Below are 576,716 nucleotides of genomic sequence, written 5' to 3'. Positions count from 1 at the left end.
TGCTAAATTCGCCTTGCGACCGATCAACTCGGAATGAGGGCCCATGTGCACTGCAGGGGAGGCAGATATAACATGTGCAGAGAGAGTTAGATTTGGGTGGGTTATTTTGTTTCTGTGCAGGGTAAATAAACATCTTAGTGATATTTGGTGGACCCCTTTCTTTGAAAGTAAAGCATTCATAACCTAGAACCAGAAATAACGACACTGAGACTTGAATTTTGGCAGAAAATTGCTAGCTATTTATTTGTCCCTATCCATTAGGAAACCTGTAATAAAGAAATTAATTTAATATGCCGCTCCAGCTGGCATATGGTGGCGGCCCAAAAGAACGGCTCAATTAATCTGAATTAACCTTAAATAACTAACCCTATAAATTTACTAAAACTTACTATAAACCGGTAATAGGTGACAACTCAACCCCCACAGTGACTACCCACCGCTCCTGGGTGCCCTGCCGCTGCCTTCCCGGACGGGTGGTCAAGCGGCCATAAGTCGATGGAGGTGAGTGCACCTAAACCACAACAAACTGTAAAAACACTACAGTTTTCCCTACAATACAAAACTGCCATTCTTTTCCGCCAATAAATAGCCAACGAAAACAGCCAACAACTTAAAGCCAAAGCACCACGTGCCACAAATTCTTAATACCAGGGCGGGAGGGTGGGAAAGCAAATCACCAAGAGACTTAAGATGGCCTCGCCTTCCCTATATATAGCAAACCCTCCCCCTAAAGAAGGCTGTACTTTCCTCACAGCTGGGTCCACCCCTCCCCAGATGTTTAACTCTTTCCTCTCCTATACAGTCAATACTCTCTCCTAAACATCTTAGTGATATTTGGTGGACCCCTTTCTTTGAAAGTAAAGCATTCATAACCTAGAACCAGAAATAACGACACTGAGACTTGAATTTTGGCAGAAAATTGCTAGCTATTTATTTGTCCCTATCCATTAGGAAACCTGTAATAAAGAAATTAATTTAATATGCCGCTCCAGCTGGCATATGGTGGCGGCCCAAAAGAACGGCTCAATTAATCTGAATTAACCTTAAATAACTAACCCTATAAATTTACTAAAACTTACTATAAACCGGTAATAGGTGACAACTCAACCCCCACAGTGACTACCCACCGCTCCTGGGTGCCCTGCCGCTGCCTTCCCGGACGGGTGGTCAAGCGGCCATAAGTCGATGGAGGTGAGTGCACCTAAACCACAACAAACTGTAAAAACACTACAGTTTTCCCTACAATACAAAACTGCCGTTCTTTTCCGCCAACAGCGAAAGACTCATCCCCAAAGTCTTTCGCACCGCCACCATAAACCTACCCTAACTCCTGCAAAGCGAAACCTAGATCCTCCAGAAAAAACATCATCCCCTCATTGGATAGATGTACTCCATCGCGCCGGAAAAGGTGGCTGTCTCTGAACCGTATCCTCGGGTGGCGAACCACCCTCCCACCGTGGGACAGCACCCACTTTGCCACCGCTCCGTTCACCTTTTTCCGGGCCTCATCAATCTGGCGACCATCCGCCACACCCCTCCAACACAATCTTGGCACCATCATGGAAAAAACCAACACACAATTGGTCCATGCCGCGGTCACACTTGCCAGATCCTGTATCATGGCCCACCGCAGATCCAAGGATGTCCTCTTCCCCAGGTCGTTGCCACCTAGATGGACAACCAAAACCCTAGGGACTCCATGCTTGCTGGCCTGACTCACTAACCTACTCCTCAGCTCACCCCACATCATTCCTCGCCAGCCAAGCCATCTGACACCCTGTGTTCCTAGCAATGCCTGAGACCCTTCCGAGGCCACAAACCTGGCCGCCCAGTAAATGTAAGAGTGGCCAACCACCCAAATGGGCAAATAGTCTTCGAACCATCCTGAAGGGAAAAAGAGGGGTAGAATTGATTACTAAGAGGCTTATTAGTTGTTTATACTGAAGGATCTGCCAAAAAAGAAAACTTTAGATCTCGCCATTGCAGCAGTCACGGCCTAGCCGACTGCACCATGTTCCGTTGCCAATTTAAAGCGCAATTAAAGACACAAAGGGGAAAGATCAAATAAAACAAACGAAATAAAAAGGGGGGGGGGGGAGGGGAGGGGGGGGGGGTATAAAATGGGAAACACATGTAATAACTCAGCTGGAGGTGAAACGTAAAGACCTGCTGAGGGACTCTGATTAGACCAAATTAGCCGAATTATAGATTAGAATTCAGTCCGTCAAGTCAGGCAAAAAATCGCAAATAACTCCAGACCCCCGCTGCCGACTCATGCCAGCAACGGCGAGTAGCTAATCCCTGAGTAGGATAAAAAAGGGGGAACACCAACAGACGCACAACACCATGAAATCACAGAACTGGAACAACATAATACATTGCCATTTAAACAAAGCACCAAGCGCAAACCGACCTCTCATGTGACGGGGCGAATATATCGTCTGTAACTTGACGACTTCCATCGCCCCACCGCCTGGATTTCAGTTCTGGAGCAACCCGCCGCAGCAGCCGACGTCGCTGCGCCTATGCGAAAGGAATGGGTACCGAAAGCAGTGGGTGGGAGGCCCAAGCCCGCCAAACAACGACTCAGCATCCAACGAAACTGGTATTTCGTGACTGGCAGCCCATCATAATGCAACAGCCAAGACCCCTCCTTAACGGGTCGCACCACCACATATTGCCTTGCCAGACCAACTGGGCAAACGCTCTCCTCTAGCGCTGGAACCATTGTAACCCAGCGCCCTCTCCCCACTTGATCCGTCTTGGAGCGTCGCAACCTGCACAGCAAGGACCTCTCACCCACTACCACGTCCCCGACCAGCATGCGCGAATCTGCTCTCTTGGAAGGCGCTACCAACTCAGAAACTCGAAAGGCCCCATGGTAAGCCATTGAGAACGCCAAACTGAACAAAAGCGTCTCAAACCTGGACGACGCGACTCGCCCTACCGCTCGATGACGGCCGGCAACAAAGCCGCATCGATGGGCCGCCTCCTATCCGGTGGCGACGGCGCAACTCGCGCCCACCCTTTCATTGCCTTCCGCAGAACCTCGCTTTTCGTTACGTCAGGGACGCCTCGCAGCTTGCAGAAAAATGAGATGCCTGCAAATACCGCGATACCACTGCTCGTGACCTACCGGAGACGTAAAGCTGCCACATAAAAGAAAGCATCAGCCGATGCCTGCTCTTACCTTGATGCTGACGCCCTTGGACAAACTCCTCCCATTCACTCCAAGCTTGTCCGTAAGCCTTGAGCGTGGCCGGCGCGATTGACCGCAACGCTAGACCCTCCAGTCCGGCCCGATCACCTGCCAAACATAACCAGGACAGTGAAAACCGTGCTCTTCGGCCTCAGGTGCCAAATCCCAAAATCTCTCCCACTGTCCACGCGACAACGCGTCTGCGATTCCGTTTTCCAAACCGGGCACGTGTTGCGCCCGGAACCATAGGTTCCTACGCAAGCACGTCAAAAGCAATTGTCCGAGCACCCGCAGCACCACTAGCGATTTCGCCCTCTGGTTATTAATCGCATGCACCACGCCCAGATTATCGCACCTGAACACTATGCTGCGGTTAGCCAACCGATCGCCCCAAACTTCCAACGCTACCATAATGGGAAAAAGCTCCAGCAGCACCAGATCTCTTGTAAGACCCTCGCTATGCCAGTTTCCCGGCCAAGATGCCGCACACCACGATCCCTCCAAAAAACAACCGAATCCAGAGGCACCTGCAGCATCGGTAAAAAGCTGCAAAGTCTCGCTGTCAACGGCTGGCGCTTGCCATATGCTCACCCCGTTGAAATCCTCCAGGAACGAAGCCCAGACGGCCAAATCCCTTTTTAATTCAGAGGACAATCGAACGAAATGATGCGGCCTGGCACACCCCGCCGTTGCCCTTTCGAGCTTTCGGCAGAAAACCCTGCCCATCGGTATTACCCGACAAGCAAAGTTCAGCATGCCCAGCAAGGACTGCGCCTGCCGCAGCGTGACTTTACGCGAGCCGTTGAAACGGTAAATAGTTTCGCGGAGCTTTGACACTTTGTCCTGGGGCAGGCGACACTCTCCCGCCACGGTGTCAATTTCAATCCCCAAAAATGATAGGCAGGAGGCCGGACCCTCCGTTTTATCCCTGGCTACCGGGACACCGAAGTGGTAAAAAAGAGCCCGCGTGCTAAACAGCAAGTCGCCGCACCTTGGGGGTAATTCCAAGTTGATCGCAGCAGGAATTCTGTTAGCAATTGGGCAAAACCATGTGCACTGCAGGGGGGGCAGATATAACATGTACAGAGAGAGTTAGATTTGGGAGGGGTGTGTTCAATCTGCAATCTAATTTGCAGTGTAAAAATAAAGCAGCCAGTATTTACCCTGCACAGAAACAAAATAACCCACCCAAATCTAACTCTCTCTGCAAATGTTACATCTGCCTCCCCTGCAGTGCACATGGTTTTGCCCAACTGCTAAAAAAATTCCTGCTGCGATCAACTTGGAATTACCCCCCTTGTGTCATTAGCCGATCCCGCACACAGGAAATCATCGAGGTAATGTGCAACCCCGTGACCGCCTGACGTCGACTCCACGCACCAATGAAGAAAAGTGCTAAAGCGCTCGAAAAACGAGCATGAGACGGAACATCCCATCGGCAGACATTTGTCGATGAAATACTCCGCCCCAATCCGGAAACCCATAAAACGGAATGAGTCCGGATGCAATGGCAATAATCTAAAAGCTGACTCAACATCAATCTTAGCCATGAGGGCCCCGCTCCCGTAGCCGCGGACCATCTCCAGCGCCTCGTCAAATGACTGATACACCACCGAGCAATAAGCCGGTGGTATTGCGTCGTTGACCGATGCCCCTGGCGGGTAAGAAAGATGCTGAATGAGCCGAAAAGATCCTGGAGTCTTCTTTGGTACCACCCCGACCGGGGAGATGACCAAGTCATCCACCGGGGGTGACTTAAACGGCCCCTCCATCCTACCCAACCTGACCTCCTTATCCACTTTCTCCCGTAACACCGTCGGCAAGGTTCGGGCAGACTGAAGGTTCCTGTGCGCGCGCACGGACACTTCGCTTCCAGCAGGCAAGCGAAAACCGAACTTAAAACCGTCTAACAAAAATTTTGCATCCCTTTTATTGGGATACAGACCCAACCATTTACTCATCGTTTCCAACTTAACTGGCAATGGTGCTCTGCTGAGCGGTCCCGCTCGCGGCCTGCTTAGGGTATGGTTGTTTCCCCCGATTTCCCTGTCGTCCCCCTTTGAAACAAGAGGAGGCTGGGTGGGTTCCACCGCACTGCTGGCAAGAGTGACGAAAACGACACTGTTTGCCAAATGAACATGTTCCGCTGTTAAAAGCGAAGCATTTCCCTCGAGGGGCAGACCGCCCGCCCATGCGAACGGCCAATCCGCCTGTCTTGGCAAATCCCCCGTCCGCGCCCGTTCCCTGCGCTGAGGACCCCCCGCGACGCCCACCTGCTCCCTGTTTCTGGGTTTCCTCCTCCCGCTGGGATGCCCGGGTCACTTTGAGCCAGACCTCCACGTCTTTGAACCCAAAATCCATAACCCGTAGCCCGTCCTGCTTCTCTCGAAACTCTTGGTCATATCGCCGCCATTCCGAGCCCGAGGATGTGCGCTGCATGTCGTGCACGAGATGAAGGTACCGGATGATATTCATGTGCTCTTCCGGCCTGTCCTCCAAATAGCAAGCCGCAAACACCCAGAAACCGGCCAGCCAGTTATCAAAAGACCTGAAAGCTTCTGCCCCCATGCCCTTCGTAGCTGCCGCCGTTTTGTAATCTTTCTTCGTGGCCTTAGTCAAACCGAATAAGTCCACAAAGTCACCCCTACGTATCTTCTTGCGGCAGCTGTCTCGCAGCCCCCGCATAACTGCGGTGTACTCGCAGCGCACTACCCCCGGCAGATCGCGCCGCTTCTTTGCCCTGCGCTCCTCTTCACTAATTCGCCTGCGCCGCTTACGCCTCTTCTGCTGTTTTGCTGCCCTTTTGGCAAGTTTTTCGGCCTCCTTCCTTGCCCTAGCAGTACTATCAGCGTCGGACGCTTGCGACGCCAAAGAAGAAGAGGAGGAGGAGGAGGACGAAGAGCTACGCGAACTCGAGCTCGCGGTGGAAATTGATATAGACTGTACCAACTCACCGGATGCCATCGACCTCTCCGACCCGGATTCTTCGTTTTCTGCAGTCCAATCATCGTCCACCACGAAATCTGCCAAATCCCTTTCACCTCGGCCCTCTGTGGAAGACAAAACAGAAGAGGGCCCGGCCCGCGCTTGCGGCGCACGCCGGGCACCCCGCGTGGAATGCGCAGCGACCGTGCGCCCCTGCTGCTCCCGGTCTGGTCCTAGCTCCAGCTCCGCCGCGGCGGCCCCCAGCTCTCGGCAGGCTCGTGCCACTCGCTGCACCGCTGATGCCCTTCGAATGCCAGACCCCCTGCGTCCCGCAGCCTGGCCGAAATCCGCCATCGCCCTAGGTGAGGCCACTGCAGCTAATGGCCCCAGAGCCTCCACCACCGTGGCCAGAGCTGACGCTATGGCCCCAGGAGGATCCCGTGCGGCGCGACCCCCGGAAACGCCGCCCGAAGGATGACCGGTCCTTGGTTGGGCGCGAGCCCGCGCCCACCGACCGCCCGATGCGCCCCGGGGACCCTGCCCCTCATGTTCTAACCCGAAGGCAAGTGCCCCCCGGCCGGCCCAACCGCTCTCCATCTCCGATCCTTCGCCTTCCCTATCCAGGGAAGCAGAAGAATCCCCTGGTCCTTGGGAGGACCCGCTGTCGTGCGCAGCGGCCCGTGCCGCGGCCCTGCGGCCGCTGACCCATTCCCTGTCTCCCCTCCTGCCGCGGGACCCGCTGCGTCCTGCGGTAGTCACAGGGACCTGCTGCCCCCCCGCGCGTGCTCCCCCGCGTGTCACCGGACCCGCGGAAAGCGCACCCGCCTGCTGCTCCTGGCCACCCCTTGTAGTTCCTGCTGTGCCCCCCTCTATTATCGCCCTCTCCGTGCGCCCAGCGCTGCCTAACCGAGGCATACGCTGCACCCCCCTAATGGGCTCTCTCCCCCTGCCAGATTCCGGCATCCGGGGAGAAGAAGCGGGTGGCCTGTGTGATGCTGGCGCCGCTGCGCGCGCACGTGTGCGGCCAACGGCGTCGGGAGCGAGCGTGGGCGCGCGCGCACGTCGAGCGCGCGTCCCACGCCCACCCGCCAACGGCCTCCCGCACTGTTCCTCCTCATCGGCCGCCGCGCGATGTTCCTGCATAGGCCCCGCGCGGCGACCGCCAGCTCCCTCACCCGTCTTCTCCCCCCGCCCGGCACGAACATTCGGCCGTGGCGAGGAAGGAGAGCCAGAGCCTGCCACTCCCGGGCGCCCCCCGCGGCCCGCACGCGCGCGCCCGCGGGCGCCCGACATGATCTCGGGCTCGGCGGCTCCCGGAGGGGAAGGCCGCCGCCCGCCGATCCTCGAGCGGCCCGAGGGGACCCCTGGTCCCCCATGCCACCCTCGTCCGGCCGGAGTGCCCGACCCGGCACCCGGCGGCGAGCCCGCCCGGGCACTGTCCGTGCTGCCAGCGGCCGCGTTCGGCGAGGCCCTAGGGAACGGAGCCCCGTCCCTCATGCCGCCCACTGCCGCCTCAGGGCCCGCTCGGCCGTCCGACCCACTGTACCGAGCCGGGGCCCTGAGCACGCGCTGGGGGCGAGACATGTCAGCAGACAAACAAATACCAGGAGGGGAGAAGGAGAATTAATTATAAGGGGTTACTCTGGAGAGGAGAATCCCAAAGTGAGGGTCAGTCTATGTACTAATCGCACAGCAAGAATCCCCCAATAAAACAAAATTTTGCTTGCACTGCAGCACTCACCTAAAGCAAATCACCAAGAGACTTAAGATGGCCTCGCCTTCCCTATATATAGCAAACCCTCCCCCTAAAGAAGGCTGTACTTTCCTCACAGCTGGGTCCACCCCTCCCCAGATGTTTAACTCTTTCCTCTCCTATACAGTCAATACTCTCTCCTACTGGCTGCTTTATTTTTACGATGCAATTTAGATTGCAGATTGAACACACCCCACCCAAATCTAACTCTCTCTGCACATGTTATATCTGCCTCCCCTGCAGTGCACATGGTTTTGCCCAACTGCTAACAAAATTCCTGCTGCGATCAACTCAGAATTACCCCCATGGTTTTGCCCAACTGCTATCAATTTGCTACTGCGATCCACTCTGAATTAACCCCAATGTCCCATATCAGCACATAAAGTACCTAGGCATACAATGCTAGCAAACTCAAAGTGATATTAGAATATTACTAGAAATGTGCACAGGATAATTTTTGCTGGATTTGGATTTGGCCCTGATTCATCATCCGGCTTTGTATTTGTTTTTTGCCAAACCGCCGTGACTGGTTTTGGTTGTCTGTTTTCAAAAAGTGACAAACAAAACAAAAATCACATAATTTGGCCTTTTTTTTGTTCCATGGGGCTGATTCAGACCTGATCGTAGATGTGCTAAATTTAGCACATCTACGTTCAGATTCTCTGACATGCGGGTGACGCCCAGCACAGGGCTAGACCGCACCCGCATGGCAGGCGCCCGCAGAAGGCCCGCAGGCATTTTTGTGATTGCATCGGCTGCGTGTGATGTCATGCAGCCGCCCTGACTACGCCCCCGTTTCTCCGTTGCTGCCCCTGTTTTAAAGCCTTGTCCCCGCAATGCTCCGTCTCCTCCTTGGAAATGGAGCATTGCTGCACCCCCCCCCCCCCCCCCGCCCCACGACCTTCTCTGCCTCATTGACAGGCAGAGGCGATTGCATTTTCTACGGGGCACCACAGAAAACACGGGCGCATGTGCAGGATGGGCCCTGCGCATGAGCCCGCATCCTCTTACCAATTTTTGCCGTTGGATCGCTTATTGCGACTGCGTTCCAACCTGAATCAGGCCCTATGTGTATAATATAAAATATACATCCCAATATTAGATGCCACTAAGCGAGCAAAACTGCCGGCAAATGGTAGTAATAAAAATTTTCTCATGTAACAGTTTTAATTAATAAGTGAAATCACATTTCCCTTAGGTCAGTCATGTAAAAGACAAGGGCCTCAAACCAGAAATACCAGTCTTAGCCGGTCTGGTGGGGTGTGTGAGGTCATGCTGTGATGTCATAATGGAAACTGCCTATATCAGGGTGGTGCTGTTGCTGTCTCTTGCATATGCCTACAGAGGCCTGGCACGGCATAGTCCAGGGGTTAGTGACTGGACAAAGATAAGAGCAGCTTAATTCGAATCGCCGGCAGACTTTTAGCATGACTATTATAATACTAGGTGATTCATCGCGCCCTACGGGCGCTTTTCACACCGTCGTAAGGGCTACGCCCCCTTAACCCTTGCACACCCTTGTGGCGTGCAATATTTTTATTATATGGAGTATTACCTCCAATCATAATTGTGTGAGTGGTTAAATATTGCACAGACAAAGGGCGTGAACAGCGCACGCAGGGCCTGATGAATCACCTAGTAGGTGCTTTGGTTGGGGGAGTGGTGGGTACGGGGAAGACGCGGATGGGATTCGGGGGTGCCACGGGAGGGGGAGGGGCGGTTGCGGTAGTGCCGCAGGTGGGGGAGGGGCTGGTGCGGTGGTGCCGCAGGTGGGGGTCCGGAGCCACCGCGGGTGGGGGAGGAGCAGTTGCGGGGGTGCCCCGGGTGGGGGAGGGGCAAATGCGGTGGTGGGGTGGGTGCAGGGTTGCTGCGGGTGGGGGAGGGGGTCCAGAGCAACCGTGGGTGCTGGAGGGGGTTTGTGGGGGTGCCGCGGGTGGGACTCGGAGGTACTGTGAGTGGGGGAGGGACGGGTAATGCTTCTCCTCCTGTCAGCAGCTAAGCTGCTGTCCTCCCTTTGGCAGTGGCTCTCCCGGAGACTCGCCCAGCAGCCAGTCACTATTGTTAGCGCCGGTGTCCCAACGCACCGCATTACAGGGAAGAAGATGCACTCAATAAACTACAGCTCCCAGCAGCCCTAAGGGCCGGAATGCTTTGGCGCTAAGGACTGCTGGGAGCTGTCGTTTATTTAGTGTGTCTACTTCCCTGTAATGCGGCGCATTGGGACACTGGTGCTAACAATAGTGACTGGCTGGTAGAACTGAGTGACTGGCTGAATCAATGTGAAAGGTGAGAGTGCTGTGCTGTCAGTGACACTGCACACAGGCCCGGCGCTAGCCGCTTAGCAAAGGGATGCAGTGCAGGGAGGCACCAGGAAGGAGGGACGTTCTCCCTGCTCTGCATCTCTGTGCTGAGCTGCTGCTGCTATCCCTGCTGCTAGGCGTTACGTGTGTATGCGGCACTGGTACAGGGGGCGTTACGTGTGTAAGCGGCACTGGTACAGGGGGCGTTACGTGTGTAAGCGTCACTGGTACAGAGGGCGTTACGTGTGTAAGCGTCACTGCTACGGGGACGTTACGTGTGTAAGCGTCACTGGTACAGGGTGCGCTACGTGTGTAAGCGTCACTGGTACAGGAGGTGTTACGTGTGTAAGCATCAATGGTACAGGGGGGCGTTACGTGTGTAAGCGTCACTGGTACAGAGGGCGTTACGTGTGTAAGCGGAACTGGTACAGAGGGCGTTACGTGTGTAAGCGGAACTGGTACAGAGGGCGTTACGTGTGTAAGCGTCACTGCTACAGGGGGCGTTACGTGTATAAGTGTCACTGCTATAGGGGGCGTTGTGTGTAAGCGTCACTGGTACAGGGGGGCGTTACATGTGTAAGCGTCACTGGTACAGGGGGGGCGTTACGTGTGTAAGAGTCCCTGCTACAGGGGGTGTTACTTGTGTATGGTCACTGGTCCAGGGGGCGTTACATGTGTAAGTGTCTCTACTACAGAGGGTATTATGTGTGCTGTGCCTTTGTAAAGTATGCAAGGGTGCAAATTTATAGTTTGCAGGGGGGCGCCGAACACCCTAGCACCGGCCCAGACTGCACACCCACTGCACTGCATAGCACTGTCACCTTTTACATTGATTCAGCGTCTATACATTACCCTCCACGATATCACCCACTCTATCCATTACATTAGCCATCTCATGGCTTCCAGGCTGGCAGCCCAGGTGCTGTGTTGCGGAGTCAGGGCCTCTGGGTGCGGCTGTGGCTGGGAGGCACTTCTGTGACATCACGCGCAGAGGAGGCTCCGGGGCTCAGAGAGTATGCGGTGCAGGGAGGGCTATGAAAGCCTTCTGCTGCGCCGCTTTCATACACATCTGTGCCGGTGGCCGCAGCAGCTTTTGTTCCACCTGCGCTGCGGCTAGGGAGTGGGGATTGTTGATGTTGGAGGGGGCAGGCAGACTGGCAGCAGGACATAGGACGCTGCAGTAAAAGGATTTTCTCTAACGTCCTAGAGGATGGTGGGGACTCCGTAAGGACCATGGGGAATAGACTGGCTCCACAGGAGACATGGGCACTTTAAGAAAGAACTTGACTCTGGGTGTGCACTGGCTCCTCCCTCTATGCCCCTCCTCCAGACCTCAGTTTGAGACTGTGCTCAGAGGCAGATGGGTGCACTGCAGGGAGCTCTCCCGAGTTTCCTGCTAGGAAAGTATATTTGTTAGGTTTTTTATTTTCAGGGAGCACTGCTGGCAACAGACTCCCTGCATCGAGGGACTGAGGAGAGGGGAGCAGACCTACTTAAATGATAGGCTCTGCTTCTTAGGCTACTGGACACACCATTAGCTCCAGAGGGAGTCGGAACACAGGTTCGCCCTGGACGTTCGTCCCAGAGCCGCGCCGCCGTCCTCCTCACAGAGCCAGAAGAAAGAAGCCGGTTGAGTACGAGAAGAAAGAAGGCTTCAAAAGGCGGCAGAAGACTTCGTGAGCTTCACTGAGGTAACGCACAGCATGGCAGCTGTGCGCCATTGCTCCCATACACCTCACATACTCCGGTCACTGTAAGGGTGCAGGGCGCAGGGGGGGGGGGGGCGCCCTGGGCAGCAATATAAACCTCTTATTTGGCAAAAGAGAGCATATATACAGCTGGACACTGTATATATGCATGAGCCCCCGCCAATTTTACACTTTTAGCGGGACTGAAGCCCGCCGCCGAGGGGGCGGGGCTTCTCCCTCAGCACTCACCAGCGCCATGTTTTTCTCCACAGCACCGCTGAGAGGAAGCTCCCCGGACTCTCCCCTGCTTATACCACGGTAGAAGAGAGGGTTTTAAAGAAGAGGGGGGGCACATAATTTGGCGCAGATAATAATAACAGCGCTACGGGGTAAACATTAAATTGCTGTGTTTTTCCTGGGTCATATTCCGCTGGGGTGTGTGCTGGCATACTCTCTCTCTGTCTCTCCAAAGGGCCTTGTGGGGGAACTGTCTTCAGAAGAGCATTCCCTGAGTGTGTGGTGTGTCGGTACGTGTGTGTCGACATGGCTGAGGTAAAAGGCTCTCCTAAGGAGGAGATGGAGCAAATGTGTGTGTGTGTGTGTGTGTGTGTGTTGTCTCCGTCGACAACGCCGACGCCTGATTGGATATGTGAAATTAAGTGCTAAGATGAATTTATTACACAAAAGATTAGAGAACAGACAGGGAATCTACCTATGTCTGTCCCTATGTCACAGAGACCTTCAGAGTCTCACAGCGCTCACTATCCAAAATAATAGACACTGATATCGACACGGAGTCTGACTCCAGTGTCGACTACGATAATGCAAAGTACAGCCAAACCTGGCAGAAAAGTATTCAATATATGATTATTGTAATAAAAGATGTTTTGCATATCACTGATGATTCATCTGTCCCTGACACGAGGGTACACATGTTTAAGGGGAAGAAAACTGAGGTAAATTTCCCTCCTCTCATGAAGAAAAAGAGCGGGAATCTCCAGACAAGAAGCTGCAGCTTCCCAAAAAGAATTCTCAGGGAGTATCCTTTCCCTAATGGGGCCAGGATACGATGGGAATCTTCCCCTAGGGTGTACAAGGCATTGACACGTTTACCCAAAAAGGTAGCGCTGACTTTACAGCTATCCTCAGGGATCCTGCAGATAGCATGCAGTAAGAGTACTTTGATGTCCATTTACACACATTCTGGTACACTACTCAGACCGGCGATTGTGTCGGCATGTGTTTATAGCGCTGTAGCAGCGTAGACAGATACCTTATCAGCGGAGATTGAAACCCTAGATAAGGATACCATGTTATTGTCCCTAGTGTGTATATATATATATATATATTATGTAAAAGATGTTGTCTTATATATATATATATATATATATATATATATGACAGGCCCAAAGAGACGTTAGTCTACTGGGTTCTAGAGTCAACGCTATGTCGATTTCTGCTAGACATGTCCTGTGGAACATGCAATGGACAGGTGATGCCGACTAAAAGAGGCATATGGAGTTGTTGCCTTACAAGGGTGAACAATTGTTCGGAGAGGGCCTCTCGGATCTCGTCTCCACGGCTACGGCAGGTAAATAAAAAATTTTTGCCATATATTCCCTCACAATCTTAGAAAGCGCCTCATTATCAAATGCAGTCCTTTCGTTCCAATAAAAGCAGGAGAGCACGTGGATTGTCCTTTCTTGCCAGAGGTAAGGGCAGAGGTGGTGGTAGAGGTTCCCCTGCTTCAAAGAGGGAAGGGGTACTACTCAACTCTGTTTGTGGTCCCGAAACCGGACGGTTCGGTCAGACCCATTTTAAATTTAAAATCCCTGAACCTTTACTTTAAACGGTTCAAGTTCAAGATGGAATCACTCAGGGCGGTCATCGCCAGCCTAGAAGGGGGAGATTTTTTGGTATCTCTGGACATAAAGGATGCATACCTGCATGTCCCCATATATCCTCCTCATCAGGCGTACCTGAGATTGTGGTACAGGATTGTCATTACCAATTTCAGACGTGGCCGTTTGGGCTTTCCACTGCCCCGAGAATTTTCACCAAGGTAATGGCGGAAATGATGGTGCTCCTGCGCAAGCAGGGTGTCACAATTATCCAGTACTTGGACGATCTCCTCATAAAAGCGAGATCACTGGAGAAGTTGCTGAGCAGCGTATCACTTTCACTGGATGTGTTACAGCGACACGGCTGGATTCTCAATATTCCAAAGTCGCAGCTGTATCCTACAGATCGTCTGCCCTTCTTGGGCATGATTCTGGACACAGACCAGAAAAGGGTTTTTCTTCCGAAGGAAAAAGCGCAGGAACTTATGACTCTAGTCATGAACTTGTTGAAACCAAAACAAGTGTCAGTACATCATTGCACTCAAGTTCTGGGAAAGATGGTGGCAACATACGAAGCCATTCCATACGGCAGATTCCATGCAAGGGCCTTCCAATGGGACCTATTGGACAAATGGTCCGGGTCGTATCTGCAATTGCATCAGCGGACACCCTGTCCCCCAGGGCCAGAGTATCTCTCCTGTGGTGGCTAAACAGTGCTCACCTTCTAGAGGGCCGCAGGTTCGGCATTCAGGACTGGATACTGGTGACCACGGACGCGAGCCTCCGAGGTTGGGGAGCGGTCGCACAGGGAAGAAATTTTCAAGGACTTTGGTCAAGTCAAGAGACCTGCCTTCACATCAACATCCTGGAACTAAGGGCCATATACAACGCCCTACGTCAAGAGGAGATCTTACTTCGCAATCAACCAGTTCTGATCCAGTCAGACAACATCACCGCAGTAGCTCATGTAAACCGCCAAGGCGGCACAAGGAGCAGAGTGGCAATGGCGGAAGCCACCAGAGTTCTTCGCTGGGCGGAGAATCATGTAAGCGCTCTGTCAGCAGTGTTCATTCCGGGAGTGGACAACTGGGAAGCAGACTTCCTCAGCAGACACGATCTGCATCCGGGAGAGTGGGGACTTCATCAGGAAGTCTTCACGCAGATTGCAAGTCGGTGGGGACTACCCCAAATAGACATGATGGCATCCCGTCTCACAAAAAGCTACAACGGTATTGCGCCAGGTCAAGAGACCCTCAGGCGGTAGCTGTGGATGCCCTAGTGACACCGTGGGTGTTCCAGTCGGTATATGTGTTTCCTCCTCTTCCTCTCATACCCAATGTGTTGAGGATAATAAGAAAAAGAGGAGTGAGAACAATTCTCATTGTTCCAGATTGGCCCCGAAGGACCTGGTATCCGGATCTGCAAGAAATGCTCACAGAAGATCCGTGGCCTCTTCCTCTAAGGCTGGACTTGTTACAACAAGGTCCCTGTCTGTTCCAAGACTTACCGCGGCTGCGTTTGACGGCATGGCGGTTGAACGCCGGATCCTAGCGTGAAAAAGGTATTCCGGATGAGGTCATTCCTATACAAATAAAGGCTAGGAAGGACGTGACATTTAAACATTGTCAAAGTCGAAAAATATCATGATTCATATGCCTTGTATTAACCCCTAATGTGTGCGCATGCTGCTCGTCGCCTGGTCCCCCGTGCGTACACATCCCCGCAGGTTTTGTAAGGGACGCTTCAGCGTCTCGTGCGCATGGGATGTGTGAATACGGCGGAGTTTGTGAGCTTGTAGTGTGCGACTCGATCGTGACATATTTAACCCAAATAGCGTATATTATAGTTAAATACTCCCCTTAACAATGTCAGCAAGTATGGTAAGTTTAAAACTCCTTGGACAGAGAGATTCCTCTTTGCATGCTGGGAGGGCTCAGACAAAGGTTGGAGGGTAGTGTTTGGTGTCCAGTTGTGGGGTATTGAAGGGGTGTTGTGCCTATGATAGAGGGATTCGCATGTTCCTGCGCATGGTTATGCGCAGAGGTAGAGAATAAGATGGATTGTATTCAGAATTAAATTAGAAATAAGTGCAGGGTAAGTAAATGTAATTCAGTCACTTCTTTCCCACAGACTAAATACAATGGCCTTATTTACACTAAGCTTTGAGATTCTATGAAGAGGGCTTACACCTTTGTTTATGAATAGGACCAGGTTTCTCTCCAGAATAATGAGTACTGAGTTGTCAATTATCTCAACTGAAGGTGGGGTAAACAAAGCCCAGAGACAGAGTTTGTTTGGAAGATCCAAAACAATAGCTTTCCACAATACAACCAGACAGAGAGGAATTTAGAATACTAACAAGTCCTAGCCATCGCCCAATTCTTGAACTAACCAATGATCCCCGGTGCAGTACATGTCCCACCCCCTAACCAATGGAAAGAGAGCACACAGTGTCTATTGTAGTATGTCTTGAGTTAGTAAATAAATATAGCTTGCAATAGGCTTGGTCACACAAGACTCTGCAAGGTTTTCACACTGAAGGCTGGAGCCCTGGTCCAGGAGCGCCTGCGAATCATTCCCACGTGTGTAAGTTTCTCTGTGGCCATTTCGTTACTCTGTATGTATGCAATTGTTCTCTTTTAGCTAACCTATAAGTGTTTGCCATTTATTCTCTTTCTGTTTATTTGTATTTGCAATCGTTCGCTATTGTGTATACTTCTGTTTAGTTATTCTGCTTAGTTATTCATGTTAGGACTGTAGTGTATAAGCTGTAACTGTTTCTTTTCCCTTTCACTTACTAAAATCATCTAGTAAAGGTGTTGGAACCTTAGCAAGGAGTGTGTGTTTTACTAGTCATTATATAGGGTTTCTGAGCGTCATAATCGCTCCAACAGCTTTCATATGATAAGGGTTAATCAGTGTTACATTGTGGTAATATTACAGTAATAAGGTTTACAGCATAAGCATACCCTTACAGTGTGTTGATAACAAGGTTTTCTGTGTGTAATTCAGTGAGCGTCAGCGCCGCTCGTATCCCGCTCTCGCGGTACAGCGTCTGCTACGCTAAGCGCGTACCATTACGGCACCTCTTGCGCCTATTGCGTACATTGTCTATAATAAGTATATAGCTTAGGTTCAAGGTAAATATTTGACTATAACAATTGGGATATCGTCCGGTCCACCTCATATCCGCAGTCAGGCGAAAACGCGCAGACTTTATCGATCAGCAAAGGGCGGAAAGGTGGTATCTTGTAGTGCTGATCAGATGAGCATCTGCGTCTGATTCTCTTGGTTTGTAGGAATGCTGGTGGAATCCTGGACCGGAAGGTAAGAACGTTACGCTATTGTCTTTTTAAACGATTTTTAATTTCTGTTTGGCTCCAAATGCGCACACAATACAAGCATACACCTGTACTCTGCATATCCGATTATATTGTTGCAGGGCAAGGTTCAAGCGAGTCATGTTGTGTTTGATTCAGATTGGATTGTTATCTGTTTAAGTAGGTTTGAAAGTATTTTTAATCGCTCTGCATAGCTTGATAGTTTTATTTTTAACCCAGGCCTAAAATAACTTCAGGGGCTTGTATGATGATTTTCTTTGTGACAAAAGAAGCCGCATGGTCTGTCCTCCATTTTGTGTAACCCTCATAGATGTGGAAGGGGGAGGAGCAGCGGCCATTTTGGGAAGGTCAAAATGTTTGTTTTTTTCTGAATGGCTGATTTTCAGTTGACTCAGGAATAATCAGCCGTCCCTAGTCAAAAATAAATCACCATTTGAGTTACCAATGCATTTATTTAACCCATGCATAAGCAATTATAAATAGTTCAGATAGGGTTTAATGTAAGTTAATAGTAAAATGAATATTTGATTTAAGAACGATACACAGATAAAACAAAGTTGTTGGTTTTTTTTTTCTTTTTCTCTCTTCCTTACCTCCTGTGATTCAGTTAAACTTTGCTTGTTGTAGGATAAGCCATTGAAATGCAAATTAACCTGTGTGGCTGCTTTTTCCTGGCAGTGAAAAAATCACCTTCACACACAGTCAAGGGCACATTCATATGCAAATTAGAGAAGTGAATGGGTCTCATAGATGTAATAGTGATTAGTACAGAGATGTAATATTATAATTATATGTGTGTGTTCACATCAATGTATGTTTTTAGATTAATTTAGAATTGTATTGTATCTGTGTATTTTCACCTATCTACCTTCCTGTTTGCCATTTGCATTTGATAACGTGCTGAGAAAAATTTGTTGCTATTTTAGTTAAAAGTAAGTTTAATACTTAAAGGGAGTAATTGTAAAGCACGCGCATAGCCTGGCCTAATTAAAGGTTGATACAGTGGAATACTGTGTGATGTGCGGTAAGCGATTATAGTTAAATATCGTTTACATTTATAGAAGCGTGTTACTTGTATTACTGCGGATGTATCTAGGCTGTGTACACGTCTCTCACCGAGTGCGAATTCAGTGAGCGTCAGCGCCGCTCGTATCCCGCTCTCGCGGTACAGCGTCTGCTACGCTAAGTGCATACCATTACGGCACCTCGTGCGCCTATTGCGTACATTGTCTATAATAAGTATATAGCTTAGGTTCAAGGTAAATATTTGACTATAACAACATTATCACCGAATAAGGAGAAAATATGTTTCTTGGTGTGAGGCCAGGAATGCTCCTACGGAAGAATTCCACCTGGGCCGTTTTCTTCGTTTCCTACAAACTGGAGTGAATTTGGGCCTAAAATTAGGCTCCATTTAAAGCCTTGGGACCTTAACGTGGTGTTAAGTTTCCTTAAGTCACATTGGTTTGAACCACTTAAGACAGTGGAGTTAAAATATCTCACCTGGATGGTGGTCATGTTGTTAGCCTTGGTTTCAGCTAGGCGAGTTCCGAAGTTGGCGGCTTTATCACATAAAAGCCCCTATCTGGTTTTCCATATGGATAGAGCGGAATTGCGGACCCGTCCTCAATTCCTACCTAAGGTGGTCTCATCCTTTCATATGGACCAACCTACTGTCGTGCCTGTGGCTACACGTGACTTGGAGGATTCCGAGTCCCTTGATGTAGTCAGGGCTTTGAAAATTTACGTGGCCAGAACGGCTAGGATCAGAAAAACAGAAGCACTGTTTGTCCTGTATGCAGCCATCAAAGTTGGCAGCCCTGCTTCAAAGCAGACTATTGCTCGCTGGATCTGTAACACGATTCAGCAGGCGCATTCTAAGGCAGGATTGCCGTTACCAAAATCGGTTAAGGCCCATTCCACTAGGAAGGTGGGCTCTTCTTGGGCGGCTGCCCGAGGGGTCTCGGCACTACAGTTGTGCCGGGCTGCTGTTTGGTCGGGGTCAAACACCTTTGCAAAGTTCTATAAGTTTGATACCCTGGCTGAGGAGGACCTCCTGTTTGCTCAATCGGTGCTGCAGAGTCATCCGCACTCTCCCGCCCGTTTGGGAGCTTTGGTATAATCCCCATGGTCCTTACGGAGTCCCCAGCATCCTCTAGGACGTTAGAGAAAATAAGATTTTAAACCTACCGGTAAATCTATTTCTCGTAGTCCGTAGAGGATGCTGGGCGCCCGTCCCAAGTGCGGACTACTTCTGCAAGGCTTGTATATAGTTATTGCTTACATAAGGGTTATGTTATAGTTTCATCGATCTTGGACTGAAGCCATGTTGTTGTTTTCATACTGTTAACTGGGTAGTTTGTCACGAGTTATACGGTGTGCTTGGTGTGGCTGGTATGAATCTTGCCCTTGGATTAACAAAAATCCTTTCCTCGTGCTGTCCATCTCCTCTGGGCACAGTTTCTCTAACTGAGGTCTGGAGGAGGGGCATAGAGGGAGGAGCCAGTGCACACCCAGAGTCAAGTTCTTTCTTAAAGTGCCCATGTCTCCTGCGGAGCCTGTCTATTCCCCATGGTCCTTACGGAGTCCCCAGCATCCTCTACGGACTACGAGAAATAGAGTTACCGGTAGGTTTAAAATCTTATTTTTTTCCCCCTATCTGCAGTGCAGAGACTTGCTGCAGATGCAGTGGCACACCCTTCAGCTGGACCTTTTTGGCAGGTACAGTCCCTTTTTTTTATGGTCTGTACCGATTATTGAGAATCCAAGCTTCCATTGAAAGTATAGGAAAAGGGGCGTGGTCACGCAGCTGTACCTGTGGCCACGCAGCTGTACCCGTGGCCACGCCCCAATTTCGAATTTGTATCAATTTTTATGTGTAAAGTGTTGGAGGGTATGTTGCTGCAGATGCAGTGGGCCTATTTTGGGGTGTGGACCTGAAGCTGCAGCTCCATCAGTCCCATTGCTAATCCTCTCTGTGAAAACACAGCAGGCAAAGGGCAGAGCCTCCCATTGGATGTAACCTGTGTGGGAGGGCGTTTCTCGCCCAATCAGCTGTGGACTGGGTGTGATAGACCTGCCACTAACCCAATTAGATCTCCTAGCCACGCCCAGCGTTATACACACAGGCACATAGTCACAGATCTGGGCTATTTTATAGGAGATATGACTTATGACCTTGGGGATAGCATAGTATTGGATAAAAACAAAATCTCACACCTACTGGGACAGTGCCGTTAGTTAACATCCACAAGCTGCTGCAAATGGGCCATTGGAGATATTTGAAGTGCGATGTCTAGATGGGCTTATAATGTTCCTAATGAAATCCTTTATGTGCAGCTGCACCTATGACATCTCCTTGGAGTTGTTCGCTGAGCCTATAATGTTGCAAATTAAATCCTTTACTCTCTCTCTCTCTGCCTGCCTAAATCCCAGTGTATAGTTTTTGGAAAAAAGGGGGTGGTGGGAACCGCACAAGTCCTTTAAATTCAAATAAATTTAAGCCTCTGAAAAACTGAATTTATTATTGAATTACTTCTGAATATAGCAACAATATGTATATGGATTGTCTATCCCTGTACATATAAATGTTGCTTTCAGTGGTGCTCCCTAGAGTCAGAAAATAGTCAAACTAGAGAAACCAAAACACAAGGGGGTTTTGAGAAGTAGACTCTTTTTTGGGAGCACTCTAATTCAGAGGGTGATATTTATAATGTGTATGGTATTAATAAAGACAGTTTTAGTAAATAGATTAAGAAATGAATTTCTAGGAGTCTCTATTTGTGAACAAATTGTTTCGCGAGAATGTAAAGATCAATAATAAATAATGAGTGATGACAATATCACAGTCTCAAAAAATGCCGGAGATCAATCACTGTAATACTTTGATTATATCATCATTGCACATTGTCTCTCATGTACTATATGACCATCATTTATTCTGCAAATACCCATTCTGGGTTATTGTGAATGCAGAGAATTAAATCATTGGTCATGTGGAACCGATTGCCAAGTGGTATAATTGTGAGTGACTGATATATTTGGGAGTCAATTTATTGCAGTACCAGGGTGTTCAGAGGTGGTCTCCAATCCTATTACTAACCCGGCCTTCCACTGCTTAGCTTCCAAGGTCAGAAGAGATTGGGCATCTCCAGTGAGGTATGACCGCAATTATTGAACTCTCCTTTATTAGTCACTTCAAAGGTATATAATGTAGGATCTTTATATATCTGCAATGCTGCAATTGATAGACACGTATGGTACAATTGCTAGAAACATGAGATTATTTGCAATTACCTGACCAAGTCACCATGTGACACGTCAGCCACAAAACAAAGCATACAGAAAAATTAGGGCCTATTATGTGGAAAATATTTTTTTCAAAACCACAAAATATTCATAATTGAACTTGCCTAATATTAGTAATTATGTCCCAGGAGTACCGGTACAGCCACGTTAAACTTGCACTATATGTAAATATTATTACTCTGCACAGACTGCAGATAAGTCATGAAATACACAATAGTATATCAGAAAGAAGAATGGCACCTCAGTAATTCGGTGTTAACTCAATGCACTTGCACCTTCCATCCATAATAATTATGAAAGAATGCTTTTGCATATTATCAGCAAAACGCGGCTAGGAAATATATATGTATATAAACTTGAACATTTGTTCTCAATCGCACACCTGTTGAAATTAAAGCTTTCAGTGCAATAGCTGAAACCGATCAGTTTCAAAGTAAAATGTGTAACCAATGGTGGTATTTCCACATTTAAGTTCAGCAGTTGTAACAGAGTAACTGCAATTTGTTTACTTTCATAGATAAAGGAAACAGATGTAACCATTAAGTGGCTGTTGTATCACAAAAGTATCTAATGATTATGTGCTGAATTTCCAGAATTGCAGACAGTGCTCTGATAATTCTTAAAGACAAAGTCCCAATGTAACTGCTAATTCAGAAGAAAAACTAGTTCAGAGAAAAATATTAATGCAATTATTATGCAGAGAAGCGTTCCAACTGGTTTCAACAGGTTAAATAGGCAGCGTTCAATTGATTGCTGATGGCTATGGAAATAGTTTACATGGGTGCGGGGTGTATACAATACCAGAACCCAAATGATAGTGCAGCCGCTAAGAGTCCCGTTCTTCAGCCGTGCATCAGCTCTGGGGAATCCCGTTTCTGACCTTGCACTGGCTCCGGGGATTGCCGTGGCATGCAGTTGAGGTGTCTGTGTGGCCGTTGCCTGGTGACCGCCTGGAGACTCCGGCTGATGCGGTCACGTGTGCGCCTCACGTGATCGCAATTTCCTGTCCTGACGTACGTTTCGCGGAGAAAGCTTGTTCACAGGGCGTGCTGTAATCTCTCAGAGTGTCAGTATTTAAGGACAATTGCTGGTCGCTCATTGGATAATATGTTGTGACGGACATTTGATCCTCCAATCCTTTTTTATTTTTCTCAGGTCTATTGACTAATGAGTTTGGCTCGTATTAAATAATTGACTATTGAGAGTTGTTTGATTGTGTTTGTGTGACCATGGATTGGGTGAATGGGGGGGTGGGTTTGGGGAAGGAATGAGGGGAGGAAAACGGATTGTTAGGGAAGGGGAGGGAAAAAAAGGGGGCTTGGAAAAGGGAAAATGGGAGGGTAAAAAAAGGGGGGGGGTGGAATAATTAAGTTTAAACGGTGCGTGAATGATTGATTAATTATGTAATCGTGCTCTGTGCATATTTGGGACTATATATGGGTAAAGTTATATTCTAATTTGGGGAGGACAGATGAGGAAAAATAAATATTATGTTGTAGATGTGATTATATGTGCTAGATTGTGTGGGTGAAAGTTGGTGTTCATTGCAGTATTATTGGTGAAATATTATGTGTGAGACTATAAAAAGTAAGAGGGCAGTGTGCTACACAAAATGGGGTGTATTAGTGAGTGATTAATTATAGGGTACGAGCCACAATTTTAAATTTTTTAATTTTTTAATTTTTTATAAAGGAAGTAGATATACATCAGGTTTGATGTTATTAGCTAAGTAATGGTGGAAGTTATTTCGAGTATACTCCATAATTAATATTTTCATTCATCCCGGCTGGGTATATGGATCCAATCTTGAAAATCCACTCACTCTCTTTTCTCAGTAAGTTGTCCGTTAGACTGCCCCCCCGTATTCCGAGTCTAATCCTCTCCAAGCCAAATACTTTCAGCTCCTCCCATCTACTTTCATGGTGTGTGTAAAAATGACGGGCGACTGATGTTAGTTGTTTCATCTTGGCCTTATCTGAGATGGCATTGCGTATTGATCCTATATGCTCTAAGATGCGTTGCTTGAAGGGACGGGTTGTCATGCCAATGTATTTCTGATTGCAGCTGCATCTGAGGCAGTAGATGACGCCTTCAGTTTGGCAGTTCATGTAGTCTGTGATTTGTATCATTTTTCCATATCTGTCCTCTATTTCCTTTGTCGGATCAATGAAATTGCAGGCCTTGCATCTCCCACAGGGGTGTGTTCCAGTGATTAATGCTTTTTTGCTGGGAAATCTTTGAAAATGACTCCGTACAAGGCTGTCTTTGAGATTTTTTGACCTGCGCCAGCTCATGGCAGGCTTGGGGCCCAACTTCTTGGATAGGATCGGGTCCGCATGTAAGATGTGCCAATGTTTTTGTATAGCTTCTTTGACTACCCTCCATTCTTGACAGAAGTTGCCGACAAAACGGATAGTCTTATCTGCGATTTTGTCTTTTTGTTCTCTTTTGAAGATGATATCTTCCCTCTTTATGTTCGTGACGGTTTTTATGGCTTTTTTGATTGAGGTTTTACTATATCCTCTGTCACCAAGTCTCCTAGTTAGTTCTACGCTCTGTGTTTTGAACTCTTTATTATCTGAACAATTTCTACGAAGACGAAGGAATTCCCCTTTTGGTATATTTTCCACAGTCGGGGGAAAATGTGAGCTGGTTTGGTGTAATAATGTATTAGTTGCTGTGCTTTTTCGGTATAATTTCGTGGCAAGCATTCCTTCTGAATTCTTATAAATCAGCAGGTCTAGAAATGGTAGTTCAGACTGACTTATACTGTGTGTAAGACGGATGTTCAAATCGTTCTTGTTTAGGTGTTCAATAAATTGGTATAGTAGCTGTGAGTCACCTTCCCAGATCATAAAGATATCGTCTATATATCTATTCCACATAACAACGTGGGCTGTGAATATATCGTTGATATCTTTGAAAACAATTTCTTTTTCCCACCATCCAAGGAATATGTTGGCATATGTGGGCGCACAGGCTGCCCCCATAGCCGTGCCCCTTGTTTGGAGGAAGAATTGATCGTTGAACGTGAAAAAATTATAATGTAGCACGAAACGGAGTAGTTTAATGAGAAAGAGATGAAACTCCTTTCTTCCTTCATTCTGTAGGAAATATTCTACTGCTCTTATTCCATCTTCGTGACCTATAGAGGTGTATAGTGCCTCCACATCTAGAGTTACCAGATATTGGTTATCCTCTAATCTTAGGTCATGTAATTTCCTTAATATGTCAGTTGTATCTTGGACATATGAGGGGAGATCGAGAACAAATTGTCTGAGATGCAAGTCAAGGAAAATGCTTGCCCTCTCTGTTAAACCCCCTATCCCAGACACAATGGGTCTTCCCGGTGGGTTTTGGATATATTTATGTATTTTTGGCAGCATGTAAAAAGTGGGAATTCTGGGGTTCTGAATCAATAGGTAATCAAACTCTTGTTTAGTAATGGTGCCTTGTGCTTGTGCTTGGGTGATGATGTCATAAATTGATTTATAATTCTGCAATGGGTTGAGTAGTATTCGTCTATAGCAATTAGTAGTGCCTAGTTGTCGTTGTGCTTCCTTAATGTAATCTATTATAGACCAGATGACAATGTTGCCCCCTTTGTCTGAGGGCTTGATGACGACATCATGCCATGTCTGTAATTCTTTAATTGCATTTCTTTCTTGTCGAGTAAGATTGGGATGTCTCCAGTATTTATTTTTATTAATGTGTATGTGATCAAACTCTTTGGCCACCAGTTTCATAAAAACCTGTACTTCAGGGCAGATTTGCTCTTGAGGAAAATATGTCGATTTCTTTCTGCATATAGGCCTGGTGGTGAGTTTTTCTTCAGTATATGTGGTTTGTTCTTGCTCAAGTTCCTGTAATGCAATGAGAGCTTCTTGTTCCATCTGGGATAAATCTGAGGGTGTTGTTTGAGAGGTCTCCAGCATCGATGCACCATTGGTTGTCACTTCAGTTTGGACCGATGGAAGAGTTGTTTCATTTTCGGCATATAGTTTAGTTAGTAACAACTTTCTGCCAAATAATTTTAGATCTTTTTCCCCTTTGAATCTGTTAAAATGTTCAGTGGGGGAGAAAGTCAAGCCTTTATTGAGTATGGATTCCTGTGTTTGTGTAAGTATATGATCTGATAGATTGATAATCTTCAATTTGGAGTCATCATCTTCACAGGTTTGAGTTACCAGCGATCCTGTTGGTGTTGCCTCTTGTATGTGTTGCGGGTCGTGGGGGGTGAGGAATCCCATTGCTGCGGTCCTCTTCTTCCAAGCCCCCTTTTTTTCCCTCCCCTTCCCTAACAATCCGTTTTCCTCCCCTCATTCCTTCCCCAAACCCACCCCCCCATTCACCCAATCCATGGTCACACAAACACAATCAAACAACTCTCAATAGTCAATTATTTAATACGAGCCAAACTCATTAGTCAATAGACCTGAGAAAAATAAAAAAGGATTGGAGGATCAAATGTCCGTCACAACGTATTATCCAATGAGCGACCAGCAATTGTCCTTAAATACTGACACTCTGAGAGATTACAGCACGCCCTGTGAACAAGCTTTCTCCGCGAAACGTACGTCAGGACAGGAAATTGCGATCACGTGAGGCGCACACGTGACCGCATCAGCTGGAGTCTCCAGGCGGTCACCAGGCAACGGCCACACAGACACCTCAACTGCATGCCACGGCAATCCCCGGAGCCAGTGCAAGGTCAGAAACGGGATTCCCCAGAGCTGATGCACGGCTGAAGAACGGGACTCTTAGCGGCTGCACTATCATTTGGGTTCTGGTATTGTATACACCCCGCACCCATGTAAACTATTTCCATAGCCATCAGCAATCAATTGAACGCTGCCTATTTAACCTGTTGAAACCAGTTGGAACGCTTCTCTGCATAATAATTAGTGATGAGCACCGGAAATTTTTCGGGTTTTGTGTTTTGGTTTTGGGTTCGGTTCCGCGGCCGTGTTTTGGGTTCGAACGCGTTTTGGCAAAACCTCACCGAATTTTTTTTGTCGGATTCGGGTGTGTTTTGGATTCGGGTGTTTTTTTTAAAAAAACCCTAAAAAACAGCTTAAATCATAGAATTTGGGGGTCATTTTGTTCCCAAAGTATTATTAACCTCAATAACCATAATTTCCACTCATTTTCAGTCTATTCTGAACACCTCACACCTCACAATATTATTTTTAGTCCTAAAATTTGCACTGAGGTCGCTGGATGGCTAAGCTAAGCGACCCAAGTGGCCGACACAAACATCTGGCCCATCTAGGAGTGGCACTGCAGTGTCACGCAGGATGGCCCTTCCAAAAAACACTCCCCAAACAGCACATGACGCAAAGAAAAAAAGAGGCGCAATGAGGTAGCTGTGTGAGTAAGCTAAGCGACCCTAGTGGCCGACACAAACACCTGGCCCATCTAGGAGTGGCACTGCAGTGTCACGCAGGATGGCCCTTCCAAAAAACACTCCCCAAACAGCACATGACGCAAAGAAAAAAAGAGGCGCAATGAGGTAGCTGTGTGAGTAAGCTAAGCGACCTAGTGGCCGACACAAACACCTGGCCCATCTAGGAGTGGCACTGCAGTGTCACGCAGGATGGCCCTTCCAAAAAACACCTCCCAAACAGCACATGACACAAAGAAAAATGAAAGAAAAAAGAGGTGCAAGATGGAATTGTCCTTGGGCCCTCCCACCCATCCTTATGTTGTATAAACAGGACATGCACACTTTAACCAACCCATCATTTCAGTGACAGGGTCTGCCACACGACTGTGACTGAAATGACGGGTTGGTTTGGACCCCCATCAAAAAAGAAGCAATTAATCTCTCCTTGCACAAACTGGCTCTACAGAGGCAAGATGTCCACCTCATCATCATCCTCCGATATATCACCGTGTACATCCCCCTCCTCACAGATTATCAATTCGTCCCCACTGGAATCCACCATCTCAGCTCCCTGTGTACTTTGTGGAGGCAATTGCTGCTGGTCAATGTCTCCACGGAGGAATTGATTATAATTCATTTTAATGAACATCATCTTCTCCACATTTTCTGGATGTAACCTCGTACGCCGATTGCTGACAAGGTGAGCGGCGGCACTAAACACTCTTTCGGAGTACACACTTGTGGGAGGGCAACTTAGGTAGAATAAAGCCAGTTTGTGCAAGGGCCTCCAAATTGCCTCTTTTTCCTGCCAGTATAAGTACGGACTGTCTGACGTGCCTACTTGGATGCGGTCACTCATATAATCCTCCACCATTCTTTCAATGGTGAGAGAATCATATGCAGTGACAGTAGACGACATGTCCGTAATCGTTGGCAGGTCCTTCAGTCCGGACCAGATGTCAGCATCAGCAGTCGCTCCAGACTGCCCTGCATCACCGCCAGCGGGTGGGCTCGGAATTCTGAGCCTTTTCCTCGCACCCCCAGTTGCGGGAGAATGTGAAGGAGGAGATGTTGACAGGTCGCGTTCCGCTTGACTTGACAATTTTGTCACCAGCAGTTCTTTGAACCCCAGCAGACTTGTGTCTGCCGGAAAGAGAGATCCAAGGTAGGTTTTAAATCTAGGATCGAGCACGGTGGCCAAAATGTAGTGCTCTGATTTCAACAGATTGACCACCCGTGAATCCTTGTTAAGCGAATTAAGGGCTCCATCCACAAGTCCCACATGCCTAGCGGAATCGCTCTGTGTTAGCTCCTCCTTCAATGTCTCCAGCTTCTTCTGCAAAAGCCTGATGAGGGGAATGACCTGACTCAGGCTGGCAGTGTCTGAACTGACTTCACGTGAGGTAAGTTCAAAAGGTTGCAGAACCTTGCACAACGTTGAAATCATTCTCCACTGCGCTTGAGACAGGTGCATTCCACCTCCTATATCGTGGTCAGTTGTATAGGCTTGAATGGCCTTTTGCTGCTCCTCCAACCTCTGAAGCATATAGAGGGTTAAATTCCACCTCGTTACCACTTCTTGCTTCAGATGATGGCAGGGCAGGTTCAGGCGTTTTTGGTGGTGCTCCAGTCTTCTGTACGTGGTGCCTGTACGCCGAAAGTGTCCCGCAATTCTTCGGGCCACCGACAGCATCTCTTGCACGCCCCTCTCGTTTTTTAAATAATTCTGCACCACCAAATTCAAGGTATGTGCAAAACATGGGACGTGCTGGAATTTGCCTAGATTTAATGCACACACAATATTGCTGGCGTTGTCCGATGCCACAAATCCACAGGAGAGTCCAATTGGGGTAAGCCATTCTGCGATGATCTTCCTCAGTTGCCGTAAGAGGTTTTTAGCTGTGTGCGTATTCTGGAAAGCGGTGATACAAAGCGTAGCCTGCCTAGGAAAGAGTTGGCGTTTGCGAGATGCTGCTACTGGTGCCGCCGCTGCTGTTCTTGCGGCGGGAGTCCATACATCTACCCAGTGGGCTGTCACAGTCATATAGTCCTGAGTCTGCCCTGCTCCACTTGTCCACATGTCCGTGGTTAAGTGGACATTGGGTACAACTGCATTTTTTAGGACACTGGTGAGTCTTTTTCTGAGGTCTGTGTACATTTTCGGTATCGCCTGCCTAGAGAAATGGAACCTAGATGGTATTTGGTACCGGGGACACAGTACCTCCAACAAGTCTCTAGTTGCCTCTGCAGTAATGATGGATACCGGAACCACGTTTCTCACCGCCCAGGATGCCAAGGCCTCAGTTATCCGCTTTGCAGCAGGATGACTGCTGTGATATTTCATCTTCCTCGCAAAGGACTGTTGGACAGTCAATTGCTTGGTGGAAGTAGTAAAAGTGGTCTTACGAGTACGACTTCCCCTCTGGGATGACCATCGACTCCCAGCAGCAACAACAGCAGCGCCAGCAGCAGTAGGCGTTACACGCAAGGATGCATCGGAGGAATCCCAGGCAGGAGAGGACTCGTCAGAATTGCCAGTGACATGGCCTGCAGGACTATTGGCATTCCTGGGGAAGGAGGAAATTGACACTGAGGGAGTTGTTGGGGTGGTTTGCGTGAGCTTGGTTACAAGAGAAAGGGATTTACTGGTCAGTGGACTGCTTCCGCTGTCGCCCAAAGTTTTTGAACTTGTCACTGACTTATGATGAATGCGCTGCAGGTGACGTATAAGGGAGGATGTTCCGAGGTGGTTAACGTCCTTACCCCTACTTATTACAGCTTGACAAAGGCAACACACGGCTTGACAAATGTTGTCCGCATTTCTGTTGAAATACTTCCACACCGAAGAGCTGATTTTTTTGGTATTTTCACCAGGCATGTCAATGGCCCTATTCCTCCCACGGACAACAGGTGTCTCCCCGGGTGCCTGACTTAAACAAACCACCTCACCATCAGAATCCTCCTGGTCAATTTCCTCCCCAGCGCCAGCAACACCCATATCCTCCTCATCCTGGTGTACTTCAACACTGACATCTTCAATCTGACTATCAGGAACTGGACTGCGGGTGCTCCTTCCAGCACTTGCAGGGGGCGTGCAAATGGTGGAAGGCGCATGCTCTTCACGTCCAGTGTTGGGAAGGTCAGGCATCGCAAACGACACAATTGGACTCTCCTTGTGGATTTGTGATTTCGAAGAACGCACAGTTCTTTGCTGTGCTTTTGCCAGCTTGAGTCTTTTCATTTTTCTAGCGAGAGGCTGAGTGCTTCCATCCTCATGTGAAGCTGAACCACTAGCCATGAACATAGGCCAGGGCCTCAGCCTTTCCTTGCCACTCCGTGTGGAAAATGGCATATTGGCAAGTTTACGCTTCTCCTCCGACAATTTTATTTTAGATTTTTGAGTCCTTTTTTTACTGATATTTGGTGTTTTGGATTTTACATGCTCTGTACTATGACATTGGGCATCGGCCTTGGCAGACGACGTTGCTGGCATTTCATCGTCTCGGCCATGACTAGTGGCAGCAGCTTCAGCACGAGGTGGAAGTCGATCTTGATCTTTCCCTATTTTTGGAACCTCAACATTTTTGTTCTCCATATTTTAATAGGCACAACTAAAAGGCACCTCAGGTAAACAATGGAGATGGATGGATACTAGTATACTTATGGATTGACGAGCGACTGCCGACACAGAGGTAGCTACAGCCGTGGACTACCGTACTGCGTCTGCTGCTAATATAGACTGGATGATAATGATATAAAATATATATATATATATCACTACTGCAGCCGGACAGGTATATATTATATAATGATGGACCTGCTGGACACTGTCAGCTCAGCAATGCAGACTCCTAAAGTAAGCTACTAGTAGTATCAAGAAGATAGAAAAAAAAAAACACCACAGGTAGGTGGTATACAATTATGGATGGACGAGCGACTGCCGACACAGAGGTAGCTACAGCCGTGGACTACCGTACTGCGTCTGCTGCTAATATAGACTGGATGATAATGAGATATAAAATATATATATATCACTACTGCAGCCGGACAGGTATATATTATATAATGACGGACCTGCTGGACACTGTCAGCTCAGCACTGCAGACTCCTAAAGTAAGCTACTAGTAGTATCAAGAAGATAGGAAAAAAAAACACCACAGGTAGGTGGTATACAATTATGGATGGACTAGTGACTGCCGACACAGAGGTAGCTACAGCCGTGGACTACCGTACTGCGTCTGCTGCTAATATAGACTGGATGATAATGAGATATAAAATATATATATATCACTACTGCAGCCGGACAGGTATATATTATATAATGACGGACCTGCTGGACACTGTCAGCTCAGCACTGCAGACTCCTAAAGTAAGCTACTAGTATCAAGAAGATAGAAGAAAAAAAAACACTACGGGTAGGTGGTATACAATTATGGATGGACGAGCGACTGCCGACACAGAGGTAGCTACAGCCGTGGACTACCGTACTGCGTCTGCTGCTAATATAGACTGGATGATAATGATATAAAAAATATATATATATATCACTACTGCAGCCGGACAGGTATATATTATATAATGACGGACCTGCTGGACACTGTCAGCTCAGCACTGCAGACTCCTAAAGTAAGCTACTAGTATCAAGAAGATAGAAAAAAAAAAACAACACGGGTAGGTGGTATACAATTATGGATGGACGAGCGACTGCCGACACAGAGGTAGCTACAGCCGTGGACTACCGTACGGCGTCTGCTGCTAATATAGACTGGATGATAATGATATAAAAAATATATATATATATCACTACTGCAGCCGGACAGGTATATATTATATAATGACGGACCTGCTGGACACTGTCAGCTCAGCACTGCAGACTCCTAAAGTAAGCTACTAGTAGTATCAAGAAGATAGAAAAAAAAAACACCACAGGTAGGTGGTATACAATTATGGATGGACTAGCGACTGCCGACACAGAGGTAGCTACAGCCGTGGACTACCGTACTGCGTCTGCTGCTAATATAGACTGGATGATAATGATATAAAATATATATATATATCACTACTGCAGCCGGACAGGTATATATTATATAATGACGGACCTGCTGGACACTGTCAGCTCAGCACTGCAGACTCCTAAAGTAAGCTACTAGTAGTATCAAGAAGATAGAAAGAAAAAAAAACACCACAGGTAGGTGGTATACAATTATGGATGGACTAGCGACTGCCGACACAGAGGTAGCTACAGCCGTGGACTACCGTACTGCGTCTGCTGCTAATATAGACTGGATGATAATGAGATATAAAATATATATATATCACTACTGCAGCCGGACAGGTATATATTATATAATGACGGACCTGCTGGACACTGTCAGCTCAGCACTGCAGACTCCTAAAGTAAGCTACTAGTATCAAGAAGATAGAAAAAAAAAAAAAACACCACGGGTAGGTGGTATACAATTATGGATGGACGAGCGACTGCCGACACAGAGGTAGCTACAGCCGTGGACTACCGTACTGCGTCTGCTGCTAATATAGACTGGATGATAATGATATAAAAATATATATATATATATCACTACTGCAGCCGGACAGGTATATATTATATAATGACGGACCTGCTGGACACTGTCAGCTCAGCACTGCAGACTCCTAAAGTAAGCTACTAGTATCAAGAAGATAGAAAGAAAAAAAAACACCACGGGTAGGTGGTATACAATTATGGATGGACGAGCGACTGCCGATACAGAGGTAGCTACAGCCGTGGACTACCGTACTGCGTTTGCTGCAGTGCTAATATAGACTAGATGATAATGATATAAAAAATATATATATATCACTACTGCAGCCGGACAGGTATATATTATATAATGACGGACCTGCTGGACACTGTCAGCAGAATGCGTTTATAGAATAAAAACACCACACGACGAGTGTTTAACTTTTTCAGGCAGACAATCACAATATACTGGTGGTCAGTGGTCACTGGTCAGTCACACTGGCACTGGCAGTGGCACTCTGGCAGCAAAAGTGTGCACTGTTAAAATATGTACTCCTGCTATAACTGCTCCCCAGTCTCCCCCACAATTAAGCTGTGTGAGCAGTGAGCACTCAGCACAGTCAGATATACAGTATTACATTGTCAAAGTCAGAAAAATATCTCTATGCACACTGCCATATTTGCACCTCACACTGGTCCGCGCTGCGCATGCGTGCGCTTTCCCGTGATAGCGCATACCCGCTGATGCGTGCACCCGCTCGCATCGGTATGCGTATTTACGGTAAAGAGTATGTAGTCGTAGCGTGCGACCCAATCGTTACATATTTCCACAATTAACGTAGTTTATAGATCATGGTCCCTTTGATAGATTCTGAAAGTTTGGTTAATATAGAATGTCCCTGAACGGAGGGATCCCTCTTTGTATTGTAGGAAGGGTCTAACAGGAGTCATACAGTAGTGTTTGGTACCCATCGGAAGAGTATTTAAATAGCAATATTCCGGTGTTGGTTTGGAGCGTATTAATCGCTCGTGCGAATAGTTATGGACATAAGGAGTTTATGTCCATTACTATTATTTACTCTTACTCAGGTATGCGGCGGGAAACCCAGTGTCCCACCCACCTGAGCTGTTTGAAATCGTCACAGCCCACCTGTATGAATCAACCTATGACCTCTTGTTATAGTGCGAAGCCGAATTCCTGTGTCCAATGGACAATCAGATTGTAGGGACCATTAGATTGCATTGTGTGTGGGGCATAAATAGGCAGGCCGACCACATCCAGCTCTCACTCTTCAACGGTTCTCATTGCTGAAAATCGGGTGCTGGATGTCCAGAAGCGCTTGCGATCGTTACCCTTGTGCGTAAGTTTTTCTCCGTGATCATATTGTCTTACTGTGAGCCATTTCTCTCATCTCTACCTCTCTCTCTCTCTCTCTACTCTTTCTCTCGTATTTTCCCTTGATTAGATTGTATTGTATTGTATTGTATTTATAGTGTAGTTATTTGGTTAGGAAGTCTCTGTTATATTGTAGTGTATCATTTGTACTGTGATTCCTTTTTTTCAAGTATATTAGTTATAATACATTTAATAGGCTTTGGACCCTAAACAAGTATCTGTGTATTTTCTCATAGTGTTAAGTGTTCACAGAGCGTCGGTGACGCTCAAGCAGCTTTGTAGTTAATCAGGTTACACCAGGTTGCACTTACACACTGTCTCTACATAAAGGTATACTGTGTATCTCATTGTTAAAGGTATAGATATCAAGGTATAGCGTTGTGAGCGTCTGCGCCGCTGGTGATCTCCTCGTGGTCTCGAGCGTCCGCTACGCCATAGCGAATCATTACGTTTGTCTGTAACCAATAGTGTGCCAGTCTGTGATCTCTGGGCCGTGAGCGAACGCGACGCTTGAGCGTCTCGCCTACGGCTGATCGATCGTTACGCAAGTAGCGTACCCTTACGGTACTTCTTACGTAGTCAGCGTACAGTGTTCTTAGACCTCTTAAAGGGTTATTTATACGATAAATAGATTCAGCTTTATCAATTGGCGGCTCGTCCTGTCCTTCACATATCTGCACTAGGTAGATCAGCAGACATTATCCCCCAGCAAAGGGTGGGAGGTTGTCTCGCAGTGCTGACGGGATAAGCGTCTGCTTCGCTTAGATAAAGAGTGCTGAAGGAATCCGGGAACCGGAGGTAAGAACAAAACGCTTGTGTCTTTTAAAACTGTTTATTTGTCTTCTGTCTTGCGTACACACGCACGCATACATATATCTGCATTTCTTTTTCATTTTCGTATATCACTATCCTGTTTGCCAATTTTATAGTTGATAGAAAAGTGCTAAAAGAGACTTGCTGTTATTTCATAGTTTAAGAATAGAGGTAATAGTTAAAAGTGTAGAGAAACACACAGGTTTGCCTGGGAGATAAGGCAAAGCCAGTGGGGTACGCGGTAGATGATCAGGGATCGTCTACATTGATAAAAGTATATTGTGTTACGGTGGATCTTTGCATTGCGTACACGTGTCTCTAACAAAGACTAGCGTACGCAATCCAAAGGCCGACGCACGCAGCGTACATTACGCAACGGAGCGTCCGGTTACGCCCACGTAGCTCAAATCACGAAAAGTTGAATTTTAGCGCAAAGCGATAATTAACGCAAAGGCGATAGTTAGCGCTAAGCGGTAAATAGCGCAAAAGGCGATAAATAACGCAAGTCTATTTTTGGAAAATCTGAAATTTAGTTTAACAGATCCTGCTCCTAATTGGTAACACAGCTGGGCTAAAGAAAATTTCTGCGCAGAAATAGATATAGAAACGAAAGTGTACATGTGTTGAGTGAGTGTGTTTTTTTTTTTTTTTATCACATAAGAGGTTGAACCAAAAAGAAATCGGGTACTCGTAAGGGACATACGTGTAAGTGACATATACGGTGGCTAGGGAGGCATCCTTGGTTAAACATAATATTTGAGCATTAGAGTATAGCGGACCGGTATAGAACAAGACCAGGAGGTCAGACCAGGAGGTCGTACAGAACAAGACCAGGAGGTCATAACAGACCAGGAGGTCATAAGGAGACAAAGAAGTCCGCTATAAAGGTAAGAGGCACAACCCCGGGGGTTGGTGCAGAACCCATATAGGCCATACAAGCTCTGGCTGAAGGAATTCGCAGCCGAAATTTTCGATTCCATTGATCTCTCAGTACATAACAGGTAGTGCTTATGTACTGAACGATTGTACCGCACGTCATTGTGTGCATTAGTAAACCTGACTAGTATCATTTTGCGTACAAAAGTCATAAACGCTAGTTGTACATTCTGACGTGATTTGTGTAATTTTTTATTTTTGAAGGGAAGTTCGCTGGTCACTCAGGAACTATCTAACAGCCCCACCTTTACTGGAAAGAGTAAGTGTCCTGCGGGTAACCCTCATATGTTCCAGTAAACAGAAGGTTTTTGGTAGGGCCCTGTATCGAGTACGCCAGCACCATATCGGTGTGATCAGGTCGTATTGGTCGAGGTGGGCGAGTGAGTGGGGTACTCGGTAAACCGCCACCGCCGGCCTATTTTGAATAATTTGGTTTGCTGTAAGGGTTCGCTGAAGACCGTGATATAAAGATCAAAGGAGTAGTAAGCAACACCTGCAGATTATGGGGGCCAGTTGTTCAGGTAGGGGGCGATCAACCTCGGTTCGGGTTGATTCAGAGAACCGACCAGTCGGGTCGGCAAGGTACATCATGTGTGAGAAATACGGAAGTCACACAGAGGTTTTATGTGATGAATGGGAGAGAATGACTGTACAAGACAGGGAGAAATTCCCAAGAATAGGTAGCTTCAGTCCAGAAGTGTTACAAAATTTAAGGAGGAGGATATGTCTCATAAAATCAACAAAGAGACGAATCCAGCATCATGATTATTTACAGTTATGGCAACAGGAAGGTGAGATACAGAGAGGTTTGGCTCTGGCGGCGGGATCTGGGGCAGTCAGGAAACTGATAGCCACAGCCCCGCCTCCACCATACATTGCAGGAGAGAAGTTGATTGCGGAGAAAAACGCACTGGGGTGTAAAACACAAACTCTTAGCAACCCTGTAAATGTTAATGATGTTAACCAAGTAACCCATGCAATTATTAACCCGTGCAAGTTGTACCCTGTTCTGAACTTTCCTCAGGAGTGTGATCAAGAAGACGATTCGGCAACAATTTCAGCGCTCTCTCTAGCGGCCACCATATCAGAAACCACAGTAGGAACTGCACCACTCACGAGATTAGTGAAGGCCCCTAGCGGAGGGATAGGTGAGGTCGTGTCAACGGGTAAGTACGGCACCATGCATTATACCGAAACAATTTCACCACAAGTTGTAGAATCTACACAGAATGAGGTTGTTAGAGTTAACCCTGTTAGAGTAATAGCAGTTCCCAATGGGAAAACAGATGTATCAGGAGCCACTCCCATAAGGAACATTGCCATGTACACACCATTTTCCCGAATGGAATTAAGAACCATAGTGTCCGAATTTCCTGACCCCAGGAAAGACTTAGTTGCTAGCCAAAAATACATCAGGGATCTAGGGAACACTGTAGAGCCCAACAACAAAGATTGGCAGATACTGCTAAGAGCTTGTTTACCTTCAAATGTCGACTCAGTTCAATTCTTGGCTGATTGTGGACTAGATAAAGATGTACCGCTTTCAGATGTGTACAACAAAGATAACGTAAAAAGGATAAATTTACAGCTAAAGGAGTATTTCCTAGCCGTTGTTAAATGGAACAAAATATTCTCCATTAGACAAAAAGAGTCCGAAACGGCAGCAGAATATTTTCACCGGGCACTATTAGAAATGGCAAAATACACTGGTATAGAAGACATTAGGACCAACCCAAACCATCAAGAAGTAGCAGTATCTGTACTGATGGATGGTTTAAAGGAAACATTAAAGGCTAGGGTACAGACCACGCAACCATGTTGGCGAGGTCTGTCAGTGTCCACTTTGAGAGAGGCTGCTATTGATCACGACAGAAACATCACCAGGCACAGAGAATCGCAAAGTGATAAGTTAATGTCAGTAAGTATACAGGCGCTGACCACAAAGCAGCCTGCGTATGTACCATCGAATCCTGTAAGTAAGTCAACTGAAATAACTTGTTATTCCTGTAACAGACAGGGACACTATGCACGAGACTGTAGAATAAAGAGTGTACAAAGATCTTTTCAACCCCCTAGACAACGACACAACACAAGACATTGGGAGCAGGGTCCACAGAGGCGGAGTTTTGAGCCACATACAGGGGAAACAAAAAGATACCCCCCGAACAGAGATTGGCATGCCTCTGGTAGTTCCCAGCTAACTCCCTCACAAGTAGTTGCTGCCAACGGGATTCAGGGAGGTCAGCATACCCAATAGGGGTGTGGCCATACCTGTAATCTGCAGCCAGTTAAATTGATTGCCAGTCTTGGAAGTGAACCAGAGATTGCAATCAATGTAGCTGGTAAAACTTTAAACTTTCTTGTAGACACAGGGGCGGCCAAGTCAGTGATAAATTCGACAGTGGGCATGAGAACCACTGGTAGGACAATTCCAGCCATGGGAGTAACAGGAGTAGTCCAGCACTACCCTGTTAGCAAACCAGCCGAGATTACAATAGGGCCTTTGCATACCAAGCATTCCTTTTTGCTGGCTGCATCGGCACCAACCAATCTCCTGGGAAGAGACTTACTATGTAAAATGGGGTGCGTCATTTATTGTACTTCTGAAGGTGTATTCTTGGACATACCTGAGAATCACGCTCAGGAAGTACGAGACATGTTAGACTCCCCATCAAAATTAATGTCACATTCCATTATGACAAATAGGAATCCATCCCAAGTAGAAGAGATGACATCTCAAATACCAGAGTCACTTTGGACAAAAGACGGACAGGACACTGGATTAATGGCAAACGTAGCTCCAGTAGTTGTACAAGTAAAAGATGGTAGGATAGCTCCAAAAATCCCACAGTATCCTCTGAAGCCAGAGGTGGAGTTAGGAGTTTTCCCAGTAATAGAGCGCTTGCTACAACAGGGCATTCTGGTAAGAACGTCCAGCACTGCCAATAGTCCCATCTTCCCTGTTAAAAAGAGTGGGGGGAGGGGTTACAGGCTAGTGCAGGATCTAAGGGGGATTAACAAAATAGTTGAGAGTCAGTTCCCCGTAGTGCCAAATCCAGCTGTCATCCTAATGCAAATTCCTCCCACTGCCAAATTTTTCACTGTTATTGACCTCTGCTCCGCTTTCTTTTCGGTACCTCTGCACCCTGACAGCCAATATTTGTTTGCATTCACATACAGAGGAGTCCAATACACGTGGACTCGACTACCCCAAGGTTTCATAGATAGTCCAAGTATATTTTCTCAGGCTTTGCATGATTGTTTACAGTCTTTTCAACCAGACAGTGGATCAGTATTGATACAGTATGTGGACGATTTATTACTGTGTTCAGATTCACTGGAAGCATCTCTGAAGGATACGAAACAGCTCCTGTTTCATCTTTCAGACACCGGACACAAGGTGTCCAAAGACAAGTTGCAATTATGCCAAACTAAGGTAAAATATTTGGGACACTGTCTAACACAAGGACTGAGACACCTGACCGCTGATAGAATCCAAGCAATTAGAGACATGACACTGCCACAAACCCAGCAACAGATCAGAACGTTTTTAGGAATGTGTGGGTATTGCCGTAATTGGATCCCAGGGTTTTCCATATTGGCGTTACCTTTGCAGGAAATGGTCTCCTCAAACAAACCTGATCGGATTTCGCATACCGACGAATCCGAAACAGCATTTGAGAGACTCAAACAGTGCCTAACGCAGGCGCCAGCACTAGGTATGCCAGACTATGGGAAACCCTTTGAACTATACGGAACAGAAAGTGCTGGGTGCGCAGCAGGTGTACTAACCCAAAAACACGGTGACGCCAGCAGGCCAGTTGCATACTACAGCGCTCAGCTAGACACGGTAGCGCGATCCCTCCCCACATGCTTGCGAAGCGTTGCTGCAATAGCATTGCTAGTAACAAAAAGCGAAGATGTCGTGCTAGGCCACAACCTCACAATCCATGCACCACATGCAGTGTCAGCCTTATTGAATTCTGCCCAAACCAGACACGTCTCATCAGCGAGGTTTACAAGATGGGAATTGGCACTAATGGCCCCAGTAAACATCACCATAAGGAGATGCAGTGCTTTAAATCCTGCAACATATCTCCCAGGTGTGCCTGGTCAGGCACAAAGGGTGGAAGGTGAGAGTGATGGGGAAGGAGGATTTAATACAAAGGAAGATACACATGATTGTATGGAATATTTGACCCAAAATTTTACCGCAAGGCCTGACATCAGTGACAATCCACTGGAAGATGCAGAACTCACGTTCTACACGGACGGTAGTTGTCACAGACAGTCAGACTCGGGAGACTTGTGTACTGGATACGCAGTCGTAGATGACCAAGACACCATAGAAGCGGAACCGCTAGGCCCACCTCACTCAGCCCAGGTTGCTGAACTGGTCGCCCTAACCAGAGCATGTGAATTGGCTAAGGGTAAGTCAGCCAATATCTACACCGATTCTAGATACGCATTCGGGGTAGTCCATGATTTCGGAGCCCTATGGCGCCTCAGAAATTTCATGACGGCAGCTGGTACACCGATAGCGCATGCAGCTCACATAAAAAGGCTTCTAACAGCGATACAGGAACCCGACAGAGTGGCTGTTATCAAATGTAAAGCACATACATATAGTCAAGACCCAGTATCACTTGGTAACAGCCGAGCAGACGAAGCTGCTAAGTTAGCAGCTGCTACCCCCATACCGACAGACACCACACAACTGATGGTATTCAATACCATCAACACACAGAAGTTGTATGAAATGCAGAATTTGTGTTCCGCACAGGAAAGAGCAGTCTGGAAGGCAAAGGGATATGGCCAGGAGTCCTCAGGGCTCTGGACGGATGGACATGGTAAACCAGTGGCCCCCAGGACATATCTTCCATGTCTGGCTGAAGCAGCTCACGGGCTGACTCATCTAGGCAAGGAGGGGATGTGCAAATTGGTAAGAGCATACTGGTGCGCCCCAGGATTCTCCTCTCATGCGAGTAAAAGAGCAATGTCATGCCTTACCTGTCTGAGAAAGAATATTGAAAAGGCAATACCTACAGAACCATCCCATATCCCACCTGCCGGCGGCCCTTTTCAGGTAATACAAATTGACTTCATTCAATTACCCCCATGTCGGAATTTGAAATATGTACTTGTTTGTATAGATGTTTTCTCGAATTGGGTCGAAGCATTTCCAGCGGCTACAAATACCGCTATGTTTACAGCTAAGAAAATTGTGCAGGAATTTGTATGTAGATATGGTATCCCTAGAATAATCGAAAGTGATAGGGGTACCCATTTTACAGGTGATGTCTTTCAAGGAATGTGTAAGTTGATGGGAATTGATAGCAAGCTGCACACTCCGTACCGTCCACAGGCGAGTGCGAAGGTCGAAAGAGTGAACAGCACGATTAAAAATAAATTGAGTAAAGTAATGGCAGAGACAGGATTGACGTGGCCAGAAGCTTTACCCATTGTTTTGTATAGCATCAGAACCACTCCCAGGTCCCCTCTTAATCTGTCCCCTTTTGAAATCTTGTTTGGTCGACAACCGCATGTCATGATTAACCCTCAGGATGATTTGAAATGTAACAATGAAGTAACTGTAAAGTACTTAATTAACATGAGTAAACAGTTGAGGAATCAAAATGAAAATCTGAAGTTGGTGATTCCTGATCTACCTGATAGTAATTGTCATGACATTGAACCTGGGGATTATGTAATGATACGAAATTTTCTACGCTCAGGTTGTCTTATTGATAGATGGGAAGGACCATACCAGGTCTTATTGACTAGCACCACAGCATTGAAGGTTGCTGAGAGAGAGACTTGGGTCCATTCATCCCACTGCAAGAAGGTTGCTGATCCAGAGAAGTCCCGTGATAAGGAACAGACGGTAGAGGTTGTATCACTGGAGTGTCTGTTCCAGGAGGACTGAGGCGGCACCTGAGCCTTGAAGACCGAAAGCAGTTGTCGACTCCCCAATCCCCTTTATTGTTTTTTTTCCACTTCCCATCCCCTCTCCCTTGAAATTTCTTTTTCCCCCTTCTCATTCTTCTCCATTTCCTCCTCAAAGATGGACTTGCCCCAAGAGACTGTGATCCGGATTTTCCTGTGAACCATGATGTTGACTAGAGCAGTCTGTTCCGGCGAAAGTACCATGGAGGTCGAGAGAGGTTCTGGAATGGGTTCCGATTATGATGATGGAGGCGTAGTTTTCCAAGATCAACCTAACCAACAAGCAAAGGCGAGTATCAGAAAGCGATCCGATAGCATTGATCATAGAAGAAATTGTGACGGATTGTTAGCTGAAGAAAACTGTATCTGCAGGCTTTGTAACAATGTCATTGAGGATGGGTGCATAAAGAAATGCCAATCCAGTTTTAATATCCATATGGACCGGCATCCATTGAGTGACTATCACTCCTTAGTGGGTAATGTGTTAAACAAAACAGATTGTTGGGTATGCTCTCAAGTACCTCAGGGTCATAGCAAATCAGGGCTAGTACCATTTCCTTTAATGATAGGGGAGGTACTTGAGTTAAATGGTGGGAGACCGGTGGACAGGAGGTTTAATATCTCCAGCCCTCCTAGTTTGAAGCTCCACCAATACCATGTGGATAGGTCCCTCTTATGTTTCAACATCTCCAATCCCCGACAGCCGGGAAATTGGGAAGTGTCATGGAGCAACCTGACCATGACCTTCTCGCATAGAGCAGATAGAATGCCTACAGATACAGAGCTTGTACGCCACATAGCCAGTAGAGGAAAATCTTTCAGGTATAGATATACCTTAGGAAATAGGATTACTAGAGTTGGAGAAGTATCACCAGGATACTGTGCACATATCGTACAACCTGATACGTGTATTAAGCAGATGGAAGAATTAGGGTCAGGAGATTTCACCTGGAAGGTATGTAATATGGTAATGTCCTACTCCGTCCCATATATTCTCCCCGATGATGCTTATTTCATATGCGGGAGAAAGGCGTACAAGTGGCTTGCCCCAAACTCTGAAGGATTGTGTTATATTGGAAAAGTATTGCCTGAAGTAATGACTGTAACTCATGATAAAATGAAAGACATACACCGTGGTGCCCAAGCTCCTTATACTCACACTCATTACGAGCACCTCGTTAAAAGACAACTGTCAGAAAGGTTAGAGCATCCGGCCTCTGATATGATCCATGAATCCACCGGGATTCAGGTTCTGGTGGCGTTAGATTTCACTCGCACCGCTCGAGGAGTGATGAATTATAGATACATCTCTGCGCTTGCAAATTTGTTAGATAATATCACTGAAATGTATGATGACACGTTTAGATACACTGGAAGAGAACTCCAAGCTTATAAAACAGAACTGGTACAGCATAGAATGGTTCTTAATTACCTCACAGCAGTGACAGGCGGATATTGTGTTACATTGGCAACACAGTACGGCGTGAAGTGTTGCACGTACATCACGAATAGCACCGAGGATCCGGTAGAGGTCATAGACCAAAAGATGGATGATATTCTCCAATTAAAGTGGGAATTTCGCCGAAAACACAATCTCACTCTTGCTGCTGTAGGTAATGAGCTGACTGGTTGGGTGTCATGGTTGAACCCGCGAAATTGGTTCTCCGGTTTAGGAGACTGGGCTCAAGGAGTCATAATGGATGTTGGAAAGTTTCTCCTATGTATTTTAGGTGTTGTTATATCTATTGGATTGATATTTAGATGCGGGCAGGCTTTAATGAGGTGCAAACAAAGTACAAGAGTGATGAGTTTGAGGAGTGAGGAAACTGTAATTAACCTGGATTTGATTTATGACCCAATGATAGAAACCAGGATATGATGAAAAATGCGATTATACGGTCCGTTTCTTTCACCTGTTTTTCTGCTTTTCTCCAAGATAAAAAGACCCCCTTGGACGAGGAAGTTGACGAGACGCTATACAGACAACGGATGGACCAAAGAAAGAGTTTTGACCACTTGAGAAATGGACACTTGATGAACTTTGCCATGGATCCCCAGTTTCCCTAGTATTTTTAAACTCACGCTAGCCCAACATTTTTTGTAAATCTGATGGCACTGACAAAGCTTGTTGCTCATGCCTAAGGAGCAAAACAGCGCAAAGAAGACGACTTTCAACTGATACCGAACAAAACTTCGACGACAGATGTACATTTACCTGACATAGAATATCATTGCATTTTCCATAAGTGTTCTTTATCTTCATCTCTACAACCCTCAGGTAATAACACACATAGTATAGGGAATACAGGCACAGATATCAGCAATCACATATTCCCCAATTCATGTATCATCAACTAAAATGTGCTCCCCATTTTGTTCAAAAGCCGAAAAGAGCTCGGTAAAGTTTGACAGCCCATCCACAGACCTGTACCACGGGATAAGAAGGAATTCAAATGTATACTTCGCAATACCTCGAAGCTTGATTTACAACACGTACGGCACGATGATACATGACCCCCCAGACATGGACTCATACACACATGCTTCTGCTATCTCACTAGGTCATACCCTCTTCACACCTACTCCTCTCTCCTCCCCTACCCAACCATGGAAATGAATTAACCCCTGACATATATTTTTCTCTTTTTGAAATGTTTTAGAAGGTGGCAGTTATTATTGACTGCCAAAGGGTGGACTGTCAAAGTCAGAAAAATATCTCTATGCACACTGCCATATTTGCACCTCACACTGGTCCGCGCTGCGCATGCGTGCGCTTTCCCGTGATAGCGCATACCCGCTGATGCGTGCACCCGCTCGCATCGGTATGCGTATTTACGGTAAAGAGTATGTAGTCGTAGCGTGCGACCCAATCGTTACATATTTCCACAATTAACGTAGTTTATAGATCATGGTCCCTTTGATAGATTCTGAAAGTTTGGTTAATATAGAATGTCCCTGAACGGAGGGATCCCTCTTTGTATTGTAGGAAGGGTCTAACAGGAGTCATACAGTAGTGTTTGGTACCCATCGGAAGAGTATTTAAATAGCAATATTCCGGTGTTGGTTTGGAGCGTATTAATCGCTCGTGCGAATAGTTATGGACATAAGGAGTTTATGTCCATTACTATTATTTACTCTTACTCAGGTATGCGGCGGGAAACCCAGTGTCCCACCCACCTGAGCTGTTTGAAATCGTCACACCCCACCTGTATGAATCAACCTATGACCTCTTGTTATAGTGCGAAGCCGAATTCCTGTGTCCAATGGACAATCAGATTGTAGGGACCATTAGATTGCATTGTGTGTGGGGCATAAATAGGCAGGCCGACCACATCCAGCTCTCACTCTTCAACGGTTCTCATTGCTGAAAATCGGGTGCTGGATGTCCAGAAGCGCTTGCGATCGTTACCCTTGTGCGTAAGTTTTTCTCCGTGATCATATTGTCTTACTGTGAGCCATTTCTCTCATCTCTACCTCTCTCTCTCTCTCTCTACTCTTTCTCTCGTATTTTCCCTTGATTAGATTGTATTGTATTGTATTGTATTTATAGTGTAGTTATTTGGTTAGGAAGTCTCTGTTATATTGTAGTGTATCATTTGTACTGTGATTCCTTTTTTTCAAGTATATTAGTTATAATACATTTAATAGGCTTTGGACCCTAAACAAGTATCTGTGTATTTTCTCATAGTGTTAAGTGTTCACAGAGCGTCGGTGACGCTCAAGCAGCTTTGTAGTTAATCAGGTTACACCAGGTTGCACTTACACACTGTCTCTACATAAAGGTATACTGTGTATCTCATTGTTAAAGGTATAGATATCAAGGTATAGCGTTGTGAGCGTCTGCGCCGCTGGTGATCTCCTCGTGGTCTCGAGCGTCCGCTACGCCATAGCGAATCATTACGTTTGTCTGTAACCAATAGTGTGCCAGTCTGTGATCTCTGGGCCGTGAGCGAACGCGACGCTTGAGCGTCTCGCCTACGGCTGAGCGATCGTTACGCAAGTAGCGTACCCTTACGGTACTTCTTACGTAGTCAGCGTACAGTGTTCTTAGACCTCTTAAAGGGTTATTTATACGATAAATAGATTCAGCTTTATCAACATAGATGATGCAGCACACTGAGGGCACACTGAGGCTGAGCACAGATATGGTATGTGACTGTGTCACACTGTGTATCGTTTTTTTTCAGGCAGAGAACGGATTAATTAAACTGGTGGTCACTGGTCACACTATCAGCAAGTAGTACTCCGTCCTAATATGCTCCCCAAAATTAGTAAATCAAGTGTCTCTACTCTCTAGTCTACTCTAAACGGAGAGGACGCCAGCCACGTCCTCTCCCTATCAATCTCAATGCACGTGTGAAAATGGCGGCGACGCGCGGCTCCTTATATAGAATCCGAGTCTCGCGATAGAATACGAGCCTCGCGAGAATCCGACAGCGGGATGATGACGTTCGGGCGCGCTCGGGTTAGCCGAGCAAAGGCGGGAAGATCCGAGTCTGCCTCGGACCCGTGTAAAAAGCGTGAAGTTCGGGGGGGTTCGGTTTCCGAGAAACCGAACCCGCTCATCACTAATAATAATTGCATTAATATTTTTCTCTGAACTAGTTTTTCTTCTGAATTAGCAGTTACATTGGGACTTTGTCTTTAAGAATTATCAGAGCACTGTCTGCAATTCTGGAAATTCAGCACATAATCATTAGATACTTTTGTGATACAACAGCCACTTAATGGTTACATCTGTTTCCTTTATCTATGAAAGTAAACAAATTGCAGTTACTCTGTTACAACTGCTGAACTTAAATGTGGAAATACCACCATTGGTTACACATTTTACTTTGAAACTGATCGGTTTCAGCTATTGCACTGAAAGCTTTAATTTCAACAGGTGTGCGATTGAGAACAAATGTTCAAGTTTATATACATATATATTTCCTAGCCGCGTTTTGCTGATAATATGCAAAAGCATTCTTTCATAATTATTATGGATGGAAGGTGCAAGTGCATTGAGTTAACACCGAATTACTGAGGTGCCATTCTTCTTTCTGATATACTATTGTGTATTTCATGACTTATCTGCAGTCTGTGCAGAGTAATAATATTTACATATAGTGCAAGTTTAACGTGGCTGTACCGGTACTCCTGGGACATAATTACTAATATTAGGCAAGTTCAATTATGAATATTTTGTGGTTTTGAAAAAATTATTTTCCACATAATAGGCCCTAATTTTTCTGTATGCTTTGTTTTGTGGCTGCGTGTCACATGGTGACTTGGTCAGGTAATTGCAAATAATCTCATGTTTCTAGCAATTGTACCATACGTGTCTATCAATTGCAGCATTGCAGATATATAAAGATCCTACATTATATAACTTTGAAGTGACTAATAAAGGAGAGTTCAATAATTGCGGTCATACCTCACTGGAGATGCCCAATCTCTTCTGACCTTGGAAGCTAAGCAGTGGAAGGCCGGGTTAGTAATAGGATGGGAGACCACCTCTGAACACCCTGGTACTGCAATAAATTGACTCCCAAATATATCAGTCACTCACAATTATACCACTTGGCAATCGGTTCCACATGACCAATGATTTAATTCTCTGCATTCACAATAACCCAGAATGGGTATTTGCAGAATAAATGATGGTCATATAGTACATGAGAGACAATGTGCAATGATGATATAATCAAAGTATTACAGTGATTGATCTCCGGCATTTTTTGAGACTGTGATATTGTCATCACTCATTATTTATTATTGATCTTTACATTCTCGCGAAACAATTTGTTCACAAATAGAGACTCCTAGAAATTCATTTCTTAATTTATTTACTAAAACTGTCTTTATTAATACCATACACATTATAAATATCACCCTCTGAATTAGAGTGCTCCCAAAAAAAGAGTCTACTTCTCAAAACCCCCTTGTGTTTTGGTTTCTCTAGTTTGACTAAATCCCAGTGTGCCACTATTGCAGGCTGATCCATTTTTATTAATGTGCAGAGATGTAAGATAATTATATTGTGCTGTAATCATTACTTTTGTTTTATCCAATACTATATACAGATGTAGCCATGCTGTTCATGCCTGGAATTGATATTGACTGTCCAACAGTGCAAATCTGAGATAAGCCCGGTGATGCGGCCAAATCGGATTGTGGAGGTACGCATCCTTGATATCCAGGGATACCAGAAACACTCCCTCCTCCAGACATGAAACACTGCTCTGAGAGACTCCATTTTGAATCTGAACACCCTCAGGTAAGGGTTCAACGATTTCAAGTTCAAAATTGGTTTCACAGAACATCCGGTTTCGATACCACGAAAAGGTTTGAATAATAACCCTTGTTTTGCATATGAGGTGGAACTGGGACAATGACCTGTGATTTTTCCAATTTAGGATGGCTTCCTGTAGGATAGCTCCATCTTTCAGCAAAGCTGGCAAGCCTGATTTGAAGAATCAGTAAGACGGGAGTTCTTGAAACTCCAGTCTGTACCCCTGGGACACAATATCCTGTACCCAGGGATCCAGGCCGGATGACACCCGGACGTGGCTGAAACGTCTGAGTCTCTCACCCACCAGCCCGTCCTCCAGGCTTTGAGGTCCACCATCATGCTGAGGATTTTGAGGAAGCAGATGCAGGTCTCTGGTCCTGGGAGCCTGCGGGTGCAGGCTTTTGGGATTTTGCCAGACCATCTCTAATGAAAGTGGTCCGTAGGCTTGCTTTTTTTGTCTTAGCGACCCGAAAGGAGTGCTGCACAGCTGAAGAAAACGGTTTCTTCGTAGAAGGAGTAGCAGAGGGAAGGAAAGGTGACTTAGCCGCGGTTGCCGTGGAAATCCACGAATCCAACGCTTCCCCAAATAGAGCCTGACCTGTGTAGGGTAGGTTCTCCACACTTCTCCCTGATTCCGCGTCTGCAGACCATTGGCGTAGCTGATACTGACATGAAGGATATCCGTGCAGTCAGCGTACCCAGTTCTTTCATGGATTCCACCATGAACCCCGCAGAATTCTGTATGTTACGTAAAAACAATTCAATGTCACTTCTATCCATTGCATCCAAATCCTCTAGTAATGTGCCTAACCACCTTACTATGGCTTTAGAAATCCATGCACAGGCAATAGTGGGACTTAAGGCCACTCCTGAAGCAGTGTATATGGATTTGAGCGTCAACAATTGGTGGGTTTTCCCATATTTTTTCCTATCTTCCTCAGGGAAGGGAAAAGCAGCCAGAACTCTTTTTGGGATCTGGAATTTTTTCTCCGGAGTTTCCCAGGATTTTTCAAATATAACGTTTAATTCTTTAGACGTGGGAAAGGTTAGCAGGGCTTTCTTATTATCAGTGAAGTAAGCCTCCTCAACCAGCTCAGGTGTAGTGTCATTAATGTTTAACACATCTCTAATGGCCTCAATCATGAGCTGCACCCCCTTTGCAAGGGATGCCGCCCCCCTCAGCACGTCCCCATCACCATCTGCAGTAGCAGAATCGGTAACCGTGTCATCTTGCATAATTTGGGCAAGTGCACATTTCTGTGGGAACATGCTAGGGAATTTTGCAGGAATATGGACATAGCCTGACCAAACAGCCATAGACTTCTTCAACACCTGAGTTACAATCCTGTGTACATGGAATGGATCCCTCCTGAGAGGAAACATCTTCTGCAGCATATGACACAGAGTACCTAGACATGGCTATGTGAGATAGTAAACACACACGGGGAAATGTCAGACACAGTTTCCCCACAAGTATGCCACAGAGAGACAGAAAGATTGGAGCCAACCCACACACAGCGCTTTTTAAGGTAGAACTAATGAAACTACCAGCGCTGTCTGTGTACCTTAAGAGACTACACAGACTGTACACAGCCTCCCCCTCCCTTCCACAACCCCCTGGTACCGTACAAGATAGCTGGAGTTGACTTGGAGGGACAGCTCTCCCTGTCAGCGCTACTGCAGGCAGGAAAATGGCGCTGATCTCTGCTGGGTCCGCTCTGAGGAGAAGCTCTGCCCACTTTCATGGCGCTGCTTCCCGCTCTCCTGTAGTTTATACTGGCCTGAGGAATTGTGCTGGCAGTGATCCTGGGACCCTGACAGGCTTGCTGGACAGTGTAGGGTGTAGGCGCTGGCTCAGGGCACCCCTCACAGCACCGCACCATGTACTGCTGAGCCCCGGAGCGCAGTTAGTACTGCGCTCCCTACCCTGTTGCTGCCATCTTCACACCAGCTCCCCGCTTGCCAGGGGGGTCGGTGACTAACTCGCCACTGAAGTCTTCTGGCTCTGTAAGGGGGTGGCTGCATGCTGCTGGGGTGAGCGATCCCCTGTGGCGGCGAACGTTCGATCCCCTCAGGAGCTCAGTGTCCTGTCAGTGGAGATAGTGGCTCAGACCCCTCAGGGCAGACACTACTCCCCACCTTAGTCCCTCGAAGCAGGGAGGCTGTTGCCAGCAGCCTTCCTGTGCCTAAACTCTAAAAAAAAACTAAAAACGAAAGCACGACCCCTATACTTGATTTTCAATAGTTCAATTAGCTCAGGCATGGTACCGAAGGATTGGCGTATAGCTGAGGTAGTGCCATTATTTAAAAAGGGATCCAAAAATCTTCCGGGTAACTACAGACCAGTTAGTTTGACGTCAATAGTGGGGAAAATATTGGAAGGAATTCTAAGGGACAGTATACAGGAGTATCTACAGACCACTAGAATTATTAGCAAGAACCAGCATGGGTTTGTGAGGGATAGGTCATGTCAGACTAACTTAATTAGCTTCTATGAAGAAGTGAGCAATAATCTTGATCAGGGAAAAGCAGTGGATGTAGTCTTCCTAGATTTTGCAAAAGCATTCGATACAGTGCCTCACAGGAGACTGATGATCAAATTAAAGGAGCTTGGCCTAGGAAAAACTATTTGCACATGGATAAGCAACTGGTTGGATAGCAGGGTACAGCGAGTAGTGGTCAACGGGAAGTACTCAACCTGGTCCCCAGTAGTCAGCGGTATACCACAAGGGTCCGTACTCGGTCCACTACTGTTCAACATATTTATCAATGACCTAGAAATAGGCCTGGAAAGCACAGTGTCAATCTTTGTAGATGATACTAAACTGTGTAAGGTAATTAACTCGGAATTGGATGTGGAGTCCTTACAGAATGATCTGACAATTCTAAATTCCTTTGTCGTATAAACAACCCTTTATGAGGTCTAAGAACACTGTACGCTGTTTACTTAAGAAGTACCGTAAGGGTACGCTAGTTGCGTAACGATCGCTTAGCCGTAGGCGAGACGCTCAAGCGTCACGTTCGCTCACGGCCCAGAGATCACAGGCAGGCACGCTATTGGCTGTTGACTAACGTAATGATTCGCTATGGCGTAGCAGACGCTCGAGACCACGAGGAGATCACCAGCGGCGCAGACGCTCACAACGCTATACCTTGATATCTATACCTTTAACAATGAGATACACAGTATACCTTTATGTAGAGACAATGTGTAAGTGCAACCTGGTGTAACCTGATTAACTACAAAGCTGCTTGAGCGTCACCGACGCTCTGTGAACACTTAACACTATGAGAAAATACACAGATACTTGTTTAGGGTCCAAAGCCTATTATCTGTATTATGACTATTATACTTGCAAAAAGAATCACAGTACAAATGATACACTACAACAGGCCTGGCCAACCTGTGGCTCTCCAGCTGTTGTAAAACTACAAGTCCCATCATGCTTTGCCACAGTTTTGCTATTAGGGAATGCTAAAATTGCGGCAGGGCATGCTGGGATATGTAGTTTCACAACATCTGGAGAGCCACAGGTTGGCCAGGCCTGCACTACAATATAACAGAGACTTCCTAACCAAATAACTATACAAGAAATACAATACAATACCAATCTAATACAATACAATACAATACTAATCAAGGGAAAATACGAGAGAAAGTGAGGAGAGAGAGAGAGAGAGAGAGAGAGAGAGAGAGAGAGAGAGAGAGAGATATGAGAGAAATGGCTCACAGAAAGACAATGATTACGGAGAGAAACTTACGCACAAGGGTAACGATCGCAAGCGCTTCTGGACTGCCAGCTTCCCGATTATCAGCAATGAGAACCGTTTGATGAGAAGTGCCAGCTGGATGCCACAGGCCCGTCTTTTATGCTACTCACACAATGCAATCCAATGGTCCCTACAATCTCATTGTCCATTGGACGCAGGAATTCGGCTTCGCATTATAACAAAGGTCATAGGTTGATTCATACAGGTGGGCTGTGTTGTATCAGTGGCCTTGGTTATGCAACACAATGGGTGATGACCAACACATTCCTGTCTTCTGGAGAGCTATTGTTTGACGAATACAAAACAGAATCCTGTCTGGGTTTTGTTCTATATTCATGATGTCCACTTTCAGTTGAGACAATGACATCTCAGCCCTCATTCTCCTGGATACAAACCCTAATCCATTCGAAAACACAGGTGTTGGCCCTCCTCATTGAGTCTCAAAGCTCAGTGTAATTAAAGACTATTGTACTCCGTCTGCGGGAAAGATACTGATTTGGAGTACAATTGATCTTCAATTACTATTCCGGTGCTTACCTTATGCATGTAAAGTTATGAGGCCCTCCCAACATGCAAACTATTGTTTGGGGGATCTCTGAGGTCAAAGAGCCATTTGAGACCCACTGATACCTGTCTCCACTGTTCAGGTGCATGACTAAGTAAGAACAAATAATAATAAATGGACATAACTTCTTATGTCCATAACTATTCGCACGAGCGATTAATCCGCTCCAAACCAACACCGGAATATTGCTATTTAAATACTCTTCCGATGGGTACCAAACACTGCTGTATGACTCCTGTTAGACCCTTCGCACAATACAAAGAGGGATTCCTCCGTTCAGGGACATTCTATATTAACCAAACTTTCAGAATCTATCAAAGGGACCATGATCTATAAAATACATTATTTATAAAAATGTGTAACGAATGAGTCGCACGCTACGACTACATACTCTTTACCGTAAATACGCATACCGAGTGCGAGCGAGTGCACACAGTAGCGGGTATGCGCCTTCACGGGAAAGCGCACGCATGCGCAGCGCGTACCAGGGTGAGGTGCAAATATGGCAATGTGTATAGAAACATTTTTCTGACTTTGACAGTCCACCCTTTGGCAGTCAATAATAACTGCCACCTTCTAAAACATTTCAAAAGGAGAAAAATGTAAGTCAGGGGTTAATTGATTTCCATGGTGGGGTAAGGAAGAAGAGTGGAGCAGGTGTGAAGAGGGTATGACCTAGTGAGAAAGCAGAAGCATGTGTGTATGAGTCCATGTTTGGAGGGTCATGTATCATCGTGCCGTACGTGTGGTAAATCAAGCTTCGAGGTATTGCGAAGTATACATTTGAATTCCTTCTTATCCCGTGGTACAGGTCTGTGGATGGGCTGTCAAACTTTACCGAGCTCATTTCGGCTTTCAGTTGTAACAAAATGGGGATGCACATTTTAGTTGATGATACATGAATGGGGGAAGTATGTGGTTGCTGATATCTGTGCCTGTATTCCCTATCGACTATGTGTGTCATTACCTGAGGGTTGTAGAAATGAAGAAAAGACATAATTACGGTAAATGCGGTGGTATTCTATGTCAGGGAAATGTACATCTGTTGTTGAAGTTTTGTTCGGTATCTGTTGAGAGTCGTCTTCTTTGCGCTGTATTGCTCCTTGGGCATGAGCAAATAGCTTTGTCAGTGCCATCAGATTTACAAAAAATGTTGGGCTAGCGTGAGTTTAAAAATACTAGGGAAACTGGGGATCCATGGCAAAGTTCATCAAGTGTCCATATCATAGGTTGTCAAAACTTCATCTTTGGTGCTTGTCTGTTGTCTGTATAGCGTCTCGTCAACTTCCTCGTCCAAGGGGGTCTTTGTATCTTGGAGAAAAAGCAGAAAAACAGGTGAAAGAAACGGACCTTATAATCGCATTTTCATCACATCATGGTTTCTATCATTGGGTCATAAATCAAATCCAGGTTAATTACAGTTTCCTCACTCCTCAAGCTCATCACTCTTGTACTTTGTTTGCACCTCATTAAAGCCTGCCCGCATCTAAATATCAATCCAATAAATATAACAACACCTAAGATACATAGTAGAAACTTTCCAACATAAAATACGAGAGAAAAGAGAAGGGAGAGAGAGACTCCTTGAGCCCAGTCTCCCAAACCGGAGAACCAATTTCGCGGGTTCAACCATGACACCCAACTAGTCAGCTCATTACCTACAGCAGCAAGGGTGAGATTATGTTTTCGGCGAAATTCCCACTTTAATTGGAGAATATCGTCCATCTTTTGGTCTATGACCTCTACCGGATCCTCGGTGCTATTTGTGATATACGTGCAACACTTTATACCGTACTGTGTTGCCAATGTAACACAATATCCGCCTGTCAATGCTGTGAGGTAATTAAGAACCATCCTATGCTGAACTAGTTCTGTTTTATAGGCTTGAAGTTCTCTTCCAGTGTATCTAAACGTGTCATCATACATTTCAGTGATATTATCTAACAAATTTGCAAGCGCAGAGATGTATCTATAATTCATCACTCCTCGAGCGGTACGAGTGAAATCTAACGCCACCAGAACCTGAATCCCGGTGGATTCATGGATTAGATCAGAGGCCGGATGCTCTAACCTTTCTGACAGGTGTCTTTTAACTCGGTGCTCGTAATGAGTGTGAGTATAAGGAGCTTGGGCACCACGGTGTATGTCTTTCATTTTGTCATGTGTTACAGTCATCACTTCAGGCAATACTTTTCCAATATAACACAATCCTTCAGAGTTTGGGGCAAGCCACTTGTACGCCTTTCTCCCGCATATGAAATATGCATCATCGGGGAGAACATATGGGACGGAGAAGGACATTACCATATTACACACCTTCCAGGTGAACTCTCCTGACCCTAATTCTTCCATCTGCTTAATGCACGTATCAGTTTGTACGATATTTGCACAGTATCCTGGTGATACTTCTCCAACTCTAGTAATCCTATTTCCTAAGGTATATCGATACCGGAAAGATTTTCCTCTACTGGCTATGTGGTGTACAAGCTCTGTATCTGTAGGCATTCTATCTGCTCTGTGTGAAAAGGTCATGGTAAGGTTGCTCCATGACACTTCCCAATTTCCCGGTTTACGGGGATTGGAGATATTGAAACATAAGAGGGACCTATCCACATGGTATTGGTGGAGCTTCAAACTAGGAGGGCTGGAGATATTAAACCTCCTGTCCACCAGTCTCCCACCATTTAGCTCAAGTACCTCCCCTACCGTTAAAGGAAATGGTACTAGCCCTGATTTACTATGACCCTGAGGTACTTGAGAGCATACCCAACAATCTGTTTTATTTAACACACTATCCACTAAGGAGTGATAGTCACTCAATGGATGCCGGTCCATATGGATATTAAAACTGGATTGGCATTATTGTTACAGAGCCTACAGATACAGTTTTCTTTTTGAACTAACAATCCTTCACAATTGTTTACAAATAACATGGTTGTTAGATCGTGCCCGGTACTCGCCTTTGCTTGGTGATTGGGTTGCTATTGGAAATTTACACCTCCGTCTCAGTCATCGGGACCTTTCTGGATCCTTTCTCGACCTCGCTGGTACTTTCACCGAAACAGACTGCTCTGGTCAACATCTTGGTCAACGGGAAAATCCATATCACAGTCTCTTGGGGCAAGTCCATCTTACAGGAGGAGAAAAGAAGAAATTTGTAAAGGGGGTATAAGAAAACAGTTTGAGGGGGAGAGAACTTGTTACGATAATAAGTTCTCTCGTCTTGTTGTTCTTCTTGTTCTGCTGTCCTCTCAAAGGTGCTGTCTCTCAGTCTTCCAAACGAACATTCTGGTGATGCAATATTCCCTTCCTAACCGACGATCTTTCTGTAAGGAGCAAAAATCTGGCATTACCATTGGTCCAACTGAGGGGTGACATAGCATCTTTAAACCATGGAAACATGAGTGAGAAGAGAGAGAAAACACAAAAAAAAACAAAAGAGATAGAGAACAATTCATGTGCATATATACATTACATAACTCGACAATAACCATCAATAAGAAAAGAGAAACAAAACATTTTTTTAAACATTGTCAACATTAAGAAAACATTGTTAGCATTAGAAAACATTGTCAGACTTATTAGGCTGTCATATCTATGTGTCTAATGGTCTCCTTGAGCAGTCCCTCCCCACCAGCACCTGCATTACTCCACTGTCTGTATCTGGCCAGAAATACATTGTGGCGGAGGTCATGCTGGGGTTTGGTAGACTTCTGCAAGGACCAAGTGGATATGCAATGTGTGAATTCTTACCACTACTCGTCAGAGATGGGGATAGAGAGAGAGAGAAAAAACATTTTTCACAAATACATTTACAACTTTTCACCTGGTCATTCCTGTGTCTTCAGTGAATGACCTCCCACTTTGTTAACCGTTACCTCAGGCTTAGCATCCGTCGTATGCTCATCTTTCTTGACTACCTATCATGGGTGTGGCTCAAAATTCCTCCTATCTGATCTCTGATTATAATGGTGTGTGTTGTAATTTTGCTCATTTCTTGGTCTAGGGGGTCTAACTTTATGTGGGTTATTACAGTTGTTGGCATAATGCCCTTCTCTTCTACAATGGTAACAGATCCTTGGCTTTCTCCAAGTGTCAGTGAACTGGGGTCTTGGCTGATTTGATGCCTCCTCAAACGCTTGGATGCTCATCACCATCAACCGCTTTCCCTGTACCTACCTGATTCCTTGGATACCATGATTAGGTCGTTGTCTAGGGAGTTGATATACCTTCTGTGAATCTTTGATCATACAGTTAGATCTTTCCTAGGATCTGGGTAATCAGATATGATTGATCTCAATTCTGTCCGGGACCAGGGATGGCGCATTGCACTGTCCTTGACGGGAATGGTTCCCTGATCGCCAGTCTTCCCATTGGGGACTGTGATCACCCTGACAGGACTAAACTCAATTACATCACCTTGTTTTGGTCTTATAATATGGGGTACATTTGTTTGTGCGTGATATAAAACATTGTACGTACCTGTGGACACGACCTCACCTGACCCTCCGTTAGGGGGTTTGATTATTGCCTTTACCAATTTGGTCGCGTCCACCTGGATGTCTTGTAGGATGGCTTCTGGAAGAGGTGTCGACATTGTTCTGGGCTCACTTTCTTGTTTGTATTCCTGGGGAAAGTTTGACATGGGGTGCAACTTGCATAGGTTAATAGTTGTACATTCAACAACATTACAATAATCATTGTTACATTTATTACACTTATTCTTATGATCTATACTACAGTTGCTAAGAGCGTTTTTATTGTTCAACCTTGTGCTTTTCTCCGCAACCACAATCCTCTCCATTGCCATTTCTCTCCTCTCAAGATGAAAGTTAGGTAAGTAAGTTACATTTCTTTGCATTTCACCCTCCTGTTGCCATATCTGTAAACAATCATAATGCTTGCTTTGTCTCTTTGTTGGTTCAATGAGACATATCCTCCTCCTTAAATTTTGTAACACTTTTGGGCTAAAGCTGTCTATATTTGGGAACTTCTCCCCATCATGTACAGTCATTCTTTCTCATTCATCACATAAAACTTCTGTGTGACTTCCATGTTTCTCACACATTATGTACCTGGCCGATCCTACTGGACGGTCTTCTGAATCAACCCGAACCGAGGTTGATCGCCCCCTACCTGAACAACTGGCCCCCATAATCTGCAGGTGTTGCTTACTACTCCTTTGATCTTTATATCACGGTCTTCAGCGAACCCTTACAGCAAACCAAATTATTCAAAATAGGCCGGCGGTGGCGGTTTACCGAGTACCCCACTCACTCGCCCACCTCGACCAATACGACCTGATCAAACCGATATGGTGCTGGCGTACTCGATACAGGGCCCTACCAAAAAACCTTCTGTTTACTGGAACATATGAGGGTTACCCGCAGGACACTTACTCTTTCCAGTAAAGGTGGGGTTGTTAGATAGTTCCTGAGTGACCAGCGAACTTCCCTTTAAAAATAAAAAATTACACAAATCACGTCAGAATGTACAAATAGCGTTTGTGACCACTTTACTCTAATGGTATTAGGTCAGATTACTAACTACTGCACACAATTACGTGCGGTACAATCGTTCAGTACATAAGCACTACCTGTTATGTACTGAGAGATCAATGGAATCGAAAATTGCGGCTGCGAATTCCTTCAGCCAGAGCTTCCAATGGCCTATATGGGTTTTAGCACCAACCCCCGGGGTTGTGCTTCTTGTACCTTTATAGCGGACCTTCTTTGTCTCCTTATGACCTCCTGGTCTTGTTCTGTACGACCTCCTGGTCTGACCTCCTGGTCTTGTATACTGGTCCGCTATACTCTAATGCTCATATTTTATTTAACCAAGGATGCCTCCTTAGCCACCGTATATGTCACTTACACGTATGTCCTACCCGATTTCTTTTTGGTTCAACCTCTAAGTTATATAAACTTATGTAATAAAAACACACTCACTCAACACATGTACACTTTCGTTTCTATATCTATTTCTGCGCAGAAATTTTCTTTAGCCCAGCTGTGTTACCAATTAGGAGCAGGATCTGTTAAACTAAATTTCAGATTTCCAAAAATAGACTTGCGTTATTTACCGCGTCGCGTTATCTACCGCTTTGCGCTAATTATCGCTTTATCGTGACTTGAGCTACGTGGGCGTAACCGGACGCTACGTTGCGTAATGAACGCTGCGTGCGTCGGCCTTTGGATTGCGTACGCTAGTCTTTGTTAGAGACACGTGTACGCAAAACAAAGATCCACCGTAACACAATATACTTTTATCAATGTAAATGATCCCTGATCATCTACCGCGTACCCCACTGGCTTTGCCTTATCTCCCAGGCAAACCTGTGTGTTTGTCTACACTTTTAACTATTACCTCTATTCTTAAACTATGAAATAACAGCAAGTCTCTTTTAGCACTTTTCTTTCAACTATAAAACTGGCAAACAGGATAGTGATATACGAAAAATGAAATACACAGATGGAAAAGAAATGCAGATATATATATGTATGCGTGCGTATATACGCAAGACAGAAGAAAAATAAACAGTTTTTTTTTTTTTTAAAAACACAAGCGTTTTGTTCTTACCTCTGGTTCCCGGATTCCTTCAGCACTCTTTATCTAAGCAAAGCAGACGCTTATCCCGTCAGCACTGCGAGACAACCTCCCGCCCTTTGCTGAGGGATAATGTCTGCTGATCTACCTAGTGCAGATATGTGAAGGACTGGACGGCCCCCAATTGACAATTCTAAATTCCTTTGTCGTATAAACAACCCATTATGAGGTCTAAGAACACTGTACGCTGTTTACTTAAGAAGTACCGTAAGGGTACGCTAGTTGCGTAACGATCGCTTAGCCGTAGGCGAGACGCTCAAGCGTCACGTTCGCTCACGGCCCAGAGATCACAGGCAGGCACGCTATTGGCTGTTGACTAACGTAATGATTCGCTATGGCGTAGCAGACGCTCGAGACCACGAGGAGATCACCAGCGGCGCAGACGCTCACAATGCTATACCTTGATATCTATACCTTTAACAATGAGATACACAGTATACCTTTATGTAGAGACAATGTGTAAGTGCAACCTGGTGTAACCTGATTAACTACAAAGCTGCTTGAGCGTCACCGACGCTCTGTGAACACTTAACACTATGAGAAAATACACAGATACTTGTTTAGGGTCCAAAGCCTATTATCTGTATTATGACTATTATACTTGCAAAAAGAATCACAGTACAAATGATACACTACAATATAACAGAGACTTCCTAACCAAATAACTATACAAGAAATACAATACAATACCAATCTAATACAATACAATACAATACTAATCAAGGGAAAATACGAGAGAAAGTGAGGAGAGAGAGAGAGAGAGAGAGAGAGAGAGAGAGATATGAGAGAAATGGCTCACAGAAAGACAATGATTACGGAGAGAAACTTACGCACAAGGGTAACGATCGCAAGCGCTTCTGGACTGCCAGCTTCCCGATTATCAGCAATGAGAACCGTTTGATGAGAAGTGCCAGCTGGATGCCACAGGCCCGTCTTTTATGCTACTCACACAATGCAATCCAATGGTCCCTACAATCTCATTGTCCATTGGACGCAGGAATTCGGCTTCGCATTATAACAAAGGTCATAGGTTGATTCATACAGGTGGGCTGTGTTGTATCAGTGGCCTTGGTTATGCAACACAATGGGTGATGACCAACACATTCCTGTCTTCTGGAGAGCTATTGTTTGACGAATACAAAACAGAATCCTGTCTGGGTTTTGTTCTATATTCATGATGTCCACTTTCAGTTGAGACAATGACATCTCAGCCCTCATTCTCCTGGATACAAACCCTAATCCATTCGAAAACACAGGTGTTGGCCCTCCTCATTGAGTCTCAAAGCTCAGTGTAATTAAAGACTATTGTACTCCGTCTGCGGGAAAGATACTGATTTGGAGTACAATTGATCTTCAATTACTATTCCGGTGCTTACCTTATGCATGTAAAGTTATGAGGCCCTCCCAACATGCAAACTATTGTTTGGGGGATCTCTGAGGTCAAAGAGCCATTTGAGACCCACTGATACCTGTCTCCACTGTTCAGGTGCATGACTAAGTAAGAACAAATAATAATAAATGGACATAACTTCTTATGTCCATAACTATTCGCACGAGCGATTAATCCGCTCCAAACCAACACCGGAATATTGCTATTTAAATACTCTTCCGATGGGTACCAAACACTGCTGTATGACTCCTGTTAGACCCTTCGCACAATACAAAGAGGGATTCCTCCGTTCAGGGACATTCTATATTAACCAAACTTTCAGAATCTATCAAAGGGACCATGATCTATAAAATACATTATTTATAAAAATGTGTAACGAATGAGTCGCACGCTACGACTACATACTCTTTACCGTAAATACGCATACCGAGTGCGAGCGAGTGCACACAGTAGCGGGTATGCGCCTTCACGGGAAAGCGCACGCATGCGCAGCGCGTACCAGGGTGAGGTGCAAATATGGCAATGTGTATAGAAACATTTTTCTGACTTTGACAGATCCATCTAAACTTGAACTCTGGGCGTCTAAATGAAAAATGAGGTTCAATACAGACAAATGCAAGGTTATGCATTTCGGGACTAAAAACAAACTTGCAGCCTACATACTAAATGGGGAACAACTAGGTAAAACAGATTTAAAAAAGGATTTGGGGGTACTCATTGATAATAGGCTTAATAACCATACACAATGTCAAAGCGCAGTAAAGAAGGCAAGTATGGTGTTAGCGTGCATAAAATGGGGAATTGAGTCAAGGGACTCGGATGTAATCCTGCCGCTGCACATGGAGGGCTGTGCGGCTCCCCAAAGAAATGCCACCCCACACCATTACTGACCCACTGCCAAACCGGTCATGCTGGAGGATGTTGCAGGCAGCAGAACGTTCTCCTTGGCGTCTCCAGACTCTGTCACGTCTGTCACATGTGCTCAGTGAGAACCTGCTTTCATCTGTGAAGAGCACAGGGCGCCAGTGGCGAATTTGCCAATCTTGGTGTTCTCTGGCAAATGCCAAACGTCCTGCACGGTGTTGGGCTGTAAGCACAACCCCCACCTGTGGACGTTGGGCCCTCATACCACCCTCATGGAGTCTGTTTCTGATCGTTTGAGTAGACACATGCACATTTGTGGCTTGCTGGAAGTCATTTTGCAGGGCTCTGGCAGTGCTCCTCCTGTTCCTCCTTGCACATAGGCGGAGGTAGCGGTCCTGCTGCTGGGTTGTTGCCCTCCTACGGCCTCCTCCACGTCTCCTGATGTACTGGCCTGTCTCCTGGTAGGGCCTCCATGCTCTGGACATTACGCTGACAGACACAGCAAACCTTCTTGCCACAGCTCGCATTAATGTGCCATCCTGGATGAGCTGCACTACCTGAGCCACTTGTGTGGGTTGTAGACTCCGCCTCCTGCTACCACTAGAGTGAAAGCACCGCCAGCTTTCAAAAGTGACCAAAACATCAGCCAGAAAGCATTGGAGCTGAGAAGTGGTCTGTGGTCACCACCTGCAGAACAACTCCTTTATTGGGGGTGTCTTGCTAATTGCCTATAGTTTCCACCTGTTGTCTATTCCATTTGCACAACAGCATGTGAAATTGATTGTCAATCAGTGTTGCTTCCTAAGTGGACAGTTTGATTTCACAGAAGTGTGATTGACTTGGAGTTACATTGTGTTGTTTAAGTGTTCCCTTTATTTTTTTGAGCAGTGTATTTATTTATTAAAAAAACACAGTTTAGGACACGTGGGCACTCGCTGCGGCTGGAGGAGAGAAAGTTCCGAACGCGACGAAGGAAAGGGTTCTTCACTGTTAGGGCAATTAGGATGTGGAATTCCCTGCCAGGGAAGGTGGTAATGGCGGACTCTGTAAATGGATTTAAAAAAGGAGTGGATACATTTCTGAACGAAAATGATATCCAAGGTTATAATATTTAAAATATCAAAATGGTTAATCCGGGGGTTATATGAGTTATAGTAGTTAACTAGTCATAAAACATTACTCAGCGTGTATGTAGATTCATCACAACTTAATACAGGTTGAACACGATGGGCAAATTGCCTCTTTTCAACCTCAATTACTATGTTACTATGTTACTATGTTACTAAAAGAACTCCTATAGAGCACTCCTAGCTGTGACCGGCTCCTCCGGGCACATTTTCTAAACTGAGTCTGGTAGGAGGGGCATAGAGGGAGGAGCCAGCCCACACTCTCAAACTCTTAAAGTGCCAGTGGCTCTTAGTGGACCCGTGTATACCCCATGGTACTAATGTGGACCCCAGCATCCTTTAGGGCGTAATAGAAATAATAATAATCATCATCATCATCATCATAAGAAGAAGACAAAGAAGAAGAAGAACAAAAGCAGGCTAAATTTTACTTAAAATAAAAATAGACATTTATTTTTTAAATATATTTTGCTTGAAGTTGTCTTTATAAATAAATTCGCTCAAAAGGTGAAGAATTGACACATATTTGGGGAGACAAATATATTAGGAGAGTTCAGAACCATGCATTGTTTATTCTACACAAGAGAGTACCAGGCGAGGCAGCCATGTTGGGTGCACTACATAGATTACACTGTGCGATAAGAATAACATGGCAGAAGGGCATACAAGGGTAAAATTAAAAGCAACTAACAGGACACCTAGTTTGCAGCTTACACAGTAAAGAAAATGGTCTTACTCTATAATTGCTTGTAGATCATTTTCTCCTTTATAACTATTTTAAAGTGAGCTGAGGGGAAAATAACTATAGAGGGTGCAGTTACATTTTGAAATAATAAAAAAAATAAAAAAATCTGACCAAAAAAAAAAACCCAGGATTTTAATACCTACCCGTGAATCTTTTTCTCCTAGTCCGTAGAGGATGCTGGGGTCCACTTCAGTACCATGGGTTATAGATGGTTCCGTCGGAGCCATGGGCACTTTAAGACTTTTCAAGGGTGTGAACTGGCTCCTCCTTCTATGCCCCTCCTCCAGACCTCCGTATAGGAACTGTGCCCAGGGAGACTGACATTTCGAGGAAAGGATTTACTTTTAAACTAACGGTGAGATTCATACCAGCTCACACATCAACCATGCCGCACAACATGGTATTCAACTTAACACATGCCAACGGCATGAACAATTGCAGCAACATGCTGAAAATAATCGTAACACAACACTTGTGTAACTACAAAACTAAAAACTGCAGGTAAAGTACGCACTGGGTCGGGTGCCCAGCATTCTCTACGGACTAGGAGAAAAGGATTTACCGGTAGGTATTAAAATCCTGTTTTCTCATACGTCCTAGAGGATGCTGGGGTCCACTTCAGTACCATGGGGTTATACCAAAGCTGCAGTACGGGCGGGAGAGTGCGGATAACCCTGCAGCACCGATTGACCAAACTTGAGGTCCTCATCGGCCAAGGTGTCAAACTTGTAAAACTTTGCAAACGTATTTGCCCCTGACCAAGTAGCTGCTCGGCAAAGTTGTAACGCCGAGACCCCCCGGTCAGCCGCTCAGGATGAGCCCACCTTTCTAGTAGAATGGGCATTTACCGACTTCGGTATTGGCAATCCTGCCGTGGAATGAGCGTGCTGAATCGTCCCTCTGATCCAGCACGCAATGGTCTGCTTAGAAGCAGGACACCCAATCTTGTTGGGAGCATAAAGGATAAACAGAGCCTCTGTTTTCCGAATCCTAGCTGTTCTTGCGACATAAATGTTCAAAGCTCTAACCACATCAAGAGACTTTGACGCAGTGAAGGTGTCAGTAGCCACTGGCACCACAATAGGCTGGTTTATATGGAAAGACGAAACCACCATCGGAAGAAATTGTTGGCGAGTTCTCAACTCTGCCCTATCTTCATGGAAGATCAGGTAAGGGCTCTTGTGAGACAAGGCCCCCAACTCAGACACCCGCCTTGCGGATGCCAAGGCCAATAGCATGACCACTTTCCAAGTGAGAAACTTCAATTCCATCTCCTGTAGAGGTTCAAACCAATCCGACTGAAGGAATTGCAACACCACATTAAGGTCCCATGGTGCCACCGGAGGCACAAATGTAGGTTGGATGTGCAGCACCCCTTTCACGAACATCTGAACTTCTGGAAGGGAGGCCAATTGTTTTTGAAAGAAAACCGATAAGGCCGAAATCTGGACCTTGATTGAACCCAATCTTAGGCCCGCATCCACACCTGCCTGCAGAAGATGGAGAAAACGTCCCAAGTGAAATTCTTCTGTAGGAGCCTTCTTGGATTCACACCAAGACACATTTTCTCCAAATACGGTGGTAATGTCTAGACGTTACTCCTTTCCTGGCCTGAATAAGAGTGGGGATGACTTCTTTGGGAATACCCTTTCGGACTAGGATCCGGCGTTCAACAGCCATGCCGTCAAACGTAGCCGCGGTAAGTCTTGATACACGCACGGCCCCTGCAGCAGCAGGTCCTCACGAAGAGGAAGAGGCCGAGGATCTTCTATGAGCAACTCCTGAAGATCTGGATACCACGCCCTTCTTGGCCAGTCTGGGACAATGAGGATCGCTCGAACCCTTGTTCTTCTTATGAGCTTGAGAACTTTTGGTATCAGTGGAAGTGGAGGGAAGACATACACCGACCGAAACACCCACTGTGACACCAGTGCATCCACTGCTATTGCTTGAGGGTCTCTCGACCTGGAACAATATATCTGAAGCTTCTTGTTGAGACGAGATGCCATCATGTCTACTTGAGGAACTCCCCAAAGACTTGTCACCTCTGCGAAGACTTCTTGGTGGAGAACCCACTCTCCTGGATGGAGATCGTGTCTGCTGAGGAAGTCTGCTTCCCAGTTGTCCACTCCCGGAATGAAAATTGTCGACAGAGCTCTTGCGTGTTTTTCTGCCCAGAGGAGGATCTTTGTCAGCTCTGCCATTGCCGCTCTGCTTTTCGTGCCGCTCTGACGGTTTATGTACGCGACTGCTGTTATATTGTCCGACTGGATCTGCACGGGTTGATCTTGAAGAAGATGCCCTGTTTGTAGAAGGCCGTTGTAAATGGCTCTCAATTCCAGAACGTTTATGTGAAGACAGGATTCCTGACTTGACCATTTTCCTTGGAAGCTTTTTCCCTGTGTGACTGCTCCCCAGCCTCGGAGACTTGCATCCGTGGTCACTAGGACCCAGTCCTGAATCCCGAACCTGCGTCCCTCTAATAGGTGAGAACTATGTAGCCACCACAGACGTGAAATCCTGGCTTTGGAGGACATGTGTAGGTGGGATCCGGGCCACTTGTCCAACAGGTCCCACTGGAATAACTCTGGCATGGAATCAGCCAAACTGTAAGGCCTCGTAGGCTGATACCATCTTTCCCAACAACCGAATGCATTGATGGATCGACACTCTTGTTAGCTTCAAAATCAGTTTGACCATTCTCTGGATTTCCAGAGCCTTTTCTACTGGAAGAAATACCCTCTGTACTTCTGTGTCCAGTATCATCCCCAGAAAGGACAATCTTGTCGAAAGTTCCAACTGCGACTTCGGAAAATTCATGATCTAACCGTGTTGTTGGATTACTGACAGGGAGAGTGCAATGTTCTGTACCAACTGTTCCCTGGATTTTATCAGGAGATCGTCCAGGTAAGGAATTATATTGACTCCTTGTTGTCGAAAGAGGACCATCATCTCTGCCATCACCTTGGTGAATACCCTCGGTGCCATGGAGAGTCCGAACGGCAACGTCTGGAACTGGTAATGGCAATCCTGTACTGTGAATCTCAGATAAGCTTGATGAGGAGGATAAATGGGAACATTCAAGTAAGCATCTTTTATGTCTACTGACACCATGAAGTCACTGCCCTCAGAGATTCCATCTTGAACTTGAATCTTTTCAGGTAGAGATTCAGAGATTTCAGGTTTAAAATTGGTCTGACCAAGCCGTCCGGCTTCGGAACTACGAAGAGGCTTGAACAAAACCCTTCTCCCTGTTGTGACAAGGGTACCAGGACAATGACTTGATCCTGACATAATTTTTGAATTGCAGCTGTTACTACTTCTCTGTCCGGAAGAGAAGCTGGCAAGGTCGATTTGAAAAATCGGCATGGGGGGATGTCTTGAAACTCCAGTTTGCATCCATGGGACACTATTTGCAAGACCCATGGGTCCAGGCCAGATTGAACCCAGAGCTGACTGAAAAGGTTTAGACATGCTCCCACCCGAGCGGACTCTGCAGATTTGGCAGAAGCAGGGGTTGATTTCTGCTCCTGCGTTCCTGGAGATGCTGTGGACTTTTTTCCTCTTCCCCTCCCTCTACCTGCAAAGAAAGGGGATCCTTTACCCTTTTCGTATTTGTTGGGTCAAAAGGACTACATTTGAGAGTGATGTGTCTTTTTCGCCGGCGCAGGAGCATAAGGCAAGAATGTCGACTTACCTGCGGTAGCCGGAGAGACTAAAGCATCCAGCCCATCTCCAAACAACGGCTCACCTTTATACGGGAGAGCCTACATATTTCTTTTAGAATCTGCATCAGCATTCCATTGGCGAATCCACAACGCCCTCCGAGCTGAGACTGCCATGGAAGCAGCTTTTGAACCCAAAAGCCCAATATCTTTCATGGCCTCTAGCATGTATGCAGCAGCGTCTTTAATATGACCTAACGTTAGGAGTATCTCGTCCCTATCTATTGTGTCAATGTCTGATGACAAGTTGACCATTTTTTGATAGCACTACTCACCCACGCACAAGCAATGGTGGGCCTGAGTAGCGTACCATTGGCCACATAAATAGATTTTAAAGTAGTCTCCAACTTGCGGTCTGCCGGCTCCTTTAGTGAAGCCGTCCCAGGTGCAGGGAGAATCACCTTTTTAGTTAAACGTGACAGGGCACTGTCTAAAACGGGGGGTGACTCCCATCTTTTCCTGTCCTCTGCCGAGAAGGGATAAGCAAACTGAATTCTCCTGGGAATCTGAAATTTATTTTCAGGGTTTGCCCAAACTCCCTCAAAGAGAGTATTTAGCTCGTGAGAAGGAGGGAAAGTTACATTAATTTTCTTTTCCTTATAAAAATAAGCCTTCTCCTGAGGTAAAGGAGGGGCTTCCGTAACTTCCAAGACTTCCTTTATAGCAACAATCATGTATTGAATGCTTTTTGCCAATTTAGGATCTATTCCCCTGGAATCACTAGTGTCGACACAGGAATCAGAGTCCGTGTCGGTATCAGTTTGTACTATTTGTGCAAATGGTCTCTTATGTGACCCAGAGGAGTCGCCCGTGGATGAAAAGGCAGAACTATGAAAAATCACATCCTCCACTGATTTTCTCCAGTTTTCTGCATGAGAATCAGACTTATCCAATCTCTTACTGATATGATTCACACTATCATGTAATTCTTTCACCCATTCAGGCTCGTGGTGTGCCGGCAGCGCCACCACATTACAACTCTGTGTCCCTAAAATGTCTCCCTCAGAGGAAGAGCTCCCTGCCTCAGACATGTCACATACGTGCACAACCACACCGCAGACACTCCGGGACTTATAGGGGACAGACCCACAGTAAAATCTGTCAGAAGGACACAGAAAGGATTTGGCAGCTCACAACCCAGCGCTAGTGATAAAAACCCTGTGTAACACAAAAATGCCCACAGACCTGTAGCGCTTTTATAATGATAAATTCACAATACAGCACTAATTTATACTGTGCCCCCCCCCCCCTGTTTTGCACCCTGATACTTGTTCAGAAGTGGAGAAGGACCAGCGCTCTTCTCTGCAGCTAGCTTGAAGAGAAAATGACGCTGAGCAGTGTGTTGGCTGACTGAGGAGGAAGCCCCGCCCCCATAATGGCGCGTTACCCCTCAGCAATTTCAATACTAATTTTAATACTGGTTGGGGCTAGGACTGTGCCTCAACTTATGTCCCCTTATTAGCCAGTTTTGATCAGGTTTCATGCTGCCCAGGGAGCCCTCCCCCCCCCCCCCCCCCCCGCGCCCTGCACCCTGCTGTGCCTGTGTTAAAGGGTAGCATGGCGCGCAGCGTTCCCGCCCGCTGTGCGGTACCTTTTAGCTGTCACGATGTCTGAAGAATCTTCTCTTCTGTACACTCACCTGTCTTCTGACTTTTGGCTCTGCAAGGGGGGTGACGGCGTGCTGTGGGAGTGAGCGCATAGCCGCAGCTAGTGTTCAGTACCCTTCAGGAGCTAATGGTGTCCTGTCAGCAAGAAGCAGAGCCAAGGAACTATTCAGGAAGTTGGTTCCTACTTCTGCCCCCTAAGTCCCACGAAGCAGGGAGACTGTTGCCAGCAGTCCTCCCTGAAAATAAAAAACCTAACATGAAGTCTTTCAGAGAAACTCAGTAGAGCTCCCCTGGAGTGCATCCAGTCTGCCTGGGCATATTTTCTAAACTGAGGTCTGGAGGAGGGGCATAGAGGGAGGAGCCAGTTCACACCCTTGAAAAGTCTTAAAGTGCCCATGGCTCCTGCGGAACTGTCTATACCCCATGGTACTGAAGTGGACCCCAGCATCCTCTAGGACGTATGATAAATGTATAATAATTCTCCAACAGTCCAAAGATGGTAAGCTCGGTGACCCTCAGTGTCTGGGGAGCCCCATTTGTCTATAGCAGTATTCTCCAGACTCAGTCCTCAGGGGATCAGTATGAGATCCCGGCGGTCGGGATCCCGGCGGTCCGGAGACTGACGCAGGGATCCCGACAACTGGGATCCCGGTTGTGAGCGCAGCGTGTCTCCTCGCGGGCTCGCTGCACTCTCCACGCTTCGGGCCCGGTGGCAACTCGGGTGGTGGCGTAGACCACCACCCAAGTGGGAAAACCAGCCCGCAGTCGTGACTCCAACCATCAGTATAGCAGATAGTGGCAGGATTCCGGCGTCGGTATATTGTCCGCCGGGATCCCGTCCGGTGGTCGATTGACTGCCTTCCATCCACAGGGCCCACTAAGAGGTATATTTACTGTAATCGATTTTTTTTATCTATTACAAAATTATTATTTTATTTTTTAAAATTTCATATCATTTAAAAATTCAGATCTGCCTGTTAGCAAATGTGTGTTACAGCCCCTGAAACACAGCATTAATTTGAGATCAATTTTTCTAAATTTACAATAGATAAAAATCAACCTTTAGTATATATGTCCCCTACAGTCTAGGCTTTAGTGATATCTATGCTACATCAGGATGGCTAAATCACAATAACTAAGAAACCTGTGCTCAGACATGGCTATCTTTAAAACCTGGACTGTTAGTGTGCCTTAACAACTTTGTCAGTGGGCCATTGTTTTTAATTTTGTACTTTCAATGACAGTGACTCGTTCTATTTGTATAACTACAACGTGGATGCACCAGATTTGCACTGCACATGGCAGACACCCTACGGCAGGGGAGCTATGAAGAAAGTCTTGCCCCAGTACTTGTTAGGGTGCGTGAATTAGAGTGAGGGGAACTGGTTATGCTCCAACATGAATAGTGCTGCGTTTAGTCTGCTGGCCCGGGCATTTTGTACCCACCCTACTCCCTCTCTGCCCCTAAGCATCCCAGTGAGGGGAGGGCACATTTTGAAGCTTCACCTAAGAAACCAGTTTGTCTAGAGCAGGGGTGTCCAGCTGAGGCATTTTTTAGAGAGGAGGTGGCCCGTGTGCAGACTCCAGGTGGTCCCCTTCCGTCCACGGCGTAGTAGGCTCCAGTATTCTGCCATGTTATGGAGACTTCCTACTGCACATGCATGGCGGCCATTTTGGCAGTGATTTTTGCTACAGATGCTGTGCCCATCGCAGGACTCCGGAAAGGTGCGGTGTGGGCCCCCCTGGACCCAGGGCCCCGTGTGCACCACACATATTGCACGCCAATGGTGTCCAACCAGTCAGGAAAAAAAGAGCCAAAAACTATCTACAGGTACGGCAAAGAACTGATAGCCATACAGTATATACACGTATTATGCACCCACTATAAACAACATTTACATAACATACACACTTACTCTGCAAAAGCAAGATATACATAAAATGTACTGACAAACAGGCAGCCCCCCCCCCAAATAAATAAATATATATATATATATATATATATATAATAAAAATAATTATATATTTAAAAATAAACAAAATACAATTCCTATGCCCCCACAGTTATGCCCCTATAACCATATAATGCCCCACACAGTAATGCCCTGACAACATATTATGCCCCCACATTAATGCCCCTGCCACGATAATATGCAGTACCTGCTCGTTCTCAGGGTTCTGCTCGTTGTCATGGGTTCTGTTCATTGTCAGGGGATTCCCCCCTCTCCGCCGCTGATACTAAAGATACTAGAGCCTCCTCTAGTATCTTTAATAACTATCTCCTCTGAAGCGGCGGCCATCTTGAGAGGGATATTTTCAAATAGAGTGCGGGCGGATGGGACGGACGGACAGCAGGGCGGGCGGGCCGCGGCATGAGCAGCCCGGGTCCTCCCCTCTATGTTAGAGAGGCCTTGCCCGGCACAGCTGTGCCCGCAGCACCCCCCTGATGGTGGGCCTGCTGATAAAGCCAGATCCACATAACGTATGCTGACTGGCAGTACTGGAAATCCTTTCCTAATGATGTCATTTTTCAAAAGACCCTCAGTTTTACTAATCACTAGTTTATTATAAGCTAGCCTTGACATATTAAACTTCACATTTGTAACTCATTGTATAGTGCACCTTCCCTGATTGCAGAAATGGGTCTGTAATCAAGGAAGGTCCACTGTACACTGAGTTACTGTACGCAATACATATGAATTTTATAAAATGTAAATTTTGTCAACGTTAAATGGTTAACTTATAATTTAATGTAATCAACTACCGTAGTCTTAAACTATACAACTTGATAAAAAAAAATATTTTATCGTGACGGGCAGACAGTCACTTAATGTCTCTGTCTGGGACTGCCTGTCATTGTGTCACACTATTTTTGGGCCTGCGTTCTGTTTGTGGGTTCTAGCGTCTTGGGGCTACTGGTTGAATTAGTCTCAAGTTCCTCAGGCAGCCGGCCACCCATATTTGTGATGAGATGTCATGACGTCATTCCACCCATACATACCCCTGGCAGGTGTGGCACTGCAATCAAGACTCGTTTGAACAGTGGCACAGATGTCTGCCTGTCAGAGAAGACAGTCAGTCAGTGCCCGTGGTGGGCTGCATTGCATGTCAGGACTTGGGATGAGGTGGTGCCCTTCTCAGTGTGGCACTGTATGCTGCATAATGATAAGACCAGCCCTGGCTGTGGTCTCTCCACCTCTGGGAGCCATATATGTATGCAGGCAGAGCTGCGGGTTGACCATGCCATGCCCTATAGAAAAATCTGAATATGGGCAAGTGCCCAGTATCCATGTGCTTCTTTGAGGTCTGAGGGGGTATTTGGGACCACAGAGAGACGGCTCGCCACTGTAGACCACCCCTCACCTGTTATGGTGACTTACAAATGGGTTTTGGAATAACATCTGTGTATCAGAAAAAGTCTAACATCAAATACCGTAGCACATTTACTGAGCGTAGTTCCGTACCCGTGCACTGAGAGACATAACAGCTTGAATTGCTCTGTTCTGCTGAAACTCCTCTATTCTTCTCTTTTCTTTAAACGTACTGAACATTCTGAACCACAATCACTTTCAATATATGCCCCAAACGTAAGTGTTTTGGGGTTTTTTGTCTGTGTATTTTATAATATTTTTGTGACATTGTTTGTCTGACAGGTGTCACTAGTTTTTTTTTGTCTGCACTTAAATGGAAGTTGATATTTAAATACCAACTGCCGCTGACAATGAAATAGGCGGCTGGAGTGTGACAGCGAGAGCTCGGAGAAATATCTGGCATACCAGCAAGTAAAAAGCACTTGAATCTTTTCATACACAGAAAATAATGATGTGCTGCAGCGGTGGCGGAGTCTTTTCATTTTTAAAACTCCCTTTTTTGCTTGTGGAAAAAAACTGCAGCTGCTGAAAATCTGAGGTGCCTAGGAAGCGAGACAGAAATATTACCCGTGGCAAGAGTATGCAGGGCCGGCTCCAGGCATGTTCGAATAGAGCAGCCGCGCGGGGCGCCACCCTTAATGGGCGCCGCGCGCTGGCGCCGCCATATTCGTACCTGGAGCCGGCCCTGTGCAGCTCTACCCGGCCTTAAACTGTGTGTGCGCGCTATGCGCGCTGTCCGGCGTCTGACGTCAGACGCCGCGCATTACAGTATGTACATCATTTTGCCCTCCTAATGTAAAAATGTGCCCTCCCTGTGATCAGCACCCTGCCCTAAAAAGTGAACACTATCATGTGTAGCTGGCACTGCTGGGGGGCATATTGTGTGTAGCGGCACTGCTGTGGGGCATGTCATGTGTAGCTGGCACTGCTGCGGGGCATGTCATCAGGGCCGGCTCTACCATTAGGCAGCTTTAGGCGGCTGCCTAGGGGCGCCAACTCCTGGAGGGCACCACTGAATTCATCTAGCAAAAAACTGGATATCTCTGTATGCAGCCTCTTCCTTTTACACTGCGCTGGCTGCTGCTGTGGGTCTAATCAAGTGCAGCTACCACTATCAGGCTGTACCACATAGTGTCTCAGTGCTTCCTCTGTGCCGACATGAGTAACATCAAGTCATGTGAAGGCACATAGGATGCGGATGTAACTATGGCTCCCGAGGGGCACCCCCATGGCTGCTCATCATAGCCCTGATGCACCTCCTGCAGGGGGGTTGCAGGTTAGGGGGCACCGGGTTGAAGCTTTGCCTAGGGTGCATATAGACCTTGCATCGGCCCTGCATGTCATGTGTAGCTGGCACTGCTGGGGGGCATATCATATCTATCTGGCACTGCACACTATGTGTATCTGGCATTATACTGGAGACATGATGCGTATCTGACACTATACTGGAGACATTGGGGGTAATTCCGAGTTGATCGCAGCAGGAATTTTGTTAGCAGTTGGGCAAAACCATGTGCAGTGCAGGGGATGCAGATGTAACATGTGCAGAGAGAGTTAGATTTGGGTGTGGTGTGTTCAATCTGCAATCTAAATTGCAGTGTATAAATAAAGCAGCCAGTATTTACCCTGCACAGAAACAAAATAACCCACCCAAATCTAACTCTCTCTGCACATGTTATATCTGCCCCCCCTGCAGTGCACATGGTTTTGCCCAACTGCTAACAAAATTCCTGCTGCGATCAACTCGGAATTGTGTGTAAGGAACACTACTGTGGCTGTTATGTGTAAGGCTGCTAATTGTGTGCGAGGGGGTGTGAAAATATATTTATAGTCTGATAATTTGCCGTTACGAGGCCACACCCACTTTTCCTGGAGGGCTGGGGTGGGGGCACTTTTAAATTTTCTCGCTCAGGGTGCCAGTAGGCCTGGAGCCGGCCCTGAGGGCATGGGACTCAGGGTCAACAGTGTCTATGTCAACACCCATTAGGTCAACACCTATTGGTCGACAGTGGCTAGGTCGACAATAGAAATAGGTCGACATGGCCATTAGGGTGACATGAACAAGTTCTACATGAAAAAAGGTCGACATAAGTTTTTCATTTTTTTGGGTGTCGTTTTCTTCGTAAAGTGACCGGGAACCCCAATTAGTGCACCGTGTCCCTTCGTATGGCTTGCTTTGCTCGCCATGCTCGGGCAAGGTGCATCGCTCCGCTACCGCTGTGCTCGGCACAGGTTACCATTCCCAGTCGTAGTCTACGTGGACCGTAAAGTCGACCTTGTTCATGTCGACCTATTTGTAGTATCAAGTATTCACTGTCGACCTAATGGGTGTCGACCCAGAGTCGGGATACTGGCAAGACAACATTAAAGAAAATAAGTAGCCCATGTCCAATGATCAGTATTACTGATGCTGTGCATTACCGACAAGAAACAGAGTGCGCGCAATTAAAGGCAATGTAGATTTGTACGCATTTCAATTGCAATCTACGCTTATGAGTGAAGAGGGAAAAACTATACTGCAATGGGGCAAAGTTCACGCGTCTGCGAGCTATGCGGTATTGGACGTAAGCGAAATATACTTGATTACAGGCATATCATCTGCGCCTTCTATAGGGAAAGTACACATGTTCACTGATAATGATGACATGGGGTCCATGTGTAGTGTCTGAGTGGACCCTCCCTTCATGGCGGTGCATGTGCATGATAGAGTCTGATAATGTGTCAAGAGTCTTTTGCACATGTGCATATCTCCGGGAAAATGGTGGCGGTGCCATTATCCTATAGGTTGTTTTTCGGAAGCGGCCACAGTTGCTGCTCAGGGTAAGTATACTGAATGGGTGCTGTGTAGGCCCCCCTGCATCCTGGGGTCCGGGGGCACCATATACCTTGCACCACCCATTACAAACACTCCACAGATCACACATTGATATAGCGGGCGGACATGCCATAAGATGCCTACAATTCTGCATGTGGGTGAATAGACACCTTTATTTCCATGCATGCAGCGCCGCTGTCATACAGTATATGCTGAATTACTGTTCATGTCTGCATCAGGACTGGTATGCAGTCAGAGTGGCGACGGTCAGAATGTCAACATGGATATCAACATTCACAAATGCCGACAGCACATTTTTATTATTTTTAGGGTCAGATTTAGCATTAGGACAAAATATGCAAATATTGTATGTCAACATTATGGTGTCGACATTCTGAATGTCATCGTGAACATTGGGTCGAAATGCAATGTCGACTTTTCATATCACATCCATCAGGATCTAAGTCCTAGATTTGCAAGCTGTCGACCCTCAGTAATTTGGACCCCAAACTTTTAAACGTTACTAATATTAAATGCAAATACACCTGGTTTTGCATTTCTAAAGTGTCATATATAATCTAGGAGATTTGATGTAGGACCTGTGCAGAAGACTTGCAGTGAGTATTGGCCCTCATTCCGAGTTGTTCGCTCGCAAGCTGCTTTTAGCAGCTTTGCACACGCTAAGCCGCCGCCTACTGGGAGTGAATCTTAGCTTATCAAAATTGCGAATGAAAGATTAGCAATATTGTGAAAAGACTTCTCTGTGCAGTTTCTGAGTAGCTCGAGACTAACTCTTCCAGTGCGATCAGTTCAGTGCTTGTCGTTCCTGGTTTGACGTCACAAACACACCCAGCGTTCGCCCACAGGGCCGGTGCAAGGTCTCTATGCACCCTAGGCAAAGCTTCAACCCGGTGCCCCCTAACCTGCAACCCCCCTCCAGGAGGTGCATCAGGGCTATGAGGAGCAGCCGTGGGGGTGCCCCTCGGGAGCCATAGTTACATCCGCCTCCTATGTGCCTTAAGATGACTTGATGTTACTCATGTCAGCACAAAGGAAGCACCGAGACCCTATGTGGTACAGCCTGATAGTGGTAGCTGCCAGAGCCAGCCCTAACCAATATGATGCCCTAGGTAAGATTTTGACTGGTGCCCCCTAGCACCGCAGCTGGTTCTGCCTGTGACCCTGCACCCCTTTCCCAGCACCATCACCCCTCACCCATGGCAGTCCTTATTTTGGTGTTTGTACCCCCTATATTTTAAATAAAAACAGTTCGCACATTTGGCGCACAGCCCAAAAAGGGGTGTGTTTTTGCTGGCAAGGGGCATGGCCACACAATAGTAACCCCAATTCCAATTACACCACACAGTACTGCAACTTTATTCACATTTGATCATGCGATAGTGTCCATAATTCATATTACATCCCACAGTAGTATCACTTTACCTTATAAACGTTACTCCTCACAGTAGAGCCCCTTATTCACATTACATCACACTGAATTGCTCCTTATTCACATTACACCACACCCTGTTGCTCTTTATTCACATTAGATGACACAGTAGTGCCCTTTTTATACGCAACACCACATAGTAGAGCACCTTATACACATAATGCCACACAGTAATGCCCCTTACATCTATGAGACACATTATTAATGTCCTTATAAACATAATGCGCCTTACACATTATGACAACCTTTATTAATGCCCTTTTACACATAATGTCCCATATGCTGCACATTATTAATGCCCTTATCCACATTATGACACACATAGTGCCCCCTACACATTTGCTGCACTTTGTTAGTGCCCCTATACACATAATGACACACATACAGTAGTACCCTGTTACACATATGCCGCACATTATTAATGCCCTTATACACATAATGACACACATAGTGCCCCTTACACATATGTTGCACATTATTAATGCATTTTTACTAGTGATGAGCGGGTTCGGTTTCCGAGAAACCGAACCCCCCCGAGCTTTACCTTTTTTACACGGGTCCGAGCAGACTCGGATCCTCCCGCCTTGCTCGGTTAACCCGAGCGCGCCCGAACGTCATCATCCCGCTGTCGGATTCTCGCGAGATTCGGATTCTATAAGCAGCCGCGCGTCGCCGCCATTTTCACACGTGCATTGGAGATGATAGGGAGAGGACGTGGCTGGCTTCCTCTCCGTTTAGTAGAAGTCAGAAGACAGTTGATTTCATTTGATTGCTTGTGCTTGTTTATTACTATAATTGTGGGGAGGATTGGGGAGCAGCTGTTAGGAGGAGTACAGTGCAGAGTTTAGTTTTTATCCGTTCTTTGCCTGAAAAAAAAGCTCCATACCATATCTGTGCTCAGTGTGCTGCATAATATATCTGTGCTGAGTGCTCACACTGCTTAATTGTGGGGACTGGGGAGCAGCTATAGCAGGAGTACAGTGCAGAGTTTTGCTGACAGTGACCACCAGTATACGTTTGTCTGCCTGAAAAACACTCCATATCTGTGCTCACAGTGTGCTGCTTTATTGTGGGGACTGGGGACCACCAGTATAATTAATATTATATATAGGAGGAGTACAGTGCAGAGTGCACTGCTGTACCTACCTCTGTGTCGTCATCCATTAAGTATACTATCCATCTACATTCCTATACCTGTGGTGCATTTTAGTTTAGCAGTTTGCTGACAGTGTCCACCAGGTCCAGTATACTATATATAGCAGTACGGTAGGCCACTGCTGTACCTACCTCTGTGTCGTCACTCGTCATCCATAAAGTATACTAGTATCCATCCATCTACATTGTATACCTGTGGTGCCTTTTTTTTAGACTAGTTTAGCAGTTTGCTGACAGTGTCCACCAGGTCCAGTTGTCAAAGTCAGAAAAATATCTCTACACACACTGCCATATTTTGCACCTCATACTGGTCCGTGCTGCGCATGCGTACGCTCTCCCGTACGTGCGCATACTCACAGTCGCGGGCACCCGCAGGCGCATGGTATGCGTATTTACGGTAGAGTTTATGCGATCATAGCGTGCGACTCAATCATTACATATTTTCACTAATAATGTATTTTGTAGATCATGGTCCCTTTGATAGATTCTGAAAGTTTGGTTAATATAGAATGTTCATGAACAGAGAAATCCCTCTTTGTTTGATACGAAGGGTCAGACAGGAGTAATACAGTGGTGTTTAATATCCATCGGAAGAATATTTAATTAGAAATTTTCCGGTGTTGGTTTGAAGCAGATCAATCGCTCGTGCGAATAGTTATGGACATAAGAAGTTTATGAACATTTACTTTATTTGCACTTTATTACCCATGCGGCGGGAAACCCAGTTTCCCTCCCACCTGAGCAGTTGGAAATAGTCACAGCCCACCTGTATGAATCAACCTATGACCTTTTGTTATAATGCGAAGCCGAATTCCTGTGTCCAATGAACAATGAGATTGTAGGGACCATTGAATTGTATTGTGTGTGGGGCATAAATAGGCAGGCCGACCATATCCAGTTCCCTCTCTTCAACGGTTCTCATTGCTGATAATCGGGAGCTGGATATCGAGGCGCATGCGATCGTTTCCCCTTGTGCGTAAGTGTTTCTCCGCAGCTATATTGATCTTCTTGTTATTGTGGGCCAATCTCTCTCAATTTCTCTCTCTCTCTCTCTCCTTCTCTTTCTCACTCATTTTCCCATAAATTGTATTGTATTGTATTTCTTGTGTAGTTATCTGGTTAGGTAGTCTATGTTATATTGTAGTGTATGACTTGTATTGTGTTTAACTCTTTTGCAAGTATAGCATTCATAATATATATTTTAGGCGTTGGACCCTGAGCACGGTATCTGTGTGTTTCTTATAGTATTAAGTATTCTCAGAGCGTCGGTGACGCTCAAACAGCTTTTAAGGTAATAAGGTTATACTGTGTTGCATTTACTCTCTAACATTACACTAAGGTTTTACTGCACAATACACTGTTTATGGTTTAGATACAAAGGTTTAAAATAGTGAGCGTCAGCTCCGCTGGTGATCTCCTCGTGGTCCCGAGCGTTCGCTACGTTATAGCGAATCATTACTTTAGTTAACAGCCAATAACGTGCCTGCCTGTGATCTCTTGGCCGTGAGTGAACGTGACGCTTGAGCGTCTCGATCACGGTGAAGCGATTGTTACGCAACTAGCGTACCCTTACGGTACTTCATACATAGATAGCGTACAGTGTTCTTAGACCTCATAAAGGGTATTATATACGATAAATATTTAGCTTTATCAATTGGCGGCTCGTCCTGTCCTTCACTTATCTGCACTAGGTAATTTCAGCAGACATTATCCAGCAGCAAAGGGCGGGAGATCATATTCCTCGTAGTGCTGTTTGGATAAGCGTCTGCTTCTCTTAGTAAAGGGTGCTGAAGGAATCCGGGAACCGGAGGTAAGAACAAAACAATAGTGTCTTTTTAAAACTGTTTATTTTTCTGTCTTGCGTACACACGCACGCACACATATATATCTGCATTTCCTTTTCATTGGTGTATTTTCGTATGTCACTCTCCTGTTTGCCAGTTCTATAGTTGATAAACGTATAAATTGTGTTACGGTGGATCTTTGCTTTGCGTACACGTGTCTCTAACAAAAGACTGAGACTTGCGTACGCAATCCAAGGGCCGACGCACGCAGCGTATATTACGCAACGGAGCGTACGGGTACGCCCACGTAACTCAAATCACAAGTTTTTTTTTCTCTCCTCTCAACGCGATAAGTAGCGCCACGCGGTAAATAACGCCAGGCGATAAATCGCGCAAAAAATTTTTTTAATTCCAAATTTAAATTAATAGATCCTTCTCCTAATTTGTAACATATCTGGTCTAAAGAGACATTTCTGCGCAGAAATAGAAATAGAAACAAAAGTGTACATGTGGTGAGTGAGTGTGTTGTATACAATTTTACAGGTTGAACCACAAGAAAAGTCGAGTACTCGTGAGGTACATGCGTGTAAGTGACGTACATGGTGGCTAGGGAGGCATCCCTGGTTAAATATACAATTTGAGCATTAGAGTGTAGCAGACCAGGAGGTCATACTGTAACAGACCAGGAGGTCATAGCAGACCAACAGGTTCAGGTACAGCAGACAAGGAAGTCCGCTATACAGTCCACAGGCACAACACCAAGAAAGGGTTGGTGCAACACCCATATAGGCCATATAAGCTCTGGCTGAAGGAATTCGCAGCCGTAATTTTCGATTCCACTTGTCGCTCAGTACATAAGATTAGTTGCTTGTGTACTAAACGATTGTACCGCACGTAATTGTGTGCATTAGTAAACCTGACCGGTACTATTTGTGTACGAAGGTCATAAACGCTATTTGTACATTCTAACGTGATTTGTGTAACTTTTTTTATTTTAAGGGAAGTTCGCTGCTCACTCAGGAACTATCCAGCAACCAATAGTTACTGGAAAGAGTAAGTGTTCTTCGGAGCACCCTCACAGGTTCCAGTAAATAGAGGTTCAGGTCGCAGGGGCCCTAGGTCGAGTACGCCAGCACCATATCGGTGTGATCAGGTCGTATTGGTCGGCGTGGGCGAGTGAGTGGGGTACTCGGTAAACCGCCACCGTCAGCCTATTTTGGGCATTTGGTTTGCGTAAGGGTTGGTTAAATAAAGCAACACCTTCGAACTATGGGGGCCACTTGTTCAGGTAGGGGGCGATCAACCTCGGTTCGGGTTGATTCAGTGAACCGACCAATTGGGTCGGCAAGGTATGTAATGTGTGAGAAATACGGAAGTCACACAGAAGCTTTATGTGATGAATGGGAGAGAATGACAGTACATGACGGGGAGAAATTCCCAAGAGTAGGTAGCTTCAGCACAGAAGTGTTAACGAATTTAAGGAGAAGGATATGTCTCATTAAATCAACAAAGAGACGAATCAAACATTACGATTATTTGCAGTTGTGGCAGCAGGAAGGTGACATAGAGAGAGGATTGGCTCAGGCGGCGGGATCTGGCTCAATCAGAAAACTGATAGCCACGGCCCCACCGCCACCATACATATCAGGAGAGAAATTGGTTGCGGAGAATGACGCACTAAGGTGTAACACACAAACACTTAGCAACTGTGTAAATGTTAAAGATAATGTTAACCAATTAACCAATACAAGTATTAACCCGTGCAAGTTGTACCCTGTTTTGAACTTTCCTCAGGAGTGTGATCAAGAAGACGAATCGGCAACAATTTCAGCGCTCTCTCTAGCAGCCACCATAGCAGAGACCACAGTAGGCACAGCTCCACCCACGAGATTAGTAACAAAGGCCCCTAGCGGAGGGATAGGTGAGGTCGTGTCTACAGGTAAGTACGGCACCATACACTATGCTGAAGCCATTTCACCACAGGCTGTAGAACCCACACAGAGTGATGTTGTTAGAGTTAATCCTGTCTGGGTAATAGCTGTTCCAAATGGGAAAACTGACACAACAGGGGTCACCCCTGTGAGGAACATTGCCATGTATAGCCCATTTTCCAGAATGGAATTAAGGACCATCGTGTCTGAATTCCCTGACCCTAGAAAAGATTTAGTTGCCAGTCAAAAATACATCAGAGACTTAGGTAACACTGTAGAGCCCAACAATAAAGACTGGCAGATATTGCTGAGAGCATGTTTACCCTCCAATGTTGACGCAACTCAATTTTTAGCTGATTGCGGATTAGATCAGGATGTACCTCTTACAGATGTGTACAACAAAGATAATGTAAAAAGAATAAACTTACAGTTAAAAGAGTATTTCCCAGCGGTAGTCAGATGGAACAAGATATTCTCCATTAAACAGAAGGAGTCAGAGACAGCTGCAGAGTATTTTCACAGAGCATTATCAGAAATGGCAAAATACACAGGCATAGAGGACATCAAAACAAACATAAACCATCGAGAAGTAGCAGTATCGGTACTGATGGATGGTTTAAAAGAGTCTATGAAGACTAGGGTACAGACCACACAACCATGTTGGCGAGGTCTGTCTGTGGCTACTTTGAGAGAGGCTGCTATTGATCACGATAGGAACATCACCAGACACAGGGAACAACAAAGTGATAAGTTAATGGCCGTAAGTATACAGGCCCTGACCACAAGGCAGCCTTTGTTTGTATCACCAAACCCTGTGGGTAAGTCAAGTGTGGTTACTTGTTATTCTTGTCATAAACAGGGACACATGGCACGAGATTGTAGAGTAAAGAATGTACGAAACTCATACCAACCCCCTAGACAACGACACGACACACGACATTGGGAGCAAGGTCCGCAGAAACGGAGTTATGAGCCACATGCAGGGGAAACAAAAAGATACCCCCCAAACAGAGATTGGCAAACCTCTGGTAGTTCCCAGCTAACTCCCTCACAAGTAGTTGCTGCCAGCGGGATTCAGGGAGGTCACCATACCCAATAGGGGTGTGGCCATACCTGTAATCTGCAGCCAGTAAAATTGATTGCAAGTCTTGGAAGTGAACCAGAAATTGCAATCAATGTAGCTGGTAAATCATTAAACTTTCTTGTAGACACAGGGGCGGCCAAATCAGTGATAAATTCGACAGTGGGCATGAGGACCACTGGTAGGACAATTCCAGCCGTGGGAGTAACAGGAGTAGTCCAGCATTACCCTGTTAGCAAACCAGCAGAGATTACAATAGGGCCTTTACATACCAAGCATTCCTTTTTGCTGGCTGCATCGGCACCGACCAATCTCCTGGGAAGAGACTTATTGTGTAAAATGGGGTGCGTCATTTATTGTACTCCTGAAGGTTTATTCTTGGACATACCTGAGAATCACGCTCAGGAAGTACGAGACATGTTAGACTCCCCGTCAAAATTAATGTCACATACCACTATGACAAATAGGACTCCCTCCCAAGTAGAAGAAATGACATCTCAGATACCAGAGTCACTTTGGACTAAAGATGGACAGGACACTGGATTAATGGCAAACGTAGCTCCGGTAGTTGTACAAGTAAAAGATGGTAGGATAGCTCCAAAAATCCCACAGTACCCTCTGAAGCCAGAGGTAGAGTTAGGAGTTTACCCAGTAATAGAGCGCTTGCTACAACAGGGCATTCTGGTAAGAACGTCCAGCACTGCTAATAGTCCCATCTTCCCTGTGAAAAAGAGTGGGGGGAGGGGTTACCGGCTAGTGCAGGACCTAAGGGGGATTAACAAAATAGTTGAGAGTCAGTTCCCCGTAGTGCCAAATCCAGCTGTCATCCTAATGCAAATCCCTCCCACTGCGAAATTTTTCACTGTTATTGACCTCTGCTCCGCTTTCTTTTCGGTACCTCTGCACCCTGACAGTCAATATTTGTTCGCATTTACATACAGAGGAGTCCAATACACATGGACTCGATTACCACAAGGATTCATAGATAGCCCAAGTATATTTTCTCAGGCTTTGCATGATTGTTTACAGTCTTTCCAACCAGTGAGTGGATCAGTATTAATACAGTACGTGGATGATCTACTACTGTGTTCTGATTCATTGGAGGCATCCCTGAAGGATACGAAACAGCTCCTGTTTCATCTTTCAGACACAGGACACAAGGTTTCCAAAGACAAGTTGCAATTAGGCCAAACTAGGGTAAAATATTTGGGACACTGTTTAACACAAGGACTGAGACACCTGACCGCTGATAGAATTCAAGCAATTAGAGACATGACTCTGCCACAAACCCAGCAACAGATCAGAACATTTTTAGGAATGTGTGGGTATTGCCGTAATTGGATCCCAGGGTTTTCCATGTTAGCGTTACCTTTGCAGGAAATGGTCTCCTCAAACAAACCTGATCGGATTTCGCATACAGACGAGTCTGAGGCAGCATTTGAGAGACTTAAACAGTGCCTAACGCAGGCACCAGCATTAGGTATGCCGGACTATGGGAAACCCTTTGAACTATACGGAACAGAAAGTGCTGGTTGCGCGGCAGGCGTACTAACCCAAAAGCACGGTGATGCCAGCAGGCCAGTAGCATATTACAGCGCTCAGCTAGACACGGTAGCGCGATCCCTCCCCACATGCTTGCGAAGCGTTGCTGCAATAGCATTGCTAGTAACAAAAAGCGAAGACGTCGTGCTAGGTCACAACCTCACAATTCATACACCGCATGCAGTGTCAGCCTTGTTAAATTCTGCCCAAACCAGGCACGTCTCATCAGCGCGGTTTACAAGATGGGAATTGGCACTAATGGCCCCCGTAAACATCACCATAAGGAGATGCAGTGCATTAAATCCTGCAACATATCTCCCAAGTGTGTCTGGACAGACCCAAAGGGTGGAGGATGAGAGTACTGGGGAAGGAGGATTTAATACAAAGGAAGACACTCATGATTGTATAGAATATTTGACCCAAAATTTTACCGCAAGGCCTGACATCAGTGACAACCCACTGGAAGATGCAGAACTTACGTTCTACACGGACGGTAGTTGTCATAGACAGTCAGACTCGGGAGACTTGTGTACTGGATACGCAGTCGTAGATGACCAAGGCACCATAGAAGCGGAACCGCTAGGCCCACCTCACTCAGCCCAGGTTGCTGAACTGGTCGCCCTAACCAGAGCATGTGAATTGGCTAAGGGCAAATCAGCCAATATCTACACCGACTTTAGATACGCATTTGGGGTAGTCCATGATTTCGGAGCCCTATGGCGCCTCAGAAATTTCATGACGGCAGCTGGTACACCGGTAGCGCATGCAGCTCACATAAAAAGGCTTCTAACAGCGATACAGGAACCCGACAAAGTGGCTGTTATCAAATGTAAAGCACATACATATAGCCAAGACCCAGTATCACTTGGTAACAGCCGAGCAGACGAAGCAGCTAAGTTAGCAGCTGCTACCCCCAGACAGACAGACACCACACAACTGATGGTATTTAATTCCATCAACACACAGAAGTTGTGTGAGATGCAAAATTTGTGTTCCACACAGGAAAAGGCAGTCTGGAAGGCAAAGGGATATGGCCAGGAGTCCTCAGGACTCTGGACGGATGGACAAGGTAAACCAGTGGCCCCCAGAACATACCTTCCATGTCTGGCTGAAGCAGCTCACGGGCTGACTCATCTAGGCAAGGAAGGGATGTGCAAATTGGTAAGAGCATATTGGTGCGCCCCAGGATTCTCCTCTCATGCGAGTAAAAGAGCAATGTCATGCCTTACCTGTTTGAGAAAGAATATTGGAAAGGCAATACCTACAGAACCATCCCATATCCCATCTGCCGGCGGCCCTTTCCAGGTAATACAGATTGACTTCATACAATTACCCCCTTGTCGAAATTTGAAATATGTACTTGTTTGTATAGATGTTTTCTCAAATTGGGTCGAAGCATTTCCAGCGGCCACAAATACCGCTATGTTTACTGCTAAGAAAATTGTGCAGGAATTTGTATGTAGATATGGTATCCCTAGAATTATCGAAAGTGATAGGGGTACCCATTTTACAGGTGATGTCTTTCAAGGAATGTGTAAATTGATGGGAATTGATAGCAAGCTGCACACTCCGTACCGTCCACAGGCGAGTGCGAAGGTCGAAAGAGTGAACAGCACTATTAAAAATAAATTGAGTAAAGTGATGGCAGAGACAGGATTGACATGGCCAGGAGCTTTACCCATTGTACTGTACAGCATCAGAACCACTCCCAGGTCCCCTCTTAATCTGTCCCCTTTTGAAATCTTGTTTGTTCGACAACCGCATGTCATGATTAACCCTCAGGATGATTTGAAATGTAACAATGAAGTGACTGTAAAGTACTTGATTAACATGAGTAAACAGTTGAGGAATCAAAATGATAATCTGAAGTTAGTGATTCCTGATTTACCAGATAGTAATTGTCATGACATTGAACCTGGGGATTATGTAATGATACGGAATTTTCTACGCTCAGGTTGCCTTATTGACAGATGGGAAGGACCATACCAGGTCTTATTGACTAGCACTACAGCATTGAAGGTTGCTGAGAGAGAGACTTGGGTTCATTCATCCCACTGCAAGAAGGTTGCTGATCCAGAGAAGTCCCGTGATAAGGAACAGACGGTAGAGGTTGTATCACTGGAGTGTCTGTTCCAGGAGGACTGAGGCGGCACCTGAGCCGTGAAAATCTCAAGACCAAGAGCTGTTGTCGACTCCCCATTCCCTTTTATTGTTTTTCTCCACTTCCCATCCCCTCTCCCTCAAATTATTTTTCCCCCCTTTTCATTCTTCTTCGTCTCCTCCTAAGATGGACTTGCCCCAAGAGACTGTGATCCGGATTTTCCTGTTGACCATGATGTTGACCAGAGCAGTCTGTTCCGGCGAGAGTACCATGGAGGTCGAGAGAGGTTCTGGAATGGGTTCTGATGATAAAGATGGAGGCGTAGTTTTCCGAGAACAACATAATCAACAAGCAAAGGCGAGTATCAGAAAACGATCCGATAGCATTGACCATAGAAGGAATTGTGAAGGATTGTTAGCTGAAGAAAACTGTATCTGTAGGCTCTGTAACAATGTCATTGAGGATGGGTGCATTAAGAAATGCCAATCCAGTTTTAATATCCATATGGACCGGCATCCATTGAGTGACTATCACTCCTTAGTGGGTAATGTGTTAAACAAAACAGATTGTTGGGTATGCTCTCAAGTACCTCAGGGTCATAGCAAATCAGGGCTAGTACCATTTCCTTTAACGATAGAGGAGGTACTTGAGTTAAATGGTGGGAGACCGGTGGACCGGAGGTTTAATATCTCCAGCCCTCCTAGTTTGAAGCTCCACCAATACCATGTGGATAGGTCCCTATTATGTTTCAACATCTCCAATCCCCGAAAACCGGGAAATTGGGAAGTGTCATGGAGTAACCACACCATGACCTTTTCGCATAGAGCAGATAGAATGCCTACAGATACAGAGCTTGTACGCCACATAGCCAGTAGAGGAAAATCTTTCCGGTATAGGTATACCTTAGGAAATAGGATTACTAAAGTTGGAGAGGTATCACCAGGATACTGTGCACATATCGTACAACCTGATACGTGTACTAAGCAGATGGAAGAATTAGGGTTAGGAGAGTTCACATGGAAGGTGTGTAATATGGTTATGTCCTACTCCGTCCCATATGTTCTCCCCGATGATGCATATTTCATATGCGGGAGAAAGGCGTACAAGTGGCTTGCCCCAAACTCTGAAGGATTGTGTTATATTGGAAAAGTACTGCCTGAAGTAATGACTGTATCACATGACAAAATGAAAGACATACACCGTGGTGCCCAAGCTCCTTATACTCACACCCATTACGAGCACGTTGTTAAAAGGCACCTGATAGAGAAGACAGAGCATCCGGCCTCTGATCTGATAAGTGAATCCACCGGGATTCAATTCTTAATCGCGTTAGATTTCACCCGCACCGCTAGAGGAGTGCTGAATTATAAATACATATCGGCGCTCGCAAATTTGTTAGATAATATCACTGAAATGTATGATGACACGTTTAGGTATACTGGAAGGGAACTTCAAGCTTACAAAACAGAACTGGTACAGCATAGAATGGTTCTCAATTACCTCACAGCAGTGACAGGCGGATATTGTGTCACACTGGCAACACAATACGGCGTGAAATGTTGCACATATATTACGAATAGCACCGAGGATCCGGTCGAGGTCATAGACCAAAAGATGGACGATATTCTCCAATTGAAGTGGGAATTTCGCAGGAGACACAATCTCACTCTTGCTGCTGTAGGTAATGAGCTGACTGGTTGGGTGTCATGGTTGAACCCACGAAATTGGTTTTCTGGTTTAGGAGACTGGGCTCAAGGAGTCATAATGGATGTTGGGAAGTTTCTCCTATGTATCTTAGGTGTTGTCATATCGATTGGATTGATATTTAGATGCGGTCAGGCTTTAATGAAGTGCAATCATCGTACTAGGGTAATGAGTTTAAGGAGTGAGGAAACTGTAATTAACCTGGACTTGATTTATGACCCAAATGTAGAAACAATGATGTGATGAAAATGCGATTTCTACGGTCCGTTTCTTTCACCTGTTTTTCCGTTTGCTCCAAGGTAACAAGACCCACTTGGACGAGGAATTTGACGTGACGATATACAGACAACGGATTGACCAAAGAAGAAGTTTTGACCACTTTAGATACGGACATTTGATGAACTTTGCCATGGATCCCCAGTTTCCCTAGAATTCTTAAACTCACGCTAGCCCAACATTTTTGTAAATCTATTGGCATTGACAAAGCTTTTTGCTCGCACCTAATGGGCAAAACAGCGCAAAGAAGACGACTTTCAACAGACACCAAACAAGACCTCAATCGACGAATGTACATTTACCTGACATAGAATACCACCGCATTTACCGTAATTATGTCTTTTCTTCATTTCTACAACCCTCAGGTAATGACACACATAGTCGATAGGGAATACAGGCACAGATATCAGCAATCACATATCTCCCCCATTCATGTATCATCAACTAAAATGTGCTTCCCCATTTTGTTACAACCAAAACCGAAAAGAGCTCGGTAAAGTTTGACAGCCCATCCACAGACCCGTACCACGGGATAAGAAGGAATTCAAATGTATACTTCGCAATACCTCGAAGCTTGATTTACAACACGTACGGCACGATGATACATGACCCCCAAAACATGGACTCATACACACATGCTTCTGCTATCTCACTAGGTCATACCCTCTTCCCACCTACTCCTCACTCCTCCCTTACCCAACCATGGAAATGAATTAACCCCTGACATATATTTTTCTCCTTTTGAAATGTTTTAGAAGGTGGCAGTTATTATTGACTGCCAAAGGGTGGACTGTCAAAGTCAGAAAAATATCTCTACACACACTGCCATATTTTGCACCTCATACTGGTCCGTGCTGCGCATGCGTACGCTCTCCCGTACGTGCGCATACTCACAGTCGCGGGCACCCGCAGGCGCATGGTATGCGTATTTACGGTAGAGTTTATGCGATCATAGCGTGTGACTCAATCATTACATATTTTCACTAATAATGTATTTTGTAGATCATGGTCCCTTTGATAGATTCTGAAAGTTTGGTTAATATAGAATGTTCATGAACAGAGAAATCCCTCTTTGTTTGATACGAAGGGTCAGACAGGAGTAATACAGTGGTGTTTAATATCCATCGGAAGAATATTTAATTAGAAATATTCCGGTGTTGGTTTGAAGCAGATCAATCGCTCGTGCGAATAGTTATGGACATAAGAAGTTTATGAACATTTACTTTATTTGCACTTTATTACCTATGCGGCGGGAAACCCAGTTTCCCTCCCACCTGAGCAGTTGGAAATAGTCACAGCCCACCTGTATGAATCAACCTATGACCTTTTGTTATAATGCGAAGCCGAATTCCTGTGTCCAATGAACAATGAGATTGTAGGGACCATTGAATTGTATTGTGTGTGGGGCATAAATAGGCAGGCCGACCATATCCAGTTCACTCTCTTCAACGGTTCTCATTGCTGATAATCGGGAGCTGGATATCGAGGCGCATGCGATCGTTTCCCCTTGTGCGTAAGTGTTTCTCCGCAGCTATATTGATCTTCTTGTTATTGTGGGCCAATCTCTCTCAATTTCTCTCTCTCTCTCTCTCTCTCCTTCTCTTTCTCACTCATTTTCCCATAAATTGTATTGTATTGTATTTCTTGTGTAGTTATCTGGTTAGGTAGTCTATGTTATATTGTGGTGTATGACTTGTATTGTGTTTAACTCTTTTGCAAGTATAGCATTCATAATATATATTTTAGGCGTTGGACCCTGAGCACGGTATCTGTGTGTTTCTTATAGTATTAAGTATTCTCAGAGCGTCGGTGACGCTCAAACAGCTTTTAAGGTAATAAGGTTATACTGTGTTGCATTTACTCTCTAACATTACACTAAGGTTTTACTGCACAATACACTGTTTATGGTTTAGATACAAAGGTTTAAAATAGTGAGCGTCAGCTCCGCTGGTGATCTCCTCGTGGTCCCGAGCGTTCGCTACGTTATAGCGAATCATTACTTTAGTTAACAGCCAATAACGTGCCTGCCTGTGATCTCTTGGCCGTGAGTGAACGTGACGCTTGAGCGTCTCGATCACGGTGAAGCGATTGTTACGCAACTAGCGTACCCTTACGGTACTTCATACATAGATAGCGTACAGTGTTCTTAGACCTCATAAAGGGTATTATATACGATAAATATTTAGCTTTATCACAGTATACTGTATATAGCAGTACGGTAGGCCACTGCTGTGTACCTACCTCTGTGTCGTCACTCGTCATCCATAAAGTATACTAGTATCCATCCATCTACATTGTATACCTGTGGTGCCTTTTTTTTAGACTAGTTTAGCAGTTTGCTGACAGTGTCCACCAGGTCCAGTATACTGTATATAGCAGTACGGTAGGCCACTGCTGTGTACCTACCTCTGTGTCGTCACTCGTCATCCATAAAGTATACTAGTATCCATCCATCTACATTGTATACCTGTGGTGCCTTTTTTTTAGACTAGTTTAGCAGTTTGCTGACAGTGTCCACCAGGTCCAGTATACTGTATATAGCAGTACGGTAGGCCACTGCTGTGTACCTACCTCTGTGTCGTCACTCGTCATCCATAAAGTATACTAGTATCCATCCATCTACATTGTATACCTGTGGTGCCTTTTAGTTGTGCGCAGTAAATATAGTAGTAGGCCATTGCTATTGATACTGGCATATAATTCCACACATTAAAAAATGGAGAACAAAAATGTGGAGGTTAAAGGGAAAGATCAAGATCCACTTCCACCTCGTGCTGAAGCTGCTGCCACTAGTCATGGCCGAGACGATGAAATGCCATCAATGTCGTCTGCCAAGGCCGATGCCCAATGTCATAGTAGAGAGCATGTAAAATCCAAAACACAAAAGTTCAGTAAAATGACCCAAAAATCAAAATTAAAAGCGTCTGAGGAGAAGCGTAAACTTGCCAATATGCCATTTACGACACGGAGTGGCAAGGAACGGCTGAGGCCCTGGCCTATGTTCATGGCTAGTGGTTCAGCTTCAAATGAGGATGGAAGCACTCATCCTCTCGCTAGAAAAAAAGAAAAGACTTAAGCTGGCAAAAGCACAGCAAAGAACTATGCGTTCTTCAAAATCACAAATCCCCAAGGAGAGTCCAATTGTGTCGGTTGCGATGCCTGACCTTCCCAACACTGGACGGGAAGAGCTTGCGCCTTCCACCATTTGCACGCCCCCTGCAAGTGCTGGAAGGAGCACCCGCAGTCCAGTTCCTGATAGTCAAATTGAAGATGTCACTGTTGAAGTACACCAGGATGAGGATATGGGTGTTGCTGGAGCTGGGGAGGAAATTGACAAGGAGGATTCTGATGGTGAGGTGGTTTGTTTAAGTCAGGCACCCGGGGAGACACCTGTTGTCCGTGGGAGGAATATGGCCATTGACATGCCTGGTCAAAATACTAAAAAAACAGCTCTTCGGTGTGGAATTATTTCAACACAAATGCGGACAACAGGTGTCAAGCCGTGTGTTGCCTTTGTCAAGCTGTAATAAGTAGGGGTAAGGACGTTAACCACCTCGGAACATCCTCCCTTATACGTCACCTGCAGCGCATTCATCATAAGTCAGTGACAAATTCAAAAACTTTGGGTTACAGCGGAAGCAATTGAAAGAGAAAGGTGGTATCTATCTATGTACAGGGCGCAGAGAATTAATGGTTAAGTAGAATACATCCCTTTTGTTATTAAGGAAATGATGTGTCCTTCGTAGCAGTCCAGATTTCTCTGATTAATTCTTCCTCCTCTCATGGAATCATATGGTGTCCCCGATGTGCATGAAAAACAGAATTGAAGGAGAGATGTGTAGGACAATTTCACACCAATTCGATAGTTTCCACAATTCAGGACAATAAAAGGGTGTACCCCACTCACACAGAGACAGGTGAGTGGAAACCCATAAAGGTATCTTTTAAAATAGACTCTTCAAAAATATTAGCCTGGATCTTGGAAGCGTACCAGAAACTCACAATGGTAAAATGACGATGAATCACATAAAGGTATCTTTTTTAAGGAATTATTTTGAGGTCTGTCAGATGCGTACCCCAACTTACACAATTTGTAGCTGGAACATATACATAAAGGTATCTTTCAAACACAAAATTCCTTTTAACATCAAAAGGATGCGTACCACAACTCACTGGATATATGAATATTCAACTCCTATCAAGGTATCTTTATCCACGATCACATTAGGTTTGTTCAACGCCGGATACACGATAAAAACCAGGAAAAGAGAATTCCTCTTTGTTTGATTAAAACAGAGGATTTATTTTCCAAATACATCAAGAACAAAAACAAAAAAGGTAAAACGTATTTTTCTTCATAAAAAAAAATATGATGAACAGCAGGACTAAAAGCTCATATAATAAAAGTCAATCCAATTCTGGTCATCCAAAACTACTCACAGTACCAATTGTTCGAACATATGTTCATCATATTTTTTATGAAGAAAAATACGTTTTACCTTTTTTGTTTTTGTTCTTGATGTATTTGGAAAATAAATCCTCTGTTTTAATCAAACAAAGAGGCCTCCAGAAAGTACACGGGGACCTGAGATGGTGGATTCCAGTGGGGACGAATTAATAATCTGTGAGGAGGGGGATGTACACAGTGAAAGGGGTGAGGAATCGGAGGATGATGATGAGGTGGACATCTTGCCTCTGTAGAGCCAGTTTGTGCAAGGAGAGATTGATTGCTTCTTTTTTGGTGGGGGCCCAAACCAACCAGTCATTTCAGTCACAGTCATGTGGCAGACCCTGTCACTGAAATTATGGGTTCGTTAAAGTGTGCATGTCCTGTTTATACAACATAAGGGTGGGTGGGAGGGCCCAAGGACAATTCCATCTTGCACCTCTTTTTTCTTTCATTTTTCTTGGCATCATGTGCTGTTTGGGGACAATTTTTTGGAAGGGCCATCCTGTCTTGATTGACACTGCAGTGCCACTCCTAGATGGGCCAGGTGTTTGTGTCGGCCACTTGTGTCGCTTAGCTTAGTCACACAGCCACCTTGGTGCGCCTCTTTTTTTCTTTGCATCATGTGCTGCTTGGGGAGTATTTTTTGGAAGGGCCATCCTGTCTTGATTGACACTGCAGTGCCACTCCTAGATGGGCCAGGTGTTTGTGTCGGCCACTTGGGTCGCTTAGCTTAGTCACACAGCTACCTCATTGCGCCTCCTTTTTTCTTTGCATCATGTGCTGTTTGGGGACTATTTTTTTGAAGTGCCATCCTGTCTGACACTGCAGTGCCACTCCTAGATGGGCCAGGTGTTTGTGTCAGCCACTTGGGTCGCTTAGCTTAGTCACACAGCGACCTTGGTGCGCCTCTTTTTTTTCTTTGCATCATGTGCTGTTTGGGGAGTATTTTTTGGAAGGGCCATCCTGTCTTGATTGACACTGCAGTGCCACTCCTAGATGGGCCAGGTGTTTGTGTCGGCCACTTGGGTCGCTTAGCTTAGCCATCCAGCGACCTCGGGGCAAATTTTAGGACTAAAAATAATATTGTGAGGTGTGAGGTGTTCAGAATAGACTGAAAATGAGTGGAAATTATGGTTATTGAGGTTAATAATACTATGGGATCAAAATGACCCCCAAATTCTATGATTTAAGCTGTTTTTGAGGGTTTTTTGAAAAAAACACCCGAATCCAAAACACACCCGAATCCGACAAAAAAATTTCGGTAAGGTTTTGCCAAAACGCGTCCGAATCCAAAACACGGCCGCGGAACCGAACCCAAAACCAAAACACAAAACCCGAAAAATTTCCGGTGCACATCACTAATTTTTACATGACACACATAATACTCCTTACACATATTCCGAACACTACTGCACAACCAACCCACTCACATGCACACAGCACTCACACTGCCACTAACACTGTTACCTCTGCCTCTGCTTGGATACAGATGTGTCCTCATAAATCTTGCCTGAATGCTAACGTCGGGCACATTTTTTTTTTTTTTTTTTTAAATGCATCTTGTTTGCATTGCTATGTGGCTAGGATGCACAAGCAGCTTCTGCTGATTAAAATGATATGCAGCATGCCTATACTGTGTGAGACTGTGGCTGTATCTGCATACGAAATGCTACACACAGAATATAGGCATGCCGCATATCATTTTAATCAGCAGAAGCTGCTGATGGCCCTAGGCATATCAAATGCCCTAGGCAATTGCCTAGTTTGCCTATGCCTATGGCCGGCTCTGGTAGCTGCACTTGATTAGACCCGCAGCAGGGGCCAGCGCAATGTAAAAGGAAGAGGCTGCATTCAAAGACATCCTTCAGTTTTTTGCTAGATGAATTCAGTGCCGCCCTCAGGAGCTGGCGCCCCTAGGCAGCTGCCTAAAGCTGCCTAATGGTAGAGCCGGCCCTGTTCGCCCAGACACTCCTCTGTTTCTCCAGCCACTCCCGCGTTTTTCCAAGAAACGGTAGCGTTTTTTCACACACTCCCATAAAACGACCAGTTTCCGCCCAGAAACACCCACTTCCTGTCAATCACATTACGATCACCAGAACGAAGAAAAAACCTCGTAATGCCGTGAGTAAAATTCCTAACTGCATAGCAAATTTACTTGGCGCAGTCGCACTGCGGACATTGTGCATGCGCATTAGCGACTAATCGCTCCGTTGCGAGAAAAAAATAACGAGCGAACAACTCGGAATGACCCCCATTGGGGGCACCAGGGGCGCACACACCGTTATAGTGAATTTTAACTATATTGTTAACATTATAGTACATGAGCCATGGATTCCACACCTATCCAAGTATTGTTAACACATTATTCGTCACTCTTTAATATCTTGTTCTAGAACTGAAATCTGTAAACCAAGCTCTCAGGCAGAGGCGTAACTAGGGTAGGGTGAGTGGGGCACGTGCCCTGGGCGCCTAGGCAGGCCCAGCAGAGGGGGGCGCCGCTGGCCAGGGCATCATGCCCACTCGCCCCCGTCACGCCGCAATGTGAGGGGAGGAGAGCGCAGCGTCTCTCCCTCCCCTCAATGTCCTCACCGCCGCTGCCGCGCTGCCAGCATCGCTGCGTGTGTCCGGGAGACTGGCGTTAGCCAATCAGAGCTTCTGGACCGGCTCCTGATCGGCTGCCGATCCGCGAGCTCTGATTGGCTAACGACCTGGCGCCACATAGCGCCACATAGCCATAGCCATAGACCACATAGCCGCCGGAGCGTTGAGGGGCAGGAGAGGCGCTGCGCTCTCCTCCCCTCACATAGCACAGAGAAGGGGTGAGTGCCCGGGGGGGGGGGGGGATCTTATATCTGCCACTGTGGGGCAAGTAACTGGCACTGTGGGGCAATGTAACTGGCACTGTGGGGCATGTAACTGGCACTGTGGGGCAATGTAACTGGCACTGTGGGGCATGTAACTGGCACTGTGGGGCATGTATCTGGCACTGTGGGGCATGTATCTGGCACTGGGGCATGTAACTGGCACTGTGGGGCGCTGTATCTGGCACTGTGGATCTGACACTGTGGGGCATTGTATCTGGCGCTGTGGGGCATTGTATCTGACGCTGTGGGGCAATATGTATCTGGCACTGTGGGGCGCTGTATCTGTCACTGTGTATCTGGCACTGTGGGGCACTGTGTATCTGGCACTGTGGGGTAATTGTGTATCTGGCACTGTGTAAAAAGGGGACTCTGCATGCGAACTGTGCAAAAATTGAATGAAGGTGTGCTAAGATACTTGTCCACCGTAGCTTCAAGTCAGGAGAGCTTTCTGGAGAAGAACAATATCTGAGTGAATAATCCGTACATTTCTCTCAGCAATAATTTAGCATCACTTCAGGAAGGATCTCTCTCTTAGCACTTATCCTGCAGCCTGACAGATGACATCTAGCTCCAGATGTTACTATATTGTCAGCATAATTATGAGCCCAGAGGAATTACCAGAGGGTTCCTAGATAACCCTTGCATGACCAGTCTGGTTTCCAAATGTAATTCTGTATGCTTGTGTCCCTTTGTTTGGGATTTTTTAAGACAAACTGGAGTGGTGGACAGAAAGTCATTGTGGTATCTGTCACCGGTGCACTCTTCCAACTTAGGGCCTGATTCAGACCTGATCACTAGCTGGCGATTTTTGCACTGCTGCGATCAGATAGTCGCCGACTACAGAGGGAGTGTATTTTAGCTGTGAAAGTGTGTGATCGCATGTGTAGCAGAGCTGTACAAACAGATTTTGTGCAGTGACTGCGCAGCCCAGGACTTACTCAGCCGCTGCAATCACATCAGCCTGTCCAGGACCGGATTTGACGTCAGACACCCGCCCTGCAAACGCATGGACACGCCTGCATTTTTCCAAACACTCCCAGAAAACAGTCAGTTGACACCCACAAACGCCTTCTTCCTGTCAATCTCCTTGCGGACGGCCGTACGAATGGATCCTTCGCACAAACCCATCGCTGAGCGGCGATCCACTTTGTACCCATGCGACGCGCCTGCACATTGCGGTGCATACGCATGCGCAGTTTAGACCTGATCGCAGGCTGTACGAAAACACAGCCTAGCAATCAGGTCTGAATTACCCCCTTAGTCACTGCCCAGGACAGCACTGCCACTGTAAATATTAAGTCACATATTTTTGTATTAAAGTGCAAAAGGACAAGATCATATGTACAGCATAGGGAAACAGCATGACACAAAACTCAATCAGCACAGTCTACACAGGTAAATCAGAGCCGGATTGACAACAGCGCCTCAGGTCAGCACAGCAGACGGCGGTGGGGGGGGGGGGGGGGGGGAGGGTTTGTGGCTTAATATAGGGGCAATTCGGGGGCATGTTGCAGCCATAGAGGCTGTTTGGGGGGGGGGGGAGGCGTGGCTGCACAATTGCATCACCCGGCCTTGCCCCTTACTATACAATGCTGATATTACCGGCATTGTACAGTGAGGGGCATGGCTACGATGATGTGATTCAGCACGTATCGCGTCATCGGGATCTCAGTCCACCACTTCACTGGCAGCTGGGTGGGGGGTAGGGCCGGCTCTGGGAAACTTGTCCAATTGTCCGGAGGAGCAGAAGTGCTACCCGACTTTCAGGAGCCTCCTGGCTGCTCTGGGAGAATATCCAAGTATGTGCATAGGTGAACTGAGTTTTCTATGTAGCATAATGTGAACTGGGGTCACTTCAGTGTTTTTTAGACATTTGCAGCGGTGGGAGTATTTACACTGTATACTGTTAAATAACTTTGCCAGTATACCTTATTGACATTTTATTTATAGCGGCCACCAGAAGAACCATCAGTAACTTTCAGAAACCTAGGTGTGGACACTAATAGGGAGATTTATCAAATTTTGGAGAGGTATAAAGTGGAGGAAGATAAAGGGCCTAATTCAGCATGGAACGCTGCTGCGGCAGCGTTTGCATGCTGAAGCCCTGTGAAGTGTGCGCAAGCGCAGAAGCCACACTGTGCATCCACACACAGTGAGATGACAGGCAGAGGCGTTCACGCAGAGGGCAGGGGTGGTGGTGATGGAGCGTTGCAGGGGCGGTGCGGGGAAAACGGAGGAAGGTCGACGGTGTTACACTCAGCCGCTCCGATGAGAAAAATGGCGGCTGACTGCTTGCATATGCAGCCTAGCTGCGGCTGGAGGGGGTTGTCCACAGTTGCTGGGCAGGCCATTCTTCGTGCTGGGCTGCCTTGCCCTGCAATGGGCGGCCCCCAGCATGCGAAAGAAAGGATTGCAGATTCTGCTTTTTAGCAGAAACAGCAATCTGTACTGAATAACCCCCATCATTTAACATTAAATACAAAACTTCCTGCTGCTTTCACACCCTTCAGTCTGACTACTGAAGACGGAATTCAGGGATCATCAGTAGGTATCACTGGTTCTATGTTGTCTGCTATTGTATGTGCTATGTGCACAATATGGGTGTAGTACGGTATGCCGGCGCTCGGGCTCCCGGCGACCAGCATACCGGCGCCGGGAGCCCGACCGCCGGCATACCGACAGCGCGGCGAGCGCAAAGGAGCCCCTTGCGGGCACGGTGGCGCGCTACGCGCGCCACACTATTTTATTCTCCCTCCAGGGGGGTTGTGGACCCCCACGAGGGAGAATAGTTGTCAGTATGCCGGGTGTCGGGATTCCGGCGCCGGTGTACTGTGTGCCGGTATCCCGATATTCGGCATACAGAAGACCACCCGCACAATATATATGTATTACTTTAGTGCTACTGAATGTGCTTTGTCCCTAATAGAGTTACCATGTACTGGAGCTTACTGACGTCAAGTCTCATGGGGTTTCTGTAAGGGTGATAAACCATGTCGCTGTCTTATCCATTCAACATCAGTTTTCACTTCAGCAACTGGGCCACAAAGGCTGCGCAGCCATTCCCGTGAGTGCCTTCCACCAACTTCCGGAAACTGTCTGCAAGTCTAAAATAAATATGAAGTGAAAAGTCCTACAGCTCTGTCATACATTTAATGTATATATCTGTGGCATGGCGTAGAAGGTGAAAAGGAAGTACGCAGAAAACTGGAGAGAGGATGTTTTGTCTGTTGCTCAAGACGCCATTATAATGAACTAAGCTGCAATGGGTGAAGAAATCACGTTGAAATGTTTATACTGTACATCGTTGTTACAAGATGGTCCAGCGTTCCAGCACGCATCAAGGTGCTCTTGGGAGACGTCTCTGCAAGCCAACATTTTGCATAGTTATCCTACAGTATGAGGGAAAACCTGAAAACTTTAAACGTCAAAGTTTTATAGTGTACAAATTGTCCTATAAATGCTTCTCATACTTTCCTTCTCTTCCAGGACCTGTGGGACACACCAGATGTTTCAGGTAGTCCTCCGCACCACTGGAAGAGTGATGAGAATAATACAGTAATAAGTGTATTATTCAAGGAGGAGGTGGGACCTGATGACGCATTTCTATGACCCTGCTGCCTTTGCAAATATGCACTAATCGCATCATTCTCCCTGTGTGGGTGGGGCCTACCCCCATCTTGTCTCCGCCGACCTGCATCTACTCTCCAGATTTCACCCGTAGAGGAAACAATCAAATTTGGTCAAGTATGATGCTTCTACACCAAAGTGCCACAGCAGGTGAAATGCGCTGTATTAACTGTTTAGGAGCAAGTTCAAATTCCACCAGCTCAAAACTGATGCAATAATCAGGAACGGCGACAGGAGGGGTCAAATGGGACACCTGTACCGGGCCCCGAGGATCAGAGGAGCCCCAAGGATAAGCTGCTTGGTGCCAGACAGGGATGTGAGCTGTCTTGTCCATATAGGGCAGCAAGCTGTAGGCGGTGTGGGCGCAGCCTCGAGTGACAGGAGCCTCTCACACAATGTAACTGTGCGGTGTGACTGTGCGTCCACTCTTCCAGGCCCAGATCTGTTGCAGGCAGTTAAGGGGCATGTCAGCAGTTCCACGGCCAGGATTGCCGTGCCCTGCACCAGCCTCTTCTGGTGGGGTTTGCTGTGTGGTGTTCGGGTATGGATACTGGGGTTGCAGTGCAGGTAAGTCTTTCCTCAGGGTAAGAGTGGCTTGGTGAGGAGATACTGGGCTTTCGGATAGGGTGGGGGAGCTGGAATGCAGCATGGAGTAATTGGGGAGAGACAGACTGTGGGGTGTGTGGAAGGAAGGATAGATATGCATAGTCAACAGGGACGAATTGGGAACTGAAAGTGGCCCTGGAAAAATGTGTAGAGGTGGCCTCACATGGACAGCACCAGAGGTATACCATGTAACCATGACCGCAGCACCAGCCCTCACATGGCAACAATCAACGCAGGCCCTGCATGCACATCAGCTCACCAGGAATCTTCCCTGTGTAGGTGTATCCTGAATGGCCGAATGGTACCATTGCGAATAACTGTATATGTGTGTGTGTGTGTGTATATATATATATATATATATATAGTACGTTTCTTATAAATTGCAGCAATTTCCATTGTGCTATATATATATATATATTGTCGAAGTCGGAAAATATTACAGTACACACATCACGTGCAAACACCACACAGATGGCCTCTGTGCGCATACTTGTTCTGCCGTGCGTGCGCATATCCGCAAGTTGCGTATGACCGCTATTAGCGCGTGGTATGAGTAATTATGGTAGCATTTGTATTCGCATGGAAAAGCCAAAAGACATATCTCATATTTAATCCACATAGTGCACAATGTACACATAGCCCACACGCACCACACCAGCAAGTTATACTTGTTTAAAAGGTACAACAACAAAGGGATTCACCTTTACAGGATATGAGGGGACAGCAGTAGGTTATGAGGTGGTGTTTGGTATCCAACTGTAGGGTATTTTAAGGGCAACATTCCGGTAGCAGTTTGCAGAAGATAGCATTCTCCTGCGCATAATTATGCGCAGGAACAGAATATTACTATTATACTGTGTTTACTGTACTCTGATATTCGACGGGAACCCAGTGGAGACCAACTGCAAGCACACCTGGACCAGACATCGCCCACCTATTCAAACCAACCCATGACCCCTCCTGTACTGTAAATGACCAGCCCTTTGACCTATAGATGAAGAGGTTACAGTTTCTCTTGTATTTTGTTTTGACCAACTGTATAAAAGCCAAGCTGCCTAGCCGGTCATGCAATCTCTCTCTGAAGGTCATCTTGCTTGATTGACTGAGCACCGGGACCGTGTGGCGCTGGCGAAACAAACATATGTACCATTGATTGTAGCCTCTTCTCTGTTATTGTGATTGTATATCTGTTGTAACCCCCTTTCAGCAATTATATGTTGGTGGGTCGGATCCCAACATCTTAAATACAATTGGTGTCATGTCTCTTTCCTGCTAAAGTTAAAGTGTATTTCAGCCACACATGTAGCTGCATTGTGCTCTCTGCATGTCGGTGTGTGTGTATATGCACTGCGTGTACTTTCTACGTCCGTCGCGGCATGTGTACACAAAGTGCGTACACAGTACGGGCCTTTGTACGCTGAGTAAAAAGTACGTAGGTTAAGGATTACATACAGCGGCCGCAGCGGCTCGAATTTAAGTGTATTGAGTGTATAAGGAATTGCTTTTTAGTCCTGTAAATTAATCAACATTAACAATTGGGGGCTCGATCTAGTTTTTCACACGCTCGTAGGCTAGCAGATCATAGCAGACTTTAATCTATCAGCAAAGGGTGGAGATACATCTTTAAGTAAAACTTTTTCCTGGTTGCTTGGATGTTTTGAAACCCTATTTTTGTGCTGTTAGATTGAATCTGCTCTGTCTGGTCTGCAGAGGTGCTGATAGAATCCAGAGGTACACAGGAAAAAAGCTATTTAAAAATCTGTGTCATTTTTTTTGGCGCCAAAAGCGTACACAATGCGTACCGATATTTTGCATACTCTCCCACATATTGTTGCCATGGGTTATTAGTCATTTTAGACCTGTGTGAAATCGGATACATTTGTTTGCTATATAGATAAATTTGAAATAAGTATATTAAGGGTGTAATTATAAAGCACAAAACGCAGTTCTGGCCTGGTCGTTAAAGGTTTATACAGAACAAGTGTGGGTTGTGTTTGTGAGCGATAATAGTTTGTATTGCTCACATTTATAGAGATTGTGTGGTTTGCTGAATTGCGGACGTATGTTTGTACATGTGGTACGGACAAAGTACAGGAGCGCACACGTGGCGCAGGGTCGCACACGTGCCGTAAAAGGCACGCACGGTCGCATGTTTACGCAAGGTTGCGTAGGATTGCGGACGCTAAGTACAAATCACATGATAGTTGTTCAATTAAAGGTGGGATAGTATACATTTAATACAATAGCACATAACTATCCGATTTCAAAAGCAGGTTACCTTAAATATTTAGTTTAAAACTGTAAGTACCTCTGGGGTAAAGTAACCAACCTAAGGGAGTGAAATTTTCTGTACAGAAAAGAAAAACACTGTGTATTTGAGTGAGTGAAAGCAGGAGTGAGAGGAGTTGAACCCCAGAAATTCGGGTCCCGTGTTGTGACACCAGGAAAGTGGAGGCTTGGTGGCGTGAGGCAGCTGACTTACGTTAATACAAATAGAGATATACGCAAATCGTGAGGAGATTTGTAGAGGAGCGTGATATAGAATTGTTCATTGAGAAGTATAGAAATTGTGAATTGAAGTTTAAAGGTTTTGTGTTACGCTCCGGCTGAGGAGCGCAGCTTGTATGTTCGACTCCAGTGGTCGTAGGGCGGATAGGTAACAAGTACCTATACGCTGTGCGATTGGACTGCATGTTTGTGGGTGCGATACGTGGCGCAACGTGATAATATTTTTGTGAGCTTTTGCGCAAACCGTGGTATTATTAGTGCCATGTAGAGCATACGCAAGCGTGATTTGTGTATTGCATAAAGGGAAGTTTTCGCTGGTCTCTTCAACGGTAGATATTCACTGGATAATGTAAATTACTCCTAAAAACTTACAGTGAATAGAAGCCAGTTAGGGCCTCACTGGGTACGCGGTGGTCACTATTTGAGTGAGTTGTGGTACATCAGCGGAGAAGGAGCGAGTGGAAGCGTTAGGTGTCTTTCACCGTCTATTGTGTTGTGCATTTGGGGATTGCATTTACAAAGCAAAAAGTCTGCGATGTGATCCAATTGCACAAGCAGTGGGCGTTTGGTAGTCAGGGTTCAGGCTGGAGAATTGTGGCCCAGGGGGTCAGCAAGGTTTATTGTGTGTGAGAAATATGGTCCACACACTGAGGCTTTTTGCAATGATTGGGTACGTATGACTGCTGAAGATAGGGCATCATTCCCAAAGGTGGGCAGCTTTGAATCAGAGGTATTGCAGAACATAAGGATTAGAATATGTCTTATTAAATCTAGAAAACAAAGGATCAGACATACCGATTGTTTAAATCTGTGGCAACAAGAGGGGGAGGTGCAAAAGGAACTGGCTTGCACAGCAGGTTCCAAACCTAGCGTGAAAAAGGGTTGCGAGCGCACCACCACCACCATATGTTGATGGGGAGAAATTGGCTACAAGCAATGGTGCATTGGTAAAGGATAGGAAAGTGATTGATCAATGTGTTAACCCTAACCCTTGCCACTTGTATCCCATTTTAAATTTTCCCCAGGATTGTGAGCAGGAAGATGAGCCCAGCACGATATCGGCACTCTCTCTAGCAGCCACCATACAGAACACCCAGGTGGGCATGGCCCAACCACCAAGAGTAGTAGCGATACCCCCCAGCGGAGGGGTGAGTGAGGTTGTGTCCACTGGTAAGTATGGTACCACACACTATGCAGAGACGATAGCTCCCCGCATTATAGAATCAAGTCAAAATTATATAGTTGAACTAAATCCTGTCAGGGTGATTATCAGTTCTCCCATTGGGAACTGCAGTCAGGGAGTAACTCCCATCAGGAACATTGCCATGCATTGTCCTTGGTCCCGAGCAGAGTTAAGGTCAATTATGTCAGAATTCCCCGATCCCAGAAAAGATCTAGTCGGATGCCAGAAATTCATTAAAGAATTAGGTAACGCCCATGAGCCCACAAATAAAGATTGGCGAATAGTGCTACGTGTGTGTTTACCCTCAAATATTGACATCACAAAATTCATAACGGATTGTAAGTTAGATGCAGAGGTACCTCTCACTGATGAGTACAATCAGGAGAATGTACGACAAATCAACCTGCAATTAGGAGTGTATTTCCCTACTGTTGTTAAATGGAATAAAATCTTCTCCATAAGACAAAAGGAAGGTGAAATGGCATCCGAGTATTTCCATCGAGCACTGCAGGAAATGTCTAGATACACTGGGATTGAGGATATTCAGGATAATGCACACCACAGGGAGGTAACTGTCTCTGTGTTGATGGACGGTTTAAAGGAGGCACTGAGGACAAGGGTGCAAACCTCTCTACCTCATTGGAGAGGTATCTCGGTGGCTGCGTTGAGAGAGTCCGCTATCGAGCATGATCGTAACAACAGCAAACACAGGGAGTCGCAAGGGGATAAGCTGATGACGGTGAGCATACAGGCACTTACAGGAATGTCCTATCAGCCAAAACCCCAGACCCCTGATGGTAAGTCACGGTCAATGGTATGTTTCTATTGTAAGAAGGAAGGACATTTTGCAAGGGACTGTAGGAGTAAAGGGACACATAACGTATACAGACCCCCTAGACCTGAATACGAGCCACACTACAATTCACATAATTGGGATCAGGGACCATATAGAAGAGATTACGAGCCACATAGAGGGGAAACAAGGAGGTACCCACCCAGGAGAGACTGGCAGGCCTCCGAAAAACTCACAGCTAACCCCCTCACATATTGTAGCTGCCAATGTGCTGCGGGAGGGTCCCACTACACAACAGGGGTTGGGCCACACCTGTAGTCTGCAGCCAGTGAAGTTGATTGCTAGCCTTGGTAGTGAACCTGAGGTCATGGTTGATGTAGCTGGTGTACCATTACCTTTTCTTGTAGATACAGGGGCGGCCAGGTCAGTGTTGAATTTTCACATCAGGTGTAAAAACCACGGGTAAAACGATTTCGGCAATGGGAGTAACAGGAACGGTGCAACAATACCCTTTGAGTAGACCTGCAGAGATTACGATAGGGCCCTTGCAGACAAAACATTCCTTTCTGCTGGCTGCATCGGCTCCGACTAATCTACTTGGCAGAGACTTATTGTGTAAAATGCGGTGTGTCATATATTTTACTCCTGAGGGTGTCTTCTTGGATATACCTGAGAACCACGCATAAGAAGGGCAAGATATACTAGACACCCCTCAAAGGCTAATGTCGCATTATACTGTTATAGACACGTGTCCATCGCAGGTAGAGGAAATGATCTCACAGATACCGGGTTCCCTATGGACCAAAGATGGACAAGACACTGGATTGATGGCGAATGTAGCTCCAATAGCAGTACAAGTAAAAGGTGGCAGGATAGCTCCAAAAATCCCTCAGTATCCTCTGAAGTCAGAGGTAGAGTTAGGAGTGTACCCTGTCATAGAGCGGCTGCTACAGCAGGGCATCCTCGTCAGGACGTCCAGCACTGCCAATCGTCCCATATTCCCTGTGAAAAAGAGTGGGGGGAGGGGTTACAGGCTAGTGCAGGATCTAAGAAGGATAAACAAAATAGTTGAGAGCCAATTCCCCGTAGTGCCCAATCCAGCTGTCATCCTTATGCAAATTCCCTCTACCATAAAATTCTTCACTGTCATTGACCTCTGTTCTGCTTTCTTTTCTGTCCCTCTTCACCCTGACAGCCAATACCTCTTTGCCTTCACGTACAGGAGAGTACAGTACACCTGGACTCACTTCCCCAAGGTTTCATTGACAGCCCAAGTATTTTCAACCAGGCGTTGCATGACTGTTTGCAATCCTTTCAACCTGAGAGTGGATCAGTGCTAATACAATATGCTGATGACTTGTTGTTGTGTTCTGACTCACTCGAGTCATCCTTGGCAGATACTAAACAGCTTCTGTTTAATCTTTCCCAGACAGGACACAAGGTTTCAAAGGATAAGCTGCAATTGTGCTGGACCAGGGTCAAATACTTGGGACACTGCTTGACACAAGGACTTAGGCACCTGACCGCTGATAGGATACAGGCAATTCGCGACATGACTCTGCCACAAACTCAGCAACAGATCCGCACTTTCCTCGGAATGTGTGGGTACTGTCGGAAATGGATTCCGGGGGTCTCCATATTGGCACTACCTTTGCAGGAGATGGTCTCTTCAAACAAACCAGAACGGGTCTCACACACAGATGAGTCCGAACTGGCGTTTGAGAGACTAGAACAGTGTTTATCACAAGCACCTGCATTGGGTATACCAGATTATGAAAAGCCCTTTGAATTGTATGGTACTGAAAGTGCTGGGTGTGCGGCAGGAGTCTTAACACACAGACATGGTAATTCGAGCAGACCGGTAGCTTACTACATTGCACAGTTGGACACCATAGCGCGGTCTCTCCCCACTTGCTTGCGAAGTGTTGCAGCGATAGCTGGTAAGTAAAAGTGAGGACGTAGTGTTAGGACATGACTTGACCATCCATACACCTCATGCAGTATCAGCCTTGCTAAACTCCACCCAAACCAGACTTGTCTCATCCGCTCGTTTTACAAAGTGGGAATTATCACTGATGGCCCCGGTAAACATCACCATTAAGAGATGCAGCAAACTAAATCCTGCAACTTACTTGCCAAGTGTGCCTGGTCATGCACAAAGGGTGGAGGATGAGAACGATGGTGAAGGAGGACTTAGTGCAGATAATGATACGCATGATTGTATGGAATACCTGAACCAAACTTTCACTGCGAGACCTGACATTAGTGACAACCCACTGGAAGGAGTAGACTTTACCTTCTACACTGACGGAAGTTGCCACAGACAGACGGAATCGGGAGACCTGTGCACCGGATATGCAGTTGTAGATGATGAAGGTATCATAGAAGCTGAACCCCTTGGCCCACCACACTCAGCACAAGTTGCTGAGCTGGTCGCCCTGACCAGAGCATGTGAGTTGGCCAAAGGTAAGTCAGCTAGTAAATATACACGGACTCTAGGTATGCCTTTGGAGTGGTGCATGATTTTGGGGCCCTGTGGCGCCTCAGAAATGTCATGATGGCAGCTGGCACACCTGTAGCGCATGCATCCCACATCAAAAGGCTCCTGACAGCAATACAGGAACCAGACAGAGTGGCTGTTATCAAGTGTAAAGCACACACTTACAACCAAGACCCAATCTCACTTGGTAACAGCCGGGCAGACGAAGCTGCTAAATCAGCAGCAAACACAACCATACAAACTAACATCACATCACTGATGACATTTGAAATGGTTAACATTCAACAGTTAATTGAAATGCAAAATTTGTGTTCCCTACAGGAAAAGGCAGTCTGGAAGGCGAAGGGATAGGGTCAGGAGTCCTCAGGACTTTGGACAGATGGACATGGTAAGCCAGTGGCCCCCAGAACATATCTCCCAAGTCTAGCTGAGGCGGCACACGGTCTGACTCATCTGGGCAAGGAGGGTATGTGCAAGCTGGTAAGAGCCTACTGGCGTGCGCCAGGATTCTCTTCTCATGCAGGTAAGAAAGCAATGACATGTCTTACTTGCTTGAGGAAGAATATTGGTAAGGCAATACCAACGGAGCCATCCCATATCCCTCCTACAGACGGACCTTTTCAGGTAATACAAATCGACTTCATACAGTTACCACCCTGTAGGAATTTGAAATATGTATTAGTATGTACTGATGTGTTTTCCAACTGGGTAGAAGCATTCCCCGCTGCCACAAATACTGCTGTGTTCACTGCAAAGAAAATTGTGCAGGAATTTGTGTGCAGATATGGTATCCCTAGAATGATTGAAAGTGATAGGGGTACCCACTTTACAGGTGAAGTCTTTCAGGTCATGTGCAAACTGATGGGAATTAATAGCAAGCTGCACACTCCGTACCGACCACAGGCGAGTGCGAAGGTAGAGAGAATGAACAGCACTATTAAGAATAAGCTGAGCAAAGTAATGGCTGAAACTGGATTGTTGTGGCCAGAAGCATTGCCACTAGTGTTGTACAGCATCAGAACCACTCCCAGGTCACCGCTTAACTTATCACCCTTTGAAATTCTTTTTGGTCGACAACCCCATGTAATGATAGACCCCCAGGATGATTTGAAATGCAATAACGAAATAACTGTGAAATATTTGGTTAGGATGAGCCAGCAGCTGAGAAATCAACGAAGAAATCTAAAGCTGGTGATTCCTGACCTACCGAACAGTAATTGTCATGACATTGAGCCTGGGGATTATCTGATGATTCGAAACTTTCTACACTCAGGTTTCCTCATAGACAGGTGGGAAGGACCGTATCAAGTCTTGTTAACCAGCACGACAGCACTAAAGTCGCTGAAAGAGAGACTTGGGTCCACTCGTCCCACTGCAAGAAGGTCGCTGACCCGGAGAAAACTCGTGACAAAGAGCAAGGTGAAGAGAACCTCGTATCACTAGAGTGTTTGTTCCGGGAAAGCTGAGAGGCAGGACTGTTGAAACGGCACCTGAGCGCGGAGAACAACAAAATCAAAGACGGTTGCCGTACAAGTTTCTTTTTTTTCACCTCCCACTGACCTTTTCTCTCTCCCCCTCCTTCTTATTGTCCCTCTCTTTCCCTAACAAAATGGATCTACTTCAAGAGACTGCGTTTCGGGTTTTTCTGGTAATTCTGTTTTTGCTCAGGACAATCTGTTTTGGTGAGGGTTCCAGAGAAGTCGAGCAAGGATCTGGAATGGGTTCTGATGGCGAGTACGGATTTGTAGGATCTCAGGAGCAGCACATCACTCTAGTAAAGGCTGGTATCAGTAAGCGCTCTGGTAGTCACGGAGCTCGGAGGCAATGTGAGGGGTTATTGTCTGATGAATATTGTATTTGTAGGCATTGCGAGAATATAGTCGAAGATGGGTGCATCCAGAGATGTCAGTCCAACATTAATATCGACATGGACCGACATCCATTGAGTGATTACCACTCACTAGTGGGTAAGGTCTTAAACCAGAAAGAATGCTGGGTGTGCTCACAGGTACCTCAAGGACAGAGTAAGTCAGGATTAGTGCCGTACCCTTTAACAATAGATGAGGTACTCAAATTACGGTGTGGGAGACCGGTGGACAAGAAATTCAATATATCTAGGCCCCCTGTCTTGAAGCTCCATCAGTATCATGTAGATAGGTAACTATTGTGTTTTAATTTTTCCAATTTCCGAAAACCAGGAAATTGGGAAGTGACGTGGAATAACCAGACAATGACTTTTTCGCACAGAGCTTATAGGACACCTATCAACTCTGAACTTGTACGCAAGATAGCCACCAGTGGGAAGTATTTTTGGTACCGGTATACACGTGAAAGCAAAACCATGTGGGTTGGAAAGGTATCGCAGGGGTATTGTGCCCATGTCATCCAGCCCAATACTTGTACTGAACAAATGAGAGAACTAGGGATTGGTTTCTTTACATGGAAGATTTGCAATACGGTGTTGTTACATTTTGTCCCCTATGTTCTCCCAGATGATGCCTATTTCATATGTGGGAGGAAAGCGTACAAGTGGCTTACTCCGAGCTCTGAGGGATTGTGTTATATTGGGAGAGTACTACCAGAGGTCATGACCATAACCCACGACAAAATGAAAGACGTTCACCGCAACGCTCAGACTCCTTATACTCATACACATTATGAACACATCGTCAAGAGACACCTCATAGATAGGGCAGAGCACGCAGCCTCTGATTTGATCCATGAATCCACCGGGATTCAGTTCCTTCTCGCTTTAGATATCACCCGTACTGCCAGAGGAACTATAAATTATAGGTACATCCATGCGCTAGGAAACTTGATAGATAATATCACCAAGATGTATGATGACACCTTCAGGTATACGGGAAGGGAGTTACAAGCCTACAAGAAAGAATTGATCCAGCACAGGATGGTCCTTAATTATGTTACAGCTGTGACAGGTGGGTACTGTGTTACCCTGGCAACTCAATATGGTGTGAAGTGCTGTACGTATATTACGAATAGCACTGACGACCCCACGGAGATCATCGATCAAAAAATGGACGAGATCTTGTAGTTGAAGTGGAAGTTCAGGAGGAAGCACAACCTTACCTTGGCGGCTGTGGGTAATGAACTGACCGGCTGGGTCTCATGGTTGAACCTACGCAAATGGTTCTCAGGGTTAGGAGAGTGGGCACAGAATGTTATTATGAGTGTGGGGAAGTTTCTCCTTTGTATCCTGGGAGTCATCATAATTATTGGTCTGATATTCAGGTGTGTTTGAATTCTAACGCGGCGCAAGCACGGCACAAATTTGATGAATCTAAGGAGCGAGGGTGTAGTCATAGCAGCAGATTTGATTTATGACCCATCCATAGAAACAGTGTTATAATAAGGATTGTAAATGAATTTCATGGCTTGTTTCTTTCACCATTTTTCTCTGTCTCCCCCTTTACCCAGAAACATCCAACCTGAAAAGACGTCAACCCTACCCAAATGTTTATGTGAATGTATTTTTATATATGTATCTTATCTTCATCTCTGCAACCCTCAGTTAATGGCACACATAGTCGACAGGTGTTATACACATACAGTAGCATTCACATATGTTCCCCCTCCATGTATCATCAACTAAATGTGCTCCCCATTTGTTGGTATTAGAAGCCAATGAGGCGACGGTCAAAAGCCCTTGCCCGAAAGGAGCTCGGTAGTGTTTGTTTGCCCAAGTACAGACCCTTAATACGGGATAAGAAGGATTTAATGTATACTTCGCAATACCTCGAAGCTTACTTAGAACATATACGGCACGATGATACATGCCCCTCAGACATTGATTCATACATACAGGCTTTTTACTATCCCACTAGGCTATACATTTCCCACCTACAACTCTCCCCTGATCATCCAAATTTTGTATATATTGTATAGGTAATATTTTTAGTTTATTAGTTAAGAGTGGCAGTTATTGATGACTGCCAAAGGGTGGACTGTCGAAGTCGGAAAATATTACAGTACACACATCACGTGCAAACACCACACAGATGACCTCCCTGCGCGTACTTGTTCTGCCGTGCGTGCGCATATCCGCAAGTTGCGTATGACCGCTCACGCGGTCCTGCGTATTAGCGCGTGGTATGAGTAATTACGGTAGCATTTGTATTCGCATGGAAAAGCCACAAAGACATATCTCATATTTAATCCACATAGTGCACAATGTACACATAGCCCACACGCACCACACCAGCAAGTTATACTTGTTTAAAAGGTACAACAACAAAGGGATTCACCTTTACAGGATATGAGGGGACATCATTAGGTTGTGAGGTGGTGTTTGGTATCCAACTGTAGGGTATTTTAAGGGCAACATTCCGGTAGCATCTGGAGAGGCTGTTTGAAGGATACCGGAAAGCCAACAACCTACGCAAACATCTCGTCAAAAGCGCATTAGAAATCCCCAAGAGAACCACCACTATTAATAGCAAAGGCTTCTATAGGTGCGGCCAGTGCCAAATGTGCCGCAACTGCAAAAGCAATATATCCACCATAACAAGCTATACATCCACCAGTAACCGGAGAAAATACGACATTAAAGAATTCATAACATGTGACAGCAAAAATGTTGTGTACCTGGTACAATGTAAGTGCAATAAACAATACGTTGGAAGAACAACTAGAAAATTGAAGGAAAGAATGAGCGAACACCTCAGAAACATCAAGAAGGGCCTTTCCACTCATGGAATCTCGGCCCATTTCAAGGAAGTACACGACTGTAAACCATCAGAGATAACTTCATTCTGTGGCATCCAGGCGGTGACAGGGAACTGGAGAAAGGGAAACACAGAAGAAAGACTTGCCCAAACCGAAATGCGAAGCATCTTCAATTTGGGCACCTTAAAACCTCAAGGCCTAAACCTGGAATTTGAGACCAAATGGTTTCTGTAAGCTCCAGGATCATCCCTTCAACCATATAAGCCACCATTCGACCATATTGGCCTTCTTCCACCACCCATCAGGGACTCATTACAACACCCCGGTCTCATTCTTGCATCCAGTGTAGACGGCACACCCCTAATAATCCAATCTTAGTACTATCATTAATATATCCCATGTGCCCCTACCCCCAAGCCTGAACTATTTGTGACCTGATTTAAGTACTAGTTCTAAGATCCATTAAATATATCCATGCAAGATACACCACTGTTAAATACCCAATTGAACTCTAAATTTGCTTTGTACTATAATGTTTCATTGTTCTATACTATCTGAATTTATTAATATGCATCAGCCACCCAACATCTGAACTTTTTATGACGTTACTTAAGTACCAGTTTAAAGCTTCATCAATTATATCTGTGAAAGATACACCACTGTTAAATACCCAGCTGTACTTTAAATCTGATTTGTACTATAATGTTGCATTGTTCTGCAGCATTCAATTTATTATTATGCATCAGCCACTTTATGTATAATACATATTACTCAATTCATTGAACTTCTGTTTCAGGACCGCCCGTCACTTCCGGGCTATATGCGTTCCACCCACGTCACCAGGAAAGCTTTTTCCACCACCTCCTATTAACTGTAATACCTGGGTGAAACGCATGACCGTAACTTCCGGTCCATGCGCTCCACCACCTCATCCCCCGTCCAGATACACACTCGCGTAAGCGGAAGTCTACGGTGGAACGCATGACGTCATTTCCGGTCCATGCGTTCCACCATCGCCACCCGCCGCTACCATAGGCGCTTCTCTCCGGACGCTGGGTATGATTCTTTTATCACCCAGCGTCCAAGTACACCTCCCTGTACTCGTCTGCCTCCATCCAATGTATTCATTTCACCATTCAGGATTTTCTCCCCACGTCACTTCCGGAACCACATGCGTTCCATAGACCGGAAGTGACGCGGCGCTTCCATTCGATTCTTTTTAAATCTATTCTCACCGTTTTTTCTCTGCACAAATTCATTTTATGCTCATTTATGCTGTTCCATCATTACCCACTATTTTCTATTGTGGATTTTAGTCACTTTTAAGAGAATTATTATGCAGTGGGTTAATCCAGAACCACACCCCTATCACATGACTTCCTGTCAGGGGGTATAAATAATGGTACCTAATCCCTCAGCACACACCTTGAGAAAGACTTCTTCAGTCGAAACGCGTTGGTGTGAGGGCCTAGGACTACCAGGGACCGATTCGGGACGGTATTGACTAAGGTGAGAATAATCCGGATATCAACATCTCTCCACCTGTGCTTACCCCCCTTATTTTACCTGAAGTCCATTGGCTGTTTTTATTTATTTTTATATGTTGTTTTAAAAACCGTTTGTGCAAATAAATTGTATATGTGTCATCCCATGACACCTTGCCTCATTTCTCTTCATGTATCATACGAGGGGAACGGACCCTAGAATAAGGACTATTTAGACCCTGCAGGACCACTCAAAGATACCATTACATACAAGTCTTCGCATTGAGCAGTGTGAGTTGGGTACGCCCACCCCTCATTTACTTAACGTATGTGAGTGTGACCGTGTGTGACAACATACCAAGCTAAAGATACCTTTATGCGTTTTTCACACCCCATTATGGATGTGAGTACGGTATGCACTCCCCCACTGTGAAATTGCAATTTTAGAATAGTACTTTACCTTTGAGCGGTTATACCCCCCAACTCACTACACTATCAACTGTTCTTCTTCTACTCCTGAGGATAAGAATCATAAGGGATCCTGGTTGGAGAAGGAGGACAAATCCATAAGAATACCAAAGATACCTTTACGCGAGGGCATATCACGTCTTTCTACGTGAGTACGGGTACGCAACCAACAGCTACCATTTCGTTAAAGATTTTATATTTAGACGTCTCCATCCTCTCATACATCTACTATACCATTAGCGAACTTTTTTTCTGTCCCTTTTGTCTCCAATTACTGAGGAGAAGAACGTTCCCGATACCTTGGCACTTATACAGGGGAAAACTCGGAGAATGACCAATTGAGACTTCTCTAAAGTGAAAGACTTTTCGTTGCGGACGTGACTAAGGACAGTTATTTATCTTAACCACACAAAAAGGTCCACACGTTTCAAACGACATTACGTGACTTTCTTACTCACTTTTAACACTACTGTTCAGTAACTGTATACGTTTTATTTTTTATTATTTATATATATCAACGAGCGCAGACGTGATCTCTCAAATTTTGTGTATTTCCGGTAGCAGTTTGCAGAAGATAGCATGCTCCTGCGCATAATTATGCACAGGAACAGAATATTACTATTATACTGTGTTTACTGTACTCTGATATTCGGCAGGAACCCAGTGGAGACCAACTGCAAGCACACCTGGACCAGACATCGCCCACCTATTCAAACCAACCTATGACCCCTCCTGTACTGTAAATGACCAGCCCTTTGACCTATAGATGAAGAGGTTACAGTTACTATTGTATTGTGTTTTGAGCAACTGTATAAAAGCCAAGCTGCCTAGCCGGTCATGCAATCTCTCTCTGAAGGTCATCTTGCTTGATTGACTGAGCACCGGGACCATGTGGCGCTGGCGAAACAAACGTATGTACCATTAATTGTAGCCTCTTCTCTGTTATTGTGATTGTATATCTGTTGTAACCCCCTTTCAGCAATTATATGTTGGTGGGTCGGATCCCAACATCTTAAATCCAATTGGTGTCATGTCTCTTTCCTGCTAAAGTTAAAGTGTATTTCAGGCACAGTTGTAGCTGCATTGTGCTCTCTGCGTGTCGGTGTGTGTGTATGCACTGCGTGTACTTTGTACGTACGTCGCGGCGTGTGTACGCAAAGTGCGTACACGGTACGGGCTTTTGTACGCTAACTCAGTAAAAAGTACGTAGGTTAAGGATTACATACAGCGGCTGCAGCGGCTCGAATTTAAGTGTATTGAGTGTATAAGGTATTGCTTTTTAGTCCTGTAAGTTAATCAACATTAACAATCTATATATATAATTATATATATATATAATCTCAATAGTGGGAGAGTGCCACTAGGGTGTTAATGTGCCCAATCTTATTAACAACCCAGCCCAACTGACTGGAAACAGATATTAGAAAAAAAAAATATATATATATATATATATATATATATGTATAAAATGTGCACAGTTGTTCCAATTTAACACGTTTATTTGACAGACGTTTTCATAAAATATCATACATTTTATTAGTACAATAAAACAGTAAAACAAAGTCCATATGACAACAATGTTCGCATAATCAAGTCTGCTCCTCCCGTTTCTTAATTAGGAAGTTGTAGGAGTCAAAATTTGTAAGAAAAAATCCAATGCATTTTGTCTCTGAACGAGACTTCATCAGTTATAAATCTTATAAGAGGTAACAAACAATTAAGGCCTCAATTGAAGCAGTGCAACTACAACATTCATTGGGCCGATTTAGGTAACATATGAGTCCATAGTAACATAACCTGGCTCTTCAATAGATAGAGTAAGGAATAATCAGATAATTGGTCAATCAGGCTTCTTGGGAACTACTAGAAGGGTAGCAGAACAGCTAGTGGGGGCAGAATTCATTGTTTGGAGTTGTTCACTGAGCCCAATTGACAAATTATCTGTTCGTTACTCTAGTCTGCTGTATGTAAAGTGGTAAATCTTTTAAAGACGAAACCGCGTTGGATTTGCCTTTTTTTTAAATTGTTGCGTTCAATCTAGTGGTTACATTAACGTCATCTTGTGGGAATGTTCCTTTCTGCCTATTAATGCCCAGCGTGTGTATTCTTGGGATATTGCCTCCTCACGCTCTTGATAAATAATCTTGGCAGGCTGTAACTAGCTGTGGTGTACGTGTGCGCAATGTTTTCCTTAGGGAAGCAGTCCATACGCACGTGTCCACGCACAGCCGTGGGCAAACTATTCGCGGCTAACGAGTCGCATTTGCCATGGATAGCCTCTGAGAGTTGACAGATCTGTATGTTGTCAAACTTTGCACCCTGGCAAAGGTGATTATAGCTAGAACCTGGATGGTACCTTTAGGACTTGACTTTATGGTATGGAACTCCATGGGCGGTATTCAATTCTTTTCACCCCCTTCCACACCCATTCTGTTTCTGCTAACGGGCGTGGTATAATAATTTCAGCCCGTTATCCCTGGGGTAGCAACGGCTCCCAACCCTTTACGCAGCTAAACCCGATTACTATGGTTGCGATATGAGCGATAATGGGGATCACTTTAGAAAGGAGATTGGGCGTGACATATTATTTGAATACCGCCCTATGTATCATGAAAAATACATGTACAGTACCTTTTCGCAAAAGGCTGAGTCTAAATTTGTAAAACAAAATTGGAGCAGGTGGCTTTAAATCCAGTAATATAGAACCCCAGAGGGTTCCTGCTTGGACTTATATTTATATTGACTGCCCTACCTTTGTCAGTATTCTATCTCCGTTACTTAAGTAGTTATCTCCATGTCACACATGATACTATATTTAGGGGCCCATTTATCCCAAAAAATATTTGTGACTTGTTCCTCGAATGGGGGTATTTAGTTTCACCTAACTGTAATAGGAGGGACCTCAGCATATATCTCCAATACCTGCTGCGACCCTTCCATTCCCACCAGCAGCCGCATCACCATAAGTTTCCATGGGGATGCAATGCTGCCAGAATTACTGATTTCTGGAATGCAAAGCATTTCTGAGATTGCCCCCACAGCTACTGCCATCAGTAGCCCGCTGTAGAATATGGGCTACATACAGAGGCGTAACTACAAATTTTTCTCCCACAAGCCAAAACATTCTCTGCCCCCCCCCCCATAATTGCCACTAGTAAAGTGATGAAACTGTGCGTGCCGTAAAAAAAGGGGCGCGGCCTTGCTGAAATGGGCGTGGCTTTGTTTAAAGGGGCGTAGCATTGCAGGAAAAGACTAACTTATACCCCAGTTTTGCAACCTGCACGCCCAGACGTTGGCCACCACAGGAAAAAAAATAATCCTGATTCATGTCCCTTACATTATTTGTCATTTTTCCTCCTTATAGTAATGCCCAGTATACAGGATGCCACATACTGCAATGGCCCTTAGACATTATGCCACACACAATAATGGCCATGACACAATATGCCACACACCGTAATGCCCCCAACACATTATGCCACACACCACAATGCCTGTGACACATTATGACGCACACCGCAATGTCCGTGATACATTATGCCACACACCGCAATGCCCATTACACATTAAGTCCTACAGTAAGGCTTCCAATTACTTTTAAATTACCTGCTCGTTGCCAGGGGTTTCATGCTCTTGGTTCCATGCACGGTGCCAGGGGTTTTCATGCTCATGGTGTCATGCTCATTGCCAGGGGTTTCATGTGCTGGGTTTCAAGCTTGTTGCCAGGGGGTAATATGTGTTGCCAGGGGTTTCATGCACTGGGTGTCATGCTTGTTGCTAGGGGGTAATGCTTGTTGCCAGGGATTTCATGAGCTGGGTGTTGTGCTTGTAACCAGGGGGTTATGCTTGTTGCTAGGGCTGTGCTCCCAGTGCCAAATATGCCCCCAGTGCCAGATATTCCCCCACAGTGCCAGGTACACATATGCCCCCAGTGCTCCATATGCCCCCCCCCCCTTCCCCCCCCAGTGCCAGCTACACATATTCCGCCAGTGCCAAATATGCCCCCTCAGTGCCAGGTACACATATACCCCCCAGTGCCAAATATGTCCCCCCCGGTGCCAAATATGTCCCTCCCCGGTGCCAAATATGCTCCCCCGGTGCTAAATATGCCCCCCCCCAGTGCCAAATATGCTCCCCCAATGCCAGGTACTGGTGCCAAATATCCCCCCCCCCATACCTCGGGGCTCCCTTGCTGCTGTGCATTTTGGGAAAGAGGACACAGAGGGCTCAGCGCGCGCCTCTCCTGTGTGTCCCTCCTGGGTCTCCGGCAACAGCGGCGCGTCTTTCAAATGAAGTGCCAGTTTGTGAGCCAATCAAAGCTCACGAACAGGCACTTCATTTAACAGACACGCCGCTGCCGCTGGAGACCCAGGAGGGACATACAGGAGAGGCGTGCACTGTGCCCTCCGTGTCCTCCTTCCCAAAAGAGAATCAGTGGTGGCGGCGGCGCCCCCCGCAGCCCTGCGCGCCTCCAGGTAACCACAGGGGCTGCGGGGCCCTAGTTACGCCACTGGCTACATATCGCAAACCTAGCCAGTGGAAACTTCTCCTGGAAATGGCTGCTGTGCATGTGTGGTCCTTGGGACCATGTCTGGGAAGTAGTCCCGCTTCCACACTGAGCCCATCGCAGGGATGGGCTCCTTTCAGAATCCCTGTCTCTGTGGGTGCTTGTTATACATCTCGCTGATGTTTGCACATTGGGGGTAATTCAGAGTTGATCGCAGCACCAAATTTGTTAGCAGTTGGGCAAAACCATGGGGGTCATTCCGAGTTGATCGCTCGCTAGCAGTTTTTAGCAGTCGTGGTAACGCTATGCCGCCGCCCACTGGGGAGTGTATTTTAGCTTAGCAGAAGTGCGAACGCATGTGCAGCCGAGCTCTACAAAAACAGTTTGTGCAGTTTCAGAGTAGCTCTAGACTTACTCAGCGCTTGCGATCACTTCAGCCTTTTCGTGTCCGGATTTGACGTCATACACCCGCCCAGCGAACGCCCAGCCACGCCTGCGTTTTTCCGGACATGCCTGCGTTTTTGCAAACACTCCCTGAAAACGGTCAGTTGACACCCAGTAATGCCCCCTTCCTGTCAATCGTCTAGCAGCCACCAGTGCGAAGAAAAACTTTGCTAGAACCTGAGCACAACCACAAAGGGCTTTGTACCCGTACGTCACACGTGCGCATTGCAGGGCATGCGCATGCGCAGAAATGCCGTTTTTCTCTAACGTCCTAGTGGATGCTGGGGACTCCGTAAGGACCATGGGGAATAGACGGGCTCTGCAGGAGACAGGGCACTTCAAGAAAGAATTTGGATTCTGGTGTGTTCTGGCTCCTCCCTCTATGTCCCTCCTCCAGACCTCAGTTTGAATCTGTGCCCGGACGAGCTGGGTGCTACTTAGTGAGCTCTTGTGAGCTTGCTAAAAAGAAAGTATTTTGTTAGGTTTTTTATTTTCAGAGAGATCTGCTGGCAACAGGCTCTCTGCTACGTGGGACTGAGGGGAGAGAAGCAGCCCTACTCACTGAAGATAGGTCCTGCTTCTTAGGCTACTGGACACCATTAGCTCCAGAGGGATCGTACACAGGATCGCACCTTTGGTCGTCCGATCCTGGAGCCGCGCCGCCGTCCCCCTTGCAGAGCCAGAAGACAGAAGCCGGTGTCAGAAGCAAGAAGACTTCGAAATCGGCGGCAGAAGACTCCAGTCTTCATATGGGGTAGCGCACAGCACTGCAGCTGTGCGCCATTGCTCCCACACTAAACCCACATACTCCGGTCACTGTAGGGCGCAGGGGGGGGGGGGGGGGGGGCACCCTGGGCAGCAATTAGAAATCTCTTGGCAAAAGTGGGCATATATACAGTTGGGCACTGTATATATGCATGGGCCCCCGCCATATTTTTACACAGAAACGCGGGACAGAAGCCCGCCGCTGAGGGGGCGGGGCTTCTTCCTCAGCACTCACCAGCGCCATTTTCTCTCCACAGCTCCGCTGAGAGGAAGCTCCCCAGGCTCTCCCCTGCAGAATCACGGTAGAAGAGGGTAAAAAGAGAGGGGGGGCACATATATTTGGCGCAAAAACAGTATATACAGCAGCTACTGGGTTAACACTAAGTTACTGTGTGATTCCTGGGACATATAGCGCTGTGGTGTGTGCTGGCATACTCTCTCTCTGTCTCTCCAAAAGGCCTTGTGGGGGAACTGTCTTCAAATAGAGCATTCCCTGTGTGTGTGGTGTGTCGGTACGCTTGTGTCAGCATGTTTGACGAGGAAGGCTATGTGGAAACAGCGGGAGCAAATGAATGTGGGGTCGCCGCCGACGGCGCCGACACCCGATTGGATGGATATGTGGAAGGTTTTAAATGATAATGTTACTTCCTTGCATAAAAGGTTGGACAAAGCTGAAGCCTTGGGACAGCCGGGGTCTAAGCCCATGCCTGATCCTATGTCGCAGAGGCCGTCAGGGTCTCAGAAGCGCCTACTATCCCAAATTGTTGACACAAATATCGACACGGATTCTGACTCCAGTGTCGATGGCGATGATGCTAAGTTACAGCCTAAAATGGCTAAAGCCATCCGTTACATGATTATAGCAATGAAAGATGTTTTGCACATCACAGAGGAAACCCCAGTCCCTGACAAGAGGGTTTATATGTATGGGGAAAAAAGGCAGGAGGTGACCTTTCCCCCGTCACATGAGTTAAATGAATTATGTGAAAAGGCTTGGGAATCTCCAGATAGAAAACTGCAGATTTCCAAACGGATGCTTATGGCGTATCCTTTCCCGCCAACGGACAGGTTACGCTGAAAGTCCTCCCCTAGGGTAGACAAAGCTTTAACACGCTTATCCAAGAGGGTAGCCCTGCCGTCACAGGATACGGCCATCCTAAAAGATGCTGCGGATAGAAAGCAGGAGGGTATCCTGAAGTCCGTTTATACACATTCAGGTACCTTACTAAGGCCGGCAATTGTGTCGGCCTGGATGTGTAGTGCTGTAGCAGCATGGACAGATACCTTATCTGAGGAACTTGACACCTTGGACAAGGATTCTATATTACTAACCCTGGGGCATATAAAAGACGCTGTCCTATATATGAGAGATGCTGAAAGAGACATTAGCCTACTGGGCTCTAGAATAAATGCAATGTCGATTTCTGCCAGAAGGGTCCTGTGGACTCGGCAATGGACAGGTGATGCCGACTCAAAAAGGCACATGGAGGTTTTACCTTACAAGGGTGAGGAATTGTTTGGGGACGGTCTCTCGGACCTGGTCTCCACAGCTACGGCTGGAAAGTCAAATTTTTTGCCATATGTTCCCTCACAACCTAAGAAAGCACCGTATTACCAAATGCAGTCCTTTCGATCACAAAAAGGCAAGAAAGTCCGAGGTGCGTCCTTTCTTGCCAGAGGCAGGGGTAGAGGAAAGAAGCTGCACAATACAGCTAGTTCCCAGGAACAGAGGTCCTCCCCGGCTTCCACTAAATCCACCGCATGACGCGGGGGCTCCACAGGCGGAACTAGGCCTGGTGGGGGCGCGTCTCCGAAATTTCAGCCACAAGAGGGGGTAACTCCCAGGTGGATCCCTGGGCTATAGAGATTGTGTCTCAGGGATACAAGCTGGAATTCGAAGAGATGCCCCCTCACCGTTACCTCAAATCGGCCCTGCCAGCTTCCCCCTTAGAGAGGGAAATAGTGTTAGCTGCTATTCACAAATTGTATCTTCAACAGGTGGTGGTAAAAGTTCCCCTCCTTCAACAGGGAAGGGGCTACTATTCGACCATGTTTGTGGTACCGAAACCGGACGGTTCGGTCAGACCCATATTGAATTTAAAATCCCTGAACATATACCTGAAAAGTGCTTTGCCAGGTATTTGGAAAACTTATTGGGCGCTGGAAGGTGAATGGGCAGCCTAGGATACACCAAGCCCTGAGGAAGAGATTTTATATCTCGAAACGCGTTGGCTACCTGATCTTCAGCAACTGGACCTAATGAAGAACTGTGACTGCCTGTTCATCTGACATCGACCTGTGGTAATACTTGGGAGCCAGAGCAGGGTGAAGTCTGGACCACCCTGCTTTTCATAAACACCTGCGGCTCCTAAATTGCCCTACCGGTATGTTTTCAGCCTTCTTGACTAGCATTCTACAGGTATTATCATCTATCCGGGGACATTGATCCACAGATAAGCTTAGGGGCCAGAGCAGGGTGAAGATTTCGACCACCCTGCCCCATTATAACACCTGCGGCTCCTAGCTTACCGTATTGGTACGCTTTCAGTGTTATATGTAATTGTATATTAAACTATGTGTTAATTTTATTATTATCCTGTACATTATTCAGTTCTGCAAAATCGTACCCATACAAATATTTGCATTGTGAGGTGACCATTGCTTTGGTCCTGCTAGAAGTCCACCAAAAGGTTAGGCGCCCAAGGTACACCACCATTCCTTGATATTTCTATATACCTGAAAAGGTTCAAGTTCAAGATGGAATCGCTCAGAGCGGTCATCGCAAGCCTGGAAGGGGGGGGATTTTATGGTGTCTCTGGACATAAAGGATGCATACCTTCATGTCCCCATTTATCCACCTCATCAGGCGTACCTCAGATTTGTGGTACAGGATTGTCATTACCAATTCCAGACGTTGCCGTTTGGTCTCTCCACGGCACTGAGAATATTTACCAAGGTAATGGCGGAGATGATGGTGCTCCTGCGAAAGCAAGGGGTCACAATTATCCCATACTTGGACGATCTCCTCATAAAGGCGAAATCCAGAGAGCAGTTGCTGATCAGCGTATCACACTCTCAGGAAGTGTTACAACAGCACGGCTGGATTCTAAATATTCCAAAGTCGCAGCTGATACCTACGACTCGTCTGCCCTTCCTGGGCATGATTCTGGACACAGACCAGAAGAGGGTTTATCTCCCAATGGAGAAGGCTCAGGAGCTCATGACACTGGTCAGAGACCTATTAAAACCAAAACAGGTGTCGGTGCATCACTGCACGCGAGTCCTGGGAAAGATGGTGGCATCATACGAGGCCATTCATTTCGGCAGGTTCCATGCGAGGACCTTTCAATGGGATCTGTTGGACAAGTGGTCCGGATCACATCTAGAGATGCATCGGCTGATCACCCTATCCCCCAGGGCCAGGGTGTCTCTCCTGTGGTGGCTGCAGGGTGCTCACCTTCTCGAGGGCCGCAGATTCGGCATACAGGACTGGGTCCTGGTGACCACGGATGCAAGCCTCCGAGGGTGGGGGGCAGTCACACAGGGAAGAAATTTCCAAGGTCTGTGGTCAAGTCAGGAGACTTGCCTTCACATCAATATCCTGGAACTAAGGGCCATATACAACGCCCTACGTCAAGCGGAGACCCTGCTTCGCGACCAACCGGTTCTGATTCAGTCAGACAACATCACCGCAGTGGCTCATGTAAACCGCCAAGGCGGCACAAGGAGCAGGGTGGCGATGGCAGAAGCCACCAGAATTCTTCGCTGGGCGGAGAATCACGTAAGAGCACTGTCAGCAGTGTTCATTCCGGGAGTGGACAACTGGGAGGCAGACTTCCTCAGCAGGCACGACCTCCACCCGGGAGAGTGGGGACTTCATCAAGAAGTCTTCACACAGATTGCAAGTCGGTGGGAACTGCCACAGGTGGACATGATGGCATCCCACCTCAACAAAAAGCTACAGAGGTATTGCGCCAGGTCAAGAGACCCTCAGGCGATAGCTGTAGACGCACTAGTGACACCGTGGGTGTACCAGTCGGTTTATGTATTTCCTCCTCTTCCTCTCATACCCAAGGTGCTGAGAATCATAAGAAAAAGAGGAGTGAGAACAATACTCATTGTTCCGGATTGGCCAAGAAGGACTTGGTATCCAGATCTGCAAGAAATGCTCACAGAGGACCCATGGCCTCTGCCTCTAAGACAGGACTTGCTGCAACAGGGGCCCTGTCTGTTCCAAGACTTACCGCGGCTGCGTTTGACGGCATGGCGGTTGAACGCCGGATCCTAGCAGAAAAAGGCATTCCAGATGAGGTTATTCCTACGCTGATAAAGGCTAGGAAGGACGTGACGGCTAAACATTATCACCGTATATGGCGAAAATATGTTGCTTGGTGTGAGGCCAGGAATGCCCCTACGGAGGAATTCCAGCTGGGCCGTTTCCTTCACTTCCTACAGTCGGGAGTGACTTTGGGCCTGAAATTGGGTTCCATTAAGGTCCAGATTTCGGCCTTATCCATTTTCTTTCAAAAAGAACTGGCTTCTCTTCCGGAAGTTCAGACGTTTGTAAAGGGAGTGCTGCATATTCAGCCCCCTTTTGTGCCTCCAGTGGCACCTTGGGATCTTAACGTGGTGTTGAGTTTCCTGTAGTCACACTGGTTTGAGCCACTCAAAACGGTGGAGTTAAAATATCTCACGTGGAAGGTGGTCATGCTATTAGCCTTGGCTTCGGCTAGGGGTGTGTCAGAATTAGCGGCTTTGTCACATAAAAGCCCCTACCTGGTTTTCCATATGGACATGGCAGAATTGCGGACCCGTCCACAATTTCTGCCAAAAGTGGTGTCATCTTTTCATATGAACCAACCTATTGTGGTGCCTGTGGCTACTCGTGACTTGGAGGATTCCGAGTTACTAGATGTGGTCAGGGCTTTGAAGGTTTATGTAGCCAGAACGGCTAGAGTCAGGAAAACTGAGTCGCTGTTTATCCTGTATGCATCCAACAAGCTGGGTGCTCCTGCTTCAAAGCAAACTATTGCTCGCTGGATCTGTAACACGATTCAGCAGGCTCATTCTGCGGCTAGATTGCCGCTTCCAAAATCAGTAAAAGCCCACTCCACAAGGAAGGTGGGCTCTTCTTGGGCGGCTGCCCGAGGGGTCTCGGCAAAGCTGTTACAGCTTTGCCGAGCAGCTACTTGGTCGGGTTCAAACACTTTTGCAAAGTTCTACAAGTTTGATACCCTGGCTGAGGAGGACCTTGTGTTTGCTCATTCGGTGCTGCAGAGTCATCCGCACTCTCCCGCCCGTTTGGGAGCTTTGGTATAATCCCCATGGTCCTTACGGAGTCCCCAGCATCCACTAGGACGTTAGAGAAAATAAGATTTTACTTACCGGTAAATCTATTTCTCGTAGTCCGTAGTGGATGCTGGGCGCCCGTCCCAAGTGCGGACTTCTTCTGCAATACTTGTATATAGTTATTGCTTAAATAAGGGTTATGTTTGGTTGCATCAGGGTTGATCTGATGCTCCGTTGTTGTTCATACTGTTAACTGGGTAAGTTTATCACGAGTGATACGGTGTGATTGGTGTGGCTGGTATGAGTCTTGCCCTGGATTTCCAAAATCCTTTCCTTGTACTGTCAGCTCTTCCGGGCACAGTTTCTGTAACTGAGGTCTGGAGGAGGGACATAGAGGGAGGAGCCAGAACACACCAGAATCCAAATTCTTGCTTGAAGTGCCCTGTCTCCTGCGGAGCCTGTCTATTCCCCATGGTCTTTACGGAGTCCCCAGCATCCACTACGGACTACGAGAAATAGATTTACCGGTAAGTAAAATCTTATTTTTTTTCACCTGATCGCTGCACTGCGAAAATCGGCAGCGAGTGATCAGCTCGGAATGACCCCCCCATGTGTACTGCAGGGGGAGCAGATATAACATGTGCAGAGAGAGTAGATTTGGGTGGGGTGTGTTCAAACTGAAATCTAAATTGCAGTGTAAAAATAAAGGCCCTCATTCCGAGTTGATCGGTCGCAAGGCGAATTTAGCAGAGTTACACACGCTAAGCCGCCGCCTACTGGGAGTGAATCTTAGCTTCTTAAAATTGCGACCGATGTATTCGCAATATTGCGATTACTAACTACTTAGCAGTTTCAGAGTAGCTTCAGACTTACTCTGCCTGTGCGATCAGTTCAGTGCTTGTCGTTCCTGGTTGACGTCACAAACACACCCAGCGTTCGCCCAGGCACTCCCACCGTTTCTCCGGCCACTCCTGCGTTTTTTCCGGAAACGGTAGCGTTTTCAGCCACACGCCCCTGAAACGCCGTGTTTCCGCCCAGTAACACCCATTTCCTGTCAATCACATTACGATCGCCGGAGCGATGAAAAAGCCGTGAGTAAAATTACTTTCTACATAGCAAAGTTACTTGGCGCAGTCGCAGTGCGAATATTGCGCATGCGTACTAAGCGGATTTTCATTGCGATGCGATGAAAAATACCGAGCGAACAACTCGGAATGAGGGCCAAAGTATTTACCCTGCAAAGCAACAATATAACCCACCCAAATCTAACTCTATCTGCACATGATATATCTGCCCCGCCTGCAGTGCACATGGGTGGTCATTCCGAGTTGATCGCAGCCAGCAACTTTTAGCTGCTGCTGCGATCAATAGTCAACGCCTATGGGGGAGTGTATTTTAGCTTAGCAGGGCTGCGATCGCTTGTGCAGCACTGCTAAGCAAAAAAAAATTTCAAGCAGAACAAGACTAGCCCTGGCCCTCATTCCTAGTTGTTCGCTCACTAGCTGCTTTTAGCAGCAGTGCAAACGCTAAGCCGCCGCTCTCTGGGAGTGTATCTTAGCTTAGCAGAAGTGCGAACAAAAGGATCGCAGCGCTGCTACTAAAAAAAATTGTGCAGTTTCAGAGTAGCTCGAGACTTACTCCTAGCTAGCGATCACTTCAGACTGTTTAGTTCCTGTTTTGACATCACAAACACGCCCTGCGTTCGTGACATCACAAACACGCCCTGCGTTCGGCCAGCCACTCCCCCGTTTCCCCAGCCACTCCTGCGTTTTTATCTGGCACGCCTACGTTTTTTCACACACTCCCCGAAAACAGGCAGTTACCACCCAGAAACACCCACTTCCTGTCAATCACTCTGCGGTCAGCAGTGCGACTGAAAAGCGTCGCTAGACCTTGTGTGAAACTGCATCAGCTTTTGTGAAAATATGACGCGCGTGCGCAGTGCGCACCATACGCATGTGGAGAAGTGCCGCTTTTTAACCTAATCGCTGCGCTGCGAACGAAAGCAGCTAGCGATCAACTCAGAATGAGGGCCCCTGTGCGATGGATCCAGCGATGATGGGCCCGGCTTTGACGTCACTGCTCCGCCCTCCGTTGCCCTGGACACGCCTGCGTTATACTCACCCAATATCTAACTCTCTCTGCACATGTTATATCTGCCCCCCCTGCAGTGCACATGGTTTTGCCCAACTGCTAACAAAATTCCTGCTGCGATCAACTCGGAATTGTGTGTAAGGAACACTACTGTGGCTGTTATGTGTAAGGCTGCTAATTGTGTGCGAGGGGATGTGAAAATATATTTATAGTCTGATAATTTGAAGTTACGAGGCCACGCCCACTTTTCCAGGAGGCCACGGCCACTTAAGGCGCGCGCATAGGGGTGGGGGCACTTTTAAATTTTCTCGCTCAGGGTGCTAGTAGGCCTGGAGCCAGCCTTAGGGCATGGGACTCAGGGTCAACAGTGTCCATGTCAACACCCATTAGGTCGACACCTATTGGTCGACAGTGGCTAGGTCGACAATAGAAATAGGTCGACATGGCCATTAAGGTGACATGAACAAGTTCGACATGAAAAAAGGTCGACATAAGTTTTCTTCGTAAAGTGACCGGGAACCCCAATTAGTGCACCCTGTCCCTTCGTATGGCTTGCTTTGCTTGCCATGCTCGGGCAAGGTGCATCGCTCCGCTACCGCTGTGCTCGGCACAGGTTACCGTTCCCAGTCGTAGTCTACGTGGATCGTAAAGTCGACCTTGTTCATGTCGACCTATTTGTAGTATCAAGTATTCACTGTCGACCTAATGGGTGTCGACCCAGAGTCGGGATACTGGCAAGACAACATTAAAGAAAATAAGTAGCCCATGTCCAATGATCAGTATTACTGATGCTGTGCATTACCGACAAGAGAATGGCAATAGTGGTTTATGTCAAGACCAAGGAAGGACCTGATGATGAGGTGAACGCATGCTTGCTTGCGGCATGTGTCATGCATGGTTCCGCACTGGACACGCTCTGAAACAGAGTGCGCGCAATTAAAGGCAATGTAGATTTGTACGCATTTCAATTAGAGATGAGCGGGTTCGGTTTCTCTGAATCCGAACCCGCACGAACTTCATGTTTTTTTTCACGGGTCCGAGCAGACTCGGATCTTCCCGCCTTGCTCGGTTAACCCGAGCGCGCCCGAACGTCATCATGACGCTGTCGGATTCTCGCGAGACTCGGATTCTATATAAGGAGCCGCGCGTCGCCGCCATTTTCACACGTGCATTGAGATTGATAGGGAGAGGACGTGGCTGGCGTCCTCTCCATTTAGATTAGGAGAGAGAGAGAGAGATTGACCTGAGGCTGATACTGTAGAAGAGAGTGCAGAGTTTAGTGACTGACCACAGTGACCACCAGCAGTGCAGTTGTTTTATTTAATATATCCGTTCTCTGCCTGAAAAAAACGGTACACACAGTGACTCAGTCACATACCATATCTGTGTGCACTGCTCAGCCCAGTGTGCTGCATGCCTGCATCATCTATGTATATATTATATATCTGACTGTGCTCAGCTCACACAGCTTATAATTGTGGGGGAGACTGGGGAGCACTGCAGTGCCAGTTATAGGTTATAGCAGGAGCCAGGAGTACAAGACAGTCACATACCATATCTGTGTGCACTGCTCAGCCCAGTGTGCTGCATCATCTATGTATATATTATATATCTGACTGTGCTCAGCTCACACAGCTTATAATTGTGGGGGAGACTGGGGAGCACTGCAGTGCCAGTTATAGGTTATAGCAGGAGCCAGGAGTACATATTATATTAAAATTAAACAGTGCACACTTTTGCTGCAGGAGTGCCACTGCCAGTGTGACTGACCAGTGACCTGACCACACTGACCACCAGTATAGTTAGTAGTATACTATATTGTGATTGCCTGAAAAAGTTAAACACTCGTCGTGTGACTTCACTTGTGTGGTGTTTTTTTTTTTATTCTATAAAAAACTCATTCTGCTGACAGACAGTGTCCAGCAGGTCCGTCATTATATAATATATATACCTGTCCGGCTGCAGTAGTGATATATATATATTTTTTATATCATTATTTATCATCCAGTCGCAGCAGACACAGTACGGTAGTTCACGGCTGTAGCTACCTCTGTGTCGGCACTCGGCAGTCCATCCATAATTGTATACCACCTACCCGTGGTTTTTTTTTCTTTCTTCTTTATACATACATACTACTACATCTCTTTATCAACCAGTCTATATTAGCAGCAGACACAGTACAGTACGGTAGTTCACGGCTGTGGCTACCTCTGTGTCGGCACTCGGCAGTCCGTCCATAATTGTATACCACCTAACCGTGGTTTTTTTTTCTTTCTTCTTTATACATACATACTACGACATCTCTTTATCAACCAGTCTATATTAGCAGCAGACACAGTACAGTACGGTAGTTCACGGCTGTGGCTACCTCTGTGTCGGCACTCGGCAGTCCGTCCATAATTGTATACCACCTAACCGTGGTTTTTTTTTCTTTCTTCTTCATACATACATACTACGACATCTCTTTATCAACCAGTCTATATTAGCAGCAGACACAGTACAGTACGGTAGTTCACGGCTGTGGCTACCTCTGTGTCGGCACTCGGCAGTCCGTCCATAATTGTATACCACCTAACCGTGGTTTTTTTTTCTTTCTTCTTTATACATACATACTACGACATCTCTTTATCAACCAGTCTATATTAGCAGCAGACACAGTACAGTACGGTAGTTCACGGCTGTGGCTACCTCTGTGTCAGCACTCGGCAGTCCGTCCATAATTGTATACCACCTAACCGTGGTTTTTTTTTCTTTCTTCTTCATACATACATACTACGACATCTCTTTATCAACCAGTCTATATTAGCAGCAGACACAGTACAGTACGGTAGTTCACGGCTGTGGCTACCTCTGTGTCGGCACTCGGCAGTCCGTCCATAATTGTATACCACCTACCCGTGGTTTTTTTTCTTTCTTCTTTATACATACATACTACTACATCTCTTTATCAACCAGTCTATATTAGCAGCAGACACAGTACAGTACGGTAGTTCACGGCTGTGGCTACCTCTGTGTCGGCACTCGGCAGTCCGTCCATAATTGTATACCACCTAACCGTGGTTTTTTTTTCTTTCTTCTTCATACATACATACTACGACATCTCTTTATCAACCAGTCTATATTAGCAGCAGACACAGTACGGTAGTTCACGGCTGTAGCTACCTCTGTGTCGGCACTCGGCAGTCCGTCCATAATTGTATACTAGTATCCATCCATCTCCATTGTTTACCTGAGGTGCCTTTTAGTTGTGCCTATTAAAATATGGAGAACAAAAATGTTGAGGTTCCAAAATTAGGGAAAGATCAAGATCCACTTCCACCTCGTGCTGAAGCTGCTGCCACTAGTCATGGCCGAGACGATGAAATGCCAGCAACGTCGTCTGCCAAGGCCGATGCCCAATGTCATAGTACAGAGCATGTCAAATCCAAAACACCAAATATCAGTAAAAAAAGGACTCCAAAACCTAAAATAAAATTGTCGGAGGAGAAGCGTAAACTTGCCAATATGCCATTTACCACACGGAGTGGCAAGGAACGGCTGAGGCCCTGGCCTATGTTCATGGCTAGTGGTTCAGCTTCACATGAGGATGGAGGCACTCAGCCTCTCGCTAGAAAAATGAAAAGACTCAAGCTGGTGTTATGCACACCAGTGCCTGCAGGAAAGTACTGGTGTCAGAACTGTTATGCACTCCAGTGTCTGCAGGAATGTACTGGTGTTTGAACTGTTATGCAAAACAAATGGACTCACAGACAAACTGGGGAATATGACATAACGTACACAGAAGGTAATAGGGTAACAAAATACACACAAAGTGAACAGAGAAGCCCAGAGGCTAAGGAACTGGGTATCTCCTTTGTATTAGAACTGCACAGATGGAAAAAGCAAGATGTTGTGTTTTAATACATAGAGAACCCGAAATGCTGTTGCTAAGGGCAACAGCAAAACCCTAAAGGGTTACCAACGGGTGTGGCAGTAAACTCCTTGGTCAGAGATGGAATGATAGACACAAGGAGAGTCTCCACAATCCTATTTCTCACTTGCAGTGCACAGGTTTTAGCTTACTGCCACTAAACTGACCCCTGACACCTAGCACAGTGAGACAGGATTAGACAGGCAAGTCTTAGAATACAGCCGCAAACTTGCTAAATTCACAGAGTGGTAACAGAACCCCAGCAAGCTAAACGACTGACTCCAGTCTTACTGCTAGGTCTGGATTGGCAGAGTGTAATACCAAATCCCCAGGCCTATTTGCAGTAAGCAACAAACAAATACAAAGCTACACAGTACTGGCTAACTTTCATGAACTGACTAACCAACAAAGATTCAGCAGCATCTGCTTACCCTGAAAAGAGGCCTTATAAAGCAGGTGCTGTCCACGCCCCACTCAGACCTCACAGACTGTGAGCACAAAAACCAGCACCGGATCCCCTGCCGTGCACAGAGTCTATAACCACTGCACAGCAAAAGACCCGAACCGGAGTATCAGCTGCGCTCAGGTTACTCCACTAGCACTTGTCTCCCGGTTGCCATGACGACGTGGCAGCACAGGGCAGGAGACCCTAACAGTACCCCCCCTCTGACGAGGGGTCAAAGAACCCCTACCACCGGGTTTATCGGGGAACTGCGAGAAGAAAGAGCGTATCAGTCTGGGGGCATGAAGATCACAACTGCGCACCCACGACCGCTCCTCCGGGCCATACCCCTTCCAGTGCACCAAAAATGACAGCCGACCCCGAACCACCTTGGAGTCAAGAATCCTTTCAACAACAAACTCCCTCTGGCCACGTATCAGAAGAGGGGAAGGTCTTCCACTGGAAGAAGGATTACTAATCGCCCGTTTTAAAAGGGAACAATGAAATGTTTTATTGATACCCAAAGAACGGGGCAGATCTAACTGAAATGCCACCGGATTGATAACCCTGGTGATCTTATAAGGGCCGATGAACCGGGGCCCTAACTTATGAGATGGCTGTCTCAACTTCAAATTCTTGGTAGACAACCAGACGAAGTCTCCTAATTTGAAGCTGCAGGGTCTTTTCCGCTTATCAAAAACCCTTTTGGTCACTAATGACACAGACACAAGGGCTTTCTTCACTTTCCGCCAAATACCTCTAAGGACCGAAACCACAGAGGAACCACCAGGCGTGGAGTCCAGGGGGTCAAAAGAATTGGCCTTAGGATGATGCCCATACACACAAAGGAAGGGAGAGATCCCTGTAGCAGAGTGAGCCGCGTTGTTATAGGCAAACTCCGCCATGGACAGATGAGCAACCCAGTCAGTCTGACACTTGGAGACATAACACCTGAGGAACTGCTCCAAGGACTGGTTCACCCTTTCAGTCTGCCCATTAGACTGCGGATGGTAGCCTGACGACAAGCTGACAGAAATCTGGAGATCGGAACAAAATGCCCTCCAGAATTTGGCCACAAACTGGGATCCGCGGTCAGAGACCACATCAAGTGGCAACCCGTGGAGACGCACAACATGCAGCATAAATAATTCAGACAGGCGTCTGGCTGATGGCAGCCCAACCAGTGGAACGAAGTGCGCCATCTTCGAAAACCTGTCAACGACAACCCAGATGGCTGTCATCCCCGAGGATTTGGGCAAGTCCACCACAAAATCCATTGAAATGTGGGTCCATGGCTTAGATGGGATAGAGAGTGGATGTAATGGGCCAACAGGAACCCCTCTAGGAGTCTTATTTCGGGCACAGATGTCACATGCCCGAACCCACTGATCCACATCCTTAGCCACCGAGGGCCACCACACCGCCCTAGATAGCAACTCCCGAGTTCTGGCAATACCCGGGTGACCTGCCGACTTCTTGGCATGGAATTCCAGGATCACTCGCTGTCTTAACCTAGGAGGCACAAACAAAAGACCTACCGGAAGGTCTGGAGGAGCCTGCTCCTGTGCTCTAAGGACTAATGATAAGAGGTCCTGGGTAATGCCCACTTTAATACATGATGGGGAAACAATGGGCAACGGCTCCTCGGTGGTCTCCTGGATTGGAGCAAAACTCAGCGAGAGCGCATCAGCCTTGATGTTTTTTGACCCAGGGCGATATGTTATCAAAAAATTAAAGCGAGCAAAAAACAAAGCCCATCGTGCCTGCCTGGCATTGAGACGCTTCGCTGACTCTAAATATGCCAGATTCTTATGGTCAGTGAGAATTGAGACCACAAACTTAGCCCCCTCAAGCCAGTGTCTCCACTCCTCGAGTGCATCCTTAATAGCCAACAATTCCCGGTTACCCACGTCATAATTCATCTCGGCAGGCGAAAATTTACGGGAAAAGTAAGCACAGGGATGAAGGCGATTATCAGACACTCCCATCTGAGAAAGCACTGCCCCAATACCCATCTCAGAGGCATCCACCTCCACCACAAAAGGACGCTCTGGATCTGGGTGTCGCAGCACCTTGGCCGAAACAAATGCCCTTTTGAGACGGGCAAAAGCCGCTTTAGCCTCACAAGACCAGTGAGCAACATCCGCCCCTTTCTTAGTGAGTGCCACCAAGGGCGCCACTATAGACGAAAATCCAGCGATAAATCGTCTATAAAAATTCGCAAAGCCCAGGAAACGCTGAAGCGCCTTCAAACTAGTGGGCTGCACCCAATCCAGGACTGCCTGTACCTTGGAACCCTCCATTTGGAAACCTTCTGGGGAGATAATATATCCTAGAAATGCGATTTGCTGAACTTCAAATTCGCACTTCTCCAGCTTCGCCCCAAGCCGGTGGTCTCTGAGTTTCTGGAGGACTAAGCGTACATGCTTCCGATGTTCCTCCAGGGAATGGGAGAAGATTAGGATGTCATCTAAGTATACAACTAAGAATCTATCCAAATATTCCCTGAGCACATCATTCATGAAATCCTGGAAGACTGCCGGGGCATTACAGAGCCCAAAAGGCATCACCAAATATTCATAATGCCCTGAGTGGGTATTAAAGGCAGTCTTCCATTCATCCCCCTCTCTTATTCGGATTAGATTGTACGCACCGCGTAGGTCAATCTTAGAAAAAATGGTGGCAGTACGAAGCTGGTCAAACAAGACCGAAATGAGAGGCAGTGGGTATGAGTTTTTAATCGTGATACGGTTCAATTCCCTGAAGTCGATGCAGGGTCGCAACGAACCGTCCTTTTTACCCACGAAGAAGAACCCCGACCCAACTGGAGACTGTGAAGGTCTGATAAATCCCTTAGCCAAGTTCTCCTGAATGTACTCTGCCATAGCCTGAGTCTCAGGACGTGACAGGGAGTACAACCTGCTCTTGGGAAGCTTAGCATTTGGCAACAAATCAATGGCACAGTCATAGGGGCGATGGGGAGGTAGTACCTCTGCAACTTTTTTGGAGAACACGTCCGCAAAATCTGCATAACACCCTGGCAATCCTGGCAAACTTAGCTGCGAGAGCCTGACTGGAAGGCTCAAGCAACTCCTGAAACAATCAGTACCCCAACTAAGAATCTCCCTAGAGACCCAGTCAAATTGAGGATTGTGGGCCCTTAACCAGGGTAACCCCAACACCAATGGGGCAAAAGTACAGACAGTCACATAAAAGGACAATTTTTCAGAGTGTGTGGCTCCAATAAACAAAGAAATCTGGCTAGTGCAAGAGGTAATTTTACCTTGGGATAATGGTTCCCCGTTTAACCCACAAATCTCAATTTCCGATGCCAAGGGTACTAAGGGAACAGAGTGTTTCAGGGCGAATTGGCGGTCCATAAAAACCCCGTCGGCCCCACTGTCCACAAAGGCCTCAGTCTTGACAGTTTGACCGAGGATCTTCAAGGTCACCGGAATGATAAAAGTCTTCTTGGGAAATTCTGACTTCTGGCCTGACAGGATATTTCCCATCACCCTCAGGCCCTGAAGTTTTCCGGCTTTTCTGGGCATGATACTACCACATGACCTTTATTCCCACAGTACAAACACAACCCCTGCTGTCTCCTCCGCGTCTTCTCACGCGAGGAGAGGCGGGTAGCCCCAATCTGCATAGGCTCCTCAGAAAATTCCTCAGAGTCTGAGGTTCCCTTGGGAAGGAAGGAAATCTCAGTCTCCCTTTCAAGCCTACGCTCTCTCAGCCGTCTATCCACCCGGATGGATAACTGCATGAGCTGATCCAAGCTATCAGGCAAGGGATATTGTACCAGTTGGTCCTTTATCTGGTTAGAAAGACCTCTTCGGTACTGGTGTCTCAGGGCTGGGTCATTCCACTGGGTATCATGGGCCAACCTCCGAAACTCCGTACAGTAAACCTCAACTGGCCTTCGCCCTTGCTTAAGGATCGAAATCTGAGCCTCGGCTGAGGCCGTCTTGTCAGGGTCATCATACAACATGCCCAGTGCCGTAAAAAAAGCATTAACACTTTTAAGCGACGGACAGTCAGGCTGCAACCCATATGCCCAGACCTGTGGGTCTCCTTGTAGCAAGGAAATCACTATGCCCACCCGCTGAATCTCCGACCCAGAAGACTGAGGCCTAAGCCGGAAGTATAGCTTGCAGCTCTCCTTGAAACAAAAGAACTGCGAGCGATCTCCAGAAAAACGATCCGGGAGATTTACTTTCGGCTCCTTAACCCCTGCAGGTGCTGCTGCTGCGGGAGCTCCACCAGCAGCCTGGGAGGTGTGCATTTTAATGGACAAATCATTAAATTGTCGAGTCAGGACCTGCACCTGATCGACCACCTGTTGCAACGTATTTTGAGGGGTATGCTCCATATTCCCACAAAATTTCAACAGGAGTATTAGGCTGCTGAATATGTTATACACACCAGTGCCTGCAGGAAAGTACTGGTGTCAGAACTGTTATGCACTCCAGTGTCTGCAGGAATGTACTGGTGTTTGAACTGTTATGCAAAACAAATGGACTCACAGACAAACTGGGGAATATGACATAACGTACACAGAAGGTAATAGGGTAACAAAATACACACAAAGTGAACAGAGAAGCCCAGAGGCTAAGGAACTGGGTATCTCCTTTGTATTAGAACTGCACAGATGGAAAAAGCAAGATGTTGTGTTTTAATACATAGAGAACCCGAAATGCTGTTGCTAAGGGCAACAGCAAAACCCTAAAGGGTTACCAACGGGTGTGGCAGTAAACTCCTTGGTCAGAGATGGAATGATAGACACAAGGAGAGTCTCCACAATCCTATTTCTCACTTGCAGTGCACAGGTTTTAGCTTACTGCCACTAAACTGACCCCTGACACCTAGCACAGTGAGACAGGATTAGACAGGCAAGTCTTAGAATACAGCCGCAAACTTGCTAAGTTCACAGAGTGGTAACAGAACCCCAGCAAGCTAAATGACTGACTCCAGTCTTACTGCTAGGTCTGGATTGGCAGAGTGTAATACCAAATCCCCAGGCCTATTTGCAGTAAGCAACAAACAAATACAAAGCTACACAGTACTGGCTAACTTTCATGAACTGACTAACCAACAAAGATTCAGCAGCATCTGCTTACCCTGAAAAGAGGCCTTATAAAGCAGGTGCTGTCCACGCCCCACTCAGACCTCACAGACTGTGAGCACAAAAACCAGCACCGGATCCCCTGCCGTGCACAGAGCCTATAACCACTGCACAGCAAAAGACCCGAACCGGAGTATCAGCTGCGCTCAGGTTACTCCACTAGCACTTGTCTCCCGGTTGCCATGACGACGTGGCAGCACAGGGCAGGAGACCCTAACAGCTGGCAAAAGCAGTAGCACCGCAAAGAACTGTGCGTTCTTCGAAATCCCAAATCCACAAGGAGAGTCCAATTGTGTCGGTTGCGATGCCTGACCTTCCCAACACTGGACGTGAAGAGCATGCGCCTTCCACCATTTGCACGCCCCCTGCAAGTGCTGGAAGGAGCACCCGCAGTCCAGTTCCTGATAGTCAGATTGAAGATGTCAGTGTTGAAGTACACCAGGATGAGGAGGATATGGGTGTTGCTGGCGCTGGGGAGGAAATTGACCAGGAGGATTCTGATGGTGAGGTGGTTTGTTTAAGTCAGGCACCCGGGGAGACACCTGTTGTCCGTGGGAGGAATATGGCCGTTGACATGCCTGGTGAAAATACCAAAAAAATCAGCTCTTCGGTGTGGAACTATTTCAACAGAAATGCGGACAACAGGTGTCAAGCCGTGTGTTCCCTTTGTCAAGCTGTAATAAGTAGGGGTAAGGACGTTAACCACCTCGGAACATCCTCCCTTATACGTCACCTGCAGCGCATTCATAATAAGTCAGTGACAAGTTCAAAAACTTTGGGTGACAGCGGAAGCAGTCCACTGACCAGTAAATCCCTTCCTCTTGTAACCAAGCTCACGCAAACCACCCCACCAACTCCCTCAGTGTCAATTTCCTCCTTCCCCAGGAATGCCAATAGTCCTGCAGGCAATGTCACTGGCAATTCTGACGAGTCCTCTCCTGCCTGGGATTCCTCCGATGCATCCTTGCGTGTAACGCCTACTGCTGCTGGCGCTGCTGTTGTTGCTGCTGGGAGTCGATGGTCATCCCAGAGGGGAAGTCGTAAGACCACTTTTACTACTTCCACCAAGCAATTGACTGTCCAACAGTCCTTTGCGAGGAAGATGAAATATCACAGCAGTCATCCTACTGCAAAGCGGATAACTGAGGCCTTGGCATCCTGGGTGGTGAGAACCGTGGTTCCGGTATCCATCATTACTGCAGAGCCAACTAGAGACTTGTTGGAGGTACTGTGTCCCCGGTACCAAATACCATCTAGGTTCCATTTCTCTAGGCAGGCGATACCGAAAATTTACACAGACCTCAGAAAAAGAGTCACCAGTGTCCTAAAAAATGCAGCTGTACCCAATGTCCACTTAACCACGGACATGTGGACAAGTGGAGCAGGGCAGGGTCAGGACTATATGACTGTGACAGCCCACTGGGTAGATGTATGGACTCCCGCCGCAAGAACAGCAGCGGCGGCACCAGTAGCAGCATCTCGCAAACGCCAACTCTTTCCTAGGCAGGCTACGCTTTGTATCACCGGTTTCCAGAATACGCACACAGCTGAAAACCTCTTACGGCAACTGAGGAAGATCATCGCGGAATGGCTTACCCCAATTGGACTCTCCTGTGGATTTGTGGCATCGGACAACGCCAGCAATATTGTGTGTGCATTAAATATGGGCAAATTCCAGCACGTCCCATGTTTTGCACATACCTTGAATTTGGTGGTGCAGAATTATTTAAAAAACGACAGGGGCGTGCAAGAGATGCTGTCGGTGGCCAGAAAAATTGCGGGACACTTTCGGCGTACAGGCACCACGTACAGAAGACTGGAGCACCACCAAAAACTACTGAACCTGCCCTGCCATCATCTGAAGCAAGAAGTGGTAACGAGGTGGAATTCAACCCTCTATATGCTTCAGAGGTTGGAGGAGCAGCAAAAGGCCATTCAAGCCTATACAATTGAGCACGATATAGGAGGTGGAATGCACCTGTCTCAAGCGCAGTGGAGAATGATTTCAACGTTGTGCAAGGTTCTGATGCCCTTTGAACTTGCCACACGTGAAGTCAGTTCAGACACTGCCAGCCTGAGTCAGGTCATTCCCCTCATCAGGCTTTTGCAGAAGAAGCTGGAGACATTGAAGGAGGAGCTAACACGGAGCGATTCCGCTAGGCATGTGGGACTTGTGGATGGAGCCCTTAATTCGCTTAACAAGGATTCACGGGTGGTCAATCTGTTGAAATCAGAGCACTACATTTTGGCCACCGTGCTCGATCCTAGATTTAAAGCCTACCTTGGATCTCTCTTTCCGGCAGACACAAGTCTGCTGGGGTTGAAAGACCTGCTGGTGAGAAAATTGTCAAGTCAAGCGGAACGCGACCTGTCAACATCTCCTCCTTCACATTCTCCCGCAACTGGGGGTGCGAGGAAAAGGCTCAGAATTCCGAGCCCACCCGCTGGCGGTGATGCAGGGCAGTCTGGAGCGACTGCTGATGCTGACATCTGGTCCGGACTGAAGGACCTGACAACGATTACGGACATGTCGTCTACTGTCACTGCATATGATTCTCTCACCATTGAAAGAATGGTGGAGGATTATATGAGTGACCGCATCCAAGTAGGCACGTCACACAGTCCATACTTATACTGGCAGGAAAAAGAGGCAATTTGGAGGCCATTGCACAAACTGGCTTTATTCTACCTAAGTTGCCCTCCCACAAGTGTGTACTCCGAAAGAGTGTTTAGTGCCGCCGCTCACCTTGTCAGCAATCGGCGTACGAGGTTACATCCAGAAAATGTGGAGAAGATGATGTTCATTAAAATGAATTATAATCAATTCCTCCGTGGAGACATTGACCAGCAGCAATTGCCTCCACAAAGTACACAGGGAGCTGAGATGGTGGATTCCAGTGGGGACGAATTGATAATCTGTGAGGAGGGGGATGTACACGGTGATATATCGGAGGGTGATGATGAGGTGGACATCTTGCCTCTGTAGAGCCAGTTTGTGCAAGGAGAGATTAATTGCTTCTTTTTTGGGGGGGGTCCAAACCAACCCGTCATATCAGTCACAGTCGTGTGGCAGACCCTGTCACTGAAATGATGGGTTGGTTAAAGTGTGCATGTCCTGTTTTGTTTATACAACATAAGGGTGGGTGGGAGGGCCCAAGGACAATTCCATCTTGCACCTCTTTTTTCTTTTATTTTTCTTTGCGTCATGTGCTGTTTGGGGAGGGTTTTTTGGAAGGGACATCCTGCGTGACACTGCAGTGCCACTCCTAAATGGGCCCGGTGTTTGTGTCGGCCACTAGGGTCGCTAATCTTACTCACACAGTCAGCTACCTCATTGCGCCTCTTTTTTTCTTTGCGTCATGTGCTGATTGGGGAGGGTTTTTTGGAAGGGACATCCTGCGTGACACTGCAGTGCCACTCCTAAATGGGCCCGGTGTTTGTGTCAGCCACTAGGGTCGCTAATCTTACTCACACAGTCAGCTACCTCATTGCGCCTCTTTTTTTCTTTGCGTCATGTGCTGATTGGGGAGGGTTTTTTGGAAGGGACATCCTGCGTGACACTGCAGTGCCACTCCTAAATGGGCCCGGTGTTTGTGTCGGCCACTAGGGTCGCTAATCTTACTCACACAGTCAGCTACCTCATTGCGCCTCTTTTTTTCTTTGCGTCATGTGCTGATTGGGGAGGGTTTTTTGGAAGGGACATCCTGCGTGACACTGCAGTGCCACTCCTAAATGGGCCCGGTGTTTGTGTCGGCCACTAGGGTCGCTAATCTTACTCACACAGTCAGCTACCTCATTGCGCCTCTTTTTTTCTTTGCGTCATGTGCTGATTGGGGAGGGTTTTTTGGAAGGGACATCCTGCGTGACACTGCAGTGCCACTCCTAAATGGGCCCGGTGTTTGTGTCGGCCACTAGGGTCGCTAATCTTACTCACACAGTCAGCTACCTCATTGCGCCTCTTTTTTTCTTTGCGTCATGTGCTGATTGGGGAGGGTTTTTTGGAAGGGACATCCTGCGTGACACTGCAGTGCCACTCCTAAATGGGCCCGGTGTTTGTGTCGGCCACTAGGGTCGCTTATCTTACTCACACAGTCAGCTACCTCATTGCGCCTCTTTTTTTCTTTGCGTCATGTGCTGATTGGGGAGGGTTTTTTGGAAGGGACATCCTGCGTGACACTGCAGTGCCACTCCTAGATGGGCCAGGTGTTTGTGTCGGCCACTAGTGTCGCTTAGCTTAGTCATCCAGCGACCTTGGTGCAAATTTTAGGACTAAAAATAATATTGTGAGGTGTGAGGTATTCAGAATAGACTGAAAATGAGTGGAAATTATGGTTTTTGAGGTTAATAATAATATGGGATCAAAATGACCCCCAAATTCTATGATTTAAGCTGTTTTTTAGTGTTTTTTAAAAAAAACACCCGAATCCAAAACACACCCGAATCCGACAAAAAAAATTCGGTGAGGTTTTGCCAAAACGCGGTCGAACCCAAAACACGGCCGCGGAACCGAACCCAAAACCAAAACACAAAACCCGAAAAATTTCAGGCGCTCATCTCTAATTTCAATTGCAATCTACGCTTATGAGTGAAGAGGGAAAAACTATACTGCAATGGGGCAAAGTTCACGCGTCTGCGAGCTATGCGGTATTGGACGTAAGCGAAATATACTTGATTACAGGCATATCATCTGCGCCTTCTATAGGGAAAGACAAGTACACATGTTCACTGATAATGATGACATGGGGTCCATGTGTAGTGTCTGAGTGGACCCTCCCTTCATGGCGGTGCATGTGCATGATAGAGTCTGATACTGTGTCAAGAGTCTTTTGCACATGTGCATATCTCCGGAAAAATGGTGGCGGTGCCATTATCCTATAGGTTGTTTTTCGGAAGCGGCCACAGTTGCTGCTCAGGGTAAGTATACTGAATGGGTGCTGTGTAGGCCCCCCTGCATCCTGGGGCCCGGGGGCACCATACACCTTGCACCACCCATTACAAACACTCCACAGATCACACATTGATATAGTGGGCGGACATGCCATAAGATGCCTACAATTCTGCATGTGGGTGAATAGACACCTTTATTTCCATGCATGCAGCGCCGCTGTCATACAGTATATGCTGAATTACTGTTCATGTCTGCATCAGGACTGGTATGCAGTCAGAGTGTCAACGGTCAGAATGTCAACATGGATATCAACATTCACAAATGCAGACAGCACATTTTTATTATTTTTAGGGTCAGATTTAGCATTAGGACAAAATATGCAAATATTGTATGTCAACATTATGGTGTCGACATTCTGAATGTCATCATGAACATTGGGTCGACATGCAATGTCGACTTTTCATATCATATCCATCAGGATCTAAGTCCTAGATTTGCAAGCTGTCGACCCTCAGTAATTTGGACCCCAAACTTTTAAACGTTACTAATATTAAATGCAAATACACCTGGTTTTGCATTTCTAAAGTGTCATATATAATCTAGGAGATTTGATGTAGGACCTGTGCAGAAGACTGTTATAGTGAATTTAAACTATATTGTTAACATTATAGTACATGAGCCATGGATTCCACACCTATCCAAGTATTGTTAACACATTATTCGTCACTCTTTAATATCTTGTTCTAGAACTGAAATCTGTAAACCAAGCTCTCAGGCAGAGGCGTAACTAGGGTAGGGTGAGTGGGGCACGTGCCCTGGGTGCCTAGGCAGGCCCAGCAGAGGGGGGCGCCGCCGCCGGCCAGGGCATCATGCCCACTCGCCCCCGTCACGCTGCAATGGGAGGGGAGGAGAGCGCAGCGTCTCTCCCTCCCCTCAATGTCCTCACCGCCGCTGCCGCGCTGCCAGCATCGCTGCGTGTGTCCGGGAGACTGGCGTTAGCCAATCAGAGCTTGTGGACCGGCTCCTGATCGGCTGCCGGTCCGTGAGCTCTGATTGGCTAACGAACCGGCGCCACATAGCGCCACATAGCCATAGCCATAGACCACATAGCCGCCGGAGCGTTGAGGGGCAGGAGAGGCGCTTCGCTCTCCTCCCCTCACATAGCACAGAGAAGGGTGAGTGCCCGGGGGTAGGGGGGGATCTTATATCTGCCACTGTGGGGCATGAAACTGGCACTGTGGGGCAATGTAACTGGCACTGTGGGGCATGTATCTGGCACTGTGGGGCATATATCTGAAACTGTGGGGCATGTAACTGGCACTGTGGGGCAATGTAACTGGCACTGTGGGGCAATGTAACTGGCACTGTGGGGCATGTATCTGGCACTGTGGGGCATGTAACTGGCACTGTGGAGCATGTAACTGGCACTGTGGGGCAATGTAACTGGCACTGTGGGGCATGTATCTGGCACTGTGGGGCATGTATCTGGAACTGTGGGGCATGTAACTGGCACTGTGGGGCAATGTAACTGGCACTGTGGGGCATGTATCTGGCACTGTGGGGCATGTAACTGGCACTGTGGGGCAATGTAACTGGCACTGTGGGGCATGTATCTGGCACTGTGGGGCATTTATCTGGCACTGTGGGGCAATGTAACTGGCACTGTGGGGCAATGTAACTGGCACTGTGGGGCAATGTATTTGGCACTGTGAGGCATGTATCTGGCACTGTGGGGCATGTATCTGGCACTGTGGGGCGCTGTATCTGGCACTGTGGATCTGACACTGTGGGGCATTGTATCTGGCGCTGTGGGGCATTGTATCTGACGCTGTGGGGCAATATGTATCTGGCGCTTTATCTGTCACTGTGTATCTGGCACTGTGGGGCAATATGTATCTGGCACTGTGGGGCGCTGTATCTGTCACTGTGTATCTGGCACTGTGGGGTAATTGTTTATCTGGCACTGTGTAAAAAGGGGACTCTGCATGCGTACTGTGCAAAAATTGAATGAAGGTGTGCTAAGATACTTGTCCACCGTAGCTTCAAGTCAGGAGATCTTTCTGAAGAAGAACAATATCTGAGTGAATAATCCGTACATTTCTCTCAGAAATAATTTAGCATCACTTCAGGAAGGATCTCTCTCTTAGCACTTATCTTGCAGCCTGACAGATGACATCTAGCTCCAGATGTTACTATATTGTCAGCATAATTATGAGCCCAGAGGAATTACCAGAGGGTTCCTAGATAACCCTTGCATGACCAGTCTGGTTTCCAAATGTAATTCTGTATGCTTGTGTCCCTTTGTTTGGGATTTTAAGACAAACTGGAGTGGTGGACAGAAAGTCATTGTGGTATCTGTCACCAGTGCACTCTTCCAACTTAGGGCCTGATTCAGACCTGACCGCTAGCTGGTGATTTTTGCACTGCTGCTATCAGATAGTCGCCGCCTACATAGGGGAGTGTATTTTAGCTGTGCAAGTGTGTGATCGCATGTGTAGCAGAGCTGTACAAACAGATGTTGTGCAGTCTCTGCGCAGCCCAGGACTTACTCAGCCGCTGCCATCACATCAGCCTGTCCAGGACCGGAATTGACGTCAGACACCCTCCCTGCAAACGCTTGGACACGCATGCTTTTTTCCAAACACTCCCAGAAAACAGTCAGTTGACACCCACAAACGCCCTCTTCCTGTCAATCTCCTTGCGGACGCCCGTACGAATGGATCCTTCGCACAAACCCATCGCTGAGCGGCGATCCACTTTGTACCCATGCGACGCGCCTGCACATTGCGGTGCATACGCATGCGCAGTTTAGACCTGATCGCAGGCTGTACGAAAACACAGCCTAGCAATCAGGTCTGAATTACCCCCTTAGTCACTGCCCAGGACAGCACTGCCACTGTAAATAATAAGTCACATATTTTTGCATTAAAGTGCAAAAGGACAAGATCATATGTACAGCATAGGGAAACAGCATGACCCAAAACTCAATCAGCACAGTCTACACAGGTAAATCAGAGCCGGATTGACAACAGAGCCTCAGGTCAGCACAGCAGACGGCGGTGGGGGGGGGTTTGTGGCTTAATATAGGGGCAATTCGGGGGCATGTTGCAGCCATAGAGGCTGTTTGGGGGGGGGGCGTGGCTGCACAATTGCATCATCCGGCCATGCCCCTTACTATACAATGCTGATATTACCGGCATTGTACAGTGAGGGGCATGGCTACGATGATGTGATTCAGCACGTATCGCGTCATCGGGATCTCAGTCCACCACTTCACTGGCAGCTGGGTGGGGGGTAGGGCCGGCTCTGGGAAACTTGTCCACTTGTCCGGAGGAGCAGAAGTGCTACCCGACTTTCAGGAGCATCCTGGCTGCTCTGGGAGAATATCCAAGTATGTGCATAGGTGAACTGAGTTTTCTATGTAGCATAATGTGAACTGGGGTCACTTCAGTGTTTTTTAGACATTTGCAGCGGTGGGAGTATTTACACTGTATACTGTTAAATAACTTTGCCAGTATACCTTATTGACATTTTATTTATAGCGGCCACCAGAAGAACCATCAGTAACTTTCAGAAACCTAGGTGTGGACACTAATAGGGAGATTTATCAAATTTTGGAGAGGTATAAAGTGGAGGAAGATAAAGGGCCTAATTCAGCATGGAACGCTGCTGCGGCAGCGTTTGCATGCTGAAGCCCTGTGAAGTGTGCGCAAGCGCAGAAGCCACACTGTGCATCCACACACAGTGAGATGACAGGCAGAGGCGTTCACGCAGAGGGCAGGGGTGGTGGTGATGGAGCGTTGCGGGGGCGGTGCGGGGAAAACGGAGGAAGGTCGACGGTGTTACACTCAGCCGCTCCGATGAGAAAAATGGCGGCTGACTGCTTGCATATGCAGCCTAGCTGCGGCTGGAGGGGGTTGTCCACAGTTGCTGGGCAGGCCATTCTTCGTGCTGGGCTGCCTTGCCCTGCAATGGGCGGCCCCCAGCATGCGAAAGAAAGGATTGCAGATTCTGCTTTTTAGCAGAAACAGCAATCTGTACTGAATAACCCCCATCATTTAACATTAAATACAAAACTTCCTGCTGCTTTCACACCCTTCAGTCTGACTACTGAAGACGGAATTCAGGGATCATCAGTAGGTATCACTGGTTCTATGTTGTCTGCTATTGTATGTGCTATGTGCACAATATGGGTGTAGTACGGTATGCCGGCGCTCGGGCTCCCGGCGACCAGCATACCGGCGCCGGGAGCCCGACCGCCGGCATACCGACAGCGCGGCGAGCGCAAAGGAGCCCCTTGCGGGCACGGTGGCGCGCTACGCGCGCCACACTATTTTATTCTCCCTCCAGGGGGGTCGTGGACCCCCACGAGGGAGAATAGTTGTCAGTATGCCGGGTGTCGGGATTCCGGCGCCGGTGTACTGTGTGCCGGTATCCCGATATTCGGCATACAGAAGACCACCCGCACAATATATATGTATTACTTTAGTGCTACTGAATGTGCTTTGTCCCTAATAGAGTTACCATGTACTGGAGCTTACTGACGTCAAGTCTCATGGGGTTTCTGTAAGGGTGATAAACCATGTCGCTGTCTTATCCATTCAACATCAGTTTTCACTTCAGCAACTGGGCCACAAAGGCTGCGCAGCCATTCCCGTGAGTGCCTTCCACCAACTTCCGGAAACTGTCTGCAAGTCTAAAATAAATATGAAGTGAAAAGTCCTACAGCTCTGTCATACATTTAATGTATATATCTGTGGCATGGCGTAGAAGGTGAAAAGGAAGTACGCAGAAAACTGGAGAGAGGATGTTTTGTCTGTTGCTCAAGACGCCATTATAATGAACTAAGCTGCAATGGGTGAAGAAATCACGTTGAAATGTTTATACTGTACATCGTTGTTACAAGATGGTCCAGCGTTCCAGCACGCATCAAGGTGCTCTTGGGAGACGTCTCTGCAAGCCAACATTTTGCATAGTTATCCTACAGTATGAGGGAAAACCTGAAAACTTTAAACGTCAAAGTTTTATAGTGTACAAATTGTCCTATAAATGCTTCTCATACTTTCCTTCTCTTCCAGGACCTGTGGGACACACCAGATGTTTCAGGTAGTCCTCCGCACCAGTGGAAGAGTGATGAGAATAATACAGTAATAAGTGTATTATTCAAGGAGGAGGTGGGACCTGATGACGCATTTCTATGACCCTGCTGCCTTTGCAAATATGCACTAATCGCATCATTCTCCCTGTGTGGGTGGGGCCTACCCCCATCTTGTCTCCGCCGACCTGCATCTACTCTCCAGATTTCACCCGTAGAGGAAACAATCAAATTTGGTCAAGTATGATGCTTCTACACCAAAGTGCCACAGCAGGTGAAATGCGCTGTATTAACTGTTTAGGAGCAAGTTCAAATTCCACCAGCTCAAAACTGATGCAATAATCAGGGACGGCGACAGGAGGGGTCAAATGGGACACCTGTACCGGGCCCCGAGGATCAGAGGAGCCCCAAGGATAAGCTGCTTGGTGCCAGACAGGGATGTGAGCTGTCTTGTCCATATAGGGCAGCAAGCTGTAGGCGGTGTGGGCGCAGCCTCGAGTGACAGGAGCCTCTCACACAATGTAACTGTGCGGTGTGACTGTGCGTCCACTCTTCCAGGCCCAGATCTGTTGCAGGCAGTTAAGGGGCATGTCAGCAGTTCCACGGCCAGGATTGCCGTGCCCTGCACCAGCCTCTTCTGGTGGGGTTTGCTGTGTGGTGTTCGGGTATGGATACTGGGGTTGCAGTGCAGGTAAGTCTTTCCTCAGGGTAAGAGTGGCTTGGTGAGGAGATACTGGGCTTTCGGATAGGGTGGGGGAGCTGGAATGCAGCATGGAGTAATTGGGGAGAGACAGACTGTGGGGTGTGTGGAAGGAAGGATAGATATACATAGTCAACAGGGACGAATTGGGAACTGAAAGTGGCCCTGGAAAAATGTGTAGAGGTGGCCTCACATGGACAGCACCAGAGGTATACCATGTAACCATGACCGCAGCACCAGCCCTCACATGGCAACAATCAACGCAGGCCCTGCATGCACATCAGCTCACCAGGAATCTTCCCTGTGTAGGTGTATCCTGAATGGCCGAATGGTACCATTGCGAATAACTGTATATGTGTGTGTGTGTGTATATATATATATATATATATATATATATAGTACGTTTCTTATAAATTGCAGCAATTTCCATTGTGCTATATATATATATATTGTCGAAGTCGGAAAATATTACAGTACACACATCACGTGCAAACACCACACAGATGGCCTCTGTGCGCATACTTGTTCTGCCGTGCGTGCGCATATCCGCAAGTTGCGTATGACCGCTATTAGCGCGTGGTATGAGTAATTATGGTAGCATTTGTATTCGCATGGAAAAGCCAAAAGACATATCTCATATTTAATCCACATAGTGCACAATGTACACATAGCCCACACGCACCACACCAGCAAGTTATACTTGTTTAAAAGGTACAACAACAAAGGGATTCACCTTTACAGGATATGAGGGGACAGCAGTAGGTTATGAGGTGGTGTTTGGTATCCAACTGTAGGGTATTTTAAGGGCAACATTCCGGTAGCAGTTTGCAGAAGATAGCATTCTCCTGCGCATAATTATGCGCAGGAACAGAATATTACTATTATACTGTGTTTACTGTACTCTGATATTCGACGGGAACCCAGTGGAGACCAACTGCAAGCACACCTGGACCAGACATCGCCCACCTATTCGCCCACCTATTCAAACCAACCCATGACCTGTACTGTAAATGACCAGCCCTTTGACCTATAGATGAAGAGGTTACAGTTTCTCTTGTATTTTGTTTTGACCAACTGTATAAAAGCCAAGCTGCCTAGCCGGTCATGCAATCTCTCTCTGAAGGTCATCTTGCTTGATTGACTGAGCACCGGGACCGTGTGGCGCTGGCGAAACAAACATATGTACCATTGATTGTAGCCTCTTCTCTGTTATTGTGATTGTATATCTGTTGTAACCCCCTTTCAGCAATTATATGTTGGTGGGTCGGATCCCAACATCTTAAATACAATTGGTGTCATGTCTCTTTCCTGCTAAAGTTAAAGTGTATTTCAGCCACACATGTAGCTGCATTGTGCTCTCTGCATGTCGGTGTGTGTGTATATGCACTGCGTGTACTTTCTACGTCCGTCGCGGCATGTGTACACAAAGTGCGTACACAGTACGGGCCTTTGTACGCTGAGTAAAAAGTACGTAGGTTAAGGATTACATACAGCGGCCGCAGCGGCTCGAATTTAAGTGTATTGAGTGTATAAGGAATTGCTTTTTAGTCCTGTAAATTAATCAACATTAACAATTGGGGGCTCGATCTAGTTTTTCACACGCTCGTAGGCTAGCAGATCATAGCAGACTTTAATCTATCAGCAAAGGGTGGAGATACATCTTTAAGTAAAACTTTTTCCTGGTTGCTTGGATGTTTTGAAACCCTATTTTTGTGCTGTTAGATTGAATCTGCTCTGTCTGGTCTGCAGAGGTGCTGATAGAATCCAGAGGTACACAGGAAAAAAGCTATTTAAAAATCTGTGTAATTTTTTTTGGCGCCAAAAGCGTACACAATGCGTACCGATATTTTGCATACTCTCCCACATATTGTTGCCATGGGTTATTAGTCATTTTAGACCTGTGTGAAATCGGATACATTTGTTTGCTATATAGATAAATTTGAAATAAGTATATTAAGGGTGTAATTATAAAGCACAAAACGCAGTTCTGGCCTGGTCGTTAAAGGTTTATACAGAACAAGTGTGGGTTGTGTTTGTGAGCGATAATAGTTTGTATTGCTCACATTTATAGAGATTGTGTGGTTTGCTGAATTGCGGACGTACGTTTGTACATGTGGTACGGACAAAGTACAGGAGCGCACACGTGGCGCAGGGTCGCACACGTGCCGTAAAAGGCACGCACGGTCGCATGTTTACGCAAGGTTGCGTAGGATTGCGGACGCTAAGTACAAATCACATGATAGTTGTTCAATTAAAGGTGGGATAGTATACATTTAATACAATAGCACATAACTATCCGATTTCAAAAGCAGGTTACCTTAAATATTTAGTTTAAAACTGTAAGTACCTCTGGGGTAAAGTAACCAACCTAAGGGAGTGAAATTTTCTGTACAGAAAAGAAAAACACTGTGTATTTGAGTGAGTGAAAGCAGGAGTGAGAGGAGTTGAACCCCAGAAATTCGGGTCCCGTGTTGTGACACCAGGAAAGTGGAGGCTTGGTGGCGTGAGGCAGCTGACTTACGTTAATACAAATAGAGATATACGCAAATCGTGAGGAGATTTGTAGAGGAGCGTGATATAGAATTGTTCATTGAGAAGTATAGAAATTGTGAATTGAAGTTTAAAGGTTTTGTGTTACGCTCCGGCTGAGGAGCGCAGCTTGTATGTTCGACTCCAGTGGTCGTAGGGCGGATAGGTAACAAGTACCTATACGCTGTGCGATTGGACTGCATGTTTGTGGGTGCGATACGTGGCGCAACGTGATAATATTTTTGTGAGCTTTTGCGCAAACCGTGGTATTATTAGTGCCATGTAGAGCATACGCAAGCGTGATTTGTGTATTGCATAAAGGGAAGTTTTCGCTGGTCTCTTCAACGGTAGATATTCACTGGATAATGTAAATTACTCCTAAAAACTTACAGTGAATAGAAGCCAGTTAGGGCCTCACTGGGTACGCGGTGGTCACTATTTGAGTGAGTTGTGGTACATCAGCGGAGAAGGAGCGAGTGGAAGCGTTAGGTGTCTTTCACCGTCTATTGTGTTGTGCATTTGGGGATTGCATTTACAAAGCAAAAAGTCTGCGATGTGATCCAATTGCACAAGCAGTGGGCGTTTGGTAGTCAGGGTTCAGGCTGGAGAATTGTGGCCCAGGGGGTCAGCAAGGTTTATTGTGTGTGAGAAATATGGTCCACACACTGAGGCTTTTTGCAATGAATGGGTACGTATGACTGCTGAAGATAGGGCATCATTCCCAAGGGTGGGCAGCTTTGAATCAGAGGTATTGCAGAACATAAGGATTAGAATATGTCTTATTAAATCTAGAAAACAAAGGATCAGACATACCGATTGTTTAAATCTGTGGCAACAAGAGGGGGAGGTGCAAAAGGAACTGGCTTGCACAGCAGGTTCCAAACCTAGCGTGAAAAAGGGTTGCGAGCGCACCACCACCACCATATGTTGATGGGGAGAAATTGGCTACAAGCAATGGTGCATTGGTAAAGGATAGGAAAGTGATTGATCAATGTGTTAACCCTAACCCTTGCCACTTGTATCCCATTTTAAATTTTCCCCAGGATTGTGAGCAGGAAGATGAGCCCAGCACGATATCGGCACTCTCTCTAGCAGCCACCATACAGAACACCCAGGTGGGCATGGCCCAACCACCAAGAGTAGTAGCGATACCCCCCAGCGGAGGGGTGAGTGAGGTTGTGTCCACTGGTAAGTATGGTACCACACACTATGCAGAGACGATAGCTCCCCGCATTATAGAATCAAGTCAAAATGATATAGTTGAACTAAATCCTGTCAGGGTGATTATCAGTTCTCCCATTGGGAACTGCAGTCAGGGAGTAACTCCCATCAGGAACATTGCCATGCATTGTCCTTGGTCCCGAGCAGAGTTAAGGTCAATTATGTCAGAATTCCCCGATCCCAGAAAAGATCTAGTCGGATGCCAGAAATTCATTAAAGAATTAGGTAACGCCCATGAGCCCACAAATAAAGATTGGCGAATAGTGCTACGTGTGTGTTTACCCTCAAATATTGACATCACAAAATTCATAACGGATTGTAAGTTAGATGCAGAGGTACCTCTCACTGATGAGTACAATCAGGAGAATGTACGACAAATCAACCTGCAATTAGGAGTGTATTTCCCTACTGTTGTTAAATGGAATAAAATCTTCTCCATAAGACAAAAGGAAGGTGAAATGGCATCCGAGTATTTCCATCGAGCACTGCAGGAAATGTCTAGATACACTGGGATTGAGGATATTCAGGATAATGCACACCACAGGGAGGTAACTGTCTCTGTGTTGATGGACGGTTTAAAGGAGGCACTGAGGACAAGGGTGCAAACCTCTCTACCTCATTGGAGAGGTATCTCGGTGGCTGCGTTGAGAGAGTCCGCTATCGAGCATGATCGTAACAACAGCAAACACAGGGAGTCGCAAGGGGATAAGCTGATGACGGTGAGCATACAGGCACTTACAGGAATGTCCTATCAGCCAAAACCCCAGACCCCTGATGGTAAGTCACGGTCAATGGTATGTTTCTATTGTAAGAAGGAAGGACATTTTGCAAGGGACTGTAGGAGTAAAGGGACACATAACGTATACAGACCCCCTAGACCTGAATACGAGCCACACTACAATTCACATAATTGGGATCAGGGACCATATAGAAGAGATTACGAGCCACATAGAGGGGAAACAAGGAGGTACCCACCCAGGAGAGACTGGCAGGCCTCCGAAAAACTCACAGCTAACCCCCTCACATATTGTAGCTGCCAATGCGCTGCGGGAGGGTCCCACTACACAACAGGGGTTGGGCCACACCTGTAGTCTGCAGCCAGTGAAGTTGATTGCTAGCCTTGGTAGTGAACCTGAGGTCATGGTTGATGTAGCTGGTGTACCATTACCTTTTCTTGTAGATACAGGGGCGGCCAGGTCAGTGTTGAATTTTCACATCAGGTGTAAAAACCACGGGTAAAACGATTTCGGCAATGGGAGTAACAGGAACGGTGCAACAATACCCTTTGAGTAGACCTGCAGAGATTACGATAGGGCCCTTGCAGACAAAACATTCCTTTCTGCTGGCTGCATCGGCTCCGACTAATCTACTTGGCAGAGACTTATTGTGTAAAATGCGGTGTGTCATATATTTTACTCCTGAGGGTGTCTTCTTGGATATACCTGAGAACCACGCATAAGAAGGGCAAGATATACTAGACACCCCTCAAAGGCTAATGTCGCATTATACTGTTATAGACACGTGTCCATCGCAGGTAGAGGAAATGATCTCACAGATACCGGGTTCCCTATGGACCAAAGATGGACAAGACACTGGATTGATGGCGAATGTAGCTCCAATAGCAGTACAAGTAAAAGGTGGCAGGATAGCTCCAAAAATCCCTCAGTATCCTCTGAAGTCAGAGGTAGAGTTAGGAGTGTACCCTGTCATAGAGCGGCTGCTACAGCAGGGCATCCTCGTCAGGACGTCCAGCACTGCCAATCGTCCCATATTCCCTGTGAAAAAGAGTGGGGGGAGGGGTTACAGGCTAGTGCAGGATCTAAGAAGGATAAACAAAATAGTTGAGAGCCAATTCCCCGTAGTGCCCAATCCAGCTGTCATCCTTATGCAAATTCCCTCTACCGCAAAATTCTTCACTGTCATTGACCTCTGTTCTGCTTTCTTTTCTGTCCCTCTTCACCCTGACAGCCAATACCTCTTTGCCTTCACGTACAGGAGAGTACAGTACACCTGGACTCACTTCCCCAAGGTTTCATTGACAGCCCAAGTATTTTCAACCAGGCGTTGCATGACTGTTTGCAATCCTTTCAACCTGAGAGTGGATCAGTGCTAATACAATATGCTGATGACTTGTTGTTGTGTTCTGACTCACTCGAGTCATCCTTGGCAGATACTAAACAGCTTCTGTTTAATCTTTCCCAGACAGGACACAAGGTTTCAAAGGATAAGCTGCAATTGTGCTGGACCAGGGTCAAATACTTGGGACACTGCTTGACACAAGGACTTAGGCACCTGACCGCTGATAGGATACAGGCAATTCGCGACATGACTCTGCCACAAACTCAGCAACAGATCCGCACTTTCCTCGGAATGTGTGGGTACTGTCGGAAATGGATTCCGGGGGTCTCCATATTGGCACTACCTTTGCAGGAGATGGTCTCTTCAAACAAACCAGAACGGGTCTCACACACAGATGAGTCCGAACTGGCGTTTGAGAGACTAAAACAGTGTTTATCACAAGCACCTGCATTGGGTATACCAGATTATGAAAAGCCCTTTGAATTGTATGGTACTGAAAGTGCTGGGTGTGCGGCAGGAGTCTTAACACACAGACATGGTAATTCGAGCAGACCGGTAGCTTACTACATTGCACAGTTGGACACCATAGCGCGGTCTCTCCCCACTTGCTTGCGAAGTGTTGCAGCGATAGCTGGTAAGTAAAAGTGAGGACGTAGTGTTAGGACATGACTTGACCATCCATACACCTCATGCAGTATCAGCCTTGCTAAACTCCACCCAAACCAGACTTGTCTCATCCGCTCGTTTTACAAAGTGGGAATTATCACTGATGGCCCCGGTAAACATCACCATTAAGAGATGCAGCAAACTAAATCCTGCAACTTACTTGCCAAGTGTGCCTGGTCATGCACAAAGGGTGGAGGATGAGAACGATGGTGAAGGAGGACTTAGTGCAGATAATGATACGCATGATTGTATGGAATACCTGAACCAAACTTTCACTGCGAGACCTGACATTAGTGACAACCCACTGGAAGGAGTAGACTTTACCTTCTACACTGACGGAAGTTGCCACAGACAGACGGAATCGGGAGACCTGTGCACCGGATATGCAGTTGTAGATGATGAAGGTATCATAGAAGCTGAACCCCTTGGCCCACCACACTCAGCACAAGTTGCTGAGCTGGTCGCCCTGACCAGAGCATGTGAGTTGGCCAAAGGTAAGTCAGCTAGTAAATATACACGGACTCTAGGTACGCCTTTGGAGTGGTGCATGATTTTGGGGCCCTGTGGCGCCTCAGAAATGTCATGATGGCAGCTGGCACACCTGTAGCGCATGCATCCCACATCAAAAGGCTCCTGACAGCAATACAGGAACCAGACAGAGTGGCTGTTATCAAGTGTAAAGCACACACTTACAACCAAGACCCAATCTCACTTGGTAACAGCCGGGCAGACGAAGCTGCTAAATCAGCAGCAAACACAACCATACAAACTAACATCACATCACTGATGACATTTGAAATGGTTAACATTCAACAGTTAATTGAAATGCAAAATTTGTGTTCCCTACAGGAAAAGGCAGTCTGGAAGGCGAAGGGATAGGGTCAGGAGTCCTCAGGACTTTGGACAGATGGACATGGTAAGCCAGTGGCCCCCAGAACATATCTCCCAAGTCTAGCTGAGGCGGCACACGGTCTGACTCATCTGGGCAAGGAGGGTATGTGCAAGCTGGTAAGAGCCTACTGGCGTGCGCCAGGATTCTCTTCTCATGCAGGTAAGAAAGCAATGACATGTCTTACTTGCTTGAGGAAGAATATTGGTAAGGCAATACCAACGGAGCCATCCCATATCCCTCCTACAGACGGACCTTTTCAGGTAATACAAATCGACTTCATACAGTTACCACCCTGTAGGAATTTGAAATATGTATTAGTATGTACTGATGTGTTTTCCAACTGGGTAGAAGCATTCCCCGCTGCCACAAATACTGCTGTGTTCACTGCAAAGAAAATTGTGCAGGAATTTGTGTGCAGATATGGTATCCCTAGAATGATTGAAAGTGATAGGGGTACCCACTTTACAGGTGAAGTCTTTCAGGTCATGTGCAAACTGATGGGAATTAATAGCAAGCTGCACACTCCGTACCGACCACAGGCGAGTGCGAAGGTAGAGAGAATGAACAGCACTATTAAGAATAAGCTGAGCAAAGTAATGGCTGAAACTGGATTGTTGTGGCCAGAAGCATTGCCACTAGTGTTGTACAGCATCAGAACCACTCCCAGGTCACCGCTTAACTTATCACCCTTTGAAATTCTTTTTGGTCGACAACCCCATGTAATGATAGACCCCCAGGATGATTTGAAATGCAATAACGAAATAACTGTGAAATATTTGGTTAGGATGAGCCAGCAGCTGAGAAATCAACGAAGAAATCTAAAGCTGGTGATTCCTGACCTACCGAACAGTAATTGTCATGACATTGAGCCTGGGGATTATCTGATGATTCGAAACTTTCTACACTCAGGTTTCCTCATAGACAGGTGGGAAGGACCGTATCAAGTCTTGTTAACCAGCACGACAGCACTAAAGTCGCTGAAAGAGAGACTTGGGTCCACTCGTCCCACTGCAAGAAGGTCGCTGACCCGGAGAAAACTCGTGACAAAGAGCAAGGTGAAGAGAACCTCGTATCACTAGAGTGTTTGTTCCGGGAAAGCTGAGAGGCAGGACTGTTGAAACGGCACCTGAGCGCGGAGAACAACAAAATCAAAGACGGTTGCCGTACAAGTTTCTTTTTTTTCACCTCCCACTGACCTTTTCTCTCTCTCCCTCCTTCTTATTGTCCCTCTCTTTCCCTAACAAAATGGATCTACTTCAAGAGACTGCGTTTCGGGTTTTTCTGGTAATTCTGTTTTTGCTCAGGACAATCTGTTTTGGTGAATGTTCCAGAGAAGTCGAGCAAGGATCTGGAATGGGTTCTGATGGCGAGTACGGATTTGTAGGATCTCAGGAGCAGCACATCACTCTAGTAAAGGCTGGTATCGGTAAGCGCTCTGGTAGTCACGGAGCTCGGAGGCAATGTGAGGGGTTATTGTCTGATGAATATTGTATTTGTAGGCATTGCGAGAATATAGTCGAAGATGGGTGCATCCAGAGATGTCAGTCCAACATTAATATCGACATGGACCGACATCCGTTGAGTGATTACCACTCACTAGTGGGTAAGGTCTTAAACCAGAAAGAATGCTGGGTGTGCTCACAGGTACCTCAAGGACAGAGTAAGTCAGGATTAGTGCCGTACCCTTTAACAATAGATGAGGTACTCAAATTACGGTGTGGGAGACCGGTGGACAAGAAATTCAATATATCTAGGCCCCCTGTCTTGAAGCTCCATCAGTATCATGTAGATAGGTAACTATTGTGTTTTAATTTTTCCAATTTCCGAAAACCAGGAAATTGGGAAGTGACGTGGAATAACCAGACAATGACCTTTTCGCACAGAGCTTATAGGACACCTATCAACTCTGAACTTGTACGCAAGATAGCCACCAGTGGGAAGTATTTTTGGTACCGGTATACACGTGAAAGCAAAACCATGTGGGTTGGAAAGGTATCGCAGGGGTATTGTGCCCATGTCATCCAGCCCAATACTTGTACTGAACAAATGAGAGAACTAGGGATTGGTTTCTTTACATGGAAGATTTGCAATACGGTGTTGTTACATTTTGTCCCCTATGTTCTCCCAGATGATGCCTATTTCATATGTGGGAGGAAAGCGTACAAGTGGCTTACTCCGAGCTCTGAGGGATTGTGTTATATTGGGAGAGTACTACCAGAGGTCATGACCATAACCCACGACAAAATGAAAGACGTTCACCGCAACGCTCAGACTCCTTATACTCATACACATTATGAACACATCGTCAAGAGACACCTCATAGATAGGGCAGAGCACGCAGCCTCTGATTTGATCCATGAATCCACCGGGATTCAGTTCCTTCTCGCTTTAGATATCACCCGTACTGCCAGAGGAACTATAAATTATAGGTACATCCATGCGCTAGGAAACTTGATAGATAATATCACCAAGATGTATGATGACACCTTCAGGTATACGGGAAGGGAGTTACAAGCCTACAAGAAAGAATTGATCCAGCACAGGATGGTCCTTAATTATGTTACAGCTGTGACAGGTGGGTACTGTGTTACCCTGGCAACTCAATATGGTGTGAAGTGCTGTACGTATATTACGAATAGCACTGACGACCCCACGGAGATCATCGATCAAAAAATGGACGAGATCTTGCAGTTGAAGTGGGAGTTCAGGAGGAAGCACAACCTTACCTTGGCGGCTGTGGGTAATGAACTGACCGGCTGGGTCTCATGGTTGAACCTACGCAAATGGTTCTCAGGGTTAGGAGAGTGGGCACAGAATGTTATTATGAGTGTGGGGAAGTTTCTCCTTTGTATCCTGGGAGTCATCATAATTATTGGTCTGATATTCAGGTGTGTTTGAATTCTAACGCGGCGCAAGCACGGCACAAATTTGATGAGTCTAAGGAGCGAGGGTGTAGTCATAGCAGCAGATTTGATTTATGACCCATCCATAGAAACAGTGTTATAATAAGGATTGTAAATGAATTTCATGGCTTGTTTCTTTCACCATTTTTCTCTGTCTCCCCCTTTACCCAGAAACATCCAACCTGAAAAGACGTCAACCCTACCCAAATGTTTATGTGAATGTATTTTTATATATGTATCTTATCTTCATCTCTGCAACCCTCAGTTAATGGCACACATAGTCGACAGGTGTTATACACATACAGTAGCATTCACATATGTTCCCCCTCCATGTATCATCAACTAAATGTGCTCCCCATTTGTTGGTATTAGAAGCCAATGAGGCGACGGTCAAAAGCCCTTGCCCGAAAGGAGCTCGGTAGTGTTTGTTTGCCCAAGTACAGACCCTTAATACGGGATAAGAAGGATTTAATGTATACTTCGCAATACCTCGAAGCTTACTTAGAACATATACGGCACGATGATACATGCCCCTCAGACATTGATTCATACATACAGGCTTTTTACTATCCCACTAGGCTATACATTTCCCACCTACAACTCTCCCCTGATCATCCAAATTTTGTATATATTGTATAGGTAATATTTTTAGTTTATTAGTTAAGAGTGGCAGTTATTGATGACTGCCAAAGGGTGGACTGTCTAAGTCGGAAAATATTACAGTACACACATCACGTGCAAACACCACACAGATGGCCTCCGTGCGCGTACTTGTTCTGCCGTGCGTGCGCATATCCGCAAGTTGCGTATGACCGCTCACGCGGTCCAGCGTATTAGCGCGTGGTATGAGTAATTACGGTAGCATTTGTATTCGCATGGAAAAGCCACAAAGACATATCTCATATTTAATCCACATAGTGCACAATGTACACATAGCCCACACGCACCACACCAGCAAGTTATACTTGTTTAAAAGGTACAACAACAAAGGGATTCACCTTTACAGGATATGAGGGGACATCATTAGGTTGTGAGGTGGTGTTTGGTATCCAACTGTAGGGTATTTTAAGGGCAACATTCCGGTAGCAGTTTGCAGAAGATAGCATGCTCCTGCGCATAATTATGCACAGGAACAGAATATTACTATTATACTGTGTTTACTGTACTCTGATATTCGGCAGGAACCCAGTGGAGACCAACTGCAAGCACACCTGGACCAGACATCGCCCACCTATTCAAACCAACCTATGACCCCTCCTGTACTGTAAATGACCAGCCCTTTGACCTATAGATGAAGAGGTTACAGTTACTATTGTATTGTGTTTTGAGCAACTGTATAAAAGCCAAGCTGCCTAGCCGGTCATGCAATCTCTCTCTGAAAGTCATCTTGCTTGATTGACTGAGCACCGGGACCATGTGGCGCTGGCGAAACAAACGTATGTACCATTAATTGTAGCCTCTTCTCTGTTATTGTGATTGTATATCTGTTGTAACTAGTGATGAGCGAGGTTCGGTTTTACTCGGTTTTACTCGGTTTTACTCGGTTCTCAAAACGGCATCTTATTGGCTATCCAAAACACGTGACATCCGTGAGCCAATAAGATGCCGTTTTGAGAACCGAGTAAAACCGAGTAAAACCGAGTAAAACCGAATCCGCTCATCACTAGTTGTAACCCCCTTTCAGCAATTATATGTTGGTGGGTCGGATCCCAACATCTTAAATCCAATTGGTGTCATGTCTCTTTCCTGCTAAAGTTAAAGTGTATTTCAGCCACAGTTGTAGCTGCATTGTGCTCTCTGCGTGTCGGTGTGTGTGTATGCACTGCGTGTACTTTGTACGTACGTCGCGGCGTGTGTACGCAAAGTGCGTACACGGTACGGGCTTTTGTACGCTAACTCAGTAAAAAGTACGTAGGTTAAGGATTACATACAGCGGCTGCAGCGGCTCGAATTTAAGTGTATTGAGTGTATAAGGTATTGCTTTTTAGTCCTGTAAGTTAATCAACATTAACAATCTATATATATAATTATATATATATATAATCTCAATAGTGGGAGAGTGCCACTAGGGTGTTAATGTGCCCAATCTTATTAACAACCCAGCCCAACTGACTGGAAACAGATATTAGAAAATATATATATATATATATATATATATATATATATGTATAAAATGTGCACAGTTGTTCCAATTTAACACGTTTATTTGACAGACGTTTTCATAAAATATCATACATTTTATTAGTACAATAAAACAGTAAAACAAAGTCCATATGACAACAATGTTCGCATAATCAAGTCTGCTCCTCCCGTTTCTTAATTAGGAAGTTGTAGGAGTCAAAATTTGTAAGAAAAAATCCAATGCATTTTGTCTCTGAACGAGACTTCATCAGTTATAAATCTTATAAGAGGTAACAATTAAGGCCTCAATTGAAGCAGTGCAACTACAACATTCATTGGGCCGATTTAGGTAACATATGAGTCCATAGTAACATAACCTGGCTCTTCAATAGATAGAGTAAGGAATAATCAGATAATTGGTCAATCAGGCTTCTTGGGAACTACTAGAAGGGTAGCAGAACAGCTAGTGGGGGCAGAATTCATTGTTTGGAGTTGTTCACTGAGCCCAATTGACAAATTATCTGTTCGTTACTCTAGTCTGCTGTATGTAAAGTGGTAAATCTTTTAAAGACGAAACCGCGTTGGATTTGCCTTTTTTTAAAATTGTTGCGTTCAATCTAGTGGTTACATTAACGTCATCTTGTGGGAATGTTCCTTTCTGCCTATTAATGCCCAGCGTGTGTATTCTTGGGATATTGCCTCCTCACGCTCTTGATAAATAATCTTGGCAGGCTGTAACTAGCTGTGGTGTACGTGTGCGCAATGTTTTCCTTAGGGAAGCAGTCCATACGCACGTGTCCACGCACAGCCGTGGGCAAACTATTCGCGGCTAACGAGTCGCATTTGCCATGGATAGCCTCTGAGAGTTGACAGATCTGTATGTTGTTAAACTTTGCACCCTGGCAAAGGTGATTATAGCTAGAACCTGGATGGTACCTTTAGGACTTGACTTTATGGTATGGAACTCCATGGGCGGTATTCAATTCTTTTCACCCCCTTCCACACCCATTCTGTTTCTGCTAACGGGCGTGGTATAATAATTTCAGCCCGTTATCCCTGGGGTAGCAACGGCTCCCAACCCTTTACGCAGCTAAACCCGATTACTATGGTTGCGATATGAGCGATAATGGGGATCACTTTAGAAAGGAGATTGGGCGTGACATATTATTTGAATACCGCCCTATGTATCATGAAAAATACATGTACAGTACCTTTTCGCAAAAGGCTGAGTCTAAATTTGTAAAACAAAATTGGAGCAGGTGGCTTTAAATCCAGTAATATAGAACCCCAGAGGGTTCCTGCTTGGACTTATATTTATATTGACTGCCCTACCTTTGTCAGTATTCTATCTCCGTTACTTAAGTAGTTATCCCCATGTCACACATGATACTATATTTAGGGGCCCATTTATCCCAAAAAATATTTGTGACTTGTTCCTTGAATGGGGGTATTTAGTTTCACCTAACTGTAATAGGAGGGACCTCAGCATATATCTCCAATACCTGCTGCGACCCTTCCATTCCCACCAGCAGCCGCATCACCATAAGTTTCCATGGGGATGCAATGCTGCCAGAATTACTGATTTCTGGAATGCAAAGCATTTCTGAGATTGCCCCCACAGCTACTGCCATCAGTAGCCCGCTGTAGAATATGGGCTACATACAGAGGCGTAACTACAAATTTTTCTCCCACAAGCCAAAACATTCTCTGCCCCCCCCCCCCCCCCCATAATTGCCACTAGTAAAGTGATGAAACTGTGCGTGCCGTAAAAAAAAGGGGCGCGGCCTTGCTGAAATGGGCGTGGCTTTGTTTAAAGGGGCGTAGCATTGCAGGAAAAGACTAACTTATACCCCAGTTTTGCAACCTGCACGCCCAGACGTTGGCCACCACAGGAAAAAAAATAATCCTGATTCATGTCCCTTACATTATTTGTCATTTTTCCTCCTTATAGTAATGCCCAGTATACAGGATGCCACATACTGCAATGGCCCTTAGACATTATGCCACACACAATAATGGCCATGACACAATATGCCACACACCGTAATGCCCCCAACACATTATGCCACACACCACAATGCCTGTGACACATTATGACGCACACCGCAATGTCCGTGATACATTATGCCACACACCGCAATGCCCATTACACATTAAGTCCTACAGTAAGGCTTCCAATTACTTTTAAATTACCTGCTCGTTGCCAGGGGTTTCATGCTCTTGGTTCCATGCACGGTGCCAGGGGTTTTCATGCTCATGGTGTCATGCTCATTGCCAGGGGTTTCATGTGCTGGGTTTCAAGCTTGTTGCCAGGGGGTAATATGTGTTGCCAGGGGTTTCATGCACTGGGTGTCATGCTTGTTGCTAGGGGGTAATGCTTGTTGCCAGGGATTTCATGAGCTGGGTGTTGTGCTTGTAACCAGGGGGTTATGCTTGTTGCTAGGGCTGTGCTCCCAGTGCCAAATATGCCCCCAGTGCCAGATATTCCCCCACAGTGCCAGGTACACATATGCCCCCAGTGCTCCATATGCCCCCCCCCTTCCCCCCCAGTGCCAGCTACACATATTCCGCCAGTGCCAAATATGCCCCCTCAGTGCCAGGTACACATATACCCCCCAGTGCCAAATATGTCCCCCCCGGTGCCAAATATGTCCCTCCCCGGTGCCAAATATGCTCCCCCGGTGCTAAATATGCCCCCCCCAGTGCCAAATATGCTCCCCCAATGCCAGGTACTGGTGCCAAATATCCCCCCCCCCCCCATACCCCGGGGCTCCCTTGCTGCTGTGCATTTTGGGAAAGAGGACACAGAGGGCTCAGCGCGCGCCTCTCCTGTGTGTCCCTCCTGGGTCTCCGGCAACAGCGGCGCGTCTTTCAAATGAAGTGCCAGTTTGTGAGCCAATCAAAGCTCACGAACAGGCACTTCATTTAACAGACACGCCGCTGCCGCTGGAGACCCAGGAGGGACATACAGGAGAGGCGTGCACTGTGCCCTCCGTGTCCTCCTTCCCAAAAGAGAATCAGTGGTGGCGGCGGCGCCCCCCGCAGCCCTGCGCGCCTCCAGGTAACCACAGGGGCTGCGGGGCCCTAGTTACGCCACTGGCTACATATCGCAAACCTAGCCAGTGGAAACTTCTCCTGGAAATGGCTGCTGTGCATGTGTGGTCCTTGGGACCATGTCTGGGAAGTAGTCCCGCTTCCACACTGAGCCCATCGCAGGGATGGGCTCCTTTCAGAATCCCTGTCTCTGTGGGTGCTTGTTATACATCTCGCTGATGTTTGCACATTGGGGGTAATTCAGAGTTGATCGCAGCACCAAATTTGTTAGCAGTTGGGCAAAACCATGGGGGTCATTCCGAGTTGATCGCTCGCTAGCAGTTTTTAGCAGTCGTGGTAACGCTATGCCGCCGCCCACTGGGGAGTGTATTTTAGCTTAGCAGAAGTGCGAACGCATGTGCAGCCGAGCTCTACAAAAACAGTTTGTGCAGTTTCGGAGTAGTTCTAGACTTACTCAGCGCTTGCGATCACTTCAGCCTTTTCGTGTCCGGATTTGACGTCATACACCCGCCCAGCGAACGCCCAGCCACGCCTGCGTTTTTCCGGACATGCCTGCGTTTTTGCAAACACTCCCTGAAAACGGTCAGTTGACACCCAGTAATGCCCCCTTCCTGTCAATCGTCTAGCAGCCACCAGTGCGAAGAAAAACTTTGCTAGAACCTGAGCACAACCACAAAGGGCTTTGTACCCGTACGTCACACGTGCGCATTGCAGGGCATGCGCATGCGCAGAAATGCCGTTTTTCTCTAACGTCCTAGTGGATGCTGGGGACTCCGTAAGGACCATGGGGAATAGACGGGCTCTGCAGGAGACAGGGCACTTCAAGAAAGAATTTGGATTCTGGTGTGTTCTGGCTCCTCCCTCTATGTCCCTCCTCCAGACCTCAGTTTGAATCTGTGCCCGGACGAGCTGGGTGCTACTTAGTGAGCTCTTGTGAGCTTGCTAAAAAGAAAGTATTTTGTTAGGTTTTTTATTTTCAGAGAGATCTGCTGGCAACAGGCTCTCTGCTACGTGGGACTGAGGGGAGAGAAGCAGCCCTACTCACTGAAGATAGGTCCTGCTTCTTAGGCTACTGGACACCATTAGCTCCAGAGGGATCGTACACAGGATCGCACCTTTGGTCGTCCGATCCTGGAGCCGCGCCGCCGTCCCCCTTGCAGAGCCAGAAGACAGAAGCCGGTGTCAGAAGCAAGAAGACTTCGAAATCGGCGGCAGAAGACTCCAGTCTTCATATGGGGTAGCGCACAGCACTGCAGCTGTGCGCCATTGCTCCCACACTAAACCCACATACTCCGGTCACTGTAGGGCGCAGGGGGGGGGGGGGGGCGCCCTGGGCAGCAATTAGAAATCTCTTGGCAAAAGTGGGCATATATACAGTTGGGCACTGTATATATGCATGGGCCCCCGCCATATTTTTACACAGAAACGCGGGACAGAAGCCCGCCGCTGAGGGGGCGGGGCTTCTTCCTCAGCACTCACCAGCGCCATTTTCTCTCCACAGCTCCGCTGAGAGGAAGCTCCCCAGGCTCTCCCCTGCAGAATCACGGTAGAAGAGGGTAAAAAGAGAGGGGGGGCACATATATTTGGCGCAAAAACAGTATATACAGCAGCTACTGGGTTAACACTAAGTTACTGTGTGATTCCTGGGACATATAGCGCTGTGGTGTGTGCTGGCATACTCTCTCTCTGTCTCTCCAAAAGGCCTTGTGGGGGAACTGTCTTCAAATAGAGCATTCCCTGTGTGTGTGGTGTGTCGGTACGCTTGTGTCAGCATGTTTGACGAGGAAGGCTATGTGGAAACAGCGGGAGCAAATGAATGTGGGGTCGCCGCCGACGGCGCCGACACCCGATTGGATGGATATGTGGAAGGTTTTAAATGATAATGTTACTTCCTTGCATAAAAGGTTGGACAAAGCTGAAGCCTTGGGACAGCCGGGGTCTCAGCCCATGCCTGATCCTATGTCGCAGAGGCCGTCAGGGTCTCAGAAGCGCCTACTATCCCAAATTGTTGACACAAATATCGACACGGATTCTGACTCCAGTGTCGATGGCGATGATGCTAAGTTACAGCCTAAAATGGCTAAAGCCATCCGTTACATGATTATAGCAATGAAAGATGTTTTGCACATCACAGAGGAAACCCCAGTCCCTGACAAGAGGGTTTATATGTATGGGGAAAAAAGGCAGGAGGTGACCTTTCCCCCGTCACATGAGTTAAATGAATTATGTGAAAAGGCTTGGGAATCTCCAGATAGAAAACTGCAGATTTCCAAACGGATGCTTATGGCGTATCCTTTCCCGCCAACGGACAGGTTACGCTGAAAGTCCTCCCCTAGGGTAGACAAAGCTTTAACACGCTTATCCAAGAGGGTAGCCCTGCCGTCACAGGATACGGCCATCCTAAAAGATGCTGCGGATAGAAAGCAGGAGGGTATCCTGAAGTCCGTTTATACACATTCAGGTACCTTACTAAGGCCGGCAATTGTGTCGGCCTGGATGTGTAGTGCTGTAGCAGCATGGACAGATACCTTATCTGAGGAACTTGACACCTTGGACAAGGATTCTATATTACTAACCCTGGGGCATATAAAAGACGCTGTCCTATATATGAGAGATGCTGAAAGAGACATTAGCCTACTGGGCTCTAGAATAAATGCAATGTCGATTTCTGCCAGAAGGGTCCTGTGGACTCGGCAATGGACAGGTGATGCCGACTCAAAAAGGCACATGGAGGTTTTACCTTACAAGGGTGAGGAATTGTTTGGGGACGGTCTCTCGGACCTGGTCTCCACAGCTACGGCTGGAAAGTCAAATTTTTTGCCATATGTTCCCTCACAACCTAAGAAAGCACCGTATTACCAAATGCAGTCCTTTCGATCACAAAAAGGCAAGAAAGTCCGAGGTGCGTCCTTTCTTGCCAGAGGCAGGGGTAGAGGAAAGAAGCTGCACAATACAGCTAGTTCCCAGGAACAGAGGTCCTCCCCGGCTTCCACTAAATCCACCGCATGACGCGGGGGCTCCACAGGCGGAACTAGGCCTGGTGGGGGCGCGTCTCCGAAATTTCAGCCACAAGAGGGGGTAACTCCCAGGTGGATCCCTGGGCTATAGAGATTGTGTCTCAGGGATACAAGCTGGAATTCGAAGAGATGCCCCCTCACCGTTACCTCAAATCGGCCCTGCCAGCTTCCCCCTTAGAGAGGGAAATAGTGTTAGCTGCTATTCACAAATTGTATCTTCAACAGGTGGTGGTAAAAGTTCCCCTCCTTCAACAGGGAAGGGGCTACTATTCGACCATGTTTGTGGTACCGAAACCGGACGGTTCGGTCAGACCCATATTGAATTTAAAATCCCTGAACATATACCTGAAAAGTGCTTTGCCAGGTATTTGGAAAACTTATTGGGCGCTGGAAGGTGAATGGGCAGCCTAGGATACACCAAGCCCTGAGGAAGAGATTTTATATCTCAAAACGCGTTGGATACCTGGCTACCTGATCTTCAGCAACTGGACCTAATGAAGAACTGTGACTGCCTGTTCATCTGACATCGACCTGTGGTAATACTTGGGAGCCAGAGCAGGGTGAAGTCTGGACCACCCTGCTTTTCATAAACACCTGCGGCTCCTAAATTGCCCTACCGGTATGTTTTCAGCCTTCTTGACTAGCATTCTACAGGTATTATCATCTATCCGGGGACATTGATCCACAGATAAGCTTAGGGGCCAGAGCAGGGTGAAGATTTCGACCACCCTGCCCCATTATAACACCTGCGGCTCCTAGCTTACCGTATTGGTACGCTTTCAGTGTTATATGTAATTGTATATTAAACTATGTGTTAATTTTATTATTATCCTGTACATTATTCAGTTCTGCAAAATCGTACCCATACAAATATTTGCATTGTGAGGTGACCATTGCTTTGGTCCTGCTAGAAGTCCACCAAAAGGTTAGGCGCCCAAGGTACACCACCATTCCTTGATATTTCTATATACCTGAAAAGGTTCAAGTTCAAGATGGAATCGCTCAGAGCGGTCATCGCAAGCCTGGAAGGGGGGGATTTTATGGTGTCTCTGGACATAAAGGATGCATACCTTCATGTCCCCATTTATCCACCTCATCAGGCGTACCTCAGATTTGTGGTACAGGATTGTCATTACCAATTCCAGACGTTGCCGTTTGGTCTCTCCACGGCACTGAGAATATTTACCAAGGTAATGGCGGAGATGATGGTGCTCCTGCGAAAGCAAGGGGTCACAATTATCCCATACTTGGACGATCTCCTCATAAAGGCGAAATCCAGAGACCAGTTGCTGATCAGCGTATCACACTCTCAGGAAGTGTTACAACAGCACGGCTGGATTCTAAATATTCCAAAGTCGCAGCTGATACCTACGACTCGTCTGCCCTTCCTGGGCATGATTCTGGACACAGACCAGAAGAGGGTTTATCTCCCAATGGAGAAGGCTCAGGAGCTCATGACACTGGTCAGAGACCTATTAAAACCAAAACAGGTGTCGGTGCATCACTGCACGCGAGTCCTGGGAAAGATGGTGGCATCTAACGAGGCCATTCCCTTCGGCAGGTTCCATGCGAGGACCTTTCAATGGGATCTGTTGGACAAGTGGTCCGGATCACATCTAGAGATGCATCGGCTGATCACCCTATCCCCCAGGGCCAGGGTGTCTCTCCTGTGGTGGCTGCAGGGTGCTCACCTTCTCGAGGGCCGCAGATTCGGCATACAGGACTGGGTCCTGGTGACCACGGATGCAAGCCTCCGAGGGTGGGGGGCAGTCACACAGGGAAGAAATTTCCAAGGTCTGTGGTCAAGTCAGGAGACTTGCCTTCACATCAATATCCTGGAACTAAGGGCCATATACAACGCCCTACGTCAAGCGGAGACCCTGCTTCGCGACCAACCGGTTCTGATTCAGTCAGACAACATCACTGCAGTGGCTCATGTAAACCGCCAAGGCGGCACAAGGAGCAGGGTGGCGATGGCAGAAGCCACCAGAATTCTTCGCTGGGCGGAGAATCACGTAAGAGCACTGTCAGCAGTGTTCATTCCGGGAGTGGACAACTGGGAGGCAGACTTCCTCAGCAGGCACGACCTCCACCCGGGAGAGTGGGGACTTCATCAAGAAGTCTTCACACAGATTGCAAGTCGGTGGGAACTGCCACAGGTGGACATGATGGCATCCCACCTCAACAAAAAGCTACAGAGGTATTGCGCCAGGTCAAGAGACCCTCAGGCGATAGCTGTAGACGCACTAGTGACACCGTGGGTGTTCCAGTCGGTTTATGTATTTCCTCCTCTTCCTCTCATACCCAAGGTGCTGAGAATCATAAGAAAAAGAGGAGTGAGAACAATACTCATTGTTCCGGATTGGCCAAGAAGGACTTGGTATCCAGATCTGCAAGAAATGCTCACAGAGGACCCATGGCCTCTGCCTCTAAGATAGGACTTGCTGCAACAGGGGCCCTGTCTGTTCCAAGACTTACCGCGGCTGCGTTTGACGGCATGGCGGTTGAACGCCGGATCCTAGCAGAAAAAGGCATTCCAGATGAGGTTATTCCTACGCTGATAAAGGCTAGGAAGGACGTGACGGCTAAACATTATCACCGTATATGGCGAAAATATGTTGCTTGGTGTGAGGCCAGGAATGCCCCTACGGAGGAATTCCAGCTGGGCCGTTTCCTTCACTTCCTACAGTCGGGAGTGACTTTGGGCCTGAAATTGGGTTCCATTAAGGTCCAGATTTCGGCCTTATCCATTTTCTTTCAAAAAGAACTGGCTTCTCTTCCGGAAGTTCAGACGTTTGTAAAGGGAGTGCTGCATATTCAGCCCCCTTTTGTGCCTCCAGTGGCACCTTGGGATCTTAACGTGGTGTTGAGTTTCCTGTAGTCACACTGGTTTGAGCCACTCAAAACGGTGGAGTTAAAATATCTCACGTGGAAGGTGGTCATGCTATTAGCCTTGGCTTCGGCTAGGGGTGTGTCAGAATTAGCGGCTTTGTCACATAAAAGCCCCTACCTGGTTTTCCATATGGACATGGCAGAATTGCGGACCCGTCCACAATTTCTGCCAAAAGTGGTGTCATCTTTTCATATGAACCAACCTATTGTGGTGCCTGTGGCTACTCGTGACTTGGAGGATTCCGAGTTACTAGATGTGGTCAGGGCTTTGAAGGTTTATGTAGCCAGAACGGCTAGAGTCAGGAAAACTGAGTCGCTGTTTATCCTGTATGCATCCAACAAGCTGGGTGCTCCTGCTTCAAAGCAAACTATTGCTCGCTGGATCTGTAACACGATTCAGCAGGCTCATTCTGCGGCTAGATTGCCGCTTCCAAAATCAGTAAAAGCCCACTCCACAAGGAAGGTGGGCTCTTCTTGGGCGGCTGCCCGAGGGGTCTCGGCAAAGCTGTTACAGCTTTGCCGAGCAGCTACTTGGTCGGGTTCAAACACTTTTGCAAAGTTCTACAAGTTTGATACCCTGGCTGAGGAGGACCTTGTGTTTGCTCATTCGGTGCTGCAGAGTCATCCGCACTCTCCCGCCCGTTTGGGAGCTTTGGTATAATCCCCATGGTCCTTACGGAGTCCCCAGCATCCACTAGGACGTTAGAGAAAATAAGATTTTACTTACCGGTAAATCTATTTCTCGTAGTCCGTAGTGGATGCTGGGCGCCCGTCCCAAGTGCGGACTTCTTCTGCAATACTTGTATATAGTTATTGCTTAAATAAGGGTTATGTTTGTTTGCATCAGGGTTGATCTGATGCTCCGTTGTTGTTCATACTGTTAACTGGGTAAGTTTATCACGAGTGATACGGTGTGATTGGTGTGGCTGGTATGAGTCTTGCCCTGGATTTCCAAAATCCTTTCCTTGTACTGTCAGCTCTTCCGGGCACAGTTTCTGTAACTGAGGTCTGGAGGAGGGACATAGAGGGAGGAGCCAGAACACACCAGAATCCAAATTCTTGCTTGAAGTGCCCTGTCTCCTGCGGAGCCTGTCTATTCCCCATGGTCTTTACGGAGTCCCCAGCATCCACTACGGACTACGAGAAATAGATTTACCGGTAAGTAAAATCTTATTTTTTTTCACCTGATCGCTGCACTGCGAAAATCGGCAGCGAGTGATCAGCTCGGAATGACCCCCCCATGTGTACTGCAGGGGGAGCAGATATAACATGTGCAGAGAGAGTAGATTTGGGTGGGGTGTGTTCAAACTGAAATCTAAATTGCAGTGTAAAAATAAAGGCCCTCATTCCGAGTTGATCGGTCGCAAGGCGAATTTAGCAGAGTTACACACGCTAAGCCGCCGCCTACTGGGAGTGAATCTTAGCTTCTTAAAATTGCGACCGATGTATTCGCAATATTGCGATTACTAACTACTTAGCAGTTTCAGAGTAGCTTCAGACTTACTCTGCCTGTGCGATCAGTTCAGTGCTTGTCGTTCCTGGTTGACGTCACAAACACACCCAGCGTTCGCCCAGGCACTCCCACCGTTTCTCCGGCCACTCCTGCGTTTTTTCTGGAAACGGTAGCGTTTTCAGCCACACGCCCCTGAAACGCCGTGTTTCCGCCCAGTAACACCCATTTCCTGTCAATCACATTACGATCGCCGGAGCGATGAAAAAGCCGTGAGTAAAATTACTTTCTACATAGCAAAGTTACTTGGCGCAGTCGCAGTGCGAATATTGCGCATGCGTACTAAGCGGATTTTCATTGCGATGCGATGAAAAATACCGAGCGAACAACTCGGAATGAGGGCCAAAGTATTTACCCTGCAAAGCAACAATATAACCCACCCAAATCTAACTCTATCTGCACATGATATATCTGCCCCGCCTGCAGTGCACATGGGTGGTCATTCCGAGTTGATCGCAGCCAGCAACTTTTAGCTGCTGCTGCGATCAATAGTCCACGCCTATGGGGGAGTGTATTTTAGCTTAGCAGGGCTGCGATCGCTTGTGGAGCACTGCTAAGCAAAAAAAAATTTCAAGCAGAACAAGACTAGCCCTGGCCCTCATTCCTAGTTGTTCGCTCACTAGCTGCTTTTAGCAGCAGTGCAAACGCTAAGCCGCCGCTCTCTGGGAGTGTATCTTAGCTTAGCAGAAGTGCGAACAAAAGGATCGCAGCGCTGCTACTAAAAAAAATTGTGCAGTTTCAGAGTAGCTCGAGACTTACTCCTAGCTAGCGATCACTTCAGACTGTTTAGTTCCTGTTTTGACATCACAAACACGCCCTGCGTTCGTGACATCACAAACACGCCCTGCGTTCGGCCAGCCACTCCCCCGTTTCCCCAGCCACTCCTGCGTTTTTATCTGGCACGCCTACGTTTTTTCACACACTCCCCGAAAACAGGCAGTTACCACCCAGAAACACCCACTTCCTGTCAATCACTCTGCGGTCAGCAGTGCAACTGAAAAGCGTCGCTAGACCTTGTGTGAAACTGCATCAGCTTTTGTGAAAATATGACGCGCGTGCGCAGTGCGCACCATACGCATGTGGAGAAGTGCCGCTTTTTAACCTAATCGCTGCGCTGCGAACGAAAGCAGCTAGCGATCAACTCAGAATGAGGGCCCCTGTGCGATGGATCCAGCGATGATGGGCCCGGCTTTGACGTCACTCCTCCGCCCCCCGTTGCCCTGGACACGCCTGCGTTATACTCAGCACTCCCCAAAAACGGTCTCCAACGGTCCAGATCCGCCCCTCCACGCCTCCTTGCTGTCAATCTTCGTAGCGGTCGCAGCGTCAGAAGCCGCAATGTAACCTGGCGAACCCTGCCCGCCGCACATGCGCATTCTGCACCCGTTCGCACAGCAGCGGAAACCACTGCGTGTGAACGGGTCGGAATGACCCACATGGTTTTGCCCAACTGCTAAAAAATTTGCTGCTGCGATCAACTCTGAATTACCCCCATTGAGCAATGTGATGTTGGGTTCTAACATCGCATCCAGATCACACTGTAAATGTAGTCATTGATAGACCCTTTGTATGTGTCATATATCACACGGTATTTTTGCTATTTGTTCTTGATTTTTGTATTTGCTGATGTATTCTGAAGCTTACACCATCTACGTATACTGTATCTGTTAAACACATGTATTTTATGCTGATATTAGATTATATTCTTTTTTTTTATGTGTGACAGATGCTCATTGGAATACTTCACTATGTTATATCGCGGTACCTGCGCTCGGGATTCCGGCGGTCAGCATGCTGACCCCAGGATCCCGGCAGCAGAATGCTCACTGCACTCGCCACACAGAGGGTTCAGTGTCTCGCTGCGTTCGCTACAGGTTCCATTCCCACTCTATGGGTGTCATGGACACCCATGAGTGGGAATAGTCCCTGTGGGTCAACATTCTGTCTGCTGGCATTTTGATTGCTTGGGATGCCGGCGGCGTCATGGGGACCGCTGGGATCCCGAGCGACGGTCTCCCAGCACCAACCCACGATATAGCATAGCGAAGTATTCCAATGGCCATCTGTGACATGTAAAAAATAATATAGAGTATAGACTAAGATCAGCATAAAATACATGTCACATAACCGGATCCCCCATATCGCCAGTAATGTTGAATTTTGTTTATTTTACGTTTTTTCTAAATGTTCATAAAAATGTACTAAATGTTTGTAAAAATTATCAGATTGTTTACACGCAGCTTTTATGTTCCACATTTTTTAATGTTTGTGCAAGAATATAGGGGGTCATTCCGAGTTGATCGCTAGCTGCCGTTGTTCGCAGCGCAGCGATCAGGCTAAAGATCCGCATATCTGCGCATGCGTATGCACCGTGACAATGCTAAATTCCTTTGTCGTATAAACAACCCTTTATGAAGTCTAAGAACACTGTACGCTGTTTGCTTAAGAAGTACCGTAAGGGTACGCTATTTGCGTAACGATCGCTCCGCCGTAGGCGAGACGCTCAAGCGTCACGTTCGCTCACGGCCCAGTGATCACAGGACACGTTATTGGTTATGACTAGAGTAATGATTCGCTATGGCGTAGCATACGCTCGAGACCACGAGGAGATCACCAGCGGCGCAGACGCTCACAACGCTATACCTTTATGTCTAAACCTTTTAACAATGAAATACACAGAATACCTTAATGTGAATACAGGGTGTAAGTGCAACCTTGTGTAACCTGACTAACTACAAAGCTGCTTGAGCGTCACCGACGCTCAAGTGAACACTTAACACTATAGAAAATACACAGATACTGGTTTAGGGTCCGAAGCCTATTAACTGTATTATATCTAATATACTTGTAAAAAGGGGATAACAGTACAAATGATACACTCCAATATAACAAAGACTTCCTAACCACAGAACTAAGCAATAAATACAAAAAGACAATACTACACTGACCTAAATGTAATACAATACAATACTATCTAATACAATACAATACTAGCCTAGTCTAGGGGAGATATGGGAGAACATAACAGGGAGAGAGAGAGAGAGAGATGAGAGAAATTGGCTCACAGAAAGACAATGATTACGGAGAGAAACTTACGCACAAAGGGTATGATCGCCTGCGCCTCGATATTCAGCTCCCGGCTATCAGCAGATAACCGTTGATGAGAGAGTGAGAGCTGGATGTGGTCGGCCTGCCTATTTATGCCCCACACACAATGCAATCTCCTGGTCCTACAATCCCATTGTCCATTGGCCGAAGGAATTCGGCCCTGCATCATAACAAAAGGTCATAGGGTGATTCATACAGGTGGGCTGTGACGATTTCCAACAGCTCAGGTGGGTGGGAAACTGGGTTTCCCGCCGCATACCTGAGTATGTGTAAATAATAGAAATGGACATAAACTTCTTATGTCCATAACTATTCGCACGAGCGATTAATACGCTCCAAACCAACACCGGAATATTACTAATTAAATACTCTTCCGATGGGTACCAAACACTGCTGTATGATTCCTGTCAGACCCTTCGTACAATACAAAGAGGGATTCCTTTAAACAGGGACCTTCTATATTAACCAAACTTTCAGAATCTATCAAGGGGACCATGATCTACAAACTACATTAATTGTGAACATTTGTAACGAATGAGTCGCACGCTACGACTACATAAACTCTACCGTAAATATGCATACCGCGCCTGCGAGTGCACGCTATCGCGGGTATGCGCCTTCACGGGAGAGCGTACGCATGCGCAGCGCGGACCAGTGTGCGGTGCAAATATGGCAATGTGCATAGAGACATTTTTCTGACTTTGACAGTCCACCCTTTGGCAGTCAATAATAACTGCCACCTTCAAAAATATTTAAGGAGAAAAATGTAAGTCAGGGGTTAATTGATTTCCATGGTTGGGTAGGGGAGAAGAGTGGAGTAGGTGTGAAGAGGGTATGACCTAGTGAGAAAGCAGAAGCATGTGTGTATGAGTCCATGTTTGGAGGGTCATGTATCATCGTGCCGTACGTGTGGTAAATCAAGCTTCGAGGTATTGCGAAGTATACATTTGAATTCCTTCTTATCCTGTGGTACAGGTCTGTGGATGGGCTGTCAAACTCTACCGAGCTCATTTCGGCTGTGGTTGTAACAAAATGGGGATGCACATTTTAGTTGATGATACATGAATGGGGGAGGTATGTGGTTGCTGATATCTGTGCCTGTATTCCCTATCGTCTATGTGTGTCGTTACCTGAGGGTTGTAGAGATGAAGATAAAGAACACTTACGAAAAATGCAATGATATTCTATGTCAGGGAAATGTACATCTGTTGTTGAAGTTGTGTTCGGTATCTGTTGAGAGTCGTCTTCTTTGCGCTGTTTTGCTCCTTAGGCATGAGCAACAAGCTTTGTCAGTGCCATCAGATTTACAAAAATGTTGGGCTAGCGTGAGTTTAAAAATACTAGGGAAACTGGGGATCCATGGCAAAGTTCATCAAGTGTCCATATTTAAAGTTGTCAAATCTTCTTCTTTGGTGCTTGTCTGTTGTCTGTATAGCGTCTCGTCAACTTCCTCGTCCAAGGGGGTCTTTGTATCTTGGAGAAAAGCAGAAAAACAGGTGAAAGAAACGGACCGTATAATCGCATTTTCATCACATTCTGGTTTCTATCATTGGGTCATAAATCAAATCCAGGTTAATTACAGTTTCCTCGCTCCTCAAGCTCATCACTCTTGTACTTTGTTTGCACCTCATTAAAGCCTGCCCGCATCTAAATATCAATCCAATCGATATAACAACACCCAAGATACATAGGAGAAACTTTCCAACATCCATTATGACTCCTTGAGCCCAGTCTCCTAAACCGGAGAACCAATTTCGCGGGTTCAACCATGACACCCAACCAGTCAGCTCATTACCTACAGCAGCAAGGGTGAGATTGTGTTTTCGACGAAATTCCCACTTCAATTGGAGAATATCGTCCATCTTTTGGTCTATGACCTCTACCGGATCCTCGGTGCTATTTGTGATATACGTGCAACACTTTATGCCGTACTGTGTTGCCAATGTAACACAATATCCGCCTGTTACTGCTGTAAGATAATTAAGAACCATCCTATGCTGAACTAGTTCTGTTTTGTAAGCTTGAAGTTCTCTTCCAGTGTATCTAAACGTGTCATCATACATTTCAGTGATATTATCTAACAAATTGTCGAGTGCGGAAATGTATCTATAATTCATCACACCTCGAGCGGTGCGAGTGAAATCTAACGCTACCAGAACCTGAATCCCGGTGGATTCATGGATAAGATCAGAGGCCGGATGCTCTAACCTTTCTGACAGTTGTCTTTTAACTCGGTGCTCGTAATGAGTGTGAGTATAAGGAGCTTGGGCACCACGGTGTATGTCCTTCATTTTGTCATGTGTTACAGTCATCACTTCAGGCAATACTTTTCCAATATAACACAATCCTTCAGAGTTTGGGGCAAGCCACTTGTACGCCTTTCTCCCGCATATGAAATATGCATCATCGGGGAGAACATAAGGGACGGAGAAGGACATGACCATGTTACAAACCTTCCAGGTGAAATCTCCTGACCCTAATTCTTCCAACTGCTTAATGCACGTATCAGTTTGTACGATATGTGCACAGTATCCTGGTGATACCTCTCCAACTCTAGTAATCCTATTTCCTAAGGTATATCGATACCGGAAAGATTTTCCTCTACTGGCTATGTGGCGTACGAGCTCTGTATCTGTAGGCATTCTATCTGCTCTGTGTGAAAAGGTCATGGTAAGGTTGCTCCATGACACTTCCCAATTTCCCGGTTTTCTGGGATTGGAGATGTTGAAACATAAGAGGGACCTATCCACATGGTATTGGTGGAGCTTCAAACTAGGAGGGCTGGAGATGTTAAACCTCCGATCCACCGGTCTCCCACCACTTAGCTCAAGTACCTCCCCTAACGTTAAAGGAAATGGTACTAGCCCTGATTTGCTGTGACCCTGAGGTACTTGAGAGCATACCCAACAATCTGTTTGGTTTAACACGTTACCCACTAAGGAGTGATAGTCACTCAATGGATGCCGGTCCATATGGATATTAAAACTAGATTGGCATTTCTTTATGCATCCATCTTCAACCAGATTATCACAGAGCCTACAGATACAATTTTCTTCAGCTAACAATCCATCACAATTTCTTCTATCGGATCGTTTTCTGATACTCGCCTTTGCTTGTTGGTTTGGTTGATCTTGGAAAACTACGCCTCCATCATCATAATCGGAACCCATTCCAGAACCTCTCTCGACCTCTATGGTACTCTCGCCGGAACAGACTGCTCTGGTCAACATCATGGTTAACATCAAAATCCGGATCACAGTCTCTTGGGGCAAGTCCATCTTTGAGGAGGAAATAGAGAAGAATGAGAAGGGGGAAAAAGAAATTTTTAAGGGAGAGGGGCTGGGAAGTGGAGAAAAACAATAAAAGGGAGAGGGGAGTCGACAACTGCTTCCGGTCTTCAAGGCTCAGGTGCCGCCTCAGTCCTCCTGGAACAGACACTCTAGTGATACAACCTCTACCGTCTGTTCCTTATCACGGGACTTCTCTGGATCAGCAACCTTTTTGCAGTGGGATGAATGGACCCAAGTCTCTCTCTCAGCAACCTTCAATGCTGTGGTGCTAGTCAATAAGACCTGGTATGGTCCTTCCCATCTATCAATAAGACAGCCTGAGCGTAGAAAATTTCGTATCATTACATAATTCCCAGGTTCAATGTCATGACAATTACTATCTGGTAAATCAGGAATCACCAACTTCAGATTATCATTTTGACTCCTCAACTGCTTACTCATGTTAATCAAGTACTTTACAGTTACTTCATTGTTACATTTCAAATCATCCTGAGGGTTAATCATGACGTGCGGTTGTCGACCAAACAAGATTTCAAAAGGAGACAGATTAAGAGGGGACCTGGGAGTGGTTCTGATGCTATACAAAACAATGGGTAAAGCTTCTGGCCACGTCAATCCTGTCTCTGTCATTACTTTACTCAATTTATTTTTAATAGTGCTGTTCACTCTTTCGACCTTCGCACTCGCCTGTGGACGGTACGGAGTGTGCAGCTTACTATCAATTCCCATCAACTTACACATTCCTTGAAAGACATCACCTGTAAAATGGGTACCCCTATCACTTTCAATGATTCTAGGGATACCATATCTACATACAAATTCCTGCACAATTTTCTTAGCTGTAAACATGGCAGTATTTGTAGCTGCTGGAAATGCTTCGACCCAATTCGAGAAAACATCTATACAGACAAGTACATATTTCAAATTTCGACATGGGGGTAATTGAATGAAGTCAATTTGTATTACCTGGAAAGGGCCGCCGGCAGGTGGGATATGGGATGGTTCTGTAGGTATTGCTTTTCCAATATTCTTTCTCAGACAGGTAAGGCATGACATTGCTCTTTTACCCGCATGAGAGGAGAATCCTGGGGCGCACCAGTATGCTCTTACCAATTTGCACATCCCCTCCTTGCCTAGATGAGTCAGCCCGTGAGCTGCTTCAGCCAGACATGGAAGGTATGCCCTGGGGGCCACCGGTTTACCATGTCCATCCGTCCAGAGCCCTGAGGACTCCTGGCCATATCCCTTTGCCTTCCAGACTGCTCTTTCCTGTGTGGAACACAAATTCTGCATCTCACACAACTTTTGTGTGTTGATGGTATTAAATACCATCAGTTGTGTGGTGTCTGTCTGTATGGGGGTAGCAGCTGCAAGCTTTGCGGCTTCGTCTGCTCGGCTGTTACCAAGTGACACTGGGTCTTGACTATATGTATGTGCTTTACATTTGATAACAGCCACTCTGTCGGGTTCCTGTATCGCTGTTAGAAGCCTTTTTATGTGAGCTGCATGCGCTATCGGTGTACCAGCCGCCGTCATGAAATTTCTGAGCCGCCATAGGGCTCCGAAATCATGGACTACCCCGAAGGCGTATCTAGAATCGGTGTAGATATTGGCTGACTTACCCTTAGCCAATTCACATGCTCTGGTTAGGGCGACCAGTTCAGCAACCTGGGCTGAGTGAGGTGGGCCTAGCGGTTCCGCTTCTATGGTGTCTTGGTCATCTACGACTGCGTATCCAGTACACAAGTCTCCCGAGTCTGACTGTCTGTGACAACTACCGTCCGTGTAGAACGTGAGTTCTGCATCTTCCAGTGGATTGTCACTGATGTCAGGCCTTGCGGTAAAATTTTGGGTCAAATATTCCATACAATCATGTGTATCTTCCTTTGCATTAAATCCTCCTTCCCCATCACTCTCACCTTCCACCCTTTGTGTCTGACCAGGCACACCTGGGAGAAATGTTGCAGGGTTTAATGCACTGCATCTCCTTATGGTGATGTTTACTGGGGCCATTAATGCCAATTCCCATCTTGTAAACCTTGCTGATGAGACGTGTCTGGTTTGGGCAGAATTCAATAAGGCAGATACCGCATGCGGTGTATGGATTGTGAGGTTGTGGCCTAGCACGACATCTTCGCTTTTTGTCACTAGCAATGCTATCGCCGCAACGCTACGCAAGCATGTGGGGAGGGATCGCGCTACCGTGTCTAGCTGAGCGCTGTAATATGCAACTGGCCTGCTGGCATCACCGTGTTTTTGTGTTAGTACACCTGCTGCGCACCCAGCACTTTCTGTTCCGTATAGTTCAAAGGGTTTCCCATAGTCTGGCATACCTAGTGCTGGTGCCTGCGTTAGGCATTGCTTGAGTCTCTCAAATGCTGTTTCAGATTCGTCTGTATGCGAAATCCGATCAGGTTTGTTTGAAGAGACCATTTCCTGCAAAGGTAGCGCCAATATGGAAAACCCTGGGATCCAATTACGGCAATACCCACACATTCCTAAAAACGTCCTGATCTGTTGCTGGGTTTGTGGCAGTGTCATGTCTCTAATGGCTTGGATTCTATCAGCGGTCAGGTGTCTCAGTCCTTGTGTTAGACAGTGTCCCAAATATTTTACCTTAGTTTGGCATAATTGTAACTTGTCTTTGGAAACCTTGTGACCTGTGTCTGAAAGATGAAACAGGAGCTGTTTCGTATCCTTCAGGGAAGCTTCCAATGAATCAGAACACAGTAGTAGATCATCCACGTACTGTATCAACACTGATCCACTCTCCGGTTGGAAAGACTGTAAACAATCATGCAAAGCCTGAGAAAATATACTTGGACTATCTATGAAACCTTGGGGTAACCGAGTCCACGTGTATTGGACTCCTCTGTATGTGAATGCAAACAAATATTGGCTGTCAGGGTGCAGAGGTACCGAAAAGAATGCGGAGCAGAGGTCAATAACAGTGAAAAATTTGGCAGTGGGAGGAATTTGCATTAGGATGACAGCTGGATTAGGCACTACGGGGAACTGACTCTCAACTATTTTGTTAATCCCCCTTAGATCCTGCACTAGCCTGTAACCCCTCCCCCCACTCTTTTTAACAGGGAAGATGGGACTATTTGCTGTGCTGGACGTTCTTACTAGAATGCCCTGTTGTAGCAAGCGCTCTATTACGGGAAAAACTCCTAACTCCACCTCTGGCTTCAGAGGATACTGTGGGATTTTTGGAGCTATCCTACCATCTTTTACTTGTACAACTACTGGAGCTACGTTTGCCATTAATCCAGTGTCCTGTCCATCTTTTGTCCAAAGTGACTCTGGTATCTGAGATGTCATCTCTTCTACTTGGGATGGATTCCTATTTGTCATAATGGAATGTGACATTAATTTTGATGGGGAGTCTAACACGTCTCGTACTTCCTGAGCGTGATTCTCAGGGATGTCCAAGAATACACCTTCAGGAGTACAATAAATGACGCAACCCATTTTACATAGTAAGTCTCTTCCCAGGAGATTAGTTGGTGCCGATGCAGCCAGCAAAAAGGAATGCTTGGTATGCAAAGGCCCTATTGTAATCTCGGCTGGTTTGCTAACAGGGTAGTGCTGGACTACTCCTGTTACTCCCATGGCTGGAATTGTCCTACCAGTGGTTCTCATGCCCACTGTCGAATTTATCACTGACTTGGCCGCCCCTGTGTCTACAAGAAAGTTTAAAGTTTTACCAGCTACATTGATTGCAATTTCTGGTTCGCTTCCAAGACTAGCAATCAACTTAACTGGGTGCAGATTACAGGTATGGCCACACCCCTATTGGGTATGCTGACCTCCCTGAATCCCGTTGGCAGCAACTACTTGTGAGGGGGTTAGCTGGGAACTACCAGAGGCATGCCAACCTCTGTTCGGGGGGTATCTTTTTGTTTCCCCTGTATGTGGCTCAAAACTCCGCCTCTGTGGACCCTGCTCCCATTGTCGTGTGTTGTGTTGTTGTCTAGGGGGTTGAAAAGATCTTTGTACATTCTTTGTTCTACATTCTCGTGCAAAGTGTCCCGGTCTGTTACAAGAAAAACATGTTATTACACTTGCCTTACCCACAGGATTCGGTGGTACATACGCAGGCTGCCTTGTGGTCAGCGCCTGTATACTTACGGACATCAACTTATCACTTTGCGACTCCCTGTGCCTAGTGATATTTCTGTCGTGATCAATAGCAGCCTCTCTCAATGTGGACACTGACAGACCTCGCCAGCATGGTTGCGTGGTCTGTACCCTAGCTTTTAATGTTTCTTTCAAACCATCCATCAGTACAGATACTGCTACTTCTCGATGGTTTGGGTTGGTCTTAATGTCTTCTATACCAGTGTACTTTGCCATTTCTAATTGTGCCCGGTGAAAATATTCTGTTGCCGTTTCGGACTCCTTTTGCTTAATGGAAAATATTTTATTCCATTTAACAACGGCTGGGAAATACTCCTTTAGCTGTAAATTTATCCTTTTTACATTATCCTTGTTGTACACGTCTGTAAGCGGTACATCTTTATCCAATGCACAGTCAGCTAAAAATTGAGTTGCGTCAACATTGGAAGGTAAACAAGCTCTTAGCAGTATCTGCCAATCCTTGTTGTTGGGTTCTACAGTGTTACCTAGATCCCTGATGTATTTTTGGCTAGCAACTAAATCCTTCCTGGGGTCAGGAAATTCGGACACTATTGTTCTTAATTCCATTCTGGAAAATGGAGTGTACATGGCAATGTTCCTTATGGGAGTGGCTCCAGACACATCTGTTTTTCCATTGGGAACTGCTATTACCCTTACAGGAGCAATTCTAACAGCCTCTTCCTGTGTAGATTCTACAGCTTGTTGTGGTACAATTGTTTCAGTGTAGTGCATGGTGCCGTACTTACCCGTTGACACGACCTCACCTATCCCTCCGCTAGGGGCTTTCACTAATCTCGTGGGTGTCGCTGTGCCTACTGTGGTCTCTGCTATGGTGGCTGCAAGAGAGAGAGCTGAAATTGTTGCTGAATCGTCTTCTTGATCACACTCCTGAGGAAGGTTCAAAACAGGGTACATCTTGCACGGGTTAATACTTGCATGAGTTATTTGGTTAACATCATTAACATTTACAAGGTTACTAAGAGTTTTTGTTTTAGAACCCAGTGCGTTTCTCTCCGTAATCAACTTCTCTCCTGCAATGTATGGTGGAGGAGGAGCTGTGGCTATCAGCTTCCTGACTGCCCCAGATCCTGCCGCCAGAGCCAAACCTCTCTGTATCTCACCTTCCTGGTGCCATAACTGTAAATAATCATGATGTTGAATTCGTCTCTTTGTTGATTTTACGAGACATATCCTCCTCCTTAAATTTTGTAACACTTCTGGACTAAAGCTACCTATTCTTGGGAATTTGTCCCTGTCTTGTACAGTCATTCTCTCCCATTCATCACATAAAGATTCGGTGTGACTTCCATATTTTTCACACATTACATATCGTGCCGACCCAACTGGTCGGTTCACAGAATCAACCTGAACCAGGGTTGATCGCCCCCTACCTGAGCAACTGGCCCCCATAGTCTGCAGGTGTTGCTTAGTCCTCCTTGGATCTCTGTATCAAGGTTTTCAGCAAGCCTTTTCAGACAACCAAATTACTCCACAGTAGGCCGGCGGTGGCGGTTTACCGAGTACCCCACTCACTCGCCCACCTCGACCAATACGACCTGATCACACCGACGTGGTGCTGGCGTACTCGATACAGGGCCCCTATGGAACCTTCAGTTTACTGGAACATATGAGGGTTACCCGCAGGACACTTACTCTTTCCAGTAAAGTTGGGGTTGTTAGATAGTTCCTGAGTGACCAGCGAACTTCCCTTCCAAAAATAAAAAATTACACAAATCACGTCAGAATGTACAAATAGCGTTTGTGACCACTTTACTCTAATGGTATTAGGTCAGATTACTAACTACTGCACACAATTACGTGTGGTCCAATCGTTCAGTACACAAGCACTACTTGTTATGTACTGAAAGATCAATGGAATCGATGTTTCCGGCCGCGATTCCTTCAACAAGAGCTTGTATGGCCTATATGGGTTCTGCACCAACACCCCAGGCGTTGTGCCACTGGACTTTTATAGCGGACCTTTTACCTTACGACCTCCTGGTCTTGTTACCTTATGACCTCCTGGTCTTGTTACCTTATGACCTCCTGGTCTTGTTACCTTATGGTCCGCTATACTCTAATGCTCAAATATTATTTAACCAGGGATGCCTCCCTAGCCACCGTATATGTCACTTACACGTATGTCCCTTGACGAGTACCCGGCTTTCCTTTTGGTTCCACCTTAAAGTTGTATAAACTTATGTATACAAAACCACACTCACTCAACACATGTACACTTTGTTTCTATATCTATTTCTGCGCAGAAATTGTCTTCAGTCCAACAGTGTTACCAATTAGGAGTAGGATCTGTTAAACTAAATTTCAGATTTTTCCAAAAATAGATTTGCGTTATTTACCGCTTCGCGTTATCTACCGCTGTGCGTTACTTATCGCCTTTGCGCTAATTCTCGCTTTGCGCTAATTCACCTTTTTCGTGACTTGAGCTACGTGGGCGTAACCGGACGCTACGTTGCGTAGTGAACGCTGCGTGCGTCTGCCTTTGGATTGCGTACGCTAGTCTTTGTTAGCGACACGTGTACGCAATGCAAAGATCCACCGTAACACAATATATACTTTTATCAATGTAAATGATCCCTGATCATCTACCGCAATCCACACTGACTGCCTTGTATCTCAGACAAATCGTGTGTTGTTCTATACTTTAACTATTACCTCTACTATGAAATAACAGCAAATCTCTTTTAGCACTTTCTATCAACTATAAAAATTGTCAAACAGGAATAGTGATATACGAAATTGAAAAAAAAGAAATGCAGATAAATGTATGCGTGCGTGTATACGCAAGACAGAAGAGAAATAAAACAGTTTTTAAAAGACACAAGCGTTTTGTTCTTACTTCCGGTTCCCGGATTCCTTCAGCACTCTTTATCTAAGCGAAGCAGACGCTTATCCCGTCAGCACTGGGAGACAACCTCCCACCCTTTGCTGGGGGATAATGTCTGCTGATCTACCTAGTGCAGATATGAGAAGGATAGGACGAGTCCCCAATTGACAATGCTAAATTCCTTTGTCGTATAAACAACCCTTTATGAAGTCTAAGAACACTGTACGCTGTTTGCTTAAGAAGTACCGTAAGGGTACGCTATTTGCGTAACGATCGCTCCGCCGTAGGCGAGACGCTCAAGCGTCACGTTCGCTCACGGCCCAGTGATCACAGGACACGTTATTGGTTATGACTAGAGTAATGATTCGCTATGGCGTAGCATACGCTCGAGACCACGAGGAGATCACCAGCGGCGCAGACGCTCACAACGCTATACCTTTATGTCTAAACCTTTTAACAATGAAATACACAGAATACCTTAATGTGAATACAGGGTGTAAGTGCAACCTTGTGTAACCTGACTAACTACAAAGCTGCTTGAGCGTCACCGACGCTCAAGTGAACACTTAACACTATAGAAAATACACAGATACTGGTTTAGGGTCCGAAGCCTATTAACTGTATTATATCTAATATACTTGTAAAAAGGGGATAACAGTACAAATGATACACTCCAATATAACAAAGACTTCCTAACCACAGAACTAAGCAATAAATACAAAAAGACAATACTACACTGACCTAAATGTAATACAATACAATACTATCTAATACAATACAATACTAGCCTAGTCTAGGGGAGATATGGGAGAACATAACAGGGAGAGAGAGAGAGAGAGAGAGATGAGAGAAATTGGCTCACAGAAAGACAATGATTACGGAGAGAAACTTACGCACAAAGGGTATGATCGCCTGCGCCTCGATATCCAGCTCCCGGCTATCAGCAGATAACCGTTGATGAGAGAGTGAGAGCTGGATGTGGTCGGCCTGCCTATTTATGCCCCACACACAATGCAATCTCCTGGTCCTACAATCCCATTGTCCATTGGCCGAAGGAATTCGGCCCTGCATCATAACAAAAGGTCATAGGGTGATTCATACAGGTGGGCTGTGACGATTTCCAACAGCTCAGGTGGGTGGGAAACTGGGTTTCCCGCCGCATACCTGAGTATGTGTAAATAATAGAAATGGACATAAACTTCTTATGTCCATAACTATTCGCACGAGCGATTAATACGCTCCAAACCAACACCGGAATATTACTAATTAAATACTCTTCCGATGGGTACCATACACTGCTGTATGATTCCTGTCAGACCCTTCGTACAATACAAAGAGGGATTCCTTTAAACAGGGACCTTCTATATTAACCAAACTTTCAGAATCTATCAAGGGGACCATGATCTACAAACTACATTAATTGTGAACATTTGTAACGAATGAGTCGCACGCTACGACTACATAAACTCTACCGTAAATACGCATACCGCGCCTGCGAGTGCACGCTATCGCGGGTATGCGCCTTCACGGGAGAGCGTACGCATGCGCAGCGCGGACCAGTGTGCGGTGCAAATATGGCAATGTGCATAGAGACATTTTTCTGACTTTGACAACCGCAATGCGCAGGCGCATCGTACAGGTACAATGAGCATCGTGGGTTTGTACAGAGTGTAACGAACATTCCTGTCGCATGGCCGAACGCAGGAAGATTAACATGAAGTGGGTGTTTCTGGGTGGCAACTGACTGTTTTCAGTGAGTGTATGGAAAAACGCAGGCGTGGCTGAAAAAAACACAGGCGTGGCTGGGCGGTTGTGTGACGTCAAAAGTCGTCCCTCCGTCGTTAGAATCAACGCACACGAAGAGTAACTACAGGGCTGGTCTTGTTTTGCACAAAAAGAGTTTGCAGGCGCTCTGCTGCACAGGCGTTTGCACTTCTGCAAAGCGAAAATACACTCCCCGGTGGGCGGCGACTATGCGTTTGCACGGCTGCTAAAAACTGCTAGCGAGCGATCAACTTGGAATGCCCCCCTTAATGCCTTCTCCTTGAAAGCATCCTTGTGAGCTGGCAGGAGATGCATGATAATAATAATAATAATATGACACCATTTTTAATTTGCGGTACAGTTTAATAACAAAAAGTAGGGACTGTTGTGTTGTGGGCAGTCAGCTATTTTTATTGTGGGGATAGGGGGATATAGCAGTGACAGCTTCACAGAAGATGTATCTCCGTGGGGCCTATTTATTAATTTTATATTTGCGGGTTACCCGCTATATATTTTTAGATTGTGTCAGCCATTGTAGCCTATAGGCTGCTCTTTACAAAAAGTACTGTGCTAATAGGAATCCCTAGGATCACCTGCGTGTGCGTGTGCAGCATGTGTAGTCACACAGCAGGGACCTAAATAAGGGATGTGATCACATTAACGATCACTTCCCTTCTTACACACCTGTGAGTGATTTTTTAATACATTGCCGTGATCTTTAAATTCAGATTGCCGTGTCTAGAACCCGATAAATAATAAATATGCCCCTTTGAGAGGGTTCTATGCTAGACCATTGCAGATTCTGTGCAGGGAAAGAGAAAACAATTGTATTTGATATTTGTATTGAAGTAAAGCAACAAATGCCAACATTAACGGTTGGGAACTGGGGACAAAGTAAGTGACATACCAATCTGAGATCCAACATACAAGATTGTAAAACGATAAGCGTACATAATCTCCCACAATTAGACAACACTCACTCAACTCACCCAGAATGCCCCCTGATCTGCCCATTTCTATTTCAGGCCAGGTCACACCACTGATTTTGCAGCCAGATCAAGCTGAGAAATTCCTTTGTAATGACTGATGCGGCTTTTCTGTAACTTTCAAATGCAGCCGTAATCCTTCTCCTCTGTTGCACTATTAGTAGACACTGACATACAAACCTTTTGGATAACATCTTCTTAAAATAATCTAATGACGTTCCAATGGTATTATACATATAACCCCTAACATTTCAATCTGCCAAAGGAAATAGAGTCAGTCTTACTTGGTTTCCAAAAATCTACACATATAAGCCAGGGACGTGGGTTGAGGTAAATGGCTCAGGAGGCACTGGCTAGTACCAGAGCCAGATTTACACACAATATACAAGCCAAAGGGTTCATGTGGGCATTATGCAAAGGTGCAGCAGTATAAACATACCTCCCAACTGTCCCATATTCAGCAGAACAATTCCATTTTCCTGTGACTGTCCTGCTGTCCCACCCGCGGCTGGCATTTCTGCTATGCATGGCAGCGCAGCAGAAGAATAGATGCCGTGAGCATGTGCACAGCATCTATTCACAGAACTGGGGGGAGCAGGGGGGCAGCCCAGCATCTCGGAGAGTGCTGGCACACCCCCGTAGTGACGCGGATGGGGGGTTCCACCAGGCTCCTCGCCTTTTCTCAAGGTCAGCCCTTTTTCAAAAGGCTCCGTCTCCTTTTGGTTGTGTGGGCGACTTCAGCGCCCGAGGGGTACCGCTTCCCGCTCTCCAAAGTTGGGAAGTATGGTATAAACTCCTGGAAATCTGGTGAGTTTTGATCAGAGATGTGCGGAAAATATAAGCAGGTGAGGCACTGCTTACCTGTACACATATACCTCAACCCAAGTTAACAATATGCCCATACCTCCCAAATGTCCCGATTTTCACGGGACAGTCCCTTTTTTTGGGACTGTCCCGCTGTCCCACCCGCTTACCCATGTGGGAGGGGGCAGTTGAGAGGCTCCTGTACTCGCTGCCCTGCTTAGCAGAGCAGCGGTGAATAGACGCTGTGCGCATAGCGTATATTCACGAGACAGAGGGACTGGGGGTATGGCCAGCAGCTCACAGAGCGCTGGGCATTCCTCCTGTGACGAAAACGGGAGGCGTCGCAGGCGGTCGTGGCATTGCCGCAAAGTCATGCCCATTTTCCCTTGTCCACACCCCCTTTTTCGGGCGGGTGCAGCTTTGCCGCGCCTAAAGGTCCCAAAAACTTCAAGGGGTCCCATATAGCTAAATCCATGGCCTGCTTGAGACTGCAAATGTGCATCAGACTGAATACATGCCATAGAGAGATATATTTCTGCAACGGGGTACACTGGGTTCCACAGGGATAACATCGGGGTGTGGAGTAGGATCTTGATCCGAGGCACCAACAGGCTAAAAGCTTTGACTGTTCCCAAAATGCTCAGTGCCGCCTCCTCTATAACCCCGACTCCGTGCACAGGAGCTCAGTTTGTAAGTTGGTGCCTGCAGTGGAAAAGAAAAGAGCTTTTTAAAGAAGATAGAAGACTTCAAGGGCTGCAGCATAGGCACTCTTAGTGCTAGATGTCATTTTGACATCTCATGCTGCAGCTCCATCACCTCCCCCGGCGGCGCTGTATACTCTCGCGCCCTGCTTGCAGGGTACTTACTGCGCAGGGCTCCGGTCTTTTTCATCATGCACACACACGTGCCGCAGCTCTCCGGGATCGCGTGTCCGCATCTAGGGAGGGGGTAAGAGGGTCAGGTGTGACCCGCTGCAAATCGCGATCCGGCGCAGTTTTTCCTAATGTCCACAGTACCCGGTGGTGAAGTCCAGCTAGGGGAGAAGGCTCTGACCTGTAGCCCCTCCCCCAGCCCCAGGGCGCCATTTAGAGTAAATGTTCCCGCTCTGGAGCTGCATCTCTTTGTCTCCCTCACTCCCTGTCAGCGTTTGGCGCCATAACTACATGCTGAGCTGATTCTGGGACTGCTGGGCAAAGTCTCCTCTGTAAAGCCGCCTGCTTCATCAGCGCTGTGCATTTTACAGGACATTTAAATATTCTACATGTCTTTTGACAGTGTTAGTTAAGAAACAGTGCATTACTACAGGTCTATTTAGAAACAAGTACCCTGTGATATACACCCAGTCTTTACTGTGCAGGGTTACTATCTGATATAGGTATTTCACAGTATATACTTATTTTGTATTTTTCTCTGTGATTTTCAGTCACCATATACCTCCTGAATCCCCTGTTTGTGCTGTCACACTGCACAGGGGGTTCTTGGTTAGGTATTATATCTGCTGATATTGTACTGTGTCGCCCGTGGTTTACGCTTTCATATTATGTCAGCTACAAGGGGCGATGGTTCAGTTCCTGAGCCCGCAATACGCAGTGGTGATGCCACATATGCATTAGAGGAAAACATAGCAGCAGAGGGTTCATGTTCTGGAGGTTCCTTACCCCCCCCCCCCCCCCCCAGTCAGTCTGTAGCAACGGGGGCACATCCCGACCCACCTTGGGCTACTTTCTCTAATTTACTGACTACGCTGGTAACTAAACTTACGCCCCTATGGGACCTCACGTGCCTTTACAGCCACATATCGTCCCTGCGGTTAATCCGACATGGGCAGATCTCCTGTCCACTCAGTAACAGCAATTGAATCACTCATTGACTAAACAGAAACATAACCCTCGCCCGCCTAAGACCAAGGGGTCCTCTAAGCGGGCCATTACTTCCTCACAATCCACTCATGTTTCAGATACTTCGTCTGATGAGGATGGCGTGTATACCGACCCCTCAGACACTGATCCAGATGCTTCTGATGGGGAGTCTGTTTCGCAGGTGGATGTTCCTGACCTATTAGAGGCTATCAGGCTGATTATTCAAATTGATGATGACCCAGAACCTGTCATTGCCTCTAAGAAACCTGATAGATTCAAACGTCAGAAGGTTACCAAATTAATTTTGCCTCATTCTGACCACTTAGTTGATATACGTCAGGAATCCTGGGAAAATCCTGGAAAGAAATTCACACCTCACAAGAATATGCTAGCTCGCTACCCCCTCGCTGCGGAGTTAAGTAAAAATTGGGAAACGCTGCCACCGGTGGACTCGCAAGTCGCTCGGCTGGTGGTGTCCTCTGCTCTGCCTGTCACTACCGTCACCTCTCTGAAGGAACTGACGGATAAGCGTGTGGAGGAGGGTTGCTTAAAGTCTATTTATACCCTTGCGGGAGCTGTGCATCGGCCCACTATTGCGGCTACTTGGGCTGCAGAAGCTATTGAAGCGTGGGCTGAGGAGGTGGAAGCAGAGCTGCTGTCCAATTTTTCTGATAATGCTAGACAATGTCTTTTGCATATTGTCACAGCCTCTCATTACATTAAGTAGGCGGCTTCTGATGCCGGTGTTCTGGCAGCCAAGGCCTCTACTACGTCCATTCTGGCTCGCCGGATTCTCTGGTTGCGGTCCTGATCTGTGGATCTGGACTCTAAGAAAACCCTGGAGGTGCTCCCTTTTAAGGGGAACATCCTTTTTGGTTAAGATCTCAACAAGATTATTGCTGATTTAGCTTCCGCTAAGACGGCATGTCTACCTAATACTGCTCCTTCGGCTCCGAAGGTTAATAGTACTTCCTTTCGTTCCTTTTGACCTCCGGGTAAAGCAAACGGTCAGGCGTACCCAAAACAGGCTTGCACTTCCAAAACCACTAAGCCCAAACCTAAACATGCCTTGGCTGCCCATCAGCCTGCTTCCAAATCAGACAAGCCCACTGCATGACAGGGCGGGCCTCCCCCTGGGGGATCCCAGGGTGGGAGGCCGACTTCTACAGTTTACCCAGGTATGGTTGAAGACCACTTCAGACGCCTGGGTAAGGGAAGTCATCACTCACGGATACGCCATATCCTTCAAGAAACGTGCCCCTCATCAATTTTGCCTGACAAACATCCCTTCGGATCAGGTAAAGGCAAAAACTCTTCATTTGGTGGTACAGTCCCTCCTGGACACAGGAGTGGTAGTGCCGGCGCCTCTGGCTCAGAGAGGCAGGGGGCACTATTCACTGCGGTTCCTAGTCCCGAAACCGAATTGTTCCTCCCGGCCCATTCTCATCCTCAAGTCTTTGAACAAATTTGTGAGGGTCTCCAAGTTTCGTATGGAAATTCTTCGCCCTATTGTTCTAGCTTTGGAGCCCGGGGACTATATGGTCTCCCTGGACATACAGGATGCTTACCTCCATATTCCTGTTGCCATGTCGCATCAGCAATACCTGCGGTTTGCTATTGGCAACCTCCATTATCAATTCCGGGTCTTACCTTTCAGATTGACCACGGATCCGCGAGTCTTCACCGAGGTCATGGTGGTGATGACGGCCCTGCTCCGCCGTCAGGGCATCAGGATCCTACCGTATCTGGACGACTTGCTGATCCTGGCGAATTCCCCAGACGTTCTCTTCCATCATATGGATCGGACGGTCCAGTTTCTGCAAGCCCATGGGTGGCTCATCGACTGGAAGAAATCTTCCCTGGTCCCTGCTCAGAGCATGGTGCACCTGGGGGTGTTGTTGGACGCTCACAACCAGCGGCTGTTCTTGTCACAGGAGAAGGTCCTGAACCTTCAGGACAGGATTTGATGCTTCCTCTCTTGCACGCGAGTGTTGATACACTCGGCAATGCAAGTACTAGGCCTCATGGTGTCGGCTTTTGACATGGTAGAGTACACTCAGTTTCCTTCCCGCCCTCTGCAGAAGATGATTCTTACCAAGTGGGATGGCCTGTCTCACCGGATCAGGTCTCAAATGATCTCCTTGTCTCTGGAGGTTCGTCTGTCACTGAGCTGGTGGCTACAGGACCAACGATTCAGCAGGGGTCATCCCTTCTGGATCTCCAACTGGGTACTCCTGACAACGGATGCCAGTCTGAGGGGTTGGGCCACGGTGTTGGAGCAACACTCTCTTCAGGGTCGGTGGACCAGGGAGGAGTCTCTCCTACCGATAAACATTCTGGAATTGCGGGCGGTGTTCAATGCTCTGAACCTGGCCCAGCATCTCATACAGAACAGGTCTGTTCAAGTACAGTCGGACAACGCCACCACGGTGGCGTACATAAATCATCAAGGCAGCACTCGAAGCCGCATGGCAATGATGGAAGTGTCAAGGATTCTTCAGTGGGCGGAACGCCATCTGTCAGCCATATCGTCAGTGTTCATTCCGGGGGTCCTCAACTGGGAAGCGGACGTTCACGCCGGAGAGAGGAGCCTCCATCCAGAAGTATTTAAACTATTAGTGGACAAGTGGGGCCTACCAGACGTAGACCTGATGGCATATTGACACAATCACAAAGTTCCGGTCTTCGGAGCAAGGACAAGGGATCCTCAAGCAGCTTTCGTGAACGCACTGGCAATTCTGTGGAACTTTCGGATGCCATACGTGTTTCCTCCAGTGTCACTCCTGCCCAGAGTAATAAGGAAGTTCAAGCAAGAATGAGGAATCCTACTTCTGATCGCTCCAGCGTGGCCCAGACGGCATTGGTTCTCAGACCTACAGGGTCTCTCGTTATAGCGTCCTCTTCTGCTTCCGAAATGTCCAGACCTCCTCGTTCAGGGCCCTTGTGTATACCAGAATTTGGCCTGGCTGGCTTTGATGGCGTGGCTCTTGAAGCTTCAGTTCTGAGGGCCAAAGGATTTTCTGAGGCTGTCATTCAAACTATGTTGAAGGCCCGTAAACCGGCTTCTGCTCGGATTTATCATAGGGCCTGGAATTCTTACTTTGCTTGGTGCGCATCTAACAATCATGACGCTTACAAGTTTAGTACGGCCAACCTTTTGGCTTTCCTGCAACAGGGCCTGGACTTAGGCCTTCATCTGGCCTCCCTCAAGGTTCACATTTCTGCCTTGTCGGTATGGTTTCAGAGAAAAATTGCGACTCTGCCTGATGTTCATACGTTCACTCAGGGTGTTTTACGGATTCAACCTCCCTATGTCCCGCCCGTGGCTCCTTGGGATTTGTCGGTGGTTCTGGAGGCCTTGCAAGAGTCTTCATTTGAACCTCTTGAATCCATGGACCTTAAGTAGCTTTCCTTTAAGGTCTTGTTTCTGCTGGCTAATGTCTCTGCTAGACAAGTTTCAGACTTGGGTGCCTTATCCTGTTGGTCACCTTTTCTGATTTTTCTTCGGACGCGCCCTGGTTATCTACCTAAGGTGGTGTCTTCTTTTCACCTTAACCAAGAGATTGTGGTTCCAGCCTTTATCTCTCCTGAATTGTCTTCCAAAGAGCGGTCTTTGGATGTGGTACGGGCTCTCCATATATATGTGAAGAGGACAGCCTCCATTAGGAGTCTGATTCTCTTTTCGTACTTTTTGGTTTTCACAAACGTGGCTGGCCTGCGAATAAGCAGACCGTGGCCCGCTGGATTTGAATGGTGATTGCACAAGCTTATGTACAGGCTGGTCTTCCAGCCCCTGCTACCATCAAAGCCCATTCTACTCGGTCGGTTGGACCTTTTTGGGTGGCCCGCCGTGGTACAACCCTAGAACAATTGTGCAAGGCGGCTATGTGGTCCTCAGTGAACACATTCATAAGGTTCTATGCTTTTGATACTTCCACCTCCCAAGATGCCTCCTTTGTACGCCGGGTTCTTGTACCCGCTACTGTACGTCCCCTCCCATGAAGAACTGCTTTAGGACATCTCCGATGTTATCCCTGTGGAAGCCAATGTACCCCGCTGCAGAAAAGGAGATTTATAGTAAGAACTTACCTTTGTTAAATCTCTTTCTGCGAGGTACACTGGGTTCTACAGGGCTCCCACCCTGACGCACTTAGCTTCTTTGGGTTTGTATGGCATTAGCTGCTGAAACCTTCTCCTGTCGTGAGAATGTGGTGTATGTGGTTACTAACGGTTGTCATCTTTTACCTGCTACTGCATTGGACTGGTTAACAAAACTTAGCTCCTGTAAGGGTTATAGAGGAGGCGGCGCTGAGCATTTTGGGAACAGTCAAAGCTTTTTGGCTGTTGGTGCCTCGGATCCAGATCCTACTCTACACCCCAATGTTATCCCTGTGGAACCCAGATGTTATCCCTGTGGAACCCAGTGTACCTCGCAGAAAGAGATTTAACAAAGGTAAATTCTTACCATAAATCTCCTTGTCACACAATAGTCATACTAACATCTAAAAAATACATTAACTCATCATAAATACATTAAATCATAAAAACCACCTCAACTCGAATTCATGATTTAAACCATCAGGTGCCATAGTATGCAAGTTAAAGATCCACTTCATCTCACTTTTAGATAATCTCTTATCCATATTGTTATTACGCCACTGATCTTTTATTTCTATACCCCAAAAGGCCGTAATCTGGTCGGTGGAGCTATTATGTTTTTCTTTAAAATGAAGAGAGAAAGGATGGGTAATCAAACCCTTGTGGATGTTATGTATATGTTCCGCCCACCTGATTTTTATGGTCCTAGTGGTTTTACCTATATATAGCTTGTTGCAGGAGCATTGTATCTCCAGGGCCGGTTCTAGACCTTGTGGCGCCCATGGCGAAAGTTTCCCCGGGCACCCCACCACCACCACCACCACCAGGTAAAATACAGTTAGTGCATGCCCCAAAACAGGGGCGTGGCTCCTTCATAGGGAAGGGGCGTGGCTTCTTCATAGGGAAGGGGCGTGCCCACAGTTATCCCCCTGTACTTGTGCCCCCAGTAGTTGTGCCCCCAGCAGCTGTGCCCCTAGTTAATTTTCCCCCAGTGGCTGTTCCCCCTGTAGCAGTGCCCCCTTTGGTAGTGCCCCCTGTAGTTGTGCCCCCAGTACCCCTTATAGTAGTGCCCCCATTAGCGGTGTCCCTTGTAGCTGTGCCCCCAGTTGATTTGCACCCTGTAGCAGTGCCCCCAGTATGTGCCCCTGTAGTTGTGTCCCCAGTACTTGTGCCCCCTGTAGATTTGCCCCAGTAGTTGTGCCCCCCCTGTAGATTTGCCCTTAGTATCTGTGCCCCCAGTACTTGTGCCCCCTGTAGATTTGCCCCCAGTAGCTGTGCCCAGTAGTTGTGCCCCCAGTTAATTTGCCCCCAGTAGCTGTTCCCCCTGTAGCAGTGCCCCCTGTATTTGTGCTCCATGTAGCTGTGCCTCTTGTAGCAGTGACCCTTGTAGCAGTGCCACCAGTAGCTGTGCCCCCAGTTGTTATTCCCCCTGTAGCATTGCCTCCAGTATGTGCCCCCGGTAGATCTGCCACCCGTTAGCTGTGCCCCTTGTAGCTGTGCCCCCATTTGTAGTACCCCAGTATGTGCCCCCTGTAGTGCCCCCTGTAGTAGTGCCCCCATTTGTAGTGCCACCAGTATGTGCCCCCTGTAGTAGTGCCCCCATTTGTAGTGCCACCAGCATGTGCCCCCATTTGTAGTGCCCCCATGTATGTGCCCCCTGTAGTAGTGCCCCCAGTATGTGCCTCCTGTAGTAGTGCCCCCATTTGTAGTGCCACCAGTATGTGCCCCCTGTAGTAGTGCCCCCATTTGTAGTGCCACCAGTATGTGCCCCCTGTAGTAGTAGACCCATTAATAGTGCCCCCTTTAGTAGTGCCGCTTTGAAACCTTAAAAAAATAAAGATCACAATACTTACCAGCCTCGCTCCTGTTTCCGGACCGCTGATACCGCTGCTGTTGCTGTCTCCGGGCGCCGGCTCCTCTCTATGGGAGAGACGTCCTGACGTCTCTCCCATAGCAGCGCCGCACTGACACTAGGGGTCAATTATGACCTCTAGTGTCTGTCAGCGACGCCGGCTGCAGCGGGCACACACGGCGCTCGCTGCAGCCGGGGAGCGGGGAGGGTAGATTAGTAGCGGCTCTTGCCACGGTGGCAGGGGCACCCTCTGGGTAGCGGCGCCCCGGGCAAAAAGCCTGCTTGCCAGTGGCAAGAGCCGCTACTGTGTATCGCATATATAGCATATTTGCTGTTACAAGTAATAAATTGATGCTTTTAAACTCCTTTCCATTTCCATCAAAAATACTGTATTTATCTTCATCATCATTTCCACATTATTTCGTATAGAGAAGGGGATGCTGAATAAGCACTCCATAAAGAAACCCAGATATGAGGATTAACATCTGCTTATGAGTGAGTATGGTACGCACAGTACCATACTCAAGATCCTTGCTACGGGCAAGCAGGATTTTTGCCCGGGGCGCCGTCTTCCAGAGGGTACCGCAGCTGTCCAGAGGGCAAGATCCACTGTCCGTGGCAAGATCCACTACTGGTGGTGCCCCCCGGTGCTGTACGGTGTGTGATGACGGCATCGCGCACCGCACGGCATTGTGGGACCAGCACATAGATGCTAGGGGTCATAATTGACCTCTAGTGTCTATGCTGTGCTATGGGTCATGACGTCTCCTCCAAAGATCCGAGGAGCGGCGCTGGAGACGGAGGACAGCAGCGGTTGGGAAACAGCAGCGGGGATGGTGAGTATTTATTTATTATTATTTTTTGGGGTGATCGGCGCTATTGGGTGTGATGTTAGTGTATTAGAATGCTTAATATTTGTAGGCACTCCCTTACTAATATGTGTAAGCCTGAATCTTCAGTGATGGTCCCTGGGACCAGGGTGATGCTGGGAAGTGGGTGGTCCAGTGTGCCTGGAGTTGGTGAAGGAATAAAACAGCACAGCAGTGAACTCACATGTTTCTGTGTCCTTAGGATTTACAAACATATGAACAAAACATGGTGTCAGAAGAAGTTTAACTTGGACTGCTAGTGCTCTCAGAGTGTGAAAGAATTTTGCAGAAGTCTGTAAGGCTGTGCTCCTCTCTTCAAACAGTGAGTAACCATGGATAAACTAGCTCCTCCAACCGGCATGCTGATGTCTGGTAACTTGTCTGAAAACTGGAAAAGATTTAAGCAAAAGTTTAATATATATCTTGCTGCATGTGGAGCTGATACAGAGGCTGACAAAACTAAGGCATCCATTTTCCTCCATGTGATAGGAGAGGATGTGCTGGACATTTATAATAGTTTTCAGTTTGCTGAGGGGCAGAATATGGTGCTATTTTCTATAATGCAAAAGTTTGAAGATTACTTTGTGCCAAGGAAAAATGTGACATATGAAAGATATAAGTTTTTCACATGTGATCAGAAGTCTGGAGATGGATTTGATCAGTATGTTACAGAGCTGCAAAACCTGTGAGTTTGGTGATTTAAAGGATTCACTGATTAGAGATCGTATTGTCTGTGGAATACCTGATAATGGACTCAGAGAGAGACTGCTGAGAGAGCAAGACCTAACACTAGACAAGGCAGTGACTATGTGTAGATCTGCAGAAATAACTAGATTTCAAGCCAAAATGTTACACAAGGAAGTTGATGCTGCTGTACATGTAGTGCAGAAAACAGAGCCAAGCAAACCTCCATTCTCAAGAATGAAGCAGTCTAAGCCACAGTATAATAAGGAAATGTGTAGTAGATGTGGAAATGCTCACAATCCTAAAATGTGCCGGCTCATGGTAAAACCTGCATGAAATGTGGTAGACTTAATCACTTTGCCAAATGCAGTAAAATGAAAAGTTAAACAACCAATGTGCGTGCTGTTAAACAAACAGATGAATTCTTTGTGGATTGCATTGAACTTTGCAGTGCAGATAAGAAAGAATGGATTGTCCCTTTAACTGTGAACGAGATTGTCATTCCCTTTAAGCTTGATACTGGCGTGCAGGTGAATTTAATATCGTTTCAAGACTATAAGACTTTTAGAGTAAAACCTAAAATTCATCCAGCCAAAGTGAAAGTTACAGGGTACACTGGGGAGGAAATTCCTGTGAAAGGTACATGCTTAGTGGCACTGAAATATAAGGGACAACAGTTTAAAACATCTCTACTAATTGTGGATAAAAATGTGCAACCGATTCTAGGATTAAGTTCCTGTGAGAAACTAAGCTTGCTAAAGAAAGTTTTTATGGTGACATCACAAGTAGAAGATGACTGCAAATCGATGTTTACAGAATACAGAGACTTGTTTGAAGGTCTAGGTTATTTGCCTGGAGAGCATAAAATAAATATAGACACGCAAGTTTCTTCAGTGATACACCCCTGTAGAAAAGTGCCGTTTGCGCTGAGAGAAAAACTGAAACGAGTTAAATCGCATGGAAGCCTTGGGTGTGATACAGAAAGTTGATGAGCCTACTGAATGGGTAAGCTCCTTAGTAATTGTTGAAAAGAAAAATGGACAACTCTGAATATGTCTAGACCCCAGGGATTTAAACAAAGCTATTAAACGAGAACATTTCAAACTACCAACCAGAGATGAAATCATGTCGCAATTTGCGGGAGCAAAATGGTTCAGTAAATTGGACGCATCTTCAGGATTCTGGCAAATGAAGCTAGATGAGGCCAGCTCGAAGCTTTGTACATTTAATACACCAGAAGGTCGATACGGATTTCTTCGACTACCATATGGAATATTGTCTGCTCCAGAAGTATATCACAAAAAGATACACATGATTTTTGAACATATTCCAGGTGTTGAAACAATGATGGATGACATTATTGTCTGGGGATCTACAAAGGAAGAACATGATTCTAGATTGAGATAAGTAATGGAACTTGTCAAGAAAGTGAATCTAAAGCTAAACAAGGACAAATGTAAATTTGGCGTGAATACACTTACCTTTATGGGCGACGTGGTCTCGGATCAAGGTGTAAAACCAGACCCAAGGAAAATATCAGCCATAGTGAACATGGAACGTCCTAACAACAAAGACGACGTCAGAAGATTCCTAGGAATGATTACTTACTTAGGAAAGTTTATTTCTCAACTCTCTGAACGAACATCCTCTCTTAGATGGTTGTTGGACAAAGATAATGAGTGGATGTGGTCACATGAACAAGAAGAAAGTTGGCAAAACTTGAAACAGATCATTACAGAGCAACCAGTGCTAAAATTCTTTGATCCTGCGAAAAGAATAAGAATTTCAGCAGATGCTTCGCAATTTGGCCTAGGCTCAGTGCTGTTACAAGAACATGAGGATACATGGCAACCAGTAATCTATGCATCAAGAGCACTGACAAGTGCTGAAACAAGGTATGCTCAGATAGAAAAAGAACTTCTAGCGATCACATATGCATGTGAGCGATTTCATCAGTTTGTGTATGGTCAAACATTTACAGGTGAAACTGACCACAAGCCATTGGTAGCTATCATGACTAAATCATTACATGACTGCCCCATGAGAATTCAACGAATGCTTATCAGACTACAGAAATATGATGTACACTTTCTGTACTGTCCTGGCAAATACATGTACATTGCTGATACACTTTCTCGTGCTGTGGACAAAAGTGAAGGTTCCAAAAGTCTGATGGATGAAGAGATAGAAGCCTATGTTAATTTGATCATAGCTTCTCTACCAGTGTCTCTTGCAAGACAAGAACAGATTAGGAAAGAAACTGAGACAGATGACACAATGAAAGTGTTGAAAGATATCATTCTGAAAGGTTGGCCAGCAGAAAAACATGCGTGCCCGCTGTCTATCCATGATTATTGGATGTACCGCAGTGACCTTACAGTTGTCGATGGTATTATTTACAAAGGCAATAGGTTTGTCATACCTGCACGACTAAGAAAAACTATGCTGTGCAAGATACATGAAGGCCACTTAGGAGAAGAAATATGTAAGCGGAGAGCGCGTGAAGTTATGTATTGGCCAAGAATGAACCAAGACATAGCACAGACTACAGCTACATGTGAATTATGTCTTACATATAGACCGAAACAACAAGTCGAGCCACTGAGTCCTCACGCAGTGCCAGAGACCGTACCAGAAAGTTGGCGCAGATTTGTTTGATTGTAATGGGAAAATGTACATTGTCGTAACTGATTATTACTCTAACTACCCTGAGGTGAAGACACTACATACAACTACTAGTAAAGCCGTAATCAATTGCATGAAGTCAATCTTTGCAAGGCATGGTGTTCCTATGGAAGAGTTCACTGACAATGGTCCTCAGTTTTCCAGTGCTGAATTTAGACAATTTGCTGATGAGTGGGAATTTGTCCATACTACGTCAAGTCCCCACTATCCACGCTCAAATGGGTTGGTGGATAGTTCAATAAAAACTGTAAAGAGTCTCATGAAAAAAGCTCAAGAAGGTAAAGAAGATTTCTACAAAAGTCTTTTAATCTACCGCAGTACACCTTTACAGAATGGACTTTCTCCTGCACAAATGCTGATGGGAAGGAGGATTAGAGCAAATCTCCCGATACATGATGAACTGCTTAATACACATAACTCAGCGTTGGTCAGACTGAGTAAGGAACGTCAACAGGCGAAACAGAAACTGTTCCATGACAGGCGAGCAAAAAGCTTATCTGATCTAAAATCTGGCGACCAAGTCCATCTCAGAGATCAGGAGAAAGGTATTTGGGTGCAGAAAGGTATTGTGCAAGCACAAGTAGCACCAAGATCTTATACTATACGTACAGAGCGTGGAACGGAAGTAAGAAGAAATCGGGTGGATTTAAGATCTCAACCTAACCATAATAAAGACAACATGACTGAAGAAACCCTTCATCTGACATGTATGATGATCCTGATAATGGTGAACAAACCACGATTCTAGAAAGGTCCAACATGGTCGATGAAACACAGACTGTGTATGAAAGACCCAAAAGGGAAATACGCAGACCTGAGAGACACATTGAAACGTGTTAGATGATGTTCTTAATATGACGTTGTTAATTGTTGCATTGAAGCGTACAGGGCTTATCTTTAAAGAAAAGAGGATGTGATGTTAGTGTATTAGAATGCTTAATATTTGTAGACACTCCCTTACTAATATGTGTAAGCCTGAATCTTCAGTGATGGTCCCTGGGACCAGGGGGATGCTGGGAAGTGGGTGGTCCAGTTTGCAGTGTGCCTGGAATTGGTGATGGAATAAAACAGCACAGCAGTGAACTCACATGTCTCTGTGTCCTTATGACTGGATTTACAAACATATGAACAAAACACTGGGGGCACAGTACAGGGGGCACAATACAGGGGGAACTGTACTGGGGGCACAACTGCTGAGGGCACAGCTACAGGGGACATAACTGACCATGCCCTTCTCCAAAGCTGCGCCCCTATTTTTTCGCCCTGTGCGCCACAAGGCCTAGATCCGGCCCTGGGTACGGATCAGTATATGTGGAAATTTAGAAGTGATACAACAGACTAAAAAGATACCTTTATGTGCGAATATACACACGCTATATTGTGAGTGGGGTACGCATTGAATATTGAGTGCATCATAGAACACCAGATGAATGGGAAACTAACATCATTCTATCATACAGGATGTACTGCACCATGATATTTTTTATTATCTTTTTCTTTATATATGACTTCACGAGAAATATATCTGGACACAAGAGCAGCATCCTGAAGGAGGATATATGAGTCTGTGACCCTGTGCTTAAGATATGGACAATAAGCAGGGCCGTAACTAGGGGGGGGGCGCTAGGGGGGCATGTGCCCCGGGTGCAGGATTTGAGGGGGCGCCAAGGAGTTACAAAGGAACAGGGTTTTTTTAAAGGGTTTTTTTTTTTTTACCGGCAGTGCTGTGCTGCTCCAGTGAGGCACCAGACAGCACCTTTGGCAATGTCTCTGACCCACCTGTCTGCCCACAGCTGGCTCCAATGCTGTGCAGGTGAGCTCCAGTACCTGGGATCTCTTCTATGCCGGCTACTGTCTTAAATTCTCTTCTTTGCCACGCACTGCTGCGACTAGCGCGCAGTGCACTGTACAAGCTATAGAAGCGCACTGTGCGTTCAGTTAGCATTATCAACCTCCGCTTTGCCTCCCAGATGGGGGGATTTGGTGTAGCTTATAAGGGGATGTAGTGTAGTGATGTAGTGTACCATATAGGGTATGTAGTGTAGTAATGTATTGCAGTAAATAGGGGCATGTAGTACACTGATGTGGTGTAGCATATAAGGGGATGTAGTGTAGTGATGTAGTGTACCATATAGGGTATGTAGTGTAGTAATGTATTGCAGTATATAGGGGCATGTAGTGCACTGATGTGGTGTAGCATATAAGGGGATGTAGTGTAGTGATGTAGTGTATTATATAGGGTATGTAGTGTAGTAATGTATTGCAGTATATAGGGGCATGTAGTGCACTGATGTGGTGTAGCATATAAGGGGATGTAGTGTAGTATATAGGGTATGTAGTGCAGAGCATAGCGGCATGTAGTGTAGTGATGTAGTTCAGCGTGTAGGGGATGTAGTATAGTGATGTAGTGCAGTGGGTAGGAGAATGTAGTGCAGTGACAAAGTGTTATGATATAGTGCAATGTATGGGGACACACAATGGATCATGTAGTTGAACACGCTGGCAGGGCATGTTCAACTACATCTGTGAAAGGACATCTGTGAACCAGGATCCAACATTGCCATTGCCGTCGCCGAACGAGCTTAACTAATTGGATTCCTCCATTTGGAACACAGTTTGGAACTTCTTTTCTAGCTGGAACATTTCATGCTGATATAATATGGCCATGTGTGAGTAATTACTATATAAACGCTGGACATTGATTATTTAAAGAGGTGCCCATATTGGTGGACAAGTCCTGAAAATGTATTACCTGTGTGTGTTGTCCAATAGATACGCTTCCTAATTTTTAATTGTCATATATTGTGGATTAAATTGTTTTAAGTAAATTTGGCGCTGTATTTCATTTTACTGGTATCTATTTTCTGGGGAGACTGACTATCTCCCATTACAGCTGCTAGGAGAAACCACTCATACGTGCGCCTGTCTATATCTACTGTACCTTGGTATATACTTCTTCCATGTGACGTATACTGTAGGGCATTTGATGCACATAGGGGAATATTGTCCAATAGTATCTCCTTTTTTCAAATTTCCTGGCAATCTGATATTTTAATCTGACAGAGTTTGTTTTACTGTTGTTATTGTTGTTGTTTTTTTTTTTTTGGGGGGGGTGCGCAAACTATTGCCTTGCCCCGAGTGACGAAAATCCTAGTTTCGGCCCTGCAATAAGTATCATACAACTATTAGTTGTCTGCATATGGTGTGTGATTTTGTATACGAAACAACACAGCGCTTTTTACTTGAGAATTTTAGTTTCACAATTGTACTATATTTGAGGGTGAAGTGGCCCTTGTCATTCTCTGGTGGCTGCACAAGTGTGTTTGCGCCTTGGGTGCCTGATCATTCTTTGATATACTTGCAGAAAGGTCCCGCTTAGAAGACTGTAAATGTTGGGAGGTATGATATGCCACACAGCAGTGGGTGACAAGGAGAGGCAGAGTGTAACAGCATAAGTCAGGGAGAGGCAGGCGTTGACATAGAGAGGCAAAGAGTGACAACCGAAGGCAAGGGGAGGCAGAGGTGCTGTGTGAATAGCAGGGGGCATGTACAGTACATTGGTGGGGACAGGAACACAGCGGCCTCTGCGCTGTCTGTGACAGGGACACCCCCACTTTGTGCTTTCCTCAGTTTGGCACTCAGTCAGACAGACTCTGACAGTGTCGGTTGCACCGGGTGTGAGCTGCCTTAAATCACAGACAGCGGTGAATCAGAAAAAATGTACAGCTGTCTATTAATTAGAGGCAGTATGTGGCTATGATAATTAGGGCTGATAGGTAGCAGGACACCTCTATCAGTCCAACACATAAGCCCTGCCTCCCTAAGGTAAGGGGCAGGTCTCTCATGGAGTGAGGTCCACCCTACTCTAGGCCACTCATCCGACATTGGGGGTCATTCCGAGTTGATCGCTCGCTAGCAGTTTTTAGCAGCAGTGCAAACCAATGCGCCGCCCACTGGGAGTGTATTTTAACTTAGCAGAAGTGCGAACGAATGTATCGCAGAGCGCATGCAAACATTTTTTATGTCGTTTCAGAGTAGCTCAAAACCTACTCAGCACTTGCGATCACTTCAACCTATTCAGTTCCGGATTTGACGTCAGATACCCGCCCAGCGTTCGCCCAGCCACGCCTGCGTTTTTTCTGGCACGCCTGCATTTTCCCAAACACTCCCTTAAAACGGTCAGTTGCCACCCAGAAACGCCCACTTCATGTCAATCACTCTGCGGCAACCAGTGCGACTGAAATGCATCGCTAGACCCTGTGCAAAACTACATCATTCGTTGTGCCCGTACATCACGCGTGCGCATTGCGCCGCATATGCATGTGCAGAACTGCCATTTTTTAGCCTGATCACTGCGCTGCGAACAAATGCAGCTAGCGATCAACTCGGAATGACCCCCATTACTCAAAATGGACTGCGAGGGGGCCAGGGGATAACTGATTGCTGGTCTGGGCAACAGTGGGCCCCTTAGTCCATAGGGGCCTCAATGCAATGCACCTGCTGCACCAATGGTAGTTTCGCCTCTAGTAGGAGGTATGACTTGTGTGTGTGCATGAAGGCTGCTGCAACTATAGACAATAATGATTTTATATTTAGGTTTGGAAGCAAATGGAGATTTATGGTAGACAATTGTTAAATCTCTGCAAAGTACATTGGGTTCCACAGGGAAACTTTGGGTGTAGAGTGGATCTTGATCCAGAGAGGCACCAACAGGCTAAAGCTTTAGGCTGTCCCAGGCAGGGCCGTTTCTAGACAATTTGGCTCCCAGTGCGAGATTTCAAAATGCGCCCCCCCCCCCCCCCAATTGCTCTAAAAAAAAAATTTGTGCCCCCCCCCCCCATATAGCCATAAAAAGAAAAAGCATGCGCGCGCCTAAGGCGCGCGCGCTCCCGACAAGGGTGTGTGGCCTGATTAAAATGGGCGTGGTCTCATTAAAGTGGGCGTGGCCTCGTCTGATATCATCACGCCCACCACAGGGGGGGAAAAATAAAAATAAAAAAGTCCCCTTTTTACACATTACAGCAGGCAAGTGTCCCCATATTACACAGCGCGGCATGCAGGTGTCCCCATTTTACACAGCGCGGCAGGCAGGTGTCCCCATTTTACAAAGTGCGGCAGGCAGATATCCCCATTTTACACAGTACGCAGGCGCCCCCATTTTACACAGTGCGGCAGGCAGGTATCCCCATTTTACACAGTACGGCAGGCAGATATCCCCATTTTACACAGTACGCAGGCAGGTGCCCCCATTTTACACAGTGCGGCAGGCAGGTATCCCCATTTTACACACTACGCAGGCAGGTGCCCCCATTTTACACAGTGCGGCAAGCAGGTATCCCCATTTTACACAGTACGGCAGGCAGATATCCCCATTTTACACAGTACGCAGGCAGGTGCCCCCATTTTACACAGTGCGGCAGGCAGGTATCCCCATTTTACACAGTACGGCAGGCAGATATCCCCATTTTACACAGTACGCAGGCAGGTGCCCCCATTTTACACAGTGCGGCAGGCAGGTATCCCCATAGGCAGGTGTCCCCATTTTACACAGTGCGGCAGGCAGGTATCCCCATTTTACACAGTACGGCAGGCAGGTATCCCCATAGGCAGGTGTCCCCATTTTACACAGTGCGGCAGGCAGGTATCCCCATTTTACACAGTACGGAAGGCAGGTATCCCCATTTTACACAGTACGCAGGCAGGTGCCCCCATTTTACACAGTGCGGCAGGCAGATATCCCCATAGGCAGGTATCCCCATTTTACACAGTGCGGCAGGTAGGTATCCCCATAGGCAGTTGTCCCCATTTTACACAGTGCGGCAGGCAGGTATCCCCATAGGCAGGTGTCCCCATTTTACACAGTGCGGCAGCGGCAGGCAGGTTTCAAGTGGGGGGGAAGGAAGGGGAAGAGGGGGGGAGAGAGAGAGAATACTTACGTCTTCCCGCTCTTCGGTCCCGCCGACTCACGTCCCTCGCGCCGGCCGCCTCCTCCTTCCATGCTTATCTCCTTATCGCCTCTCCCCGAGCGCTCCTGCTCGGGGGGCGGGGCTTCGCGGAGTGACGCGTTTGCGTCGTGACGTCACGACGCAAACGCATCATTCCGCGAAACTCCGCCCCCCGAGCAGGAGCGCTCGGGGAGAGGCGATAAGGAGTAACAAAGTGCCGCGGCGGGCGCCCCGTGCGGTTGCATGGCTCGCCCGCCGCTAGAAACTGCACTGGTCCCAGGATACATTGTGGGGCCTCCTCTATAACCCCGCCTCCAGGTACTGTGAGCTCAGTTTTGTTAGCCAGTCCAATGTAGGAGCAGGTAAGAGAGAAGGCAGATGTTAGTCACATAGAACCACATTCTCATGACAGGAGAAGAGACAAGCGGCTAATGCCATACAAACCCATAGAAGCTAGGTGCGTCAGGGTGGGAGCCCTGTGGAACTCAATGTACTTCGCAGAAAGATTTAACAATGGTACCATAAATCTCCTTTTCTGCTGCAGGGTACATTGGTTTCCACAGGGAACATCGGGGATGTCCTAAAGCAGTTCCTCAAGGGAGGGGACGCGCCTTAGCGGGTATAAGAACCCGGCATCCAAAGGAAGCATCCTGGGAGGCGGAAGGCATAGAACCTAATGAACGTGTTCACTGAGAACCACGTAGCCGCCTTGCACAATTGTTCAGCGGATACGCCACGGCGGGCCACTCGAGAAGGTCCAACAGACCGAGTAGAATGGGCAATAATAGCAGCAGGAACTGGGAGTCCAGCCTGTGCTTAAGCTTGTGCATTCACCATTCTAATCCATCTGGCCAGGGATTGCTTATTCGCAGGCCAGCCACGTTTGTGAAAACCAAACCATACAAAATGGAATCGGACCTCCAGATAAAGGCAGTCCTCTCCACGTATGACTCAAGAGGTTCAAATGGAGACATTCAGGACAACAGTGAGATTCCATGGAGCCACAGGAGGGACATAGGGAGGCTGAATCCGTAAAAACCGAGTGAAAGTATGAACGTCAAGAATAGACGCAATTTTTCTCTGAAACTACACCAACAAGGCTGATATATGAACCTTGAGGGAGACCAGACGAAAGCCGAAGTCCAGGCAGAGGCGTCACTCACCTCATTTGCACCCGGTGCGGGCGCGGATGCGGAAGGGGCATGGCTTCACGGGAGGGGGCATGGCTAAGTAGGCGATCCTCGGAGGGGTGTGGTTTCGTGGGAGCGGCATGGCTAAGCGCCCAGACCCGCATTTTCGTCACTCCAGGGGTCCGGGCTGCTCTAGGAGATCAGCGTGTCTCTGTTGCCTGCTCCTACACGGTGACAGAAGCCGGATTGCTGCACGTAATGTTACAGTACAGCACCTGGCTCCTGTCGCTGACCTCAGCGGGTGACACCTGGGTGCGGCCCGCACCCACCTTTTGATGCCACTGAGTCCAGACCTTGTTTCAGAAAAGCCAGAAGTCTGGAAGTTCCGAATTTGTATGCATTGTAATTCTTAGCAGCACACCAGGTGAAGTAAGAATTCCAGACCCTGTAATATACTGTATCCGTGCAAATGCCGGTTTTCGGGCCTTTAGCATAGTTTGGATAACCACCTTGGAGAATCCTATGGCCCTCACGAGTGATGCTTCAAGAGCCACGACGTCAAAGCCAGTAGACACAAGGGTCCTGAACGAGGAAGTCTGGGCATTGAGGAAGAAGAAGAGGACGCTCTTGCGATAGACCCTGCAGGTCTGAGAACCAGTGCCGCCTGGGGCACGCTGGAGCGACTAGAAGTAGTATTCCTCCTTCTTGTTTGAACTTCTGTAGTACTCTGGGCAGGAGTGAGACTGGAGGGAACACATAGGGCAGCCAAAAGTTCCATGGAATTTCCAGTGCATCCACGAACGCTGCTTGAGGATCCCTGGTTCTTGATCCAAAGACCGGAACTTTGTGATTGTGTCGAGACGCCATCAGGTCTACATCTGGTAGGCCCCATTTGTCCACTAGGAGCTTAAAAACTTCCTGATGAAGACTCCACTCTCCGGCATGCACGTCCTGACGACTGAGGAAATCCGCTTCCCAGTTGAGGACTCCCAGAATGAACACTGCCGATATTGCTGGCAGATGGAGTTCCGCCCAACAAAGGATTTTTGAAACTTCCATCACTGCCATACGGCTTCGAGTGCCTCCTTGATGGTTTATGTATGCCACCGTGGTGGTGTTGTCTGATCGTACTTGAACAGGCCTGTTCTTTAACAGAGGCAGGGCGAGAGACAAAACATTGAACACTGCCGGCAATTCCAGAATGTTTATCAGGAGGAGTGATTCCTCCTGGTCCAGCGACCCTGGAAAGAGTGTTGCTCCAACACCGCGCCCCAGCCCCTCAGACTGGTAGTCAGTAAGACCCAGTTGGGGATCCAGAAAGGACGGCCCCTGTTGAACTGCTGGTCCTGTAGCCACCAGGTCAGCGATAGTCGAACCTCCGGAGTCAAGGAGATCATGTGAGTCCTGATCCGATGAGGCAGGCCATCCCACTTGGAAAGGATTAACCTCTGCAGAGGGCGGGAATGAAATTGAGCATACTCTACCATGTCGAAAGCAAACCCCATCAGGCCTAGTACTTGCATCACCGAGTGTATCGACACTCTTGGGCGAGAGAGGAAGTATCTTATTCTGTCCTGAAGCTTCAGGACCTTCTCTGGAGACAGAAACAGCCATTGACTGTGTGTGTCCAGCAGTGCCCCCAAGTGCACAATGCTCCGAACAGGGACCAGCGAGGACTTCTTCGAGCCATCTGTGGACTTGTAGGAAGTTTACAGTCAGTTGCAGATGACTGAGGAGGACATTGTGAGAGTTTGCCAGGATCAACAAGTCGTCCAGATACGGCAGGATCCTTACGGAGATGAGCCGTCATCACGGCCATTACTTTGGTGAAGATCCGAGGGGCCGTGGCCAGTCCAAACGGCAGAGCCTGTAAATGATAGTGAAGGTTGCCAATAGCAAACCACAGATATTGCTGATGCGATATGGCAATAGGTATATGCAGGTAAGCATCTTGTATATCCAGGGATACCATATAGTCTCCGGGTTCCATGACCAGTACAATTGAGTGCAGTGTTTCCATATGGAACTTGGATACTCTTACAAACTTGTTCAGTTATTTGAGGTTGAGTATAGGCAAGAAAGACCCATTGGGTTTTGGTACTAGAAACAGGGTCGAGTAGTATCCTCTGCCTCTCTGGGATAGAGGTACGGACACCACCACTCCTGTATCCAGGAGGGAGCTCACAACCATTTGTAGAGCTTACGCCTGTAATTGATCCGAAGGGATAACTGTTGTGCAGTACTGGCGAGGGGGATGCCTCTTGAAAGAGGCTTTGTACCTGTGAGAGACAACTTCTCGCACCCATGCGTTTGAAGTGGTCTTTAACCAGACCTGGGTGAATCTCAAAAGTCAGCCTCCCACCCTGGGATCCCCCAGGGGGAGCCCTGTCCTGTCATGCAGCAGGCTTGTCGTGTTTAGAAGCAGGCTGACCGGATGCCGAGGATTGTTTAGCCTTGGGATTTGTGGTTTTGGAAGCATGACCTTTTGCTTTCCCTTGAGGCCGAAAGGAGCGAAAAGTGGTACCTTTTGCCTTCTGTGCAGAAGGAGTAGTGTTAGGGAGAAAGGCAGGCTTAGCATCCGCCAAGTCAGCCACAATTTTATTGAGGTCTTCCCCAAACAGGATGTCTCCCTTAAAAGGGATTACCTCCAAGGTCTTTTCGGAGTCCAGGTCCACCTTCCATGACCTCAACCACAGAATACAGCGAGCCAGGATGGACATAGTCGATGCCTTGGCCGCCAACACTCCTAACTCAGAGGACGCATCCTGGATGTAATAGGTGTCATGTGAGACAGGTACTGTCTGGCAATGTAAGATATATCTTGAGGCAGCTATTCCTCTAATGCCTGAACCCATGCTTCAATTCCTTTTTGCAGCCCAGGAGGCTGCTATAGTGGGTCTATGTACAGCACCTGTAAGGGAGTAAATAGACTTCAGGAAACCCTAAACACGCTTTTCTGTCGGTTCCTTTAGTGAGGTGACAGTGGTGACAGGCAGAGTAGACAACACCAGGGTCGGACTGGCCCACAGGGGAACAGGGGAAACCACCTGTGGGCCCTCCTCCTCCTCTAGGGATCAGGTTCCAGACTCTATCCTAGTGCACTTGAATTATGCATTATACATATGTTACATTATACTTCACAGAATGTGGATTATTATATGTTTACCAAGGGGAACAGAACATGTACTCTGTAATGGTTAGCCAAACGGGTGTGGCGGCTGGCCACACCCTCAAGCATGGGCCCCTACATCAGCATCCCCCCAGTGGGCCCTTCATGCCCCAGTCACTGGACGACACCACTAGACAGGTGACATGAGAATCCATCGGCTGTGAATCTTCCCACTTGTTACACAACTCTGTAGGGAGAGAATAGCAAGCTACCATCCTTTTAGACAGGGGGAATTTCATTCCTGGAAAAGACCAGGGTTCTTGTCGTTTGTCCACTAGATGGTCAGAAGTAACAATGTTTTAGTTACCTTCTGACATTCAAACCTATCAGGTTTCTTAGACACCATAGTGGAATCCTCGTCATCATCAGTGATTTTTAGGTTCTGCTTAATAGCAACCACTAAGGGACATCAACCTGAGTAGTGGATTCCTCGTCAGAAGCAGCTGTGTCAGTGTCTGACGGGACAGTATACTCCCCATCCTCATCAGAAGAATCTTCTAAGAGATTAGTGGATTGTGAGGCGGAAGCAGCCCGCTTAGATGACCCCGTGACGTGAGAGTGACTTGGGGCAGTTTTATGTCTAACCAAGGAGTTACTCCATTGCTGCAACTGGGTAGACAAATTATCCGCCCAAGGCGGATTTACCATAGGGACAATATGTGGCTGTAATTGCACAGGAGGTCCCATAGGGGGTGTAAGACATGCCAGAAGCGTATTAAGCATAGTTGATAACACCGCCCAAGGTGGCTCCTGATTGGTTATAGGAGCCGCAGACTGACTGGGAGATGTATGGCACATAGTACACAGACCGTCATACAAAACTTCCCCCTCAGGCAAGTCCTCGGATTTCCTGCCCTTTGTGTTAGACATTATTAGTGAATGCAACCGCAGAGCCAGTGGCGCACGCAGAGGGGGTTTCTGAGTACCCAGAAAACCACCCCTGGTGGGCAGAATTCTTTTTTAAGAGACAGAGATAGCTTTGTCTCCGTCTCTACACAGTCCGCAACCGCGATCGTAACCGCAGCTCAGTCTCTTCATACGGAGGAGCCTGGGAGCTACTGAGCAAGTGCGCATGCTCACTCAGCGTCAGCCAAAGCAGCTCTCTCTACGTCTTTTCTGCAGTGCCGTCGCTGCCGCTAATCTGCTCCTTTCTGCACCTGGTACTGTACTTGTGTTATGTATGTTTGTATGTTTGTATGTATGTATGTATGTATGTATGTGCAGCAGCCTACAGTATGTGTGTGTTGTATAATGCATACTGTTTATTGTTTTTATGTGCAGCAGCCTCTGTGTGTTGTGTAATGTATGTATATAACTATGTACAGCATCCTATGTGTGTGTTGTATAATGCATGTACTGTATTGTATGTATGTATGTATGTACAGCAGCCTATATGTGTGTTGTGTAATGATGCATTGTTTTTATGTGCAGCAGCCTATGTGTGTGTTGTGTACTAATGCATGTATTCTATGTACGTACGTACGTACGTACGTACGTACGTACGTACGTATAGTGTGTATGTATAGCAGCCTATGTGTATGTTGTGTTATGGCTATTGTCAACTGTAGAGTTTATGAATAGTGTGAAGTCCTGTGTTTGTCAAAAAATATACATAGGGAAACCCCCCACAAAAAATCCTGTGTTTGCCCCTGTGCAGAGTGTACTAATACGATACAGCCATACAGAGTATAATACCTGCGAATAAATTCTCTAGTATGTGACTGCGTACACAGTACACAAACACCAGCGAATAAGTCCGGTATTATGCGACTGAGCCCGCAGTACACAACACCAGCGAATAAATCCGGTATTAGGTGACTGAGTACACAGTAGAGTACACTTTAATCGGTAAATACTGTGAAGCACTATATATGTACCCTGACGCACCTAGGCCCTCATTACAAGTTGTTCGCTCGCTAGCTGCTTTTAGCAGCAGTGCAAACGCTAAGCCGCCGCCCTCTGGAAGTGTATCTTATCTTAGCAGAAGTACGAACGAAAGGATCGCAGCGCTCCTACAAAAAAAGATTGTGCAGTTTCTGAGTAGCTCGAGACCTACTCCTAGCTAGCGATCACTTCAGACTGTTTAGTTCCTGTTTTGACGTCACAAACACGCCCTGCGTTCGGCCAGCCACTCCTGCGTTTTTATCCGACACGCCTTCGTTTTTACACACACTCCCCGGAAACGGTCAGTTACCACCCAGAAACACCCATTTCCTGTCAATCACTCTGCGGCCAGCAGTGCAACTGAAAAGCGTCGCTAGACCTTGTGTAAAACTGCATCGGCTTTTGTGAAAGTACGACGCGCGTGCGCGCTGCGCCTCATACGCATGCGCAGAAGTGCCGCTTTTTTACCTAATCGCTGCGCTGCGAACTAAAGCAGCTAGCGATTAACTCGAAATGAGGGCCCTAGTCCCTTAGGGTACAGAATACAGTGATAGATATACCTGGGATACACTGAAAGTGAAATCCACACAGCAGATACAGGCACACAGAGTCACAGTGACAATGCAGATAATTATTTTAGTAATACAATAAAACTGCACTGGACTAGTATATGTATATTATGTATAACAATGCATGGTCTGAGACCGGATGTATATATCAGAATACTCGTACAATTTATTCTGGCACAGGTACACTTGTTCTTAACTAACGTTGTCTTAATATTGACATGTAGAATACTTAAGTGCTTGTAAAAGCACGGCGCTGATGTACAGGCGGGTTTACAAAGGAGACCTTGCCCTGCAGTCCCGGAGACCAGTCACATATATTTTAGAAAATGGCGCCCAGCGTCTCAGGGAGTGAGGGAGAGTGTTAGGCAGCTCCAGGGCGGGAACACCAGCAGTAGATGGCGCCCTAGGCAGGGGAGAGGCTGCAGGTCAAGCGCCAGTTCCCCTATGCTGGACTTCACCACCTGGTACTATGGAGTCTTATTAAAATAGATATTAGTATATCCGACCTGTACTCCTATGCCCTGGTGAATATAGTGGGGTCCCTGCTCGGTTACAGTGTCCACGCCAGCATCGCATCCGTCTCCCTAGACTGCGACAGGACTACGATTTAGTGGCGGGTCCCGCATGGGGGACCCTCTTACCTCCTCCCCGTAGCAGCCACGCGAACCAGGAGAGCGTCTGCGACCATGTGCCTAGAGCCGGAGCAACTCCACCACAAGTACCCGGGAACAGGTCGCGGGAGTATGCAACGCCGCTTGGGAGGTAATGGCACTGCAGCGCTGAAGTGTCACCATGACATACAGCGCTGACAGCCCAGTTTTGAAGACATAGGGGTATATTTACTAAGCTCCCGATTTTGACCGAGATGCCGTTTTTTCTTCAAAGTGTCATCTCGGTTAATCTCGGTCATTTACTAAACACTAATCACGGCAGTGATGAGGGCATTCGTAATTTTTTGCTAGTTCAGGTAAAAAATTACGAATGAATACACCATCGGTCAAAACGCGGCTGTTTAAGTATGAATCTCGGTCATTTACTAAGAAGTGCAAAGCAAAAAAAGAACAAACACTGCCGTGAAAAATTACAACTCGTAAAAAAGTGCTAAAAAAAAACAGAACTTTTTTTTTTATTCGTGTTTGGATAGGCATGCACGGATCCATGAGATCCGTGCATGTATATCAGTGGGAAGGGGTGGGAAAGTGCTTATTTTTAAAAAAAAAATTGCGTGGGGTCCCCCCTCCTAAGCATAACCAGCCTCGGGCTCTTTGAGCCGATCCTGGTTGCAGAAATATGGTGAAAAAAATGACAGGGGTTCCCCCATATTTAAGCAACCAGCATCGGGCTCTGCGCCTGGTCCTGGTCCCAAAAATACGGGGGACAAAAAGAGTAGGGGTCCCCAGTATTTTTAAAACCAGCACCGGGCTCCACTAGCTGGACAGATAATGCCACAGCCGGGGGTCACTTTTATATAGTGCCCTGCGGCCGTGGCATCAAAAATCCAACTAGTCACCCCTGGCCGGGGTACCCTGGGGGAGTGGGAACCCCTTCAATCAAGGGGTCCCCCCCCCCCAGCCACCCAAGGGCCAGGGGTGAAGCCCGAGGCTGTCCCCCCCCATCCAATGGGCTGCGGATGGGAGGGCTGATAGCCTTTGTTGTAAAATAAAAGATATTGTTTTTAGTAGCAGTACTACAAGTCCCAGCAAGCCTCCCCCGCATGCTGGTACTTGGAGAACCACAAGTACCAGCATGCGGCGGAAAAACGGGCCCGCTGGTACCTGTAGTACTACCACTAAAAAAATACCCAAAAAAACACAAGACACACACACCGTGAAAGTATAATTTTATTACATACATACACACATACATACATACTTACCTTATGTTCCCACGCAGGTCGGTCCTCTTCTCCAGTAGAATCCAAGGGGTACCTGTTGAATAAATTCTACTCACCAGATCCAGTGGTCCAGGCTCCTCGGCAAATCCAGGGATAATCCACGTACTTGAATAAAACAAAAAAACGGTTGCCCGACCACGAACTGAAAGGTGACCCATGTTTGCACATGGGTCACCTTCCCACGAATGCCAGAAACCCACTTTGCCTTCTGGCTAAGTGGGTTTCTTCAGCCAATCAGGGAGTGCCACGTTGTAGCACTCTCCTGATCAGCTGTGTGCTCCTGTCTTCACTGACAGGCAGCACACGGCAGTGTTACAATGTAGCGCCTATGCGCTACATTGTAACCAATGATGGGAACTTTCTGCCCTGCGGTTGACCTAAAGTGACGTCACCGCTGAGCAGAAAGTTCCCATCATTGGTTACAATGTAGCGCATAGGCGCTACATTGTAACACTGCCGTGTGCCGCCTGTCAGTGAGGACAGCAGCACACAGCTGATCAGGAGGGTGCTACAACGTGGCACTCCCTGATTGGCTGAAGAAACCCACTTAGCCAGAAGGCAAAGTGGGTTTCTGGCATTCGTGGGAAGGTGACCCATGTGCAAACATGGGTCACCTTTCAGTTCGTGGTCGGGCAACCGTTTTTTTGTTTTATTCAAGTACGTGGATTATCCCTGGATTTGCCGAGGAGCCTGGACCACTGGATCTGGTGAGTAGAATTTATTCAACAGGTACCCCTTGGATTCTACTGGAGAAGAGGACCGACCTGCGTGAGAACATAAGGTAAGTATGTATGTATGTATGTGTGTATGTATGTAATAAAATTATACTTTCACGGTGTGTGTGTCTTGTGTTTTTTTGGGTATTTTTTTAGTGGTAGTACTACAGGTACCAGCGGGCCCGTTTTTCCGCCGCATGCTGGTACTTGTGGTTCTCCAAGTACCAGCATGCGGGGGAGGCTTGCTGGGACTTGTAGTACTGCTACTAAAAACAATATCTTTTATTTTACAACAAAGGCTATCAGCCCTCCCATCCGCAGCCCATTGGATGGGGGGGGACAGCCTCGGGCTTCACCCCTGGCCCTTGGGTGGCTGGGGGGGGGGGGACCCCTTGATTGAAGGGGTCCCCACTCCCCCAGGGTACCCCGGCCAGGGGTGACTAGTTGGATTTTTGATGCCACGGCCGCAGGGCACTATATAAAAGTGACCCCCGGCTGTGGCATTATCTGTCCAGCTAGTGGAGCCCGGTGCTGGTTTTAAAAATACGGGGGACCCCTACTCTTTTTGTCCCCCGTATTTTTGGGACCAGGACCAGGCGCAGAGCCCGATGCTGGTTGCTTAAATATGGGGGAACCCCTGTCATTTTTTTCCCCATATTTCTGCAACCAGGATCGGCTCAAAGAGCCCGAGGCTGGTTATGCTTAGGAGGGGGGACCACACGCATTTTTTTGGGGGATTTTACATTGTTTAATTAAAAAAAAAAAAAAAAAAGAACCCCAGCACGGATCACACAGATCCGGCCGAGATTGATTGTAAAAAAAAAAAGGCAGTGTTTTGCTAATCACTGCCGTAAAATTAGGTAAAAAAAAAACGAATGACATCGACATCGGAAGAAAAGAAAAACACGAATACGACAGCTTAGTAAATCCATCGTAATAAATTCAAAAAGTTGCAGTTTTACACTGTCGATGTCATTCGTGATTGAACTTTGACCTATTTTCGGGAATTACGAATGTTAGTAAATGTACCCCATATTCTGTCAGAAAAAGCTTTTTCAGGGCTGCCCAGTGCAGCCCTCATGTTAGTAACTGCTTCTACAGGCACCAACTCAAAACTGAGCTCACAGTGCCTGGAGGCGGGGTTATAGAGGAGGCCCCACAATGCATCCTGGGACAGCCTAAAGCTTTAGCCCAGAGGTTCTCAAACTCGGTCCTCGGGGGCACACACAGTGCATGTTTTGCAGGTGTCCTCACAGAATCGCAAGTGAAATAATTAGCTCTACCTGTGGACCTTTTAAAATGTGTCAGTGAGTAATTAATACACCTGTGCACCTGCTGTGTTTCCTGCAAAACATGCACTGTGTGTGCCCCCGAGGACCGAGTTTGAGAACCTCTGCTTTAGCCTGTTGGTGCCTCTCTGGATCAAGATCCACTCTACACCCGATGTTTCCCTGTGGAAACCAATGTACCCTGCTGCAGAAATATATTTTATATTGAAAATACAATATTAGCATTTTTTACTAATTGTCCAGACACTATTCTCTCTTGTATAAGACATTTTATTACTATATTATCTACACAATTCTGCAATTAAAATATCCTGCTAACGCTGTTAAGCGACATCTATGTTATCTGCACATTATTGTGGGACATAAGTATGCACAGATGTAACTACAGCTGTACACATTTGCACGCTTTTTACTGCGTTCGTGACCTCTTTTCCTACATACCTGTGTATGTTCAATCTCCCTCTCAAATGCAGCTATTTCACCCTGCATTTGCACAAATCTGGGCACATGGCACAAAAAGGTCTCTAGTTTTTATATTCTGTAGAAATCTAAGAAATCCACACCAGGAACCGGAGATACTGTGTCCGCGGTCAAGCAAGCTGCCCTCCCACAGGACAATGATGAATATTAAGACCTTTCCAGTAACCACACCTCCCACGTGTATTAAACACCCCCTACCACCCTGGAACCAGTAGCGGCTCTTGCCACGGGCAAGCAGGCTTTTTGCCCAGTGAGCCGCTACTCCTGATCCCCCCTCTCCCCGGCTGCAGCAGGCGCTGTGGGCTGTGTGGCCGCCCGCTGCAGCCGGCGTCGCTGACTGACGCTAGAGGTCATAATTGACCCCTAGTGTCAGTGCGGCGCTGCTATGGGAGAGACGTCATGACGTCTCTCCCATAGAGAGGAGCCGGCTACCGGAGACAGCAGCAGCAGCGGTCCGGAAGCAGAAGCACCGCCGGTAAGTATTGTTTTTATGTTTGTTTTTCTTGTTTGCAAGCGGCGCTACTACAGGAGGGACAACTACAGGGTGCACATACTAGGGCACTACTACAGAGGGCACTGCTACGGGGGTAACAGCTACTGGGGGCACAGCTACTGGGACACTACTACAGGGGGCACTGCTACTGGGGGAAAATCTACAGGGGGCACATACTTGTGGCACTACAACAGGGGGCACTGCTACTGGGGGCAAAGCAACTGGGGCACAGCTACTGGGGGCACTACTACAGGGGGCACAGCTACTGGGGGCAAATCTACAGGGGGCACAACTGCTAGGGGCACAACTACAGGGGGCACATACTGGGGGCATTACTACAGGGGGCACTGCTACAGGGGGAACAGCTACTGGGGGCAAATCAACTGGGGGCACAGCTACTGGGGGCACTACTACAGAGGGCACAGCTGCTGGGGCAAATCTACTGGGAGAAAATCTCTTGGGGGCAAATCTACTTGGGCCACAGCTACTGGGGGCATAGCTACAGGGGGGCACAAGTACAGGGGGATAACTGTGGCCATGCCCCTTCCCTATGAAGAAGCCACGCCCCTATTTTTGAATGTGCGGGGGGGGGGGGGGGGGGCACAAGGTCTAGAACCGGCCCTGCTGGAAGTCATGTACAGGGGCTCCTTCATTTAACCCAATGCCCCCTTTCCATCTCACTAACAGCCCCGCCCCTCATGCAGTAAAGGAGTAAATAGCAGAAATGACTGCTCCAGGTCCTGCATGCTGATCGGAAGATAAACATTCCCTGCTACCCGTGGGACATTACAGCCGCCGCTGATAACACCCCCCACCAGGGCCGGCGCTTTCATTAGGCAGCTTTAGGCAGCTGCCTATGGGTGCCAGGACTTGAAGAGCGGCCCGCTGAGGCTGCATAGGGGAAAAATTAAGGTCTTCTTCTAGACACCCGGTGATGGTTGGAACTGATCTCTGAGATCTGTTCTGTTCACCCACATGCTGCACTCAGTCAGTCTGACAAGTGTGCGCCCGCCCATCTCTTTTCCTATTTGCCAGAGGGGACATCAGTGTGTCAGCATGTGTAGGTCAGGTGGTCGTGTGTCGTCCCCCCCCCCCCTTTCCTTCCAAGTACCTGCCGCTCCTCCACTTCCGAGGGCAGGCTGGACAGCCACTTCCACCGACACCCCCCTGCATGATGACCGCGCTGATGGATCCCTGCAGCTCTTCGGCCAGCACGGCAGCAGGGGCACTAACAGGAGACCTGTGGATATATGGTAAGTGTTTGATTATGTCAGCGCCGGCATTTCTTCTCTGGCAGCTGGAGCCTGGCCTGGTGGTAACACTGCTAAGGCTCTGTAGTGCCGGCATGCTGTGTATGTGTGCAGGGCCAGATTATAGGAAAGACGAGGCGGTCATCCAGGGGACCCCACAATGTGGCAGCAGGGGAATGCATTGCCGTGATTCGCAGGTGGGAAGGGGGCGGGGCCTAATGCTGTGAAGTGCCCGCCCCCATCAGAGACATGCGCTGATGCCTAGCAAGGCTGGAACAGGTAGTGTGTCTCTCCCCATCCCTCCTCTCTCTATTTTTCTCCCTCTCTCTCTCTCCCTCTCTCTATCTCTCACTATCTCTCCCTCCATCTCTCCTCTCTCTCTCCCCCTCCCTCCCTCTCCCCCCTCTCTCTCTCCTTCTATCTCTCTCCCTCTATCTCTCCCCTCCCTCTAGCCATCTCCCTATCGCTCCCCCTCTCAAACTCCCCCCTCTCCCTCTATTGATCCCTTCTCTCTCCCTCTATCTCTCTCCCTCTCTCTCCCCTTCTCTCCCGCTATCTCTCCCCTCTCTCTCTCCCTCTATCCATCTCCCATCTTTCTCCCTCTCTCTCTCCCTCTATCTCTCTCCTTCTCTCTCCCCCTCCATCTCTCCCCCTGTCTATCCATCTCTCTCTCCCTGATGCGCTCTCTCTCTCCCTAACACTCTCTCCCACTCACTACCCCACCCTCTCTCTGTGTCTCCCCTCTCACTCTTTCTCTCCTCAATCTGTCCCTCTCTATATCACTCTTTTTCTCTCCCTGACACTCTCTCCCTCTCTTTTGCTCCCACCTCTCCGTCTCCCTCCCTTCCTGACACCCTCACTCTCCCACTTGCTCCCCTCCCTCTTTGTCTCTCTCTCTCCCTCTTTCTCTCGCTGATACGCTCTCTCTCTCCTTGACACCCTGTCTCTCACTCTAGCTCTCTCCCCCTCCCTCTCAGTGGCTCTCCCCTCTCTCTCTCCCTGACACATGCTCTCTCTTGCTCCCCTCTCACTCTCCCTGACACCCTCTGTCTCTCCCACTCACTCCCCCTCCCTTTCCCTCTCTCCCTGACACTGTCTGTCTCCCTCCTTTCTCTCCCCCTCTCATCCCTCATTCTCCATTACTCTTTCTCCCCTTTCTTTCCTTCTCTCTCTCTAACACCCTCCCTCTCTCTCTCGCTCTCTCTCCACTCTTTCTCTTTTCCTGACACCCTCTCTCTCTCTCTCTAGCTCTCGCTCTTCACTCTCTTTCTCTCATTCCCTCTCTTTCCCTGACACCCTCTCTCTCTCTTGTCAGAAAAAAAGAGAAAGAAACTATTGTTGGGCACTCTTGTCTATGAAAAAATGGATTTAGTTCAAACTTTACTTTTAGTAGTTCTAATTAGAATAGAAATGATAGCCTCTGAGATAAATTTTACATGCGTCATAACACTAGAAAGACATTTCTATTGTTGCCGAAAACATCAGGAATAATATTAAGAAATTTTAGTTCAATTACTCAATTCAAAACAGGGCACACTGCTGACTTGACCGCTCACCACAGCTGCCCACTCTTCCTTCTATCCGGTCACAGCTGCAGCAGGATCCTCTCACCGCTGTCCACTGTGACTATATGTCACACACAGCAGGCAGCAGCGGCTCTACACAACCTCACCGGAACTTTGTTCTATCCCTCTCCAGCTCTATTCCTCTCCTCTGCCCACACCTCATCTCATCTCTCTACCTCTCCAATCCAAAGTGCTGTCATTGGATCATGTGTCAGCAGTGTCCCAGTACTGAATGTAATTAATTAAATTCAGCAGTGACAATCTGACTCCATTTTTCTAATAGCAGACATTCTATATACCCTCTCTCTAGAGTTCCGCCTCCGCGGACACACTCACTCTGTCATCTCTGCGACCCTTTGAATATGACAGATCAGCAGCTGCCCTACAGAGCTCATACACCATGAGAACTTCTTTTCTATCACCCCTGAGTGTACCCATGCATGGTTTTATTGTGGTAGATACATCATTGAATCTAAACTAATCAGTAATATTTTCACTGCTAGCTAACTTATACATTGTAACCATCTATGCGGCAGACTTATTTTGAACTGCACTTTAATGATTCTGATTTGTTTCTTTCATTACCCTTACACAGCAGTATTGTATCACATTAAGTTTTAAATTGACACATTGTTAGCCAGTTCAGCAACACACTATTGTTTGTTAGCATACAGAGGGAACCTGTTAACCATTAACAATAGGTTGTTGAGATGGACTGCATATGCCACTCATGTATTTTGTGACTACATGCATGTGTTACTAATTTATTGTGTCTGTGGAGATAGCTTCGGCCTAATATAGGCCCTCATTCCGAGTTGTTCGCTCGCAAGCTGCTTTTAGCAGATTTACTCACGCTAAGCCGCCGCCTACTGGGAGTGAATCTTAGCTTCTTAAAATTGCGAACGACGTATTCGCAATATTGCGAATACACCTCTCTTAGCAGTTTCTGAGTAGCTCCAGACTTACTCGGCATCTGCGATCAGTTCAGTGCTTGTCGTTCCTGGTTTGACGTCACAAACACACCCAGCGTTCGCCCAGACACTCCTCCGTTTCTCCAGCCACTCCCGCGTTTTTCCCAGAAACGGTAGCGTTTTTCCGCACACACCCATAAAACGGCCAGTTTCCGCCCAGTAACACCCACTTCCTGTCAATCACACTACGATCCCCAGAATGATGAAAAAGCCGTGAGTAAAATTCCTAACTACATAGCAAATTTACTTGGCGCAGTCGCACTGCGGACATTGCGCATGCGCACTAAGCAGAAAATCGCTGCGATGCGAAAAAAATTACAGAGCGAACAACTCGGAATGACCACCATAGTGTCAGTCTGACCTATAATTGATGAAATGCCTTATATCGAAGCATCCTGCTTTTTATTATCTATATTTCAGGTTCTGGACAATTTTATAACAGTATCAGACTGTCATTATATTTATATAGGACTGCCTATATGTTTTGAATTGAGTCATTGAACTCAAATTTCTTAATATTATTCCTGATATTTTCGCCAACCCTAGAAATTTCTTTCTTGTGTTATGCCCGATGTGAAATTTATCTGAGAGCTATCATATATCTATTCTAATTATAACTAATAAAAGTTAAGTTTTAACTAATTCCATGTTTTCATAGACAAGAGTGCCCAACAAGAGAGTTTCTTTCTGTCTTTTTTCTGTTAATACTATATTTATTCTCTGGGCGCACCTCCACCTGCTATATGAAATATATGCTAGTTATTTGATGTCTTTTTGATGTGGACTGTTCTTTGACCCCTCTCTAACTACTTTGACTTAAATTGCCGTGCTCGCTGACTGTTTCCCAAAACCTCCCCTCTCCTTGGTTGACACCCTCTCTCTCTCTCGCATCGACACCCTCTCTCTCCCTGACACCCTCTCTCTCGCTCTTTGTTTCTTTCTCGCTTCTCTCTCTCTTCCTGACACCCTTTCTCTCTCTGATACCCTCTTTCACTATCTCACTGTTCTCTTTCTCCCTGATAGTCTCTCTCAGTCATCCCCCCTCTCTCTCCCTTGCTCCCCCCTCTTTTTCTCTCTCCCTGAAACCCTCTTTTTCTCTCTCTCACTCACTCTCCTGCTCCCGTTCTGTCTTATAACCACCCCGCACACACCGTGACTCATGACTTACCCCTCTCACCTTTCCTGGATGGACAGAGGATATTGGGAGGGGGGGGGGGCAGTAGGCAGAAGTTTTGCCTAGGGTGTTGAGAAACCTTGCACCGGCCCTGCCCCCCACCTTCACCTATGGAGGATGGGTAGGGGCCTCAGTGCATTGCTTTGCCCAGGGGTCTACACTGCTACAGTCTGACACCAGTCTATCTTCGCTTGTAGAATTTTTGATATCAGTCAGATCCTAAAAGCCGGATATTTATAGAAAGCAATATACAAGCTGTTACCACAGTTGCTGTTCTGCAGTGCATTAGTACTGTAATATTACCTCTCCGGTAATCCCACAGAGATAAAAGGTAGACTAATGTATGTCACTGTGATCTCTTAGCAAAGTCTGCACAACACCCCAGGCCAAAACAAAAGATGTATCACAAGGAAATGCTGACAGTTTTACACAAGGGCAATTTTACTATATGCAACTTGCATCTAAATTATACCCATGACTGATTCATGATTTTTCAATTTCTGTAAAATGGGAGCCCTGATACAGTCATTTCCCTGGGGTTAGAGTTACTCTCTGCCAGTCTCATGGGAGTCAGAATACCGTAAGGACTAACTTACACGTAAGCAACCATCTTTGAAAACAAATAGCATGCATTTAAATTAGAGCTGTGCTGTTCTCCAGAAATCCAGACACCCTGAGCAGCGTAAGGTCAGTGACACTAGTGCTGCGGGATGTGGCTGGTCGGGGAGGAGCGCTAGCTACATTGCTGGCTCCCTCTGATAGTTCCAGGCCCACCTCTTCCCACCATTACTCCCATATGGCCCCCTGCTTCTTACTACTACTCCCATCATGTACCCTATACCCCCTGCCCTACACTACTACTACTACTCACATCCTGCCCCTTGAGCCGCACTACTACTACCATCCTGCTCCCTGCTTCGCAACTACTACTCTTAGCCTGCCCCTGCTTCCCACTGACTACTACTCTTAGACTGCCCCCTACTGTCCACTGCTACTTCCATCCTGCTCCCCACCACTACTACTCCCAGCCTGCACCCTACTTCCCAACTACTACTCTTAGCATGCCCCCTGCTGTCCATTGCTACTTCCATCCTGCTTACCACCACTACTACTCCAGCATGTCCCCCTTGCTCTGCATTACTACTTCCATCCTGCCCATCAATCCAGATTAATACTCCCATATAGCCCCCTGCTTCACACTGCTAATCCCATTTTGCCCCCTGATCAACACTACTACTCCCATTTTGCAGTCGCTTCCCACTATACTAAACACTTTGTACCATCTAATTATAAAATAGGTGGTGGGAGCTGACCCTTAAATTTGCCACTGTCTACAGACATATAACAGCTGAGTGAAGTACTTGAAGTAAAATAACTCCTCATAATGGGTATGGGGGATTGACACTAGCCCTCATTACCCAGGAAGGAGTATTCTGGAAAATAAGAGTGTTGGTATTAATTTATTCAAGGAGTATGAGAGAACAGATGTGCTGTCTGTAAGTGGGGGCCAGGTGTGCGCACAGCCAGTGTCCCCCAAACACTGTTCTGTCATCAGTTATATTATTTTCTTTATTAGCGCGCTCATTTTTATCTCCCCTAATGATTATTTCTTATTCATCCTTCTATAATGGTTTCATCATGAACGTCAGGTCTGTTAGGATTATGTGTAACATGCAAATCCGCAGGCCACTGATCTGGATCAGTTTGCAACGTCCAGATAGGAGTGTTGGATTTACAAACAGGTTTAGATAATCCTTAGCAGCTTCTCAACAGGATCAAATCAGGGCCGGATTAACATTGGGGCTGATGGATCTGCAGCTCCAGGCCTACCTGCAAAATAGGCCCACAGCAACTGCATGCTGTTGTACACAGGAAATAAAAATCCTTGCTACAACAGCCTGCCAGTGATCCTCCGAGGCCCCGCCCTCCCAGCTGAAATACCCCAACCCTGGTAGTTTAAGGTGTGGGAGGGCGGGGCACTGCAGTCTGCTGGGCGCATATGCAGCCACCCCACCAGCACCTCCAATTACTGCTGGCTACCGAACACTAGGAGGACCCAGCGGCACTAGGACCCAGCACTTTGCTGCTGCCAGCACTGCTGTAGAGATGAGGGGATGAGTGGGTGGAGATAGAGGAGGATTGAGCAATTAGGGGAGGGAAAGGGCTTTCAGAGGAACATAATTCATTTGTGCCTGGTCCCAGAGGAGGGGCCAGCTATTGGGAAGCAGAGTGATGACTGATATTCCAGAATGGCCAATAGAAGGGCCCCTTGGAACAACAAATCCAGGGCACCAATCAGAGTAGTGCACATGCTTGGCCCATTGGTGTAAGTGCAACTCAGGAGGATCCGCGGTTTCCACCCTCCAGGGCTTTGTGATCGGGTGCAAAATGTAAGTTTAATAACAAATCTATCTATCTGTGTATCTAAATGTCTGTCTACATTTCACACACATAACTGGTGTTCTCTGGCACTCACCGTTAATCTCTGTATGTATGTATGTATGTATGTATGTATGTATGTATGTATGCAGGGCCGGCTCAAGACCCTATTGCACCCAGGGCGAAAGTTTTCATTGGTGCCCCCCTTGTAATAGGGTTTACGCGCCGTAAAAAATAGGGGCGTAGCTTCACGGGGAAGGGACATGGTCACAGAATAGCACCAATTATCAGTCACATTACACCACACAGTAGTACCTTTCATACACATTACGCCAGATAGTACCCCTAATACACATTACGCCAGATAGTACCCCTTATACACATTACACCAGGTAGAGATCCTTTATACTACACAAGAAAAACAAAACACATAAAAAAAAACCTGATTCATGACCTTTACATTATTTGTCATGTTTTCTCCTTATAGGAATACCCCTTACACATTATGCCACACAACGTAATGCCCATTACACATTACTCCACACACCATAATGCCCATTCCACGTTATGCCACACACCGTAATGCCCATTACACATTATGCCACACATTATGCGACACACCGTAATGTCCATTACAAATTATGCCACATACCATAATGCCTATTACAACTTATGCCACAACACCATAATGCCCATTACACATTATGCCACACACTGTAATGCCCATTACACATTATGCCACATACAATTATGCCAGACACCATTTTATGCCCCACACAAAATAATGTCCCTTACAACTTATGCCCCGCAGTAAAGCTTCTAATTATTTTTAAATTACCTGCTCGTTGCCAGGGGTCTCATGCACATTGCCAGAGGTTCTTATGCTCACTGCCAGGGGTGACATGCTTGTTGCCAGGGGTCTCATGCTCGTTCACAGGGGTCTCATTCTCATTTGAAAGGGATTCATGCTCACTACCAGGGGTCTCATGCTATTGGCAGGGGTCTCATGCTCATTGCCACTGTGTTTATGCTCACTTCCAGGGGTCTCATGCTCACTGGCAGGGGTCTCATGCTCATTGCCAAGGGGTTTATATGTGCTCACCTGCTCGTACAGCACCCCTGCTGCAGCAGGTGCAGTGAGCTGCATGGGCGCCCGCTGCAACAAATACCATTGAGGGAAACACTCAGACGCTGGAGGTCCTACTGACCTCTAGGGTCTGTCTCCCTTCTCTCCTCCAGACACTAGAAGTCAAGTAGGACCTTTAGCATCTGAGTGTTTATCTCAATGGTATTGGCTGAAGTGGGCACCCACGCAGCCCATGGCGCCTGCTGTAGTTGAGGTGACTTCGTCTGCACCCTCAGGCCGCTGCACCCAGGGCGGCCGCCCGGCTTGGCTGAACAAAGAACCGCTCCTGTATGTATGTATGTCTGTAAGTGTGTATATGGACATTCCCTTTCCTCCCATCTCCTCCTGTTATTTCCCCTGTGGCTCTCCTGTCTCCTCTGTGTTCCTCCCACCCCCTCTGTGTGCCTCCCATCTCCTCGTAATCTTTTCTGTTCCTCCCAGCTCTCCCTGTTCACCTGAGCAAACATTCCACATGATGTTCAATGCAGGGTTGTATCTTTGTTTTGGTTTTGTTGTTTATTTATGTAACAGTCATCAGCCAGTGTTGTGTAGGAGCCTCCCCTCGCCCCTGTTCTTTTCATTGTCCTGCCTCCCATCTAGCCTCTGATCTTCCTCCCATCTACCCTCTGTGCGTCCCATCTTCTCCTGTTCTTCCCCGTCTGCCTCCCTCCTTTCTCCTATCTTACCCTGTCTCCCATTTATTCCCCAATTCTCTCTCCCGTCTTCTTACCATCTAGCCCCTGTTCTTCTCCCTGTCTCCCTCTCATCTTCCTCCCATCTAGCCCCTGTTCTTCTTCCCATCTCTCTGCTGTACCTCCCATCTGTGGGAGCTGCACGTGGGTGGACGCGGCCGTGACAGCAGGGTCTCACAGTGTATTGGTGGAGGACAAGGGAGACTCCGGCTCTGAGAGCAGCTCTGTACTCTGAGATGGTGATCGGAAGGTGCAGGAACTTGCGGTGCAGTCGGCCAGCAACGGAGCCTGTAGGACATGCAGCCGGTTGGTTGCGGCAATGGAGTCATCCCAGGAGCGGTTATGGATCAATTGGTAGACCTGAAAAAGGTTGACAGTGTCTAGGTTGACCCCAAAAGGTCGATATACACAAGGTTGACAAGAGGAAAAGGTAAACATGATAAACAGGTCGACATGGAAGAGGTGGCTACAGGATAAGGTCGACATGATTTCGAAAAAAATTGGATGTTATTTTCCCTGTAAAGGATCTGGGAACCCCAATTAGTGCACCGCATCCCTTCCCTTCACTACCGCCACACTCGGCACAGGTTACTATTCCCAATCATAGTCCACGTGGATGGTAAAATATGATTATTTTTTTTAAACTCATGTCGACCTTTTCCTGTGTTAACCATTGCCATGTTGACCTTTTGACAACGTCAACCTTTTGTCCATGTGGATCTAATGCATGTCGACCAATAGTGGTTGACCTAAGTGCTGTTGACCTGTCATCCGGATACTGCCCATTGCAATTCCTGATCCGTCTGGGTCTGAAGGGAAGATGGCAGCCATGAATAAGACAGAGATAGGGCGCCCCCTAGTTCCGGGGTTATGGAAGCAGCGGGGAGCCGGACGATGACCAGTCACTTGCCCACTAGTGTCCTCTATAACCAAAGGAGAAGAAGGAAGACTTTTTGTTGGGGCGCTCTTTTGATTGAAAATGTATTATTTGAGTTAAACAATAATTTGTATTAATATGCATTAAAAAGGACAGAGCAGTCACTTTTTCTGCTTTGAGGCCTTTAACCACAATGATATGGATGTGAAAGGACATACCTTATGTAATTCCATAACACAGTTTATTGATAAATATAGAAGGAAACAGAAATTCAATTATGTGATTTAGATTGCACATTGAATGTAAAATCAAATCTAATTTGTAATAATGTGATGTAAAGTGATCATACAAAGAAACAGAGGAAGTGCTCACAACATGTATATAAACTATACACATAATAGGTATATTGGTAATAGTGCAAAGATACAAATGCAAAACATGTATAAAAGCAATAAATGTGTCAGCCAGTGTGTTGAGTGATTCCAATATTTGGACAGAAGACTATCCTGTTAATTACTGGATCTAATGGCTGGATTTAACTATTGTAGTTCAAAGGCATGTGTGGTGATAGCAGAGAGAGACACAATAAGCAATATTGTACAAATACAAACAAGAATATTAAATAATGGCAAATTGAAGAGATTCGGGGATACTGATATTTATTTCACAGTTCCAGATACATGGATCAGGTTATTGCGGATTCCCATTCCTCTTTCTGTTCCGCTAGTATCCCCGTCACCCAAATGGTATTCGGGCTGCTCCAGGGCCGATGATAAAAGCCCACATTCAGGGAGGTATATGGAGCAGGAGAGGAGCTTGATAGAAGATGACGTTCTATCTTCAGGGCATTGTTCTTCACGGGTGGACTTCAGGTTGCCGAATGTCGGGATCCCGGCGCCGGTATCCCGACGCCCGGCATACCGACAGATATTCTCCCTCGTGGGGGTCCACGACCCCCCTGGAGGGAGAAACCATGCCCGCAGCGCGGCGAGCGCAGCGAGCCCACAAGGGGCTCATTTGCGCTCGCCACGCTGCCGGCGGTCGGGCTCCCGGCGCCGGCATGCTGGTCGCCGGGAGCCCAGCCGCCGGAATACCATACTACACCCGTTCTTCACAGGTCACTGGTAAAATAGAATTCCGTATATAGGCTGTCTTCTTCCTCTGATGATGATATTGTGGATTTTGTTGGTGAGAGCAGGTCTTCCAGGGCTATAGAGTCACCCATTGTGTCTTCTGTAGGAGGCATGATAAATGTGGGAGTTGTCCTGCTGGATTCTAACTGCTCCCAGTTGATGGGACTGAAGAACGGATGGCTTTTTAGGTTCTCACAGTGTTTCTGCCTCTCCTCTGGGCTTTTGTGAAAGAGTCTCTCCAGCACGTCCCGGATCTCTGGGTGGAGGTTGCTCGGATAGGATGGATCATTATATGCTACAGATTGCGCAACCTCAATGGAATTGTCACCAGCATAGAAGGGGGGGTGATCCAGTAGCCATCTGGAATAGTACTACCCCAAATGAGAAGAGGTCTAATGTGGTGTTGTATGGCATGTCCAAGAGAATCTCAGGGGCCACGTAGCCTAGAGTTCTGGCACACCTTGAGACCTCCTTATTGCCATGGACATTTATCACAGAGATGCCAAAATCCGCTATCTTTATATGGCCACATGCATCAAGAAGAATATTGTCCAGCTTAATGTTTCTGTGTATGAACCCCCGGGTATGCAGGAACTGTAGCCCACAGTATATTTCTGCTGCTAAAATTCTGGTAGTATTAATATCAAATGGGGCTCTGCTCTGTATTAATTGGTCCAGGTCTCCCCCACTCATGTACTCCATAGCAAAGAACATATGGTCCGGTGTCTCGACATTGGTATAGCTGTGTGTGAGGAACGCACACTCTCCAGTTCTTTGCAGGATCTCTCTCTACACATACTGTATGGAGTCCTTAAAGCTGTCCCCTGCTCTCCTCTTATCTATTACTTTTACAGCCAGCTGCTGTCTGCTGATGGAGTGGGATGCGAGCAGCACCTTCCCGAAGCTGCCGTTTCCAATCACTCTGTGGAATGCCAGACTTGCCAGGTAAGAGGCAGCTGATGTCTCTGGGGGGCTGTCTGGGGGGGGGGGGGGGTCTCACTCACACCTGCTGATCTCCTCTTTTTGTCACCTGTTCACCTGTTTCCTCACCTGCGTGGGATCTCTCTATGCATCACCTCTCTTTCGCTAGAAAATTAATGGTAAATACTATGTTCTCCAACGCATTTCTCCACCTTCACAGCTGGCAGCACCCCCCACACAATGCCAGGTGCGGATAATTAGTACCCTCTAGTATCCCAGAAGGATGCCATCGCATAGTGATAGACAGTGACGGCCATCGGGTGGGGGTGTCGACTCGCGGTATGGTGGGCATGGTCCGGACAACTCAGGCATGTCTGGACCGTTTTCAAGGTGCCTCAACCTGAAATATCAACACATTTCAAGACAATAATCAAAACAACAATATTGGAAGGGCTCAACTTCTGATGCTAATTAATATATAATGTAACAAATATACTAGAACGAGTGAATATGAGTACTACAGTATGTTCCTTTTTTGGTATAATCTGTTTCCAGTATATTGGGTCCTCTTAGTATTTTTAATTTGATGGCAGATTCTCAGATGATAAATGTCACAAGTATGTAAATAGAGAGTAAAACACCAAAATATCAGGTTCCGACTGTGCACTTGAATTATACATTATATATATATATGTTACATTATACTGCACAGGACTATGGTGTACAGTATACACTACATTTCATTGCTGTTGTTAAGCTGATACATTATCATGCATGTGCTAGTGTATTTACTATATATATTTCTAAAGGGACCCAGATCATACAAATGTCTAATAGTTACCTCTGTGGTGGATGGCCACACCCCTAATCATGGGCCCCTGTCACTAAATTCCTCTGGTGGGCCCTTTTTGCCCCAGTCCGATACTGGACTAGCCTCTCTGCTTCAGCCAGAGCTGGATACATTCATGGGGGTATATTTACAAAGATTCGTGTTTTGACCGTTTTGAAGGGTGTTTGAACTCGAATGGTAATCGGTGCATTTTACTGCAACTTTTTGAATCCTGATACGATCATTCACTAAGCTGCCGAGTTTTGCACAATCGTTTTTTCCGATGTCGATGTGATTCGTAATATCAGGCAGTGTTTTACGGGAGTGATGAGTAAAACACTGCCTGACAAAACACAAGGAATCCCGGACGGATCTGTGAGATCCGTGCAGGGCTTCATTGTGTACCTTAAAAAGTTGATTAAAGTCTTAAAAAATCTGGAAAAAATTGCGTCCCCCCTCCTAAGCACAACCAGCCTCGGGCTCTTTGAGCCGGTCCTGGTTGACAAAATATGGGGAAAAATATGACAGGGGTTCCCCCATATTTAATCAACCAGCACCGGGCTCTGCGCCTGGTCCTGGTTCCAAAAATACGGGGGACAAAAAGCGTAGGGGTCCCCCATATTTTTGAAACCAGCACCGGGCTCCACTAGCCAGGTACATAATGCCACAGCCGGAGGACACTTTTATACTGGTCCCTGCGGCCCTGGCATTACATACCCAACTAGTCACCCCTGGCCGGGGTACCCTGGAGGAGTGGGAACCCCTTAAATCAAGGGGTCCCCCCCTCCAGCCACCCAAGGGCCAGGGGTGAAGCCCGAGGCTGTCCCCCCCATCCAAGGGCAGCGGATGGGGGGCTGATAGCCTTTTGTAAAAATGTGAATATTGTTTTTAGTAGCAGTACTACAAGTCCCAGCAAGCCTCCCCCGCAAACTGGTACTTGGAGAACCACAAGTACCAGCATGCGGTGGAAAACCGGGCCCGCTGGTACCTGTAGTACTACTACTAAAAAAATACCCCCCAAAAAACAGGACACACACACCGTGAAAGTATAATTTTATTACATACATGCACACCTCCAAACATACATACTTACCTATGTTCACACGAGGCTCTGTCCTCTTCTCCATGTAGAATCCTTGGGGTACCTGTGAAAAAAATTATACTCACATAATCCAGTGTAGAATCAGACCTTTGTATAATCCACGTACTTGGCAAAATAATAAAACGGAAACCCGACCACGCACTGAAAGGGGTCCCATGTTTACACATGGGACCCCTTTCCCCGACTGCCAGGACCCCCCCTGACTGCTGTCAAAGAGGGTCCCTTCAGCCAATCAGGGAGCGCCACGTCGTGGCACTCACCTGATTGGCTGTGTGCTCCTGTAGTGTCTGTGAGGCAGCACACGGCACAGATACAATGTAGCGCCTATGCGCTCCATTTTAGCCAATGGTAGCCAATGGTGGGAACTTTGCGGTCAGCGGTGAGGTAACTTTCGGACAACCGTTGACCGCAAAGAACCCACCATTGGCTACAATGGAGCGCATAGGCGCTACATTGTATCTCTGCCGTGTGCAGCCTGACAGGCGCTCCCTGATTGGCTGAAGGGACCCTCTTTGACAGGAGTCAGGGGGGGTCCTGGCAGTCGGGGAAAGGGGTCCCATGTGTAAACATGGGACCCCTTTCAGTGCGTGGTCGGGTTTCCGTTTTATTATTTTGCCAAGTACGTGGATTATACAAAGGTCTGATTCTACACTGGATTATGTGAGTATAATTTTTTTCACAGGTACCCAAAGGATTCTACATGAAGAAGAGGACCGAGCCTCGTGGGAACATAGGTAAGTATGTATGGGTTCACTACGATATGCCGGCGGTCGGGCTCCCGGCGACCAGCATACCGGCGCCGGCTTACCGACAGTGTGGCGAGTGCAAATGAGCCCCTTGCGGGCTCGCTGCGCTCGCCACGCTACGCGCGCCACACTATTTTATTCTCCCTCCAGGGGGGTCGTGGACCCCCACGAGGGAGAATAAGTGTCGGAATGCTGGCTGTCGGGCTCCCGGCGCCGGTATGCTGGTCGCCGGGAGCCCGACCGCCGGCATACTGAAGACCACCCGTATGTATGTATGGAGGTGTGCATGTATGTAATAAACTTATACTTTCACGGTGTGTGTGTTCTGTTTTTTTGGGGGTATTTTTTTAGTAGTAGTACTACAGGTATCAGCGGGCCCGGTTTTCCACCGCATGCTGGTACTTGTGGTTCTCCAAGTACCAGCTTGCGGGGGAGGCTTGCTGGGACTTGTAGTACTGCTACTAAAAACAATATTCACATTTTTTCAAAAGGCTATCAGCCCCCCATCCGCCGCCCTTGGATGGGGAGGACAGCCTCGGGCTTCACCCCTGGCCCTTGGGTGGCTGGAGGGGGGGACCCCTTGATTTAAGGGGTTCCCACTCCTCCAGGGTACCTCGGCCAGGGGTGACTAGTTGGGTATGTAATGCCAGGGCCGTAGGGACCAGTATAAAAGTGTCCCCCGGCTGTGGCATTATGTACCTGGCTAGTGGAGCCCGGTGCTGGTTTCAAAAATATGGGGGACCCCTACGCTTTTTGTCCCCCGTATTTTTGGAACCAGGACCAGGCGCAGAGCCCGTGCTGGTTGATGAAATATGGGGGAACCCCTGTCATTTTTTACCCAATATTTTTTCAACCAGGACCGGCTCAAAGAGCCCGAGGCTGGTTATGCTTAGGAGGGGGGACCCCACGCAATTTTTTTTTCAGTTTTTACACTAAACAGACCCTTTCCCATAGATAACCATGCACAGATCTCACTGATCCGTGCATGGTTATCCAAACTCGACTGGAAAAAGCAGGTCTATTTTTTTGGTGCTTTTTTTAACGAATCGGAAAAAAACAGACCCGCACTTGAGCACTCAGAAACTAACACCCAAATACGAATGAATAGTGAATGCCCGTATTGTATGAAATAACAGCCGTGTTTGACCGATGGTCTATTCATTCGTATTTCGGAACTTTGCAAATCAAACCATTACGAATAGTCCAAACACTGCCGAGATTGGTGCTTAGTGAATTCTCGGATTGGGACTTAGAAAAAAAAACACAAATCGGACAAACTCGAATTCTTAGTAAATATTGGCCATTGAGTCATTGTCAGAAAAGGAAGATTCACTGACATTGCCATCTCAGCTGTAAGGCATCATTTACACCCAACTCATCTGTGCCACACCATCACCCCGGGGGAACCACAAATCCAGTCCTGTATATTATATGCTAGTTTATGTATTACAGTATGTATTCCTCTGTACCTGACTTCACTTACATCTGACATCTTTTTTGCATGTTCCTAAACCAGTCTGTCTCTGATTTCTCAAAATATCTCTTTGCTTATCTCAAAATATCTCCCAACTGGACCTCTCCGCTCTGCACAAGATCTGCGTCTCTCTGCACCGATTACTCCCTCCCATTCACAATTGCAAGGCTTTCTTTGGGCAGCACCCACCCTATGGAACGCCCACCCACGCACAATAAGACTCTCCTCTAGCCTCCAAACTTTCAAGCATTCCCTGAAAACTCACCTCTTCAGGCAAGCCTATCAAATTCCTGAACCGCTCACATGACTTTCAGAAGCACTCATATCTAATTACATCCTATCAGGACTGTCTCTGCTATCTAGCGGGACCACTATGCTATAGATAGTGCCTATCCTTATGTATCCTTCCTCATTCCCTATAGACTGTAAACTTGCGAGCAGGACCTTCCTACCTCTATCTCTGTCTGTTATTACCCAGTTAGTCTTATCATTGTTGTTTACAATTGTAAAGCGCAACGGAATATGCTGCGCTATATAAGAAACTGTAAATAAATAATAAATAATTTCCCTCTGGTTATCGGGATTCTACCTGTATTCCCGTATTCATTAAGGAAGGCATCTCTGTAAATTGTATGAGTCAGATTTTTCCCTTGCTCCTCAGTACATATCAACATCTGACTTTCTATGCACATTCCCACCCACGTTTAATATCCATAGTTCACAGCATATAACACGATTAATACCAAACACTTGCTTATTTGAAAATGGGTGGCCTAATTATTTAAGCGAAGCAGCTGCTGTGCCCTTGATGCTTTACAAAGTTTTTTCACTTAGTGCCTACGGGGAATGAACCATGATGCCAGCCAACATGCAGTTTTGGGGGCATTGTTAAGTAACAATTAATTATTCATATGTTCCAACTTTGAAGGCATTTGGCTGAAATAATTTAAATGAATGTTTCATGAGAATGAGTTTGAACTGAAATCTCATAAGACACCCTACATCGGCCTCCCAATGTACTTTAGTTACAAAGTATGTTAAATATGCAGCCTCCCAATGTACTTTAGTTACAAAGTATGTTAAATATGCAGCTAACACAGTTAAGATGTGTGTAGTAATAATATATATCTTGTCTCGGGGATGCCGGAATAGCATAAACTGATAATATGTCCATTTAAATTCAGAAGGCTGCTTTAATATATCATTTTGATTAAATTGTTAAAAAAAATACACCAAAATATTTGAATAAACCACATTATAATGCAATGTTCTCTCCATGTATTTAAGGATACTTCTTGATGGGTGTAGTATTGTATGCCGGCGGCCGGGCTCCCGGCGACCAGCATACCGGCGCCGGAATCCCGACCGCCGGCATACCGACAGCGTGGCAAGCGCAAATGAGCCCCTTGCGGGCATGGTGGCTATTTATTCTCCCTCCAGGGGGGTCGTGGACCCCCAAGAGGGAGATAAAGTGTCGGTATGCCAGCTGTCGGGATTCCGGCGCCGGTATACTGTGCGCCGGGATCCTGACAGCCGGCAAACTGAAGACCACCCCTTCTTGACCTGTGTAGTACGTCCAGTAGACAAGGGCTGGATTAAGCCTTGGGGGGCCCCAGGGCACTTAAGACAGGGTGGGGTGGGGGAAGGGGTTGGTGTATATTAGACTGTGCATACCATTTAACATGACCCATTCCAGGAGGGAATGCTCTCTACCTGGACTTCACTCTTAATATATGATTGGCATCACATGTGTTGAACTATTTAATTGATGAGAAAGGTGTTTCAACAAAGGTGATTGCAATCATAAATTAAGAGGAAAGTCCATGTAGAGAGTATTTTGTCCCTCCTGGAATGGGTCATGTTAAGAAGTATGGATTGTGTATTTTCAATTTAAACCAATGGTGTATATTACATTTAAACTAATGATTCAATAATGCCTGGGTACTGTTTATTGCTCCACCTAAATGAGAGACAAAAATTTTATAAAGTTTCTTGTAGTGGAACATAGACAACTTAACCTTAAATTACACATAGAAAAATAAAATCTATAATTTATCTTGTCACATGCAAGAATAGCAGCAGCCTCTGTACTACTTACACAGTGGGACAGGACTAAGGAGAACTCTCTGTGTGTGTCTCTATCTAGACCCTAATGCTCTCATTAGATAACAGGTTACACAGGACCCAGACATCCAGGTGAAGAGGAGGAGACGCTGGGATCCCTGGGTCACTTACAGCTCTCCCCCTTCCTATCTCTCCTCTGGTTGGGAAGCATTGCCAGCTCATGATGAAACCTGATACTCTTGTGTCTCTGCCAGAACTGCATACCGTCCTACTTGCATTATGGCTGCCTGGTTCTGCTGCTGACACAGCCCCCCCCCCCCCTCTTAATCTGGTGATGCAGTTGACCAGATATATTATTATTATTATTATTATTATTATTATTATTATTATCCTTTATTTATATGGCGCCACAAGGGTTGCGCAGTGCCCACTTACAGAGTACATATGCACATAATCAAAACAGGAAATCAGTGAATTACAGTTGAAGACAATATAGGACATGTACAGGGTAACTAAGCATAACTACACTAGTAAACGACTTAGAGATAAGTTCCAAGGTGGCAAAAAAACTGCTGGATTTGGGCAGTTGAGGATTATTAAAGTAAGAAAAGTATAAGCACATGAGGGAAGAGGGCCCTACTCGTGAGAGCTTACATTCTAAGGGGAGGGGTGGACAGACAGGGGTGACACAGATGGGGTACATAGAGAGCGTGGAACAGAGGGTTAGGATGAGATTTGGCTAGGTTTGGTAAAGAAGTGGGTCTTAAGAGCCCGTTTGAAGTTTTGTAGAGAGGTGGAGAGTCTGAGGGGGAGAGGTAAAGAATTCCAGAGAAATATAGATATGGAACCTGTGGCTTGATTTTGGAAGATTTCCCTTTGACCATGAAGCTAAAAGTCTCAGTAGGTCCATACAACACCACATGGGCTTAATGAATAGCTACTGTATGTGCTGCCCACTAAAGTTTTTTTGTAATCTACAACTTCTTGAAAAATATGAAGGGGTTAATTCTGTTAGACGTGAGCTGGGCGACGTGCCATTGCAATGGCACATAAACACAGGCAACGCCACCTCATACTGCCCCCTTCACATCCCCCTCTCACCCTGGGCTTATGGATTTTTGGATGCAGCACTATGGGGCTGCATACAAAAATCAGTGAGTCCAGGGTTACTGAAACTATGCACTTACTTGGGGGTTGAGCCAGCTAGAGCCAAAAAATAAAAATCAACCCCTAAGATTTCAGATATCTATCCTGCCAACAAATTTGGGTAAGAAAAAGGGCCACATGGCCATTCTGGCCAGGCCACAACAAGAAGAACAACATATACCACACTTAATTTGGCTGAGGATATTTTCTCAAATTGTCTATATAATTTTTATCACTTAAGCACCCACCACTATGCCAGGAACACTCAGCCACCTATAATAAATACAGCCCTACTAGTCTTTACCTTGTTTACTGGTATTTAGTATGATACTCCCATAAATGGGGGCACCCAAACAAGTTAGCCAAGGTCATTCCTTGTTTTAGGTGTCAGGCCACTACCCCTAGGGGATGGGTGTATTACATATGTGACTGCAGCCCCTGTAGTAGTTTTTTTTTATATACAGTATATCAAATAAAAAGTGAGAAATAAACAGCAGCTAACAGTGTTAAAACATGCATAACACTGTGCAAAAATGTAATCAATAAAGAACATTGCTCACCAGTGGCTGCTCCTTCCTGCAGTCTTCAAAGGGGCTGCAGGAAGCTCCCCCTGCTCTGCCTGCAGCCCGCACCTCCTGAGGATCTGCCTGCACCGGTTGTTGCGCCGCCCGTCGCACCATGAGGAACTAAAACAAGAAACAGGCTTGCGCACAAGCCATAGTTAGTGTTGGGGGACATGTATTATTTGTAGCTCATATGACACTAGAATCATAAAGTATTCACTATATTATACTCTATATACTCTACCTTATGTCAGCAACAGGTGGAAAATTAGTCATATAACATTAGTAAGGAAAAGTGTTTTAGAAGATTGAGCCACTATTATAACAAACAAAATCAATGAAAAAATAAGATTTTAAACCTACCGGTAAATCTTTTTCTCCTAGTCCGTAGAGGATGCTGGGGACTCCGTAAGGACCATGGGGTATAGACGGCTCCGCAGGAGACATGGGCACTGTAAGACTTTAGAATGGGTGTGCACTGGCTCCTCCCTCTATGCTCCTCCTCCAGACCTCAGTTAGGACTGTGCCCAGAGGAGACGGACAGTACGAGGAAAGGATTTTTGTTAATCTAAAGGCGAGATACATACCAGCCCACACCATACATACCGTACAACATGGTATATAATAAACCAGTTAACAGCATGAACAAAACAGTATCAGCCAGAGACTGAACACAACTGTAACATAACCCTTATGTATGCAAAAACTATATACAAGCCTTGCAGAATTTTTTCGCACTGGGACGGGCGCCCAGAGGCAGAGGCCACGGATCTTCTGCGATCATTTCCTGAAGATCTGAATACCAGGCCCTTCGAGGCCAATCTGGAACAATGAGTATTGTCTGCACTCTTGTTCGCCTTATGATTCTCAATATTTTTGAGATGAGTGGAAGTGGAGGGAACACATAGACCGACTGAAACACCCACGGTGTCACTAATGCGTCCACCGCCACTGCCTGAGGGTCCCTCGACCTGGAACAATACATCCGAAGCTTCTTGTTGAGGCGTGACGCCATCATGTCTATTTGAGGAAGTCTCCAACGACTTGTTATCTCTCTGCTGAGGAAGTCTGCTTCCCAGTTGTCCACTCCCGGAATAAAGACTGCTGACAGAGCGCTTACATGATTTTCCACCCAGCGAAGAATCCTGGTTGCTTCTGCCATTGCTGCTCTGCTCCTTGTCCTGCCCTGGCGGTTTACATGTGCCACGGCTGTGACGTTGTCTGACTGAATCAGAACGGGTAGGTTGCGAAGAAGATTCTCCGCTTGTTGTAGGCCGTTGTATATGGCCCTTAATTCCAGCACATTGTTGTGTAGACAAGCCTCCTGACTTGACCATATTCCTTGAAAATTTCTTCCTTGTGTGACTGTTCCCCATCCTCGGAGGCTCGCGTCCGTGGTCACAAGAACCCAGTCTTGAATGCCGAACCTGCGACCCTCTAGAAGGTGAGCACTCTGAAGCCACCACAGGAGAGACACCCTGGCCCTGGAGGGCAGGCTTATTCTCTGATGAATTTGTAAATGGGACCCCGACCACTTGTCCAGAAGGTCCCACTGAAAAGTTCTCGCATGGAACCTGCCGAACGGAATGGCCTCGTAGGCCGCCACCATCTTCCCCAATACTCTTGATGAACTGACACTCTTTTTGGTTTTAGCAGGTCCCTGACCATGTTCTGGAGTTACTGGGCTTTTTCCATCGGGAGAAAAACCCTCTTTTTTTTCGTGTCCAGAATCATGCCCAAAAATGACAGGCGAGTTGTCGGAACCAACTGCGAGTTTGGTAGATTTAGAATCCAGCCGTGTTGTTGTAGTACTCTCAGGGAGAGAGACACGCTTCTTAGTAACTGATCTCTCGATCTCGCCTTTATCAGGAGATCGTCCAAGTATGGGATAATTGTGACTCCTTGCTTGCGCAGGAGCACCATCATTTCTGCCATTACCTTGGTGAAAATTCTCGGGGCCGTGGAAAGACCAAACGGCAACGTCTGAAACTGGTAATGACAATCCTGTACAGCGAATCTCAGGTACGCCTGATGAGGCGGATATATGGGGACATGAAGGTATGCATCCTTTATGTCTAGTGACACCATAAAATCCCCCCTTCCAGGCTGGAGCTCACTGCCCGGAGAGATTCCATCTTGAATTTGAACTTTTTCAAATATAGGTTCAGGGATTTTAGATTCAGAATTGGTCTGACCGAGCCGTCCGGCTTCGGGACCACAAACAGGGTTGAATAAAACCCTTTTCCATGTTGCCCTAAGGAAACCTTGATAATCACCTGCTGTTGACACAGTTTTTGTATGGCAGCTGAAACTGTTAAGCTGGCAAGACCGATTTGAAAAATCGGTGTGGAGGCACATCTTCGAACTCGTTTGTAGCCTTGGGATACAATTTCGATCACCCAAGGATCCAAATCCGACTGAACCCAGACCTGGCTAAAGAGACGAAGACAATGCACAAAATGGAAAGCTGCTCAATCAGACTGTAATGTCACTCAGGTGCTAAAAGGGAGGGGTAATTCTGTGTAGGAAAAAACAATGTGTTCCCTAATGCACACCGAGTGTGCATTAGGGAACACATTGTTTTTTCCTACACAGAATTACCCCTCCCTTTTAGCACCTGAGTGACATTACAATCTGATTGAGCAGCTTTCCATTTTGTGCATTGTATTTAGAGAGGCACGGATGGGTCAGCATTAGGAGGGATTGCTGACTCCAGAGTGCCATAGGGGAAGCCAGGGGTATCTCCAGGTAAGCTGGCTCTCAGATGCTGTAGGAGCCATTACCATGTGGCCTTACACTGGGAATTTAACCCAGACATATTTGTAATTATTTATGGGGTGGGTGTGGGGTGCGGTGGCCCCTGTGTCGGTATGGCTGGGCTGCTTCAGGTCGGCACACCCTAACACTTTATTAACACTTATGATTTTCCCTATCACTTTGTATATATTATTTTAATCACACCACTTACATAGCACTTCTGTGCTTCTTATTAACCCTTATTAATTCTCACCTGTGTGCTGACCTGGGGTGGCCGGCCTGTGCCGACATCATGGGGTCCTGCACCCCGGACCCATACCTAGTATTAGGGACCCCCAGTGACGGAGAAGCCTTGTCGATTGGCCTGGCGGCTTAACCCTATATCTGCAGATATACGCAACTAAGATCTCCGTATTATCTGACTATTACGTAGTAATATTTTTCACTCGGTGTGCATTATGGAACACATTGTTTTTTCCTACACAGAATTACCCCTCCCTTTTAGCACCTGAGTGACATTACAATCTGATTGAGCAGCTTTCCATTTTGTGCATTGTATTTAGAGAGGCATGGATGGGTCAGCATTAGGAGGGATTGCTGACTCCAGAGTGCCATAGGGGAAGCCAGGGGTATCTCCAGGTAAGCTGGCTCTCAGATGCTGTAGGAGCCATTACCATGTGGCCTTACACTGGGAATTTAACCCAGACATATTTGTAATTATTTATGGGGTGGGTGTGTGGTGCGGTGGCCCCTGTGCCGGTATGGCTGGGCTGCTTCAGGTCGGCACACCCTAACACTTTATTAACACTTATGATTTTCCCTATCACTTTGTATATATTATTTTAATCACACCACTTACATAGCACTTCTGTGCTTCTTATTAACCCTTATTAATTCTCACCTGTGTGCTGACCTGGGGTGGCCGGCCTGTGCCGACATCATGGGGTCCTGCACCCCGGACCCATACCTAGTATTAGGGACCCCTAGTGACGGAGAAGCCTTGTCGATTGGCCTGGGGGCTTAACCCTATATCTGCAGATATACGCAACTAAGATCTCCGTATTATCTGACTATTATCCAGTAATATTTTTCACTCGGTGTGCATTAGGGAACACATTGTTTTTTCCTACACAGAATTACCCCTCCCTTTTAGCACCTGAGTGACATTACAATCTGATTGAGCAGCTTTCCATTTTGTGCATTGTATTTAGAGAGGCATGGATGGGTCAGCATTAGGAGGGATTGCTGACTCCAGAGTGCCATAGGGGAAGCCAGGGATATCTCCAGGTAAGCTGGCTCTCAGATGCTGTAGGAGCCATTACCATGTGGCCTTACACTGGGAATTTAACCCAGACATATTTGTAATTATTTATTGGGTGGGTGTGGGGTGCGGTGGCCCCTGTGCCGGTATGGCTGGGCTGCTTCAGGTCGTCACACCCTAACACTGTATTAACACTTATGATTTTCCCTATCACTTTGTATATATTATTTTAATCACACCACTTACATAGCACTTCTGTGCTTCTTATTAACCCTTATTAATTCTCACCTGTGTGCTGACCTGGGGTGGCCGGCCTGTGCCGACATCATGGGGTCCTGCACCCCGGACCCATACCTAGTATTAGGGACCCCCAGTGACGGAGAAGCCTTGTCGATTGGCCTGGGGGCTTAACCCTATATCTGCAGATATACGCAACTAAGATCTCCGTATTATCTGACTATTATGTAGTAATATTTTTCACTCGGTGTGTATTAGGGAACACATTGTTTTTTCCTACACAGAATTACCCCTCCCTTTTAGCACCTGAGTGACATTACAATCTGATTGAGCAGCTTTCCATTTTGTGCATTGTATTTAGAGAGGCATGGATGGGTCAGCATTAGGAGGGATTGCTGACTCCAGAGTGCCATAGGGGAAGCCAGGGGTATCTCCAGGTAAGCTGGCTCTCAGATGCTGTAGGAGCCATTACCATGTGGCCTTACACTGGGAATTTAACCCAGACATATTTGTAATTATTTATGGGGTGGGTGTGGGGTGCGGTGGCCCCTGTGTCGGTATGGCTGGGCTGCTTCAGGTCGGCACACCCTAACACTTTATTAACACTTATGATTTTCCCTATCTCTTTGTATATATTATTTTAATCACACCACTTACACAGCACTTCTGTGCTTCTTATTAACCCTTATTAATACTCACCTGTGTGCTGACTTGGGGTGGCCGGCCTGTGTCGACATCATGGGGTCCTGCACCCCGGACCCATACCTAGTATTAGGGACCCCCAGTGACGGAGAAGCCTTGTCGATTGGCCTGGGGGCTTAACCCTATATCTGCAGATATACGCAACTAAGATCTCCGTATTATCTGACTATTATGTAGTAATATTTTTCACTCGGTGTGCATTAGGGAACACATTGTTTTTTCCTAAAGAGACGAAGACGTTCCCCCACCGGTGCGGACTCCCGCAGCGGAGCCCCAGCGTCATGCGGTGGATTTTGTAGAGGCCGGGGAGGATTTTTGTTCCTGGGAACTAGCTGTAGCTGGTGTTGCTTTCCCTCTACCTTTACCTCTGGCGAGGAAGGAAGAACCCCGACCCTTTCTGAACTTATGCGACCGAAAGGACTGCATCTGTTATTGAGGTGTCTTCTTTTGCTGTGGTGGAACATAAGGCAAAAAAGAAGACTTACCCGCGGTAGCTGTGGAAACCAGGTCCGCGAGGCCCTCCCCAAATAAAACTTCACCCTTGTAAGGCAAAGCCTCCATATGTCTCTTTGAATCAGCATCACCTGTCCATTGACGGGTCCACAGGGACCTTCTAGCAGAAACTGCCATGGCATTGGCTCTTGAACCCAACAGCCCGATATCTCTCGCAGCCTCTCTCATATATAACGCTGCGTCCTGAATGTGACCCAAGGTCAACAAAATACTCTCCTTATCTAAGGTGTCAATGTCCGATGACAAGTTATCTACCCACGCTGCAATTGCGCTACCAACCCATGCCGACGCTACTGCCGGCCTGAGTAGGGCTCCCTTATGCGCGTAAATTGATTTTAAGGTAGTTTCCTGCCTGCGCTTCGCAGGATCCTTTAGGGCCGCCGTGTCCAGGGACGGTAGCGCCACCTTTTTGGATAAGCGCGTCAAGGCCTTGTCCACCGTGGGCGAGGATTCCCACCATAACCTATCCTTTGAGGGGAAAGGATACGCCATAATAATTCTCTTGGAAACCTGCAGTCTCTTGTCTGGAGTTTCCCAAGCCTTTACAAATAAAGCGTTCAGCTCATGAGATGGGGGAAACTCCAGACAAGAGACTGCAGGTTCCCAAGAGAATTATTATGGCGTATCCCTGGCGTATCGTGTCAGGGACAGAAGGGTCCTCTGTGATATGTAAAACATCTTTTAATGCAATAATCATATATTGAATACTCTTGGCCACTCTTGGGTGTAACCTCGCATCATCATAGTCGACACTGGAGTCAGAATCCGTGTCGGTATCAGTGTCTGCTACCTGGGAAAAGGGACGTTTATAGGACCCTGAAGGGTCTTGAGACACAGCCAAAGCCATGGATTGACTCCCTGCTTTGTCTTTGGACTCTGCTTTGTCCAATCTCTTATGTAATAAAGTCACATTAGCATTTAACACATTCCACATGTCCAACTAATCAGGTGTCGGCTGTGCCGACGGAGACACCACCACCATCTGCTCTGCATCCTCCCTAGACGAGCCTTCCGCTTCAGACATGTCGACACACACGTACTGACACCCCCACACACACTGGGATATATGAATATGGGGACAGCCCCCCAATAAGGCCCTTTGGAGAGACAGAGAGAGAGTATGCCAGCACACACCCAGCGCCACAATATACTGAAACCAAAAGTCCCAGCCTAAATAGCGCTTTATAAATATACAATTTTGCACCAAATAATGTGCCCCCCTTGTTTTTGCCACCTGTTACTGTGTTCAGCAGGGGAGAGTCCGGGAGCAGCTTCTCTGCAGCATGCTGTGGAGAAAATGGTGCTGGTTAGTGCTGAAGGATCAAGCCCCGCCCCCTCAGCGGCGGGCTTCGGTCCTGCTCATTTGTTTATACTGGCGGGGGTTATATCATATACTGCCTCCGCAGCAGTGACGTGCGGTGAGGTCGGTAGCTGGGGAGGCACACATGGGGGTAAATGTACACACCTGCATTACAAGAAAGTTATGTGCTACTTGAAGATTAATTCAATGCACATATATATGTATTGTATGGGGGTTATTGACTTTCTGCTTGGAGATAGCACATTGCAAATCCCAATAAAAGCACTCCTAAATGGTATCACTCTTTCTTGCTCTAACCCATTCTAGAGGGTTCCGGTATGAATGGTCGACCATGTTATGGTCGACAGTCATTAGGTCGACCACTATTGGTCAACATTGCCATGGTCGACATGGACACATGGTCGACACATGAAAGGTAAACACATGAAAAGGTCAACATGCATTTTTTAACTTTGTTTGGTGTCGTTTTTTGCGTAAAGTGACTGCGAACCCCAATTAGTGCACCGCGTCCCCTCGCATGGCTCTTCGGGCATGGTGCCTTCGCTCCGCTACCGCTTCGCTCGGCGCAGATTACCGTTCCAATCGTAGTCCACGTGGAACGTAAAGTATGGAACGAACAGCGAGGACGACACCTGTGTTCCGACCCTCTGGAGCTAATGGTGTCCAGTAGCCTAAGACGCAGAGCCTATCAGTAAAGTAGGTCTGCGTCTCTCCCCTCAGTCCCACGAAGCAGGAAGCCTGTTGCCAGCAGTGCTCCCTGAAAATAAAAAACCTAACTTGCATCCAGTCTCCTCTGGGCACAGGATCTAACTGAGGTCTGGAGGAGGGGCATAGAGGGAGGAGCCCATTCTAAAGTCTTACAGTGCCCATGTCTCCTGCGGAGCCGTCTATACCCCATGGTCCTTACGGAGTCCCCAGCATCCTCTAGGACGTAAGAGAAAGTACAATTAATAATATATAATTGAATTTTACTTTTTAAATGTCCCAGTCAGTATACCTTGAACTGAATCGGAGTCAATCAATTTTGTGCATGCAGTAAAATCTAGTTCTTCATAGACTGCAGCCCTAAGAAGCACATTATGGGCAGCCATTTAGCATATAATGGGCTTACTGCTAGGGATGTCCATCGACCACCGATGATTCCAAATCATCGATGGTTTTGGCTGATGTCGAATGCTTTTGCTATCGATTGGAGAGAACCAGATGGTTTCCCTCCATCGATGGCTCAGCATAAACAATTTTTTTTTTGTAAGGTTCCAGGACATGGAGCATAGCTCCGCCCTTGACACCCATGAAGCCCCACCCCCAGGCTGTGAATGGCCAACTGGGTCATACACTGAAATAACAGGAGTGACCATCGATGAGTGAAACCATTGATGGTCTCCCATAAATAGTCAGTGACCATCGATGGCCACTCACAGTTTCACCATCAATAGCAACAATCGATGGCGAACACACCGATGGCCATCCATACTTCCTGCTGGAAGCTCATACTGCAAATTGCACTCTGGATTGGCGGCTCCACAAGGGGGCAAGTTTCCTCTTGGACTACCAGCCCTGTGTAAAATTAGCAGGCAGAGCATCCAATCAGAAGCCACTACATGGGCAACTCCTCCTCATGAAGGGATGGTCTACACAGGGTCCATGCAGTGTCGGAATGGGGCATGATGAGCCCACCAGGGAATGCAGTGGTAGGGGCCCAAGATTAAGGTGTGGCCAGACACCAAAGGGCTGTGGCCAGTCACTACAGAGGGCATTCAAGGAACAAGGTTCTTTAATAAAGGATGAGACAGGGGTGTGTCATGACACCTACTTTGAATGGCAGGAGGGCTAATAGATTCCAATGAAACAAGCCAAACACAAAGCTCACCAATGATCCTGATCCACCAAGTTACTGACCTCTAGACAAAGGGGTGGGGCCCTCAGTAAGTGGATTTTCCCTGTACACCTGTAGGCCAGTCTGAACCTGGGTCCAGGACTGTCCACTGCGGGTGGCGGGACCATAGCGGGAAGTGGAGAGGAGCGGAGGCCATGACTGGAGGCTAAGCTTACTGGGGATAGTAGCTCAGTGGTGGATTTTTACCCGGGGTGGGGGGGTTGGGGGGGGGGGGGGGGCTGCAGCCTCTAGGTAAATCCGCCACTATTATAAATAATTAGTGCTATCTTGAGAAATGGAAGGTATGTCTGCACTATGACATACTGTATGTAATGAGTGTCCATGCGTATTCTGGTATATGGAAAGCGTGACTGTTTATTATGACATCTGTTTATATGTATATGAAGACATACAGTATTTATCTTGGGGCATGAAAAATACATGCAGAGTGCACGGTGTCACACAGGGCTGGACTGCCCATCTGGCACATGCCAGAAGGGCCAATGGGCTGGTGGGCCGGTCCGTCATACAGAGACCCGGGAAGACCGCGTGCAGCGCAGCTCCCGGCTCTCTGATTGTCCTCTCACGCAGCCTGAAGTGCCTGTCTCTTTGAAATACAGTATGGGGGCGTGATGTGAGTCCACGCCTCCCTGACTCACAGCACCCCCCCCCCGGTGAGCCATTTCCGTGCCCCCTGCAACGTCTGCATGCCCCAGTCCGTCCCTGGTGCCTGCTGCGGGTGGTCTAACATCCCTCTCCCCCCAATCCCGGCTCGCCTCATGGATCCAGTCAATACCTTCCACCAGGTGCAAATTTCTCTGCTCCTGGACTTTCCACTTAATTTATGATTGCAGCCACCTGTGTTGAAACATCCTTCTTATCAATTAATTAGTTTAACACAGGTGAGTGCAATCATAAATGACATGGGAAGCCCAGGAGAAGAAAGAGCATTTTGTATGTGGTGGAAGTGATCTTTATAGAGCAGGGGTGGGGAACCTCCGGCCCGCGAAGCCGTTTGGTCCGGCCCACCAGGTTGTGTCAGTGAGACACGCTTCCGCTCAGTCGGGCGGCAGCGTGTCTCAGCTGTCAGAGCAGGGAGACGGAGGAGAGCGCGGCTGTAGAATGGGACCAGCGGCGTGTAGTACTTCAAACCAGCCGCCGGTCCGTGAGCCAATCAGAGCTCGCGGACCGGCAGCCAATCAGGAGCCGCGGCTGCCGGTCCGCGAGCTCTGATTGGCTCTCGAACCGGCGGCTGATTTGAAGTACTACACGCCGCCGCTTTCACCCGACAGCCTCGCTCTCCTCCGTCGCGTCCACGGTAAGCAGCACGGAGGGGAGAGGGGAGGGCATTTGTATACCTGGCACTGTGGGGGCTGTATACCTGGCACTGTGGGGGGTATTTGTATACCTGGCACTGTGGGGGCTGTATACCTGGCACTGTGGGGGGTATTTGTATACCTGGCACTGTGGGGGGCATTTGTATACCTGGCACTGTGGGGGAATCTGTATACCTGGCACTGTGGGGGCTGTATACCTGGCACTGTGGGGGGTATTTGTATACCTGGCACTGTGGGGGGCATTTGTATACCGGGCACTGTGGGGGAATCTGTATACCTGGCACTGTGGGGGAATCTGTATACCTGGCACTGTGGGGGCTGTATACCTGGCACTGTGGGGGGTATTTGTATACCTGGCACTGTGAGGGGCATTTGTATACCTGGCACTGTGAGGGGCATTTGTATACCTGGCACTGTGGGGGGGGGGGTATTTGTATACCTGGCACTGTGAGGGGCATTTGTATACCTGGCACTGTGGGGGCATCTGTATACCTGGCACTGTGAGGGGCATCTGTATACCTGGCACTGTGAGGGGCATTTGTATACCTGGCACTGTGAGGGGCATTTGTATACCTGGCACTGTGGGGGCAATTGTGGATCTGGCACCGCACTATTGGGGGCATATGTGTATCACGTCCCATTTTAACTGGCCACACCCATTTTTTTGGCGTGTGCGCGCCTCCGGCGCGCACACACAGTAACTCTAAGGGGCAGACCTACTGGGGGGCAGGGTCATTTTTTAAGTTGAAAATTTTTGTATGGCCCCCGAAGGATTTTATAAATATCCAAATGGCCCTCGGTAGAAAAAAGGTTCCCCACCCCTGTTATAGAGGGTGCAACTCTGTCTTCACCAGCCCACAGGCATGTATTGCAGCAGATATAGCCAGACCAGAAGCCACCAGCCTGCGCTACCATCACTACAGCCAGTCTGAAGGAAGAGAGCGGGTGTGGGGGAGGGAGGTGGAGATGGAGGGGTCGGGATAGAGAGAAAGATCTGGGGAGAGAGACACCCAGGGAGAAGAGAGACAATGGAGAGGTAGGGGGACAGACAAACTGGGGGACAACGGCTAGTGCCTAATAATGGATTTGTCACTGCATGACTCTGTACGTGTAAAATGTCATCTGCAACAGTATGGTTTCAATGGTTTTCAGTATCGGCTCCCCTGTTAGTAATAATCCATAATAGGCAGCAAAATGTCTGACTGATTTAATGTTACCAGCGGAAGTTCTATAAATAATGAGATTGCCTCAGGACTCTATATACACACAGGTGGCAGCCGTCTTCAGATGTCTTCATTCCTTTATTAATGTTGCTTTTTGTGAAGCAGAAAACCGTCACATCTGCCAAGAGGAATCCTGCCATCTGTTTTCTGTTATGCTCAGCAATTACCAATGGATGATGGCTTCACTGTGACATTACAGGAGAATGCCGTGACACAATACATACATACAGCTCTTCTTGTTCTGAATTATAGTCCACACTACATCAGCACTCAGCACTACTCATTAACCACTCATTAATAATGCTTCTTTTTTGTATACTCATACATGAGGTTCTGGCAAGGGAGAAAAAAATAACATTAAGGGCTCAGTTTATTTTTATTAACAGTTATTTATATAGCGCACTGTGAAGATACCGGGTTCCAAATTGTTCAGGCTCTATGGTACTGTAGATGAGAAACCAACAGTGGTTTATTGAACAGAATGAGTTACAAACAGTTCAGCATACCTCTGTAATCCAATTCCACAGGACAATTCCCACCACAAACTCCTGACAGAACATTACTTCTTAGTCTAGGAGCAGAGAATCTCTTCCAGCAACACAGTCCCAGATAAATCCATTATAATGGGTTCCACAGCAGATCCCTGGCAGAACATTACTTCTTAGCCTAGGGTCAAAGAGTCTCTCAGCTCTCTGGGTAGCTCTACTTATAGCCCCAGAAGCTTCATATTGCAGGGGTGTGTTTGACTTCTTTGTTTTAGGATTTTAAGGCATTGGAATACAATACATATTTTAATCAAGTGATTACATCAGTCAGAGAGACACCTTGTCTAGCCATCTAAGACTAGGGCCACTGAACGGGTCCCACTTGGCCGGGAGGGTTTTTTTTGTGTGCACATGGATCCTGTTCGGCGGGATGCTGCAGAATAGGATCCGGCCTTTGACACACAGGATTTAAATAGAACACAGTGCCAGCATAGGCACCCATGTGCAGTCTCCTTCCAGCCAAGCAGGTCCCGCTGAATGGGACCCGCATGGCCGCTATGTGTGGTCCTAGCCTTACTGTTGGACAATAGGGAGTAAAACAAAAGGGACAATGGTACCTTAAATGAGTCAACCTTTATAGGGGGGTATACACGGAGAGATCCATTCTTAAAATCTAAGCAATCTGACTAGATTGCTTAGAGTTAAGCACGGATCTCTCGTGTGTATGCCCCACAGCGATAGCGCGCATCGCTATCGCCAGTGCTAGATTGGCCTGCATGCAGGCACAATCTAGCCCATCGCTCATTTCACGATCTGGGTGCAATGAGTGGCCCTCCGTCCGTCCCCCCCCTCGCTCAGCACACATCACGCTGTGCTGAGCAGGGGGAGAGATGTGTGCTGAGCGGTCACTGATAGATCGCTCAGCACACATCTCTGGAGGTGTGTACTGGCCTTAAGTGTCCACTGTGTAAGTAAACAAAAGGAAACTCCAATGCTAAGAGGAATAACCCACATACACTGTAACAGATAACATAACATAAGGCTTACATTATAATATTAAGGCTGATTTAAACATAGTATGAGGGGGAAGCAGGGACATGCTATGGGGGTAAAAAAGTACATATTTGATGTGGGAAATGAGTCATAACTACATTAATTGTCACAGACCTCTCATGTCCTCACACGCACATACACTATATAGACAAAAGTATTGGCTATATCTGTTAATTATTGAATTCATGTGTTTCGATCAAACCCATTGGCACGGGTATTTAAAATCAAGCCCCTAGCCATGCAGTCTTCATTTGCAAATATTTGTGATACAAAATGGGTCATTCTGAAGAGCCCAGTGACTTCAAGCCTGGTACTGTGATAGGATGCCACCTTTGCAATAAGACAGTTCGCGAAAATTCATCCCTGCTGGATATTCCATGGTCAACTGTAAGTGATAATATCAGAAAGTGGAAGCGTTTAGGAACAACAGCCACAAAACGGAAGACCACATAAAATCACAGAGCGGGGTTAATGACTGCTAAGGCGCATGGTGCGTAAAAGTCGCCAACACTCTGCTGATTCCATAGCTGAAGAGTTCCAAACTTCCACTGGCATTAATGTAAGCACAAAAACTGTGTGAGCTTAATAGAATGGGTTGCCATAGCCGAGCAGCTGCAAGCAAGCCTCACATACCAAGTCCAACGCCAAGCGTCAGATGGAGTGGTGTAAAGCACACTGACATTGGACTGTGGATCAGTGGAAATGTGTTATGTGGAGTGACAAATCACGCTTCTGTGCAGTTTGGTTTTGGCAGATGCTGGGAGAATGTTATCTGCCTGACTGCATTGTGCCAACTGTGAAGTTTGGTGGAGGGATAAAGGTAAGGGGCTGTTTTTCAGGGTTTGGGCTAGTCCCCTTCTATCAAGTGAAGGGCAATCTTAATGCTTCAGCATACCAAGACATTTTGGACAATGCTATGCTTCCAACTCTGTGGCAACAGTTTGGGGAAGGCACTTTTCTATTCAACATGACGGTGCCCCAGTGCACAAAGCAAGGACTATAAAAACATGGTTTGAAGAGTTTGGTGTCAAAGAACTTGACTGGCCCGCACAGAGCCCCGACCTCAACCCCTTCGAGCACCTTTGGGGTGAGCTGGAATGGAAATTGCAGGCCAGACCTACTCATCCAACATCAGTGCCTGACCTCATAAATGCTCTACAGAATGAATGGGCACAAATTCCCACAGAAACACTCCAAAATCTTGTGGTGACTGCTAAGGAAAGGAGGGTGACTCGACTTCCTGCGCTACTTCCTAACAGTGTGCGAGTAGGACCACCAGGGAAGGATGAGGGGGGAGTACTAATTACACGGGCCTGGCTTTTTGAAGGGGCCTGAGTCCACTGCCAATCATCCCTTTCAAAATCCCGCCTCCCCCACCACTCCTCTTACCTGGTAGCAGCTAAGCCAGAGAGGGTGCTGCCACTGAGGGCAGTATAGTACCTATCTATGCGGGAAGGGGAGAGGGAGGAGCGATCACACTGATCGCACCCCCCTGGATTTACCCCTGACTCAAGACACCACCCTGCTCGTCACGCAGAAGCCACTCTATAAATACTTTTTTTTTTTTTTTTCATTTTTCCTAGCTGGGATATTTTTCACAATTAGGCCACGCCCCCAGAATTAGCCTGGGCCTGGCAGAGCCTTCTATAGCACTGTGAGCCTGATTCAGATGTGGTTGGAGTTTCGATCACTGTTGCTTCCTTGTCAGCCTCCTGCTACAGTAGTGATCCACTGTACAAAGAAAAGGGGCGACTGGGCACTGGTATGAAATTGGTTATGTATAATATTGTCGAAAACCAAAGACGGACAATTAAACTATAAGAAAGAGAGATAGGTTCTTTCAATAATAGTCCTTCTTGGTGGTGCGCCCAGAGCTAGAGAGTACAAGTACTGGCAGTGGGAGAAAAAGAAAGCTCTTGTGTGGGCGCACTCTTGGAAAAAGAAAAAGAAAGGAGAAGAAAAATTCTTCAATTGGAAAAAGATTATGTTAAAACATTATTTTATTGAGTAGTTAAAACAAATACCCTTCTACGATCCAATAAAGAGAATGCACAAAAAATGCAAAAAAAATATTTATATATATATATATATATATACGTACTGAAGAAGCTGGCAGCGCCACAAGTGTAGTATTTAAGGTATAAACAGCAGTAGGGGAAAAAATATGTTCCGTAATAATTAACAGAACATAACCTGGTGGACACTCCCTTACAGATATTAGGGCGTCAGCTCAGTTACCTCAAAAATATATAGGCACTGGCATATATGCCTACTGGTTATAAAGTAGTTTGGGGCGATGAGGTATTTGCAAGCGACCAAGGTGTCTAATCAATAATGGAAAAGACCAGGTACTAAAAAAATTAGTATGATTTAATTTGTAGAAATACACAGCACTAAAAAAAGGGGGGGGGGGGGGTTACAAATAAAACAATGATATAAAAATGCAGCCTAGTCAATAAATAATATACAAAAAGACGGGGGCTAGGCTAAAAACGTCAAAAGGCCCATGTGTCCAAATACATAAAATAGTACATAAAAAGTGGGTGCTATTCTGATTCTACCTCAAACCTATTAAGATAAGCTACCTCATCTCCGCTGTTTTTATGTTTTATCCTATGCATTTTTATACCCGTTTTTTTCTCTGTGATTTTATGTACTATTTTATGTATTTGGACGCTTGCAAATACCTCATCGCCCCAAACTAATATATATATATATATAGGGAATGTTCTGGTCTGTAAATCCTGAGAGAAAGATTAGAAAGGTTGCAGACACTGAACAGTCTGACAGCCGTTTCTCCTGACCAGTACAGATATTCTGTATTAATGGAACCCACGGAGGAGGTCAGTGTGCAAATTTTGTCATAGAAAGACCACTTTGATTAGGTCAATGCTATACACTTAGTTGGTTACCCATAAATTCAAATGTCATAGTTTTAGATTGTAAGTCTAGTAATGCAAATGGAAACTGTGTCCTCATAAAGAGTGATATAGAAAGGGAAGGCAGGAAGAGTATATTCAGTGGTGATACTGATGTTGGTGTCCACCCTTCAGAGGAAGGGGAATAGTTCCTATCCTACAACACCGGGTATTCCCAGGGAGTCTCCTCTCGTGGTACTAACCCAGCCCGACGCTGTTTAGCTTCCAAGATCGGACGAGATCGGGCACAAGCAGCGTGGTATGATAGTAGGAAGGATATCTACCAATGAGAGTGCACCTATATATGAAAATATAGAATGATAGAAAGGATAGAAAGTGTAGTGCGTGGATCTACTTTCCTCGTTAGGCAAGGAAAAGCGGCTGTCACACAGTGGCGCCGTATACCCTGGATCGGGGATGAGAGTCCACTCGAAAATAGCCAGATAGGGGAAAAAAGAGGGGGGGGGGGGAGGGAAAAAAGGGGGAGGGGGGAGAGAAATAGGAGGATTGGGCTTTATGAAGTAAAAGGACCATTCATTGTTTGGAGACCAAATGTCCAATGGAAGGAAAAGGAATCTGACAGCTTCAAAAGCAAAAAGCAAGCTGTTTATACATACTTTGCATAAAGCCAATCTAAATCTAAATATATGCAAAAATACTAACCCTTACGTAATTGTAAGTGGAAAAAGGTGCATCTGTTAAGAAGTACTGAGTACAGCTGTTATGAATCAAACAACAGGTAGTAGGTGATTATGGATAGCCAAATAAACACATGTGATACAATATGTTTAACTAAGGCAGATATGATCCTGTAATATACAGGGATTAGAATCACCCTCTTGTCACTCAAATGAATGAGCTAGGTTATACACAAAAAGACCTTATCATATGTGTGTGTATTACTACTGCCCGTGAAATATATTATCCATGCAGCAAGAAAGGTTTTTTTATCATACTGAGTAAGTACATATGACAGAAAATTTTCACAAAATAATGACTTGTGTTGGAAACAGAAACCCATATACACATAAAGTCAAATACAATGGATATTAATGTTGGCAAAAAAGTGCCAAGGATACTCAGAAGGTCAGATGCAGCAGATAAAGGGTAACCAGAGAAGCCTCCATAAGCAGGTCCCGCTGTAGAGTCCGTAGAAAACGCGTTTCGCCCGCAGGCTTGTTCACTTCCGGGATCTCACAGCATGTTGTGCATACAGGGTTTAAAAGCCCTGTAATAGGGATAGCAGCCAATCGGCTTGGGAGTACATTAGTCACATGGGCGAGAGTGGGATGACTGACAGCGCCAGTACCCAATGGAGAAGAGTATGCGGTGCCTCAGTATAAACGAGACGCGTCTGTAAAATGCATGACGCTCCGGGGGGGTGTGTGCTCTATACACTGGAGACGGCACACTGGCGTGATGACGCTCCGGGGGTGTGTGCTCTAGGCACGGACTGGGGACGGCGCACTAGCTGGGGAGGTAGTATGGCGCCATATTGAAAGAGGGAATACCAGGTCTCTATGCGGAACAGCATCAGAGATTAATAGAAGTGGTATTGGTGAGTGACCAGTGGGGGCGTGTACACGGCATGTCATAGCCAGGTCGGGGACCGGAGATGCCTGATTAATTTAATACCTGCAGGACAACCTGAGGCTGTGATGTATGTGTAAGGTGCACTATAAATGACAAGGGGGCGGAGAATGAGGGTGCCGTCTTAGGGACAAGTGAGGCATAGGGGTGTTGTAAGGTGGAGAGAAATAAAAACAATACCATTTGTCTGGTATTGGTGTGAAAATTGGAGTGAAGGGTGTAAAAATGACAAGGGTAAGTAGTGTAAAAAATATAAATATTAAATAAATAAACTATAAAAAAAATGAACTATTAAAAAATATGAATGAATAATTAAATAAAATAGAATAAAAAAAACATTTATTGGAGTTGGAGGAGGTGAAGCTGGGGAGTTGTGCTGAGGTAGAGAAAAGATGCTAGAGGTATCTTTGCTAAAAATTATGATGATAATTATTGGATACTTGATGCTATACTGGGTGAAAGATAGGGCAGTGCAGGGAGACCTCACTGCAAAAGAGAAGGGTGTGGGTGAGAAGTTGGGTGTATGAAGGGATTGCAGTGAAAACGGTTGGGTGTATGAAGGGATTGCAGTGAAAACGGTTTTCTTTTCTCTCCCCCCCCCCCCCATACCCCTTCTTTTCCCCTTTATCCCCTCCCCCACCCACACCACACCAATCATGCAACCGTTTTCACTGCAATCCCTTCATACACCCAACCGTTTTCACTGCAATCCCTTCATACACCCAACTTCTCACCCACACCCTTCTCTTTTGCAGTGAGGTCTCCCTGCACTGCCCTATCTTTCACCCAGTATAGCATCAAGTATCCAATAATTATCATCATAATTTTTAGCAAAGATACCTCTAGCATCTTTTCTCTACCTCAGCACAACTCCCCAGCTTCACCTCCTCCAACTCCAATAAATGTTTTTTTATTCTATTTTATTTAATTATTCATTCATATTTTTTAATAGTTCATTTTTTTTATAGTTTATTTATTTAATATTTATATTTTTTACACTACTTACCCTTGTCATTTTTACACCCTTCACTCCAATTTTCACACCAATACCAGACAAATGGTATTGTTTTTATTTCTCTCCACCTTACAACACCCCTATGCCTCACTTGTCCCTAAGACGGCACCCTCATTCTCCGCCCCCTTGTCATTTATAGTGCACCTTACACATACATCACAGCCTCAGGTTGTCCTGCAGGTATTAAATTAATCAGGCATCTCCGGTCCCCAACCTGGCTATGACATGCCGTGTACACGCCCCCACTGGTCACTCACCAATACCACTTCTATTAATCTCTGATGCTGTTCCGCATAGAGACCTGGTATTCCCTCTTTCAATATGGCGCCATACTACCTCCCCAGCTAGTGCGCCGTCCCCAGTCCATGCCTAGAGCACACACCCCCGGAGCGTCATCACGCCAGTGTGCCGTCTCCAGTGTATAGAGCACACACACCCCCGGAGCGTCATCACGCCAGTGTGCCGTCTCCAGTGTATAGAGCACACACCCCCCCGGAGCGTCATGCATTTTACAGACGCGTCTCGTTTATACTGAGGCACCGCATACTCTTCTCCATTGGGTACTGGCGCTGTCAGCCATCCCACTCTCGCCCATGTGACTAATGTACTCCCAAGCCGATTGGCTGCTATCCCTATTACAGGGCTTTTAAACCCTGTATGCACAACATGCTGTGAGATCCCGGAAGTGAACAAGCCTGCGGGCGAAACGCGTTTTCTACGGACGCTACAGCGGGACCTGCTTATGGAGGCTTCTCTGGTTACCCTTTATCTGCTGCATCTGACCTTCTGAGTATCCTTGGCACTTTTTTGCCAACATTAATATCCATTGTATTTGACTTTATGTGTATATGGGTTTCTGTTTCCAACACAAGTCATTATTTTGTGAAAATTTTCTGTCATATGTACTTACTCAGTATGATAAAAAAACCTTTCTTGCTGCATGGATAATATATTTCACGGGCAGTAGTTATACACACACATATGATAAGGTATTTTTGTGTATAACCTAGCTCATTCATTTGAGTGACAAGAGGGTGATTCTAATCCCTTTATATTACAGGATCATATCTGCCTTAGTTAAACATATTGTATCACATGTGTTTATTTGGCTATCCATAATCACCTACTACCTGTTGTTTGATTCATAACAGCTGTACTCAGTACTTCTTAACAGATGCACCTTTTTTCCACTTACAATTACGTAAGGGTTAGTATTTTTGCATATATTTAGATTTAGATTGGCTTTATGCAAAGTATGTATAGACAGCTTGCTTTTTGCTTTTGAAGCTGTCAGATTCCTTTTCCTTCCATTGGACATTTGGTCTCCAAACAATGAATGGTCCTTTTACTTCATAATGTCCAATCCTCCTATTTCTCTCCCCCCTCCCCCTCCCCCCCCCCCCCCTCTTTTTTTCCCTATCTGGCTATTTTCGAGTGGACTCTCATCCCCGATCCAGGGTATACGGCGCCACTGTGTGACAGCCGCTTTTCCTTGCCTAACGAGGAAAGTAGATCCACGCACTACACTTTCTATCCTTTCTATCATTCTATATTTTCATATATAGGTGCACTCTCATTGGTAGATATCCTTCCTACTATCATACCACGCTGCTTGTGCCCGATCTCGTCCGATCTTGGAAGCTAAACAGCGTCGGGCTGGGTTAGTACCACGAGAGGAGACTCCCTGGGAATACCCGGTGTTGTAGGATAGGAACTATTCCCCTTCCTCTGAAGGGTGGACACCAACAGCAGTATCACCACTGAATATACTCTTCCTGCCTTCCCTTTCTATATCACTCTTTATGAGGACACAGTTTCCATTTGCATTACTAGACTTACAATCTAAAACTATGACATTTGAATTTATGGGTAACCAACTAAGTGTATAGCATTGACCTAATCAAAGTGGTCTTTCTATGACAAAATTTGCACACTGACCTCCTCCGTGGGTCCCATTAATACAGAATATCTGTACTGGTCAGGAGAAACGGCTGTCAGACTGTTCAGTGTCTGCAACCTTTCTAATCTTTCTCTCAGGATTTACAGACCAGAACATTCCCTATATATATATATATATATATATATATATATTAATATTTTTTTTGCATTTTTTGTGCATTCTCTTTATTGGATCGTAGAAGGGTATTTGTTTTAACTACTCAATAAAATAATGTTTTAACAGTAGTGATCCAACCTGCGCAGGATGGGATCTCTCACCATCAGGTGACATGCCTCATTTTCATAAATGCAGGCCGTCGCCGCTCCCATTACATGGCAGATTGCTGCGGATCAGTGAAACGGGACAGCTGATGTGTCCCCCTTAAGGCTCTGGGTGTATGACCTTGGTTGTGAATAGATTGCAAAATTTGATTATTTTTTTTTGTTAAACAGAGTTTACTCGAATGTTCTGAGGTTTAATCAGATCATGGGAGGAGTCTCTGGAGTCTATATACAATGACAGTTCTTCCTGTTCCAGCCCGTTTGATGCCTCAAAGTCTCCCTTCTCACTCTTCCTAGACTGGTTAGGCGTTACTGTTTGGATGTTTTAGAAGGTGAGTCATTTGTATAGAAGGGCTGTTGTGTTATTTTAGTTGGTGTATAAAGTTTGGGTGTGCCCTCCAAGTGATCCCGATAGCCATGGATGGATAGAGATAGAGTACATATGCAGAAGCACAGTGTCACTGTATGTGGCTTCTAAGCGAGGGTCGCTTACCAACGATTGATTGTATGTTTGTGATTTGTTATCTGGCGTTCTCACATTTGCAGCCATAGCTCATCTGCCCTCAGCCCTCCCTGCCGATCTATATCTCCATCTCTTTACTACAAAATGTTATTAAGGGGCATATCCAATTCCCGATTAACGTGGCTATGCATGCTCCCAATTCAGGTGCCATCCAATTGAAAAAAAGAAACTTGCATGGTAATTTTTACTGTTAATAGCTGCATTAATTATGTTGAAATAATAAGAATTTACTCACCGGTAATTCTATTTCTCGTAGTCCGTAGTGGATGCTGGGTACTCCGTAAGGACCATGGGGAATAGACGGGCTCCGCAGGAGACTGGGCACTCTAAAAGAAAGATTAGGTACTATCTGGTGTGCACTGGCTCCTCCCTCTATGCCCCCCCTCCAGACCTCAGTTAGGGAAACTGTGCCCGGAAGAGCTGACACTACAAGGAAAGGATTTGGAATCCAGGGTAAGACTCATACCAGCCACACCAATCACACCATACAACTCGTGATAACTATACCCAGTTAACAGTATGAATAACAACTGAGCCTCAGTAACAGATGGCTCATAACAATAACCCTTTAGTTAAGTAATAACTATATACAAGTATTGCAGAAAATCCGCACTTGGGACTGGCTCCCAGCATCCACTACGGACTACGAGAAATAGAATTACCGGTGAGTAAATTCTTATTTTCTCTGACGTCCTAGTGGATGCTGGGTACTCCGTAAGGACCATGGGGATTATACCAAAGCTCCCAAACGGGCGGGAGAGTGTGGATGACTCTGCAGCACCGCATGAGCAAACTCAAGGTCCTCCTCAGCCATGGTATCAAACTTGTAGAATTTTTCAAACGTGTTTGACCCCGACCAGGTAGCAGCTCGGCAAAGTTGTAATGCCGAGACCCCTTGGGCAGCCGCCCAAGAAGAGCCCCCTTCCTCGTGGAATGGGCTTTTACTGATTTAGGATGCGGCAGTCCAGCCGCAGAATGTGCAAGTTGAATCGTGGAGCAGATCCAGCGAGCAATAGTCTGCTTAGAAGCAGGAGCACCCAGCTTGTTGGGTGCATGCAGGATAAACAGCGAGTCAGTATTTCTGACTCTAGCCGTCCTGGAAACATAGATTTTCAGGGCCCGGACTACATCCAGCAACTTGGAGGCCTCCAAGTCCCGAGTAGCCGCAGGCACCACAATAGGTTAGTTCAAATGAAACGCTGATACCACCTTAGGGAGAAATTGGGGACGAATCCTCAATTCTGCCCTGTCCCTATGGAAGATCAGATAAGGGCTTTTACATGACAAAGCCGCCAATTCTGACACACGCCTAGCCGAAGCCAAGGCCAAATATATATGACCACTTTCCACGTGAGATACTTCAACTCCACGTTCTGAAGTGGCTCAAAACAATGTGATTTTAGGACATCCAACACTACGTTGAGATCCCAAGGTGCCACTGGAGGCACAAAAGGGGCTGAATATGCAGCACTCCCTTAACAACGTCTGAACTTCAGGCAGCGTCTTTCCTAGCCTTTAACAGCATAGGAATCACTTCATCTGGAACGCCCTTTTCCGTTAGGATCCGGCGTTCAACCGCCAAGCCATCAAACGCAGCCGCGGTAAGTCTTGGAACAGACAGGGCCCCTGCAGTAATAGGTCCTGTCTGAGAGACAGAGGCCATGGGTCCTCCGAGATCATTTCTTGTAGTTCTGGGTACCAAGTTCTTCTTGGCCAATCCGGAACTACGAGTATAGTTCTTACTCCTCTCTTACTTACTATCCTCAGTACCTTGGGTATGAGAGGAAGAGGAGGGAACACATAAACCGACTGGTACACCCACGGTGTCACTAGTGCGTCCACAGCTATCGCCTGAGGGTCTCTTGACCTGGCGCAATACTTTTTTAGCTTTTTGTTGAGGCGGGACGCCATCATGTCCACCTGTGGCCGTTCCCAACGGTTAACAATCTGCGTGAAGACTTCTGGATGAAGTCCCCACTCTCCCGGGTGGAGGTCGTGCCTGCTGAGGAAGTCTGCTTCCTAGTTTTCCACACCCGGAATGAACACTGCTGACAGTGTTAGCACGTGATACTCCGCCCATCGGAGAATCCTTGTGGCTTCTGCCAACGCCATCCTGCTTCTTGTGCCGCCTTGTCGGTTTACATGGGCGACAGCCGTGATGTTGTCTGACTGAATCAGCACCGGCTGGTTTTGAAGCAGGGGTTCTGCTTGCCTTAGGGCATTGTAAATGGCCCTTAGGTCCAGAATATTTATGTGTAGGGAAGTCTCCTGACTCGACCATTGTCCTTGGAAGTTTCTTCCCTGAGTGACTGCTCCCCAACCTCGGAGGCTTGCATCCGTGGTCACCAGGACCCAGTCCTGAATGCCGAATCTGCGGCCCTCGAGAAGAAGAGCACTCTGCAGCCACCACAGCAGAGACACCCTGGCCCTCGGGGACAGGGTGATCAGCCGATGCATCTGAAGATGCGATCCTCACTTGTCTAACAGGTCCAACTGAAAATTCCTTGCATGGAACCTGCCGAAGGGAATTGCTTCGTAAGAAGTTACCATCTTTTCCAGGACTCGTGTGCAATGATGCACCGACACCTGTTTTGGTTTCAGGAGGTCTCTGACCAGAGATGACAACTCCTTGGCCTTCTCCTCCGGGAGAAACACCTTCTTCTGTTCTGTGTCCAGAAACATGCCCAATATCAGCAGACGCGTTGTAGGAACCAGCTGCGACTTTGGGATATTCAGAATCCAGCCATGCTGTTGTAGCACTTCCTGAGATAGTGCTACTCCGATCAACGACTGCTCCTTGGACCTCGCCTTTATAAGGAGATCGTCCAAGTACGGGATAATTATAACTCCCTTCTTTCGAAGGAGTATCATCATTTTGGCCATTACCTTGGAACACACCCTCGGTGCCGTGGACAGACCAAACGGCAACGTCTGGAATTGGTAATGGCAGTTCTGTACCACAACCTTGAGGTACTCCTGGTGAGGTAGGTAAATGGGGACATGTAGGTAAGCATCCTTGATGTCCAGTGATACCATGTAATCCTCCTCTTCCAGGCTTGCAATAATCGCCCTGAGCGATACTATTTTGAACTTGAACTTCCTTATATAAGCGTTCAAGGATTTCAAATTTAGAATGGGTCTCACCGAACCGTCTGGTTTCGGTACCACAAACATTGTGGAATAGTAACCCCGTCCCTGTTGAAGGAGGGGAACTTTTATTATCACCTGCTGGAGGTACAGCTTGTGAATTGCCGCCAGTACTACCTCCCTGTCCTGGGGAGTAGCTGGCAAGGCTGATTTGAGGTAACGGCGAGGGGGAGACGTCTCGAACTCCAGCTTGTATCCCTGAGATACCACTTGTAGAACCCAGAGATCCACCTGTGAGCGAACCCACTGGTCGCTGAAGTTCCGGAGACGGGCCCCCACTGCACCTGGCTCCACATGTGGAGCCCCAGCGTCATGCGGTGGACTTAGTGGAAGCAGGGGAGGATTTTTGTTCTTGGGAACTGGCTGTATGGTGCAGCTTTTTCCCTCTACCCCTGCCTCTGGGCAGAAAGGACGCGCCTCTAACCCGCTTGCCTTTCTGAGGCCGAAAGGACTGTACTTGATAATACGGTGCTTTCTTAGGCTGTGAGGGAACCTGAGGTAAAAAAGTCGACTTCCCAGCTGTTGCTGTGGATACGAGGTCCGAAAGACCGTCCCCAAACAATTCCTCACCCTTGTAAGGCAAAATTTCCATGTGCCTTTTAGAATCAGCATCACCCGTCCACTGCCGAGTCCATAATACTCTCCTGGCAGAAATGGACATCGCATTAATTCTAGATGCCAGCCGGCAAATGTCCCTCTGTGCATCTCTCATATATAAGACTACGTCTTTAATATGCTCTATGGTTAGCAATATAGTGTCCCTGTCAAGGGAATCAATGTTATCAGACAGGGAATCAGACCACGCTGCTGCAGCACTGCACATCCATGCTGAAGCAATAGCAGGTCTCAGTATAGTACCTGAGTGTGTATACACAGACTTCAGGATAGCCTTCTGCTTTCTATCTGCAGGCTCCTTTAAGGCGGCCGTATCCTGAGACGGCAGTGCCACCTTTTTTGATAAGCGTGTGAGCGCCTTGTCCGCCTTAGGGGATGTCTCCCAGCGTAACCTATCCGTTGGCGGGAAAGGGTACGCCAGTAGTAACCGCTTAGAAATTACTAGTTTCTTATCTGGTGAACCCCACGCTTCTTCACACAATTCGTTTAACTCATCAGATGGGGGAAAAGTCACTGGCTGCTTTTTCTCCTCAAACATAATACCCTTTTTTGTGGTAACCGGGTTAATGTCAGAAATGTGCAACACATTTTTCATTGCCGTAATCATGCATCGGATGGCCCTAGTGGATTGTATATTTGTCACATCCTCGTCGACACTGGAGTCAGACTCCGTGTCGACATCTGTGTCTGCCATCTGAGGTAGCGGGCGTTTTTGAGCCCCTGACGGCCTCTGAGATGCCTGGGCAGGCGCGGGCTGAGATGCCGGCTGTCCCAAAGCTGCGTCATCGAACCTTTTATGTAAGGAGTTGACACTGTCGGTTAATACCTTCCACATATCCATCCACTCAGGTGTCGGCCCCGCAGGGGGCGACATCACACTTATCGGCACCTGCTCCGCCTCCACGTAAGCGTCCTCATCAAACATGTCGACACAGCCGTACCGACACACCGCACACACACACAGGGAATGCTCTGACTGAGGACAGGACCCCACAAAGTCCTTTGGGGAGACAGAGAGAGAGTATGCCAGCACACACCACAGCGCTATATAAACAGGGATTTACACTAACAAAAGTGAATTTTCCCTATAGCTGCTTAATATACTCAGTTTGCGCCTAAATTTAGTGCCCCCCCCTCTCTTTTTTACCCTTTAAGCCTGGAAACTGCAGGGGAGAGCCTGGGGAGCTGTCTTCCAGCGGAGCTGTGAAGAGAAAATGGCCCCGGTGTGCTGAGGGAGATAGCCCCGCCCCCTTCTCGGCGGACTTCTCCCGCTTTTTTATATACTTTTATGGCGGGGGATTATGCACATATACAGTTTATTAGACTGTATTATGTGCTTTTTGCCATGTAAGGTACTCTAATTGCTGCCCGGGGCGCCCCCCCCCCCTCCCCCCCCCCTCCCCCCCCCCCCCCAGCGCCCTGCACCCATCAGTGACCGGACTGTGTGGTGTGCATAGGGAGCAATGGCGCACAGCTGCAGTGCTGTGCGCTACCTTAATGAAGACCGAAGTCTTCAGCCGCCGATTTCCTCCGGTTTCTTCCGTCTTCTGGCTCTGCAAGGGGGGCGGCGGCGCGGCTCCAGGAACGGACGATCGAGGTCGGGCCCTGTGTTCGATCCCTCTGGAGCTAATGGTGTCCAGTAGCCTAGAAGCACAAGCTAGCTGCAAGCAGGTAGGTTTGCTTCTCTCCCCTAAGTCCCACGTAGCAGTGAGTCTGTTGCCAGCAGATCTCACTGAAAATAAAAAACCTAACAAATACTTTCTTTTCTAGAAGCTCAGGAGAGCCCCTAGTGTGCAACCAGCTCGGGCTGGGCACAGATTCTAACTGAGGTCTGGAGGAGGGGCATAGAGGGAGGAGCCAGTGCACACCAGATAGTACCTAATCTTTCTTTTAGAGTGCCCAGTCTCCTGCGGAGCCCGTCTATTCCCCATGGTCCTTACGGAGTACCCAGCATCCACTAGGACGTCAGAGAAATGAGGAAATTCGCCTGTACCCTAAAAAAACATTATACAGGTATTACTCAATTACTAGCCAAAAGCAAAATATTTGAGGCTTATAAAAGCTTTCAAATGGCTGATTTTTTTTTAAACAGTGAAAAAATTATAGAAAACAAGTTTTTTTTATTATAGTGTGTAGGCTGTGGTCCCGGCAGCCCCGAACACTATCAGCGGTGTGGCGGTGCTCCTGACAACACCAGGACTATTGACCTGATACACACCAGCCACGGCGGCAAAATCCCTTCTATAATTATGATGTTAGATGCCGAGATGGCATTCAACCAAATATCCTGGCCGTTAATGTTTGGGGTTCTTTGGTCGATGGGCTTCACAGGCAAATTTCTTCAAGGTGTCTCTGCTTTATATCATTCCCCCACTGCCTCCGGTTCTGTTAATGGTTTGACCTCGGCCCAAGGGTTAAAGTGAGCCGGAAAGGGGCGGAACTGCATTCCGTCAGTTCCGCCTCCTCCGGCTCACCTAACCCGATGTGTCCCCGGCGCCACAGGGAGATGCCGGGCGCCCGCTGAAATTGTGTTACCAGGGGGCGCCATTCTCCCTCTCTATAGCGGAAGCCGGTGTCAGGAGCTCAGTACTGAGCTCCGGCTTACGGCCCTGTCACTATGCACTATGGGAGAGATGTCATGACATTTCTCCCATAGTGCCGAGGGGTGGGCGCCAAGAGAGAACTGCAGCGGTCTGGAAGCGGGAGCGGGGCACGGTGAGTATTGTGATTTTTGTTTGTTTTTTTCCTTAGTGTAGCGGCGCATCTACTAGGGGCAAACTACTGGGGGGGCATCTACTGGGGGCAAACTACTGGGGGGCATTACTACTGGGGTTCATCTACTGGGGGCAAACTACTGGGCGGTATTATTACTGAGGAGCATCTACTGCGGGACAATATTACTGGGGGCCAACTACTGGGGCAAACTGCAAGGGGGCAAGCTACTGGGGGCAAACTACAAGGGGGCAAGCTACTGGGGGCAAACTACAAGAAGACAAGCTTCTGGGGGCAAACTACAAAGGGGCTAACTACTGGGGGCAAACTACAGGAGGGCATTACTACTGGGGGCATAACTACAGGGGCATTACTACTGGGGGCGTAACTACAGGGGCATTACTACTTGGGGGCAAACTACAGGGGCATTACTACTTGGGGCAAACTACAGGGGGGATAAACTACAGGGGCATTACTACTGGGGGCATTACTACTGGGGGCTAAACTACAAGGGGGTATAACTACAGGGGCTAAACTACAAGGGGGCAAACTACAGGGGGGCATTGCTACTTGCGGCTAAACTACAAACAGGCAAACTACTGGGGGCATTACCACTGGGAGGCTAAACTACATGGGGCAAACTACACGTGGGCTAAACTACTGGAGGCATTACCACTGGGAGGCTAAACTAAAGGGGGGGGGGTAATAACTGCAGGGGCATTACACTGGGGGCATAACTACTAGGGCTAAACTACAGGGGGCTAAGCCACTGGGGGCATTACTACAAGCAACATTACTACTGGGGGCAATACTACACAGGGCATTACCATTAAGGGCATTACTACTGGGGGCCCTACTAATGAGGGCATTGTAAAGGGGGCACTTCATAAGGGGCATCACTCCTGGGGACATAAGGGGCACTACTATTGCGGGCATTGCATAAGGGGCACCACTACTATGGGATCTATATAAGGCACACTACCACTGTGGGCACTACCAGTACAGTGGACATTGCATAGGGAGCACTACTACTGTGGGCATTGTATAAGAAGCGCACTGCGGTGGGCATTATGTGTATTACGGGGTGCTACTACTGTGGGCATTATTACTATTGTGTGACCACGCCCCTTTCTTTTTGAGACCACGCCCCTTTTTGCGGGGAAATACCTTTATTACATGGGCGCCGTGGGGAGAAAGGGGTGAGTTCCACCACCTTTCTAGGACCACTTTATGCACTGCTCGACCCCATTTGGAATCTCTAATGGCACGCGTCAAGATTGCCCCCTCTCACCGCTTATATTTGATCTCAATATAGAACCTATGACAGACAGAATTCGGGCTAATATATGGGTAGGAACCATGGAACATAAATTGGCCTTATATGCGATGACGTATTATTATATATCACAAATCCGCTTAGTTCACTTCCATCCGTCCTGTCTGAACTTAAATTATATGGTCATAAAAAGGGTAGAAGACAACCCTTGATAAAACAGAAGCCCTTGACTTGACTTCTCAGGATGACAAAGTCTCTTTAGAGCGTCTGTTTCCATTCACTTGGCATCTCCAGAAGATCAAGTATTTGGGAATATACATCACTAAATGGTATCATTAGCTTTTCCAGGCTAACATCCCACACATTTTTTCTCAGATTAAGATGGACCTTAATTTGTGGTCCCATCACTTAATTTCCTGGATAGGCTGTATCAACGCTACCAAAATGAATATACTCCCCAGAATATTATATCACTTTCAGACCCTTCCAATTCATGTCCCCTCCCATGTTTTCAAATTCCTTCAATTCCACACCTCTCGGTTTCTTTGGCCAGGGAGACATCCGCAGTTTTGCCTACGAGTCCTCCAGAGATCTGCTCAGTGGGGTGAAATGGGTATCTCTAACGTCAAACGCTATTATCTCTCTGTGCAGCTTGTTCAATGCATCTTATTGAATATACTGGGTTCCTCTAGAATTTAGGTTGATCTTTAGGGTTGCAGGTCTGGGGCTGCTTTCTCCTGCTTGCCTCTTTTGGCTCCCATGGACTCGCCACCCAAAAAAGGCTTATAGTCACCGCATAGTTTCCCATTCTTTGTCAATATGGGACTCTGCTGCCCGAAAATTTGGCCTCTCTCCACTGCCCTCTTCTATCATTCTGCTCAGGAATTCCCTCCTGCAAGGCACTTTTGACATTTTCCCCATGGCAGAAAGGTGGCATTTGGGGCCTAATTCAGGTTGGATCGCAATAAGAAATCCAACCGCAATTTCTGAGAAAAAAATGCGGGCGCATTGCACCCGTATTTTCTGCAGGTGGGCCGCAGAAAATTCAGTCGCCTCTGCCTATCAATCAGGGAGGAGACAGAGCGTTGTGGAGGGGCCGAATGGGGGGCGGAGGCTGCCGAACGGGGGCAAGATCACGGGGGCTGCATGACGTCACATGCAGCTACCGCAATCAGTAAGATGGCGGCAAATCTCCTGCGGCCACAGCTAAGCTTCGCCGGCAGGAGGCTTCCACAGTTTCTGCTAACAAGCAGAAATTGCGAACGCTTCGCAATTTCTGCTTGTTGAAGTGGGGGAGGCTCCAGTCAGCATGATGGGCGGCCTTGCCCAGCGATGTGCGGCCCCCAGCATTCGATCCAAAGGATCCTTACTGAATTAGGCTCTTGATACTTAAATGATTTGACTCATTACTTCTCCTTCTCCTTTTATGATATTCAATCTAACTTTCATATTCCCTCTAAAAAGTATTATCAATACTTGCAATTGCGTAACTTTCAGGGCAAAGTCAGGAACCGTCTTTCCCTCTGCCCTTTGACTACTGTTGAAAAGCTATGCTTACATCAGACTTCCACTGCCGGTCTGATACCTACAATATACTCTGAACTTACTCTAGCCACAACATTTCCACAGAACCCGCAGAAATTGGTCTGGGAGTGAGACTTAGAAGTGTCACTAGATCCAGATGACATGGCCAAGATTCGTGAGACTGCTGCTTCCAGCTCAATTTGTGTGAGGATTAATAAAGATATGTACAAAATCCTATGTAGATGTCCCCTCTAGGCTTAAAAAGATGTTCCCTGAAGCCACCAATAAATGCTGGCATGGCTGCACTTAGAAAGAACCTTTCTTCATGTTTGGTGGAGCTGCCCAAAATGTACCGATTTCTGGATGGATATTAAGAATCTGAATTTAGAAACTAATATTTTTTCCTTTTACCTATGGCCACCATCGGAGCCACGCATCACCAAAATAAACTTTTAAGACACATTCCGTCGGTGGCCACATGTCAAATTGTAGGCACTTGGAAACTGCAGTCTCCCCCATCTCTTTATTCAATTATTAGCAGGGTCTGGCATGTTCACCATATGGAATTCATGACCAGCATCCTTAAGAACTCCTCCAGGTCGTGTGACAAGGCCTGGGGTCCTTGGCTGTCCTTTTTTCATGCTAGTTCCCCCTTTACGTAACTCTCTTTTTCTTCCACTCCCACCATCTTCTCTCCTCTCCCTTTCCTCTTTACCTTGTTTTTCCTGCATACTCCCAAAATGGGTCTTACAGTTTTATGTGAATCGCAGTCCTCCTAATCCTGCATTTTAGTTTTTACTTTAGACCCACTGTGCATTTGTTACTTGTTTTTATTAGAGATGTGCACTTGAAATTTTTCGGGTTTTGTGTTTTGGTTTTGGGTTCGGTTCCGCGGCCGTGTTTTGGGTTCGACCTCGTTTTGGCAAAACCTCACCGAATTTTTTTTGTCGGATTCGGGTGTGTTTTGGATTCGGGTGTTTTTTTAAAAAAACACTAAAAAACAGCTTAAATCATAGAATTTGGGGGTCATTTTGATCCCAAAGTATTATTAACCTCAAAAACCATAATTTCCACTCATTTTCAGTCTATTCTGAATACCTCACACCTCACAATATTATTTTTAGTCCTAAAATTTGCACCTAGGTCTCTGGATGACTAAGCTAAGCGACCCTAGTGGCCGACACAAACACCGTGCCCATCTAGGAGTGGCACTGCAGTGTCACGCAGGATGGCCCTTCCAAAAAACACTCCCCAAACAGCACATGACGCAAAGAAAAAAAGAGGCGCAATGAGGTAGCTGTGTGAGTAAGATAAGCGACCCTAGTGGCCGACACAAACACCGTGCCCATCTAGGAGTGGCACTGCAGTGTCACGCAGGATGGCCCTTCCAAAAAACCCTCCCCAAACAGCACATGACGCAAAGAAAAAAAGAGGCGCAATGAGGTAGCTGTGTGAGTAAGATAAGCGACCCTAGTGGCCGACACAAACACCGGGCCCATCTAGGAGTGGCACTGCAGTGTCACGCAGGATGGCCCTTCCAAAAAACCCTCCCCAAACAGCACATGACGCAAAGAAAAATTAAAGAAAAAAGAGGTGCAAGATGGAATTGTCCTTGGGCCCTCCCACCCACCCTTATGTTGTATAAACAGGACATGCACACTTTAACCAACCCATCATTTCAGTGACAGGGTCTGCCACACGACTGTGACTGAAATGACGGGTTGGTTTGGACCCCCACCAAAAAAGAAGCAATTAATCTCTCCTTGCACAAACTGGCTCTACAGAGGCAAGATGTCCACCTCATCATCATCCTCCGATATATCACCGTGTACATCCCCCTCCTCACAGATTATCAATTCGTCCCCACTGGAATCCACCATCTCAGCTCCCTGTGTACTTTGTGGAGGCAATTGCTGCTGGTCAATGTCTCCACGGAGGAATTGATTATAATTCATTTTAATGAACATCATCTTCTCCACATTTTCTGGATGTAACCTCGTACGCCGATTGCTGACAAGGTGAGCGGCGGCACTAAACACTCTTTCGGAGTACACACTTGTGGGAGGGCAACTTAGGTAGAATAAAGCCAGTTTGTGCAAGGGCCTCCAAATTGCCTCTTTTTCCTGCCAGTATAAGTACGGACTGTGTGACGTGCCTACTTGGATGCGGTCACTCATATAATCCTCCACCATTCTTTCAATGGTGAGAGAATCATATGCAGTGACAGTAGACGACATGTCCGTAATCGTTGTCAGGTCCTTCAGTCCGGACCAGATGTCAGCATCAGCAGTCGCTCCAGACTGCCCTGCATCACCGCCAGCGGGTGGGCTCGGAATTCTGAGCCTTTTCCTCGCACCCCCAGTTGCGGGAGAATGTGAAGGAGGAGATGTTGACAGGTCGCGTTCCGCTTGACTTGACAATTTTCTCACCAGCAGGTCTTTCAACCCCAGCAGACTTGTGTCTGCCGGAAAGAGAGATCCAAGGTAGGCTTTAAATCTAGGATCGAGCACGGTGGCCAAAATGTAGTGCTCTGATTTCAACAGATTGACCACCCGTGAATCCTTGTTAAGCGAATTAAGGGCTCCATCCACAAGTCCCACATGCCTAGCGGAATCGCTCCGTGTTAGCTCCTCCTTCAATGTCTCCAGCTTCTTCTGCAAAAGCCTGATGAGGGGAATGACCTGACTCAGGCTGGCAGTGTCTGAACTGACTTCACGTGTGGCAAGTTCAAAGGGCATCAGAACCTTGCACAACGTTGAAATCATTCTCCACTGCGCTTGAGACAGGTGCATTCCACCTCCTATATCGTGCTCAATTGTATAGGCTTGAATGGCCTTTTGCTGCTCCTCCAACCTCTGAAGCATATAGAGGGTTGAATTCCACCTCGTTACCACTTCTTGCTTCAGATGATGGCAGGGCAGCAGAGGCGGAACTACGGGCAGTGCAGGCAGTGCACTGCACTGGGGCCCGCCTCTGTCCAGGGGCCCAAGCATGTAATGAGTCAAACTGACTCATTACATGCCGCTGTGCGCTGCAGGCAACCGCTGCCCGCAGCGCACAGCCGCCCGGAGATAGGAGCTGAGCAGCGGTACAGACGGGGGAAGGAGGAGGGAGCCGGAGGACGGAGCCGCAGCAGCGCTTTGTTACTGGTGGAGGCGCTGCTGCTGCTGCTCCTCTGCTTCCCTATAGGCTGTCTTCCGAGAACAGCCTATAGGGAAGCAGAGGGGCAGCAGCAGCAGCGCCTCCACCAGTAACAAAGCGCTGCTGCGGCTCCGTCCTCCGGCTCCCTCCTCCTCATTCTCTACTGCCCGGGAATCATCGTCTGACGCAGCTGCACCGAGGAGCCTGAGGGTAAGTATAATTCTTTCTTTCTTTCTTTCTTTCTTTCTTTCTTTCTTTCTTTTTCTTTCCTTCTTTCTTTCTTGTGCCTGCCTGCCACAATGTGTAAAAAGGGGGGACTACCTGCCGCAATGTGTAAAAAGGGGGGACTGCCTGCCGCACTGTGTAAAAAGGGGGGACTGCCTGCCGCAATGTGTAAAAAGGGGGGACTACCTGCCGCAATGTGTAAAAAGGGGGGACTACCTGCCGCAATGTGTAAAAAGGGGGGACTGCCTGCCGCAATGTGTAAAAAGGGGGGACTGCCTGCCGCAATGTGTAAAAAGGGGGGACTACCTGCCGCAATGTGTAAAAAGGGGGGACTGCCTGCCGCAATGTGTAAAAAGGGGGGACTGCCTGCCGCACTGTGTAAAAAGGGGGGACTGCCTACCGCAATGTGTAAAAAGGGGGGACTACCTGCCGCAATGTGTAAAAAGGGGGGACTGCCTGCCACTATGTGTAAAAAGGGGAATCTGCCTGCCGTAATGTGTAAAAATGGGGACGCTGTCTGCCGTAATGTGTAACAAGGGCACGCTGTCTGCCGTAATGTGTAAAAAGGGCACGCTGTCTGCCGTAATGTGTAACAAGGGCACGCGGTCTGCCGTTATGTGTAAAAAGGGGTAATCTGCCCGACGCTATGTGTAAAAATGGGGAATCTGCCTGCCGTAATGTGTAAAAAAGGGGGGCTGCCTGACGCTATGTGTAAAAATGGGGAATCTGCCTGCTGCTATGTGTAAAAAGGAGGAATCTGCCTGCCGTAATGTGTAAAAATGGGGACGCTGTCTGCCGTAATGTGTAACAAGGGCACGCTGTCTGCCGTAATGTGTAACAAGGGCACGCTGTCTACCGTAATGTGTAAAAAGGGCACGCTGTCTGCCGTAATGTGTAACAAGGGCACGCGGTCTGCCGTTATGTGTAAAAAGGGCACGCTGTCTGCCGTTATGTGTAAAAAGGGCACGCTGTCTGCTGTAATGTGTAAAAAGAGGAATCTGTTCGCTGTAAGGTGTAAAAGGGTCTCTACCTGGTGTAGTGGTGCTACTGTGCGGCGTAATTTGAATAATGGAGACTACTGTGTTGGTATTATTTTGTGGCCACACCCCTTCCCCACGAAGCCACGCCACTATGTATTTTTGCGCGCGCCTACGGCGCGCACTGCCCCCGGGGTGGTCTTGGATGGGGGGGGGGCCCAAAGCATTTTGTCGCACCTGGGCCCACCGCTTGCTTGTTCCGCCACTGCAGGGCAGGTTCAGTAGTTTTTGGTGGTGCTCCAGTCTTCTGTACGTGGTGCCTGTACGCCGAAAGTGTCCCGCAATTCTTCTGGCCACCGACAGCATCTCTTGCACGCCCCTGTCGTTTTTTAAAAAATTCTGCACCACCAAATTCAAGGTATGTGCAAAACATGGGACGTGCTGGAATTTGCCCATATTTAATGCACACACAATATTGCTGGCGTTGTCCGATGCCACAAATCCACAGGAGAGTCCAATTGGGGTAAGCCATTCCGCGATGATCTTCCTCAGTTGCCGTAAGAGGTTTTCAGCTGTGTGCGTATTCTGGAAAGCGGTGATACAAAGCGTAGCCTGCCTAGGAAAGAGTTGGCGTTTGCGAGATGCTGCTACTGGTGCCGCCGCTGCTGTTCTTGCGGCGGGAGTCCATACATCTACCCAGTGGGCTGTCACAGTCATATAGTCCTGACCCTGCCCTGCTCCACTTGTCCACATGTCCGTGGTTAAGTGGACATTGGGTACAGCTGCATTTTTTAGGACACTGGTGAGTCTTTTTCTGAGGTCTGTGTACATTTTCGGTATCGCCTGCCTAGAGAAGTGGAACCTAGATGGTATTTGGTAACGGGGGCACACTACCTCAAGAAATTGTGTAGTTCCCTGTGAACTAACGGCGGATACCGGACGCACGTCTAACACCAACATAGTTGTCAAGGCCTCAGTTATCCGCTTTGCAGCAGGATGACTGCTGTGATATTTCATCTTCCTCGCAAAGGACTGTTGGACAGTCAATTGCTTACTGGAAGTAGTACAAGTGGTCTTCCGACTTCCCCTCTGGGATGACCATCGACTCCCAGCAGCAACAACAGCAGCGCCAGCAGCAGTAGGCGTTACACGCAAGGATGCATCGGAGGAATCCCAGGCAGGAGAGGAATCGTCAGAATTGCCAGTGACATGGCCTGCAGGACTATTGGCATTCCTGGGGAAGGAGGAAATTGACACTGAGGGAGTTGGTGGGGTGGTTTGCGTGAGCTTGTTTACAAGAGGAAGGGATTTACTGGTCAGTGGACTGCTTCCACTGTCACCCAAAGTTTTTGAACTTGTCACTGACTTATTATGAATGCGCTGCAGGTGACGTATAAGGGAGGATGTTCTGAGGTGGTTAACGTCCTTACCCCTACTTATTACAGCTTGACAAAGGCAACACACGGCTTGACACCTGTTGTCCGCTTTTCTGTTGAAATACCTCCACACTGAAGAGCTGATTTTTTTGGTATTTTCACCAGGCATGTCAACGGCCATATTCCTCCCACGGACAACAGGTGTCTCCCCGGGTGCCTGACTTAAACAAACCACCTCACCATCAGAATCCTCCTGGTCAATTTCCTCCCCAGCGCCAGCAACACCCATATCCTCCTCATCCTGGTGTACTTCAACACTGACATCTTCAATCTGACTATCAGGAACTGGACTGCGGGTGCTCCTTCCAGCACTTGCAGGGGGCGTGCAAATGGTGGAAGGCGCATGCTCTTCACGTCCAGTGTTGGGAAGGTCAGGCATCGCAACCGACACAATTGGACTCTCCTTGTGGATTTGGGATTTCGAAGAACGCACAGTTCTTTGCGGTGCTTTTGCCAGCTTGAGTCTTTTCAGTTTTCTAGCGAGAGGCTGAGTGCTTCCATCCTCATGTGAAGCTGAACCACTAGCCATGAACATAGGCCAGGGCCTCAGCCGTTCCTTGCCACTCCGTGTGGTAAATGGCATATTGGCAAGTTTACGCTTCTCCTCCGACAATTTTATTTTAGGTTTTGGAGTCCTTTTTTTACTGATATTTGGTGTTTTGGATTTGACATGCTCTGTACTATGACATTGGGCATCGGCCTTGGCAGACGACGTTGCTGGCATTTCATCGTCTCGGCCATGACTAGTGGCAGCAGCTTCAGCACGAGGTGGAAGTGGATCTTGATCTTTCCCTAATTTTGGAACCTCAACATTTTTGTTCTCCATATTTTAATAGGCACAACTAAAAGGCACCTCAGGTAAACAATGGAGATGGATGGATACTAGTATACTTATGGATGGACTGCCGAGTGCCGACACAGAGGTAGCTACAGCCGTGGACTACCGTACTGTGTCTGCTGCTAATATAGACTGGATGATAATGAGATGAAATCAATATATATATATGTATGTATATATAATATCACTAGTACTGCAGCCGGACAGGTAGATAATATATTTATTAGGTAATGATGACTGATGACGGACCTGCTGGACACTGTCAGCTCAGCAGCACCGCAGACTGCTACAGTAAGCTACTATACTATAGTAGTATGTACAAAGAAGAAAGAAAAAAAAAACCACGGGTAGGTGGTATACAATTATGGATGGACTGCCGAGTGCCGACACAGAGGTAGCTACAGCCATGGACTACCGTACTGTGTCTGCTGCTAATATAGACTGGATGATAATGAGATGAAATCAATATATATATATGTATGTATATATAATATCACTAGTACTGCAGCCGGACAGGTAGATAATATATTTATTAGGTAATGATGACTGATGACGGACCTGCTGGACACTGTCAGCTCAGTAGCACCGCAGACTGCTACAGTAAGCTACTATACTATAGTAGTATGTACAAAGAAGAAAGAAAAGAAAAAAACCACGGGTAGGTGGTATACAATTATGGATGGACTGCCGAGTGCCGACACAGAGGTAGCTACAGCCGTGGACTAACGTACTGTGTCTGCTGCTAATATAGACTGGATGATTGATAATGAGATGAAATCAATATATATATGTATGTATATATAATATCACTAGTACTGCAGCCGGACAGGTAGATAATATATTTATTAGGTAATGATGACTGATGACGGACCTGCTGGACACTGTCAGCTCAGCAGCACCGCAGACTGCTACAGTAAGCTACTATACTATAGTAGTATGTACAAAGAAGAAAGAAAAAAAAAAAACCACGGGTAGGTGGTATACAATTATGGATGGACTGCCGAGTGCCGACACAGAGGTAGCTACAGCCGTGGACTAACGTACTGTGTCTGCTGCTAATATAGACTGGATGATTGATAATGAGATGAAATCAATATATATATGTATGTATATATAATATCACTAGTACTGCAGCCGGACAGGTAGATAATATATTTATTAGGTAATGATGACTGATGACGGACCTGCTGGACACTGTCAGCTCAGCAGCACCGCAGACTGCTACGGTAAGCTACTATACTATAGTAGTATGTACAAAGAAGAAAGAAAAAAAAAAAACCACGGGTAGGTGGTATACAATTATGGATGGACTGCCGAGTGCCGACACAGAGGTAGCTACAGCCGTGGACTAACGTACTGTGTCTGCTGCTAATATAGAGTCTAGACTGGATGATAAATTATTGATAATGAGATGAAATCAATATAATATCACTAGTACTGCAGCCGGACAGGTACTATATATATTTATTATGTAATGACTGATGACGGACCTGCTGGACACTGTCAGGTCAGCACAGCACCGCAGACTGCTACAGTAAGCTACTATAGTAGTATGTATAAAGAAGAATGAAAAAAAAAAAACACGGGTAGGTGGTATACAATATTATATATATATATATATATATATATATATATAATATACAATTATATATATATATATATATATATATTAAACTGGTGGTGATTGATTATTAAACTGGTGGTCACTTCAGGTCACGTTGCAACTTGCAACTAGTACTCCGAGGCCTAAGCAGACAATCACAAAATATATTATTATACTGGTGGTCAGTGTGGTCACAACAATGGCAGTGTGGCACTGACTCTGGCAGCAAAAGTGTGCACTGTACGTTATATGTACTCCTGAGTCCTGCTCTCAGACTCTAACTGCTCCCCACTGTCAGTGTCTCCCCCACAAGTCAGATAATACACTTACAGTCACACTATCTAATCTATAAATATCACTTCAGCAAGTAGTATAGTAGTATACAGTATAGTAGTACTCCTCCTAATAATGCTCCCCAAAATACTGTGTCTCTCTCTTCTCTAAACGGAGAGGACGCCAGCCACGTCCTCTCCCTATGACTCTCAATGCACGTGTGAAAATGGCGGCGACGCGCGGCTCCTTATATAGAATCCGAGTCTCGCGATAGAATCCGAGCCTCGCGAGAATCCGACAGCGTGATGATGACGTTCGGGCGCGCTCGGGTTAGCCGAGCAAGGCGGGAAGATCCGAGCCTGCTCGGACCCGTGTAAAAAAAACTGAAGTTCGGGCGGGTTCGGATTCAGAGGAACCGAACCCGCTCATCTCTAGTTTTTATGTCTAGCCTACTTACACAGGCATCTTATTTTAAGGGGGGGCTTCGCTCTTCTTAAATAAGGGGGTGATTCCAATGAAGCTTCTTTCTCAGTGGCATTGCCCCTCTTATATATAAAACAATGACATATCCACACACCTTCTGAATGCTGGGGTACCACAGAACCGTCCTCCTCCCATCTCATGGTCCCAGCAGAACATACGACCTACCCCAGGCACGAGAAACACGGTTCTTTATGGAATCGGGTCCAGATGTCATGGCTGCAGCCACAGACGGGACCCATTTGTGCCTGCCATCTGGCTCTGCCCCATCAATGCCACTGCACTAGCTGTGCAACCTGCCGCTCAATGCCATCCCGGTGACTGACAGCTGTTCTAGCAAATTGGAACAAGGTTATGTAATTCATTTTGTATAGTGATCCAGATTGGAAATAGCTCTAATCTGATTTTCTGCTGCTTCTGCATCAACACAATTAGGATTACCATGCAGCAAAATACTCATCTTAATAAACTTTTACAGGTCTCTCAGTGTAGGCTACTGGCTATGAAAATATGGAAGCAAAATTAAAATAGGATTTTAATACCTACCGGTAAATCCTTTTCTCTTAGTCCGTAGAGGATGCTGGGGATGCTTCAAGAACTATGGGGTATAGACGGGATCCGCAGGAGACATGGGCACACTTTAAGACTTTGAATGGGTGTGAACTGACTCCTCCCTCTATGCCCCTCCTCCAGACTCCAGTTATAGGAACTGTGCCCATGGAGATGGACATTTCGAGGAAAGAATTTATTGTCAAACCACGGTGAGCATTTTACCAGCTCACACCTCCAATATGCCGTAGAACGTGGCATACAATAGAACACCAGCCGACATGAAAAATATGCAGCAATACGCTGACATAAAACGTAACACAACCTATGTGTGTAAACACAACCAGTAACAGCATAACGCATGCTATGGCCTGAATATAGTCAGCAGCAGGCTGACTTAAACAGAACACACCATGTGTGTAAACATACCCAATGACTGCAGATACAGTACGCACTGGGACGGGCGCCCAGCATCCTCTACGGACTAAGAGAAAAGGATTTACCGGTAGGTATTAAAATCCTATTTTCTCATACGTCCTAGAGGATGCTGGGGATGCTTCAAGAACCATGGGGTTTATACCAAAGCTCTAGAACGGGCAGGAGAGTGCGGATGACTCTGCAGCACCGATTGACCAAACAAGATGTCCCCATCAGCCAGGGTATCAAACTTGTAAACTTCGCAAAGGTGTTTGATCCCGACCAAATAGCAGCTCGGTAAAGCTGTAATGCCGAGACCCCTCGGCAGCCGCCCAGGATGAGCCCACCAATCTGGTAGAATTGGCCTTCACCGATTTCGGTAACGGCAATCCTGCCGTAGAATGAGCATGCTGAATCGTATTACAGAACCAGTGTGCAATAGACTGCTTGGAAGCAGAAGCCCCAATCTTGTTGGGAGCCCACAGGACAACAGAGCCTCTGTTTTCCCAATCTGAGCCATTCTGGCGACATAGATTTTGAAAGCTCTGACCACATCGAGAGACCAATTCCGCTAAGTCGCCAGTAGCCACTGGCACCACAATAAGCTGGTTTACGTAAAACGATGAAAACACTTTTAGCAGAAATTGCTGACGAGTTCTCAACTCCGCTCTATCTTCATGGAAGATTAAATAGGGGCTTTTGTGAGACAAAGCCGCCAATTCAGACACCCACCTTGCGAGTGCCAAGGCCAACAGCATGACCACTTTCCAAGTAAGGAATTTCAACTCAACCTTACGCAAAGGTTCAACCCAATGAGATTGAAGTAATTGTAACACCACGTTAAGATCCCACAGTGCCACAGGGAGCACAAAGGGAGGGTGGATGTGCAGCACGCCCTTCACGAAGGTCTGAACTTCTGGAAGGGAGACAATTCTTTCTGAAAGGAAATAAATAAGGCCGAAATTTGTACATTAAAGGAGCCTAAGTTTAGGCCCGCATCCACACCTGCTTGCAAAAAAACAAATGGAGCAAACACACCAGCTGAAATTTTTTCCCGTAGGAGTCTTCTTGGATCCACACCAAGACACATATTTTCTCCAAATACGGTGTTAAAGCATCGCCGTTACTTCTTTCCTAGCCTGAAGCAGTGTGGGAATTACTCCACTGGGAATACCCTTTCGAGTTAGGATATGGCGTTCAACCGCCATGCCATCAAACGCAGCCGCGGTAAGTCTTGATACACGCACGGTCCTTGCTGTAACAAGCCCTCCCGTAGAGGAAGAGGTCAGGAATCTTCTATGAGTAATTCTCGAAGATCTGGACAATGAGGATCGCCTGAACCTTTGTTCTTCTTATGATCTTTATCCTTTTTCCACTGGAAAAAAACAAACTCTCAACAGTTCTGTATCTAACCTTATTCCCAAGTCCGACATCTGCGTCGTTGGGATCAACAGTGATTCTGGCAAGTTCAGGAGCCAACCACTGTGTTGAAGAACTGTCAGAGATAAAACAACGAATTGTACCACTTGTTTCTTAACATCTCCATAGTCAGGAGAGCTTCCCAGTACAGAATAATAATGGCTTTTACTACTGAAGGAAAACCATCAAACTGCCATCACTCCGGTGCATTGGCAATGACAATCCTGAATAGCAAACCCAGGTAAGCCTAATGCGGAAGAAACCGTACTTATACCCTCTTTCTCCTTTTACAGATTGGAGATCCCTGTCCTGAGAGATTCCATCTTGTAGTTCAACTTCTTAAGTAGAAATGATTTTTGGGGGGGGATTGTTCTTCCGGGCTCAGAAGCACGAAAAAGCTTGAATAACAGCTCTCTTTTTTTTGTTTGTTTAACATGACAGCAGGACAATGCCCTGATCCTGACCCAGCTTTCGTATGGCGTCGCATACTACCTCCCCGTCCAGAGGAGACTCGGTAAGATCTATTTGAAAAATCAGTGAGGGGAATCATCTGGAAACTCCAGTATGTCTCCCTTGGGACTCTTTCCTTAACTCACTGGTCCATGTCCATTCCAGGACTGACTGAAGAGTATTAGACCAGTGGCGGAACAAGCAAGCGGTGGGCCCAGGTGCGACAAAATGCTTTGGGGGCCCCCCCCCCATCCAAGTCCACCCCGGGGGCAGTGCGCGCCGTAGGCGCGCGCAAAAATACATAGTGGCGTGGCTTCGTGGGGAAGGGGTGTGGCCACAAAATAATACCAACACAGTAGTCTCCATTATTCAAATTACGCCGCACAGTAGCACCACTACACCAGGTAGAGACCCTTTTACACCTTACAGCGAACAGATTCCTCTTTTTACACATTACAGCAGACAGCGTGCCCTTTTTACACATAACGGCAGACAGCGTGCCCTTTTTACACATAACGGCAGACCGCGTGCCCTTGTTACACATTACGGCAGACAGCGTGCCCTTTTTACACATTACGGTAGACAGCGTGCCCTTGTTACACATTACGGCAGACAGCGTGCCCTTGTTACACATTACGGCAGACAGCGTCCCCATTTTTACACATTACGGCAGGCAGATTCCTCCTTTTTACACATAGCAGCAGGCAGATTCCCCATTTTTACACATAGCGTCAGGCAGCCCCCCTTTTTTACACATTACGGCAGGCAGATTCCCCATTTTTACACATAGCGTCGGGCAGATTACCCCTTTTTACACATAACGGCAGACCGCGTGCCCTTGTTACACATTACGGCAGACAGCGTGCCCTTTTTACACATTACGGCAGACAGCGTGCCCTTGTTACACATTACGGCAGACAGCGTCCCCATTTTTACACATTACGGCAGGCAGATTCCCCTTTTTACACATAGTGGCAGGCAGTCCCCCCTTTTTACACATTGCGGCAGGTAGTCCCCCCTTTTTACACATTGCGGCAGGCAGTCCCCCCTTTTTACACAGTGCGGCAGGCAGTCCCCCCTTTTTACACATTGCGGCAGGCAGTCCCCCCTTTTTACACATTGCGGCAGGTAGTCCCCCCTTTTTACACATTGCGGCATGCAGTCCCCCCTTTTTACACATTGCGGCAGGCAGTCCCCCCTTTTTACACATTGCGGCAGGTAGTCCCCCCTTTTTACACATTGCGGCAGGTAGTCCCCCCTTTTTACACATTGCGGCAGGCAGTCCCCCCTTTTTACACAGTGCGGCAGGCAGTCCCCCCTTTTTACACATTGCGGCAGGTAGTCCCCCCTTTTTACACATTGCGGCAGGCAGGCACAAGAAAGAAAGAAGGAAAGAAAAAGAAAGAAAGAAAGAAAGAAAGAAAGAAAGAATTATACTTACCCTCAGGCTCCTCGGTGCAGCTGCGTCAGACGACGATTCCCGGGCAGTAGAGAATGAGGAGGAGGGAGCCGGAGGACGGAGCCGCAGCAGCGCTTTGTTACTGGTGGAGGCGCTGCTGCTGCTGCCCCTCTGCTTCCCTATAGGCTGTTCTCGGAAGACAGCCTATAGGGAAGCAGAGGAGCAGCAGCAGCAGCGCCTCCACCAGTAACAAAGCGCTGCTGCGGCTCCGTCCTCCGGCTCCCTCCTCCTTCCCCCGTCTGTACCGCTGCTCAGCTCCTATCTCCGGGCGGCTGTGCGCTGCGGGCAGCGGTTGCCTGCAGCGCACAGCGGCATGTAATGAGTCAGTTTGACTCATTACATGCTTGGGCCCCTGGACAGAGGCGGGCCCCAGTGCAGTGCACTGCCTGCACTGCCGGTAGTTCCGCCTCTGTATTAGACGTGTTCCCACCGGTGTGGGCTCAAGCAAAATAGACCCAGCGACATTCGGTGGATGTGGTAGAAACAGAGGATGAATTCTGCTTCTGTGAACTTGAAAAGGCTGCTGACCTCTTACCTTTTCACCTTTCTCTACCTGTCAAGGAGGGGGGAAAAAAAACCGTATCCATCCGGTCGAAATGACTGCATCCTACAAAAATGCGTCACCAACCGTCGTGAGGGAACATAGGTCAAGAAGGTAGACTTACCAGTGGTATCTGCCGAGATCAACTTAAAGCCATCCCCAAACCAGGTTTCACCTTCATAGGTAAGATACTCCAGTACTTCTCGGAGTCAGCCTCAGCATTCCATTGGTGAATCCACAACTTCCTAGCCAAGACCGCCATGGTATTGGCCCGCGAACCCAAGAGTCCTATATCTCTTGTAGTCGCACGGCAGTATGCTGCAATGTTCTAGAAATTACCCAACTATGGAGTATCCCATCTCCCCCCAGGGTAATTATATCGGACGATAAGGTAACCGACCATTCCTGAATACAAGCACTCCCCATGCGCATATAATGCAAATATAATCAAAGCATATAATTAAATTATCACTTAGCTTCCTGTATACGATCCTTTGTGACAGGGCCCCGTGCAGAACAGGGGTTGACTCTCACTTTATTCTATCCACGTCGGGAAAAGAATAACACTCGGACTCCTCGTGAGGATTTGAAACCATCTTGTCACGGCTGACCTAGGGCTTTCAACAGTGCGACCAGCACATGAAAAGGAATAACTTTACTTCAGCATTCATTATAATTTTTAACATGAATATACACATCTAAATACACATATTCACACACACACACACATATATATATATATATATATATATATATATATATATATATATATATATATATAGTGAGAACAACAATAGCCGGCACTCATGGAGACTCAAAAAATAACTTGACACAGCACAGCAGCTATAGTCAACGTTTCAGGACTAAATCCTTTTATCAAGACCAACTGCAAACTGAGAATACAAACATATAAATACATTACCAATCACCACGTGTGAACACCATCCTCCGCTCTCCGGGACTCACAGTGACATCATGGGCGCGCGCCGGTGACCTGCATCCACAGGGGGCGGAGCTACTGTGTAATGAACCCATCACCATGGAAACCCGGCTGTAAATGCCTAACAAATGGAATGCAGTCCATGTAAATACATAATGTGCGGGTAATTGAGACCACTAGCGCAGCAACATAGTACATAATCCTAAAAGTAATAAACTGGTCTAAAGACATCATACAAAAACAATTGGATCATGTATAAACAAAGCGACTGGCAAATCACAGATATAGAGAGGTGATGGTTACTTGCAAGGTAAAACATTGCTGAAGTCCCGGGCACTAAAACTAAATATATAAGTTGGTGAATGATGTTATATGGTGCACCATACAAAGGGACAGCTAGCAAAAGGCCCTGGACTAATTACAAGTGTGCCACACTCAAATTAGCAGTGCCCAAAATAAAAAAGTAATCTATGCAGACTAAATAATTAAAGGAAACGTGTAAGAGAGAATGTCATTGAGACCCAGCGGTTTAACTGTTTGTAGAATATAAATCCAGCGTGCTTCTTTCTGTAATAAGATTTTTCCTCGGTCCCCGCCTCTTTTGGATTCAGGCACACCATCAATGATTTTATAGCGAATTGATGCTAGATTATGATGGCAGTCTTTGAAATGGCGAGCCACCGGTTGGTCGGAACCTTTCCCCTCCAGAGCGGCTCTAATGCTAGATCGATGAAGAGCTATCCTTTCCTTAAATTGGCGGATAGTTTTGCCAATGTGGAGGAGTCCGCATGGGCATTTAATGTAATAGATGACAAAACGACTGGAACGCGTATATGGAGCTGTGATCGTAAACTTCTTGCCAGATCTTGGGTGATGAAAAAACTGTCCCGTTTCCAGACAGCTGCAGGTGGTGCAGCCTAAACACTTATAGTTGCCCGGTTTAAGTGTTAAAAAATGCGTAGAAATTGTTTTGTTGAAATTAGAGATGTCGTTATGAACGATAATATCTTTAATATTTCTGCCCCTGCGGAATGCTGGAAGGATGGACGTTGCTTTAAAAGTTGGTAAGGCTCTATCATTTGATACGATGGGCCAAACCCGCTTAGCAGAATTGACCGTGTGGACACTGTTAGTGCAAAAGTCCTGTGGCCACACTATTCGATCCCTAGAGTCCTTGGGGGCTCTTTTACTTAATAGATCGATACGATTTTTAGACAGTACCTTTTCCTTCGCTTTTTTAAGGAGTTTCAGTTTGTACCCCCTAACCAAGAACTTACGTATCATAGTATCAATCTGAAAGCTTGCATCCGTACTGTCACTACAGATGCGGTGAATCCTGAGGAATTGGGAGTAAGGTAAACCCCACTTCATAGCCGGGGGGTGATGACTATTGGCGTGTAAGGTAGTGTTCCTGTCCGTGTCTAACATAAAGTGTCGTGTGTAGACAGTGATTATGGTCTTGTGTGACTGTCACATCGAGATAATGGATGATGTTATAACTTGAGGAGAAAGTAAATTTAATAGAGGTATCAAGTGAGTTAACCTGGTGCATAGCACTACTGAATTCCTCTGCTGTACCAGACCACAGGATGAAAATATCATCGATGTAGCGATGGTATGACTTAATCTTACTCGACATCACAGGATTAGTGAGAAAAAGGTCTTTTTCTACCTCACACATGAAAAGGTTGGCCAGGCTGGGAGCTACACAAGAACCCATCGCACACCCTGACTGTTGTTGATACAGTTTGCCATCAAAGATAAAATAATTACGTTTCAAGGTGAGCTCCAAAAGCTGGATGAAAAAATTAACATCGGGCCCAGTATAACTCATATTGCCAGTAATACAGCGCCTGATAGCCTCTATTCCTCGGTGATGGTGAATATTAGTGTACAGGCTAACGACGTCAACTGTGCACATAAGATATTTATCTGGCAGTGGAGTAAGAGCCAGAATATGTGTCAAAAAGGCGGTAGTGTCTTTGAGACAAGTCGCTTGCTCACTTACAATCGGTTGAAGAAACATGTCCAAATACTTGGAGATTGTATAGTATAATGAATCCCGTGCCGCGATAATAGGGCGGCCGGGAGGGCATGTAGGGTTCTTGTGTAGCTTCGGGATAGTGTAAAGCACTGGAATAACCGGCCAATCTTGAGTCAAAACTGCTTGTGTCTTGAGGTCAATCACATTAGTGCTGACCGCTTCCTTCAATAATGCATCTATTTCAGCTTTGTATTTGACAGTCGGATCCTCAAGCAACAGATGATACGTCCGTGTGTCCGCAAGTTGAGTATAGACCTCTGATTTATAGGCCCTCAGGTCTTGTACTACAATCCCCCCACCCTTATCCGCCGGGCGGATTACTATATCAGAATATGAACCTAATGCTTTTAGGGCTTTTTGTTCTGCAGCAGTGAGATTAACAACACCTGTGGTGTTTGCTGGTTGGATCTCATCGTAGATATTGTTCATATAACTGATGAAACATTTAATATTGAGGTTGTGGGAGACTGGATCAAAGGTAGAAGGCTTGAAAATTGCAGGTACTTCAGGGATCTGTTGTAGACTACCTGCGAAATTTCGCAGGTAGTCTACAACAGATCCCTGAAGTACCTACACTTTTCAAGCCTTCTACCTTTGATCCAGTCTCCCACAACCCCAATATTAAATGCTTCATCAGTTATATGAACAATATCTACGATGAGATCCAACCAGCAAACACCACAGGTGGTGTTAATCTCACTGCTGCAGAAAAAAAGCCCTAAAAGCATTAGGTTCATATTCTGATATAGTAATCCGCCCGGCAGGTAAGGGTGGGGGGATTGTAGTACAAGACCTGAGGGCCTATAAATCAGAGGTCTATACTCAACTTGCGGACACACGGACGTATCATCTGTTGCTTGAGGATCCGACTGTCAAATACAAAGCTGAAATAGATGCATTATTGAAGGAAGCGGTCAGCACTAATGTGATTGACCTCAAGACACAAGCAGTTTTGACTCAAGATTGGCCGGTTATTCCAGTGCTTTACACTATCCCGAAGCTACACAAGAACCCTACATGCCCTCCCGGCCGCCTTATTATCGCGGCACGGGATTCATTATACTATACAATCTCCAAGTATTTGGACATGTTTCTTCAACCGATTGTAAGTGAGCAAGCGACTTGTCTCAAAGACACTACCGCCTTTTTGACTCATATTCTGGCTCTTACTCCACTGCCAGATAAATGTCTTATGTGCACAGTTGACGTCGTTAGCCTGTACAGTAATATTCACCATCACCGAGGAATAGAGGCTACCAGGCGCTGTATTACTGGCAATATGAGTTATACTGGGCCCGATGTTAATTTTTTCATCCAGCTTTTGGAGCTCACCTTGAAACGTAATTATTTTATCTTTGATGGCAAACTGTATCAACAACAGTCAGGGTGTGCGATGGGTTCTTGTGTAGCTCCCAGCCTGGCCAACCTTTTCATGTGTGAGGTAGAAAAAGACCTTTTTCTCACTTATCCTGTGATGTCGAGTAAGATTAAGTCATACCATCGCTACATCGATGATATTTTCATCCTGTGGTCTGGTACAGCAGAGGAATTCAGTAGTGCTATGCACCAGGTTAACTCACTTGATACCTCTATTAAATTTACTTTCTCCTCAAGTTATAACATCATCCATTATCTCGATGTGACAGTCACACAAGACCATAATCACTGTCTACACACGACACTTTATGTTAGACACGGACAGGAACACTACCTTACACGCCAATAGTCATCACCCCCCGGCTATGAAGTGGGGTTTACCTTACTCCCAATTCCTCAGGATTCACCGCATCTGTAGTGACAGTACGGATGCAAGCTTTCAGATTGATACTATGATACGTAAGTTCTTGGTTAGGGGGTACAAACTGAAACTCCTTAAAAAAGCGAAGGAAAAGGTACTGTCTAAAAATCGTATCGATCTATTAAGTAAAAGAGCCCCCAAGGACTCTAGGGATCGAATAGTGTGGCCACAGGACTTTTGCACTAACAGTGTCCACACGGTCAATTCTGCTAAGCGGGTTTGGCCCATCGTATCAAATGATAGAGCCTTACCAACTTTTAAAGCAACGTCCATCCTTCCAGCATTCCGTAGGGGCAGAAATATTAAAGATATTATCGTTCATAACGACATCTCTAATTTCAACAAAACAATTTCTACGCATTTTTTAACACGTAAACCGGGCAACTATAAGTGTTTGGGCTGCACCACCTGCAGCTGTCTGGAAACGGGACAGTTTTTTCATCACCCAAGATCTGGCAAGAAGTTTACGATCACAGCTCCATATACGTGTTCCAGTCGTTTTGTCATCTATTACATTAAATGCCCATGCGGACTCCTCTACATTGGCAAAACTATCCGCCAATTTAAGGAAAGGATAGCTCTTCATCGATCTAGCATTAGAGCCGCTCTGGAGGGGAAAGGTTCCGACCAACCGGTGGCTCGCCATTTAAAAGACTGCCATCATAATCTAGCATCAATTCGCTATAAAATCATTGATGGTGTGCCTGAATCCAAAAGAGACGGGGACCGAGGAAAAATCTTATTACAGAAAGAAGCACGCTGGATTTATATTCTACAAACAGTTAAACCGCTGGGTCTCAATGACATTCTCTCTTACACGTGTTTCCTTTAATTATTTAGTCTGCATAGATTACTTTTTTATTTTGGGCACTGCTAATTTGAGTGTGGCACACTTGTAATTAGTCCAGGGCCTTTTGCTAGCTGTCCCTTTGTATGGTGCACCATATAACATCATTCACCAACTTATATATTTAGTTTTAGTGCCCGGGACTTCAGCAATGTTTTACCTTGCAAGTAACCATTAACTCTCTATATCTGTGACTTGCCATTCGCTTTGTTTAAACATGATCCAATTGTTTTTGTATGATGTCTTTAGACCAGTTTATTACTTTTAGGATTATGTACTATGTTGCTGCGCTAGTGGTCTCAATTACCCGCACATTATGTATTTACATGGACTGCATTCCATTTGTTAGGCATTTACAGCCGGGTTTCCATGGTGATGGGTTCATTACACAGTAGCTCCGCCCCCTGTGGATGCAGGTCGCCGGCGAGCGCCCATGACGTCACTATGAGTCCAGGAGAGCGGAGGATGGTGTTCACACGTGGTGATTGGTAATGTATTTATATGTTTGTATTCTCAGTTTGCAGTTGGTCTTGATAAAAGGATTTAGTCCTGAAACGTTGACTATAGCTGCTGTGCTGTGTCAAGTTATTTTTTGAGTCTCCATGAGTGCCGGCTATTGTTGTTCTCACTATCTGCTATCTGCAAGCAGGGCACCGAGGCAAGTTGTTTTTCTTCACAGTGCTGGAGTGCCGAATACTTCTCTTTGCTATATATATATATATATATATATATATATATATATATATATCTTTTGTCAGGAACAGCAGGGTCCCTAGTGACGTTAATACGTACTTAGGGGGTAATTCCAAGTTGATCGCAGCAGGACATTTTTTAGCAGTTGGGCAAAACCATGTGCACTGCAGGGGGAGCAGATATAACATGTGCAGAGAGAGTTAGATTTGGGTGTGGTGAGTTCAATCTGCAATCTAAATTGCAGTGTAAAAATAAAGCAGCCAGTATTTACCCTGCACAGAAACAAAATAACCCACCCAAATCTAACTCTCTCTGCACATGTTATATCTGCTCCCCCTGCAGTGGACATAGGCCCTCATTCCGAGTTGTTCGCTCTGTAATTTTCTTCGCATCGCAGCGATTTTCCGCTAATTGCGCATGCGCAATGTTCGCACTGCGACTGCGCCAAGTAAATTTGCTATGCAGTTAGGTATTTTACTCATGGCATTACGAGGTTTTTTCTTCGTTCTGGTGATCGTAATGTGATTGACAGGAAGTGGGTGTTTCTGGGCGGAAACTGGCCGTTTAATGGGTGTGTGCGAAAAAACGCTGCAGTTTCTGGGAAAAACGCGGGAGTGTCTGAAGAAACGGGGGAGTGTCTGGGCGAACGCTGGGAGTGTTTGTGACGTCAAACCAGGAACGAAACTGACTGAACTGATCGCAGATGCCGAGTAAGTGTGGAGCTACTCAGAAACTGCTAAGAAGTGTCTATTCGCAATTCTGCTAATCTTTCGTTCACAATTTTACTATGCTAAGATTCACTCCCAGTAGGCGGCGGCTTAGCGTGTGCAAGGCTGCTAAAAGCAGCTTGCGAGCGAACAACTCGGAATGACCACCACAGTTTTGCCCAACTGCTAAAAAATTTCCTGCTGCGATCAACTTGGAATTACCCCCTTAATGTGTATGAAACATGTACTGAATGCCGATGTTGTGGCTCTAATCAGGAAACATCATGGTCGTCATAAGAAATAGTATTCGTGTCGATATCAGGGAGCAGCAACTGGGCAAATAAACTTTTTTAGCGACCCCGAGGGGTCTGAGGGAAATATATTATTAATATTACGCCCTCCACAAAAATTACTACGTCTGTGTTCGAGCCACAGATCTATGCAACCGTACCATACATATATATACATACAGGTATAGCTTTCTGAAATGCATCACATTATCATGTCAATTTTTACCCAGTTAGATTAGTTGGTGCCGACAGGGTCACCTACACACGTCTGTGTCTCCCATATAGTTTTCTCATTGAAAAAGTATACATCTACTGACATGTTGTATTCACATGAACCAAGTACCATCAGGAGTCGGCGGTGCCAACAGAGACATTCCCATAGCCGTTTTTGGCATAGTCCTCAGCCTCAGACATGCCGACTATAAGGGATAGACCTAGTACTTTCTGTCAGGGAAACACAGCAGACCATTACCAGCTCTGTTACACCACACTCATTATATATTGTGCTTTATTTTTAACATATATTGCACTAAACAACTGTGCCCCCCTCGTTTTTCACTGTGAACTGTTCAGCAGTGCTTTTGGCAGGGCCAGCGTCTTTGAGGAGAAAATGGTGCTGGATAGAGCTGTGAGGGCTAAGCCACACCCCCTTCATGGCGCGCTTCAGCCCCGCTATTTTCTATATATTTATACTGGCGGGGGGTTGTATTTAGTGCCCAGGCACTTAATATCTCTCTTGCCAGTCTCTCTCTGAGGTATACATTAGAGATGAGCGCCTGAAATTTTTCGGGTTTTGTGTTTTGGTTTTGGGTTCGGTTCCGCGGCCGTGTTTTGGGTTCGAACGCGTTTTGGCAAAACCTCACCGAATTTTTTTTGTCGGATTCGGGTGTGTTTTGGATTCGGGTGTTTTTTTCAAAAAACACTAAAAAACAGCTTAAATCATAGAATTTGGGGGTCATTTTGATCTCAAAGTATTATTAACCTCAAAAACCATAATTTACACTCATTTTCAGTCTATTCTGAATACCTCACACCTCACAATATTATTTTTAGTCCTAAAATTTGCACCGAGGTCGCTGTGTGAGTAAGATAAGCGACCCTAGTGGCCGACACAAACACCGGGCCCATCTAGGAGTGGCACTGCAGTGTCACGCAGGATGTCCCTTCCAAAAAACCCTCCCCAAACAGCACATGACGCAAAGAAAAAAAGAGGCGCAATGAGGTAGCTGTGTGAGTAAGATTAGCGACCCTAGTGGCCGACACAAACACCGGGCCCATCTAGGAGTGGCACTGCAGTGTCACGCAGGATGGCCCTTCCAAAAAACCCTCCCCAAACAGCACATGACGCAAAGAAAAAAAGAGGCGCAATGAGGTAGCTGTGTGAGTAAGATTAGCGACCCTAGTGGCCGACACAAACACCGGGCCCATCTAGGAGTGGCACTGCAGTGTCACGCAGGATGTCCCTTCCAAAAAACCCTCCCCAAACAGCACATGACGCAAAGAAAAAAAGAGGCGCAATGAGGTAGCTGACTGTGTGAGTAAGATTAGCGACCCTAGTGGCCGACACAAACACCGGGCCCATTTAGGAGTGGCACTGCAGTGTCACGCAGGATGTCCCTTCCAAAAAACCCTCCCCAATCAGCACATGATGCAAAGAAAAAGAAAAGAAAAAAGAGGTGCAAGATGGAATTGTCCTTGGGCCCTCCCACCCACCCTTATGTTGTATAAACAAAACAGGACATGCACACTTTAACCAACCCATCATTTCAGTGACAGGGTCTGCCACACGACTGTGACTGATATGACGGGTTGGTTTGGACCCCCCCCCCCCAAAAAAGAAGCAATTAATCTCTCCTTGCACAAACTGGCTCTACAGAGGCAAGATGTCCACCTCATCATCACCTTCCGATATATCACCGTGTACATCCCCCTCCTCACAGATTATCAATTCGTCCCCACTGGAATCCACCATCTCAGCTCCCTGTGTACTTTGTGGAGGCAATTGCTGCTGGTCAATGTCTCCGCGGAGGAATTGATTATAATTCATTTTAATGAACATCATCTTCTCCACATTTTCTGGATGTAACCTCGTACGCCGATTGCTGACAAGGTGAGCGGCGGCACTAAACACTCTTTCGGAGTACACACTTGTGGGAGGGCAACTTAGGTAGAATAAAGCCAGTTTGTGCAAGGGCCTCCAAATTGCCTCTTTTTCCTGCCAGTATAAGTACGGACTGTGTGACGTGCCTACTTGGATGCGGTCACTCATATAATCCTCCACCATTCTATCAATGTTGAGAGAATCATATGCAGTGACAGTAGACGACATGTCCGTAATCGTTGTCAGGTCCTTCAGTCCGGACCAGATGTCAGCATCAGCAGTCGCTCCAGACTGCCCTGCATCACCGCCAGCGGGTGGGCTCGGAATTCTGAGCCTTTTCCTCGCACCCCCAGTTGCGGGAGAATGTGAAGGAGGAGATGTTGACAGGTCGCGTTCCGCTTGACTTGACAATTTTGTCACCAGCAGGTCTTTCAACCCCAGCAGACTTGTGTCTGCCGGAAAGAGAGATCCAAGGTAGGCTTTAAATCTAGGATCGAGCACGGTGGCCAAAATGTAGTGCTCTGATTTCAACAGATTGACCACCCGTGAATCCTTGTTAAGCGAATTAAGGGCTCCATCCACAAGTCCCACATGCCTAGCGGAATCGCTCCGTGTTAGCTCCTCCTTCAATGTCTCCAGCTTCTTCTGCAAAAGCCTGATGAGGGGAATGACCTGACTCAGGCTGGCAGTGTCTGAACTGACTTCACGTGTGGCAAGTTCAAAGGGCATCAGAACCTTGCACAACGTTGAAATCATTCTCCACTGCGCTTGAGACAGGTGCATTCCACCTACTATATCGTGCTCAATTGTATAGGCTTGAATGGCCTTTTGCTGCTCCTCCAACCTCTGAAGCATATAGAGGGTTGAATTCCACCTCGTTACCACTTCTTGCTTCAGATGATGGCAGGGCAGGTTCAGTAGTTTTTGGTGGTGCTCCAGTCTTCTGTACGTGGTGCCTGTACGCCGAAAGTGTCCCGCAATTCTTCTGGCCACCGACAGCATCTCTTGCACGCCCCTGTCGTTTTTTAAAAAATTCTGCACCACCAAATTCAAGGTATGTGCAAAACATGGGACGTGCTGGAATTTGCCCATATTTAATGCACACACAATATTGCTGGCGTTGTCCGATGCCACAAATCCACAGGAGAGTCCAATTGGGGTAAGCCATTCCGCGATGATCTTCCTCAGTTGCCGTAAGAGGTTTTCAGCTGTGTGCGTATTCTGGAAAGCGGTGATACAAAGCGTAGCCTGCCTAGGAAAGAGTTGGCGTTTGCGAGATGCTGCTACTGGTGCCGCCGCTGCTGTTCTTGCGGCGGGAGTCCATACATCTACCCAGTGGGCTGTCACAGTCATATAGTCCTGACCCTGCCCTGCTCCACTTGTCCACATGTCCGTGGTTAAGTGGACATTGGGTACAACTGCATTTTTTAGGACAATGGTGAGTCTTTTTCTGACGTCCGTGTACATTCTCGGTATCGCCTGCCTAGAGAAGTGGAACCTAGATGGTATTTGGTAACGGGGGCACACTGCCTCAATAAATTGTCTAGTTCCCTGTGAACTAACGGCGGATACCGGACGCACGTCTAACACCAACATAGTTGTCAAGGCCTCAGTTATCCGCTTTGCAGCAGGATGACTGCTGTGATATTTCATCTTCCTCGCAAAGGACTGTTGGACAGTCAATTGCTTACTGGAAGTAGTACAAGTGGGCTTACGACTTCCCCTCTGGGATGACCATCGACTCCCAGCAGCAACAACAGCAGCGCCAGCAGCAGTAGGCGTTACACGCAAGGATGCATCGGAGGAATCCCAGGCAGGAGAGGACTCGTCAGAATTGCCAGTGACATGGCCTGCAGGACTATTGGCATTCCTGGGGAAGGAGGAAATTGACACTGAGGGAGTTGGTGGGGTGGTTTGCGTGAGCTTGGTTACAAGAGGAAGGGATTTACTGGTCAGTGGACTGCTTCCGCTGTCGCCCAAAGTTTTTGAACTTGTCACTGACTTATTATGAATGCGCTGCAGGTGACGTATAAGGGAGGATGTTCCGAGGTGGTTAACGTCCTTACCCCTACTTATTACAGCTTGACAAAGGCAACACACGGCTTGACACCTGTTGTCCGCTTTTCTGTTGAAATACCTCCACACTGAAGAGCTGATTTTTTTGGTATTTTCACCAGGCATGTCAACGGCCATATTCCTCCCACGGACAACAGGTGTCTCCCCGGGTGCCTGACTTAAACAAACCACCTCACCATCAGAATCCTCCTGGTCAATTTCCTCCCCAGCGCCAGCAACACCCATATCCTCCTCATCCTGGTGTACTTCAACATCTTCATCTTCAATCTGACTATCAGGAACTGGACTGCGGGTGCTCCTTCCAGCACTTGCAGGGGACGTGCAAATGGTGGAAGGCGCATGCTCTTCACGTCCAGTGTTGGGAAGGTCAGGCATCGCAACCGACACAATTGGACTCTCCTTGTGGATTTGGGATTTCGAAGAACGCACAGTTCTTTGCTGTGTTTTTGCCAGCTTGAGTCTTTTCATTTTTCTAGCGAGAGGCTGAGTGCTTCCATCCTCATGTGAAGCTGAACCACTAGCCATGAACATAGGCCAGGGCCTCAGCCGTTCCTTGCCACTCCGTGTGGTAAATGGCATATTGGCAAGTTTACGCTTCTCCTCCGACAATTTTATTTTAGGTTTTGGAGTCCTTTTTTTACTGATATTTGGTGTTTTGGATTTGACATGCTCTGTACTATGACATTGGGCATCGGCCTTGGCAGACGACGTTGCTGGCATTTCATCGTCTCGGCCATGACTAGTGGCAGCAGCTTCAGCACGAGGTGGAAGTGGATCTTGATCTTTCCCTAATTTTGGAACCTCAACATTTTTGTTCTCCATATTTTAATAGGCACAACTAAAAGGCACCTCAGGTAAACAATGGAGATGGATACTAGTATACAATTACGGACTGCCTGCCGAGTGCAGACACAGAGGTAGCCACAGCCGTGAACTACCGTACTGTACTGTGTCTGCTGCTAATATAGACTGGTTGATAAAGAGATGTCTATGTAACTATGTATGTATAAAGAAGAAAGAAAAAAAAACCACGGTTAGGTGGTATACAATTATGGACGGACTGCCTGCCGAGTGCAGACACAGAGGTAGCCACAGCCGTGAACTACCGCACTGTACTGTGTCTGCTGCTAATAATATAGACTGGTTGATAAAGAGATGTCGTAGTAGTATGTATGTATGTATAAAGAAGAAAGAAAAAAAAACCACGGTTAGGTGGTATACAATTATGGACGGACTGCCTGCCGAGTGCAGACACAGAGGTAGCCACAGCCGTGAACTACCGTACTGTACTGTGTCTGCTGCTAATATAGACTGGTTGATAAAGAGATGTCTATGTAACTATGTATGTATAAAGAAGAAAGAAAAAAAAACCACGGTTAGGTGGTATACAATTATGGACGGACTGCCTGCCGAGTGCAGACACAGAGGTAGCCACAGCCGTGAACTACCGTACTGTACTGTGTCTGCTGCTAATATAGACTGGTTGATAAAGAGATGTCTATGTAACTATGTATGTATAAAGAAGAAAGAAAAAAAAAACACGGTTAGGTGGTATACAATTATGGACGGACTGCCTGCCGAGTGCAGACACAGAGGTAGCCACAGCCGTGAACTACCGTACTGTACTGTGTCTGCTGCTAATATAGACTGGTTGATAAAGAGATGTCTATGTAACTATGTATGTATAAAGAAGAAAGAAAAAAAAACCACGGTTAGGTGGTATACAATTATGGACGGACTGCCTGCCGAGTGCAGACACAGAGGTAGCCACAGCCGTGAACTACCGCACTGTACTGTGTCTGCTGCTAATAATATAGACTGGTTGATAAAGAGATGTCGTAGTAGTATGTATGTATAAAGAAGAAAGAAAAAAAAACCACGGTTAGGTGGTATACAATTATGGACGGACTGCCTGCCGAGTGCAGACACAGAGGTAGCCACAGCCGTGAACTACCGTACTGTACTGTGTCTGCTGCTAATATAGACTGGTTGATAAAGAGATGTCTATGTAACTATGTATGTATAAAGAAGAAAGAAAAAAAAACCACGGTTAGGTGGTATACAATTATGGACGGACTGCCTGCCGAGTGCAGACACAGAGGTAGCCACAGCCGTGAACTACCGTACTGTACTGTGTCTGCTGCTATTATAGACTGGTTGATAAAGAGATGTCTATGTAACTATGTATGTATAAAGAAGAAAGAAAAAAAAAACACGGTTAGGTGGTATACAATTATGGACGGACTGCCTGCCGAGTGCAGACACAGAGGTAGCCACAGCCGTGAACTACCGTACTGTACTGTGTCTGCTGCTAATATAGACTGGTTGATAAAGAGATGTCTATGTAACTATGTATGTATAAAGAAGAAAGAAAAAAAAACCACGGTTAGGTGGTATACAATTATGGACGGACTGCCTGCCGAGTGCAGACACAGAGGTAGCCACAGCCGTGAACTACCGTACTGTACTGTGTCTGCTGCTAATATAGACTGGTTGATAAAGAGATGTCTATGTAACTATGTATGTATAAAGAAGAAAGAAAAAAAAACCACGGTTAGGTGGTATACAATTATGGACGGACTGCCTGCCGAGTGCAGACACAGAGGTAGCCACAGCCGTGAACTACCGTACTGTACTGTGTCTGCTGCTAATATAGACTGGTTGATAAAGAGATGTCTATGTAACTATGTATGTATAAAGAAGAAAGAAAAAAAAACCACGGTTAGGTGGTATACAATTATGGACGGACTGCCTGCCGAGTGCAGACACAGAGGTAGCCACAGCCGTGAACTACCGTACTGTACTGTGTCTGCTGCTAATATAGACTGGTTGATAAAGAGATGTCGTAGTAGTATGTATGTATAAAGAAGAAAAAAAACCCACGGTTAGGTGGTATACAATTATGGACGGACTGCCTGCCGAGTGCAGACACAGAGGTAGCCACAGCCGTGAACTACCGTACTGTGTCTGCTGCGACTGGATGATAAATGATATAAAAAATATATATATATATCACTACTGCAGCCGGACAGGTATATATTATATATTATATAATGACGGACCTGCTGGACACTGTCTGTCAGCAGAATGAGTTTTATTTTTATAGAATAAAAAAAAAAACAACACACAAGTGAAGTCACACGACGAGTGTTTAACTTTTTCAGGCAATCACAATATAAGTATACTACTAACTATACTGGTGGTCAGTGTGGTCAGGTCACTGGTCAGTCACACTGGCAGTGGCACTCCTGCAGCAAAAGTGTGCACTGTTTAATTTTAATATAATATTATGTACTCCTGGCTCCTGCTATAACCTATAACTGGCACTGCAGTGCTCCCCAGTCTCCCCCACAATTATAAGCTGTGTGAGCTGAGCAGTCAGACAGATATATAATATATATAGATGATGCAGCACACTGGGCTGAGCCTGAGCAGTGCACACAGATATGGTATGTGACTGAGTCACTGTGTGTATCGCTTTTTTCAGGCAGAGAACGGATATATTAAATAAACTGCACTGTCTGGTGGTCACTCACTATATAATATTATGTACTCCTGGCTCCTGCTATAACCTATAACTGGCACTGCAGTGCTCCCCAGTCTCCCCCACAATTATAAGCTGTGTGAGCTGAGCAGTCAGACAGATATATAATATATATAGATGATGCAGCACACTGGGCTGAGCCTGAGCAGTGCACACAGATATGGTATGTGACTGAGTCACTGTGTGTATCGCTTTTTTCAGGCAGAGAACGGATATATTAAATAAACTGCACTGTCTGGTGGTCACTCACTAGTAAACTCTCTGCACTCTCTACACTTCTACAGTACTCCTCCTAGTCCTAAGCTCCAGTAAATCTCTCTCTCTTATAATCTAAATGGAGAGGACGCCAGCCACGTCCTCTCCCTATCAATCTCAATGCACGTGTGAAAATGGCAGCGACGCGCGGCTCCTTATATAGAATCCGAGTCTCGCGAGAATCCGACAGCGTCATGATGACGTTCGGGCGCGCTCGGGTTAACCGAGCAAGGCGGGAGGATCCGAGTCTGCTCGGACCCGTGAAAAAAACCATGAAGTTCGGGCGGGTTCGGATTCAGAGAAACCGAACCCGCTCATCTCTAGTATACATGCTGCCCAGGGCGCCCCCCCTGCGCCCTGCACCCTTGTAGTGCCGCTTGTGTGTGTGGGAGCAATGGCGCGCAGCGCGGCTGCTGCGCGGTACCTCAGAGTCACAAAGTCTTCTGCCGTCACTGAAGTCTTCTGTTCTTCATTTACTCACCCGTCTTCTTTCTTCTGGCTCTGCAAGGGGGGGGGATGGCGCGGCTCCGGGAACGAGCAGCTAGGCGTACCAAGTGATCAGACCCTCTGGAGCTAATGGTATCCAGTAGCCTAAGAAGCAGAGCCTTTGAACTCAGAGAAGTAGGTCTGCTTCTCTCACCTCAGTCCCACGATGCAGGGAGCCTGTTGCCAGCAGTGCTCCCTGAAAATAATAAACCTAACATAAAGTCTTTTCCAAGAAACTCAGTAGAGCTCCTCAGTGTGTGACCAGTCTCTCTGGGCACAGAATCTAACTGGAGTCTGGAGGAGGGACATAGAGGGAGGAGCCAGTTCACACCCATTCAAAGTCTTAAAGTGTGCCCATGTCTCCTGCGGATCCCATCTATACCCCATGGTTCTTGAAGCATCCCCAGCATCCTCTAGGACGTATGAGAAATATTTGTTAATATTTAATAGCAGCATATATACAATACTTCTGAAATGAGTGTTGTGCAAATGGCATTCTGAAGTGTATTCATCGCCTCTGATTGTTGCCCAGATTTATCAAGCCTTGGAGAGTGATAAATTGCACGGCGATAAAGTACCAGCCAATCAGCTCCTAACTGCCATGTTACAGGCTGGGTTTGAAAAATGACAGGAGCTGATTGGTTGGGACTTTATCACCGTGCAATTTATTAGTCTCCAAAGCTTGATAAATCTGTTCCAGTGTGAGAAGAACTTCAGTCCCCATTGAGCATTGTTCCTCTAATCTCTGCGAGCTGCTTAAGGGGGTACTTATGCTCCACCCCACTCTGCATGTGGAGTAGGCGGAGGTAAGTGCCACTGGGAGTGGGTAATGCCCCTGGAGAGGCTCTATTGGCAATGGTGGTGGGGGTAGTAAGGCCCCATAAAGTACTGACCCTGAGGGATTTAAAACACAGGTGGTGGGGATAGTTATGCCACGAGGGACTTATTACCACTAGGGAGATGTGTGGTAGTGGGGGGTAATGCTACTGGGAATCTTGCCACTGGGGGGATCTATTGTCACTAAAGTGGTATTGTTGCAGTGGTGGCCTATGGACATGGGTGAAGGGATCAGACAACCTTTAGTCAGATTTTGTTATTTTCAATAAAATATTTAAATACATAAGATGTGCTTTTAACAACTTACTAGGCATGTCCATCTCGGCAGCCACTTGTCAACTGGCAGTCGATTAGAAATAGCCACTTCCACCTACCCTTACCTCAGTTATCACTAGGGTTTGGTCAGTTCATCGCTCAGAGTATATGACCAGTGTTATTAAACATTCCTCTAAATCTTTTGACAAAATATGGGGCCCCTGGCTGTCTTTCTTTAAAGCTAGTACTCCTTTCACGTAAACCCCCCCTTTATATATATATATATATATATATATATATTTTATCTCTTTCTCTCTCAAGTGTTCTCTGCCCCTTTCCTTCATTTCTTCTCTTTAATGGTTCTAGACACACCATTTACTTGTCCAGTCTTTCCTTCCTTCCCGTCCTTTAGTCTATCGTTTTCTGCTGTTTATGTTCCTATGTTTCTAGACGTCTCCTTGGTTGATGTAAATGAAAATTGGGTCTTGCGGTGTCACATATTACATGTTGTTGGCCGATTTAGCCTTTGTTTCCAATATTCACCTAATTCTGCTGGTTTCAGACATAATGCCTCAATATGTATAATCTAATATGTGTTTTGTTGTTATTGGACTGTGTACTGCCTTGACCTCCAATAAACACATTGTTTAAAAAAAAAATGTGCTTTTAACTTAATTCAATGTACAAAAAAATAAGATTTTACTCACCGGTAAATCTATTTCTCGTAGTCCGTAGTGGATGCTGGGACTCCGTAAGGACCATGGGGAATAGCGGCTCCGCAGGAGACTGGGCACAACTAAAGAAAGCTTTAGGACTACCTGGTGTGCACTGGCTCCTCCCACTACGACCCTCCTCCAGACCTCAGTTAGGATACTGTGCCCGGAAGAGCTGACACAATAAGGAAGGATTTTGAATCCCGGGTAAGACTCATACCAGCCACACCAGTCACACCGTATAACTCGTGATACTATACCCAGTTAACAGTATGAAATATAACTGAGTCTCTCAACAGATGGCTCAACAATAACCCTTTAGTTAAACAATAACTATATACAAGTATTGCAGACAATCCGCACTTGGGATGGGCGCCCAGCATCCACTACGGACTACGAGAAATAGATTTACCGGTGAGTAAAATCTTATTTTCTCTGACGTCCTAAGTGGATGCTGGGACTCCTAAGGACCATGGGGATTATACCAAAGCTCCCAAACGGGCGGGAGAGTGCGGATGACTCTGCAGCACCGAATGAGCAAACTCTAGGTCCTCCTCAGCCAGGGTATCAAATTTGTAGAATTTTGCAAATGTGTTTGACCCCGACCAAGTAGCTGCTCGGCAAAGTTGTAAAGCCGAGACCCCTCGGGCAGCCGCCCAAGAAGAGCCCACCTTCCTTGTGGAATGGGCTTTCACTGATCTAGGATGCGGCAGTCCAGCCGCAGAATGTGCAAGCTGAATCGTACTACAGATCCAGCGAGCAATAGTCTGCTTTGAAGCAGGAGCACCCAGCTTGTTGGGTGCATACAGGATAAATAGCGAGTCAGTTTTCCTGACACTAGCTGTCCTGGAAACATAAATTTTCAGGGCCCTGACTACGTCCAACAACTTGGAATCCTCCAAGCCTTTAGGAGCCGCAGGCACTACAATAGGTTGGTTCAAATGAAAAGCTGATACCACCTTAGGGAGAAACTGGGGACGAGTCCTCAATTCTGCCCTATCCATATGGAAAATCAGATAAGGGCTTTTACATGACAAAGCCGCCAATTCTGACACACGCCTGGCCGAAGCCAAGGCCAACAGCATGACCACTTTCCACGTGAGATATTTCAAATCCACGGTTTTAAGTGGCTCAAACCAATGCGACTTTAGGAAATCCAACACCACGTTGAGATCCCAAGGTGCCACTGGAGGCACAAAAGGGGGCTGAATATGCAGCACTCCCTTAACAAATGTCTGAACTTCAGGCAGTGAAGCCAGTTCTTTCTGGAAGAAAATCGACAGAGCCGAAATCTGGACCTTAATGGAACCCAATTTTAGGCCCATAGTCACCCCTGACTGTAGGAAGTGCAGAAAACGGCCCAGCTGAAATTCCTCCGTTGGGGCCTTCCTGGCCTCACACCACGCAACATATTTTCGCCATATGCGGTGATAATGGTTTGCGGTCACTTCTTTCCTAGCTTTAATCAGCGTAGGGATGACTTCCTCCGGAATGCCCTTTTCCTTCAGGATCCGGCGTTCAACCGCCATGCCGTCAAACGCAGCCGCGGTAAGTCTTGGAACAGACAGGGCCCCTGCTGCAGCAGGTCCTGTCTGAGCGGCAGAGGCCATGGGTCCTCTGAGATCAGTTCTTGAAGTTCCGGGTACCAAGCTCTTCTTGGCCAATCCGGAACAATGAGTACAGTTCTTACTCCTCTTTTTCTTATTGTCCTCAGTACCTTGGGTATGAGAGGAAGAGGAGGGAACACATAAACCGACTGGTACACCCACGGTGTCACTAGAGCGTCCACAGCTATTGCCTGAGGGTCTCTCGACCTGGCGCAATATCTTTCTAGCTTTTTGTTTAGGCGGGACGCCATCATGTCCACCTGTGGCCGTTCCCAACGGTTCACAATCAGCTGGAAGACTTCTGGATGAAGTCCCCACTCTCCCGGGTGGAGGTCGTGCCTGCTGAGGAAGTCTGCTTCCCAGTTGTCCACTCCCGGAATGAACACTGCTGACAGTGCTAACACGTGATTTTCCGCCCATCGGAGAATCCTTGTGGCTTCTGCCATCACCATCCTGCTTCTTGTGCCGCCCTGTCGGTTTACATGGGCGACTGCCGGGATGTTGTCTGACTGAATCAGTACCGGCTGGTTTTGAAGCAGGGGTCTTGCCTGACTTAGGGCATTGTAAATGGCCCTCAGTTCCAGAATATTTATGTGTAGGGAAGTCTCCTGACTTGACCATAGTCCCTGGAAGTTTCTTCCCTGTGTGACTGCCCCCCAGCCTCGAAGGCTGGCATCCGTGGTCACCAGGACCCAGTCCTGTATGCCGAATCTGCGGCCCTCTTGAAGATGAGCACTCTGCAGCCACCACAGCAGAGATACCCTGGTCCTTGGAGACAGGGTTATCAGCCGATGCATCTGAAGATGCGATCCGGACCACTTGTCCAACAGGTCCCACTGAAAGGTCCTTGCATGGAACCTGCCAAATGGGATTGCTTCGTAGGAAGCTACTATTTTTCCGAGGACTCGCGTGCAGTGATGCACCGACACCTGTTTTGGTTTCAGGAGGCCTCTGACTAGAGATGACAGCTCCTTGGCTTTCTCCTCCGGGAGAAACACTTTTTTCTGTTCTGTGTCCAGAACCTTCCCCAGGAACAGTAGACGTGTCGTAGGGACCAACTGTGACTTTAGAATATTTAGAATCCAACCGCGCTGTTGTAGCACCTCCCGAGATAGTGCTACCCCGACCAACAACTGCTCCCTGGACCTCGCCTTTATCAGGAGATCGTCCAAGTACGGGATAATTAAAACTCCCTTTTTTCGAAGGAGTATCATCATTTCGGCCATTACCTTGGTAAATACCCTTGGTGCCGTGGACAGACCAAACGGCAACGTCTGGAATTGGTAATGACAATCCTGTACCACAAATCTGAGGTACTCCTGGTGAGGATGGTAAATGGGGACATGCAGGTAAGCATCCTTGATGTCCAGTGATACCATGTAATCCCCCTCGTCCAGGCTTGAAATAACCGCCCTGAGCGATTCCATCTTGAACTTGAATTTTTTTATATAAGTGTTCAAGGATTTCAAATTTCAAATGGGTCTCACCGAACCGTCCGGTTTCGGTACCACAAACATTGTGGAATAGTAACCCCGTCCTTGTTGAAGGAGGGGCACCTTGACTATCACCTGCTGGGAATACAGCTTGTGAATTGCCTCTAGCACAGCCTCCCTGTCTGAGGGAGTTGTTGGCAAGGCAGATTTGAGGAAACGGCGAGGGGGAGACGTCTCGAATTCCAGCTTGTACCCCTGAGATACCACTTGAAGAATCCAGGGATCTACCCGTGAGCGAGCCCACTGATTGCTGAAGTTCTTGAGACGGGCCCCCACCGTACCTGGCACCGCCTGTGGAGCCCCAGCGTCATGCGGTGGACTTAGAGGAAACGGGGGAGGACTTTTGTTCCTGGGAACTGGCTGTATGCTGCAGCTTTTTCCCTCTACCTCTGCCTCTGGGCAGAAAGGACGCGCCTTTAACCCGCTTGCCTTTTTGGGGCCGAAAGGACTGTACCTGATAATACGGTGCTTTCTTTGGCTGTGAGGGAACATGGGGTAGAAAAGCTGACTTCCCAGCTGTCGCTGTGGAAACGAGGTCCGAGAGAACATCCCCAAACAACTCCTCACCTTTATAAGGCAAAACTTCCATATGCCTTTTAGAATCTGCATCCCCTGTCCACTGCCGAGTCCATAACCCTCTCCTGGCAGAAATGGACATAGCACTTATTTCTCTAACGTCCTAGTGGATGCTGGGGACTCCGTCAGGACCATGGGGATTAGTGGCTCCGCAGGAGACAGGGCACAATAATAAAGCTTTAGGATCAGGTGGTGTGCACTGGCTCCTCCCCCTATGACCCTCCTCCAAGCCTCAGTTAGGTTTTTGTGCCCGTCCGAGCAGGGTGCAATCTAGGTGGCTCTCCTAAAGTGCTGCTTAGAAAAAGTTTTTAGGTTTGTTATTTTCAGTGAGTCCTGCTGGCAACAGGCTCACTGCAACGAGGGACTTAGGGGAGAAGAAGTGAACTCACCTGCGTGCAGGATGGATTGGCTTCTTAGGCTACTGGACACCATTAGCTCCAGAGGGATCGAACACAGGCCCAGCCATGGAGTCCGGTCCCGGAGCCGCGCCGCCGACCCCCTTGCAGATGCCGAAAAGCGAAGAGGTCCAGAAACCGGCGGCAGAAGACTTTTCAGTCTTCATGAGGTAGCGCACAGCACTGCAGCTGTGCGCCATTGTTGTCACACACTTCACACCAGCGGTCACGGAGGGTGCAGGGCGCTGCAGGGGGCGCCCTGGGCAGCAATGAGAATACCTTGTTCTGGCTAAAAAATACATCACATATAGCCTTTGGGGCTATATGGATGTATTTAACCCCTGCCAGGTCTCACAAACTCCGGAGAAGAGCCCGCCGAAATAGGGGGCGGGGCCTATCTCCTCAGCACACAGCGCCATTTTCCTGCTCAGCTCCGCTGCGAGGAAGGCTCCCAGGACTCTCCCCTGCACTGCACTACAGAAACAGGGTAAAAAAGAGAGGGGGGGCACTTTTTTTGGCGTTTTTGATATATATTAAGCTGCTATAAGGGAGACAACACTTCTATAGGGTTGTTCCTATATATTTATAGCGCTTGGGTGTGTGCTGGCAAACTCTCCCTCTGTCTCCCCAAAGGGCTAGTGGGGTCCTGTCTTCGATAAGAGCATTCCCTGTGTGTCTGCTGTGTGTCGGTACGTGTGTGTCGACATGTATGAGGACGATGTTGGTGTGGAGGCGGAGCAATTGCCGGTAATGGTGATGTCACCCCCTAGGGAGTCGACACCGGAATGGATGGCTTTATTTATGGAATTACGTGATAATGTCAGCACATTACAAAAATCAGTTGACGACATGAGACGGCCGGAAAACCAGTTAGTACCTGTACAGGCGTCTCAGACACCGTCAGGGGCTGTAAAACGCCCTTTACCTCAGTCGGTCGACACAGACCCAGACACGGACACCGAATCTAGTGTCGACGGTGAAGAAACAAACGTATTTTCCAGTAGGGCCACACGTTATATGATCACGGCAATGAAGGAGGCTTTACATATCTCTGATACTGCATGTACCACAAAAAGGGGTATTATGTGGGGTCTGAAAAAACTACCTGTAGTTTTTCCTGAATCAGACGAATTGAATGAAGTGTGTGATGAAGCGTGGGTTAACCCCGATAGAAAACTGCTAATTTCAAAGAAGTTATTGGCATTATATCCTTTCCCGCCAGAGGTTAGGGCGCGCTGGGAAACACCCCCTAGGGTGGATAAGGCGCTCACACGCTTATCAAAACAAGTGGCGTTACCGTCTCCTGAAACGGCCGCCCTCAAGGATCCAGCAGATAGGAGGCTGGAAACTACCCTGAAAAGTATATACACTCATACTGGTGTTATACTGCGACCAGCCATCGCCTCTGCATGGATGTGCAGTGCTGGGGTGGTTTGGTCGGATTCCCTGACTGAAAATATTGATACCCTGGATAGGGACAGTATTTTACTGACTATAGAGCATTTAAAGGATGCATTTCTATATATGCGAGATGCACAGAGGGATATTTGCACTCTGGCATCGAGAGTAAGTGCGATGTCCATATCTGCCAGAAGAAGTTTATGGACGCGACAATGGTCAGGTGATGCGGATTCCAAACGGCATATGGAAGTATTGCCGTATAAGGGGGAGGAATTATTTGGGGTCGGTCTATCGGATTTGGTGGCCACGGCAACAGCCGGGAAATCCACCTTTTTACCTCAGGTCCCCTCCCAACAGAAAAAGACACCGTCTTTTCAGCCGCAGTCCTTTCGTTCCTATAGGAACAAGCGGGCGAAAGGACAGTCATATTTGCCCCGAGGCAAAGGAAAGGGTAAGAGAGTGCACCAAGCAGCTTCTTTCCAGGAGCAGAAGCCCCCCCCCCGGCTTCTGCAAAGCCCTTAGCATGACGTTGGGGCTTTACAAGCGGACTCAGGGGCGGTTGGGGGTCGACTCAAGAATTTCAGCGCACAGTGGGCTCACTCACAGGTGGACCCATGGATCCTGCAGATAATATCTCAGGGTTACAGGTTGGAATTCGAGAAGTCTCCCCCTCGCCGGTTCCTAAAGTCTGCTCTGCCAACGTCTCCCTCAGACAGGGCGACGGTATTGGAAGCCATTCACAAGCTGTATTCTCAGCAGGTGATAGTCAAGGTACCCCTCCTACAACAGGGAAAGGGGTATTATTCCACACTATTTGTGGTACCGAAGCCGGACGGCTCGGTAAGACCTATTCTAAATCTGAAATCTTTGAACCTGTACATACAAAAATTCAAGTTCAAGATGGAGTCACTCAGAGCAGTGATAGCGAATCTGGAAGAAGGGGACTTTATGGTGTCCCTGGACATCAAGGATGCTTACCTGCATGTCCCAATTTGCCCTTCACATCAAGGGTACCTCAGGTTCGTGGTGCAAAACTGTCATTATCAGTTTCAGACGCTGCCGTTTGGATTGTCCACGGCACCTCGGGTCTTTACCAAGGTAATGGCCGAAATGATGTTTCTTCTACGAAGAAAAGGCGTATTAATTATCCCTTACTTGGACGATCTCCTGATAAGGGCAAGGTCCAGGGAACAGCTGGGGGACGTAGTAGCACTAACCCAAATAGTGCTGCAACAGCACGGGTGGATTCTGAATTTTCCAAAATCTCAATTGACCCCGACGACACGTCTGCTGTTCCTGGGAATGATTCTGGACACGGTTCAGAAAAAGGTGTTTCTTCCGGAGGAGAAAGCCAAGGAGTTATCCGAACTTGTCAGGAACCTCCTAAAACCAGGGAAAGTGTCTGTGCATCAATGCACAGAGTCCTGGGAAAGATGGTGGCTTCTTACGAAGCGATTCCATTCGGCAGATTCCACGCACAAACTTTTCAGTGGGATCTGCTGGACAAATGGTCCGGATCACATCTGCAGATGCATCAGCGGATAACCTTATCGCCACGGACAAGGGTGTCTCTGCTGTGGTGGTTGCAGAGTGCTCATCTGTTAGAGGGCCGCAGATTCGGCATACAGGACTGGGTCCTGGTGACCACGGATGCCAGTCTGAGAGGCTGGGGAGCGGTCACACAGGGAAGAAACTTCCAGGGAGTATGGTCAAACCTGGAGATGTCTCTTCACATAAATATACTGGAGCTAAGAGCGATTTACAATGCTCTAAGCCTGGCAAAACCTCTGCTTCAGGGTCAGCCGGTGTTGATCCAGTCGGACAACATCACGGCAGTCGCCCACGTAAACAGACAGGGCGGCACAAGAAGCAGGAGAGCAATGGCAGAAGCTGCAAGGATTCTTCGCTGGGCGGAAGATCATGTGATAGCACTGTCAGCAGTGTTCATTCCGGGAGTGGACAACTGGGAAGCAGACTTCCTCAGCAGACACGATCTACACCCGGGAGAGTGGGGACTTCATCCAGAAGTCTTCCACATGATTGTGAACCGTTGGGAAAAACCAAAGGTGGACATGATGGCGTCTCGCCTCAACAAAAAACTGGACAGGTATTGCGCCAGGTCAAGAGACCCTCAGGCAATAGCTGTGGACGCTCTGGTAACGCCGTGGGTGTTCCAGTCAGTGTATGTGTTTCCTCCTCTGCCTCTCATACCAAAAGTACTGAGAATTATACGGCAAAGGGGAGTAAGAACGATACTCGTGGCTCCGGATTGGCCAAGACGAACTTGGTACCCGGAACTTCAGGAGATGCTCACGGAAGATCCGTGGCCTCTACCTCTAAGACGGGACCTGCTTCAACGGGGACCGTGTCTATTCCAAGACTTACCGCGGCTGCGTTTGACGGCATGGCGGTTGAACGCCGAATTCTAAGGGAAAAAGGCATTCCGGAAGAGGTCATTCCTACACTGGTAAAAGCCAGGAAGGAGGTGACTGCACAACATTATCACCGCATTTGGAGAAAATATGTTGCGTGGTGTGAGGCCAGGAAGGCCCCCACGGAGGAATTTCAATTGGGTCGATTCCTACATTTCCTGCAAACAGGATTGTCTATGGGCCTCAAGTTGGGGTCCATTAAGGTTCAAATTTCGGCCCTGTCGATTTTCTTCCAGAAAGAATTGGCTTCAGTTCCTGAAGTCCAGACTTTTGTAAAAGGAGTACTACATATACAGCCCCCGGTTGTGCCCCCAGTGGCTCCGTGGGACCTTAATGTAGTTTTGGATTTTCTCAAATCCCATTGGTTTGAGCCACTCAAATCGGCGGATTTGAAATATCTTACATGGAAAGTAACCATGCTACTGGCCCTGGCTTCAGCCAGGAGAGTGTCAGAATTGGCGGCTTTATCGTATAAAAGCCCATATCTGATTTTCCATTCGGACAGGGCAGAACTGCGGACGCGTCCTCATTTTCTGCCTAAGGTGGTGTCAGCGTTTCACCTGAACCAGCCTATTGTGGTGCCTGCGGCTACTAGCGATTTGGAGGATTCCAAGTTGCTGGACGTTGTCAGGGCATTGAAAATATATATTTCAAGGACGGCTGGAGTCAGAAAATCTGACTCGCTGTTTATACTGTATGCACCCAACAAGCTGGGTGCTCCTGCTTCTAAGCAGACGATTGCTCGTTGGATTTGTAGCACAATTCAACTTGCACATTCTGTGGCAGGCCTGCCACAGCCTAAATCTGTCAAGGCCCATTCCACAAGGAAGGTGGGCTCATCCTGGGCGGCTGCCCGAGGGGTCTCGGCATTACAACTCTGCCGAGCAGCTACGTGGTCGGGGGAGAACACGTTTGTAAAATTCTACAAATTTGATACCCTGGCTAAAGAGGACCTGGAGTTCTCTCATTCGTTGCTGCAGAGTCATCCGCACTCTCCCGCCCGTTTGGGAGCTTTGGTATAATCCCCATGGTCCTGACGGAGTCCCCAGCATCCACTAGGACGTTAGAGAAAATAAGATTTTACTTACCGATAAATCTATTTCTCGTAGTCCGTAGTGGATGCTGGGCGCCCATCCCAAGTGCGGATTGTCTGCAATACTTGTACATAGTTATTGTTACAAAAAAATCAGGTTGTTATTGTTGTGAGCCGTCTGTTCAGAGGCTCCTACGTTATCATACTGTTAACTGGGTTCAGATCACAAGTTGTACGGTGTGATTGGTGTGGCTGGTATGAGTCTTACCCGGGATTCAAAATCCTTCCTTATTGTGTACGCTCGTCCGGGCACAGTATCCTAACTGAGGCTTGGAGGAGGGTCATAGGGGGAGGAGCCAGTGCACACCACCTGATCCTAAAGCTTTATTTTTGTGCCCTGTCTCCTGCGGAGCCACTAATCCCCATGGTCCTGACGGAGTCCCCAGCATCCACTACGGACTACGAGAAATAGATTTATCGGTAAGTAAAATCTTATTTTTAGATGCCAGCCGGCAAATATCCCTCTGTGCATCTCTCATGTATAAGACTGCGTCTTTAATATGCTCTATGGTTAGCAATATAGTGTCCCTGTCAAGGGTATCAATATTTTCCGACAGGGAATCTGACCACGCAGCTGCAGCACTGCACATCCATGCTGAAGCAATAGCCGGTCTTAAAATAATACCTGAGTGTGTATATACAGACTTCAGGATAGCCTCCTGCTTCCTATCAGCAGGCTCCTTCAGGGCGGCCGTATCCGGAGACGGTAGTGCCACCTTCTTTGACAGGCGTGTGAGCGCTTTATCCACCCTAGGGGATGTTTCCCAACGTGACCTATCCTCTGGCGGGAAAGGGTACGCCATTAGTAACTTTTTAGAAATTACCAGTTTCTTATCGGGGGAAGCCCACGCTTCTTTACACACCTCATTTAATTCATCAGATGGGGGAAAAACCACTGGTAGTTTTTTCTCCCCAAACATAATACCCTTTTTTGTGGTACCTGGGGTAACATTAGAAATGTGCAACACATTTTTCATTGCCTCAATCATGTAACGTGTGGCCCTATTGGAAGTTACATTAGTCTCATCGTCGTCGACACTGGATTCAGTATCCGTGTCGACATCTGTGCATGCCATCTGAGGTAGCGGGCGTTTTAGAGCCCCTGATGGCTTTTGAGACTGTTGGGCAGGCACGAGCTGAGAAGCCGGCTGTCCCACATCTGCTATGTCGTCAAACCTTTTATGTAAGGAGTTGACACTTTCACGTAATTCCTTCCACAAGTCCATCCACTCAGGTGTCGGCCCCGCAGGGGGTGACATCACATTTATCGGCATCTGCTCCGCCTCCACATAAGCCTCCTCATCAAACATGTCGACACAGCCGTACCGACACACCGCACACACACAGGGAATGCTCTGACTGAGGACAGGACCCCACAAAGTCCTTTGGGGAGACAGAGAGAGAGTATGCCAGCACACACCAGAGCGCTATATATAACACAGGGATTAACACTATAACTGAGTGATTTTCCCTTATAGCTGCTTATATGTATACTACTGCGCCTAAATTTAGTGCCCCCCTCTCTTTTTTACCCTTTGTAGTCTTGAAACTGCAGGGGAGAGCCTGGGAGCGATCCTTCCAGCGGAGCTGTGAGGGAAAAATGGCGCCAGTGTGCTGAGGGAGATAGCTCCGCCCCTTTTTCGGCGGACTTCTCCCGCTTTTTTATGGATATCTGGCAGGGGTATTTTTCACATATATAGCCTCTAAGACTATATTATGTGAGTTTTATGCCAGCAAGGTGTTTAATATTGCTGCTCAGGGGGCCCCCCCCCCAGCGCCCTGCACCCATCATTGACCGGAGTGTGAGGTGTGCATGAGGAGCAATGGCGCACAGCTGCAGTGCTGTGCGCTACCTTGTTGAAGACCGAAGTCTTCTGCCGCCGATTTCCAGGACCATCTTCTTGCTTCTGGCTCTGTAAGGGGGACGGCGGCGCGGCTCCAGGACCGGACGACCGAGGCTGGGCCTGTGTTCGATCCCTCTGGAGCTAATGGTGTCCAGTAGCCTAAGAAGCCCAAGCTAGCTGCAAGCAGGTAGGTTCGCTTCTTCTCCCCTTAGTCCCTCGTAGCAGTGAGTCTGTTGCCAGCAGATCTCACTGAAAATAAAAAACCTAAAAGTATACTTTCTTTTCTAGGAGCTCAGGAGAGCCCCTAGTGTGCATCCAGCTCAGCCGGGCACAAGATTCTAACTGGGGTCTGGAGGAGGGTCATAGTGGGAGGAGCCAGTGCACACCAGGTAGTCCTAAAGCTTTCTTTAGTTGTGCCCAGTCTCCTGCGGAGCCGCTATTCCCCATGGTCCTTACGGAGTCCCAGCATCCACTTAGGACGTCAGAGAAATAGGATTTTGGTTACCTACCGGTAAATCCTTTTCTCGTAGTCCGTAGAGGATGCTGGGGTCCATATTAGTACCATGGGGTATAGACGGGTCCACCAGGAACCATTGGCACTTTAAGAGTTTAATAGTGTGGGCTGGCTCCTCCCTCTATGCCCCTCCTACCAGACTCAGTCTAGAAACTGTGCCCGAGGAGACAACATACTTCGAAAGAAGGAATTACACAGATAGTGGCGAGATTCATACCAGCTCACACAACATGCATATACGGCCAACATGCCGGAAAAACTCAGCAACAGCTGAAACAGTAAAAAACGCAGAACTTACCTAGGAACCAGGCAGTACTGAACTATAAACCCAAACCAGGAAACGCAGCGCTGGGCGGGCGCCCAGCATCCTCTACGGACTACGATAAAAGGATTTACCGGTAGGTAACCAAAATCCTATTTTCTCTTACGTCCTAGAGGATGCTGGGGTCCATATTAGTACCATGGGGATGTACCAAAGCTCCCAGGACTGGAGGGAGAGCGCGGAGGCTCCTGCAACACTGCTTGACCAAACTTGAGGTCATCAGAGGCCAAAGTATCGAACTTGTAAAACTTGGCAAACGTGTTCGACCCAGACCAAGTAGCTGCTCGGCAGAGTTGTACCGCCGAGACACCCCGGGCAGCCGCCCAGGAAGAGCCCACTTTACGAGTAGAGTGGGCCTTAAACAGATTTCGGACACGGCAAACCTGCCGTGGAATAAGCATGCTGGATAGTGAGCCTGATCCAGCGTGAAATCGACTGCTTAGAAGCAGGACATCCAATTTTCTTAGGATCATAGAGGACAGAGAGTCACTTTTCCGATAACGAGCCGTCCTCTTCACGTAAATCTTCAAAGTCCTCACTACATCCAAGGCCTTTGAAGTAATTGAGGAGTCAGTAGCCACTGGCACCACAATAGGTTGGTTGATATGGAAAGCCGATACAACCTTAGGCAGGAACTGTGGACGAGTCCAAAGCTCCGCCCTGTCTTCATGGAAGATCAGATAGGGGCTTTTACAAGATAAAGCCCCCAATTCCGACAAGCGTCGTGCAGAAGCCAAGGCCAACAAGGTGACCACCTTCCACGTGAGAAACTTGAGTTCAGCCTCCTGTAGAGGCTCAAACCAAGCAGATTGCAGGAACTGCAACACCACGTCAAGATCCCATGGTGCCGTAGGTGCCACAAAGGGAGGTTGGATGTGCAGAACCCCTTTCAAAAAGTTCTGAACCTTAGGAAGAACAGCCAATTGTTTTTGGAAGAAAATGGACAAAGCAGAGATCTGGACCTTGATGGAGCCCAATCTCAGTCCCATATCCACCCCTGCTTGCAGGAAAAGGAGAAAACGTCCAAGTTGAAACTCCACCGCAGGGAACTTCTTGGCCTCACACCAAGAAACATATTTCTTCCAAATGCGATGGAAATGTTTAGACGTTACCCCTTTCCTAGCCTGTATCAGGGTAGGAATGACCTCACTTGGGATACCTTTCCGAGGTAAGATCTGATGTTCAACCGTCATGCCGTCAAACGTAGCCGCGGTAAGTCTTGATAAGCGAACGGCCCTTGAAGGAGCAGATCCTCACGAAGAGGTAACGGCCGTGGATCTTCCAGCAGAAGATCCAGAAGATCCGCGTACCAAGCCCTCCTTGGCCAGTCAGGAGCAATGAGGATTGCCAGAACCTTTGTTCTTCTCACGAGTTGAAGAACCTTTGGTATCAGAGGAAGTGGAGGGAACACATACACTGACTTGAACACCCACGGAGTTACCAGTGCGTGCACCGCCACCGCCTGTGGGTCTCTCGACCTGGAACAGTACCTCCGTAGCTTCTTGTTGAGGCGGGAGGCCATCATGTCTATGTGAGGAACCCCCCACCAACCGGTTACCTCATCGAACACCTCCGGATGGAGGCTCCACTCTCCTGGATGGAGATTGTGTCTGCTGAGGAAGTCTGCTTCCCAGTTGTCTACGCCCAGAATGAAGATTGCCGACATCGCCACCGCGTGCCTTTCTGCCCAGATGAGGATTTTTGACACCTCTGACATGGCAGCCCTGCTCTTCGTTCCGCCTTGTCGGTTTATGTAGGCCACTGTGGTCACGTTGTCCGACTGCACTTGAACAGCCCGATCCTGTAGAAGGTGTGCTGCTTGCCGAAGGGCGTTGTACACGGCCCTGAGTTCCAGGATGTTTATTGGGAGAAGTGACTCTTGATCCGACCATCGTCCCTGAAAGGTTTCCCCCAGAGCGACAGCTCCGCAACCTCTTAGACTTGCATCTGTGGTTAGAAGGATCCAGTCTTGAATTCCAAACCTTCGCCCTTCCAGAAGGTGCGGAAGTTGTAGCCACCAGAGGAGTGAAATACTGGCTTTCGGAGACAGGCGTATCCTCTTGTGCATGTGTAGGTGAGAGCCCGACCACTTGTCCAAGAGGTCCAGCTGAAAAGGTCGAGCATGAAACCTGCCGTACTGCAGAGCCTCATAGGCTGCAACTATCTTCCCCAGAAGGCGTATGCATTGATGGACCGATACCCGGGTAGGTTTTAGGACATCCCGGACCATTGTTTGAATCACCAACGCTTTCTCCACCGGGAGACAAACCCTCTGCACTTCCGTGTCGAGGATCATCCCCAGGAAAGACAGCCGCCTTGTTGGCTCCAGATGAGACTTTGGAAGGTTCAGGATCCAACCGTGCATCCTGGGCAGCTGCGTCGTGAGCGCGATGGACTGCAACAACCTCTCCCTGGACGATGCCTTGATCAGGAGATCGTCCAGATACGGAATTACGTTCACCCCCTGCTTGCAGAGGAGAACCATCATCTCCGCCATCACCTTGGTGAAGATCCTCGGTACTGTGGAGAGGCCAAACGGTAGTGCCTGGAACTGATAGTGATCGTCCAACAGTGCAAACCTGAGATATGCCTGATGCGGCGACCAAATGGGAATGTGGAGGTATGCATCCTTGATGTCCAGAGACACCAGGAACTCCCCCACCGCCAGTCCTGAGAAGACAGCTCTCAGAGATTCCATCTTGAATTTGAACTCCCTGAGATAAGGGTTCAAAGACTTTAAGTTCAGGATAGGTCGTACCGAACCATCCGGTTTTGGTACCACAAAAAGGTTCGAATGATAACCTTTGTTCCGCTGCTGAGGCGGAACTGGAACAATGACCTCTGACACCACCAATTTTCTGATGGCCTCCAGAAGAATTGCTCTGTCCGCCAGCAGAGCTGGCAATCCTGACTTGAGATACGGTGAGGCAGGGGATCTTGAAGTTCCAGTCTGTACCCTCTGGACACTATATCCAGGACCCAGGGGTCCAGACCGGACGACACCCAGACGTGGCTGAACTGCCGGAGTCTCGCCCCCACCTGACCCTCCACCAGGCCTAGCTGTCCACCGTCATGAGGAGGACTTAGGGGTATCAGAAGCGGGCTTCTGGGCTTGGGAACCTGCGGGAGCAGGTTTCTTTCCTTTGGCACGACCACCTCTGACGAAGGTGTTCGAAGGCTTGTTCTTTCAAGATCTCGCGGGCCGAAAGGACTGTGACGTGGCTGATGAAAAAGGCTTCTTCGTAGCCGGTGCAGCTGAATGGAGAAAAGGAGACTTACCCGCGGTAGCCGTGGCAATCCACGCATCCAGCGCCTCCCCAAAGAGAGCCTGACCTTTATATGGTAGGCCCTCCACACTCCTCCTGGATTCCGCATCCGCAGACCAGTGGCGCAGCCAGAGACCCCTGCGAGCCGAGACGGACATGGAGGAGATCCTCGCAGCCATGGAACCCAGTTCCTTCATGGAATCTACCAGGAACCCTGCAGAATCCTGAATATTACATAAAAATAAATCAACGTCACCTTTATCCAGCGTAGTCGATTCCTCCTGTAGAGTGATAGACCACCTAGCAATAGCTTTTGCAATCCAAGCACAGGCTATAGTAGGCCGCAATATAGCCCCTGAAGCCGTGTAAATGGATTTTAGTGTAGCATCCACCTTGCGATCTGCCGGGTCCTTCAATGCGGTAGATCCTGGGACAGATAACACCACCTGTTTGGACAGCCTGGAGTCAGAGGCGTCGACTATCGGTGGGGACTCTCATCTCTTCCTATCTTCCTCTGGGAAGGGAAAAGCAACAAAGACTCTCTTGGAGATCTGGAATTTCTTTTCTGGAGTTTCCCAGGCCTTTTCAAAGATAGCATTTAATTCTTTGGACGCCGGGAAGGTGGGGGTGGGGGGGGGCTTCTTATTATCTGTAAAGAAGGCCTCCTCCACCTGTTCCGGAGCTGTGTCCGAAATGTGTAAAACATCCCTAACAGTCTCAATCATCAACTGCACCCCCTTGGCAAGTGATGCTGACCCCCTCAACGTCTGTAGCGCTAGAGTCGGTGTCCGTGTCATCCTGCATAATTGCAAGTGCACGTTTGTGAGAATGTACCGCAGGGGACCCCGAGGAGGCAGTATCAGACCATACAACCATAGAGGACTGGAGGACCTGGGTGGCATGCTCAGTCCTAGCAACTCTATCAGAAATCTGAGAAATAGTCCCCCTCAGAGAGACTAACCATTCTGTCTCTCTAGCTGGGATCTGTGCTTAAACAGTGCAATCCTGATTACATGTATGGAGTCTTCCAGGGTAGACAATCCTCTGCAGCATATGAAACAGTGTCCCTAGACATGTTGTCACACACCCACTAAACAACCCACAAACACACAGGGTACTGGGCAGAGTTTCCCCCCCAAGAATGGCAGAGAGACACAGAGATTGGAGCCAACCCACACACAGCACTATTAGAGTAAAGGGAGACCCTAAACCCGCGCTGACTGTGTCCCTTAATTGGTGACACAGCCTTTACACAGCCTCCCCTCCCTTCTACAACCCCCTGGTACCGTACAGATAGCTGTAGTCGCTCTGGAGGGACCTGTGCATCCACTGGCAGTGAGCTGCAGGCAGGAAAATGGCGCTGAGTGCTGCTTGGTCCGCTCTGAGGAAAAGCTCCACCCCCTCAATGGCGCTGTCTTCCCGCTCTTTGAAGATTATATTGGCCGGAGGATATTGTGCTGGCCTGGATCCGCAGACCCTGACAGGCTTGTTTTGGTCAGTGTAGGGTCCGGAGCTGGCCCAGGGCGCCCCTCACAGCGCCGCACCGCAGTACCGCTGAGCCTTCCAGGAGCGCGTTTAATACCGCGCTCCTACCCTCTAGCCGCCCTCTTCACACTGTCCCCCCGCTTGCAAGGGGGGACAGTGACTCACTCACCACACTTCAGCTCCCTGAGGGGGTGGGGGCTGGCTGCCGGGGTGAGCGTTCCCCTGCGGCGGGGCACAATCGAACCCCTCTGGAGCTCAATGTCCAGTCAGCGGGGGCAGTAGCTCAAGACCCCGCAGGGCGGACACTGCCCCCCCCCTCAGTCCCTCGCTGCTGGGAGGCTGTTGCCTGCAGCCTCCCTGTAAAATAACAAACACTGAAAAGAAAAGAAAAAACTTTTTCTAAGAGAACTCTGTAGAGCTCCCCTAGCGGTGACCGGTTCCTCCGGGCACATTTTCTAAACTGAGTCTGGTAGGAGGGGCATAGAGAGAGGAGCCAGCCCACACTATTAAACTCTTAAAGTGCCAATGGCTCCTGGTGGAACCGTCTATACCCCATGGTGCTAATATGGACCCCAGCATCCCCTAGGATGTAAGAGAAATTGATAACATGAGAGAGACTTTTTGTTAAAAAAAAAAAAAAAGCCAGTTGAATGCTCCATTGAATTTTTTTTCACCTATCACACAGGTTATTGTGTTCCTATCCCTAAGATGGTGATAGTACTGTATATGAGTACAGCTGCCATCTATGGGGCTAATTCAGACCTGATCGCTGCTGTGCGTTTTCTGCCCAGCAATTGCCTCTGCCTGATTGACAGACAGAGGTGTTCGCTGGGCGGGAGGTTGCGGGCCGGCGGCGTTGGGATGCTGTTTTGGGACGCAGTCCAGGCAACGCAGGCGTGCACGGACTGTGTGGGGGCGGGCCGCGTCGGCTGCATGATGTCACGTGCAGCCACTGCGACACGGAGAACAACAGGTAGCTCCCTGCCAGCGCGCAGGAGCTGTGCTGGCTGGGAGCTACTCTTCAGGTACAAAAGTATCACCGCTGTGCGATGCTTTTGTACCTGTGCGGGGGGATAGGGTCAGAGATGCGGGGCGGACTAGCCCTGTGCTGGGCGTCCCCCTGCATGTCAGGGTGGCTGTTTGTAGCCGTGCAAAATTTTGCATGGCTACCATCAGGTTTGAATTAGCCCCTATGTAAATAGGTGCTTTATTCAGCAATGGCCATCACAGCCTGCAATGAATGGTAAATAATGAGAATCTCTAAATGTTTAAAAACAGAAAATTCTGTAGGATTTAGGGATCTTTTCCCTTTGATAAACCAACACCTTACCAAAGGGAACACTTCCTGACTACATGAACAGATGGCCAGTAGCAGTCTACTATGCTCTATATATGTGGCACCCCGGAGAAAGTTGTGTATGCCCCTTTAAATTATAAATGACAGCGTTTGCTAACCTGAGGATTCATTTGGCTGGCACAGCGGGGGATAAAGGATAGACCAGAGTCCGGTCAGATGTCCTGTATGTGAGGTGGCAGGATCTTATAGGACAGGAGAAACAAGCAAAACCTTGTGTGAAGAAGAGGGTTTTTATGTGTGGTTGGAGCAGAAGACATAGCTGAGAGCAGACATGATTGTGAGGAGCAGATCAGAGCAGCTGAACTGAAGAGTCGGGCAGTCACGCAAGGCGGTGGAAAGCTACGCTGCAGAGCCAAGACAGCTGGGAGCTTCAGTGGAGTCGGGAGATCGGGCATGGAACGCCGCAGCCGGGGACCAGACACCGCCAGGCCTATACAGATGCGGCTAAGGAGGTTGTACCTGCCAAGTGGTGACAAGCGTGGGTGCAGAGTAGCCCTGGAGAAGCTGAGTGGGTTACAGAGACTGTGTTAATTGCAGACCACTGGAGGATGATTGTTGAACCCCATTTTCAATTGTCACATACACACCGCCCCGCAACCACATTGAGAGGGGTGTTGGCAGTTCAAATAGTGATAACTGCACAGAGTGACCCCTGTGTACAGGCAGCGCTATCAGTACAGAGATACTTATCTTTTTGGATGATCAGTACAGAGACATTTATCATTTTGGGATAATAAATACAGAGACACTTGTTCCCTGGGATAATTGCCACAGAGACAGTTTACTTTCTTGGAACCTAAAGTCAAATTTGCCACCTGAATCCCTGTGCATAATTGGATTACAGTGACACGGTCTACCCTAACACAGAGAGTTGGGCGTTTAAATCCAGGACTTGCATTTCTGAAAGAGAGTGCCTTACCCCTTGTGCACCAAGTACAGTTTAAACGTCAGACATTACCCCCAATGACTTTGGCGAAGATCCGAGGAGCTATAGCCAGTCCAAATGGCAGAGCCTGGAACTGATAGTGGAGGTTGCCAATAGCAAACCGCAGATACTGCTGATACGACATGGCAATAGGTTTATGCAGGTACGCATCCTGTATATCCAGGGATACCATATAGTCTCAGGGTTCCATAGCCAGCACAATTGAGTGCAGTGTTTCCATACGGAACTTGGACACTCTCACAAACTTGTTCAGTAATTTGAGGTTGAGTATAGGCCGGAATGATCCATTGGGTTTCGGAACTAGAAACAGGGTCGAGTAGTAATCTCTGCCTCTGTGGGACAGAGCAGTACCGGCACTACCACTCCTGTATTCAGGAGGGAACTCACAACCTTTTGCAGAGCCTGCGCCTTTAACGGATCCGACGGTATAACCGTGGTGCAACACTGGCGAAGGGGACGTCTCTTGAAGAAGACTGCGTACCCGTGAGAGACAACTTCCCGCACCCATGCATCTGAAGTGGTCTTTAACCAGACCTGGGTGAACTGCAGAAGTTGGCCTCCCACCCTGGGGTCTCCCAGGGGGAGGCCCACCCCACCATGTGGCAGGCTTGTCTTGTATAGAAGCAGGCTGATGTGTCGCCCAGGATTGTTTAGCCTTGGGCTTTGTAGTTTTGGGAGCACGAGACTGTCTCGGGTATGCCTGACCTTTTGCTTTCCCTTGAGGCCGAAAAGAACAAAAAGTGGTACCTTTTGCCTTCTGTGCAGAAGGATTAGTATTTGGGAGAAAAGCAGTCTTAGCAGCTGCTAACTCAGACACAATTTTATTAAGGTCTTCCCCAAACAAAATGTCCCCCTTTAAGGGGAGTACCTCCAAGGTCTTTTTGGAGTCTAGGTCCACCTTCCATGACCTCAACCACAGAATACGGCGAGCTAGGACAGATGTAGTCGACACCTTGGCTGCCAACACATCCGCCTCAGAGGACGCCTCCTGAATGTAATAGGCGGCGGTGGTAATGTGAGAAAGGTATTGTCTGGCAGTGTCAGATTTATCCTCGGGCAGCTCTTCCTCTAATATCTGAACCCATGCTTCAATTCCTTTTGCAGTCCAAGAGGCTGCAATAGTGGGTCTATGTACAGCACCTGTAAGGGAGTAAATAGATTTTAGGCATCCCTCCACATGCTTATCTGTCGGTTCCTTCACTGAGGTGACAGTGGTGACAGGCAGAGTGGACGACACCATAAGATGGGTGACATGAGAATCCACCGGCCGTGAATTTTCCCACTTGTTACATAACTCTGCAGGGAGAGGATAACGAGCCAAGGCCCGTTTAAACAGGGAGAATTTCTTCCCTGGATTAGACCAGGGTTCCTGCCTGATGTCCACCAAATGGTCAGAATGGAGTAATAGATTTTTAACCACCTTCTGCCATTTAAACATATCAGTTTTCTTAGCCACAGTAGTGGAACCCTCATCATCAGTGATTTGTAGGATCTGCTTAATAGCAACCACTAGGGCAGGGATATCAATTTGCAATGGAGAATCCTCGTCAGAAACACCTGATTCAGTGTCTGACAGTATGCTCCCCCTCCTCTTCAGATGAAACATCTGAGAGATATGTGGATTGTGAGGAGGAAGCAGCCCGCTTAGATGACCCAGAGACACGGGAATGACCTCGAGTAGATTTTTGTCTGACCAATGATTTATTTAATTGCTGCAACTGGTTAGACAAATTTTCCGCCCAAGGCCGATTAACCATAGGGACAATTTGTGGCTGTAGTGGCACAGGTGGTCCCATAGGGGGCGTAAGGCGTTCCACCAGAGTACCTAGTAGGTTTGTGAACGCAGCCCAGGGTGGCTCCTGATTGGTTACAGGTGCTGCGGACTGACTGGGAGATGTATGACACACAGTACACAGACCATCATACAAAACATCCCCCTCTGGTAAATCTTTGCATGATGCAGGAGCATCCACAGACTTACTGCCCTTCTTGTTAGACATTGTACACAAATGCAACAACAGAGCGGTTTAGTACGATAAAGCCAGACAGAGTACAATACCTGCGAATAAATCCATTAGCATGTGACTGAATAAACAGTACACAACACCTGCGAATAAATCCTGTATTATGTGACTAAGGTTGTCATTCCGAGTTGTTCGCTCGTTGCCGATTTTCGCTATGCTGCGATTTGCTGCTAAATGCGCATGCGCATGGTACGCAGCGTGCATGTGCTTAGTTATTTAACTAAAAACTTAGCAGTTTTGCTGTTGTTCGTGCGGCGCATTTCAGTCGCACTGCTGATCGGTGAGTGATTGACAGGTAAGGGGCGTTTCTGGGTGGTAACTGAGCATTTTCCGGGAGTGTGCTAAAAAACGCAGGCGTGACAGGTAAAAACGCAGGAGTGGCTGGAGAAACGGGGGAGTGGCTGCCCGAAGCATGGCGTGTTTGTGACGTCAAACCAGGAACTAAACGGACCGAGCTGATCGCAACCTAGGAGTAGGTCTGGAGCTACTCAGAAACTGCAAGAAAATATTTAGTAGCAATTCTGCTAACCTTTCGTTCGCTTTTCTGCTATGCTAAGATACACTCCCAGAGGGCGGCGGCCTAGCGTTTGCAATGCTGCTAAAAGCAGCTAGCGAGCGAACAACTCGGAATGACTACCTAAGTGCACAGTAGAATACACGTAATGGGTAAATACTGTGACACACTATAGACATGACCCAGACGCACCTAGTCCCATAGGGTACAGAATATAGGGGGTCAGTCCGAGTTGATCGATAGCTGCCGTTGTTCGCAGCGCAGCGATCAGGCTAAAAATCGCCATTTCTGCACATGCATATGCACCGCAATGCGCACGCGCGACGTACAGGTACAAAGGCATTTGTTGTTTTGCACAGGTTCTAGCGAAGTTTTCAGTCGCACTGACGGCCGCAAGAACATTGACTGGAAGGGGGCGTTTCTGGGTGTCAACTGACCGTTTTCAGGGAGTGTTTGCACCCGCCGCGGCACTTCCTGAGCACTTTCAAACCCCCCTCCCCTCTCCTCCCGAGTGCCCAGCTCGGGGGGCGGGATTTCGCGGAATGACGCGTTGCGTCGTGCCGTCACGACGCAATCGCGTCATTCCGCGAAACCCCGCCCCTTGAGCTGGGCACTCGGGAGGAGGGAGAAGGGGGAGCCAAGACGGCCAGCGCTGCGCAGACGAGGGAGAGGCGGCTGAAGAGCGGGAAGAACCGCTTCAAATGTAAGTCAGCCCCTCTCCCTCTCCCTCCCCCCCCCACCACCTGCCGTACTGTGTAAAATGGAGACACTTGTCTGCCGGAATGTTTAAAATAGGGACACCTGTCTGCCGGAATGTGTAAAATAGGGACACTTGTCTGCCGGAATGTGTAAAATGGGGACACTTGTCTGCCGGAATGTGTAAAATGGGAACACTTGCCTGCCGGAATGTGTAAAATAGGGACACTTGTCTGCCGGAATGTGTAAAATAGGGACACTTGTCTGCCAGAATGTGTAAAATGGGGACACCTGTCTGCCGGAATGTGTAAAATGGGGACACTTGCCTGCCATGCTGTGTAAAATGGGGGCACGTGCCTGCCGCAATGTGTAAAATGGGGACACTTTCCTGCCGCAATGTGTAAAATGGGCACACTTTCCTGCCGCAATGTGTAAAATGGGGACACTTTCCTACCGCAATGTGTAAAATGGGGACACTTTCCTGCCGCAATATGTAAAATGGGGACACGTGCCTGCCGCAATGTGTAAAATGGGGACACTTTCCTGCCGCAATGTGTAAAATATGAACACTTGCCTGCCGTACTGTGTAAAATGGAGGCACGTGCCTGCCGCAATGTGTAAAATGGGGACACGTGCCTGCCGCAATGTGTAAAATGGGGACACTTTCCTGCCGCAATGTGTAAAATATGAACACTTGCCTGCCGTACTGTGTAAAATGGAGGCACGTGCCTGCCGCAATGTGTAAAATGGGGACACGTGCCTGCCGCAATGTGTAAAATGGGGACACTTTCCTGCCGCAATGTGTAAAATGGGGGCACGTGCCTGCCGCAATGTGTAAAATGGGGACACGTGCCTACCGTGCTGTGTAAAATGGGGACACTTGCCTACCATGCTGTGTAAAATGGGGACACTTGCCTGCCGTGCTGTGTAAAATGGGGTCGCGTGCCTGCTGTAATGTGTAAAATGAGGACTTTTTTTTTTTATCGTGTGGTGGCCGTGATGATGAGATCAGATGAGGCCACACCCATCGTAACAAAGCCACGCCCATTTTAACGAGATCACGCCCCCTTGCCGGGAGCGTATCTATGGGGGGGCCCATTTTTTCTTATGTGAATGGGGGGGGCACATTTTTAAATCTCGCACTGGGAGCCAAATTGGCTAGAAACGGCCCTGGACGTCAAATCCGGACACGAATAGGCTGAAGTGATCGCAAGCGCTGAGTAGGTTCAGAGCTACTCAGAAACTGCACAAACTGTTTTTGCAGAGCTCGGCTGCACAGGCGTTCGCACTTCTGCTAAGCTAAAATACACTCCCCAGTGGGCGGCGGCATAGCGTTTGCACGGCTGCTAAAACTAGCTGGCCCTCGATCAACTCGGAATGACCCCCATAGTGATAGATATATCTGGAAAAACACTAAAAGTGAAATCACACAGCAGATACAGACACACACAGTCACAGGCAATGCAGATAATTATTATGACAATAAAACTGCTCTGGACTAGTATATGTACAGATTTATATATATATATATATATATATATATATATATATATATATAACACAGCGCGGTCCTAGACCGGAGGTATATATCAGGATGCTCATACAATATATCCTGTAATAGATACACTCTTTCTTAACTAACGCTGTCTGTATAAAGACATGTAGCTAACGCTGTCTGTAGAATACATGTAGAATACATGTAGAATACTCAAGTGTTTGTAAAGTCACAGTGCTGTATATACTGTAGGCGGCTTTACAAGGGAGACCTTGCCCTGCAGTCCCGGAGACCAGCTGCAGCTATGCTTAGAAGATGGTGCCCAGCGTCTCAGTCAGGGAGTGAGGGAGAGTGTGAGGCAGCTCCAGGGTGGGAAAATTTGCAGTAGATGGTGCCCTGGGCCGGGAGAGGGGCTACAGGTTAAGCACCACCTCCCTATGCTGGACATCCACCCCACGTACTATGAGTCTTATTAAATGGGTTGTTAGTACACCCGACCTGTACTCAATACACCCCGGTGGTCTAGTAGGGTCCCTGCTCGGTGACAGTGTCCACGGCAGCGTCGCGGTTCGTCTCTTTAGACCGCAACAGGAACGCGATTTAATGGCGGGTCCCGCCTGGGGGACCCTCTTACCTCCTCCCCGTAGCAGCCACGTGAACCAGGAGAGCGTCTGCGACTGTGTGCCTAAAGCCGGAGTGTCTCCACCGCAAGTGCCTGGGAACAGGCTGCGGGAGTATGCGACGACGCTTGGGAGGTGATGGAGCTGAAGCACTGAATGTCACACTGACATATTAGCTCTGTGGCCCTTGAAGCCTTCTTAGAAAGCTTTTCAGGGCAGCCTAGTGCAGCCCCTTTGTTAAGTGACCTGCTGCTGCAGGCACCAACTCGAAACTGAGCTCACAGTGCCTGGAGGTAGGGTTATAGAGGAGACCCCAATGCATCCTGGGACAGCCTAAATCTTTAGCCTGTTGGTGCCTCTGGATCAAGATCCACTCTACACCCCGGTGTTTCCCTGTGGAACACAATGTACCCTGCTGCAGAAATATAAAATTGTATTTTCTGAGCCTCAATGACAATAATCATATTGCAAATTGTTTTTCATAATCATTCTCTTCATTGTCTTTTTAAAAAGTGCACTAAGCAATATACCTATATCTGTGATAAGATTGATTATAATTATGAATCATTGTGAACCATTGCTTGAAGTAGGCTTAAATCACATTGGGGCTAATTCAGACCTGATCGCTCGCTAGCTGTTTTTTGAAGTCCTGCGTTCACATAGTCGCCGCCCACCGGGGAGTGTATTTAAGCTGTGCAAGTGTGCGATCGCATGTGCAGCCGAGCAGTACAAAAAGATTTCGTGCAGTTTCTGAGTAGCCCCGGACTTACTCAGCCGCTGCAATCACTTCAGCCTGTCTGGGACCGGAATTGACGTCAGATATCCGCCCTGCAAACGCATGGGAACGCCTGCGTTTTTCCAAAGTCTCCCAGAAAATGGTCAGTTGACAACCACAAATGCCTTCTTCCTGTCAATCACCTTGCGATCGCCCATGCGAATGGATTCTTCGCACAAACCGATCGCAGAGCAACAAACCGCTTTATACCTGTGCGAAGGGCCTGCGCATTGTGGTGTATATGCATGCGCAGTTCTGACCTGATCGCAGCGCTGCAAAAAACGCTAGCGAGCGATCAGGTCTGAATTACCCCCCATTGAGTCATCCAGTGTATTGTGAGCTGTCAGCTGAATTATTTTTATTCAAACGCACCTTTTGCATGTCATTGTTTTCTTCAAATGTCAGTTTTGTGATTTTCTTGTTGTTGTGAATTCAAATATCCTTCTTTTTACACAGCATTCATTGCGGTAAAATAAAGAAAACTCTCTATGGAGATTGCTGTTTATTGACCTTCCTGTTTACGTATCAATCTGTTCTACCTCTCTGAACCACTCACAGTGAACAAGGGGCTGAGACCTGATCACTGCTGTGCGAAAACGCACAGCAGCCGATCAGGTCTGAACTGATAATGCGCCGGCACCGCAGTGCGCCGGTGCATGCCAGACAGCTGAAAGCCTGTCAATCAAGCAGAGGCGGTCGCTGGGCGGGAGGGGGCGGGCCAGTGGCGTTTGGCCGCTGTTTAGGGGGGCGCAGTCCGGGCAATGCAGGCGTGCCTGGACTGTTGAGGGGGCGGGCCGCGGCGGCTGTGTGACATCACAGCCGCTGTGACCCTCACAGCAATGAGTAGCTCCTGCCAGATGTGCGATGCTTTTGTACTTGTGCGCGGGGGTCAGGCCTGACATGCGGGGCGGACTAGCCCTGTGCTGGGCGTCCTCCCGCATGTCTGTGTGACTGATCGTAGATGTGCTAAATTTAGCACATCTAAGATCAGGTCTGAATTAGGCCCCAGGTACAGGGAAAAACATCTTAGGGAAAGGGTCCATCACTTAGCGGTCTATTTACTAAGCCTTGGATGGAGATAAAGTAACCAGCCAATCGACTCCTAACTGTCATTTTTCAAACCCAGCCTGTGACATGGCAGTTAGGAGTGTTGAGAAACAGCATTCAATAGATTCAGACTTGATGTGTTACACAGGAGGGACAGCAGGTGGAGCTGTCGTATATATGTTATGTGTTTTACAGTCTGTGATGTATGTCTTACACTTGTTTGTTCCTGTATTCTGAAGGTTGCATGAAGGAGAGAGATGGAGCATGCATGATGGCAGCTCATGCACAGATATACTGTTTTGACTATCAGTTTGTATTATGATCCGTTCCAGTTTCAATATATAAACAAGTTATACCACAAAGAGCTTTCCGGTGTGTGCCTACATGATTCAAAGATAGCTCAAAGGTGATCCTGACTGCACTGGTAAAGTACTCTGTAATGACAACAAGGAGCTGATTGGCTGGTACTTTATCTCCGACCACTTTATCTCAATCAAAGGCTTAGTAAATAGACCCCTTAGTCACTGAACACCTGTGTTACATCTCCGTAACCAAATAGACACCCGCCAACGCGGGGTGTTACATATAGTTATATTTACCTAAGTCCCTGTGTTAACTGGGCACAATTTCCACCACGGCTGTGATCCCGTCTGTTGGGTCTAAGAAGCCAGGTCAGCTACAGCTACATACGAAGACGCAGTCGCAGGCTGGGACAAGTCCTTAAAACAGTTGTGACAAGCCTGCGTCTGACTGGCTATCCCCCGTCACCTCCCACAAGCGCTCAACCAATCACTCTGCGTCCGACCTCCATCAGTAATCAAACTAGCCGCGTGCAGTACAAAAAAAGCGGATCAAATCTGCAAACATCGGCACAGCGTCCACCCCTGAATCACCTTCTCCTTGTGAGAGCTGATATACTGTACAGATAAGAAATACAGCACGTTCCATATTAATCTGACATCTGTGAATAAATGTATAACACCCACTTTCAGTGCATGTTCTTATATTTCAGAGGACTCACTTATAATAAACATACATATTGTGCTTATTAACCAAACAAAAAGAGGGGGATAATGACTGCCTAAATACCTCGGCACAAGTGCTTTACAGTGTTCTTTCAGAAAGCGGAATGTATAAAGTATATCATTAGCTGAGGAGAATGCCTTTAAGTGGTTGAATAACTGCAGCAATTTCAGGACATAATTGGTGGCTGAATGCATTAAGGCAGAGATATGTGTTATTTTACTCAAAGTTAAAGTAGCCTCTGAAGAACATTTACTATATGGCACATTGGTAAATGACATTTTAGTATGCCAGTTAACCTTTTATTCTTGTTTACAGTAGCAAATATCACCCCATCCCCAACAGTCTAAATGCATCCGTAGGGGTACCGTAGACAGTGGCAAACGCAGGATTTGCATGGAGGGGTTTCCAGAACTAGGTGGAGCCAAGCACGGGGGTGGGGACTGAGGTGACCCAGTATATGCTGGGTCCGTAAAACTAGTGTGTGTGTGTGTGTGTGTGTGTGTGTGTGTGTGTGTGTGTGTGTGTGTGTGTGTGTGTGTGTATGTATATATATATATATATATATATATATATACACTGCTCAAAAAAATAAAGGGAACACTAAAATAACACATCCTAGATCTGAATGAATGAAATATTCTTATTAAATACTTTGTTCTTTACATAGTTGAATGTGCTGACAACAAAATCACACAAAAATGATCAATGGAAATCAAATTTATTAACCCATGGAGGTCTGGATTTGGAGTCACCCTTAAAATTAAAGTGGAAAAACACACTACAGGCTGATCCAACTTTGATGTAATGTCCTTAAAACAAGTCAAAATGAGGCTCAGTAGTGTGTGTGTCCTCCATGTGCCTATATGACCTCCCTACAACCCACACAAGTGGCTCAGGTAGTGCAGCTCATCCAGGATGGCACATTAATGTGAGCTGTGGCAAGAAGGTTTGCTGTGTCTGTCAGCGTAATGTCCAGAGCATGGAGGCGCTACCAGGAGACACGCCAGTATATCAGGAGACGTGGAGGAGGCCGTAGGAGGGCAACAACCCAGCAGCAGGACCGCTACCTCCACCTTTGTGCAAGGAGGAACAGGAGGAGCACTGCCAGAGCCCTGCAAAATGACCTCCAGCAAGCCACAAATGTGCATGTGTCTACTCAAACGATCATAAACAGACTCCATGAGGGTGGTATGAGGGCCCGACGCCCACAGGTGGGGGTTGTGCTTACAGCACAACACCGTGCAGGACGTTTGGCATTTGCCAGAGAACACCAAGATTGGCAAATTCGCCACTGGCACCCTGTGCTCTTCACAGATGAAAGCAGGTTCTCACTGACCACATGTGACAGGCGTGACAGAGTCTGGAGATGCCAAGAAGAATGTTCTGCTGCCTGCAACATCCCCCAGCATGACCGGTTTGGCAGTGGGTCAGTAATGGTGTGGGGTGGCATTTCTTTGGGGGACCACACAGCCCTCCATGTGCTCGCCAGAGGTAGCCTGACTGCTATTAGGTACCGAGATGAGATCCTCAGACCCCTTGTGAGACCATATGCTGGTGCGGTTGGCCCTGGGTTCCTCCTAATGCAAGACAATGCTAGACCTCATGTGGCTTGAGTGTGTCAGCAGTTCCTGCAAGACAAAGGCATTGATGCTATGAACTGGCCTGCCTGTTCCCCAGACCTGAATCCAATTGAGCACATCTGGGACATCATGTCTTGCTCCATCCACCAATGCCACGTTGCACCACAGACTGTCCAGGAGTTGGCGGATGCTTTAGTCCAGGTCTAGGAGGAGATCCCTCAGGAGACCATCCGCCACCTCATTAGGAGCATGCCCAGGCGTTGTAGGGAGGTCATACAGGCACAAGGAGGCCACACACACTACTGAGCCTCATTTTGACTTGTTTTAAGGACATAACATCAAAGTTGGATCAGCCTGTAGTGTGTTTTTCCACTTTAATTTTAAGGGTGACTCCAAATCCAGACCTCCATGGGTTAATAAATTTGATTTCCATTGATAATTTTTGTGTGATTTTGTTGTCAGCACATTCAACTATGTAAAGAACAAAGTATTTAATAAGAATATATCATTCATTCAAATCTAGGATGTGTTATTTTAGTGTTCCCTTTATTTTTTTGAGCAGTGTATATATATATATATATATATATATATATATATATTTATTTCTCTTACGTCCTAGAGGATGCTGGGGACTCCGTAAGGACCATGGGGATAGATGGGCTCCGCAGGAGACATGGGCACTAAAAAAGAACTTTAGGTATGGGTGTGCACTGGCTCCTTCCTCTATGCCCCTCCTCCAGACCTCAGTTTAATACTGTGCCCAGAGGAGACTGGGTGCATTACAGGGAGCTCTCCTGAGTTTCTTGAAAAGAAAGTAATTTTGTTAGGTTTTTTATTTTCAGGGAGCCTACTGGCAACAGACTCCCTGCATCGAGGGACTGAGGGGAGAGAAACAGACCTACTTTAATGTTAGGCTCTGTTTCTTAGGCTACTGGACACCATTAGCTCCAGAGGGAACGGCACGCAGGTCTCACCCTTGCCGTTCGTCCCAGAGCCGCGCCGCCGTCCTCCTCGCAGAGCCGGAAGATAGAAGCCATGTGAGTATGTGAAGAAAGAAGACTTCAGAGGCGGCAGAAGACTTCAGATCTTCATTGAGGTAACGCTGCGCGCCATTGCTCCCACACAGCACACACACGGCAGGCACTGTAATCTGGCTAAAAACAATATATACAGGCTATGCACTGTATATAACAGATCCCCCGCCAGTTTTTGAATATTTTCAGCGGAACCGAAGCCCGCCGCTGAGGGGGCGGATCTTGTTCCTCAGCACTCACCAGCGCCATTTTCTCCACAGCACACCGCTGAAAGGAAGCTCCCCGGACTCTCCCCTGCTTACCACGGTGAAAGAGGGTTTTAAAGAAGGGGGGGGGCACATAATTTGACGCAGATAGATGATAACAGCGCTATCTGGGTAAACATATTGTGTTTTTTCCTGGGTCATTGGCGCTGGGTGTGTGCTGGCATACTCTCTCTCTGTCTCTCCAAAGGGCCTTGTGGGGGAACTGTCTTCAGATAAGAGGATTCCCTGAGTGTGTGGTGTGTCGGTACACGTGTGTCGGCATGTCTGAGGTAGAAGGCTCTCCTAGGGAGGAGGTGGAGCAAATGACTGTGGTGTCTCCGTCGGCAACACCGACACCTGACTGGTTGGATATGTGGAATGTTTTAAGTGCTAATGTGAATTTATTGCACAAAAGGTTGGACAAAGCTGAGTCCAGGGAATGTACAGGGAGTCAAGCCCTGCCTACCCCTATGTCGCAGGGACATTCGGGGTCTCAAAAGCGCCCACTATCCCATATAGTAGACACTAATCCCGACACAGATTCTGACTCCAGTGTCGACTACGATGATGCAAAGTTACAGCCAAAATTGGCTAACAGTATTCAATATATGATTATTGCAATAAAGGATGTACTGCATATCACAGAGGACCCCCCTGTCCCTGACACGAGGGTACACATGTATAAGGGAAAGAAACCTGAGGTAACTTTCCCCCATCTCATGAGCTGAACAAGTTATTTGAAAAGGCTTGAGAATCTCCAGACAAGAAACTGCAGATTCCCAAAAGGATCCTTATGGCGCATCCTTTCCCGACTAAGGACAGGATACGGTGGGAATCCTCCCCAAGGGTGGACAAAGCGTTGACACGCTTATCCAAAAAGGTAGCGCTGCCATCCCAAGATACGGCTACCCTCAGAGATCCTGCTGATCGCAAGCAGGAGGCTACCTTGAAGTCCATTTACACACATTCTGGTACCTTACTCAGACCGGCGATAGCGTCGGCTTGGGTTTGTAGCGCTGTAGCAGCGTGGACAGATACCTTATCGGCGGAAATTGATACCCTGGATAAGGATACCATTTTATTGACCCTGGGTCATATTAAAGATGCTGTCTTATATATGAGAGATGCTCAAAGAGACATTGGCCTACTGGGTTCTACAGTAAACGCTATGGCGATTTCGGCTAGACGAGTCCTATGGACCCGACAATGGACAGGTGATGCCGACTCAAAGAGGCATATGGAGGTTTTACCATACAAGGGTGAGGAATTGTTTGGGGAAGGTCTCTCGGACCTGGTTTCCACAGCTACGGCAGGTAAATCAAATTTTTTGCCTTATATTTCCTAACAGCCTATGAAAGCGCCACCTTATCAGATGCAGTCCTCTCGGTCACATAGAAACAAGAGAGTACGAGGATCGTCCTTTCTTGCCAGAGGTAAGACTGGATTTGTTGTGGGGGAAATAGCGCACTGAGCTACCTTTCTATTGGTATGTTATGTACAAAAACCGGAATATGAAGATAATATTGTTAAAGATTTAGTGATACCCGTTACCTATGGGGGAAATTATGTCCTAACATGAAATTGACAAAAAACCCGGCGGTGCTCCCTTGAGTTGTAAAGAACAAATCGATTAATTTACAGAAAGAGAAGACAACTCCTTTTTATGGGGCACTCATATTAGTAATCTAAAACGTAACTTTTATTGAAATTGGACTCACATTAACATACGAGGTAAGGGCAGAGGGAAAAAGCTGCCAACCACAGCTAGTTCCCAGGAGCAGAAGTTCTCCCCGGCCTCTACAAAATCCACCGCATGACGCTGGGGCTCCGCTGAGGGAGTCCGCCCCAGTGGGGGCACGTCTTCGACTTTTCAGCCACATCTGGGTTCACTCACAGGTGGATCCCTGGGCAATAGAAATTGTTTCCCAGGGTTACAAGTTGGAATTCGAAGAGGTGCCTCCTCGCCGGTTTTTCAAATAGGCCCTACCAGCTTCTCCCCCAGAAAGGGAGATAGTTTTAAATGCAATTCACAAATTGTGTCTTCAACAGGTGGTGGTAAAAATTCCCCTGCTTCAACAAGGGAGGGGGTATTACTACCCTGTTTGTAGTCCCGAAACCGGACGGTTCAGTCAGACCCATTTTAAATTTAAAATCCTTGAACCTATACTTGAAAAGGTTCAAGTTCAAGATGGAATCGCTCAGAGCGGTCATCGCCAGCCTGGAAGGGGGGGATTTTATGGTATCCCTGGACATAAAGGATGCATACCTTCATGTTCCCATATATCCACCTCATCAGGCGTACCTGAGATTTGCGGTACAGGATTGTCATTACCAATTTCAGACGTTGCCATTTGGGCATTCCACGGCCCCGAGGATTTTCACCAAGGTAATGGCGGAAATGATGGTGCTCCTGCGCAAGCAGGGTGTCACAATTATCCCGTACTTGGACGATCTCCTCATAAAAGCGAGATCACGAGAGCAGTTGTTGAACAGCATGTCACTTTCACTGAAGGTGTTACAGCAACACGGCTGGATTCTCAATATCCCGAAGTCACAGTTGGTTCCTACGACTCGTTGGACCTTCTTAGGCATGATTCTGGATACGGACCAGAAAAGAGTTTATCTTCCGATAGAAAAGGCCCAGGAACTCATGACTCTGGTCAGGGACCTATTGAAGCCAAAACAGGTGTCAGTGCATCACTGCACTCGAGTCCTGGGAAAAATGGTGGCGTCTTACGAGGCCATTCCCTTCGGCAGTTTCCATGCGAGGACTTTCCAATGGGACCTACTGGACAAGTGGTCCGGGTTAAATCTACAGATTCATCGGATGATCACCCTGTCCCCCAGGGCCAGAGTATCTCTCCTGTGGTGGCTGCAGAGTGCTCACCTTCTAGAGGGTCGCAGGTTCGGCATTCAGGACTGGATTCGGGTAACCATGGACGCGAGCCTCCGAGGTTGGGGAGCAGTCACGCAGGGAAGAAACTTCCAAGGTCTTTGGTCAAGCCAGGAGACTTGTCTTCACATCAACGTTCTGGAGCTGAGGGCCATATACAAAGCCCTTCGTCATGCGGAGACTTTGCTTCGCGACCTACCGGTTCTGATTCAGTCAGACAACATAACCGCAGTGGCTCATATAACCCGCCAAGGCGGCACAAGGAGCAGAGTGGCAATGGCGGAAGCCACCAGGATTCTTCGCTGGGCGGAAAATCATGTAAGCGCACTGACAGCAGTATTCATTCAGGGAGTGGACAACTGGGAAGCAGACTTCCTCAGCAGACACGATCCTCATCCCCAAGGTGTTGAGAATAATAAGAAAAAGAGGAGTACAGACAATTCTCATTGTTCCAGATTGGCCGCGAAGGGCCTGGTATCCGGATCTGCAGGAAATGCTCACAGAAGATCCGTGACCTCTTCCTCTAAGACAGGACCTGTTACAACAGGGGCCCTGTCTGTTCCAAGACTTACCGCAGCTGCATTTGATGGCATGGCGGTTGAACGCCGGATCCTAGCAGAAAAGGGCATTCCGGATGAGGTCATTCCTACTCTGATAAAGGCTAGGAAGGACGTGACAGCTAAGCATTATCACTGTATATGGCGGAAGTATGTTTCTTGGTGTGAGGCCAGGAATGCTCCTACCGAAGAATTCCATCTGGGCCATTTCCTTCACTTCCTACAAACTGGAGTGAATTTGGGCCTAAAATTAGGCTCCATTAAGGTTCAGATTTCGGCCCTATCCATTTTCTTTCAGAAGGAATTAGCTTCTCTCCCAGAAGTACAGACTTTTGTGAAGGGAGTGCTGCATATTCAGCCTCCTTTTGTACCTCCGGTGGCGCCTTGGGACCTTAATGTGGTGTTGAGTTTCCTTTAGTCGCACTGGTTTGAACCACTTAAAACGGTGGAATTAAAATATCTCACTTGGAAAGTGGTCATGTTGTTAGCCTTGGCTTCGGCTAGGCGAGTGTCAGAGTTGGCGGCTTTGTCTCATAAAAGCCCCTATCTGGTTTTCCATGTGGATAGAGCGGAATTGCGGACCCGTCCTCAATTCTTGCCTAAGGTGGTTTCATCTTTTCATATGAACCAACCTATTGTGGTGCCTGTGGCTACGAGAGACTTGGAGGATTCCGAGTCCCTTGATGTGGTCAGGGCTTTGAAAATTTACGTGGCCAGAACGGCTCGGGTCAGAAAAACAGAAGCACTGTTTGTCCTGTATGCAGCCAACAAGGTTGGCGCTCCTGCTTCAAAGCAGACTATTGCTCACTGGATCTGTAACACGATTCAGCAGGCTCATTCTACGGCTGGATTGCCGTTACCAAAATCGGTCAAGGCCCATTCCACTAGGAAGGTGGGCTCTTCTTGGGCGGCTGCCCGAGGGGTCTCGGCATTACAACTGTGCCGAGCTGCTACTTGGTCGGGTTCAAACACCTTTGCAAAGTTCTACAAGTTTGATACCCTGGCTGAGGAGGACCTCCTGTTTGCTCAAGCGGTGCTGCAGAGTCATCCGCACTCTCCCGCCTGTTTGGGAGCTTTGGTATAATCCCCATGGTCCTTACTGAGTCCCCAGCATCCTCTAGGACGTAAGAGAAAATAAGATTTTAAACCTACCGGTAAATCTTTTTCTCCTAGTCCGTAGAGGATGCTGGGCGCCCGTCCCAGTGCGGACTACATCTGCTAGACTTGTATATAGTTTTTGCTTACATAAGGGTTATGTTACAGTTTTGATCAGTCTCGGACTGATGCTGTGTTGTTTCATACTGTTAACTGGTTCGTATATCCCAAGTTATACGGTGTGGATGGTGTGGGCTGATATGAATCTTGCCCTTAGATTAACAAAAATCCTTTCCTCGTACTGTCCGTCTCCTCTGGGCACAGTTTCTCTAACAGAGGTCTGGAGGAGGGGCATAGAGGGAGGAGCCAGTGCACACCCATACCTAAAGTTCTTTTTTAGTGCCCATGTCTCCTGAGGAGCCCGTCTATCCCCATGGTCCTTACGGAGTCCCCAGCATCCTCTACGGACTAGGAGAAAAAGATTTATCGGTAGGTTTAAAATCTTATTTTATATATATATATATATATATATATATATACACATACATACACACACATATATATATCTACACATATATATACCGTATATACATAGAAAATAAGAATTTACTTACCGATAATTCTATTTCTCGGAGTCCGTAGTGGATGCTGGGGTTCCTGAAAGGACCATGGGGAATAGTGGCTCCGCAGGAGACAGGGCACAAAAAGTAAAGCTTTAGTATCAGGTGGTGTGCACTGGCTCCTCCCCCTATGACCCTCCTCCAAGCCAGTTAGATACTGTGCCCGGACGAGCGTACATAATAAGGAAGGATTTTGAATCCCGGGTAAGACTCATACCAGCCACACCAATCACACTGTACAACCTGTGATCTGAACCCAGTTAACAGTATGATAACAGCGGAGCCTCTGAAAAGATGGCTCACAACAATAATAACCCGATTTTTGTAACTATGTACAAGTATTGCAGATAATCCGCACTTGGGATGGGCGCCCAGCATCCACTACGGACTCCGAGAAATAGAATTATCGGTAAGTAAATTCTTATTTTCTCTATCGTCCTAGTGGATGCTGGGGTTCCTGAAAGGACCATGGGGATAATACCAAAGCTCCCAAACGGGCGGGAGAGTGCGGATGACTCTGCAGCACCGAATGAGAGAACTCCAGGTCCTCCTTAGCCAGGGTATCAAATTTGTAGGATTTTACAAACGTGTTTGCCCCTGACTAAATAACCGCTCGGCAAAGTTGTAAAAGCCGAGACCCCTCGGGCAGCCGCCCAAGATGAGCCCACCTTCCTTGTGGAATGGGCATTTACATATTTTGGCTGTGGCAGGCCTGCCACAGAATGTGCAAGTTGAATTGTATTACACATCCAACTAGCAATAGTCTGCTTAGAAGCAAAAACACCCAGTTTGTTGGGTGCATACAGGATAACAGCAAGTCAGTTTTCCTGACTCCAGCCGTCCTGGAACATATTTTCAGGGCCCTGACAACATCTAGCAACTTGGAGTCCTCCAAGTCCCTAGTAGGTGCAAGGCACCACAATAAGCTGGTTCAGGTGAAACACTGACACCACCTTAGGGAGAGAACTGGGGACGAGTCCGCAGCTCTGCCCTGTCCGAATGGACAAACAGATATGGGCTTTTTTGAGAAAAAACCACCAATTTGACACTCGCCTGGTCCAGGCCAGGGCCAAGATCATGGTCACTTTTCATGTGAGATGCTTCAAATCCACAGATTTGACTGGTTTTAAACCAATGTGATTTGAGGAATCCCAGAACTACGTTGAGATCCCACAGTGCCACTGGAGGCACAAAAGGGGGTTGTATATGCAATACTCCCTTGACAAAATTCTGGACTTCAGGAACTGAAGCCAATTCTTTCTGGAAGAAAATCGACAGGGCCGAAATTTGAACCTTAATGGACCCCAATTTGAGGCCCATAGACACTCCTGTTTTCAGGAAATGCAGGAAACGACCGAGTTGAAATTTCTTTGTGGGGCCTTCCTGGCCTCACACCACGCAACATATTTTCGCCACATGTGGTGATAATGTTGTGCGGTCACCTCCTTTCTGGCTTTGACCAGGGTAGGAATGACCTCTTCCGGAATGCCTTTTTCCCTTAGGATCCGGCGTTCCACCGCCATGCCGACAAACGCAGCTGCGGTAAGTCTTGGAACAGACATGGTACTTGCTGAAGCAAGTCCCTTCTTAGCGGCAGAGGCCATAAAACCTCTGTAAGCATCTCTTGAAGTTCCGGGTACCAAGTCCTTCTTGGCCAATCCGGAGCCATGAGTATAGTTCTTACTCCTCTACGTCTTATAATTCTCAGCACCTTAGGTATGAGAAGCAGAGGAGGGAACACATACACCGACTGGTACACCCACGGTGTTACCAGAACGTCCACAGCTATTGCCTGAGGGTCTCTTGACCTGGCGCAATACCTGTCCCGTTTTTTGTTCAGACGGGACGCCATCATGTCCACCTTTGGTATTTCCCAACGGTTTACAATCATGTGGAAAAAACTTCCCGATGAAGTTTCCACTCTCCCGGGTGGAGGTCGTGCCTGCTGAGGAAGTCTGCTTCCCAGTTTCCATTCCCGGGATGAAACACTGCTGACAGTGCTATCACATGATTTTCCGCCCAGCGAAAAGTCCTTGCAGTTTTTGCCATTGCCCTCCTGCTTCTTGTGTCGCCCTGTCAGTTTACGTGGGCGACTGCCGTGATGTTTTTCCCACTGGATCAATACCGGCTGACCTTGAAGCAGAGGTCTTGCTAAGCTTAGAGTATTATAATTTTACCCTTAGCTCCAGTATATTTATGTGGAGAAAAGTCTCCAGACTTGATCACACTCCCTGGAAATTTTTTCCTTGTGTGACTGCTCCCCAGCCTCTCGGGCTGGGCTCCGTGGTCACCAGCATCCAATCCTGAACGCCAAATCTGCGGCCCTCTAGAAGATGGGCACTCTATAACCACCACAGGAGAGACACCCTTGTCCTTGGATATAGGGTTATCCGCTGATGCATCTGAAGATGCGATCCGGACCATTTTTCCAGCAGATCCCACTGAAAAGTTCTTGCGTGAAATCTGCCGAATGGAATTGCTTCGTAGGAAGCCACCATTTTTACCAGGACCCTTGTGCAATGATGCACTGTTTTTAGGAGGTTCCTGACTAGCTCGGATAACTCCCTGGCTTTCTCTTCCGGGAGAAACACCTTTTTCTGGACTGTGTCCAGAATCATCCCTAGGCACAGTAGACGTGTTGTCGGGATCAGCTGCGATTTTGGAATATTTAGAATCCACCCGTGCTGTTGTAGCAGTATCCGAGATAGTGCTACTCCGACCTCCAACTGTTCCCTGGACTATGCCCTTATCAGGAGATCGTCCAAGTAAGGGATAATTAAGACGCCTTTTCTTCGAAGAAGAATCATCATTTCGGCCATTACCTTGGTAAAGACCCGGGGTGCCGTGGACAATCCAAACGGCAGCGTCTAAAACTGATAGTGACAGTTCTGCACCACGAACCTGAGGTACCCTTAGTGAGAAGGGCAAATTTGGGACATAGAGGTAAGCATCCCTGATGTCCCCGGACACTATATAGTCCCCTTCTTCCTGGTTCGTTATCACTGCTCTGAGTGACTCCATCTTGATTTGAACCTTTGTAAGTGTTCAAAAAAATTTTAGAATAAGTCTCACCTAGCCTTCTGGCTTCAGTACCACAATATAGTGTGGAATAATACCCCTTTTCCTTGTAGTAGGAGGGGTAATTTAATTATCACCTGCTGGGAATACAGCTTGTGAATTTTTTCCCATACTGCCTCCTTGTCGGAGGGAGACCTTGGTAAAGCAGACTTCAGGAGCCTGTGAAGAGGAAACGTCTCTACATTCCAATCTGTACCCCTGGGATACTACTTGTAGGATCCAGGGGTCCTGTACGGTCTCAGCGCCATGCTGAGAACTTGTCAGAAGCGGTGGAGCGCTTCTGTTCCTGGGAATGGGCTGCCTGCTGCAGTCTTCTTCCCTTTCCTCTATCCCTGGGCAGATATGATCTTATAGGGACGAAAAGACTGAGGTTGAAAAGACGGTGTCTTTTTCTGCAGAGATGTGACTGAGGGTAAAAACGGTGGATTTTCCAGCAGTTGCCGTGGCCACCAGGTCCGATGGACCGACCCCAAAAAACTCCTCTTCCTTTATACGGCAATACACCTTTTTGCCGTTTGGAATCTGCATCACCTGACCACTGTCGTGTCCATAACATCTTCTGGCAGATATGGACATCGCATTTACTCTTGATGCCAGAGTGCAAATATCCCTCTGTGCATCTCGCATATATAGAAATGCATCCTTTAAATGCTCTATAGTCAATAAAATACTGTCCCTGTCAAGGGTATCAATATTTTTAGTCAGGGAATCCGACCAAGCCACCCCAGCTCTGCACATCCAGGCTGAGGCAATCGCTGGTCGCAGTATAACACCAGTATGTGTGTATATACTTTTTATGATATTTTCCAGCCTCCTGTCAGCTGGTCCTTGAGGACGGCCCTATCTATAGATGGTACCGCCACTTGTTTTGATAAGCGTGTGAGCGCCTTATCCACCCTAAGGGGTGTTTCCCAACGCGCCCTAACTTCTGGCGGGAAAGGGTATACCGCCCATAATTTTCTATCGGGGGGAACCCACGCATCATCACACACTTTATTTAATTTATCTGATTCAGGAAAAACTACTGTAGTTTTTTCACATCCCACATAATACCCTCTTTTGTGGTACTTGTAGTATCAGAAATATGTAACACCTCCTTCATTGCCTTTAACGTGTGGCCCTAATAAGGAATACGTTTGTTTATTCACCGTCGACACTGGATTCAGTGTCCCTGTCTGTGTCTGTGTCGACCGACTAAAGTAAACGGGCGTTTTAAAAACCCCTGACGGTGTTTTTGAGACGTCTGGACCGGTACTAATTGTTTGTCGGCCGTCTCATGTCGTCAACCGACCTTGCAGCGTGTTGACATTATCACGTAATTCCCTAAATAAGCCATCCATTCCGGTGTCGACTCCCTAGAGAGTGACATCACCATTACAGGCAATTGCTCCGCCTCCTCACCAACATCGTCCTCATACATGTCGACACACACGTACCGACACACAGCACACACACAGGGAATGCTCTGATAGAGGACAGGACCCACTAGCCCTTTGGAGAGACAGAGGGAGAGTTTGCCAGCACACACCAAAAACGCTATAATTATATAGGGACAACCTTATATAAGTGTTTTCCCTTATAGCATCTGTTTTATATATTTCTAACGCCAAATTAGTGCCCCCCCTCTCTGTTTTAACCCTGTTTCTGTAGTGCAGTGCAGGGGAGAGCCTGGGAGCCTTCCCTCCAGCCTTTCTGTGAGGGAAAATGGCGCTGTGTGCTGAGGAGATAGGCCCCGCCCCTTTTTCGGCGGCCTCGTCTCCCGCTTTTAACGGATTCTGGCAGGGGTTAAATATCTCCATATAGCCTCCGGAGGCTATATGTGAGGTATTTTTAGCCAAAATAGGTTTTCATTTGCCTCCCAGGGCGCCCCCCTCCCAGCGCCCTGCACCCTCAGTGACTGCCGTGTGAAGTGTGCTGAGAGGAAAATGGCGCACAGCTGCAGTGCTGTGCGCTACCTTTAGAAGACTGAGGAGTCTTCTGCCGCCGATTCTTCTTACTTCAGCATCTGCAAGGGGGCCGGCGGCAAGGCTCCGGTGACCATCCAGGCTGTACCTGTGATCGTCCCTCTGGAGCTGATGTCCAGTAGCCAAGAAGCCAATCCATCCTGCACGCAGGTGAGTTCACTTCTTCTCCCCTAAGTCCCTCGTTGCAGTGATCCTGTTGCCAGCAGGACTCACTGTAAAATAAAAAACCTAAGCTAAACTTTTCTAAGCAGCTCTTTAGGAGAGCCACCTAGATTGCACCCTTCTCGGCCGGGCACAAAAATCTAACTGGCTTGGAGGAGGGTCATAGGGGGAGGAGCCAGTGCACACCACCTGATACTAAAGCTTTACTTTTTGTGCCCTGTCTCCTGCGGAGCCGCTATTCCCCATGGTCCTTTCAGGAACCCCAGCATCCACTAGGACGATAGAGAAATATATATATACATATACACATAGCATATTAAACATGCCTACATATATATATATATATACATACATATATACATACATACATACATACAGTACACGTATATATACACATGTATATATATCGCTGCGGTCAGCGGTGAGGTTACTCGCGGTCAACCGCTGACCGCAAAGTTCCCACCATTGGATACAATGTAGCGCCTATGCGCTACATTGTATCTCTGCCGTGCGCAGCCTGACTGACAGCTCAGGAGCGCACAGGCAATCAGGAGAGTGCCACGACGTGGCGCTCCCTGATTGGCTGAAGGGACCCTCTGTGACAGGAGTCACGGGGGGTCTCGGCAGTCGGGGAAAGGGGTCCCATGTGTAAACATGGGACCCCTTTCAGTGCGTGGTTCGGGTTTTTCGGTTTGTTTTTTTGCCAAGTACGTGGATTACAAGCTCAGAAGAGGACAGATCTACACTGGATTTTTGTGAGTATAATTTTATTCACAGGTACCCCATGGATTCTACTTGGAAAAGTGGACCGACCCTCGTGTGAACATAGGTAAGTATGTGTGAATCTAGGTGTGCATGTATGTAATAAAGTTTTACTTTCAAGGTGTGTGAGTTCTGATTTTATTTGGGTATTTTTTTTGTAGTAGTACTACAGGTACCAGCGGGCACATCCCCCCCCCCCCCGCATGCTGGTACTTGTGGTTCTTCAAGTACCAGCTTGCGGGGGAGGCTTGCTGGGACTTGTAGTACTGCTACAAAAAAACAATATTCTTATTTTTACATATGGCTATCAGCCCCCCATCCGCAGCCCTTGGATGGGGGGCGACAGCCTCGGGCTTTACCCCTGGCCCTTGGGTGGCTGGAGGGGGGGGACCCCTTGATTTAAGGGGTCCCCACTCCTCCAGGGTACCCCGGCCAGGGGTGACTAGTTAGTGATTTAATGCCAGGGCCGCAGGGACCTATATAAAAGTGTCCCCCGGCTGTGGCATTATCTCTCTGACTAGTGGAGCCCGGTGCTGGTTCAAAAAATACGGGGGACCCCTACGCTTTTTGTCCCCCGTATTTTTGGCACCAGGACCAGGCGCCAAGCCCGGTGCTGGTTGTTCAAATATGGGGGAACCCCTGTCAATTTTTCCCCCATATTTTTTCAATCAGAACCGGCTCAAAGAGCCCGAGGCTGGTTTGGCTTAGGAGGGGGGACCCCACGCAATTTTATTTTCAAGTTTTTACAGTAAATAGACCCTTTCCCTTAGATAACCATGCACAGATCTCACTGATCCATGCATGATTATCCAAACTCGCCTGGAAAAAGCAGGTCTATTTTTTTGCTGCTTTTTTTAACGAATCGCAAAAAAATACACCCGCACTTGAGCACTCAGAGACTAACACCCAAATACGAATGAATAGTGAATACCCGTGTTGTATGAAATAACAGCCGCCTTTGACCGATGGTCTATTCATTCGTATTTCTGGACTTTGCCGTTCAAACCATTACGAATGGCCCAAACACTGCCGAGATTTGTGCTTAGTGAATTCCCGTGTTGGGACTTAGAAAAAAAAACACAAATCGGGCAAACTCGGATTATTAGTAAATATTGGCCCCAGTCTCCACCAATATTGATAATAAGAATTTACTCACCGGTAATTCTATTTCTCGTAGTCCGTAGTGGATGCTGGGAACTCCGTAAGGACCATGGGGAATAAACGGGCTCCGCAGGAGACTGGGCACTCTAAAGAAAAGATTAGGTACTATCTGGTGTGCACTGGCTCCTCCCTCTATGCCCCTCCTCCAGACCTCAGTTAGGGAAACTGTGGCCGGACGAGCTGACATTACAAGGAAAGGAAATTTGAATCCAGGGTAAGACTCATACCAGCCACACCAATCATACCGTACAACTTGTGATAACCTTACCCAGTTAACAGTATGAACAACAACTGAGCCTCACTCAACGGATGGCTCATAACAATAACCCTTATTTAAGCAATAACTATATACAAGTATTGCAGAAAGTCCGCACTTGGGACGGGCGCCCAGCATCCACTACGGACTACGAGAAATAGAATTACCGGTGAGTAAATTCTTATTTTCTCTGACGTCCTAGTGGATGCTGGGAACTCCGTAAGGACCAAAGGGATTATACCAAAACTCCCAAACGGGCGGGAGAGTGCGGATGACTCTGCAGCACCGAATGAGCAAACACAAGGTCCTCCTCAGCCAGGGTATCAAACTTGTAGAACTTTACAAATGTGTTTGAACACGACCAAGTAGCCGCTCGGCAAAGCTGTAAAGCCGAGACCCCTCGGGCAGCCGCCCAAGAAGAGCCCACCTTCCTTGTGGAATGGGCTTTTACTGATTTTGGATGCGGCAATCCAGCCGCAGAATGAGCTAGCTGAATCGTGCTACAGATCCAGCGCGCAATAGTTTGCTTTGAAGCAGGAGCACCCAGCTTGTTGGGTGCATGCAGGATAAACAGCGAGTCAGTCTTCCTGACTCCAGCCGTTCTGGAAACATATATTTTCAAAGCCCTGACTACGTCCAGTAACTTGGAGTCCTCCAAGACCCGAGTAGCCGCAGGCACCACAATAGGTTGGTTCAAATGAAACGATGATACCACCTTTGGGAGAAATTGGGGACGAGTCCTCAATTCTGCCCTGTCCATATGGAAGATCAGATATGGGCTTTTACATGACAAAGCCGCCAATTCCGACACACGCCTAGCCGATGCTAAGGCCAACAGCATGACCACTTTCCACGTGAGATAGGACCGTGGAACTAAAGTAAGTGGCTCAAACCAGTGGGATTTCAGGAAATCCAACACCACGTTAAGATCCCAGGGTGCCACTGGTGGCACAAAAGGGGGCTGAATATGCAGCACTCCCTTAACAAACGTCTGAACCTCAGGCAGTGAAGCCAGTTCTTTTTGAAAGAAAATGGATAGGGCCGAAATATGGACCTTTATGGACCCCAATTTTAGGCCCATAGTCACCCCTGACTGTAGGAAGTGCAGGAATCGACCCAGCTGGAATTCCTCTGTAGGGGCCTTCCTGGCCTCACACCAAGCAACATATTTTCGCCATATACGGTGATAATGCTTTGCTGTCACGTCTTTCCTAGCCTTTATCAGCGTAGGAATAACTTCATCCGGAATGCCTTTTTCAGCTAGGATCCGGCGTTCAACCGCCATGCCGTCAAACGCAGCCGCGGTAAGTCTTGGAACAGACAGGGCCCTTGTAGCAGCAGGTCCTGTCTGAGAGGCAGAGGCCATGTGTCCTCTGTGCGCATTTCTTGCAGTTCCGGGTACCAAGTCCTTCTTGGACAATCCGGAACAATGAGTATTGTTCTTATTCCTCTCTTTCTTACTATTCTCAGTACCTTGGCTATGAGAGGAAGAGGAGGAAACACATACCGACTGGTACACCCACGGTGTCACTAGGGCGTCCACAGCTATCGCCTGAGGGTCCATTGACCTGGCGCAATATCTTTTTAGCTTTTTGTTGAGGCGGGACGCCATCATGTCCACCTGTGACAGTTCCTATCACTTTGCGATCTGTGTGAAGACTTCTTGATGAAGTCCCCACTCTCCCGGGTGGAGGTCGTGTCTGCTGAGGAAGTCTGCTTCCCAGTTGTCCACTCCCGGAATGAACACTGCTGACAGTGCTTGCACGTGATTCTCCGCCCACCGAAGAATCTTTGTGGCTTCCGCCATTGCCATCCTGCTTCTTGTGCCGCCCTGGCGGTTTACATGGGCGACCGCCGTGATGTTGTCTGACTGAATCAGTACTGGCCGGTTTCGAAGCAGGGGCTCTGCTTGACTCAGGGCGTTGTAAATGGCCCTTAGTTCCAGTATATTTATGTGTAGAGAAGTCTCCAGACTTGACCACAGCCCTTGGAAGTTTCTTCCCTGAGTGACTGCCCCCCACCCTCGGAGGCTTGCATCCGTGGTCACCAGGACCCAGTCCTGTATGCCGAACATGCGGCCCTCGAGAAGGTGAGCACTCTGCAGCCACCACAGAAGAGACACCCTGGCCCTTGGGGACAGGGTGATCAGCCGATGCATCTGAAGATGCGATCCGGACCACTTGTCCAACAGATCCCACTGAAAGATCCTCGCATGGAACCTGCCGAAGGGAATGGCTTTGTATGAAGCCACCATCTTTCCCAGGACTCGCGTGCAGTGATGCACCGATACCTGTTTTGGTTTCAGGAGGTCCCTGACCAGATATGCTAATTCCTGGGCCTTCTCCACCGGGAGAAACACCTTCTTCTGTTCTGTGTCCAGAATCATGCCCAGGAAAAGCAGACGCGTCGTAGGAATCAGCTGCGACTTTGGAACATTCAGAATCCAGCCGTGCTGTTGCAACACTTCCTGAGAGAGTGCTACGCTGATCAACAACTGCTCCCTGGACCTCGCCTTTATGAGGAGATCGTCCAAGTACGGGATAATTATAACTCCCTTCTGCCGAAGGAGTATCATCATTTCGGCCATTACCTTGGTAAATATTCTCGGTGCCGTGGACAGGCCAAACGGCAACGTCTGGAACTGGTAATGACAGTCCTGTACCACAAACCTGAGGTACTCCTGGTGAGGTGGGTAAATGGGGACATGCAAGTAAGCATCTTTGATGTCCAGCGACACCATAAAATCCCCCTCTTCCAGGCTTGCAATAACCGCTCTGAGCGATTCCATTTTGAACATGAATTTCTTTATATAAGTGTTCAAGGATTTTAAATTCAGAATGGGTCTGACCGAACCTTCCGGTTTCGGTACCACAAACATTGTGGAATAGTAACCCCTTCCCTGTTGAAGGAGGGGGACCCTGACAATCACTTGCTGGAGGTACAGCTTGTGAATTGCCGCCAGTACTACCTCCCTTTCCATGGGGGAAGCTGGCAAGGCTGATTTGAGGTAACGGCGGGGGGGAGTCGCTTCGAATTCCAGCTTGTATCCCTGAGATACAATTTGTATAGCCCAGAGATCCACCTGTGAGCGAACCCACTGGTTGCTGAAGTTTCGGAGACGTGCCCCCACCGCACCTGGCTCCGCCTGGGGAGCCCCAACGTCATGCGGTGGACTTAGTGAAAGCAGGGGAGGACTTTTGTTCCTGGGAACTGGCTGCATGGTGCAGCTTCTTACCTCTACCCCTGCCTCTGGCAAGAAAGGATGCGCCCCTGACCCTCTTGCCTTTTTGGGAACGAAAGGACTGCATTTGATAATACGGTGATTCTTAGGCTGTGAGGAAACCTGAGGCAAGAAAGTCGACTTTCCAGCTGTCGCTGTAGACACGAGGTCCGACAGACCGTCCCCAAACAATTCCTCACCCTTATAAGGCAAAACCTCCATGTGTTTTTTAGAATCAGCATCTCCTGTCCATTGCCGAGTCCATAAGACCCTCCTGGCAGAAATGGACATAGCATTAATTCTAGAGCCCAGCAGGCAAATGTCCCTCTGAGCATCCCGCATATATAAGACGACGTCTTTGATATGGCCCAGGGTTAGCAAAACAGTATCTCTGTCGAGGGAATCTATGTCGTCTAACAGAGTATCTGTCCACACTGCTACAGCACTACACATCCAGGCTGAAGCAATAGCAGGTCTCAGTAGAGTACCAGAGTGTGTATACACTGACTTCAGGATAGCTTCCTGCTTTCTATCCGCAGGCTCCTTTAGGGCGGCCGTATCCTGAGACGGCAGGGCCACCTTTTTAGATAAGCGTGTCAGTGCCTTGTCCACCCTAGGGGATGTCTCCCAACGTAACCTGTCCGTTTGCGGGAAAGGGTACGCCATCAGTAACCTCTTAGAAATCACTAATTTCTTATCAGGGGAACTCCACGCTTCTTCACACAATTCATTTAATTCATCAGATGGGGGAAAAGTCACTGGCTGCTTTTTCTCCCCAAACATATAAACCCTCTTGGTATTAACAGGGTTAATCTCAGAAATGTGTAATACATCTTTTATTGCAATAATCATGTATCGGATGGCCTTGGTCATTTTAGACTGTAAATGTGCCTCACCATCGTCGACACTGGAGTCGGACTCCGTGTCGACATCTGTGTCAACCATCTGAGATAGAGGGCGTTTATGAACCCCTGACGGTTTCTGAGTCGCCTGGGCAGGCGCGGGCTGAGACCCCGGCTGTCCCAAGGCTGCAGCGTCATCAAACCTTTTATGTAAGGAGTTTACATTGTCATTTAAGACCTTCCACATATCCATCCAATCAGGTGTCGACCCCGACGGGGGCGACACCACACTTATCTGCCCTTGCTCCGCCTCCACGTAACCTTCCTCATCAAACATGTCGACACAGCCGTACCGAAACACCGCACACACACAGGGAATGCTCAGACTGAGGACAGGACCCCACAAAGTCCTTTGCGGAGACAGAGAGAGAGTATGCCAGCACACACCACAGCGCTATATAACACAGGGATTCACCCAATAGCTGCTTTATATGTCTTATTTGCGCCCAAATTTATGTGCCCCCCCCCCCTCTCTTTTTAACCCGTCTTGTACCTGGATACTGCAGGGGAGAGCCTGGGGAGCTGCTTCCAGCGGAGCTGTGAAGAGAAAATGGCGCTGGTGTGCTGAGGAAGAAGGCCCCGCCCCCTCAGTGGCGGGCTTCTGTCCCGCTTTCTGTGTGAAAAAATGGCGGGGGTTTTTACATATATACAGTGCCAGACTGTATATATGTATTTTTATGCCAAAAGGTACTTCAATTGCAGCCCAGGGCGCCCCCCCCCCCGCCAGCGCCCTGCGCCCTACAGTGACCGGAGTGTGTAAGTGTGCTGGGAGCAATGGCGCACAGCTGCGGTGCTGTGCGCTACCTTAATGAAGACAGGAGTCTTCAGCCGCCGATTTCATCGTCTTTCAAGCTTCTGTTCTTCTGGCTCTGCGAGGGGGACGGCGGCGCGGCTCCGGAAACGGACGATCGAGGACAGGTGCCTGTGTTCGAACCGTCTGGAGCTAATGGTGTCCAGTAGCCTAAGAAGCACAAGCTAGCTGCAAGCAGGTAGATTTGCTTCTCTCCCCTTAGTCCCACGTAGCAGTGAGTCTGTTGCCAGCAGAAGCTCACTGAAAATAAAAAACCTAATAAATACTTTCTTTACTAGTAAGCTCAGGAGAGCCCACTAGGAGCACCCAGCTCTGGCCGGGCACAGATTCTAACTGAGGTCTGGAGGAGGGGCATAGAGGGAGGAGCCAGTGCACACCAGATAGTACCTAATCTTTTCTTTAGAGTGCCCAGTCTCCTGCGGAGCCCGTCTATTCCCCATGGTCCTTACGGAGTTCCCAGCATCCACTAGGACGTCAGAGAAAAATTATTATTATTGTTTATTTACCTGGCGCCACAAGGGTTCAGCAGCGCGTAACAGAGTACATAAACAAGTGAGCAAAACAAGAAAACAGTGACTTACAGTACAAGGTGCAGGACAACTGCAAGGTACATACAACATTCCAGCATAAGGTGAATTAATACTGAAATAAGCATCAGGGAGGTAGAAACTGAGGGTTAGGTGCCATTGTAGGGAGTATAGAGTAGAAGGCAGTCTAAGTAAAAGAAGGAAAAGCACATGAGGGGAGAAAGCTTACATTCTAAAGCAGTGGAGCAGACAGACAGGTGTGACACTGATGAGGTAGAAGTGCGCATGGAAAAGAAGGTTAGGATGAAAGACTGCTGGATTTGATGAAGAAGTGGGTCATGAGAGTCCATTTGAAGTTTTGTAGAGAGGTGGAGAGGCTGATGGGGAGAGGCAGATAATTCCAGAGGCAGGGAGCACCACTTCCAAAATCTTAGAGGCAGGAATGGAAGGAGGCAATCAGGTGGCAGGAGAGATGGCATGCATTTGTGGAGCAAGTGGGAGTCTAAAGGGAGATGAGGTCAGAGATGTAAGAGGGAGAGGAATGGGTGAGGGCTTTGTGAGTGTGAGAAGCTTGTATTGGATTCTGAAGGGGAAGGGGAGCAAGTGTAAGGCTTGAAAGAGAGGGGAGGCGAACTTAGTAAGTTTGGAAAGGAAGATGAGTCAGGCAGCAGCACTGAGGATAGATTGGAGTGGAGAGAGGTGGTAGTCAGCAAGGTCAGTTTGGAGGAGATTACAGTAGTCCAGTCTGGAGATAACCAGTGAGTGGATAAGTGTTTGAGTAGCATCTAGGGTGAGAAAGGGTCTGATCCTGAAAATATTTTTGAGATGGAAATAGCAGGACTGTGGGGGTACTGAATGTGTGGCTTGAAGGAGAGGGAGGAATCAATGATAACTATAAGACAGAATACTTGGGGACTAGATGAGACAGTTGTGCCATCAATAGATGAGAAATTGTGGGAAAGAGGTTATGTGGGAGTGTGGGAAGATGATCAGCTTAGTCTTAGATGTGTTAGGTAGCGCTGGGACATCCAGTAAGAGATGTCAGAGAGACAGTTGGAGATACGAGTGAGGGGAGAGGAGGAGAGGTCATGAGAGGAAAGGTAGATTTGAGTATCAACAGCATAGAGATGAAATAGTCAAGAAAGCGAATGAGCTCACCTAAAGAGGACTTATAGAGAGAGAAAAAGAGAGGTCCAAGAACAGAACCTTGGGAGACACCTACTGTTAGTGGAAGTCTGGGGGAGGTGGACTCATGAGAGGAGACAGAGAGAGCAGTCAGAGAGGTAGGAGGACATCCAGGAGAGAGGGCAGAATCACACAGACCAATGTAGTGAAGGATTTAAAGGAGGAGAGGGAGGACAAAAGCAGCAGAGAGGTCAAAGAGAATAAGCAAGAGTAGTGAACCTTAGATTTGGCATCACTAAAGTCATTGCAGACTTTCATGAGGGCAGTTACAGTGGAGTGGAGAAGACAGAATCCAGACTGGAATGGATCAAGCAGTACAATATGCTCAAGGAGTTTAGAGGAAAAAGGGAATAGAGAGATGGGTTAGTAGTAGGAGTAGGAGACAGTGTTAGGCTCAAGGGTAGGTTTTAAAGAATAGGGGAGACAAGGACATGCTTGAAGGCAGAGGGGACAGTGACTGATGAGAGAGAGATTGAGGAGGTGGGCAAGATGAGAGCATACAGAAAGAGAGAGGCAGAGGAAGAGGCGGGAGGGGATAGGGTCAAGTGGAGGAGGGAGGACCAGATTATGACCATTACTTCATCTACAGATACAGGGGGGGAAAAAGTCATAACAGGAACCAAAACTAAACGAGATTTGTTTTTGTCTTACAAAAACCACAACAAAATACTTTGTGGTTTATGTTTCATCGATAATCCACCTTTTAAAATTAGTAAATGCAGTATTCGATGAGGTAAATTTTACTAAGGTCTGTGCTTACCCGAGTTTGCAATCTCGGGCGTATTTGACCATTTTTGCAAACACAAGAATTTACTACAGGCAAAACACAGGAGTGTTGCATTGAATAGAACTTCAAAACACAGGTGAATTCACAAATACACTCACATACACCATCGGCCAAACTCTACAGTACTTTCCATAGAAAACAACAGTTGACAGAAATTTACCAAGATTCATGTTTGCAAATACTTCTGTGAATTGTGCAAACTCGATCCAAAATACACTTTTAAAATAGATATCCCCTTGAGCAGCGTGTTTTGAGAAATGTGCACAGATCATTGTGTTCTGTGCAGTGCATCTTTGAGCAAAAGTAGTGAAAGTGTAAAAAAAAACAGAAATAAAAAATGCTTTTTTAGCCAGTCCTGGTTCAGGAAATTTTGTGGTAAATTGCTTTGGGGGTCCCCTGTATTTCCAGGACCAGCACCGGGCACTTACTAGCAGTGGGGTAATGCCACAGCCAGGGGGCGCGGTTTATCGGTACCCCCAATCAAAGCATTCTCTCTCTTAACTAGTCACCCCATCCCTGGACATACAGCACGGCTCTCGTAGTGGCGGAACCCACATGAGTTCAAGCACTTGCTGACAGCTTGCTATCACTTGCAAGCCGCCAGCCAAATAGCAGCCGCTACTGTGGGAATAGGGTGCTAATTGGCTGTGAGTGGCCTGAGTGTCAATCAACAGCCAGGCTGCTTTGTGTGTACGTCTGTTAATCTGAGTGCTCAATCATAGCACCAGAGGGAGAAAACCTGGTAAGTGGCTTACCGTGATCATTGGGCCTGCCAGTGACGGAAGTACTAGAAACAATGGAGTTGGTTGCCACCAGGCTCCAGACCTGAGGAGGTACCTTCTCCATTGCGCTGGTGTCAGGCCGCCTCTTGAGTCCAGATTATCTGCCTATGCTATTCACCTACTGAGAATGATGCACACAGAGTGGTGCCTCCAGACAGGGGGTGTGGTGGAGCCGGAGCATCGCTCATGCTCACGCTACTTCCACTGCCATGCTGTATGGTTATGCATCATTCCCAGTAGGTGATGTGCTCCCGTGGCCAGCTGACATTAGCAAGGACAGATCAGGGTAAAACGCGGAGGAGGGGGGAGTGTGTGGTGTTTGTGTGAGGGTGCAATGTATGTGTTTGGGGGGAGGGCAGCTGTGTGAGAGGGGAGAGAACTCATTAAGGAGTGCTGTGTTTATGAATCTGGGTGAGGAGGGTGGGGATCAGTGTGTGAGAAGAGGAGAGCTGAGTGGGGGGAGGGGGCTTTTTGTGGGGTCAGTCTGTGAGCAAGGATTAGGTATGTGAGGGGAAAATCTGATGGGAAGCCCTGTTGGGGGCGCTGTGCTAGGGAATCTGAGTGTGTGGGTAGAGCTATATTAGGGGGAGAGCTGTGTAAGGGGGATAGCTATATTATGGAGATCTGAGTGAGTGGGTAAGAGCTGTGTGAGGAGGGGAAAGCATTATGGGGGGGCGACAACTGTGTGAGGGTGGAAAGCTGTATGTATATATATTATTTATATGTACATTAATATGGGGCCCCGAGGCAGTATATTGTGGGGTCTGTATCTGGCTCTTTATAGTCTGCACAATATTTGCACCACTTAGGGCTATAACAAGGGCCCTAGAGAGCACCACCAGGGCTGTCTACCGTATGGCACCTCTCCCCGACTCCCGACTCCCATCTTTTCATATGGGCTTAATGGGCTCTTGCCCAAGGGCCCCAAGAGTATAAGGGCCATAGGCTGATAGCTGAGAGTCCCATTTTTTCAGAGGTCCCAGATTTTTGAAAATTGGCCCTGGAGAACTGGAGATATCTGACTTCAAAGCAGTGATCCCCATCGAGGCCTGTTAATTGCTCTTCCCAGCCAGATATCTCAGGTTCTGTCTGACATAGAGATTTATAATCCAACAGCTGGGACTCTCCCCTTCTGGTTGACACTGGCAGCTTGTCTCTGCTATGCCTGGAACCAGAGATACAGTATCAGCCTTTCAGCAGCTGGTCCCTGCTCCTGCTCTACAAGCCTGGTATGCAGTTTTATATTTTCGGCGGTGGATTGCTCTGGCTCCTGAACCCTGATCCCCAAGTCCCCAGTACCTAATGAAAGGGGGGACTCTAGTTTTGTATCCCATTAAAAGCTAAGAAATCTATTTATAGGAACTGGAGATTTCTGCAGTCAAGCAAGCTGCCCTCCCACCGGAAAATGGTGAATATTAAGCGCGCTCCACTATCCACCCTTCCCCTGTGTATTAAATACTCCCTACCAACCTGGAAGTCATGTACCGGGGCCCCTTCATTCAGCCCAATGGCCCAGGGCCGGCACTAGGCACGTTTGACACATGCGGCCGCGCAGAGCGCAACCCCCAATGGGGTGCGCAGATTTCTCACCGCCATATTGGCTATCCGGGTCCCTCCCTGCCTCAGCCGCAGAGTCTGCCTGGGCTATTTTATTATTAAGCAAAAAAATAAGATTTTAAACCTACTGGTAAATCTTTTTATCGTAGTCCGTAGAGGATGCTGGGGACTCCGTAAGGACCATGGGGATAGACGGGCTCCGCAGGAGACATGGGCACTTTAAGAAAGACTTTAGATCTGGTGTGCACTGGCTCCTCCCTCTATGCCCCTCCTCCAGACCTCAGTTAGAGAAACTGTGCCCAGAGGAGACGGATAGTACGAGGAAAGGATTTTTGTTAATCCAAGGGCAAGATTCATACCAGCCACACCAATCACACCGTATATCTTGGGATATACTATCCAGTTAACAGTATGAAAACGACATAGCATCAGTCCAAGACCGATGAGACTATAACATAACCCTTATTTAAGCAATAACTATATACAAGTCTTGCAGAAGTTGTCCGCACTTGGGACGGACACCCTGCATCCTCTACGGACTAGGAGAAAAAGATTTACCGGTAGGTTTAAAATCTTATTTTCTCTAACGTCCTAGAGAATGCTGGGGACTCCGTAAGGACCATGGGGATTATACCAAAGCTCCCAAACGGGCGGGAGAGTGCGGATGACTCTGCAGCACCGATTGAGCAAACAGGAGGTCCTCCTCAGCCAGGGTATCAAACTTATAGAACTTTGCAAAGGAGTTTGAACCCGACCAAGTAGTAGCTCGGCACAGCTGTAGCGCCGAGACCCCTCTGGCAGCCGCCCAAGAAGAGCCCACCTTCCTAGTGGAATGGGCCTTGACCGATTTAGGTAACGGCAATCCCGCCGTAGAATGCGCCTGCTGAATTGTGTTACAGATCCAGCGAGCAATATTCTACTTAGAAGCAGGGGCACCAATCTTGTTGGTTGCATACATGACAAACAGTGCTTCTGTTTTTCTGACTGTAGCCGATCTGGCCACGTAAATTTTCAAAGCCCTGACCACATCAAGGGACTCGGGATCCTCCAAGTCACGCGTAGCCACAGGCACCACAATAGTTCATATGAAAGGATGAAACCACTTTTGGCAGGAATTGAGGACGGGTCCGCAATTCCGCTCTATCCATATGGAAAACTAGATAGGGGCTTTTATGTGATAAAGCCGCTAATTCCGACACTCGCCTAGACGAAGCCAAGGTTAATAACATGACCACCTTCCAAGTGAGATTTTTCAACTCCACCGTTTTAAGTGGTTCAAACCAGTGTGACTTAATGAAACTTAACACCACGTTAAGGTCCCAAGGCATCACCAGAGGTACAAAAGGAGGCTGAATATGCAATACTCCCTTCACAAAAGTTTGTACTTCAGGGAGAGAGGCCAATTCCTTTTGAAAGAAAATGAATAAGGCCGAAATCTGAACCTTAATAGATCCTAATTTTAGGCCGAAATTCACTCCAGTTTGCAGGAAGTGAAGTAAACGGCCCAGATGGAATTCTTCCGTAGGAGCATTCCTGGCCTCACACCAAGAAACATATTTTCGCCATATACGGTGATAATGTTTAGATGTCATGTCCTTCCTAGCCTTTATTTGCATAGGGATGACATCATCCGGAATACCCTTATCCGCTAGGATCCAGCGTTCAACCGCCATACCACCAACGCAGCCGCGGTAAGTCTTGGAATAGACATGGCCCCTGTTGCAACCGGTCCTGTCTTAGAGGAAGAGGCCACGGATCTTCTGTGAGCATTTCCTGCAGTTCCGGATACCAGGTCCTTCGTGGCCAATCTGGAACAATGAGGGTTGTTCTCACTCCTCTCCCTTCTACCATTCTCAACACCTTGGGTATGAGAGGAAGAGGGGGAAATACATAGACCGACTGGAACACCCACGGTGTCACTAGGGCATCTACAGCTACTGCCTGAGGGTCTCTTGACCTGGTGCAATACCTCTGTAGCTTCTTGTTGAGGCGGGACGCCATCATGTCTATCTGTGGCAGTTCCCACTGACTTGCAATCTGTGCGAAGGCTTCCTAAAGAAGTCCTCTCTTGGATGCAGGTCGTGTTTGCTGAGGAAGTCTGCTTCTCAGTTGTCCACTCCCGGAATGAACTGCTGAAAATGCGCTTACATGATTTTCCGCCCAGCGGAGAATCCTGGTGGCTTCTGCCATTTCCACTCTGCTCTTTGTGCCGCCTTGGCGGTTTACATGAGCCACTGCGGTGATGTTGTCTGACTGGATCAGAACCGGTAGGTCGCGAAGCAATGTTTCCGCTTGCCGAAGGGCGTTGTATATGGCCCTCAGCTCCAGGATGTTGATTTGAATACAAGTTTTTTGACTTGACCCAAAGACCTTGGAAGTTTCTTCCCTGTGTGACTGCTCTCCCCTACCTCGGAGGCTCGCGTCCGTGGCTACCAGAATCCAGTCCTGGATGGCAAACCTGCGACCCTGCAGAAGGTGAGCACTCTGCAGCCACCATAGGAGAGACACCCTGGCCCTAGGGGACAGGGTGATTAATTGATGCATCTGTAGATGTGATCCGGACCACTTGTCCCGTAGATCCCTTTGGAAAGTCCTCGCCTGGAACCTGCCGAAGGGAATGGCCCCGTAAGATGCCACCATCTTTCCCAGGACCCGAGTGCAGTGATGCACTGACACCTGTTTTGGTTTTAATAGGTTTTTTACCAGAGTCATTAGTTCCTGGGCCTTCTCTATCGGAAGATAAACCCATTACTGGTCCGTATTCAGAATCATACCCAAGAAGGGCAGACGAGTCAAAGGAACCACTGTGACTTCGGGATATTGAGAATCCAGCCGAGTTGCTGTGACACCTTCAGCGAAAGTGACACGCTGTTCAACAACTGCTCTTTTGATCTCGCCCTTATTAGGAGATCGTCCAAGTATGGGATAATTGTGACTCTTTGCTTGCGTAGGAGCACCATCATTTCCGCCAATTACCCTGATATTGGTAATGACAATACTGTACCGTAATTCTCAGGTACGCCTGATGGGGTGGATAAATGGGAACATGAAGGTATGCAGCCTTTATGTCTAGATACACCATAAAATCTCCCCCTTCCAGGCTGGCGATGATCGCTCTGAGCGATTCCACCTTGAATTTGAACCTTTTCAAGTATAGGTTCAGAGATTTTAATTTTAAAATAGGTCTGACCGAACCGTCCGGTTTCGGGACTACAGCCAAGGTTAAGTAATATCCCCTTCCTTTTTGAAGGAGGGGAACCTTGAGCACCACCTGTTGGAGATACAATGTGTGAATTTTATTCAATATTATCTCCCTTTCTGGGGGAGAAGCCGGTGCGGCCGATAAGGAAAACCGGCGAGGAGGCACCTCTTCGAATTCCAGCTTGTAACCCTGAGAAACAATTTCTATTGCCCAGGGATCCACCTGTGAGTGAACTCAGATGTGGCTGAAGAGTCGAAGACTTGCTCCCACTGGGGCGGACTCCCTTAGCGGAGCCCCAGCGTCATGCGTTGGATTTAGTAGAGGCCGGGGAGAACTACAGTTCCTGGAAACTAGCTGTGCCCTGCGCCCTTACCTCTGGTAAGAAAGGACGCTCCTCGTACTTTCTTGTTTTTTGCGACCGAAAGGACTGCATTTGATAATGTCGTGCTTTCTTAGGCTGTGAGGGAATATAAGGCAAAAGATCAGATTTACCAGCTATAGCTGTGGAGACCAGGTCCGAGAGCCCTTCTCCACACAATTCCTCACCCTTGTAAGGTAAAACCTTCATATGCCTCTTTTAGTCGGCATCACCTGTCCATTGCATGTTCCACAGGACACGTGTAGCAGCAATCGACATAGCGTTGACTCTAGAACCCAGTAGACCAATGTCTCTTTGAGCATGTCTTATATATAAGACAGCATCTTTTATATATCCTAGGGTCAATAACATGGTATCCTTATCTAGGGTTTCAATCTCCGCTGATAAGGTATCTGTCCACGCTACTACAGCGCTATAAACCCCTGCCGACACAATCGCCGGTGTAAATGGACTTCAAAGTACTTTTCTGCATGCTATCTGCAGGATCCCTGAGGATAGCTGTATCTTGGTATGTCAGCGCTACCTTTTGGGTAAACGTGTCAACGCCTTGTCCACCCTAGGGGAGGATTCCCATCGTATCCTGGCCCTAGCAGGGAAAGGATACGCCATGAGAATTCTTTTGGGAGACTGCAGTTTCTTGTCTGGAGATTCCCGCTCTTTTTCAGACAATTCATTTGGTTCATGAGAGGGGGGAAATGTTATCTCAGCTTTCTTCCCCTTAAACATGTGTACCCTCGTGCCAGGGACAGATGGGTCATCAGTGATATGCAAAACATCTTTTATTACAATAATAATATATTGAATACTTTTCTGCCAGTTTTGGCTGTAACTTTGCATCATCGTAGTCGACACTGGAGTCAGACTCCGTGTCGGTATCAGTGTCTATTATTTTGGATAGTGGGCGTTTTGAGACTCTGAAGGTCCCTGCGACATAGGGACAGACATGGGTAGATTCCCTGTCTGTTCTCTAATCTTTTGTGCAATAAATTTACCTCAGCACTTAATTCCACATATCCAGTCAGGTGTCAGCGTTGTCGACGGAGAAACCACACACACACATTTGCTCCATCTCCTCCTTAGAAGAGCCTTTTACCTCAGACATGTCGACACACACGTACCGACACACCACACACTCAGGGAATCCTCTTTTCTGAAGACAGTTCCCCCACAACGCCCTTTGGAGAGACAGAGAGAGAGTATGCCAGCACACACCCAGCGCTAATACCCCAGGAAAAACACACACTGTGTTTACCCAGTAGCGCTGTAATACTATTATTTGCTGCCAATTATGTGCCCCCCCCCCCTCTTCTCTGAAACCCCCTTTCACCGTGGATAAGCAGGGGAGAGTCCGAGGAGCTTCCTCTCAGCTGTGCTGTGGAGAAAATGGCGCTGGTGAGTGCTGAGGGAGAAACCCCGCCCCCTCGGCGGCGGGCTTCTGTCCCGCTTAAATATAATAAAAACTGGCGGGGGCTCTTTATATATACAGTGCCTAGCTGTATATATATCTCTTTTGCCAGAAATGAGGTTTATATTGCTGCCCAGGGCGCCCCCCCTGCGCCCTGCACCCTTACAGTGACTGCCGTGTGTGAGGTGTGTGGGAGCAATGGCTCACAGCTGCACTGCTGTGCGGTACCTCAGTGAAGATCATGAAGTCTTCTGCCGCCTCTGAAGTCTTCTTTTCTTCTCATACTCACCCGGCTTCTATCTTCCGGCTCTGTGAGGAGGACGGCGGCGCGGCTCCGAGACGAACTCCAGGGTGAGACCTGTGTTCTGACTCCCTCTGGAGCTAATGGTGTCCAGTAGCCTAAGAAGCAGAGCCTTGAAACTCACAGAAGTAGGTCTGCTTCTCTCCCCTCAGTCCCTCGATGCAGGGAGTCTGTTGCCAGCAGGCTCCCTGAAAATAAAAAACCTAACAAATATACTTTCTGTCAGAAAGCTCAAGAGAGCTCGCTGAAAAGCACCCAGTCTCCACTGGGCACAGTATCAAACTGAGGTCTGGAGGAGGGGCATAGAGGGAGGAGCCAGTGCACACCAGATCTAAAGTCTTTCTTAAAGTCCCCATGGTCCTTACGGAGTCCCCAGCATCCTCTAGGACGTTAGAGAAAAGGCATTTTGTTTCTCCCAGCACTCTGAATGATAACAGTAACCAGATTTAAATCCCACACAATATTAGAACTCAGAGATCTCAGTTACATATATTTGCACAAATGTATGAATAAGCCCCAAATCCGCATCAAGGCCTCTCTGTATATTTGGGGTCGCTAGCACTATATATTGGTGCAGGGTGTGGCACCCCAAAAAAATCAGCATAAGCCAGAAAGCCCAGGGCAGCATACCAGTGAAAAAACTATAGCATTAATAAATGAGTGTTAGGAAGCTGAAGCTATAAAGAAAGTGATACAAAAATGAGATGTCATTGAAATGGAGAAATAGTGTTAAAGAAATTTGTAAGTGATAAGTGTTAATAGAATGTAAAGGTATGCCACACTAAAGCCATCCAGCTCAGCCAGTCCAGGGGCACAACACCCCACACCTCCATTACCACAGGATAATGGCTCCTTACTAAAATATATCTAAGCTAGGAGCTACCTACTTTGGAGCAACCCCATAATGCTCCATATGGCTCCATATGGCATGTCAGGGCCTGCACCTCCTCCTAATGCAGGAACCTCTCTGCCTCTCACAACAAACATATATACTGGCAAATGCTCAATTAGCCTAGTGATATCATTCAGGTGCTACCCCTCCCTTTCAAGCACCTGAATGATATCACTACGCTAATTGAGCATTTGCCACTATATATGTCTATTTTATTATTAATACAGTGCCGCCAATCCCGCCATTTACTTCTGGGCTGGAGGGAAGCAGCCGGGGCCGGGGGAAGCAGCAGACCGGCGCGGACATCCCATTGGGGCCCCATCTGTATCCTCCTCCTCCCCCTTGGCCATGTACCCATAAAGATCCACAGAGCAGTGGGCACCCGACGGCTGAAGGTGGAGCGCAGCACACACATTGCCAGCCTGGTGCTCCAGATCCACACCGTATCCAGGCCCAACTCAGCCAAGCCAGGCTCAGCACATCAGAGGATGTTCCCCTCTGCCTCTCCCTGCATCTTTTTAAATGTAAGTGCTACTGTTAGATCATCATGTGGGGTCTAGGGGGTAAAGAGAGAGTGATAAACCTGATGTCTGTAGTTTTGCTTCCCCCATGCAGTGGGTGCCAACAGCACCACCTCCTCCCTAATTCTTGCTTGTCCCCACTTTTGTGTCCCTGCCATTACCTCTGTCCTGTCTGTCCGGGTTGGGTATGGAATCCCGGTGGCCGGGATCCCAGCGGTTCGAATACCGACGCCAGAATGCTGGAGGCAGGGTGAGCACTAGAAAGCCACATGCGGGCTCGCAACGCTTGCCACAGGTTTTATTCCCACTCTATGGGTGTCGGGGACACCCACAAGTGGGAATAGCCCTGGCGCAGCTATCAGCATTCTCAATGGTTGGGATCCCTGTCCCTGCCATTACCTCTGCCCTGTCCCTGCCATTACCTCCGCCCTGCCACTACCTCCGTTCTGTCCCTGCCATTACCTCCGCCCTGTCCCTACCAATACCTCCGTTCTGTCCCTGCCATTACCTCCGCCCTGTCCCTGCCATTACCTCCGTTCTGTCCCTGCCATTACCTCCGTCCTGTCCCTGCCATTACCTCCGCCCTGTCCCTGCAATTACCTCCGCCCTGTCCCTGTGTCCCTGCCATTACCTCCGCCCTGTCCCTGTGTCCCTGCCATTACCTCCGTCCTGTCCCTGTCATTACCTCTGTCCTGTCCCTGCCATTACCTCCGCCCTGTCCCTGCCATTACCTCCGCCCTGTCCCTGTGTCCCTGCCATTACCTCCGCCCTGTCCCTGTGTCTCTGCCATTACCTCCGTCCTGTCCCTGTCATTACCTCTGTCCTGACCCTGCCATTACCTTTGTCCGGTCCCTGCCATTACCTCCGCCCTGTCCCTGCCATTACCTCTGCCCTGTCCCTGCCATTACCTCTGCCCTGTTCCTGCCATTACCTCTGCCCTGTCCCTGTCATTACCTCCGCCCTGTCCCTGCCATTACCTGTCCTGTCCCTGCCATTACCTCTGTCCTGTCCCTGCCATTACCTCTGTCCTGTCCCTGCTATTCACTCCGCCCTGTCCCTGCCATTACCTCCGCCCTTTCCCTGCGTCACTGCCTTTACCTTCACCCTGTCCCTGCCATTTTCTCCGCCCTGTCCCTGCCATTACCTCCGTCCTCTCCTTGTCATTACTTGTTCCTCCTGTTCTTTCTGTCCTTTCCCTGCCATTACCTCCGTTCTCTCCCTGCCATTACCTCCGTCCTGTCCTGTCTGTTCTGTCCCTGCCATTACTTCTGTCCTTACCCTCCTGTCCATGCCATTACCTCCGTCCTGTCCCTGCCATTACCTCTGCCCTGTCTCTGTCATTACCTCCGCCCTGTCCCTGCCATTACCTCAGTCCTGTCCCTGCTATTACCTCCGCCCTGTCCCTGCCATTACCTCCGCCCTGTCCCTGCCATTACCTCTGTCCTGTCCCTGCCATTACCTCTGTCCTGTCCCTGTCATTACCTCTGCCCTGTCCCTGCCATTACCTCCGTCCTGTCCCTGCCATTACCTCTGTCCTGTCCCTGCCATTACCTCCGCCCTGTCCCTGCCATAACCTCCGTCCTGTCCCTGCCATTACCTCTGTCCTGTCCCTGCCATTACCTCCGTCCTGTCCCTGTCATTACCTCTTTCCTGTCCCTGCCATTACCTCCGTCCTGTCCCTGCCATTACCTCCGTCCTGTCCCTGCCATTACCTCCGCCCTGTCCCTGCCATTACCTCCGCCCTGTCACTGACATTACCTCCGCCCTGTCCCTGCCATTTTCTCCGCCCTGTCCCTGCCATTACCTTCGCCATAGGCGGATCCAGGGGGGGGGGGGGGGGGGCACCCGGGCCCCCCCTGTCATTTCTGACTTCTTTTTTTCTTTCAAAAGGAGAACAGCAGCAGCACTACTGCTATTTCCTTAGAAACATAGAATTTGTCGGCAGATAAGAACCACTTGGCCCATCTAGTCTGCCCCTTTTTTTTTTTTTTATATTATTTTTTATCACTAACCTTATTTGATCCTTATTTCTTTGTAAGGATATCCTTATGTCTATCCCATGCATGTTTAAATTGCTCTAATGTCTTAGCCTCTACCACCTCTGATGGGAGGCTATTCCACTTGTCCACTACCCTTTCTGTGAAATAATTTTTCCGCAAATTTCCCCTGAACCCCCCCCCCCTCCAGTCTCAGTGCATGTCCTCGTGTCCTATTGCTTCTCTTCATTTGGAGAATGTTTCCCTCCTGGACTTTGTTAAAACCCTTCATATATTTGAAAGTTTCTATCATGTCCCCCCTTTCCCTTCTCTGCTCCAAACTATACATATTGAGATTTCTTAGTCTTTCTGGGTATGTTTTGTGATGTAGGCCATGCACCATTTTAGTTGCCCTCCTTTGTACAGTTTCTAATGTATTAATATCCTTTTGAAGATATGGCCTCCAGAACTGAATACAGTATTCTAGATGAGGCCGTACCAATGACCTATACAGTGGCATTATTACTTCTTTCTTTCTGCTGCTGATTCCTCTCCCAATGCAGCCAAGCATCTGACTAGCCTTCCTCATTGCCTTGTTACATTGCTTACCTGCTTTCAAGTCATCTGAAATAGTGACTCCTAGATCCCTTTCCTCCTCAGTAGTTTCCAGTATAGTGCCATTAATACTGTATTTAGCTTTAGGATTTTTGAGACCCAAGTGCATGATTTTGCATTTTTTGGCATTAAACTGTAATTGCCAGACTCTTGACCATTCCTCTAGTCTACCTAGATCCTCAATCATTTGTTTTACCCCACCTGGTGTGTCTACCCTGTTGCATACCTTTGTGTCATCTGCAAAAAGGCATACTTTCCCTTTAATGCCATTTGCAATGTCACCAATAAAGATATTAAAAAGCACTGGTCCAAGTACAGATCCCTGGGGTACTCCACTGGTAACATTTCCCTCCTGTGAATGCACTCCATTTACCACAACTCTCTGTTTTCTATCCTTCAACCAAGATCTTATCCATTCAATAATCCTAATATCCAATCCCAAACTTTCAAGTTTATTTAGCAGTCTGCGATGTGGAACTGTGTCAAAAGCCTTACTAAAGTCTAGATAAGCTATATCCATGGCTCCACCTTTATCCATCACTTTAGTCACACAATCAAAAAAGTCAATAAGATTTGTTTGACATGATCTCCCCCCAGTGAATCCATGCTGTTTGGGATCCAGTAAATTGCCGGATTTGAGATAATCTACAACTCTTTCTTTTAAGAGTGTTTCCATCAATTTCCCTACTACTGATGTAAGACTCACTGGTCTGTAGTTGTTTGCCTCTTCCTTGCTTCCACTTTTGTGCAGTGGGACTACGTTTGCTCTTTTCCAGTCCCCTGGAATTTCTCCTGTAGCTAATGACTCCTTCAGTCAGATTTTATAAAAGAGACGGCAGGCACTAGGACCCACCGCGGCTCTAACAGCAAGTCTGTGTGGTAACCAATGGGGAGGCCCCCTGCTCACACCGCAACCCACCTCCCCCACTGCCAGCCGGCCAGAGTCCAGCCCAGGCGCGGGGTTCAAATGCCAGCATTGTGTAAGACTGTTACTTATGATGGCACAGAAGGCTTCATTAGCCCTCAGTGCACCGCACAGTATCCCAGCGCTTCCTCCTCCACTTCCTATACCACCATGCTAGGTGCAGTCAAACTCAGCTCAGCTTTGAGAAGGCAGCCCGTGTGATTGTGACAGGGCTGTCCTGCAGAAGTCTTATGCTGTTTGTTGGAGATCCAGCTGGCTGCTTCTGCTAATCAAAGATGGGCAGTTCGTGTCCTGCAGTCTGAGTCTCAGTGCAGTGCTCAAAGCAAGGTATGCTGCACCTGCCACCACCAACTAAAAACTTTAGTAATTATATTGTGCTGGGGTGCCTTCCAGTCTCCCATAACTAATGGAACAGGTGACCAACATTTCAAGGCCCAATCAGCCTTTTTATCAGGGTGAAACATTGGCAATAAACCAGGATGCGCTCCTACAGCCAATCATTACCTGATGGCGTATTCTGTGAGGAAACACCCTGTGATACCACACCCCTTATCTGGGAGCACGCGTGCCTTAGGTGCATGTAAATATAACTATTACTGTTCCCCTATCATGGTGCCCCCCCTTTCATTTTCTTCTGGATCCACCCCTGACCTCCGCCCTGTCCCTGCCATTACCTCCGTCCTCTCCTTGTCATTACTTCTGTTCCTCCTGTCCTTACCAAATTTGGTGTAAATTGCTCCAGGCCTTCTACAGTTATGCTGTCTGCTGACATACTCTGTGCTGCTGTCCCACACCTAGGGGTGCTAGGTGTAAGTCATATGTGTACCCAGTTTGATGTAAATTGGTCTAGCCATTCAGGAGTTATGTTGTCTCCTGAAATACTCTGTGCTGCTGTCCCACCACTAGGGGTGGTAGGGATGTTTTCGAGATTGTAAGTCAGATGTGTACCAAGTTTGGTGTAAATTGCTCCAGGCCTTACACAGTTATGCTGTCTGCTGACATACTCTGTGCTGCTGTCCCACCCCTAGGGGTGCTTGGGGTGTCTGTCCCACCCCTAGGGGTGTCTAACCCCCACAGTGTTTGTTTCCAGAGTGTAAGTCAGATGTGTACCAAGTTTGTTGTAAATTGCTGCAGGCATTCCAGAGTTATGCTGTCTGCTGAAATACTTAGTGCTGTTGCCTCACCCCTAAGGGTGCTAGGGGTGTCTTCCCCCCACAGTGTTTGTTGTCAGATTGTAAGGCATATGTGTATCAATTATTGAGTACATTGCTCCAGCAATTCCAGAGTTATACTGTCTCCTGATCAGGAGCGGTTCTTGGTGCGGGCAAGCAGTGCATGCGCCCTGGGTGCTGCAGCCTGGGGGCGTGGCTGCAGTCACCCTACAGGCACCGCCGCCTACCCGCACCCCGGCTGCAGCAGACGCCGTGGGCTGTGTGGGCATCCGCTGCAGCCGGCTCCAGTGACAGACACAAGAGGTCATTATTGACCTCTAGTGTGTGTGCGGCGCTGCTATGGGAGAGACGTCATGAAGTCTCTCCCATAGAGAGGAGCCGCGGGAGGCCAGACGGAGCAGCAGCGGTAGGGAAGCAGGAGCAGGGCAGTGGTAAGTATTTTTTTTTTATTTTTGTATGTGTGTTTGTAAGCTGCTACTAAGGGGCACAGCGACAGGGGGCACAACTACTGGGGGCAAAGCAACAGGAGGCACAACTACTGGGGCAAATCTACTGGGGGCATAGCTACAGGGGGCACAGCAACAGGGCACAACTACTAGGGGCACAGCAACAGGGGGCAAAGCAACAGGGGCACAACTACTGAGGGCAAAGCAACAGGGGGCACAACTACTGGGGCAAATCTACTGGGGGCATAGTGACAGGGGGCACAACTACTGGGCAAATCTACTGGGGGCATAGCTATAGGGGGCACAACTACTGGGGGCATAGCTACAGGGTGCACAGCTACTGGGGGCACAGCTACAGGGGCAAATCTACTGGGGGCAAATCAACTGGTGGCACAACTACTTGGGGCAAATCTGGGGGCACAGCTACTGGGGGCATAACTGTGGCCACGCCCCTCCCCTATGAAGCCATGCCCCTATTTTTGCCACGCACATCAGGCACGCACTGTTTTGCCGCGCGGGGGGGCCACTGGTGGAAACTTTCGCACTGGGCGCCACAAGGTGTAGAACCGGCCCTGCTCCTGATATACTCTGTGCTGCTGTCTGCCCCCCTAGGGGTGCTAGGGATTTCAAATTGTTTTAGTTGCCTAATACGCTTGTATGGTAAATTTTACAATCTTCGCTTGTAGATTGTATGGTACTGAGGAAGGGGCATGAGCTCCGAAACGTTTACTTCTAATACAAGTGATTACTTCAAATTGTTTTAGTTGCCTAATACGCTTGTATGTGAAATTTCACGATCTTCGCTTGTATGTGAAATGTCACGATCATCGCTTGTAGATTGTATGGTACTGAGGACGGGGCGTAAGCTTCGAAACGTTTACTTCTAATACAAGTGATTATTGCTTTTCATCATACTCTCCAGTGCCGTGTTCTTGAAAGTGTATGTGGATGTTTTCGCTCGAGCACGGAGACCAGTTGTGAGTTTATACAGGAGTGCCGGCTGCTATGGACTATGTATATATACAAATGTATATAAATAAATAAATTATATATATATATATATATATATATATATATATACATATACATAGTAACATTGTAATTAAGGTTGAATAGAGGCAATTTGCCTATCGTGTTCAACCCGTATTAAGTTGTGATGATTCTAACATACTTGCTGAATGTTTTATGACTAGTTAACTACTTTAACTCATATTACCCCCGGATTAACCACGTTAATATTTTAAATATTATAACCTTGGATATCATTTTCATTCAGAAATGTATCCATTCCTTTTTTAAATCCATTTACAGAGTCCGCCATTACTACCTTCCCTGGCAGGGAATTCCAAATCCTTATTGCTGTAACAGTGAAGTACCCTTTCCTTCGTTGCGTTCAGAACTTTCTCTCCTCCAGCCGCAGCGAGTGCCCACGTGTCCTAAACTGTGTTCTTTTAATAAATAATTCCTCGGATAACTCTTTGTGATGTCCCTTTACATATTTGAAGATATTAATAATATCTCCTCTTTGGCGCCTATTTTCTAGTGTATACATATTCAACCTAGTAAGCCTTTCCTTATAATCCAGTCCCTCTAGCCCTTTAATCAATTTAGTAGCTCGCCTTTGAACCCTTTGGAGTTCACCGATATTTTTTTTATAATATGGTGCCCAAAACTGAACACAATATTCCAGGTGTGGACGTACCAATGCCTTATACAGCGGCAGGATTACCTCCGAGTCCCTTGTCTCAATTCCCCGTTTTATGCACATGTATATATATATATATATATATATATACAACATTCCCTTATACTTCATTTTCTACACTAGTCTAATTTTTTTAAACTAGAAATTCATGTAAATCCAGTTATAATTGATATATAAAATGTCTAAAATGTATATGTAAGATAGCTGTAACTTGGTAGCTTTGCTGCTGGTTACTATGACATCACACGCCTAGCCTGTGACATCACTAGCCTATGACATCACAATGCTTCATCCTGTAACATTCTATCTACAGTTGCTGACGTTTCCAGTTTCCATGCAGGAAGACAGGTAGGAGGAGGGGAGTCCTACATAGCAGGATATGATGGAGGGGGTAAGGAAGACAGAGTGCAGTATAGTCAGCTGAAAGGCAAGACAAGATAGAACAGGGAATATAGGTACAAGGACACATAATTAGGAGAAGCTCAGGAGGGAATTACATATTTAAGAATAAAAATGTAGTGTTACAGAAATAAAGAGGGCAGTATGGAGGATAAGCACACATAGAGGGGATGCAGATAAGTCTCTGAGGCAGGATCTTGCTTTGGGCTGAAAAAGTAAATAAAATAGATAAATGGCAAATTGATAAATTTGAAAGTACGTTTGGTTTAAGGAAAATTGGAAAAGCTGTTGACTCATGAACATTTTATTGTACTTAAACTAGTACTATGCTTAAAAATATTCTTTTGTGTTTTTTTATCATCTGGCAAAGAGATTTGCAGAGTGTCGGGTGACCGGCAAAGAGACCTGCAACGTGTCAGTTGAAGACGACGGGAGGGTCACAGAGGTAGCAAGGACTGGAGGATAACATGCAGGAGGTAAGTTACCATATTTGTGTAATTGTGTGTGTGGTTGGGGGTATTGAGAACACAGTACAAAAACGAGTTTTATGGTAAGAACTTACCTTTGTTAAAACTCTTTCTGCGAGGTACACTGGGCTCCACAAGGAAAGACATTGGGGTGTAGAGTAGGATCTTGATCCGAGGCACCAACAGGCTCAAAAGCTTTGACTGTTCCCAGAATGCATAGCGCTGCCTCCTCTATAACCCCGCCTCCCTGCACAGGAGCTCAGTTTTTAGTTAACCAGCCCAGTGCAGTAGCAGGAAAAGAGACGACAACGGTTAGTAGCCACATACACCACACTCTCACGACAGGAAAAGTGTCAGCGGCTAATGCCATACCAACCCAAAGAAGCTAAGTGCATCAGGGTGGGCGCCTTGTGGAGCCCAGTGTACCTCGCAGAAAGAGTTTTAACAAAGGTAAGTTATTACCATAAAACTCGTTTTCTGCTGCGGGGTACACTGGGCTCCACAAGGAAAGACATTGGGGATGTCCTAAAGCAGTTCCTTATGGGAGGGAACGCACTGTAGTGGGCACAAGAACCCGGCGTCCAAACGAAGCATCCTGGGAAGCAGCAGTATCGAAGGCATAGAACCTTATGAATGTGTTCACTGAGGACCACGTAGCCGCCTTGCACAATTGTTCAAGGGTCGCACCACGGCGGGCCGCCCAAGAAGGTCCAACAGACCGAGTAGAATGGGCCGTAATGTGAGCAGGAGCTGACAGACCAGCCCTCACATAAGCATGTGCAATCACCATTCTAATCCATCTGGCCAAAGTCTGCTTGTGAGCAGGCCAGCCCCATTTGTGAAAACCAAACAGCACAAAGAGAGAATCAGATTTCCTAATAGAAGCAGTTCTCTTCACATAGATACGGTTAGCCACATCCAAAGACCGCTTTTTGGGAGACAGATCAGGAGAAACAAGTGCCGGAACCACAATCTCCAGGTTAAGGTGGAACTAAGAAACCACCTTAGGTAAATATCCGGGACGAGTCCTAAGAACCGCCCGGTCACTGTGAAATATCAGATATGGGGAACTACAGGACAAGGCACCCAAATCCGACACTCTTCTAGCTGAAGAAATAGCCAGCAGAAACACCACCTTAAGGGAAAGCCACTTAAGATCAGCTGAACCAAGAGGTTCAAACGGAGACTCTTGTAACGCCTCCAAAACCACCAACAAGTCCCAAGGAGCCACAGGCGGAACATAGGGAGGTTGGATACGCAACACACCCTGAGTAAAGGTATGCACATCAGGTAAGGTTGCAATCTTTCTCTGAAACCACACCAAGGCAGATATTTGAACCTTGAGGGAGGTCAGACACAGGCCTAAGTCCAGGCCCTGCTGAAGAAAAGCCAACAACTTGGCTATACTAAACTCGGAAGCGTCATAATCGTTAGATGCGCACCAAACAAAGTAAGAATGCCAGACCCTATAGTAAATCCGAGCCGAAGCCGGTTTCCAGGCCCGCAACATAGTTTGAATGACCATCTCAGAAAACCCTTTAGCCCTTAAGACGGAAGCTTCAAGAGCCACGCTGTCAAAGACAGCCGGGCTAGGTCCTGGTAGACACTGGGACCCTGAACGAGGAGGTCTGGGCGTTGTGGAAGTAGAATCGGACGCTCCGACGATAGGCCTTGCAGGTCTGAGAACCAGTGCCGTCTGGGCCACGCTGGAGCTATGAGAAGCAGATTTCCTTTTTCTTGCTTGAACTTCCGAATTACCCTGGGCAGGAGTGACACCGGAGGGAACACGTACGGCAGCCGAAACCTCCATGGCACCGCCAGCGCATCCACGAATGCTGCTTGAGGATCCCTTGTCCTTGCTCCGAAGACCAGAACCTTGTGATTGTGTCGAGACGCCATCAGATCTACGTCTGGAAGGCCCCACTTTTCCACTAGGAGTTGAAACACTTCTGGATGGAGGCCGCACTCGCCGGCATGTACGTCCTGACGACTGAGAAAGTCCGCTTCTTAATTCAGGACTCCCGGAATGACATTGCCGATATGGCCGGTAGATGGCGTTCCGCCCAATGTAGAATCCGTGAGACTTCCTTCATTGCCAAACGGCTTCGAGTGCCGCCTTGACGATTTCTGTAAGCCACTGTGGTGGCGTTGTCCGACTGTACTTGAAAAGGACGGTTCCGAATTAAATGCTGGGCCAGGTTCAACGCATTGAAGACCACCCGCAATTCCAGAATGTTGATCGAGAGGAGGGATTCCTCCTTGGTCCATCGACCCTGAAGGGAGTGTTGCTCCAGCACCGCGCCCCAACCTCTTAGATTGGCATCTGTCGTCAACAGGACCCAGTTGGATATCCAGAAGGGACGACCCCTGCACAATTGTCGGTCCTGGAGCCACCAGAGCAGCGACATACGGACCTCCGGAGTCAATGAGATCATGTGAGACCTGATCCGGTGAGGCAGGCCGTCCCACTTGGCTAGAATCAGCTTCTGGAGGGGGCGAGAATGGAATTGAGCATACTCCACCATGTCGAATGCTGATACCATGAGGCCCAGCACCTGCATCGCCCAATGTATCGACACTTGCGGACGAGAAAGGAAGCAACGAATCCTGTCCTGAAGCTTCAGGACTTTCTCCTGAGACGAGATCAACCGCTGGTTGTGAGTGTCCAATAGCGCACCCAGGTGCACCATGCTCTGAGCAGGGACAAGGGAGGATTTCTTCCAGGTGATGAGCCACCCGTGGGCTTGTAGAAATTGGACAGTCAAATCCAGATGGCGTAGGAGAATTTCTGGGGAATTTGCCAGGATTAACAAGTCGTCCAGATACCGCCATGACTTTGGTGAAGACTCGCGGAGCCGTAGTTAAACCAAAAGGTAACGCCCAAAACTGGTGATGGAGGTTGCCAATCGTAAACCTGAGGTATTGCTAATGCGACTCTGCTATAGGAATATGCAGGTAAGCATCCTGTATGTCCAGAGAGACCATGTAGTCCCCAGGTTCCAAGGCCAGAACTATAGAGCGAAGGGTTTCCATACGGAACTTGGAAATCTTCACAAACCTGTTCAATGCCTTGAGGTTGAGAATGGGCCGGGAGGACCCATTCGGTTTCGGGACTAGAAACAGCAGAGAATAGTACCCCCGGCCCCTCTGCGCAAGAGGCACCTGTACTACGACTCATGTATCCAGGACGGTCTGTACCACCGAATGTAGAGTGTTTGCCTTTGTCTGGTCCAACGGGACGTCTGTTCGGCAAAATCGATGAGGGGGTCGGTTTTTGAAGGCTATGACGTAACCTCGAGTGACGACTTCCCGTACCCAGGCATCTGAAGTGGTCTTCAACCATTCCTGGGTATACCCTAGAAGCCGGCCCCCCACCCTGGGATCCCCCAAGGGGAGGCCCGCCCCGTCATGCAGCAGGCTTATCGGTCTTGGAATCTGGCTGACGCCCCCCCCCCGGCTCTTTTGGGCTTTGGCTTACCAGGTTTGGAAGTGCGGGCCTGCTTGTTGTACGCCTGACCTTTTGCTTTACCTGATGGATGAAAGGGGCGAAAGGAAGTACCTTTAGCCTTCGACACAGAAGGAGCGGTACTTGGCAGACAGGCAGTTTTGGCAGTAGCCAAGTCAGCCACAATCTTATTTAAGTCCTCCCCAAACAGAATATCTCCCTTGAAAGGGAGTACCTCCAGGGATTTTCTAGAGTCCAGATCCACAGACCAGGATCTCAGTCACAATATCCGGTGAGCCAGGACTGACGTAGTAGAGGCCTTGGCTGCTAGGATACGGCATCAGAAGCCGTCTCTTTAATATAGCGAGAAGCTGTGACAATATATGACAAGCATTGTCTAGCATGGTCAGAAGAGATTTCAGCTTCTAACTCCAAGGCCCATGTTTCAATAGCCTCTGCAGCCCATGTTGCTGCAATAGTGGGCCTTTGTGCAGCACCCGTGAGGGTGTAAATCGCTTTCAGACAACCCTCCACACGTTTATCCGTAGGCTCTTTTAGAAAAGTGACAGTAGTGACAGGTAGAGCTGAGGAAACCACCATCCTAACCACATGTGAGTCTACTGGAGGAGGCGTTTCTCAATTCTTAGACAGCTCTGGTGCGAGGGGATAGCAAACCAGCATCTTCTTTTGAGGCACAAACTTCATACCCGGGTTTTCCCAGGGTTCCTGACGTATATCCACTAGGTGGACAGAGTGAGGTAAAACTTGTTTAACCACCTTCTGACGCTTGAACCTATCTGGTTTCTTAGGAGGGACGGATGGCTCGGGATCATCCGTAATCTGCAGAATCAACTTAATAGCCTCCAAAAGATCAGGAATATCCACATGTGAACTACCCTCCCCATCAGCCGTATCTGAGTCAGAACCTGTGGGGTCAGTGCAAGTGCCGTCTTCATCAGACGAGGTGTCAGTGACAGCAGTGGATTGTGAGGAGACCAGAGCTCGGTTAGAGGACCCCTTGGGCTTAGGCGAGGGATGGTCAGACTTTTTAGTAGTCAGGGACTGGTTCAACTTCCTCAATTGAGCAGATAAATCGTCCGCCCACGGCGGGTTAGCTGCAGGGACCACATACGGCTGTACCGGCATAGGGGGTCCCATAGGGGGTGTTAGTTTATTAACTAGCGTATGTAGAAGCGTGGAAAAAGCGGCCCATGGTGGGTCATTATGTACCCCCATTGCCACAGTCCCACTGGGGGGCAAGGAGCCCCCAAAACCAGAGCCCCCAGCTGCTATATTTTCCTCATAGGGGTCTGTGGCTTCAGCAACACCTGTAGTGTGTTCAGCCCCAGAACCGTTACCCTCAGAAGCAGACATGATATAACTTGCAGTATCAGGTAACACAGTACAATTATCAGCAGCACAATACCTCTTACCCAAACCCCTGCGCAGTGTAGTCAGCACTAGCAGAGATAAAGGAGAGATATGGTGACTAAATCACAAAGAAAAATACGTATTAAAGTATATCTTTGTGAAAATCCCACATCAATATAAAACCTGATGCACCAAGCCCCCTCAGGTTATAGAATATAGGGATAGCAAATTGAGTGAAAGACACAAAATGGACACCACTCAGCGAGCTAATGCACACACAGATAGTCACAGTTTGTACAATGCAGAGGTTATTACTAACAATAAAACTGCACTGGACTAGCTTATATATATAGCTATGTAGCCAATAGATATAACACTGCACAGTAAGAACTGGATGTATATCACAGGGTAATTGTACTAGAAAACCCTGACTAAATGCCCTCTTTCTTAACTAGCACTGTCTAAAAAGGCAGGTAGAATACTTGTGTCATGTAAAGTCACAGCACTGACAACCAGGTGGCTTTACACAGGAGGATTTGCCCAAGCAGTCCCAGGGCCCTGGGGCTGGGGGAGGGGCTTCAGGTCTAAGCCTTATCCCTCTGCTGGCAAAACCACAGGGTACTGTGGGCTACTGAAAATGGTTTAGAGAGAAAACCTGACCTGCACTCATGCCCTGGTGATCTAGTGGGATCGTCTGTACTGCCACAGTGCCCACCGCCAGCGCGCGCGGCCCGCCTCTCACTGACCGCGCCGGATCGCGATAAAGACCGGGTCCCGCAAGCGGGACCCACTTACCATCTCCCGAAGCGCGGCCACGCAATCCCGGAGTGCCCCCGTCGTGTGTGCCTGACTGTGAAGAAAACCGGAGCCTCCTGCTGTAGTTACCCGGCAACCAGGGCTCGGGAGTGTACAGCGCCGCTGGGGAGAGCTGGAGCTGCAGCAGTGAATGTGTTCTGACATTTACCACCGCTGCTGCCCTTGTAGTCTTCACTTTTTCTTCAAAAAAAGCTCTTCTTAGGGCTGCTAGGAGCAGCCCCTCTGTTATGTGCCTGCTTACTGCAGCACCAACTACAAAACTGAGCTCCTGTGCAGGGAGGCGGGGTTATAGAGGAGGCGGCGCTATGCATTCTGGGAACAGTCAAAGCTTTTCAGCCTGTTGGTGCCTCGGATCAAGATCCTACTCTACACCCCAATGTCTTTCCTTGTGGAGCCCAGTGTACCCCGCAGCAGAAACAGAGACTACAGTATGGTGTGGGAGAGCGGACAATACAAAACATACAGAAGGGGGCAGCTCAGTATAGGACATACAGATGGTGTGGGATGGACAGGAGTGGTGCTAGGGTGATCGGCGCCCCCTTGCAAACTATACATTTGAGCCCTACCATACTTTGTAAAGTGACAGCAAGCTTCCTGAAAAAGGGGTGTGGTCTCACAAAGGGGCGTGGCCACAAAATAGTACTCCCAGTTTAAATTGCGACACACAAAAGTACAATCTTAGTCACATTACACCGCACGTAGTGCCCCTGATTCATAGTACGCCACACAGTGTCCCTTATTCATATTACATCAAACAGTAGCACCCTCTAGTCACATTATGGTAGACAGTAGTACCCATTACACACATAATGACCACAGTAGTAATGCCCCATACAAATAATGTCCACAGTAGTAGTGCCACAGATACATATAATGCCCACATTAGTAGTTTCCCTTATATACATAATGCCCATAGTCATGGTGCCCCATATATATATATAGCCCACAGTAATGGTGCCCCGTATACACATAATGTCCACAGTAAGTGGCCCTTGTACACCTAATGCCACACAGTAGTGCCCTTTATACATAATGCTTTAAACACAATGCCCATGGTAGTGCCCCTTATACATAATGTGCACAGGAGTAGTGCCCCTTATACACAGAATGCCTACAGTAGTACTGCCCCTTATACACAGAATGTCATTTGTAATATAAAGGATAGTTACAGTAGCTCTATCATTATGACTGTAACCTGCACACTGTGGGTATTGTATGATACTAACATGGTCCTAACACTAGGGAAGATAAAATCTGGAGCAGATAACTATGAGACAGGATCTTGGTTTTAGATGAAAAAATTCAATACAATAGATAAATTGCAAATGAATAAAATTGAAGGTACACAACAAAATGTAGCAGTACAATTATACACATAGTATGTCTGACTAAGAAATTCTGGTTGTTTAGATCATCATCTGGCAAAGTTCTGTCAAAGAGATTTGCACAGTGTCGGGTGACCGGCAAAGAGATCTGCAAAGTGTCAGTTTAAGATGACGGGAGGGGTCGCAGAGGCAGCAAGGACTGGACGATAACATGCAGGAGGTAAGTTACCATACTTGTGTAATTGACTGTGTGGTGGGGGTATTGAGAGCACAGTACAAAACAGAGACTATGGTGGGGAGAGTGGAGAATACAAAACATGCAAAAGGGGGTAGCTCAGTATTAGACATACAGATGGTGTGGGGGCAGGGGCGGTGCAATGGTGTTCGGCGCCCCCCTGCAAACTATAATTTTGAGCTCTCCCATACTTTGTAAAGTGACAGCGCGCTGCCTGAAAAAAGGGGTGCGGTCTCACAAAGATGGGGAGTGGCCACACAATAGTACTCCCAGTTCAAATTACGCCACACAATAGAACAATCTTATTCACATTTACACCACACGAAGTGCCCCAGATTCATAGTACACAACATAGTAGTGTACCTTTTTCACATTACGTCACAGTAGCGCCCCCTAGTCATGTTACGCTATACAGTAGTGCCCATTATACACATAATGCACACAGTAGTAATGACCCTTACAAATAATGCCAACGGCAGCAGTGATGCTTATACACATTATGCCCACATTAGTGCCCCTTATATGCATAATGTCAACAGTAGTAATGCACCTTATACACATGGGCCATCATTCCGAGTTGTTCGCTCGCTAGCCGCTTTTCGCAGCAGTACACACGCTAAGCCGCCGCCCTCTGGGAGTGTATCTTAGCTTAGCAGAATTGCGAACGAAGTATTCGCAATATTGCGAAAAGATTTTTCTGTGCAGTTTCTGAGTAGCTCGAGACTTACTCTTCCAGTGCGATCAGTTCAGTGCTTGTCGTTCCTGGTTTGACGTCACAAACACACCCTGCGTTCGTCCAGACACTCCCCCGTTTCTTCAGCCACTCCAGCGTTTTTCCCAGAAACGGCAGCGTTTTTTCACACACTCCCATAAAACGTCCAGTTTCCGCCCAGAAACACACACTTCCTGTCGATCATACTCCAATCACCAGAACGAACCTTGTAATGCCGTGAGTAAAATACCAAACTTCTTAGCAAATTTACTTGGCGCAGTCGCAGTGCGAACATTGCGCATGCGCAATTAGCAGAAAATCGCTGCGATGTGAAAAAAAATACAGAGCGAACAACTCGGAATGAGGGCCATGATGCGCACAGTAGTAGTGCCACTTATACACATAATGCCCACAGTAGTAGTGAGAAGCCTAATGTCAAAACTGGATAAGCCGCTACTCTGGAGATAGTGGACTGGCTGACCTTTTTATTAATGAACTGGTGGCAGATATACTAAGGGGTATATTCAAAGAGCAGCCAAATCCGCCTGTCGGATTTGGCCGTTCCCTGTATCCTGTCCTGCCGCTGCTGTCAGCGGCTGCCGGGTGTGCTGACAGCAGCGTTGGGGGGAGCATCGTGAGGCGGGCGGTGGGGAAGCAGTGTGAGGCGGACGGCGAGGAAGCAGTGTGCGGCGGCCGGCGGGGGAGCAGCGCGCGGCGGCCGGCGGGGTGAGCAGCGTGAGGCGGTCGACGGGGGGAGCAGCGTGAGGCGGCCGGAGGGGGAGCTTCCAGCGGCGGCCGGAGCTGGCAGTGGGAGTGATGTCTGCGGCGGCGGGGAGGCACTACAGGTACTACTCTCATCCCCGTAGCCCGCCACTCCGCTCCCCTTCTCCTCACCTCAATCCGACTTGTTTTCAAGTCGGATTGAGTTTGTCGGAAAGGGAGTCAAAACCTGTTGGATTTGGCCCCGTTTCCGACAGCAGCAGGTGGATCGGCGGGTATTCCGCCGATCCACCTGCTTTCCGACAGCATCCACCTGCTTTCCGACAGGGATTCCCGACTTGTCGGAAAAAATGTGCCCCTATTGAATAGGTCGGAACTCCTTCCGACCTATTCCAGTCGGAAACTGCCGTCTTTCCGAAAGACAGCAGTTTCCGACTCTTATTGAATACAGCCCATAGCCTTGAAGAGTGATAAAATAGGATTTTAATTCCTACCGGTAAATCCTTTTCTCTTAGTCCGTAGAGGATGCTGGGGACACTTCAAGAACCATGGGGTATAGACGGGATCCGCAGGAGACATGGGCACTTTAAGACTTTCAAATGGTGTGACCTGGCTCCTCCCTCTATGCCCCTCCTCCAGACTCCAGTTTAAGGAACTGTGCCCAGGGAGACGGACATTTCGAGGAAAGGATTTAATGTTAAACCACGGTGAGCATCTTACCAGCTCACACCTCAAGCATGCCGCAGAACGTGGCATTCAACAGAACACAAGCCAATGGCATGAAGAATTTGCAGCAATATGCTGACAAAAACCGTAACACAACCTGTGTGTAACCACAACCAATAACTGCAGATACAGTACGCACTGGGACGGGCGCCCAGCATCCTCTACGGACTAAGAGAAAAGGATTTACCGGTAGGTATTAAAATCCTATTTTCTCATACGTCCTAGAGGATGCTGGGGACACTTCAAGAACCATGTGGGGTTTATACCAAAGCTCTAGAACGGACGGGAGAGTGCGGATGACTCTGCAGCACCGATTGACCAAACATGAGGTCCTCATCAGCCAGGGTATCAAACTTGTAAAATTTCACAAAAGTGTTTGAACCTGACCAAGTAGCTGCTCGGCAGAGTTGTAATGCCGAGAACCCCCCCGGGCAGCCGCCCAGGACAAGCCCACCCTTCTAGTAGAATGGGCCTTCACCGATTTCGGTAACGGCAATCCAGCCGTGGAATGAGCATGCTGAACCGCACTACAGATCCAGCACGCAATGGTCTGCTTGGAAGCAGGACACCCAATGTTGTTGGGATATACAGGACAAACAGAGTCTCTGTTTTCCTAATCCGAGCCATCCAGGCGACATCATTTTCAAAGCTCTAACCACATTCAGAGACTTTGACTCAGCGAAGGTGTCAATAGCCACAGGCACCACAATAGGTCGGGTCTTGTAGAAAGAGGACAACCCCTTCATAGAAAACACTGACGTGTCCTCAATTCAGCTCTATCTTCATGGAAGATCAAATAAGGGCTCTTGTGAGATAAGGCCCCCAACTCAGACACCCGCCTAGCAGATGCCAAGGCCAACAGGATGACCGCTTTTCAAGTGAGAAACAGCAACTTCACCTCCTGTAAAGGTTCCAACCCACGTGATTAAAGGAACTGCAACACCACATTAAGAACCCAAGGTGCCACTGGAGGCACAAATGGAAGGAAGATGCGCAACACGCCTTTCATGAAAGACTGAACTTCTGGAAGGGAAGCCAATAGTTTTTTTTAAAGAAAATTGCCAATGCAGAAACTGGACCTTAATGGAGTCCAATTACATGCTGCATTTCCTCCAGCCCGTAGGAAATGGAGAAAGCACCCTAACTGAAAATCTTCCGGTGAAGCTTTCTTGAATTTATGGCAAGACACATATTTTCACCAAAGACGGCGGTAACGTTTAGACGTTACTCCTTTCCTGGCCTGACTAAGAGTGGATATGACTCCCTTGGGAATACCCTTTCGGGCTAGAATCTGGCGCTCAACAGCCATGCCATCAAACGTAGCTGCGGTAAGTCCAGGTACACGCACAGCACCTACTGTAGTAGGTCCTTGCGAAGAGGAAGAGGTCAAGGATCTTTTTTTTTTTTTTAGCTTCTAAAAAAAAACCCGGGCCCCAAGCACTCCTTGGCTAGATTGGGCAATGAAATTTTGTGCGAAACCTCGTTCTTCTTATGATCCCGAGAACTTTTGGAAACAGTGGAAGTGGAGGGAATACATACACTGACCGGAATAGCCACTGGGTCACCAGTGCATCTATTGCTATTGTCCGAGGGTCTTTTGATCAGGAATAATATTTCTGAAGCTTCTCGTTGAGATGAGATGTCATCATGTCTATTTGAGAAACACCGCAAAGACTTGTCACCTCTGCGAAGCCTTCTTGGTGGAAGTTCCACTCTCCCGGCTGGAGATCGTGTCTGCTGAGGAAGTCTGCTTCCCAGTTGTCCACTCCTGGAATGAAAATTACCGACAGAGCCCTTACATGTTTTCCTGCCCAGAGGAAAACCTTTGTCAGCTCTGCCATTTCCACTCAGCTTTTCATTCCGCCTTGCTGTTACATTATCCAACTGGACCTGCACGGGATGATCTTGAAGAAGATGTACCATTTGTTGAAGACCGTTGTAAATGGCTCTCAATTCCAGCATGTTCATCTGAAGGCAGGCTTCCTCACTTTAGCATTTTCCATGGAAGTTTTTTCCTTGAGTGGCAGCTCCTCAGCCTCGGAGACTTGTATCCGTGGTTACCAGGACCCAGTCCTGAATTCCAAACCTGCGTCCCTCTAATAGGAGCGAGCTGTGTAGCCACCACAGGAGTGAACTCCTGGCTTTCGACCAAAGGACTATCTTGCGGTGCATGTGTAGAGGTGGTATCCATTTTATCAACAGGTCCCACTGGAATACCCTGGCATGGAACCTGCCAACCTGTATGGCCTCGTAGGCCGTCACCATATTTGCACTGATGGATCGACACTCTTGATGGTTTCAAAACTATTATTACCATTTTCTGGATTTCCAGAGCCTTTTCCACTAGAAGAAAAACTCTCTGAACTACCCTGTCCTTCCTGAAAGACAAATAACTTTCCTGGAAAATTTATGATCCAACCGTGTTGTTGGAGTATGGACAGGGAGAGCACAATGTTTTGTACCAAGCGCTCACTGGACCTCGCCTTTATGAGGAGATCTTCTAGAAAAGGAATTATATTGACTACTTCTTGAGGCGGGAGGACCATCATCTCCACCAACACCTTGGCGAAAACCCTCGGCGCCGTGGAGAAACCGAAAGGTAACGTCTGGATTGTAATGGCAATCCTTGACAGCGAAACTCAGATAAGCCTGGTAAGGAGGATAAATGGGAACATGCTGGTAAGCATCCTTTACGCAAACTGACCCCCTTTAATCCCCCTCCTCTAGACTGGAAATCACTGCCCCCAGTGATTCCATCTTGAACTTGAAACGTTTCAAAGATTTTAGGTTCAGGATCGGTCAGACCGAGCCGTCCGGTTTCGGAACTACAAAGAGGCTTGAATAAACCCCACCCTTTGTTGTGACCCAGGCACCAGGACTATGCCCTGGTCCTGACATAAAATGTGAATCACCTTTATAAGTGCTTCTCTCTCTGAAAGAGACGTTGGCAAGGTCAATTTTAAAAAATTGGCATGGGGAAACGTCTTGAAACCCCAGTTTGTATTCCAGGGACACTATTTGTAACACCCAGGGATCCAGGTCAGATTGTCTCCAATCCTGACTGAGCAGTTTTTAGACGTGCCCCCACCCGAGCTACCTCCCACGAGGGATCCCCAGCGTCATGCTGTAGCCTTGGCAGAAGCAGGGGTAGACTTCTGTTCTTGGAACCTGAAGCCGTTGTAGACATCTTTTCGTCTCTTCCCTGTCCTGCAAATAAGGGGAAATGTCTTGCTGTACTTACAGGGCCGAAAAAGGACTGCATGTGAGGGTGATCTTTTATGCCGGTGCAGGTGCAGAGGGCAAAAATGTCGACTTACCTTCGGTAGCCTCCGAGACTAATGCATCCAGTCCATCGCCAAATAAGGCGTCCCCTTTATATGGGAGAGCCTCCATATTTCTCTTTGGAATCTGCATCCGCGATCCACTGGCGAATCCCCAACGCCCGCCGATCCGATACTGCTATGGTAGCGGCTTGTGAACACAAGAGTCCAATATCTTTTATTGCATCTAGCATATAGGCGGCAGCGTCTTTGATATTCTCTAACTTAAGGAGCATCTCATCTTTATCAATCGTGTCAAATTCTGAGGACACGCTTTCTGACCATTTTTCAATAGCGCGACTCAACCACGCGCAGGCAATAGTGGGTCTAAGCAGTGGACCATTAGCAACATAAATGGATTTTAATGTAGTTTCCATCTTACGGTCTGCCGGCTCTTTTAGTGAAGCCGTGCCAGGTGCAGGGAGAATTACCTTCTTTGTCAACCTGGAGAGTGCACTGTCTAACACAGGGGGTGACTGCCGGGAAAGAATATATTAAGCACGTGGGAGGGAGTTGATCTATTTCCCTGAAGTCCCCATCGTCGACACAGGACTCAGAGTCCGTGTCGGTAACAGTAGTCATAACATTTAAATGGACTTTATGTGACCCCGAGAGGGTCGCCTGCAGATGGAAGAACAGAATGCTGACCAACATATCTTTTACATATTCAGCATGCAACTCCCTGCCTCAGATATGTCACCCACGTGTATCACACACACACACACACCTACAGACACACTGGGACTAATAGGGGACAGACCTCTGTCAGAGGGACACAAAAAGGATTAGCCAGCTCACAAATCTGCGAAATATATCATAAACGGACCTGCAGCGCTTTATAATATATTATAATACAATACAAGCACCGTATACCTCGCCCCCCCCCCTTTTTTGCACCCTGATACAAGTCAGTAGTGAAGGGACCAGCGTTTCTCTTGAGGAGAAAATGGCGCTGAGAAGTGTGCTGGCTTAGTGAGGAAGAAGCCCCGCCCCCATAATGGCGCACTTCTCCCGCTATTAATTAAATAATTAATCTCACTGGCGGGGGTAGGACAGTGTGTGTATATGCCCCTTTTGCCAAAAACGAGTGTTTTATCTGCCCTGGGGGGCCCCCCTGCGCCCTGCACCCTGACTTTTGGCTCTGCAAGGGGGGTGACGGCGGGCTCTGGGAATGAAACCCTAGGCGTACCTAGTGTTCCAAACACTCAGGAGCTAATGGTGTCCTGTAGCCAAAGAAGCAGAGCCTTTAAACTCACTAGAAGTAGGTCTGACTTCTCTCCGCTACGTCCCACAAAGCAGGGAGACTGTTGCCAGCAGCCTCTCTGAAAATAAAAAACCTAACATAAAGTCTTTTCAGAGAAACTCAGTAGAGCTCCTCAGTGTGCATCCAGTCTGCCTGGGCACAGATTCTAAACTGGAGTCTGGAGGAGGGGCATAGAGGGAGGAGCCAGCTCACACTATTTGAAAGTCTTAAAGTGCCCATGTCTCCTGCGGATCCCGTCTATACCCCATGTTTCTTGAAGTGTCCCCAGCATCCTCTAGGACGTATGAGAAAGTGGAGAAAGAATAACTAACAATCAGTTACTATCTGTTATTGTTCAAACACAGCCTGTAACGTGGCAGTTAGGAGCTGATTGGCTGCTACTTTATCTCTCTCCACTTTATCCCTCTGCACGGCTTAATACATTTCCTCATAGAATAACGAAATGATGAAATGGAACAAAATGGTATAAATTATATGAAATAGAGCTGTAACAAGTGACTGTTTCCCTATCTTTGCATATAATAAAGGTGACATAGCCCTTTTTCCTAGAGTTCTTTTCCTTACCACACAGGTTGCCTGATTCATATGCGGACGCAAAGCTGCTGTTGCATGCAAGTGGCTCAATGCTTTTTCACTGCGCATGCGTGTAAGCTGCGCTGCGCACAAGATGCGATCAAGCTCATATAGAGGATCCCATCGCAAAGTGATTGACAGGAAGTCAGCATTTTGGGGTGGTAAAGGGGGTGACTAACTGTACACAAGCGTGTCAGTTCTGTTCAAACACCTTTCCGTGCGCGTGCAGAAATTACTCATTGCGACCTGTGTTGCTGCGGGAGAGCCCCCTGCGTTTAGGAGACTTGCTCAGTCTACGACTGCTCAGACTCAGGGTGGACTGCGATGCAATTGCAAACGGCAAAAGATTGCAGCAACGATCGCCTTAACAACCACAACTGAATCAGGCCCACAATTACACCAGTATATTTTACTATTTTATCGCAATTTAACAACTAAGGGGTCAATATAATTAGATGTGAGGTTGTCTTACAACAGCCGCACTTTCCGATAGCCCAAACTCGCTCAAAAGTGCCTGCAGCCCTATCTGGCCACAAAGGGTGCAAGTTTGGGTGCCCTTGCCAGTGTTGAAACGTCGCAGCAATGGCAACTCGTACCTAATTAGATTGACCCCTAAATGTTAGCAATTTATAGCTTTTATTATTTACTGGTCTAATTTCTTTTCTGAAGGTACCCACTTATTACTATAAGAAAGAACTTATCCCCCCAATGTGTGTATTGTATAAAAACAATGGGCCCTTTGGGGTAACTGTCCTTATTTTAGGCATTTTCCATGTTCTTAATAGTCACAGTAACATATTTACATAGAGAGATTTCGCTCTCTACACAACCACACCACTGTTTGCAGTTTGTCTCTCGGCTTGATCATCCACTAACAATATTATTTTATCTTTTCCTCTTAAGGTGGGTACACACTGGAAAGATATATCTGCAGATCAATTGATCTGCAGATATATCTATGGACGGATCGGGCAGTGTGCTGTGCATACACACTGCCCCGTCGGGGACTGAAGTCATGAACTGGGCGGGCGTGTACACACGCCCACCCAGTTCAGCTGTCAATCACCGCTGGCCGCCGCAGCATGTGTACGGGCGGTAAATATATTGGCCGTCGGCTGTGCTGCGGGGCCGACGCGATACGTCTGTGAACGACTGAGTTCACAGACGTATCGGCCGTACACACTGGCCGATGGACCCGCGATATATAGGCCGTTCAAGAGAACGGACGATATATCAGCCAGTGTGTACGGGCCTTTAGTCTACACAGCAGTTGACATTTGGCAAGTATAGGCAGGTATAGGTAAGTATTGTATCCCTCCCATTACCTAGAGCTCCCAGGGGGGTTAGATTTAGACTGCGGGTGGGGAGAGGTTAGGGTTATGCCGCGGGTAGGATAGGTTAGAGTTAGGCACCCCTGGGGGTGGTTAGGCTGCAGGGGAGGGAGGGTTAGGTTTAGGCAGCAAGGACAGAGGTTAGGATTAGGCACCTCTGCGGTTAGTCAGGCACAAAGGGGGTAGGTTAGTGTTAGGCTGCGGGCAGGGAGGGTTAAGGGGGTGGGGGAGAGGGGAAAACATCCCTTTACTCACCCCTAGAGGCGTCGTAATGGGTGGGGCAAAGGGGCAGCTAGCCCTCCCAAACATGAGAGAAGCCGGCCAATGTACACAGGAGGAGCAATGTGCAGTCAGTTTAAAAACCGCACATCACAACCTCCGTGCAGCGCAGGGACTAGGCAATGGCACTCCGCCACCCCTAACTCCCAGCAGAGCAGTGCCAAACTGCCACGAATTGCGGGTGTTTTGGGGGCATGGCCTAATGCCGAGGAGTGCCTGCCTCCTGTGCCGCTGTGTAATCAGGGCAGGTACAATAGTGTCTCTCTTACTCCATCTCTCTCCCTGTTCCACTTTCTCTCCCTAACACTCTTTCTCTAACGTCCTAGTGGATGCTGGGGACTCCGTAAGGACCATGGGGAATAGACGGGCTCCGCAGGAGACAGGGCACTCTAAGAAAGAATTAGGTCTACTGGTGTGCACTGGCTCCTCCCTCTATGTCCCTCCTCCAGACCTTAGTTAGAATCTGTGCCCGGACAGAGCTGGGTGCACTTTAGTGAGCTCTCTTGAGCTTGCTAATAAGAATGTATTTTGTTAGGTTTTTTATTTTCAGAGAGGTCTGCTGGCAACAGACTCTCTGCTATGTGGGACTGAAGGGAGAGTAGCAAACCTACTAACTGCGGATAGGTCGTGCTTCTTAGGCTACTGGACACCATTAGCTCCAGAGGAATCGAACACAGGAACTCACCCTTGGTCGTCCGATCCCGGAGCCGCGCCGCCGTCCCCCTCGCAGAGCCAGAAGGCAGAAGACGGCGAGAGAAGCAAGAATACTTCAAAATCGGCGGCAGAAGACTCCTGTCTTCATATGAGGTAGCGCACAGCACTGCAGCTGTGCGCCATTGCTCCCACATTACACCCACACACTCCGGTCACTGTAGGGTGCAGGGCGCAGGGGGGGGGGGGGCGCCCTGGGTAGCAATTAGAGACCTCTTGGCAAAGTGGGCATATATACAGTTGGGCACTGTATATATGCATGAGCCCCCGCCATTATTTTACACAAAATCTCGGGACAGAAGCCCGCCACTGAGGGGGCGGGGCTTCTTCCTCAGCACTCACCAGCGCCATTTTCTCTCCACAGCTCCGCTGAGAGGAAGCTCCCCAGGCTCTCCCCTGCAGAAGCACGATAGAAGAGGGTGAAAAAGAGAAGGGGGGCACATAAATTTGGCGTAAAAACAATGTATACAGCAGCTACTGGGTTAACACTACGTTACTGTGTGATTCCTGGGTCATATAGCGCTGGGGTGTGTGCTGGCATACTCTCTCTCTGTCTCTCCAAAGGGCCTTGTGGGGGAACTGTCTTCAAATAGAGCATCCCCTGTGTGTATGGTGTGTCGGTACGTGTGTGTCGACATGTCTGAGGTAAAAGGCTCCCCTAAGGAGGAGATGGAGCTAATATGTGTGTGAGAGGGTGTCTCTGTCGACAACGCCGACACCTGTTTGGATATGTGTAAGTGCTAAGGTGAATTTATTGCACAAAAGATTAGAGAACAGACAGGAAATCTACCCATGTCTGTCCCTATGGCGCAGAGACCTTCAGAGTCTCACAATGCTCACTATCCAAAATAATAGACACTGATATCGACACGGAGTTTGACTCCTGTGTCTACTACGATAATGCAAAGTTACAGCCAAAAGGGCAGAAAAGTATTCAATATATGATTATTGTAATAAAGACGATTTGCATATCACTGATGACTCATCTGTCCCTGACACAAGGGTACACATTTTAAGGGGAAGAAAGCTGAGGTAAATTTCCCTCCTCTCATGAGGAAAAAGAGCGGGAATCTCCAGACAAGAAACTGCAGCTTCCCACAAAGAATTCTCAGGCAGTATCCTTTCCCCACTAGGGCCAGGATGTGATGGGAATCTTCCCCTAGGGTGTCACGTTTGCCCAAAAGTTAGCCCTAGCTATTCTCAGGGATCCTGCAGATAGCATGCACATTTTGGTACACTACTCAGACCAGCGATTGTGTCGGCATGGGTTTATAGCGCTGTGGCGGCGTGGACAGGTACCTTATCAGCAGAAATTGAGACCCTAGTATGTATGTATATATATGTATATATAGAGATATATATTGTAACACTGTAGGGGTGCAAGGCGCCTTTTCCTGGGGAATATGGCAGCACGCAGCAGCTGAGGAACAACACAAGTCCAGTTTCTGGTACAACTGACCCCGGCCAGTTTTATTGAAACAGAAAATAAAACAAACCCCAAAATAAAAATACCTTGCCTGTCCGGCACTAACTAAACATAAGATATTCCTAACTGTCACTAAACAAAACACAGAGTTCTTTAGTACATACTGTATAGCTTACTTGCATCAGAAAGCGTGTCTCTCACACACAGATCCTGCAGCCTTCCCAGGCAGTCTGCTCCTACTAATCAGGCTAGCAGCCCTATAACACACTTACACAGCTGAAACCCTGATTAGCCCTCTGTGAGGCCAAAGACCCGAACTGGGCCCAATGTCTAGAACTCTCCTTATCTCTCTCTTAGAGCCTATACCCAGCTTTTACAGCAAACTGAAAAGGTTCTGACAAAACCAAAAGCATTTTTCCTAGAAGTTAACACTTTTTAAAACATGTAAGACAAGAACCTGGGACAAACATACCTGCCCTCAAACACTATCCCAGTGTTCTTGTCACATATCCCCCTCCCCTGTTTCGACCTAGGGGCCGGAACACTTGTAGCCCCCAAACAGAAGATGCGAGACAATGCATCTGCGTTGGCCAATTGTGTTCCCGGTCTATGTTCAACAGTAAACTTAAAATCCTGCAACGCTAGAAACCATCTAGTTACCCGAGCATTCTTGCCTCTATTTACATACATCCATTTTAAAGGGGCATGATCCGTCACTAGTCTGAATTGTCTACCCAAGAGGTAATATCTCAAGGTATCTAGTGCCCACTTAATGGCCAAAGCCTCCTTTTCCACAATGGCATACCTTTTTTCATGCTCATTGAGTTTCCTACTCAAATAAATGATAGGGTGTTCGTCCCCATCTCTGGTTTGGGACAGCACAGCACCTATCCCTACCTCTGAGGCATCTGTCTGTACCACAAATTCTTTTGAAAAATCTGGTGTTATCAACACCGGTTGTGAACACAAAGCCACTTTTAACGCTTGGAACGCCTTTTCTGCATCAGGGTTCCATTTCACCACATTTGACTGCTTCCCTTTGGTAAGGTCTGACAACGGCACCGCTGTGGTCGCAAAATTGGGAATAAACCGTCTATAGTACCCAGTAATTCCCAAAAAAGCCCTTACCTGTTTTTTATTCACTGGACGAGGCCAGTTTTGAATAGCATCAACTTTATTCAATTGGGGCCTAATCAGACCTCTGCCTATGGTGAAGCCCAAGTATTTGACCTCCTCCATTGCGAGGCAGCACTTCTTTGGGTTAGCAGTTAACCCTGCCTCTCTGATTGAGTCCAGTACTGCTTGTACTTTAACCAAATGGGACTCCCAGTCTTTACTGTGAATTACCACATCATCCAAATAGGCAGCTGCATATTTTCTATGGGGCCTCAAAATTTTATCCATCGCCCGTTGAAAGGTTGCTGGAGCCCCATGCAACCCAAAGGGTAACATCTTATACTGGTACAGCCCCTCCGGAACCGAAAAGGCTGTTTTTTCTTTGGCGCTATCAGATAAAGGTATTTGCCAGTAACCTTTGGTCAGGTCCAATGTGGTGAGAAACCTGGCTGTTCCCAGCCTTTCTACAAGCTCATCCACACGGGGCATGGGGTATGCGTCAAACTTAGACACCTCATTTAACTTACGAAAGTCATTACAGAAGCGTATGCTACCGTCGGGCTTCGGGATGAGCACTATGGGACTGGACCACTCACTGTTAGACTCCTCTATGACTCCAAGTTCTAACATGGTTTTAACTTCTTTAGAAATAGCTTCTCGCTGAGCTTCAGGAATCCTATATGGCTTTAAATGAACCCTGACCCCTGGTTCTGTGACAATGTCATGTTTTATTATGGTCGTTCGGCCAGGCAGCTCTGAAAACACCTCCCTATTTTGGATGAGAAATTCTTTAACCTGATTGTTCTGATCAGCTGATAATGTCTCTGACACCTTCACTGCGGGAAGCAACCGGGGTGAAGACACCGAAGGGCAAGGCTCCGCTGACAGAGACAACCTATCTTTCCAGGGTTTGATTAAGTTAACATGGTAGATCTGTTCGGGTTTTCTCTTTCCCGGCTGGTATACTTTGTAATTAACCTCATTCACTTTTTCCCTAATCTCAAATGGACCCTGCCATTTAGCTAGGAATTTGCTTTCCACAGTGGGTACCAAAACAAGAACTCTATCTCCAGGAGCAAATTCCCGTATCTTGGCACTCCGGTTATAGACCCTCTGTTGAGCACTTTGGGCCTGTTCCATGTGCTCTCTGACAACAGGTACCACGGCTGCAATCCTATCCTGCATTTGTGTTACATGCTCAATAACGCTTCTATAAGGAGTGGGCTGTCCTTCCCACGTCTCTTTGGCAATATCCAACAGCCCTCTGGGGTGTCTACCATACAACAAATCAAATGGAGAAAACCCCGTAGAGGACTGAGGAACTTCTCTGATGGCCATTAACAAGTAGGGCAACAAACAATCCCAGTTTTTCCCATCTCTCTCAACAACCTTTTTTAACATACTTTTTAATGTTTTATTAAACCTTTCCACCAACCCGTCAGTTTGGGGATGGTAGATGGACGTCCTGAGGTGAGTGACCTTAAATAACTTGCACAATTCTTTCATGATCCTTGACATAAATGGAGTACCTTGGTCAGTCAAAATTTCTTTTGGTATTCCCACTCTACTAAATACCTGCACCAGCTCCCTAGCTATCGCCTTGGTTGTGATAGTGCGTAAAGGGACAGCCTCAGGATATCGAGTGGCATAGTCCATAATTACCAGGATATACTGATGGCCCCGAGCAGACTTTAACAAGGGCCCCACGAGATCCATGGCTATTCTGTCAAACGGGACCTCTATAATAGGCATGGGAACTAGTGGGCTCCTGAAATGGGGTCTAGGGGCATGATACTGGCATTCAGGACAGGAAGAACAATATTCAGACACTTCTTTATAAACCCCTGGCCAAAAGAACCTTTGTAAAACTCTTTCAGTGGTTTTTTCTGCCCCTAAATGTCCTGCGGTAACGTGACTATGAGCTAAATCTAGTACCGTTCTCCGATAAGGCTGGGGAACTACCAACTGTTCCACCACATCCTCACCCCTTTTGACAATGTGGTACAAGAGCTCATTACAGATGGCCATGTGGGGATACGTAACCCTGTCACCTGGTACCACAGGTTCCCCATTAACAATCTTAACATTCTCTCTAGCCTTTATTAAGGTAGGATCCTTTAACTGTTCAGACGCAAACAGATCCTTCTTTACCTCCAGGTCAGGCACGCTTTCAGTTCTAACTACTATGTCTCTGTTCCCAGCAAGAGGGTCCTCACTGGACTCCCCATCTGTCACTTCCCCAGCCAAACTAGCAAAAGGCAAAGGGCCAGAAAGTTCCGAAGACCCACGTACATCCATAAAATCACCGGTATTATCAACTGGCTTTTTACTTCTCACATCTGTCGATAACCGTGATTCCCACAGTTTCCAAAAATGAGGAAAATCCCTCCCTATTATGGCCTCATGCACCAAGGTAGGGACCAGTCCCACTTTAACCATTGCTGACCCACAACAAGTTTCTATATTCACCTCAGCAGTGGCATAATGTTGGGTATCCCCATGTATGCAAGTTACCCCAATAGGTATTTGCTGGACCTTTAAGGGGTTCACTAACCCAGCTTTCACGAGGGTAACTAAACTTCCTGAATCTAGCAAGGCCTCTACCCGGTTACCCTCTAAGAACACATCACACATTTGTTTTTCCAGCTCAGGTGAAGGTACCACAGTACAGGCTAACCTAGCAAAGAAAGACATTCTGCGACATTCAAAGGCAGCATCACATTGCATGGGTTCTTGCGTGACTGGGCAATTGGCAATAACATGACCTGGCATACCACACCTAAAACATTTAACCACACGATTATCAACCCGTTTGGGCAGCATAGACCGTTCTAGCCCCATTGGCCTGTTTCCAGGGCCAGTGTTTACAGTCTCTCCAGCCTTGCGTTCTCTTAACCGCCCAGCAACGTTTTCCCACGGAACAGTCTTACCAGTCTTTACTGAAGGGCGCTGTCGAGGATCTATGGGTTGCTGGGTGGTCATCAGTAGTTCCTCTGCTGCCAAATACCTCTCTACCATGTCCACTAATTGGTCAGCAGTACCCGGGTTTCCATGGCTCACCCACTTGCGCAGGACCATGGGCAAAGATCTCAAGTAGCGGTCCATGACGACTCTTTCCACCATCTGGGGACCAGTTAATGTCTCTGGCTGTAGCCATTTTTTTGTTAGCTGAATAAGGTCGTGCATCTGGGAGCGCGGAGGCTTCTCCATGGCGTACAGCCAACGGTGCACCCGTTGTGCTCGTACTGACAGCGTGACTCCCAGGCGGGTCAGGATCTCAGTCTTTAGTTTATCATAGTCCCGAGCCTCAGCAGGGCTTAAATCAAAGTAAGCTTTTTGGGGCTCACCTGACAGGAAAGGTGCCAGCAGACTGGCCCACTGTGCTTTCGGCCAGTTCTCACGCTCGGCAGTCCTTTCAAACGTGGTCAGATAGGCCTCCACATCATCAGCCTCTGTCATTTTCTGCAGGAAGTGACTGGCTCGTATAGAACTAGAGCTGGTTGGAGCACTGACGGCCACATCTCCAACCCGAGCTGCAAGTCTCTGCACCACTTCTGCTAAGGCCTCTCTATCCTGACGCTGTTGCCTGTAAAGTTCATCAACAACTGCCTGCTGTTGTCTCTTATTTTCCTCCATTGCCACCTGCTGCTGTCTTATATTTTCCTCCATTGCCACCTGCTGCTGTCTGTTGGCCTCCTGCTGTAGTCTCCAATTTTCCTCCATTGCCACCTGCTGTTGTCTCCTATTTTCCTCCATTGCCACCTGCTGCTGTCGGTTGGCCTCCTGCTGAGCCGCTGTAGCTTGCAGCAAGGCTTTAAGCAGATCCTCCATGTCGACAGATTTTTCAGGCGGCTTTGTAGCTGCTTTCACCCAAGACATATATCAAACCCTCAGGGGTGAGTCTCAGTAACTTCACACTGGGCTGTATCTGCATAAACCACCGTTTTCTGCAGGCCTCACAAAGCTGCTGCTTTCACTTATGCGCAGAACGGTGTGCTCGCATTCTCCACCAAGTTGTAACACTGTAGGGGTGCAAGGCGCCTTTTCCTGGGGAATATGGCAGCACGCAGCAGCTGAGGAACAACACAAGTCCAGTTTCTGGTACAACTGACCCCGGCCAGTTTTATTGAAACAGAAAATAAAACAAACCCCAAAATAAAAATACCTTGCCTGTCCGGCACTAACTAAACATAAGATATTCCTAACTGTCACTAAACAAAACACAGAGTTCTTTAGTACATACTGTATAGCTTACTTGCATCAGAAAGCGTGTCTCTCACACACAGATCCTGCAGCCTTCCCAGGCAGTCTGCTCCTACTAATCAGGCTAGCAGCCCTATAACACACTTACACAGCTGAAACCCTGATTAGCCCTCTGTGAGGCCAAAGACCCGAACTGGGCCCAATGTCTAGAACTCTCCTTATCTCTCTCTTAGAGCCTATACCCAGCTTTTACAGCAAACTGAAAAGGTTCTGACAAAACCAAAAGCATTTTTCCTAGAAGTTAACACTTTTTAAAACATGTAAGACAAGAACCTGGGACAAACATACCTGCCCTCAAACACTATCCCAGTGTTCTTGTCACAATATATATATATATATATTAAAGATGCTGTCTTAAGAGACATATATAGTAAAACATGCCCAAAGAGACATGAGTATACTGGGTCCTAGAGGCAAAGCTATGTCGATTTCTGCTTGACGTATCCTGTAGAATATGCAATGGACAGATGATGCCAACTTAAGTGGCATATGGAAACTGAGGATTGTGTGGAGAAGGGTTCTCGGACCTGGTCTCCACAGCTATAGCTGGTAATTCTGATATTTTGCCTTATATTCCTGCACAGCCTAGGAAAGCACGACATTATCAAATGCAGCCTTTCGAACAAAGAAACAAGAAAGTCTGAGGTGCGAAAGTCCGAGGTGCGTCCTTTCTTGCCAGAGGCGGGGGCAGAGGAAACCAGCTGCACAACACAGCTAGTTCCTAGGAACAGAAGTCCTCTACAAAAATCCACTGCACGTCGCTGGGGCTCCACAGGCGGAGCTAGGCCCGGTGGGGGAATGCTTTCGTAAGTTCAGCCACAAGTGGGTTCACTCCCTGTTAGATCCCTGGGCAATAGATATTGTGTCTCAGGGATACAAGCTGGACTTTGAGAAGATGCCTCCTCACTGACGGCCCTGCCGGCTTACCCCCCGAGAGGGAAACAGGGTTAACTGCAATTCACAAATTGTATCTTCAACAGGTGGTGGTCAAGGTTCCCCTCCTTCAACAAGGAGGGGGGTATTATTCGACCATGTTGTTGTCCCGAAACCAGATGGTTCGGTCAGACCCATATTGAAATTAAAATCCCTGAACATATACTTGAAAAGTTCAAGTTCAAGATGGAATCGCTCAGAGCGGTCATCGCAAGGGAGGGGGATTTTATGGTGTCTCTGGACATAAAGGATGCTTACCTTCATGTCCCCGTTTATCCACCTCATCAGGAGTACCTCAGATTTGTGGTACAGGATTGTCATTACCAATTCCAGACGTTGCCGTTTGGTCTGTCCACGGCACCGAGAATATTTACCAAGGTAATGGCAGTAATGATGGTGCTCCTGCGAAAGCAAGGAGTCACAATTATCCCATACTTGGACGATCTCCTCATAAAGGCGAGGTCCAGAGAGCAGTTGCTGATTAGTGTAGCACGCTCTCGGGAAGTGTTACAACAGCACGGCTGGATTCTGAATATTCCAAAGTCGCAGCTGATTCCTACGACGCGTCTGCCCTTCCTGGGCATGATTCTGGACACAGACCAGAAGAAGGTTTTTCTCCCGACGGAGAAGGCTCAGGAACTCATGACACTGGTCAGAGACCTCTTAAAACCAAAACAGGTGTCGGTGCATCACTGCACGAGAGTCCTGGGAAAGATGGTGGCGTCATACGAGGCCATTCCCTTCGGCAGGTTCCATGCGAGGACCTTTTCAATGGGATCTGTTGGACAAGTGGTCCGGACCGCATTACAGATGCATCGGCTGATCACCCTATCCCCCAGGGCCAGGGTGTCTCTTCTGTGGTGGCTGCAGAGTACTCACCTTCTCGAGGGCCGTAGGTTCGGCATTCAGGACTGGGTCCTGGTGACCACGGATGCAAGCCTCCGAGGGTGGGGGGCAGTCACTCAGGGAAGAAGTTTCCAAGGGCTGTGGTCAAGTCAGGAGACTTGCCTTCACATCAATATCCTGGAACTAAGGGCCATATACAACGCCCTAAGTCAAGCGGAGACCCTGCTTCGCAACCAATCGGTGCTGATTCAATCAGACAACATCACCACAGTGGCTCATGTAAACCGCCAAGGCGGCACAAGGAGCAGGGTGGCGATGGCGGAAGCCACCAGAATTCTTCGATGGGCGGAGAATCACGTACGAGCACTGTCAGCAGTGTTCATTCCGGGAGTGGACCACTGGGAAGCAGACTTCCTCAGCAGGCACGACCTCCACCCGGGAGAGTGGGGACTTCATCAAGAAGTCTTCGCGCAGATTGTAGGTCGGTGGGAGCTGCCACAGGTGGACATGATGGCATCCCGCCTCAACAAAAAACTACAGAGGTATTGCGCCAGGTCAAGAGACCCTCAGGCGATAGCTGTAGACGCACTAGTGACACCGTGGGTGTTCCAGTCGGTTTATATTTTTCCGCCTCTTCCTCTCATACCCAAGGTACTGAGAATCATAAGAAAAAGAGGAGTGAGAACAATACTAATTGTTCCGGATTGGCCAAGAAGGACTTGGTATCCAGAGCTGCAAGAAATGCTCACAGAGGACCCATGGCCTCTGCCTCTCAGACAGGATCTGTTGCAACAGGGGCCCTGTCTGTTCCAAGACTTACCGCGGCTGCGTTTGACGGCATGGCGGTTGAACGCCGGATCCTAGTGGAGAAAGGCATTCCGGATGAAGTTATTCCTACGCTGATAAAGGCTAGGAAAGACGTGACAGCAAAACATTATCACCGTATATGGCGAAAATATGTTGCTTGGTGTGAGGCCAGGAAGGCCCCTACAGAGGAATTCCAGCTGGGCCGTTTCCTTCACTTCCTACAGTCGGGAGTGACTATGGGCTTAAAATTAGGGTCCATCAAGGTCCAGATTTCGGCCCTATCCATTTTCTTTCAAAAGGAACTGGCTTCTCTTCCTGAAGTTCAGACGTTTGTAAAGGGAGTGCTGCATATTCGGCCCCCTTTTGTGCCACCAGTGGCACCTTGGGATCTTAACGTGGTGTTGAGTTTCCTGAAATCTCACTGGTTTGAGCCACTTAAAACCGTGGAGTTAAAATATCTCACGTGGAAGGTGGTCATGCTATTAGCCTTGGCTTCGGCTAGGCGTGTGTCAGAATTGGCGGCTTTGTCAGATAAAAGCCCCTATCTGGTTTTCCATATGGACAGAGCAGAATTGCGGACTCGTCCGCAATTTCTGTCAAAGGTGGTGTCATCTTTTCATATGAACCAACCTATTGTGGTGCCTGTGGCTACTCGTGACTTGGAGGATTCCGAGTTACTAGATGTAGTCAGGATTTGAAAGTTTATGTAGCCAGAACGGCTAGAGTCAGGAAAACTGAGTCGCTGTTTATCCTGTGTGCATCCAAGAAGCTGGGTGCTCCTGCTTCAAAGCAAACTATTGCTCGCTGGATCTGTAACACGATTCAGCAGGCTCATTCTGCGGCTGGTTTGCCGTTTCCAAAATCAGTAAAAGCCCACTCCACAAGGAAGGTGGGCTCTTCTTGGGCGGCTGCCCGAGGGGTCTCGGCATTACAGCTTTGCCGAGCGGCTACTTGGTCAGGTTCAAACACTTTTGCAAAGTTCTACAAGTTTGATACCCTGGCTGAGAAGGACCTTGTGTTTGCTCATTTGGTGCTGCAGAGTCATCCGCACTCTCCCGCCCGTTTGGGAGCTTTGGTATAATCCCCATGGTCCTTACGGAGTCCCCAGCAACCACTAGGACGTTAGAGAAAATAAGATTTTACTCACCGGTAAATCTATTTCTCGTAGTCCGTAGTGGATGCTGGGCGCCCGTCCCAAGTGCGGACTTCTTCTGCAATACTTGTATATAGTTATTGCTTAAATAAGGGTTATGTTATGTTTGCATCAGGTTGTCTGATGCTCTGTTGTTGTTCATACTGTTAACTGGGTTAGTGTATCACGAGTTATACGGTGTGATTGGTGTGGCTGGTATGAGTCTTACCCTGGATTCCAAAATCCTTACCTTGTACTGTCAGCTCTTCCGGGCACAGTTTCCTTAACTGAGGTCTGGAGGAGGGACATAGAGGGAGGAGCCAGTGCACACCAGTAGACCTAATTCTTTCTTAGAGTGCCCTGTCTCCAGCGGAGCCCGTCTATTCCCTACGGACTACGAGAAATAGATTTACCGGTGAGTAAAATCTTATTTTCCTCTCTCTCTCTCTCTCTCTCTCTCTCTCTCTCTCTCCCTAATACTCTTTCCTCTCTCTCCCTAACACTCTCCCCCCCTCTCTCCCTAACACTCTATTTCCACTCTCTCTCCTCTCTCTATCTCACCCTAACACTCTCTCCCCTCTCTCTCCCTAACACTCTCATCTCTCCCTAACACTCTAGCTCCTCTCTCTCTCCCTAACACTCTCTCTCCTCTCTCACCCTAACACTCAACCCCCTCTCTCTCTCTCCCTACCTCTCCCCCTCTCTCTCTCTCTCTCTCTCACATTCTCCTCTCTCTCTCCCTAACACACTCTCTCTCCCAAACACTCTTGCTCCTCTCTCTCTCTCCCTAACACTCTCTCCCCCTCTCCCTAACACTCTTTCTTCTCTCTCTCTCTCTCTCTCTCTCTCTCTAACACTCTCTCTCCTCTCTCTCTCTCTCTCTCTCTCCCTAACACTCTCTCTCCTCTCTATCTCTCTCTCTCCAAAACACTCTTGCTCCTCTCTCTCTCCCTAACACTCTGTCTCCTCTCTCACCCTAACACTCAACCCCCTCTCTCTCCCCCTAACCCCCCCCCCTCTCTCTCTCTCCCTAACATACTCTCTCTCTCCCAAACACTCTTGCTCCTCTCTCTCTCCCCCTCTCTCTCTCTCTAACACTCTCTTTCCTCTCTCTATCTCTCCCTAACACTCTCTCTCCTCTCTCTCTCCCTAACACTCTCTCTCCCCTCTCTCTCCCTAACACTCTCGCTCCCTAGCACTCTCTCTCCTCTCTCTCCCTAACACTCATCTCTCCCTAACACTCTTGCTCCTCTCTCTCTCCCTAACACTCTCACTGCTCTCTCTCTCTCTCCCTAACACTCTCTATCTCCTATCTCTCTCCCTAACACTCTCTCCTCTCTCTCTCCATAACACTCCCCCCATCTCTCTCCCTAGCACTCTTCTCTCTCTCTCCCCCACTCTCTCCCTAACACTCTGTCCTCTCTCCCTAACACTCTCACTCCTCTCTCTCCCTACACTCTCGTTACTCTTTCCATTACACTCTGTCCTCTCTCTCCCTAACACACTCTCTCCTCTCTCTCTCCCTAACACTATCGCTCTCTAGCACTCTCTCTCCTTTCTCTCTCCCTAACACTTTCATCTCTCCCTAACACTCTAGCTCCTCTCTCTCTCTCTCTCTCTCTCTCTAACACTCTCTCCTCTCTCACCCTAACACTCTCAACCCCCTCTCTCTCTCTCCCTAACTCTCTCCCCTCTCTCTCTCTCTCTAACATTCTCCTCTCTCTCCCCCTAACACGCTTTCCCCTCTCTCTCCCTAACACTCTCTCTCCTCTCTATCTCTCTCCCTAACACTCTTTCTCCCCCTCTCTATCCCTAACACTCTCTCTCTCTCTCTCCCCCAAACACTCTCGCTCCTCTCTCTCCTCTCTCTCCCTAACACTCAACCCCCTCTCTCTCTCTTACATTCTCCTCTCTCTCCCTAACACACTCTCTCTCTCCCAAACACTCTTGCTCCCCTCTCTCTCCCTAACACTCTCTCCCCCTTTCTCCCTAACACTCTCTTTCCTCTCTCTCTAACACTCTATCTCCTCTCTCTCTCCCTAACACTTTCTCTCCTCTCTCACCATAACACTCAACCCCCTCTCTCTATCCCCCTAACTCTCCCCCCCCCTCTCTCTAACATTCTCCTCTCTCTCTCTCCCTAACACACTCTCTCTCTCCCAAACACTCTTGCTCCTCTCTCTTTCTCTCCCTAACACTCTCTCTTCCCCTCTCTCTTCCTAACACTCTCCCTCCTCTCTATCTCTCTCCCTAACACTCTTTCTCCCCCTCTCTCCCTAACACTCTCTCTCTCCCAAACACTCTCGCTCCTCTCTCTCTCTCCTCTCTCCCCCTAACACTCAACCCCCTCTCTCTCCCCCCCTCTCTCTCTCTAACATTCTCCTCTCTCTCCCTAACACACTCTCTCTCTCTCCCAAACACTCTTGCTCCTCTATCTCTACCTAACACTCTCTCTCCCCCTCTCTCCCTAACACTCTCTTTCCTCTCTCTCTAACACTCTCTCTCCTCTCTCTGTCCCTAACACTCTCTCTCCTCTCTCACCATAACACTCAACCCCCTCTCTCTCTCTCCCCCTAACACTCTCTTTCCCCTCTCTCTCCCTAACACTCTCTCTTCCCCTCTCTCTCCCTAACATTCTCTCTCCTCTCTATCTCTCTCCCTAACACTCTTTCTCCCCCTCTCTATCCCTAACACTCTCTCTCTCTCCCAAATACTCTCGCTCCTCTCTCTCTCTCCCCCTAACACTCAACCCCCTCTCTCTCTCTTACATTCTCCTCTTTCTCCCTAACACACTCTCTCTCTCCCAAACACTCTTGCTCCTCTCTCTCTCTCCCTAACACTCTCTCCCCCTCTCTCCCTAACACTCTCTTTCCTCTCTCTCTAACACTCTATCTCCTCTCTCTCTCCCTAACACTCTCTCTCCTCTCTCACCATAACACTCAACCCCCTCTCTCTCTCTCTCCCTAACTCTCCCCCCCTCTCTCTCTCTAACATTCTCCTCTCTCTCTCCCTAACACACTCTCTCTCTCCAAAACACTCTTGCTCCTCTCTCTCTTTCTCTCCCTAACACTCTCTCTCCTCTCTATCTCTCTCCCTAACACTCTTTCTCCCCCTCTCTCTCCCTAACACTCTCTCTCTCCCAAACACTCTCGCTCCTCTCTCTCTCCTCCTAACACTCAACCCCCTCTCCCCCCCTCTCTCTCTCTCTAACATTCTCCTCTCTCTCTCTAACACACTCTCTCTCTCCCAAACACTCTTGCTCCTCTATCTCTACCTAACACTCTCTCCCCCTCTCTCCCTAACACTCTCTTTCCTCTCTCTCTCTCTCTCTAACACTCTCTCTCCTCTCTCTCTCCCTAACACTCTCTCTCCTCTCTCACCATAACACTCAACCCCTCTCTCTCTCTCTCTCTCTCTCTCCCTAACTCTCCCCCCCTCTCTCTCTCTAACAGTCTCCTCTCTCTCTCCCTAACACACTCTCTCTCTCCCAAACACTCTTGCTCCTCTCTCTTTCTCTCCCTAACACTCTCTCTCCCCCTCTCTCTCTCTCTCTCTCTCTAACACTCTCTTTCCTCTCTCTAACACTCTCTCTCCTCTCTCTATCTCTCCCTAACACTCTCTCTCCCTAACACTCTCTCTCTCCCTAACACTCTCTCCCCTCTCTCTAACACTCTCGCTCCCTAACACTCTCTCTCCTCTCTCTCTCCCTAACACTCTTGCTCCTCTCTCTCTCCCTAAGACTCTCACTCCTCTCTCTCTCTCTCCTTTCTCTCCCTAACACTCTCTCTCCGCTCTCTCTCTCCCTAACACTTTCTCCCCCTCTCTCTCCCTAGCACTCTCTCTCACCTCTCTCCTCTCTCTCTCCCCCACTCTCTCCCTAACACTCTCTCTCCCTAACACTCTGTCCTCTCTCCCTAACACTCTCACTCCTCTCTCTCCCTACACACTCTCTCTCTCCTCTCTCTCTCCCTAACACTCTTGTTACTCTTTCCATTACACTCTCTCTCCTCTCTCTCACTAACACACTCTCTCCTCTCTCTCTCCCTAACACTCTCTCTCCCTAACACTCTCGCTCTCTAGCACTCTCTCTCCTTTCTCTCTCCCTAACACTCATCTCTCCCTAACACTCTAGCTCCTCTCTCTCTCTCTCTCTCTAACACTTTTCTCTCTTACCCTAACACTCTCAACCCCCTCTCTCTCTCTCTCCCTAACTCTCTCCCCTCTCTCTCGAACATTCTCCTCTCTTTCCCTAACACTCTCTCTCCTCTCTCTCCCCCTAACACTCTTTCCCCTCTCTCTCCCTAACACTCTCTCTTCCTCTCTCTCTCCCTAACACTCTCTCTCCTCTCTATCTCTCTCTCCCTAACTCTTTCTCCCCCTCTCTCTCCCTAACACTCTCTCTCTCTCTCCCAAACACTCTCGCTCCTCTCTCTCTCCCTAACACTCTCTCTCCTCTCTCCTCCTAACACTCAACCCCCTCTCTCTCTCCTTAACTCTCCCCCCCTCTCTCTCTCTCTCTCTCTCTCACTAACATTCTCCTCTCTCCCTAACACACTCTCTCTCTCCCAAACACTCTTGCACCGCTCTCTCTCCCTAACTCTCTCTCCCCCTCTCTCCCTAACACTCTATTTCCTCTCTCTCTAACACTCTCTCTCCTCTCTCTATCTCTCCCTAACACTCTCTCTCCTCTCTCTCTCTCTCCCTAACACTCTCGCTCCTCTCCCTAACACTCTCATCTCTCCCTAACACTCTAGCTCCTCTCTCTCTCCCTAAAACTCTCACTCCTCTCTCTCTCCCTAACACTCTCTCTCTCCTCTCACCCTAACACTCAACCCCCTCTCTCTCTCCCTAACTCTCCCCCCCCCTCTCTCTCTCTCTCTCTAACATTCTTCTCCTCTCTCTCCCTAACACTCTCTCCCAAACTCTTCCTCCTCTCTCTCTCTCCCTAACACACTCTCTCTCTCTCTCTCTCACTAGCACTCTCTTCCCCTCTCTCTCCCTAACACTCTCTCCTTGACACTCTCTCTCTCCCCTCTCTCTCCCTAACACTCTCGCTCCCTAGCACTCTCCTCTCTCTCCCTAACACTCTCTCTCCTCTCTCCCTAACAGTCTTGCTCCTCTCTCTCTACCTACACACTCTCCCTCCTCTCTCTATCCCTAACACTTTCACTCCTCTCTCCCTAACACTCTCTCTCCTCTCTCTATCTCTCCCTAACACTCTCTCTCCTCTCTCTCTCTCCCTAACACTCTCGCTCCTCTCCCTAACACTCTCATCTCTCCCTAACACTCTAGCTCCTCTCTCTCTCCCTAAAACTCTCACCCCTCTCTCTCTCCCTAACACTCTCTCTAACTCTCCTCTCTCTCTCCCTAACACTCTTGCTCCTCTTTCCCTAACACTCTCGCTCCTCTCTCTCTCCCTAACACTCTCTCCTCTATCTCCCTACCACTCTCTCTCCTATCTCTAATCCTAACACTCTCTCCTCTCTCTCTCCATAACACGCTCTCTCCCCATCTCTCTCCCTAACACTCTCTCTCTCTCTCTCCCTAGCACTCTCTCTCCCCTCTCTCTCCCTAGCACTCTCCTCTCTTTCTCCCCCACTCTCTCCCTAACACTCTCTCTCCCTAACACTCTGTCCTCTCCCCTAACAATCTCACTCCTCTCTCTCCCTACACACTCTCTCTCTTCCCTCTCTCTCCCTAACACTCTCGCTACTCTTTCCATTACACTCTCTCTCCTCTCTCTCCCTAACATACTCTCTCCTCTCTCTCTCTCTCTCCCCCCTCTCTCTCCCTAACACTCTAGCTCTCTAGCACTCTCTCTCCTTTCTCTCTCCCTAACACTCATCTCTCCCTAACACTCTCTCCTCTCTCACCCTAACACTCTCAACCCCCCTCTCTCTAACATTTTCCTCTCTCTCTCTCTCTCTCTCTCTCTCTAACACTCTCTCTCTCTCTCTCCCAAACACTCTTGCTCCACTCTCACTCCCTAACACTCTCTCTCCTCTCTCTCTCCCTAACACTCTCTCTTCCCCTCTCTCTCCCTAACACTCTCTCTTCCCCTCTCTCTCCCTAGCACTCTCCTATCTCTCTCTCTACCTAACACTCTTTCTCCCCCTCTCTCTCCCAAACACTCTTGCTCCTCTCTCTCCCTAACACTCTCTCTTCCCCTCTCTCTCGCTAACATTCTCTTTCCTCTCTATCTCTCTTTCCCTAACACTCTTTCTCCCCCTCTCTCTCCCTAACACTCTCTCTCCCTAACAATCTTGCTCCTCTCTCTCTCTACCTACACACACTCCCTCCTCTCTCTATCCTTAACACTCTCACTCCTCTCTCCCTAACACTCTCACTCCTCTCTCCCTAACACTCTCCCCCCTCTCTCTCTAACTCTCTCCTCTATCTCTCCCTAACACTCTTGCTCCTCTCACTCCCTAACACTCTCTTTCCTCTCTGTCTCCCTAACACTCTCCTCTCTCTATCTCTCTCCCTAACACACTCTCTCCTCTCTCTCCCTAACACACTCTCCTCTCTCTCCCTAACACACTCTCCCCCTCTCTCTCCATAACTCTCTCCCCCTCTCTCTCCCTAACACTCTCTCTCTCTCTCTCCTTAACACTCTCTCCCCTCTCTCTCCCTAACACTCTCCTCTCTCTCTCCCTCCTCTCTCTCCCTAACACTCTGTCCTCTCTCCCTAACACTCTCTCTCCTCTCTCTCCCTACACACACTCTCTCTTCTCTCTCCCTAACACTCTCGCTACTCTCTCCATTACACTCTCTCTCCTCTCTCTCTCTAACACTGTCTCTAACACTCTCTCTCCTCTCCCTAACACACTCGCTCCTCTCTCTCTTTCTCCCTAACACTCTCCTCTCTCTCCCTAACATTCTCTCTCCCTAACACTCTCTCTCCTCTCTCCCTAACACTCTCGCTCTTCTCTAACACTCTAGCTTCTCTCTCCCTAACATTCTCTCTCCTCTTGCTCCTCTCTTTCCTTTACACTGTTTCTCTCTTTACCTGAAACTGTCCCTTTCTCTTCCTCACTCTCCCTGACACTTAGGCCTATATTTACTAATAATCCGAGTTTGTCCAATTTGTGTTTTTTTTCTAAGTCCCAACACGGGAATTCACTAAGCACAAATCTCGGCAGAGTTTGGGCTATTCGTAATGGTTTTAACGGCAAAGTTCAGAAATACGAATGAATAGACCATCGGTCAAACGCGGCTGTTATTTCATACAACACGGGTATTCACTATTCATTCGTATTTGGGTGTTAGTCTCTGAATGCTCAAATGCAGGTGTATTTTTTTGCGATTCGTTAAAAAAAGCAGCAAAAAAATAGACCTGCTTTTTCCTGGCGAGTTTGGATAATCATGCACGGTTCAGTGAGATCTGTGCATGGTTATCTATGGGAAAGGGTCTGTTTAGTGTAAAAAATGAGAAAAAAAATTGCGTGGGGTCCCCCCTCCTAAGCATAACCAGCCTCGGGCTCTTTGAGCCGGTCCTGGTTGCAAAAATATGGGGGGGAAATTGACTGGGGATCCCCCATATTTTAACAACCAGCACCGGGCTCTGCGCCTGTTCCTGGTGCCAAAAATACGGGGGACAAAAAGCGTAGGGGTCCCCCGTATTTTTAACACCAGCACCGGGCTCCACTAGTCAGAGAGATAATGCCACAGCCGGGGGACACTTGTATATAGGTCCCTGTGGCCCTGGCATTAAATCACTAACTAGTCACCCCTGGCCAGGGTACCCTGGAGGAGTGGGGACCCCTTAAATCAAGGGGTCCCCCCCCTCCAGCCACCATAGGGGCAGGGGTGAAGCCCAAGGCTGTCCCCCCATCCAAGGGTGGCGGATGGGGGGCTGATAGCCAAGTGTAAAAATAAGAATATTGTTTTTTGTAGCAGTACTACAAGTCCCAGCAAGCCTCGCCCGCAAGCTGGTACTTGGAGAACCACAAGTACCAGCATGCGGTAGAAAAACGGGCCCGCTGGTACCTGTAGTACTACTACAAAAAAAATACCCAACAAACAACAGAACACACACACCGTGACAGTAAAACTTTATTACATACATGCACACCTACATACACACATACTTACCTATGTTCACACGAGGCTCGGTCGACTTCTCCATGTAGAATTCACGGGGTACCTGTGAATAAAATTATACTCATACAATCCAGTGTAGATTCTGAACTCTTTGTAATCCATGTACTTAGCAAAAAAACAAACCGAAAAACCCGATCCACGCACTGAAAGGGGTACCATGTTTACACATGGGACCCCTTTCCCCAACTGGCGGGACCCCCCTGACTCCTGTCAAAGAGGGTCCCTTCAGCCAATCAGGGAGCACCACGTCGTGGCACTCTCCTGATTGGCTGTGCGCTCTTGAGCTGTCAGTCAGGCTGCGCACTGAAGATACAATGTAGCGCATGTTGTATCCAATGGTGGGAACTTTGCGGTCAGCGGTTGAGGTTACTTGCGGTCAACCGCTGACTACAAAGTTCCCACCATTGGATACACTCCTCTCTCCATAACACTCTCCCCCCTCTCTCTCTCTCTAACTCTCTCCTCTCTCTCTCCCTAACACTCTTGCTCCTCTCTCTCCCTAACACTCTCTCTCCTCTCTCTCCCTAACACTCTCTCCTCTGTCTCTCCCTAACACACGCTCCCCCTCTTTCTCCATAACTCTCTCCCCCTCTCTCTCTCTAACACTCTCTCTCTCTCTCCTTAACACTCTCACTCCCCTCTCTCTCCCTAACACTCTCTTCTCTCTTTCCCTCCTCTCTCTCCCTAACACTCTGTCCTCTCTCCCTAACACCCTCACTCCTCTCTCTCCCTACACTCTCTCTTCTCTCTCTCTTCCTAACACTCTCGCTGCTCTCTCCATTACACTCTCTTTCCTCTCTCTCTCTAACACTGTCTCTAACACTCTCTCTCCTCTCTCTCTCTATTTCCCCCTAACACACTCGCTCCTCTCTCTCTCTCTCCTAACACTCTCCTCTCTCCCCCTAACATTCTGTCTCCCTAACACCCTCTCTCCTCTCTCCCTAACACTCTCGCTCTTCATTAACACTCTAGCTTCTCTCTCCCTAACATTCTCTCTCCTCTTGCTCCTCTCTTTCCTTTACACTGTTTCTCTCTTTACCTGAAACTGTCCCTTTCTCTTCCTCACTCTCCCTGACACTTAGGCCTATATTTACTAATAATCCGAGTTTGTCCGATTTGTGTGTTTTTTTTCTAAGTCCCAACACGGGAATTCACTAAGCACAAATCTCGGCAGAGTTTGGGCTATTCGTAATGGTTTTAATGGCAAAGTTCAGAAATATGAATGAATAGACCATCGGTCAAACGCGGCTATTATTTCATACAAGACGGGTATTCACTATGCATTCGTGGGAACTTTGCGGTCAGCGGTTGAAGTTACTCGCGGTCAACCGCTGACTGCAAAGTTCCCACCACTGGATACAATGGAGCGCCTATGCGCTACATTGTATCTTCAGTGCGCAGCCTGACTGACAGCTCAGGAGCGCACAGCCAATCAGGAGAGTGCCACGACGTGGTGCTCCCTGATTGGCTGAAGGGACCCTCTTTGACAGGAGTGAGGGGGGTCCCGCCAGTCGGGGAAAGGGGTCCCATGTGTAAACATGGGACCCCTTTCAATGCGTGGATCGGGTTTTTCGGTTTGTTTTTTTGCCAAGTACGTGGATTACAAAGAGGACAGAAGCTACACTGGATTGTATGAGTATAATTTTATTCACAGGTACCCCGTGGATTCTACATGGAGAAGTGGACCGAGCCTCGTGTGAACGTAAGTAAGTATGTGTGTATGTAGGTGTGCATGTATGTAATAAAGTTTTACTGTCACGGTGTGTGTGTTCTGTGTTTTGTTGGGTATTTTTTTTGTAGTAGTACTACAGGTACCAGCGGTCCCGTTTTTCCACCGCATGCTGGTACTTGTGGTTCTCCAAGTACCAGCTTGCGGGGGAGGCTTGGTGGGACTTGTAGTACTGCTACAAAAAAATAAGAATTTACTCACCGGTAATTCTATTTCTCGTAGTCCGTAGTGGATGCTGGGAACTCCGTAAGGACCATGGGGAATAGACGGGCTCCGCAGGAGACTGGGCACTCTTAAAAGAAAGATTAGGTACTACATCTGGTGTGCACTGGCTCCTCCCTCTATGCCCCTCCTCCAGACCTCAGTTTGGGAAACTGTGCCCGGAAGAGCTGACATTACCAGGAAAGGATTTGGAATCCAGGGTAAGACTCATACCAGCCACACCAATCACACTGTACAACTCGTGATAACCATAACCAGTTAACAGTATGAACAACAACTGAGCCTCAGTAACAGATGGCTCATAACAATAACCCTTTAGTTAAGCAATAACTATATACATGTATTGCAGAGAGTCCGCACTTGGGACGGGCGCCCAGCATCCACTACGGACTACGAGAAATAGAATTACCGGTGAGTAAATTCTTATTTTCTCTGACGTCCTAGTGGATGCTGGGAACTCCGTAAGGACCATGGGGATTATACCAAAGCTCCCAAACGGGCGGGAGAGTGCGGATGACTCTGCAGCACCGAATGAGCAAAGGCAAGGTCCTCCTCAGCCAGGGTATCAAACTTGTAGAACTTAGCAAATGTGTTTGAACCCGACCAAGTAGCAGCTCGGCAAAGCTGTAAAGCCGAGACCCCTCGGGCAGCCGCCCAAGAAGAGCCCACCTTCCTTGTGGAATGGGCCTTTACTGATCCAGGATGCGGCAATCCTGCCGCAGAATGAGCTTGCTGAATCGTGCTACAGATCCAGCGCGCAATAGTTTGCTTTGAAGCAGGAGCACCCAGCTTGTTGGGCGCATGCAGGATAAACAGCGAGTCAGTTTTCCTGACTCCAGCCGTCCTGGCTATATATATTTTCAAAGCCCTGACTACAGCTAGTAACTTGGAGTCCTCCAAGTCCCTAGTAGCCGCAGGCACCACAATAGGTTGGTTCAAATGAAACGCTGATACCACCTTAGGGAGAAATTGGGGACGAGTCCTCAATTCTGCCCTGTCCATATGGAAGATCAGATAAGGGCTTTTACACGACAAAGCCGCCAATTCTGACACACGCCTAGCCGAAGCTAAGGCCAATAGCATGACCACTTTCCACGTGAGATATTTTAGCTCCACGGAATTAAGTGGCTCAAACCAGTGGGATTTCAGGAAATCCAACACAACGTTAAGATCCCAAGGTGCCACTGGAGGCACAAAAGGGGGCTGAATATGCAGCACTACCTTAACAAACGTCTGAACTTCAGGCAGTGAAGGCAGTTCTTTTTGAAAGAAAATAGATAGGGCCGAAATCTGGACCTTTATGGATCCTAATTTTAGGCCGATAGTCACTCCTGACTGTAGGAAGTGCAGGAATCGACCCAGCTGGAATTCTTCCGTAGGGGCCTTCCTGGCCTCACACCAAGCAACATATTTTCGCCATATACGGTGATAATGTTGTGCTGTCACGTCTTTCCTAGCCTTTATCAGCGTAGGAATCACTTCATCTGGAATGCCCTTTTCCGTTAGGATCCGGCGTTCAACCGCCATGCCGTCAAACGCAGCCGCGGTAAGTCTTGGAACAGACAGGGCCCCTGTTGTAACAGGTCCTGTCTGAGAGGCAGAGGCCATGGGTCCTCTGAGATCATTTCTTGTAGTTCTGGGTACCAAGTTCTTCTTGGCCAATCCGGAACGATGAGTATAGTTCTTATCCTCTCTTTCTTACAATCCTCAGTACCTTGGGTATGAGAGGAAGAGGAGGGAACACATAAACCGACTGGTACACCCACGGTGTCACTAGTGCGTCCACAGCTATCGCCTGAGGGTCCCTTGACCTGGCGCAATATTTTTTTAGCTTTTTGTTGAGACGGGACGCCATCATGTCTACCTGTGGCCGTTCCCAACGATTTACAATCAGCGTGAAGACTTCTGGATGAAGTCCCCACTCTCCCGGGTGGAGGTCGTGCCTGCTGAGGAAGTCTGCTTCCCAGTTGTCCACTCCCGGAATGAACACTGCTTACAGTGCTAGCACGTGATTCTCCGCCCATCGGAGAATCCTTGTGGCTTCTGCCATCGCCATCCTGCTTCTTGTGTCGCCCTGTCGGTTTACATGGGCGACCGCCGCGATGTTGTCTGACTGAATCAGCACCGGTTGGTTTTGAAGCAGGGGTTCTGCTTGACTCAGGGCGTTGTAAATGGCCCTTAGTTCCAGAATATTTATGTAAAGGGAAGTCTCCTGACTTGACCACAGTCCTTGGAAGTTCCTTCCCTGAGTGACTGCCCCCCAACCTCGGAGGCTTGCATCCGTGGTCACCAGGACCCAGTACTGTATGCCGAATCTGCGGCCCTCGAGAAGATGAGCCTTCTGCAGCCACCACAGCAGAGACACCCTGGCCCTCGGGGACAGGGTGATCAGCCGATGCATCTGAAGATGCGATCCGGACCACTTGTCTAACAGATCCCACTGAAAGATCCTTGCATGGAACCTGCCGAAGGGAATTGCTTCGTAAGAAGCTACCATCTTTCCCAGGACTCGCGTGCAGTGATGCACCGACACCTGTTTTGGTTTCAGGAGGTCCCTGACCAGAGATGACAATTCCTGGGCCTTCTCCACCGGGAGAAACACCTTCTTCTGTTCTGTGTCCAGAATCATGCCCAAGAACAGCAGACGCGTCGCAGGAATCAGCTGCGACTTTGGGATATTCAGAATCCAGCCGTGCTGTTGCAGCACTTCCCGAGATAGTGCTACGTTGACTAACAACTGCTCCTTGGACCTCGCCTTTATAAGGAGATCGTCCAAGTACGGGATAATTATAACTCCCTTCTTCCGAAGGAGTTTCATAATTTCGGCCATTACCTTGGTAAATACCCTCGGTGCCGTGGACAGACCAAACGGCAACGTCTGGAATTGGTAATGACAGTCCTGTACCACAAACCTGAGGTACTTCTGGTGAGGTGGGTAAATGGGGACATGCAGATAAGCGTCCTTGATGTCCAGCGACACCATAAAATCCCCCTCTTCCAGGCTTGCAATAACCGCCCTGAGCGATTCCATTTTGAACTTGAACTTCCTTACATAAGTGTTCAAGGATTTCAAATTTAGAATGGGTCTCACCGAACCGTCTGGTTTCGGTACCACAAACATTGTGGAATAGTAACCCCGTCCCTGTTGAAGGAGGGGAACCTTGATTATCACCTGCTGAAGGTACAGCTTGTGAATAGCCGCCAGCACTACCTACCTTTCCCTGGGAGTCGCTGGCAAGGCTGATTTGAGGTAACGGCGAGGGGGAGTCGCCTCGAACTCCAGCATGTATCCCTGAGATACCACTTGTAGAACCCAGAGATCCACCTGTGAGCGAACCCACTGGTCGCTGAAATTCCGGAGACGCGCCCCCACCGCACCTGGCTCCGCCTGTGGAGCCCCAACGTCATGCGGTGGACTTAGTGGAAGCAGGGGAGGATTTTTGTTCCTGGGAACTGGCTGTCTGGTGCAGCTTTTTCCCTCTACCCCTGCCTCTGGGCAGAAAGGATGCGCCTCTGACCCGCTTGCCTTTCTGAGGCCGAAAGGACTGTACTTGATAATACGGTGCTTTCTTAGGCTGTGAGGAAACCTGAGGTAAAAAAGTCGACTTCCCAGCTGTTGCTGTGGATACGAGGTCCGAGAGACCGTCCCCAAACAATTCCTCACCCTTATAAGGCAAAACCTCCATGTGCCTTTTAGAATCAGCATCACCTGTCCACTGCCGAGTCCATAATACTCTCCTGGCAGAAATGGACATTGCATTAATTCTAGATGCCAGCCGGCAAATGTCCCTCTGTGCATCCCTCATATACAAGACAACGTCCTTTATATGCTCTATGGTTAGCAAAATAGCATCCCTGTCGAGGGTATCAATGTTGTCTGACAGGGTATCAGACCATGCTGCTGCAGCACTACACATCCATGCTGAAGCAATAGCAGGTCTCAGTATAGTACCTGAGTGTGTATATACAGACTTCAGGATAGCCTCCTGCTTTCTATCTGCAGGCTCCTTTAGGGCGGCCGTATCCTGAGACGGCAGTGCCACCCTTTTAGACAATCGTGTGAGCGCCTTGTCCACCCTAGGGGATGTCTCCCAGCGTAACCTATCCGTTGGCTGGAAAGGGTACGCCATCAGTAACCTCTTAGAAATCACTAGTTTCTTATCAGGGGAACACCACGCTTCTTCACACAATTCATTTAATTCATCAGATGGGGGAAAAGTCACTGGCTGCTTTTTCTCCCCAAACATAATACCCTTTCTAGTGGTAACCGGGTTAATGTCAGAAATGTGCAACACATTTTTCATTGCCGTAATCATGCATCGGATGGCCCTTGTGGACTGTACATTTGTCTCATCCTCGTCTACACTGGAGTCAGACTCCGTGTCGACATCTGTGTCTGCCATCTGAGCTAGCGGGCGTTTTTGAGCCCCTGATGGCCTCTGAGACGCCTGGGCAGGCGCGGGCTGAGATGCCGGCTGTCCCAAGGCTGTTACGTCATCAAACCTTTTATGTAAAGAGTTGACACTGTCGGTTAATACCTTCCACATATCCATCCACTCCGGTGTCGGCCCCGTAGGGGGCGACATCACACTTATCGGCTCCTGCTCCGCCTCCACGTAGCCCTCCACATCAAACATGTCGACACAGCCTTACCGACACACCGCACACACACTGGGAATGCTCTGACTGAGGACAGGACCCCACAAAGTCCTTTGGGGAGACAGAGAGAGAGTATGCCAGCACACACCACAGCGCTATATAACACAGGGATTATCACTATACTGAGTGATTTTTCCCAAAAGCTGCTTATTAAGACCAATTTTGCGCCTAAATTTATGTGCCCCCCCCTCTCTTTTTTACCCTTGTTGTACTGGATACTGCAGGGGAGAGCCTGGGGAGCGTCCTTCCAGCGGAGCTGTGAAGAGAAAATGGCGCTGGCTGTGCTGAGAAAGATAGCCCCGCCCCTTCAGCGGCGGGCTTCTCCCGCTTTTTATAATGTTAATGGCGGGGGTTTTTGCACATATACAGTGTTATACACTGTATTATGTGCTATTTGTGCCAAAAGGTAAACTAATTGCTGCCCAGGGCGCCCCCCCCCCCCCCCCCAGCGCCCTGCACCCAACAGTGACCGGAGTGTGTGGTGTGCTATGGGAGCAATGGCGCACAGCTGCAGTGCTGTGCGCTACCTTAATGAAGACAGGAGTCTTCAGCCGCCGTTTTTCACCTTTATCTTCCGTCTTCTGGCTCTGCAAGGGGGACGGCGGCGCGGCTCCGGGAACGGACGATCGAGGTCGGGCCCTGTGTTCGATCCCTCTGGAGCTAATGGTGTCCAGTAGCCTTAGAAGCACAAGCTAGCTGCAAGCAGGTAGGTTTGCTTCTCTCCCCTCAGTCCCTCGTAGCAGTGAGTCTGTTGCCAGCAGATCTCACTGAAAATAAAAAACCTAACAAATACTTTCTTTTCTAGTGAGCTCAGGAGAGCCCACTAAGTGCATCCAGCTCTGGCCGGGCACAGATTCTAACTGAGGTCTGGAGGAGGGGCATAGAGGGAGGAGCCAGTGCACACCAGATATAGTACCTAATCTTTCTTTTAAGAGTGCCCAGTCTCCTGCGGAGCCCGTCTATTCCCCATGGTCCTTACGGAGTTCCCAGCATCCACTAGAACGTCAGAGAAACAATATTCTTATTTTTACACTTGGATATCAGCCCCCCATCCGCCGCCCTTGGATGGGGGGGGGCAGCCTCGGGCTTCACCCCTGGCCCTTTGGTGGCTGGAGGGGGTGGGGACCCCTTGATTTAAGGGGTCCCCACTCCTCCAGGGTACCCCGCCCAGGGGTGACTAGTTAGTGATTTAATGCCAGGGCCGCAGGGACCTATATAAAAGTGTCCCCCGGCTGTGGCATTATCTCTCTGACTAGTGGAGCCCGGTGCTGGTGTTAAAAATACGGGGGACCCCTACGCTTTTTGTCCCCCGTATTTTTGGCACCAGGACCAGGCTCAGAGCCCGGTGCTGGTTGTTAAAATATGGGGGATCCCCAGTCAATTTTTTCCCCATATTTTTGCAACCAGGACCGGCTCAAAGAGCCCGAGGCTGGTTATGCTTAGGAGGGGGGACCCAACACAATTTTTTTCAGTTTTTTAACTCTTTAAACTCTTTTTTAAGGTACACAATGAAGCCCTGCACGGATCTCACAGATCCGGCCGGGATTCCTTGTGTTTTGTCAGGCAGTGTTTTACTCATCACTCCCGTAAAACACTGCGTGACATTACGAATCACATCGACATCGGAAAAGACAAATGAGTAAAACTCGGCAGCTTAGTAAATGACCGTATCAGGATTCAAAAAGTTGCAGTAAAATGCACCCGATACCATTCGAGTTCAAACACCCTTAAAAACGGCTAAAACACGAATATTAGTAAATATACCCCTTAGTCTTTCTCTCTCCCTCTTTCTTTCCCTGACAGTCTCCCTTTCTCTTCCCACCTCCTCCCCACCATGGTGCTGTCTCCATTTTGTCCCCGTAGTATGGCCTCCTCCTCTCCGGTGGCTCCGCCCCAGGGGGCACCAAATGAGGCTCTATCTTGCCCCCCCCAGCCCAAAACTGTTCTGACACCCTTGCTCACCCCTGTCGGTCTTTTTTGCACCGGGATCCCGGCATCAGTATTACGATCACTGGGATATCATACTGATCCCCCTATTAGTATACCTTTTAATGCCCAGAGGGAAGGGCAATCCTGAGGCCATGGTTCTCCAGAAGTTTCCCCCCAAGGGGGTTTTTCCTCTCCTGAGTGCTGAAGGATGACTCTTTGTGAGTCCAGAGGTTTAGCTTTTATGCCATAATCAATCTCACTCATACCCGTCCCTCACTTTACTCCTGGGGTTAGACTCTGGCTACGCTACTTGTGCATTCGTCAGACTGCATATGGGAGAGCAGACAGTAATACAGAGGGATCCCAAGGATCCCTCTCCAGGGAAGAATTGCATAAAGTATACCACAGGCCACAAACGCCATTTAGAAATGGCATTAGCTGCAGGGCCAAGCTCAGAAATGCTTTGCATTCTGGAGCTTGGTGAGTTTCACAGTTTACCAACTGCCATAGAAACTTTTGGTGGCTGCGTTTGCGATCACAACAGGAGGAATGCAACAGATTTCTTCAATATCTATTGCAGTCCCCAATACATACATTCAGTGGCTGTTTAATATTAGAGATGAGCGGGTTCGGTTTCTTTGAATCCGAACCCGCACGAACTTCACTTTTTTTTTCACGGGTCCGAGCGACTCGGATCTTCCCGCCTTGCTCGGTTAACCCGAGCGCGCCCGAACGTCATCATGACGCTGTCGGATTCTCGCGAGGCTCGGATTCTATATAAGGAGCCGCGCGTCGCCGCCATTTTCACACGTGCATTGAGATTGATAGGGAGAGGACGTGGCTGGCGTCCTCTCCATTTAGATTAGATTTAGAAGAGAGAGAGAGATTGCTGTGATACTGTAGATTAGAAGAGAGTGCAGACAGAGTTTAGTGACTGACGACCACAGTGACCAGTGACCACCAGAGACAGTGCAGTTGTTTGTTTTATTTAATATATCCGTTCTCTGCCTGAAAAAAACGATACACAGTCACACAGTGACTCAGTCTGTGTGCACTGCTCAGCCCAGTGTGCTGCACATCAATGTATTGTATATAAAGCTTATAATTGTGGGAGAGACTGGGGAGCACTGCAGGTTGTTATAGCAGGAGCCAGGAGTACATGATAAATAATATTATATTAAAATTAAACAGTGCACACTTTTGCTGCAGGAGTGCCACTGCCAGTGTGACTAGTGGTGACCAGTGCCTGACCACCAGTATATTAGTAGTATTGTATACTATCTCTTTATCAACCAGTCTATATTAGCAGCAGACACAGTACAGTGCGGTAGTTCACGGCTGTGGCTACCTCTGTGTCGGCACTCGGCAGGCAGTCCGTCCATCCATAATTGTATTATAATATATACCACCTAACCGTGGTTTTTTTTTCATTCTTTATACCGTCGTCATACTAGTTGTTACGAGTATACTACTATCTCTTTATCAACCAGTGTACAGTGCGGTAGTTCACGGCTGTGGCTACCTCTGTGTCGGCACTCGGCAGGCAGTCCGTCCAACCATAATTGTATTATATACCACCTAACCGTGGTTTTTTTTTCATTCTTTATACCGTTGTCATACTAGTTGTTACGAGTATACTACTATCTCTTTATCAACCAGTGTACAGTGCGGTAGTTCACGGCTGTGGCTACCTCTGTGTCGGCACTCGGCAGGCAGTCCGTCCATCCATAATTGTATTATAATATATACCACCTAACCGTGGTTTTTTTTTCATTCTTTATACCGTCGTCATACTAGTTGTTACGAGTATACTACTATCTCTTTATCAACCAGTGTACAGTGCGGTAGTTCACGGCTGTGGCTACCTCTGTGTCGGCACTCGGCAGGCAGTCCGTCCAACCATAATTGTATTATAATATATACCACCTAACCGTGGTTTTTTTTTCATTCTTTATACCGTCGTCATACTAGTTGTTACGAGTATACTACTATCTCTTTATCAACCAGTGTACAGTGCGGTAGTTCACGGCTGTGGCTACCTCTGTGTCGGCACTCGGCAGGCAGTCCGTCCAACCATAATTGTATTATATACCACCTAACCGTGGTTTTTTTTTCATTCTTTATACCGTCGTCATACTAGTTGTTACGAGTATACTACTATCTCTTTATCAACCAGTGTACAGTGCGGTAGTTCACGGCTGTGGCTACCTCTGTGTCGGCACTCGGCAGGCAGTCCGTCCAACCATAATTGTATTATATACCACCTAACCGTGGTTTTTTTTTCATTCTTTATACCGTCGTCATACTAGTTGTTACGAGTATACTACTATCTCCTTATCAACCAGTGTACAGTGCGGTAGTTCACGGCTGTGGCTACCTCTGTGTCGGCACTCGGCAGGCAGTCCGTCCATCCATAATTGTATTATAATATATACCACCTAACCGTGGTTTTTTTTTCATTCTTTATACCGTCGTCATACTAGTTGTTACGAGTATACTACTATCTCTTTATCAACCAGTGTACAGTGCGGTAGTTCACGGCTGTGGCTACCTCTGTGTCGGCACTCGGCAGGCAGTCCGTCCAACCATAATTGTATTATAATATATACCACCTAACCGTGGTTTTTTTTTCATTCTTTATACCGTCGTCATACTAGTTGTTACGAGTATACTACTATCTCTTTATCAACCAGTGTACAGTGCGGTAGTTCACGGCTGTGGCTACCTCTGTGTCGGCACTCGGCAGGCAGTCCGTCCAACCATAATTGTATTATAATATATACCACCTAACCGTGGTTTTTTTTTCATTCTTTATACCGTCGTCATACTAGTTGTTACGAGTATACTACTATCTCTTTATCAACCAGTGTACAGTGCGGTAGTTCACGGCTGTGGCTACCTCTGTGTCGGCACTCGGCAGGCAGTCCGTCCATCCATAATTGTATTATATACCACCTAACCGTGGTTTTTTTATACCACCTAACCGTGGCAGTCCGTCCATAATTGTATACTAGTATCCAATCCATCCATCTCCATTGTTTACCTGAGGTGCCTTTTAGTTCTGCCTATAAAATATGGAGAACAAAAAAGTTGAGGTTCCAAAATTAGGGAAAGATCAAGATCCACTTCCACCTCGTGCTGAAGCTGCTGCCACTAGTCATGGCCGAGACGATGAAATGCCAGCAACGTCGTCTGCCAAGGCCGATGCCCAATGTCATAGTACAGAGCATGTCAAATCCAAAACACCAAATATCAGAAAAAAAAGGACTCCAAAACCTAAAATAAAATTGTCGTCGGAGAAGCGTAAACTTGCCAATATGCCATTTACCACACGGAGTGGCAAGGAACGGCTGAGGCCCTGGCCTATGTTCATGGCTAGTGGTTCAGCTTCACATGAGGATGGAAGCACTCAGCCTCTCGCTAGAAAACTGAAAAGACTCAAGCTGGCAAAAGCACCGCAAAGAACTGTGCGTTCTTTGAAATCCCAAATCCACAAGGAGAGTCCAATTGTGTCGGTTGCGATGCCTGACCTTCCCAACACTGGACGTGAAGAGCATGCGCCTTCCACCATTTGCACGCCCCCTGCAAGTGCTGGAAGGAGCACCTGCAGTCCAGTTCCTGATAGTCAGATTGAAGATGTCAGTGTTGAAGTACACCAGGATGAGGAGGATATGGGTGTTGCTGGCGCTGGGGAGGAAATTGACCAGGAGGATTCTGATGGTGAGGTGGTTTGTTTAAGTCAGGCACCCGGGGAGACACCTGTTGTCCGTGGGAGGAATATGGCCGTTGACATGCCAGGTGAAAATACCAAAAAAATCAGCTCTTCGGTGTGGAGGTATTTCACCAGAAATGCGGACAACAGGTGTCAAGCCGTGTGTTCCCTTTGTCAAGCTGTAATAAGTAGGGGTAAGGACGTTAACCACCTCGGAACATCCTCCCTTATACGTCACCTGCAGCGCATTCATAATAAGTCAGTGACAAGTTCAAAAACTTTGGGTGACAGCGGAAGCAGTCCACTGACCAGTAAATCCCTTCCTCTTGTAACCAAGCTCACGCAAACCACCCCACCAACTCCCTCAGTGTCAATTTCCTCCTTCCCCAGGAATGCCAATAGTCCTGCAGGCCATGTCACTGGCAAGTCTGACGAGTCCTCTCCTGCCTGGGATTCCTCCGATGCATCCTTGCGTGTAACGCCTACTGCTGCTGGCGCTGCTGTTGTTGCCGCTGGGAGTCGATGGTCATCCCAGAGGGGAAGTCGTAAGCCCACTTGTACTACTTCCAGTAAGCAATTGACTGTTCAACAGTCCTTTGCGAGGAAGATGAAATATCACAGCAGTCATCCTACTGCAAAGCGGATAACTGAGGCCTTGGCATCCTGGGTGGTGAGAAACGTGGTTCCGGTATCCATCATTACTGCAGAGCCAACTAGAGACTTGTTGGAGGTACTGTGTCCCCGGTACCAAATACCATCTAGGTTCCATTTCTCTAGGCAGGCGATACCGAAAATGTACACAGACCTCAGAAAAAGAGTCACCAGTGTCCTAAAAAATGCAGCTGTACCCAATGTCCACTTAACCACGGACATGTGGACAAGTGGAGCAGGGCAGGGTCAGGACTATATGACTGTGACAGCCCACTGGGTAGATGTATGGACTCCCGCCGCAAGAACAGCAGCGGCGGCACCAGTAGCAGCATCTCGCAAACGCCAACTCTTTCCTAGGCAGGCTACGCTTTGTATCACCGCTTTCCAGAATACGCACACAGCTGAAAACCTCTTACGGCAACTGAGGAAGATCATCGCGGAATGGCTTACCCCAATTGGACTCTCCTGTGGATTTGTGGCATCGGACAACGCCAGCAATATTGTGTGTGCATTAAATCTGGGCCAATTCCAGCACGTCCCATGTTTTGCACATACCTTGAATTTGGTGGTGCAGAATTTTTTAAAAAACGACAGGGGCGTGCAAGAGATGCTGTCGGTGGCCAGAAGAATTGCGGGACACTTTCGGCGTACAGGCACCACGTACAGAAAACTGGAGCACCACCAAAAACTACTGAACCTGCCCTGCCATCATCTGAAGCAAGAAGTGGTAACGAGGTGGAATTCAACCCTCTATATGCTTCAGAGGTTGGAGGAGCAGCAAAAGGCCATTCAAGCCTATACAATTGAGCACGATATAGTAGGTGGAATGCACCTGTCTCAAGTGCAGTGGAGAATGATTTCAACGTTGTGCAAGGTTCTGATGCCCTTTGAACTTGCCACACGTGAAGTCAGTTCAGACACTGCCAGCCTGAGTCAGGTCATTCCCCTCATCAGGCTTTTGCAGAAGAAGCTGGAGGCATTGAAGGAGGAGCTAACACGGAGCGATTCCGCTAGGCATGTGGGACTTGTGGATGCAGCCCTTAATTCGCTTAACAAGGATTCACGGGTGGTCAATCTGTTGAAATCAGAGCACTACATTTTGGCCACCGTGCTCGATCCTAGATTTAAAGCCTACCTTGGATCTCTCTTTCCGGCAGACACAGGTCTGCTGGGGTTGAAAGACCTGCTGGTGACAAAATTGTCAAGTCAAGCGGAACGCGACCTGTCAACATCTCCTCCTTCACATTCTCCCGCAACTGGGGGTGCGAGGAAAAGGCTCAGAATTCCGAGCCCACCCGCTGGCGGTGATGCAGGGCAGTCTGGAGCGACTGCTGATGCTGACATCTGGTCCGGACTGAAGGACCTGACAACGATTACGGACATGTCGTCTACTGTCACTGCATATGATTCTCTCAACATTGATAGAATGGTGGAGGATTATATGAGTGACCGCATCCAAGTAGGCACGTCACACAGTCCGTACTTATACTGGCAGGAAAAAGAGGCAATTTGGAGGCCCTTGCACAAACTGGCTTTATTCTACCTAAGTTGCCCTCCCACAAGTGTGTACTCCGAAAGAGTGTTTAGTGCCGCCGCTCACCTTGTCAGCAATCGGCGTACGAGGTTACATCCAGAAAATGTGGAGAAGATGATGTTCATTAAAATGAATTATAATCAATTCCTCCGCGGAGACATTGACCAGCAGCAATTGCCTCCACAAAGTACACAGGGAGCTGAGATGGTGGATTCCAGTGGGGACGAATTGATAATCTGTGAGGAGGGGGATGTACACGGTGATATATCGGAGGGTGAAGATGAGGTGGACATCTTGCCTCTGTAGAGCCAGTTTGTGCAAGGAGAGATTAATTGCTTCTTTTTTGGGGTGGGTCCAAACCAACCCGTCATATCAGTCACAGTCGTGTGGCAGACCCTGTCACTGAAATGATGGGTTGGTTAAAGTGTGCATGTCCTGTTTTGTTTATACAACATAAGGGTGGGTGGGAGGGCCCAAGGATAATTCCATCTTGCACCTCTTTTTTCTTTTCTTTTTCTTTGCATCATGTGCTGATTGGGGAGGGTTTTTTGGAAGGGACATCCTGCGTGACACTGCAGTGCCACTCCTAGATGGGCCCGGTGTTTGTGTCGGCCACTAGGGTCGCTAATCTTACTCACACAGCTACCTCATTGCGCCTCTTTTTTTCTTTGCGTCATGTGCTGTTTGGGGAGGGTTTTTTGGAAGGGACATCCTGCGTGACACTGCAGTGCCACTCCTAGATGTGCCCGGTGTTTGTGTCGGCCACTAGGGTCGCTAATCTTACTCACACAGCTACCTCATTGCGCCTCTTTTTTTCTTTGCGTCATGTGCTGTTTGGGGAGGGTTTTTTGGAAGGGACATCCTGCGTGACACTGCAGTGCCACTCCTAGATGTGCCCGGTGTTTGTGTCTGCCACTAGGGTCGCTAATCTTACTCACACAGTCAGCTACCTCATTGCGCCTCTTTTTTTCTTTGCGTCATGTGCTGTTTGGGGAGGGTTTTTTGGAAGGGCCATCCTGCGTGACACTGCAGTGCCACTCCTAGATGGGCCCGGTGTTTGTGTCGGCCACTAGGGTCGCTAATCTTACTCACACAGCTACCTCATTGCGCCTCTTTTTTTCTTTGCGTCATGTGCTGTTTGGGGAGGGTTTTTTGGAAGGGACATCCTGCGTGACACTGCAGTGCCACTCCTAGATGGGCCCGGTGTTTGTGTCGGCCACTAGGGTCGCTTATCTTACTCACACAGCGACCTCGGTGCAAATTTTAGGACTAAAAATAATATTGTGAGGTGTGAGGTATTCAGAATAGACTGAAAATGAGTGTAAATTATGGTTTTTGAGGTTAATAATACTTTGGGATCAAAATGACCCCCAAATTCTATGATTTAAGCTGTTTTTTAGTGTTTTTGGAAAAAAACACCCGAATCCAAAACACACCCGAATCCGACAAAAATAATTCGGTGAGGTTTTGCCAAAACGCGTTCGAACCCAAAACACGGCCGCGGAACCGAACCCAAAACCAAAACACAAAACCCGAAAAATTTCAGGCGCTCATCTCTATTTAATATTTGTGGGCAGCCTCCAAAACCGACTGTTTTTGAAAATGTCTCACAAATATAATTTTTAAATACTCTTCATAATAAATAGGATTTTAATACCTGCCAGTAAATCCTTTTCTCTTAGTCCGTAGAGGATGCTGGGGACTCCATAAGGACCATGGGGTATAGACGGGATCCGCAGGAGACATGGGCACACTATAAGACTTTGAATGGGTGTGAACTGGCTCCTCTCTCTATGCCCCTCCTCCAGACCTCAGTTAGAAAACTGTGCCCAGGGAGACAGACATTTCGAGGAAAGAATTTATTGTTTAAACACGATGAGTGTCATACCAGCTCACACCACGAACATACCGCAGAACGTGGCATTCAATAGAACACCAGCCAACGGCATGAAAAATACACAGCCACATGCTGATAAATATGTAACACAACCTGTGTGTCAACCCAACCAATAATAAGATACTGCATGCCATGGCATGAACAACGTCAGCAACAGCCTGACAGAAAAGAAACACCACAAGAGTGTAACCAGAACCAATAACTGCAGACACAGTACGCATTGGGATGGGCGCCCAGCATCCTCTACGGACTAAGAGAAAAGGATTTACCGGTAGGTATTAAAATCCTATTTTCTCATACGTCCTAGAGGATGCTGGGGACTCCATAAGGACCATGGGGTTTATACCAAAGCTCCAGACCGGGCGGGAGAGTGCGGACGACTCTGCAGCACCGATTGAGCAAACATGAGGTCCCCATCAGCCAGGGTATCAAACTTGTAGAGCTTAGCAAAAGTGTTTGAACCCGATCAAGTAGCCACTCGGCAAAGTTGAACCGCCGAGACTCCTCGGGCATTCGCCCAGGAAGAGCCCATCTTCCTAGTAGAATGGGTCTCCACCAACTTTGGTAACGGCAAACCAGCCATAGAACGAGCACGCCGAATCGTATCACAGATCCAGCGTGTAACAGACTGCATAGACGCAGGCGCCGTAATCATGCTGGGAACATACCGGACAAACAGAGTCTCTGTTTCCCCAATCTGAGCCAAATTGGCGACATAAATATTCAAAGCCCTAACTACATCGAGAGACTTTGAATCAGCCAATGTTTAAGTAACCACAGGCATCAAAATAGGCTGGTTTCTGCGAAACACAGAAACCACTTTTGGCAGAACTATTATCCGAGTTCTCAATTCCGCTCTATCCACATGGAAGATCAAACAGGGGCTCTTGTGAGACAAAGCCGCTACTTCCGACACCCGCCTTGCGGACGCCAAAGCCAATAGCATGACCATTTTTCAAGAGAGAAATTTTAACAAAACCTTTCTTAAAGGTTCCAATCAGTGTGACACAAGAAAACGCAACACCACGTCAAGGTCCCACGGTGCCAATGGGGGCACAAATGGAGGTTGGATGTGCAGTACTCCTCTCACGGAAGTCTGAACTTCCGGAAAGGTGGCCAAATTTTTTTTTTCAAAGAAAATTTATAAGGCCAAAACTGCACTGAAATGGAGCCTAACTTTAGGCCTGCATCTACACCTGTTTGCAAAGAATGGAGAAGAACGACCCAGATGAAAGTCTTCCGTATGAGCCTTCTTGGATTTACACCAAGACACATATTTACGCCAACTACGGTGGTAAGGCTTTGCCGTTACTTCCTTTCTAGCCCGAAGAAGTGTGGAAATGACTTCACTGGAAATACCCTTTCAGACTAGGATAATAGGATTTTACTCACCGGTAAATCTATTTCTCGTAGTCCGTAGTGGATGCTGGGACTCCGTAAGGACTATGGGGAATAGCGGCTCCGCAGGAGACTGGGCACAACTAAAGAAAGCTTTAGGACCACCTGGTGTGCACTGGCTCCTCCCACCAAGACCCTCCTCCAGACCTCAGTTAGGATACTGTGCCCGGAAGAGCTGACACAATAAGGAATGATTTTGAATCCCGGGTAAGACTCATACCAGCCACACCAATCACACCGTATAACTCGTGATGCTATACCCAGTTAACAGTATGAAATATAACTGAGCCTCTCAACAGATGGCTCAACAATAACCCTTTAGTTAGGCAATAACTATAAACAAGTATTGCAGAAAATCCGCACTTGGGATGGGCGCCCAGCATCCACTACGGACTACGAGAAATAGATTTACCGGTGAGTAAAATCTTATTTTCTCTGACGTCCTAAGTGGATGCTGGGACTCCGTAAGGACCATGGAGATTATACCAAAGCTCCCAAATGGGCGGGAGAGTGCGGATGACTCTGCAGCACCGAATGAGCAAACTCTAGGTCCTCCTCAGCCAGGGTAACAAACTTGTAGACTCTTGCAAAAATGTTTGAACCCGACCAAGTAACAGCTCGGCAAAGTTGTAAAGCCGAGACCCCTCGGGTAGCCGCCCAAGAAGAGCCCACTTTCCTCGTGGAATGGGCTTTTACAGATTTAGGGTGCGGCGTGTCAGTTTTCCTGACTCCAGCCGTCCTGGAAACATATACATTTCAGGGCCCTGACTACGTCCAGTAACTTGGAATCCTCCAAGTCCCAAGTAGCCGCAGGCACCACAATAGGTTGGTTCACATGAAAAACTGATACCACCGTAGTAAGGAATTGGGAACGAGTCCTCAATTCTGCCTTATCCATATAAAATACAGATAAGGGCTTTTGTATGACAAAGCCGCCAATTCTGATACACGCCTGGCCGACGCCAAGGCCAACAGCATGACCACTTTCCACGTGAGGTATTAAAGCTCCACGGATTTAAGTGGCTCAACCCAATGCGACTTCAGGAAATCCAACACCACGTTGAGATCCCACGGTGCCCCTGGAGGCACAAACGGGGGCTGACTATGCAGCACTCCCTTAACAAAAGTCTGAACTTCAGGCAGTGAAGCCAGTTCTATTTTGGAAGAAAATCGAAAGAGCCGAAATCTGGACCTTAATGGAACCCAATTTTAGGCCCATAGTCACCTCTGACTGTAGGAAGTGCAGAAATCGACCTAGCTGAAATTCCTCCTTTGGGGCCTTCCTGGCCTCACAGCACGCAACATATTTCCGCCATATGCGGTGATAATGGTTTGCGTTCACTTCTTTCCTAGCTTTAAATAGCGTAGGGATAACTTCCTCCGGAATGCCCTTTTCCTTCAGGATCCGGCGTTCAACCGCCATGCCGTCAAACGCAGCCGCGGTACGTCTTGGAACAGACAGGCCCCCTGCTGCAGCAGGTCCTGTCTGAGCGGCAGAGGCCATGGGTCCTCTGAGATCATTTCTTGGAGTTCTGGGTACCAAGCTCTTCTTGGCCAACCCGGTACAATGAGTATAGTTCTTACTCCTCTCTTTCTCATTACCCTGGGTAAGAGAGGCAGAGAAGGGAACACATACACCGACTGGTACACCCACGGTGTTACCAGAGCGTCCACAGCTATCGCCTGAGGGTCCCTTGACCTGGCGCAATATCTTTGTAGCTTTTTGTTGAGGCGGGACGCCATCATGTCCACCTGTGGCCTTTCCCAACGGTGTACAATCATTTGGAAGACTTCTGGATGAAGTCCCCACTCTCCCGGGTGGAGGTCGTGTCTTCTGAGAAAGTCTGCTTCTCAGTTGTCCCACCGGGAATGAACACTGCTGACAGTGCTAACACATGATTTTCCGCCCATCAGAGAATCCTTGTGGCTTCTGCCATCCTGCTTCTTGTGCCGCCCTGTCGGTTTACATGAGCGACCGCCGTGATGTTGTCTGACTGGATCAGCACCGGCCGGTGTTGAAGCAGGGGTCTAGCCTGACTTAGGGCATTGTAAATGGCCCTTAGTTCCAGAATATTTATGTGTAGGGAAGTCTCCTGACTTTTCCATAGCCTTGGAAGTTTCTTCCCTGTGTGACTGCCCCCCAGCCTCGAAGGCTGGCATCCGTGGTCACCAGGACCCAGTCCTGTATGCCGAATCTGCGGCCCCCTAGAAGATGAGCACTCTGCAGCCACCACAACAGCGACACCCTGGCCCTTGGAGACAGGGTTATCCGCCGATGCATCTGAAGATGCGACCCGGACCACTAGTCCAACAGATCCCACAGGAAGATCCTTGCATGGGACCTGGCGAATGGAATTTCTTCGTAAGAAGCTACCATCTTTCCCAGGGCTCGCGTGCATTGATGCACCGACACCTGTATTTGTATTAGTAGATCTCTGTCTAGAGACGACAGCTCCTTGGACTTCTCCTCCGGGAGAAACCCTTTTTATCCTGTTCTGTGTCCAGAACCATACCCAGGAACAGTAGACGCGTCGTAGGAACCAGCTGCGACTTTGAAATATTCAGAATCCAGCCGTGCTGTTGTAGCACTTCCCGAGATAGTGCTACTCCGACGAACAACTGCTCCCTGGACCTCGCCTTTATAAGGAGATCGTCCAAGTACGGGATAATTATTTCGGCCATTACCTTGGTAAATACCTCGGTGCCGGGGACAGACGAACGGCAACGTCTGGAATTGGTAATGACAATCCTGTACCACAATTTTGAGGTACTCCTGGTGAAGAGGGTAAATAGGGACATGCAGGTAAGCATCCTTGATGTCCAGTGATACCATGAAATTCTCCAGGCTTGCAATAATCGCCCTGAGCGATTCCATTTTGAACTTGAACCTTCGTATATAAGTGTTCAAGGATTTCAATTTTAGAATGGGTCTCACCGAACCGTCTGGTTTCGGTACCACAACATTTTGGAATAGTAACCCCGGCCTTGTTGAAGGAGGGGTACCTTGATTTCACCTGCTGGAAGTACAGCTTGTGAATTGCCGCCAGTACTACCTTTCTCCGAGGGCAGCAGGCAAGGCTGATGTGAGGTAACGGCGAGGGGGAGTCGCCTCGAACTCCAGCCTGTATCCCTGTGATACTACTTGCAGAACCTAGGGATCCACTGGTCCCTGAAGTTCCCGAGACGCGCCCCCACCGCACCTGTCTCCACAGCGGGGGAAGATTTTTGATCCTGGGAACTGGCTGTCTGGTGCAGCTTTTTCCTTCTTCCCTTGTCTCTGTGCAGAAAGGAAGCGCCTTTGACCCGCTTGCTTTTCTGAAGTCGAAAGGACTGTACCTGAAAATACGGTGCTTTCTTAGGCTGTGAGGAAACCTGAGGTAAAAAAATTTCTTCCCAGCTGTTGCTGTGGATACGAGGTCCCAGAGACCATCCCCAAACAATTCCTCACCCTTATAATGCAGAATCTCCATGTGCCTTTTAAAGGCAGCATCACCTGTCCACTGCCGGGTCTGGCAGAATGGACATTGCATTAATTCTGGATGCCAGCCGGCAAATATCCCTCTGTGCATCCTTCATATATAAGACGACGTCTTTAATATGCTCTATGTTAGCAAAATATTATCCCTGTCTAGGGTATTAATATTATCTGACAGGGTATCAGACCACGCTGCAGCAGCACTATTTATGCTGAGGCAATTGCAGGTCTCAGTATAGAACCTGAGTGTGTATATACAGACTTCAGGATAGCCTCCTGCTTTTTACCAGCAGGCTCCTTCAAGGTGGCCGTATCCTAAGACGGCAGTGCCACCTTTTTTGACAAACGTGTGAGCGCCTTATCCACCCTAGGGGATACCTCCCAACGTGACCTATCCTCTGGCGGGAAAGGGTACGCCATCAGTAACTTTTTAGAAATTACCAGTTTCTTATCGGGGGAACCCACGCTTCTTTACACACTTCATTCACTCATCTGATGGGGGAACAAAACACTGGCTGCTTTTTCTCCCCAAAAATAAAACCCCTTTTATGTGGTACTTGGGTTCATGTCAGAAATGTGTAACACATTTTTCATTGCCGAGATCATGTAACGGATGTTCCTAGTGGATTGTGTATATATCTCAACCTCGTCGACACTGGAGTCAGACTCCATGTCGACATCTGTGTCTGCCATCTGAGGTAATGGGCGTTTTTTGAGCCCCTGGTGGCCTTTGAGACGCCTGGGCAGGCGCGGGCTGAGAAGCCGGCTGTCCCACAGCTGTTACGTCATCCAGCCTTTTATGTAAGGAGTTGACATTGTCGGTTAATACCTTCCACCTATCCATCCACTCTGGTGTCGGCCCCACAGGGGGCGACATCCCATTTATCGGCCTCTGCTCCGCCTCCACGTAACCTTCCTCATCCAACATGTCGACACAGACGTACCGACACACCGCACACACACAGGGAATGCTCTGACTGAGGACAGGACCCCACAAAGTCCTTTGGGGAGACAGAGAGAGAGTATGCCAGCACACACCAGAGCGCTATATAATGCAGGGATTAACACTATAACTGAGTGATTTTTCCCCCAATAGCTGCTTGTATACATATATTGCGCCTAAATTTAGTGCCCCCCCCCCTCTCTTTTTAACCCTTTGAGCCTGAAAACTACAGGGGAGAGCCTGGGGAGCTGTCTTCCAGCTGCACTGTGAAGAAAAAATGGCGCCAGTGTGCTGAGGGAGATAGCCCCGCCCCTTTTTCGGCTGACTTTTCTCCCGCTTTTTTATGGATTCTGGCAGGGGTAATTTATCACATATATAGCCCTGGGACTATATATTGTGATGATTTGCCAGCCAAAGTGTCTTATATTGCCCTCAGGGCGCCCCCCCTCCCAGCGCCCTGCACCCATCAGTGACCGGAGTGTGAGGTGTGCATGAGGAGCAATGGCGCACAGCTGCAGTGCTGTGCGCTACCTTGTTGAAGACAGAAGTCTTCTGCCGCCGATTTTCCGGAACACTTCTTGCTTCTGGCTCTGTAAGGGGGCCGGCGGCGCGGCTCCGGGAACGAACACCAAGGTCGGGTCCTGCGGTCGATCCCTCTGGAGCTAATGGTGTCCAGTAGCCTAAGAAGCCCAAACTACCACCTGTTAGGTAGGTTCGCTTCTTCTCCCCTTAGTCCCTCGCTGCAGTGAGTCTGTTGCCAGCAGATCTCACTGTAAAATAAAAAACCTAAATATACTTTCTTTCTAGGAGCTCAGGAGAGCCCCTAGTGTGCATCCAGCTCAGCCGGGCACAAAATTCTAACTGAGGTCTGGAGGAGGGTCATAGTGGGAGGAGCCAGTGCACACCAGGTGGTCCTAAAGCTTTCTTTAGTTGTGCCCAGTCTCCTGCGGAGCCGCTATTCCCCATGGTCCTTACGGAGTCCCAGCATCCACTTAGGACGTCAGAGAAATGGCGTTTAACCGCCACGCCGTCAAACGCAGCCGCGGTAAGTATTGATACACGCCCTGATCTTGCTGTAACAGTTCTTCACGTAGAGAAAGAGGCCAGGGATCTTCTATGAGTAAATCATGAAAAAACTGGATACCAAGCCCTCCTTGGCTAGACCGGAACAATGAGGATTGCCTGAACCTTTGTTCTTCTTATGTTTATCACCTTCCGAAAGAGTGAAAGCGGAGGGGACACATAAACCGCCTGAAAACACCCAAGGTGTCACGAGGGCGTCCACTGCTATAGCTTGAGTGTCCCTTGACCTGGAACAATATCCCTGAGGTCTCTCGTTGAGGCGAGACGTCAACGTGTCCAATTGAGGCACTCCACAAAGACTTGTCACTTCTGTGAAAACTTCTCGATGACGACTGTATTTTTCCTGGATGGAGATTGCGTCTGCAGAGGAAATATATTTCTCCGTCGTTTACATCCGGAACGAAGACCGCTAATATAGCGTTTACCAGTCTTTCCACCCAGCGGCAAACTTTTGCATCTTCTGCCATTGCCGCCTTGCTCCTTGTTCCGCCCTAGCGGCTTACTTACGCCACTGCTGTCAAGTCGTCCGACAGAACTAACACGGGCAGAACACGAAGAATATCTTCGTCGAAAATAGCTCTTCATTCAAGAAAGCTTATTGCAGAAAAGCTTCCCAGCTTGACCTTTTCCTCTGGAAATACTTACTTGCAAGGACTGCTCCCCAGCCTCGGAGATCTGCATGCATGGACACCAGGATCTAAACCTGGATCCCGCACCCTCGTCCCTCTAGGAGGTGAGAACCGAGCAGACACCACAGGAGCGATATCCTGGCCATTAGGATTATATTCCGGTGCATATGCAGGTGAGACCCGGACCACATTTCCAACTGGTCCCTTGAAAACCACTCTGGCATTTGACTTGCTCACCGAAAAGGCCTCTTAGGCCGCACCCATCCGCTTCATTAACGGAACATATTGATGGATTGTCACTGCAAATCTGATCCGACTCTGGATCCTCAGACCTCTTTCCACAGGAAAAACACAGAACCTCAACCGTTCAGTATCTACTCTGATACCCACCTCCGACATCTGCGTGGTTGGGAACAACAGCCATTCCCTGTGTTGAAGAACAGTCAGAGAGAAACAACGATTTGCACCACTTGTTTCTTGACCTCGCCTTAAACAGAGAGTGTCTCAGTACAGAATAACAATGGCTCTTACTATTGAAAGAAACCCATGATACTGCCATCACTCCGGTGAAATGGCAAATACAATCCTGGATATCCAGCCAGGTAATCTGAATGTGGAAAATAACGCATTTAAACCTCTTAGTTTCTTTTTTTTTTTTTTTTAAACAGGAACAGCAGGACAATGCCCTGAACCTGACGCACCTCTGGTATGGCGTCGCTTACTACCTCCCCTTCCAGAGGGGAAACGGCCAAATCTATTAGAAAAAACAGTGGTACTACATCCCCTTCCAGAGGGGAAACGGCCAAATCTATTTGAAAAAACAGTGAAGGGAAACATCTGTAACTCCAGAATGTCCCCCTTTGGATTCTATAATTAACTCACAGGTCCTAGTCTATTCCTGGACTAACTGAAAAGTAGTAGACGAGTCCCCACCGGAGTGGGGTCCAGCCAGATCGACTCAGCGCCATGTGGTGGATGTGGTAGAACAGAAACGACATCCGCTTCTGCGAACCTAACAAGGCTGCAGAACACTTACCTTCTCACCTTCCACTGTCTGCACAGAAAAGGAAAAAAGAACGGTATCGAACCAGTTAAAGCGACTGCATCCCACAAAAGAATGCGTCACCAACCGTTGTGAGGGAATCTAACTCACAAAGTTAGATTTACCAGCAGTATCCGCCGAGATTGACTGAACTGAGGCATCCCCAAACACCGGTACACCGTCCCAGGGAAAAACTCCAGTATCTCTCGGAGTCAGCCTCAGCATTCCCCCGGCCACACCTCCTGTATACGCACGGCAGCCTTCCGCAAAGTTATAGAGAAGAACCAACCTAAGGAACATCTCCTATCTCTTCAGGATAATTCTATCGGATGTCTTTCCGAATATAAACACTCCCTCATGTGCATGTAATGCAAATAAGCCCAAAGCATAGAAATAAAAATAAGATTTTAAACCTACCGGTAAATCTATTTCTCCTAGTCCATAGAGGATGCTGGGGACTCCGTAAGGACCATGGGGTATAGACGGGCTCCGCAGGAGATAGGGCACCTAAAAAGAACTTTGACTATGGGTGTGCACTGGCTCCTCCCTCTATGCCCCTCCTCCAGACCTCAGTTAGAGAACTGTGCCCAGAGGAGACGGACAATACAAGGCAGGATTTAGCAATCCAAGGTCAAGATTCATACCAGCCCACACCAATCATACCATGTAACCTGGAACATACATAACCAGTTAACAGTATGAACAAAAACAACAGTAACGGTCCTAGACCGATGTCAACTGTAACATAACCCTTATGTAAGCAACAACTATATACAAGTCTTGCAGAGTTTCCGCACTGGGACGGGCGCCCAGCATCCTCTACGGACTAGGAGAAATAGATTTACCGGTAGGTTTGAAATCTTATTTTCTCTTACGTCCTAGAGGATGCTGGGGACTCCGTAAGGACCATGGGGTTTATACCAAAGCATCCAATCGGGCGGGAGAGTGCGTATGACTCTGCAGCACCGACTGAGCAAATGCTAGGTCCTCATCAGCCAGGGTATCAAACTTGTAGAATTTAGCAAAAGTGTTTGACCCCGACCAAGTCGCCGCTCGGCAAAGTTGTAAAGCCGAGACGAGTCGGGCAGCCGCCCAAGAAGAGCCCACCTTCCTAGTGGAATGGGCCTTAACCGAATTCGGTACCGGCAATCCAGCCGTAGAGTGAGCCTGCTGAATCGTATTACAGATCCAGCGAGCAATAATCTGCTTTGGAGCAGGAGCGCCAATCTTATTGGCCGCATACAGGACAAACAGAGCCTCTGTTTTCCTAATTCTAGCCGTCCTGGCTACATAAATCTTTAAGGCCCTGACTACTTCTAGGGATCTGGAATCCTTCAGGTCACCGGTAGCCACAGGCACCTCAATAGGTTGATTCATATGGAACGAAGAAACCACTTTAGGCAAAAATTGCGGACGTGTCCTCAATTCAGCTCGATCCACATGAAAAATCAAGTAGGGGCTCTTGTGTGAGAGAGCCGCCAATTCTGACACTCGCCTTGCTGATGCTAAGGCCAACAACATGACCACCTTCCAAGTAAGAAATTTCAACTCAACCTTGTTAAGCGGTTCAAACCAGTGTGATTTTAGGAACTGCAACACCACGTTCAGGTCCCATGGTGCCACTGGAGGCACAAAAGAGGGCTGGATGTGCAGCACTCCCTTCACAAACGTCTGGACTTCTGGAAGAGAAGCCAATTCCTTCTGAAAGAAAATCGAGAGGGCCGAAATCTGTACCTTAACCGAGCCTAATTTCAGGCCCATATCCACTCCTGTCTGTAGGAAGTGGAGAAAACGACCCAGATGAAAATCTTCCGTAGGTGCATTCTTGGTCTCACACCAAGACACATACTTTCGCCAGATACGGTGATAATGTTTTATCGTCACCTCCTTCCTAGCCTTTATTAAAGTAGGGATGACCTCTTCCGGAATCCCCTTTTTTGCTAGGATTCGGCGTTCAACCGCCATGCCGTCAAACGTAACCGCGGTAAGTCTTGAAATACACATGGCCCCTGCTGCAACAGGTCTTCGCTCAGAGGAAGAGGCCAGGGGTCTCCTGTGAGCATCTCTTGTAGATCCGAGTACCAGGCCCTTCGAGGCCAGTCTGGGACAACGAGTATCGTCTGTACTCTTCATCGTCTTATGATCCTCAACACTTTCGTGATGAGAGGAAGAGGAGGAAACACGTAGACCGATTCGAACACCCACGGTGTTACCAGTGCGTCTACTGCTACTGCCTGAGGGTCCCGAGACCTTGCACAATACCTCCGAAGCTTTTTGATGAGGCGTGACGCCATCATGTCTATTTGAGGGGTTCCCCAAAGACGTGTTACGTCTGCAAAGACTTCTTGATGAAGTCCCCACTCTCCTGGATGGAGATCATGTCTGCTGAGGAAGTCTGCTTCCCAGTTGTCTACTCCCGGAATGAAGACAGCCGACAGAGCGCTTACATGATTTTCCGCCCAGCGAAGAATCCTTGTGGCTTCTGCCATCGCGACTCTGCTTCTTGTCCCGCCTTGGCGGTTCACATGAGCCACTGCTGTGACATTGTCTGATTGAATCAGAACCGGTAGGTTTCGAAGAAAACTCTCCGCTTGTCGAAGGCCGTTGTAAATGGCCCTGAGTTCCAACACATTGATGTGTAGACAGGACTCCTGGTCTGACCAAAGACCCTGAAAAGTCTTTCCCTGTGTGACCGCTCCCCATCTTCGGAGGCTCGCGTCCGTGGTAACCAGGATCCAGTCCTGAATCCCGAATCGGCGACCCTCCAGTAGGTGAGCACTTTGCAACCACCACAGGAGGGACACTCTGGTTCCTGGGGACAGAGTTATTTTCCGATGTAAGTGCAGATGGGACCCTGACCACTTGTCCAGAAAGTCACATTGAAAGGTCCGTGCATGGAACCTTCCGAAGGGAATGGCCTCGTAGGCCGCCACCATTTTTCCCAGAACTCGAGTGCATTGGTGAACTGACACCCTTTTCGGTTTTAGCAGGTCTCTGACCATGTTCTGGATGTCTTGGGCCTTCTCTATTGGGAGAAAGACCTTCATTTGTTCCGTATCCAGTATCATACCTAGGAACGGTAGTCGAGTTGTCGGAATCAACTGTGACTTTGGTAGATTTAGAATCCAACCGTGTTGCTGGAGCACTCTCAGAGAGAGCGCCACACTGCTCAGCAATTTCTCCCTTGATCTCGCTTTTATCAGGAGATCGTACAAGTATTGGATAATTGTGACTCAATGCTTGCGCAGGACCTGTTAGGGTCTCCTGCCCTGTGCTGCCACGTCGTCATGGCAACCGGGAGACAAGTGCTAGCGGAGTAACCTGAGCGCAGCTGATACTCCGGTTCGGGTCTTTTGCTGTGCAGTGGTTACAGGCTCTGTGCACGGCAGGGGATCCGGTGCTGGTTTTTGTGCTCACAGTCTGTGAGGTCTGAGTGGGGCGTGGACAGCACCTGCTATATAAGGCCTCTTCTCAGGTTAAGCAGATGCTGCTGAATCTTTGTTGGTTAGTCAGTTCCTGAAAGTTAGCCAGTACTGTGTAGCTTTGTATTTGTTGTTGCTTACTGCAAATAGGCCTGGGGATTTGGTACTACACTCTGCCAATCCAGACCTAGCAGTAAGACTGGAGTCAGTCGTTTAACTTGCTGGGGTTCTTTTGCTACTCTGTGAACTTAGCAAGTTTGCGGCTGTATTCTCAGATTTGCCTGCCTAAATCCTGTCTCACTGTGCAAGGAGTTCAGGTGTCAGTTTAGTGGCAGTAAGCTGAACCTGTGCACTGCAAGTGAGGATTAGGATTGTGGAGACTCTCCTTGTGTCTATCATTCCATCTCTGACCAAGGAGTTTACTGCCACACCCGTTGGTAACCCTTTAGGGTTTTGCTGTTGCCCTTAGCAACAGCATTTCGGGTTCTCTACGTATTAAAACACAACATCTTGCTTTTTCCATCTGAGCATTACTAATACTAGGGAGACACCCAGTTTCTTAGCCTCTGGGCTTCTCTGTTCACTTTGTGTTTATTTTGTTACCCTATCACCTTCTGTGTACGTAATGTCATATTCCCCAGTCTGTCTGTAAGTTCATTTGTTTTGCATCCCTATCCGTTCAGACACCAGTACATTCCTGCAGGCACTGGTGTGCATAACAGTTCAGACACCAGTACATTCCTGCAGGCACTGGTGTGCATAACATATTCAGCAGCCTAATACTCCTGTTGAAATTTTGTGGGAATATGGAGCATACCCCTCAAAATACGTTGCAACAGGTGGTCGATCAGGTGCAGGTCCTGACTCGACAATTTAATGATTTGTCCATTAAAATGCACACCTCCCAGGCCGCTGGCGGAGCTCCCGCAGCAGCAGCACCTTCAGGGGTTAAGGAGCCGAAAGTAAATCTCCCGGATCGTTTTTCTGGAGATCGCTCGCAGTTCTTTTGTTTCAAGGAGAGCTGCAAGCTATACTTCCGGCTTAGGCCTCAGTCTTCTGGGTCGGAGATTCAGCGGGTGGGCATAGTGATTTCCTTGCTACAAGGAGACCCACAGGTCTGGGCATATGGGTTGCAGCCTGACTGTCCGTCGCTTAAAAGTGTTGATGCTTTTTTTACAGCACTGGGCATGTTGTATGATGACCCTGACAAGACGGCCTCAGCCGAGGCTCAGATTTCGATCCTTAAGCAAAGGCGAAGGCCAGTTGAGGTTTACTGTACGGAGTTTCGGAGGTTGGCCCATGATACCCAGTGGAATGACCCAGCCCTGAGACACCAGTACCGAAGAGGTCTTTCTAACCAGATAAAAGACCAACTGGTACAATATCCCTTGCCTGATAGCTTGGATCAGCTCATGCAGTTATCCATCCGGGTGGATAGACGACTGAGAGAGCGTAGGCTTGAAAGGGAGACCGAGGTTTCCTTCTTTCCCAAGGGAACCTCAGACTCTGAGGAATTTTCCGAGGAGCCTATGCAGATTGGGGCTACCCGCCTCTCCTCGCGTGAGAAGACGCGGAGGAGACAGCAGGGGTTGTGTTTGTACTGTGGGAATAAAGGTCATGTGGTAGTATCATGCCCAGAAAAGCCGGAAAACTTCAGGGCCTGAGGGTGATGGGAAATATCCTGTCAGGCCAGAAGTCAGAATTTCCCAAGAAGACTTTTATCATTCCGGTGACCTTGAAGATCCTCGGTCAAACTGTCAAGACTGAGGCCTTTGTGGACAGTGGGGCCGACGGGGTTTTTATGGACCGCCAATTCGCCCTGAAACACTCTGTTCCCTTAGTACCCTTGGCATCGGAAATTGAGATTTGTGGGTTAAACGGGGAACCATTATCCCAAGGTAAAATTACCTCTTGCACTAGCCAGATTTCTTTGTTTATTGGAGCCACACACTCTGAAAAATTGTCCTTTTATGTGACTGTCTGTACTTTTGCCCCATTGGTGTTGGGGTTACCCTGGTTAAGGGCCCACAATCCTCAATTTGACTGGGTCTCTGGGGAGATTCTTAGTTGGGGTACTGATTGTTTCAGGAGTTGCTTGAGTCTTCCAGTCAGGCTCTCGCAGCTAAGTTTGCCAGGATTGCCAGGGTGTTATGCAGATTTTGCGGACGTGTTCTCCAAAAAAGTTGCAGAGGTACTACCTCCCCATCGCCCCTATGACTGTGCCATTGATTTGTTGCCAAATGCTAAGCTTCCCAAGAGCAGGTTGTACTCCCTGTCACGTCCTGAGACTCAGGCTATGGCAGAGTACATTCAGGAGAACTTGGCTAAGGGATTTATCAGACCTTCACAGTCTCCAGTTGGGTCGGGGTTCTTCTTCGTGGGTAAAAAGGACGGTTCGTTGCGACCCTGCATCGACTTCAGGGAATTGAACCCTATCACGATTAAAAACTCATACCCACTGCCTCTCATTTCGGTCTTGTTTGACCAGCTTCGTACTGCCACCATTTTTTCTAAGATTGACCTACGCGGTGCGTACAATCTAATCCGAATAAGAGAGGGGGATGAATGGAAGACTGCCTTTAATACCCACTCAGGGCATTATGAATATTTGGTGATGCCTTTTGGGCTCTGTAATGCCCCGGCAGTCTTCCAGGATTTCATGAATGATGTACTCAGGGAATATTTGGATAGATTCTTAGTTGTATACTTAGATGGCATCCTAATCTTCTCCCATTCCCTGGAGGAACATCGGAAGCATGTACGCTTAGTCCTCCAGAAACTCAGAGACCACCGGCTTGGGGCGAAGCTGGAGAAGTGCGAATTTGAAGTTCAGCAAATCGCATTTCTAGGATATATTATCTCCCCAGAAGGTTTCCAAATGGAGGGTTCCAAGGTACAGGCAGTCCTGGATTGGGTGCAGCCCACTAATTTGAAGGCGCTTCAGCGTTTCCTGGGCTTTGCGGATTTTTATAGACGATTTATCGCTGGATTTTCGTCTATAGTGGCGCCCTTGGTGGCACTCACTAAGAAAGGGGCGGATGTTGCTCACTGGTCTTGTGAGGCCAAAGCGGCTTTTGCCCGTCTCAAAAGGGCATTTGTCTCGGCCAAGGTGCTGCGACACCCAGATCCAGAGCGTCCTTTTGTGGTGGAGGTGGATGCCTCTGAGATGGGTATTGGGGCAGTGCTCTCTCAGATGGGAGTGTCTGATAATCGCCTTCATCCCTGTGCTTACTTTTCCCGTAAATTTTCGCCTGCCGAGATGAATTATGACGTGGGTAACCGGGAATTGTTGGCTATTAAGGATGCACTCGAGGAGTGGAGACACTGGCTTGAGGGGGCTAAGTTTGTGGTCTCAATTCTCACCGACCATAAGAATCTGGCATATTTAGAGTCAGCGAAGCGTCTTAATGCCAGGCAGGCACGATGGGCTTTGTTTTTTGCTCGCTTTAATTTTTTGATAACATATCGCCCTGGGTCAAAAAACATCAAGGCTGATGCGCTCTCGCGGAGTTTTGCTCCAATCCAGGAGACCACCGAGGAGCCGTTGCCCATTGTGTCCCCATCATGTATTAAAGTGGGCATTACCCAGGACCTCTTATCATTAGTCCTTAGAGCACAGGAGCAGGCTCCTCCAGACCTTCCGGTAGGTCTTTTGTTTGTGCCTCCTAGGTTAAGACAGCGAGTGTTCCTGGAATTCCATGCCAAGAAGTCGGCAGGTCACCCGGGTATTGCCAGAACTCGGGAGTTGCTATCTAGGGCGGTGTGGTGGCCCTCGGTGGCTAAGGATGTGGATCAGTGGGTTCGGGCATGTGACATCTGTGCCCGAAATAAGACTCCTAGAGGGGTTCCTGTTGGCCCATTACATCCACTCTCTATCCCATCTAAGCCATGGACCCACATTTCAATGGATTTTGTGGTGGACTTGCCAAAATCCTCGGGGATGACAGCCATCTGGGTTGTCGTTGACAGGTTTCCGAAGATGGCGCACTTCGTTCCACTGGTTGGGCTGCCATCGGCCAGACGCCTGTCTGAATTATTTATGCTGCATGTTGTGCGTCTCCACGGGTTGCCACTTGATGTGGTCTCTGACCGCGGATCCCAGTTTGTGGCCAAATTCTGGAGGGCATTTTGTTCCGATCTCCAGATTTCTGTCAGCTTGTCGTCAGGCTACCATCCGCAGTCTAATGGGCAGACTGAAAGGGTGAACCAGTCCTTGGAGCAGTTCCTCAGGTGTTATGTCTCCAAGTGTCAGACTGACTGGGTTGCTCATCTGTCCATGGCGGAGTTTGCCTATAACAACGCGGCTCACTCTGCTACAGGGATCTCTCCCTTCCTTTGTGTGTATGGGCATCATCCTAAGGCCAATTCTTTTGACCCCCTGGACTCCACGCCTGGTGGTTCCTCTGTGGTTTCGGTCCTTAGAGGTATTTGGAGGAAAGTGAAGAAAGCCCTTGTGTCTGTGTCATTAGTGACCAAAAGGGTTTTTGATAAGCGGAAAAGACCCTGCAGCTTCAAATTAGGAGACTTCGTCTGGTTGTCTACCAAGAATTTGAAGTTGAGACACCCATCTCATAAGTTAGGCCCCCGGTTCATCGGCCCTTATAAGATCACCAGGGTTATCAATCCGGTGGCATTTCAGTTAGATCTGCCCCGTTCTTTGGGTATCAATAAAACATTTCATTGTTCCCTTTTAAAACGGGCGATTAGTAATCCTTCTTCCAGTGGAAGACCTTCCCCTCTTCTGATACGTGGCCAGAGGGAGTTTGTTGTTGAAAGGATTCTTGACTCCAAGATGGTTCGGGGTCGGCTGTCATTTTTGGTGCACTGGAAGGGGTATGGCCCGGAGGAGCGGTCATGGGTGCGCAGTTGTGATCTTCATGCCCCCAGACTGATACGCTCTTTCTTCTCGCAGTTCCCCGATAAACCCGGTGGTAGGGGTTCTTTGACCCCTCGTCAGAGGGGGGGTACTGTTAGGGTCTCCTGCCCTGTGCTGCCACGTCGTCATGGCAACCGCGAGACAAGTGCTAGCGGAGTAACCTGAGCGCTGCTGATACTCCGGTTCGGGTCTTTTGCTGTGCAGTGGTTACAGGCTCTGTGCACGGCAGGGGATCCGGTGCTGGTTTTTGTGCTCACAGTCTGTGAGGTCTGAGTGGGGCGTGGACAGCACCTGCTATATAAGGCCTCTTCTCAGGTTAAGCAGATGCTGCTGAATCTTTGTTGGTTAGTCAGTTCCTGAAAGTTAGCCAGTACTGTGTAGCTTTGTATTTGTTGTTGCTTACTGCAAATAGGCCTGGGGATTTGGTACTACACTCTGCCAATCCAGACCTAGCAGTAAGACTGGAGTCAGTCGTTTAACTTGCTGGGGTTCTTTTGCTACTCTGTGAACTTAGCAAGTTTGCGGCTGTATTCTCAGATTTGCCTGCCTAAATCCTGTCTCACTGTGCAAGGAGTTCAGGTGTCAGTTTAGTGGCAGTAAGCTGAACCTGTGCACTGCAAGTGAGGATTAGGATTGTGGAGACTCTCCTTGTGTCTATCATTCCATCTCTGACCAAGGAGTTTACTGCCACACCCGTTGGTAACCCTTTAGGGTTTTGCTGTTGCCCTTAGCAACAGCATTTCGGGTTCTCTACGTATTAAAACACAACATCTTGCTTTTTCCATCTGAGCATTACTAATACTAGGGAGACACCCAGTTTCTTAGCCTCTGGGCTTCTCTGTTCACTTTGTGTTTATTTTGTTACCCTATCACCTTCTGTGTACGTAATGTCATATTCCCCAGTCTGTCTGTAAGTTCATTTGTTTTGCATCCCTATCCGTTCAGACACCAGTACATTCCTGCAGGCACTGGTGTGCATAACAGTTCAGACACCAGTACATTCCTGCAGGCACTGGTGTGCATAACAGGACCACCATCATTTCCGCCATTATTTTGGTGAAAATCCTCGGGCCCGTGGAAAGTCCAAACGGCAACGTCTGAAATTGGTAATGACTATCCTGTACAGCGAATCTCAGGTATTCCTGATGGGGGGCATATATGGGGACATGAAGGTATGCATCCTTTATGTCCAGAGACACCATAAACTCCCCCTCCTCCATGTTGGCTATTATGGCTCTGAGTGATTCCATTTTGAATTTGAATCTTTTTATGTACAGGTTTAGGGATTTCAGATTCAAAATCGGTCTGACCGAACCGTTCGGTTTCGGGACCACAAATAGGGTTGAGTAGTAACCTCTTCCCTGCTGGTGCAGGGGAACCCTGATTATCACTTGCTGTATACACAGCGTTTGAATTGCAGCTAACACTACATGCCTTTCCGATTTGGAAGCTAATAGGGCCGATTTGAAAAATCGGCGCGGGGGCACCTCCTCGAATTCCAGTTTGTAACCCTGGGAAACTATTTCCAACACCCAGGGATTCAGGTCCGAACTGACCCAGGCCTGACTGAAAAGTCGAAGACGTGCCCCCACCGGTGCGGACTCCCTCAGGGGAGCCCCAGCGTCAAGCTGTGGGTTTTGGAGCAGCCGGGGAGGACTTTTGTTCCTGGGCACCTGCCGCAGCAGGTGCTCTCTTGCCTCTGCCTTTACCTCTGGCGAGGAAAGAGGATCCCCGACCTCTTTTGGACTTGTGCGACCGAAAGGACTGCATCTGATAGGGTGTTACTTTCTTTTGCTGTTGGGGAATATATGGTAAAAAATTTGATTTACCTGCTGTAGCTGTGGAAACCAGGTCCGTCAGCCCATCCCCAAACAATACATCCCCCTTATAGGATAGTACTTCCATATGTTTCTTGGAATCCGCATCACCCGTCCATTGGCGAGTCCATAAGGATCTTCTCGCTGAGATAGCCATGGCATTGGCCCTAGAAGCTAGCAATCCAATGTCCCTTTGAGCATCCCTCATAAATAAGGCTGCGTCTTTTATATGGGCTAGAGTTAGGAATATAGCATCCTTATCCATATTATCAAATTGATCTGTCAGCTCATCTGTCCAAGCTGCAACTGCGCTACACACCCATGCCGACGCAATCGTCGGTCTTAGCACAGCACCCGTATGAGAATAAATACCCTTTAAGGTAGTTTCTTGCCTGCGATCTGCTGGATCTTTAAGGGCCGCTGTGTCAGGAGACGGTAGCGCCACTTTCTTGGATAAGCGCGTCAGGGCCTTGTCCACAGTGGGGGGTAATTCACAAATCTCCCTGTCCTGCTTAGGGAGAGGGTATGCCATAAAAATTCTTTTGGGGATCTGCGGTCTCTTATCCGGAGTCTCCCAAGCTTTTCCAAAGAACTCATTTACAGTAATTCATGAGATGTGGGAAAATGAATAATCTGTTTCTTTTCCTTAAACATGTGTACCCTTGTGTCGGGAACTGAGGGTTCATCCACAATATGCAACACATCCCTTATTGCCACAATCATACATAGTTTTAGTCACCCTAGGGTGCAATTTTACTTCGTCATAGTCGACACTGGAATCAGAATCCGTGTCGGTAGTAGTGTCTTGTGTTAAGGGAAGCTTTTGAGACCCCGACGGGCCCTGTGAGTCGGTCCAATCTGAGGATTGACCGCCTGATGTCCCCCCTAAACCAGCCTTATCAAGCCTTTTATGTAAAGATGCCACACTTGCATGCAACGTATGCCACATGTCCATCCAATCAGGAGTCGGCACAACCGACGGGGACACAACACTCATTTGCTCCACCTCCTCCTTGGAGAAGCCTTCTGCCTCAGACATGTCGACACACACGTACTGACACCCCACACACACAGGGATTTACCTATAAGGGGACAAAACCCCAACCAGGCCCTTAGGAGAGACAGAGAGATAGAGTATGCCAGCACACACCCAGCGCTTAAAAACACTGGAATATACAACCAGATAGCGCTTTTATATGATTATAATCGTAATCTCCACTCACTGCGTCGCCAAAGTGCCCCCCTCCTCCTTTTTCCAACCTGTGAAGCTCAGCAGGGGAGAGAACAGGGAGCCAGCGTTTTCTCATGCAGCCTCTGTGGAGAAAATGGCGCTGGTTAGTTCTGAGGATCAAGCCCCGCCCACCCGACGGCGGGCTTCGGTCCCTTCATCATATATTAATAAAATGGCGGGGGTCCGCGGATTTACTGTCCCCCAGCCTAATCCACCTTATTTATGGGCAAAACGAGGTTTATTGCTGCCCAGGCCGCCCCACCCTGCGCCCTGCACCCTTCAGTGCCTGCTTTGTGTGTGTGACTGGGAGCAATGGCGCGCAGCTTACCGCTGCGCGCTTACCTCATGAAGATCTGATGTCTTCTGCCGCCTGAAGTCTTTTCCTCAACACTCACCCGGCTTCTATCTTCGGCATCTGTGAGGAGGACGGTGGCGGCGCGGCTCCGGGACGAACCCCAGGTGAGACCTGTGTTCCGACTCACTCTGGAGCTAATGGTGTCCAGTAGCCTAGAAGCAGTGCCCAACTTGACTAGCCAGCTCTGTTTCTCTCTCCTCGGTCCCACGATGCAGGGAGCCTGTTGCCAACAGGACTCCCTGAAAATAAAAAACCTAACAAAATTATTTTTCCACAGAAAACTCTGGAGAGCTCTCTGCAGTGCACCCATTCTCCTCTGGGCACAAGATTTAACTGAGGTCTGGAGGAGGGGCATAGAGGGAGGATGCAGTGCACACCCATAGTAAAAGTTCTTTTTAGGTGCCCTATCTCCTGCGGAGCCCGTCTATACCCCATGGTCCTTACGGAGTCCCCAGCATCCTCTAGGACGTAAGAGAAAATAAGATTTTACTTACTGATAAATCTATTTCTCGTAGTCCGTAGTGGATGCTGGGACTCCGTAAGGACCATGGGGAATAGCGGCTCCGCAGGAGACAGGGCACAAAATAAAAGCTTAAGGATCAGGTGGTGTGCACTGGCTCCTCCCCCTATGACCCTCCTCCAAGCCTCAGTTAGGATACTGTGCCCGGACGAGCGTACATAATAAGGAAGGATATTGAATCCCGGGTAAGACTCATACCAGCCACACCAATCACACCGTACAACTTGTGATCTGAACCCAGTTAACAGTATGATAAACGCAAAGGAGCCTCTGAAAAGATGGCTCACAACAATAATAACCCGAATTTTTGTAACAATAACTATATACAAGTATTGCAGACAATCCGCACTAGGGATGGGCGCCCAGCATCCACTACGGACTACGAGAAATAGATTTATCGGTAAGTAAAATCTTATTTTCTCTGACGTCCTAGTGGATGCTGGGACTCCGTAAGGACCATGGGGATTATACCAAAGCTCCCAAACGGGCGGGAGAGTGCGGATGACTCTGCAGCACCGAATGAGAGAACTCCAGGTCCTCCTCAGCCAGGGTATCAAATTTGTAGAATTTAGCAAACGTGTTTGCCCCTGACCAAGTAGGTGCTCGGCAAAGTTGTAAAGCCGAGACCCCTCGGGCAGCCGCCCAAGATGAGCCCACTTTCCTTGTGGAATGGGCTTTTACTGATTTTGGCTGTGGCAATCCTGCCACAGAATGTGCAAGCTGAATTGTACTACAAATCCAACGAGCAATCGTCTGCTTAGAAGCAGGAGCACCCAGCTTGTTGGGTGCATACAGGATAAACAGCGAGTCAGATTTTCTGACTCCAGCCGTCCTGGAAACATATATTTTCAAGGCCCTGACAACGTCAAGCAACTTAGAGTCCTCTAAGTCCCTGGTAGCCGCAGGTACCACAATAGGTTGGTTCATGTGAAATGCAGAAACCACCTTAGGTAGAAATTGAGGACGAGTCCTCAATTCCGCCCTGTCAGAATGAAAAATTAAGTAAGGGCTTTTATATGATAAAGCCGCCAATTCTGACACACGCCTGGCTGAAGCCAAGGCTAACAGCATCGACACCTTCCATGTGAGATATTTTAAGTCCACAGTGGAAAGTGGTTCAAACCAATGTGACTTTAGAAAACTCAACACCACATTGAGATCCCAAGGTGCCACTGGAGGCACAAAAGGAGGCTGTATGTGCAGCACCCCTTTTACAAATGTCTGAACTTCAGGTACTGAAGCCAGTTCTTTCTGGAAGAAAATCGACAGGGCCGAAATTTGAACCTTAATGGACCCTAATTTTAGGCCCATAGACAGTCCTGTTTGCAGGAAATGAAGGAAACGACCCAGTTGAAATTCCTCTGTAGGGGCCTTCTTGGCCTCACACCACGCAACATATTTACGCCAAATGCGGTGATAATGTTTTGCGGTTACGTCCTTCCTGGCTTTGACCAGAGTAGGGATGACTTCTTCTGGAATGCCTTTTTCCCTCAGGATCCGGCGTTCAACCGCCATGCCGTCAAACGCAGCCGCGGTAAGTCTTGGAACAGACAAGGCCCCTGCAGTAGCAGGTCCTTTCTTAGAGGTAGAGGCCACGGTTCGTCCGTGAGCATCTCTTGAAGTTCCGGGTACCAAGTCCTTCTTGGCCAATCCGGAACCACGAGTATAGTTCTTACTCCTCTCCTTCTTATGATTCTCAGTACTTTTGGTATGAGAGGCAGAGGAGGGAACACATACACTGACTGGTACACCCACGGCGTTACCAGAGCGTCCACTGCTATTGCCTGAGGGTCCCTTGACCTGGCGCAATATCTGTCCAGTTTTTTGTTTAGACGTGACGCCATCATGTCCACCTTTGGTTTTTCCCAACGGTTTACAATCAGGTGGAAGACTTCTGGGTGAAGTCCCCACTCTCCCGGGTGAAGGTCGTGTCTGCTGAGGAAGTCTGCTTCCCAGTTGTCCACTCCCGGAATGAACACTGCTGACAGTGCTATCACATGATTTTCCGCCCAGCGAAGAATCCTTGCAGCTTCTGCCATTGCCCTCCTGCTTCTCGTGCCGCCCTGTCTGTTTACGTGGGCGACTGACGTGATGTTGTCCGATTGGATCAACACCGCCTGACCCTGAAGCAGAGGTTTTGCTTGACTTAGGGCATTGTAAATGGCCCTTAGTTCCAGAATGTTTATATGAAGAGATGTTTCCATGATTGACCACAAGCCCTGGAAATTCCTTCCCTGTGTGACTGCTCCCCAGCCTCTCAGGCTGGCATCCGTGGTTACCAGGATCCAATCCTGAATGCCAAATCTGCGGCCCTCTAGTAGATGAGCACTCTGCAGCCACCACAGGAGAGACACCCTTGTCCTTGGCGACAGGGTTATCCGCTGATGCATCTGCAGATGCGATCCGGACCATTTGTCCAGTAGATCCCACTGAAACGTTCTTGCATGGAATCTTCCGAATGGAATCGCTTCGTAAGAAGCCACCATTTTTCCCAGGACCCTCGTGCACTGATGCACTGAGACCTGGCCTGGTTTTAGGAGGTTCCTGACTAGCTCGGATAACTCCCTGGCCTTCTCCTCCGGGAGAAACACCTTCTTCTGGACTGTGTCCAGAATCATTCCTAGGAACAGTAGACGTGTCGTTGGAATCAGCTGCGATTTTGGAATATTTAGAATCCACCCGTGCTGACGTAACACTAACTGAGATAGTGCTACTCCGACTTCTAACTGTTCCCTGGATCTTGCCCTTATCAGGAGATCGTCCAAGTAAGGGATAATTAAAATGCCTTTTCTTCGTAGAAGAATCATCATTTCGGCCATTACCTTGGTAAAGACCCGAGGTGCCGTGGACAATCCAAACGGCAGCGTCTGAAACTGATAATGACAGTTTTGTACTACAAACCTGAGGTACCCTTGGTGAGAAGGGTATATTGGGACGTGGAGATAAGCATCTTTGATGTCCAGAGACACCATATAGTCCCCTTCTTCCAGGTTCGCTATCACTGCTCTGAGTGACTCCATCTTGAATTTGAACCTTTTTATGTAAGTGTTCAAGGATTTCAGATTTAAAATTGGTCTCACCGAGCCGTCCGGCTTCGGTACCACAAACAGCGTGGAATAATACCCCTTTCCTTGTTGCAGAAGGGGTACCTTGATTATCACCTGCTGGGAATACAGCTTGTGAATGGCTTCCAAAACTGCCTCCCTGTCGGAGGGAGACTTTGGTAAAGCAGACTTCAGGAACCGACGAGGGGGAAACGCCTCAAATTCCAGTTTGTACCCCTGCGATACTACCTGTAGAATCCAGGGATCCCTTGCGAGTGAGCCCACTGCGCGTTGAAATTCTTGAGACGGGCCCCCACCATATCTGAGTCTGCTTGTAAAGCCCCAGCGTCATGCTGAAGACTTGGCAGAAGCAGGGGAGGGCTTCTGCTCCTGGGAAGCGACTGCATGGTGCAGTCTTTTTCCTCTTCCTCTGCCCCGGGGCAGAAAGGAGTGGCCTTTTGCTCGCTTGTACTTATGGGAACGAAAGGACTGAGTTTGAAAAGACGGTGTCTTTTTCTGCTGATGTGAAGTGACCTGGGGTAAAAAGGTGGATTTTCCAGCCGTTGCCGTGGCCACCAGGTCCGATAGACCAGCCCCAAATAACTCCTCCCCTTTATACGGCAATACTTCCATGTGCCGTTTGGAATCCGCATCCCCTGACCACTGTCGCGTCCATAACGCTCTTCTGGCAGAGATGGACATAGCACTTACTCTTGATGCCAGGGTGCAAATATCCCTCTGTGCATCACGCATATATAGTAATGCATCCTTTAAATGTTCTATAGTTAACAAAATATTGTCCCTATCCAGGGTATCAATATTCTCAGTCAGGGAATCCGACCATGCGACTCCAGCACTGCACATCCAGGCTGAGGCGATTGCTGGTCGCAGTATAACACCAGTATGTGTGTATATACTTTTTAGGATATTTTCCAGCCTTCTATCAGCTGGTTCTTTGAGGGTGGCCGTATCAGGAGACGGTAACGCTACTTGTTTAGATAAACGTGTGAGCGCCTTATCTACCCTAGGGGGTGTTTCCCAACGCGCCCTAACCTCTGGCGGGAAGGGATATAATGCTAATAATTTTTTAGAAATTAGCTGTTTTTTATCGGGGGAAACCCACGCTTTATCACACACCTCATTTATTTCCTCTGACTCAGGAAAAACTATTGGTAGTTTTTTCACACCCCACATAATACCCTTCTTTGTGGTACTTGTAGTGTCAGAAAGGTTCAATGCCTCTTTCATTGCCGTGATCATGTAACGTGTGGCCCTACTGGACATTACGTTTGTCTCGTCACCGTCGACACTAGACTCAGTATCTGTGTCAGGGTCTGTGTCGACCCACTGAGGTAACGGGCGTTTTAGCGCCCCTGACGGTGTCTGAGACGCCTGGACAGGCACTAATTGATTTGCCGGCTGTCTCATGTCGTCAACAGTTTTTTTGCAAATTGCTGACATTATCACTTAATTGTTTAAATACAATCATCCAGTCAGGTGTCGACTCCCTAGGGGGTGACATCACCAACACAGGCAACTGCTCCGCCTCCACATCATTTTCCTCCTCATACATGTCGACACACGCGTACCGACACACAGTACACACACCGGGAATGCTCTGATAGAGGACAGGACCCCACTTAGCCCTTTGGAGAGACAGAGGGAGAGTCTGCCAGCACACACCCAGCGCTATATATATATACAGGGATAACCTTATATAAGTGTTATTCCCTTATAGCTGCTGTTATTATCGTTATTTGCTGCCAAAAATGCCCCCCCTTCTCTTTTTTTACCCTGATTCTGAAGCAGGACTGCAGGGGAGAGTCAGGGAGCCGTCCTTCCAGCGGAGCTGTGAGGGAAAATGGCGCTTGTGTGCTGAGGAGATAGGCTCCGCCCCTTCACGACGTCCTTATCTCCCGCTTTTTTGTGTAAAAATGGCAGGGGTTAAAATACATCCATATAGCCCAGGAGCTATATGTGATGTATTCTTTTTGCCACCTAAGGTATATACTGTTATATTGCGTCTCAGGGCGCTCCCCCCCAGCGCCCTGCACCCTCAGTGACCGGAGTGTGAAGTGTGCTGAGAGCAATGGCGCACAGCTGCGGTGCTGTGCGCTACCTTAGTCTGAAGACAGGATGTCTTCTGCCGCCGATTTCACCGGACCTCTTCGTCTCTTCTGGCTCTGTAAGGGGGACGGCGGCGCGGCTCCGGTGACCCATCCAGGCTGAACCTGTGATCGTCCCTCTGGAGCTAATGTCCAGTAGCCTAAGAAACCCGATCCACTCTGCACTCAGGTGAGTCCGTTTCTTCTCCCCTTAGTCCCACGATGCAGTGAGCCTGTTGCCAGCAGGACTCACTGAAAATAAAAAAACCTAAACTAAACTTTTATTCTAAGCAGCTCAGGAGAGCCACCTAGATTGCACCTTTCTCGGCCGGGCACAAAAATCTAACTGGGGCTTGGAGGAGGGTCATAGGGGGAGGAGCCAGTGCACACCACCTGATCCTTAAGCTTTTATTTTGTGCCCTGTCTCCTGCGGAGCCGCTATTCCCCATGGTCCTTACGGAGTCCCAGCATCCACTAGGACGTCAGAGAAATATCAATTAGTTTCCTGTATACGATCCTTTGTGACAGGGCCCCGTGTCGACCAGGAGTTGACTTTCACAGTATTCTATCTGCCGCGGGAAAAGAATAAACATTCAGACTCCTTGTGAGGATGTGAGACCAACTCTTCACGGCTGACCTAGAGCTTTATCAACAGAGCGACCAGCACATGAGAAGGAACACTATTACTTCAGCATTCATTATAAATCATAATATGAATATACATATTGTAATACACATATACACACATATCCTAAATATATATATATATATATATATATATATATCATACATAAAAGCGGATTGTCCGGAGCCTTCGGGTCCCTAGTGACATTAATGTGTTCTGAATGTGTATGACCATGTACTGAATGCCCCAGTTGTGGATCTACCAGGAAACATTATAGTCGACAGAAAACTTAGTATTCGTCGACAGCAGGGAGTAGTAACCAGGCAAAATAACATTCTTGCGACCCCGAGGGGTCCGAGGGAAGTATACATATATCATTTTAATATCACTCCCCCAGAAATATTAGCATGTCTGTGCTCGAGCTATAGGCCCATGGAACCGTACCATACATATACATATAAATATATATACAGGTATAAGTTAGTTACAGCATGTCAATTTACACCCGGTAATAACAGTTGGTGCCGACAGGGTCACCCACATACTACTGTGCCTCCCATACAGTGTTTACTTTTAACAAGCATACCACTACCAACCTGTTGACTCAGCATCTACTGTATCAAGTACTAAACAGGCGTCGGCGATGCCGACAGTGAACCCCATAGGTGTTTTTGACAGAACACTCACGCATGTCGATACAAGTGAACTATAGAGGGTATATCTGACAGGGAGCACACAGAGACTATACACAACAATGATTTCATGCCCATTTCTAAAAGCAAATAGTGTTATATATCCCTCAACATAACACTAAGAGTATGTGCCCCCCTTTGTTTGTGCTGTACACATATTTTGGCGGGACAGTGAGAAAATGGCGCTGAACACTGTGTGTGAGGGCTAAGCCCCGCCCCTCATCGGCACGCTTCAGCCCCGTTATATTATCCTTCTATAAGCAGGCAGGGGGCCGTATATAGTGTATATACACTAAACACCTCCTAAAACAATATACAAAATGCTGTCCAGGGCGCCGCCCCCCCCCCCCCCCCCCCCCGCCCTGCACCCAGGTAAAACCGTTGGTGTGTGGGAGCACTGGCGCGCAGCGCGACCGCTGCTATGGACTGGCGGGGGTATCGTACGCGGTGCCCGGGGCCCGACTCTGCTCTCTTGCCAGTCCCGACGAGACCTCAGTAACTGCTGCCCAGGGCGCTCCCCCCCAGCGCCCTGCACCCTGTGAGTGCCGTTGGTGTGTGGGAGCATGGAGCGCAGCGCTACCGCTGCGCTTACCTCCGTTACTGAAGTCTTCTGCCGTCTGACGCCTTCTGTTCTTCTCATACTCACCCGGCTTCTGTCTTATGGCTTCTGTGAGGGGGGTGACGGCGCAGCTCCGGGAACAAGCAGCTAGGCGAACCAAGTGATCGAACCCTCTGGAGCTAATGGTGTCCAGTAGCCTAAGAAGCAGAGCCCTTGAACTAAGAAGAAGTAGGTCTGACTTCTCTCCCCTCACTCCCACGATGCAGGGAGCCTGTAGCCAGCAGGTCTCCCTGAAAATAGAAAACCTAACATAAAGTCTTTTCCAGAGAAACTCAGGAGAGCTCCCCTAGTGTGTGTCCAGTCACTCCTGGGCACAAAGTCTAACTAAGATCTGGAGGAGGGGCATAGAGGGAGGAGCTAGTTCACACCCATTCAAAGTCTTATAGTGTGCCCATGTCTCCTGCGGATCCCGTCTATACCCCATGGTCCTTATGGAGTCTCCAGCATCCTCTAGGACGTATGAGAAAACTTTTTATATTTTAGCATAAACTAAAAAATGTTTTATGTATTCATTAACTGGGTCTCCGTTCTTTATTGCATGCTAATTTCACAGGGTACACAAATTATCACTGATATGACTGTTACTCTACTATCTGCTGGTGCTCCTGGCCTGCTGTAGTGTAGACATATTATATACAGCACTCTTGGGGAGATGTATCTAGCCTTGGAGAGAGATAAAGTGGAGATGTCCAAAGCACAGTACATGAAATGATACCTGTAGTTAGAAGCATCATTTGCTTTGGGCAAATACCCAACTTTATCTCTCTCTCTCTCTCTCTGTGGCTTGATACATCTCCTGGAAAATATCATGTCTCCCTTTCACTTAATTAACAAGTTAAATTAATAATTAACAATGGACCTAATTCAAACCCGATCACTCGCTAGCGTTTTTTGCAGCATTGCGATCAGGTCAGAACTGCGCATGCGTATGCACCGCAATGCACAGGTGCGTCGCATGGGTAGAAAGTGGATCGCCGCTCAGCGATGGGTTTGTGCAAAGAATCCATTCACACGGGCCTTCGCAAGGAGATTGACAGGAAGAGGGCGTTTGTGGGTGGCAACTGACCGTTTTCAGGGAGTGGTTGTAAAATCGCAGGCGTGTCCAAGAATTTGCAGGGCGAGTGTCTGAGGTCAATTCCGATCCCAGACAGGCTGAAGTGATCGCAAGGGCTGAGTAAGTCCTGGGATACTCAGAAACTGCACAAACTTTTATTGTACCTCTTGGCTGCACATTTGATCGCACACTTGCACAGCTAAAATATACTCCCCGGTGGGCGGCGACCAGTGATGTGCGGTGGGGAGAGGCAGGTGAGGCAGAGCCTTTCCTGTCATACTAACATTTGTGCCAGAGTTTTGACTGTATAAAGTATATGAAAAATATAAAGAATATGTTTGAAATAACTTCTTTGCATTATTCTAAGAATTTTTATAGCCAAAACTCTGGAGTAAAAAGTCTATGGCAGGTGAGGCAGTGCCTATCTTTTCCGCACATCTCTGATCAAAACTCACCAAATTTCCAGGAGTTTATAATGCTGCACCTGTGTATAATGCCCAGATGCACGCTTTGGATAATATATTGCATGTAAATCTGGCTCTGGTGCTAGCCAGTGCCTCCTGAGCTATTTAATTCACCGCACGTCCCTGGCGGCGACTATGCGAGCGCTGGACTGCAAAAATACCCTAGCGAGCGATCAGGTCTGAATTAGGCCCAATGTTTTTGTCTTGGAAACAGGGTAAGAAATTCCCAGTATAAGATAATATTAAAAAGGGTTTCCATCTTCCGATAACTTTCTAATGGCTTGTCAATACCCTCCTGGTACATTTACTTTGATTTATCATTCACGTTTCTTCCATGCCAGACGGGGTGGATTGGGAACTTAACGTGGCCCTGGAAAAATATGAAAAGTGGCCTCATGTAGGTTGGAGTAAGTCAGCTATAAGCAGGGCCCAACACAAACTGGGGAATAGCAAATTGTTGGCATTAGCCACAATCAGGGCTGGTGCTAGGGTGTTCGGCACCCTCCTGCAAACTATAAATTTGTGCCCTCCCACACTTTACTAAAGGTCAGCTCGCGGCTAAGGTGCAATGCCCACAGTAGCAGCGCCGCCTACACATATAATGCCCACAGCAGCAGTGCCGCCTACACACATAATGCCCACAGCAGCAGCACCACCTACACACACAATGCTTACAGCAGCAGTGCCATCTACACACATAATGCTCACAGCAGCAGTGCCGCCTACACACATAATGCCCACAGCAGCAGCGCCGCCTACACACATAATGCCCACAGCAGCAGCGCCGCCTACACACAATGCTCACAGCAGCAGTGCCGCCTACATACATAATGCCCACAGCAGCAGTGCCGCCTACACACATAATGCCTACAGCAGCAGCACCACCTACACACACAATGCTTACAGCAGCAGTGCCATCTACACACATAATGCTCACAGCAGCAGTGCCACCTACACACATAATGCCCACAGCAGCAGCGCCGCCTACACACAATGCTCACAGCAGCAGTGCCGCCTACATACATAATGCCCACAGCAGCAGTGCCGCCTACACACATAATGCCTACAGCAGCAGCACCACCTACACACACAATGCTTACAACATTGCCGCCTACACACATAATGCCCACAGCAGCAGTGCCATCTACACACATAATGCCCACAGCAGCAGCACCACCTACACACACAATGCTTACAGCAGCAGTGCCATCTACACACATAATGCACACAGCAGCAGCGCCACAGCAGCGCCACCTACACACATAATGCTCAAAGCAGCAGTGCCGCCTACACACATAATGCCCACAGCAGCAGCGCCGCCTACACACATAATGCCCACAACATTGCCGCCTACACACATAATGCTCACAGCAGCAGCGCCGCCTACACACATAATGCCCACAGCAGCAGTGCCGCCTACACACATAATGCCTACAGCAGCAGCACCACCTACACACACAATGCTTACAGCAGCAGTGCCATCTACACACATAATGCTCACAGCAGCAGTGCCACCTACACACATAATGCCCACAGCAGCAGCGCCGCCTACACACAATGCTCACAGCAGCAGTGCCGCCTACATACATAATGCCCACAGCAGCAGTGCCGCCTACACACATAATGCCTACAGCAGCAGCACCACCTACACACACAATGCTTACAACATTGCCGCCTACACACATAATGCCCACAGCAGCAGTGCCATCTACACACATAATGCCCACAGCAGCAGCACCACCTACACACACAATGCTTACAGCAGCAGTGCCATCTACACACATAATGCACACAGCAGCAGCGCCACAGCAGCGCCACCTACACACATAATGCTCAAAGCAGCAGTGCCGCCTACACACATAATGCCCACAGCAGCAGCGCCGCCTACACACATAATGCCCACAACATTGCCGCCTACACACATAATGCTCACAGCAGCAGCGCCGCCTACACACATAATGCCCACAGCAGCAGCGCCGCCTACACACATAATGCCCACAGCAGCAGCGCCGCCTACACACATAATGCCCACAACAGTGCTGCCTACACACACAATGCCCACAGCAGCAGGTCGCCTACACACATAATGTACACAGCAGCAGCGTTGTCTACACACATAATGCAGAGAGCAGCAGGTCGCCTACACACATAATGTACACAGCAGCAGCGACGCCTACACACATAATGCACACAGCAGCAGCGTCGCCTACACACATAATGCACACAGCAGCAGCGTAACCTACACACATAATGCACACAGCAGCAGCGTCGCCTACACACATAATGTACACAGCAGCAGGTCGCCTACACACATAATGTACACAGCTGCAGCGTCGCCTACACACATAATGCACACAGCAGCAGCGTCGCCTACACACATAAGGCACACAGCAGCAGCGTCGCCTACACACATAATGCACACAGCAGCAGTGCCACCTACACACATAATGCCCACAACAGTGCTGCCTACACACACAATGCACACAGCAGCAGCGTCGCCTACACACATAATGCATACAGCAGCAGTGCCACCTACACACATAATGCCCACAACAGTGCTGCCTACACACACAATGCACACAGCAGCAGCGTCGCCTACACACATAATGCATACAGCAGCAGCGCCACCTACACACATAATGCTCACAGCAGCAGTGCCGCCTACACACATAATGCCCACAGCAGCAGCGCCGCCTACACACATAATGCCCACAACATTGCCGCCTACACACATAATGCCCACAGCAGCAGCGCCGCCTACACACATAATGCCCACAGCAGCAGCGCCGCCTACACACACAATGCCCACAACAGTGCTGCCTACACACACAATGCCCACAGCAGCAGCGTCGCCTACACACATAATGCATACAGCAGCAGTGCCACCTACACACATAATGCACACAGCAGCAGTGCCACCTACACACATAATGCTCACAGCAGCAGTGCCGCCTACACACATAATGCCCACAGCAGCAGCGCCGCCTACACACATAATGCCCACAACATTGCCACCTACACACATAATGCCCACAGCAGCAGCGCCGCCTACACACATAATGCCCACAGCAGCAGCGCCTACACACATAATGCCCACAGCAGCAGCGCCGCCTACACACATAATGCCCACAACATTGCCGCCTACACACATAATGCCCACAGCAGCAGCGCCGCCTACACACATAATGCCCACAGCAGCAGCGCCACCTACACACATAATGCCCACAGCAGCAGCGCCGCCTACACACACAATGCCCACAACAGTGGTGCCTACACACACAATGCCCACAGCAGCAGCGTAACCTACACACATAATGCACACAGCAGCAGCGTAACCTACACACATAATGCACACAGCAGCAGCGTAACCTACACACATAATGCACACAGCAGCAGCGTCGACTACACATATAATGCACACAGCAGCAGCGCCGCCTACACACATAATGCACACAGCAGCAGCGCCGACTATACACAATATGCACACAGTACTGGTGCCACTTATACACAAAATGCACACAGTACCATTCCTCCCAACTGTCCCGATTTCAGCGGGACAGTCTCGCTATTCGGACACTGTCCTGCTGTCCCTCCCGCTGGTCGCAGTATCCCGCGGGCGGGGGGCAGTTGGAGAGGCTTTGATCACCTGCCGCTCTGCTCTGCAAAGCAGCGAGTGATCTCAGAATAGAAGCCGTCAATGCTGGGAGGGGAGCAGGGGGCTGCCCAGCTGTTAGGGGAGTGCTGGGCACGCCCCCAAAATGCCTAAAAAACGGGTCTGTGACATTAGGCCATGCCCCTCTGACACTAAACCTCGCCCCTTTTTGCGTCCCAACCCTTGCATCTACAAAGTTGGGAGGTATGAGGTACTTTTGCCACTTATACACAAAATGCACACAGTACTAGTGCCACACACACATACATCCGTGCAAGCCTACACACACACACACCGCTCCCCCCCTCACTTACTCTCCCTCCAGTCCAGGTAACAGCAGATCATCATTCTGTTACATGCAGCCCTGGCCTGGTCCCGTCCGTGTAGCTCCGCCCCCTTAGGTCCATGTAGCTCTGCTCCAATAAGTCTGTGTAGCTCTGCCCCCTGATACCACGTGGCTCCGCCCACTTTTCAGGCTGTGATTGTCCTCATTGTGAGGGCGCAGCGGCAGCCGGCTGCAACAACAGACAGCGGGGATGCAGAGCAGGGAGAGCGCCTCTCCCTCCTGGCGTTTACCAGCTCTGCATCCCTATGCTGAGCGGGTTGCTCCAGCGCTGGCCACAATGGTAGTAAGCAAGGCCAATGCAGCATGGTAGTCAGTCACAGCACCAGCAGAAGGATCCTGTCACAGGAGGTGGAAATCACACCAGTGGGTGAGGTATTGCACTGGTAGGCAGCACACCAGGGTGACTGGTACACACATTAAATGATTACTACTACTTAATCCAAAAGCAGGGAATTCCAAAGATTAGCACCAACTTGGTAAAAGGTCATTATAAAATAGATCATTCTTACTGGGGTCTCATTTATTGTTAAACACCCACTGATCTCACATTTTCCCTTGCAGTGTAAAAGAAAGAATAAATCACAATGCCTCTGTATACCATTCCAGTGAGATATATTCAATACAGGGAGCATGCCAGTGACCCCCATACAATGCCCATAGCAACCAACCAGGTTCTAGCTATCATTTTATAGAATATATTTGATAAATGATAGCTAGAAGCTCATTGATTGCTATGGGCAACAAACGCTTTAGAAGGTTTGCTACATCTCTCCCTCTGGCATTGCCGCAATGTCCAGCTGAGCACATATCGGGCACTTATGGTAGTGCCCAAATCTCAGGTTCTCTCTCGCCTCTCCATGTTGTAATGCCGGTAGGACACGATGTGCTGTTGGAGCTCCTGAACTGACATGGCCCTTTCTGGCTCAGATTAGGCCAAAGATAAAAGAAAAAAGTTAAATGTTACAGAACAGTGAGGGTAATTCCAAGTTGATCGCAGCAGGAATTTTGTTAGCAGTTGGGAAAAACCATGGGGGTCATTCCGAGTTGTTCGCTCGGTAAATTTTTTCGCATTGCAGCGATTTTCCGCTTAGTGCGCATGCGCAATGTCCGCAGTGCGACTGCGCAAAGTAAATTTGCTATGCAGTTAGGTTTTTTACTCACGTTTTTTTCTTCATTCTGGTGATCGTAATGTGATTGACAGGAAGTGGGTGTTTCTGGGCGGAAACTGTCCGTTTTATGGGTGTGTGCGAAAAAACGCTACCGTTTCTGGGAAAAACGCGGCTGGAGAAACGGAGGAGTGTCTGGGCGAACGCTGGGTGTGTTTATGACGTCAAACCAGGAACGACAAGCACTGAACTGATCGCAGATGCCGAGTAAGTCTCGAGCTACTCAGAAACTGCACAGAGATGTCTTTTCGCTATATTGCGAATCTTTCGTTCGCAATTTTAAGAAGCTAAGATTCACTCCCAGTAGGCGGCGGCTTAGCGTGTGTAAAGCTGCTAAAAGCAGCTTGCAAGCGAACAACTCGGAATGAGGGCCCATGTGCACTGCAGGGGAGGCAGATTTAACATGTGCAGAGAGAGTTAGATTTGGGTGGGGTGTGTTCAATCTGCAATCTAATTTGCAGTGTAAAAATAAAGCAGCCAGTATTTACCCTGCACAGAAACAAAATAACTAGTGATGAGCGGATTCGGTTTTACTCGGTTTTACTCGGTTTTACTCGGTTCTCAAAAAGGCATCTTATTGGCTCACGGATGTCACGTGTTTTGGATAGCCAATAAGATGCCGTTTTGAGAACCGAGTAAAACCGAATCCGCTCATCACTAAAAATAACCCACCCAAATCTAACTCTTTCTGCACATGTTATATCTGCCTCCCCTGCAGTGCACATGGTTTTGCCCAACTGCTAACAAAATTCCTGCTGCGATCAACTTGGAATTATCCCCAGTGTTATTAGCTATTAGGGGGAGACATTGGTTAAATATATATATATATATATATATATATATATATATATATATAGATATATATAGATATATATAGATAGAGTCTGATTCTGAGATTTACATAAATCTCTGATGTTTAATGATCTGCGCATGAGCAGGCACTGTATATATATATATATATATATATATATTTTACACACATTTATAGAACACTGCATGAAAATGGATGTGGACACAAATCCTCTTTATACCACATTCATGCACTTAACCCGAGAGCTTGCCGCCATTCAGCCACAATACCCCTCATTAAATAATATATTCCAATATACTCTCACCAGGGCCGGTTCTAAGATTTGTGGCGCCCCGAGCAAAATATGGGGGCATGGCTTCAATTGGGGGCGTGGTCAACACGCTGAAAGAAAAAATAAAAATAAATAAAAAGTATACTTACCATCCCCGTTCCTGATCCAGACCCCCTCCGCCGCTCTTCTCCTCTCCTCTCTTCTCTTCAATCTATGGGAGAGACGTTATTACGTCTCTCCCATAGAACAGCATAGACACTAAAGGTCAGTTATGACCCCTAGTGTCTGTGCCACTATGCTGTGCGGTGCGCGATGACGTCATCGCGCATCGCACAGCAAAGGTCCTTTAGACGAAGGGAAACTAGACCGTAGCGTCTAGTTTCCCTTCATGGAGAGGACCTTTGCTGTGCGGTGCGCGATGACGTCATCGCGCACCGCACAACTAAGGTCCTCTCAATGAAGGGAAACTAGACGCTACGCGTCTAGTTCCCTTCAAAGCGGGGTGGGCACAGCAGGGCACTGCGGGGGACACAGTGGCGGATCTTGCCCTGGTGCGGCGCCCTCCGGATGGCGCCGGCGCCCTCCGGAAGGCGGCGCCCCGGGCAAAAGTACCGCTTGCTCGTGGCAAGAACCGCCACTGACTCTCACACCCGGGACTCCAACTCACAACCTGCTGTATCCCAGCCAAGCACCGCACCCACAGAGCCACTTGATCCCGCCTAAAAACTACGAGATTTCTAACTATATGAAGTTACCGGTACCTCGTTAAAAAAAAACAGCACCATAATTGAGCAGATCTATGTAGAGTGCAGCCACACATCCAATCCCTTGCAGCCACACACTACATAGATCTGCCCAGCTGTAACGCTGATCACCCCTACACAAAGCACAAGGTAAGCTTCAAATATTTAGAACTCTCCTTCTTGGAATTCTCTAGCTTTCTATGCAAGGGCAGATAGCTGAATGAATAGTGTCCAACTGCAATGCCATATGCAATGGGTTTGAATCCCGGGCACATCAGCATCCCAAAATGGTATAAAGGACAGTGTGACTGAATCAGAATCAGCTTTATTGGCCAGGTGTACTCACATACACTAGGAATTCTTTGTGGTACAATGCATCGCCAAGCAGCAACATGAAGGAGGAAAAACGTAGCATACATTACACATATGAGTTCATACTGCACATATGCAACTGTACAGTAGACATATTATACATTTAAGACTAAAAACTAAGGCTGCTTGGCAGAGCAGCACCGAGGCAGCCATCCGCGGCGCCAACTAGAACTCACACAATGCACATAATACAGAAGATTTAAGCATTACATCAAAAGATAAACCACACAGACAAAGACACAGAAAGAATGATTGGTGCATGATTGGTGTAGGCATTTTGAGTAATAACCTCCAGGGGTTGTGTATTCCACCATCACAAGGCACCAGGTGCGGCAGCCATCTTAGGCGCACTGCGTAGGATTACCCACGGTGGAATAGTCCACCCCTAGAAGAGAACACAAAATGGGGAGATTGCAGAGTCCTTAAGTTCAGAGTAGGGTTCCAATAAAAACATCAGGTCCACGCATTTTTCATCCCATCCACAAGCGCACCAGATAAGGCAGCCATGTTGGGCGCACTACACGGTTACACAGTGGGAGATGAGCCATACAGGGGCCAAATGCATGTATGGGAGTACTGACACGTGTGTAGGCGTATGCTATACCCTGCATGGAAAGATCCAAATGAAGCACACCGGAGGAACCATCCGAGGCAGCCATGTGGGGCGCACTGCATAGGTTACCGCTGGCAGGGTGTGCAACCAATGGAGGTACACATTACGGGAATAGCACACAGTGGGGTGGAAGTACAGTGTAAGAACAACAACAACAAAGAGCTCTGAAGTCAAGTCCATGAATGCTGTGTATATATCTCAGGTTGAGTATCCCTTACCCAAAATGGGACCAGAAGCATTTTGGATGATGGATAATTCTTTATTTCAGAATATTTAAATGGTTTTTGCCCCCCCCCCCTTCCTATAATGCCAGATACAAGTAATGCCGCCAGTATAGTGCCTCTGCCACCATCACCCATTTACCTTCCCCCTCACCCATTCACCTGCCACCTGCTATCAGCAATCAGGGTCATGTATCGCTGAAGTTGCCAGGGACACCACTGGGTTGCCAGAAGCGGGACTGGGCAGGTGAGCAGAGCTGCACCGTGTTGCAGGTGAGATGCTGGGCGGGAGGTGATGGAGTTGCTCCCCTGCTCGCTGGCCGTGCCTCAGCCTGCTGCCCCAGCTCCAGCCCACTCCCCTCCTCACTCTCTGCTGCTGTCCGGAGCCTGTTCCTGCCCGCGGTGCTGCTGCCGCCGCCACTGTGGATGGGGGGGCGGGGGGGGGGGCTGCTGAGCTGGTGCCTGGTCATCTTACGGAACATGGACGAGGTGGGCTACATCCCGGAGAGGGGGTCGGAGCCGGACGGACACCTCTAACTTGGTCAGCACCCCTGCTGTATAGTTTTAGCGACAGAAGGGGTCAGGGAAGGAGACAGGGATGGTCAGGAGATGCTGGGTTTCAAAAAGGAAGGAAGCTGCAAGCAGGGCCGGTTCAGGGGCTTTTTGCGCCCCGGGCGGCAATAGGGCGTGGCTTCATACAGGGGGGCATGGTCAGTTACGCCCCCTGTACAGTAGTAGCGCCGCTGAAATGATGTGCGGTGCGTGATGACGTCATAGCGCACCGCACAGCAAAGGTCCTCTCCACGAACGGAAAATAGACGCGTAGCGTCTAGTTTCCCTTCACAGCGGGCAGCAGCAGCGGGACGCAGTGGGAGGCACAGCAGCAGCAGATCTTGCCCTGGTGCGGCACCCTCCGGAAGGCGGCGCCCCGGGCAAAAGTCCTGCTTGCCCGTGGCAAGATCCGCTACTGGCTGCAAGTGAAAGTAATTAAAACAGGTAATTGACAAGTGCTGCCAACAGCGCCCCCTACCTTGCAGCGCTATGTGCGGTGCCCCCTCTGCACAGTGTGTGTGTGTGGGGGGTGATAATATTTATAGTTTGATAACATAACATATAGTTGCAGGGCGACAGCCACCTTCCCAGAAGCGTACGCGCATGAGGTGTGTGTGTGTGGGGGGGGGGGGGGGGGGGGGTGCATAAAATTTTTTTGCACAGGGTGTCAGTAGGCCTTGAGCCGGACCTTCCAATATCCCCTTCTACAGTTTAGTGTTCTCCCTCCCGCCCCATCTGTGCAGTAAAGGAGTAATTAGCAGAGATTTCTGCTACAGGTCCAACATGCTGAGCAGAAGATAGAACACCCCCTACCACCTGCGAGACATCATAGGTGCCACTGGTAGCACCCCCCACCCCTACCGCTGGAGGATGGGTAGTGGCCCCAGTGCATTGCTTTGCTCAGGGGCCTACACTGCTGTTAAGACAGCCCTTGGCACCAGACTCTATCTTGCCTACTAGGATAAACGTACACCACAGCGGCCTGCTGCACAATGTTTGGGGCAGACTATAGCTTTTACATGCTAATTATGCATCCTGGTGACAATCACCCTAAAATCATACATTTGGAAATGAAACCTCCCTCCAGAAATCCTGCATTTTCCACTGCATTACAGTGAGTGGCCTTTCCTACACTCTGACTCGCAGTACCTTGGCTATATGAGAGCCTGCAAATTCTCTCCCGGTTTTGTGTTTTACAATTTTAGGGGTTAAATCACAGAGAAAAATGCTGCTGCTTAGTAAATCTAGCGCTTTAAGGGCCCAATTCAAGGTTGATAGCAAAACAACATTTTCCTCTAATGGGGAAAACCATGTGCACTGCAGGTGGGGCAGATATAACATGTGCAGATAGAGTTAGATTTGGGTGAGGTGTGTTCAAACTGAAATCTTAATTGCAATGTAAAAATAAAGCAGCCAGTATCTAACTCTCTCTGCACATGTTACATCTGCCCCCCCCCCCTACAGTGCACATGGTTTTGCCCATTAGAGGAAAATGTTTTGCAATCAACCTTGAATTAGGCCCTAAGGACCTTATTCAGCACAGGGCAATGCCGTCCAGCATACTAATGGCCGCCAGTGATGCGATAGCAATTCAATTCAAGCCCCCTGATGGCGCAGCCTAGTTGCAAAGCGCAGTGAGGGCATTTTTCCTTTGCATGCAAACGCCTGTGATGGCCCAGACCCACCAGTGTTTCCGTGCGCACTGGCCAGATATTCGGAATATGCAATCGCTTCGCCCCAATCTGAATAAGGCCCAAAGTCATAATACATTTATTGATCAATTCAGTACTGATCTTTTTATTCTTTATGTTTTTCCATATTATATACGGGTATGGGTCATTAGGTCGACCACTATTGGTCGTCATACATTTGGTCGCCATGGTCAGTAGGTCGACATGAACAAGATCGACATGGAAAAAGGTCGACATGAGTTTTTTTACTGGTTTTGGTGTCGTTTTCTTCGTAAAGTGACGCGGAACCCCAATTAGTGCACCGTGTCCCCTCGCATGACTTGCGAGATGCCTCGCTTTGCTACTGCTGCGCTCGGCACAGGTTACTATTTACAATCGTAGTCCACGTGGATCGTAAATAATAAAAAAGTTCAAAAAATGATTATTATTTTTTAAATCGCATGTCGACCTACTACATGTTGACCTAGTGACCATGTTGAGCTAATGCATGTCGACCAATAGTGGTCGACCTAATGGCCGTATCCCTTATATACAACAGTGGTTATATATTATATTACCCCGCTTCCCTATAAGGTAGAACTGTGCTTACCCCTGGTAGTCTGATCAGACGAAGCTGCTTAGCAACTGCCATTACAATAGCACACCATAGGAATAGCACTATAACACTAGTTTCTGATCCACTCATCTAAACCCTCAGTAATAATACAGAAGTGTGTTTCTGGAAGTCAGCCAAACAAACAAAAAATATACATTAATACATTTTTTAAAGTAAGTAGAAGGTGCACCAAGACAATACGTCAATGTCTTGCTGGATATTTTCTTTCTGGCTCCTTTCAGAGCAGTAACACTATGCGGCAGTCTGCGGATTTTACTTATTGTCCAGGATAGACCTCCCGCCGCGCCTGCCATTTCACTGTATCCCAGCAGAAGAATATGGCTATGAATAGGTGTGTTGCTTGCATTCAGCAAATGCTTCGATTTTGTTTCCATCACTCGCGTTCTAAAGTTCAGCCTGTGACCTGCTATTAATTGCCCAGTGGGAAGCGCATATTTTTTTTAAACATCTTTTATTGTGTCTGAATCTTACAAAAGAAATTTACAGCTATTATTTGCCGTCATAATTGTCCTGCTTTTCCCCAGCAGATTGCAATCCAGGCTACAGGAGCTCGAATAGTGTTTTATAATTGTTCTCTATGTCGCAGTAGAAGTGTATCGCGTACACACTGACGGCAGATGTTTTGGGGGGCTTGACCTTTATTTAACCTATCAATTCTCTCGAAACAATCCAAATAATTAATTCAGTGATGTCACTAGTGAATTAACAGGCTGCGTTCTCTGTGTATGATATATACACTTTCAATATTTTAATTTGAGCGGATCGTTTTTACACTACCTGGATCGACTTTTTGAAAACAGCTGATACTGGGGGAGATGTCAAGCCTTGGAGAGAGAGAAAGTGGAACAGTTGGTCAAAGCAACCGACCAGCTTCTATCACGTCAAAGACTGCGCTAGATAAAAGACAGTGAATCTTCAGGGGCTAAATTTACCCGCCATCCGTTTTGGTTCTAAACCAAAACCGACAAAAACTAATAGCAAAGACAAAGACAGTGCTGCCTAAAGTCACTTCATTTACTATCCGTCAGGATTCAACTTCAATAGAAAATGACGATGATGTCTGTCAGTTTTCCATGGTGTATTTGCCATCGGTTTTGAACTATCAATTTAGACACGTCGGCAAATAGAAGTAAAAAAACAACAACTGCAAAATAACATAAATCATCCCCAAAATACAGACCTGCCAGTGGACGGCGAGTATAGGATCACTTTGATCTGTGCAGGCTTTCTTAGGTTTGAAAGGATAGCAAAAGTTAATCATAAGAAAAAAAATGTGTGGGGCTCCCCCAAATCAGTAAGTTCAGGACCTCTGACCAAAGGAGTAACTAGTTACTACCATTGGTGCAGCTGCTATGGGGCCCAGAGCTGAGGAGGTCTGTCTTCCTTGTCTGTTCCATGTTTCTACAGGTGCGTGAGGATTTTTTGCCATTGGGTGGTACATGGGTTCGTTTATATATGTTGCTATGGGGCCCACAAATGACTAGCTACTCCCATGCCTCGGACCCTGGATTGGTATTGGAAAATAGAGGCTAAAAACGGCATGGGATTCAACCAAATATCCAATAATTGGCACTGGGCTGAACCAGTGGGGGGCTGAGTCTATAGCTGGGAGACACACAGTGTGGGGTCCACCTGCCTTAACAGCAATCCACTCCAAACTGATCAGCTCGGGGCTGGAATTCCTCTGAAAGTCGGGACCACAAAAATAATTTCCCCTCCCGAGAATTCAAAGCCTACTTTCTATAACAAAATATTAAAATAAAAACTGCGCGGGCCCCCTTCTCTCTACGGCGCAGTAGATTCCGGCACTGTGCTAGAGTCTACTGTGCTTGCGCGTGTCCTTGGAAACATAGCATCCACCATGTTCTGGCTCCTAATCACTACTGCACATGCACTGTGACCATTTTCCCGGGGACTTTTGCCGTAGCTGCAGTGTCAATGCAGGACTCCAGAAAGGTAAGTAATAAAACATGCGCGCAGTATGTGCTATGTGGGTCCCCCTGACCCAGGGTCCACCGCATACACTGCACTCATTATACATACACCAATGTTACCCACACATCCCAATTCCACCAATTGAATACTTACCAAATCCTTGGATGGGCTCGTCTTTGCTCCAGGTAGGCATTTGCAGGTCTTGGCAAAATAACAAACTGAACAGAACCCAACAGACATGCTGCTAGCAAATGACAGGTCATTTGCAGACACTGCCAGAGAAATGATGGAGAAGGAGGTGTGGCCTAGCAGGCAACTGAGTCGGACGTGTCCTCTTGGAGCTCCTAGCTGGCATCCTACATCTGCCGACACTGAACCTGACTTTCGTCAGATCCCTCTCAGTTGTTTACCTGCAACCTCGGCGCCCCTATTGTGAGTGGTTTCGGAGCCGAGGGAGACTTCTAGTCTCCTTGCGGGTTGAGGCCCTCACACGTGTCAGGCGCCGGGGACTGGATTCTGGAGGAAAGATCATGGGCGGCGCTCGGAGGCCCTCATTCCGAGTTGATCGCACCAAGCAACTTTTTGCTGCTAGTGCGATCAACTAATCTCCGCCTATGGGGGAGTGTATTTTAGCATAGCAGGGCTGCGATCGCTTGTGCAGCCTTGCTATGCTATAAAAGTTTCACACAAAACAAGACCAGCCCTGGACATACTTACCCTGTGCGACGGGTCCAGTAATGATGGCCACGGCTTTGACGTCAGACATCCGCCCTCCGTTCGCCTGGACACGCCTGTGTTTTACTTACCACTCCCCAAAAACAGCTTCAAACGGTCAGTTGACGTCCAGGGACGCCTTCCTGCTGTCAATCTTCTTGCGGTCGCCGCTGCGACTGCTTTCTACGCTGTCAGCGTCGTTACCTGGCAACGGATGTCACCGGGTAATGACGCGTGTGTGGAATGCGCACGCGAATTCCAGATCCGATCGCACCGCTGCGAAGAAGTGCAGCGTGCGATCGGGTCGGAATGAGGGCCGGAGTACGGTGTTAATCCGTTACATCCCCCTCTCTTTTTACTCCTGAGGTGTCTGGGCGGCTACGGGAGCCCCGGCCCCAGCTCCCTTCCTTGTGCGGCTCTACACACATCAGCAATACCTCCTGATCCGCTGCTGCCAGGTCTCTCCAGTCTCACTGCTCTGAACAGACGCCGGGGACTAATAGTCACAGTGGATAGCTGAGTCCTCCCTGGATCATAGGGACAGTTTGTCCTACAGTTTCCTGCGGTACCACCAGGCTAAGACAACCTGGGGCTTGCTTCAGATAGGTACTACCTGCCTGGAATAATGTGTATGCTGCATATTTAGACTTGTGCCGCACTGAGGGATTCACCTGTTTCACTCTACTGCATTATATGCCCTGCACAGACACTGCTCAGCTCACTCTAAATAAAGCATACTACAGTACACTGGACTTGTGTATGTTGCATCCCCAGAACTATTCTAAGTAAAGTGTGGGACACTGCTGGCCAGGTCTCACTGCGTCCATGCCACACTTTCTTGCTGGGGACTACAACAATATTGGCTAGTACTTATCTCAGCTTATCTTACCTCGGACCTCGGAACATTACACGCTTTTGGTTCCGGTATATTGAACAGTTACTCGCTGAGTAACGATTGCGTACAGTTCAGATTATATTCACTATTGATCTCTGATAGTATGATTTAGGCTCATGTGACTGTTTTATTGCTGACTGCAAAGCATTTGGAAATGCCCTGATTTCCACTTCATATCCTCAGCTGAGTCACCATTCCTGTCCAGGAAAGGAGCAGCGAGAATCGGAATTGAGGGGGATACCTCACAGGAGGAGACATACCTCGTACCGGCTCAATATCTTTTTATTTCTGAAGAACGCTTTCCACTGTGAGCCTGGGGACCCGACTTCCTTTTTTGGCCCTAAACATGGCAAAACTGTGAATCAACAACTTGTTTCTCCAGGATCCTCTCAGGATCCTAATACATCTCCACCTAGGTCTGCTTCTGCTTTACTTACTGACCCTGATCCTTATGACTCAACGCAACGGATTGCGACTACATTCAGGGTGGAATTACGAGCGGCCATACAGGATCTTAAACCTGAGATTTCCTCCACAGGTACTCGCACCGATATTTTGGAACAGGAAACTGACAAATTATGTAACTATCAAGATGTCCTTACTTATGAGGTTTCCGATCTGCGTACGGAAGTTTAATTTCTTCATGAACATGTAGAGGATCTCGAAAATCCTATGTACAGTATAAGGATTGTTCCTGAATCTATTGATAATGCGGCTCTTCCGGACTGCCTGAATGGCTTGTTCCATCAACTTCTTCCAGACTTCACAGATGAACAGTTCTTGCTGGACAGAGCTCATAGAGTTTTTCATGCAAAACCTCCATCAGACCAACCTCCGAGAGAAATTGTCCTTAGGATGCATTTCTTCCATGTTAAAACAAAAATTCTGGTGGCCTGTCGGGGAGTTCTGGCTATTCCCTTTCGAGCACCTGAATGATATCACTAAGCTAATTGAGCATCTACCAATATATATATTCCCTATAAAGGTTCTCACCTCCTCATGTTTCAAGATTTAGCTCCTTCTACTCTGAAAAAAAGAAGAGATATATTGCCCGTCGTCAAAGCGCTTTGTAATTGTAAAATTCCATATAGATGGGGCTTTCCGTTCTCTCTTCAGTTCTCCTTCAATGGCCGAAATCACACTGTAAGGACTCCTGATGGTGGTCTAGACACCCTTAGAAGATTGGATCTTTTTTCGGTTCCTCCCTCAGCGCCTTCTCCTGATTCTCCAGGAAGCTCCAACTCAAAAACCCCACCGCAAGCTGAATGGTCAACTTCTTGAACCGGCCCTGTCCGGTCCTTCAGGTTTATTACAGGGACTTTTTTATTCCCATTCCAGGTTACAGATGTAGAAAATGTGGTTACCCTGGAGTTTTTCTGGGAACTTGTAAGTTCAGTTTGATTTTGTCCGCATTGTCTCTGCCTCCTGGACGGAAGTATGGGGTTTGCTGCCTGCACTACCAGGGACTCTCTGTCCTTATTGCTTGTTAGCAATTCAGGTATGTCTCTGTTGGTGGCGTTTCTAGGTGCCTCCGTCCGGAAGTGCATTGATTTGTACACTTATTTACCTCCTATAATTGTTTCATGTTTGCCGCTGCTGACCACCTTTCCTACTCTGTGATGCTGATGTTTGATATTCACCGCTACAATTTTTCACCTTAGTAATGCCTCACGGGATAAGTGATATTAGATTGGGGATTTTTGCAGAATTAGTATACACTGCACTTTAAGTTTATATTGTTTGGGCAGCCCTGCCCTGCCTTGTTCTCATCCTCTAGTATATGTTTAGAGTCCCGATTCGGATGCTGTTTTGGTTTACCTGCCTTCCCTACTCTGACATCCTCCCCCCCACAACACTTTAAACTCTCCCAAGATGGACAGCGGTTTAGTCCGGTGTTGTATGTCGTGTCCATGAGACTGTGACTTTTTTTTCTTTCTAGGTTGGCCACTGGGTCACCTTCCCTTTTGTGTCCTGCCCTCACTCTCTCCTGTTCCCCTATACCTTTCTTAGTGCAGTATTATGTGATACTACAGATCATCATGTTTCTTTTTAGCCAAACACTGTATGTCACTGGCATTCCCTATGACTCTGAACATTCTAACGTTAAATGCGAATGGCCTGAACTCACCGTGTAAGCGAACCATGGCCATTCAGTTTTTAAAAAAACAAAAAGCTGACGTGATCCTTTTACAGGAAATGCATTTTAAAACTACTCACCCTTCATTAGCCTCCCGAGCCTATCCCCAAGCTTTTTATTCTACAACACCCAAGAAAAAAAAGGGTATGGCCATTCTCCTTAGCAATACGTTCACCTATACAATAGAAAATTCCTTTTCTGACCCCAAAGGCCGGTTTAATATAGTTGCATTGCATCTAGGTCATTCATACCTAACCGTAGCTTCGGTTTACGCCCCCAATATGGAGCAGAGTGCCTTTCATAACGATTTTTCCCCCCGACTTGACAAATTGGTTAAGGGTCGGGTGGTCATTGGAGGAGATTTCAATGCAGTGCCTGCTTTACACTGGGATCGTTACCAATCTCGTACTCCAAGCTCTTCCATGATTAAAGAGTCTAAGTGACTGTCCGACTCTATAGCCTCACAGGGTTACTTTGATGCATGGATAATTTTACAAGCCTTAGAATGTACCTACACCCATTACTCGATACCCTATGCCTTACATTCTGGGATTTACCTTTTTTAATAGACGCTAACTCAGTACTCGATTTAACTAGTGTCGGGGTCACTACAGTTGTATGGTCTGACCTCTTAGCAGTCTCCCTTGCAATTTCCTCCACTCAGACAGTCTCTCCAACATTTCGTTGGGAGGCTAAATTGTTCCCTCTTGTTGCTCTTCTAGAGTATATTGCCCAAACTGATAAGACGTTGGAGGTATTTTTTGCTCTAAACGTTACTGATTAGATCTCCCCAGCAATAATTTGGGAAGCGCAAAAAGCTTCCATTCGGGGTCACTTTATATCCATAGCTAAGACCCAAAAATGTAAAGCTAAGCAGGCGATAGCGGACCTGGAACAGCAGATAGGAGAACTGACGATTAAACATCAGCAATTCCCTAATAGGTCAATGTATAGTAAACTTTAAGCTCTGAAGGGTCAATTATATCAAATTCTCTCAGCTAAGGCGGCTAAGACCATGAGATGGTTGCAACATAAATTTTATTGTAAAGGTGACAAGGCAGATTCCCTCTTAGCTGCTTGCCTTCGGCCCCGTAAACAGAGGAATAGGATTCTTTTACTAAAAGACTCACACCACAAACTAACTTGTGATCCCCATAAAATAGCTCAATGATTTAAGGAGTTTTATCACTCCCTATATAACTTACCTACTACGGAAATAAGCTTACAAAAACGTACAGACAAATTTCTTTCTCGTTGCTCCCTTCCAGTCCTTTCCGAGTCGCAAGCTCAGTCTCTAAATGCTGATATTACTGAGGAAGAGATTGAGCTTACAATTAAGTTGCTTAAGAATACGTCTGCACCTGGTCCTGATGGCCTCCCCGCCATTTACTATAAGAAGTTTAGTAGAATACTGGTCCCAGTTCTGAAAACTTTCCTCAACACAGTCTTAACAGGCACACCGTTCGTTAGCTCCACTACGAGAGCAGAAATTGTTGTATTTCAAAACCTGGTCGAGAACCTATGGTGTGTGGTAGCTACTGCCCAATCTCTTTATGGAACTCTAACTTGAAACGGTTTGCGAAAATTCTGGCTAACAGACTTGCTAGAGTGATCTTCTCCCTGGTTCACCCAGATCAGGTCGGATTCATCCCTGGGAGACGAGCCTTGGAAAATATTAGACGGGCGGTGGATACCATTTACATCTCTTTTTCTTCCAAAATCCCCTCTCTGGTTATTGGTTTAGATGCAGAAAAAGCGTTTGATCGTGTATCATGGCTTTATATGGATCGAACTCTATAACGCTTTGGTCTTGCGGACCGTTTCCTCACAGGTATTAAGTCCCTTTATGTTTCTCCAACTGCTTGTGTGTTAGTAAATGGTTTAATGTTGCAACTTTTCCCAATAAGGAACGGTACGAGGCAGGGATGTCTATTATTGCATTTAATATTCACTCTAATGATCGAGCCTCTGGCTTCTAAGATCCAGGATTGTTCTGATATTACTGGGGTTAGTCTGTAGAATTCAAACTTCCTCTCTATGCGGACAACATCTTACTTACTCTCTCAAATACCCTTATTTCCCTTCCCAATCTTTTTAAGATTTTACGAGATTTCGGGACTCTTTCAAACTTCAAAATTAATGATTCTAAAACTGATGTTTTAGACCTTCACCTCGATCCCTCTTGAAAAACCTCTTTAGCAAATAGCTTTAAATTTGACTGGAAAAAATCCCATATGAAATATTTAGGGATTTATCTTACCAGACAATACTCCCAGCTATATGCAGCTAATTATCCTAGTTTACTTGACACTATTTCCTAAGACATCCATAAGAGGTCTGATCAATTTATTTCATGGATGGGTCGTGCTAATTCTCTAAAAAATAGGATTTTAATACCTACCAGTAAATCCTTTTCTCTTAGTCCGTAGAGGATGCTGGGGATGCTTCAAGAACCATGGGGTATAGACGGGATCCGCAGGAAACATAGGCACACTTTAAGACTTTGATTGGGTGTGAACTGGCTCCTCCCTCTATGCCCCTCCTCCAGACTCCAGTTTAAGTAACTGTGCCCAGGAAGACGGACATTTCGAGGAAATAATTTTTTGTTAAACCACGGTGAGCATCTTACCAGCTCACACCTCAGTATGCCGCAGAACGTGGCATTCAATAGAACACCAGCCGACGGCATGAAGAATATGCAGCAATACGCTGACATAAGGCGTAACATAGCCTGTGTGTGCAAACACAACCAATAACAGCACAACGCATGCCATGGCATGAACATCATCAGCAACAGGCTGACTTAAACACAACACACCGTGGGGGTGATTCCGAGTTGTTCGCTCGCTAGCTGCTTTTAGCAGCATTGCACACGCTAAGCCGCCGACCTCTGGGAGTGTATCTTAGCTTAGCAGAATTGCGAACGAAAGATTAGCAGAATTGTGAATAGAAATTTCTTAGCAGTTTCTGAGTAGCTCCAGACCTACTCACAAATTGCGATCAGCTCAGGCCGTTTCGTTCCTGGTTTGACGTCACACACACGCCCAGCGTTCGGCCAGCCACTCCCCCTTTTCTCCAGACACTCCCGCGTTTTTCCCTGACACGCCTGCGTTTTTCCGCACACTCCCTGAAAACGGGCAGTTTCCGCCCAGAAACACCCACTTCCTGTCAATCACACTACGATCACAAGTTTTGTGCTAAAATACTTACCGCAAGCGCACTGCGAACCATGCGCATTTTTGCCTTAATCGCTCCGTTGCGAAAATCTACAACGAGCGAACAACTCGGAATGAACCCCCATGTGTGTAAACATACCCAATGACTGCAGATACAGTATGCACTGGGACGGGCACCCAGCATCCTCTACGGACTAAGAGAAAAGGATTTACTGGTAGGTATTAAAATCCTATTTTCTCATACGTCCTAGAGGATGCTGGGGATGCTTCAAGAACAATGGGGTTTATACCAAAGCTCTAGAACGGGCGGGAGAGTGCGGACGACTCTGCAGCACCGAATGACCAAACAAGAGGTCCTCATCAGCCAGGTAATCAAACTTGTAAAACTACGTAAAGGCGTTTGATCCCAGCCAAGTAGTAGCTCGGCCAAGCTGTAATGCCGAGACCCCTCGGCCAGCCGCCCAGGATGAGCCCACCTTTCTAGTAGAATGGGTCTTTCCCGATTTCGGTAACTGCAATCCTGCCGTAGAATGAGCCTGCTGAATCGTAGCACAGATCCAGCGCACAATAGTCTGCTTGGAAGCAGAAGCCCCAACCATGTTGGGATCCCATAGGACAAACAGAGCCTCTGTTTTCCCAATATGAGCCGTTCTGGCGACATAGATTTTTAAAGCTCTGACCACAACGAGAGACTTCGATTCCGCCACAGTGTCAGTAGACACTGGCACCACAATAGGCTGGTTTACGTGAAACCACTTTTTGGCAGAAATTGCTGACGAGTTCTCAACTCGGCATTATCAGCATGGAAGAGTAAATAGGGGCTTTTGTGAGACAAAGCCGCCAATTCAGATACCCGCCTTACGGATGCTAAGGCCAACATCATGACTACTTTTCAAGTAAGAAAATTTTAATGCAACCTTACATAAAGGTTCAAACCAATGAGATTGCCGGAACTGCAACACGATATTAAGATCCCATGGAGCCACAGGGAGCACCAAGGGAGGTTAGATGTGCAACACGCCTTTCAAGAAGGTCTGTATTTCCGGAAGGGAGGCCAATTCCCTCTGAAAGAGAATTGATAAGGCCGAAATTTGTACTTTAATGGAGCCTAATTTTAGGCCCGCATCCACACCTGCTTGCAAAAAATGGAGCAACCACCCCCGCGGAAATTACGCCGTAGGAGCTTTCTTGGATTCACACCAAGACACATAGTTTCTCCAAATATGGTGGTAAGGCTTTGCCGTTACTTCTTTTCTAGCCTGAAGAAGTGTGGGAATGACTTCACTGGGAATACCCTTCCGGGCTAGGATTTGGCGTTCAACTGCTTTGCCATCAAACGCAGCTGCGGTAAGTCTTGATACACGCACGGCCCCTGTTGTGACAGGATTCTCGAAGAGGAAGAGGCCAGGGATCTTCTATGAGCAACTACTGAAGATTTGGATACCAGGCCCGTTTTGGCCAATCTGGAACAATGAGTATCGCCTGAACCCTTGTTCCTCTTATGATCTTAATCACCTTGGAATGAGTGAAAGTGGAGGGAACACCTAGACCGACTGAAACACCCACGGTGTCACCAGGGCGACCACCTATATTACCTGAGGGTCCCTCGACCTGGAACAATATCTGTGAAGTTTTGTGTTGAGGCGAAACGTCAACATGTCTATTTGAGGAATTCCCCAACGACTTGACACTTCTGCAAGGACCTCTTGATGAAGGCCCCACACTCCCGAATGGAGATTGTGTCTGCTGAGGAAATCTGTTTCCCAGTAGTCTACACCCGAAATGAAGATCGATGACAGAGCGTTTACATGCCTTTCCACCCAGCTGAAAACTTTTGTGGCGTCTGCCATTTCCGCTCTGCTCCCCGATCCGTCCTGGCGGTTTACGTACGCCACTGCTGTATGTTGCCCGACCGAATTAAGACGGGCAGACCAAGAACAAGATGTTCCAGAATGTTTTTGTGCAGACCAGCTTCCTGGCTTGACCATTTTCCCTGGAAATTCGTTTCCCCCTGAATGACTGCTCCCCAGCCCTGGAGACTTGCATCCATGGACACCAGGATCCCATCCTGGATCCCGAACCTTCGTCCCTCTAGGAGGTGAGAACTGAGCAGCCACCCCAGGAGAGAAATTCTGGTCCTGGAAGATAAGATTATGTTCCGGTGCATGTGCAGGTGAGACCTGGACCACATGTCCAATTGGTCCCGCTAAAAACTCTGACATTTAACCTGCTCACTGAACGGCCTCGTAGGCCGCAACTCTTTTTCATCAATGGAACGTATTGATGGATAGACACTGTTGTAGATCTGACCCGACTCTGGATCTTCAAAGCTCTTTTCCTTGGAAGAAACTAACTCTCAACAGTTCTGTATCTAACATCTTTTTTAACGCCGACAACTACGTCGTTGGAATCAACCGTGATTCTGGTAAGTTTAGGAGCCAACCACTTTGGTAAAGCTCCGTCAGGAATAAAAGTTTTGCACCACTTGTTTCTTGCCCTCCCCGTACGCCGGAGAGCGTCCCAGTACAGAGTAATAATGACTCTTTTACTATTGAAGAAAACCAACATACCGCCATCACTCCAGTGAATTGGCACTGACAATCCTGAATAGCAAAACCAGGTAAGCCTAATGTGGAAGAACCGTATGTAGACCCTCTTTCTCCTTAACAGATTGGAGATCCCTGCCCATAGAGATTCCATCTTGTAGTTCAACTTCTTAAGTAGAAATTGTTCGGAATTGTTCTGACCGAGCCTTCCGGCCTCAGAAGCACGAAAAAGCTTGAATCCCAGCTTTTATCCTTTTTTTCTTTTTTCTTTTTTGTGACCGGGACAGCAGGACAATGACCTGATCCTGACCCAACTCTTGTATGGCGACGCATACTACCTCCCCGTCCAGAGGAGAAATGGAAAGGTTTATTTGAAAAATCAGTGAGGGGAATCGTCTGGAAACTCCAGTATGTCCCCCTTGGGACTCTATTCATTAAACTCACTGATCCATGTCTGTTCCAGGACTGACTGAAGAGTATAAGACGTGGTCCCACCGGTGTGGGCTCCCGCAAGATAGACCCAGCGACATGTGGTGGATGTGGTAGAAACAGAGGATGATTCCTGTGTCTGCGAACTCGAAAAGGTCGCTGACCTCTTACCTTTTCACCTTCCTCTACCTGCAAAGAAAGGGAAAACTGTATCCATTCGGTTGCAATGACTGCATCCTAGAAAAATGCGTCACCAACCGTTGTGAGGGAACCTAGGTCAAGAAGGTAGACTTACCAGTAGTACCTGCCGAGATCAACTTAACAAAGCCATCCCCAAACCAGGTTTCACCTTCATAGGGAAGATACTCCAGATCTTCTCGGAGTCAGTCTCAGCATTTCCTTGGTGAATCCACAACACCCTCCTATTCGAGACAGCCATGGAAGTGGCCCGCGAAAAACAAGAGTCCTATATCCCTTGTAGTCGCACGGCAGTATGCTGCAATGATATAGACATGACTCAACTTAAGTTGCAAACAACTACTCCCCCCTGCGCATGTAATGCCAGCATAATCAACGTACATGCGGACACATAATTAGAGTATCACATGTCTTCCTGCATACGATCCTTTGTGACAGGGCCCCGTGTAGACCAGGGGGTGACTCTCACCTTGTATCCATTGAGAAGGACAAACCTTACCTCGGCATTCATTATAAATATCTTTATATACATACATACATACATACATACATACATACATGTATACCTTCCAATACACCTATACACACATATATCTATATATAAATATATATATACATATAAATACACAGTCCCAGTGATCCGGCTCTCCTTTATAATGATTCCTGCACCGGGTGCCTCCGCAATTGGAAGAAATACACAAGCAGTGGGCGCGGCACTCCTGGCGACTTGTAGAAAAAAACTCTTGGGTAGGCAAAGTGTTTTTGAACATCAATACTGCATAATAAAACATTGGACTTAAACATAGACAACTGTTGCAATTTGTATAATAAAGTGGTAGTATCCAGAAGAAATCTGGGGTGAGTTTGAATGCATGGTTGGAATAATGAGTCCAAGTATAAGGCCACCGGTTGGAATAAGGAAGATCTAGCAGAGATAATGGGGCGGCCTGGTGGCCACACAAGAGATTTATGAACTTTGGGCGTGGTGTATAGTACTTGCATCAGTGGATTAGTTGGAAGCAGAGCTTTGCGTATGGTGTCATAAATTCTCCCTTGTTGTACAGCAGTCTCAAGAGTTGTCATTAACTGTTCCTTAAATTCGTTAGCAGGATCTTTGTACAAACGGCAGTAGGTATCTGTATCCAAAAGTTACCGTTGGATTTCGCTCTTATAGTACTCCAAATTCTGGATAACTAGCCCTCCCCCTTTATCCGCCGGACGGAAAATAAGGTTACTCTGAGCTGCTAAATGCTGTAAATTTGGGTAGTCAGCGCACTGTGTTGCCATAGTTACAGTGGCTTCGTGTATGTTATTGTTTGTTATTGTCATGGTGACGGGGAGCACGTTAACAGGAAGTGACGTAGTGCGACGTCACTTCCGCCGCGCTGGACGGAGCAGGCGCTGTCCCGCCCGCCAGACGATGTTAATCACAGGGTGATTTATTGCCTTTATAAGGCAAAGACGTTTTACTGCATGTATACCTGAGGAAAATGCCTTAAATAAACAGGCATTGAAACGTTGTATTCTACACTTTGCCTACCCAAGAGTTTTTTCTACTAGTCGCCAGGAGTGCCGCGCCCACTGCTTGTGTATAAATACATATATATATATATATATATCTTTCCTGTCAGGAACAGCAAGGTCCCTAGTGACGTTAATACGTTCTAGTGTGTATGAACAGGTACTGAATGCCAATTTTTGAGGATCTGATCAGGAAACATTATGGTTGACCTAAGAAAGATTTTCGAGTCTATCTCAGGGAGTAGTAACTGGGCAAAATAAAATTTTTGCGCCCCTGAGGGGTCTCCATAATAGTATCACATCTGTGATCGAGCCACAGACCTATATAATCATACTATACATACATATTACATATAAGTATCGATCTATCTGATATGCATCATAATATCATGTCCATATCCACCCAGTCAGATATTGTTGGTGCCGACAGGGACACCCCCCCACGTCTGTGTCTCCCATATAGTTTCTCTTGGGAAAATATATACCTCTACTGACATGTTGACATATTTACATGTACACAGCACCATTAGGAGTCGACAGCACCGACATAGTCATTCCCTTTGTGGCAGAGCCCTCAGCCTCAAATATGCCGACACCCGTGTACCAACACCCACCGACATTACACAGGCTATAAGGGATAGACCCCAGTACATTCTGTCATGGAAACACAGAAGGAGTTTTACCAACTCATTTTCCCCAGCGCCCATGATATAGTGTTTTTATTTCACTTTATATTACACCAAACCACTGTGCCCCCCCCTCGTTTCCACTCTGATTCATGCAGCAGTGTTCAGGAAGGACCAGCGTCTCGGAGGTGAAAATGGCGCTGGAAAGAACTGTGAGGGCTAAGCCACGCCCCCTCATCGGCGCGCTTCAGTCCCGCTCAAATCTATACATTATACTGGCGGGGTCCTACATTTAGTGCCTAGGCACTTTTAATACACATTTTTGCCAGTTTACAAACTTCAGTGTTCATGCTGCCCAGGGCGCCCCCCCCTGCGCCCTGCACCCTGTCAGTGCCGCTATCTGTGTGGGAGCATGGCGCGCAGCGCGACCGCTGCGGTACCTCAACACTGAAGTCTTCTGATCTTCTCATACTCACCCGGCTTCTGTCTTCTGGCTCTGTGGGGGGGTTGACGGCGCAGCTCCGGGAACAAGCAGCTAGGTGCACCAAGTGATCGAACCCTCTGGAGCTAATGGTGTCCAGTAGCCTAAGAAGCAGAGCCCTTGTACTCAGAAGAAGTAGGTCTGCTTCTCTCCCCTCAGTCCCACGAAGCAGGGAGCCTGTTGCCAGCAGGTCTCCCTGAAATTAATAAACCTAACATAAAGTCTTTTCAGAGAAACTCAGTAGAGCTCCCCTGTGTGTGACCAGTCTCGCTGGGCACAGAATCTAAACTGGAGTCTGGAGGAGGGGCATAGAGGGAGGAGCTAGTTCACACCCAAAGTCTTAAAGTGTGCCTATGTTTCCTGCGGATCCCGTCTATACCCCATGGTTCTTGAAGCATCCCCAGCATCCTCTAGGACGTATGAGAAAATAAGATTTTAAACCTACCGGTAAATCTATTTCTCCTAGTCCGTAGAGGATGCTGGGGACTCCGCAAGGACCATGGGGTATAGACGGGCTCCGCAGGAGATAGGGCACCTAAAAAGAACTTTGACTATGGGTGTGCACTGGCTCCTCCCTCTATGCCCCTCCTCCAGACCTCAGTTAGAGAACTGTGCCCAGAGGAGATGGACAATACAAGGCAGGATTTAGCAATCCAAGGGCAAGATTCATACCAGCCCACACCACTCATACCATGTAACCTGGAACATACATAACCAGTTAACAGTATGAACAAACGACAGTAACGGTCCAAGACCGATGTCAACTGTAACATAACCCTTATGTAAGCAACAACTATATACAAGTCTTGCAGAGTTTCCGCACTGGGACGGGCGCCCAGCATCCTCTATGGACTAGGAGAAATAGATTTACCGGTAGGTTTAAAATCTTATTTTCTCTTACGTCCTAGAGGATGCTGGGGACTCCGTAAGGACCATGGGGTTTATACCAAAGCATCCAATCGGGCGGGAGAGTGCGTATGACTCTGCAACACCGACTGAGCAAACGCTAGGTCCTCATCAGCCAGGGTATCAAACTTATAGAATTTAGCAAAAGTGTTTGACCCCGACCAAGTCGCCGCTCGGCAAAGTTGTAATGCCGAGACGCCTCGGGCAGCCGACCAAGAAGAGCCCACCTTCCTAGTGGAATGGGCCTTAACCGAATTTGGTACCGGCAATCCAGCCGTAGAGTGAGCCTGCTGCATCATATTACAGATCCAGCGAGCAATAGTCTGCTTCGAAGCAGGAGCGCCAATCTTATTGGCCGCATACAGGACAAACAGAGCCTCTGTTTTCCTAATTTTAGCCGTTCTGGCTACATAAATTTTTAAGGCCCTGACTACATCCAGGGATCTGGAATCCTCCAGGTCACTTGTAGCCACAGGCACCACAATAGGTTGATTCATATGGAATGAAGAAACCACTTTGGCAAAAATTGCGGACGTGTCCTCAATTCAGCTCGATCCACATGAAAAATCAAGTAGGGGCTCTTGTGTGACAAAACCGCCAATTCTGACACTCGCCTTGCTGATGCTAAGGCCAACAACATGACCACCTTCCAGGTAAAAAATTTCAACTCAACCTTGTTAAGCGGTTCAAACCAGTGTGATTTTAGGAACTGCAACACCACGTTCAGGTCCCATGGTGCCACTGGAGGCACAAAAGGGGGCTGGATGTGCAGCACTCCCTTTACAAACGTCTGGACTTCTGGAAGAGAAGCCAATTCCTTCTGAAAGAAAATCGAGAGGGCCGAAATCTGTACCTTAACAGAGCCTAATTTCAGGCCCATATCCACTCCTGTCTGTAGGAAGTGGAGAAAACGACCCAGATGAAAATCTTCCGTAGGTGCATTCTTGGTTTCACACCAAGACACATACTTTCGCCAGATACGGTGATAATGCTTAACCATCACCTCCTTCCTAGCCTTAATTAAAGTAGGGATGACCTCATCCGGAATCCCCTTTTTCGCTAGGATTCGGCGTTCAACCGCCATGCCGTCAAACGTAACCGCTGTAAGTCTTGAATTACACAGGGCCCCTGCTGCAACAGGTCTTCCCTCAGAGGAAGAGGCCAGGGATCTCCTGTGAGCATCTCTTGTAGATCCGAGTACCAGGCCCTTCGAGGCCAGTCTGGGACAACGAGTATCGTTCGTACTCTTCTTCGTCTTATGATCCTCAACATTTTTGTGATGAGAGGAAACACGTAGACCGATTTGAACACCCACGGTGTTACCAGAGCGTCTACTGCTATTGCCTGAGGGTCCCGAGACCTGGCGCAGTACCTCCGAAGTTTTTTGTTGAGGCGTGACGCCATCATGTCTATTTGAGGAGTTCCCCAAAGACGTGTTACGTCTGCAAAGACTTCTTGATGAAGTCCCCACTCTCCTGGATGGAGATCGTGTCTGCTGAGGAAGTCTGCTTCCCAGTTGTCCACTCCCGGAATGAAGACAGCTGACAGAGCGCTTACATGATTTTCCGCCAAGCGAAGGATCCTTGTGGCTTCCGCCATCGCGACTCTGCTTTTTGTCCCGCCTTGGCGGTTCACATGAGCTACTGCTGTGACATTGTCTGATTGAATCAGAACCGGTAGCTTTCGAAGAAAACTCTCCGCTTATCGAAGGCCGTTGTAAATGGCCCTGAGTTCCAACACATTGATGTGTAGACAGGACTCCTGGTCTGACCAAAGACCCTGAAAAATGTTTTCCCTGTGTGACCGCTCCCCATCCTCGGAGGCTCGCGTCCGTGGTAACCAGGATCCAATCCTGAATTCCGAACCTGCGACCCTCCAGAAGGTGAGCACTTTGCAACCACCACAGGAGGGACACTCTGGTCCCTGGGGACAGAGTTATTTTCCGATGTAAGTGCAGATGGGACCCGGACCACTTGTCCAGAAGGTCCCATTGAAAAGTCCTTGCATGGAACCTTCCGAAGGGAATGGCCTCGTAGGCCGCCACCATTTTCCCCAGAACTCGAGTGCATTGGTGAACTGACCATGTTTTCGGTTTTAGCAGGTCTCTGACCATGTTCTGTATGTCTTGGGCTTTCTCTATTGGGAGGAAGACCTTCATTTGTTCCGTATCCAGTATCATACCTAGGAACAGTAGTCGAGTTGTCGGAATCAACTGTGACTTCGGTAGATTTAGAATCCAACCGTGTTGCTGGAGCACTCTCAGAGAGAGCGCCACACTGCTCAGCAATTTCTCCCTTGATCTCGCTTTTATCAGGAGATCGTCCAAGTATGGGATAATTGTGACTCCATGCTTGCGCAGGACCACCATCATTTCCGCCATGATCTTGGTGAAAATCCTCGGGGCCGTGGAGAGTCCAGACGGCAACGTCTGAAATTGGTAATGACAATCCTGTACAGCGAATCTCAGGTATTCCTGATGGGGGGCATATATGGGGACATGAAGGTACGCATCCTTTATGTCCAGAGACACCATAAACTCCCCCTCCTCCATGTTGGCTATTATCGCTCTGAGTGATTCCATTTTGAATTTGAATCTTTTTATGTACAGGTTTAGGGATTTCAGATTCAAAATAGGTCTGACCGAACCGTCCGGTTTCGGGACCACAAATAGGGTTGAGTAGTAACCTCTTCCCTGCTGGTGCAGGGGAACCTTGATTATCACTTGCTGTATACACAGCGTTTGAATTGCAGCTAACACTACATCCCTTTCCGATGTGGAAGCTGGTAGGGCCGATTTGAAAAATCTGCGCGGGGGCACCTCCTCGAATTCCAGTTTGTAACCCTGGGAAACTATTTCCAACACCCAGGGATTCAGGTCTGATCTGACCCAGGCCTGACTGAAAAGTCGAAGACGTGCCCCCACCGGTGCGGACTCCCTCAGGGGAGCCCCAGTGTCATGCTGTGGGTTTTGGAGCAGCTGGGAAGGACTTTTGTTCCTGGGCACCTGCCGAAGCAGGTGCTCTTTTGCCTCTGCCCTTACCTCTTGCAAGGAAAGAGGATCCCCGACCTCTTCTGGACTTGTGCGACTGAAAGGACTGCATCTGATAGGGTGGTACTTTCTTTTGCTGTTGGGGAATATATGGTAAAAAATTTGATTTACCTGCTGTAGCTGTGGAAACCAGGTTCGTCAGCCCATCCCCAAACAATACATCTCCCTTATAGGGTAGTACTTCCATATGTTTTTTGGAATCCGCATCACCCGTCCATTGGCGAGTCCATAAGGATCTTCTCGCCGAGATAGACATGGCATTGGCCCTAGAAGCTAGCAATCCAATGTCCCTTTGAGCATCCCTCATAAATAAGACTGCGTCTTTTATATGGGCTAGAGTTAAGAATATAGTATCCTTATCCATATTATCAAAGTGATCTGTCAGATCATCTGTCCAAGCTGCAATTGCGCTACACACCCATGCCGACGCAATTGTCGGTCTTAGCACAGCACCCGTATGAGAATAAATACACTTTAAGGTAGTTTCTTGCCTGCGATCTGCAGGGTCCTTAAGGGCCGCTGTGTCAGGAGACGGTAGCGCCACTTTCTTGGACAAGCGCGTCAGGGCCTTGTCCACAGTGGGGGGTGATTCCCAAATCTCCCTGTCCTGTATAGGGAAGGGGTATGCCATATAAATTCTTTTGGGGATCTGCGGTCTCTTTTCCGGAGTCTCCCAAGCTTTTCCAAAGAAATCATTTAATTCATGAGATGTGGGAAAATTAATAATCTGTTCCTTTTCCTTAAACATGTGTACCCTTGTGTCGGGGACCGAGGGTTCATCCTCAATATGCAACACATCCCTTATTGCCACAATCATACACTGAATGGTTTTAGTCACCCTAGGGTGCAATTTTACTTCGTCATAGTCGACACTGGAATCAGAATCCGTGTCGGTAGTAGTGTCTTGAGTTAAGGGACGCTTTTGAGACCCCGACGGGCCCTGTGAGTCGGTCCAATCCGAGGATTGACCCCCTGATGTCCCCCCTAATTCAGCCTTATCAAGCCTTTTATGTAAAGATGCCACACTTGCATTCAACATATGCCACATATCCATCCAATCCTGAGTCGGCACAACCGACGGGGACACACCACTCATTTGCTCCACCTCCTCCTTGGAGAAGCCTTCCGCCTCAGACATGTTGACACACACGTACAGACACCCCACACACACAGGGATTAACCTATAAGGGGACAAAACCCCAACCAGGCCCTTAGGAGAGACAGAGAGAGAGTATGCCAGCACACACCCAGTGCTTAAAAACACTGGAATATATATGACCAGATAGCGCTTTTTATATATATAACCTTAATTCCCACTCACTGCGTCGCCAAAGTGCCCCCCTCCTCTTTTTTCCAGCCTGTGAAGTTCAGCAGGGGAGAGATCAGGGAGCCAGCGTATCCTCATGCAGTTTCTGTGGAGAAAATGGCGCTGGTTAGTGCTGAGGATAAAGCCCCGCCCACCCGACGGCGGGCTTCGGTCCCAGTAATTCTATATAAAAAATGGCGGGGGATTTTAGGATTTACTGTCCCACAGCCTAATCCTGCTTTATATTGCCAAAAAATGAGGAAACTTGCTGCCCAAGGCGCCCCCCCCCTGCGCTCTGCACCCTTCAGTGCCTCTTGTGTGTGTGTACTGGAAGCAATGGCGCGCAGCATACCGCTGCGTGCTTACCTCATGAAGATCTGATGTCTTCTGCCGCCTGATGTCTTCTTTGCCTTCTCATACTCACCTGGCTTCTATCTTCGGCATCTGTGAGGAGGACGGCGGCGCGGCTCCGGGACGAACCCCAGGTGAGACCTGTGTTCCGACTCCCTCTGGAGCTAATGGTGTCCAGTAGCCTTAGAAACAGTGCCCAACTTGACAAGCCAGCTCTGCTTCTCTCTCCTCAGTCCCACGATGCAGGGAGCCTGTTGCCAACAGGACTCCCTGAAAATAAAAAACCTAACAAATTCTTCAAAACAGAAAACTCTGGAGAGCTCTCTGCATTGTACCCTTTCTCCTCTGGGCACAGAATCTAACTGAGGTCTGGAGGAGGGGCATAGAGGGAGGAGCCAGTGCACACCCATAGTAAAAGTTCTTTTTAGGTGCCCTATCTCCTGCGGAGCCCGTCTATACCCCATGGTCTTTACGGAGTCCCCAGCATCCTCTAGGACGTAAGAAAAAATAGTATTGTGAGGTATGAGGTGTTCAGAATAGACTGGAAATGAGTGGAAATTATGGTTATTGAGGTTAATAATACTATGGGATCAAAATTACCCCCAAATTCTATGATTTAAGCTGTTTTTGAGGGGTTTTGGGGGGGAAAAACACCCGAATCCGACAAAAAAAATTTCGGGGAGGTTTTGCCAAAACGCATCCAAATCCAAAACACGGCCGCGGAACCGAATCCAAAACCAAAACACAAAACCCGCAAAAATTTCCGGTGCACATATCTAATTTTACCATGTCTACTGTATCTCTTCCAAGTTCTCCCTGTAATGATTCCCTCACATGTTTTTCTAAATTTGCAGAGAAAATGTTTGCGCTTTCTATGGTCCGGTAAACGACCGTGGGTACGACCTAAGACTCTCTATAGTGGAACCAAGGAAGGGGGATTGGGCGTCCCAAATGTTAAATTGTATTTTTATGCGGCTAATCTCTCTCAAGCGGTTCTCTGGCATTTGAATGCATCAGCTCACCGGTGAGTTCAGTTAGAGACAGAAGTGGTTCACATGCTTTCTATTTCCTCTCTTCTATGGATACCCCGTCACCAGAGGCCTGTAGGCTGGTCTGCCTTCCCGTCCACTGCTTTCACTGTGTCGTTATGGGATAGATTAGCCAGGACATACGAGTTAGCTTAACCCCCCTCCCCCTCCCCACACCCCACACTCTCTCGCCCCTGTGGAATAACCCAGTCTTCCCTGAGGGTAGAGACAGACTATCTTTCAAACATTGGCCTTGTAAAGATTTAATTTTCCTAACTGACATTGCTCCTTTGCGTACATTCCCGTCTTTTGCAGATTTACAGGATGCCCTCTAAGTGCTTTTTTCAATATCTTCAGCGCCGTAGCTTTCATTTAGCATCACTCCATTCACGTAGCCCCACGGTAAAGACCACCATAGAATCCCTGTGCTACCTTCGCTCCTCCTCTAAGGGTCTTATTTCTACAATTTACCTTCCCCCATTGGCCTCACATGAAATGTCTTGGGAAACTGATTTACAGGCACAAATGGGGCCTTGCATCTGGGATCAGATAAGGCAAAATTTGGTCTCCTCAACTACCTCAATTAGGCATAGAGAAAACTAATTTAAAATTTTTGTACTTAGTCCCGACCAGTTTAAATCGTGCATTCCCTACCACTTCAGACCTCTGCTGGAGAGGATGCGGATTGGGAGGCACTCTGCTCCATACATTCTGGAACTGTCCTACCTTAGCTCCTATTTGGAAAGCCGTCTGCAGGCTGATATTGCAAATTACTGGGGTCAATATACCTTTCTCCCCCTCTTACTTCCTATTTCCCGGAATATCCCTGGGATAGCAAAACCCTCTCAGAAGCCTATTTGGCATATTATTAATGCTGCGAAATTTAAAATCGCTAGCCATTGGAAATTCCACACTGTCCCCTCTATGGCAGTCATCTCCACTGCTATATGGGACACGTACCACATGGAATTCCTATCCAGTATAGTTGACTGTAACGCATTACCTTTTTCTGAATCATGGGCCCCCTGGTTAGCTTATCATAGAGCCTTCTTCCCCTGACATTTGGCTGTTGAAATGGATTGATGTGTTGTTAATAATGTGTCTTCCATCCATATTTGTCTTCACTTATTGTACTCAGTTATTACGATTGCTGGCTTCAGCTTTCTATGTTTATTCTTTGATGGTCTGATGTTATCGCCAATTGAATGTGTTTTTCTATAATTATTTTTTTTAGAATGTACTGCTGCACTTTCCTCTGTTCCCCCTTTTTTCCATGCTGTTTTGTCTTTCCTCCCCTCACCTGTTTCTATATTGTAAATTACTAGATTCTCAATAAACAGTCTTTAAAAAAAAAAAAAAAATGATTGGGGAAGCGTTGATTTGGTCGGTTTTAAAACCAACCATTAGTAAATATGTAAGTCCTATCCTTGTTTATGTTGTTTACATTGGTCCAATGTTATAAAGTCAGGTTTTGATCATTTTGCCGCACTTTCAACTTTAGTAAATGGTCAGTTTGCAAATGCGATGGACAAATGTTCAAAACCCCCATATCGATCTGTAGTAATTTCATCTCCAGGGCTTGATACATCTCCCTTACTGTATTTTAATCATGGATTTTTCTAGTATACACACCAGCAGCTCATGACGGTGCAAAAATATACAGTTTCGTAAATCTGCCCCTAGGGTGTGTACATGAAAGTCAGGGTTTCGTAGGGAAGGGGCGTGGCCATATACTTCATACAGTCTTGACTGCTAACAAGGCTGTGGAGTCTGTTCATCATCACTCAACTTCTACTAAAGCAGGTGAAAATTAATTTTGTAGGCCCATTCATCAATCATGTAACACAGGAGATATCACTGATATCTCCTGGTTACATTTCTTCTCCGATCATTTCCAGATAGTTACAGCCTCAACAGATAACAGCAGACCTTTACACTATTCTAAGAGCTCACTTATAACCCTCTCACATTGCCACATCGGCCCGGATTATTGCCGGGTTAACCAGGGTTGTAGTTCGGTATGAAAGGGCCACCCCCAAAAAACCTGGGTCGAGTAACCCAGGAATCCAACTCACGTAGTGACCTGGGGTGGACACAGGAACGATCTGTGTAATGGGGTAGCGTGAACAGTCCGAGCTGGGTCACCCAACGACAGAGGAGCCTCCTCAGGCCCAGCAGGCAGCAGCGTTGGTGCGGCAGCTTTGCAATTGCAATCCTTATCTATGCAAATGCTGGAGGAGGTGAATACCACTTCCTCCATGCATTTGCGATGGGATCGCACTGGTTGCGATGTTTATCTGCGATGGCAGGCTGAGTAAGCTTAAGGTTTCTCAGCCTTACCATGGCAGTGTGGCTTCCAAGGCCAAGGAAACTGTGTCTCACAATGCAGTCCTTGTCACTCCCGGAAAGCGGGGGTGACATGCCTCCACTTTCCCTGACGCCAGCTGACCCCTGCCCCCGTTCCTCCCTTTCGAACGCCTCTGCCTGTCAATAAGGCAGAGGCATTTACATATCAGGTGTCACAAAACAGCATTAGCGGATTTGGGGGCTAATTCAGGTTGGATTGCAATAAGCGATCCAACTGGAAATATTACGATGGCCCAGCGGGCGCATGCGAAGCGCCCATCCTGAACATGTGCCCGCACTTTCTGCGGGGAAGGGGGGGAGGTGGAAAAATGCGATCGCCTCTGCCTGCGGGTGCAGGGGGTTCGGCAACGCTTTGTTTCCAGGGTGGAGAGGGAGCGTTGAAGCGTGAACAGGGGGCAGAGGCAGCCAAACGGGACCGTATCAGAGGTGTGATCTCGGTGGCTGCATGACATCAAAGGCAGCCACCGCGATTGAAAACATGGCGGCGGGGCAGGAGCCATCCTCAGTTTCTGATAACAAGCAGAAAATGTGATGCGTTCGCAATTTCTGCTTGTCGAAGGGGGGAGGCGCCGGTCAGCATGCTGGGCGGCCTTGCCCAGCGATGGGCGGCCCCCAGCATGTGATCCAAAGGATTGTAAATTCTGCTAATTAGCAGAATTTGCAATCCTTACTGAATTAGGCCCTTTGCCCTTTAGGTTCTTACATTACTGATAAAAAAAAAAGTTCTATTTATGCATTGATGGCTTTGTCACTTCTATACATGGAGCAAAAAAATCTGCAATTGTCAATAATGACGTATCTTTTGTTTTTCCTCTGTTATCCTCCAGGGAGCGTAATCAATAACATTGACAACAGTCTCATTCCCTAAAGAGCAAATCAATAGCTGTCTCATTCTGTTAATTAAAAAATCCATGGGCATTTTATTTTCTTCATTGTGTAATCCATAGTAGCTTTCTCATTCTGCTAATCATAAAATGTATATTGACCACCAGTTCATGGTTGGTTTCTCCCGTGTAGTGTCTTTGTGCCAGCGGCGATTTCATTTTAACGAGCAGGAGGAAAACAAATCACAAACATTGTAGAACACATGTAGATCCCTGCTGAGACAATGTAACAATCACTTGTTACCAGACATCCACAATTGCTCCTGACTTATCGTTTTCAATACATTGGGGTGTACTTTGCTCAATAGAAACATGCACAGAAAAAATGTGTATATCCACCTGGATGAATATATGCAATTTTGCACCTTGTATAGTGGAGGCACAAATAGACGATGGCGACTCGTAGGATATCTGGCTCGTGTCCGGCACACGCAGATGTAGCATACCGGGCAAGTGCCAGACATCGCCTGGTTTGGTACAAGTCATCATCAGTGAGTATTGACGCCTTCACTATACTTGGTGCATATTGTTTGTTGCCTGCAGGGGGCCCAGGGCTATTTCCACTCATGGGTGTCCACGACACCCATAGAGTGCGAATAGAACCTGTGGCAAGCGCAGCAAGCTACCAAGCCTGCAGCATGGAGAGCGCAGTGAGTCCAACAGGGGCTACGATGTGCTCGCCCCCGTCCCCCCGCGCTGGCATCCTGGCATCCGGGATCACCGTGTCCAGTGCCGTAAATAGACATTTTAGCGCTGTGTGCAAGAAACGGCATCTGCGCCCCCCCCTCCTTGATGCAAAGTAGGGGCAGTGCGCGCCTTAGGCGCACGCAAATGAAAATAGGGGCGTGGGGAAGGGATGTGGCCACAAATTAATACCAATTCATATTACGGTGCACAGGAGTCTCCATTATTGAAATTATGCCACACAGTAGCGCTACTACACCAGGTAGAGCCCCTTTTACACATTATGGCAGACAGAGTCCCCCTTTTTGATAGATAGATAGATAGATAGATAGATAGATAGATCGATAGATAGATAGATAGATAGATAGATAGATAGATAGATAGATAGATAGATAGATAGATAGATGATACTTACTGTCTCTCCGCTGGCTCAGGCAGTCAGGCTCCTCGGTGCAGAAGCTGCTGGCAGATCCCGGGCAGGGGAGGAGGAGAAGGGAGGGGGACTTGGGAGCCGCAGCAGTGCAATGTAATTGGTGACGGTGCCATAGGCTGGCCGCCGCCGCTGTGAATGCTGGGATGAGGGAAGCGCATCCCAGCATTCACAGTAGCGGTGGCCAGCCTATGTGGAAGGAGAGGGACAACTGCAGCGGCGCCGCCACCAATTACAGTGTGCTGCTGCGGCTCCCGAGTCCCCCTCCCTCCTCCTCCTCCTCCCCTGCCCCCGGAGCATCTCCTCTCCTCCCTCCGGCGGCTTGTAATGAGTCAGTTACGGCCCTGGTTTTCCACAGCATTACCCGAAAGATGTACTGACAGCTGGCATAACTAAGGAACCCACTACAAAACGGATCACTTATGGACTCACACAGCTGCACTACCTAATTTAATTTTACAGGTATTAGCGCTTTCTAGACATTCAGCGCTCCATTTCTCATTTATTACATACTACTATTTTTTTAATGGAGCTGCATAACATTTTTAGCCCGGTGACTAAACATTTAACAAAAAAAATAAGATTTTAAACCTACCGGTAAATCTATTTCTCCTAGTCCGTAGAGGATGCTGGGGACTCCGTAAGGACCATGGGGTATAGACGGGCTCCGCAGGAGATAGGGCACCTAAAAAGAACTTTGACTATGGGTGTGCACTGGCTCCTCCCTCTATGCCCCTCCTCCAGACCTCAGTTAGAGAACTGTGCCCAGAGGAGATGGATAATACAAGGCAGGATTTAGCAATCCAAGGGCAAGATTCATACCAGCCCACACCAATCATACCATGTAACCTGGAACATACATAACCAGTTAACAGTATGAACAAAAATAAGATTTTACTTACTGATAAATCTATTTCTCGGAGTCCGTAGTGGATGCTGGGGTTCCTGAAAGGACCATGGGGAATAGCGGCTCCGCAGGAGACAGGGCACAAAAAGTAAAGCTTTTCCAGATCAGGTGGTGTGCACTGGCTCCTCCCCCTATGACCCTCCTCCAGACTCCAGTTAGGTACTGTGCCCGGACGAGCGTACACAATAAGGGAGGATTTTGAATCCCGGGTAAGACTCATACCAGCCACACCAATCACACCGTACAACTTGTGATCTAAACCCAGTTAACAGTATGATAACAGCGGAGCCTCTGAAAGATGGCTTCCTTCAACAATAACCCGAATTAGTTAACAATAACTATGTACAATTATTGCAGACAATCCGCACTTGGGATGGGCGCCCAGCATCCACTACGGACTCCGAGAAATAGATTTATCGGTAAGTAAAATCTTATTTTCTCTATCGTCCTAGTGGATGCTGGGGTTCCTGAAAGGACCATGGGGATTATACCAAAGCTCCCAAACGGGCGGGAGAGTGCGGATGACTCTGCAGCACCGAATGAGAGAACTCCAGGTCCTCCTTAGCCAGAGTATCAAATTTGTAAAATTTTACAAACGTGTTCTCCCCTGACCACGTAGCTGCTCGGCAAAGTTGTAATGCCGAGACCCCTCGGGCAGCCGCCCAAGATGAGCCCACCTTCCTTGTGGAGTGGGCCTTTACAGATTTAGGCTGTGGCAGGCCTGCCACAGAATGTGCAAGTTGGATTGTGCTACAGATCCAACGAGCAATCGTCTGCTTAGACGCAGGAGCACCCATCTTGTTGGGTGCATACAATATAAACAACGAGTCAGATTTTCTGACTCCAGCTGTCCTTGCAATATATATTTTTAATGCTCTGACAACGTCCAGTAACTTGGAGTCCTCCAAGTCACTTGTAGCCGCAGGCACTACAATAGGCTGGTTCAGATGAAATGCTGACACCACCTTAGGGAGAAAATGCGGACGAGTCCGCAGTTCTGCCCTGTCCGAATGGAAAATCAGATATGGGCTTTTGTAAGATAAAGCTGCCAGTTCTGACACTCTCCTGGCCGAAGCCAGGGCTAGAAGCATGGTCACTTTCCATGTGAGATATTTCAAATCCACCTTCTTTAGTGGTTCAAACCAATGAGATTTTAGAAAGTCCAAAACCACATTGAGATCCCACGGTGCCACTGGAGGCACCACAGGAGGCTGTATATGTAGCACTCCCTTAACAAAGGTCTGGACTTCAGGGACTGAAGCCAATTTTTTTTTTGAAAGAAAATCGACAGGGCCGAAATTTGAACCTTAATAGATCCCAATTTGAGACCCATAGACAATCCTGATTGCAGGAAATGTAGGAATCGACCCAGTTGAAATTCCTCCGTCGGAGCACTCCGATCTTCGCACCACGCAACATATTTTCGCCAAATTCGGTGATAATGTTGCACGGTTACTTCCTTCCTTGCTTTAATCAAAGTAGGAATGACTTCTTCCGGCATGCCTTTTTCCTTTAGGATCCGGCGTTCAACCGCCATGCCGTCAAACGCAGCCGCGGTAAGTCTTGAAACAGACAGGGACCCTGCTGAAGCAAGTCCCTCCTTAGAGGTAGAGGCCACGGATCTTCCGTGATCATCTCTTGAAGTTCCGGGTACCAAGTCCTTCTTGGCCAATCCGGAACCACTAGTATCGTCCTTACGCCTCTTTGCCGTATAATTCTCAATACTTTTGGTATGAGAGGCAGAGGAGGAAACACATACACCGACTGGTACACCCAAGGCGTTACCAGCGCGTCCACAGCTATTGCCTGCGGATCTCTTGACCTGGCGCAATACCTGTCCAGTTTTTTGTTGAGGCGAGACGCCATCATGTCCACCATTGGTCTTTCCCAACGGGTTACCAGCAAGTGGAAGACTTCTGGATGAAGTCCCCACTCTCCCGGGTGAAGATCGTGTCTGCTGAGGAAGTCTGCTTCCCAGTTGTCCACTCCCGGGATGAACACTGCTGACAGTGCTATCACATGATTCTCTGCCCAGCGAAGAATCCTTGCAGCTTCTGCCATTGCACTCCTGCTTCTTGTGCCGCCCTGTCTGTTCACATGGGCGACTGCCGTGATGTTGTCCGACTGGATCAACACCGGTTTTCCCTGAAGCAGAGGTTCTGCCTGGCTTAGAGCATTGTATATTGCTCTTAGTTCCAGAATGTTTATGTGAAGAGACGTTTCCAGGCTCGTCCATACTCCCTGGAAGTTTCTTCCTTGTGTGACTGCTCCCCAGCCTCTCAGGCTGGCGTCCGTGGTCACCAGGATCCAATCCTGTATGCCGAATCTGCGGCCCTCCAATAGATGAGCACTCTGCAACCACCACAGAAGAGACACCCTTGTCCTTGGAGACAGGGTTATCCGCAGGTGCATCTGAAGATGCGACCCTGACCATTTGTCCAACAGATCCCTTTGGAAAATTCTTGCGTGGAATCTGCCGAATGGAATTGCTTCGTAAGAAGCCACCATTTTTCCCAGGACTCTTGTGCATTGATGTACAGACACCTTTCCTGGTTTTAGGAGGTTCCTGACAAGCTCGGATAACTCCTTGGCTTTTTCCTCCGGGAGAAAAACCTTTTTCTGAACCGTGTCCAGAATCATCCCTAGGAACAGCAGACGAGTTGTCGGCATTAACTGGGATTTTGGAATATTCAGAATCCACCCGTGCTGTTTTAGCACTTCTTGAGACAGTGCTAATCCCATCTCTAGCTGTTCTCTGGACCTTGCCCTTATTAGGAGATCGTCCAAGTATGGGATAATTAATATGCCTTTTCTTCGAAGAAGAATCATCATCTCGGCCATTACCTTTGTAAAGACCCGAGGTGCCGTGGACAATCCGAACGGCAGCGTCTGAAACTGATAGTGACAGTTTTGTACAACGAACCTGAGGTACCCCTGGTGTGAGGGGTAAATTGGAACGTGGAGATACGCATCCTTGATGTCCAAGGATACCATAAAGTCCCCCTCTTCCAGGTTCGCTATCACTGCTCTGAGTGACTCCATCTTGAACTTGAACTTCTTTATGTACAGGTTCAAGGACTTCAGATTTAGAATAGGCCTTACCGAGCCATCCGGCTTCGGTACCACAAAAAGAGTGGAATAATACCCCTTCCCTTGTTGTAGAAGAGGTACCTTGACTATCACCTGCTGAGAGTACAGCTTGTGAATGGCTTCCAAAACCGTCTCCCTTTCGGAGGGGGACGTTGGTAAAGCAGACTTCAGGAAACGGCGAGGTGGATCTGTCTCTAATTCCAACCTGTACCCCTGAGATATTATCTGCAGGATCCAGGGATCTACCTGCGAGTGAGCCCACTGCGCGCTGTAATTTTTGAGACGACCACCCACCGTCCCCGAGTCCGCTTGAGAAGCCCCAGCGTCATGCTGAGGCTTTTGTAGAAGCCGGGGAAGGCTTCTGTTCCTGGGAAGGAGCTGCCTGTTGCTGTCTCTTCCCTCGACCTCTGCCTCGTGGCAGATATGAATAGCCCTTTGCTCTCTTATTTTTAAAGGAACGAAAGGGCTGCGGTTGAAAAGTCGGTGCCTTTTTCTGTTGGGGAGTGACTTGAGGTAGAAAGGTGGATTTCCCGGCTGTAGCCGTGGCCACCAAATCTGATAGACCGACTCCAAATAACTCCTCCCCTTTATACGGCAAAACTTCCATATGTCGTTTTGAATCCGCATCGCCTGTCCACTGTCGCGTCCATAAAGCTCTTCTGGCCGAAATGGACATAGCACTTACCCGTGATGCCAGTGTGCAGATATCCCTCTGTGCATCACGCATATAAAGAAATGCATCCTTTATTTGTTCTAACGACAGTAAAATATTGTCCCTGTCCAGGGTATCAATATTTTCAATCAGGGACTCTGACCAAACTACCCCAGCACTGCACATCCAGGCAGTCGCTATAGCTGGTCGTAGTATAACACCTGCATGTGTGTATATACTTTTTTGGATATTTTCCATCCTCCTATCTGATGGATCTTTAAGTGCGGCCGTCTCAGGAGAGGGTAACGCCACTTGTTTAGATAAGCGTGTTAGCGCCTTGTCCACCCTAGGAGGTGTTTCCCAGCGCTCCCTAACCTCTGGCGGGAAAGGGTATAATGCCAATAATTTCTTTGAAATTATCAGCTTTTTATCAGGGGCAACCCACGCTTCATTACACACGTCATTTAATTCTTCTGATTCAGGAAAAACTATAGGTAGTTTTTTCACACCCCACATAATACCCTGTTTAGTGGTACCTGTAGTATCAGCTAAATGTAACGCCTCCTTCATTGCCAAAATCATATAACGTGTGGCCCTACTGGAAAATACGGTTGATTCGTCACCGTCACCACTGGAGTCAGTGCCTGTGTCTGGGTCTGTGTCGACCGACTGAGGCAAAGGGCGTTTCACAGCCCCTGACGGTGTTTGAGTCGCCTGGACAGGCACTAATTGATTGTCCGGCCGTCTCATGTCGTCAAACGACTGCTTTAGCGTGTTGACACTATCCCGTAGTTCCATAAATAAAGGCATCCATTCTGGTGTCGACTCCCTAGGGGGTGACATCCTCATATTTGGCAATTGCTCCGCCTCCACACCAATATCGTCCTCATACATGTCGACACACACGTACCGACACACAGCAGACACACAGGGAATGCTCCTAACGAAGACAGGACCCACTAGCCCTTTGGGGAGACAGAGGGAGAGTTTGCCAGCACACACCAAAAGCGCTATATATATCAGGGATAGCCTTATAATAAGTGCTCCCTTATAGCTGCTTTATATATATCAAAATATCGCCATAAATTTGCCCCCCCTCTCTGTTTTACCCTGTTTCTGTAGTGCAGTGCAGGGGAGAGACCTGGGAGCCGTCCTGACCAGCGGAGCTGTGAGAGGAAATGGCGCCGTGTGCTGAGGAGATAGGCCCCGCCCCTTTTCCGGCGGGCTCGTCTCCCGCTATTTAGTGAATCCAGGCAGGGGTTAAATATCTCCATATAGCCTCTGGGGGCTATATGTGAGGTATTTTTAGCCTTTATATAGGTTACATTTGCCTCCCAGGGCGCCCCCCCCCAGCGCCCTGCACCCTCAGTGACTGCGTGTGAAGTGTGCTGAGAGGAAAATGGCGCACAGCTGCAGTGCTGTGCGCTACCTTTAGAAGACTGCAGGAGTCTTCAGCCGCCGATTCTGGACCTCTTCTGACTTCAGCATCTGCAAGGGGGGCCGGCGGCGCGGCTCCGGTGACCATCCAGGCTGTACCTGTGATCGTCCCTCTGGAGCTGATGTCCAGTAGCCAAGAAGCCAATCCATCCTGCACGCAGGTGAGTTCACTTCTTCTCCCCTCAGTCCCTCGTTGCAGTGATCCTGTTGCCAGCAGGACTCACTGTAAAATAAAAAACCTAAGCTAAACTTTTTCTAAGCAGCTCTTTAGGAGAGCCACCTAGATTGCACCCTTCTCGGCCGGGCACAAAAATCTAACTGGAGTCTGGAGGAGGGTCATAGGGGGAGGAGCCAGTGCACACCACCTGATCTGGAAAAGCTTTACTTTTTGTGCCCTGTCTCCTGCGGAGCCGCTATTCCCCATGGTCCTTTCAGGAACCCCAGCATCCACTAGGACGATAGAGAAACAACAGTAACGGTCCAAGACCTATTCCAACTGTAACATAACCCTTATGTAAGCAACAACTATATACAAGTCTTGCAGAGTTTCCGCACTGGGACGGGCGCCCAGCATCCTCTACGGACTAGGAGAAATAGATTTACCGGTAGGTTTAAAATCTTATTTTCTCTTACGTCCTAGAGGATGCTGGGGACTCCGTAAGGACCATGGGGTTTATACCAAAGCATCCAATCGGGCGGGAGAGTGCGTATGACTCTGCAGCACCGACTGAGCAAACGCTAGGTCCTCATCAGCCAGGGTATCAAACTTGTAGAATTTAGCAAAAGTGTTTGACCCCGACCAAGTCGCCGCTCGGCAAAGCTGTAATGCCGAGACGCCTCGGGCAGACGCCCAAGAAGAGCCCACCTTCCTAGTGGAATGGGCTTTAACCGAATTTGGTATCGGCAATCCAGCCGTAGAATGAGCCTGCTGAATCGTATTACAGATCCAGCGAGCAATAGTCTGCTTCGAAGCAGGTGCGCCAATCTTATTAGCAGCATACAGGACAAACAGAGCCTCTGTTTTCCTAATTTTAGCCGTTCTGGCTACATACATTTTTAAGGCCCTGACTACATCCAGGGATCTGGAATCCTCCAGGTCACTTGTAGCCACAGGCACCACAATAGGTTGATTCATATGGAATGAAGAAACCACTTTAGGCAAAAATTGCGGACGTGTCCTCAATTCAGCTCGATCCACATGAAAAATCAAATAGGGGCTCTTGTGTGACAAAGCCGCCAATTCAGACACTCGCCTTGCTGATGCCAAGGCCAACAGCATGACCACCTTCCAGGTAAGAAATTTCAAATCAACCTTGTTAAGCGGTTCAAACCAGTGTGATTTTTGGAACTGCAACACCACGTTCAGGTCCCATGGAGCCACTGGAGGCACAAAAGGGGGCTGGATATGCAGCACTCCCTTTACAAACGTCTGGACTTCTGGAAGAGAAGCCAATTCCTTCTGAAAGAAAATCGAGAGGGCCGAAATCTGTACCTTAACAGAGCCTAATTTCAGGCCCATATCCACTCCTGTCTGTAGGAAGTGGAGAAAACGACCCAGATGAAAAACTTCCGTAGGTGCATTCTTGGTCTCACACCAAGACACATACTTTCGGCAGATACGGTGATAATGCTTAACCGTCACCTCCTTCCTAGCCTTTATTAAAGTAGGGATTACTTCTTCCGGAATCCCCTTTTTCGCTAGGATTCGGCGTTCAACCGCCATGACGTCAAACGTAACCGCAGTAAGTCTTGAAATACACAGGGCCCCTGTTGCAACAGGTCTTCCCTCAGAGGAAGAGGCCAGGGATCTCCTGTGAGCATCTCTTGTAGATCTGAGTACCAGGCCCTTCGAGGCCAGTCTGGGACAATGAGTATTGTCTGTAAGTTTCTTTGCCTTATGATCCTCAACACTTTTGTGATGACAGGAAGAGGAGGAAACACGTAGACCGATTTGAACAGCCACTGTGTTATCAGAGCATCTACTGCCACTGCCTGAGGGTCCCGAGACCTGGCACAATACCTCCGAAGCTTTTTGTTGAGGCGTGACGCCATCATGTATATTTGAGGAGTTCCCCAAAGACATGTTATGTCTGCAAAGACTTCTTGATGAAGTCCCCACTCTCCTGGATGGAGATCGTGTCTGCTGAGGAAGTCTGCTTCCCAGTTGCCCACTCCCGGAATGAAGACAGCCGACAGAGCGCTTACATGATTTTCCGCCCAGCGAAGAATCCTTGTGGCTTCCGCCATCGCGACTCTGCTTCTTGTCCCGCCTTGGCGGTTCACATGAGCCACTGCTGTGACATTGTCTGATTGAATCAGAACCGGTAGGTTTCGAAGAAGACTCTCCGCTTGTCGAAGGCCGTTGTAAATGGCCTTGAGTTCCAACACATTGATGTGTAGACAGGACTCCTGGTCTGACCAAAGACCCTGAAAATTTTTTTCCCTGTGTGACCGCTCCCCATCCTCGGAGGCTCACGTCCGTGGTAACCAGGATCCAATCCTGAATTCCGAACCTGCAGGTGAGCACTTTGCAACCACCACAGGAGAGACACTATGGCCCCTGGGGACAGAGTTATTTTCCGATGTAAGTGCAGATGGGACCCGGACCACTTGTCCAGAAGGTCCCATTGAAAAGTCTTTGCATGGAACCTTCCGAAGGGAATGGCCTCGTAGGCCGCCACCATTTTTCCCAGAACTCGAGTGCATTGATGAACTGACACCCTTTTCGGTTTTAGCAGGTCTCTGACCATGTTCTGGATGTCCTGGCCTTTCTCTATTGGGAGGAAGACCTTCATTTGTTCCGTATCCAGTATCATACCTAGGAACGGTAGTCGAGTTGTCGGAATCAACTGTGACTTTGGTAGATTTAGAATCCAACCGTGTTGCTGGAGCACTCTCAGAGAGAGCGCCACACTGCTCAGCAATTTCTCCCTTGATCTCGCTTTTATCAGGAGATCGTCCAAGTATGGGATAATTGTGACTCCATGCTTGCGCAGGACCACCATCATTTCCGCCATCATCTTGGTGAAAATCCTCGGGGCCGTGGAAAGACCAAATGGCAACGTCTGAAATTGGTAATGACAATCCTGTACAGTGAATCTCAGGTATTCCTGATGGGGGGCATATATGGGGACATGAATGTACGCATCCTTTATGTCCAGAGATACCATAAACTCCCCCTCCTCCATGTTGGCTATTATCGCTCTGAGTGATTCCATTTTGAATTTGAATCTTTTTATGTACAGGTTTAGGGATTTCAGATTCAAAATAGGTCTGACCGAACCGTCCGGTTTCGGGACCACAAATAGGGTTGAGTAGTAACCTCTTCCCTGCTGGTGCAGGGGAACCTTGATTATCACTTGCTGTATACACAGCCTTTGAATTGCAGCTAACACTATATCCCTTTCCGATGTGGAAGCTGGTAGGGCCGATTTGAAAAATGGGGCGGGGGCACCTCCTCGAATTCCAATTTGTAACCCTGGGAAACTATTTCCAACTCCCAGGGATTCAGGTCTGAACTGACCCAGGCCTGACTGAAAAGTCGAAAACGTGCCCCCACTGGTGCGGACTCCCTCAGGGGAGTCCCAGCATCATGCTGTAGGTTTTGGAGCAGCCGGGGAGGACTTTTGTTCCTGGGCACCTGCCGAAGCAGGTGCTCTTTTGGCTCTGCCCTTACCTCTGGCGAGGAAAGAGGATCCCCGACCTCTTCTGGACTTGTGCGACCGAAAGGACTGCATCTGATAGGGTGTTACTTTCTTTTGCTGTTGGGGAACATATGGTAAAAAATTTGATTTACCTGCTGTAGCTGTGGAAACCAGGTCCGTCAGCCCATGCCCAAACAATACATCACCCTTATAGGGTAGTACTTCCATATGTTTTTTGGAATCCGCATCACCCGTCCATTGGCGAGTCCATAAGGATCTTCTCTCTGAGATAGACATGGCATTGGCCCTAGAAGCTAGCAATCCAATGTCCCTTTGAGCATCCCTCATAAATAAGACTGCGTCTTTTATATGGGCTAGAGTTAAGAATATAGTATCCTTATCCATATTATCAAATTGATCTGTCAGCTCATCTGTCCAAGCTGCAATTGCGCTACACACCCATGCCGACGCAATTGTCGGTCTTAGCACAGCACCCGTATGAGAATAAATACACTTTAAGGTAGTTTCTTGCCTGCGATCTGCAGGGTCCTTAAGGGCCGCTGTGTCAGGAGACGGTAGCGCCACTTTCTTGTACAAGCGCGTCAGGGCCTTGTCCACAGTGGGGGATGATTCCCAAATCTCCCTGTCCTGCTTAGGGAAGGGGTATGCCATATAAATTCTTTTGGGGATCTGCGGTCTCTTTTCCGGAGTCTCCCAAGCTTTTCCAAAGAAATCATTTAATTCATGGGATGCGGGAAAATTAATAATCTGTTTCTTTCCCTTAAACATGTGTACCCTTGTGTCGGGGACCGAGGGTTCATCCTCAATATGCAACACATCCCTTATTGCCACAATCATACACTGAATGATTTTAGTCACCCTAGGGTGCAATTTTACTTCGTCGTAGTCGACACTGAATTTGTGTCGGTAGTAGTGTCTTGTGTTAAGGGACGCTTTTGAGACCCCGACGGGCCCTGTGAGTCGGTCCAATCCGAGGATTGACCCTCTGATGTCCCCCCTAAGTCAGCCTTATCAAGCCTTTTATGTAAAGATGCCACACTTGATTTCAACATATGCCACATGTCCATCCAATCCTGAGTCGGCACAACCGACGGGGACACACCACTCATTTGCTCCACCTCCTCCTTGGAGAAGCCTTACGCCTCAGACATGTCGACACACACGTACCGACACCCCACACACACAGGGATTAACCTACAAGGGGACAAAACCCCAACCAGGCCCTTAGGATAGACAGAGATAGAGTATGCCAGCACACACCAGCGCCTAAAAACACTGGAAAAAATAGGACCAGATAGCGCTTTTTTATATATAATAATAAGATTTTACTTACCGATAAATCTATTTCTCGTAGTCCGTAGTGGATGCTGGGACTCCGTCAGGACCATGGGAATAGCGGCTCCGCAGGAGACAGGGCACAAAATTTAAAAGTTTGACCACTAGGTGGTGTGTACTGGCTCCTCCCCCTATGACCCTCCTCCAAGCCTCAGTTAGGATACTGTGCCCGGACGAGCGTACACAATAAGGAAGGATTTTGAATCCCGGGTAAGACTCATACCAGCCACACCAATCACACCGTACAACTTGTGATCTGAACCCAGTTAACAGTATGACAAACGTAGGAGCCTCTGAACAGACGGCTCACAACAATAACAACCCGATTTTTTTGTAACAATAACTATGTACAAGTATTGCAGACAATCCGCACTTGGGATGGGCGCCCAGCATCCACTACGGACTACGAGAAATAGATTTATCGGTAAGTAAAATCTTATTTTCTCTGACGTCCTAGTGGATGCTGGGACTCCGTCAGGACCATGGGGATTATACCAAAGCTCCCAAACGGGCGGGAGAGTGCGGATGACTCTGCAGCACCGAATGAGAGAACTCCAGGTCCTCCTTAGCCAGGGTATCAAATTTGTAGAATTTTACAAACGTGTTCTCCCCTGACCACGTAGCTGCTCGGCAGAGTTGTAATGCCGAGACCCCTCGGGCAGCCGCCCAAGATGAGCCCACCTTCCTTGTGGAATGGGCCTTGACAGATTTAGGCTGTGGCAGGCCTGCCACAGAATGTGCAAGTTGAATTGTGCTACAAATCCAACGAGCAATCGTCTGCTTAGAAGCAGGAGCACCCAGCTTGTTGGGTGCATACAGTATAAACAGCGAGTCAGATTTTCTGACTCCAGCCGTCCTTGAAATATATATTTTCAATGCTCTGACAACGTCCAGCAACTTGGAATCCTCCAAATCGCTAGTAGCCGCAGGCACCACAATAGGCTGGTTCAGGTGAAACGCTGAAACCACCTTAGGCAGAAAGTGAGGACGCGTCCGCAGTTCTGCCCTGTCCGAATGGAAAATCAGATATGGGCTTTTATACGATAAAGCCGCCAATTCTGACACTCTCCTGGCTGAAGCCAGGGCCAGTAGCATGGTTACTTTCCATGTAAGATATTTCAAATCCACCGATTTGAGTGGCTCAAACCAATGGGATTTGAGAAAATCCAAAACTACATTAAGATCCCACGGTGCCACTGGGGGCACAACCGGGGGCTGTATATGTAGTACTCCTTTTACAAAAGTCTGGACTTCAGGAACTGAAGCCAATTCTTTCTGGAAGAAAATCGACAGGGCCGAAATTTGAACCTTAATGGACCCTAATTTGAGGCCCATAGACAATCCTGTTTGCAGGAAATGTAGGAATCGACCCAGTTGAAATTCCTCCGTCGGGGCCTTCCTGGCCTCACACCACGCAACATATTTTCTCCAAATGCGGTGATAATGTTGTGCAGTCACCTCCTTCCTGGCTTTTACCAGGGTAGGGATGACCTCTTCCGGAATGCCTTTTTCCCTTAGGATTCGGCGTTCAACCGCCATGCCGTCAAACGCAGCCGCGGTAAGTCTTGGAATAGACACGGTCCCTGCTGAAGCAGGTCCCGTCTTAGAGGTAGAGGCCACGGATCTTCCGTGAGCATCTCCTGAAGTTCCGGGTACCAAGTTCTTCTTGGCCAATCCGGAGCCACGAGTATCGTTCTTACTCCCCTTTGCCGTATAATTCTCAGTACTTTTGGTATGAGAGGCAGAGGAGGAAACACATACACTGACTGGTACACCCATGGTGTTACCAGAGCGTCTACAGCTATTGCCTGAGGGTCTCTTGACCCCACCATAGCAGAGACACTCTTGTCCTTGTGGACAATTTTATCCGCTGATGCATCTGCAGATGCGATCCGGACCATTTGTCCAGCAGATCCCACTGAAAAGTTTGTGCATGGAATCTGCCGAATGGAATCGCTTCGTAAGAAGCTACCATTTTTCCCAGGACTCTTGTGCATTGATGCACAGATACTTTTCCTGGTTTTAGGAGGTTCCTGACTAGATCGGATAACTCCCTGGCTTTCTCCTCCGGAAGAAATACCTTTTTCTGAACAGTGTCCAGAATCATCCCTAGGAACAACAGACGTGTCGTCGGGATCAGTTGGGATTTTGGAAAATTCAGAATCCACCCGTGTTGTTGGAGCACTACTTGGGTTAGTGCTACTCCGACCTCCAGCTGTTCTCTGGATCTTGCCCTTATCAGGAGAAGTAAGGGATAATTAAGACGCCTTCTCTTCGAAGAAGGATCATCATTTCGGCCATTACCTTGGTAAAGACCCGGGGTGCCGTGGACAATCCAAACGGCAGCGTCTGAAACTGATAATGACAGTTTTGGACCACGAACCTGAGGTACCCTTGGTGTGAAGGACAAATTGGAACATGAAGGTAAGCATCCTTGATGTCCAAGGACACCATAAAATCCCCTTCTTCCAGATTCGCTATCACTGCTCTGAGTGACTCCATCTTGAACTTGAATTTTTGTATGTACAGGTTCAGAGATTTTAGATTTAGAATCGGTCTTACCGAGCCGTCCGGCTTCGGTACCACAAATAGCGTGGAGTAATACCCCTGTCCCTGTTGTAGGAGGGGTACCTTGACTATCACCTGCTGAGAATACAGCTTGTGAATGGCCTCCAATACCGTCGCCCTGTCGGAGGGAGACGTTGGCAAAGCAGACTTTAGGAAACGGCGAGGAGGGGACTTCTCGAATTCCAACCTGTAACCCTGAGATACTACCTGCAGGATCCAGGGGTCCACCTGCGAGTGAGCCCACTGTGCGCTGAAATGTTTGAGGCGACCCCCCACCGCCCCTGAGTCTGCTTGTAAGGTCCCAGCGTCATGCTGACGCCTTTGTAGAAGCCGGGGAGGGCTTCTGCTCCTGGGAAGGAGCTGCTTGTTGCAGTCTCTTACCCTTTCCTTTGCCTTGGGGCAAATAGGAATGTCCTTTTGCTCGTTTGTTCTTATTGGAACGAAAGGACTGCGGCTGAAAAGCCTGCGGCTTTTTCTGCTGGGAGGTGACCTGGGGTAAAAAGGTGGATTTTCCGGCCGTTGCCGTGGCCACCAGATCCGATAGACCGACCCCAAATAATTCCTCCCCCTTATACGGCAATACTTCCATATGTCGTTTGGAATCCGCATCACCTGACCACTGGCGCGTCCATAAACTTCTTCTGGCAGATATGGACATCGCACTTACTCTTGATGCCAGAGTGCAAATATCTCTCTGTGCATCTCGCATATAAAGAAATGCATCCTTTAACTGCTCTATAGTCAGTAAAATACTGTCCCTATCCAGGGTATCAATATTTTCAGACAGTGACTCCGACCAAGCCACGCCAGCACTGCACATCCAGGCTGAGGCGATTGCTGGTCTCAGTATAACACCCGTATGTGTGTATATACTTTTTAATGTATTCTCCAGCCTCCTATCAGCTGGATCCTTGAGGGCGGCCGTATCAGGAGACGGTAACGCCACTTGCTTTGATAAGCGTGTGAGCGCCTTATCCACCCTAGGAGGTGTTTCCCAGCGCGCCCTAACCTCTGGCGGGAAAGGGTATAATGCCAATAACTTCTTTGAAATTAGCAGTTTTCTATCTGGGGTAACCCACGCTTCATCACACACTTCATTCAGTTCCTCTGATTCAGGAAAAACTATCGGTAGTTTTTTCACACCCCACATAATACCCCTTTTTGTGGTACTTGCAGTATCAGAGATATGCAAAGCCTCCTTCATTGCCGTGATCATATAACGTGTGGCCCTACTGGAAAATACGTTTGTTTCTTCACCGTCGACACTGGATTCAGTGTCAGTGTCTGGGTCTGTGTCGACCGACTGAGGTAAAGGGCGTTTTACAGCCCCTGACGGTGTCTGAGACGCCTGGACAGGTACTAACTGGTTTGCCGGCTGTCTCATGTCGTCAACCGACTTTTGTAGCGTGCTGACACTATCCCGTAATTCCATAAACAAAGCCATCCATTCTGGTGTCGACTCCCTAGGGGGTGACATCACCATTACAGGCAATTGCTCCGCCTCCACGCCAACATCGTCCTCATACATGTCGACACACACGTACCGACACACAGCAGACACACAGGGAATGCTCTGATAGAAGACAGGACCCCACTAGCCCTTTGGGGAGACAGAGGGAGAGTTTGCCAGCACACACCCAAGCGCTATAAATATATATATAGGGACAACCTTAATAAGTGTGTTCCCTTTATAGCAGCTCAAATATTATAAATATCGCCAATAAGTGCCCCCCCTCTCTGTTTTTACCCTGTTTCTGTAGTGCAGTGCAGGGGAGAGTCCTGGGAGCCTTCCTCGCAGCGGAGCTAGGCAGGAAAATGGCGCTGTGTGCTGAGGAGAATAGGCCCCGCCCCCTTTTTTCGGCGGGCTTCTTCTCCCGTTTTTTTTGGAACCTGGCAGGGGTTAAATACATCCATATAGCCCCAGGGGCTATATGTGATATATTTTAGCCAGAATAGGTATATTACATTGCTGCCCAGGGCGCCCCCCCCCAGCACCCTGCACCCTCAGTGACCGCTGGTGTGAAGTGTGTGGAGAGCAATGGCGCACAGCTGCAGTGCTGTGCGCTACCTCATGAAGACTGAGACGTCTTCTGCCGCCGGTTTCTGGACCTCTTCTCTATTCGGCATCTGCAAGGGGGTCGGCGGCGCGGCTCCGGTGCCCCATCCAGGCTGTACCTGTGATCGTCCCTCTGGAGCTAGTGTCCAGTAGCCTAAGAAGCAAATCCATCCTGCACGCAGGTGAGTTCACTTCTTCTCCCCTAAGTCCCTCGTTGCAGTGAGCCTGTTGCCAGCAGGACTCACTGAAAATAAAAAACCTAACAAACTTTTTCTAAGCAGCTCTTTAGGAGAGCCACCTAGATTGCACCCTGCTCGGACGGGCACAAAAACCTAACTGAGGCTTGGAGGAGGGTCATAGGGGGAGGAGCCAGTACACACCACCTAGTGGTCAAACTTTTAAATTTTGTGCCCTGTCTCCTGCGGAGCCGCTATTCCCATGGTCCTGACGGAGTCCCAGCATCCACTAGGACGTCAGAGAAATACCAATTCCCACTCACTGCGTCGCTAATGTGCCCCCCTCCTCTTTTTTCCAGCCTGTGAAGTTCAGCAGGGGAGAGACCAGGGAGCCAGCATTCATGCATGCAGCTTCTGTGGAGAAAATGGCGCTGGTTAGTGCTGAGGATCAAGCCCCGCCCACCCGACGGCGGGCTTCGGTCCCAGTGACATTTCTATTAAAATGGCGGGGGATCTTAGATTTACTGCCTCCGCAGCCTAATCTATCTGAATTTGCCCAAAAGTGAGGAATATTGCTGCCCAGGCCGCCCCCCCCCCCCCCCCCCCTGCGCCCTGCACCCTTCAGTGCTGCTCTGTGTGTGTGACTGGGAGCAATGGCTTACCTCATGAAGATCTGATGTCTTCTGCCGCCTAAGATGTCTTCTGCCTTCTCATACTCACCCGGCTTCTATCTTCGGCATCTGTGAGGAGGACGGCGGCGCGGCTCCGGGACGAACTCCAGGTGAGACCTGTGTTCCGACACCCTCTGGAGCTAATGGTGTCCAGTAGCCTTATAAGCAGTGCCCAACTTGACAAGCCAGCTCTGCTTCTCTCTCCTCAGTCCCACGATGCAGGGAGCCTGTTGCCAACAGGACTCCCTGAAAATAAACAACCTAACAAAATTATTTTTCAACAGAAAACTCTGGAGAGCTCTCTGCAGTGCACCCATTCTCCTCTGGGCACAGAATCTAACTGAGGTCTGGAGGAGGGGCATAGAGAGAGGAGCCAGTGCACACCCATAGTAAAAGTTCTTTTTAGGTGCCCTATCTCCTGCGGAGCCCGTCTATACCCCATGGTCCTTACGGAGTCCCCAGCATCCTCTAGGACGTAAGAGAAATAGCTTTGTTAACAACCTTTAAAATACTGTACATCCAAATGGATGTATTTTTTCTCTTTGAAAATCATAATTTACTAACCAGAAGGAGGTTCACAGCACAGGCTCTTCCAGAGCAATAGATCTCCTCCCTCAAGTTCAACTACCAGCTCGGCAGCTCCTAGCTGTGCAGCGCTGTGCACGGTGCAGGGTAGTGTGGGAGAGTCTCTGTTTAAACCGGGAGAGACGTCTGACATCATCACGTGACGTCTCTCCCGAATTGCAGGGGTTGGAACCGAGCGGGCGTTCAGGGCTGCCGCTGGGCCAATCAGCAGAGCAGACACACACCTCAGCGCTGCCGCCAGCTCCCGAGACCTTTATGTAGCAGCAGCAGCTTCAGCAGGACACAGGCGGCGGCTTCAGCGGGACACAGGCGACGCCATCAGCGGGACACAGGTGGCGCCGCTGCCAGCAGTGAGTGAGAATCTGGAGATAGCGCCCGTGCGGGTGTACTGCGTGATGGTGCACCCTCAGTGCATTTACGATGTGGGCAAGGCACCATCAGCACACACCTAGTTACGGCCCTGACGGCGTCGGTACACTGACCGCCGGGATCACGACCGCCGGTCACCCGCCCCCAACCCTTTATAAACACCGGTAAGTAAACAGGGAAAGAAAACTCAGACAAGTGGTGTAACATATTTGTAACTGTAAAGCATCGCGCCTGGCACTTAAGTTGAAAAATGCAGGTTACTAAACCCCAGTAAACTGCATCTCCTGACTTAAGTGCCAGATGCGATGCGGACAATTAAATAGCTCTGGGGACTCATTCCTGTACTAAACAACACCGCATTCAATTGAATTCCCTGTTCACTCAGATACGGTTTGCAGTAGGTGTGATTCAAAGTATCAGAATATAGGGCCTAATTCAGAGTTGATCGCAGCAGCAAATTTGTTAGCAGTTGGGCAAAACCACGGGGGTCATTCCAAGTTGATCACTCGCTAGCAACTTTTTGCAGCGCTGTGATCAGGTTAAATCTTGGCAAAACTGCGCATGCACCGCAACGCGCAGGCGCGTCGTACGGATACAAAGAGGATCGGTGCTGGGCAATGGATTTAATGAAGAATCCATTCGCACAGCCGATCGGAAGGTGATTGACAGAAAGAGGGCATTTGTGGGTGTCAATTGACCGTTTTCTGAGAGTGTTTGCAAAAACACAGGCGTGTCCAAGCGTTTGCAGGGCGAGTGACGTCAATTCCGGGACCAAAAACACTGAAGTGATCACAGCGGCTGAGTAAGTCCAGAGTTACTCAGAAACTGCAAAAAACTTTTTTGTGCCGTCGGCTGCAAAAGCGTTCGCACACTTGCAAAGCGAAAATACACTCCCCCATAGGCGCCATCTATCTGATCGCAACGCTGCAAAAAGTTGCTAGCGAGTGATCAACTTGGAATGACCCCCCATGTGCACTACAGGGGGGGCAGATATAACGTGCAGAGAGAGTTAGATTTGGGTGGGGTTGAAATCTAAATTGCATCGTAAAAATAAAGCAGCTAGTATTTACCCTGCACAGAAACAAAATAACCCACCCAAATCTAACTCTCTCTGCAAATGTTATATCTGCCCCCCCCCCCCCCTGCAGTGCACATGTGGGGTCATTCCAAGTTGATCGCTCGCTAGTACATTTTTTGCAGCGCTGCGAACAGACAAATGCCTTCTTCCTGTCAATCACCTTGCGATCAGCTGTACGAATAGATTCTTAGTTAAATCAATCACTCAGCAACGATCCGCTTTGTACCCGTACAACGCGACTGCGCATCAGTGACGTGCGGTGGGGTGAGGCAGAGCCTTTCCTGTCATACTAATGTTTGTACCAGAGTTTTGATTGTATAAAGTATATGAAAAATACAAAGAATATGTTTGAAATATCTTCTTTGCATTATTCTAATCATTTTTATAGCCAAAACTCTGGAGTAAAAAGTCTATGGCAGGTGAGGCAGTGCCTCCCCTGCTGACCTTTTCTGCACTTCTCAGATCAAATCTCACCAAATTTCCAGAAGTTTATACTGCTGCACCTGTGTAATGCCCAGATGTACCCTTTGGCTCATATATTGCATTTAAATCTGGCTCTGGTGCTAGCCAGTGCCTCCTGAGCCATTCAGCTCACCGCACGTCCCTGCTGCGCATTGCGGTGCATATGCATGCGCAGTTGTGACCTGATCGCAGCGCAGCGAAAATCCTAGCGTGCAATCAGGTTGGAATGTCCCCCATGGTTTTGAGTCCCTTTTACACTTAATTATCACAGTTCCCTTAGTCAAGTTTATTTCATTTCAATATTCCTATTTTTCATAAAATACCTTAGAAATGCCTACATATTATTGGGGTATAATAATAAGAATTTACTTACCGATAATTCTATTTCTCGGAGTCCGTAGTGGATGCTGGGGTTCCTGAAAGGACCATGGGGAATAGCGGCTCCGCAGGAGACAGGGCACAAAAGTAAAGCTTTTACAGGTCAGGTGGTGTGTACTGGCTCCTCCCCCTATGACCCTCCTCCAGACTCCAGTTAGGTACTGTGCCCGGACGAGCGTACACAATAAGGGAGGAATTTTGAATCCCGGGTAAGACTCATACCAGCCACACCAATCACACCGTACAACTTGTGATCTAAACCCAGTTAACAGTATGATAACAAAAGGAGCCTCTGAAAGATGGCTTCCTACAACAATAACCCGATTTTTGTAACAATAACTATGTACAAGTATTGCAGACAATCCGCACTTGGGATGGGCGCCCAGCATCCACTACGGACTCCGAGAAATAGAATTATCGGTAAGTAAATTCTTATTTTCTCTATCGTCCTAGTGGATGCTGGGGTTCCTGAAAGGACCATGGGGATTATACCAAAGCTCCCAAACGGGCGGGAGAGTGCGGATGACTCTGCAGCACCGAATGAGAGAACTCCAGGTCCTCTTTTTGCCAGGGTATCAAATTTGTAGAATTTTACAAACGTGTTCTCCCCCGACCACGTAGCTGCTCGGCAGAGTTGTAATGCCGAGACCCCTCGGGCAGCCGCCCAAGATGAGCCCACCTTCCTTGTGGAATGGGCATTTACATATTTTTTGCTGTGGCAAGCCTGCCACAGAATGTGCAAGCTGAATTGTACTACAAATCCAACGAGCAATAGTCTGCTTAGAAGCAGGAGCACCCAGCTTGTTGGGTGCATACAGGATAAACAGCAAGTCAGATTTCCTGACTCCAGCCGACCTGGAAACTATATTTTCAGGGCCCTGACAACATCCAGCAACTTGGAGTCCTCCAAGTCCCTAGTAGCCGCAGGTACCACAATAAGCTGGTTCAGGTGAAACGCTGACACCACCTTAGGGAGAAACTGGGGACGAGTCCACAGCTTTGCTCTGTCCGAATGGACAATCAGATATGGCTTTGTGAGATAAAGCCGCCAATTCTGACACTCGCCTGGCCGAGGCCAGGACCAACAGCATGGTCGCTTTCCATGTGAGATATATCAAATCCACAGATTTGAGTTGTTTAAACCAATGTGATTTTAGGAATCCCAAACTACGTTGAGATCGCCCAGTGCCACTGGAGACATCAAAAGGGGGTTGTATATGCAGTACTCCCTTAACAACTTCTGGACTTCAGGAACTGAAGCCAATTTCTTTCTGGAAGAAAATCGACCGGTCGAAATTTGAACCTTAATGGACCCCAATTTGAGACCCATATACACTCCTGTTTGCAGGAAATGTAGGAATTAACCTAGTTGAATTCTTCCGTGGAGCCTTCCTGGCCTCACACCATGGAACACATTTTCACCTAAGCAGTGATAATGTTGTGCGGTCACCTCCTTCCTGGCTCTGACCAGGGTAGGGATGACCTCTTCCGGAATGCCTTTTTCCCTTAGGATCCGGCGTTCACCCGTCAACGCGGCTGCGGTAAGTCATGGAACAGACATGATTCTTGCTGAATCAAGATCCTTTCTAGTATCTCTTGAAGTTCCGGGTACCAAGTTCTTCTTGGCCAAACCGGAGCCACGAGTATAGTTCTTACTCCTCTCCTTCCTATCATTCTCCATACACTGGGTATGAAAGGCAGAGGAGGGAACACATACACCGACTGGTACACCCACGGTGTTACCAGAGCGTCCCAGCTATTGCCTGAGGGTCTCTAGACCTGGCGCTTCATGTGGGACGCCATCATAACCACCTTTGGTCTTTCCCAACGGTTTACAAACATGTGGAAACTTCCAGATGAAGTTCCCACTTTTCCGGGTGGAATTCATTCATGCTGAGGAAATCTTCCTAGTTGTCCACTCCCGGAATGAACACTGCTGACAGTGTTATCACATGATTTTTCGCCCAGCGAAGAATCCTTGCTGTCATTGCCCTCCTGCTTCTTGTGCCGCCCCGTCTGTTTACGTGGGCGACTGCCATGATGATGTCCTACTGGATCAGCACCGGTTGACTTTGAAGCAGAGGTCTTCCTAGGCTCAGAGCATCGTAAATTGCCCTTAGCTCCAGTATATTCATGTGGAGAGAAATCTCCAGACTTGACCACACTTCCTTGGAAATTTCTTCCCTGTGTGACTGTTCCCCAGCCTCTCAGACTGGCATCCGTGGTCACCAGAACACAGTCCTGAATGCTGAACGTGTTGCCCTCTAGAAGATGAGCACTCTGCAGCCCCCACAGAAGAGACACCCTTGTCCTTGGAGACAGGGTTATCCGCTGATGCATCTGAAGATGCGATCCGGACCATTCGTCCCGCAAATCCCCCTGAAAAGTTTTTGCGTGAGATCTGCCGAATGGAATCGCTTCGTAAGAAGCCACCATTTTTCCCAGGACTCCTGTGCATTGATGCACTGATACTTGGCCTGGTTTTAGGAGGTTTCTGACTAGGTCGGATAACTCCCTGGCTTTCCCCTCCAGGAGAAATACCTCTTTCTGGACTATGCCCAGAATCATTCCTAGGAACAGCAGACGTATCATCGGAAAACAGCTGCGATTTTTGGAATATTTAGAATCCACTCGTGCTGTCGTAGAACTACTTTAGATAGTTCTTTTCCGACCTCCAACTGTTCTCTGGAAACTTGCCCCTTTCAGGATATCGTCCAAGTAAGGGATAATTAAGATGCCTTTCTTCTTTTAAGAATCATCTTTTCGGCCATTACCTTGGTAAAGGCCCGGGGTGCCGTGGATAATTCAACGGCAGCGTCTGAAACTGATATTGACAGTTCTGTATCACGAACCAGAGGTACCCTTGTTGAGAAGGGCAAATTTGGACATGGAGGTAATCCTTGATGTCCAGGGACACCATATAGTCCCCTTTTTTCCGGTTCTCTATCACTGCTCTGAGTGACTCCATCTTGATTTGAACCTTTTTATGTAAGTGTTCAAAGATTTCAGATTTAGACTATGTCTCACCAAGCCGTCTGGCTTCAGTACCACAATATAGTGTGGAAGACTAATACCCTTTTCCTTGTTGTAGGAGGGGTACTTTGATTATCACCTGCTGGAAATACAGCTTGTGAATTTTTTCCCAATACTGCCTCCCTGTCGGAGGGAGCCGTTGGTAAAGCAGGCTTCAGGAACCTGCGAGGAAAAAATGTCTCGACTCTCCAATCTGTACCCCTGGGATAATACTTGTACGATCTAGGGGTCAACTTGCGAGTGATCCCACTGCGTGCTGAGACTCTTGAGACTAACCCCCCACCTCACCTGAGTCCGCTTGCACGGCCCCAGCGTCACGCTGAGGACTTGGCAGACGCGATGGAGGGCTTCTTTTCCTGGGAAGGGGCTGCCTGCTGCAGTCTACTTCCCTTTCCTCTATGTCTGGGCAGATATGACTGGCCTTTTGCCCGCTTGCCCACATGGGAAACGGAAGGATTGAGGCTGAAAAGACAGTGTCTTTTTCTGCTGAGATGTAACTTGGGGTAAAAAGGTTGGACTGTAGCCGTGGCCCCCAGGTCCGATGGACCGACCCCAAATAACTCCTTCCCTTTATACGGCAATACTTCCATGTGCCGTATGGGATCTGTATCACCTGACCACTGTCGTGTCCATGACATCTTCTGGGAGATATGGACAACGCACTTATCTTGATGCCAGAGTGCAAATATCCCTCTGTGCATCTCGCATACATATATATAGAATGCATCCTATTAAATGCTCTATATCAATAAAATATTTTTAGTCAGGGAATTCGACCAAGCCAACCCAGCACTGCATATCCAGGCTGATGGCGATCGCTGGTCGCAGTATAACCACCGTATGTGTGTATATACTTTTTAGGATATTTTTCCAGCTGCCTATCAGCTGGCTCCTTGAGGGCGGCCGTATCTGGAGACGGTAACGCCACTTGATAAGCGTGTGAGCGCCTTATCCACCCTAAGGGGTGTTTCCCAACGCGCCCTAACTTCTGGCGGGAAAGGGTATAACGCCAATATTTGCTATCGGGGTAAACCCACGCATCATCACACACTTCATTTTATTTTATCTGATTCAGGAAAAACTACAGGTAGTTTTTTCACTCCCACATAATACCCTTTTTTGTGGTACTTGTAGTATCAGAAATATGTAACACCTCCTTCATTGCCCTTAACGTGTGGCCCTAATGAGGAATACGTTTGTTTATTCACCGTCGACACTGGATTCAGTGTCCGTGTCTGTGTCTGTGTCGACCGACTGAGGTAAATGGGCGTTTTTTTAAAAACCCCTGACGGTGTTTCTGAGACGCCTGGACCGGTACTAATTGTTTGTCGGCCGTCTCATGTCGTCAACCGACCTTGCAGCGTGTTGACATTTTCACGTAATTCCCTAAATAAGCCATCCATTCCGGTGTCGACTCCCTAGAGAGTGACATCACCATTACAGGCAATTTCTCCGCCTCCTCCAACATCGTCCTCATACATGTCGACACACACGTACCGACACACAGCACACACACCTGGAATGCTCTGACAGAGGACAGGACCCCACTAGCCCTTTGGAGAGACAGAGGGAGAGTTTGCCAGCACACACCAAAAAACGCTATAATTACATAGGGACAACCTTATATAAGTGTTTCTCCCTAATAGCATCTTTATATATATATTTATATCGCCAATTAGTGCCCCCCTCTCTGTTTAAACCCTGTTTCTGTAGTGCAGTGCAGGGGAGAGCCTGGGAGCCTTCTCTCCAGCCTTTCTGTGAGAGAAAAAATGGCGCTGTGTGCTGAGGAGATAGGCCCCGCCCCTTTTCCGGCGGGCTCGTCTCCCGCTTTTAGTGAAGTTTGGCAGGGGTTAAATATCTCCATATAGCCTCTGGGGGCTATATGTGAGGTATTTTTAGCCAGTATATAGGTTTACATTTGCCTCCCAGGGCGCCCCCCCCCAGCGCCCTGCACCCTCAGTGACAGCGTGTGAAGTGTGCTGAGAGGAAAATGGCGCACAGCTGCAGTGCTGTGCGCTACCTTTAGAAGACTGTCAGAGTCTTCAGCCGCCGATTCTGGACCTCTTCTAACTTCAGCATCTGCAAGGGGGCCGGCGGCGCGGCTCCGGTGACCATCCAGGCTGTACCTGTGATCGTCCCTCTGGAGCTGATGTCCAGTAGCCAAGAAGCCAATCCATCCTGCACGCAGGTGAGTTCACTTCTTCTCCCCTCAGTCCCTCGTTGCAGTGATCCTGTTGCCAGCAGGACTCACTGTAAAATAAAAAACCTAAGCTAAACTCTCTAAGCAGCTCTTTAGGAGAGCCACCTAGAATTGCACCCTTCTCGGCCGGGCACAAAAATCTAACTGGAGTCTGGAGGAGGGTCATAGGGGGAGGAGCCAGTGCACACCACCTGATCGGAAAAGCTTTACTTTTGTGCCCTGTCTCCTGCGGAGCCGCTATTCCCCATGGTCCTTTCAGGAACCCCAGCATCCACTAGGACGATAGAGAAAATGAGTTGATCGCAGCAGCAAGTTTGTTAGCAATTGGGCAAAACCATGTGCACTGCAGGGGGGGGCAGATATAACATTTGCAGAGAGAGTCAGATTTGGGTGGGTTATTTTGTTTCTGTGCAGGGTAAATACTGGCTGCTTTATTTTTACACTGCAGTTTAGATTTCAGTTTGAATACACCCCACCCAAATCTAAAGGGGGGTACTCACGGGAGAGATGTGTGCTGAGCGATCTTAACACAGACCGCTCAGCACACATCTCTCTCCCCGCTCAGCACAGTGCGATGTGCTGAGCGAGGGGAAAAGCCGACGGGGGGCCGCTCACTTCACACAACGGTGAAGTGAGCGACCCGCTGGATTGAGCCTGCATGCCGGCTCAATCTAGCACCGGCGATAGCGATGCGCGGGGCCGCGCATCGCTATCGCTGGGGGGCATACACACGGCAGATCCGTGCTTAAAATCTAAGCAATCTAGCAAGATTGCTTAGATTTTAAGCACAGATCTCTCCGTGTGTACCCCCCTTAACTCTGCACATGTTATATCTGTCCCTCCTGCAGTGCACATGGTTTTGCCCAACTGCTAACAAATTTGCTGCTGCGATCAACTCTGAATTAGGCCCTTACTTACATACATTTTTGCAAACTTATGGTAAGCCACCAGCCACGGCAAGATGACTCTGCTCCAGTGGTCCTATACTACTTGATAATAGCACCACTTTGGGTCACATATCTATGTATTTTGAAAATGTGAGCTAACTTACCAGGAGCCACTCCAATATCCTCCAGTATGGCACTACAAGAATCTTCATGTCCTCCCATACAATCCTCACAGAACAGTGATACACAGAATGGAAGTTGTTCAAATGAATACCCCTTTCACACCGCACAAATAACCCGGTATATTGCCGGGTCGATGTGCGGTGTGAAAGGGGTCAGCTGACCTGGTATTTCAACCCGGGAAGCAGGGTTAATACTGGTTCAGGTGCAGTGTGAATGGGTTGCCGGGTCGATGCGTCCCTGGACCCGTTCATAGTATAGGGAGAGGCGGCGCTAGAGGGACAGGCAGCGTTTGGAAATGATCTGATCTCCAGGCGCTGCCTCTGCACACCTCACCGCTGATGTCACCACCCCAGCAATTTGCCGGGTTGGTGCCACCAGTCTCAATCTTGTCGCACTCGAGAAGGACCTATGTACAAGTCCGAGGTGCGACCCGGTTTTGCAATGTGAAAGTGGTATAAATTTATTGGCCCATCACAGGTGCATGTAAGGGAGAAGTTATTCTAGACAAGAAAAAATAGGATTTTAATTACCTACCGGTAAATCCGTTTCTCGTAGTCCGTAGAGGATACTGGGGTCCATTTAGTACCATGGGGTATAGACGGGTCCACTAGAAGCCATGGGCACTTTAAGAATTTGATAGTGTGGGCTGGCTCCTCCCTCTATGCCCCTCCTACTGGACTCAGTATAGAAAACTGTGCCCGAGGAGACGTACATACTTCGAGAGAAGGATAGATAAGAATAGTGGTGAGATTCCGAACCAGCACACACAACAAGAGGAAAGCCATGCTAACCAAACTTGAAACAGGAACAGCAATGGCTGAACCAACATTAATCAAGTAACAGTGCAGGAATAACGCAGCATTGGGCGGGCGCCCAGCATCCTCTACGGACTACGAGAAAAGGATTTACCGGTAGGTAATTAAAATCCTATTTTCTCTTACGTCCTAGAGGATACTGGGGTCTATTTAGTACCATAGGGATGTACCAAAGCTCCCAAACCAGGTGGGAGAGTACTGAGGTTCCTGCAGAACTGATTGACCAAACTGAAGGTCCTCAGAGGCCAAAGTATCGAACTTGTAGAACTTAGCAAACGTGTTTGAACCTGACCAAATAGCTGTCCGGCAGAGCTGTAAAGCCGAGACACCCCGGACAGCCGCCCAGAAAGAACCCACCGACCTAGTAGAGTGGGCCTGTACAGATTAAAGACACGGCAAACTTGCCGTGGAATAAGCATGCTGAATAATAAGTCTGATCCAGCGTGCAATTGTCTGCTTTGAAGCAGGACACCCAATCTTAATTGGAATCATAAAGAACAAACAGCGAGTCCGTCTTTCTGTGACGAGCTGTTCTGTTCACATACACCTTCAAAGCCCTCACAACATCCAAAGACTTTGAAGTAGCAGAGGTGTCGGTGACAACCGGAACCACAATAGGTTGGTTGATGTGAAATGCGGACACCACTTTAGGAAGAAATTGCTGACGAGTTCTGAGTTCAGCTCTGTCCTCATGGAAAATTAAATAGGGACTTTTGTGAGACAGAACCCCCAGCTCCGACACACGTCTTGCTGAAGCCAAGGCCAACAGTGTGACAGTCTTGCAAGTAAGATATTTTACGTCCACCTCCTGTAAAGGCTCAAACCTGTCCGACTTGAGGAACTGCAGCACCCCAAGATCCCAAGGTGCCGTAGGAGGCACAAAGGGAGGTTGGATGTGCAGAACACCTTTCAAGAACGTCTGGACCTCAGGGAGAGAAGCCAATTGTTTCTGAAAGAAAATGGATAAGGCCGAAATCTGGACTTTTATGGAGCCCAGACGCAGGCCCATATCCATGCCTGCCTGCAGAAAAAGCAGGAAACGTCCCAGATGAAGTTCCTCCGCAGAATAATTTCTGCTCTCACACCAAGAGACATATTTCTTCCAAATACGATGGTAATGCTTAGACGTTATCCCCTTCCTGGCTTGGATCATAGTCGGGATAACCCTGTTAGGGATCCCTCTCCTGGCTAGAACCAGCCGTTCAACTTCCATGCCGTCAAATGTAGCCGCGGTAAGTCCTGATAGACAAACGGGCCCTGTTGCAGAAAATCCTCGCGAAGAGGTAGAGGCCACGGATTTTCGAGGAGCATCTCCAAAAGGTCCGCGTACCAGGACCTTCTTGGCCAGTCCGGAGCAATGAGTATTGCTTGAACTTTTTCCCTTTTTATTCGTTTTAGAATTCTTGGGATCAGAGAAAGTGGAGGAAACACGTACACCATTTGATAGACCCATGGAGTTGTCAGGGCGTATATCGCCACCGCCTGTGGGTCTCTCGAGCTGGAACAATACCGCCTGAGCTTATTGTTGAGACGAGAGGCCATCATGTCAATCTGTGGGTATTCCCATCGACTTGTCAAGCACCTGAACACTTCCGGATTAAGGCCCCACTCCCCCGGGTGTCTGCTGAGGAAGTCTGCTTCTCAGTTGTCTACTCCCGGAATGAAGAACGCTGACAACGCCACAGCTTTTCTTTCTGTCCAGAGAAGAACGTCTGACACCTCTGACATTGCTGCTCTGCTTTTCGTTCCATCCTGTCGGTTTATGTACGTTACTGCCATCACATTGTTCGACTGGTCCTTAATTTCCCGATCTTGAAGAAGATGTGAGGCCTGCAGAAGGGCGTTGTATATGGCCCTGAGTTCCAGAATGTTGATTGGAAAGATGACTTCCTGACTTGACCATCTTCCCTGAAACTGCACCCCCTGAGTGACTGCTCCCCAACTTCTGAGGCTTGCGTCTGTGATTAACAGAATCCAGTTCTGAATTCCAAACACCTCCATCCTGCGACGAGGTGAGAAGACTGTAGCCACCACAGAAGGGAGATCCTGGCCTTTGGCGAAAGACGGATCCTCTGGTGCATCTGAAGATGCGATCCGGACCACTTGTCCAACAGATCGAGCTGAAAGGGTCATGTGTGAAACCTTCCGTATTGAAGTGCCTCGTAAGAGGCCATCATTTTCGCCAGAAGGCGAATGCACAGATGCACTGACACCCGGGTTGGCTTCAGGATATCCCGAACCATCGACTGAATTACCAATGCCTACCTTTTGTGACTCCGTGTCCAGTATCATTCCCAGGATTGGGAGCCTCCGTATTGGCTCTAGGTGAGATTTCGGAAGGTTCAGAATCCACCCGTGATCCTGGAGGAGTTTGGTTGAGAGAGCAATGCTGTCCAGCAACCTTTCCCTGGACGGCGCTTTTATCAGGAGATAGTCCAGGTACGGAATTATGTTCACTCCCTTCTTGCGGAGTAGAAACATCATCTCTGCCATCACCTTGGTGAACACCCTCGGTGCCGTGGAGAGACCAAATGGCAGGGCCAGGAACTGGTAGTGACAGTCCTGCAGTGTAAACCTGAGATAAGCCTGATGAGGCGGCCAGATAGGAATATGAAGGTACGCATCCTTGATATCCATAGATCACTAGGAATTCCCCCTCCTCTAGACCTGAGATCACCGCTCTCAGAGACTCCATCTTGAATTTGAACACTCGTAAGTACGGGTTCAAAGACTTGAGGTTCAGAATTGGTCTTACCGAACCACTGTCTGGCTTCGGTACTATGAACAAGTTGAAATAGTACCCCTTGTTTAGTAGATGAGGTGGAACTTTTTGGATGGCATGCTGTAAAGTTATACTTGCCTATTGTGAAACTGGCAAGCCTGATTTGATGAATATGTGAGGTGGGAGCTTTTGGAACTCCAGTCTGTAGCCCTGGGAAATAAGATCTATGACCCAGGGATCCTGGCACGAATTTTCCACCTGACAGCCTTCCAGGAATTGCGGTCCACCACCATGCTGAAGTCTTTGAGGAAGCCAAGCCTGAGCTCTGTTCCTGAGCACCTGCTGTTGCTGGTTTGCATGGTTTACCTCTTGCGCCGCTGGAGGACGTAGAAGCACCTCTGGATTTGCCCTTGAACTTGGCCGTCCGAAAGGGCTGTAACTTAGAAGCTGAATAAGTCTTCTTGGTAGGGGAGGACTGGGGAAGGAAGATGCGTAGACTTACCCGCAGTAGCTGTGGAGATCGCCTGTGAATGGTAGGCCTTCCACGCCTTTCCTGGAGTCCGCGTCAGCAGCCCACTGGCGTAGCCACAAGCCTCTGTGTGTCGACACTGCCATAGCGGTGGTGCATGCATTAAGCACGCCTATTTCCTTTATGGCTTCCACCATAAAGTTTGCAGAGTCCTGTATATGCTGCAGGAGTAAGACAACATACCCCCTAGATAAGGAATCTGACCCCTCAATTAGGTTACCTGACCATTTAGCAATGGCTTTAGTGAACCACGCACATGCAATAGTGGGTTTTTGGGCCACCGCAGCAACTGTGTACATTGGCCCTCATTCCGAGTTGTTCGCTCGGTATTTTTCATCGCATCGCAGTGAAAATCCGCTTAGTACGCATGCGCAATGTTCGCACTGCGACTGCGCCAAGTAACTTTACTATGATGAAAGTATTTTTACTCACGGCTTTTTCTTCGCTCCGGCGATCGTAATGTGATTGACAGGAAATGGGTGTTACTGGGCTGAAACACGGCGTTTCAGGGGCGTGTGGCTGAAAACGCTACCGTTTCCGGAAAAAACGCAGGAGTGGCCGGAGAAACGGTGGGAGTGCCTGGGCGAACGCTGGGTGTGTTAGTGACGTCAACCAGGAACGACAAGCACTGAAATGATCGCACAGGCAGAGTAAGTCTGGAGCTACTCTGAAACTGCTAACTCGTTTGTAATCGCAATATTGCGCGTACGTCGGTCGCAATTTTAAGAAGCTAAGATTCACTCCCAGTAGGCGGCGGCTTAGCGTGTGTAACTCTGCTACATTCGCCTTGCGAGCGAACAACTCGGAATGAGGGCCATTGATTTGAGTGTAGTTTCAATTTTACGATCAGCCGTGTCTTTCAGGGAGGCTGCACCAGGAACAGGCAGTACAATTTTACATGACAGCCCAGAGACTGATGCGTCCACTATCTGTGGATTTTCCCATTTTTTCCCATCCTCCAGAGGAAAAGGAAAATATGAGAGTAACCTTTTAGGGATCTGAAACTTCTTATCAGGATTAACCCAAGGTTCTTCAAACAGGGAATTCAATAGCTTTGACACAGGAAAAGTAACTGAGGACTTCTTTTTTTTACATTAAAATAAGATTCCTCACACTCCTCTGACTGACACCTTTTCAGGAATATACAGAACATCTGTGATAGCCTCTATAAGAGCCTCTATTCCCTGTGACAGAGCTGCTCCCCTCCCCCCCCCCCCCCCCCCCCCCTCTCCAGAGTCCATCTCCCCCTCCTTCATTTCTGACCTGTCAGTTTCAGACTGCAGGATATGGGCCGGAGATCGCTTTTGCGGACAAATGGGAAGGGATTGAGGCGCTGTTTTGGGGATTAAGGATTATTTACTAATCTTTGGATGGAGATAAAGTGGACGGAGATAAAGCACCAGCCAATCAGCTCCTAAATGCCATGTCACAGGCTGTTAGGAGCTGATTGGCTGGTACTTTATCTCTGTGCACTTTGGGGGTAATTCTGAGTTGATCGCAGCAGGAACTTTGTTAGCAGTTGGGCAAAACCATGTGCACTGCAGGGGAGGCAGATATAACATGTGCAGAGAGAGATAGATTTGGGTGTGGTGTGTTCAATCTGCAATCTAAATTGCAGTGTAAAAATAAAGCAGCCAGTATTTACCCTGCACAGAAAATAAGATTTTAAACCTACCGGTAAATCTTTTTTTAGTCCGTAGAGGATGCTGGGGACTCCGTAAGGACCATGGGGATAGACGGGCTCCGCAGGAGACATGGGCACTTTAAGAAAGACTTTGACTCTGGGTGTGCACTGGCTCCTCCCTCTATGCCCCTCCTCCAGACCTCAGTTAGAGAAACTGTGCCCAGAGGAGACGGACAGTACGAGGAAAGGAAAGGATTTTTGTTAATCCAAGGGCAAGATTCATACCAGCCACACCAATCACACCGTATAACTTGTGATATACTATCTAGTTAACAGTATGAAAAAACAACATATCAACGGTCCAAAACCGATGAAACTATAACATAACCCTTATGTAAGCAATAACTATATACAAGTCTTGCAGAAGTAGTCCGCACTTGGGACGGGCGCCCAGCATCCTCTACGGACTACGAGAAAAAGATTTACCGGTAGGTTTAAAATCTTATTTTCTCTAACGTCCTAGAGGATGCTGGGGACTCCGTAAGGACCATGGGGATTATACCAAAGCTCCCAAACGGGCGGGAGAGTGCGGATGACTCTGCAGCACCGATTGAGCAAACAGGAGGTCCTCCTCAGCCAGGGTATCAAACTTATAGAACTTTGCAAAGGTGTTTGACCCCGACCAAGTAGCAGCTCGGCACAGCTGTAGTGCCGAGACCCCTCGGGCAGCCGCCCAAGACGAGCCCACTTTTCCAGTGGAATGGGCCTTAACCGATTTCGGTAACGGCAATCCTGCCGTAGAATGCGCCTGCTGGATCGTGTTACAGATCCAGCGAGCAATAGACTGCTTTGAAGCAGGGCCGCCAACCTTGTTGGCTGCATTTAGGACAAACAGTGCTTCTGTTTTTCTGATCCTAGCCGTTCTGACCACATAAATTTTCAAAGCCCTGACCACATCCAGGGACTCGGAATCCTCCAAGTCACGTGTAGCCACACGCACGACAATAGGTTGGTTCATATGAAAGGATGAGACCACCTTAGGTAGGAATTGAGGACGGGTCCGCAATTCCGCTCTATCCATATGGAAAACCAGATAGGGGCTTTTATGTGATAAAGCCGCCAATTCCGAAACTCGCCTAGCCGAAGCCAAGGCTAACAACATGACCACCTTCCAAGTGAGATATTTCAACTCCACTGTTTGAAGTGGTTCAAACCAATGTGACTTAAGGAAACTTAACACCACGTTAAGGTCCCAAGGCGCCACCGGAGGTACAAAAGGAGGCTGAATATGCAGTACTCCCTTCACAAAAGTCTGTACTTCAGGTAAAGAGGCCAATTCCTTTTGAAAGAAAATGGATAAGGCCGAAATCTGAACTTTAATGGAGCCTAATTTTAGGCCCAAATTCACTCCAGTTTGTAGGAAGTGAAGAAAACGGCCTAGATGGAATTCTTCCGTAGGAGCATGCCTGGCCTCACACCAAGAAACATATTTTCGCCATATTCGGTGATAATGTTTAGATGTCACGTCCTTCCTAGCCTTTATTAGCGTAGGAATAACCTCAGCCGGAATACCTTTTTCCGCTAGGATCCGGCGTTCAACCGCCATGCCGTCAAACGCAGCCGCGGTAAGTCTTGGAACAGACAGGGACCTTGTTGTAACAGGTCCTGCCTTAGAGGAAGAGGCCACGAATCTTCTGTGAGCATTTCCTGCAGATCCGGATACCAGGTCCTTCGTGGCCAATCCGGTACAATGAGTATTGTTCTCACTCCTCTTTTTCTTAATATCCTCAACACCTTGGGTATGAGAGGAAGAGGAGGAAACACATAGACCGACTGGAACACCCACGGTGTCACTAGGGCGTCCACACCTACCGCCTTAGGGTCTCTTGACCTGGCACAATACCTTTGTAGCTTTTTGTTGAGACGGGACGCCATCATGTCTATTTGGGGCAGTCCCCACCGACTTGCAATCTGCGCGAAGACTTCTTGATGAAGTCCCCACTCTCCCGGATGCAGGTCGTGTCTGCTGAGGAAGTCTGCTTCCCAGTTGCCCACTCCCGGAATGAACACTGCTGACAGAGCGCTTACATGATTCTCCGCCCAGCGAAGAATTCTGGTGGCTTCTGCTATTGCCACTCTGCTCCTTGTGCCGCCTTGGCGGTTTACATGAGCTACTGCGGTGACGTTGTCTGACTGGATCAGAACTGGTCGATCGCGAAGTAGGATCTCCGCTTGACGTAGGACGTTGTATATGGCCCTTAGTTCCAGGATGTTGATGTGAAGACAAGTCTCTTGACTTGACCAAAGGCCTTGGAAATTTCTTCCCTGTGTGATTGCTCCCCAACCTCGGAGGCTCGCGTCCGTGGTCACCAGGATCCAGTCCTGAATGCCGAACCTGCGGCCCTCTAGAAGGTGAGCACTTTTCAGCCACCACAGGAGAGATACTCTGGCCCTGGGGGACAGGGTGATCCGCTGATGCATTTGCAGATGTGACCCGGACCATTTGTCCAATAGGTCCCATTGGAAGGTCCTTGCATGGAATCTGCCGTAGGGAATGGCTTCGTATGTCGCCACCATTTTTCCCAGGACTTGAGTGCAATGACGTATTGACACTTGTTTTGGCTTCAACAGGTCCATGACTAGAGTCATGAGTTCCTGCGCTTTTTCTGTCGGAAGAAAAACCCTCCTCTGGTCTGTTTCCAGAATCATGCCCAAGAAGGGCAGACGAGTTGTAGGAGTCAGCTGCGACTTTGGAATATTGATAATCCAGCCGTGTCGCTGTAACACATTCAGTGAAAGTGATACGCTGTTCAGCAACTTCTCCCGTGATCTCGCTTTTATGAGGAGATCGTCCAAGTACAGGATAATTGTGACACCCTGTTTGCGCAGGAGCACCATCATTTCCGCCATTACCTTGGTGAAAATTCTCGGGGCCGTGGAAAGCCCAAACGGCAACGTCTGAAATTGGTAATGACAATCCTGTACCGCAAATCTGAGGTACGCCTAATGAGGAGGATATATGGGAACATGCAGGTATGCATCCTTTATGTCCAGAGATACCATAAAATCGCTCCCTTCCAGGCTGGCGATGACCGCTCTGAGCGATTCCATCTTGAACTTAAACCGTTTTAAGTAAAGGTTCAGGGATTTTAAATTCAAAATGGGTCTGACCGAACCGTCCGGTTTCGGGACCACAAACAGAGTTGAGTAGTACCCCTTCCCTCTTTGCAGCAGGGGAACCTCTACCACCACTTGTTGAAGACACAATTCGCGAATCGCATGTAACACTATCTCCCTTTCCAGGGGGGAAGTCGGTAGGGCCCTTTTTAAAAACCAGCGAGGAGGCACCTCTTCGAATTCCAGCTTGTAACCCAGGGAAACAATTTCTATTGCCCAGGGATCCACCTGTGAGTGAACCCAGATGTGGCTGAACAGTCGAAGACGTGCCCCCACTGGAGCGGACTCCCTCAGGGGAGCCCCAGCGTCATGCGGTGGATTTTGCAGAGGCCGGGGAGGACTTCTGTTCCTGGGAACTAGCTGTGTTGTGCAGCTTTTTCCCTTTGCCCTTACCTCTGGCAAGAAAGGACGATCCACGTACTCTCTGGCTTTTATTGGAACGAAAGGACTGCATTTGATAATGAGGCACTTTCTTAGATTGTGAGGGAATATATGGCAAAAAATTCGATTAACCTGCCGTAGCCGTGGAGACTAGGTCCGAGAGGCTCTCTCCAAACAATTCCTCACCCTTGTAAGGCAACAACTCCATATGTCTTTTGGAGTCGGCATCACCTGACCACTGTTGGGTCCATAAGACACGTCTAGCAGAAATAGACATAGCGTTGATCCTGGAACCCAGTAAACTAATGTCTCTTTGAGCATCCCTCATATATAAGACAGCATCTTTTATATGCCCTAGGGTCATTAAAATGGTATTCTTATCAAGGGTCTCAATATCCGCTGATAAGGAATCTGTCCATGCTGCTACAGCACTACAAACCCAGGCCGACGCAATAGCCGGTCTGAGTAACGTACCAGAATGTGTGTAAATGGACTTCAAGGTAACCTCCTGCTTGCGGTCAGCAGGATCCTTGAGGGTAGCCGTATTTTGGGATGGAAGCGCTATCTTTTTTGATAAGCGCGTCAAAGCTTTGTCTACCCTAGGGGAGGATTCCCACTGGATCCTGTCCTGCGACGGGAAAGGATACGCTATTAGAATCCTTTTGGGAATCTGCAGTTTTTTGTCTGGAGTTTCCCACACTTTTTCGCATAATTCGTTCAGCTCATGTGAGGAGGGAAAGGTAACCTCAGGTTTCTTTCCCTTATACATGTGTACCCTCGTGTCAGGGACAGGGGGTTCCTCAGTGATATGCAAAACATCTTTTATTGCGATAATCATATATCGAATACATTTAGCCACCTTTGGCTGTAATTTTGCATCATCGTAGTCGACACTGGAGTCTGAATCCGTGTCGGTATCTGTGTCAACTATTTGGGATAGTGGGCGCTTCTGAGACCCCGAAGGTCCAGGCGACATTGGGACAGGCATGGGTTGACTCCCTGACTGTACCCCAGCTTCAGCTTTGTCTAATCTTTTGTGCAATAAATTAACATTAACACTTAAAACATTCCACATTCCATCCAGTCAGGTGTCGGCACTGCCGACGGAGACCTAACATTCATACACTCTCCCTCCTCCTTAGGTGAGCCTTCAATCTCAGACATGTCGACACACGCGTACCGACACACCACACACACACACAGAGAAGCTCTTTTCTGAAGACAGGTTCCCCACCAGGCCCTTTGGAGAGACAGAGAGAGAGTATGCCAGCACACACCCCAGCGCTATATGACCCAGGAAAAAAACACAGTAAGTTTACCCAGTAGCGCTTTTGTTTTGTATATGCGCCAATTATGTGCCCCCCCCCCCCCCCCCCCCCTCTACTTTAAAACCCTTCTTTCACCGTGTGTTAAGCAGGGGAGAGTCCGGGGAGCTTCCTCTCAGCGGTGCTGTGGAGAAAAATGGCGCTGGTGAGTGCTGAGGGAGAAGCCCCGCCCCCTCAGCGGCGGGCTTCTGTCCCGCTCAAATTTCTCAATAACATGGCGGGGGCTCTTTATATACATGTACAGTGCCCAGCTGTACATGTATATATATATATATATATATGCCACAGGAGAGGTTTATATTGCTGCTGAGGGCGCCCCCCCCTGCGCCCTGCACCCTTACAGTGACAGAGGTGTGTGAGGTGAATGGGAGCAATGGAACACAGCTGCAGTGCTGTGCGTTACCTCTATGAAGATCAAGGTGTCTTCTGCCGCCTCTGAAGTCTTTTCCTCAATACTCACCCGGCTTCTATCTTCCGGCTCTGCGAGGAGGACGGCGGCGCGGCTCTGGGACGGACGGCTAGTGTGAGACCTGCGTACCGATCCCTCTGGAGCTAATGGTGTCCAGTAGCCTAAGAAACAGAGCCCTGAAACTCAGAGAAGTGGGTCTGTTTCTCTCTCCTCAGTCCCTCGATGCAGGGAGTCTGTTGCCAGCGGGCTCCCTGAACATAAAAAACCTAACTAAAATGCTTTCTTTACAGGAAACTCAGGAGAGCTCCTGAAATGCACCCAGTCTCCACTGGGCACAGTATCAAACTGAGGTCTGGAGGAGGGGCATAGAGGGAGGAGCCAGTGCACACCCAGAGTCAAAGTCTTTCTTATAGTGCCCATGTCTCCTGCGGAGCCCGTCTATCCCCATGGTCCTTACGGAGTCCCCAGCATCTTCTAGGACGTTAGAGAAACAAAATAACCCACCCAAATCTAACTCTCTCTGCACATGTTATATCTGCCTCCCCTGCAGTGCACATGGTTTTGCCCAACTGCTAAAAAATTTCCTGCTGCGATCAACTTGGAATTACCCCTTTTATCTCCATCCAAGGCTTAGTAAATAGATCCTTAAGTCTCTGTTTGTAAACTCATCCACAGCCTGTTTTAAGTATTGCGTCTCTTTCTCATTGCGGGACAATTTTGTAGAAAGAGTTGAGATCATTCCCTTAAGAGAATTAACCCATTCCCCGCTAGTCTGTGAACCCTGAGTACTCCGTAGCGAGCCCCCAGGTGACGAGGAACACTCCGCTGTACAAGAGACACACTCTTTGCCTGACATAATGTAAATGTGACAGCACACACACACAGGAAAGGTTAAGCACAATCAACCCACAAAGAGCCCTTCAGGGAGACACAGAGATGTGTGGAGCCAGCCCCCACTGCGCCCTTATCGCTAATGCCAAGCTTAGTCGGGTCGCAGGCTAAGTACCCTGATAGGGGACTTAGTACACTAGTAGTCGCTCCCCCTCTGCTATGACCCCCTGAGGTAATCTGGAGTCACACTGGAGGAGCTGCGCATCCCTGTCCTCTCAGCATCTGTGTCCACTACAAAGGGAAAATGGCGCTGGTGAGCTGCTGGATCCTCTCATAGTGAAGCCCCGCCCTTCAATGGCACGCGGTTTTCCTATTTTTTTTTATACTGGCAAAGGAATCTGGTGCTTAAATGGAGAAAACCGTTTTAAGGCTGTTGTGCCAGTATGGGTACAGTGTACAGGAACGCAGTTGTGTACTGTGTCCGGAGACGCATTCCACCCCGTGTAGAAGCCGTGCACCTCCGTACCCTCATACCGCCATAATGGCCGGCGATCCGCTAGCCGGGACGCCGGCTCAGTACTCACCGCTCTTCGTTCTTCTGGCTCTGTTAGGGGTGGCGGCGTGCTGCGGGAATGTACGCTCGCCGTGGTGGGGCTTGCGAATAGTTCCCTCAGGAGCTCAGTGTCCTGTCAGCGGGGAACGGGACCATTAACCCTTCAAGAGGTTGCCCCCCCCCCCTTCCTAAGTCCCATGAAGCAGGGAGGCTGGTGCCAACCAGCCCTGCCTTAAAATAACAAACATAGAAAATAAATGCAGAAAACTCTTCAGGAGATTCCTTCAGCGTGACCGGCTCCTCCGGGCACATTTTCTAAACTGAGTCTAGTAGGAGGAGCATAGAGGGAGGAGCCAGCCCACACTATCAAATTCTTAAAGTGCCCATGTCTCCTAGTGGACCCGTCTATACCCCATGGTACTAAATGGACCCCAGTATCCTCTAGGACGTAAAAGAAAACAAATTCACCCCACACACTGCAATAGGCCAGCTAAAGAGATATACTGTACAGCCTACATGATAATAGCAAAGCATGTACGCATTTGTGGCCTATTAGAATGTGCTGGGAGATTTAATTTATTCTTGTCTAGATTACCTCCTATAGCGCATGCATCCTTATGGTTACAGCAGGGAGGTGCAGAACGAATTTGGAGTCAAGAGCTGTGGATTTCAGTGTGCGTTCCTGGGAAGTAACGGGGGTAGATAGCAGTGACGTGCGGTGAGGTCGGTAGCTGGGGAGGCACACATGGGGGTAAATGTACACACCTGCATTACAAGAAAGTTATGTGCTACTTGAAGATTAATTCAATGCACATATATATGTATTGTATGGGGGTTATTGACTTTCTGCTTGGAGATAGCACATTGCAAATCCCAATAAAAGCACTCCTAAATGGTATCACTCTTTTTTGCTCTAACCCATTCTAGAGGGTTCCGGTATGAATGGTCGACCATGTTATGGTCGACAGTCATTAGGTCTACCACTATTGGTCGACATTGACATGGTCGACATGGACACATGGTCGACACATGAAAGGTCGACACATGAAAAGGTCGACATGAGTTTTTTTTACTTTTTTTGGTGTCGTTTTTTGCGTAAAGTGACTGGGAACCCCAATTAGTGCACCGCGTCCGCTCGCCATGCTTCGGGCATGGAGCCTTCGCTTCGCTCTGCACAGATTACCGTTCCAATCGTAGTCCACGTGGATCGTAAAGTATGGAAAAGTTCCCCAAAAGAAAAAAAAGTTAAAAAACTCATGTCGACCTTTTCATGTGTCGACCTTTCATGTGTCGACCATGTGTCAATGTCGACCAATAGTTGTCGACCTAATGACTGTCGACCATAACATGGTCGACCATGTGAATGGATACCATTCTAGAGAAAGGTAATCCTGCAAGCACGATCAAGCAATATTAAATATTTTGGTCACTTATTGGAGATCATTAGTGCATCCTGTAGTGAAGAAACAGGCAGGTTATTGGTTGTGCAAGTCACAGGTCCCTGGGGTCTCTGTCCTGGATGGTGCTGCTACTAGATCATTCACAGAAATCTCCTGGAAGCTTCCTGTGCAAGAAAGTGCATTATCACTGTACATAACTTACACTAGCCCAGCTCTTATGCAAAAAGGTGTATCCAGGATCCACTAATAACAGTGTGCACAGCACATGATCTTAGTAAATTCCTGACCCCTTGTCTTACAGTTCTTTTCTGATCAGGTGGCTAATTGGAGCTGGTGCAAGGTGGACCTGTGTCAGCACAAAATGCTGGCAAAGTGCAGATCTCAATTTTCCTGCCAGCACTTGGTTCAGAAGACAGGGACAGATGCTCTCCTGAGAAGAGGGATAGGAGAGTCCTGCAGGGCACATGTAGTCAGCCCCCCGCCCTGGGATGGGAGTATACCTATTATCTGGCAGGAGAAATAAATGGTGCAGGGAGCCCGGCCAGTGACAGCTGGTCACACTACTACTGCTCTTACCTCTATCTGTGTAGTAGTTCTCCTTCAGGTCACCATGTCTGTTGTCCCCTGCTGCCATCTCTGCCCTCGGCCCCTCAGTGCTACCGAGCTCCAGTGTCTTCCTGGACGTCTGTGATTGGTCACCAAAGTACAAGGCACGCCCCCCACTGTGAGGCATGCCTCACATGGCTCTTTACTGTATTAATGGCCGCTGTGTAGCCCCGCCCCCAGCTCTGCATGCAGTGTCTGACTATACAAAGCTGAGGCAGATCTCCTACTGCCTCATTTCTTGTCTTTTCCTGCAGGGAACCCTGCAAATCTGAAGGGTTTTGCCTATAGAAAATTATTACAGCAATACAAAGAAGATGCTTGTAAGTTATGATTATCTTCTTTGTGTTATTCTAATAGTTTCTATAGCCAAAACTCTAGAGAATTACAGGCAGTATGACAGGTGAGGCACTGCCTCACCTGCCTCCCCTGACTGCACGTCCCTGGTAGTTAGCCAGGCGTGGGTGTGTCGCTGACAGTGGCTGAGTCTAAAGACGTAGTAGCACTGACACAGGATGCTATGGCCACATGGGGAAATTGCATTTGCCATAGTGCTGCTGCAAGCTTTGATGGTGCGGATGATTGTGCGTCTATGACGCACCAAAAAGGATTAGCGCTATTGCAAGTGGGCGTCACAGTATGCTCAGACCCTACCATCGCATTAGCATAAAGGTGCAGACACATCTGTGGCAAAAGACATAGGGGGACATGTACTAAGCAGTGATAAAAGTGGAGAAGTGAGCCAGTGGAGAAGTTGCCCATGGCAACCAATCAGCTGCTCTGTATAAGTTTATAGTATGCAATTATAAATGTTACGTCAATGCTGATTGGTTGCCATGGGCAGCTTCTCCACTAGTCACCTATTGCACTGGCTCAAATAAGAGCTAACCATAGATGCACCCCGCCCTGTGAGTGGTAAGTACAGCTGTGTACCCCGCTTCTGTGGTGGAGAGTGCAGTGTTACATGCACCCCACCCTGTGAGTGGTAAGTGCATAGCTGTGCCCCGCTTCTGGTGCGGTGAGTGCTGTGGTTTTTCTTCTGTGTGTATATGAAGGGGTTAATCTATGGTTAGCTCTTATTAACCGTGGCCACTAGCTTTCTCATGCACCCCTGTGTGGACTTTATTATCCTGAACCTGTCTCAGCTGTTTTTTATAGTGATGAGCGGGTTCGGTTCCTCTGAGTCCGAACCCGCCCGAACTTCAGCTTTTTTCCACGGGTCCGAGCAGGCTCGGATCCTCCCGCCTTGCTCGGTTAACCCGAGCACGCCCGAACGTCATCATCCCGCTGTTGGATTCTCGCGAGACTCGGATTCTATATAAGGAGCCGCGCGTCGCCGCCATTTTCACACGTGCATTGAGAGTCATAGGGAGAGGACGTGGCTGGCGTCCTCTCCGTTTAGAGAAGAGAGAGACACAGTATTTTGGGGAGCATTATTAGGAGGAGTACTACTATACTGTATACTACTCTACTACTTGCTGAAGTGATATTTATAGAGTCATAGGGAGAGGACGTGGCTGGCGTCCTCTCCGTTTAGAGAAGAGAGAGACACAGTATTTTGGGGAGCATTATTAGGAGGAGTACTACTATACTGTATACTACTCTACTACTTGCTGAAGTGATATTTATAGAGTCATAGGGAGAGGACGTGGCTGGCGTCCTCTCCGTTTAGAGAAGAGAGAGACACAGTATTTTGGGGAGCATTATTAGGAGGAGTACTACTATACTGTATACTACTATACTACTTGCTGAAGTGATATTTATAGAGTCATAGGGAGAGGACGTGGCTGGCGTCCTCTCCGTTTAGAGAAGAGAGAGACACAGTATACTATTTTGGGGAGCATTATTAGGAGGAGTACTACTATACTGTATACTACTCTACTACTTGCTGAAGTGATATTTATAGAGTCATAGGGAGAGGACGTGGCTGGCGTCCTCTCCGTTTAGAGAAGAGAGAGACACAGTATTTTGGGGAGCATTATTAGGAGGAGTACTACTATACTGTATACTACTCTACTACTTGCTGAAGTGATATTTATAGAGTCATAGGGAGAGGACGTGGCTGGCGTCCTCTCCGTTTAGAGAAGAGAGAGACACAGTATTTTGGGGAGCATTATTAGGAGGAGTACTACTATACTGTATACTACTATACTACTTGCTGAAGTGATATTTATAGATTAGATAGTGTGACTGTAAGTGTATTATCTGACTTGTGGGGGAGACACTGACAGTGGGGAGCAGTTAGAGTCTGAGAGCAGGACTCAGGAGTACATATAACGTACAGTGCACACTTTTGCTGCCAGAGTCAGTGCCACACTGCCATTGTTGTGACCACACTGACCACCAGTATAATAATATATTTTGTGATTGTCTGCTTAGGACTCGGAGTACTAGTTGCAAGTTGCAACGTGACCTGACCACCAGTTTAATAATCAATCACCACCAGTTTAATATATATATAATTGTATATAATATATATATATATATAATATTGTATACCACCTACCCGTGGTTTTTTTTTTTTCTTTCTTCTTTGTACATACTACTATAGTATAGTAGCTTACTGTAGCAGTCTGCGGTGCTGCTGAGCTGACAGTGTCCAGCAGGTCCGTCATCAGTCATCATTACCAATACCTAATAAATATATTATCTACCTGTCCGGCTGCAGTACTAGTGATATTATATATACATACATATATATATTGATTTCATCTCATTATCAATCATCCAGTCTATATTAGCAGCAGACACAGTACGGTAGTCCACGGCTGTAGCTACCTCTGTGTCGGCACTCGGCAGTCCATCCATAATTGTATACTAGTATCCATCCATCTCCATTGTTTACCTGAGGTGCCTTTTAGTTGTGCCTATTAAAATATGGAGAACAAAAATGTTGAGGTTCCAAAATTAGGGAAAGATCAAGATCCACTTCCACCTCGTGCTGAAGCTGCTGCCACTAGTCATGGCCGAGACGATGAAATGCCAGCAACGTCGTCTGCCAAGGCCGATGCCCAATGGCATAGTACAGAGCATGTCAAATCCAAAACACCAAATATCAGTAAAAAAAGGACTCCAAAACCTAAAATAAAATTGTCGGAGGAGAAGCGTAAACTTGCCAATATGCCATTTACCACACGGAGTGGCAAGGAACGGCTGAGGCCCTGGCCTATGTTCATGGCTAGTGGTTCAGCTTCACAGGAGGATGGAAGCACTCAGCCTCTCGCTAGAAAACTGAAAAGACTCAAGCTGGCAAAAGCACCGCAAAGAACTGTGCGTTCTTCGAAATCCCAAATCCACAAGGAGAGTCCAATTGTGTCGGTTGCGATGCCTGACCTTCCCAACACTGGACGTGAAGAGCATGCGCCTTCCACCATTTGCACGCCCCCTGCAAGTGCTGGAAGGAGCACCCGCAGTCCAGTTCCTGATAGTCAGATTGAAAATGTCAGTGTTGAAGTACACCAGGATGAGAAAGGATATGGGTGTTGCTGGCGCTGGGGAGGAAATTGACAAGGAGGATTCTGATGGTGAGGTGGTTTGTTTAAGTCAGGCACCCGGGGAGACACCTGTTGTCCGTGGGAGGAATAGGGCCGTTGACATGCCTGGTGAAAATACCAAAAAAATCAGCTCTTCGGTGTGGAAGTATTTCACCAGAAATGCGGACATTTGTCAAGCCGTGTGTTGCCTTTGTCAAGCTGTAATAAGTAGGGGTAAGGACGTTAACCACCTCGGAACATCCTCCCTTATACGTCACCTGCAGCGCATTCATAATAAGTCAGTGACAAGTTCAAAAACTTTGGGTGACAGCGGAAGCAGTCCACTGACCAGTAAATCCCTTCCTCTTGTAACCAAGCTCACGCAAACCACCCCACCACCAACTCCCTCAGTGTCAATTTCCTCCTTCCCCAGGAATGCCAATAGTCCTGCAGGCCATGTCACTGGCAATTCTGACGAGTCCTCTCCTGCCTGGGATTCCTCCGATGCATCCTTGCGTGTAACGCCTACTGCTGCTGGCGCTGCTGTTGTTGCTGCTGGGAGTCGATGGTCATCCCAGAGGGGAAGTCGGAAGACCACTTGTACTACTTCCAGTAAGCAATTGACTGTCCAACAGTCCTTTGCGAGGAAGATGAAATATCACAGCAGTCATCCTGCTGCAAAGCGGATAACTGAGGCCTTGGCATCCTGGGTGGTGAGAAACGTGGTTCCAGTATCCATCATTACTGCAGAGCCAACTAGAGACTTGTTGGAGGTACTGTGTCCCCGGTACCAAATACCATCTAGGTTCCATTTCTCTAGGCAGGCGATACCGAAAATGTACACAGACCTCAGAAAAAGAGTCACCAGTGTCCTAAAAAATGCAGCTGTACCCAATGTCCACTTAACCACGGACATGTGGACAAGTGGAGCAGGGCAGGGTCAGGACTATATGACTGTGACAGCCCACTGGGTAGATGTATGGACTCCCGCCGCAAGAACAGCAGCGGCGGCACCAGTAGCAGCATCTCGCAAACGACAACTTTTTCCTAGGCAGGCTACGCTTTGTATCACCGGTTTCCAGAATACGCACACAGCTGAAAACCTCTTACGGCAACTGAGGAAGATCATCGCGGAATGGCTTACCCCAATTGGACTCTCCTGTGGATTTGTGGCATCGGACAACGCCAGCAATATTGTGTGTGCATTAAATATGGGCAAATTCCAGCACGTCCCATGTTTTGCACATACCTTGAATTTGGTGGTGCAGAATTTTTTAAAAAACGACAGGGGCGTGCAAGAGATGCTGTCGGTGGCCAGAAGAATTGCGGGACACTTTCGGCGTACAGGCACCACGTACAGAAGACTGGAGCACCACCAAAAACTACTGAACCTGCCCTGCCATCATCTGAAGCAAGAAGTGGTAACGAGGTGGAATTCAACCCTCTATATGCTTCAGAGGTTGGAGGAGCAGCAAAAGGCCATTCAAGCCTATACAATTGAGCACGATATAGGAGGTGGAATGCACCTGTCTCAAGTGCAGTGGAGAATGATTTCAACGTTGTGCAAGGTTCTGATGCCCTTTGAACTTGCCACACGTGAAGTCAGTTCAGACACTGCCAGCCTGAGTCAGGTCATTCCCCTCATCAGGCTTTTGCAGAAGAAGCTGGAGACATTGAAGGAGGAGCTAACACGGAGCGATTCCGCTAGGCATGTGGGACTTGTGGATGGAGCCCTTAATTCGCTTAACAAGGATTCACGGGTGGTCAATCTGTTGAAATCAGAGCACTACATTTTGGCCACCGTGCTCGATCCTAGATTTAAAGCCTACCTTGGATCTCTCTTTCCGGCAGACACACGTCTGCTGGGGTTGAAAGACCTGCTGGTGAGAAAATTGTCAAGTCAAGCGGAACGCGACCTGTCAACATCTCCTCCTTCACATTCTCCCGCAACTGGGGGTGCGAGGAAAAGGCTCAGAATTCCGAGCCCACCCGCTGGCGGTGATGCAGGGCAGTCTGGAGCGACTGCTGATGCTGACATCTGGTCCGGACTGAAGAACCTGACAACGATTACGGACATGTCGTCTACTGTCACTGCATATGATTCTCTCAACATTGAAAGAATGGTGGAGGATTATATGAGTGACCGCATCCAAGTAGGCACGTCACACAGTCCGTACTTATACTGGCAGGAAAAAGAGGCAATTTGGAGGCCCTTGCACAAACTGGCTTTATTCTACCTAAGTTGCCCTCCCACAAGTGTGTACTCCGAAAGAGTGTTTAGTGCCGCCGCTCACCTTGTCAGCAATCGGCGTACGAGGTTACATCCAGAAAATGTGGAGAAGATGATGTTCATTAAAATGAATTATAATCAATTCCTCCGTGGAGGCATTGACCAGCAGCAATTGCCTCCACAAAGTACACAGGGAGCTGAGATGGTGGATTCCAGTGGGGACGAATTGATAATCTGTGAGGAGGGGGATGTACACGGTGATATATCGGAGGATGATGATGAGGTGGACATCTTGCCTCTGTAGAGCCAGTTTGTGCAAGGAGAGATTAATTGCTTCTTTTTTGGTGGGGGTCCAAACCAACCCGTCATTTCAGTCACAGTCGTGTGGCAGACCCTGTCACTGAAATGAAGGGTTGGTTAAAGTGTGCATGTCCTGTTTATACAACATAAGGGTGGGTGGGAGGGCCCAAGGACAATTCCATCTTGCACCTCTTTTTTCTTTAATTTTTCTTTGCGTCATGTGCTGTTTGGGGAGGGTTTTTTGGAAGGGACATCCTGCGTGACACTGCAGTGCCACTCCTAGATGGGCCCGGTGTTTGTGTCGGCCACTAGGGTCGCTTATCTTACTCACACAGCTACCTCATTGCGCCTCTTTTTTTCTTTGCGTCATGTGCTGTTTGGGGAGGGTTTTTTGGAAGGGACATCCTGCGTGACACTGCAGTGACACTCCTAGATGGGCCCGGTGTTTGTGTCGGCCACTAGGGTCGCTTATCTTACTCACACAGCTACCTCATTGCGCCTCTTTTTTTCTTTGCGTCATGTGCTGTTTGGGGAGGGTTTTTTGGAAGGGACATCCTGCGTGACACTGCAGTGACACTCCTAGATGGGCCCGGTGTTTGTGTCGGCCACTAGGGTCGCTTATCTTACTCACACAGCTACCTCATTGCGCCTCTTTTTTTCTTTGCGTCATGTGCTGTTTGGGGAGGGTTTTTTGGAAGGGACATCCTGCGTGACACTGCAGTGACACTCCTAGATGGGCCCGGTGTTTGTGTCGGCCACTAGGGTCGCTTATCTTACTCACACAGCTACCTCATTGCGCCTCTTTTTTTCTTTGCGTCATGTGCTGTTTGGGGAGGGTTTTTTGGAAGGGACATCCTGCGTGACACTGCAGTGACACTCCTAGATGGGCCCGGTGTTTGTGTCGGCCACTAGGGTCGCTTATCTTACTCACACAGCTATCTCATTGCGCCTCTTTTTTTCTTTGCGTCATGTGCTGTTTGGGGAGTGTTTTTTTGGAAGGGCCATCCTGCGTGACACTGCAGTGACACTCCTAGATGGGCCCGGTGTTTGTGTCGGCCACTAGGGTCGCTTAGCTTAGTCATCCAGCGACCTAGGTGCAAATTTTAGGACTAAAAATAATATTGTGAGGTGTGAGGTATTCAGAATAGACTGAAAATGAGTGTAAATTATGGTTTTTGAGGTTAATAATACTTTGGGATCAAAATGACCCCCAAATTCTATGATTTAAGCTGTTTTTTAGTGTTTTTTGAAAAAAACACCCGAATCCAAAACACACCCGAATCCGACAAAAAAAATTCGGTGAGGTTTTGCCAAAACGCGGTCGAACCCAAAACACGGCCGCGGAACCGAACCCAAAACCAAAACACAAAACCCGAAAAATTTCCGGCGCTCATCTCTAGTTTTTTAGCAATCATCTTTGAGCCAGTGCAATAGGTGACTAGTGTGCCTTTAAAAGCCATAAAGTCTGTGGCAGGTACACATTACATCTAGCAGGCAGATGATGCAGCAGTGTGGTAGTCAGGTTTTAAGACTCTGTGATAGTGTAGGACCTGTATGAAGGTGGTGTACCTTGAATCGGTATACAGGCTTCCGTGCATTGGCCAATCCACCAACTAAACCCCCATCATTTATTTATTGAATTGTTGAGGATAAGTGAGTTTACTTTGGTGAGTGCTGGGTTCTCTGTTTGTATATATATATATATATATATATATATGTGTGTGTCTGTTGTGTGTGTATGTGTGACTGCGGCATAATATGTGTAAGTGTCACTGGTACAGTAGGCGTTACGTGTGTAAGCGGCACTGGTACAGGGGGTGTTACGTGTGTAAGCGTCACTGCTACAGGGGGTGTTACGTGTGTAAGCGGCACTGCTACAGGGGGCGTTATGTGTATAAGCGGCACTGGTACAGGGGGCGTTACGTGTGTAAGCGGCACTGGTACAGGGGGCGTTACGTGTGTAAGCGGCACTGGTACAGGGGGCATTACGTGTGTAAGCGGCATTGCTACAGGGGGCGTTACGTGTGTAAGCGGCACTGGTACAGGGGGCGTTATGTGTGTAAGCGGCACTGGTACAGGGGGCGTTACGTGTGTAGGCGGCACTGGTACAGGGGGCGTTACGTGTGTACGCATCACTGGTACAGGGGGGCGTTACATGCGTAAGCGTCACTGGTACAGGGGGGGCGTTACGTGTGTAAGCATCCGTTACGTGTGTAAGCATCAATGGTACAGGGGGTGTTACGTGTGTAAGCGGCACTGCTACAGGGGGCGTTATGTGTATAAGCGGCACTGGTACAGGGGGCGTTACGTGTGTAAGCGGCACTGGTACAGGGAGCATTACGTGTGTAAGCGGCATTGCTACAGGGGGCGTTACGTGTGTAAGCGGCACTGGTACAGGGGGCGTTATGTGTGTAAGCGGCACTGGTACAGGGGGCGTTACGTGTGTAGGCGGCACTGGTACAGGGGGGCGTTACGTTGTACGCATCACTGGTACAGGGGGGGCATTACATGCGTAAGCGTCACTGGTACAGGGGGGGGCGTTACGTGTGTAAGCATCACTGGTACAGGGGCCGTTACGTGTGTAAGCATCAATGGTACAGGGGGCGTTACGTGTGTAAGCGTCACTGGTACAGGGGGCGTTACGTGTGTAAGCGTCACTGCTACAGGGGGCGTTACGTGTGAAAGCGTCACTGGTACGGGGGCGTTACATGTGTAAACGTCACTGGTACAGGGGGCGTAACGTGTGTAAGCATCACTGGTACAGGGGGGCGTTACGTGTGTAAGCGTCACTGGTACAGGGGGCGTTACGCGTGTAAGCGTCACTGCTACAGGGGGTGTTACTTGTGTAAGCGTCACTGATACAGGGGGGCGTTACATGTGTAAGTGTCACTGGTACATGGGGCATTACATGTGTAAGCGTCACTGATACAGGGGGTATAATGTGCGCTGTGCCTTTGTAAAGTATGCGAGGGTGTAAATTTATAGTTTGCAGGGGGGCGCCGAACATCCTAGCACCGGCACTGACTGCACACCCACTGCACTGCACAGCACTGTCACCCTTTACATTGATTCAGCGTCCAGACATTACCCTCCGCGATATCACCCACTCTATCCGTTACATTAGCCATCTCGGGGCTTCCAGGCCGGCAGCCCAGGTGCTGTGTTGCGGAGTCAGGGCCTCTGGGGATCTGGGTGCGGCTGTGGCTGGGAGGCACTTCTGTGACATTACGCGCAGAGGAGGCTCTGGGGCTCAGAGTATGCGGCGCTGGGAGGGCTATGGAAGCCTTCCGCTGCCCCGCTTTCATACACATCTATGCCGGTGGCCGCAGCAGCTTTTGTTCCACCTGCTCCATGGCTAGGGAGTAGGGATTGTTGATGCCGGAGGGGGCAGGCGGACTGGCAGCAGGACATAGGACGCTGCAGTAAAAGGATGTTTTTTCCTTATCTACAGCACAGATACTTGCTGCAGATGCAGTGACATACCCTTCAGCTGCACCTTTTTGGCAGGTACAGTCCCTTTTTTTTATACTCTGTACTGATTTTTTACTCTCCAAGCTTCCATTGAAAGTATAGGAAAAGGGGCGTGGCCACGCGGGTGTACCCGTGGCCACGCCCCCTTTTCGAATTTGCATCAATGTTTATGTGTAAAGTGTTGGAGGGTATATTGCTGCAGATGCAGTGGGCCTATTTTGGGGGGTGGGGCTGGAGCTGCAGCTCCATCAGTTCCATTGCTAATCCTGCTCTGTGAAAACACAGCAGGCAAAGGGCAGAGCCTTCCATTGGATGTAAGCTGTGTGGGAGGGCGTTTCTCGCCCAATCAGCTGTGGACTGGGTGTGATAGACCTGCCACTAACCCAATGAGAGATGCGTTATACACACAGGCACAAAGTCACAGAGCTGGGCTATTATATAGGAGATTAGAAAGCAGCATAAATCCTCCAGTAAACTTTCAGATGACAGTAGATTGGGTGTAGTATGGTATGCCGGCGGTCGGGCTCCCGCCGACCAGCATACCGGCGCCGGGAGCCCGACCGCCAGTTTACCGACAGTGTGGCGAGCGCAAATGAGCTATGCCGCCACGATATTTTATTCTCCCTCCAGGGGGGTCGTGGACCCCCGCGTGGGAGAATAAGTGTCGGTATGCCGGCTGTCGGGATTCCGGCGCCGGTATACTGTGCGCCGGGATCCCTACAGCCGGCATACTGAAGACCACCCCAGTAGATTAAAGGCTTCCGACCACCAGCCATTTTCTGTGTATGTCTGTGTTAGCATGGATAAATCACTGCCCTGTGGACATAGGTGTTTCTAGGGGCCCGAGCGCCCATGGCAAAATAAGGGACTGGCATCCCCCTTGGGACACAGAGAGAGGGAGAGGGCAGGGATACTGAGTGGGAGTTATAGGGAGGGTGAGGGCGGGAACACTGAGAGGGAGTTATAGGGCGAGTGAGGGCAGGAACGCTGAAGGGGAGTTATAGGGAGGGTGATGGCTGGGACACTGAGGGGGAGTTACAGGGAGGGTGAGGGCAGGGATACTGAGGGGGAGTTACAGGGAGGGTGAGGGCAGGGACGCTGAGGGGGAGTTACAGGGAGGGTGTGGGCAGTGATACTGAGGGGGAGTTACAGGGAGGGTGAGGGCAGGGACACTGAGGGGGAGTTACAGGGAGGGTGAGGGCAGGGATACTGAGGGGGAGTTACAGGGAAGGTGAGGGCAGGGATACTGAGGGGGAGTTACAGGGAGGGTGAGGGCAGTGATACTGAGGGGGAGTTATAGGGCGAGTGAGGGCAGGAACACTGAAGTGGAGTTATAGGGAGGGTGAGGGCAGGGATACTTATGGGGAGTTACAGGGAGGGTGATGGCAGAGATACTGAGGGGGAGTTACAGGGAGGGTGAGGGCAGGGATACTGAGGGGGAGTTACAGGGAGGGTGAGGGCAGGGATACTGAGGGGGAGTTACAGGGAGGGTGAGGGCAGGGATACTAAGGGGGAGTTACAGGGAGGGTGAGGGCAGGGATACTGAGGGGGAGTTACAGGGAGGGTGAGGGCAGTGATACTGAGGGGGAGTTACAGGGAGGGTGAGGGCAGGGACACTGAGGGGGAGTTATAGGGAGGGTGATGGCTGGGACACTGAGGGGGAGTTACAGGCAGGGTGAGGGCAGTGATACTGAGGGGGAGTTACAGGGAGGGTGAGGGCAGGGATACTGAGGGGGAGTTATAGGGCGAGTGAGGGCAGGGATACTGAGGGGGAGTTACAGGCAGGGTGATGGCAGTGATACTGAGGGGGAGTTACAGGGAGGGTGAGGGCAGGGATACTGAGGGGGAGTTACAGGGAAGGTGAGGGCAGGGACACTGAGGGGGAGTTACAGGGAGGGTGAGGTCAGGGATACTGAGGGGGAGTTACAGGGAGGGTGAGGTCAGGGATACTGAGGGGGAGTTACAGGGAGGGTGAGGGCAGGGATACTGAGGGGGAGTTACAGGGAAGGTGAGGGCAGGGACACTGAGGGGGAGTTACAGGGAGGGTGAGGGCAGGGATACTGAGGGGGAGTTACAGGGAGGGTGAGGGCAGGGATACTGAGGGGGAGTTACAGGGAGGGTGAGGGCAGGGATACTGAGGGGGAGTTACAGGGAGGGTGATGGCAGGGATACTGAGGGGGAGTTACAGGGAAGGTGAGGGCAGGGATACTGAGGGGGAGTTACAGGTAGGGTGAGGGCAGGGATACTGAGGGGGAGTTACAGGGAGGGTGAGGGCAGTGATACTGAGGGGGAGTTACAGGGAAGGTGAGGGCAGGGACACTGAGGGGGAGTTACAGGGAGGGTGAGGTCAGGGATACTGAGGGGGAGTTACAGGGAGGGTGAGGTCAGGGATACTGAGGGGGAGTTACAGGGAGGGTGAGGGCAGGGATACTGAGGGGGAGTTACAGGGAAGGTGAGGGCAGGGACACTGAGGGGGAGTTACAGGGAGGGTGAGGGCAGGGATACTGAGGGGGAGTTACAGGGAGGGTGAGGGCAGTAATACTGAGGGGGAGTTACAGGGAGGGTGAGGGCAGGGATACTGAGGGGGAGTTACAGGGAGGGTGATGGCAGGGATACTGAGGGGGAGTTACAGGGAGGGTGAGGGCAGGGACAATGAGGGGGAGTTACAGGTAGGGTGAGGGCAGGGATACTGAGGGGGAGTTACAGGGAGGGTGAGGGCAGTGATACTGAGGGGGAGTTACACGGAGGGTGAGGGCAGGGATACTGAGAGGGAGTTACAGGGAGGGTGAGGGCAGGGATACTGAGGGGGAGTTACAGGGAGGGTGAGGGCAGTGATACTGAGGGGGAGTTACACGGAGGGTGAGGGCAGGGATACTGAGGGGGAGTTACAGGGAGGGTGAGGGCAGGGATACTGAGGGGGAGTTACAGGGAGGGTGAGGGCAGGGATACTGAGGGGGAGTTACACGGAGGGTGAGGGCAGGGATACTGAGGGGGAGTTACAGGGAGGGTGAGGGCAGTGATACTGAGGGGGAGTTACAGGGAGGGTGAGGGCAGTGATACTGAGGGGGAGTTACAGGGAGAGTGAGGGCAGGGACACTGAGGGGGAGTTATAGGGAGGGTGAGGGCAGGGACACTGAGGGGGAGTTACAGGGAGGGTGATGGCTGGGACACTGAGGGGGAGTTACAGGGAGGGTGAGGGCAGGGATACTGAGGGGGAGTTACAGGGAGGGTGAGGGCAGTGATACTGAGGGGGAGTTACACGGAGGGTGAGGGCAGGGATACTGAGGGGGAGTTACAGGGAGGGTGAGGGCAGGGATACTGAGGGGGAGTTACAGTGAGGGTGAGGGCAGTGATACTGAGGGGGAGTTATACGGAGGGTGAGGGCAGGGATACTGAGGGGGAGTTACAGGGAAGGTGAGGGCAGTGATACTGAGGGGGAGTTACAGGGAGGGTGAGGGCAGGGATACTGAGGGGGAGTTACAGGGAGGGTGAGGGCAGTGATACTGAGGGGGAGTTACAGGGAGGGTGAGGGCAGTGATACTGAGGGGGAGTTACAGGGAGGGTGAGGGCAGGGACACTGAGGGGGAGTTATAGGGAGGGTGAGGGCAGGGACACTGAGGGGGAGTTACAGGGAGGGTGATGGCTGGGACACTGAGGGGGAGTTACAGGGAGGGTGAGGGCAGGGATACTGAGGGGGAGTTACAGGGAGGGTGAGGGCAGTGATACTGAGGGGGAGTTATAGGGAGGGTGAGGGCAGTGATAATGAGGGGGAGTTACAGGGAGGGTGAGGGCAGGGACACTGAGGGGGAGTTATAGGGAGGGTGATGGCTGGGACACTGAGGGGGAGTTACAGGGAGGGTGAGGGCAGGGATACTGAGGGGGAGTTACAGGGAGGGTGAGGGCAGGGATACTGAGGGGGAGTTACAGGGAGGGTGAGGGCAGTGATACTGAGGGGGAGTTACAGGGAGGGTGAGGGCAGGGATACTGAGAGGGAGTTACAGGCAGGGTGAGGGCAGGGATACTGAGAGGGAGTTACAGGCAGGGTGAGGGCAGGGATACTGAGGGGGAGTTACAGGGAGGGTGAGGGCAGGGATACTGAGGGGGAGTTACAGGGAGGGTGAGGGCAGGGATACTGAGGGGGAGTTACAGGGAGGGTGAGGGCAGTGATACTGAGGGGGAGTTACAGGGAGGGTGAGGGCAGTGATACTGAGGGGGAGCTATAGGGAGGGTGAGGGCAGGGATACTGAGGGGGAGTTACAGGCAGGGTGATGGCAGGGATACTGAGGGGGAGTTACAGGGAAGGTGAGGGCAGTGATACTGAGGGGGAGTTACAGGCAGGGTGAGGGCAGGGATACTGAGGGGGAGTTACAGGCAGGGTGAGGGCAGGGATACTGAGGGGGAGTTACAGGGAGGGTGAGGGCAGGGATACTGAGGGGGAGTTACAGGGAAGGTGAGGGCAGTGATACTGAGGGGGAGTTACAGGGAGGGTGAGGGCAGTGATACTGAGGGGGAGTTATAGGGAGGGTGAGGGCAGGGATACTGAGGGGGAGTTACAGGGAGGGTGAGGGCAGGGATGCTGAGGGGGAGTTACAGGGAGGGTGATGGCAGGGATACTGAGGGGGAGTTACAGGGAGGGTGAGGGCAGGGATACTGAGGGGGAGTTACAGGGAGGGTGAGGGCAGTGACACTGAGGGGGAGTTACAGGCAGGGTGAGGGCAGGGATACTGAGGGGGAGTTACAGGGAAGGTGAGGGCAGTGATACTGAGGGGGAGTTACAGGGAGGGTGAGGGCAGTGATACTGAGGGGGAGTTACAGGCAGGGTGAGGGCAGGGATACTGAGAGGGAGTTACAGGCAGGGTGAGGGCAGGGATACTGAGGGGGAGTTACAGGGAGGGTGAGGGCAGGGATACTGAGGGGGAGTTATAGGGAGGGTGAGGACAGGGATACTGAGGGGGAGTTACAGGGAGGGTGAGGGCAGTGATACTGAGGGGGAGTTACAGGGAGGGTGAGGGCAGTGATACTGAGGGGGAGTTACAGGGAAGGTGAGGGCAGTGATACTGAGGGGGAGTTACAGGGAGGGTGAGGGCAGTGATACTGAGGGGGAGTTATAGGGAGAGTGAGGGCAGGGATACTGAGGGGGAGTTACAGGGAGGGTGAGGGCAGGGATGCTGAGGGGGAGTTACAGGGAGGGTGATGGCAGGGATACTGAGGGGGAGTTACAGGGAGGGTGAGGGCAGGGATACTGAGGGGGAGTTACAGGGAGGGTGAGGGCAGTGACACTGAGGGGGAGTTACAGGCAGGGTGAGGGCAGGGATACTGAGGGGGAGTTACAGGGAAGGTGAGTGCAGTGATACTGAGGGGGAGTTACAGGGAGGGTGAGGGCAGTGATACTGAGGGGGAGTTACAGGCAGGGTGAGGGCAGGGATACTGAGAGGGAGTTACAGGCAGGGTGAGGGCAGGGATACTGAGGGGGAGTTACAGGGAGGGTGAGGGCAGGGATACTGAGGGGGAGTTATAGGGAGGGTGAGGGCAGGGATACTGAGGGGGAGTTACAGGGAGGGTGAGGGCAGTGATACTGAGGGGGAGTTACAGGGAGGGTGAGGGCAGTGATACTGAGGGGGAGTTATAGGGAGGGTGAGGGCAGGGATACTGAGGGGGAGTTACAGGCAGGGTGAGGGCAGGGATACTGAGGGGGAGTTACAGGGAAGGTGAGGGCAGTGATACTGAGGGGGAGTTACAGGCAGGGTGAGGGCAGGGATACTGAGGGGGAGTTACAGGGAGGGTGAGGGCAGTGATACTGAGGGGGAGTTACAGGGAAGGTGAGGGCAGTGATACTGAGGGGGAGTTACAGGGAGGGTGAGGGCAGGGATACTGAGGGGGAGTTACAGGGAGGGTGAGGGCAGTGATACTGAGGGGGAGTTACAGGGAGGGTGAGGGCAGTGATACTGAGGGGGAGTTACAGGGAGGGTGAGGGCAGGGACACTGAAGGGGAGTTATAGGGAGGGTGAGGGCAGGGACACTGAGGGGGAGTTATAGGGAGGGTGATGGCTGGGACACTGAGGGGGAGTTACAGGGAGGGTGAGGGCAGGGATACTGAGGGGGAGTTACAGGGAGGGTGAGGGCAGTGATACTGAGGAGGAGTTACAGGGAGGGTGAGGGCAGTGATACTGAGGGGGAGTTATAGGGAGGGTGATGGCTGGGACACTGAGGGGGAGTTATAGGGAGGGTGATGGCTGGGACACTGAGGGGGAGTTACAGGGAGGGTGAGGGCAGGGATACTGAGGGGGAGTTACAGGGAGGGTGAGGGCAGGGACACTGAGGGGGAGTTACAGGGAGGGTGAGGGCAGTGATACTGAGGGGGAGTTACAGGGAGGGTGAGGGCAGGGATACTGAGGGGGAGTTACAGGGAGGGTGAGGGCAGGGATACTGAGGGGGAGTTATAGGGAGGGTGAGGGCAGGGATACTGAGGGGGAGTTACAGGGAGGGTGAGGGCAGTGATACTGAGGGGGAGTTACAGGGAGGGTGAGGGCAGTGATACTGAGGGGGAGTTAGAGAGAGGGTGAGGGCAGGGATACTGAGGGGGAGTTACAGGCAGGGTGAGGGCAGGGATACTGAGGGGGAGTTACAGGGAAGGTGAGGGCAGTGATACTGAGGGGGAGTTACAGGCAGGGTGAGGGCAGGGATACTGAGGGGGAGTTACAGGGAGGGTGAGGGCAGTGATACTGAGGGGGAGTTACAGGGAAGGTGAGGGCAGGGATACTGAGGGGGAGTTACAGGGAGGGTGAGGGCAGGGATACTGAGGGGGAGTTACAGGGAGGGTGAGGGCAGTGATACTGAGGGGGAGTTACAGGGAGGGTGAGGGCAGTGATACTGAGGGGGAGTTACAGGGAGGGTGAGGGCAGGGACACTGAGGGGGAGTTATAGGGAGGGTGAGGGCAGGGACACTGAGGGGGAGTTATAGGGAGGGTGATGGCTGGGACACTGAGGGGGAGTTACAGGGAGGGTGAGGGCAGGGATACTGAGGGGGAGTTACAGGGAGGGTGAGGGCAGTGATACTGAGGAGGAGTTACAGGGAGGGTGAGGGCAGTGATACTGAGGGGGAGTTATAGGGAGGGTGATGGCTGGGACACTGAGGGGGAGTTATAGGGAGGGTGATGGCTGGGACACTGAGGGGGAGTTACAGGGAGGGTGAGGGCAGGGATACTGAGGGGGAGTTACAGGGAGGGTGAGGGCAGGGATACTGAGGGGGAGTTACAGGGAGGGTGAGGGCAGTGATACTGAGGGGGAGTTACAGGGAGGGTGAGGGCAGGGATACTGAGGGGGAGTTACAGGGAAGGTGAGGGCAGTGATACTGAGGGGGAGTTACAGGTAGGGTGAGGGCAGGGATACTGAGAGGGAGTTACAGGCAGGGTGAGGGCAGGGATACTGAGGGGGAGTTACAGGGAGGGTGAGGGCAGGGATACTGAGGGGGAGTTACAGGGAGGGTGAGGGCAGGGATACTGAGGGGGAGTTACAGGGAGGGTGAGGGCAGTGATACTGAGGGGGAGTTACAGGGAGGGCGAGGGCAGTGATACTGAGGGGGAGTTATAGGGAGGGTGAGGGCAGGGATACTGAGGGGGAGTTACAGGCAGGGTGAGGGCAGGGATACTGAGGGGGAGTTACAGGGAAGGTGAGGGCAGTGATACTGAGGGGGAGTTACAGGCAGGGTGAGGGCAGGGATACTGAGGGGGAGTTACAGGGAGGGTGAGGGCAGTGATACTGAGGGGGAGTTACAGGGAGGGTGAGGGCAGTGATACTGAGGGGGAGTTATAGGGAGGGTGAGGGCAGGGATACTGAGGGGGAGTTACAGGCAGGGTGAGGGCAGGGATACTGAGGGGGAGTTACAGGGAGGGTGAGGGCAAGGATACTGATTGGGAGTTACAGGGAAGGTGAGGGCAGTGATACTGAGGGGGAGTTACAGGGAGGGTGAGGGCAGTGATACTGAGGGGGAGTTACAGGGAGGGTGAGGGCAGTGATACTGAGGGGGAGTTACAGGGAGGGTGAGGGCAGTGATACTGAGGGGGAGTTATAGGGAGGGTGAGGGCAGGGATACTGAGGGGGAGTTACAGGCAGGGTGAGGGCAGGGATACTGAGGGGGAGTTACAGGGAGGGTGAGGGCAGTGATACTGAGGGGGAGTTACAGGGAAGGTGAGGGCAGTGATACTGAGGGGGAGTTACAGGGAGGGTGAGGGCAGTGATACTGAGGGGGAGTTACAGGCAGGGTGAGGGCAGGGATACTGAGAGGGAGTTACAGGGAGGGTGAGGGCAGGGATACTGAGGGGGAGTTATAGGGAGGGTGAGGGCAGGGATACTGAGGGGGGAGTTACAGGGAGGGGGAGGGCAGGGATACTGAGGGGGAGTTATAGGGAGGGTGAGGGCAGGGATACTGAGGGGGAGTTACAGGCAGGGTGAGGGCAGGGATACTGAGAGGGAGTTACAGGGAGGGTGAGGGCAGGGATACTGAGGGGGAGTTACAGGGAGGGTGAGGGCAGGGATACTGAGGGGGAGTTATAGGGAGGGTGAGGGCAGGGATACTGAGGGGGAGTTACAGGCAGGGTGAGGGCAGGGATTCTGAGGGGGAGTTACAGGGAAGGTGAGGGCAGTGATACTGAGGGGGAGTTATAGGGAGGGTGAGGGCAGGGATACTGAGGGGGAGTTACAGGGAGGGTGAGGGCAGGGATACTGAGGGGGAGTTATAGGGAGGGTGAGGGCAGGGATACTGAGGGGGAGTTACAGGGAGGGTGAGGGCAGGGATACTGAGGGGGAGTTATAGGGAGGGTGAGGGCAGGGATACTGAGGGGGAGTTACAGGCAGGGTGAGGGCAGGGATACTGAGGGGGAGTTACAGGGAAGGTGAGGGCAGTGATACTGAGGGGGAGTTACAGGGAGGGTGAGGGCAGTGATACTGAGGGGGAGTTACAGGGAGGGTGAGGGCAGTGATACTGAGGGGGAGTTACAGGGAGGGTGAGGGCAGTGATACTGAGGGGGAGTTACAGGCAGGGTGAGGGCAGGGATGCTGAGAGGGAGTTACAGGGAAGGTGAGGGCAGGGACACTGAGGGGGGAGTTACAGGGAGGGTGAGGGCAGTGATACTGAGGGGGAGTTACAGGGAGGGTGAGGGCAGGGATACTAAGGGGGAGTTACAGGGAGGGTGAGGGCAGGGACACTGAGGGGGAGTTACAGGGAGTATAAGTATTTTAAGATGTATATAATAAATAACAATAATAAAAAAAAATACTTCTCCCAGTTGTCAAAGTCAGAAAAATATCTCTGTGCACACTGCCATATTTGCACCTCACTCTGGTCCGCGCTGCGCATGCGTGCGCTTTCCCGTGATAGCGCATACCCGCTGATGCGTGCACCCGCTCGCATCGGTATGCGTATTTACGGTAAGGAGTATGTAGTCGTAGCGTGCGACCCAATCGTTACATATTTCCACAATTAACGTAGTTTAGAGATCATGGTCCCTTTGATAGATTCTGAAAGTTTGGTTAATATAGAATGTCCCTGAACGGAGGAATCCCTCTTTGTATTGTGCGAAGGGTCTAACAGGAGTCATACAGTGGTGTTTGGTACCCATCGGAAGAGTATTTAAATAGCAATATTCCGGTGTTGGTTTGGAGCGGATTAATCGCTCGTGCGAATAGTTATGGACATAAGAAGTTATGTCCATTTATTATTATTTGTTCTTACTTAGTCATGCACCTGAACAGTACAGGTATCAGTGGGTCTCAAATGGCTCTTTGACCTCAGAGATCCCCCAAACAATAGTTTGCATGTTGGGAGGGCCTCATATCTTTACATGCATAAGGTAAGCACCGGAATAGTAATTGAAGATCAATTGTACTCCAAATCAGTATCTTTCCCGCAGACGGAGTACAATAGCCTTTAATTACACTGAGCTTTGAGACTCAATGAGGAGGGCCAACACCTGTGTTTACAAATGGGGCTGGATTTGTATACAGGAGAATGAGGGCTGAGATGTCATTGTCTCAACTGAAAGTGGACATCATGAATATAGAACAGAACCCAGACAGGATTCTGTTTTGTATTCGCCAAACAATAGCTCTCCAGAAGACAGGAATGTGTTAGTTATCACCCATTGTTTTGCATAACCAAGACCACATACAGCCCACCTGTATGAATCAACCTATGACCTTTGTTATAATGCGAAGCCGAATTCCTGCGTCCAATGGACAATGAGATTGTAGGGACCATTAGATTGCATTGTGTGAGTAGCATAAAAGACGGGCCTGTGGCATCCAGCTTTCACTTCTCATCAAACGGTTCTCATTGCTGATAATCGGGAAGCTGGCTGTCCAGAAAGCGCTTGCGATCGTTACCCTTGTGCATAAGTTCTCTCCATAATCATATTGTCTTGCTGTGAGCAATTTCTCTCTCTCCGTCTCTATCTCTCTCTCCCTTCTCTGTTCTCCCATATCTCCCCTTGACTAGTATTGTATTGTATTGTATTGTATTAGATTGGTATTGTATTGTATTTCTGGTGTAGCTATTTTGGTTAGGAAGTCTCTGTTATATTGTAGTGTATCATTTGTACTGTGATTCCTTTTTGCAAGTATATTAGTTATAATACATATAGTAGGCTTTGGACCCTAAACAAGTATCTGTGTATTTCTTATAGTGTTAAGTGTTCACTTGAGCGTCGGTGACTCTCAAGCAGCTTTGTAGTTAATCAGGTTACACCAGGTTGCACTTACACATTGTCTCTACATAAAGGTATACTGTGTATTTCATTGTTAAAAATATAGATATAAAGGTATAGTGTTGTGAGCGTCTGCGCCGCTGGTGACCTCCTCGTGGTCTCGAGCGTCTGCTACGCCATAGCGAATCATTACGTTTGTCTGTAGCCAATAGCGTGCTTGCCTGTGATCTCTGGGCCGTGAGCGAACGTGACGCTTGAGCGTCTCGCCTACGGCTGAGCGATCGCTACGCAACTAGCGTACCCTTACGGTACTTCTTAAGTAAACAGCGTACAGTGTTCTTAGACCTCATATATGGTTATAAGTACGATAAAGGAATTCTGCTTTGTTAATTGGGGGCCGTCCAGTCCTTCACATATCTGCACTAGGTAGATCAGCAGACATTATCCCCCAGCAAAGGGCGGAAGGTTGTCTCGCAGTGCTGATGGGATAAGCGTCTGCTTCGCTTAGATAAAGAGTGCTGAAGGAATCCGGGAACCGGAGGTAAGAACAAAACGCTAGTGTCTTTTAAAACTGTTTATTTTTCTTCTGTCTTGCATATATACGCACGCATACATATATATATCTGCATTTCTTTTCCATCTGTGTATTTCATTTTTCGTATATCACTATCCTGTTTGCCAGTTTTATAGTTGATAGAAAAGTGCAAAAAGAGACTTGCTGTTATTTCATAGTTTAAGAATAGAGGTAATAGTTAAAAGTGTAGACAAACACACAGGTTTGCCTGGGAGATAAGGCAAAGCCAGTGGGGTACGCGGTAGATGATCAGGGATCGTTTACATTGATAAAAGTATATTGTGTTACGGTGGATCTTTGTTTTGCGTACACGTGTCTCTAACAAAGACTAGCGTACGCAATCCAAAGGCTGACGCACGCAGCGTACATTACGCAAAGGAGCGTCCGGTTACGCCCACGTAGCCCAAGTCACGAAAAGTTGAATTTTAGCGCAAAACGATAATTAACGCAAAGGCGATAGTTAGCGCTAAGTGGTAAATAGCGCAAGAGGCGATAAATAACGCAAGTCTATTTTTGGAAAATCTGAAATTTAGTTTAACAGATCCTGCTCCTAATTGGTAACACAGCTGGGCTAAAGAAAATTTCTGCGCAGAAATAGATATAGAAACGAAAGTGTACATGTGTTGAGTGAGTGTGTTTTTATCACATAAGAGGTTGAACCAAAAAGAAATCGGGTACTCGTAAGGGACATACGTGTAAGTGACATATACGGTGGCTAGGGAGGCATCCTTGGTTAAACATAATATTTGAGCATTAGAGTATAGCGGACCAGTATAGAACAAGACCAGGAGGTCGTACAGACAAGACCAGGAGGTCATAAGGAGACAAAGAAGTCCGCTATAAAGGTAAGAGGCACAACCCCGGGGGTTGGTGCAGAACCCATATAGGCCATATAAGCTCTGGCTGAAGGAATTCGCAGCCGAAATTTTCGATTCCACTGATCTCTCAGTACATAACAGGTAGTGCTTATGTACTGAACGATTGTACCGCACGTCATTGTGTGCATTAGTAAACCTGACTAGTATCATTTTGCGTACAAAAGTCATAAACGCTATTTGTACATTCTGACGTGATTTGTGTAATTTTTTTTTTTGAAGGGAAGTTCGCTGGTCACTCAGGAACTATCTAACAACCCCACCTTTACTGGAAAGAGTAAGTGTCCTTCGGGTAACCCTCATATGTTCCAGTAAACAGAAGGTTTCTGGTAGGGCCCTGTATCGAGTACGCCAGCACCATATCGGTGTGATCAGGTCGTATTGGTCGAGGTGGGCGAGTGAGTGGGGTACTCGGTAAACCGCCACCGCCGGCCTATTTTGAATAATTTGGTTTGCTGTAAGGGTTCGCTGAAGACCGTGATATAAAGATCAAAGGAGTAGTAAGCAACACCTGCAGATTATGGGGGCCAGTTGTTCAGGTAGGGGGCGATCAACCTCGGTTCGGGTTGATTCAGAGAACCGACCAGTCGGGTCGGCAAGGTACATCATGTGTGAGGAAATCACGCAGAAGTTTTATGTGATGAATGGGAGAGAATGACTGTACATAATGGGGAGAAGTTCCCAAATATAGGCAGCTTTAGCCCAAAAGTGTTACAAAATTTAAGGAGGAGGATATGTCTCATTGAACCAACAAAGAGACGAAGTAAACATTATGATTATTTGCAGTTATGGCAACAGGAAGGTGAATTACAAAGAGATTCAATTGACTTTTCTGACTCTTATCTTGAGGGGAGAGACATGGCATCAGGAGAGGAGTTGATTGCGGAGAGAAAAGCACAAGGGTGAACAATAAAAACGCTCTTAGCAACTGTAGTATAGATTATAAGAATAAGTGTAATAAATGTAACAATGATTATTGTAATACTGTTGAATGTACAACTATTAACCTATACAAGTTGCACCCCATGTCAAACTTCCCTCAGGAATACAAACAAGAAAGTGAGCCCAGAACAATGTCGGCACCTCTTCCAGAAGCCATCCTACAAGACATCCAGGTGGACACGATCAAATCGGTAAAGGCAATAATCAAACCCCCTAACGGAGGGTCAGGTGAGGTCGTGTCCACAGGTACGTACAAAGTTTTATATCACGCACAAACAAATGTACCCCATATTGTAAGACCAAAACAAGGTGATGTAATTGAGTTTAGTCCTGTCAGGGTGATCACAGTCCCCAATGGGAAGACTGACGATCAGGGAACCATTCCCGTCAAGGACAGTGCAATGCGCCATCCCTGGTCCCGGACAGAATTGAGATCAATCATGTCTGATTACCCAGATCCTAGGAAAGATCTAACTGTATGATCAAAGATTCACAGAAGGTATATCAACTCCCTAGACAACGACATTATCATGGTATCCAAGGAATCAGGTAGGTACAGGGAAAGCGGTTGATGGTGATGAGCATCCAAGCGTTTGAGGAGGCATCAAATCAGCCAAGACCCCAGTTCACTGACACTTGGAGAAAGCCAAGGATCTGTTACCATTGTAGAAGAGAAGGGCATTATGCTAGCAACTGTAACAGCCCACATAAAGTTAGACCCCCTAGACCAAGAAATGAGCAAAGTAAGGACACACCAAATTATAATCAGAGATCCGACAGGAAGAATTCTGGCCCACACTCATGATATGTAGTCAGGAAAGGTGAACATTAGAACTGATGGTAAGCCTGAGGTAACGGTTAATAAAGTGGGAGGTCATTCACTGAAGACACAGGAATGACCAGGTGAAAAGTTGTAAATGTATTTGTGAAAAATGTTTTTTTTTCTCTCTCTCTCTATCCCCATCTCTGACGAGCAGAGCCGGATTAAGGGGGGTGCCAAGGGGGTCAGTACCCCTGGGCCCCCCTGGCATAAGGGGCCCCCCAGCCGAAGCTGCTCTGCACCGCTCTGGTGCTGCTGTTCCCTCTGCCCTGTATCAGCCGCTGACCCGTGGGGAGGGAGCCACATGAAACAGCGGCGAGCGGGACATCACACACCTGCTGGCAGCTCGGAATCCTCCCTCCCCAGCAGCCGGGAGTCTTCTCCTCCCTGCTGCAGCGTGGAGCTGGGGTGGGGGGGGGGGGGGGGGGGAAAGAGAGAGAGAGAATAGGGGGGTGGCCCAAATGTTTTTTTGTTTTCAATGCCCGCTGTCCGGCGCTACGGCAGGCTTTCGGAGCTCCGCCCCCTTGTAGCTGTATACCGCGATTTGGGGGTCGGAGCAGAGGGGGAGGAGCTAATATGAGATCATTGTTATAGATTCACGTCATATTGGCTCCGCCCCCTCCCCGGCGACCCGCGAATCGCGGCATTTTTGCCGTGGGGGCGGGGCCTAATGGTGAACTGTGTCCCTGGCACCCAGCAATATCTCCTGGCTGTGGCATCCTCAGTCCTCACCCCTTTACTCAGGGCAGGCTTCCATGTAAGTGTGTGCACAGTTTGTGCTCTATATATGTATACTGTATGTATGTGTATATATGTTCTATTAGTGTATACAGTATGTATATGTGTATATTTTCTATGTGTGTGTATGTGTTTTATGTGTATGTTATGTATTTGTGTGTATGTGGGGGTATGAGTTGTATGTAACGTGTGTGTGTGTATGTATATATATATATATATATATATATATATATATAGATGCTGCGGACGGATCGGCACTCACCTAGCTGGTGATTACATGCTCCGGTGCCCTCTGGAGATCCATTTTCATAGGCGACTCTGTTCCAATCAGCGGCACTCGGAGACTTGTAGAATATCATAAAACGTGCTTTAATAAATCATGGTGATTGTCACCATGACTTATTAAAGCACGTTTTATGATATTCTACAAGTCTCCGAGTGCCGCTGATTGGAACAGAGTCACATATATATATATATATATATATATATATATATAAATTTACAAAATCGATTGGCCGCCACTCCCTCTCCTTAATCAGCAGCCGTGGTTCTCTTTACACTGCCTTCACATAACCTCCAATAGTATGGCACTCAGCGGGCTTCTTAATCACATATCACAAACGCCAGCTAGTTCAGCAACGTTTCGGGTTTTATTTACCCTTTTGTCGTATATGTGCTGTTTGACAAAGGGTAAATAAAACCCAAAACGTTGCTGAACTAGCTGGCGTTTGTGATATGTGATTAAGAAGCCCACTGAGTGACATACTTTTGGAGTATATATATATATATATATATATATATATATATATAATGGTCGAAGTGGGGCGGTATACAAAATGAGGAAATTAAAGTGCAGCAGGAGGCGAAGGAAGTGGCCATCCTGCTGCACATGTTGCTCCACGTCCATGCGCGGCAGCCAGCGGCTGTGTACAGCGCTGTACTAGCTCACAGCCGCCCACCGCCAGCCACTCACGGCAGCCAGCCTCCCACCGTTCACCACCGCCAGCCACCCGCCGCTCACCCGCAACAAATGTGGTAATGTTCCCCTGCTGTCACCTCTCTCCCTGTCGTTACCTTCCCTGTCCCTACTGTCACTCTCTCTCTCCCAGCTGTCACTGTCGTCACTCTCTCTCTCCCTGCTGTCACTGTCGTCACTCTCTCTCTCTCCCTGCTGTCACTGTCGTCACTCTCTCTCCCTGTCGTTACTCTCTCTCCCTGTCGTCACTCTCTTTCCCTGCTGTCACAATTTCAGCTCATTCAGTGTGCTACAATGTGAATTTCGGCTCATTCAGTGTGCTACAATGTGAATTTCGTCTCATTCAGTGTGCTACAATGTGAGTTTCGGCTCATTCAGTGTGCTTCAATGTGAATTTCGGCTCATTCAGTGTGCTTCAATGTGAATTTCGGCTCATTCAGTGTGCTACAATGTGAATTTCGGCTCATTCAGTGTGCTACAATGTGAATTTCGGCTCATTCAGTGTACTATAATGTGAGTTTCGGCTCATTCAGTGTGCTACAATGTGAATTTCGGCTCATTCAGTGTGCTACAATGTGAGTTTCGGCTCATTCAGTGTGCTACAATGTGAATTTCGGCTCATTCAGTGTGCTACAATGTGAGTTTCGGCTCAGTCAGTGTGCTACACTGTGAATTTCGGCTCATTCAGTGTGCTACAATGTGAATTTCGGCTCATTCAGTGTGCTACATTGTGAATTTCAGCTCAGTCAGTGTGCTACAATGTGAATTTCGGCTCATTCAGTGTACTATAATGTGAGTTTCGGCTCATTCAGTGTGCTACAGGGTGAATTTCGGCTCATTCAGTGTGCTACAATGTGAGTTTCGGCTCATTCAGTGTGCTACAATGTGAATTTCGGCTCATTCAGTGTGCTACAATGTGAGTTTCGGCTCAGTCAGTGTGCTACACTGTGAATTTCGTCTCATTCAGTGTGCTACAATGTGAATTTTGGTTCATTCAGTGTGCTAGAATGTGGATTTCGGCTCATTCAGTGTGCTACAATGTGAATTTTGGTTCATTCAGTGTGCTAGAATGTGGATTTCGGCTCATTCAGTGTGCTACAATGTGAATTTCGGCTCATTCAGTGTGCTATAATGTGAATTTCGGCTCATACCGTGTGCTATAATGTGAATTTCAGCTCGTACCGTGTGCTATTAAGGTGAAAGGGGCACCAGTACTAGATAGTTTAAGGGGTTCTACTACACTGGTCACGCCCCCTTTTGTGTTACCCCCCCCCTTTTTGTGTGACCGCACCCCCTGCGCGTGCATAATTGTGTCCTTGACTTTTGCATACCTTCACTTCAAAATTTCCACCTCGACCACTGTATCTATCTATCTATCTATCTATCTATATATATATATATATATATATATATATATACACACACACACACACACACACACACGTGCGTGCATCAAAGGAAACCCCCTTCCGAATCCTGCTTTTGCCCCTGCGGATGGTGGTTGCTGGTGGGGGGCCCCCTGTCTTGGGTGCCCTGGGCCCCCCAAGGGCTTAATCCGGCCCTGCTGACGAGTAGTGGTAAGAATTCACACATTGCCTATCCACTTGGTCCTTGCAGAAGTCTACCAAACCCCAGCATGACCTCCGCCACAATGTATTTCTGGCCAGATACAGACAGTGGAGTAATGCAGGTGCTGGTGGGGAGGGACTGCTCAAGGAGACCATTAGACACATAGATATGACAGCCTAATAAGTCTGACAATGTTTTTCTAATGCTAACAATGTTTTCTTAATGTTGACAATGTTTAAAAATGCTTTGTTTCTCTTTTCTTATTGATGGTTATTGTCGAGTTATGTAATGTATATATGCACATGAATTGTTCTCTATCTCTTTTGTTTTTTTTTTTTGTTGTTGTCTCTCTCTTCCCACTCATGTTTCCATGGTTTAAAGATGCTATGTCACCCCTCAGTTGGACCAATGGTAATGCCAGATTTTTGCTCCTTACAGAAAGATCGTCGGTTGGGAAGGAATATTGCATCACCAGAATGTTCGTTTGGAAGACTGAGAGACAGCACCTTTGAGAGGACAGCAGAACAAGAAGAACAACAAGACGAGAGAACTTATTATCGTAACAAGTTCCCTCCCCCTCAAACTGTTTTTTTATACCCCCTTTACAAATTTCTTCTTTTCTCCTCCTGTAAGATGGACTTGCCCCAAGAGACTGTGATATGGATTTTTCCGTTAACCATGATGTTGACCAGAGCAGTCTGTTTCGGTGAGAGTACCAGTGAGGTCGAGAAAGGATCCAGAAAGGTCCTGATGACTGAGACGGAGGTGTAAATTTCCAATAGCAACTCAACCACCAAGCAAAGGCGAGTACCGGGCACGATCTAACAACCATGTTATCTGTAAACATTTTCTTTGAAGGATTGTTAGTTCAAAAAGAAAACTGTATCTGTAGGCTCGGTAACAATAATGCCAATCCAGTTTTAATAACCATATGGACCGGCATCCATTGAGTGACTATCACTCCTTAGTGGGTAGCGTGTTAAATGAGACAGATTGTTGGGTATGTTCTCAAGTACCTCAAGGGCATAGCAAATCAGGGCTAGTACCATTTCCTTTAACGTTAGGGGAGGTACTTGAGTTAAATGGTGGGAGACCGGTGGACAGGAGGTTTAACATCTCCAGCCCTCCTAGTCTGAAGCTCCACCAATACCATGTGGATAGGTCCCTCTTATGTTTCAACATCTCCAATCCCAGAAGGCCGGGAAATTGGGAAGTGTCATGGAGCAACCAAACCATGACCTTTTCGCATAGAGCAGATAGAATGCCTACAGATACAGAGCTTGTACGCCACATAGCCAGTAGAGGAAAATCTTTCCGGTATAGGTACACCTTAGGAAATAGAATTACTAGAGTTGGAGAAGTATCACCAGGATACTGTGCACATATCGTACAGTCTGATACGTGCATTAAGCAGATGGAAGAATTAGGGTCAGGAGATTTCACCTGGAAGGTTTGTAATATGGTCATGTCCTTCTCCGTCCCTTATGTTCTCCCCGATGATGCATATTTCATATGCGGGAGAAAGGCGTACAAGTGGCTTGCCCCAAACTCTGAAGGATTGTGTTATATTGGAAAAGTATTGCCTGAAGTGATGACTGTTACACATGACAAAATGAAAGACATACACCGTGGTGCCCAAGCTCCTTATACTCACACTCATTACGAGCACCGAGTTAAAAGACAACTGTCAGAAAGGTTAGAGCATCCGGCCTCTGACCTAATCCATGAATCCACCGGGATTCAGGTTCTGGTAGCGTTAGATTTCACTCGCACCGCTAGAGGAGTGATGAATTATAGATACATTTCCGCACTCGCCAATTTGTTAGATAATATCACTGAAATGTATGATGACACGTTCAGATATACTGGAAGAGAACTTCAAGCCTACAAAACAGAACTGGTACAGCATAGAATGGTTCTTAATTACCTCACAGCAGTGACAGGCGGATATTGTGTTACATTGGCAACGCAGTACGGCGTGAAGTGTTGCACGTATATCACAAATAGCACCGAGGATCCGGTAGAGGTCATAGACCAAAAGATGGACGATATTCTCCAGTTAAAATGGGAATTTCGCCGAAAACACAATCTCACTCTTGCTGCTGTAGGTAATGAGCTGACTGGTTGGGTGTCATGGTTGAACCCGCGGAATTGGTTCTCCGGTTTGGGAGACTGGGCTCAAGGAGTCATAATGGATGTTGGGAAGTTTCTCCTATGTATTTTAGGTGTTGTTATATCTATTGGATTGATATTTAGATGCGGGCAGGCTTTAATGAGGTGCAAACAAAGTACAAGAGTGATGAGCTTGAGGAGTGAGGAAACTGTAATTAACCTGGATTTGATTTATGACCCAATGATAGAAACCAGGATGTGATGAAAAATGCGATTATACGGTCCGTTTCTTTCACCTGTTTTTCTGCTTTTCTCCAAGATAACAAGACCCCCTTGGACGAGGAAGTTGACGAGACGCTATACAGACAACGGATGGACCAAAGAAAGAGTTTTGACCACTTGAGAAATGGACACTTGATGAACTTTGCCATGGATCCCCAGTGTCCCTAGTATTTTTAAACTCACGCTAGCCCAACATTTTTTTGTAAATCTGATGGCACTGACAAAGCTTGTTGCTCATGCCTAAGGAGCAAAACAGCGCAAAGAAGACGACTTTCAACTGATACCGAACAAAACTTCGACGACAGATGTACATTTACCTGACATAGAATATCATTGCATTTTCCATAAGTGTTCTTCATCTTCATCTCTACAACCCTCAGGTAATAACACACATAGTATAGGGAATACAGGCACAGATATCAGCAATCACATATTCCCCCATTCATGTATCATCAACTAAAATGTGCTCCCCATTTTGTTCAAAAGCCGAAAAGAGCTCGGTAAAGTTTGACAGCCCATCCACAGACCTGTACCACGGGATCAGAAGGAATTCAAATGTATACTTCGCAATACCTCGAAGCTTGATTTACAACACGTACGGCACGATGATACATGACCCCCCAAACATGGACTCATACACACATGCTTCTGCTATCACACTAGGTCATACCCTCTTCACACCTACGCCTCTCTCCTCCCTCACCCAACCATGGAAATGAATTAACCCCTGACATATATTTTTCTCCTTTTGAAATGTTTTAGAAGGTGGCAGTTATTATTGACTGCCAAAGGGTGGACTGTCAAAGTCAGAAAAATATCTCTGTGCACACTGCCATATTTGCACCTCACTCTGGTCCGCGCTGCGCATGCGTGCGCTTTCCCGTGATAGCGCATACCCGCTGATGCGTGCACCCGCTCGCATCGGTATGCGTATTTACGGTAAGGAGTATGTAGTCGTAGCGTGCGACCCAATCGTTACATATTTCCACAATTAACGTAGTTTAGAGATCATGGTCCCTTTGATAGATTCTGAAAGTTTGGTTAATATAGAATGTCCCTGAACGGAGGAATCCCTCTTTGTATTGTGCGAAGGGTCTAACAGGAGTCATACAGTGGTGTTTGGTACCCATCGGAAGAGTATTTAAATAGCAATATTCCGGTGTTGGTTTGGAGCGGATTAATCGCTCGTGCGAATAGTTATGGACATAAGAAGTTATGTCCATTTATTATTATTTGTTCTTACTTAGTCATGCACCTGAACAGTACAGGTATCAGTGGGTCTCAAATGGCTCTTTGACCTCAGAGATCCCCCAAACAATAGTTTGCATGTTGGGAGGGCCTCATATCTTTACATGCATAAGGTAAGCACCGGAATAGTAATTGAAGATCAATTGTACTCCAAATCAGTATCTTTCCCGCAGACGGAGTACAATAGCCTTTAATTACACTGAGCTTTGAGACTCAATGAGGAGGGCCAACACCTGTGTTTACAAATGGGGCTGGATTTGTATACAGGAGAATGAGGGCTGAGATGTCATTGTCTCAACTGAAAGTGGACATCATGAATATAGAACAGAACCCAGACAGGATTCTGTTTTGTATTCGCCAAACAATAGCTCTCCAGAAGACAGGAATGTGTTAGTTATCACCCATTGTTTTGCATAACCAAGACCACATACAGCCCACCTGTATGAATCAACCTATGACCTTTGTTATAATGCGAAGCCGAATTCCTGCGTCCAATGGACAATGAGATTGTAGGGACCATTAGATTGCATTGTGTGAGTAGCATAAAAGACGGGCCTGTGGCATCCAGCTTTCACTTCTCATCAAACGGTTCTCATTGCTGATAATCGGGAAGCTGGCTGTCCAGAAAGCGCTTGCGATCGTTACCCTTGTGCGTAAGTTCTCTCCATAATCATATTGTCTTGCTGTGAGCAATTTCTCTCTCTCCGTCTCTATCTCTCTCTCCCTTCTCTGTTCTCCCATATCTCCCCTTGACTAGTATTGTATTGTATTGTATTGTATTAGATTGGTATTGTATTGTATTTCTGGTGTAGCTATTTTGGTTAGGAAGTCTCTGTTATATTGTAGTGTATCATTTGTACTGTGATTCCTTTTTGCAAGTATATTAGTTATAATACATATAGTAGGCTTTGGACCCTAAACAAGTATCTGTGTATTTCTTATAGTGTTAAGTGTTCACTTGAGCGTCGGTGACTCTCAAGCAGCTTTGTAGTTAATCAGGTTACACCAGGTTGCACTTACACATTGTCTCTACATAAAGGTATACTGTGTATTTCATTGTTAAAAATATAGATATAAAGGTATAGTGTTGTGAGCGTCTGCGCCGCTGGTGACCTCCTCGTGGTCTCGAGCGTCTGCTACGCCATAGCGAATCATTACGTTTGTCTGTAGCCAATAGCGTGCTTGCCTGTGATCTCTGGGCCGTGAGCGAACGTGACGCTTGAGCGTCTCGCCTACGGCTGAGCGATCGCTACGCAACTAGCGTACCCTTACGGTACTTCTTAAGTAAACAGCGTACAGTGTTCTTAGACCTCATATATGGTTATAAGTACGATAAAGGAATTCTGCTTTGTTACAGTTAATTCCCTGGGGACAAACCTTCCAAGATGCTGCTGCTGCTGTTACCCCTCAGGCTTTCTTCTCTCCAGACTCCAAGTTTTCAGCCACTGAGCCAGAGTCACTATGGAAATCTCCCAGTAGTCACCTCACCACTGGTCATGTTAGGGATGAGATAAGGGGAGGAGTCACTGGGAGCAGCTGTACAGTCTCTGCTGCCCTGTTCCACTTCTGCCAGGGGGGAGGGGGAGGAGCTTGTTGGGCATCTGATGCTCTGCCTGGTGCCTGCTGTGGCTGAGAGTAGTCCCCTGAGGTACATTACAGAGACTGTACTGTGGTGTACAGTACTGGCTTTCAGACAGAGCTGCTCCTCTGCCTGTCATACTGTTTATTGACAGGCATTAGTGGAGCAGGTGCAGCATCAAACAGCCTGTACTGTGTGTACATGCTGCAAGGACCTTTGGAAGTTTTGGCCACAGGTGCCCCCCTCCTCTGCGAGTGCCCCTCCCCATGCGTATTTCCCCTCTCATATTGTCAGGCAGTGCTCGCTGCTGCCCCCTCCTCTCGGCCAACGCTGATGCTCCTGAGAGAAAGAGAGCATCACTGAGCTTTGATCACAGACAGCACCGCCCGCCGGTGGCACATCCGGCGGCGCCCCCTCTCTGCCGGCGCTCCCTCTCAGCTGGTGCATCTGGCGAGTGCCATCATCGCCAAACAGTAGATAAGCCCCTGCCTGTGGGCATTTATCAGAGATGGATGCTTTAGCAAAGCCACTATGTCTGTGCTAAAATATGCTGATACCTCATCCGAAGACTCAGCATCTGACCACTCAGGTCTGAATGCACTACTGTGCAGACTCCATGTTGCTGCTCCTCCAGAGGAGCTTCATTCCCTGTACCAAGATGGCCAAAGAGTCTACTACTGAGCATGTGTGGAGCCAGCTCCAGTGGAGCAATGTTTACCTGTGATATAACTGCTACCTGGTACCCACATACTCATGGGGTGGTGAGCTGTATGACACCCCACTACACCTACCAGTGTGTATAACAGTGAGTACAGCTGTACCTCCTTTATCTTCAGTAAAACCACTCCACTGGTTAAGTAACTGGCATGTTCATAGTAAGGTATCTGCTGGTGTATACAGAAACTCTGCTATATCCTCAAACTTGTACACACATATTTCCAGTAGGTTATGGGCCCAGGCACACTATAGATTAGGTACACAAGCCCCAAGCTATTAAAACGCCAACAGCAGCACACAGACGCCATCTTGAGCACGTGTACATCACAGAGTGCCATAGAACACGGAGTGAAGACAGCACAGTGTAGCAACACAGCAGCAGATTAGAGAACAGACGCTGCACAATTATGTTTGTAAGCGGCATGAAGACGGGTTTATAAAGCTAAAAGGTGTAGAAAATTATACAACCTGGAAGTTTGCTATGGAAATGCAACTAAAGCTTGAGAGATTGTGGAAAGTGACATAGATCTCACTGACAGTCCAAATTAGATAACTAGAGAAAGTCATGGGTACTATTGGCTTAAGTGTAGCACAACATGTGTATCCTTTCCTATAATACATGGGAAGAAGTCAGCTACAGCACTGCCAGCCAGGATGGAGGTCTTATGAGAAGAATAAATCTAAGACATATATTGTATAACATCAAGTTATGTGAATGACATATAATAACATATATTGACAAAATAATGTCTGTTTCCTACCTCTCACCATGCCTCTCCATCAAGCCCCAGGCAAATAGAACCCCATGACATCACGACACAACGCATCATTTCATGAAACTCTGCCCCCTGAGCGGAGTACTTTGGCAGGGAGGAGGGGAGCAGGGGAGCTGTGGCCGCCTGTACACACCCCTGACAATGAGCATTACCGCTGGCAACGAGCATTACACACCCCTGGCAACTAGCATTACACACCCCTGGCAACAAGCTTTACACACCTCTGGCAATGAGTATGACACCTGTCCCAGAGCATGAAACCCCTGGCAACGAGCATGGATCCCAGCGCATGAAACCCCTGGTAACGGGCATGACACCCAGCGCATGAAACCACTGACAATGAGCATGACACCCGTCCCAGAGCATGAAATCCCTGGCAACGAGCATGGATCCCAGCCCATGAAACCCCTGGCAATGAGCATGACACCCAGTGCATGAAACCCCTGACAATGAGCATGACACCCGTCCCAGAGCATGAAATCCCTGGCAACGAGCATGGAACCCAGAGTATAAAATCTCTGGCAATGAGCATGACACCCAGCGCATGAAACCCCTTATAACGAGCATGACACCCGTCAATGTGGAGGGGGGGGGGGGGCGCATTTTTAAATCTCGCACTGGGAGCCAAATTGTCTAGAAATAGCCCTGTCTTTACATACCAGAAATGGGAACAAATCTTTTAGCCACACTGCAAGTGCCCTAGAACAGAGAGGGACAGTTCGCTAAAGGAGAGTTTACTGTTCTGCACCGCTACCCGCATTCTACATATACTCATTGGCTGGTGGGGTGGCACTCGATATGCCGGCTGTCCGGATCCCGGCATTCAGCATTCTGGCGCCAGAATCCCGACAGCCGGCATACTGACAACTATTTTGCCTCTAGGGGTGTCCACGACACCCCTGGAGGGAGAATAAATAGCGTAGCATAGCGCGCCACTGCGCCTGCAACGTAGCGTAGCGCGCCACCACGCCTGCAGCGTAGCATAGCGCGCCTGCAGCGTGGCGAGCGCAGCGAGTCCACAAGGGGTTCTTTTGCACTCACCCTGCTGCCGGTATACCGGCGCCGGTATGCTGGGCGCCGGGATCCCCGAACGCCGGCATACCGTAGTAGACCCGGCTGTTGAACTGTATCACATCCTGTTCTGCTCAAGCTATACAGACGCTGTTACAGCCTCATGCCTGTACACACATTGGCCCTCATTCCGAGTTGTTCGCTCGCTACCTGCTTTTAGCAGCATTGCACACGCTAGGCCGCCACCCTCTGGGAGTGTATCTTAGCTTAGCAGAATAGCGAACGAAAGATTAGCAGAATTGCGAATAAATAATTCTCAGCAGTTTCTGAGTAGCTCGAGACTTACTCCTACACTGCGATCAGCTCAGCCCGTTTCGTTCCTGGTTTGATGTCACAAACACTCCCTGCGTTCGGCCAGTCACTCCCTCGTTTACCCAACCACTCCTGCGTTTTATTCTGGCACGCCTGCGTTTTTCCGCACACTCCCAGAAAACGGCCAGTTTCCACCCAGAAACACCCACTTCCTGTCAATCACACTACGATCACTTCAACGATGAAAAATCTTAGTTCGGTCGTGAGTAAATCTACTAAGTTTTGCGCAGCGTACCATGCGCATTTTTGCCTTAATCGCTCCATTGCGAAAATCGGCAACGAGCGAACAACTCGGAATGACCTCCATATTTCCAACAAACACATTGGAGCTGTATTTAAGCCATTGGGTTTGTGCATACCTCCCAACATGCCACTCTCCAGGAGGGACAGAATGCTCTGTTCCTGGACTTCTCTCTAAATGTATGATTGCCATCACCTGTGTTGAACAGGTTACTGGAGAAGAAAGGTGTTTCACCACAGGTGAGGGCAATCATTAATTAAGAGGGAAGTCCAGGAGCAGAGCATTCTGTCCCTCCTGGAGAGGGTTATGTTGGGAGGTATGGTTTCTGTAACTTGCTGAATCTGGCCCTGAGCTACGATGCTGGTGCCACGATACCTGCGCCTTTTTTATATTTACTAAAACCTTCAGATAAACTCAGAGAAAAAGAAAAACAAGAAAAAATTATACATTCATCCCTTAATAACGATATTAGACAAATACAAGTCAGTAATAAAGTATATACAAAGTTAGAGACCCTGTAATATTTTGTCCACTGATAAATGAGAACAACAACTACTGTACCTTCCTCAGTGCTGAAACAGTTCATGGCTGCTCTCTATCGTATCAGGCAATGTTCCCCCATACAGAGGGTCACCCTGCAATTTGATGGTCAGGAGCACAGAAGTCACACAATGCACTTTCACAAATGCAGCAAAACAAAAATAGACTGCCCTTGACCTGTGTCATCGTGACAATACGCAACAGTGTTCTGTGATTATATTGATTTGCTTGACAGCCCATGTGTGAAAAGGGAATTGCAAGGTGAGAACCTCTGGTATAAGGAAATGCAATGTATATACTCACAGGGGCGGAAATCCTGTTAACTATTCACACCAATCACTGGGGAGATCTGCCTGAGCGTCTATTATTTGGCACTTATAATATACATCAAATGAGTTTTATTTAACTGGATATGTTGATCATATTACTTACGTCATTGGGTGATCTGTGGTGGAAGCCATTTCCCATGGCGTCAATACAGACTGTGGCGTTGCTGCTGATGAGCCTGTATCTGCAAGGATTTGGCTCATCCAATGGAACCACGGCACTTTGAATTTGGCGCAAGCTGTGAGACAATCGTATCTCGCAGACGGAAACCATTTAGCAGCAGCCATGCCCTTTTGCAGTGTCTGGGCAGTTTGTTGGTGGAGAGTGAGGAGGAGGGACTTTGGGAGAGGAGCTCTGGCAGCCACAGACGAGACCAGAAGACTGCAGGTTGAACTCAGGTTTTTAGTCTGAAAGGGATATGATTGAAGGAGTATCCTGTATACAACTGTAGCAGTGTAGTAACTGTGTGGGAGTGCGGGGTTTCAGTTTACCTCAATCTGACGCTAAGCACTTGGCAGGGCCGGCTCTACCATTATGCAGCTTTAGGCGGCTGCCTAGGGGCACCGGCCCCTGGAGGGCGCCACTGAATTAATCTAGCAAAAAACTGAAGGATGTCTCTATATGAGGCCTCCTTCTTTTACACTGCTCTGGCTACTGCTGCGGATCTAATCAGGTGCAGCTGCCACTATCAGGCTGTACCACATGGAGGTGAATGTAACTATGGCTCCCGAGGGTGCTCCCACGGCCGCTCCTCATAGCTTTTAAGCTATGCCTAGGGTGCATAGAGACCTCGCACCAGCCCTGGCACTTGGTTATAGCTTCACTGACAATCTTTCCACTGTGATAGGCCAGGTACACATTAGAAGGACTGGGTAATCTGCCCGATGGTCAGGACTAATTTCCTTTTTGTCCTGGACCATCCGAGATTGCCCGTATACACTGCGGGGTCAATGTATTAAGCAGCCTTATTGGGGGGGTGGGGGGTGGTATCAGTGCATGTTATGTGCACTGAGAACGCCCCCCATGTATGACAGTGGCGGCGTGCAGTACATGACAGGGGCACCCCTATGCACCCCTGTCATTATCGGCGCCACTATCTAAAAGATAGCACACCGATGTGCTGGACAATGTATGAGCGGTCAGTGGCACTGACTGTTCCGACACCTGCAGCTATCGATTTTGACAGCTGCCAGTGTCGTTGCCAATACACCACAGCAGGGACAGCATTGTTCCTGGCTGCGGCGGGTGGCGGCTCCTGGCTGCATGTGAGGTCACACATTTGCACTGGAGCCGGCTGGGTGAGAGACACAGCGCATCAGCACTAAGCTGATGGGGGGGCCAGCAGCAACAAGTGCATACACACTTGCCGATGCCGGAGCGATGGCAGGGGCCATGTTGCATTTGGCAGCATGGTCCTCCTTAGAGATGTTGCTTGTCAGTTCTGCATGCAGGATGTCGCTGATGACGCGTGGGAGTACGCATTGTCAACAACATAGCGGGTACACACTATCGTCTAGTGTGTACCCAGCTTAAACCCTTGGATGCCCTGGAGGGGCCTTTATTTTGAATCCCCCACTCCCAGGGCACCCCGGCCAGGGCTGACTGGTTGGGGGGTAATGCTACAGCCCAGAGACCAATATAAATGTGTCTCTCGGCTGTGGCATTACCTTCAAGGTTAGTGTTGCCCGCTACTGGTATCAAAAATAAAAGGGGACCCCTATGTCTTTTTTCCCCTGCATTTTTGGAACCAGGACCGCTCCAAGAGCCTGGTGGTGGTTCTTTAAATACAGGGAAACCCTATTCATTTTTTACCCTGTGTTTTTAGAAACAGGACCGGCTGAAAGAGATCAGGACTGGTTATACTTTGGGGGGGACCCCACACAGTTTTTTTTTTCCAATTTTTTAAACAATTTCTTACACTTTTAAACACAGAAGCACTGCACGGATATCACTGATCTGTGCAGGCTTCATGTACAACAGTGTTTGGTTGCTGGCAAACACGGCAGCCAAACACAACCACATACACCATTGGAAAACACGATTAACTAAAACACGGGAGCATAGGAAATTCCTGTGTTTTACAGTAGTTGTAAAAAAAACACCCGTGTTTGATCGATATCACCCCTGTTTGATCTCGGTAAAACACAGATAAAATACGATTCTTAGTAAATTAACCCCTCAGAGTGAGCAAAGGGTCTTGTCTGGGATAGTGTTGGTGTAAACTCATTAATAGTCTATGGGGGCAGGGTACGGGATGCCAGAGGCGTGGGAGGAAGGTAACCCTAATCCTAACCCTCAGCCTAACCCTAACCCTTCCTCCCTGCAGCACAACCCTAACTTCCCCTCCCCGCAGCCTAACCCTCCCTTGCCACAGCCTTAACCTAACCCTTCTCCCGTAGTGTAAATCTAACCCCCCCCTCCCCTGCAGTCTAGCCCTAACCCACCCCGCCATACTTACGTTCAGGATTCCGGCGTCAGTATTCCAGCGTCCGTATTCTGACAGCTGCTGGGATTCTAGGGCCGGCATTTTGCCCGCCAGGATCCCGAATGCCGGGATGTCAACTACATCCGTCTATGGAAGAGGCTGTGTTCTCCTGCCAAAGATTGGCACTGGCATTTTTAAGGGCCACCTGTTGCATCAGATAGATGTGGGGCATTGGCATTACAAAAAGAGGAACGTTAAACTTAACATGCAAGTGGGGGGGCCTCTTATACATTTAGGAATAAAGGGCTGGTATGTTGTGGGGGTCACCTGTTTGCAAAGTCTGGCACAGTGTAAACTGGCTATCACGTGTGTCTACCGCCTCGAACACTGCCAAAGGATCAAACATGATGAAACTGGCTTCAACATGACTGAACCTGGTCAACGTGCCCCATTTTTCTTTTTTAAATGGATCTAAAATTTAATCAATTGAAAAAGCTTTCTAGGATCAAAACACAGGCGATTCAAGCATCTGTATTGATGAGTCTGTAGACTCTGCCTTATTCCCGGGACATCTCTGCTGGGCCTGTGCAGGTCTCCGGCAACATGGCGCACGCGCCTCTTTCCAGGGGACATCTTTACTGCACATGTGCAAATTACCAGGAAAATTGTTGCCATAAAATGTTTCTGGTGATTTCTGTCTGCAGTACCAGCCGCCGCAATACTCCAGAGGGACAAGTATAATTATACGGGTGCAGGGTGTGCAGTGCTGGCCCACCTGCACTGCTCACCCTGCACCATTATAGGTACACCAATGGTTCTAGTTATGTAATTGTATGAGTGTTAAGCCCCATACACCCTAGGCGATACAACAGTGCAGCATGGCCGTCGTTCCCCCTGTCGCCCCCTCCCCCCGCCGCCGCCGCCGTCACTGCCTGTCCCGGCCGCATTGGCAAGTGTGTATGCACTTGCCAATGCTGTCCACCCGCCAGGTCCCCATCACCGCCAATATCGGTGTCGGTGGGGATCGGGTAGTGTGTATGGGGCTTTACTAGAGAGTAGAATAGACAAACAGATCTGCCAGCGGTTGAATGCTCTTGGCGTGATGTAATGGAGGTTGGAGGCACTCGGTGGGATGTGATGGAGGTTGGAGGCTCTTGGCGTGATGTAATGGAGGTTGGAGGCTCTTTGCGGGATGTAATGGACTTTCTTTAAAGGGACAATCACTGACAAGGCATGGTTTTCTCTTGTAAGTGATTGCCCCTTTAAAAAAACGTCCGAGATCGGCCGACATTCCACACCTCCGGCGATCTTGGATTCCATTACATCCCGCCGAATGTCTCAGCAGAAGTCTGTCTGTGCTTCTACATGATTCAATTACAGGAGCCATTACTAATGTTTCAATGTTAATTGATGATCAAGGGTTCAACTCCCTTCAGCATAACTTATCCAATATAAGAGCAGTGCAAGCAAAGTATCAATCTGCATCATCGTGCCTGACAGAATGTCACTGTAATCATAACATTAGTACAATTTCCATTTCTGAAACCGGTTGCTTCCAAACGTTGGGCTCTTAATTAAGAAGCAAGTAAATCTTTCATGGAAGTCACAAGATGTGAGTGACAGCAGCAAATGCAATCACATTAATATGCCCTCATCCTAATTTGATTAACACAAAGGCATTGTGGAGTCAGAGCTAAGTGCTACCATACTGGAATACAAATTCACACAGGTTACCATATCTTCTGAAATCCTTCAATATTTCAGATTTATGAAAAATAGCACTATTCAGATCATACCTCGCTCTCTTTATAGGGCAGATTCATCATGAACACATTGTGAACCTTCTCAATCACAATTTTTTCAGAATTCATAATTTCTCCTTTTGCAAAGACAGTTTTTCGGAAAGTGATATATATCTCCTAATTGGCGCTTCTCAGGGTCTATCCGGCTGCAGTCGCGGCCCCCCCTAACTCCTCCCCGATGTCAACAGAGGTCCCCACATCCCCACCGTCACGTTACTTTACTGCCGGGACCCCGAAAGATCACTGTAGCGGCAGACGCCCGCATCCGAACATATCCCTCCACCCCCCCCGCCGACACCATGTGTGCGGCCTTTCCCGCCCCAACGAGCTCCTTACTTTTGTGTGTACGGCCGCCCCCCACCCCGCAGACACAGTGTGCCCGCACCCAGCCCACCCCACTCGTCGACACCGTCTGTCCGCCCTCCTGCCAGCTCCTTACTGTCTATGAGGCTGATTTAGACCTGATCTGTGCTGTGCGTTTTCCATCAGCAGCGATCAGGTCTGAAGTGCGCATGCGCCAGCGCCATAGTGCGCCGGCGCATGCCAGAAAGCCGACGAATGTCATAGCCCAGGTCACTGGGTGGGAGGGGGCGCCGTTTAGGGGGTGCGGTCCCCTAATTAGCACATCTACGATCAGATCTGAATGACCCCCTATGTGCCCGCAACCGTACCCTGTCAGCGGCCACGCGTACCAACCTCTTGTGGTGCATCCTGCCACACATCACGCTGATACTAATCGCATATGTATAAACACATGAGATTAGTATTGCAAAGCGCAGCTCTCTCGATAAGAGCAACCCTTTGTGATGGCTGCCGGTCTCTGGACCTAGGAGTCCCTGGGAGTCCCTCTGCGCATGTGCAGAGTTGCGCGGCAGTCGCGGGTGATGCTAGGAGGGATCCGATCCGTCTGACAGCACCGATGCTGAAAGCAGTCCATAGGCTTCCATAGAGTAATACCAGCTTTTGCAGCTTGAACCGTATTGGAACCGGAGAAGAAGCAGCTTGCACAGTCTAGAGATGGTGCTAGCAGAGCCTTGATAATAGTACCAGACTGCAGAGTAACTGAAGCAGACTCAGAGGCAGCGGCAAGGTAGGAATCCAGCAGACAGGAGCGCGGATTCAGGCAGCTGACCGGATGCAGAAGATACACACAAGTGAGTGAGCACTCAGAGGAGTGTTGTTCCAACAAGGTGTTTGTGACCTGTGCAGAATTATGATGGAAATTAAAATATGTGCTGGAAGAGTTGAATTAGAGGAGTGAGCGTTATTGAGAGATGGTCCGACGCCTGTTGCTGTTTCACCTAAAAGGTGAATAATTGGTTTTCCTCCTTCCCTATGCAAAGGCCAGTCGTATTATGCCTTAGTCCACAGAGCTAAGGACATGAGAGACTGAGACTGGAGGACCAGTGTAAGAGGTATGTGGCTGTCGTAAGAAAGTATCTCTGCCACTAATCTGTGTAAACGGCACAACATGGCGATGGTGGGACTACCAACAGCCACTCATTTCCAGGTTGTAAAGATCTGTCCCTGGGATATTTACTTTCAGTTAATATTGTAAGAGATTTTGCATTTTAAGTCCATCTCTATCTCACTGCAATGATCCAGCTCCACAAATGGACATCTACTGCAGTGTTCCTACTGCATACTTTTGTAAAAATGCCTTAGTTCAAGCTGTCTCCTCCCCTCTGTCTTTGTAAACTCCTTGCCCTCAGCAATGCACCCTGGTGGAAATCTAGGTGCACTTGCATAAATCAGGGCGCCAAGGTTTAGTGCTGTTTGTACAGCATAAGGCAGCCATTTTGCTCTTTCACCTCTAGTATGGCAAAACACAGCATCAACAGGAGTTGTTGCTGTTCTTATCTCCTCCAATGATGACCCTCTGACAGCAGGAGGAAATGCATGGTGTACAGTAAGTACCCATGCTCTGCCTTCTATATTGAGTGGTATGCAGTGGCAGTGGGAAACATGGGGGTGAGGAGAAAGTTAGAACAGAACCCTGAAGTTGCTCCCAATGTCACTACCTGCTCTTTCTGAAATCAGCTTCTGCAGTACTAGTGGTGTACCTATAAGGGAGACACCATTATTTTTCAATGAAGAACTGAGGCACATGTGTAACTGGAAGTTTCTAAAGACATACAATGTACCCCAGCTAATGTCCTGATCCGCTATCCCCGCCCTGGAATTACCCTACTATTTAAGTATACACTGCTACAACTTGCGCAAGTTGGATACTTAGGCCCAGATTTATCAAGCCTTGGAGAGTAATAAATAGCACGATGATAAAGTACCAATCAATCAGCTCCTAAGTGTAATTTGTCAAACACAGCCTGAGACATGTCAGTTAGGAGCTGATTGGCTGGCACTTTATCACCATGCTATTTATCACTATCCAAGGTTTGATAAATGGGGGCCATACAGTAATTATCGGGGGGGGGGGGGCTAATGGGCCCTGATATAAATAGGCGCCTTTAGGACATAAGAAGTGTCCTGATTTCAGTTATACAGCCTCAGACAGCATACCCTCCAGCTGGACCTTTTTGGCAAATACAGTACCTTTTTTTATGGTCTGTACCGATTTTTGGCTCTCCAAACTTCCATTGAAAGTATAGGAAAAGGCCTTTACACGTGGCCACGCCCCCTTTTCGAATTTGTACCGATTTTTGTGTGTAAAATGTTGGAGGGTATGAGACCACAGAAAGGATTAAAAACACTTCCAAGACTAATGAATATGTCAGCACTATGGGTATAAGACAATATAATAAAACAAAGAGGCCGGGAAATCCCAATGGGGGTCATTCCGAGTTGATCGCTAGCTGCCGTTGTTTGCAGCACAGCGATCAGGCTAAAAATCTTCATTTCTGCGCATGCGTACGGGCCGCAGTACGCACGAGCAAAGTACTTTCACACAAAACTATGCAGTTTTACACAAGATCTAGCGACTCTTTTTCGTCGCTCTGTTGATCGGTGAGTGATTGACAGGAAGTGGGTGTTTCTGGGTGGTAATTGACCGTTTTCCGGAAGTGTGCAAAAAAACGCAGGCGTGTCAGGTGAAAACGCAGGCATGCCTGGGGAAACGGGGGAGTGGATGGCCGAATGCAGGGCGTGTTTGTGACGTCAAAGCAGGAACTAATCTGACTGAAGTGATCGCAAGGTAGGAGTAGGTTTGGAGCTACTTTGAATCTGCTTGAACATTTTTACGAGCAGTTCTGCTAACCTTTCGTTCGCACTTCTGCTAAGCTAAGATACACTCCCAGAGGGCGGTGGCCTAGCGTGTGCACGGCTGCTAAAAGCAGCTAGCGAGCTATCAACTCGGAATAACCTCCCATGTCTTCAGTGCCCTTACTTGAGCCTAGTGTGTTCATTCATTTTTTGGCATACTTCAATAACCACAATACGGCTTATTTGAATGTCACTGTGAACACTAGAAGGCACACAAAGACCAGTTTGTTTAGTGCACTGTCAACAAGCTGCAACACTTTAAATTAATGACAAATCCAGGACTAAACACAAATGTTTGTCCAAAGCGTCAGGTTTTCTTGTTACGCCTGTTACTGACACAAGTCAGCATGACTCTTCCAGACATAAATTTTGTCAACAGCAAATAATGATGCCACCAATGCTGTTTGTGGGAGCTTGTTAGATAAATCAATGAGGACAATAGGCCGCTGCTTTTGCTTCCTGCTGTTTCTTTGGTTACCAATTCAAGTAAAACAGTGAAAATTATAGTCTGATCACGCGCTGCGCTACGACAGCAGTGTATAATTGCTCGCCTCTCCCACAGGAAAGCTGTCTTTGTGAAATCCTGTCCGGCGTTCTTTTATAGATTACCATATGTTTCAAGCAAAATGCTTGACGGATAGAACACAGGATCGCCGGAAACTCTTATCTGAATTTAAAAGAGAAAAATATTTCACAGCAGCCTGGAAATCCCTGTGTTTTGAAGCTGATTAACGTCAATGATCAGCAAAGTCGTCTGCAAGTTTTGATGAAAGAATGCATTGGTATGCTTGTACACGTTACCAGGCTGACCTGTGGAATTAAAGCCCTTTGCACGATTATTGTGCTTGCAATTTATAATAAAAAAATAGTCACCTAGGGGTATATTTACTAACTTGTGGGTTTATAGAAGTGGAGATGTTGCCCATAGCAACCAATCAGATTCTACTTATCATTAATCTAGCACCTTCTAGAAGAGAATAACTAGAATCTGATTGACTGCTATGACCAACATCTCTACTTCTATAAACCTACACTTTAGTAAATAACCCCCCCTAGAAACAGTGGTGACAGCAAGTTTGTGAGCTGAATGAGAATGTCAGTTAAGTTCAGACCATGGCACTTCCTGGCCAATATTACATTGTTCATGATAGGTTCATAAGCGGCATTAGCTGCCAAAATGGCTGCCTCCACTGTACTTTATGTATTGTCACCACTATATAGGATGCATCCAGGGGTTAAAGTGGGGGGGAACGAGGTGGAACTGGGTTCCACCAGCTGTAATTGTAGGTGGAACTAGTTCCACCTCCTCCACGGCCTTACATGTTAATTCCATAACGTGTATAAGTGGTACCACTGTGTAGCATAATGTGAAAGAAGGGCACTACTGAGTGATGTAATGCGAATAAGGGGCTCTGTTGTGTGTCATAATGTGAATAAGGGACATTACTATGTGGTGTAATATCAATAAGGGGCACTACATGCGGTGTAATAGGAATAAGATTGTTCTACTGTGTGGCGTAATTTGAATTGGGGGTACTATTGTGTGACCACACCCCTTCCCTGCCTAATGGGAGGTGTGTGTGTGGTAGGTTGCACAGGAAATTAGTTCCACCACCTCTCATGGACCACTTTAAGCCCTGGGTGCGTCTAAACACAGCACCTATGGTGCTCTACATCCCACTTGGTGACGTGTTCACTTGATATATTCACAATGTCAGGCTGGGAAATTAAGTGACTACCAGTTGAATGCAATGCTAGTGGCATACTTACCGACATTTGAATTTTCCTCTCCAGGAGAAGCCTGGAGTGAAGGAGACGGTGGGCAATGATGGGGCGGCCGGCCTAGTTGCATCATGAGGCCCCGCCCCTCACGGTAAAATGCACAGTTTCATGCAGATTTGAATAGTGGGTGGTGCTACAAATACATGATTACCATAGAATCGCATAATTAGGTGCCTCCCCCTCCATGCGTACGACAGAGTCAAGGTAGTTATTTCCACTTTCTTCCCACTTCATTAGGAAGCGGGTTGGATGCGGAAGGGGTGTCCACTCTTCTGGGGGTGTGGGGCACAACCTGAAAAATTGTCTCCTGCAGGTTCTGGGAGAGAAGGCAAATATGGATAGTGTCCCCTAAAAAAGTGTGTACGCATAGTCAGCCATCAGAGAGGTAAGGCCAGTCACTAGAGCGGGCATGGTCAGTACATGGAATAACGGTTTTATTTTCATACTTACTCATTATATGGATTCCACTGTAGTGACTCAGAAGTGTGGTATAGAAGATCTACAGTATTTAGGTTAACAGTTGATACCAATGGGTTGACATGCATTAGGTCAACAGGTACAAAAGGTTGACTGATGAAAGATCGACACAAATGGTCAACACATGTTTTTCATTTTTTTCGGTCAAATCTTGTATGTTTGGTAATATGTGACCACCATCAGTAAAAACGAATACCAGTGCGGGCTTGTTTCACTTGCCACACTTTGGGCAAGGTGGCTCAGGGCCCGATTCAGACATGATCGCTCTTCTACGAATTTGCAGAGGTTTGCGATCACATAGTCGCCGCCCAGAGTGAATACCTGCTCCGTGCAAGTCTGCATAAGCCGTGCGAAAAGCTCTGCATACAGTATGCCGGTCAACTGAAATTCGTTCGCAAGTCAGTCACCATTGACTGTTTTTCCAGTCTCTGCGTAGCCAAGGACCTACTCCTACAGTGCGATAGCAACAGGCTGTTCGGGACTGGAGCTGACGTCACACACCCTCCTTGAAAACGCTTGAGAACGCCTGCGTCTTTCCTGACACTCCCAGAAAATGGATAGTTACCACCCGCAAACGTCCGCTTCCTGTCAATCAACTTGCGTACACCTAGCAATCAAAAAAGTTGCTGGATTCTTTTCGCAGTTTGGCCTCGCGTGTGCGTATTACGATCCATACACATAAGTAGTCGATCGATAATCAGCTGCCCTGCGAAAACGCACAGCAGCGATTAGGTCTGAATCGTGCCCTCATTCCGTTACTGCTACACTTGCCACAGGTTACAATTCCCAATTGTGGTCTATGGGGGTCATTCCGACCCGTTCGCACGCAGCGGTTTGTCGCTGCTGTGCGTACGGGTCCGGAATGCGCATGCGCGGCGGCCGCAGTGCGCAACGTTGCCCGGCGATTAGGGTCGCCGGGTTACGTTGCGTCCTACGAAGAAAGCGGTCGCAGAGCCGACTGCAAGAAGATTGACAGAAAGATCCGGATCCGGACCGTTGGAGACCGTTTTCGGGGAGTGGAGAAGAAAACGCAGGCGTGTCCAGCAGAACTGAGGGCGGATGTCTGACGTCAAAGCCGGCTCCAGCATCGCAGAGATCGCTGCACAGGGTAAGTATGTCCAGGCCTAGTCTTCTTTTACTTGAAATGTTCTTAGCTTAGCAGGGCTGCACAGCCCTGCTAAGCTAAAATACCCTCCCCCATAGGCGTGGACTAGTTGGCCGCAGCAGCAGCAAAAAGTTGCTGGCTGCGATCAACTCGGAATGACCACCAATGTGGATAGTAAATCAAGCAAATGTTGGGAAAACGTAAAAAAACCCAAACCAAAAAAGTATAGATCATTTGTGTGTCGATATTGTCATGTCGACCTTTTGAATCAGTAGACCATTTGTAGCTGTCGACCTTAAGCAATGTTGACCTTTTATACCTGACGACATAATGCATGATGACCATATGCTGTCGACATATTGACTAGACACTGTAATTTGGATACTGCTCCTCACTGGTGCTCTTTTTCTATTTGAATTGCTTTTCCCTCGCTGCCGGCCAAAAGTCAGTTAATAAGTAACCACGCTGGTCCGGCAGCAAAAGTTTTGAAAACAGCAGCTCAAATGGAAAATAGCTCACAAAAGGAAATAAAAACTGTATTAAGACAAGTAAAAAAAAAGATATATAATCTTAGATATATATTTATCTAAGGTCACTCTGGCCACACTCTGCAGCTTGTAGAGCTGCCCAGGTTCTCCTTCCTATTGCCAGTGGCCCCATGTCCTAGGCAAGAAATTGTGACATAATTGGTTTGGGGGGCTGGGTCAGCATAAAGCCTTCCAGATTCCTACAAGTTGGTAGGTGCATAGGAGATGTGAGCAAGAGGTAAGTCCACACATTGATTTCAGACCAGAGTAGGTTTAATTGAATATAACAGGATACACGTGACAGAAGGCAAACAGTCAATTGGTCATTATCAATCTCTCTTGGGATAAGTACTGGACAGTTTTACAGCAAAGTGACGCTACAATAACACAGTGACAGACTTGTGCACATGCAGATACTTTTATAGAGGCATGTAAACAAGTCTTGCACCTGGAGTCTAAACAGTCTGGCCTTTAAGTTTGGTGAATAATATCTACTCAGACATGTGATGATATTTTGACAGCGGAGGCATGCACAGTAACACACAGTTAAGAAATAGCATGTAGTGATTAACCATTTAACTTCATATCAGCAATCCCAACCTCTCTTTCTCTTTTTTGCAAACCAATACTTTCTCCCCACAGTTTCTAATGTAAAATGACTAACAGAGGCGTCTCTAGAGAGGAGGGGGTCCGTGTGCAGACTCCGTGTGTGGGCCCCCTCCTCTCCCGTAGCCGTTGCGCCTCTGCTAGCGCTCTGAGCGCTGTAGACTGTGGCACAGTGCCAGAGTCTACAGTGCATGCGCAGGACTCCGAAAAATGGCCGCAATGGTCTCTAATGGTCTCTAATGGTCAGTGCGCAAGCAGCAGCACGAATGCTATTGGAGAGGAGGGGGCCCACAGACGGTCAGCGATGGACTCCGGAAAGGTAAGTATAGGAGAAATGGGTGGTGTGTGCGGTGTGGGACCCCCTGGACTTAGGGGCCCGTGTGCACCGCACACACGGCACCCATTATAGAAACGCCAATGATTACTGCATTTATTATGGGTATATAGGGTTAGAACGTTTTCTAGATTTCTCTTTTGTGATCAACTTATTTATTGCCTGTGTCCAGGATGCTAGGAAATGCAGTGTCAAAGAGGACCTTATTTATATATGCAATGTATAGGCTGACATGTTATCCCAGGCCCCTTAATACATTGCAAGACAACATCTCAGTGTGCAGTGGTCACTTCCCCAATATGATGTAGCTACCCTCCTCCATCCCTTGTGGCGCCTTTTTTTTTTTTTTTTTCTCCCCTTTTCCCACATTGTGGTACCATATTGTTACTGCTCCTGGTCTAGCTCATTCAGAGCAGGGACACTTATAACCAATAATTTAGTAGACACCCACTGCTTCAATACTGTACCACTCAGAGATTTCCCAAAACCTCCTCAATGTCTACTCTGTGGTGGGTGCTGCTGGAGAATCTGCTCTCACATGACAGGCCAGTAACTAAGAGCATATAATTATTATTATTATTATTATTATTATTATTATTATTACCCTTTTTTTATATGGCGCCACAAGGGATCCACAGCGCCCATTACACAGTACATATTCAAATGAGCAAACAAGAAAACAGCACTTACAGTTCAAGACAATATAGGACAGGTATGAAAAACCAGGGGTTAGGTGCTATAAAAGGGAGCATGGAGTATAAGTAAGAAAAGGAAAGGCACAGGAGGAAAGAAAGCCCTGCTCTTGCAAGCTTACAATCTAAAAGGTGAAGGGTTGACAGACCGGGGTGACATATATGCCATACACTGTAATAAGCACTAATCTGCGCAAAACCTGGGGAACTTACTTTGGAGATACCTCAAAAGCCATGTACATTACTACTCACAACTAGTCACAGAACAGCCACAAGAATCGTTATCTTACAACCTCTGTTGATAACAATATTATCACACACACACAAACTCGCAGTGGCTTGCAGAAGTATTCAATCTCATGAAAAGTCAACAATTTTATCTGTTTTACAAATAATTGTTCTATTTGTTGACATGATTGTTCCACACAAGGAGCCTGATTCAAGTCGCTATGTAGTTGTGGCATGTAGAGATAAGCGGGTTCGGTTCCCTGAGAGGAGTGATACTGTGCAGGTGTCACATACATATAGTAGGAACATGTATCTGCAGTATAATTACACTGATCATACAGAATGAGAGAAGTGATACTGTGCAGCTGTCACATATAGATAGTAGGAATGTGTATCTGCAGTATAATTACACTGATCATACAGAATAAGAGAAGTGATACTGTGCAGTGTCACAGACAGGTAGTAGGAACAAGTATCTGCAGTATAATTACACTGATCATACAGAATGAGAGAAGTGATACTGTGCAGGTGTCACATATAGATAGTAGGAATGTGTATCTGCAGTATAATTACACTGATCGTACAGAATGAGAGAAGTGATACGGTGCAGGTGTCACATACAGATAGTAGGAACATGTATCTGCAGTATAATTACACTGATCGTACAGAATAAGAGAAGTGATGCTGTGCAGGTGTCACATACAGATAGTAGTAACATGTATCTGCAGTATAATTACACTGATCGTACAGAATAAGAGAAGTGATGCTGTGCAGGTGTCACATACAGATAGTAGGAATGTGAACCTGCAGTACCTCATTGCACCTCTTTTTCTTCTTTGCATGATGTGCTGTTTGGGGACTAGTTTTTTTAAGTGCCCTCCTGTCTGCCACTGCAGTGCCACTCCTAGATGGGCCAGGTGTTTGTGCCGCACACTTGTGTCACTTAGCTTAGTCATCCAGCTACCTCATTGCACCTCTTTTTCTTTTTTGCATCATGTGCTATTCGGGGCCTAGTCTTTAAATCTGCCCTCCTGTCTGACACTGCAGTGCCACTCCTAGATGGGCCAGGCGTTTGTGCCGTCCACTTGTGTTGCTTAGCTTAGTCATACAGCCACCTCGGTGCAACCTTCTGGCCTAAAAACAATATTGTTAGGTGTGAGGTGTTCAGAATAGACTGGAAATGAGTGGAAATTAATGTTATTGAGGTTAATAATACCGTAGGATTAAAATTACCCCCAAATTCTGTTATTTTAGCTGTTTTTATGGTTTTTTTAAAAAAATCATCTAGATCCAAAACCAAAACACAAAAGGGTGGTTTTGACAAAACCAATCCAGATCCAAAACACGAGCATGGAACCAGAACCAAAACCAAACCACAAAACACAAAAAGTGCCCGCTACACATCTCTAGTGGCATGAGACGTAAAGTAACGGTGGCGCATGTGCAGTACTGGTCCTGCATTGTTGGACGCACTACGGCTGCAGATGTCAAGAGTTTAACCATCTGCTGCAGTTTGGGGCCATTGATGGCCTTTATTTCCCAAAATGGAGGCATATCACCACAATTTTGGGGGAGTGCTGATGCCAGGATCTCCGTCGGAAGACAGATTTCCTGGTCTCATTGTAGGAGCAGCTGCAGCCAGCTTGTCTAAGGGTGTGTACACACGTGAGATCCTTGCTATGCCGATTTTTACTTGCGATTTCCCTTGAACTCCCCGGAGCCCAGATAGGACAGATTTTGACTAACTTTTCTTGAGATATGGACTATGTGTGCTTTCGATTTTGGCTTGTGTGAGATTTTGGCTTATGTGAGATGTCATTGACATGTGAGATGAACTAGATAGTACACCGATCTAGCAAGGATTGACTTGCCTGCACAGTCTATCTTTTCTTGCGATGCCGACCTGGCGGGACCACGCATCGGGATCGCAAGGTGACTTTCACCTTGCGATCTGCACTAACTTTTCTTGCGATTTTGACTATATAGTCAAAATCGAAAGAAAATATCTCACCGTGTGTACACACCCTAAGGCTATTCGATGCTGCATCATCGGACGCTTCACTGGATCAAAAATGCATGCAGGAGGTGTCTACTTATACAGACGCCTCCTGCTGCATTACCATATCTGTGCATTGTAGTAGTGATTACAATATATCACACCAGTCTTGAAGTAAATTTTAAAGCCCATAATTCATCATTTGTCTATTTTTAAATAATAACTGGGGAAAAAACGATTTATATAAGTATTCAACCCCTATAGACTAGTACTTGGTAGAACTTGTGCTGCAATCACAGCTTTAGGTCTGTTGGAGTAAGTGTTTACCACTATTATGGAGTGAATTTTGCCCATCCTTTCTGTCAGATTTGCTGCATGTTGTTCAGGTTGGCTGCATGATGCGTGTGGACAGCTTTCAAACAGCTCCACAGATTCTCAGTTGGATTGAGGTCTGTAGTTTGACTAGGTCATTGTAAACCAGTCACCTTTTTGTTCAGGCACTCGAGCCTAGTTTTGGCCTTGTGCTTGGGATCATTGTCCTGCTGAAAGGTGACCTTTCTGCCAAGCTTTACATTTCTAGCATACAGAAAGCAGTTAGTCTTGTAGTATATCTCTGTATTTTGCACCATCCATAGATACTTCAATTTTAACGCAATGCTCAGTCCCACTGTGGAAAAGCATCCTCACAATATGATGCTGCTGCTTCACTGTGGGGATGGTGTTTGCTGAAGAAAGGACAATGGGGGTCATTCCGACCTGTTCGCACGCAGCGGTTTATCGCTGCGGTGCGAACGGGTTCAGAATGCGCATGTGCGGCAGCCGCATTGCGCGTGCGTGATGTTGCCCGGCGACAGAGGTCGCCGGGTTACGATGCATCCAAAGAACGAAGTGGTCGCAGAGCGGACCGCTGAGAAGATTGACAGGAAGAAGGTGGTCCTAGGCGTCTCCACGGCGTTGGCGGCCGTTTTCCGGAAGTGGATCGAAAAACGCAGGCATGTCCAGTCCAACGGAGGGCGGATGTCTGACGTCAGAAGCAGCTTCAGCATCGCAGGGAGCAGCGCACAGGGTAAGTATGTCCAGGGCTACTCTGAAACTGCTTGAATTCTTTTTAGCTTAGCAGTGCTGCACAAGCGATCGCAGCCCTGCTAAGCTAAAATACACTCCCCCATAGGTGTGGACTGTTGATCGCAGCAGCAGCTAAAAGTTGCTGGCTGCGATCAACTCGGAATGAGGGCTAATATTAGGTTTGTGCGGGCGGTGTAATGGTTAGCATTACTGCCTCACAGCACTGAAGTCATTGATTCAGTTCCTACCATGGTCTATACTTGCCTACTTTTGAAAACTAGTTTCAAGGAGATTCCAGGCGGCAGCACAATACACCGCAGAAAGCGCGGCATGCCGTTGAAGGGGGGGGGTCATGCTTCGCCCAAAGTGCGTGTTGAGGACTACCTATAGGCGTATTTATTGACACTCAGGGTACTAAAAGCAGCAAAAACAAAAAAAGGGTAATACTATAGGTACACTAGAGTGATAATACAGGTGCACTAAATTATGATACCGTGTACATTTCTGAGAAGAAACGGAAGGTATATTACACATTACACCCAGTACACACAGCATATAATACATTATATTATACACAACCCCCCTCCACATATTGTACCCAGTACCATATTACATTACGTTAAACACAGCCCCACTCCCCCATATTACAGCCAGTACCACATAACATTACATTATACATAGCCCCAGTCAGTGCCTTAACTAGACATTTTTTTTAGCACTGTGTGCAAGAAACAGCATCGGTGCCCCCCTATAAAAACCTGGGCAAGTGTGTGCCGTAGGCGCGTGCGTGCCAAAATTTAGAGGCGTGGCTTCATAGGGAAGTGGCGTGGCCACAGAGTTCCCTTTTGCAGATTACGGGAGCATAGTCCCCCTTTTTTACACATTACGGCAGCATAGTCCCCCTTTTTTACACATTACAGCAGCATAGTCCCCATTTTTTACACAGTGCAGCAGGCAGACCCCCCCTTTTTTTTTTTTTTTTTTACACATTGTGGTAGGCAGTCCACCTTATTCACACATTATGGCAGGCAGTCCACCTTATTCACACATTATGGCAGGCAGTCCACCTTATTTACACATTATGGCAGGCGAGAGAGAGAGAGATACTCACCTTTGACAAGCCGGCATGCCTCTCCTCTTCCCGCCCTACACTGCACTCTTCGCAGCACAGGGCATTGTGGGTGGGCTGGGGGCGGGCTGGGAGAGACGTCATCTCTCCCAGCACATAGGAAGGGAGCGGAGGGGGAGCTGCAGCGCTGCCTGGCTACCTAGGTGAGAGTAGCAGTGATGGCGGAAGGAGGGCCGGACCCCCAGTGCGACGGAGCAGCCAGGTGGGTGTTGCCGGTGGTCCTGGCACACACCTCGTTACGGCCCTGGCCCCAGTTCCCCATATTACAGCCAGTACACACAGACCCATATTACATTATACAAAGCCCCAGTTCCCCATATTACAGCCAGTACACACAGACCCATATTACATTATACAAAGCCCCAGTTCCCCATATTACAGCCAGTACACACAGACCCATATTACATTATACAAAGCCCCAGTTCCCCATATTACAGCCAGTACACACAGACCCATATTACATTATACAAAGCCCCAGTTCCCCATATTACAGCCAGTACACACAGACCCATATTACATTATACAAAGCCCCAGTTCCCCATATTACAGCCAGTACACACAGACCCATATTACATTATACAAAGCCCCAGTTCCCCATATTACAGCCAGTACACACAGACCCATATTACATTATACAAAGCCCCAGTTCCCCATATTACAGCCAGTACACACAGACCCATATTACATTATACAAAGCCCCAGTTCCCCATATTACAGCCAGTACACACAGACCCATATTACATTATACAAAGCCCCAGTCCCCCATATTACAGCCAGTACACACAGTACCATATTACATTACATTACACAGCCTACCATCCCCACAATATTACACTGATTAGCACACTACATTTCACACAGCCCTCCTCCCTCATATCACAGATAGTACACAGCACCATATTACATTATATTACACACAGCACAATCCTACAACACCCCCCCCCCCACCCCCAATATTACACGTGGTAGCACATTACATATCAAACAGCCCCCCCTCCCCTCCCCCTTATGACAGAAAGTACCATATGTCATTATAGCATGCACAGCACACACACCCCTCCCCCGACCACATTATACACATCCCCCCTTTCTCATAAAACCCCCAGCACATACAGCACCCACCTGGCTATTGCTGCTCCTTCCTGTGAAGAGCAGGAGCCGGGGCCGGGACAGTGTGGTGGAAGGAGGCAGCAGCACTGGGCAGGAACATGAGGAGGAGCAGGAAGAGGTAAGCTGGGCTGTGTATTACACGCAGCCCTGTGAGTGAGGTGGGCGGGGCCAGCAGCAGGGAAGCAGGGCATTGGCTGTCAGTAGGCCAGCTGCTCTGCTGTTTATGCTCCTGCCTCCGCTCAGGCTGCCAGCTGTGTGTGCACAGCAGGAGGCAGGACGGCCACCACGGCTCTGAACTCTTACGTTCAGACCCCGCCCCCGCATTTCCAGACTCGCGCCCGGGAGGGCAGGAAAGGTATGCGGGGCAGCGGGAGGCTCATTGAAAAATCGGGAGCTTCCCGCTGAATGCGGGAGGGTAGGCAAGTCTGCCATGGTCCTAACGGTGAGGAGTTTGTATATTCTCCCCTTGCTTGAATGGGTTTCCTCCAGGTTTTCTACCACAATCCAAAAATATAGGATAATTGAAATACATTTTTATGGTAATATCTTTCATCTTTGCAAACATGGTGCTTCTACAGCACAGGAGTTGAATACTTACGCAAGCAGCATATTTCATTTTTATTTACAAAAAATCTTCAGACAAATAATGAATTATGAGTTTGGAAATTTACTACTAATGGTTCACAATAAGAAAAACAAACCTGGAACAATCTGTGTGTCATTTGTAACAAAGACAAATCTGTTGACTTTTTAGGGAGTTGAATAAAGAGGAGGATTGAACAACTTTATACTGTATAACTTACTCTTAGGTAGACTTGCATGCTGGCAACATTAATCAAACCAAGTTCTCTTAAGAGTTATAACATAACATGAGGAATAGCATCTGCCCACAGAATTAAACATAAGTTTTTCTGTTTCACCTTGATCCCTCGGGGTAACTATTACTGTGGGAATTTTGCTCAGCCTGAGACTTTCCACATAAGTATTAAAATCACGGCAGAGAATATACGATTAGAAAAACAATGCTGCCACCTTGTG

At 47.8% G+C, this 576,716-nt stretch overlaps 1 long non-coding RNA gene and 4 pseudogenes across 3 annotated transcripts; 2 read left to right on the top strand and 3 right to left on the bottom strand.

The window, feature by feature from the left end:
* Positions 1-21,099: 21,099 nt before the first annotated feature.
* On the bottom strand, positions 21,100-21,219 carry LOC134912905 (5S ribosomal RNA; annotated as a pseudogene).
* A 25,515-nt stretch (positions 21,220-46,734) lies between these two features.
* On the top strand, positions 46,735-46,854 carry LOC134912186 (5S ribosomal RNA; annotated as a pseudogene).
* A 178,545-nt stretch (positions 46,855-225,399) lies between these two features.
* On the bottom strand, positions 225,400-575,838 carry LOC134911160 (uncharacterized). Of its 3 annotated transcripts, none has more exons than XR_010176368.1 (3): positions 575,691-575,838; positions 235,097-235,239; positions 225,400-227,575 (listed from the first exon to the last, which is right to left on the bottom strand). It is a non-coding gene; the product is annotated as an uncharacterized LOC134911160 (long non-coding RNA). The 3 variants fall into 3 exon arrangements; XR_010176369.1 differs by having other exon boundaries at positions 235,097-235,222; XR_010176367.1 differs by lacking the exon at positions 575,691-575,838 and adding an exon at positions 521,282-521,375.
* On the bottom strand, positions 250,937-251,055 carry LOC134912441 (5S ribosomal RNA; annotated as a pseudogene).
* On the top strand, positions 254,978-255,096 carry LOC134912429 (5S ribosomal RNA; annotated as a pseudogene).
* Positions 575,839-576,716: the final 878 nt, after the last annotated feature.

This window comes from Pseudophryne corroboree, chromosome 4, assembly GCF_028390025.1.
Source record: "Pseudophryne corroboree isolate aPseCor3 chromosome 4, aPseCor3.hap2, whole genome shotgun sequence".
NCBI lineage: Eukaryota > Metazoa > Chordata > Amphibia > Anura > Myobatrachidae > Pseudophryne > Pseudophryne corroboree.
This window is presented reverse-complemented; position numbering and strand designations above follow the sequence as displayed.